Source organism: Wyeomyia smithii, chromosome 3 (genome assembly GCF_029784165.1).
Source record: "Wyeomyia smithii strain HCP4-BCI-WySm-NY-G18 chromosome 3, ASM2978416v1, whole genome shotgun sequence".
Taxonomy (NCBI): Eukaryota; Metazoa; Arthropoda; class Insecta; order Diptera; family Culicidae; genus Wyeomyia; species Wyeomyia smithii.
Window position 1 is genome coordinate 254,237,211 of NC_073696.1, and position 445,897 is coordinate 254,683,107.

Consider the following 445,897-nt stretch of genomic DNA (forward strand, 5'->3'; position numbering starts at 1 on the left):
GAGATGCGGAGAGCGAACAGACGGAGAGCATATGCCGTGCCGGTTCGGGCTTAGGAGAATATTTTCCAGCTGGTCGATTGCGATGTTTTCCGAATGACGCACCCGGCGGCATACCGGATGGCCGGTATGCTGCTGCGAACTGATCCCGACTCCACTCGAATCCGAGTGTCTCGACTCGGGCTGCAGCAGCCTCTCACTTCGTCGGTGGTCGTTGCGTTGGGTAGACGCGCGTACATTCGTTCCGGTTCCGGTGGAGATCAGCACTTAGCACATTTCTTTTCCTAGAACTGTAGGTAGTCCTACCAAGAAGAACAAGTGAGTAAGGATGCTGCCTGAAGTGGGTGGCGGGTGAACGCAATTGGTGCTTCGAGTGACGAAATTCTACCACCTGTTGAAAAGAGGGCGCTGGCTGCGGTGGTCGGATCAACCGACGGGAGCACTGAGGATGCCGCCAAAGGACTACGGCGACGGCTGACGGCGCCTGTTTACACCGTGAAAACATTCAACCGTGTACATTTGATGTGGGGCGTTGAGTACAAAGCAGTGCGAGAAAACGCGCAGTGTCAGCCTATCCGTGCTCTGTTCCGTTGAAAGTTCTCCGCTTAAAGTTAAAATAAATATGGTTGATGTGAAAAAAATTTAGAGTAAATATTTCCTGTGCAAACTCTGTGTTGCTGTATGTAGCAGTGCAACAAGAAGCGGTGTGTTTGTCTTTCGAGTCGAATATTTGTGAGTTATTATCGACCGGAGCGCAGATTCGGCCAAACAAGATAACCGAAGATTCGTGGAGATTGTATCTCCCGTGCTGTGCAAATTGGGTGTACGCTACTCGGTGTGCCGTTTGTTATCAGTGTTTAGATTCTAAGTAGTAGATTTGCTCGTTGCAAACCAACCATAGCCGTTTGTATTTACTAGTGTAAGCCCTGCTGATGCTCGCTAGTCGAAAAAGTGGCGAAAAAGTTGTTCAACGATTCACGTGAATGTCAGTGTTTAGAGTAGATCTGTTTAGCTCTGGCAGTGGAGAAAAAGAAGTGCGTGTATTTTTATTACTATTCACACAGTCGGTTGCAGTACCTAGCTTAGTTACTATACACAAATTCAATACTAGGTGAAAACCGGTGCAAACCGATGGAAAACGTTTCAACTCGCTGTGTTAGTATTATTAAGCGCTTGCCGTATTGATTTTGCTCTGTGAAGACGATTCACTGACAACGTAGATTACGCCGAGCATCGAGTACAGGAGAGCGAAAGAGGGGTCAAGGTGCTGTCGAACAGTCAAGGTAGCGTTCTGTTGTTGTATATCTTGTATATTTATCTTTAATCAAAATCAAACCACTCTGTCTAGCCGACCCCTCCACCCCCCTGCCGTGGGGATGTAGACCGAGTCCGTGTGAGTTGCACTCCAAAGAACGTCAGGGGCCACGGGCTCTGTATGTTTTATTTTAAAATTTCTCTTTTGTAACGTGGGTCGCAGAAATATCCAAGATGGTAGTCGGTCTCTGCTGGTTCGAATCAACATTGACGCGTCTTTTTTTTTCATAAAGTTTTTCGCTTGAAATTTACCCCAACAGAAGGTGGCCCTAATATTTGAAATTACAATTCTTATGATTTGTGCATCTTGAATGTATGTGTTTTTGTTAATCGTTGATCTTTGTTGTCAGTAATGTAATTTTTGTTTAGCTGCATACAAAAAGCAATTGGTTTTTTCAGTGGCCGGAGAAATTTCTCCTGTAGATCTGTGCACCTGTCATAATTTTTGCGGCGTGAATCGACGTGCTACTAATTAATTAACTAATTACCAATCACCAAATCTTTTCTTGCGTTTCAAGGGTCGCCTTTTTTTTAGTTTGACAGTTTGAGGGTTGACAGAACGATAATATTAAATAGAAAAAAATAATTACCTGCCAATTAAGTTAACAATTGAATTCTTTTAAACATTATGGCAGTTGCAGATTTAAACGTTTTATCTGGGGTTCAACAGTCAATTCTTTCAGAAAGTGCCGATCTCTGAGAAAGGATGAAGAAATAATTGTATTTTAAAAAACTACAACAACACTCAAAATAATAAGAATAGTTACCTCACGTGCACTAAATTTTTAATTCCCAAAACGTTGATAGAAAACCCCCCTCCACTGTGCGTCGTCGCAATCGATAATATATAACGACTCAATCATTATCATTACTTTAGGAAGGTTTAGCACAGTAATTTTACAGGTATGTTTACTTGACACCTATTTTTTTCACATTTTCAAAGGAAATCGTTAAAAACCACAAAAAGTATTGAATATTTATTTTTTAGGATAATTAACAATTGGAGAAAGTCACTTAAGTGAACGCATCGGCGGTGAATAAATAGCAGCAGTTATAAAGAAAAAAATAACAGGAGGGTTGTGTGCAAAGCCACGACCGCAAGGTTGAAGTAGAATACTTTTACAAGAAAGATAACCCGGCTGCTTGCGTGTCAGTCATTTATTCTAGTAAATAAACGTTGACTAATCAGATCAATCGAGTTTTACGCTTCAACAAGGATTGACCATTTTCAATAATATAGCAATTTGCTTGTCATGATTGAGGCTTGACAATTTTTAAATTTAGAGATGAATTTTTTTATGTTGTGCTCATGACTGAAGGGAAAGATAATTCAGTACGTTCTGAGACACGGAAATAAAGTAAAATTTATAACTTTTACAAATTTACAAATGTAAATTAACTCAAGAGAAAATATTAACGCTTTAATCATCAGGTTTTTATTTCATCCTGAAAAGGACAATTTGTTGTTCAATTTAGTATCGGGTAAGATGCCGATTACATCTTTGCGTTATCACTGACAGTGCGAATAAAGTATTCCTTGTGATAAACTAAACAGTGAAATGCTGGTTCAACACTCAAAACTAGACGGCTCACGTGTTGTCAAAAAGAGTCAACTTTTCATTAAATGCATTTACTAGTGCCCACTATCGCACAGACTGCATGACTAAAGTGCCTCACTGCATCAGCCGCTATCGATGCTGAGATCCGCTGCAACTAGTTCGCTATCCGCTATATGCTGCCATTGGTATCCACTGTCCCTGCATCAGCTGGTCCAGCTGCTATCGTTGCTGGAATCCGCTGCAACTAGTGCGCTATCCATTGCTACGCCACAGCTGTGGCCGCTTTCCGCCATCACTGGTATCCACTGCACTGCTGGACGACTGCTGTTGTCGCTGTCTAGAACTATTATTAGCTTCGGCTTCAGCTGAAACAGGCTTTTATATAGGTCAAATAGCATGTTTTCAATTGCAAGGTATATAATTCTGTCGCCCGTGCTTGGGAAGCAATCATATAACGACCAATCAGAGGTCGAATTTTTCGTTTTGGCAATGCTTGACTGTTTTCAATAGTACAATAGTGTGCATAATAAAATTACAATTATATTCTTCTGGCAAGAATCTTAGAAGATTTTCCAATCTATTGCTGTAAGAACGAAGGAAATCCATCGAATACCAGCCGATTTATTAGCATTTGAAATTGGACATATTTCTCACTTTTTTCGGTTTTAGATTTTCATTTCACATCCCTATGTAGCCGAACTTCCTGAGAGAAGTATTCTACTTCAAAAGTCGATGAAGACACATTTTATATGCGGTAGATCCTTTAACAAGAAAAATTCTGTAAGGAACGTCAGAGGAGCCCGTAGTTCAAGCTATCATTATTGTTTCTTGTTATTTTTTCGACATAAATGGAAAACATTTTGGTACAGCAAGTAAAAGTGCTAACGAATTCTCAACTCAAAAAACTTTCAAAGCATAATGTGTATGAATTATTTTTCGAAATTTTTTACTAATTTTGAAAATATCGTGATCTTTGAGATGGTGAATGTGGTGCTGTCGTTACATTAAGTTGATCTGGCGCGATACCAAAAATCTGACCAATAACCTTGCCGGCCGCTGTTGGTGAATGAACTAATGATTTCCGTCACCAGCAGTGTCATTTTCGCTAAGTTTCATAAGAAACAAGAAGCATGAATCATCTGCGAACATGCTTGAACATTGCTGCCGGAATGAAAATAAATGTTTTATAGTGAAGAACCGCCCAAAACGCACCAGCTGGTAACGAGGGACCATGTTAATAATCTCCTAAAACACTCACACAGTGGCTTTAAATTTTGGCATTTCGTTTTTTTCATATAATGCCATAATGATTCAAATACTGCAGAATAGTTTGTTGCTCTTTTCAACATGTAATTATTCACAAATTTTATATAAGCTTTTATGGTTGAATGACTAGCAAATAATACAAAAAATGTAGTTCCTCTAACTCTCACACTTGTGGAATTTTTAATACAGGTCGGACTCGATTATCCGGGATTCGATTATCCGGAATTTTAGACTAGATTATCCGGAATTTTATATTTTTGGTGTTCGTTTTCAATTTTTTATCCGAAATTTTACCTTTACCATCCCTTCTGGTATATTTGATACCATTCATGTCACCTCCGGCATGTTTGAGATATGTTCGAAAAAAGTGAAAATAATTAATGTTCAATTTATTTTTTTATACTTCTCAAGAAATCACCTTTTTTCGCCTCAGAAATAATTTCTGGTTACGTCACTGCATCATACAAGTAAAATTGAAAAAGTAAATATTTATTTTATGTTCGCTAATCGCAAATTTTATTATTTTTTCCGTGATTCGATTATCCGGAAAACTTGATCACCCGGAATGAAACATTTTTTGATGTTCCGGATAATCGAGTCCGACCTGTACTATGAAAATTTCAATTTATTTCACTAACTCACATCAACTTTTGCCTCAAAACTACCAAAATTAAAATTGGGGTAGAATGCACTATAAAGCACTGCAGAAGTTTGATTGATAACTTAGGGCAAGTTCCATTGCTTTTGATTTTTCTTCTGAGGCTTCAAGCGCTTCGCATGCTGATTTTGTGGTGAGTTTTGATCACGAACTTGTTCGACGGCACCATTTTATCAAACATAACATTGAAATCGAGTATTTTAGAATAAGCTTCGTCATAAACATACATTATGAAGATCCCACAATCATCTTACACGGCCAATGTCGCTTGAAATTAAATTAGAAGCGCTGTAAATTGCGTAAATGCTTAACTGGTGCGTTTTGTGAGTTTTCTCCTAAAAAATATAAAAAAGCGAAACGCAAGTATGCGCTTGTCGCTTTTCAAAAAGGCACTTAGAAGATAAAATGTTGATCATTACCAGCGAAATTTTCAATTAGTTGTACACGTTGTTTTGTTCCAGCGAAAATTTTCATTTCTACGAGCAATTTATCCCAGATTGGCAATGACGATTCTCAACTGCTTCAGTTTTGCTCGAAGGTGCTGAAAAGCAACGATTAGGGCATCCTCAGTGGTGGTCTATTTTTAAAACAACTTAATACTAGATTTACACCAGCGAAATCTGAATAGGACCAGCTAATATGGACCAACTTTTCGTTCTCCGCACCGGTGTTGTATATCTTGTTGTTTTAAACCGCTGACATCTGTCACACTGTCAACAATTTAATACCCCATGCTATCAGTTTATGAGACTTGTTATAATAAAAAGCATTTAATATTTAACAAACGGAAATTCGATAAGTTTTACGCACATTTAACGGTTACTTTGGCAAGACACTTTTAATCCACAAGACATTATGGATTTGACGGCTTGACCCGAGCGTCAGTTACATTTTTCAGGATGGATTGGTATGAGCTAAAAATTTCTGCTACAAAAAGGGCTTCGGAGGATAGCAAAAAATGTTTGATCGCGTAGGTTCGGTGTTGAGGATATTGAAACAAGCCTGGTGTGACATTGCTCATTTCGTTTCGAGTAACTCGAACAAAACTAAATGATCGTTGGTGGGCGTTATGTTTCGTTTTTCGTATTTTTTTTCGACTTTGCGGGTTAGATGAGCTGAAGAACAAACGACATGTACAGCTCCTTTCGAGCTTAGAGCAAAACTGGCAGTATGTGACGTGCTCGAAAATAGCGAAAATCGTTCGACCCGAGCTGCACAATGCCACTTCTGCATTTTAAACGTTTTCAGTTCAGTGTCTTCAAAGAACATTTTTCTTGCCTCTTGAGGCCTCCTCTAGTCCCACTACAATTAGAGCGATTAACGAATAGCCAACATATTTGGCTTCCTGGTGGCTGATGGTTGCAAACCAAGTAGTTGAACCTACGGTTATGGTCTTCCAGAATTCTCCCTTTTGCTAGTCAGTTTCCTCAAAGCCAAGAACGACAAACATGCTCATTTTCTTCTTCGGAAAAACCACAAAAATGAATTGTGAATAATCATGAAAAATCTTTGTTTTATTTATCCCCCAACTCAAGCAAAATGCTTGTATGTAAACAGCTAAAAATGAGGTATTAAATCAAATATGACATTTACCCACCTACAAGGTAGCGTACAAAAAGTTTTAGAACGATCTATTTCTTGTTGAGACTTGAGACAAAAATAGATCAAAACGTATACCAGTTTCAATTTTTTTCCATTTAGATCTGGTAGAAAACAAAATTTACACCACCGGTGCAGCAACGAATTTGAGTTTGTTTAAAAAAAATTAGAACAAAACAACGATTTGGACCACCGCTGAAGATTCCCTTATATTGTAAGTTTTCCACCTTATCGAACGCGATAAATCTAAAGCGTCGCAGGTAAAATCGCCACCAGAATCGTCGCGAGTGAGTAGGGGAGAACTGTACAAAATGCACCAGTTAAGCATTTACGCATTTTACAATGCTTCCAATCATTGATAAGCGAAACGTGTAGGATGATTAAAGGATCTCTATCATGCATGTTTATGACGAAACTTATTCTAAAATACTCGAAAATACTGCTCCAAAACAGAAGGCTAATATGCCCCTAGTAGAAATTCGCTTATACACTAAAATCTTGTCAAAGCTGAGTCGAGTTTTGAAAATCTGTGACGAATTTCACCCAAATGCCAAACAGGGTTGTTGTCTTAGAGCTTTCGTGTTCTAATTTATAGTGAGTGAATAAACATTATGAAAATTTCGACCAAATCATCTATGATACAATACCCGATCAAACGATTATAACAAACGAGTAACACAAATATATCTAAAATTGATAGCCTGTAATATTCTTGATATGCCAGAATGATAAAAAGTACAGAATTATATCAAATTCTGTTATCATACACTTGAATGTTCAGAAGTGTCTTTTTTTGGAATATTTATAACAAAATTTGTAACATTCTAACTAATTCTGATCTTTTTCGATGCGAATCCTCTAATAGGGTCTGCAAATTTAGTTTTTTTTTGATAAGGTTGCTTTCGATAGCAGTGATTTGCTACGCAATAGAGGATTCGGTTTTGTTGAAAAAAAATTATTTTCCGTGGTGAATTTTGTCACCGTTCGAGAGTGTCAACTCTTTGTTATCTAGGTCAAGGAGGACTCCTCGATTCATTTACGTCGAAACATTCACGCGATTTTTTTTTTGAATGTTGTCGTTCGTTCGCACTCCTACCTAGTATCTGGTAACGTCTGGTAACATATCCTGGCTTCTATTGAGTTTGGGTGATAGACGGTGCTCGAATCTATTGCGATAAACACATTTTCATGTGTCTAAGATCTTTAGGCATAATTTCAATAAAGCTTGCTCCACATTGTCTCTTTGACCAACCCATAGAAATTGTTTTCAGAATAACAAAACGATACTTGAGGCGGTATTATGAAGAAAAAAACCTGTGGGTGATCCTTTACTTAGCTTAAAAAATTACGACTGTACGAAAACTGTTAGAAACTGGGGCTATACCGAAGCAGGAAAATTAAATCACGAAATTAAACTGAATCAACCTATTGAAAGTTTTGGTTTTTATTCAGAGTTAGGATCAGAGGAAGTCTGTTTGAGCTGTTTTAGAACATAAAACACTGATATTATTGACGAATCTACTTGATATTAACGTTTATACTTAACATTCGAAAAATTGTTTCTTCTTTTCAATGTTAACATACTAGTTTATCTCAAAACAAATGCGGTTATGTTATGAAATTCGTTGAGCTTCAATTTAATGACGGTTGTTGCAAAAGCGAGCTCATTTATTCAAGTATGATCAAGCTCATTTTCCACCAGGCTCGTTCTTCTCCCCAAAATGTGGGAAGAGCAGAGCGAATATTCATCGCTCACTCCTTGCCCAGCATGAGCGCTGCGTGTAGCAATTTTTTTGTGTCACACTTTTTTCTCTGCTTTGTGCTGTGTTTCTGCTGCTCGCAGGAAAATTAATCCACTTGCTGCTCACATCACAGCTGAACGAAACAAGAGTTGTGAATCACTCCAGAGAGAATACACAGAAGTACAGCTTAGTGCGCACGCCGACGAGCGGCTGGATTTTTTTTTTTTCAGTTTCAAGATGCAATGCGAACAACGTTATCTACTTTCCTACCTAGATGCTCTCCTCATTTTATACATGCTTGAGAGACATACAGTAAAAACACTTAAGTGAGCTCTGTTGTGTAGCTAATGAGCGTAATATCCTTTCGGGTGAGAAGGCGCACACCAGTTTATTATCTCTCTGGAGAGATATTTCAGATTTCACCTCAGTTTTTTTTGCATGCTCCCCAGATACACACGATTTGCTACTCTTTTCAAGCATGCGCGTCACTTTGCCCACCAGTGTGAGAGCAGTTGTTTTCGCAGTGAAAGATATTCTCCTACATGCCAATGATTTTCCCAATGAATTCTCTTCACTGGTGCAAGCATTGCATTGACGTCAGTATTTTGTTATGGATTTTTAGCTGTATTTCCATATCCAATACCCGTGCTTCAATCTTATTGCAGCAGCTGATAGCTGCGTAGAGTGTAGCCTTTTGCTATGGCCTTACATGGCCCTCGATAGTTCTCTTCTAGAAGCACTGAATCGTCATTTGGTGCAATTTATAGATGCTCGAATTTTATCTGGTGGATTGTGCTTCTCATAGTTGTAATGGACGATCATTAATAAGACTGACTCCAATGAGGTACGATCAAAGATTGAGTTTATTCGAAGGTTTCTCTCTAAGTACAACGGTATGTAGATACGTATAAATGAATGTTGAAAGGACACTACTACTAACGGGTTGCACAGTACTCACGTTTGTATCCTGGTGATGCTCCTACATGCTCCGCCCAGTTGCTCCACACGAGTAAATCTGCCAACACTTCTAAATGCATAGTTCAATTATTGTTTCTGGATAAGACTTATTGTTGCAAGCTTCTGATCTTTCTGGATCATCCGATGCTTCCTATCCCATCACTGGATCATACATCTTTTAATTTGCTATCGCTAACGAATAAACATGCAGGTACACGTCAATAACCTTGTTTCTCCATTTTATTATATTTAAATGGATACTCAGTATCTGCATCGTCAGCCCACTTAAATCGTTTAAAATGTTGGTCGTCATACACGATGACCTCCCGACGAATATGACTTTCAACAACCTCCTAGGTTTGCTCCAAAACTTACTACGGTGAGGCAAACTTCCCAACAGATCAAACAAGACGAAGTTTTTTTTAAAAATGTTAGAAATATATTTGTTTATTATTTAGTCTTCAGTATAGTAATACAGGACCGACAAATATTATCTATAACTAATTGAGTTATGACTCTCTTAAACCTAGTTTTACTTATATTAAAATCAAACTCGTGGCTAACTTCATTCAAAAGCCTGATGCTGTAATACAACGGATTTTTCTGACCTTAAGAAGTTCGGTGGGCTGAAGTCCGAAGGAATGTCCGATTTCATAGATGACGACGGGGCATATGGATATTTAACTGTTCTAGCAGATAACTCACAGTCTATTGCGTCAGTTAGGAGGTCGTAAACAAACAATCTTTGGGACAACACTCTCCGTTTGACTAGTGTGTTTAGTTGTATCAGCTGACATCGGTTCTCATAAGCTGGGAGGTGTAGAGGATTTTGCCATGGAAGACGACGCAAAGCAAATCGAACGAAAGAACGTTCAGCAAATATATCGATCTATCGTAAGCCAGCATGCATTGACATTCTGTTTGCCGAAGTTCTTGAAAATTCTGTCGAAAATTTGTAGAACATTTCGCAGAATTTATCAGCTGCGCTTTTGCTTTTGCTTGGACATGATGTCATAAAACCAAACGTACTCTCCATTGTTTTGAGTTTGATGGATGGCAAACTGATTGAAAGTTGTTCATTTTTTTGCCATATTTCTTAAAATTTCGGAACGAAGTTAATGTATTCAGTAGATTTCTCATCGTCTGAAAACTCAGCAGAATTGTCAAAATCCTGATTGCTGTCAAGGTCGGATGCATTTAGTGCCGGATTTAGGCTACAAGTCGAAGATTAGAACAAGCAAATTTATTATTCCAATATTTATGACTGGATCTCGTATACGTATCCCTTGCATTGCCATTAACCTCACTGTATTCACTTCAGAATCGCCATTCAATACCGTGTAATGACTACACTGGTCGGTAAAAGAAAAAAATGTACTGCAAAAGCTCAAACCGGGTAAAATGGAAGATTATAGATATTCAACTATTCCTATGAATTTTCGTACCCCTAGCCATTACCAAAACGCATCAACTTAGAGTTCGCATAGTAATTGCTTGCCACAACAATCAAAATGGCGAACTCATTGTCTGATTTAGTGTCAGAACCTAAAACAGAGTTTCTGGATGTGACCAGCAAGCGTGCACCGACACGCAAAAACTCTTTCATATTGCTACTCAGCGACTGTAAAAGAGTACGCGAGTTCCTGCTAGCGAGTAGGAGTACTCGACTAAAATTGCTCGATTAGGAGAAGCGCTTGATAAACTGTGCTCGAAAACGAAAATGCTTTCTCCATGCTTTCTTCATTCGGTTCTGCCTAATGCACCGACAGCCGACAGAGGGGCGAAGAATATGTAAAGTGTCGCAAACTGGCACGTGTAGGGTATTGGACTGCTTTGGTCAGTTTTTTACAGTAGTCTTATGCAAAACTAGCCGAAACAAACCGCTGCCTAAGTAGTTCGATACTCTATTATTTTTGTTCCTCTGCAACCATCGCAAAGCATTCAGAAACGATCGTCTTCGGTTGGTCGTTCTCGTGAGTAGGGGAGTAGGTACACGCGAGTACACACGAGGAGAGTAGATGGGAGTGTGTGCATATGATCTCGAGAGCGAATGCGAGCAAGAAAGATAGCGAAAAAGAACGGAACATAGCTTTAATGGTGAATTCTCCACTGTGTGATAGCGGTAGCAACGAGAACCTCACATGAGGTATTGCATGCTGCTTACGAGCGAGACTAACAACACTGGAAGATCAACTTTAACGACAAAACCAACAAGAGGTTGCCCGCAACGGAGGGGTTTTATCTCCTTTATTGTGGTCTCTGGTAGTCGATGAGCATCTTAACAACTTAACAAACCTAGGTTATGAAGTCATTGGATTTACTGATGACATTACTATTTTAGTTAGGAGTAAATGTGGCCCCACTATTATTAATAGAATGCAAGCTGCCCTAAACTACACACTCAAATGGTGTAAGCAGGAAGGACTAAACCTTAATTCTTCTAAAACAGTCATTATCCCATTCACAAGAAAGAGGAAGTATAATATTGCAACTCTAAAGTTGGGAGAAACACAGTTGGAGCTATCCAAGCGAACCAAGTACCTGGGTGTCATGTTTGACCATAAGCTTTACTGGAACGACCATCTGGAGTATGCAACCTCAAAAGCCAACAATTGGGCTTGCAGCAATACATTTGGTAAGAAGTGGGGACTCAAACCAAGGACTTCAATATTCCCTTCAAAGTGATTGAATCCTCTCTTGTTTTTACAGATGGCTCTAAAATGGGTGAATCTACGGGTGCTGGGGATCTATGCTGAAATAGATGCTATCCTAACATGCACAAATATTTGTTTGGCCAGGAAATATAGATATCTCAATATTGGTATTTCCTCTGATAGTCAAGCAGCTCTTATTGCACATGCCAGTCGAAGTTAGTTTGGGATTGTATTCTATCCTAACGAAAACTGATTGTAACAAACGATGTAAATCTATACTGAATGCCTGTGGTACTGAAACTGGTCACTGTGGTATTGAAAGAAATGAAAAAGCCAATCTCTTAGCGAGATTTGGTTCTTCAACCACGTTCGTCGGACCGGAGCCATTCTGTGGGGTCTCTACAGCCTGCCTGACATCAGAGCTCAACTGGAGGGCTCCTCGAATGCAAGACAATCTAAACTATTCATTACACCTTGTAATAGAATCACCCGCAACCTGTTCAGTACAAATGAAGCTGATCTGAGTACGTTGATTGGCCTACTGGTTGGACACTTTCCGAGTAGGTATTACCCCAGGTATAAATAACAGTTCTAGAAGGTATGTTATTCACGTCGACGCATTAGCATTAGTGAGCGTTATGAACTTTTTCCAATTTTGTATGAGATTTAAAATGATTATGCATTTTGAACTAAACTTATAAAACATACTTTCCTGAAAAGTTATAGAAATGATGTTGAAACATGTTTAATTTGTGAGAAATACATAATCATGCTGGGGTTTAGGTAAAATATGCTGTTTTTCATCATTTTGCCGGTAACCTTTTTGCACTTTTCGTTTTTTTTTCTTGTACTCTAATAGCGCTCCTAAATAGAGTCGCTTATGTTTCATAGAGTAACAAAAGTCATGAGCTATGACAATGACTAAGATTATGCTCCAACTTTTAGGAATATAGCATTTTCATATATTTTATTTCGACACATTGTAGCAATTTTTCACACTAAATCTAAAATAATATCAATTTCTAGTGTAAGTGTAAAAAACAATATAGAACGAGAGATTTTCAAAAATGCTCCTAATTCCATACAAAACGCGAAAATTTTCATAACGGGTGTTGTTTGTGAGCGTGGATAGACAAAAATATAGCATACCTTTTAGAACTGTCATTTATATCTCACCTTAAAAAGTAGGTAAACTGATAGATGACATATGTCGCTTTTGTAATTTCGAACTTGAAACTCCGGAATACCTACTGTGCCAATGCGGCGCATTATTTCAGCAATGACTGTGTATATTTGGAAAAGGTGTTCTCACGCCCAACGAGGTATGGAATGCTGAACTAACAGAGATAATGAACTTCATCAAAGAGAGCATACCTTTATGGGGAAAAAGGCAAAGTTCTAGGACGACCGTCACTGATGCCCATAGTGATGGAACGAACAGACAACGCATATATATTAACGCGGATTATACCACAATATATATATATAGTTTTTATGTCGTTTCATTCATTTACGAATTGATGAATTTGCATACACGAGCGATATATTTCGATAATTTCTGAAAACCATTTCCTATCTTTTAAAAACTAGAGAAATAATTAAAAATTATACGCTGCAAAAAACGTGATAGCTATCAGATACAAACATGCGCTATGCCCTACACAGATCCGTTGTACTGGCTTCAACTTTTATCAACAGTTGCGTAAATTTCGCATGAAATTGGTATAGTTTCACACCATCCAACTGTCACGTGTGGTTTGATAGTTGGCATCGTACCTTTTAGCAATACCCCAATGTACCTCAATGTCTTCCTCCTAAACTCTTGATTTTCTTGATGATTCTTTGTTACCGTTCCTTTCTACTTTTTTTAAAGAGGAGGATTTGTTAGTAGCTTAAGTATTTATGATTTTTTTTAAGGGGGGGGGGGATTTGTTAGTAGCTTAAGATAATTTTTCAAAATTTTGATTAGGAAAATTGGAAAATTAAAAGTTTGCAATTTCGCAATCAAACCTCTATGCCAAATACTGCCGAATGCTTTTTCTATGTTTAAAAGAGCAGCTCCAGTGGAATAATCTTCAGATTTGTTGGCTCGTATCATATTAGTAACTCTGAGCAATTGATGAGTTGTGGAATGCCCATGGCGAAATTCAAACTGTTCATTTGCAAAAATTGAATTTTCGTTGATGTGTGACATCATTCTGTAAAGAATAATTCTCTCAAACAGTTTACTTATTAAAGAAAGCTAACTGATTGGTCGGTAACTTGAAACTTCAGCTGGATTCTTATCCGGCTTTAAAGTTGGAGTAATTTTTGCATTTCTCCATAATTTGGGAAAATATGCAATTTTGAAGCAGCAATTGAAAATTTTCACTAAAAATTCCATTGTGCTCTCAGGGAGATGTTTGATTAGTATATTAAAGATGCCATTGTCACTAGGTGCTTTCATCTTTTTGAAATTTTTAATAATTGATTGAATATTATTCAAGGTAGTTTCAATTATTTCTGCAGGTAAAAAATTCTGGGAAGAAATTAAATCAAATTGACGTGTGACTTCATTTTCAATTGGACTCACAAAATTTAAATTTGAGTTATGAACACTCTCAAACTGCTGAGCAAGTCTTTAAGCCTTTTGTTCATTGGATACAAGAAAACGTTCACCATCTTTTAAAACTGGAATAGGCTTTGAAGGTTTCTTAAGAATCTTCGACAGCTTCCAAAATGGTTTTGAATATGGTTGCAATTTTTCAACTTTAGTCTCAAAATGTTGATTTCTCAGAAGAGTAAATCTATGTTCGATCTTTTTCTGTACATCTTTATAAATAGTTTCAAAAACAGGGTCACGAGAACGTTGATATTGACGTCTGCGAACATTTTTCAAACGAATTAGAAGTTGAAAATTTTCGTCAATTATTGGTAAATCAAATTTCACTTGAGCCTTTGGAACAGAATAATTTCTGGCATCAATAATTGCACATTTCAATGCTTCTAAAGCGGAATCAATATTCACTTCGTTTTGCAAATCAAGCTCATTATTGAAATTGTTCTCAATATGAGTGTTCCTTTCTACTTTAAACACTTCATAACGCAACACATTGCACTTTTGACACTTGTTGCATTTTAGCCAACTTTGTTCCAGTCCATGTTATACATTTTTTACGTCGTTCGTGTTATATCCTGTACTGATCGTGGTAGAATATTTTGATGGAACTTGCACCAGTTGTTTTCATAATCATGTGAACAAAGTCAAGTCAAATGGTCCCAGTAATCAGTACAATAAAACAAGTGTTATTCGAAGGCAAACCATTCAAATTTTTGAGAAATTTATGATGAAGTATCTTCAGGAGTATCACGAATCTTATTTGGAGATGGAATGCATTTTTCATTCAAGAGACCGAAAATGTTTAGAATATGAAAGAAAAACAATTATCAAAATATTGCAAAACAGAACTACTTTTTCATACAAAGAAAAACGGTCCAGCATTTAGTGGTTCATTTTATTTAGACCCTCAAAATTTATTGTTAACTTTAATAGTTGAATAAAGATAAAAAATCATGGTGTTGTTGTTAATTTATTAATTTCATCAAGTCAATCGCTGCACAATTCGCCATAATCCCGTATCAACCAGTGTTGATTTTACTACACTGCGCTCGGATCATTCTGTCATACCCACGGCAGACATCAAAACAAATTGTCCGGAAAGAACCACAGGTGCTTGCCCTGTGCCAGCCGGGCTTTCACACAGGGGGTTACGGCCAAAGTGACGCGGGTGCCAAGCGTACAGCCTTAAATCCCGCCTAATCCAAGCCAGTGTCAGTCAATTGTTTCCTGTTCTTCCTGTTCCGCCTCGGGTCGGGGATTATCCGTGAATGATATTTGTATTAAATTCTCACCATGCGCGGGGCCACACTGTCGTATTAGACGAGGGGGGGGGAAAGCGTCGCTTTCAATCCTGCGGGACTCTATTTGCCGTCATCCAACCGGTGGAGTTTCTAAAGGGAAAAGTTGCTCGGAACCTGATGTGTTTTGGTACAGTGTTGATGTTACAGGTTCAAGTGAAAATGTTTAAGCTCGTTTTGTTGTAGTTTAGTCATTTCAGTCCATAAAACGACAGATGGCTTAAATAAAGTTAGCCCGAAAATGCAATTTGCTCAACCGAGCACACCTGGATGTTTTTGGGGCTTAAGCCTATCTCTGAAAGGATAGTAAAATATTGTTTATGATGATGTTGCGACAATGATGGGTGAGTAAAAATAATTGCATCAGAAAATTTCTTTCGACGCTTGTTAAATAGATTCACTCATAATAAAACAGAAATTGATCGATTTCATTCAGTCACTCTATGTTTCCAAATTGAATATTTATTAGATAGTGTCAATATTTAGTGGTAAAATAAAATATATCGGATGAAATGTTCGTTGTGTATCGTCAACCAGTACGGACGTGTTTTAATTAGCTCTCGGCCACGCGCGAATTTAAATTTTTGTTTTTTGTTTACATTCTTTTTTCGCTTGTAGGTGCTTTTGTGCCAGTAAGTCAACTCAAGCTCCGCGCGAGTAAGTTTGTGCGTTATTTACACTTTTTTGTAAACATGACATCGTTAGTTAGTGGAAACTGTGTGGTGTGCGGTTTTGGGTCTTCGGACAACCGGAACTTATGGAAGTGTGAGGGGTGTTCCCTACGATTCCATGCCGCGTGCGCAGGTGTTCAACGAAACAAGGAAGACCAGATTAGGTCCTACATGATGCCAGCCTGCAATGATTGCCAGGAGCGAATCGCGATGGAATTAAATTTTCGTCACCTGGTACACCAGCAGGCTCTTCTTGCTGACTTAGTGAAAAAGCATAGCGAAGCAATACACAAATCGACGTCGACATTGCAGAAAATTGGAATCGTTCAAGAGGCACTCGAACGACAAGAAACTCTATTCGATGAACTAAAACAGGAGCTTTCGTCTGTTAAAAAAGTGAACTCTCCTACAAAAGTAGTGAGACAAATCAATAACCACGTGACGACACTTTTCGACGATGCTATAACTTCCGCTAAAGTTAACATGACTGAGTCGCTTGGGATACTTAGCAACTCGATTACAAATAAGCTGACCAGTCATATTGATGAAATAACTAATAAAGTCGACGAACAGCTTGAAGCTGTTAATGAAAATTTGATCGATGTGGCCACTTCTAAGACTCAATGTAGTGTTCCTGAAATCTTGGAAGAATTTCGAATAATTGGCAGCAGAATTTCTGATTACACGCCAAGAATGATGCCCATCTCAAACAGCATTGGCTATCCAAGTGTGGCAGAGGAAATAACTATGGCCGGCCAGCCTTCAAATGATCTTCCAAACAGTGGATGGCGTTTCCTTGGCTCGAGAAAAGTTTGGAAACAGGACTGGACAGCGTACGATACAAAGTTACACCGTATTATGCAGCAGCAAAAACAAGCTGACAAAGCAAGAAAACGGAGGGCCAGAAGACGAAATCATTATAGGCGAAATAATTACAACAGAAACAACAACCCTAGGCATAACCATATCATTCACAACAACAACAACGATAATAACAACAACTCTGTCAATAACAATAGAAATAACTACAACAGCAATTACTACAATAATAATAACAATTCCAACAACAACCGCAACAATAAGAACTACTTCAACAATAACAACAACAATCAGAACCAGAATCGCAACCTCAACTTTAACAGAAATCTCGATAATAACCATCAAAGTACCAATCGAAACAACTACAACTTCAACACCAATAGTAACCGTAGATATACCAACCACAACCGTCACGTCAACAACAGTTTTTGGAATAATAACAATAGCCCCAACTATAACATGGCCAACAGGCAACGGAATAACGTCACCAACTCCTACAATAATCAACAACACACCAACTCTAATCGTTTCCATGCAAATCAACTGTTACCACCTGACAGACTGCTTCTTGCAGCAGCGAAAGACCGATTCTCCAGAAATTCATTGTTTAATATTCTTAAAAGGACATCGAAAAATAAATTAATCAAATTCTTCTTATCTTTAATGGTTCAACCAGAAAAATCATTCGTGCAGTACAAAATAAGTTGTAAAACAACTAATGTTGATCAGTATCAGAAGATATGATAAGTGCTGCTTTTCTATCCTGGGGTTATTTTTCCTTACTCTTTTTCTCAATGGTATTTTTTATGGAATTTAAAAAAAAAGACTTCAGATAACCCACATCTTTCACGGCATCAGGTTCGGGGGCAACCTTGTAGGCACATTTTGATGACACAATTCAATCGACTTCTTGCAGCGAATGTCGATTCGAGTGGGATTCCCGTTTCACTTGAGCAGCCTTTTTCAACAAAAGACATTTTCCGCAGCCTTTAGAACAGCTGTTCGATATCAACCATATCAAAGACTGGAAATCCTCGATCGCTCCGACGGCCGTCCGTCGGGAATGCGGGACAGGAAATTGTATTTCGCTCCATAGTCGCATAACACCTTCGAACGATGGTAGGAACGAACAACAGCAGCTACTGTTAGCTGCCAGGTTTTATTGTATTCACGCACACAAAGCGGCTTTCTCGTTACGACTGAACTCGGTTGTTTTCCGCACAACTCTATAAATAAATTTACCATTTCATCCTCCTTTCCACTAAACTGCTGGCTGCTTATCTGTTCTATCAACTTTGGTGAAAAGTTTGCTACTACACCGCTCCGTTTGCTTTTCGGTTGTTGTACCTGCGGCTGAACGGCACCGACCGACAACACCGCGCGGTGGTATTGAATCTGAATAAAATATCAACACGGGAATCGCTTATCCAACAGTCACCGTGTGACCCAATAACCCGGCGCAACTTGATTGCCACTCCTGGTGGAATTTGAAAGGTTCTTCGCTGTACGCTGCAGAGTGCTGATGTTTAGATTCTCGTTACGAACGACATTGATTGAGACGTTCAACCGTGCGTGTCCGCTGTTCTCGTTCCCTTCGCTGGAGGCGCATGGTATTCTTTGGAAAATAAGCACAGAAAAATGAGTTTCTTTTACGTTCTATCACTACGTACTGCAACTTAAGCCTTTCGTTGAAATCCCTAAAATCGTATCGAATTCGGTATAGAATGAGCAGTCTTTTCACAAGCAGCTTTTTTCTGGCAAACGACAAAACTCGGTCGATTGTCAGTACCTTTCACTTAGCAGCTTATTTCGTACGCTCGATATCGCGGATGCTCGGGCAGGAGAAAAGCCGCCTGAAAGAACCCAACCACTTGCGGTACGTACGAAACTGGTTAATGGTTTTGGGTGGTGTAACAATAATTTCAATCACGATAAATGCGATGAATTCAACAAAAGTGCCACAGTATGCCACATCCATCATAATTTGCGATTGAAAGCGGGTGCTAATAAGTAGTGTATGTAAAAGAGCCATATCATTACCCTCAGTGACGCGTACTCGAGCCACTGTACATTCTGTAGTGTGACGGTACAGAGTCGGAAAATTGACAGCTCCCACTCCTACGGAGGGCAACATTATTGGCAGCGAAGAGAAACACGCTGCTAATGGGCTTTTGGATGTACTTTTCACCTTCGCTTCTCCTATCGCGGGGGTACAAAGAGTCTTGATTTTCCGAAGGAGTACAAAGTACCACCTCCCCGTTGGCAATTTGTGCTCCCACCAGGTACACGAAAATCCTTTTTCGCGTTTCAAATCACGGCAAGACGGAATGTATTACTGGGAAAATGGATTGGACGGAGATTCGAGACGATGCGCTCTGCAATGGAGCGGCGGCACGAAGCCGCATACCAATCTCCGAGTGGAAAGTAGCAACCATCAGTCACGCGTGGCGCATTAAAGAGTGTATTGAATAAATAATTTATTGTCGATGGGTTTTTACGTAGGCTAATATTAGGCATATTTTATGGTAGAATGATTTATTTTGACTTTCTTCCAAATTTGCTCGCGGAGTTAACTTGATATAAAAGTGATTCGTTTGCCATTATTTTACCCCTAAGTTAAGCTTTTTTGCGTTCAAAACTTAAAATCTGTCCCTCGGTCTTGGGCTGCTATCCTCCAATCGCCCCTAACACCTATTTCGCGTGCATCCTCGTCGACAGCACACATCCAACGAGTGCGGGGTCTACCCCGAAGTCGATGACCTCTATCGGGATTCCTGCTAAATATAGCCTTCGCTTGACGCTCATCCGGCATTCTCGCTACATGCCCAGCCCACTGAAGCCTGCCATGTTTTATCCGCTTGACTATATCCGCCGATTTGTATGCGTGGTACACTTTAGAGTTCATGCGTCTGCGCCAAACACCATTTTCTAGTTTGCCGCCAAAGATTGAACGCAAAATCCTACGCTCAAAAACACCAAGAGCTCGCCGATCAGCCTCTTTCAGCGTCCATGATTCATGGCCGTAGAGAGCCACCGGTAGAATCAGTGTTTTATAGAGTGCAAGTTTAGTACGGATTTGCAGACTGCGGGACCTTAGACCTTAGCTGGTTACGTAGTCCGTAAAAAGCCCTGTTTGCGGCTGCTATCCGCCTCTTTATCTCACGGCTAACCTCGTTGACACATGTCACTAATGTTTCAAGGTAAATAAATTCGTCGACTACTTCAAATGTTTCCCCATCTAGCACCACCGCAGCACCAACCTCCGACGGACTACCACGCACTCTGCCAGCCACCATGTATTTCGTTTTGGCAGAGTTTATGACAAGCCCTAATCTCGCAGCTTCTCTCCTGAGAGGTCCGAAGGCCTCTTCCACAGCTCTACGGTTGATACCAATGATGTCGATATCGTCCGCAAAGCCGAGAAGCATGTTCGACTTCGTAATGATGGTGCCGCTTCTCTGCAAACCAGCCCTCCGTATAGCACCTTCCAATGCGATGTTGAACAATAGGTTCGACAGCCCGTCACCCTGCTTCAAACCATCAAACGTCACGAACGAGTCCGATATCTCACCGGCTATCCTGGCGCTTGATGTAGAACCTTCAAGGGTGGCACGTATCAGCCTAATCAGCTTTGTTGGGAAGCCATGTTCAATCATAATCTGCCATAACTCATTTCTCTTGACTGAATCGTACGCTGCCCTGAAGTCTATGAACAGATTGTGCGTCTGCAAGTTGTATTCTCAAAATTTATCGAGGATTTGTCGCAAGGTAAACATTTGGTCCGTCGTGGAGCGTCCCCCTCGAAAACCGCATTGGTACTCGCCAACAAAAGTCTCCTGCAACGGCCTCAGTCTGTGGAACAGAATGCGGGAGAGAATTTTGTACACGGTATTGAGAAGAGTTATGCCCCGATAATTGCTACAGTCCAGGCGATGACCTTTTTGTAGATCGGGCATATGAGACCCTCCAACCAGTCCGAGGGCAATTCTTCATCAGACCACACTCTCAGCATGATCCGATGGATGGCACGATACAGCTGTTCGCTCCCGACTTTGAAGAGTTCGGCGGAAATGCCGTCCTTCCCGGCTGCCTTGCAGTTTCTTAGCTCTTTCACTGCTTTCTTCACCTCGTCCATGGATGGTGGATCCACAGCTTGACCATCATTCTCAATAGTCATCCTGCTCCTTTCGACTCCACTGTTTCCTTCACCGTTCAACAGCACACTGAAGTGTTCCTTCCAACGCCTGGTCAACTGCACATGACAGGGGCTGACACGTTTCGATTCCTGATTCCGTTGACCTTCTTGTAGAAGCTCCTCGCATCGTGCCTGGAGAAGCAACCTTTCGCCTCCGCAAGAATACGCTCCCAATGCTGTCGTTTCTTCCGGCGATGGAGTCTCTTTTCAGCGGCTCTTGCATCTCGATATCTACCCATGCTCTGACGAGTCACAGCCGTGGCCAACATGTGACCCCTGGCGCGGTTCTTCTCCTGCGTCACTCGCTGGCACTCAGCGTCAAACCACTCATTGGGCGCTGCTGCCGCAGTTGTACCCAACACTTCTCGCGCTGTACTGCTGATCGAACTGTGGATGTGCCTCCACTGTTCATTCAGGTTCCCTTCAACTCTTTCCTCAATCATTTCATCAACTTTCTGCGACTACTCTGCAGCCACTCCTTCAGTTGATAGCCGCTGGATGTTCAACTGCATCCTCCTCGTTGCCTTGGATTTCAGCACGTTGGACTGCCGGGCGCGGATTTTGGCTACTACGAGATAGTGATCCGAGTCAACATTCGTTATCAAAAATCGTATATTGGGAGTTAGTAATAAATTTCACAACCCAAAATCAAAAATTAATATTTGAAAATAAAGCCTCACAAGTTTTTAGGCGAAAAATTTACGTTCAATGTCAAAAATCAGAAGTCAAAACCAAAACCATTGGAATAGAAATCCTAAAATTCAAAATAGGAAATCGAGCACCGGAAATAAATACTACAAGGTATACAGCCCTAGGGTTGTATGAAATGGTGACGTGGGACTAAACACTGTAATTAGGGGATTTTTTGTTACAAAAAATACAGAGCCTGCAGACAGAATCAAGGTGTTTGCTCAGCGACTGTACGTATTTTTGTTTTCAGCCTCCCCTGGAAATCTTTTTTTTTTAAATATATTCAACAACACTCAAAAGAATATCGTATATATTTGGCGATATTAGTATTAGCCTGTAGTATTTTTTTGTGCAAACAACATGTATTTGACAAGGCACAAGCATATCATTCATATTGAAGAAGCACCAAGAATTTCTCGTAATGCGTCGAAGTCAGAATTAACTCTATATCCTCTAAAACCAAATCCAATAATACTTACGTTAATAAATGGTTTTGTCTTATTTAACTCTGATTAAATCAAATCTATAATATGGATCTTACTTTCAAAATAATATAGAAGCCCTTACAACGGTTCATTATTTGGAAAATATAAGAAGATATGTCTAACAAAATTATTAACAAGTTCCAGCAAAAAACCGTAATAATCAACAATTCCATTTTTGTTTTTTGCTTGACAATTTTTTTCATTTACCTACAACTGCATTCGCTGTATTACGAAGACTGCTAATATACATAAGTTTATTATGGTAAAGCTTTGAATAATAATATATCATCTAACAATTTTGAAATGTAAAAAGAGATTCTAAATGAATCTTAGTAAATAAACCAAAAATTCACCAGCATTTGCAGGCTTTTACTCTTTTATAAATGTGTATATGTGGAATTTACTCTTTCGATACTATTCGGTCACGATTATTTAGTGAATATCGAAGATAAAATTGAAAAAAAAACCGTTGCAAAAATTTACAATTCTTGTTGAGAAGTTTATGGTATTCATATTCATGAGATAAACTTTCAATCGCCATCAACAGCAGCATTACAGTTATTCCTCGATTGCACACGAATAGTACCACTGCAATACGAATAGTAACGCTGCAGTATGAATAGAAGTGTACCGCTGAAATTTACAAATAGAAGAGTACCGCTGCAATCATAGACGACGAGAGACCTGCGGTTCTTTACTCCACTGGTACTGGTACTGCTTTTACCGGCATGTTTCTTTCAAGACATCAGTTTTTATTAGGTTTTGAAAGCTGATTTAGAAATTGTTCAAGAATGGGGATTGTTTCAAACTTTTCGGAAAACTTTTACCTCCGAGACATCATTTTAGTCTAAGCTGATGGAAGCAAAAATAAATTTACCTATTGGGACGGGGAGACTCTGTCAATTTTTATATCGATATCGATACAGAGAATAACACGGGGAACGAATGGTGTCCATTCACGTCGTCTGTGCTAGGAATGCTCGCATGTAATTGGTTCATTATTCACCTAAGTTTTTCTGTAACTTTTTATCAATTTTCACCGTTGAGCAGTTAAATAATAATGATAACTAGCGTATTATAAACTTGTTACACATTTTATCTATCCAACGACATATTGGTTATTGTTATCCATCATGTGGTTATGCTGTTATTAACGTTTGAAATCTGACGCAACATTTGCCAGTTTCATTTCCAATTTTACAGAATGCATCCCACTATAGTAAACAAAGACGTAGTCCCTCGTCAAAAATGGGTTTGGAGAGCTAAACTTGGAAATTCAGAAACCGGAGATATAAAACAGCAAACCATACATATCGAGAATTACGCGTTAGAAAACTATCACCAACTGACGCGAAACGGTGCCAATTTCAATTAGGGAGCATGCATAAATGAGCTAAGAACCTGTTTGAGAGCGAAAATCTTCATCGTGATTCGATGCCAGTTAGGGTGACAATGACTGTACAGTTTGTCCATCGGCCAAAAAAAAATGATCTGTGCAAAATTTCAGCTCGGACATGGTTTAGGAGTTCCTCGAAGCGCTCAAAGTTGTGATTTCTCGACCCTCAAAAATCTGCCAAAGGGGGAAAATCGAAACTTTTTTTTTCGATCCCAAATGATTTAAAATGCATAATGGCATCGAAAAATGTCTTGAATGCATAAAACGTCGAGATTTGGTGTTATGTCAAAAACAGCTTTTGGGCAAAAATCGACATTCTGGGACTTAACCGTTTTTTGGCCAACCGAAAGCCCGATATGGAATATTCTAAAACTCGTTCCAAACCAGATGTATATTATTTTAAGGTTCATTAGGAATCTTAAACTTGATTTTTATAAGGGTGGTTCATTTATTTTTTACCAGAGTGGTTCCAAAAACAACTAAAATGAGATTTATTGTTATAGAATAGAAAAGCAATCTTAGCAGGACACTTATGTCGTTACTTTCATCATGACTAGCAATATTTTTTAAACTAAGAGTTTTGTACAAAATTTAACAGTGCGTGTTACGGAGGGTTAATAGGTTAGATTTCTGTTTTCCTTTGAATATCATAAAATTTCATGATTTTTGCAGTTGCAACCACCCTTACGAACACTAGGTGGTCCATCTTTTTGGTACATTAAGCATAAGATGTCAAGTAGGCAAACAAATACGTTAATTTTCCTACTAAACCACTTCAAATTAAGTTTTTATTGTTTTTGGAACCACCCTAGTGAAAAATAAATGCCTAATGAAAATCAAGTTTAAGATGTCCAACAAACCATAGAATAATTTACATGTGGTTTGGAGCGGGTTGTGCGTCATTTTAAAAGTCAATTCTAAAATATCCCATATTAGGCGGGTATTGCACGAAGCAAATATTAGCGTGAAAAAACGGACTATATTTGTTTGCCCGTCTAATACCAAAATATTTGCTTCAATTATTTTCAAAAGTGTGTTTGCGGTTGTATTTGCTAAACAAAAAATTAAGTAAATATTCGCTTCGTCTAATGTCGTTCTTTGCAAGTCAATTCGCTGCTGAGTGAATATTTGCTTGCATTTTTTTTTTGTTCATACTGAAATTTGGTAGGAGCAAACTACAGCACATCTTTAATTAATGATGAAAAAAGTTATTTAGAATCCAGCTTTTTAATCAACACACTTCAAAAGGGGTGTAAATTAATTTTGAACTTTTGATGTAAAACTTATTTTTCTTGCTCTCGGAGAAGTGCAAAGAAGCGTCGTCGTTTGTCGTTTGACCCAATCGCGCACCCATATGAGGTGACCAACCTCAGAGAGTGTGGGGTTGGTTTGAATCAGTGACTGGACTCACAGTCTCCAGCCCATAACACTCCCTGGGACCATGCTTGTCTTTTCTCCTCAGCAAACCTCTAGAGTGCAGGAGAACATCTTGCAACTGCGGAAACAACTGCCGTCACACTCAAGGGCAAATAACGTTCATGCTAGAAGAGAGCTACAAACGATTTTCATCTGCTGAGCTACCTGAACGCACTGCGGTGAAATCTGAAATCTCTCTCTTGCGCAGCGTTGCCAGGTCATTTTTTAAAAAATCTGGAAAAGGCAAAAAAAAATCTGGAAAAAATCTGGCAGTCATTTTGTGGGGTGAAAGGTAAATTTTTCGAATAAAAGTCTTGGGGTACGCAAAATTTGAGGTGACAAAATTGCAAAATTTCGCGCCAAATTTGAAGTGATGACCTTTTTGCGGAACAGAGAAAATAAAATCTGGATAAAATCTGGATCATCCATGAAAAATCTGGATAATTGGACATCAAAGCTGTCTACCTGGGTACATGTTCAAAAATCTGGATAATCCAGATAAATCTGGATACCTGGCAACGCTGCTCTTGCGAGACAATGAACTATGGTGTACTTTCTCACACGTGTGGACATCACGCACAATAATTACACTGCAGAGCTATCTGCGGTGCGTTTTACAGCTTGTTTGTTGAGCATGGCAGAAGAGGAAAAGAGATTGGGAGAAAAAAAATAGACTGCGTTGCTCGTGCCGGTCGAATTTACTCTGGTGTAATTCGTTTTCGCAGTGTAGCTACACTTTTGCCCGGTAGGTTCTTTTTCACCTTCCGGACTACTCGCCAGTGGACACTGTTGTGTACTTCTGAGTTTTCTCTGTAGAGTGATTCACCCCTATTGTTTCTATCAGATGTGGGGTGAGCTGGAAGTGTGTTTGTCTCTCTGTAAGCTGGCTGAGACACTTTGGAGCGGAGAAATAAGCCGTGTTGTGAAAGCATTTGCTACACGCAGGCACACACTGGAAGGGAAGTCCATTTTTTCTCCTCTGCTTTCACATACTGAGGAAAATGACAAGCATGCCCGGGACGACCAGAACTACAAAGATTGCCTAAACAATGCAACCAAAGAAAAAGTTATAGAGTGTATTTTTTTTCGGAAAGACAAAATTATTATCTACAACTTTATCGAAGACGTCATACCGACCAAACAAACCGTTCTGGCCATAAACATATTTGTAATCATTAATACCTTCCCAAAATAGCATTTTCAATAGCTTCTCAAAAATGAGTCGTGCTCCAAAACAATTGCCTTAGTGTAGAAAGCTGTATAGTGTAAAAAAAGTAAAACGTGTTTGCGGTCGGAAGATATCGAGTTATAATATGTGCATCTACTTGGTCTCGGTAGACAGGCTACTACGTTGATCGCGCGGTGTACGTTGAATATTTTGAAACTCAGCTTGGAAAATAGGTTTAATTGACGGGTTAACACTGATGCTCACCTAATTTTTTTCTTGCATCTTATAACATTTTTTCTCAGCTCTCCAATGCTGGTCTCAAATCGAAAATCGGTAGTTGCGAACACGGTCAAAATTGCATTTTTCTGATATAATCCAAAATGGCAGCCTAAATTCTGATCACTTCAAATGAAAGCCCTATTATTTCTCTTTACAGAAAAGTGCTACTTGTAGTACTTTACATAACTAATTTTAGAGATATAGCTCAAATAATACATCAAGAATTGCTAAAATTTCAACTTTTCTAAAAACTGTTTCGCCCCTTGGTGACCAAGGGGTAAACAAATTCGATCAAACAAAAATGGCATTGTCATTTTTTCTCTATTTCCAGTAATGATGTGCATTTATATCAAATTTGAAAGACCTTCTGCACCTAGTGGCCTAGTTTCAGCGAGAATTGCTCATATGTGATCGAAGATCGCTTTAGGTGATGGTGCAGTCTCCGGCTCTGACCACCGCCTGTTGCTCTGATTTGCCGTGACCTCCGTCTTATGGTGCGCTAATTCCAGTTTCCGGAAGTGCATCCAGTCTTCGACCTTGCGTATACAGTGCGTGGCCGTCAACTCGACCTCCTCGATCGACTCGCCGTAGACTTCTAGCGTTATTTCGTAAGCCGACGATCACAACTCCTACAGGGAACTTGAGTTTCAACACCCCGTCATACATGACATTCCACAACACCGGTCCCAGGATAGAACCTTGCGGAACTCCTGCGGTAATTGAGATGCACTTCTGACCCGTGTTATAAACAAATACTCGGTTTTGGAAGTAGTTTTCCAGAATCTTGTACAGCGCTATGGAGTCCCAACTGGCGCTATTGAACGCATTCTTCACGTCGAGCGTGACGATTGCGTAATAGCGTATGCCCCTTCTCTTGCGCTGGAGTGCTGCCTCTGCCGTCTTGGTGACGGAGAGGATAGCATCCAGCGTGGACCTGCCCTTCCGGAAACCGAACTGGTTACTTGCCAGACTGTTTACACCCTTTGTGTACCTCACCAGTCTGTTGAGGATAATCCTCTCAAGCACCTTGCCCGCAGTGTCCAGCAGGCAGATATGCCTGTATGCCGATGGGTCCCCTGGCCGGGAAACCGGCTTTCGGCAGTAAGACCAAACTTTGCCGCTTCCACCTGTCCGGGAAGAGGCAGTCATCCAGGCACCTCTACATGACTGCCCGAAACAGCCGTTTAAATCGCCAGTCTGATTGCCAGGTTAGGGATTCCATCCGGTCCCGGTGCACACTGTTTCCAAAGCTGCGAAAACGATATTATATTGACCCAAAAAATTAAATTTTAGAGCCATGATGCCTTTTTAAATGGACTTTCGTGGAGTTTTCTACAGATTGCCAATAAAAAACTATTTTTTCAGTATAACATTTAGTAGTGATTTTCTACCGTTTTTCAACATTCTACATTGTTGTTTGCTATCACAAAACAAATAGTTTCATCAAAGAAAGTTTATTTTTATCTCTCATATTTCATCGGTTATTGACGATTTTGATTGAAACAATGCAATAATTTACTAACGGATATCTTTAAAATCTGCGAATATCTGCAGACTAAACCTTTTCTATATTTAAGTAAAAGTAAAACATCGTTTAATCTAGATATAGGCATTTGTCTCTCGCTGTCTCCTGTGCAGATATTTATGAATAAATAAGTGCATTAATTTAATAAAAATCTTCAATAACTAAATAAACTTAAAAGATAAAAATAAACTTTCTTCGGTGACCTTGTGTGTTTCACGATAGTTAACAACATTGTTGAACATTGAAAAATTTTAGAAAATCATTATAAATAGTTATATAAAAAATGATTCAAAGGGGCATTCTAGAGAAAACTTCACAATAGTTCATTTAAATTAGCAGATACAAGTATAGTGTCTTCGACAAAGTTGTTTCTTACAAAATGTACTAAAACTTTGCTCAACAAAGTGGATTTTTACACGCAAAAATGAGAAAAATAAAACTCATTTTTCACTTTTAGGTAGATTAATCACAAAACTCTAACTTCTCTAAAATAAAGAATGATTAATAGAACAACTTTACTGACGACACTACGACTCCAAAATCATTATTTTTTGAGTTAAGAGTAATTAGTGTAAATTAGCGCATTATTCTAGTAAAAATCGTCAACAATCAAATATATATGTGAGATAAAAATAAACTTTCTCCGGAGATATTGTTTGTTTCGTTGTGGCAAACAATTTTGTAGAGCATTCAAAAATAGTAGAAAATCACTGTAAAAAGTTGAATAGCAAAAAGATTTTTAGTAGTAATCTATAGAAAACTCCACAAAAGTCCATTAAAATAGATAGATAGAAGTATGATGTCTTCCACAAAGTTGTTGCTTCAAAAATTTGCTACAACTTTGCTGAACAAAGTGGATTTTTATATTCCAAAATGAAAAAAGTAAAATTCGTTTCTCACTGTTGAGTGGATTAATCATGGAATTGCAACTCCTATAACATGGAAAATAATCAATGGAACAATTTTGCTGAAAATGTTACGGCTCTAAAATCAATGTTTTTGGGTCAAAATAATTTCGATCACGTTTTTACAGCTTTGGAAACAGTGTGCGGTGCCTTGCTCACCTTTAGAGAGTTGGCGATCACAATGAGTTCCTCATTCGTAACCCTAACCTCTCCCTCAATCTCGACACGGCTGTCGTCGCTCACGGATTGGATGTTCGGCAGGTTGGCCGACTATCCCTGGTCTGTGTCTGAGATACTGGAACGTCGGACGTGAGACTCGACTGCCGGAGGCCAAGGACTAGGCTCGTGGCGTGGAGAGTCCCCTGATGATACGCTCCAGCATCGCTGGTGATCTCTCTGCAGGCGCCAGCGCGCTTTTGGTCTTGGCCATTACGATTCCACTCAATTGCACTTTCTTCTCATTTCTTCTTCGAATACCACGGCATCGAAATGCGTTTTCTTCCAGCCGCGGACGGTGTGAGTGTTGGTTCTACCCGTCACTTGCCGCCTCGCGTTGTTTTCTACACTATAGCAAACCGACTGATGATCGCTATTGGTGTAGCCATCGTCTACCCTCCAGTTCGCGATCAGTCCTGCTGGGCTGGAGAACGTCATATCGATGATCGACTCCGCCCCATTTCTGATAAATGTACATTTGGTCCCAACGTTGGCCAGATCTAAGTTGAGCTTTGCCAAAGCCTCCAAAAGGATCTGACCCCTCTGGTTCATAGAGCGACTTCCCCACTTAACAGCCCAAGCGTTGAAATCACCCGTCACCACCAACGGCGTTAGGCCCGTTAGCTCCATAGACAGCTGGTCGATCATCTGAGTGAACCTTTCGGTAGACCAACGTGGCTGAGCATAGACACTGCAGTAGAACACTCCGTTCACTTTGGCAACCGCGTACCCTTCGTTTGAGGTGGAAACAACCTCCTGAACCGGGAACCTGCTCGTCGTCCATACGGTCGCCATACGAATATGTGGATTGTCAAAAGAAAACATAAATTTCAAAAACCGACAAAAACAGCAAAAGTGATATTAATGACAAAAATTACAACGATGTCAAGGGCAGACATCAGAAGAATTAAACACATTGTTTCAAGAATAATCAATTGAATTCATATTAAGAGTTGACGTGGGATTACGTCTTTGTTTACTATACTGGGATGCATTCTGTAAAATTGGAAATGAAACTGGCAAATGTTGCGTCAGATTTCAAACGTTAAAAATAGCATAACCACATGATGGATAACAATAACCAATATGTTGTTGGATAGATAAAATGTAGAAAAATTTTGTAATATGCTAGTTATCACTCTAATTTCATTACTAAGCGGTAAATAAAAAGTTTCAATGACGAATTTCCGCGAATAATGAACCAATTACATGCGAGCATTCCTAGCACAGACGACGTGAATGGACACCATCCGTTCCCTGTGATATTCTCTGTATCAATATCGAAATAATAATTGACAGAGTCTCCCCGTCCCAAAAGGTCAATTTATTTTTGCTTCCATGAGCATAGACTAATATGATGTCTCGAAGGTAAATATTTTCCGGAAAGTTTGAAACAATCCCCATCCTTAAACAATTTCTAAACCTGCTTTCAGCACCTAATAAAAACTGATGTCTTGAAAAAAAAAAACATTCCGGTAAAAGCAGGTCTCTCGTCGTCTATGATTGCAGCGGTACACTTCTATTCGTACTGCAGCGATATTATTCGTATTGTAGCGGTACTATTCGTATTGCAGTGGTACACTTTTGTTCGTACATTTCTATCCGTGTGCAATCGAGTAAAAACTGCAATGCGGCTGTTGATGGTGATTGGAAGTTTATCTCATGAATATGATTGCCATAAATTCAACTCAACAAGAATTGTAAATTTTTGCAACGGATAATTATTTAATTTTATCTTCGATATTTACTAAATAATCGTGACCAATTGATGAACCTTTGTAAGGGCTTCCATATTGTTTTGAAAGTAAGATCCATATTAAAGATTCAATTTAATCAGAGTTAAATAAGACAAACCCATTCATTATGATTGTTGGCCATGACGGCCTGTGCGCACCTTTCATAAGAAACATAGGTCGTAAAACAAAAATATGGCATGGCATAAGAATGACGCATGGCATAAGAATAAATAATCATTTGTAGTTATATCTCTTACTATCTATTATATTCTTACTATCTATTTATATTCAATACTTGGTCAAGTGAAGTTTCGTGAAGGAGAAGTGTCCTTAGAATTACAATTAACAAGTAAGCCTCAATCTAAATTAAAATCTAAAACTGCAATCTTAAGAGCAATTATAAAATTAGGTTAGCATCACATTCTCTCAGCCTTATGCTTCGGCGTTAATTATTTTAGATAAAGCACCTTACAGTTGGTAGGTCCACATTTTGGATTGTGTTTAGTTCTTAAATTTAGCCTAAACTGAATCATTCTAGCAAATATTACTGGAATCAATACGAAAAAAGACAAAACGTGAGTAATTAAGCATATAAGAGTTAACCTGCATAAAGGTAAATTGCTCTGTAATGTTATGATCCAACATATATATTGTAGGAAAATTATATTCGCATATAACCGGAGACAGCGTTTTATTTACTACCGGCTTGGAATATAATTTTGGAAGTTGCTCTTCGTTGAAACCTAGATTTTAACAATGATAACGTAAGTATTATTGGATTTGGCTTTGAGGATATAGAGCTTGTGCTTTGTCAAATACATATTGTTTGCACAAAAAAATACTACAGGCATAATATCGTCAGATATGAACGATATTCTGTGTTGTTGAATATATTTCAGAAATTGATTTCCAGGGGAGGCCGAAAATAAAAATACGTACAGTCGCTGAGTAAACACATTAATTCTGTCTGCAGACTCTGTATATTTTGTAACAAAAAATACCCTTATTACAGTGTTTAATCCCACGTCACCATCTCATACAACCCTAGGGCTGTATACCTTGTAGTATTTTTTGATATAGATGAAATTTTGCACAGATGTTCGTATAGGCTAAAGATGTTATTTTGTGCGATTTTTTTTCAAATCACGATTATTTTTTGAGGACGGGTATAGGACATTCCATAAAAAATGAATGCAAATAAATATTTTTTTTTTTTTCAAATAAATTGTAGGTGAAGAAAAAAAAATTTATTTTTTAAAATGTCCTTTAAGATATTGCTGAAGCTTTTCACAATTGTACCTATTTGATAAAGAGGTCATTTTATGGTATCAGTTGACTCACGATCAAATGGACCTTTCCAAAAATGTGATTGATGAACAAAATACTCTATATCAGAAAAACGGGATTTTTGATTGAAAAATATGTCTTCGGCAAAGCTGTAGATAATAAAAATGCGATTCTATAAAAGATATTCACTGTTAAAAACTTTTTATCTGTGCCAAATTTTTCAAAGTACATATCACAAAACATTAAATATCTTAAAAAGTACCTTTTTCAAAAAATCTAATTTTCTTTACACATTGAAGAAAATGATGTTTCCTACAATCTGTCAAAATTTGGTGATAGTAGAATGTGAAACAAAAAATATCTATTTTTTTGTTTGTTGCAAATTGGTTTGTTTGATTTATGTTATGTCTTCAGCAAAGATGCAGATAGTATTTTTCTCGTTCCAAAAAAACAGTAAGAAAAAAAATTCTCCATGTTCTCCAAACACTTTTATTACGTTGGTGATGGCTGATTTGGCCACATTCAACAATTTTGCCGACTTGACCTACAAGTAGTTCAGTAGTTCATGCGTTGCTTCTTTTTCTCCGACGCCATTTTCAGAAATAAAAAGCAAAAGATCAAACATAGGGCACGATACTATACACATACATTTCTTAAATGAGGGCTGTTCAGTTTTTTTTGCTACACGATAATAAATAATAATAAAACATAACGACAACACCCTTTATGTCAGCACAAAACCCGGGTTATCATGATAAAACGACATTTTTCATAGCGACAAATCTTGCTATAGCGATATTCTCAAAGGCCCCTCAGTTTTATACTGAAATTTTTGGTTTTATTGCGATATTTCACTATTACGACCTTCTTTTATAACGGCATACCAAAACTCATACTTGTCATTCTTTATTGCGACAATAGTACAGTCGAATCTCTCTAAAACGACATTGCTAAATCTACAACCGACATTCTCAAAGGTACCCCCTGTTCTACGTATACAAAAATTCTTCGTATTATTGCGACATTTCACTATAACGACAGCCCCTTGCGATGTCGCTATAAAGGTATTCGACTGTATCTACAAATTTACTGAAGACATTACAAAGACGAAGATATCATTTCAATCAAATAAACCGTTTTTCTAATATACAATATTTTATTCATCAGTTACATTTTTTGATAGGTCCTTTTGAAAAAGCAGTCGTGACTCGTGAGTCAACATGAGCAACTGATATAATAAAATGACCTCCTAATCAAAAAGAAACAACTAAGCAAAGAAAATTATCGATCTGCATCGATTTGCGAAGTAGAGTGGACTTCCTCTCATGTAAAAATGCCATTGTTGATAAGAATATTTGTAGAGCCAGAACCGTTTGTTTATTTAGTACAATATCTTCCGCAAAGTTGTAAAAGAAAAGGAAAGGAAAATTCAGGTTATTTTTAGATAGGGTATCGAATTCGTCAGTGATTTTCTTCGGCAGGTTTTTGCAAGATTACTGCAAAAAAAATTGCCGCAGAACCATTAGTTAATTTATAATAATATTTTTGTTTCTTTCCTTAACTTTTTTTCTATCTTACGATGAATATGGGTAACTCTATTTCAAGTTTGCACACCTCATGTCAAACATCATCTCAGATTAGAAGCAAAGTTCGGAAAATAGTTTATATAAGTATCTTCGTTACTCGAAAATGGTAAAAGATATCGACCTCATTTCAATCATGTTTTCCGTTTTAGACCAAAAGTATTCATGCATTTTTGACGTAGAATTACTTCTTACATATACAACATATACAGGGGACCAATTTCATTACAGGGATCCAATTTCAAAAACCAAAAACATCAAGAGCGTCACAAAAATTGTCCATTTTCAACCGTTTTAGCTCAGTCAGTTTCCAACCGATTTTCGTTATTTTTGCAGTAATCGGTTGGAAAATCAACCAAGCACCCGTCCAAATGCAGAAAGTTGTAATCTGATTGTTCGAACGATTGTACTATTGAAAATTGTCAAGCCTTGTCGAAACGCAAATGTCGACCTCTGATTGGTCGCACAATGCTTCTTTCCCTAACAAGGTCGACAGAATATACCTAGTTGACTCAGAATGCGCGCTTTGTGTTTTATGTATAATTCATTCCATGATTGTGCCGATACCACACGGACGTTGGTTGCTGATCATGAAGAAGAAAGAAAAGCCGGGTTTCAATTTCTGGTTGATCACGCTAGGCGCGTTGGTACTCAAGCACCTTTCTATCTGGCGGCTGTTATGGAGTTTTCGGTAGCTGCAAAATTATTGTAAATGGCAGGCAATTCTACTGAAGAAAACGGGAGATCTAGAATCATCGGCGAATGGTTATCCGGAATGAAGATAATTGAACAAACTTGCCGGTGTTGTTACTGTTGTGAAATATAATTGCACCTTTTGGTGCTCTTCAACTATGTAATTGAAGTAGTTGAAATTTTTCATCGTGTGTAACAGACGGAAAACCGCGAATTTCAGCAATTGCAAGCGAGGAAAAATTCAACATTGCCTCAAGAACGTGTTGGTGGCCGGTTATAATTTATACTTGTTCTCGTGCTGGATGGCAGCAGATAACAGAAATGCAGCACTTACGCTCTTGCGTCTTAAATTAAAACGGTTATATTTTGATACCTCAGCAGAATTTTGACCTTCATACTCATGTCTACCATCGGCAATGTCAAACACGCAATAATCTGCTTTCATACGACACGGGGACGGGAACATTTTTTTCAACCAAGCTGCGCAACACGACACAAAACATGTTATTTTGTTGCTTCAATGAGAGTGCTATCGGTCCGGCTCGACAGAATGTCCAAAAGAAATCGTTTTTGTACAAACGTGCTACGAAACTGAGGAAATACTTTAGAAACTGAAAAAAGAGGTGGAGCTTATCAAATGATCGCTCTGAGCCAGAATGAAGAGATGTATTTTTTTCGAACGTTGAAGTATGGTATGACTGGAAATGATTAGGTCACACATATTTTTCAAGTTATATCATTCCACAACATTCGAAACAATTATTATGTCAGAGCGGATATTGCACGCTATCTGACTATGAAGCATTTTTGCAATAATTGAATGAAAATTGCAATTGCAGCAATCGGCCTTTTTCAAAGCTACTAAATGTATTTCGAAGAGCATATTGAATGGTTATCAATAAACTGCAACTGAGGTTTAATGCTGCTGCAAATGTACAGCAGTCAGCACGTTCTGCTCACGATGCTGAGTCTGTTGTAGAAAATTCACAACTCTCCATTAACAAGGGTGTAACGTCTTGTAGGAGACGGTTAAAGTTTAACATTACAGCAAAATTTCGACCTTCATACTCATGTCTACCATCGGCAATATCAAACACGCAATAATCTACTTCCATGCGACACGGGAACGGGAACATTTTCTTCAACCAAGCTGCGCAACACGACACAAAACATGTTATTTTGTTGCTTCAATGAGAGTGCTATTGGTCCGGTTCGACAGAATGTCCACAAGAAATCATTTTTGTACATCCGTGCTACAAAACTGAGGAAAAACTTTAGAAACTGAAAAAAGAGGTGGAGCTTATCAAATGATCGCTCTGAGCCAGAATGAAGTCACACATATTTTTCAAGTTATATCATTCAACCACGTACGAAAAATAATTCATTCCTATTTTCATCCCTATATAAGAGCCTGTTTTAGTCGAAGCCGCTTATAATAATTCTGACACACAGCGATAACAGCAGTCCTCCCTTAGCAGCAGCGGGAGCAGTGCAGTGGGTACCATCGATAGCGGAGAGCAGCCACAACTTTGGCTGCGGATAAGCATAGCAGTTTCAGCGGATCTTAGCATCGATAGCAACTCGGCCAGCAGATGCAGGTACAGCGGATAACAATGGCAGCGTATAGCGGCTACAACTGTGGCATGGCTACGGATAGCGGCCACAACTGTGGCATGGCTACGGATAGCGTAGCTGTTGCAGCGGGTATATCAGCATCGATAGTAGCAGGTTCAGCTGATGCAACGACACTCCCTTCACTAAAATGCTGTTTCAGTGTGGTAGCGGGAAGCATCAGCAGCAGGCTTGCATGAAGTGAATACATCAGCCAGCAACTTTCTCTAAGGCCTCTGCCATAGTAGACGCGAAAAGCGGCGTGAACCGATTCGCTCGGCCGTAGGTTAATGTACAGCTCTACTGATGGCTGTACATTAACCTACAGCCGAGCGAATCGGTTCGCGTCGCTTTTCGCGTCTATTATAGCAGAGGCCTAATGGGAAAGTTGTATCATTTTGTTCAGAAGAATATTATTGTCGGTAATATTACAGAGATGCGATTGCGTAAATCCGATTTCGAATTGAACAATTGTTCTTTTGAGAACAAATAAAACACTTTTTTGAAGAGTTAATAGATTTGGTACCAATAGCAGTACAGTGACAGCCTCAGCGGTACTTCCCTGAGGCCGATGTGGAAGTAAATGGGAGCAGCACGGCGGAACAGTTCGGGTTATGCTTATATTCCCCACATGAAACGACGCGCTTTCGTATGATACAGGCTGTCGTAATTCTACGTTAACCTTGCGGTCGTTTCTTGTAAACAACCTCTTCCACTTTTTTTTAAGTGCATACAATACTGTAAATATTGCATTTTAATCGCTAGATTGACCACTATCATTTTCAAACGAGGTTCAAACATTTTAGGACGGGTTTCTTCGTTATATTTTCAACTCAAAAAGTCTGTTTTTACGCGGTACCATATAAATTTCTAACGCATCCCCCGCGTCAAAAAGATCTTAGGGTACATAATATCTAGACATTAACTGATACATTATTTTGAAAGAAAACTACTCAAAGAATCCAAAAAAAAGTATCAATTTTAAGCGGCAGTGTTGCGAAATAGGGTAGGGAAAGGCTTAAGCAGTAGCGCCTATTTTAAGCAGTCGAAGAAAACAGGCCTCAAACTCCAGCATTTTGATCAATATCGACAATTTCAATGATGGAAACGAAAAATTGATTGTTTAGCTGTCTTACGAATATGAGAAATACCGTTAATCACAAAGAAATCTGTTAACAATTGCAATTGAAGTAAATCGACCTATATTGCAGCCATTCAGGAGCCACTTCGGGTGCTGCAAAAGACGCCTGCAAAACAGATGGAAACTGCTTAAAATAGGTTCGGGGTGATTGGAATAGTGTCCCTCGATTGGTACCTTTGATTGATGATTGTTACAGTTTGCTAACTTAGTTTTACAATCTGAAAACAATTTCTGACAGAGAAAACGATAGCGAACAAATTGATATACTACTGTTTGAGTTTCACCCAACGCATTTCGAGTATTTCGTCTGAATACACAGGCGGTTCCTAAAGCTGCTTAGAATATGTTCCCTACCCTATGTTCCTTTTGCATTGGAAAAGTTAAATTGCATTTTTCAGTTAATGAGTATGTTTTGATTTTGAATTTGATCATTGCATAGTGCTTCTGAGTATATTTTACATAAAAATTTTTATCTCCTTGAACTATTATGAGCAAAACTCGAGTAGCAGTACATATTTTGAGAAATAAAGTCTAACTTACTCTAATTTGCTTAAATTTTATTCTTATTTTGCAAATAAAGATATTCTATTATGAACATTTTGAATGAACCAATTTGAATGAAAATAGCCAAGGAATTCAGAAAATATGTAAATTTTGATGGGAAGTGTTGCCAGTGGATATCCATCTGAAAAAAGTTTCTTAGATAAAACTGAAATTTTCAAGGAAGGTTCAAGGAAAAATAAAATTACTATCTGCAACTTTGCCAAAGACGTCATAACGTTTTTACATAAGCCACATAATATAGTGCAAGCACAAAATGGCATCTTTATCCGAAACGAACTTCTGTTCAAAGTTTAAGCTTAATCAAAAATGACAATTTAAAAAAAATATTCAAATTCGGGACACTTTTTATGAAAATTCAAAATGAAAATATCAGAAAATCACAATCATAATCGTTGATTTTAATTGGGAATCGGAAATTTTAATAATCTAGATATCAAGAGAATATTGATATCAGAACATCAACAATTGGAAAACAAATTCGAAAATTTAATATAAAAACTGAACAACGAAAATCTTTATAAAAAAATGCAAAAATGAATATCGGAAATCGAAATCCAGCAAATAAAATCCAAAAAAGGAGTTAGAGTATGAAGATTAATTGAAGAAAATCGCATATCGAAACAGTAGAAAATGATACAAACAGGTAACAGTTTTGTTTTTTATATAAACCAAAAATTGGAATCTTGAAATCCAGCTGTCTTTTTAAGTTTACACTTTCCTAGTAGCTCTTGTTTACCTCAAATTCAGCATTGAGTTTTTTTATAATAAAATAGCACCCTGTGCTCACTGTTCACATTCAATTTCGCAGCTTTGCGCAACAATCAGATCTATACATAACGGCAGGTTATTTTTGTCACCTACTGTATATTCCCCTCCGGGGAAATTTGTGATAAGGACTCTCTCCACTATATTGACACTCTTGTCAATTTGGTTTTTTTTCTCCCTGTAGTTATGTATGATGGATGATTTCGATTCGGATTCGGATCGAGATCTGTGTAATGGTGCGACTATACAGCACCTACACACTGGAAACGGAAATGGACAAATGCTTGTCAAAGGACTTCGTGGAGGGGCACACGGAGTAAGCTTCTTCCAATTTCGGAAGTTGATTTACAGCTGAAGTAGCGCACCATTTGTTGTCGTTCGTCCAGCTGCCGGCAAATGCCCAATGATTGATTGATTGATTCAATGATTGATTGTGGCTCGGGGAGAATTAGAAGCGGGAGTTTGAGTTGTTTGCTTGTGACCAGTGCTGATAAAAGTCATTTTCCCCAGCAAAATTCTTCGAAAATGACAGCCAATCATTTTCAATTTTCACTTCCAATGATCGCAGCACTCTTTCAAATACACTAGATTTTCGTCCTAGTAACGTGCTGTTATACTCAGATGAAATAGATCGCGCGCGTCGTTCACGGTTACGGAATAAAATTTAACGACAAAACCAACCAAATGATCTTCACTTCAAAGCGAAAAAGAATAACAAACAGTCCACTCAACCAAAATGAACCTCTCCAAAACACTTTTTCACTGACACTGACCGATGCCTTGACAATCTTCGTTAACTGATAAACTGATTTTGTTGTCTTGCTTTCATCGCATGAAATATAATGAGGTGTTTTGACAGTTCACTTCCATGCCAAAAACGGGAAGGGAGAACTCTGAAAGGATTGTAAAAAAATAACGTTTATGGATGCTTTTTTTCACTTTCACTCAAGAGCGTCAACAAATATCAACCCTGCTTGTGACTGGTATTCATGTTTCGTTTTATTACTCTCATTCGTTACATAAAACATTTCGTGAATTAGTTCGATCGGAATGATTTACCTAATTATAACACCGCATTAAATTATCTTACAACCGTACGCAAATGCACGAAAAATGACTGGTGACGGGCTTTGCATTTCTAAGGGACACCCTCTTAGAGCGCATCATATCGTGCTGTGAATCTTGTTGACTTTCCAGCATTATTGTTATTGCATTTCCGGTTGGCATCCTCCAGTGTAGGCATCATTTCGATTACCCCTTTGCCTGCTGGCTTGCTACCGCGGAAAGGATGCCCAGAGCGGAGAATAAATTTACTGTGCCAGTTCTTCCACCCAATTGGGCTCTACAACGCTTTTCTCTCTGCGATTGGAAATGGTTTCCTGTTACGTTGCCGATTTGAAGACATACTTGCAAAGGACCGTAGATGGCGGAATGAAGCGGGAGGTTTTCGGAATGGAATGAGGAACTTTCTATTTTAGCTACGGTGTAATTTGTTATTGCTGGAAGAACTTCTGTGGTTAATTTTTCGAAGGCTGCGAAAGCTGCGAAATCATAGAGGACCGGCACGGAAAAGAGCAAAAGCGGTGGCCATTTTTATTGCGATGTTATTACGTTTGAAGAGTCGGACGAAGCAAAATACAAGTTAAAGTAACGATATAAGGAAAGTTGCTGCTTCAATTTAATAGTGGAAAAAAACATTCAAAATAAAAGAAAAGCAGAACAAATTTCTTCCAATTATGATTTCTTTGTGGTGCGACCGCCGTTCGTTCGCAACTTGCCTTGTTTGTAGCCGCTTCCAATGGAGTCGGTCAAGAGTACAGTTGCAATGATTTTTTTTTTGTTTTCGAAGAATAAGCAAAATTGCTTCAGCAAACTTGACAAATTTAATTTAACTTACTGTAAATGGAAACGTTCTATACCGTGGGTGTGTTTTTCTAAACCATCCAATTTATTCACGGTTTAGATTCGCTTCGCAATAACACAGTTTTTCAGTGAAAAGCAGATGAAATTATTTATAGCGTATACAATTGGCCTTAAATATTATTTATTACAGCATCAAACGCTTCTCCATGCAGGCCCCGAGGCAGACATAAAACAGCACAATTGAATCAAAGGTATAAAATACGGTTTGGAAACTAAAATGTGTAATTTACACCCTAACCAACGCGATAAAACGCTGCTAACCACCCGGTCACCCGTGTTTCGTCCTTCTCTTCCGCGCTCGTCCACTGATTAGGTTCCAATCGAGTGCTTTTTCACCTGCGGCGGTGGACGGGGAAAATTCTACCGCCCTTCCCGTCGGCTGGCCCGTTACAAAAGGGGGTGGGGCGGGGGGGGTGGTAGAAAACGTGCCACAGACCAGACAATCGAAATTTGGCGGTCGTTCCGCTTCTTCCCAAATATTTACTTCGCACCACTCACTCTGTTTGACCTATCGGTGTTTGTGCTGGACGTTGGATGCACGGTGGGTCGAAAGGGAGTAAGCAATTGGAATAATGACATGAGTTTACCTTCTGTCGATAGATTTCGGTTGGGAAAAGGTACGCTGGCGAAATCGGGTGATTTAAGATTAATCCGGACGATTAAGATAAAAGCAAATTTCTGCTATGTTTTTTTATCGAAAATTTCTTATCTACTCAAATAAAACAAGAACGTATTAGAAAACTTTGGCGGATGGTTACGAATGTAGAAAAATTAGGCTCGTTTTACCCTTGAATTGAAAAAAAAAAAAATTGGTTTTGTCGTTTTGAGCTTGTTCAATGAGTTAATTTGTGTTAATGCATTTATAGTAAGGTTAAGGTGAAGTAAATTGTACCTAAATGTCAGGACGTCACAAAATACTACAAGGTATACAGTCCTAAAGGATGTATGAAATGGTGACTGAACAGAGTAATTTGACTTTAACTATAAAGTTACAGTCTTGACTTTGACTGACGTGTAGTCGTAGGTTTGAATTTTGAAAAAATCAGGTCTTTTGTCGTGCATTAAGCTTCGGGCATGAAGAAGCTCTGCGCGCGATGAGTGCCGCCTTTGCTCACAGTGAACCAAAAACGAATTTGTGTGACGACTTCCCAGCAGAATTTGGCATTGTTTTCGCGTAAGCCGACGGAGTTTTTACGCCGATTTATAACCATGGATGAATCCTGGATCCATTACTACACTCCTTAGTCAACGCAACAGGCAAACCAGTGGATTTTACCGGGTCAAAGTGCCCCGAAGCATCCAAAAACGCAACAATGTGCTGGAAAGGTTATGGCCTCCGTATTTTGGGATGCACATGGCATAATATTCGTGGACTATCTTGAAAAAAGTAAAGCCATAACCGGAGCATACTATTCATCATTATTGGACCGATTGAATATCGAAATCGCCGAGAAAAAAAGAAAAAAAAACGCTTTATCATCACTGCAATGCGCCTGTACATTCACGCTAAGTTGCTCAAGTAAAATTTCATGTAATCGGATTTGAATTTGTTCCTCAGCCACCGTATTCACCAGATCTGGCTCCCAGCGGCTATTACTTGTTCCCTTACCTGAAGAGATGGCTCACCGGTAAGCGTTTTTACTCAAATAGGAAGCTCATAGCTAAAACTGAGGCGTATTTTTGAGACCTTCCGATCGAGTACTTTTCGGACGGTATCAAAAAGTTCGCTGTATCGACCTAAATGGAGAGTATGATGAAAGTAAAACCGACTTTGGCCAAAAAAACGTCTTCGTGTTTAATTTTTTAGGTACTTTTCAGACTGCCTAGTATATCGTCGCCTGATTTTACGACCGGCATAACTCGAAATTCTACAGTTTTAGGTTATTGATGGCAAACGATGCTATATACTATTAAACTTTGTGTGTCAAACGAACTACACCTGGGAGCTCACTTCCTTCGTGGAGGACATAAAATACGAAGTGCCCTGCCAGTCGTTGCCATCCATATTCGCCAGGCAAATTTCACCGGTTGGCCGGTTGCACCAACTTCCCGACCAAGCGCACGCAGCGAGTCACTTCTCTGTCGGTCTTTCCCTTTAGCTTCCTTTGGAGCTTCTTATCGCTTAGGGTTATCTGCCGTTCGGAACTAGACTTTCTTTCAATGCTTTGATTGTTATTCAATAGTGCCAAGCTGTTGTAGATGCCAGAACGGGCGTATCCGGTCTCCAAAAAGTGTCACACGAGATTCGTTTTAGTCGCGGCGGGGTACCGTTCTTTGAACGCACCCACTTCTGAATGAAGTAGTTTCACTGTTTTTGCCATCACGATTACAGTTCGAGTTTTTTTTTCTGCTGACTCATGGGTTACCATGATTGATGCTGCATAGATTATTTCGTTAGTGCGTGTAAAGGTAAACTCATGAAAAACCGACAATTTTTGTGTTTTTTTTAATGCAAACGTTAAGGCTCAACAGTTTTGTCTCCTCACAAAAAAGTCTCCATCCAAAATTTAGACCTAATCGGGCTTCTGGTAAGGCTTCACTTACAGTAGTGAAAGTCTCGCTTTTTTGACCAATGAAAAAAAAATGCACAAGAGTAGCTCTTGAAGTTTTCGGAATTGAAACTTTGTTTGATAGCAAATCGCTTAGAAATGAAATGGAATATGTAGCTTTAAAAACTTTCGCTCAACGATATCCACCAAAAAGCTATAACTGACGTTATAGTTATCCGAATACGTCGTAAGCGCTTACACTGCGACTATCACAATTTTTATGTAAAGGGTGATTTTTTTGCTATTTGTTTTTCGTGTATTCAGATATGACAGTTCACGCTGGAATTCTGACAGCTGTCAAAGTCTAATGTACTCAGTTTGGTTTGCCATTTCACCATGAACAGACTTACGCCTGAACAACGCTTACAAATAATCGAATTTCATTACCAAAATTCGTCCTCTGTGAAAAATGGTTTTCGCGCATTACGATCATTTTATGTTCGTCATAATCGATCTACTGAACAAGCTTTCCGAGCTATTGTGACGAAATTTCAAACCAGTTTTACTCTGTTGGACATAAACCCACCAACACGTATACATAGAGTGCGTACCGAAGAAAATATTGCCAGCCAGTGTAGTGGAAGACCGGGAAATGTCAATTCGACGCCGTTCGCAGCAATTGGGCTTGTGTTATTCGACTATGTAGTCGAATAAGAAGGAAGATTTGACGAAAGGATCTTGGTGTAAAGCCTTACAAAATACAGCTCGTACAAGAATTGAAGCCGAACGACTTGCCGCAGCGTCGAATTTTTGGTGAATGGGCCTTAGAACAACTTGCCGAAAATCCACTTTTTTTACCGAAAAATTGTGTTCAGTGACGAAGCTCATTTCTGGTTAAATGGGTATGTTAATAAGCAAAATTGCCGCATTTGAATCGAAGAGCAACCAGAGGCAATACAAAAATCGCCAATGCACCCAGAAAAATGCATGGTTTGGTGCGGTTTATACGCTGGAGGCATCATTGGTCCGTACTTCTTCAAAGATGATCAAAACCGCAACGTTACGGTCAATGGCGCTCGCTATTGCGCGATGATTTCTGCTTTTTCTTTTGCCGGAAATGGAAGAGCTAGGTTTTGTTGACATGTGGTTTCAGCAAGATGGAGAAATATGCCACACATCGCGCGAATCAATGGACATATTGCGGAATGAGTTCAGTGAGCAATTCATCTCACGAAATGGACCGGTGAATTGGCCGCCTAGATCATGCGATTTAACACCGTTAGATTATTTTTTTGTGGGGCTACGTTAAGTCTCTCGTCTATGCGGATAAGCCAACAACAATTCCAGCCTTGGAAGACAACATTACACGCGTTATTCGCGAGATACCAGCTGAAATGCTCGAAAGTGTCCCAAAATTGGACTTTTCGTATGGACCATTTAAAACGTAGCCGTGGCCAACATTTGAATGAAATTATCTGAAAGTACATGGCATAAGCCATTTTATCGGCTCAAATAAAGATTTCATACACTTTTGTAATTCTTTTGTTATTTTTTTTTAAAGAAAAACCAAATTCTGAAAAAATCACCCTTTAGTTATCCGAATACGTCGTAAGCGCTTACACTGCGACTGTCACAATTTTTATGTACAACGTGTAATATAGCAAACAAAAATCAGAGCCACATCGGACGCACCACATAAACCGTAAAAAGGCCTAAAAGAGAGGTTTTCGACGTGTGGTGCTGTTTTTCATTCGTTGCGTGCCGATTTTAAGACGCGCATCAAGCACCGAGTGCGTGTTAGTTACAAATCAAGAATTTCGGCTCCGCCCTTAGTGTTGTGTTTTTTTTCTTTTCAAGGTATCCTACATTTGCTGTCAAACACCAGAGACGACAACTTAGGGAGTGGTGTTGAGTTTGCTAGACCCGACTTACTAAATCCCCCAGTCTCCCACCCTAGTATTGTTTATTCCCTGGAACTACTGTAAGGTATTACTTCAGGGAACCGGTTTTTGTACTTGATGCACCTTCTTTTCAGAAGTAAGCTTACTCCGACACTTCGATGGTCATCGCGTCGATTAATGCTTTGAGCTGACCGCTCTCCAGATGGCTTCGCCAGCGCACATTCTACTACACGCTCGTTCAATTTTACTCTAAATTGGTTAGAAAGTACTCACTTTCGTATTTTGATTCAAAATGTCAAAAAATGAGCAATATTGATTAACGAAACTGAGTAACTTTCACCCAGTTTTCGTATTTTTTTTGTTTTGCTCACTTTTGGGTAACCGTTCATTTTATATCAGTTTGCTGTAAACAAAAGCTAGGCATTTAACAGTTCCCTGTTTGTTTCGCTTATTCGTACATGGATTAAGTTTTGAAAGTACTGCAACGAGTAGTTTACAATAAAATAGTAATCCGCTCTTTGATATATGAGCCACAAGTTAAATAAGTGTGTGCTGCAGTAGTGAGGGAACGAAACGCGAAGAATGAGTGCATAAAAACATCGGACACGTCCGCTTGTTAGAATAACTTCTGTTTTTGTTACATTGATTTTGTAACATAGTCAAATTTACAAAACTGAGTAACAGTTACTCAGTTTGGCTAATTCATGCTTTTTTTAAATGAGTAAGTAGTACTCAGTTTTTGACATTTATCCATGCTACTCAAAAATGAGTAACTACATGGTTACTCTGTTTAGGGTAGATCCACTTTTAACGAAATTGAGTCAAAATTTACCCAGTTTAGAGTAAAAACGGCCGAGCGTATAGGGTGGTTCATTCATTCAGGGTGGTGACCGGTCCACACACTGCCATAATATCGCTTCTCGCTTACGCGAAACGAGGGCATATAAAAACATGTGTTCTGCGGATTTCTCCGCATCTCGGGGCACCACGGCGAATCTGCATAGCCTAACTTATACAGACCCTGTCTGAGGCAACCATGGCCTGACAGGATGTGGGTCAGATCGAAGTTGAATTTTCCATATCGCCTCGCGACCCATCCGGCAACCGCCCCTATGAGTCTATGTGCCTATCCCTCTGCCACTTCGAGACCATCGAGAATGATCGTTCGGTGTTTCGTATACCCCTTAAGTCACGTCCATCGAGGCACTTCGCGTCTTCTTTGACGATGATGCTTATGAGCACTATTCCCTAAGCCTATTGGTGCTTTTCTCTTCACTCCTGTAACAGGCATTACATTACCTTAGACTAGACTGGTGTTCCAGACCTGAGTATGGATATAGTCACGCTTGCAAGCAATTTGCGCTTGCTGCCGTGTACCGCTGAGCTATTATTCATCATACGTGGTAATACCGCAATGGCCGTTAAAGCTCTCTTGCAGGCATAGTCAACGTGGCCCCCAAAAGTGAGCATGTCGTCGACCATCACTCTTAGGAGCTTCAAAGACCGCTTTGAGGCTATAGTGCATTCACCAGCACTAATTTTCACCTCCTGTTCCAATTTTCGGTCTTGTGGTGCACTAGCTCCAGCTTCATAGAGCGCATCCAGTCTACGATTTTTATTGAAAGTACAGTTTCCAGCTCGACCGCCGTGTCTAGTAGACAGATTAGTCTATTCGCCAATGGGTCACCTGGTGGTTTCCCGACCTTCGGCAGCAGGACCAGTCTCTGTCGTTTCCATTTATCCGGGAAGAGGCAGTCGTCTGAGCATTTCTGCATGACGGCCCTGAACAACCCGGGGGCTACCTTTATGGCCGCTTTAGTGGCCAGGCTCGGGATTCCCGGCGTCTTGCTCACCTTCAACAATTTTGCGATATCAAAGAGTCCCCCGTTCATAACCCTTGCCGTTTATTCAACTTCTGCACGACAACCGGAGGCCAGGGACATGGATCGTAGCGTTGACATAGTCTTTCAACGATCCGCGCTAGCATCGATGGTGATTGTTCGGGCGGGGTCGACCCTCCTCTAGTCTTAGCCATTACGATCCTGTAGGCGTCACCTCACGGATCACGGTGTCAAAATTTCGATTCTTATCGAATTTTCATGTACCTCTGATTTTTTTCGCAAAAATGTTGCCAACTGGATAAGAATCATCGGCGATTTTTTGAAAAATTTGGATTTTAATTTTTTTAGCGCAAATCTGCAAAAAAAGTTCCTCTAACTTCACTAATGTCAGTCATATTAACATAGTCAGCAACCAGTGCATTTGAGGGTGGTGCAGTGTCATTTAATTTCAAAAATCTAACAATTAAGTCAGTCATTTTACCACAGACAAACAGACGTACCACTCCATACAAAATTCTAAAAAATGTGGTTCCGATTATTTTGTGCGACACGTACTGGACATATTTTGCAAATGATAAACTTTCAGCCTTTCGGCTGTTTCTGGCAGCACGGTACGCGACTATCTACTGAGTTCAAAGGTGAAAGGGCTGATGTGCACCACCGCTGCGGTGGGAATATTCCGTGTAATTAAAACTCATTTTAATTGACCGTTATTTTGATCCATGAATATAAATTTCGATTGTTATCGAATTTTCAAGTAGCTCTAATTTTTTTTCGCAGAAATGTTGGATAAGTATCAAGGATCGGAAAGTTAAAAAATATTTCATCGGCGATTTTTTTGAAAAATTGAATTTATTTATTTAAGAGACGTTCAACGCAAAAAAATTAAGATGTAACAATTTTTGTGGGATGCAGGAAAACGTACGGGAATCCAGCAAACCAGTTTGTCTTTATGTTTTCGTAGAGAAAATTTCCTTAATGTTCAATCTTTGTCGGATTAGGTAAATAAATTCATTAAAAAACGATTTTCCTTTGAAAAATTCAAAGTTATTCATATTTAGGTATCTTTATCGGAGTCGTGGACGTGCATATCTCGATGCTTCAGACCTTGTTCGAAAAGGTGCGTCAGCAATAAGTAATTTGACAATAATTAGATCACATTCGACTTAACTTTGGACTTTCAGTACACCCCCAGATAACAACTTCCGCACAAAACTCTAGGATACTTTTTATCATTTTCGTTATACATAGGCAGAAAGTGAGAAAAGAGCATTTTTTTCCACTGCTCGCCTATTCTCTTCGTAGATTTAGTTTTTTTGAAGCACAAGGCGCAAACCAAATTCCTACACTTCTCGTGGTCTAGCTTCATGGTTTATTCGTAAAATTTACGAAATGAATTGACATTGCACTATCCTCAAATGCATTGGTTGCTTTGATTTCCTATGGTTAAATCACAGACAAACAGAGGTACCTTGAAATTTATGTTCATGGATAAATAACGGTCAATTCAAATGAGTTTCAATTACGCGGAATATTCCCGCCGCAGCGATGGTGCACATCAGCCCTTTTACCTTTGAACTCAGTAGACAGCCGCGTGCCGTGCTGCCAGAAACAGCAGAAAGGCTGAAAGTTTATCATTTGCGGAATATGTCCAGTACGTGTCGTACAAAATAATCGGAACCACAGTTTTTTTAGAATTTTGTATGGAGTGGTACGTCTGTTTGTCTGTGGTAAAATGACTGACTTAATTGTTAGATTTTTGAAATTAAACTGCACTACCCTCAAATGCACTGGTTGCTGACTATGTTAATATGACTGACATTAGTGAAGTTGGAGGGATTTTTTTTTGTAGATTTTCGCTAAAAAAAGTTGAAGAGGTTGTTTTTGAGACACGACCGCAGAGTTAACGTAGAATACGACAGCCTGTCTTATGTCAATGTATGTATTGGAATCGGTTTGGGAATACCCTGTATAGCCTATACCCTAGATAGCAAGCCACACACGCTATCGACACAGGCACAGGCACGCTAGACATGCACACGCTATATAGCAAACCCCGCGCTCTAGTCACACACGCTATATAACAAGCCACGCACGCTAGCTACACACGCTATATAGCAAGCAACACACGCCAGCCACACACGCTATATAGCAAGCCACACACACTATATATCAAGCCACGCACGCATGATAGCAAGCTACGCACGCTCGCCACCTCCTGGCGGTGTGAGTCTATTTCAATTTCGGATTGTATTTACCCAACGATATTTGAATTGGATTACCGCTGCTCCAACTCAGATCAAAGGGAAGCCGAACTGAAAGAGGTAGGAACTGCTGCTAATCACTACCACCGCTGCTGTTTCCCGCTACTGATTCACCCTGCCTTCGCCTACTGCCATCGGTGTTGATGTCCGCTGCAGCTGACTACTGCTAGTAAACTGATTTTCTTGAGGAGAAACAGTCTGTTATATAGCCCAAAGAGTGCATTTGCGGCTAACTAGGTACTCCATTCTGTCGTCCTTTTGACGTTGGACTAACGTCTATATCGAAGTTAGGCTCCTGAATTTGAAAATCTAGTAATTCAACCAGGGAAAACCAGGGAAAAGTGGTCAGGTTTTGAGCGCTTATATATCAGTCATTTCTTTTCAGAATTTCGAGGTTTTGGCATCAACCGATCAGAAATTCTTTTACGGTTGAATTTATGTAACAAAAATAACCTATTGTTCGAGATACACTATTGAAAAATTGATAAATCACATCGATTGTCTAAATCATACCGAGCAACCAATCACCACCTCTCTTCACAAGCACAGTCGACACTAACGGATACAACCGATCTGACTTTGTAAACAGTCTCGCAGCTTTCAACCAATAACGAGCTCGCTTTCGGTAGCTGCAACAGGTGTTTCAACACCGTTTTAAAATGCTTCTTTTATCATTACCACTGAACAGATTCTAAACACCAATGGCTTGATTGATAGGGGAAATATTGCGCAAGATTGTCATATAATAATTTAAATATGTTTTCGATACTAAACTAGTTAAAAGTTGTGTTAAAAGTCGTGCACATTCAACCAATCACAAGCTCGCTTCTTGTTTGCTCGCGGATGGATTTTTGCTTTGGGCTATATAATAGCCTGCGTCGTCTCATAGCAGTCATCAGTTAACAAGTGAAAGGCCACTAGAACGGTCCAGAATAATCAGCAGCGGTGGCTGATTCCAGTGGCGAAACTGAGCTGCAGCAGAACCAGAGCGGTGGTATCAGGCAGCAGCGGCGGAGGTAGTGGGCAGCTGCATTTCTTCATTTAGTTCGGTTCCCCTTCGATCTGAGTTGGACCCCACCAGCGGTAATCCAATTCAGATATCGTTGGATGAAAACAGCCAGAAACTGCACGAGCCAGCACCGCCACTAGGAAAGCTACCGCCATTTAGTGTGTGTGCAGTGTGCACATATAGCATATGTGCATCTGAATTGCTATGACATTTGCGATGGTAGGGATGGCGCTGTTGCGTGTGTATGGCTAGCTATAGCGTGTGTAAGACATTAGCATGTGTTGGCTATTGCGTGTATATCTTCAGCGTGTGTACGGATAGTTATAGCGTGTGTGTGGATAGCTGCTGCGTGTGTAATGATTAGTTATAGCGTATGTATGGATTGTAATAGCACATGGTTGGATAGCTTATGCGTGTGTATAGATAGTTTTATCGGATGTATGGATAGGAATAGCGTGTGTATGGATAGCTTTAGCATGTGTGTATAAAAAACTAGCTACAGCGTGTGTATGAATAGTTTAACCGTGTGTATAATTAGTTATAGCATGTGTGTGGATAACTATAGCGGATGTTTATCGAAGATTATTATTGTCATTAAAAATATTAAAACGTCTTAACGAACACGGTTGTGAATTTGATTTTACAGCAGCGATTTTAACTTCTTCAGCCAGTCTTCATTGATCAAGCAAAAATTTCTGCCTATGAATGAACACTTATTTACTAGAAATTTCATTTAGATCAAAACAGGTTCTTTTTAGTATCATAAATTATTGATAAAAAGAGTTGCAAGTTATCTTAATGAGCATTCATTAAATTTTCGTTTTTGTTTCTCGGTGCGCGGTTTTGATTTTGTTTCTCGCACACAGAGAAAGAAACTTGTCGCTATCGTGAAAAATAACAAAACAATTAGAAATGCTCTAAATCACAATTGAAGAAGTTAAGATATTTTCCTGTCACTCGCCAAAACCTTGATAACAACTACCGAAAAACGTGTAATTGAGCTCTTGATATATTAAGTTATTGAAATAAACGTGTTTTTTTTAAATACATGAAGTTATATGCTGGGCTGGAGCTACCCTAGCATGAGTTCTATCGATTTAATGTCAAACAATTTTTAAATTTAGAATTTTCGTTTGAATCGTTCTGGGCTCCAATTTCAGATAGTTTCGTTAATTTTGCTTTCTGCTTAGATAGGAAAATTTTACCAATTCGCTCAATTAAATGATTGTCTTAATAGTGCAGCTACGAACGAAGGTTTGATTCAAATATGTATGAAATGACAGCGATTAAATAAAAGATATCCATTCTTTTAGTATGTATATATTATTATTTATAACGTTTTAACGTCTCAGCGTTCAGAAATGCACTGTTAGATAAAATTGCAGCAAATACTAGAGTTGCAATTCTCTCTATTATTTGTTTTAATGGAATATAAGAATACCGAGGTCCAACGTCATGCGGTCGTGTCTTGAATGCCACCCTCCTACTTTTTAGGGAAAGGCAGCAAGCGACCAATCAAAAGTCGACATTTGCGTTTCGACAATGTTCAACAATTTTCAATAGTACAATAGTTCGAACAATCAAATTACAATTTTCTGCATTTGGACGGGTGCTTAAATGATTTTCCAATAGATTGCTGCAAAAATGACAAAAATCGGTTGAAAACTGACTGAGTTTAAAACGTTTGAAATTGGACAGTTTTCGTGACGCTCTCGATGTTTTCGGTTTTGAAATTGGATCCCTGTATTGAAGTTGAGTCCCTGTATATGTTGCCGTAAGACATATCCTACGTCAAAATTAAAATCCAAGTTTTTCAAAAAATCGCCGATGAAATATTTTCGCGAACAGACTTAGCAGGCAACATTATCTGTATAAGCATAATTGTACAATACGGGGTGAGCTTTCCTAGTAAATGTCAGTACTGAGCATTTGTTCGCATTCACATGTAGTCCGCAACTAGCACAGAATCTTCCGAAGATTTCTAAATCACTCTGCAATCTTTGGCAGTCGTCATTATGATTGATAGGGAGAAACAATTTCACATCATCTGCGTAAATCAAAACGATTCGTGCGAATCGTGTTCGTTAGTTGGATGAACTGACAACTGGGCAAATTTTTCACAGGGGAGCGCCGATTGTTCAATTTCTTCCTGCTTTGGAAAATTTCCTAATTTCATTGCGGTAAAACTATGTCAAAGAAAGTAAACTTTGCTCATCTGTCTTGCTGCTGTAGTAAATATTTTATGTATTTGGTCAATACTTTTTTATACAAAAATTCCAACGAGAAGCAAAATGATAAAGCTCAAGCACATCACTCTGCTTCTTGCCTAAAAAACGGAGGAACACTACGCTGGATATTTCCGGTGAAGGCGTTGAAGAAATGAAAGAACATACAACCGAACAGTAAACCTCTAAATTACACACGAAATGTTGTAAATTTATAGCATGTACTTTTCAAATTACGCGATTGATTATGCCAGAGATGATCTTCATGAAGTGTCCAGTTAATAGCGCTGAGAAACAAACTTATTAGTGTTGAATGGATTAAGCGTTATAACTAAACATGTTTACAAATTTTTTACATCAATAAATAATATAATTTCATTTTAGTAATATTCTTTTCACTTTTCAGACCCCTGAAATGCATTTGAATGACGTTGAATTCTGACATTAGAGTGCTTTTTAGTTGGGTGACAGCCCAACTAGCGAACACCCAACTAACGAACCTCCAACTAACGAACATCCAACGAGCGAATCATCACTGTACTTACTATTCAAAATCAGCCATCTAATAAAATACACAGCTTCTCCATCGCCCTGTTCTGTACTTCTGATTTAGGAAAAAAGGTATTGAATCCACAAATGGCCGACTTTGATCCATAACTTCGAATTTTCAGAAGCACAAGACTCGGTAACAGGTTATGTGACACTTGTGAAAACGCTATCTTATGTTTGCTGCGGTGAAGCAAACATAATACAGCGTTTTTACAGTGATCGCATTATCTATATTCGAGTCTTGTGCTTCTGAACATTCGAAGTGGTGGCTTGAAGTCGGCCGTTTGTGGCTTCAATACCGTTTCACCTTAAGATAAATACTGGGGCGTATTTGAACATTTATTAGATTTACATAGCTTTGCAGAAACCGAATGTGGTGAATAGGATTTTAAAATGGCGTTTGCTGGGGGTCAGTGCCGAGAAAGGAGAGCATGCGAGCTTTCTACTTTATTTGACTAAGCATTCCAGAACACTAAAGAAGCCATTTTGGATTCCCAAATGGTGACAGATATCGGTAGTTTGTGGACGTTAACTCGTTTTAAAGTGTTTTCATATTGGGAAATATAAGATCGATTTCCATGGGTTACCTGAAACAGGAAGTAACCGCATTGAATTCCAAAAGGCCGTCGGACATCGATCCGACAAATATAAATATCGATAGAATCAATAATTATATTTGTCCTACGTCACCATTTCATACAACCCCTAGGGCTGTATACCTTGTAGTATTTTGTTGTCAAGCAGGATTAAAATGTTCCTACGATTATCTTCATTTAACCGTGAAAGCAATTAAATTCTATTGATATAATAAAATTCAAAGTATATGTATTAGTGTGTACATGTCACCGTTTGTGGCATAACACACAATATAAATTTTGAATCAATAATAGCAAATAATTAAACCATTACACGTTTTTTTTCGACAGGATGATTCAAGTGTTTTGATAGTTTATTGATAAAAAACAAAAACCCTGCCAGTGGCGCTGAATCACACTCAAAACTTTTGGAGTGCCCATCAGCACTTCGAATAGCACTTAGTAAAAAAAACATAACCAAAAAAAAAAGTCTCATGACAGTGAACAACACATCCCCACATGAAAGATAAACTTGTGGAAAAATTCGGCTGTCGGTTCCATTTCCACACAGTAAACACTTTTTGATTTTGCCCTGGGTAGTCAAAATAAAACATTTTCCACTCAACACGAATCGAATTTAAAAGAAGGGAAAAAATTCACATGAATTTGGAGTGGTGGCGAAAATAAAAGAAGCAACATCAAAGCCCTTCTGGCTGTGTTGGTAATTTAACCTTTACGAAATAACGCTTTCAACCTAATCAATTTTACCGGTTGATTCTCTCCCGACTTCTGCCACCGAATTATTGTAACCCTCCCTTTCGGACTGCTGTGGGTGCCTAATTGGAATTTGATCGGGCATTCGATTCGGCGGTGCGGCTCCGCAATTAGCTCTGATGGGTAAACAGTTACGAGACGGTTTCGAATGTTGTACAGAATCGGATTTGTTGAAACTTTAATTTTCGTACTATTTTGGTTATGATTAATATCTGCTGTTAAAGTAATCATTTGAACATTATCCATCGATTAGGAACAGCATTAGATGAATGCGTCCCGATTGACCGTGGATTGACACTTCCCAGCCTTCTGCTCATTAAACGCGACGAAGTATGAAAAATTGATGACAGACTGAGAGAATATTGAGGAGCGAAAACAATGAATGCCTTTATTATTACTGGCTGTTTTACAACCTCGAGAAGGCATTCATTGCATTCATTACAATTTTTATTTCCCATCGGCAAGAATATAAGCCTCCACGCATCATTTGCCTCGTTGCTTAGGGTGTACCTGTTCATTTATTACCACTTAAGGTTTTTCTTGAACTAGGTAAAGAAGCATTGTTGACAAAAATCCCAAACCAAAAAAAAAAAAACAGTCATGCAACTTTGCAAGCAGGCGCCCTCGGCGCCACGACTGCGGAGGAGTCTTCGATTGATCATATAATGAGGCGGGTAAATGTGTGCCCGTGATTAAACGAAACTCGAAGTGCATCATCAATAACGAGAAGTGCCTTTTAGCCGGATAATCGCATGATGTTAAAATACGCGCAGGGGGGGCGCTCTGAATAACGCTGTTTCCTTTTGTGCGAAACGCGTGACCCGAATGAACGTCAACCCCGCGTAATAATTAAATGTGTACACTTCATCTGATGTAATTACACACATTCGCTGAGAAACTCTCGCCGCTGGCAGGGGTAGTTTTTCCGAGAAACCGTTGTAGGTATTACACAGAATCGTGCGCACGGGGGTGGGTTCTGTGGTTCATCCAGCATTGCAAAATTTGCAACAGCGCTTACAGGTAAAAGTTAAAATAATGCGGTATCAGTTCTGTCGAAAATTCTTATAAATTATCATGATGTCCAATTAAATTTTTGAACTGACTCGATCAAAACCCTTGTAGACGGCTATGGTATCTAACTACGATAATAAAATAAATAATGCTATAACCATTCATTAAATAAATTATACTCATTTTTCGTAAATGGCTAAGCTGGGATCGATACCAAAATAAACTGTCCCATGATTGCTATAATGGCCAACAGCAGTCATCGATTTCACAGACTTGGCGGAGGACCACCTGGTCTTCCCTAACATTCATTGTCTTCAGTCCCGGGGGCATCGGAATTTTTGTTGTGCGAAAGCGCGGCATTCAACAGAAGGAAACTCCTCGGTGACATACCGAATGTTCGGAGCGCGGTAATGTTGAACAGTTCACTTGTCTGAACGATGTCGAACTCGAGAGCGACAAAGTGGGTGGCGTTCAAGTACATGCGGAGCTACTGTCGAGCACCCTTCCGAGCGGAAAATATATTGATTTGATTGTTTCTGTTCTGGTGTGCAACGTTCGGCAGCAAAGCAGTTGCAGGGTTTGTTGACCGAGCGACTGCTTCATGCAGCTCATGGTGGAGACGCACTGTCGAGGGTTAAAGAGAGCACAAACGAGGTTCAGTCGTCGTTGCCACAAAGAGTTGTCTTGAGTGGATTCGTTTAAAGTAACCAGCTTCAGATGTGCGTTCTTGCGTGCCTTCTACAACGTTCTTAGCTGCTTGTATGAGTCAACTCGAAGCTGGCAGAAAATCAAATATTTTACTTCGTGAATTTTTTCTTTGATCCCTCTGCTCGCTTCGCATAGTTCCATCGGCAGGCTCACATGCAATCTGATTCTGTTGTAATCATATTATCAACGTCGCCTTAATATGCTTAATATGCGCTAAACTGGGACATACATTTGATTTGCGCTGCTACATCAAAGAGGAATTGAATGGAAGTTAACAAGAATGTTCGGTTTCGCTGTTTTTCTGATAAATGAATGAAAAATATCAGAACCAGGTACTCAGAAGCGTGCCTAAACGAGAAAAAAATTGACTAATGGAGCACCTTCCGATAGAGTAAAAAACTTTCGGTTACATATACTGTTTTCACGATTATAAACGGATTCCTTACTTGAGCTTCTACAACTTTAACCCTTGTGCTTTGGGAATACAGTTTGTTCTCATAAACAAGATTGCAATCTAAACAAGCAAATCATTGTTGAAACAAGTTTATATTTAAACGTAACAGCAGATTGCTGAAGGCAGATAGCAGGTACAATATAAGTATTTTTTTCTCTTACTTAGTCATTTCGCGCTTTTAGCCTTTCATAAATAGTGCAACTAACAATTGCAAAATGAACTTTTAGGTGCCAAACTACAAAAGAATCGGCACATTTCTCTGTATAAAACCTGCTGTTGATGTTGCAATGCAACTTTAAGTTAGTTAGATAGGTAAATAATATGTTCGAAAAGATCACTCGCCAACGTCTGCATAAATTCTCCATGATTTGATATGCTGCAAATTACCTCCTCGTTCCTTCCACTCTGCATATCGGTGGCGGATAGTTGCGAAAATCCTTCCCGGCAAGACCGACCAATTTAACTGCTTCCGAAAAGTGGTTGTAAAACTCTTGGTAAACGAAAACCACGTGGAAGGCCCGGCTATCCAAACGGCTGGGGTATTTAATCGTTTCGTGGTCGAACGTTTCATGCATCACATCGAAGGCTACTTGCAGTAAGAGGTCGGCTTCGAACAGTTTGAGAATGTGATTTTCCATTAGGAAAAAAATGGTGCTAACCGTTACGCGGAGTCGCTCCGGAATCGTTTCCAGTACACCGTGCTCTAGCCCGTTGGATACGACCCAACAGTACAGTTGTAGCTTTGTACTGTAGAGATTGACACAAAGTATCGGATCACTGGAGTAAAGATCCAATAACGGTGGTGGAGTAATGTCTTCAGGAAACTGCGCTGTAACAGTTTTCTCTTGATGTTCTGCTAAGTGATCGATTTTAATGACAAGAATAACGTCCCTTCCGTCATAGATTTGTCGTTGGTTGCGTTTGTGAAACAGTACTATTCCGGCTAGGCGTTGGAAAATGGGAATTATTAATTGTGGAAACTGTTTTCCTAACTCGGGTAGCCGCATATCTATAAAATATGTGATTATGTTGCAATTCTGTCTCGTCCATATTTTATACGGCAATGAATGATCCAAAGCCAAGAGCGTGTCTATGACATGATCCTTAGTTGGGTTCCGGTTTGGGATGCTTTCCTTAAATTACAAACTTGATTGAGAATCGTTGAATGTTATACATATTAAGAAATTCGTACTGTTGTATGGTACATTAAAGAACGACGAAAAGTTTCTACCATTTGTCGATTCACATGTGATCGATAATATATAATCGACACAATTGCCTGCAGTTCTCGAGGTTTATTCAAGGCGCTGTAGTGTTCCCGAACAAAGTTAGCCATGCCAAGAATTCCAAGTTGTGAACGAAATCTTTTAATTTCTTCATATGGTAAAAGCTTGTAACATCCAGAGATAGTTGAGAAAAAAGCCATCTGTCGATAAGAAAGTCCGAGGGTCTGCATCAATGCCTTCCGGTTGTATTCTTTACATATTAAATTTTCCATGTCGATATCTTTAGATGACCAAAGGCGCCAATTTCCTTCATATAAAAGAAACGATGTGGTGTTGCTCATAATAGCAAACGCTTCGACTGAATTGGCATATGCAACCAATTCCTGTACTGAGAAGTCTGCATCAACAGTTATGATGACTGTACCATACATTTTCCCTAGCTGCTTAATCACATAGTCGTAGTTACGCGGACATGTTGAATAATTGACAAGTGTTTGCAAATCTAAACCTTCATCCACAGTGTCAGTCATATCGGTGAAACACTTGTAGAAAATATTATATTTAAAATTCAAAGATCTATCACGGATAAAAAATATTAACTTAAATTTCATTCTATATAATTCAGCGAAGAAACGGCTCATGATAGAAAAAGCACGGTTGAATCTCCCGCCGCACATTTGTCCACTGACATCAATTTGGCAAAACGCCAATAAAAACGATGAAGTGTCCAGAACCAGTATTGGTTCCGAGTCTAGGTTTTGGCTGCTGTATTCTCTGCAAAAAAAAAACATGAACTTGTAAGAAATTTCTTACGTAATAAAACATGTAAAATCTCACCTTCCTTAATTTTTTATGTTAGTCCAAAAATACCCGTTTGGTACTTCATCTCCGATAAAGGTTTCCAAATAACGAATGCCCATTTTTACACGTACTTCTGTTTTGATTTGTTTTTCTAGAGACACTAGGCAATTGGAACGGTTGGAACAAAGCGGTGATTCTCAGCCTACTGCGATGCAGTTTTGAATTTAGTTAGTCAAGGTTAATATAAAATATTTGACCTTCTCTGAAATCGATATTCGTATTCCTTTCAAGATAAACAACGTAATTATTTGAGCGTTTTCTTAGCAAAACGTGATTTTTGAAAAAAAATTATCGTCCTTCTTCGGTTTTTGAGTCATGATAGAAGCTGCTCGAAAGCGCGCGAGTTAGAGCGATTTTTATTCGTCATTCGAAAATCGAAGAACGATATAAATTTTTAACAAATCATAACTATTTTACCTGATATATAAAAGCACTTTCGTGCCGTCTAATGTAGACCTTTGCATTTTTTTTTACATATAAGCGGGATCAATCCTTACGTTACCCCAAACTTCTGGTATTCTGGGCTTTATCCATGTTTACCTAGACGAAGTTAATTGTACCCGGGAGGTCATCAGTTTTGAATTGAACTATACGCTCCGAACGATGCGATCGCATCTGACGACTGGTTTGTTATTCGTTATAATGGTTACATTTATGCTGATCCGGCAGAAGACCGCATTCATCATTTATGATGGTGCATTGAATGTTCGCATCGCATATATGCGGATGTATGTTAGAATGGGACACGGTTATATGGTAAAAAAGCGATGGTGTTATTTTTTCGCTCCCATGCACTTTTCGTGTTCCTTATTGGTCCCACAACAACTGGGTAAATTTTCAGATCGATCGATGAAACTATATATTTGCGCCCGATTTTTAAAGTTTCCATACGATTTTACATGGGAAAATCCACTTTGCAAACTTATTTTCTAAAGATGTCCAGTTGAATCCTAAAAATATTTCGATACATGATATTTGTAGGAAATTTTCCTGGGAAAAACTATTCTGAAGACCGAAAGGCGCTACGATGCTTGTAGAAAAAGTTGTTTCCCTCAAACTGATTGAATATCTGACGAACGGCTCACCATTGAATTTTTCTAGCAATACTGCTGCAGCATGCTGCTGTTGCAAATTCAACCATATGATAAGAAATAATATCGCGTAAAATTTATCTGGGAGGCTTCGCCGAAAATACTGTGAGCAAAAATTACACTTTCAAGCTTAATTCCACGCGAAATTATTTTTCATTCTTAAGCAAGTTTGCAATAGCACAGCAGGCTGTAGCAGTGTTGCTGGAAAAATTCAATGGTAAGCCGTTCGTCAGAAATTCAGTTAGTTTGGGATGAATAACTTTTTCTACAAGTATCGTAGCACCTTATGGTCTTCAGAAGAGTTTTTCGCAGGAAAATTTCCTACAAACATCATGTATCAATATATTTTAGGAGCCAACTGTACATTTATAGAGAATATGAGAGCATGAGCATGATCATGATTGACCGCCCGCGGTTGCTACTCCGTTATTGCCAGATCAGCTGTAGTTACACAGAGAACCAACAGATGATGCTTGGGACTAACATGCATCTTCAATGTGTAAAAACTGATGACCCTAATCTTTATATTGGGCAATACCAGCGCCGGCCGCATCCGAATGCAGGTCAATGAAGGAGTGTGTATGGGAACATGTTGACGTGATACCCGCTTTATTGGAAGCCAAGAACACCTCTGCACTTCCACGAGAAATCACAGGGATGTTGGAGAAGAGGGCAAGGTTTACAGCATGGTTCGTTTTGGTAAACGGCGTGCTGAGTTCCAGTGCCGGGTTCATAATAACAAATATCGCGCCTACGAGTTCGTTATATCGGCCGCGAAAGTCGTAATTTATTCTGTTTGCTTATTTATCACCGTAAAAACAAAGCGCACGCGAGCCATATTACCAATTTAAAAAAAAAATCTAAGCGGGCATCTCCTCGTGAAGTCATTATATCACTACCGAGCGAAATTATTTATTTATTTCAGTCGACTACAAAATCTTACAAAAATTCATCCGCGGAAACACACACCCGACAAATATCAAGTCGCTCTGATCTGACGAATTTATTCAGTTATCTGACCTAAGGTTAAGTTCAATCTGTTTCATTTATTTACTGAATGATATCTGAAAAGTTACGAATCACTAAAAAAAAGTGGAGTCATTAAATAAAGAGAATTAAATAACTAAAAAATAAATGGACGGGACAAACTAAGCTGTTGGAATTCAAAGCCTCCAGCGAATTTTATACGATCTAACGAATTTTTCGTGCGTTGTGTACCGATATGGACGCTATCAAGCTCGATGAATTCATAGTATTATCTCGTGAATACTATGCGCGCCGTGGACACGGGTAAAGGGGGGGGGGGGGTTCCTGAAAATCCGGTAATTTTCGCGTATCAGGACTCACCTCGACAAGCTATGCGATCGTTTCTATAATAATCTTTGATTACATCGACATATATGTACATTTATAGAGAATATGTTTTAAAAAAGTGGATTTTCCCATATAAAATCGTATGGAACTTTTTGAAATCGGGCGTTTAAAGTTTCACCGATCGATCTGAAAATTTACACAGTTATTATAGGACCCAAAAGGAACACGAAAAGTGCATGGGAGCTAACATTTATTTTTTGTCCCACCCTAATGTATATGTATATATGTAAATATAGTGTTCAGAAGTTTATTACATAAATGCATTCAAAAATCAAATAAAACTTTATCGCATCGGATTTATGTTTCAACATTCGAGAATTCAGATAATAATTAAAGTATTTTTAACGGTATTTTTCGTATTAGTAGTGTTGCAGATTGCTGTTGAGTACAATATCTGTATTCAAGATTTGTCTTAGTTAGTCTTACATAAGTTATTGGGTCTGTAACTTAAACCATATCGCAAAATGCGATTAGTAACTAAAAATGAACGTTAAATTAACAAACTAAAAAAGAATTAGTACATTTTTCTATATAAAAAGTGTTACTGATGTTAGAAAAAAAATCTTAAACGTTCACTCGCTAACGCCAGCATAAATTCTCCATGGTTTAATATGCTGTAAGTCTCCACCCTGTTCTTTCCACTCGGCATATCGGTTGTGAAAAAGCACGCCATCCAATGGTGGATGGTTGCGAAAATCCTCCCCGGCAAGACCGACCAATTTAACCGCTTGCGACAAGTAGTTGTAAAACTCTTGGTAAACAAAAATCACATGAAAAGCCCGGCTATCCAGATGACCAGGGTATTCAACCTTTTTGTAGTCGTACGTTTCATGCACTACATCAAAGGCTACTTGCAATAAGAGGCCGGCTTCGAAAAGTTTTAGAATTTGGTTCTCCATCAGGAAACAAATTGTGCTAGCCGTTACGCGGAGTCGCTCCGGAATCGCTTGCAGTACACGGTGCTCTAGCCTGTCAGATACGACCCAACAGTAAAGTTGTAGCTTGGTAGTGTAAAGATCTGCGCAAAGCTCCGGATTACTGGAGTAAAGATCCAATAACGGTGGTGGAGTAATGTGTTCGGGAAACTGCGCTGTGACAGTTTGCTATTGATGTTCTGTTAGATGATCCATTTTAATCATAAGATTAACGTCCGTTATGTCATGAATTTTTTGCTGCTTGCACTTGTGAAACAGTATTATTCCGGCTTGGCGTTGAAAAATGGGAATAATCAATTTTGGAAATTGTTGTCCCAACTCAGGTTTTCGCATATCTATAAAATACGTAATTATGGGGCAAATTTGTCCCATCCATAAATAGTACGGCAATGGATAATCCAAATCCAAGAGCATGTCTATAAAACGATCCTTAGTTGGGGTTCGGCTTGGGGTGTTCTCCTGAAAATACAAAGATGATTGAAAAAAGTTGAACATCATAGATATTAATATATTCGTACCGTAGAATAATGCATCAAAGAACGACGAAAATTGTCTACCATTTCTCGATTCACATGTGATCGGCAATATATAACTGACACAATTGACTGAAGCTCTCGACATTCGTTCAAGGCGCTGTAGTGTTCCCGCGCAATTTTCGCCATACTATTAGCCATACCATACTAAAGCTATTTTCAGCTGCCACAAGATGTGAATTAAATTTTTGTATCTGTACTTTTGGCATAAGCTTCGAATATCCAGAAATGGTACAAAAAAGCGGCATCTGTTGATAGGAGAGTCCGAGAGTCAGCATCAATTGCTTCCGATTGTATTCTTTACAAGTGAAATTTTTCATGTCGATATCTTTAGATGACCAAAGGCGCCAATTTCCTTCGTATAAAAGAAACGATGTGGTGTTGCTCATAATAGCAAACGCTCCAACTGAATTGGCATATGCAACTAATTCCTGTACTGAGTAGTTTGCTTCAACAATCATGGTAACTGTACCATGAATCTTTCTCAACTGCTTAATCACATAGTCGTAGTTATACGGAATTTTTGAAAAGTTGCCTTTTTGTAACGCTAAACCTTCATCCACAGCGTCAGCCATATGAAGGAAAGTTTTGTAGGATTTTTTCATATTTTGATGCAATAATCGACTTTTAACAAAAAATACTAATTCAGCTCCCAGTTTGGTTAATTCGGTGAAGAAAGTGTTCAGGACAGCAAATGCACGGTTGAATCTTCCACCGCAGACTTGACCAAAGATATCAGATTTGCAGAATGTCAACAAAAACGACGTTGTGTCCAGGACTATTACAGGGCCCGTGTTTTGTTCGTTGCGGCTGTTATTTCTGCAAAACAAAAAGAAATAATTCCGTGATAATCATTATAAAAAAGCATACTATATTTCATCAGTAATGTTAATCGAAAAATACCCGTTGGGTACCTTCTTTCGGAGGAATGTCTCCAATTGCGGTATACCCATTTTTCTTTTACCACGTGATAGAGAACGAAAATAACTTATTCTTATCCGATTTGCTTTTACAGTCACTATCTGCTCAGTTGTTCCAATTCAGAACAAAGGACGACGCTGACAACGGTCCAAGTATGATGACAGTTCTACAAGGTATGCTATTCACGTCGATGCATTAGAATTAGTGATCGTTATGAACTTTTTCCAATTTTGTATGAAATTTGAAATGATTTTGCATTTTAAACTAAACTTATAAAACATGCTTTCCTGAAAAGTTATAGAAATGATGTTGAAACATGTTTTTTTTTGTGGGGAATACATAAACTTGCTGCGGTTCAGGTAAAATATGCTATTTTTCATCAATTTGCCGGTAACCATTTTGCACTTTTCGTTTTTTTATTGTAGTCTAATAGCGCTTCTAAATTGAGTCGCTTATGTTTCATACAGTAACAAAAGTCATGAGCTATGACAATGACTAAGATTATGCTCCAACTATTAGAAATATAGCATTTTTATATATTTTATTTCGACATATTGTCGCAATTTTTCACACTAAATCTAAATTAATATCAATTTCTAGTGTGTTTCAACTGGAGATTCACTCTCCAATTAAAAAAATCAAATATAAAACAACAAAAAACGAGAAATTCCCGAAAATGTTCCGAATTCCATACAATAAACGAAAATTTTCATAACGAGATTTGTTTGTGTGCATGGATAGATAAAAATGTGGCATACCTTGTTGAACTGTCATCATACTTGGGACAACGGTGACTATCAGCTTACTGCGATCAAAAACATCATATCAAGAAGACTGGGAACTCTGCCTGCGATTGAGCGACGTTTTCGGCAGTGCAGTCTGTTGAGTAAAAGTGGAACTGACGCATGCTAGTGTGTGTGCTGGCGATGCGAGCGCAAGCCGAACCCACAGACTGAACCACCACATACGCACACTCTGTCTTCGCAGCGATGTAATTACCAGCACTTTCATAGCAACCTTTCACCTTTGATAGATGGAGTGCGCTGTTTGATTTGACGCTTGTCGTTTATATGGGATAAATCCAGAGATGCCAGTCTTCTTGATATGATGTTTTTGCTGCGATGCTGTTTTGAATTTTTTCAGCGTCGTTAGTCAAGGTTGATATAAATGCGCACCATTAGGGATGCTCTTATAGCAAATTTCTTTACACTCACTGTAAATAAAAATCACATCGAAGTAAAGTGATTTGCTGTTGAATTGGGTTGTTTAGCTATATCAGTTTTTTATATCATCTGAAAGATCTGTATTTTCTAAGTAAAACGTAATTTAAAAAAAAATTCTATTATTGTCCTTCGCTTTTTAAATCACGATTTACAACTGCTCGAAATCTGCTCGAAATCGCTACAATGACAGTTCGCCCACATACTTACACTCAAAATATTATTCACATTATTGTTACGTGAAATTTCCTGTACTTATTCATTTTCTGTCATTTTGCATGATTTATGTGACAAACATAACATCTACGTGAAAATCACATGCATACTATGTTTTATCACGTAGCATCTACGCGAACGTCAAACAGAATGTCATAGAAGAAGTATCGCGTGAACTCTCTATGTGAAAATACACAGAAATCAAAATGGCGAAGCTGTTGTCTAACTCAGTCTCTGAAAATAAAATAGAATTTCTCGACGAAAGTAGCCAATAAGTGAACTTTCGAAAAACCGTACGAATTTGACATCGAGCCTTGAGCTTACAGGTTTCACACAGATTTGGTTCAAAGGTCGAGGAGTTTTCCATACATAAACATTTGCAGCTTGCAGTAGTTATCGCCGGCAAATGCCGTAATATTTGTCCGTTTTTATGTCGTTTGATTCATTTACGAATCGGCAATTTTGCATGGCCGTGCAATTTATCATGCAACATATTACTATAATTTCTAAAAACTATTTGCCGTCTTTTAAGAATTGGGGAAACAAAATTTGGAAATTTTACGTTGTATCCAACGTAGTAGCTAGCAGATAATCGAATGCTTTCCATTTTACCGGTAGTTGAGTTCTACGTGAAATTCACATAAAATGCATATGTCTGCTGTATAAGATTCATAGGATAAATCATCTCACCAGATCATGATGAACTCAAATGACAATCGCGTAGAAAATGGTCACATAACTTTTCCGATAATTATGACGTGAAAATTATTTTGAGTGTAGCCATACGTAACACTGGCGATTTTTTTTTCAAACGAGGGTACCAATCGAGCAATGTAAACAAACAAGGTGATAATGTTAGGAGTGGATGAAAAGTGTTGTAATTGAGCGTAATAAAGAATATGTGTTTTTCCGAAGTTTTACTTACACATTTTAATCCAACATTAAACCTGTACACTGGTTCACTTGAATTTAACAAAACATCACCGGTGTAATCTTATAAAGCTGTGTACCTTGTGAAGAATTTCAAAAAATGATATTCGCTAATGCATGGTGAAAAACAGAACTGTATTCGGGTTATTCGCGTTGAAAGAGATTTTGAAGGCTGTTCGCACCTACGTGAACACTCATATGTAATTGTCAAAATGTGCGTGATGACAAAAGCAAAAATATTTCCTTCCTTCTTTCTCGCATGCAAAAACCAAACAAATATCAGCAACACCGTCAACGCGAATAGTTCTTGGCAACAAACGGCACAAAAACTGTGTTGCCGAAACGATAGATTTTCTCTTCGCGCGAGTCTATATACACATAGACTCTGCTCGAGCCCATAACAAAATCCCTTAAGAAACTGTCAAAAAGTTGTTTACAAAATCAATGCTGCATTTTTCGAGTGGGAACGAGACAAATGCAGGGCTGCGCAGGTACACAACCTCTATAAGATTTCTTCCTGAGTGTTACGTATGTCTTATGTATGTGCTGTCATTGTAGCGATTTAAAGCGAATTTTTATTCTTCATTTAAAAATCGAAGGATAACGATATAAACTTTTAAAAAATCTCGTTTTGCTCAGAAAATTACACTCTTTCAGATGATATATAAAAATCAGAAACCCTGTGAATAGCTCAACAACCCAATTGATGATAGCAGATAAAACAATCCTGTATTCGTATATAAGAGTAATTTCTATACATTTGCAAATAAATAAATATAATTGAATTCCCTTTCACTTCTTTTCACTTTTTTGAGTGATAATCACAAAATTTCCGTACGGTAGATCTCCACTATTAATCAATGAAGCAAAATCACCATGTTATGTGGTTCACTTTCCGTAAATACTATAAGAGAAAAAAAATATCACTTGTACATTGTTTGGCTAGCTTTCACTACTCAGCGAGGCAGTGCATTGTAGATCACAAACAATATTTTGTGACCTAGCGTTAAATAGACCATTTTAACCAGGTGTCACGGATCCTGCTGACATTGATGTTACTTTTACTTGCGTTATGTCAGCGGTTCCGAGCTTTTTGTCGAAATTTCATTTATGAATTGAGTTCAGTTTCTGTCTCATAAAATGGTCTATTGTAGTGCTGAACTTTATCTTCGCCTACATATTGGTTATGTAAAGTAGTTACTAAAACACAATAAATTATGATGCGGCAATATGAATATTTAATTTATTAATCGAAAAGCTTCCCTTTTTTTAGTTTTCTGCTATTTCTTGCCACTATTCCATTAAAAACATACATTTCGACATCACTGAAAACAAAAATGGTAGTGACAAACCCCCCTCTAAATTTTGGCATGTGTCAAGTGATGCAGTTATCGAACGACGACTGTACTTTATTTGAATGTTTTGTTTTTATTTCTGCTGCAAAATCTCGGAAACGAAGAAAAAAAAACATGGCGAGATTCCCGACTGGTGCTGACTGTCTTTGAAATTAAATTTTAAAATAAGGTTAGAGGTAAGTGAAAATGTCTGAATTATCATTAATTATACTAACAAAAGGTCAATTTTAAAGTTACTGTTAACAAAAGTAATTGTTTAGACGTTATTCTGTGATAAAGTCTTAGTGTTGTTTAAAAACAACATGGTGATATGTGCAAACATTAAAAAGTAAATCTTCCAATTTTTTTATGCATATTGGTTAGTTTTAAAGCAGTAAACCTGTTAAACAAAGATTTCATGGTTATAGATGATTTTTTACGTCGTGCGCATTTGAGGGTTAAATGGGTTGGCTCACTTTTTGGCGAAATGGTTGAAAAAGTACTTATTAATGGGTTTTCTTTTCTTATGTCGTTTTCGTTCTTGCGGTGTAGCTACTCCGACTACACTTTGTCCTATAGCTGTTTTTTTTTCATTTTTCGGACTATCCAGGACTACCCTTTTTCTATCCCAGACAGTCCGCGAAAGAAACAGAGTGCAGTTTTAAAGACACCAACACATTTACACGTATGTGTCAAAATAAAAAAAATGTGTCAAAATCGGTTTGCTTTGATTATCGTTCTCCGCGTGTCAAACATCAGGATTTTATTTATTTTATTTTGTTTTTTCGTCATTTTTCAGAAAATTTGCAAATTTTTTCGTTCAGTAGCACAAACGCGACAAAAAGACAGTGGCGATGATGACCAAAACAAAAGTGACAGCTACCTCTGGTATTACGCACACTATTGCAACTGCTCGGAAAGTGTTTTTTTCAGCTGCAAAAAGTAGTCCGGGACGGTATTCGCCCTGACGGAATTAAATCATCTTCTTCACACACATTGAACTGCCCGTATGCGAATTTTGGGGAAAAATATTAAAATGTTTGCTATCTCATTCACTCTTGAAGAAATTCCTATCTTCTGCACTCACAGAGTAAACAAATTGAAGGTGGCAGCAGCGTAACTCCGTCAGAGCGAATAGTCCTGCCGTAAAAACGAATTCGACATTACCGTGTATGTTAATATACACTCAAAATATTTTTCACATTAGTGTTACGTGAAATTTCCTATACCAATTATTTTTCTGTTATTTTGCATGATTTATGTGACAAACATAACATCTACGTGAATATCACATGCATACCACATACATAAGACTTACGTAACACTCAGGAAGAAATCTTCCCAAAAAGTTGGAACAAAATGAACTACTCAAGTGGTACCACACTCGGAAAGAAAATCACTGTTTGAGTTGTTTTTGAAGGTAGTGTTCCTGCGCAGCCCTGCATTTGTCTCGTTCATACTCGAAAAATGCTGCTCTGATTCTCAACGGTTCTCAACCTTTTTTTGTTCGCGTACCCCTTGGCGATATTTTTCATATCGGTTGTACCCCCTGGCTTGGAATGTTTTAGCAGAGTGGGAGAGAGTAGTGTTAAATCATGTTGTGGTAGTCTTGTTTAGGTTTCAAATAAAACTATGGTTTGTTTGATTGCTGCAGTCATGTTTTAAGAGCAAGATTGAAAAACAAACGAAGTACTTTAGCGAAAAATTGCTTTGTCCGCCATTACTGATTTTGCGTTCGCGTACCCCCTGAGGGCTTTCGAGTACCCCCAGGGGTACGCGTACCCCAGGTTGAGAACCGCTGCTATATTTTATCACGTAGCATCTAGGTCAACTTGGCAACGTCAAACAGAATGAGGTATCGCGTGAACTCGCCGTGCGAAAATACACAGAAATGAAAACTGCGAAGCTGTTGTCTGATTTAGTCTCTGAACATAAAAAGAAATTTCTTGATGACTTGCCAATAACTGAGCTTAAGAAAAACCATAAGAATCTGACATCGAGTCTTTAGCCTACAGATTTCACACATGCTCAGTTAAATGGCGAGGAATTACCTGAACATAAACAGTAGCAACTAACAGTACCTATCGCCGGCGAATATCGCAATATCATTTGTCATTTTGTGTGTCGCTTATTTTGTTTACGATTTGGCGATTTTGCATGGCCGTCATCATGTAACATATTTGGATAATTTCTGAAAACTATTTCCAGTCTCTCAAGAATTTGGGAAGCCACAACTGAAAATTATACATTGTATAAAACGTAGAAGCTATCAGACAATCAAATGCTTTTCACTTTACCGGTAGTTGATTTCTAAGTGAAACTCACATGAAATGCATATGTGTGCTAAATAAGATTCACAGGATAAATCATTTTACCAGTTCATGATGAACTCAAATGACAATCATGTGAAATCTACGTGAAAATGACAGTGGAAAACATTCACATAACTTTTCCGGTAATTATAACGTGAAAAATATTTTGAGTGTAAGGAACTGTCAAAAAGTTCTCTACAAAATCAATGGAGCATTTTTCGAGATACATTTGTCTCGTTCCCACTCGAAAAATGCTCCATTAATTTTGTAGAGATCTTTTTGACAGTTCCTAATGGGATTTTATGTGGGGCTCGATAAAGCCAAGGAAAAGAAAATTCATTTTGTTCATTATTTGTCGAGCAGTTGGACAGGACAGGGTACGGAGTACTGTGTATCCCGCTACAATGTTCCTTGGAATGTGTAGAAACTATTTTGGAAGTTATTTCATAACATGGTGGTTGATCAACGTTTACATTAAGTATATCGTCGTTTTTATATCACTTTTTTGTACTTTACGACTTACGACACCGCCACTTTTCATACGCATAACATAACATCTGTCAGTGGGGCCCGCAAATCGCGGATCCGCTGCGATGTTAGCTGCGATGAAGCAAACAAATGAGATAGAAATATCAGCTAGCTGCTAATTGACCTATTTACGTACGAATGTGTTTTTTTTATGTGTTAGTGCCACTCTTTGAGGAAAATATTTCCAAATCGCTGTTCTGTTTGCAATGTTATGTTTTTAGCAGCTAGACAAATAATTAGTTAAACACTCCGTTAAACACTTATTATAAGTTCTAAACTCGTTTCTGAATAAGTTTTTCATTCGTGATCATGAATCGGAAGAAGCTGCTCAACATAACCGACCAAAAATGGTAAAAAGTGATAACAAGTCGAAGCAATGAGATGCGATGATTTACAGTTTGGAGGCAACAAAAGCAACTCTACACGGGTTTACACGTTCACTAGTGTGCGTAGGTGGAAAGTCACTTATCTCTATATGTTAATGCGCGAATCGGTTGCTACGACAACTGTTAACTGTGTGTTGTTATGCGCAGTGCAACTAGATCGACAATCGTTTTTATCAGTGGCAGTTTGCATTAATTATAAATTGACGACAAAAAATAATTTGACCTTTCAAAATAAGTTGTTTCTTTCGCTTAAATATTACAATTGTTTTCACATAGTTTCAACGTTATCTGGACATAACATCTAACAAAACTAGAAAACGTTGTTAGATATAAGGTAACAAAAATTCGAGCAGAATGGGTTACACTGCAAGCGTTTTGTTTATCTTCTGATGGCACTTTTTGACCCGCTTCGAATAAATATAGAAACCGTTTAAATAGTTAAAATATTAATTTGATCAAATAATTTTACGTTGGCTGTTGAATGCTACGACCTTTGTCCAAAGGAAAAGCAGTTTACAGGTACGTAGTGTTGTTATTAGATGGTGTAATATCTTACGAACAGAGAGAGAGAGCTTGTATTCGAAATGCGGTTGTATTTCTGATGAAAAACAATATCAAACATAATATAGTAACACAAGTTTTCAATTGCGCTTGCAGTACACTTATATGAATACTTTCGTTGTAACTTATTTTCTAACATGTTTTGTGTGTTACTTGGGTTGAGCTCTCAACAAAATCCTATGGAAAATTGTCAAAAAGCTGTTTACAAAATTAAGGCAGCATATTTCAAGTTAGAAAGAAACAAACAGGAGTTTCTATTAGAGGATGGTACCTTTCGAGTAGTTCATCTTGTACCAACTTTTTGGAAAGATTTCTTCCTGACTGTTACGTATGTGTTATGTATGTGCTATTACCTTATACTTTCGAGTCATAGATGTCAAAGAGAACTATGCCATAATATTCGTGATCAGTATGGCAGCACCTTTATTATCATTAGTTAAGCCTTTAATAAAACTTTATAACAAGACAATATATAAAACCCTGGGGGGTTACCCTGTACACACTTAAAGTTGCACAGTGAAACCCTTACTGGGCGGCAAAGTACCTCCAACGGACCCCGGATCTTCGCTAGAATACCAAGAAGAAAACCAAAAATAACACAAACTGCAAAATAAAACAGTTCAAAATACCAAAACAAAACGCGACCTGTGTTCCATATCGATATCGAGGCTAAACTAAATAGCCCGTGATGGCTGTTTCCGCTGTCGAGCAAAACAAACCCGCCGAGACGTCGGATCGGCGATCTAGGCATTCATAATGTTTGGCAGTTTTATTTGATCCCTTCTACTTATCACGTAGTTAATTCGAGAACAGCGACGGGAATTTCAGCCTCTCCGTAGTTACTACGATATTTCTCAGTTCGTTGCTGCAAATAGAATGAAGAACGCTCATCAATGATTTTTAAGAACTTTAACAGATTCTTACCATTTCTCAAGTAAAAATTTATTAGTTATAAAGTCTGTGTTACACTCTTTGACCAATGGTCAAATATTTAACCTTCTTACATAATGGTCAAATTTATTTGACATCATGGTTGTTGTTTGCCCGTGTTTGCCCCATGTAAAAATTGGAGAGTAATAAATAATTATCTTTGACCAAATTTTAATCTGTCAAAAAGTGACAAATATTTGACGCTTGGTCAAAGAGTGTACTACAGACTTAAGTGTGTTTTTGATTTTACCACGGAGTCGAAAATTGGGTTCATTTGTGAATTTAGGGGTTAAAGGCACAATATGGGATCTTAATTTCGACCATTATATTGAGGTATGAAACTACAGTAATTTCATAAGTTTTAATTCTGTGAACAGAAAAACCAAGCAATAACAGTACAATTGAAAAAAAAACTTTCACAAAAGTTGATATAAACTAAATGATATATGCCAAATTTTCCACTGAGATTTGTTGCCACTCGGTTTAGTTTGGCAGAAAATTGTGCTCTTCACAACGTTATTTCGATCATAATTTTTGTAATTGTTGACTTTGTTGAATTGTTGTTGTTGACATTTTGTAATTATGGAATATTTTCCTAAGTGCACACGCAACATTGAAAAGTTTCAAAGTGTTAAATATAATCGTTTCCCGTAATTACAGTAAGTTTAAAGTTCCACTAGGGGGGCGAACAATGGGGGAAAAGCGATTTTTAGGGTCGTTACCCTATTACTTTATCAAGAATAAACGAATGTTTGAAATGACCAACACTAAGCTCATTAATCTAACGCTGCTAAATATTAACAATTCACTTTTAAAAGAAATAAGCGTACATGCGAAATAAGGTATGGTACTTTCAAGAATTAAATAACTTTTTGGATATATTTTGTTTAGAAATTTAATTAAAATTAACACAATCTTTCTATTTTTGTATGTCATATTCGTTTATTAAAATTTTGACAACTGAAAATGGGCCTCCACAAGTGACTTGGCAAGGCTTATCGTGAATCATATAATTCACTCGCAAAAAACAAAATGTACTAAAATAAACCGTTTATTTATTTCCATGAAATTTATCAAAAATACATTCAAAATCTCTTAGGCTTTGGAAAGGTTTGATCCAGAAAAACTTATCGAGCATCAACGATGGATTTGTACAACCTCCACTCGTTAATTTCCTCGAAAAAATCCTCTGAACTGCTACAGTTGTCGTAGAGACCGTGAAAAAGTGGCCCATCGAAGCGAAGATATGCGTTCGCCTGCTCACGGTGTAAGCCGAGCCGTTCGAGGCCCGCCAGGAAATGTTTGTACACTTCCGTAAACACAAATGCGATTCGGAATGGTCGTGCCTTCAAACGGCTCGGATATGCAACTGCTGCTGGATCGTACGACTCGGATGAAACTCTGTGGCTAACGAGCAGGAAAAGATCCGCTTCGAAGAGCTTAAGAATTTTCTTCTCGATTAGGTAGTATAGGGTGGCAACGGTCACCCATAGCTTTTCAGGTACCGACTGGAAACGACGGAAACCAATTTATCCGATACAATCCAGGCAAACAGTTCCAGCTTGGTGTCTCGTGTGTCGGCCTGTACGAGTGGATCCTTGGACAGTAGGTCCACGAGCGAGGGTGGTACAATTTGTACTGGCCGTTTGACGGGTCGCTTTTCCTTGCTGTACGGAGCTCTGTGGTTGAGTTTAACGATTATTGTGAATCTGTGAATTCGCGAACATCGTGTTTGTCCCACAGTATGATACCGGCTTGCCGTTCAAACATTGGGAACAGTAGCTGGGCGTATTTGAACCCTTTGTCCTCGCTACGAAGATCTATGAAATAGGTGGTCAACTCGAAGGGTTTGTTCGTCCATAACTGATAGCCAAATTCGTGATTCTCAGATAATAACAGTGTAAGAGTTTCGTCTTGGTTGGAATTTGCGTTTGCGGCTAGTGAATCCTAAAAGAAAATGTTCAGTGAATGAGGATTATAAGTGCGCAGGTTATAATCAGTGATGGGTACCTTTTCTGGCTAATGAGCGATTTTGATAATTTTTAAGTTAGTTAGCTCTGACAATTAGGTCTTTGAAACGCTTTTCGCTTACTGGTAAAAATGTGCCATTCAAATAAAATGTCTTCGACTTTAATTGCTTTTTCTCTCCTTTTATTAGAGTACACAGAATTGTTACTTTGTGACGCTTTGCAGACTTTTTACTTCATTTGATAGATCTAGGTTTACCACAAAGTATCAGGCAATACTAACTTAAAATGAAATTTAATTTCGTTCAAACGGGCAAAAGATTGGTTAATGTACTTTCTGTGGACTATCACATTACATGAGTTTAAAAAATCCCAATCACAGCTAGCGATTAGCGTTTATGCATAAGCGACACATTTTTTTCAGCGATTAACGGCACCCAACACTGGTCGAAATACATACGGTATTATATGAATCAAGACTCTCCTGGAAACGACTCCTGAGTGTCGAACTGGTTGAGTTGAAAACTTGTCTAGTCAGATCTTCTACAGAGGCGTTTGGCCGGGAGCGTATGAATTTAGCCACAGTGCGAAACTTTTGCTTCGGGTGTCCTAGCCGCATATGGAACGGTCTAACTTCGTCGTAATTTATTATGTCGTTACCGGATAGCGTCGCTAGCAGAGGCAATTGATGAACACTCAATCCAAGATGTTGGAGCAAATTAGTTCTGTTGTACTCATATATTGTATATTTTTCCATGTCCGCATCGTTGGACACCCAGATGCGCCAGGGACCCTCGTAAATAAGAAAATCTGTGTCACCAGTAATGACCGCCATAGCTTGCTCCGAAGTTGCGTAGGCGGCCAGATCCAGGTCGCATTCGTTCTCGATGGACAGCTTGGAAGTGCCATGCTTTTGAGCTATTTCCTGCAGCGAATAGCGTGTATTGGATGAAATACTGTCGCGAAAGTTTCCGACTAGAGAGCTTATCCCGAAAACGTCGCTATCAACAGCATTCATAATATCGATGCATTTATTATACTTTTGCAATTGTCTTTCCTGCCAGGTATTGAACTTTACTTGCTGTATTGGACCATCATTGAAAAAGGTCAACTTCACACCGAGGTCGGCCATTTTTCCAAAAAAGCGATCCAACTGACCGTAAACTACTTCGTAACGGCCACCACACAGCAGCCCTGGAAGATCACTTTAGCTGAGCACACCGCAGAAAGATTTTAGATCGACCATTATTACCGGTTCTCCCTTATGTTTGCTTTTCGATAAAATTAAGCAGTTATTTTTTGACTATTCATGCGTGCAAAAAACCTGTTCCCTTACCGAATTTCATCCTCTATATTCACTTTATAGTAACCTTTGGGTACTTCTGTACGAATGAAAGTTTGCAAATGTCTAACCCCCATGGTTGCTCTGTGCGAACTGATCAACCAACTTTTTCCAACTAAATATCCAATCGAAAACCAAGCAAATAATATCCAATCGAAAACCAAGCAAATCAAGCGTGAGTTTTCAAATAGACGTATGTAACATCAGCAAGAATCTGAGAAAATCAGGGGGGATCTATCTGTCAAACATCGTGTAACCAACATATTCGGCAACATGGCGTTTGTTTTGGTTTTCGTTCTTTTTGTTAATGAAATTGATCGATGTGAAAAATTATAAAATCGGAACGTTTTTAAATCAAAACTCGTAAAACCGCGAAAAACTTTCATGAATGTGTTATGTAGTGAAGTAATATTTAATATTAATATAATTTTGTAGTATTAGTAATATCTCAACCTTTAGCAATAAGATACCTATTATTTTTCCTCTAATGTCTTTCCCGAACATTAACAAACATTTCAATGAAGAACAATTACATATCATAGCCTTGAATTTCGATTTAGAGGCAAATTGAGTTCAAATATTCATGATTTTTAGTGTTGTGAATAATATCTCAATTTTCAGTAATCAAAAATCTATTATTTTTACTCAAAAATCTTTCCTAAACATAAACAAACATTTTAATGGAGAAAATCATATATCATAGCTTTGAATTAAGATTTAGAGCAAATTGAGCCAAAATATTCATGACATTGCATGTTTTGCTTAGTTTTGTGAATAATATCTCTATTTTCAGTTATCAGATAACTATTATTTTTTCTCGAATGTCATTCCTGAATATCAACGAACATTTTATTGAAAAAATCACGTGTCGTCGCTTTAAATCAGAATTTTAGAGACAAATTTAGCCTAAAAAGTTATGGTTTTGCATTTTTCATGTGGTTTTGTGTAAAATATTTAAATTTCGAATAATCAGATACCTATTATTTTTCCCTCAAATATCTTTCCCAAACACAACGAACATTTTACTTTAGTAAAAATCACAGATCACTGCTTCGAGTTTTGATTTAGAGGCAAATTCAGCGTAAAAGTCATGATTTTACATGTTTCACATAGTTTTGTGAATAATATCTCGAGTTTTAGTAATCAGATACCTGTTATTTTTTCTCAAATGTCTTTCTTAAACATCAACGAACATTTTAATGAAAAAAAAATCACATGTCATCGCTTTGAATTTTGATTTGGAGACGAATTAAGTATAAAAAGTCATAATTTTGCATGTTTTACGTAGTTTCGTGAATAATATCTCAAGTTTTAGTGATCAGATACTGATTATTTTTCCTCAAATGTCTTTCCTGAACATTAACAAACATTTTAGTGAAAAAAGAATCATATGTCATCGCTTTGAATTTTGATTTAGAGGCAAATTTAGCACAGAAAGTCATAATTTTGCATGTTTTACGTAGTTTTGTGAATAATATCTCAAGTTTTAGTAACTAAATAACTATTTTATTTTGTCTCGAATGTCTTTCCTGAACATCAGCGAACATTTTCCTGTTAAAAAACCTACATGTCACCGCTAATTATTTTTGATTCAGAACGATTCAAAATGATGATGTTTACTGTACACCTCAGAGACTGAGTGAATAATATCAATAAGATCGAGCGTTACAGAATTCCATTTTTTTATAGTAGATTGTGCTTTTAAGGACAACACAAATAAATGATCGAAGATTTAATATTTTCTCGTTTTCCACTAAAATTAACGTCAAATGTTGCTTTAACCTGCATGTACACTGACTGTTTGCACTTATTTGCGCCGCATAGTGTTTGTACCTCTTCGTTTATGACGACAATTACGTATCTCTTAAATGTGCCATAATTTCAAACATACACGCAAAATTTTTCCTTGTTACTTAAAAAGCAATAATTAAAAATTCTGCCTTCTAGAGTAGATTTGTTTCTAGAAAAGTAATAATATTCTTTTCCAGTCAAGTAACAGCACATACTGTCATGTTTTTTGCATATGTTACGAGATCATGAGAATCACCGTTTCAACCACACGTAAAATTTTTCTTGTTCCTTTGAAGCAATAACAAAAAAAGATTCCCTTTTATAATGATTTCTTTACTTAAAAAGTAATAAAATGCATCTCCTGTCAACAAACAACAAATACAGTCGCATATTTTGCACATGTTACTAGTTTCTTTCATCTCCAATAGACCATTTTACGAACTGACAGGTGTCACGGATCCTGTTGATGATGATGTTGCTTTTACGCACGGGGATGGCATCGCTGTCAGCTACCATACATTTGACGCGTTACCAACATCACTGGCACTGGCACCCGAAAAATGGTCAATTTACCCTTATCTAATGTCGATTCGGGCAAACGGGTTAAACGTTGACTGCAATTATTGATAGCATATCAGACAGTTTTGAGCAATTTCTCAAGGTTTTTACATGGTATGTGATATTCTAAGTGATATTTAGTTTATTAATTGTGCCCCAAAACAAAGTGAAGCAAACTGTGACAGCAGAGAAAGTAGTTTTGGGATAAACGGTACAGAAATAGATGTTCGTAACGCTTGAAGGTTACCATAGCATTCCCTTGCCTCTACGTGCGTTATGTCAGCGGTTCCGAGCTTTTTGTCAAAATTTCATTCGTGAATTGAGTTCAGAAACGTCTCGTAAAATGGTCTATTCATCCGGTGTGCGGGTATTAGTTTGTTCGTCATACGCGTTTGGAATAGAGAGAAAATATGACAAGAGCTGCCAGGTACACTTTCTTCTTCCTCAGTTTCGGCAGTTTCGGACAGAGCTTAAAAAAACAAATGGTACAATTTTCAACCAAACAAAAAATATTAGTAAGTTGGCAGCCCTTCCACCAATAGCTACCATATAGTTTGACAGCTCTTGGTTGCTTATTACTAACGAAAACAACACGGTGCCATTTTTATACATGTTTTCAACCGTTTGAGCTTGAAGTTGTAGGGATTTCTCTAATTTCTTTGTGAGTGATTTAGAAATTCAAGTATACCACCTTAGTTCGTAACTAATATGTAATGAAAAGACGTGATAACAACGGGGAAACAAATATCTTATTTATTAGATAAAGTTAAGATTTGTCTTCGGATGGTGGTGGGGCACATTCGGACATCGTTCATGGGGCACATTTGGACACTTACCAAATTTGTGTTTAATTGTTGTTTTTTCTTAAATATCGATTTAGACTGATTCTCAGTCCTAAAAATGGTTCGGAACTACAAAAGGAAAACTGATAGAGTAAGCATCAACAAAGATGGGCTGGGAAGAGTTTCTAACGGAACAATGTCTTTGAGACACGCTTCGGATACCTGCAGAATTAAAAAAAGTACCTTGGTCTGTAGTCTGAAAAATTAAAGAAACTAAAAAACGGAAAAATCAGAGAGCTTCTCGTCTTAAAACTCAGATCAACAAGTATTTACGAACGTGGAAGAAACATTTCTAGAGAAATATTTGATCGTAAGTTCCCATATGAATTATGGATTGACGTACCGTATAGCAAGGCGATTGGAAAATTGTTTCTCAATGTTCTGGAACACTTGATTAAGGTTCCAGAAAACAGCGTAAGTGAACCAATTTGCTGTTGTTTGACAATCACGAATACCATTGCACTTTGAACCTATCAAATATTGCCGAGAAAATAGCATAGTTCTTGTATCCTTTCCTTATCATAGCCAGTTTGCTCGGTTTTTATTTTATGAATTAAATTAGGATTAAAAAGATGAGTTTCGAGATTGGTGAAGCATCTGATCTCAGTCTCTGCTTATATGGAAGAAAGAGTTGAAAAATACGGAATTTTCATTAACCCAGAAAAGTTTTTCAACACTGTCCGAATGTGCCCCAGGACTGTCCGAAACTACCCCACACACGGGGCACATTCAGACAAAAAAGCAATTTTGAAAAATTCAAATGAATCAACCGAAATCACATCAACGCATTTTACTAACACGCTTATATGATACATCGATGTCCAAGTAACAGCCAGGATGAATTCAGATTTTTTTAAAAGTTAACAAAAAATATTAAAAATCAAAATAGAAAAAGTGTCCGAAACTGCCCCCTTCTCCCTTATATTCGACTGCAACAACGCATACAACCGCGAAGCTTTCTTTTATTTTATTACTTTTAGTTTGTTGCCTTTTTTGTCTAATGCGCGGTATTTCTAAATAGACAATTGTTGGCATCGTCTCGATTAAAGAAATGTCCATATTGGGTGGTATTTGATCATTTCCGGAAACCGATCTTGGATGTCAAATGTCGCCAAACAGGGTTTGAAATGTTGATTTCAAAATGGCGACTGGATTTGATTTTTGGTCTCGGAACTATTATGGTTTAAGAAATATTTATATTGGGTGGTATTGAGCCATTTAAGAATGTTCTTCAGAAACCGAAAAATGTCATTTTGACAATTAGGGTTGATTTCTGGGCTCAAGATAATACACATGTTTGCCTTCTTTTCAGCTCTAAAGCTTGATCCATTTAATATTTGGTCGTACAAAATGGGACATATCTTCGTCGAAAAACCTCGTAGAAAAAATCTTGAGATATCATTTTGCAGCAAATTTAGTGATCTTCAGAGGAAAAATACAGAAAAACTTATTCGTCTGAGTTTTGGATGAATTCACGCACTTTGCGTTATAGACCGCCCATAAATTTTTGCACAGTGGAACTGTCAACTTGATCCGCCATTGTCTTCCATCATCTATGTGAATCAGCTGTTTTTTATCGTTCTGTCACTTTTTTTCAACTTGCTCTTTATCCTCACCCACTTGGACAAAAATCTGGGTAATTATGTGGGTTGATAGCTTTTTCGATGATATCGATTCCATCCTCCTGGTACTAATCCATGACTTCCCGGTTGTGGTGGCAGCTGGCCAAGTCAGGCCAGAACTTCACCGGACCGTCATGTAAATGGATGAACGGCAAAATCCGGTTCTGGAGATACTGTTCTTTGTACACCTGGCCATTCATGGTTGATCCGATGAACTGTGGTTTTTACCAGAGCTGCAGATCCCATGCCACACCATTAGCTTCCGAGCGAACTTGTCAGCAAACACGAATTTACGGTGCCGAAAAGTTACTGAGAACTTCTTAGCCAAATCGCGCAGGGTGATCTCAGGGTAAGTCCGAACTGCTCTACAGAATACCAATCGCAATTGCTTGTCAATATATCCACTTCTGCGGTTGCTATGATCAGCGCAATCCAGCGTTAGAGTTTTATTGAATCGTTTAAGTACGCTGTTATCGGTTGATTTGGGGAATAAAACTTTTATCACTATGTACACAAACCTTCCTCATCACTGCGCTGTCATTGGTTTCTCGTAACCGCCACTAAAGGCGCCACAGTAAATAGAAAGCTGCGACCAAATATTAAGTGGATCTAACTTCACTTGATCGACATCTGATTTTAAAACAAGTCCAGACATTTTTCAATAGTTCAATACTTCTTTTCATAACATTACAATTTTGTTGCATGTTGATAGAGGTGTAACTAATTTCATTCCACTCGTATGTTGCAGAAACGAAGGAAATCCATTGGAAACCAATATCATAAGAACACCCTTTAGGCTCGAAAACCCTTAATTAAATTACCAAGATGATCGGATTAAAAGATTTCTAGTTTGCAGTACAAAAAATTCACTCCCCCTCTTTGCCCACGATAGTGAAATATAGCAAAACCAATATTGTAGAAACGTGTCCGATACGCTCAATTTTTTAGTTACAAATCAGCTATCTCTAAAGGTTAACGATAATACCACGTAGACACCCTTTTTTCACTTATAATTTATTTTAGTCACCAAGTCAAGTTTTATTATTGTTGTTACAGAAAAACAATGCATTCATAATCGTTTTAAATCAAGAGAAGTGTACCTATTTGTCAAAACTGAAAAACGGTTGAAGCTGCTGTGATTTTTTTTTCAATCAATAGTTTTATTTAACACGACTTAATAATTCACGGAAAGTTTGCGATTTGTCAGCAATTAGCCAATGGTAACAAATTTTTGGACCCATACTAACTAAATAATCAAAATATGACCACGCGGTTCAGAAACGGCTCCAAATTGCGTCCACCAGGATTTTGCCCAGCGGGTTTTTTTTCTTTATCGTTTTGTTACATAATGTTACTGAAATTTCCAAAATATTTGGGATTTCTGTTATTTTTTACCTTTTTTGACAGATTTGACAATTTTGGTATGCTGCTGATCAACATGTTAGTTAATTTTGACCAAGCTTTTTGTGAAAAAGTCCTTGTTTATCAATAAACGTAGGAAACACGAACCAGACCGATGTCATGGCAACAGTTTCCTGAAGCCGCCGCCGATGATGATGGCGCTACTGGCATATATCAAGATGGCTTGACAATGTAATTTTTTTTAATTTTTTTATCACCAATATTTAGTGGTTAATTTGTGAGTTCGAAATCCAATTTGTGGTAATTTGTGGTTAAGTGGTTTCCGAGAAATTTTCAAAAAACTGAGTCAAGCCATCTTGAAACATGATTTTTCTTTAAATGAATCGGACAACGATGATATATAGATCAATCGAAAGCTCTTAATTTGTGGTTCACGAAAATGTTAATTTTAACGTCATAACTATCAGCGTTTGTACAGAAATTTGTGTTTTATTGTTCATGTAGTTCTACGTTTTATTTATTTGTTGATGACACTGCTGGCCGCTAATGGCGTTGGCTGTTTGCGGTGTTTGTCATTGCTATACTGAGCGTGCGTTTGGGGAATATGGTAAATATCGAGATTCGGGGAACTTAGCCAACTCACTTGCTCTACTACAGGTAGCCCAATAGGCGCAGAATTGTATCAAAGAGTAACTCTGATAATAACTTGATGTTTACATTTATATAGCCTATGTGGCTTCATTAATGTTATTGAACAGATGAAGAAATACGCTCGTATAATTTGTGTTCGCAAAACGGGCAGCGAAACAAATCGAAGAATTTGCAAGAAAAATGATGTAGCAAAATATTTTCATTTTGAATTTTCAATTTGTTGCTCACAGATTATATAATGCCTCGTGGAACCTACGTAGGTTGAAAAAAGGCTTTTGAACGTAGTGTTATTTACCTAGATTATTGATTCTGTGCATCAAGTTAATTTTAAGTTAACTTAAATTAGTTGAAGTTCATTCACTTAACTAATCTCATTTAATCTTTGTTGAACTGAAACTCTGTTTTAAGCATGAGGCAGGTATTCGTCGAAATATGTCATGAACAACATTTTTCAAACGGGTCGCAAATGTCAATCCGGACGTTACCGGATGAGATATTTGCGAGGATGTGATGTTACGAACTTCCATTCCTCCGATGATTATATGATCGGATTCCGCGAAATTTGATAACTCTTTCAATATAGAAAACGCTCGAAAATACGTAAAAATCACTAATTTCGAAAACTTCTCAAGAGTAGCTACAATTTTTAATATCGGAATTTTTATCAACCGGTTTATTAGCATTGAACATAAAGAATTCATTTGGTGCATAATATTGATCAATTGTCTTTTTTTTTTGACGCCCGGCACAACTTGGTTCCATTCTCAAAAAATGCTTGAAAATTTGTCAATGTTTACAGCGCTCTCAGCATATGATAAAACCGTTTAACGTTAATCGAGTGATGGTATATTGTGAAGCATTTATTTAAGCTGCAGAAAAAATATAGCGGCACCAAAAAGCGACATAAATTTTTTTTCTTATTTTGGCCAGATTTTTGTTCTAGGTACTCCTCTGTGCGACCCTGCCACTAGTAGCTTAACAGACACGCGGACAGCAGATATCTTCTTTATTACTTTGCTCATAAGTTAGCACATATGCATGAAAAAATAACAGAAGAGCAACATTAAGTTGGATCCCGACAACTTATTTGAACATTTGTTTGAATATTTCTGAAACATTTCTCCGAGTCTAGGTGATGAAAAAGTGATAATTATTGTTTGCCATTCCTACTGGTTCTGCAAAATAATCCGTCGAATTTGGATTGCTTTCCTTTGAAAGTACATTTTCGTTACCGGTATCCTTTTTGACAACGAATTTACACATATCCATTCTGCGCCTGTTAAGCTACCTGTAATGCAAGTGTGTTGGCTAAGTTCCTAAGAATCACGATATTTAGCATATTCCCCAAACGCACGCTCAGTATAGCAGTGACAAACACCGCAAACAGCCAACGCCACTAGCGGACAGCAGCGTCATCAACAAATAAACAAAACGTAGAACTACGTGAACAATAAAACACAAATTTCTGTACAAACACTAGTAATTATGACGTTAAAATTACATTTTCGTGAACCACAAATTAAGAGCTTTCGATTGATGTATATATCATCGTTGTCCGATTCATTTAAAGAAAAATCATGTTTCAAGATAGCTTGACTCAGTTTTTTGAAAATTTCTCGGAAACCACTTAACCACAAATTACCACAAATTGGATTTCGAACTCACAAATTAACCACTAAATATTGGTGATAAAAGAATTAAAAAAAATTACTTTGTCAAGCCATCTTGATATATGCGCGCTACTGTTGGAAATATGGTCTTAAGCTCCGTTCATTGTGCCGCATGTGTTACTGTACAGATTTTTTGCGTGCTTCTAACTATATTGAATGTAGGGCTATCCGGAACATGTTGAAACATGTTTGAACGTGACAATTTATGTCCTGCACAAAATCCATGAAACGTTTAAAACAAAACAATCGTTTTTCGCTTTCTGCAGTTCTTTACACAACTTGCCTGAACCGATTTCAATCGAACTTGGCATAATTGTTCTTTTTTCGAACGAGGTGGTCATAGAAATATTGGGAGGAGGGAGGGGCAACCCCCAAAGGAGGAGGGGAGCCTTTTGAATGAATACGATAATTTTCAGGCCTTTGGTCTCAGCTGGAGGCCGCAAATTGATTTCCAGAGACCGAAACATGATGTCGAAAACGGATAGGGGCAACTATCAAAGAGGAAGGGGTAAGGATGTAAATTATCACTCGCGTTAATTTTTTTCGCAAGTCGATAGCTCATTTGATAAACACATTTTCGAACAACTTTGTATGACAAACTTGAAGTCCTCAAGTACTACTACTTCTTCGAAGAGAGTATTGCTCGTACTCAAACACTGTAGCCGTGAGAGCAGATTTAAGAAAATTATCGAGATAATTCGCCAGAATGTCCTCTCACAGCTCGGGTGTTTGTTTACGATAAATACTCTCTTTGACGATGTTGTAGTACTATTTGAGGACTTTGAAGTCGACATACAAAGTTGTTCAGAACTGTGCTTATTAGATGAGCTATCGGCTTGCGAAAAAAATGAACGCAAGTGATAATTTTCATCCTTGGTAAGGGAATCCTAATTGATAAGAAAGTCAGGTCTTTCAGTGCATTATGGGAACTTTTTGAATGAGTACCATAACTTTTAATGCCCTCGGTCGGCCATGGTCAGAAGTTGATGTCTAGGGCCAGGAATATGATGTCCGATGTTTTATCTAAAACAAAAAATGACGACTTTCCATTTCTGGGAAACTGTATGAAACTCTGGAAAACGTTTACAAACCTCTCAACATTGGTACTTTCGGAACCAGGATGACCCTTAGAAACCCGAAATACAAGTCCAACGACATTTTTCAAATTCAAAATGGCGACTTTCAGCTTCAGAATTTTGCGAAAACGAATATATGCTCTGCAATATGTATATTTTCGGTATCGAGATGACGTCCAGAACCCAAATATTCATGTTCGGCACCAATTTTTAAATCCCACATGACAACTTACATTTTCTGGAAAGCTTGCCAAAATAGAGAAAAGGCTTGGAAGTTATTTTGAAATCAATTTCGTGATTTCTGCTTTTTTCCAAGCTGGGTCAAACTGAGTAAAATGCTTAAATAATGTAGATATTTCTAGAAAGAGGATTTTGTTCATAAAACGACAGCGGGTGTCCAACGCTATTTTCAATTTCAAGATGGCGACCTCTGGTATCTGAAACGCTGTGAAAAGCAAAAAAAAATATTCAACATTTCCTGATATTAGGTTCATAGATCAGAGTTGACTCCCCAAAATCGAAAATAGGTGTCCGAATGTCTGGTATGGTGAGGGTTGTTTTCCTGCATTGGATGTGATTTAAAACTTGAGGAAAATGTGAAGATAGATAGATAGAATTAAGATCGCCGTGTTTTTCCACGATCATTTATATGTCGTTTGCTCGAGAGTCGGCTCACATGCAAATTTATTCATTTTAGCTCCTGATGGAAAAACGAAAATGTGGTATATGAACAAGTTTGTAACTGAAATAGAGAGAAATTTTTGAATCGATAGGTGGTAAAAGATATATATAAATATAGAAAATTATAGAAAAAGCAAAAATTTTTCCACTAGCAAGGCCGGGCACAATCAGCTAGTCATCGATGATTGAAGGAGTTGTGAATAACTCAATACAAATCGCTCTCGAAGAAACGAAACTTTTTTATATAATCAGCATTAAAAGCAATTTAGTCAGGCACCTGTTTAGTATAAGCAATGCTCCAGAATATAAAACACCCCCCCCAATCCCAAAAAAAAAGAGCTGTAAACATACCATTAAACTTCCCATTAGGATGTAAATGTTGCAAAATAGCTGCTATCGAATCCGGTGACAAATTCGAAAAACATCGGCCCGAAGGTAGTAGGTGGGGCGGACGGTACACTTCCAATCCATTTGCTGCGATGAAGTAATATTAATTTGTGTTCTGCGGTCCCTTCGCGTCACAGCTTCCGCTTTTTCTCCCGCCAAACTGGGTGGAGTAGATCGCTTTATCCCGGTTGTGGGAGAAAGACTCCGCAACAAGTAACGCGACGCTAAATTGGCCTTTATCGGCAGATTGGCGACAAATTTCACCCACCGAGACGGCACACTATTGCAGCGATCAGCACCCTCGGTCCCTTCTCGATTCAAGTGAAAGAAGGAAAGCCGAAAACAATATTAATTCATCTATTGGGGGATGTGAATCTTTTGACGCTAATACTACTTTTATAAACTAAGTGAAATGTGGCGACATCATATTTAATGTTCTCTACAAAGGTAAAAAAATTATTGATAACCAATTAAAAATTTGGTATTCTAGACGATTCCTAGTGAAATCATAACTTTTCCATTGTTGAGGAACGAAACAAATGGAGCGCACAATTGAACGTCTGATTGCCGGCCCGAGACGATCGGGCGGGTTGCAACTTTCTGATAGCGAATTTCAATTTCCTCTTTGTTCAAGTTGCGGTCTAGTAGAGTCGGCTTTTTTTTCTGAGAAAGCGACCCGAGAGAGCGGAAGAGACAGAAAACATCTAGCAGGAGGAGGGTGTTTATTGTTTACAAAGTAGTTTGCGCGGCGATAACGACAACACTCGAGTGGCAGCGATATGTTGGTAATGACAATCGACTCTCCTCCACTTACAGTGCGGATTGGTTTCATAATAAAATCTGTTAAGAAACTTTGATATCGTCTTTGCCGTATTGGCTTGGATATGGCCGACTCACTGGGGGCAGTTGGGACAAAATGATTTGATGTTTACGCTACTATAACTTTTATGACTGCGGCACAAAGCAATGTGGAATTAATAGGGTGCGTAATTAGTGTTGCTTTCATCTACTCTTTTTTCCATGGACATCATAAAATCGTAAGCATTTACTACTTGATTTGTGTTTGAGGACAATTACTATTGTTGTACTGTTTGCCACGATTGTTGATCTTTTATGTGAGTTGTCGTAAAAAGTATTTTCCCGTGTAACCTGTGGCATTGAAAGCAACCATTCAATAAAGGGGAGGACGTACTGACCTTCATACAAATGACCAAAAAATGACACTCTTACAAATGAAATTGATAAATTTTCTAACTTTCAACACTATGTCGACTTGGAATTATTCGAATTAATTGTTTGATTTGATGCTCTTTACTGCTGTCAGTTCTAGATATTTTTATATCTATAATTCTGCATTTCGATATTTATATTTATTTACATCAATAAACTTCACGAAATTACAACTTTTGTTTCTCAATCTAGTTTCCGAACAACATTTATGCATTTCGAGCTAGTTTTTGCACTGAAAAACCTGCATTATTGGTATCATTTTTCACTTGCTCTTCCTGAACCTCTGCATTGTGTCATCTTCGAATAATTCGGATTTCATATAGTATCATATTTGGCATATTTGGTATGTAAATTTTAGGTAATTTTTGTGTCCTTTGGTGTCATTTCTGATATATTTCCGTACCACTTCTATGTTATTTTTGTGTAATTTTTGCACCATTTTTTTCAGTTTCTGGGACATGTTTGTGCAATTGTTTAGGCGTTTTGGTTTCTTTTGGTGTTGTTGATCATATTGACAATTTTTTGTACATTTTGCATCAGTTTCATGATATTCCATTTTTTTTGCGTCAATTTCAGATTTTTGACATTTTGTGATTTTTATCATTTTCAACCGGAAATGCACTCTTTGGGCTATATAACATAAAAGTCTGCCTTCGGTAGTCTCTTCGCGTCTTGCGAAACTGGAGAAATGACATTACTTAAAAAAGGCGGAGCTACTTACAACATAAGCCTAAAACAAATTTCGCGTAGCGATAATGTTAATGATGTTAGTGAATGATTTTTATCAAATTGCAGCTATGGTCAAAATAAGCAACAAATACGTAGTACTTTAACGTTCACTACATCTCGTTAATACTTGCATAAATGGTGGTATATACAAAACTGATTGGGTTTTTAACAAAAGTAAGCCGTGTTCTGTTGAAAATGCTAATTTCGTTCCAGAGAATGTGTTATACTTCGTTGAAAATGTTGGAACGATCTTAAGGAAGACGGTCACTTCGACTCCACAGTAGTATTCCGGACCCTACACTCATGTAAACGTCAGCACGAGTAAAATTTCGTTGTCCCTTAGTCACAACAACTGCAATACCCAAGTAACACACGTTGTTATAGAGCAGTTGAGATAACACCTCTAATACAACCTGCAGTTATAGATTTCAGTTGACATTACCTTTTCCATGACATCTCTATCACCAGAAAAGCGCAAAAATTAAAGGCTACTAGAATAAATACTGGTACTTTATGAAGTATTATAAAACTTCATGAAAGCAAGTCAACTTGTTAGACCGAAGCTGTGAAATACATCTCGAGTACCAATATGGTAGAAATACGTTGAAAATAGGTTATTTTTAAGTTGTAATTGCTAACTAATCAAAACATCGTTGACGCAAGCATAAAACTTCAAAATAAAAATATCGCAGAACGACACTGATTAATATCAGGAACAGTAATGGAAAAAATAGTGATTATGGCGTTTCGAATAATCAAATAAGAAACAATAATAAATCAACCATTTGATGCTTTTGATGCAAAGTCTTACGTGCGCGTCAAATTTCATGGTGAACCATTACGTTTGACTTCTGAAAAAAATATGCGCCATTCGTTGGATACCGTTTTCTATTTGTCAATCAGTGGAAAATAGATTATGCATTACAGAATGTTCACTGATTTATTTCATTGCGAAGAGTCAGTTTACCCCACCACCGCATGGGCTTAGTTCGTAAACAACTGTCTGGCATCTCTTTCTTACATGCGTAGTAAACCGCAATGTCGTTTTTTTTTCTTGGGTAGATCTGCACTGACATAGTGTAATGAAGAAATTCGCGCATTCGTGGGTCAGAATTCGCCATATCGAAGCGCATGAGCAAATGCGTTGCTATGACAACATTTACTCAGTGCAGGCGCAAATGTATTGTTACGCGCAGTGCAACCAGTTCGATGATCGTTTTTGTCAGTGGCACATTCAATCAATTATAAATTGATGATGAAAAGCTATGTTCAACCTTTTAAAATCAATTGTTTCTGTCGCTTGAATATTAAAATTGTTTTCGTATAGTTTCAACGTTATCTAGACATATAATAATTCCAAACTAGAAAACGTTGTTAGATATACGGTAACAAAAATTAGAGTGATATTGGTTGCACTGTAAGCGTTTTGTTTACCTTTTCATGGCGCATTTTGACCCACCTCGAATAGGTTTATTAAAATCGTTTTAATAAATTCATTAACAATTTGATCAAGTAGTTTTACGTTGGTTTTCGAATACCAATGATAGGAAAAGTACTTTACAGGTACGTAGTATTGTTATTAGGCGTATAATATTGAACGCGCGCGGCTGCCCCGGCTGGGCATTTTATACACAGTTTTTCTAATACATAGTAAAAACATCTGTTGGTTGGTTGGCAAATGGCTGGACACGTGTAACTTGAGACCCTAATGCGGCCATTCACCTCTGTCCTCTGCCGACCGGAATACGAGTAACCTTAGCGGAGATCGGGTAATCAACCCCCGGTGGAAACTATGGTCGTATGCTGACTGGGAAGGGGGAGAAAGGGAATTCCGTGCAGTAGATCCTATTGCACGCACTTCTTTCAAGTATCACATCTACTACAGTGGCGGCAAAGCAGCGGAACGGGGCGTCGGTTTCTTAGTGCTGGGAAATCAGAAAACAGGAGTCATCCGGTGGAGGCCCGTAGATGACCGTATATGCGTGTTGAGGATTAAGGGCAAATTCTTCAACTACAGTTTAATCAACACTTACGCACCGACAAACGACAAATCCGATGAAGTCAAAGATGAGTTCTATGACAAGCTTGAGCGAATCTCTGACGAGTGCCCAAAACACGACGTAAAAGTCGTCATCGGAGACGCAAACGCACAGGTTGGGAGGAAGGAACTGTTCCGTCTGGTCATTGGAAGGCATAGCCTCCACTCGTCAACCAATGAAAACGGCCTGAGGCTGATAAACTTTGCCGCGGCCAGAGGAATGGCCATATGTAGCTCCTATTTTCCGCGTTTGAATATTCTGAAACACACCTGGAGGCATCCAAATGAAGAAGCCTGCTCCCAGATCGATCACGTACTGATTGACGGTCGGCACTTTTCGGATGTTACTGATGTTAGGTCTTTTCGGGGACCAAACATTGACTCTGACCATTATCTCGTCGTTTGTAAGATCCAAAACGTTTGTCGAACGTGCTGAAATCTCGCACAGAGAGGACGAGCTCAAAATGAAACCATCGCCAAGTCTAGTGGTGATTATTTAGTGAAAAACACGGAATCCACATTTCTACTAATTATTGCCGCTCTGTTAACAACTTGAAATATAGCATTTCTTATGTAAAATTAGTCAACAATTCGATTGGCGATGGTTTCATTTAGGGCAGGGCACGAGAAATGGTCTATTTTGCCCCATTTCGCCCTATATTCGTGTATTTTTGGAAATAAATACCCTTCCACGTGCCCTGCACAGAATGAAAATATCACCAATCGATTTATCGACCAATTTCACATAAGAAATGCTATATTTCAGGTTGCCAGCCCAGCGGCTTCTAATTAGTGGGAATTTGGGTTCATTTTTTCCCAGTGTGCAATGCATTTGCGCATGCGCTTTGTTATGGCGAATTCTGATCCACGAATGCGCGAATTTCTTTATTGCACTGGGTCAGTGCAGATCTACCCAAGAAAAAAAAAACACGACATTGCGATTTACTACGCATGTAAGAAAGAGCTGCCAGATAGTTGTTTACGAATTAAGCTCATGCGGTGATGGGGTAAAGTGACTCTTCGCAATGAAATAAATCAGCGAACATTCTGTAATGCATAATCTGTTTTCCACTTATTGACAAATAGAGAACGGTATCTAATGAATGGCGCATGATTTTTTTCAGAAGTAAAACACAATGTTTCACCATGAAATTTGACGCGCACGTAGAACTTTGTATTACAACCATCGAAACGTTGATCTAATATTGTTTCTTATTTGTCGGTGATTATTCGAAACGCCATAATCACTATTTTTTATTGTTCCTAAGCGCCGTTCAGCAATCTTTTTATTTTTAAGTTTTATACTTGCGTCAACGATGTTTTGATTACTTTTCCTTTTTTATTGGCTTTTTTCGGTGAGAAAATTAAAAAACAGCTATCATTTGCGTAACGCGTTTCGGTCTACTTTGCTTCGACCATCATCAGACGCTAATTGCTGTGTGCAACCTGTCGGTCAAGTCTGAAAAACTATATCAGTATAGTTTTCAGACTTGACCGACAGGTTGCACACAGCAATTAGCGTCTGATGATGGTCGAAGCAAAGTAGACCGAAACGCGTTACGCAAATGATAGCTGTTTTTTAATTTTCTCACCGAAAAAAGCCAATAAAAAAGGAAAAGTAAATACTCACGGTGATCAACCCAACCAATAAAGATGTTTTAATTAGTTAGCAATTACAACTTGAAAATAACCTGTTTTGAACGTTTTCTTGTGGTATTGGTACTCGAGATGAATTTGTAGCTTCAGTCTAACAAATTGGCTTGCTTTCATGAAGTTTTATAATCTATCTATACATATAAAAATGCAGCTCTGTCTGTCTGTCTGTTCCATATATGCTTGGAAACAACTGAACCGATCGGCGTGAAATTTTGTATATAGGGGTTTTGGGGGCCGAGAAAGGTGACTAAGGTAATTCGAGACCCCTCCCTCTTCTGGAAGGGAGGGATCCCATACACACATTTATGCTCATCTCGAAAGCAAACCAAGCAAATGGAACCAAATATGGCATGTGGATGTTTTTAGGGATGACAAATATATCCATAATGGTTTGACACCCCTCCCTCTTCTGGAAGGGAGGGGTCCCATACAAATGAAATACAAATTCATGCACATCTCGGAAACTAACCAAGTAAATGGAACCAAATTGGGCAGGTGGATGTTTTGAGGGGTATCAAATATATCTATAACAAATTGACGCTCCTCCCCCTTTTAAAAGGGAGGGGTCCCATACAAAAGAAACACAAATTTCGCACAGCTCGAGAACCAATCCACCAAATAGAACCAAATTTGGCATGTAAATGTTTTTAAAGGTAACAAACATGTTCATAATGTTTCGACACCCCTCCTTCTTCTGAAAGGAGGGTTTCCACACAAATTTCTGCACATCTCGAGAAATAATCAAGCAAATGGAACCAAATTTGATATGTTGAGGTTTCTGAGAGCAAGAAAATTTTTTGACTCCAGACGCCATTGTTAAATTTAAGATGGAAACTTCCGGTTTCTATCCGTAAAATGTCTTCAAATATCATTTTCAAATCCAAGATGGTGACTTCCGGTTTCTGAAAAACAGCGGGATATGACCAAATACCACCCAATATGGATATTTCCGAAATCTTGATGATACACTGAAACCACAAATCGACCTTCGACAACATTTTGAGTTGTAAAATGGCGACTTCCGGTGACTGGAAAACTGCCGAAAATGACCAAATACCACCTAATATGGGTGTTTTTCAACCAGAATGACGTTCAGAGCAGGCTTCGAAATGGTCACGGTAGAACCACTTTTCACTGCGATAATCGTCTTCTTCTTTCTCTGACGCTACCAAGGCTCGCTGTCCGAATACATTCTTAAACAAACATGTCAAATAAATATTGCCATCACGACGTTATTTTCCTCAAACGTATTTTGACATTTTTTCTAGTAATGAGAATTACGCACTTTTAGTGCGTGTATTCTGGAAATTATTTATATCATTGATCTTGTAATAACATTTCTCAACATAAATGAACGAAGTAGACAGAAATAGGCTGAAATAACATCACTAAACGATTGACAGTGTGCATCTCTTTGATACGCGAGTGTAGTTTGACTATCCTGTTCTTTCTGTCAGCTGAGCGGCGATGGTTTGGTTGTTTTACATTTACGAGCGAAAGCCGACTGTGACGCACGCTAAGGAAGCGAGGTCAAATGAAAATGGTGACCGTTTACAAGCCTGGTTCAGAGGCCAGAAATTGTCTCCAAATGCCATTTTGAAATCCAAGATGGCGACTTATGGTTTCTGAAAAACAGCGAGATATGACCAAATACCACCTAATATGGGTATTTGCGAAATCGTGATAATGCATTGAAACCACAAATCGACCTCAGACAACATTTTGAGTTGTGGAATGGCAACTTTTGGTGACTGGAAAACTGCCGAAAAGGACCCAAAAATAACCAAATATGGGTGTTACTTTAACCAGAATGATGCTCAGGGGCCATAAATTGTCACAAAATGTCATTTTGAAATACAAGATGGCGACTTACGGTTTTTGGAAAATAACCGAAAATGACCAAAGACCACCCAATATGAGTGTTTCTTTAACCAGAATGACGCTCAGAGACCAGAAATTGTCCCCAAATACAATTTTGAAATCCAAGATGGCGACTGCCACTCTCTGAAAAACAGCCAAAAATGGCCGTTTTCCATCCAATATGAGATGCTTCGATACCAGAATGATACACAGGAGCTAGAATCGACCACAGACACCATTTTGAATTCTAAGATGGTGACTTCCGTGTTCTGGAACACAGCCGAATATCACTATATAATACTTATTATGGGTGTTCCTTGAACCAGAATGACGCTCAGCGGCTAGAAATTTTCTCCAAATGCCATTTTAAAATCCAGGATGGTGACTTCCGGTTTCTGAAAAATACCCAAGTAACACACAAAACATGTTAGAAAATAAGTAACAACAAAAGTAGTCATATAAATGTACTACAAGCGCAATTGAAAACTTGTGTTATTATATTGTGTTTGAAGTTGCTTTTCATCAGTAATACAACCGCATTTCGAAAACAAGCTCGTTTTTTCTGGTTTTGGAGATGTTTTTAATAACATGAGTGCAAGAATGACAATCACTATCACTTGGTCTTTTCATAAGACGTTACACCATCTAATAACAACACTACGTACCTGTAAAATGCTTTTCCTTAGTACAATAGTCGTAGCATTCAACACCCAACTCAAAATTACTTGATCAAATTAATATTTAAATTATATGAACGATTTCTATATTTATTCGAAGCTGGTCGAAACGCGCCATCCAAAGATAAACACAACGCTTGTAGTGTAACCAATATCAATTCAGTTTTTTTGTTATTGTATATCTAACAAAGTTTTCTAGTTTTGTTAGATTTTATATCCAGAATACTTAGAAACTATGCGAAAACAATTTCAATATTCAAGGGAAAGAAACAACTCTTTTTGAAAAGTTGAATATTATTTTTGTCATCATTTTATAATCAATTAAAACTGCCACTGATAAAAGCAATTGTCGATCTAGTTGCACTGCGCAGACACAACACATTTGCGCATGCGCTTGTTAACAGTTGTCATAGCAACAGATTCGCGAATTGCCGTATTAGAACTCGAGATGTATTTTGCCACTTAATTATATCAAGTTGGCTTGCTTTCATGCAGTTATCGGTACTTGTTCTACTAGCCTTCATGTTTTGCGCTTTTCTGGTGATATTGATGTCATGGAATAGGTAACGTCAACTATTCTATACCAAGGTGTGTTACTTGGGTAGCCTAAAGTGACCAATTACCACCCAATATGAGCGTTTCTTTAACCAGAATGATGCATAAAGCTAAAAAGAGAGGTGGTGTACTAAAGGCAGAAAACGAGGATGTTGTCATTCCGATAAAATCATAATTTCAAACGATATAAACAAATCGCAAGAAATCAATGAATTTGGAATGTTGAAAATTATTATATTAAACACAAAAATAGGCGGGACGAAGTTTGCCGGGTCAGCTAGTACTTCATATAGTACCAGTACTTATTCTAGTAGCCTTTAATTTTTGCGCTTTTCTGGTGATAGAGATGTCATGGAAAAGGTGATGTCAACTGAAATTTAAAACTGACGGTTGTATTAGAGGAGTTATCCCAACTGTTCTATAACAACGTGTGTTACTTGGGTTGTTATGAGACCATGTGATCTTAAGTTTTGTTGCATACCGTTCGATTCGACATTCTATGGACATCGTTTTCGACACTATCTACAGAACACGGATGTGAATTCTGTTTCATTACACTGCTATAAAGCCAATTTATTGTTAAGTTTACCACATGAGAAACTCAGATGATGGAAACGTCAAGAACGATGACAGCAACAATAACGGGACTTCCGTGATGTGAGGAAAGAAAAGAACAGTTCCTCCTCTTCTGGCTTTAGTCGTCGTGGAGTGGAGATCACAAGCACAAGAAAAGGGGATAAATCGCGGTAAAAAAAGACTGATTTTACGGCGTTGTCACTGATGTGTACAGTTTCTGCCTTCTATGCTTATTACACACATAAGAAACATTATCGGTTTTAAGTGAGCCTCCTCCCAAGGATTCGATGGACCAAATTGAGACATTTGTGAACAAATTGTGAGTTTTTTTCCCTTTTCAAGCTGCAAAGTATAGTCCGAAACGATGTAACATCGTCGCAAAAACGAATATTAGACTAGAAATAGAGAGAATTATATGTGGTAGCTTTGTGTATCTTCTTATGTTAACAATTAACATTTTTTTCGAATAATCTGATGAACTGCAAGAATCTGGTATCGTATTTTGATAGTTTTTTTTGCGTTCAACATTTCAAGAGCAAAAGGTCAGACGTGGTAACTAATCCGGTAGTTTATGCAAAAAATCTAGTATCAACTACCCGTATCAAACATTTAAAATGAGATCCCCTGTAAACTATTTCCCATCCAATATTCGACAATGTAAAGTAGACCGATTGTTACGAGAATTGCTTCCATTCCATTTTTAGACAGCCTCGCCGTTGGCAACTTTAAACTACATAAACTACCAACTCTCTCTTTCCGAAGCCTTGTGGCCCCATCCAGTATGTAGAGACGTTAGTGCGAATGTATCCTCCTAGCGGACGATGTGCGATGCGGCAGACTAGCAGGCACCCCTACCGTCTGTTCTTCACCGTCAAGTGGAGTGGCTTTGTTCTTTGGGTTCAATGTTTGCCTTGCAAGACGACTATCTAGTTTTAAGCGTGCGGAATCGGTTTACAATAAATATGCCGACTATAAATCCTTGTTCTGGTAGCATTCCAAGTTTGCTGGTTTGTGAGGTCATTTATCCCATGGAATTACTGCTGCACTGATGAATAAATTAATTTTAAACGATGTGAGATAAAACAGTTTGTAGATTCGTCGTTTTTTTAGAGAGTATTTAGTACACACATACGCTTTTTGAAAAGATGAACCTGTTTTCTATTTTCTATTTCCTATATTAAATTTATGTTAAAGCCTTTTTCACTTTTTCACGGGAAGCAAATTGACTGCCTTACGTTAATTAGTAGACGTTGGGTTGCAGAGCAACCTCCCACGGGCTGCTGTCAGTTTGCACGCCAGCAGCAGGTTTCTCGCTACCACGTTCAGTTCAGGGTATTCTCTTTGCCCCGAGTAATTAGGAAGCTTAAAACTTTTTCCATCAGCCGGTTTTGCATTAGAATATATGGACCAGTCAAAAGAAAACTGTTCATACCTGTCATCTCTGAGTTTAACAGGAGTTTGATGGGAACTGTAGTTAAGTAGATTATGTTACGCAACCGGTGCTGGCGAAATGGCTTCATACTGACCTTACCGAGATTGTGATTTATATTTGTCTGGATAAAGGCGAACAGTTTCCGAGCGTCCGGTAGAGTGGTTAATTCTATGTTTCTTTACGTCTACGAATCCGGTACACTGCACAAGAAACATATTTTTCATGTTTTCCTCAAGCGATGTGACGATGTCCGTTTTCGTTTACTCGTATCCGCATTTTCGAACATACACAGACTTGAGAAAAACCAAAGCGGGGCGGATCCCGGATTGCCGGTTAAGAAGGGTGATGCGGATGGAATAAATTAGTCAATACTGTAACGTGGCGCGGTTGGGTCTTGCGGATGCTTGCTACTTATGCCGGTGCCGGTCGAATTAAATTAGACTGACATTAGGAGTAAATTAGATGGGAAGGATTCGTTTTTGGTGGCTGTGCTGTAACTGCCACTGGCAGCTTGATCGATAGAACAATATTCAGTCTAATTTCCAATGTTGAACACTGAGTTGGTATTCAAACTAATAACTAATAACTAATAACTAATAACTAATAACTAATAACTAATAACTAATAACTAATTACTAATAGCTAATAACTAATAACTAATAACTAATAACTAATAACTAATAACTAATAACTAATAACTAATAACTAATAACTAATAACTAATAACTAATAACTAATAACTAATAACTAAAAACTAATAACTAATAACTAATAACTAATAACTAATAACTAATAACTAATAACTAATAACTAATAACTAATAACTAATAACTAATAACTAATAACTAATAACTAATAACTAATAACTAATAACTAATAACTAATAACTAATAACTAATAACTAATAACTAATAACTAATAACTAATAACTAATAACTAATAACTAATAACTAATAACTAATAACTAATAACCAATAACTAATAACTAATAACTAATAACTAATAACTAATAACTAATAACTAATAACTAATAACTAATAACTAATAACTAATAACCAATAACTAATAACTAATAACTAATAACTAATAACTAATAAATAATAACTAATAACTAATAACTAATAACTAATAACTAATAACTAATAACTAATAACTAATAACTAATAACCAATAACTAATAACTAATAACTAATAACTAATAACTAATAACTAATAACTAATAACTAATAACTAATAACTAATAACTAATAACAAATAACTAATAACAAATAACTAATAACTAATAACTAATAACTAATAACTAATAACTAATAACTAATAACTAATAACTAATAACTAATAACTAATAACTAATAACTAATAACTAATAACTAATAACTAATAACTAATAACTAATAACTAATAACTAATAACTAATAACTAATAACTAATAACTAATAACTAATAACTAATAACTAATAACTAATAACTAATAACTAATAACTTATAACTAATAACTAATAACTAATAACTAATAACTAATAACTAATAACTAATAACTAATAACTAATAACTAATAACTAATAACTAATAACTAATAACTAATAACTAATAACTAATAACTAATAACTAATAACTAATAACTAATAACTAATAACTAATAACTAATAACTAATAACTAATAACTAATAACTAATAACTAATAACTAATAACTAATAACTAATAACTAATAACTAATAACTAATAACTAATAACTAATAACTAATAACTAATAACTAATAACTAATAACTAATAACTAATAACTAATAACTAATAACTAATAACTAATAACTAATAACTAATAACTAATAACTAATAACTAATAACTAATAACTAATAACTAATAACTAATAACTAATAACTAATAACTTATAACTAATAACTAATAACTAATAACTAATAACTAATAACTAATAACTAATAACTAATAACTAATAACTAGCACTCTAAAAAGAGTATTCAAGAAACTATAAAGTTGAAAAACTCTGAGTAGAGTAACGTTAGCGCGTATGCGTAGAAGAGTTTTTCCACCGAAGGTGGCCTTCTATCAGCTCTTAATATACTCCCAACTAGGAACCAATCATCTTGTATTTCAATTTCACCAGTGAAATTACTCATCATTACTAATCGAACTATAAAAGATTTTTTAAAACCAGTTTCAAGGCCAATAAAAACGCAGAAAGCCACTTCATGAGCTCTCATTAGAATACCCTCACCGTAAAGGATGCAGCTCAAATTCACTGCTTCGATATCATGTTCAGGGCATAACAGAGAGTAACCCTCACATGATGCCAAACCATTGTTTCGTCCTCCGAGCAATCAAATTAAGCTTAGCTAAACTTCCCACCCCAACCCACCACCGACCGACGCAGCTAACGATCATCTACGACCTAATTCCCATTTCGATTTACTGGAAACGCCCATCGCACGAGCCTACTTAAATCACCATCATTTATCGATTATGCTGATACACTTGGTGCTGCCACGCCGCGCCGCCGCCGTGCTCCAAGCTGCACAATTACCTATTCATTAGAACCCGTACCCGGGCGTCACGTTTCTGAGTAACGACTATTGAACGGTGGTAGTATCGGCAGACAGCTGAAAGGCGTGAATGCTGTCCAGCAGGTATTTATAGCTGTTGGTATTTATAACCAGCCTGGGACGTGCGAAAGAACAAAGAATACCCCTTTCGCGATGCCATCCTCCAGGCTCCACTTTCTCTCCGGGGGAGCGATAATAGGATGTACCTACAGTACAGCATCGTTCAAGGTCGTTAATTTATCCACGCGTCACGCGATGATGCTGTCGCAGTTGTGTTGTTCTGTTCACACGAAACGATGTAATTTACCAATCATTATTGAATTGCAATTTTACGCATTTTTCCCCGAGCTTATCGGCCTGTCTAGTTGAACAAAATCAGTGTTATGTAGAATATTCACCGCGTAAGCGATATGATGATAACGAAACGCTTTTAATTATTCCAATTTGGCCCAACATAACATCGAAAAGGATGGCTCAACCGCCCTCGCGACTGGGACGGCTGCCGTTCGCTTCGCAGTGGGCGGCAACCCAATTTGGTCGAACCAAACCAAACAAATATGAAATGAAAACGTTTGTTGACTTGTCCACTTGTTCGCGGTCCTCTTTCCCAGACCAACCGAGCGTACCGTACGTACGATCTAATCGCTGGCAAACTTATCGGAACGCTCCTTCATCATCTTCGGACAAATTTGACACTCCTCGCAGACGAGACCCGGGAAGGGGTAAAATATATGGACAAACAAATAAATAACCCGCACAATAACAGCAGCGACTCGAACGACGAAAGTGATACTGAAGTGGTAATTTATTTGTTTACTCCCACCGAAAACGGGCACCAGGCGGCTCCATTTTTATTTTTGGCCAACCGAGAAAGTTGCCGACTGTTGACTAGCGTTTGTTTGTTTTCTTTTTTTTTGGTGGGTAAGGATATGGTTTTCGGTAGACACTGATTAAACTGTGTAGATAAAACAAGGGAAATGCTGCAATACTGGCATAAAATTGCAACAATCTAAACTGTACTAAAGTTCTCTAGATGTCTTTTTTAGTTTGCCGAAATAGACCAATCATATGGCCCATCTTCCTTATCTTAGTGACAAAACGTAACACACCAGTAAACTTTCTTTAAAGTAGCACTTCGAACCTCCCTAAAATTACGAAAAAATCCAGATGGGCATTTTTACAGGAAAAAAGTTATCGTGTTTCAAACTTTTTTGCTGGAAAATTTGCTGCTCCGAATTAACCACAAAATTTACAAGATTTTATTCAAACAGCGAAACACTCACAGATTAAACAGTGAAAAACGCTTGGTTTACCCATGATTCGAACTCAACTTTCGATTGTAATCTTCTCCAGACTGTCTGCTTCTGAATTTTTATCAGTTCAGTATCAGTATTTGGTTACCACATATACCACAATATATCTAACTAATGGTAGCAGTGGTCATAGGCTCCTACAGGAAAAAAAATCAGTATTTGGTTTTCAATAACAAAATAAAATCTAGAGCTTCTTTTCTAAATGAATTTTATGCGATTGCTTTATTTTATTTTCCCGATTTGCTCAAACATTACCCACCTTGCAAATTTATAACTCAGAAATAGTATACGATACAGTTAAAGTTGGTAAATGAACTTATTGAAAAAATACAAGTTTGAAAAAAATCCAGTTCAGAAAAATAGAAACTGTGTAAAAATGTCACAGTTTTTTTTTCAATTTTGTGCAAATCGGTTGTGTAGTTTCTGAGATAATGATGTTTCGTGATTTTTACATTTTGATATATAACCTCGAAACTAAAAATCCGATTACAATGAAATTTGATAGGGTCCTATTGCAACTAGAACTTCCATTTGAGAATGATTTTATGGAAATCGGTGTGTGAGAATAAAAATCTGCACATACACACAAACACACTGCACTTGGAGCACTTTTATATCTTCGGTTTTGCAAGTGATTGCTATACCTTTCTAGGAGAAAGGCAAAATAACGACGATAAAATTTTGTTAAATTTCGAAAAATGACACAAAAATAACTTTTAGTCACAGAACATAAATGACTAAAAGATAAACATTGAGAAATATCAGTTTGAAAGTTTGAAAGTACCTACATCTTCAAATCTTAATTTCAAAGGTAGTAACTTACATTAACGTCACTACCAAAAATCGACGTGAAATAAACCTGTCTTATAGTTTCCTAACAATACTACAATAAATTTGTGCATTTATGGCTAAAATCTGCGCTTTTCTTCTAACCCTTTTCAAATGAGTCTTAAAGCATTCTGACAACGAGATTCGCCCACCTTTCCTTCGCCTTGTTTTTATTTTTTCTTCAGTTGCGCCCCTTTAAATGTGCTTTTATTTTGAAAACAATGTTGATCCGCCCTTTACTGTCGCCTGTTTACGGTATATTTCGCAAATAAGCCCGTTGATTCAAGACAATGTAAAGGGCCTAGTTACAAACTATCTTTTGTTTTGGGTAAACTGTTTGGTCGCCCTTAGCTTAGCTTAGCTTAGCTTGACTGACTGCACATATCAATGGTTGCACTCTGTGATTGATCCGAATCAGTAAAATTGTACAGTGAATCAAATGAATGGGGTTGGGAGTGACCGACCATTCTCATTGTACAAGTTTTAGTGACTCAATACTTTAAAGGATCAATAACGACGCCGGCCACGTCCTTGCAATCAGGTGGGAAGAGGTAAGGGATCTTAGTTCAACCCTTGCTACTTGGAGACCGTGTTTACCTCTGCATCTCCACAAAGGTCACAGGAAGGAGGTTTTTGTTAGTAGGGGAGGGCTCGTTGGATCAGGATTCACTTTGATAAGTGATGCGATCATACATATAACTCCTATTCGTATCTATTTAGCTATTTTCGGTTTATTCTAAAGTCAGCCGGCAGACTAGAGAAACACAACTAGCTTATTTATATCTGGTACCGGTTTAGACCAAGAGACATTACCAATGCCTTTGGGGCCGCGCACAGGTGTGCATGGTTTATTTCAATGGAGCACAAAATTGACCGATTTTTACAATATTATGTTATTGGAGCCACGCATATACGACTACACTATGTGAATCTGATTTAAACCCATAAACTATAAGAAGGCCAATCACGAGTATCAGAAACGCAGAAACGCACGTCGATAAACGCAGCTCTTTCAAAGGTATACTTTGCGTAGCCATTAGATTATTCAAGATATTCATAAACCGCACGAAACCTACTCCGATTGGCGACACGCTTATATCAAAACAATTGGTGAACAATCTCCGGTTATACGGACAGCCCGAGACCGAGTTTATTTCTGAATCTCTACTACTGCGGCGGAAAGAGAAGTTTGTGTTGTCATGTCTTCACGATATTTGGCGGAATCGAACACCGCTGCGCGCCGTGCTCGCTCATTACGAGAATATCTTACTTGTCAAACACCGTGATCCTATGTGAATGACGCGCGCGAAAATCATATACAACCCGAAGCATCTAAGTATTTATATAAGTGACTAATAATCCTGAATAGCTTCAAGAAAGCAAGCGCACTTCGGCAGAGTCTGTCCTTTATAAGATTTACATCGCGTAGCTATTAAATTAATCTCGATATTTATCGACCAGACGATTCCTATTCCGGAGAACCCTTAGATGAACTTAACTAACCCGAACCGAAGACGCGTTTACACCGGACCGTTATGCACGGCAGCTCTATTCCCTTCTACCGACTCAGACGCGCAGGGAAACGATGTTTTGCACCGGTTCTCTCTTTTAATTAATAAACTAAGATACCTACTGAGTATAGAAACTGGCAAAGTTTCATGCCTCCAAAGCCTACAAACAAGGAAAAATGCAAATATGCATATCAAACAAAACAAAGTGCTAAGTTTATTAACAAAATGCCGAAACAATCGCAATCAAAATTTAGTTGTCGTGGACTATAGTCAGCCCGACCAAAACGGTTACAGTATAATTAAATAAAAATTGTTTATGTGTATTACAGTTGCCCAAAAGCTAGGAAAGTCATAAAATAAAAGCATAGAACTAAGTGAAATGTCTGTAACCGACCAGTAAGGGTATGGTAGGCGATAGGATCAAATACTTGTCGAGCGCGATATTGAATTTTCAAACTATTTTTAAACTATATTGTAAAACTGCCAATTTTGTCTTGTAAGAGTGTCATGTATTTATAACTCATTTTTCAAAAGCCAAACTAATCATAAAACGAGCCCAACAAAAGCCATCAGATTGAATTTGAGATCGTAGTCTTTTTATTAATCAATCTACATAGCTGGCAACCTCGGGTCACTGGTCTACACCAAATAAAAACAAAAAAAGATTTTTGTTGCTATGTTTCTAGCCCCCCTGTGGTACTGAGAGGAAGAATTATTCATGTACTAGGTTCTCTGCCGACATGAATAAACCACGTATCAGAGGCATGGCAACAAGTAGCCAACGTATTATATATGATATATCTTATTCACTGAAAACCACTTGAACAACGCCAACACACATACTATCGAACAATTGAACCAAGCAATCGAACGAAGAAAAAAAAACAGCATCGATAACATCAAATTTGCACACACAAGCAAGAGTGTTTAACTGATAGACTTCCGCTAAACTGCATGTATTAATTACTAGTCTTGGCTGAGTCAACATGTTCAATGATTTATGGCACAATTCGGCATCACTGATTATAGCAAAACAAATTCCAATAGGATTTCGTTCAGTTGGAATATTTTCACATTGTGATGGGAATTGACAAGACGAATATGAGTGTGAGTAAACAACATTGAATGGATGAGAAGGAATACTTAGCTTTTGGGCTTTTCAGATGTTCAGCTGAGAATACTATTTCTCAAGACGAGAAACACTTGTGAAATATATTTTCTTTGGTACAGAACGGTTTATTTTTGCCTTTCTCCTAGAAAGGTATAGCAATCACTGGAAAAACCAAAGGTATAAAAGTGGTCCCAATGGCCGAATGTCATATACCACTCGACTTCTTTCGACGAACTGAGCATTTTCTGTATGTATGTATGTATGTGTGTATGTGTGTGTGTGTGTGTGTGTGTGTGTGTGTGTGTGTGTGTGTGTGTGTGTATGTATGTGCAACTTTTTTTTCTCACTCACTTTTCTTAGAGATGTCTGGACCGATTTTCATAAAATTAATTGCAAATGAAAGGTCCAGTTGCGCCATAGGTTGCTATTGAATTTCATTGTAATCGGTTTTTTAGTTTAGAGGTTATGTATCAAAATGTAAAAATCACGAAACATCAATATCTCAGAAACCACACAACCGATTTTAATGAAATTGGTTTCAAATGATCGGGCTGTCTCCAGAACCCTTAACTTTTAAATTTCGTAATGATTGAACATATGGTTCAAATGTTATGTAAAGAAAAGTTATCCTGAGGTTGTTTAAACTCACTCATTTTTCTCAGAGATGGCTGAACCGATTTTCACAAAATTAGTGTCAAATGAAAGGTCTAGTTGCCCCATAGGTTGCTATTGAATTTCATTGCAATCGGATTGTAACTTTGTCCGTTGTTCATGAAAATGTGAAGTCATATAATGAAAGTTAACATATTGACTTTCTCCTAACGATCACTGGCTAATTAAAAGGTAGAAAAGTGATCCAAATGGCCGAATGTCATATACTACTCAACTCAGTTAGACGAATCGAGCATTTTCCGCATATAAGCATGTATAGGTGTATATGTTTGTGTGTGGGTGTGTACGTGTGTATGTGCACCTTTTTTCGCACTCACTATTCACAGAGATGGTCTGACCGAACAGATTTCAATGAAATTAATTGCAAATGAAAGGTCTAGTTGCCCTGTAAGACCCTATTGAATTTTATTGTAATCTGATTTCTAGTTTAGAGGTTATGTATCAAAGTGTAAAAATCACGAAACATCATTATCTCAGAAACCACACATCTGATTTGATTAAAATTAGTTTCAAATGAACGGGCTACCATAAAAACCCTTAACTTTTGAATTTTATGAAGATTGAACATGTGGTTCAGGAGTTATGGAAAGAAACGTGTTCTGGAGACTATTTAATCTCACTCATGTTTCTCAGAGATGGCTGGCCCGATTTTTATAAAATTAGTGTCATATGAAAGGTCTTGTTGCCCCATAAGACCCTAATGATTTTTTTTTTTCAAACGGATTATAACTTTGCCTGTTATGTTTAATAATGTGAAATCCAGCTATGAAAAGAAACATATTCCAAGACAACTTACTTGGACTCACTCATATTTGTCAGAGATGGTTGACCCGATTTCCACAGAATTAGTATCAAATGAAAGGTCTACCTACCTCATAACTCCCTATTGAATTTTGCAGTAATCGGACTGTAACTTCGTCTGTAATGTATCGAAATGTGAAAATCACGAAACTTCATTATCTTAGAAACTACACAACCGATTTGAACAATATTGATATCAGATGAACGGGCTAGTTAAGGGTTAACTGATGAATTATGATTGAACACGTGGTTTCAAAGTTTGGCTGCCCCATACGTTACCTTTTCATTTGATTGTAATCAAGCTTAAGCAAGCGTTATGTTTTAATTTGTAAAACAACGAAAGTCTATTATCTCAAGTACTACACGACTTATTTGAAAATAACTAGTGTCATACAAATGAGTCATCTCTCAAACTTACAAATAACAAACTTCATAACAATTTGATATGCTGTTTAAAAGTTTTAGAAAGAAAAGAAATTCAAAGACTATTCAACACTTTACCTGCTTCGATCAATATATATGGCCTCAACATGATTTAAATGTGGTATCGTACTATCTGAACGTTCCCGGCATCGCTCGTGATTAAATTGTTCGAAATTAAGAGTCATTGCTTTTATTTCGCTATTTCTTAAGTACTAACATTACGTCAAATTTCATATTTTATACTTCAATTACAACATCAATATTTTAGAACCCAAAGAGTGGATAAACATTTATTGGATTTAAGCATTCATGTAAATCTATTTTTACAAATAATAAGTTTGAATGAGAAAGGCTGAGTCTGACCGCTAGGTGGATTAATTTAGGTTTTTGCCAAATACGTCACTGTTAGTTTGTTACTCTCGCTCGCACACTAACACCTCACGCCGTCATCGTCACCGAGGTAACGAAAAAAAGAGGAGAAAACAAGCCGAAAGAAACACATCTACAAATTCAATTTTCGCTTGTAAAACAGCTTGTTTTGGACGAACTTTACACATTTCCGGCGACCCGAACTAGAGAACCCTACGTATATTTAGCGATATATTAACACCAAAATCACTGAAAAATCACTAGTTATCGGAACGATTGAGAACACGTTGCAGCTGGCCTGTACTGTGCTGCCAGATTCAATTCTAAACTGTTTTGTCGCCCTTCACTAAAAACTTGATTTAAATAATTTTATCGATTTATACAAAAAGAAAGGATTCTTGCCATGAATTTTGTAAGTCTTTTCGAAACCAATGGTGTGATAAAACGATTTGTTTACATTTTGCTACGCCCTAATCGCGAATCACTCCGGATTTATTTTTATTTGCGGCTTGTGCGAAAATGGCGGGCTTTTGTTTTTTATCATAACATGAAAAAAAAAACGTCTCAAATGAACTATAAGACAAAAAAAGTGCCTTCAATTGCTGTTAACAGAGCTAAGAAAATTGTTGTCAATCTAATGAAAATTGAAAAATAATTCTGCACTGCAATTCTTCGGCTCTCATTGTATTGCACAGCTCTCTCTGCGCCAGACAGACAGCACATACTTGCAATGTCAAATGGGCTGCTTTTTCATCTCTTTTTGTCTGTTAGTTTGAATGACAACCTTTAATCCCCGACATCTTTCGGCATGAATCCGAGCGGGATGTCAGGTGATAATTTCTGAAATTAAGGCCGATACTATAATGTAAGCGAGACGTTGCAAAACACGTTTTTTTGACGTGGGACTACGTCTTTGTTTACTATACTGTGATGCATTCTGTAAAATTGGAAATGAAACTGGCAAATATTGCGTCAAATTTCAAATGTTAATAACAGCATAACTACATGATGAATAACAATAACCATTATGTTGTTGGATAGATAAAATGTAGAACAATTTTTTAATATGCTAGTTATCACTCTAATTTCATTGCAAAGCGGTAAAATTCATGAAAAGTTTTAGTAACATATTTACGCGAGTATTGAACCAATTACATGCGAGCATTCCTAGCACAGACGACGTGAATGGACGCCATCCGTTCCCTGTGATATTCTCTGTATCAATATCGAAATAAAAATTGACAGAGTCTCCCCGTCCCAATAGGTCAATTTATTTTTGCTTCCATGAGCTTAGACTAATATGATGTCTCGAAGGTGAAAGTTTTCCGAAAATTTGAAACAATCCCCATTCTTGAACAATTTCTAAACCTGCTTTCAGAACCTAATTAATAAAAACTGATGTCTCGAAAGAAAACTTGCCGGTAAAAGCAACAGTACCAGTGGAGTAAATAACCGCAGGTCTCTCGTCGTCTATGATTGCAGCGGTACTCTTCTATTCGTACTGCAGCTGTACTATTCGTATTACAGTGCTACACTTTTGTTCGTGCATTTCTATACGTGAGCAATCGAGGAAAAACTGTAATGCTGCTGTTGATGGTGATTGAAAGTTTATCTCATAAATATGATTACCATCAATTACTCAACAAGAATTGTAAATTTTTGCAACGGATATTTATTTAATTTTATCTTCGATATTCACCTAATAATCGTGACCGGATAGTATCGAAGGGTGAATTCCTAAATATATACATTTATAGAAGAGTAAGAGCCTGCGAATGCTTGTGATTTTTTTGTTCATTCACTAAGATTCATTCAGAATCTCTTTTTAGTGTTTAGTGTTACGGAGTTCTAATAAAAAAATTAACAAACTACGAACTCAAAAATAAGGTGGGAATGTGTAGAGTATTTTAATAATTTATTGCTTTGCATTGATATAATGTTCATTAGTTTTTGCCCTTGTTTCAGAACGAGAACACAAATCACAAACCTTTCGGTTGGAGTTTTTTTGTTTCTGGTCCGACCGAATTTAAAACAAACAAAAAACTTTAAAAATATAACGATTAAAACGGTCCATTGTTACTCTTCTTCACTATTCTAGATAACAGGGAAACTCGACCTTTATTATTTCGCGGAAAACAGCTTATTATTAACATTTTACGTAGATGCAAAACGCGCACAGCACTTGGTTGGCCTTAGAATGTACATAAGAAATTATTATTGTGAATCAATCATTAAAAAGATGTTGAGAACAAAATAATTACAGTTGTATAATTTCTTCTGGGAAGTTTTATTCGCTGAGTGGCTGAATACTGCGCCTTTCTAAGTAGTTGGGTTCTCGAGATAAATTGAAATCATAACACTCTAGATTAAAAACATGACATTCTGAAAAATTTTCTTGAAGATCGCAGCTTCGTTAGTGGCTGAAATTACGAAATAAATCAAGTTCAAAATACTTAAAACTGTATACACACGATCACGATTCATGCCCGTAGAGGGCCACCGGGAGGATCAGCGTTCTATTAAGCAAAAATTTCATGTGGATCGGTAGGCGGCTTAGGTCCCAGCTGGCTACCCGATTCGTAATAAGCCCAGTTCGCTGCCACAATCTGTCTCTTCACCTCGCGCCTTATTATCAGAAGTTACGAGTGTACCAAGATAAACAAATTCATCAACCTCTTTGAAAGTATCCCCATCCAACACGACCGTAGCATCAATGTTCGTAGGACTACCACGCTCCACTTTGTTTTGGCAGTGTTTATGGTAAGGTCAATTCTCGCAGCCTCCCTTGTAAAAGCCATAAAGGCCTCCTCTGTGGAGATGATATCGATGTACATCTGCCCTTCACACAGCAATGTTGAGCAGCAAGTTCGAGAGTTCGTTCAAAACGCGTCCGAAATTTCATCCGCTGTCCAGACGCTAGAAGTGAAAAGTGTAACAGGTATTGGCTTAACGTATTTTGATTAAAATTTTCACATAAGATTTTCAAATTTTTCTATATGAACACGAATATCCGTTCTCTGTGGTTTTGTTGAGGAATCATGTCCAAGAATAAAAGAAGTTGCATCGCATAACAATCATTCGGGAATCGCATCTGAAGGTGCTCATTTTAAGCTTTTGATCCTAGCAAAATAACATAATAAAAGTTACACATTCAATCAAAGAACGTATTTGCATGAAATATTGCGAGTGAGTGACAACTTCCATGCTTGACCATGTTCAAGCATAATCAGCCACAACTCGTTGCGTTTCACTGAATCATACGCCGTATTGAAGTCCTATATACTTCTTATGTGTACTCAAAGCTTGTCGAGGATCTGTCTCAAGCCGAACATCTGGTCAATTGTGGATAATCCCACTCGAAAACCGCACTTCTCCCCCACCCACGGAGGCTGCCTGAAACGGTCTCAGTCCCTCCTGAACAATTTTGCCTAAATCCGCAACTTTTGAACTGATTGGATTCACGAGAAAAATAATGCTCAAGATACTCAAAACAGTATGCACACTAGCCCTGCATTGCGATTGTACAGTCAATTCCCCCTATAATGACAACGTATATAGCGACAAATCTCTCTATAGCGACATTCTCAATGGTCCCTTCTGCTTCATATTCATAAAAATTTTTCGTTTTATTGCGGCGATTCGACTGTATCTTAAACCAAAATGTGCACCAAATAAAAGTCGTTGGCCTTCTGCACAACTTTGCTTAAGACGGCCACTTTTTAAATGGTTGGACTCACAAGGTAAATAATTACAAAGTTATCAAAACAACCTACACATTAGCGCCCTGTTGCGTTTAAATTCCGAACCATACCGTCCGTCGACCACAAGCACCAGACCTTCTGAACAACTTTGCTAAAGACTACAACTCTCTGAAGAAAATTGAAAAATTTCTCCTATTATATTTTTTTATAAATTGAACAATAACAGAAAAACAATAGTAAGATGACAGGGACAACAAACAAAAAAAAATCTTGTCATAAAAATACTTTATACTTTCAATTCTGTTCAAGAAAATATAACGACCCACTTGAAGGTTTATTATACGATTTGATCTTTGGTATACTGAAATAATTAGTCCGAAACTCTACTTTATCAAAAAGTTAGCAACCTAAGTTGGCACAGCCCGGTGAATCCATTAAGGATAGCATTCACAAATGATAGGAAAAGAAAATTAAAACTGTTGATTTCGTGTACTTTGAGCTCTAGTTAAAACTATTGTTAAACAGTTGATGCACAGACGCCAACGCCACTGACTGGTAGATCCGCATTGCATTTTGCTGATGATGCTGAAAAGATCCGAAGCTTATGGTGAAATATTCCCAGCAACTCGAGCTTCGTTTCTGACCGGCTAACAAATGCAGCTTCTTTCAAAGTCTGTGGGATCAGCAGTAAAATTCCTTCCGGCATAGCGCAGAAACGTGCTCTGGTCAGCACAAATTTGATTTTGCTAAACTTCCGGTCTTTGAAGATGGATAATAGTTTTTGCTTAAACGGTGCGGTTTTGAATAAGTTTGCAGGAAAGTTTGCGCTTTTAATCGTCTAATTTTTGTGCAGTATTAGAAAAAATGATAAGGATTTGAATGGCCGTTTGGGTAAGCTTGAGGAATAACAGGAGCAAACTCTATCCACTACTAATATAGTTTGAAGCAGATAATCTTTTCTGGATAAAAAAACAGCCAAAATGTAAGACTAACTTTTCGTCCGTAAAGCTCCTTCCAGTAGTGGTAAATAGTGGAAAATCACACATCGTCTGCACAGAGTTTGCTAACTAGAACGAACCGTGGAGATTGTTTTCTCGCCGATAAGTAGCTCTGAAGATCTGGATATTTACCTGGAGGCAAACAGCCAACTCTCGTTAATACTATATTACTTGCTGTGAAACTTACAAAGTATTGTTGATTCTAAGGTTCATTGTCGAGTGGCAGAATGCGCAAAACTTGTAAGTTTGCCGTTCGAAAGCACAACAGTTACAAGTTCAAGCACACACACACACACACACACACGCAAGCGGTCATTACAGGTGTATTAAAACTTACCCCATTTCGGGTGAAATTTGCTGTTTACCTGTATAACTTTTACCCACGCAACTGGCGTTGAGCAGCAGCGCAAAAGTTAGACTTGTTGTTTACTTCATCACGCTTTTTCGTTTTTTTTTCTTCATTTTCCAGGTGAGTGGTCCGATCCGGCTGGTTCGTATCCAACCTGTTGGAGGTTCTTAGGTCCCGTCCAAACGGCTGCGAAGCTTGGTAAGTATAAAACTCCTACCGGTCGCCTCCCAGGTCCCCGAAGTAATCAAGTGGTAGCAATTTTTCACAATCTCTTAAATTGATAATCTTCGATGCGGCACGTCACCATGTCAACTGTCCAATTGTTTTTACCGGAATTCATCAGAAGTCAACGCGGCACCAGCGCGGTCTGCACGCGGAACTGCTTCGCATTGTGTTTTTTTTTTCTCTGAAATGAGTGTGGCAACCAGGAAAGTAATCACCGCTGAAAAGTGGAAAATTTATTTGGACGCACCAACAGAACGGGATTTTACCACTGATGCGTTCAGTAGTGGGCTAGCAAATGAGAGCCGCATTCGGTTGGAAAATAAGCTGCTTTTTGTGAGCATACAAACAAGGTAGGGTAAATAAAATTTTCATTTTGTTTGGTTTTCATGTTTCGACTTAACCACCTACCAAATAACTGTTTCACAGCTGATTATTTTTAAATTTATAGAAGTTTTCAAAATATTAAATGTATCTTTACTGTACAGTTGAAAACGAATAATATTATCCATGTTTGCTGTGCTACTACAGTAACTGTTCGCTTACTTCCCAGTTTCTAAATCGGCTCGCGTACTGGGATGTCATTTTAAACGTAAATAAATATCGAGGGGAATTTCGATGAACAGCAGACCAATGCTGCTTCGCGAAAATTTCATAAAATATTTCAATTTTCAAATTGATCGCCAGATAGTGAGTTCTATTCGTGTTGTTATTGTTTATGTTGCTTTTGATCTCAAACTAGAAAACTAACCGCAAAACAAACAAGGAGCATCATCATCATTTAATCTAGAAAATCTATAACGAGCGTCTTAGCAGAGTGATTGAGATCAATCAAAGAAATAGTTATCGGTTTCCGTTATACTCTACTAAATTTTTTGGAAATAAATATTGAAATTCAGTCCGCAAATATATATTTCGACTGTGACGTACAGTCTTCCTCAGTGCTTATGTGGACTGGTAAAGAGCAAAGCGTAAATCCTGTTTTTTAATTTGTAGTAGGTAAAAATGAAAATTTAGCACCCTTAATTGGAGTTAGGTAGGGAATTATGCGGTCGATTGTTTACCGTACCATGTCTGGGGTTTTTGGGAAGCAGATTGAATAGCCATGAGGGGTGATTACCTGCGTCTTTATTGAGAAGCGTGCATGAGTGTTGTTTATAAATTTGTGTTGTACAACAACACTTTGTGTTGTACAACAACACTCACCCCAATAACAGAAGATCTGAAAAGGGTAGCCGTTGAATATGACGTTAACTTGACACGCCCACTTCGTTCAAAATTTAGAAAATTTGGGATGGATATTGTCTACACTAGTAGAAATACCCAACTCAAAACAAAATTAGGGTCTACCAAAGACCCTATTGATACCCTGAGCAAAGCTGGAATTTATAAAATTGCATGCAGTCACTGTGGCATGGTTTACATTGGACAAACTAAGCGTAACCTATTGATACGTTTCAAAGAACATTTCGCAGAAGTGACCAAAGCAAGTAAAGTTTCAACAAATGCCCCACCACACCATTTCAAATCAAAAGTGGCTGAACATATTTTTAACGAGGAACATCCACTAACTTCGGATAACATTCACCTCCTCCGCCCCGTTAATAATTTATGGAAATTAGACGTAGCTGAAAGTTAAGAAATTTATAAACAACACTCATGCACGCTTCTCAATAAAGACGCAGGTAATCACCCCTCATGGCTACTCAATCTGCTTCCCAAAAACCCCAGACATGGTACGGTAAACAATCGAGCGCATAATTCCCTACCTAACTCCAATTAAGGGTGCTAAATTTTCATTTTTACCTACTACAAATAAAAAAACAGGATTTACGCTTTGCTCTTTACCAGTCCACATAAGCACTGAGGAAGACTGTACGTCACAGTCGAAATATATATTTGCGGACTGAATTTCAATATTTATTTCCAAAAAATTTAGTAGAGTATAACGGAAACCGATAGCTATTTCTTTGATTGATCATTTAATGTTCCGAATTTACGTGCCCCCGTTCGTTTTGATCATTGACGTTTGTTGTCTTTTTAACTGAGAATCGTCCCAGTTAGCGAGCGCCCAGTTAAAAAGAAACCCAGTTAAAGCGTGCCCAGTCGGCGCATAATTACTGTATTCACTAAAAAATTGATTTTCTCTTCACCGACATAGAAAATCATACAGATTTTTTAAATATTCATACGCTTTTAATTAATAGTACAGAAAAGTGTCGAATATGCGATACGATGTATTTCTCAAATATAAAAAAATGTCTTTAAAATAGTAGGCCTCAAAAAGCACATCAAAAAAAGTTAATTGGTTTTTCTTGAATTTTATAATTTACTTGTAGGGGAAATGCTCCATTGTTCATCTCATTAAACCGATATTCACGAAGAATGCACGGATTAAACACCAAATTTTCACGACAGTGCGTCTTGAACTGTCCTACAGATCAGACGTTTTTTCGGTTGCTTGTGGACTGGTCTTTGACTGCCTATAGCTTCAAAGTTTGTGTTTTGTCAGTGTGTCTTTTAAAGATTACCTGAAAGTTATTTCCCATCAGTCTTTCTCAAGACTACCTACTTTTGAATTTAACATTTGTTTTAACTTTTTTCGTATCACCTGAAATGGCTGGACGGAAAAAGAAACCTCGCATCGCTGCGGGGAGGAAAAGAGAGGCATCTCTTTCTGACACATCGAGTGTCTGTAGTGACAATCCTTTTGATATTTTGCCTGAGCAAGAAGCTGGTGAAATGGAAGTTATTAATAATGAAACTATACAAAATATAAAATCTTTAAAAAAGGAGAAAGTTCCACCTATTGTGGTAACTATTTCTTCTGAATTTAATATATTCAAAAAGGAACTTTCAACGTTTGTTTCTGACGTTAAAGTTACCTATCAAATTGGCCGTAGAGGTGAATGCCGCTTATTAGCCGACTTAGTAAAGGGTCGTGATCGTCTTGTTCAGTATTTAACTGACAAGATGTACAAATTTTTTACATATGACACCAAGAACGCCAAGCCGTTCAAGGTTGTCTTGAAAGGTCTCACCAACGATCAAACCGTTGATGAGATCAAACTTACTTTAACAGAATTACTTGGCATAGCCCCTACCCAAGTAATTCTAATGAAACAAAAATCACGAGGCGAAAACAGTCAGAGAACTGGAATTTCCCTTGTTAATTATTTAATTCATTTTAACCGCAATGAGGTTAACAACTTAAAATTTTTTGAAAAAGCACATGCTTTGTATAATGTGCGTGTGAAGTGGGAAACTTATAGGAAGTATGGCGGAGGTGAAAAGCATATCACCCAATGCCGTACTTGCCAACGTTATGGCCATGGTTCCAAACTCTGTAACATGCACCAAAAATGTCTTAATTGTGGAGACTCTTCTTACAAAAAGGAAACATGTCCTGTGAAAGAGAGTAAAAATTTTCGCTGTGCGAATTGTAACGGCAACCATATGTCAAATTTTTATCTATGCCCAGTCCGTTTAGCAATTGTTAAGGCAAGGCAAGGTAAACAAAATTCAATTTCTCAATTAAAACCAACTTCAAAACAAAATTCTCCAAGCGTACCAGTGACGCATAGTTCACCTACTCCTTTGCATACCCGTTTAACTTATGCACAGGTTACAGGTAGTTCGAACATTATACCGCCTAGTGTTGGTAGTTCGAAAATGACCGTTAATATGGGTAAGCAAAACACGCTAGAAAATAATTGTACACCTGTTACTCCAGCTAATATTGCTGCCGAAAATATTTTTTCTAATGTCAACTGCCTGGGGCCTATTACGGCAGGTAAACTTTCTTTTTTGCAACAGGCAATGTTCGATCTTATGAACGCCATGTTGCAGGCGAAATCAATGTTTGGAGCCTTTCAAATAGGCACAAATTTTACTATTAAAATTGTTTCTAATTTAAAATTTAGCAATGATTTTAAATAAAACAATTAAAATATTAAATTGGAATGCTCGCTCATTGAAGGCCAATGAGAATAAGCTTTTTAATTTTTTAACAGTAAATAATGTGCATATTGCAATTATTACTGAAACATTTTTGAAACCTAACATAAAATTAAAATATGATCCCAATTACGTGGTTCATAGATATAATAAGATTCAGGGTTCCGGCGGTGGAGTTGCAATTGTTATTCATCGCCGAATCAAACATCGTGCTCTTCCCCATCTTGAGACGAAAGTTATTGAAACTTTGGGAATTGAAGTTCAAACTGAACTTGGGATTTTATTTATTGCCGCAGCATATTTACCATTTCAATGCACACGCGAGCACAAAAATTATTTTAAAGGTGATTTACAAAAACTCACCAGAAATCGTTCGAAATTTTTTATAATCGGTGATTTTAACGCTAAACATCGTTCATGGAATAATTCTCAAAGTAATTCCAATGGCAAAATTTTATTCAATGATTGTTCTTCAGGATACTATTCTATTTTGTCTCCGAATAGTCCTACATGCTTTTCTTCTGTAAGAAACCCTTCAACAATTGATTTGGTGCTTACAGATCAAAGTCAGGTATGTAGTGATTTGATCACACATGCTGACTTTGATTCTGACCATCTTCCAATAACTTTTTCTTTATCCCATGAATCAGTTTTAAACCCTATGAGCTCTGTTTTTAATTATAACAAGGCTAATTGGGAAAGTTACAAAACTCATATTGAGAGAAATTTCAATAATGAGCTTGATTTGCAAAACGAAGTGAATATTGATACCGCTTTGGAAGCATTAAAATGTGCAATTGTTGATGCCAGGAATTATTCTGTTCCAAAGGCTCAAGTGAAATTTGATTCATCAATAATTGACGAAAATCTTCAACTTCTAATTCGTTTGAAAAATGTCCGCAGACGTCAATATCAACGTTCTCGTGACCCTGTTTTTAAAACTATTTATAAAGATTTACAGAAAGAGATTAAGCATAGATTTACTCTTCTGAGAAATCAAAATTTTGAGACTAAAGTTGAAAAATTGAAACCATATTCAAAACCATTTTGGAAGCTGTCGAAGATTCTTAAGAAACCTTCAAAGCCTATTCCAGTTTTAAAAGATGGTGAACGTTTTCTTGTATCCAATGAACAAAAGGCTCAAAAACTTGCTCAGCAGTTTGAGAGTGTTCATAACTCAAATTTGAATTTTGTGAGTCCAATTGAAAATGAAGTCACACGTCAATTTGATTTAATTTCTTCCCAGAATTTTTTACCTGCAGAAATAATTGAAACTAACTTGAATAAATAGATTAGATTAAATCAATTATTGAAAATATGAAAGCACCTGGTGACGATGGAATCTTTAATATACTATTCAAACATCTCCCTGAGAGCACAATGGAATTTTTAGTGAAAATTTTCAATTGCTGCTTCAAAATTGCATATTTTCCCAAATTATGGAAAAATGCAAAAATTACTCCCATTTTAAAACCGGATAAGAACCCAGCTGAAGTTTCAAGTTATCGACCAATCAGTTTGCTTTCTTCAATAAGTAAACTGTTTGAGAGAATTATTCTTAACAGAATGATGTCACACATCAACGAAAATTCAATTTTTGCAAATGAACAGTTTGGATTTCGCCATGGGCATTCCACAACTCATCAATTGCTCAGAGTTACTAATATGATACGAGCTAACAAATCTGAAGGTTATTCCACTTGAGCTGCTCTTTTAGACATAGAAAAAGCATTCGACAGTGTTTGGCATAAAGGTTTGATTGCGAAATTGCAAACTTTTAATTTTCCAATTTTCCTAATCAAAATTTTAAAAAATTATCTTACTGATCGAACTCTGCAGGTTTTTTTTTTTTTTTTCTTCACATAACATTTATTTGACACGGCACAAATACAATTTAATGTTTAACGGCGCCAATTATATCTGATGACTTAAAAACTAAAGCAAATTTTTTATCCTCGCTGCCGACTACGAGCTGAAATTAAGTCTAACTTAAAACTAGCATGGGATTTCCAATCAGTGTTTTGTTGTTCAATGGTCGACTGATAATCGTCGAATGGCATGTATGGATTCGTTCTGCTGAGCCACGATGTCGTGAGTTGGGACAGAGGCTCGTAGTCCTTGGGTCCTGGTTCTATTGTGCGGGGTCTGGTTGCTGGTTTTGTGCTTAAGGTTCAAACGTGTTCTTGTCGTTTTGTTGGGTGTAGACGGAGGGGAACGGGACTAGACTGGGGCGTGGATGGATTTCAGGAAAACGTATATAAGGGACATGTAGGATAGGTCACGGCTCGCCAAGACATCACGAACAGGAACAGCCGGCTGTCTACCCTCGGCCTGCAGGGAAGCTATTAATTTAGACCTGGCGTCACGGTGTACAGGGCATGACCAAACCACATGCTCTATGTCGTGATAACCTTCACCACAGGCACAGATACCACTTTCCCCGAGCCCAACACGACGGAGGAGCGCGTCAAATCTATAGTGATTGGACATAAGCCGGGACATCACGCAAATGAAATCCCGACCTACATCCAACCCCTTGAACCACGGGTTCGTCGATACTTTGGGGATTATGGAATGTAACCACCTTCCCAATTCCCCTCTGGTCCAAGCATTTTGCCAACTGATGATCGTATTCTGACGTACAAGTGCGAAAAATTCATTAAAGGCAATTGGTCTTTCATAAATATCACCGTTTGTTGCGCCCACCTTAGCCAAAGAGTCCGCTTTCTCATTACCCGGTATCGAGCAGTGAGAAGGGACCCACGCTAAGGTAATCTGAGTAGATTTTTCGGATAAAGCACTCAGATGTTCCCGTATTTTCCCCAGGAAATACGGAGAGTGCTTAACATCTTTCATCGATCGGAGAGCCTCAATGGAACTGAGACTGTCCGTAAAGATGAAATAATGGTCCGTGGGCATTTTTTCGATAATCCCTAGGGTGTACTGAATTGCAGCTAATTCTGCGACGTAAACAGAAGCAGGATTATCGAGCTTATGGGAGACGGTTAAATTGTTATTGAAGATACCGAAGCCAGTGGACCCATCAAGAAGTGATCCGTCAGTGTAGTACATATTGTCGCAGTTGATGTTTCGATATTTATTGGAAAAAATTTAGGGATCTGCTGCACGCGTAAATGATCCGGGATTCCACGAGTTTCTTCTATCATGGATGTATCGAAAAACACAGTAGAATCAGAAGTATTTGATAAGTCGACACGATTTGGAATATTCGAAGAAGGGTTAATATTTTGGGACATGTGATTGAAATACAATGTCATAAAACGGGTTTGAGAATTAAGTTCGATTAACCTTTCAAAATTTTCAATCACGGGACGGTTCAAGACCTCACATTTGATAAGAATACGAGAAGACAGGCTCCAGAAGCGGTTTTTCAACGGTAGAACTCCGGCTAAGACCTCCAAACTCATCGTATGGGTCGATTGCATGCAACCTAAGGCGATACGCAAACAACGATATTGTATTCGCTCCAGTTTGATCAAATGTGTGTTTGCTGCGGAGCGGAAGCAGAAACACCCGTATTCAATAACAGACAATATCGTTGTTTGGTAAAGCCTTATAAGGTCTCCTGGATGGGCTCCCCACCATTGTCCGGTTATTGTACGAAGAAAATTCACTCTTTGTTGACATTTTTTCATCAGATACCTAACGTGACAACCCCAGGTGCCTTTAGAGTCGAACCAGACACCAAGATATTTGTGTACCAAAACCTGAGAAATCGTTTTACCCATTAATTGTGTTTGAAGCTGAGCAGGTTCATGCTTCCTAGAAAAAACTACTATCTCAGTCTTCTCCGGAGAGAATTCGATACCTAGCTGTAAAGCCCAAGCAGACAAATTGTCCAAGGTATCTTGCAATGGTCCTTGCAAATCGGCAGCTTTGGCTCCTGTAACAGAGATTACACTGTCGTCTGCAAGTTGTCTTATCGTGCATGAATTTGCCAGACATTCGTCGATGTCATTTACATAAAAGTTGTAAAGAAGGGGGCTTCAACATGAGCCCTGGGGAAGACCCATGTAGCTAATGCGAAAAGTTGCCAAATCGCCATGCGTAAAATGCATGTGCTTTTCGGACAACAAATTGTGCAAAAAATTGTTCAAAATTGGAGAAAATCCTTGTCGGTGAAGTTTACCCGAAAGAATGTCAATAGAAACGGAATCAAAAGCCCCCTTAATGTCCAAGAACGCAGACGCCATTTGTTCTTTACGAGCATACGCCAGCTGAATATCTGTTGAAAGCAACGCAAGACAATCATTCGTCCCTTTGGCACGGCGGAAGCCAAATTGAGTTTCTGATAGTAGACCATTTGATTCGACCCAGTGGTCTAAACGACGGAGTATCATTTTTTCCATCAATTTCCGGATACAGGATAGCATTGCAATCGGCCTATAAGAGTTGTGATTAGAAGCTGGTTTCCCTGGTTTTTGGATGGCGATCACCTTCACTTGCCTCCAATCCTGCGGTACAATGTTTTGCTCCAGGAACTTATTGAACAAGTTCAACAAGCGCCTCTTGGCATTGCCGGGTAGATTCTTCAACAAGTTGAATTTGATTCTATCTAATCCAGGCGCGTTATTGTTACAGGACAGGAGGGCAACTGAAAGTTCTGCCATCGTAAAAGGTGATTCTATCGCGTCGTGGCCCGGAGACGCATCGCGAACAATATTTTGCTCAGGAACAGAGTCCGGACATACTTTCCTGGCAAAATCAAATATCCACCTACTTGAAGACTCCTCGCTTTCGTTGACCGTTACGCGATTCCGCATTCTTCGGGCTGTGTTCCAAAGAGTGCTCATCGAAGTCTCCCTCGACGTCTCGTTCACGAACCGACGCCAATATCCACGTTTCTTTGCTTTAGCCTAGCTTTTAAGCTTGGTATCAAGCTCCGAATACCGTAAATAGTCGCCAGGTATACCTCCCGTCTGGTAGGCCTTAAACGCGTCGGATCTTTGCGTGTAGACATCGGAGCACTCTTGGTCCCACCACGGAGTGGGAGGCCGTTCTTTGATCGTTACGCCGGGATATTTCTTCGTTTGGGCTTGCAACGCGGCGTCGAGAATCAAGCCCGCGAGGAGGTTGTATTCTTCAAGTGGTGAATGATGTTGAATCGACTCGACCGCTTTTGAAATCATTTCCTCGTATAACTTCCAATCGACATTTCGTGTGAGGTCATACGGAATGTCAATTGGTCGCATGCGAGTTGACCCGTTAGAAATTGAAATAAGAATAGGCAGATGGTCGCTACCGTGAGGATCGAGGATTACCTTCCATGTGCAATCCAACCGTAGCGACGTCGAACATAAGGATAGATCCAAAGCGCTTGGGCGCGCTGGAGGTTATGTCGAAGTCATCGCAAAGGTTATAGATTAAAGAGGAGCGGTTATCATTGTATGGGGAACCCCAAGCCACGCCATGAGAGTTGAAGTCTCCCAAAATCAAACGTGGCTTGGGAAGAAGTTCTATTAAATCAAAGAGCAGCCGTTGCCCAACCTGTGCTCTGGGGGGAATATATATTGAGGCAATACAAAGCTCTTTACCTTGTATTGTCATTTGACATGCGACAACTTCGATGCCTGGAATCGAGGGGAGGTTAATACGATAGAAAGAATAGCACTTTTTAATCCCTAAAAGTACTCCTCCATATGGGGTGTCTCGATCAAGGCGAATAATATTAAAATCATGGAAGTTGAGATCAATATTTGAAGTAAGCCAAGTTTCACAAAGGGAAAATGCATCGCATTTGTTTTTATTTATCAAAACTTTAAACGAATCAATTTTTGGTGAAATACTTCTACAATTCCACTGTAAGACAGAGATAGAATCCTTCATATACGCAGTTGAATTAGGCATCGAAGGATACAATCGCTGCAAGGAGAGGCCATTGGGCAGTCAACTGCTTCAAAAATGATCTAACTGTTGGGAGGAATGCTGTAAGAAAAATTTTAATTGGATCGGGTACATTGAAAGTTTCAAAAATCCAGTCCACAATGTCAGAAAATTTCACTAATCCAGAGTTTGTTTCATCAACTGGGAGTGTAAAAGGAGCAACTGGGGTTTTAGATGTTCCTGGCAGTGCTGGGAACTCCTTCTGGGACTTTAAATTTGCCAGCCCAGGAGGAGTTTGCTTCGGTTTTTCCGCAGCACTGTTTGGTTTGTTTGTAACTATCATTTCACTTTGAGAAATCTTAGGACCTTTTCTGGGAAGTTTAGGAGAGGAAATATTTTTCCTCTTTCTAGACTCCCCAGGATTGGCGTAAGATGCTCCCGCTGGTGAATCGTCAGAATCGGTTTCCTCAGAGGGCAACAGATCGAAGGGGTTCGAAGTAACGGGAGAAGTGGTAACGGTCTTCTTCAGCATGTCAGCGTAGGAACGCTTTGAACGCTCTTTGAGAGACCGTTTTATTTTATCCCTGCGCTGCATGTACACCGCACATGTCGAGAGCTCATGCAGATTTTCTCCGCAGTGAATACACTTTTCAGCGTTAACACTGCAAGAATCTTCCGCATGAGACTCCCCACACTTGCCACAACGTGCCTTATTGCAGCATTGGGCGGCTGTATGGCCTAACTGCTTGCAATTCAGGCAGTTCATGACGCGGGGCACGTAGAGCCTCACAGGGAGACGAACCCGGTGGATCGAGACGTGGCTTGGTAGTGCAGACCCGGCGAACGTAACTCGAAACGAGTCTGACGGAGTGTATACTGTTTTGCCACCGATGATCGATGCTGACCGCAATTGCTTGCAGTCGAGCACCTTTACTTCGGGACACGTTTTGTTCTTAAAGCACCCTTTGGCACTTTGCAGTATACACTCGACGGACAGACTCGAATCGGTTATGACACCGTCGATCTCCACGTCTCGTGCGGGTATGTAAACGCGATACTCGCGTGTGAAGAGCTCAGAGCAAGCTATATCGTTGGCCTCTTTCAGGTTACCGACCACGACACGGAGCTTGTTAGGCCGGACCTTGGAAATTTCGGTCACGCCCTTGTACTCCTTCGTCAGGTCTTTAGAAATCTGCAAGAGGTTCAACTTTTTCGATTTCGGTCCTGCCTTTGGCCGAAAATAAACAGTATAGCTGCCCTGGGCTCCGTCTGGGTAAAGCCTGGGGCGAGGGGGGACTGAAGAATGAACAGGGGAGGGGGTAACAGAAGGGTCAGGGTCAGAGGGGTTCGGGGATGGTGGCGCGGGAGGCGAGGGATCTACATCCATCGCGCTATGTTTAGCGCACTAGCGCTGACAAGAACACGTACCTTTTTATTTCTCCCTTCCAGTAAGGTTGGTTGTCCGATCGTTCGAAGTAGCAGCCGTTACAGCCAGCAGCACCAATACAGCAGCACCAAACAGCCACCAGCAGCGAGCCAGGTGTGAGATCACTCCACACAGCGATACGACTCGCTGACACTGATGGCTTCTTCTTTTTCCTCGTTTGTGTCTCGTCCACTGCTGTAGCACAATCCAGCCGGCAGCCAAATCGGCTAACGCACCAGCTGGCAGTCACGATGCGAAACAGTTGCACAAAGGAACGACCTTGAACCCGGATTTATTTCACTCGACCAGGCAAACAATGCCAACACTTGTTCACACGTCTTTTGTTTTATACTCTATCGGACCGATCACCAAACACGTCCAGTACTGATGCGTGTTCGGCACAGAATGAGAACTCTGCAGGTTGTCTATCAGAATTCAAAATCTGATAGATTTCCTGTCAGAGCAGGTGTACCTCAAGGTTCAGTCTTGGGTCCAGTCCTGTACAACATATTCACTTCAGATCTTCCTGATTTGCCTCCAGGATGCACAAAGTCATTGTTCTGCGATGACACAAGCATTTCCGTAAAAGGAAAAAGTCTTCGTGTCATATGCAGTCGATTGCAGAAAAGTTTAGATATTTTTTCTTCCTACTTGCAAAAGTGGAAAATCTCTCCCAATGCTTCTAAAACTCAAATGATAATTTTTCCGCATAAGCCTTGGGCTTCTTTCCTCAAGCCAAACAATAATCACGTTGTCAAGATGAATGGGGTTATTTTAAGTTGGTCCGACAAGGTTAAGTACTTGGGACTAATTTATGATAAAAAACTTATTTTCAAAGAGCACATTGAGAGTATACAAGCCAAGTGCATCAAATATACGAGATGTTTATATCCTCTCATTAACAGGAATTCTAAACTTTGTTTAAAGAACAAACTTTCGATTTACAAACAAATTTTTAGACCAGCAATGCTTTATGCTGTATCGATCTGGTCAAGTTGCTGTTCAACAAGGAAGAATGATTTTGAAGCGTCCTCCTTGGTTTGGTACACTCGAATTACATAGACTTACTGGTGTTGAACCATTAGAAGCTATTTCAAATAAAATTATTGACAATTTTCGACAAAAATCGTTGCAATCCTCAATTGCTACGATGAGCTCTCTTTATAGCCAATAAGTTAGCAATTAAGTTAGTTGTAAGTTTACTTCCCCTTTTCTGACATGTAGGTTTAAATCCCTACGAATGATAAGTCCTAATTGCGAAAGCAAACAAATCCTAACAATTAAAATTACAAATTTCTAACAGTGTTGAGAAGTCACCATTTGTGATTGGACACACATACTCATTATTTACTAATATTTATCATAAATACTTAAGCTACTAACAAATCCCCCCTTTAAAAAAAAAAAAAAAACCAAATTTTCACGAAATCATTGAGAAAATAAACTAAATATGCTTACGTGCTCTTGTTGAATCGTTTAGCATTGTATATTTAATAAAATTAGCTAGATTTATCCTGAATTTTGTAAAACAAACCACTTTTCACAACGCTTTTATATCCATCTCTAAACTTGAATCTCTGCTCAATTGTTCATCTCACAACGCTTCCATATTTATCACCCTGGTAATCATGAATGAATCACACTTTTACGAATGAACGTAGCCGCAGACCGTCGTGGTAGGTTACCTAGATGCAGTTGTTTACGTGCAAAATTGGTAACCTAGGACACCACTACAATGCTGTAAATTTATGTCAATTATGTCGGAATAATTCAACATTTTCAGTATGATTTTATCGTATTAACAGAAACTGATTTGGCAACTTTTGATTATCTTCAACGTAGTGAAAACAGATGAAAATACATACAGTGCAGATGCCCGACTATAATATCAAATTAAGTGCTTCTAAGTGAGTTTTGGAGGATAATACTTTTTGAGGAATCTAAAGTGAACTAATAAGAATCCATTCCATGGATTAGCAGATTGGTTTCAAAAGAAAATATGCCTTTTTTTCCTGTTTTCAATTGTGTTTTCATATTGTATGAGATGAGTATATGGGCAGAGATGAATAATGGAGCAGTTCCCCTATGTGGTTTATTTTCAAGAGATAGAACTAAAGTGTCTCCAGCAAAGTTTTTTTTAAATAGATTACCTACAACTTTGCTGAAGACTTCACTTTGATTAGGCAAGTAAGGTGCCATCACATTCCACGTGGACAGATTTTTGACAACTTTGAACCCCACCCCCTTCCCTTCCGTGGACAACTGCGCATATAAATTGTAAAAATTTTGTATGGACCGTGGACATTATACAGACCCCCCCACTCAAAGCTGTCCACGTGAAATGTGATGGCCCCTAATACAAAAAAAATAATAAAATTTTCATACTAGACTAGATACTAGACACCTTGTTTCCTAAGGGTAACAACGACGGCGGAATGGCAGCGGAATAGGTAGGTAAAGTATCGGTAAAGTGTTCTTTCCTTGATACCCATAAATGACAAAGCCAAGAGTTGAAATAAGAGACAAATATTTTTAAATAAAAGCGAACTAGTATCAGATTTGATTCCGGGTGGTCGTTATTTTCTCCGCACTTATGGGGACCTCTAGAATACAGCTGTATAACGAGACCCTGGCAAAGGTCTTAAAGATTATCCTATTCTTAACAATCGGACTTCGGGAAGTTGTATCTTAAAGCGAACAAAGTTTCACTTTTTGACATGGAATTTTCGATATTGAAACATTTTAACGTAGGACTGCGTCAATCTGAAAATTAGAGGCGCAAATTGGAAATCTGGCAATGTAATCATGGGAAAAGTGGTCAGAGTTTGATAGGGTTCGGTAATTTCTCATCAGAATCTTGAGTTTTTGACATTAATTGATAAGAAATTTTGTTACGGATAATTTCTTGTAAAAAACAACCGATTAATTGAGATGAACTATTTGAAAATTGGTCAATAATATGGATTGCCCAAATCGAACCGAGTAACTAATCACTACCTTTCTGCCCAGCACAGCAATTACGATTTGTTGTAATTGTTTTACTCGCTTGAGTGCACAACGACACGCCCACTGGAAGTGAAATTCTCGGTTGTCGAGTATAAAAGCTAGCATGCAGAAATTTAGGCTTCATTTTCTATCTGACCACCATCCCAGCTGGTTTCGAGGTACGATGGTGGCCTAAAAACTAGTCGTCGTAGGTTCGAGTCTCGACTCGGGAAAGACTGTTAGTATCAGTAGGGTCGTAGTGCTAGCCTCGCATTTGTGCTGTACACTAAACAGTTGGCTGCGAAGTCTATGTATAAAAAACAAAAGGTCGAGTTCCGAATCGGAATGTAGCCCTGAGGCTTTTTTTCTTCATGTAAAGCACCGAGGCTTTGCTTTTATCTATCTGATCACTGTTAGTGCTGGGACTAGCCGGAATATCCAACTATCCAAATCAAATCATTCCAAATATCCATATCCAAAAAGAATATCCAACTATTCGATTATCCGTATCCGGATATCCGGTTATCCGAATAGTGATCGTTCACCCATCCGTGATCCGAGCTTCGGATAACCGGATGACGAATATAAAAGTCCCAGCACTAATCACTGTAGCACGAGGATGACTTACTGGAAACAGCAGCGATCAGCAGTAAGCAGGGTTGCGACAAGTCGAAGCGCGGCAAGGGGCGATTTCAAACATAAATATTTGTATGTTCGCTGCTCATTAGATCGTAGTCTTCCATAACGGACGAACCAACAGAGGAAACCGGCTGACTGCACTGCACAGCATTGCTGAACATGTCCGGACATGTTAGTGATTCTGACCGGATCTGGTGCGTTCGCTTTTAGCCGTTTGGCAACCCGGCGGCTGGTATGGAATACATACTTGGTAAAAGTAAAAGTGCTGGATATGGTAGTAAAATCTGCCAGAAATAACAAGAGAATTATCAGGTGTAATTTTGTGAAACACCAATGGCACTTTGAGGCGCCTCATACTTATATAATGGAAATAATTATATTTTTCTACCACTACAATAATACAAGAGCCCAAAATCGCAAACTTTTCTTATTTTCTCTCCAAATACAGTCAGGTTTTTTTTTCGCGGGGGATACGTACCTCGTAAAAAAAACCACGTTAATTCGAAAATCCGCGTAAAAAAAACGCGCTTATTTAAATCCGCGTAAAGTAATCCAGCAAGAAGGGTTTCAGAAAAAACCCGAGACGCTGTAGAACCAGTATTTAAAATTGTCCTCTGTGACGGTCATTCCGGATCTTTCGGTGAGCGGAGAGTATTTTTTGGACTAAGTCTTTTACTAGATAAACACTTAAACGTTTCTGGTTCCAAACCCACGTTAATTCGTAAATTCGTGATTTTTTTTTTGAATTAGCGCGGTATCGCGTAAAAAAAACCGCGTTAATATAAAAATCCACGTAGAAAAAAACCACGCTACTTCAAAAATCCGCGTAAAAAACCTGGTAAAAAACCCCGTATAAAAAAACGCGTAAAAACCTGACTGTACTGGTTTTATTGATTTACAGGTCGAGGTATGACTGTATAAAGCAACTTTATTTTTATTTTCGTTACGTTATACCAAGTTACGTTATATCGAAGCAATTTTCTTTTAATTTCTGCAAGAATGTTAACCCTCTAGTGCCCAGTGCCGCTTTTAGACGGTCTTCAGTTAAACCTCTAAAAAGCTTCAATAAGATCTTAAAAAATGTTCATGAAGCATCTTAGTGATTTTTTTCGAAGTCCGTTTAAAAACTAATTTGGGCACTAGAGGGTTAATGGTTACTCAAAGATGCGCGAAAACCTATTTCCCATAACCTATCAGTATTTTTAAACCTTTCTTATGCCCATTTAAAAATATTTTCAAAAAGCAAAAAAAAAAAATTTTTAATTGATACAATAGGTTACTCAAAGATGCGTGAAAATCTATTTCTCATTATCTATCAGTATTTTCGAACCTTTCTCATATTCATTTAGAGAAAATTTCAACAACAAAATTTTTTTTTTAAATTGATGTAGGACTGTGAATTGTTACTGAAGGATGCGTGAAAACCTATTTCCCATCACCTATTAATATTTTTAAACCTTTCTTATGCCCATTTAGGACAATTTTCGCATTGGTTCATTGGTTTTAAAACTTACTACAAACATTTTTTTGCAGCAATTTATACCCCAAAAACAGTTGCTGTATCATTTATTTTCAATTTCAATACATTTTAAAAAGTTACGTTATAACGAGGTAAAAGTTACGTTAATGAGGTTGCCTTATATCGAGGTATGACTGTACCTGTACTTTACGCACATTCTTGTTTTGAAAAAGCGCCTAAAATCGAATTGTGTGTAAAATCGAAGCAGGATTTTAAGTATTTTTATAACCCAAAATTAATTTCCGCGATCAGATATTTGCAAATAAACATTTGGGGGAATATTCAATAATTACATAACGATCGAAAAGGGGCTGAATAGTTTGAAAATCTATACAAAATAATTTTACGGTCTAAAAAAGAGTGATAAAAGGGGATTGAAGTAAGTAATTGAAAGACGTTATCTAATGGGTTATGTATGGCAAGGAACTCACCCAGAAAATCTGGCTGGAAAATGCTTACATACTTCACTTTGTTGGCTAACGAACCGTTCACCGGTCTAGGGCCGAACGAATTAGAAATGTCTAGCTTCTTCTTTTTTTCTTCTGTCTTTGGCAGCCATTCTCCAGTCTCCTCGTACACCAGCAGATCGTGCATCTTCTGCCACCGCGCACATCCACCGCGTGCGAAGCCTTTCACGGATGGCATCTTTCTGGTTGTCTACGGAAGATAGTTTTGGCGGCTCACGTCAGGCATTCATGCTACATGTCCAGCCCTCTGAAGCCTGCCCCGCTGTATTACTTTCACTGAATGTGGGGAATGCTTGAAAGGTATTGAAACCACGGGTGAAACGGTATTGAAACCACAAACAGCCGATTTCGAGCCACCACTTCGAATTTTTAGAAGCACTAGACTCAGAAATAGATAATGCGTTTCATGTGAAATGGCAACAAACATAAAATAGCGTTTTCACAGGTGGCGCATTAACTTATACCGAGTCTTGTCCTTTAAAAAATTCAATGTAATTTATTTATTTATTCAACTCATCGTAATCCTTGCGCACTTCCCAAAAGTGCCCTGCCTATTTCAATGTTACATAGTTCATTTTTCCCTTTGGTGCGTTCCATTATTATGCACCACTAGAACGGCTCTCAGTTTTTAAACGGTTCTAAATCAAACGATTTCTAGTTTCATGAGGGTTCTCCCCGATACCACGTAGACATTTTTTGGCTGATTTCAGACAACCTCCTCTTCCTGCGTAAACAAACGTTCAAATAAATTCTCAAAAAATCATATAGACCGTAAACACTCCCGCCTAAGCATCCATATATGGGTAGTTTGTAATCGATCTCTAACATATATAATGTTGTGGCTTGGTAGTGCAGATCCGGCAAATGTGACTCGATAAGAGTCTGACGGGATGTAGATTTTCTTACCCTCTACGAGTGACACGGACCGCAATTGCTTGCAGTCAAAAATTTTCACCTCAGGAAGGGTGCTGTTCTTAAAACAGCCAACAACATCCTTCAGGAGGCACCAGACTGACAGACTCGGTTAGGACACAACGCCAGCGATCTCCACGTATACGTTGGTATACGCGTTACTCCCGAAAAAGAGCTCGAAACAAGCTATATTTTTGCCCTGTTTTAGGACGCTTGTTTGTGATCTCAATTACGGCATTGTAGCATGACGTTTGGTCTTTCGAAGTTTGTATAATGATCGAGGAGTTCGACTCTGGTCCTGCTTTGGGCCGGAAATAGACAACGAAATGAGGACTTGCGGTTTCGTCTTAGTAGAGCCTGTTACGGGTGGGAGTTCAAAAATTGACATTATCTTTCTGCTTTACTTCAACGACGTGAACCTAAAGGCCCAGTTCAACGATGCTTTTTGAGATTCGCTCTCCGTAAACTACCATGGGTGGATCGTTTTCGTGTTCCAATCTACGAATGTCTCTGCCTATTGATACGTTTGGAGCCTCTGTCCGTCCGTAGTGACTTGAATATGTGACTCTGTTCTATTTTTATTTTTTATTAATTTATTAATCAGCAAACTGGAAATATTGATGTTGTTGAAATGAGGTTTAAAAAATGGTTTTGCCAATTTCCGTTACATACAATTATATAATTACTAGAATTTTATTTCAAACTCATCAACAAACCCCCTTTTTCGCTCAACAGTCGAAATAACTTGTGTAACAACTGAATACACTTTCGTTAGTGGTGACACTCACGATATGTACCCGGTTGGTTTACACTTCCTGAATTCATCGCTTGAACGGTTTTCAATAAGAATGCAAATTTCAACCCACCATTCGACGTGTCATTCTTTCGGTCAGATCTATCGGCTGGTTCCGCTGGAATCAATCCATACTATACATGCAAGGGTGACGGATTGCTCTCATGATTGATTGACGATGTTTTGTGCCGATAAAAACTCTTGTCAATTCACAACGGATTTACTGACAGCTGACGGTGGATTCGGGGATTTAGTTTCCCGTACATAATGAATGCGAAATGTGCCGCTTCCAATTAGGATTCAAGCCATCACAACACATATTTATCACGTGAAAGTTTACTCATTAACATAAGAACAACAGCTATGAATTATTAACTAGCTTTGCAGGAAAAACAGTACACGAAAATTATTCCAACTGAAGCACACAGCAAGCACAAATATGGCATAATACGACAACAGGTGCACCAGCTAAAAAAAATATGCTGATGCAATGCGATTAACAATGCATGAGCAATAAAAATAATTTAAATTATGGTTACGCATATCATTATGACCGATGTTGTTTACAAACTAACGCCTGATGGTTTTAGTTTCGATGCATGTTTCCGGTCTTGCTGAAAAACTTTATATCTATAGCACATTTTTAGTATTGATCTGCTGATACTATGTAAAAGAAAATTTCGATGTTTCGCAAATTATGTTTGCTACCGTTCGTACTAAAGAGTTAATTTGAGATACACTTTTGATGTGTTACATTTTTCGAAGATCGAATTTAAGCATATCCTTTTTCCCTTGCATACATGGACCCTCTAATGAACATATAAACCGACACCGTACTCAGCAGGTTGCTGTTCCATAAACCGAAATTTTCACATCACTAGAAGACATTCGACTCGGGGGTGTACCGCAATAAAGAATCAAAAGAGGAGAAGTCTGCAGGTTATCCTCATTTCTGATAATGAAAAGTGCTTCAAGGACCGGTCGAAACTCTTGTATATGTCTATATGTGGTAAGCTCCTGTTGGAAGCTACTTTGGAAGGAGCACCACCAATCAGGATAATTGAAATAAACATTTCTGTTTTGTTTCCAACTTTCAAGAACACAATCAAATGACACAAAAAGGTAATAATCTCCCGATGGTCCTACACGGTAACGAGAGCAATCAAACAGCAGTTTCGCATCAAATGACATTCGTGACCATTACCGGGACAAAAAATTCTTTAAATGCGCTGTAAGTCCGCGAAGCGCAAAAAACAAACTCCACAAACAATGCAAGCTGGTAAATACTAGCAGAACAAAAACACAATTCCTAGAAGCTGACAGTTGAAAGTAAGCAAACAAGCACAACAAAGGAAATAATTGCCAAGTTGGAGAAAGTGGGTCCCACTCCTTGTCAGTAAGAGAGGGGGAAAGAGGGTGGACTTTTACCGAAGGGATTAATCGCGTGTAATCTTCTAAATATTAGCCGCAGTAGCTTTCCAACGCCGGCAAACAATGCCAAGCGGTTTAAGTGTGCTGCCAGCCTCCTCCATACACGAGTGAATGTTTTATGGATGAGCTAATTTAAATAAGTAACTTCACGTATTAGTCAACCGTCCTGGGCTCTGTGCTGCGCTGTGCTCCTCACAGAGTGGGGAGAAAATGGGCAAATAACAAACGAGAAATAAAACATTTCAAGCTCTCAAGTAAACGAAAAAATAATTTGGGGCCTGATGGGGGAAGTGGGAGGGGATCTTTCGGGAGTGGTCTTTTGTTCATTGGGCATCGAAAGCAGCGCCAGGTGTTGCGTTTAAACAATACAGCATACAGCACTTTTTAAGGTGAATGTCAAGCCGGGCGCACGGAAGTGGGTTTCCTCTTTGTTAGAAGGATAAGCACAACTTGAATGCTTCGGAGAACAATTGTGCGGGATTTTCCCGGAGGCTTTGCCCAATTTGATTAGGTGTTTTGATATTTTGACACGCATTCAATGTAATCCATTGAAATGGAACAATCTCAATTCATGTGATCCTTCGTGGAAATGGACTATTTCGAACACTTGTATATTGTTGTATTACTTATTTACCGTTAACAGAAAAGGCTTCTAGACTGGACTAAACTCATTGAATTAGAAAAAAAATTGTCTTTATTTAACTTTCAAAACATCCATAACATCCATAAAACATACGTCATCCATAAACATCCATAAAATACGTAACGCTTGCTAAATAGCGGCAAAAAATAAAAAAAAAAAAAATGAAATAAATTGAAATTTTTTAATTTTTTAAAAAGATTCAAAAAAAATACCCAAATAAAAATAATTTCAAAAATAACAAAAAAATTAAAACAAATTAATAAAGAAATAAAAAAAAGTTTAAATTTTTTTAAAATTTGAGAAATTGAAAACAAACGTAGGTAAATCAATAAACACTGATCAAATTTTTTCTACCTACTTCATCTTCAGATTAATGTTATTCCCAAACATTGTTCCAATCTTCGAAATATAACGTGCTTACGCTACGCTACGCTATTTTTTTATATCTAAAAAATTGCAGCATTTTGAAGGCAATAATATTCAGCATCGATTTATATATCATCAAAACACACAACTTTATAGAAGACACAAAAAAGACAGCATCCATACAAACTGAGTTATAGTCAAACTAGCTCAAAATTTGTATTTGTGAAAATGCTATATACTATCTTCAGAAGATATTTATTATATAGAAAGCCTCAAAGATGACAACTAGTTTAAGTTCAGTTCTCCGCCGCTAGCAGCGTTGCAAGATCTAACTTTTCAGTATTACATTCTAGAGAAAACTTTTTCGAAGACACTCTTCTAACTCTGCTTGTTTTGGTGATATTACGTTTTATGTTAGACTAGTACAGTCCCTCTATAATTATGGGTCAGTCAACGTGTTGTCTGAATGTTCATATAGTCTTGATGCATTATCATGTAAAAGTAATAAAAATAGCCAAAATATGGACTGACCCACAATTGTGCACCGCACAATGTAACATTACTACAATTATGGGTCACTTCACTTATTGCACCGAGCAGAATTATAGTTTTTAGTGACATTTTCAACTTTAAATCATTTTAATCGTATAAATGAGGTTACAAGTGAGTTACAAAAAATATCACTGCTAATGAAAATTGTTCAGTTTCGTGAGAATCGACGTATTTGCGTAAAAGTGACCCATAATTGTAGCTGACCCATAACTGGGGAGGCACTGTACTAAAAATTAGTTTTTTTTTTTTCAAATTTATGGTAATAGGGTGGTATGCAGAAGGCAACAATTTTCAGCTAATTTTATTATTTCATCGAAACACACAACTTTGTAGAAGACACAAAGAGATAGCCTCTACACAGATCATGTTATTGCCAAAAAATTAAGAAAATAAGTCTTTTTGAGTTGCGTTTTAGGCATTGAAGATACTGAAAAAGGCCAACGTTTCAATCGACTTCGTAGTGTTATGATAAAATTAAATTATACTAGCAAGGTTTTGTCTGCTAGTTTTTGCTTAAATGTGATCATGGGGGGTACAAAAAAAATCTGTAGAAACTATCTTTTTTGTATCTTCTTCAAAATTGTGTGTTTCGGTGATGCGCAATTGGTAGTCAAACATTGTCGCCCTCTAAGAGCTATAATTTTTCAGAGATTAAAAGAATAGAATTTTGAGGACTAGTCTAGTACTTACTAGGAAACGGTGTATCTCCAAAACAAGAGAAGCTAGTAGAAACAAGTTCCAAGCAAAGTTTTTTTATTATAACATTATCTACAACTTTGTTGAAGACACCATTTCTCTAAAGTTCAAAACTGAGAGGTTAGATTTTGCAGCGTTTCTTGCGGTGGAAATCCTAACTAAACGTTATTGTCATTTTCTGAGGTTTTTCATATAATTAACTTCTTCTGTAAGTAGTGTCTCAATGAGGCCAATATTTGCAGAGTAAATAAAGGAAATTCACGATTTTGAGCTCTTGCACCACTACTACTTCAACTATACAATTTTGGGGCTCTAAAAAGTGTCTTGGTGTTCCACAAAAACGATACCGGCAAGTTTGTTTAGTTTTTCATCATTTCTGATTGCCATTTGCCGATGACATGGGCAATGATGGTGATCGGCGATAAACATTCGATCTTTTTCAGCGTATGAGTCAACTTTGTCTCTCAGTTGGTTCTAACATTTATCGTACGATATGCCAGTCCGAGCGAACCAATTCGACGATTCGCTGAGTTAATTCTTTCTCTCCCAGAGATGGAATTTCCAATAGCTCTACAAACCGATGATTCACTCTTCGCTGATAGAATCCAAGTGTCGAAATAAAAGAGAAAAATCGCGAGACGATAATTATCGGAAAAGAGAAGTGATTGCGATCGCTTGAACAATTATCTCCCTTTCTTTCTGAGTCGCAAGTGTTGACAGTAAAACAGGTTTTTCATCGTTTAGCAAAATGTTGCTTGCCTTCGTTCGTCGGTTTTATTGGTATCGAAGCGAAGGTTTGTTCACTGATGTATGTTGGCCGATATCGAAGTGTTTTTTTTAAACAAGCAAAAACTTGCACACATTTTGGAAAAAATCCGCAAATCTAAATAGATTCCAAAAAAGTTTGCAAGCTATGCAAAAAGTATATTTGCCATTTGAAAAAACAAAATCGGCCACGGACTCTGAAAATCTACATTTCACAGACAATTATTTAAATCTGGTATCCCTGTTTTATGCTGCCATTTGGTTGGTCTAACGCTTGCAGTTTTTTCCCTCTCTGAGTATTTGGTTTGCGATACAATTTTACGATTATTGGGACACTCTCACTCACAAGGTGATTCAAACCAAAGATTTTCGTTCCACGGCTCGATCGGATCGGGAGAGGATAATGAATTACCGATTGGAGCAAATGAGACAATCGAAACATCGTATTAACGAGCGACGATAATCTCGCATACAGTTAACATATGAAGTTCACGGAGTATTCTCTCGGCAATTTATTTGTCACATAGGTTTTCTTCTCCAGAGACGATGCAAAACATCGCGTATTATGCGTGATCAGAATCCAATAGGATTCTCTCAAGATAATTCTCTGATACGTTTTAACCATCCTTGGGCATGGGATAGTTCAAGTTCTCTCGTCATTTCTGGCCGATTTTCCCACCATTTCCAGAACATAACCGTCGCCAGATAGACGTGTAGCTAAACGGCTGACAGCAAACGCCTCAAATCCGGACACAATCACTAACATTTCTAGACATGTACAGCAATGCTGTGCAGTGCGATCCTCCAGATTCATCTGTTGGTCCATCCTCTCAGGAAGGCTGCGATAGAGTGAGCAAGAGTTGAAGCAAAAACCATACAGATATTCATATTTGAAATTGCCGCCTGCTGTGCTGCTACTTGCTGCAACTCTGCTCGACCAGCAGTTCCAGTTTCCAGTAAATCATCATTTTGCTACAGTGATCTAATAGACAATGGAGACTGATTTCCCGCATGCTAACTTTTATGTGGCGTATCGTTGTGCACTCGAGCGAGCAAAGTAACAAAACAAATCGTTTACAAAGTCAAATCGGCTGTATCCGTTAGTGTAGGATGTAGTATTTAACGATTTTACAATAGCTAAATTAAATTTAGGATAATCTTTTAGACCTTTGCCAGAGACTTGTAATACATGTACGTGTGGAGAAAATAACGGTCACCCGAAATCAAGTCTGTTGCATGGTCGATTCTATATGAAAATCCACTACTCATCCTATCCTACAAAGAAGTCGGAGCGAAACTATTTTCTTTCCTTCTGATTTTTCTACCTGGTCTTCTATAGGTTTTCAATTCTTGGTTTTGCCACTTATAGTCATCAAGAGCGCTACTCTTCTCTTGTTTTTGCTAGTTATCAAGAGCGCTACTCTTCTTTTGTTTCCTAGTTATTCCACTGCTATTCGCCCGTCGTTGTTTCCCATGGGACACCTTGTATCAGCACACTTTATTCCGGCGAAAAACGTGATCGTCAGCCTTTTGAGTGTAAAAATGCCATTTTAATGCTATCCTGTATTCCGCAAAGTTTTTGTAAATTTTAAGACGCAACTTTCGATGTAAAAAGATTTTCGAATAACCTACCTAAGTGTGAATTGAGGATTTTATTTTTTCTATTGCTTGTCTAATCAAAGTCAAGTCTTTAGCAAAATTGTGGATTATTTTATGTAGAAATTTTTTACTGAACTCAGACATTTTTTACTGAAGACACTCTATCAATTGAAAATAAACTTATCTTAAATTTTCTAAGAGTCAAGAAATACCAAATAACTTTTTCCGATGTAATTTTAGAAACCGACCATGTTCTAGACATTTATTCATTGTTGCGAAAAACATCGTTCTTCTGAACATACCTTGAGCATATTTGCAACTTTTCTATAAGTAGTGTTTATAACGTTTTCAATAAAAAAATCATACTTTTTCAAACTAAAACATCTTCCTTCATGAGCTAATTACATTTTTTTGTCCTATGACTTACATGTTAAGTTATAAAGTAGACAATGTCTGTGATTTTTCCGAGGATGCGAAAAATGAACACAGGCTGAGGGTGTGATTCTCATACAGACGGGAAAATATCTTGCAAAGCTGCAAAAAACAATAGTCTACGCATAGACGCGAATATGTCAGTGGTAAAGTGTCTTAAATAAATAAATAATAAATAATAATAACAGTCTACGCTAGAAAGAAGTTAGATAGTACTGGCTTTCCTAGGTAGTTTCACTAGCCTGTTAGAGACTTGGGCGTTGGTGAAAATATAGTTTTGACGTAGAATACGTTTTACGGCAACAATTACAGGGACCCAATTTCAAAACCGAAAACAACGAGAGCGTCACAAAAATTGTCCAATTTCAAACGATTTAAACCCAGTCAGTTTCCAACCGATTTCTGTCGTTTTTGCAGCAATCGATTGGGAAATCATTTATTCACCCGTCCAAATGCAGAAAATTGTAATCTAATTGTTCAAACTATTGTAATATTGAAAATTGTTGAACATTGTCAAAACGCAAATGTCGACTTTTGATTGGTCGCTTGCTGTCTTTCCTTAAAAAGGACGACAGAAGGGAGTACCTAGTTAGCCGGGGATGCACTCTTTGGGTTATATAAGAGACTGTTCCTCTTTAAGCAAATCAGATTACTAGCTGCAGGCAGCAGCAACGAAGATCAACACCGATGGCAGTAGGCGAAGTGGATCAGCAGCGGGCAACAGCGGCGGTGGTAGTGGTTAGCTGCAGTTCATACCTCTTTCAGTTTGGCTTCCCTTCGATCTGAGTTAGACCCCACCAGTGGTAATCCAATTCAGATATCGTTGGGTGAATACAACCCGAAACTGAAAGAGACTCGCACCGCCAGGTGGTTTGAGAAGCCACCATCATCCAGCGTATGTATATATAGGGTGTGTGCACATAACGTGTGTGAATATCTGTAGCGTGTGTCCCTAGCGTGTGTAGCTTGCTATATAGTGTGTGTGGTTAGCGTGCGTGGCTTGCTATATAGCGTGTGTGACTAGCTGTATAGCGTGTGTGTATGTTTATGGCGTGTATGCATGTCTGTAGCGCGTGTTTGCATGTTGATAGCGCGTGTGGCTTGCTATATAGCGTGCGTAGTTTGCTATATAGCGTGTGCATGTCTAGCGTGTATGTGCATGTCTATAGCTTGTGTGGCTTGCTATTTAGCGTGCGTGGCTCGCTATATAGCGTGTGGCTAGCGAGTGTGGCTTTCTATAGAGCGTGTGGCTAGAGTGCGTGGCTTGCTATAAAGCGTGCGTGGCTAGCTGTATAGCATGTGTGTATGTTTATAGCGTGTATGCATGTCTGTAGAGCGTGTGTGTATGTTTAAAGCGTGTGTGTCTGTAGCGCGTGTGTACATCTTTATAGCGTGTGTGGTTTGCTATATAGCGTGTGTGGCTAGCAGTATAGCGATTGAAATTTTTATACATAATTGCTAATAAATTACCACATGTAGAATTTAATTATCACTGTAAATCATTCAAAACTAAATAAAAATTTGCCACGTTGAAAAAAATTTTTCAGTTGTCAATAAATGGCATTGACAAACACAATTAACCTCAGAGTTTATCTGAAGAATTTCTGAGTTAGTGAGTCTGAATCACATAATTTTTCGCGCAAGTCTTACTAATTGCAGCAATCAGTTGTAAAATTATAGACGCTATCGTAAAATGCAGAAAATTGTTATTTGAACTGTTATACCATAGATGGGGAATGCACTATTTGCCCTTGTCTATAGCTTCTTCGTAGCCACTGTCTAAATTAAGATATCTTAGTGCAACTTGCTTCAAAAGACAGCCTCAAAACAATTCAATTTCATTCTTGTTTTTGATACGGCAGCAAGTGAAACCGCGGTGCCGGCTACAGAGGTAAACGTCATCTGGAGCAAAGAGACTATTAAATTAATTAACCCCAATTAAGTGTATTCCCAAACCTATTCCAAGAAATACATTGTCATAAGACAGGCTGTCGTATTCTACGTTACCTCTGCGGTCGTGTCTTATAAACAACCTCTTCAACTATTTTATAGTTTTTTAGCTTCATTTTTTTGTTTTGTTTTAATGTACACAGCATCGAAAGGATCATTGATTTTTCATTGAAACGGTGCGAAAACCATTTATTTTTACAGTACCGTAAATTATTTGAAAAAAATCTAAATGGAAAAACATCATAAATCCTATAGAAAAATTAAAAATATCCATATCCTAACATATTCGTATTTCATTGTATAATTATTTATTTATATTACATTAGATGTATGTACGTTGGGGTGGGGCAAAGTGATCGGTTTTCCAGAACCAAGTCTTTTGGGTTCCTTTTGAGGCTCATCGCTACCAAAGTACCGGCTTCAGTAGGGTTTATATCAGCAGTAACATGTCGTATCAAGTTCATACACTTAGCTGGACTAAGTAAACAAATTAGGGTCAATATTCAGGGCACAGGTAAGATCTACAATATGTTGCACAGGTTAATTACGATAGAATTTCGATTGACGGCGGTACACTGGTAGTGTCGGCAGCAAACATGATTTTCAGCATTTAGTTCGACATACTCAACTTTGAACAGCTTTTATAGCCTTTTTTATGGACATCGCAGCTTCTTAGTGTCTTTGACGAAGTTGTGAAGCATAAAAACACCTACCTTTCGAAGTTTTAAAACGTATGGTTTAGGCCATTTTGAGCCCACTAGAACGAAAAATATAGCTCTCTAGAACTCTAATGTACATGATCTTATCTATAGTGTTATAATAATTCAATTTTATCACGATCAAAAAGTCTGTTCCGGGATTGTTGTAGGGATGCAGAGGTCTACTTGGTCTCTAACCAAGTAAAAACTCTATCTAACTCTATCATCTATTCCTTATCGTTGATTTCGTGCAACACTGGTACAAATTTAAATTTATAAAATCGAGGAAAGCATCTATTTGAAACTGACATTTAAAATTACCTTTTGCATTTCCATTAGAACTTCAAATTTTCGGGACTTCCCATTATCACTCAATCTGTTTTTGTCTATTGCAGGCATATTATCAAGATTTGGATATTGGAATACTATGACTTATGAATATCTCCGGACTCAGGATTATGCTAGGAAGCCGAAAATCAACTCCATTTGGACCCCATTTTGAATTCCGAGATGGCGGCTCCAGGTTTAAAAAAGTAGTCAAAAGTGGTCGTGTATATTTACGGAATCGGAACAAAGTCCAGTGGCTACAAACCCTTTTTCGAACTCATGTATGGCGACTTCTAGTTTCTGGCTACATTCAGCTCATCAAATTAAGTTTTGCGAAATTTCGATCCGATTCGCAATGATTGACGTTATTGTACCTTATACGTTGTTAAACAAACAATTGTAGCTTTGCTTAATATTCCTCCAACCAATAGTCGGCTTCAACTAACTATATGACAGTGTGGTGAAATTAAAATTTACCCAACCGTGATATATCAAATCCCCCGCCAATTTCAACCTGACCGATGCACATGTGTCTCCATTAATAATAACACATCAACTAAGGGTTCAAATTATGCCACCCGAATGTGGCAATTTCCCCGTCCGAAAGTGACAAACATAATTTCCATCTATTGTCAGCTACCGTGTTTCGCGCATTGGCATATATTCTACCCGGGTGAGAACGCGTCCGGGAGAACCCTTCGTAGCTGATTTACAGTGCAAACAATGAACACACGGTTTTATTATACATGCGAAAATTGAAACGACCTTCTAAATCACCGACCGACCGACCGACCGAAACCTCACTCTGTCAGAAGTTGGATTCCATCTCTAAACATCCCGCCCAACCCCACTGAATGTGGCACCATAAACGAGCAATAGTCTCACATTGGCAGTGCAGCCAGTAGGTAATGGGCACCGGATTGAGATAGTGGTTTCCGTTTTACGTATTTACTGGAAACTAGAAGCCATCAATTACCGGTCCGTATGCGGTCAACAGAATGAAATTGACCGAAACTACTACGCACTCCACTCCTGGCTCTAGGATGGGTTACAGATATTAACTCACTGGGGGGTGGTGCTGCTAGTCTGTTTGGGAAAATGGATATTAATAGATTAATTATTAATGCAATACTGGTGGCTATGCAATTGTGGCTCTCGATGTTTAGACTGGGTGGAGTTTGATCCGGTGGAAAAATTTATTTTGAATTACGAGCTGCAGCAGAGCAGAACATAGGACCTCGAATTCACCGTACGGCAGCAAGAGCGCGGAAGCTTATTGTATCGATAGCTAACACCGAAAGTCATTGCATGCTTCCCGGTTAGACTACCAGCCTCTGTAGTGCCTGTATAGTGACAACAAAGTGAGCGAGATCACGATCCTCTGCGGACCGCATGCAGATACAAAATTTATGGCCTTCGGTTGCGTCCCATCGGGTTTGTGGCGGTGGTGAATACACGTGAATTGGATGCTTTGTTGCGACCGCGTCACATCAAGTGCGCTTCGGCCTGGTCTGGAGTTGCTTGGCGGTTTGGACACAGTTGAAAATGTTGCGGTTTTTTCATGCATAGTGTTTGCAGAGTTTAACATAATCAAATGTGCGTGAAAGAATTTGAGAGAATTTCGCATATTGTTTTTTTTTTTCTGCAAATTGGGTCAGAATTCGTGAAACGGATCACTTAAAATCGCGATGTCCAATTTTTTCAAATAAGTATTAAAAACTTCAAGAGTTTCACTCGGGAAGTTGATTTTCCAATTTTTATTGAATTTGAGTAAATTTACAAGTCGTTATTGTCATTTGAAATTTAGGTCAAAATTGTTTTTAAACAGACATAGCTTTAAAAATATTGCATCGAATTTGATGAAATTTTCACAGCAGTTGCATCCTAAGTTGTAGTTTACGAAAATATTTTTTCTGAGAAAAAAATATTTTTTCAATAGTAACTATTTAAAACAATATGTTGAAAATCTATGTTCTGGGGCACTGAAAAATCAGAAAAAAATCAAAAATATTTTTGACGAAATTTCGAAACTGCCCTGAAAATTTCGCGGTGGTGATATTTTGATCAAAAGATATGGGCCTTCAAAGTTGGTGCCATGCGCATTCTCAAGCGAGAAGCGAGTGAGCAGTACTACTATTGACAATCCCAGTTTCAGTTATATGCAAAAATTCTGTAAGGTTTGTTAAATTAGTTTAATAGAAATGATTTTTAGTCGCAAACTAGTCAAAATATGCTTAGTCTGTTACCCAACTTAATGCTGAAGACAGTATATTTTATGCCCCTTACAACTCGTAAGCCTACCTACACATTTTACTAAAAAAATAATGCAAAATTTAGTTAGGGGAAAACCGTAAAGAACGCATCAGCGGGTTAAGATCGCCCGTGCAATTACTTTTAGCCATTTTGGTGCACTTTTTGGTATGAGAACTGAAGAAAACTTAGTTCAGGAGCATTTCTCGCTTGAAAAACGCATTGCGGCACCAACTTTGAAGGCCCATATCTTTTGATCAAAAAATATCACCACCGCGAAATTTTCAGGGCAGTTTCGAAATTTTGTCAAAAATACTTGTGATTTTTTTTGGATTTTTCAGTGCCCCAGAACATAGATTTTCAACATATTGTTTTAAATAGTTACTATTGAAAAAATATTTTTTTCTTCAAAAAAAATATTTTCGTAAACTACAACTCAGGATGCATCTGCAGTGAAAATTTCATCATATTCGATGCAATATTTTTAAAGCTACGTCTATTTAAAAACAATTTGGACCTAAATTTCAAATGACAATAACAACTTGTAAATTTACTCAAATTCCATAAAAATTGGAAAATCAACTTCCCGAGTGAAACTCTTGAAGTTTTTAATACTTATTCGAAAAAATTAGACATCGCGATTTTTAGTGATCCGTTTCACGAATTCTGACCAAATTCCAAGCACAAACATCCTTAAGGTATTGTTTGTAGCATCAGGGTTTGCTTAAGCATAGGTAAAGCTGAAGTCGCGTCCGAATTGTGCCGATCCATAATTGAATATACCAGAAGCAAGTATTTAAAACTTGGTCAAAATGAGGAAACATCCCAAAACTATTTACTAAGCAAATCGTTTGCGAATGCGGATACGAATTCTAAAATTTACGCTTTCTAAATCGTATCTCAGAGTTGACGTTTTAATTAGTTTATTTAGAGGGTCGATTAAATTTTAATTTTTGTTTTTTATTTGATTTTTACTTTGTCTTACAGGAGGAACTAACTTCGCTCGTTAGTCTTTTTCGAAAGTATTTAAAAGATATCATTACATTCTTTACACATTCTTGCGTGTAAGGCGAAAGGTGTACATGACAAATCAAGGACCATTTTATCGATTGTTAATAGTAAACATGCAAGCTTTTTGCTGCAGATAATGACATACCCAGATTGGCAGTTTTGAAACATCATTAGGAAGTAAAAATGCCGTGAAAAAATATGGAAAATTTGACCTGTATTTTCAGTGAAGCAGGAATATATTTCATTTTATGAAGAGTTACGGCTAATAAATTTATTTATTGTTAAAGTTGATTGATAAAAAAACAAGAAATGTCCTTCCACAAATCAGTGCCTGCTTTATAATCTACTAAACTAAAACATTCTGAGTAACACATCATTGTTTGGTTTTTCACAATTTACATCCGTCTTTGTCAAGACGTTTCAACATTTTGAATGGACAAGTAACTCTTCAAATCGGATATGATGATGTTTGCATCTCTGTGCCATCCTCGATAGTGGCAATGAGACATTTTTTTAATAGCAAAGTGGAAAGCTGTTTTCACACTAGAAGTTTGACGGCCGATCAGTTTTTATTGCCAGCATCCCGAAACGTTTGTGTGATCTTAAAATAAGGCAGTTTTGCACTGGATGAAGTGCTGACCAATCTACTTACCACTACCGCCCAAAGGCAGCTTTTTAATAGACAAAGTGCTGACGCTGCTACCACTACCGCTGCTACTTAGTTAGAACCGTCCTAGTCGCCATGCACTAGTAAAATAATTCATTTAATCAGAAGCAGGCGCTTATAAAGCGCTAATAGTACATTTCCGGTTTACTAGGTATATAGTTCTTATGACCGTTTTAGGGAAAGTATCATCGTATGGAACAGTAGCCGCACTCAGTTACGCAACATTTCATAACGCAAACTTTTAAAACGCGTTGGGAATTCCATATTGCTGAAGGGAATGAGATTTAAGTTCGTGCTTGATAATGGAGATGAAGTCGAATTTACAACTGTCTTTACCAAAGTGTTCCAACATTTTGGATGAGGTGTAACATATATTCACGAAACTCTTCAGTTAAGTCTTTAATTTGTCCTCAAAAGGACAATTTGTTATTCAGTTGAACATCGTATGTGATGCCAATCGTATCTCTGTGCTATCCCCGACACTGAGAATAAGGCATTCCCCTGATAACACAGTGGAAAGCTGTTTTCACTTCACTTCTTTAGTTAAGAAAATTCAACATTGCTTTAAGAACGTGTTTGTGGTCTTGAGAAAGGCCAAATGTAATTTGTACGAAGAATTCACTTTGAGCTAATGTATGTTGTAATAGCTTTAGTTTCGGACTCAGAGTACTTGACTAGCTCTCCTGGTAACAGCAATAGTACGGGAGGCTAAACTTGGCTGCTCTTCCGCTTGTCCGTGGCCCTTTGTGCTTGAGTTGAGTTTGTTGACGGTTGATCAGTTGAAGAAAAACTAATGTACTTCTATATTTGTTAACGAGGACTTTAAATCCTTCATTTCATTCGTCTCTGCTAAGGCACTCCGCCCGCAACGTTCGTCTTTATACCTAAGAAAGCAACGCGCAGGGCAGGCCAACTTTTTTTTACTTTCTTCCATCATACCGTGTGCGTTGCTCCGCCCACTTGTCACATTAGTCCTCTCCGTAGGTATTTAAGACAATCGCACGAGTTTATTTTATCACATCATCATTCATACGTCCACTGAATATCGCGCAACTCGGGTGTGTATTTTGAAATTAGTTCCAGCTCATATTTATTCGTCGTGTTTTCCGTGATTACGATCAGTGGCTGGTGAACGTAGAAGAAGACGCATAGCCAGTCCTCAGGCTACTAACACCAGGGCCAGTACTCGTAAATTATGCGGTTTAGTACAGGAATACTTATCGATCTGGCGGGAAACGCTGCACAGAGGAGTACCTAGAACAAACAGCTGGCCAAAATAAGAAAAAAGTTTTTTATCGCTTTTTGGTGCCGCTATATTTTTTTCTGCAGTGTAACTAAACGTTTCACAAAATGCCATCACTCGAAGAACGTTAAGCGGTACTATCATATGCTGGGAGCGTTGTAAACATTGACAAATTTTCAAGCATTTTTTTTGGGAATCGAAGCATTGATGGTAACAAGTTGTGCCAGACGTCAAAAAAATGACAATTGATCGATATTTACCAGGAAATGAGTTCTTTATGTTCATTGCTAATGAACCGGTAATAAAAAAAATTCTTATAGATCCCTGCCTCATGCTTAAAACAGAGTTTCAGCTGAACAAAAATTAAATGAGATTAGTTAAGTGAATGAATTTCAATTAATTTAAGTTAACTTAATACATATTCACTTGATGCACAGAATCAATAATCCGGGTAAATAACACTCCGTACAAAAGGCTTTTTCCAACCTACGTAAGTTCCACGAGGCATCATATAATCTGCATCCAATTGATAATTCTAAATGAAGATATTTTATTACATCATTTTTCTGGTAAATTCTTCGATTTGTTTCGCTGCCCGTTTTGCGAAAACAAATCATACGAGCGTATTACTTCATTTGCTCACTAACATTAATGAAGACTCATAGACTATGTAAATGTAAACATTAAGTTGTGTGTGTGATATTTAGAGTTACTCTTTGATACAATACTCGAATCGGCACTTCTACTTATCACTTAAATATTTCCCAAAATATTGCTAAATAGCAGCGAAAATAATTTTGGCCAGGTTTTCACTCGAGTTACTCCTCTGTGCGCTGCTAGAGATAATAGATCGAGAATCAATCTGCAAGTGGCAATTTGCAATGACGAGAAACTGAACTTCTAACTAATTTCCCAGGAAAATGTTTTTTTTAAATTATTCGATTGGTTCCCAGTTTTGCAGAAAATTAACCCAACCGTCATTTTGTCGGAAAGTGTGCGTATTCTACGTCAGTTTTGCGATCGCGTCTTGGAAACAACAGCCTATTTTCTTTGAGAGTGTCCACTTTAATTTGTTCAGAAGAGTTTCAGGAAACTATATTTTCTATCTAAAAACCAAAATCAGCGGTGGTGAAGCGTACCTTTGTGATACTCTAAACGTTTATCATTCATTTCCACAATAGAATCGATTTATAACTAGAAAATAATTCTGAGCTCAGAGGATGTGTTTTTACGCTGAAATCTATGTTTTTTCTTCTTTTGAAAGTTATGGAACTGTATATAGTTCTCATTAAATTGAAAATACATCTTTTAACATAATATTAAGTAACTTATTGGCTCCTATTTTTCCATTCAACATTTTTAATAAGTATTAAATATTGACAAGCAATACTTTAAATTTTTCTTCATAATTAATGTTAGATCTTCACAAAAATTCAAAAACGAGTGAAATTGACAAGAGCTCATATTTTGTTTTCAACTCGATAAAATAATTAACCCTCTAGTGCCCAGTGCCGCCTTAAGCCGGTCTTCAGTTAACCTCTAAAAAGCTTCAATAAGAACTTAAAAAATGTTTATAAAGAACTTAAAAAATGTTTATGCTTTGAATATAATTTTTATGTGTTTTATTAGGTACCTCCGAAGATTGAATGTTAAAACTAATGGGAAGTAAGAAACAAGGAGAAAAAAAGAGAGAGAAAGTGAGATGAAAAGAAAATGAGGCAAACGGAGAAAGAGAAATAGAAAAAGAAAGAGGAAGAGAAAGAGAAAGAGAAAGAGAAAGAGAAAGAGAAAGTGAAAGAGAAAGAGAAAGAGAAAGAGAAAGAGAAAGAGAAAGAGAAAGAGAATGAGAATGAGAATGAGAATGAGAATGAGAATGAGGATGAGAATGAGAATGAGAATGAGAATGAGAATGAGAATGAGAATGAGAACGAGAATAAGAATGAGAATGAGAAAGAGAATGAGAATGAGAATGAGAATGAGAATGAGAATGAGAATGAGAATGAGAATGAGAATGAGAATGAGAATGAGAAAGAGAATAAGAATGAGAATGAGAATGAGAATGAGAATGAGAATGAGAATGAGAATGAGAATGAGAATGAGAATGAGAATGAGAATGAGAATGAGAATGAGAAAGAGAATGAGAATGAGAATGAGAATGAGAATGAGATTGAGAAAGAGAATGAGAATGAGAATGAGAATGAGAATGAGAATGAGAATGAGAATGAGAATGAGAATGAGAATGAGAATGAGAATGGGAATGAGAATGAGAATGAGAATGAGAATGAGAATGAGAATGAGAATGAGAATGAGAATGAGAATGAGAATGAGAATGAGAATGAGAATGAGAATGAGAATGAGAATGAGAATGAGAATGAGAATGAGAATGAGAATGAGAATGAGAATGAGAATGAGAATGAGAATGAGAATGAGGATGAGAATGAGAATGAGAATGAGAATGAGAATGAGAATGAGAATGAGAATGAGAATTAGAATGAGAATTAGAATGAGAATGAGAATGAGAATGAGAATGAGAATGAGAATGAGAATGAGAATAAGAATGAGAATGAGAAAGAGATAGAGTTTAGCAGCAACGGTAGCCAGCAGTGACATCGATGGTAGCACCGGCATTTCCACCGCTGAAGCTCTGCCTTGTTTTGACAAAGCATTCTGTATCCTGGCACCTAATCATAATCTAGTTTTCAGTGTGAAAACAGTTTTCCACTGTGTTGTCAGTGTGCTTATTCCCACTGTTGAGGTAGCACAGTAATGCAATCATCACCGTATCCGATTTTAAATTGAACAACAAATTGTCATTTTTAAGACATAACTCATAAATGATTGAAGATTCAGTACATTCTCGTTAGGCACTAGAATTAAAGTTGACATGAAACAAACAGTCTGATGTAGTTCTACGTTAATTTTGCGGTTGTGGCTTTGCATGTACTGTTATCAGTTTCTTTTGACTGCCGACGCCCGTCCGTCTAACTTTCCGCAATCGACTTCTCCTTCTTTGTAATATGCTGTAACCCTCACGGCACTCTTTTCCTCGGCGTGATCATGATCGTCTTAAAACCTTCTTCTGACGGAAGGAGTGCTGGGCACCAGCTATACGTACAGGACAGTGTGTTTCATCTGTAAGCCGTATCACATGTCCTGGTAGGAAACTATGCTCCTTACATAGGGAGGCAAAAAAATGATATTAAAAGAAAGTGTTAAAAAAGATTGTATTTTGATTGGAAGGCTCTAATAATGCCCAAACAGTTGAATGTCCCATGAGAAAAATGTGGATGTGGTGCCATTTAAAAAAAAATGCCAACTCTTCGGTTGTCTTAACGAATTCGTTATAGAATATTTATTTATAGTTCATAATTAATAAGAACTTTTGAAGTCAGCGACTAGGAAGAAAAAAAGTATAGAATTGAAAAGAATAAAGTAGAAAGAAAAAGAAAAACAAAGAGGAAGTGGAAGAGAGACAAAAAAAAATTGAGAAAGTCAATTATACTCAAAAAATTAAATATTCCATGTCAAAAATATTATTTAAGCAACCAAAAAAGGTGCAAAAAGGTGCGTTAGTATTCAGCATCACATACATATACACTTTATATCGGTTTTGAGCTCCTGTGTATCATCCTGTTCCACAAAAACCTAAATTGATTGGTAGTTGGTCATAATATACTGTTTTCCGGGACCCAGAAGTTTCAACCATAGATTTCAAAATGGCGTCTAGAGTTGATTTCAGGTCTCTAGGCATCATTTCGAATCTAGAAGTACTCATAAAAGGTGGTATTCAGCCTTTTTATGCTGTTTTCCAGGAACCAGCAGAAGTCGCCATCTTGAACTTCAAAATGGCGTCGATTCACGGTCAGCTCTTATTAGTGAAAATCTGCGTTCAAGGCAAGATTCCACGTTTTTCAATATTACATTATTTCCACATTTTGGTAGATGGTTAGCTGATTTTACAATCGATTGCTACAAGACTGTAGGAAATCCGTTTAAAACTATCTTGCTTTTTCATAAAGGCTTACATTTGAAAAGTAAAAAAAAATTCTTCCATTTTTATGGTCTAATGATAGAACATACGGATACGGTGTTTAAAAAAAATTATTCAATGAAAAATAATACTTAATAGACACTATGTAAAAATGTTGAAAAGAGGATTAAAATATGAAATAGTTGGTTGGTTATAATAAGACAAGCTGTACTTGAATTATATTTATCAAAGGCTTGGAGAAGGCTCGATTAGTTTTACTCCAAAATATATGTTCAAAAACGAACATCAATTTACTGTCACCGATCTCGTACAACAGAGAACAATTCGTTCAGCAAATCTAATTTTCCTCTTTTTACTGTGCAAATCCTTTCGCACCAGCTCTAGAGATTGGGCTGCCTGCTGCCATATTTCAAGCTTGTCTATTGCCAAATCAACGCAGCAACGGAGTTGATTTTGATTGACAGTCACGTTTTATCAGTAGTTGACAACCATCCGAGCCAGTTTTCTCCGCTCGAGTGCTTCGGACGAATTCAATCGATCGGTTGTTGGTTAAAAACTTGTCGAAACTGTATCGATAATGTTGGGGACGGTGACTGGTTCTGGAGCAGTCAATCCGTGAAGGATTCGTGAAATGTTGTGAATTCCGGTAGTGACTGGCAGGCACATACCAGAATGCTGTCATGGATTTGATAAGTTGTACTGGCCTAGTTTCACCGTACCTGGAATGCTAGAACTTTGGTTAAATTGGAAACTGTGTGAAAGTGGGAAACTTCACAGTTACTTATCGGGTGGCTGGAAAATGCCGCACAACTTCCATTTCGTCAATTGCTGTGGAGGAAAACTGCTCAGTTTTCGATGCACATATTGATGCACACGCTCGGTTAGCCCTACAAACACAGCACTGGAGCTTGTCAAAGTTTTACCACTAAGCCATCAGTTGCTACACATACGGTAAAAGTTTCCCGTTTCGTTTTCGAGCTTGACTTTCCATAAATGCAGCATCACAAAAATGACGACCGTACCGATGTTTACCGTAGGTAGAGCATTCTCCAATCTATTCGACTGCGTACAGATCCTTTTTGTCGAGCAAAACGTGGTCGGAATGGGTACCTATATGTTATTATTCGCTCGAATTTTCCTGATACCAACGACGTGACGTGACCACTTGTGCGGTTCGGATACTGTACAGAGTGCAGAGCTGCACAAAATACTGAAACAAATTGTATCGGAACCGCACGAATGGACCCCGCTGGATGAGCATCGGACATTGAAATGCATAGCCAGTCGTCGTTTTTACTTTTGGATACAGAGTGCACGGTTGCCTGTGGAACAATGCAGGCAATTGGTGTTGCTTTAAATTGAGTTTAGGTTGATTTAAAAATAAAGAAATAGGGCTGCAACATTTGGTTTAGTACAGTGATGAAAAAGTTCTAACATGACTGTGCTTTAAATGACAAATAGTTTAAACATTTAGGTTGTCAGTAATAATTCGTAAAAAGTAAAAAGTAAAAAGTGAAAAGTAAAAAGTAAAAAGTAAAAAGTAAAAAGTAAAAAGTAAAAAGTAAAAAGTAAAAAGTAAAAAGTAAAAAGTAAAAAGTAAAAAGTAAAAAGTAAAAAGTAAAAAGTAAAAAGTAAAAAGTAAAAAGTAAAAAGTAAAAAGTAAAAAGTAAAAAGTAACAAGTAACGAGTAAAAGATCAAAAATCAAAGTTTGAAGTTTTAAGTTCAAAGTTTAAAGATTCTGAAGCTCGTACTTCAATAATCTAGAGTTAAATACAGGCAAACTTCGATATAAGGTACCCTCGTTATAAGGTACCCTCGTTATAAGGTACCTTCGATATAGCGTCACTCGATATAAGGTACATTTTACCTTGATATAAGGTACATATTCATATTATGTTACAAATAACTCCGAAATTGGTATGGAAACTTTTATTAACAACATATTGGTTCTTGTCAACATTTCTGCTTACTATTGATTTTTTGGGGAGTGTCCATAAATTACGTTACACTTAGTGGAAGTTTGAAAAAACGTACAAAAATTTAATTTTGCCGAGAAAACATGATATAGTGAGGATGGGAACGGGGCAGCTGATAAAAAAAATTAACTCAAAGATCGACCCCTGATCAATCTGTTTGAAATTTAAAATACAATGCTCAAAAAAATGTTCTGAACCAAGTTTTTTTTTCATAAACCGCACTTGAACACCCTTTCAGTTGAAACAAGTTTTGATTTAAAAACGAGTAATTTTATCAAAAACGTCATAGAACCTAGGAAAAAGTTGAAAATATGCTTAAAGTATGTTCGGCAAAATAATGTAATTCTCAAATATGAAAAAATGTCTAGAACATAGCAGGCCTCTGGAATCACACTCAAAAAAGTCAATTGGTATTTGTTTTTTTAGACATTTTGGTGTGGTGTTTTAGCAAAGTTTTTCTCAATAAGATTACCTACAACTTTGCTAGTGATTTCACTCTGATTTGATAAGTAATAAAATAAATAAAAATTTTTATCTCACTTTTGGCCAGATTAATCAAAAATCTATTTGCATCAAAAATTTCTCCTTAAGATATAAAAAATTTGTCGAATACACTATAGCATTCAAATGGCATCTTTACACTCAAAAGGTTGACGATCACGTTTTTCACGTTTTAAACCACTATGCAAAGCGCAATTCTGGGCCACTTTTATGTGTAATGAAAAGTTAGTTCAAAAGGTCATTCTAAAATTCAACGAGAAAAATGCAAGTTTCGAAATCCTAAAGGACGGAGAATTAATTGAAAAAGATTATAGTTATTTTAGTTTTTTTTTTAGTTTTTGTAGTTATTTTGTGAGAGGGACTGACTTCCCAAATATCTACAAGCACAGTTAGTAACAGAATTAGAAATTGTTTGATTATGGATTCTAACTTTTTTAAATGTAATTAACCTTGAAAAGTAATTTTCTTCGCATAACTAGATACTGAAGATTATCGATTTTTTTCTTTCTTCGCATAGAAACCAAATCAATTCCTAATAACGTATTATTTTCTGCTTGAAATTTCACGCTTAGAAAGTAAATCCATCCTCCGCTGCTGTTCAGATGAAATTAGATATATTCGGCGAAATCTTCAAGCTTTGTTGAAGTGATCCGCACTGAAGCGTATATTTTCGTGGGAAAATGTGGCAACTGCCTCGGAGAGCTCTCGAAAAGGTTGCACGAGAGCGTCACTCGTACCGTAAGGATTGGCGCTGCCTTAATCGCATATTGGCTGACAGCTGCCACATTGAACGCAAAATGCTTATCATTTCCTCACAACAGCAACTTTAAACGAAATGCGACAACTCAAAAGCTTGCTAATCATTTCGGCCGGGTTCTTCCGGATGAATGACTTAATATTGATGTTACTAGAAACAGAGATTTTAGCTTTCGAACTTTCCGCCAACCCACCGGAAATCAATTTGCTTGGTGTGCTTTGTAACATTGAAAAAATTGCAAAGTTTTCTATAAACTACAACTTCCCCTCCTTCAATGATAAAGTTTTCTGGTACGGGAAAACTGAAACCTTTCCGGTGTGTTAGACCGATCGTTTCCACTACCCGCATCCAGTTTGGCTCACGGCTCGGAATGATGGAAGCGTCCGAAGGGCAAACAAACTTCTCCTTCTCTAGTAGAGTGCCGGCTGCAGCGTCCTTGATTGTTGGAATAACAAGACGCTAAAGACAGAAATATTAAACTCGTAACAGAAACTTTTCCTACGATCGTTGTGAGGCAGTCTACCTGCAGCTCGGCTTTCATAACTCATTCTTTTTCTCGGGGTGTACAATCAGCTCTGTAACTTTCATATTTTATTTGCCAGTTACCCGGGTTGTTTCTATTAGCAACACCATTCCTCCCCTTTCATTTCTTATCTCCATCCGCATCTAGTGACAACTAAGAGCGGTTCTGATCCTACCATAAAAGGTGCTACAGAATGGGACTCTAATGGAGTAGAAAAATCCTCTGCTTCTACTTCACTGTGCCCAGTCCAGCCCGTATTTGTCGGCTCAACGCTGCTTTAATAGAGCTTAACCCTTCCCTGTGGTAAAAGGGGAAAGATTTTTTCACCCACTTGATTTAATCTATTCTGCAGAGAAAGAAGAAAAAAAAAGGTTAAGGGAGAGAAGTCCGGAAATCTGATTTAGTTTCGTTCTCATTAAGCGGAAGTGTCAACAGGAAGCAATCCACTTAACATACAGCAAAAAAAAAAAAAACCAACGGGGCCGAGGCGAAAACTGTTACGGTTTCCTGTTTCTGTTTGCTGGTTTGCATGTGGGATTAGTTTTTAATTATGTGAAACCAGCGCTGTTTAAAATGTTTTAATTTCCTATTTAAAACGGTAACAACGAAACTGACGTGACCAAACCTGCAGACGGACGAAAATAACTTTCACAATAAAACTCCGTCATTCCGGCTAGGAGGAATCAAAATGTTTCTGCTTGCTACCCAAACAACATGCGCTATGTGATTTTATGCTATATTTTCTTTTTCAACAGCCAAGATACCGCATCATTCGAAACGAATCATTTCTACGAATGTTTATCTACCATTAAAAACTAACAGAAACTTTTCTCCTTGGTAAAGTTCAGACTCAGGTGATGGTCTGGAACTAGTTGCCGATGTAGAGGCAGAAAAACGACCGGGCAACAGGTGGAATAACATTTCTTATATTTCATTCATCTGAAATTCCCTCTAAAGTTGTCTAGTTTACAAATGCAGGAGTGATACATTTTAACAATTCTAATCGACAAAATCAAATTATAATTTTAACAATTTTTTTCGGAATGTTAAAATGTCTCAAGCGTCTCCATCGAATTTGAAAAAAGGAGGCGCATGATTTTTGGTTGATAGTACATATTTATAATAATTACTTTAGAAGACGTCACCGATTACAGATTGATGGGCGACATTTTTATTAATCCGATTCTGCGTATCGCATCAGGTAAAGCTCTCCAACTGATCTTTTCAATTTCCCGTCAGTATCGCTTCTGCCAAACGGCGGTCGGTGGGAAACCTAAACAAAAGCTGTCGGTTAACCACACATGCGATGAAAAGAATCACTTGCTGTCGCGAGCACATGAGGTCCGCTTTTCATATGCTGTCATCCATCATCTTGGTTTCGGTTCACTTACTGGTAAATAGAAAAATAAAAACACATTTTCGCACCATTTTCGTCTTTTCTTCTCCAACCTCGCCAATTAAAAAAAGACGAAGCGAAAGCGAAACCTGCTAGGAGATAGTGAGGCTACTGGGAGTCTTATGTGATACTTTTTTCGTCAAGAATGTCCGTCTTGCACGCTCTGCACTCTCCTATCCTACGTCCGGGTTTCGCGCCAGCGAAGACGAAGTTTGTTTTCCGCTGTCGGTGATAAATCGCACATCGTTGCGGTTTGACGCACTCTCTATCGTATTCATTAATCAAATCTCCCGTCCCAGGTTTCGTGTTCCCCTCAGTTAGCTTTCCATGTAGTAACCACGGCAAACAAAAAAGGAAGTAATGTTTTTCTATTTGTGACTTTACCGTCGCTCTGGGAACTTGGTGGAAAAATTCTCTAACCTGAACCGCTGGATGTTGTTTCGGAGATATGTTTTGTTCCTCATAACAGCCAAAAACGGTGGCACGTGACAGCGACTGGTGAAAGGTATAAATTCTACCGCAGATTCCGCGCTGAACTGGTAAGCGTTGATTTTCAACTGTTTGTAAACATGCCTCCCGAATTGGATTTGCTTTTGACAGGTTTTGACTGGATTGTTGAATTTTTTGAATGGATCAACTTTCTGCCAAATAAAGAAACAGCTATTATTTGTTCAACAATGAAAAGGTTTGCCTCTTCGAGCGGACTGATATGAAATATTCATATCGCTAGATAGACGTTCAAATGTTGTTTGATTAGCTCTGACGGATGTGGGTCCGTTCGTGGTTATTTTTAGCCTTCGGGAACGCGCTGTCAAAAATGATTGCCGGTGAGTTTTGGACAGTAGGAAAAATATTAACTGTCGATGCTCTTTTTTGGACTTTCTTCTCACGAGTTCAAATTAACATTAGAGTGTGTCATATTGACAGCCGGAGAGAAGGGAACAATTTTAAATAAACTAGTAAAAACTAATATTCTAAACAATCTTCGACTCCGAATAATTGGTTCAGAATTTTACTAAGCGGCAATTCTTGTTATCGGAAGTGTGCAGTGTCTCCGAAAGTGTGTTATCAACATGTAGTATTCGATTTTATTTTTTATGTGTATTTCAAATTTAATGTATCTGGTTTGTTCCCTATTAAGTTTACCATTATTGAATTTTAAGCTCATGATTTAATGATTGTAGTTCTCGAATTTAGACTCTCAAGTGTTTATTGTTATTCGATTTTTTCTTTTTCGATAATTTGTATTGTAACATATTTGAACATATTTGACTGGCTTCCAAGCTCGGGAGGTCATCAGTTGGGATGATACACGTTGAGTGTTGCGACTTGAAAGAATCGCACTAAGCGACCAGTTTCTTGCACGGCTCGGATGAGATCACCTTTTATGCTGACGCAGCAGATGATCGCGCCGACGTTTCATGCTGACGCGACGTACGTTATATATGGGTGATCATACCGTTTACATGTTAACTTGTATTTTAAATGCTGCTTGGAATAGGGGGATATTTAAATTTTATAAATTCAAGTTTGTTCAAAATGTAGGTAGGGTGTGGGACTACTTCGGCAGGGGTTTTCTTCGTCATATATTTCTCATTAGAATGAAGCAAAAATTAAGACAAAGAAAACCCCTGACGAACTAGTCCCACACCCTATACTGTATATATTGTAAATGCATTTGTATTATTGATTACACTAAGAATACTAATCAGTAAAATAAACACAATGAAGTGAAGTTTTTGTTTAAAAATTTTCGATTAAATCTGTATTTTGTTCCTCTATTCAAAATATATTTAAACATTTCTTTATTACAATTATTTTACAAACCTCTTGGATTTCTGGGCTCTTTGCATTCTTAAATTCTTGAGCTTTTGGAATTATGGACTCTTGGAACTTGGCACTTTTGGACTGTTGAATTCTTGGACTTTTGGACACCTTGACCCTAGGACTATAAGGAGATTCTCGGACACTTGGACTCTCTGACTCTTAGTCCCTTTAACTTTTGGGCGCTTGGACATTTGAACTTTTGGACTCTTGGAGTCTTGGAATCTTAAAATTTTGGACTTCGGGACTCTTGGACTTCCGGGCTATTAGAGTCTGAGACTTTTGGACTCAAGGACTCTTCCTGAACTCTTGAGATCTTGAATTCATGAACTCTTGGACTTGGAAGTGTCCAAGAGTGCAAGGGTCCAGTACTCTTGGACACTTCGACTCTTGGACACCTGGACCCTCGGACTCCTTAGTTCCTGAACATAGGAACTCTTGAATTCTTAGACTCTTAGACTCCTGTATTTCTAAACTCTTGGATTGGATAGATTGGATGGCTCTTGAACCCTCAAAGTGTGGAATTTTTTGACTCTTGGGTTCTTGAAATTTTGATCTCTCAAACTCTTGGATTTTTGGACTCCTGGACTTTTGAAATCTGGATCTTTTGGACCTATGGACTGCTGGACTTTTGCACACTTAAACCCTTGGACTCTTTGAACCTTAATCTAATGGACAGTGAGACTGTTGGACTATTGTACTGTTGGACTGTTGGACTGTTGGACTCTTGAACTGTTGGACTAAGAATTTTGATTTCTTGGGCTCTTGAACTCTGAGATTTCTATACTCTTTGTCTCTTGGTCCCTTGGGTACTGGTATTCATGGACTTATGAATTCCTGACCTCCGTGACTCTTAGGTCCTTGGATTCTTGAACCTTTGAACTTGACTCTTGTACTCTTGGATTCTTAGACTTTTAGGCTCTTGGGCTTCTGAACTCTTGGTTCTGGGCTCTCGAACTTTTGAACTCTTAAACTCTTGGGTTTTTGGACTCCTGGTGTCATCAAATCTGGGACTTTTGAACTGTTGAACTCCTGGACTTTTGCACACTTAGACCCTTCGACTCTTGAATTCTTTGAACCATAAACTAGTGGACTGTTGGATTTTTGGACTTCTGGACTGTTGGACTGCCGAGCTTCTGGACTCTGAGAATTTTGGACTCTTGGGCTTCTGGACTCTTAGACTTCTATACTCTTTGACTCTTAGTCCCCTGGACTTTAGGGTTCATGGATTCATGAACTCTTGGACACTTTAACTCCTGAACTCTTGGATTCCTGGACTTTTGAATTCCTAGACTTTAACTTTTGGATTTTTGTACTATAGGACTTTAAGATTCTTGGTCCCTTGGATTCTTTGTCTTCTCGACCCTTTAGCTCTTTAACTCTTTGACTTTTTGAGTCTTTGAGCCTTTGAATCTTTCACTTATTCACTGTTTTCACTTTTTTACTTTTTTGTATTTTAATTTTTTTACTTTTTTTCTTCATTGCTCTTTTCTTCGTTACATTTCCTTCATTACATTTCAACTTTTTTTTATCTATAATCTTTACTTCTTCACTTTTCCAGTTTTTACCTTTTATCTTTAATTTTTTTTCAGTTTTTGCCTTTTTACTTATTTACTTTTATAATTTTTACTTTGTTACTTTTGTATTGTCACTATTTTACTTTTATACATTTTTTCTTCTTTAATTTTTTAACTATTCTGCTTTTTATTTAATTACTTTTTTAATTATTTAATCTCTTAGTTTATTACGTTTTGACTAATTTAATTGTTTTCTTTTTGACTTTTTTACCTTTGTACTCCTTGTCTTTCATTCTTTCACTCTCTTTTCTTTTACTTTTTACTCTTTTAATCTTCTACTTTTTCACTCTTCTCCTTTTTTCCTTTTATTTTCTTTATTATCAACTTCTTTACTCTGTTGCTTTTCAACTTTTTATTTGTTTACTTATTTTACTCTTTTATTTACTTTACTTTTTACTTAGTTCACTTTTTTAACTTTTTAATTTTTTACTTCTGCACTTTTTCACTTTCTTACTTCATTACTTCATTACTCTTTTACGATCTTCCATTTTTTCTGATTCTTTTTTACTTTGTGCACATTTTTTCACTTGTTCACTTTTTCACTCTTCTACTTTTCCACCTTTCATTTATTTATTTTCTGATGTTTTTTTTTTGTTTTTACTTTATTACTTATTACTTTATTACTTTTTTATTTGGTCACTTTTTTACTTTCCTATTTTTCCAGTTTTGCTTCTATATTTTAACCTTTTCACTTCCTCTTTTACTTTATTACATTTTTAATTATTAACCTAATAACTTTTTTACATTTTTACTTATTCTACTTTTTTGTTTATTTTAATCTTTTATTTATTTTATTTGTTACATAGTTTACTCTTTCAACATCTTATTTAACTTTTCAACTTCTTTCCTTCTTCATTTAATTACTCTTTTACGTTTTCACTTCTTCAGTTTATTGCTTTGTTACTTTTTTGTTTTCACTTGTTTACTTATTTTCACTTGTTCACTTTTTAATCTCTTAGTTTTCCACAGTTTCACTAATTTATATTTTGACGTTCAGGTGTTTTACTCTATAATTTTATTTCTTTATTATTTTAAAATTATTTTTTAACTTCTGAATGTTTATTTATTTTACTCCATTACATCACTTATTCTTATTCTTATTCACATCACTTTCACTACTCTCTGACCTTTGACTGCTCTATTTAAATTATTTATTTTTCTCTTTTTCCGCTTTTAATTTTTTTGGTTTATATTAAGTTAACTTTTTTATTTTTCTCCGGTTTTCCTTTTATTTTTTATTCGCTTATTTTGCTACTTTTTGACTTACTCAATCTCTTGCTTATTAGTGTTTTACACTTTTACTTTTCATTTTTTGCTATTTCATTTTTTTTTTTTTCACACTTTCTATCTTTGTTACTTCTTTGATTGTTTCATTCTTTTAGGCTTACTACTTATTTATTGACTTGTTTTTCTTTTTCTTTGTTCACTTATTTACATTTTGACATTTTGACTCTATTACTTTTTACATTTTGACTTTTTCAGTTCTTTAAAAATAAAATACTTTTGTGCTCTTTTCGCTTTAATTATTTTGTCTCCTAATTTCATTTACTCGATTCCTCTTTGCATTTTACATTTTTTTTACTCTTTCTTATTTTAATTTTTCGTTTTTTTGTTTTTTTTTTCTATTTTTTTATTCATTTTTACTCTTTGATTTCTTATTTTTGCTCTGTTGATTTTCCACTTTTTTATTTCTTTACTATTTTCCTTATTTATCTAGTTGCTCTTTAACTGTTTTGACTTTCTGACATTTTGATTTGACTTTTTGACTTTTTACGTCTTAGTCTTTTTATTTTACTTTACTTCTGCATTATGTTTTTTTTTTGACGTGGAATTGCGTTTTTTTAGAGCAGGTCCACAAAAAATGCCCCAATGTTACCATTGTATTTTTTAAAATGTTATTATCGATTTGACTGAAACTTTTCATTGATGTTTCTATAGGCAAGAGATGCCATTTTGTGCTATTTGTTTAATTTTTTGCAACACGACTTATTTTTGAGAAGCTATTGCAAAATGCTATTTTGGAAAGGTACTGATAAATACAAATATTTTCAGAGTCTAAACGGTTTGTTTGATCGGTATGACGTTTCCAGCAAAGTTGTAGATAACAATTGTGTCTATCCGAAGAAAAAAATGTTTTTTTTTTGTGAAAAAAAGTTAGTTAAATTAAAAAGGAAATAAAAAAATAAAATTCTTTTTTGGTAAATTAAAAAAAAATTACAAAAGATTACCTAAACTATGAAACCGATCCGATCATGGAGAAATCAAGAAAAAAAGTATGTGTTTTTGAAAAAATTTCAACTTTTTACTTTTTATCTCTTTAATTTTTTGTTACTCTTTTACTTCTTTTCGTTGACTTTTCGTTTTTTTTACTCTTTTACTTTTATACTTTTATATATATTTACCTTTTTCTTTATATACTTAGTTTCTTATTTACTCTTTTACTGTATTGCCTCTGTGACATCGTGTTTATTTTTACGCAGAGTTACGTCTAGCGTTAATAGGGTGGCATGCTGCGGGAAGTGTAACGAAAATGTGTCCTCTTGAAATGCTCATTATGTTACTATCACTAAACGTATTTCAATCGCCAATGTCTTGATCGAAAAGTGAAGGTTGCCTCAACCTTCTGGTATCTGGTAGTTGACAATCAATATGTGGAGTTTCCCTAAAATTTTGATATAATAATTCAGTGTTTCCATGCACAAAAATAAGTAGGAGATTGTATCCAAGACACGACCGCATAACTGACGTAGAACTACGCACACTATTAACAAATGCATTGTTGTAGGTGTTTCAATAATGAGTCAAAGTCTACTAATGTATGCTTTGTGCTACCTCAACAGTGGGGTAATAAAGACACTGAAAACACGAGCTGTAAAAGCAGTTTCACATTCTGTAAATTAACCGGCTGCTACAGATTTAAACTGCTACTATCCAGCACAGATTGCTCGCTTGAGTTGTCAAAAAATTATTAACCTTCAAATATTTGTTTATTTGCCTTGAGAAAAGCATTTTGCTGCTCAAAATTGGATTTGCTGATGGCAACCTTTATGCTGCCTCAGTAGTGGGGCAATAACGGCAGTCTGACGACACACGCTGAGAAGCGAGAAGAACCGCGCTGCTCCTGAGATATTGTGACCAACCACAGGGCAAGTGCTTAATTTGAAGGCAGCCACAGGCGCGACCCGCTGCTATGGTCTGTTATTGCTGAGTGCCGATATCTGCTGCTACTGCTGTCAACGTTGTGGAGGGTCCATTCAGCTCATCTTCCGACTAATGAATGTAGCTAGTTTTTCCAGAAACACTCTTTTATAGCCGAAGGGTGCTACGTAGTAGCTTGTGCTTGTGTTGATGCTAGGAAATTTTCACCCTTCAATTACTTGTTTATTTGCCTTGAAAAAAGGCATTTTGCTGTTCAAAATCGGTTGCTGATCGCAACCTTTGTGCCCCAACAGTGGGGGAGTTAAGATACACGGACAACATGCACTGTGGAAGCTATTTCACCTTCTGTAAATTAGACGGCCGCGACAGATGTAACTGCTGGAATCCGCACAGAATGCTTGCTTACGTTGTCAAAAATTATTAACTTTCAATGACTTGTTTATTTGCCTTGAAAAAGGCATTTTGCTGTTCAAAATTGGATTTGGTGATGACGATCTTCATGCTGCACTAACACGGGGGAATAATGGCAGTCTGGCGACACACGCTGAGAAGAACCGCGCTGCTCCAGAGACGTGGTGACCAACCACAGGGCTAGTGCTGCTGCTAAGGAAGGACGACTGCTGTTGACAACTTGTCGCTGTCCAGAACTATTATGAGCGGCTTCGGCTGAAACAGGCTCTTATATGGGCCAAACAGCATGTTTTCAATTGCAAGGTATATGATTCTGTCGACCGTGCTTGGGAAGCAATCATATAAGACCAATCAGAGGACGTAATTTTCGTTTAAACTAGGCTTGACAATTATCAATAGTACAATAGTTTGCATAATCAATGCACAATGGACCATAGATCACCAGGCGTTGTACACTGAAAATAGCTTGCTATTCCTAGGAACCATTTTGTGCAATATGTCATGCTATGCTATGCTATGCAACCAATGTCCAATGGTCCAGAAACTTAATTTAGGGAGAAACTTGGATCTAGATCCCGAAGGCAATATTCTAAAGAAAACACTTTTTCTAACAAAGTTGCTACATATGATGAAACTCCTGATCACATTTTATTCTACATAATTAGAAAATTAAAAAAATACTTCTTATATTTGAGTGACTTCAGTTTAAAAACATATCATTAATTATAATACTTTTACACTTTTGCACTTTTACACTTTTACACTTTTACACTTTTACACTTTTACACTTTTACACTTTTACACTTTTACACTTTTACACTTTTACACTTTTACACTTTTACACTTTTACACTTTTACACTTTTACACTTTTACACTTTTACACTTTTACACTTTTACACTTTTACACTTTTAGCACCAAGGCTTTGCTTTGCTCAAGCTAGTTCCAAGCGTCTTAATAAACTGCATGAATTTCTAACAGAATAACCTCTGCTCTAAAATATGTTTTGTCTAAAGCCCTAAGAAAAAAAAAAATAGAAAAACATTGGCAGTTTGCCTCCCTACACTGTTATGAAAAGTTGCTTCACTTTTTCCCTCCTCTGGAGGGCCTTGAACCCCGAAAACAACTTAATTTCCGTCATCAAAATAACAAACTGTTTCTGCAGAAGACAGAATAAATATTGCATGCCGCTCGACTCAACTTGGTCTGACTTTCGACAAAAGAAAATAAACCGAAGGCCAAGAATAAAACATCGGTGGATTGTGGCTTGGAAACGAGATTTCGATAACATCCTTCGAACCAAGCAACACTCAGACAACGATCGGTTCCGTTTGATGTTGTCTCAGTTTTACCTTTTTTCTGGCAGCCGGGTAAAAGCATCCACTCTCCTATCGTGATTGTTTCAATTTGAATGATTGCTATTTTTATACCCGCAATCTGTGACCGCATCCGTAGCCAAAATCGACTTAACATTCCACTCCAAACATGCATATTTTGCTTCTGTTTATACATTTGCTTTCTTTTCACGAACACAAGTCCGGCAGCGGTGGAATTCATTTAACCGAATCCTTTTTTTTTTTTTAATAAATTAAACTCCCAAAACCCGGTGCCATAGAAACGGATTATCGCTCACCGGTTCTGTCCTCGCATGGCTACAGGACACCAGTTGCTCGATGTTTGATTCATGACGATTTCACGGCATTTCGAATCAAAGGATTCCGAACCAGATGGGACGATTTTCACGGACCCGCCGCTCTAGGGTGGTGAGATTGCAATTTTTGCCCCGAGTTGCCAGTGGACAGCCTGGAGTACCTGAACGGGCAAGTCAAGCTAGTGTTTTGTCACTGGTGATGGACAAGAATGCTTCGAATAAGAAAAATAACGATGTATTATGTATGAATATATTTTCTGGAACTGGTTTGTTCGCTCATACATAACTTGTTTTGGAATTGCTATAGATCAAAAGACAACTGCAGTCATGTGGCAAGTCTGAATTAATTGGGTTGTTTAGCTATATCAGTTTTTTATGTCATCTGAAAGATCTGCATTTTCTAAGTAAAACGTGATTTGAAAAAAATTCTATCGTTGTCCTTCGCTTTTTAAATCACGATTTAAAACTGCTCGAAATCGCTACAACGACTACTTTGTTCTTAAAGCCGGCTCATCATCAACTGCATTTATTCAGGATATTTAGTTTGGAGCTAAGAATAAAATCAAACTACAACAACTCACTTCTTCGAAGGCATTATCTTCTCGAAATGTCAGACATTAATCCGGACTTAGCCACACATCATGAGCCATCTATAAAACCGTTACCCCAGATCTCGATTACTCGTCTCTGTACACAAATCTCATGCCAACCTGCCACCGCACCGTTCATCTTTATGCGTCGGTAGAAAACAACCCAGCAAAAAAAGGCTCTTTTCAGTCAGTTAGATTTGAACGTTGGGTGAAGCCGCAAAATAAAACTCACCAAAAGAAACCAAACCAAACAGAACTCAGTAAAATGATCACACATTCAAAACTCATAACGCACCCGGTCAAACCTTTTTCCACATTTCGCTAGACTGCACCAAAGTAAAAACCGAGTGGGTGTTAAAGCAACTTCGTTCCTTTCGCAGCCGCCCCCCCCCCCCCTTCAGTATAATTCCAACGAAATCCGTCGACCCCGCAACGTAATCAAAAAGCATCACTGATAACGAGTTTCGAATGTGTGCTGAATTGAAAATTGACTTCTGTAGCAACATATCATAAAAAAGTAGCTGGTTGTATCCAAGACACGACCGCATAAATGACGTAGAACTACGTACACTATTAACAAATGCATTGAGTGTTTCATTACCCTAGTAACACAACTGTTTTTATCAAAGTTTTATAGCGCTTTTTTGGCTGTATCGAGCGCTATAAAACTTTGATAAAACCAATATTTTTACTTGGGTAATGAGTTATAATGTCTACTAATGAAGGGTTGTGAATTTCGTGAACCGGATTCAGCGGTTAGCAGATCGAGCCGAGTTAAAAACCATACACAGCACACACAGCACACACACACAAATCATACCATATCATAGACACACACACACTTCATACCATATCGTTATACTATACACACATCATACCATATCATACACACATACACACATACGCACATGATACCATATCATACACACACAGCAAGCAAGCGACCAATCAGAGGACGTTATTTTTATTTCAACAAGGCTTGACAATTTTCAATAGTGCAATAGTTCGTAGATTCAAACAACATTTTTCTGCATTTGGGCAGATGCGTGTATAATTTTCCAATCGATTGCTGCAAGAATGAAGAAAATCGTTTGAAAACCAACCGACCTATGAGCATTTGAAAAGGGACAAATTTCGTCCCAGTTTTTCAGTTTGCATCCCTGTGTGGTATGCTAAAGTAAAACGTAGTTCTACGTCAAAAACCTTCGCGTTAAGCAGTGCTACTCTGCCCAGCTCGCTTTTCCTCGGAAGGCAGAGTAATCGCACTTGTTGAAAGGTTCAAGGTAACAAGTGAAAATAATGCCAGATGGATTCGTGCGATTTTATTTTCTCGGAAGCATGCTGTGAATCCGAAAGTCTTTTTATCGAAAAAAAAATTAAATTCATTTTAACCAAAGCAAAAAAGTGAGAAAAGAATTTCTCAATGGCGTGAAAATTGCAAAAACTATCTAAAAAAACCGATTATCATCCAATCATCTAAATGAGGATTCGATTTTCTACTTTTACTTTTTACTTATGAGTCATTCCATACAAAGTGACCACGAAAAAGCACAAACTTGAACATGACCATCACATATTTTGCTCAAAGTTGGGAGAATTATTCATCTACTGTCACTTTGGAAAAATCCTTTTTGCTTTTTACTTTTAACTTTTACTTTTGCTTTTTACTTTTCACTTTTTACTTTTTACTTTTTACTTTTTACTTTTTACTTGTTACTTTTTACTGTTTACTTTTTACTTTTTACTATTTACTTTTTACTTTTAACTTTTTACTTCTTGCTTTGTACTTTTTACTTTTTACTTTTTACTTTTTACTTTTTACCATTTACTTTTTACTTTTTACTTTTTTTTTACTTTTTACTTTTGTCTTTTTACCTTTTACTTTTCACTTTTTACTTTTTACTTTTTACTTTTTACTTTCTACTTTTTACTTTTTACTCTTTACTTTTTACTTTCTACTTTTTACTTTTTACTTATTACTTTTTACTATTTACTTTTTACTTTTTACTTTTTACTTTTTACTTTTTCCTTTTTACTTTTTACTTCTTACTTTTTACTTTTTACTTTTTACTTTTTACTTTTTACTTTTTACTTTTTACTTTTTACTTTTTACTTTTTACTTTTTACTTTTTACTTTTTACTTTTTACTTTTTACTTTTTACTTTTTACTTTTTACTTTTTACTTTTTACTTTTTACTTTTTACTTTTTACTTTTTACTTTTTACTTTTTACTTTTTACTTTTTACTTTTTACTTTTTACTTTTTACTTTTTACAATTTACTTTTTACTTTTTACTTTTTACTTTTTTTTTACTTTTAACTTTTGTCTTTTTATCTTTTACTTTTCACTTTTTACTTTTTACTTTTTACTTTTTACTTTCTACTTTTTACTTTTTACTCTTTACTTTTTACTTTCTACTTTTTACTTTTTACTGTTTACTTTTTACTTTCTACTTTTTACTTTTTACTTATAACTTTTTACTATTTACTTTTTACTTTTTACTTTTTACTTTTTACTTTTTACTTTTTACTTTTTACTTTTTACTTTTTACTTTTTACTTCTTACTTTTTACTTTTTACTTTTTACTTTTTACTTTTTACTTTTTACTTTTTACTTTTTACTTTTTACTTTTTACTTTTCACTTTTTACTTTTTACTTTTTACTTTTTACTTTTACTTTTTACTTTTTACTTTTTACTTTTTACTTTTTACTTCTTACTTTTTACTTTTTACTTTTTACTTTTTACTTTTTACTTTTTACTTTTCACTTTTTACTTTTTATTTTTTACTTTTTACTTTGTACTTTTTACTTTTTACTTTTTACGTTTTTCTTTTTACTTTTTGCTTGTTACTTTTTACTTTTAACTTTTAACTTATTACTTTTTACTTTTTACTTTTCACTTTTTACTTTTTACTTTTTACTTTTTACTTTTTACTTTTTACTTTTTACTTTTTACTTTTTACTTTTTACTTTTTACTTTTTACTTTTTACTTTTTACTTTTTACTTTTTACTTTTTACTTTTTACTTTTTACTTTTTACTTTTTACTTTTTACTTTTTACTTTTTACTTTTTACTTCTTACTTTTTACTTTTTACTTTTTACTTTTTACTTTTTACTTTTTACTTTTTACTTTTTACTTTTTACTTTTTACTTTTTACTTTTTACTTTTTACTTTTCACTTTTTACTTTTTACTTTTAACTTTTTACTTTTTACTTTTTACTTATCACTTTTTACTTTTTACTTTTTACTTTTTACTTTTTACTTTTTACTTTTCACTTTTTACTATTTACTTTTCACTTTTTACTTCTTACTTTTTACTTTTTACTCTTTACTTTTTTTTTTAACTTTTTACTTTTTACTTTTTACTTTTTAATTTTTACTTCTTACTTTTTACTTTTTACTTTTTACTTTTTACTTTTTACTTTTCACTTTTTACTTTTTACTTTTTACTTTTTACTTTTTAGTTTTTACTTTTTGCTTTTTACTTTTTACTTTTTACTTTTTACTTTTACTTTTTACTTTTTACTTTTTACTTTTTACTTTTTACTTTTTACTTTTTACTTTTTACTTTTTACTTTTTACTTTTTACTTTTTACTTTTTACTTTTTACTTTTCACTTTTTACTTTTTACTTTGTACTTTTTACTTTTTACTATTTACTTTTTACTTTTTACTTTTTACATTTTACTTTTTACTTTTTACTTTTTACTTTTCACTTTTTACTTTTTATTTTTTACTTTTTACTTTGTACTTTTTACTTTTTACATTTTACGTTTTTCTTTTTACTTTTTGCTTGTTACTTTTTACTTTTAACTTTTAACTTATTACTTTTTACTTTTTACTTTTTACTTTTTACTTTTTACTTTTTACTTTTTACTTTTTACTTTTAACTTTTTACTTTTTACTTTTTACTTTTTACTTTTTACTTTTTACTTTTTACTTTTTACTTTTTACTTTTTACTTTTTACTTTTTACTTTTTACTTTTTACTTTTTACTTTTTACTTTTTACTTTTTACTTTTTACTTTTCACTTTTTACTTTTTACTTTTTACTTTTTACTTTTTACTTTTTACTTTTTACTTTCACTTTTTACTTTTAACTTTAAACTTTTAACTTTTTTCTTTTAACATTTAACACTTTTTACTTTTTACTTTTTACTTTTTACTTTTTACTTTTTACTCTTTACTTTTTAATTATTACTTTTTACTTGTTACATTTTACTTTTTAATTATTACTTTTTACTTGTTACTTTTCACTTTTTACTTTTTACTTTTTATATTTTACCATTTACCATTTATGTCACTTTCGACATGTTTGTAACATGTCCGAATTAAGTATTATGTAATCAAGTATTTTGCTTCTCAAGATTTTTTTCCTTTTCGCCTCAGAAACAATTTCTGGTTACGCCACTGCATCATATAAGCAAAATAACAAAATGAATTTTTATTTTGAAAAATTTATTAAATGTTTGACATTTGACATTTGACATTTGATACTTGACATTTGAGATTTGACATTTGACATTTGACATTTGACATTTGATATTTGACATTTGACATTTGACATTTGACATTTGACATTCGACATTCGACATTCGACATTCGACATTCGACATTCGACATTCGATATTCGACATTCGACATTCGACATTCGACATTCGACATTTGACATTTTACATTTAACATTTAACATTTAACATTTAACATTTAACATTTAACATTTAACATTTAACATTTAACATTTAACATTTAACATTTAACATTTAACATTTAACATTTAACATTTAACATTTAACATTTAACATTTAACATTTAACATTTAACATTTAACATTTAACATTTAACATTTAACATTTAACATTTAACATTTAACATTTAACATTTAACATTTAACATTTAACATTTAACATTTAACATTTAACATTTAACATTTAACATTTAACATTTAACATTTAACATTTAACATTTAACATTTAACATTTAACATTTAACATTTAACATTTAACATTTAACATTTAACATTTAACATTTAACATTTAACATTTAACATTTAACATTTAACATTTAACATTTAACATTTAACATTTAACATTTAACATTTAACATTTAACATTTAACATTTAACATTTAACATTTAACATTTAACATTTAACATTTAACATTTAACATTTAACATTTAACATTTAACATTTAACATTTAACATTTAACATTTAACATTTAACATTTAACATTTAACATTTAACATTTAACATTTAACATTTAACATTTAACATTTAACATTTAACATTTAACATTTAACATTTAACATTTAACATTTAACATTTAACATTTAACATTTAACATTTAACATTTAACATTTAACATTTAACATTTAACATTTAACATTTAACATTTAACATTTAACATTTAACATTTAACATTTATCATTAAACATTTAACATTTAACATTTAACTTTTAACATTTAACATTTAACATTTAACATTTAACATTTAACATTTAACATTCAACATTTAACATTTAAAATTTAACATTTAACATTTAACATTTAACATTTAACATTTAACATTTAACATTTAACATTTAACATTTAACACTTAACATTTAACATTAACCATTTAACATTTGACCTTTGACATTTGACATTTATTTGACATTTGGCATTTGACATTTGACATTTGACATTTGACATTTGACATTTGACATTTAACAGTCGACAATTGACATTTGACATTTGACGGTTGAAAATCTATATCCAATTTGAACTCGAGGGCTTTTTGTTTTGCTTTCGTCGACCAGTGTAATTGATGGTTCTCGCTAGTTGAAAAGCGATTATGGATGTTCAATTTTCGATATTTTTTATTCAACTGTTTTAATTTCTTAAAAATAGGATTTTGGATTTTGAATGGATTCTATTTTGGATTTTCGATATTGGGCTTTGGTTTGGGATTCCTGAATTCCGTTTTACGAGTGTTGACATTTTATGTTTTACCCTTGAATTCACTGTGATAACACTGGCCGACAAAAGTATTTAAGTTTCTACAAAAAGGGTAATGGCTAGCGGCACAAAAATTCACAGGAATGGTTTAAAAACTGTAATATTTCTTGAGTTATAGATTTCAATATTTATTTTTCACTCTTGGTTTCTTGGAGTGTAATCTCTGTGTCAATTCGTATTTTTTATATGAGACTTGAATAGAATTAAAATAATTTATAATTTTTATATTCCACTTTCGGATGCTCGATTTGTAATTATTTCTTCGAAATCGACTTCCGTAGAATAATTAAAACCTTCAAATGGTTTTTCCATAAAGCTAAATTAGTCGTCCATAATGCCAAAGCGAATGAAACTACTAATCTAAAAATTCCTGGCAAGTCAGATAAACTCAGAAATGGTTTGCTGTCACTCGCTACTCTCAGAAATGATGAAACCAAATTAGCCCAAAATTCCATTTTAATTAGTTTTTCAGTTCTCGGACTTTTTCGATCTAAACGGATAAGAAGCGTCTGGTTGTGCTGCTTAGGTAGATGATCTTTTGTTTCCCAGACTGGAATGCTGCATTATTGCATTGTGAGAATCATGTTGAATCGAGGATTAGGCTAATGTTTCATCCAGGAGAATGAAGCCTGGAAATGCTTGTTCCGAAAAGAGGAATGTGGTTTGGCTTTCACCAAATCAGACAGGTATAATATTCCCAATGGGCGGATCTGGGGGATCAGAAAATGCTTTCAATCGGGTAGGAATTTACAAGCTTAATTCACCTGGATTATAGATTTGCAGGTATTTGCCTTCGATTTCAATAACCTTTAGCTCCAAATTGCCGTTCCAATGTGATGCTAATTTTCTGATAAACCTTTCCCATTTCGTTTCCCATTGTCGTTCCAGAGCGTGTAGCAGCGGCACCAAAAATACCGGCGACGACAGACTCAGTCAGGAGAAGGCCTCCATTATCCGGGGCCGATTGTCGTCGCTAAGCGTCGGAACCGCACGTCATGACGTCACCTCTGCCATTGCTTCGTTCGTTCTCGACCGAAAACCAAAACCGTGACTGGTGTAAGCGATTCTCTCTGCGAGTTAACCGGAAGAACGCCGCCGATGGAAGGCTGGTGAGTGTTGTTCGGCGTTACTTGCACAGTAGTGTCTTAATTGCTTTGGGTACAATTTATAACACGGGAGGGTGGCAAAATGATGCTGTGAAAGTTTTCCCATGCCTGGGGAAAGGTGAGATGGGAAGGGGACGGAGTACCGTGCTCAGTCTAGCACTGTGCCGTAATTGAATATAAATATCCTCTAGTGGCACTTTCTGTTACCAATTACAGAAGCCGTGAATTGCTTTGCCAATTTTCATCTGTTTTTTGAGATGCTTTAGGAAAAACGTAGGAGTTTAATTTTGTATGCAGGACACAGACACGGGAAACTCTCTTTAATTCTATTTTCCTGAGTTGCCGTTTCCCATCTGAATTCATTGCAAAGTTGTTCCGAAAAAGGTCAGCCATCAGAAGAAGAAGAATGATTTTAAAATTAAGTTGCCATTTCCTAAGGGAATCTGAAAGTTTAATAGTTAATATTCTACAGTTGTAAGTGAAAGAGATACGCCGAAAAAAAAAAACAATCCCATCTGTCTGAACCGCTTTTAATCCGATTTATGAGATTTTTCTATTTCCTTCCCTAGCGCTCGTAATCTCGCAATTCAATACGGCTTTTTTGTTCATCTACAGGATTTCGCCAATCTTCGCAAAAACAAATTCGCCCGCCGCTGTTCTTCACTGCGACAGCCACCGCCGGAGCAAGGAAACGTGACTCTAGAGCTGGAAAGTGCCTCGCCTGCCCATTCGATGCCGGTCATACACGAGGTCAATTCTCCCAAGAAGCCCAAGTGGGAGGTGATTGAGCACTTCAAGAGCAGCGGCCGTGGCGGCCAGGAATCTATTAGCAGCAGTCTGATTGCGGTAAGTACGTGGAAAAAAAGCGAGGTTCGTCCTTCTCTGCTCTGGCCTGATGATGATGATTAGGACTTAAGATTATCGCACCAATAGAGAGTGTTTTTGCGTTACTTGTCTCGAACGGATCGCGCGATGAGCCGGAAAATTCAGTCGAAAAAGGCGAATGAATGATTATTCGATTAACCAGCGGAAAGAGGTAGAGAGATAAAGTTTTTCAAATGGCTCCGAGCAATTGATTCTAGACGAGTGATTGGCCGCTGGTCATTACTTTATCGTACAAAATTTTCTTCGCTGGTGTAAACTCGTTTATTAACTTAGCATACTTCCAAGTTAAGTTAATGTGAAATGAGACCCCGTCTTCACCGCAAATTATCCTTAATGAATACTGAACAATTTCCTCTTCTCCGTCGTTGATCTCAACAATCTGAAGAAAAGGCAAAGTCAACCTCTCGAGCCTCCGCTTCTACTAACCATTGTCACTGGTAGAGTATATGTTAACAATCTTCTAGCTGCTGTTAAAGGGTTGAGACAGGAGGATAAACGATGATGGTCCTCTCGAACGGTTGTGCGCCTTCAGCAAATAATGGTCGTTGCATATGCATCCACACAGCCAGTGTTGCACTTTCACTCCTGAAGATCTTGTGCAAATTGGCAGAGTGCAACACAGTGCATATTTATCTTAGTCCACAGAACAGAAATCGGTCAGGAAGCAGTTGAACAATGTCACTAACGACTGAAAATTACGGACTTGCAATGTGGCTAGCAACTATTATGCAAATTGTTGCTTCAGTCCGTGATTCAGAAAGATTTTGTAAGGTCAGCACAGAACGATTGTCGCTGTCGACATGCAAGCAAATACGAATCACCTCGTCTTAATTAGTGATTCAGAACCGTAATTTTCTGCCTTTGATTAATTTTTAAAATGATGTACATCAAGATTTGATGTAAAATCTGTGCACTATGCTTAGATAGCTCTTAACCGATCGACTTGAAAATTGTTCGGACATGGCTTGAAAATCTTTTGCCAATCATTTTGCTATTTTTTCTGTTGGATAATTTCTCTCATTTCATTCCCAGGTTTACGAACTTTTGGTAAGCCTTTCATTTTTTGAAAAACTGGATTTGGATCTCGAAGACTTCGTAATACGGCACTCAAAGTTCAAAGTTGAAATGTACTTTCAACACGTTTTACCATACCAGCGCCAGCAAGAGGGGTAATTCGAAGTTGAAAATTTGTGCCGTTTTCAGCTAATGGTGAAAAATTGTTGCCCTTGTCTGCTATTAAGTAAAACATTTGTATCTCTTTGCGCAATTCTCCATTAACCTATTTATCAGATGAATTTTCGTGGTATGGAATCGCCCTAGAAAAATTAAAAAAAATGCCGTATCTCACTAGCAGCCCAAGTAACATTAAAAGTTTTTTTATTCCCTCGACATCGTTGTAATGGCTGTATTCTTAAATCTGCTTTTAAGCAGGATAAATCTTAATGGTTATGAGAAAACTATGAAAAAACTTTGTTACAGCTACAAGGGCCCACGCTATAAGAGGGTGTTGAGCATATATTTTAAAACCATTTATATGAGTATACGTTTTAGTCGGAAATTCTTAACACAGCTTTAAGAGTGCCTGTAAAGCTTAATTGAGAACTTAAATGACATAAAAGTGAACTTAAGACGTCATTCAAAGGATCGCTTGGGATTATAAAAAACCTGCGTTTGTAGATAATGACGAACACAAAAACAAAAAATGTAAATATAAATTATATCAACTAAATCTTTGAAACAACTTAAACCCATCATGAAACCGTTTAAGTTCAACTTATGTACATACAATATTCTCTTACTTCCATGAATAAATATCATTTTTTTGTAATATTGAGCTTAAATGGGCATGCCAAGATAATTTTTTGGTGAATTTTACTATTAAACTACTAAATAAAGCAAGCCCATTGATAACATTGTGAAATTACATTTAAATTTTTCTGAAGAAAAATGACCAAGCACCAAGCGATATGTCATTGCATCTTTTAAATTAGTACCAAGTTTGAATATCATCTATCACAATCAGCATTACGCCTCTTACATCACGAATTTCTGAATATCAGGTGAATTTTATGTACCATTTCGATTTTAGAATATATCATAGCGTACCGAGCAGCAACTCGGCGACTTACACATTTCCTGATAGTAATGGATTCTGCTGTGGTAAGTTCTTCAGGCCTCGCCTAAACTCTTTAAGCTCAAAAAGCTATGCACTGGTTTTTCTACGACCTCTTTAGAATTCTGTTCTCATCACGATACCTTAATAAAACTGAAACCAGAAATACTACTCTTAATCTGCGCTATATGTCTCTGCTAAAAAACTAATAAATTTTATGGCAGCACGGCACCAGATCAAATACACTCAATAGCTTTTTTATCTGATGCTACTGTCACAAACGTAAACAAAAGTGTTCCATCTGCAACTTAACGTGTTGATTGTGCTTTCTAAGTGAGAAAATTAAAGGTGATTAGTGGAAAGTGTTAATCTATTGGTTGTTTTGAATGTCCAAACATTCTCGAAATCCATTGTGCCAATACTGTCCATTTCCCATGGACTGAATTTGAACGGAACGGTTATTTTTAAGAAAAATTCGAGGATCCTTGGGAAAAACACCCGGTAGCCCCTTATCAAAAATGTTTAGCAATTTTTTTTTTGGAGCATTTTGTCGTATACTAAACGTTACAGCCCAATTCTGCAAGTCAGTATAAAACATTTTATTTTCAAATATTTCGGATTTAGGGGGTTGTGGTATGCTGACTGGCTGTTGAGTTTTAACTGCAACGGGAATACTCCAAAACACATAGCGACTTGTGGGGATTGATAATGGGTGTTTGGTTTTCCAGACTGCGAAACCGCTCTCAGTTCTAAAGTATCTCCAAAGGCACTTGTATTGTTTTCGTGCCGTTGTTGAAAATTGACAAGAAGAAAATTTAGAATTTTAAGATGATTTCTCCTATTTTTCCGTTTGAAGTTACCACTATTTCTAATTCTTTTCCACTTATCGGCCGGGACACTTATCGGGAATGACATCACGAAAACTAACAATGGACCAAACAGTTTTAACGATGATTCTACATGTCCTCTTTAAAAACTTGATAGTCTCTCGATACTATCTTAAGGCAAAGAGAAACCTTTAACACAAGTTTTAATGTAGTTCTAAGTATTAGTTTTATCGTGCATTCATATCCCCATTTATAAACAGTGAATAACGCATTGAAGAAAAACATGAATCTTAGGAGGCATCTGAAAGCCTTTCCAAGACGTCCTGATTTTGATTTATTTTAAGGCAATATGTTGCTGTGTAAAAACTTATAGACTTAGGTTCGACTATAACAAAACTTTCTTAAAATATGTTAACGGCTTTGAAGCATAGAAATTGTTACTTGGGAGGTGTTAGAGAAATCTTGCAACTAGTTCAGAATCCGTGAAACGGATCACTGAAAATCGCGATGTTCATTTATTTTAATGAATATTAAAACCTTCAAAAGTTTCACCCAAGAACTTCACTCTCCAGTTTTTATTGAATTTGAGTAGGTTATCAAGTTGTTATTGTCATTTAAAGTTAAGTTCTGTAACCGTTGTTACAAATTGTCCTTAGTATTTTTTAAAATGTGCTGTATGTTTATTATAACTATAGTGTTTCTAATTTATTTTCATGTAGTTTGTTAGTAGGATTAGTCAATTAAAATATAATTTTTGTTAATAGGTTAGTAGGACGCAAAAACACAAAAAAAAATGTTATACATACTAAAATGGGCCAAGCTAAACGCGGAACTGTTATACACAATCAGCAAAATACAACCCTGAGGGGGTGGGCATAATGAAATGCAGGAAAAGGGAAGAAAATGGTGGGTGGTAAAAGGAGGGGAAATCAAGAGTTGAAAAACCGCCAAACGGTCAGAAGTACCGCAGCGTTCGTGTGAGAAGCAAGTGAGTAGAGATTTAGAAAAAAAATATAACGTAGCTAAGTGAGTGACGAATATCAGCCAAAGAAAGAGTGCATTCAGGTAAAGAATACCACTCCACTTTAGCTACAACGTGCTAATAGTTTATGTCCGAGTAGGACCTTTTTTTCTGATTTTTTTACCAAAACGAATATTTTATTCGTTCGTCGCTCTCTCACTTCACACGAGTCGGCCTAGGTGGTGAAATCCACCTACGTCTAACCGTAAAGGAATTTCGGGCAGCGACGAGCCCGCGGAATCCTCGGGCAATTGGCCCTGATCGTAAAGGAGGACCCTTCTCGGTGGCGTCAATACGGTCTCGTCCGTGGCCCATCGATTGAGTCAACGAACGAAGACGCTGAAGAACCCGCTTCCCCGCCAAACCACGCATCCGCCATTGCGATTTTGGTCATACCAGAGCAGCGCAGAACAGCAACGAGTTTTCCCCCTCACCCGCAACCAGCAACGCAGCATCGCAGCTAAAGCCACGTAGCATCACATCGAAGTAGCCAGTACGTACCGAGAGCAGAAATTGTTCCGCTAGCGCCCACCCCACACACACCCACACGCACATATTAGATATTAAATTAAAAACTCAGAAATCGAACAGTTTATCCATTTAAGGTAAAAAAAGAAACCTCCTAGGAATACAATAGTTGTTGCACACTTTTCCGCGCGTAGCCCCTCCGATTACCCCGCAGCAAGCCGACCCGGTGATCCAAGATCTACGGTCTCTTGCTCGGTGAGCTTTCTTGGGAGTACTTTCTGCCAAGACAAAGAGTAATAGGGTAACTGCTCCTATATTCATCTCAGTACCTATATTCATCTCATCACGCCTTTTGGATCAATTTATCGTCAAATTTTACCATATTTTCAACGTACAACTTTCAACCACTTGACAAAATCGAGAAGCAAATAGATTTACTTTCAAACATTTGTAGAAATTTGACGGTAAATTGGACTGATGAGAGAAATAAGATGAATATAGGTGCAGCTGGCTGTTGAGATGAATAATGGAGCAGTTCCCCTAGGTCAATATTTCTTAAAAATATACATATCTTTAGAAATATTGCATAGAATTTGATTAAAATTTTTACAGCTGGTGCATCCTAAGTTGCAGATTATGAAAATATTTTTTGTGGAGAAAAAAATATTTTTTCAATAGTAACTATTTGAACAATATGTTGAAAAATCATGTTTTAAGGCTCTAAAAAATCTGAAAAAAATCATAAGTAATTTTGACACAATTTAGAAGCTTTTCTGATAGCTTCGAGTTGGTGTTAGTTTTCATTCAAAAGATATTAGGTTTCAAAGTTAGTTCCGCAACACATTTTCAAGCGATAAACACCCCTAAAACCTGCTTTCTTCAGTTCTCATTCCGAAAAGTGCATCACGATGCGTTGAATTTTAGCACGGGCTACCTTATCTCTTTGGTGCGTTCTGTACGGTTACTTCCTACCTAAATTTTGCATTGTTTTTTTAGTAAAGTGTGTTGGTAGACTTGCGAGGTGTTGGGTTCATCCCCAATTTGGGTAACAGACTGAGCATCAGGGACTGCACTCAGAGCTGTGCAAAAAATGTTCGTGCTTCTCGCAGATTTTTGTGCACGTCTCCAATATTTGGAAGGAGTAAGAGACGAGGGAGAGAGAGACTTTCTATCTAAGAGTCAGAGATCGGGTGCTACTCGTTTTTTTTTGCGTGCAAAGCCAGCGTTGCCATTGTGCCAGATAAATCTGGATTTTGCCAGATTTTTGTTTGCGCGCCAGACATACAGATATACCTCAGAATCTGCCAGATATTTGTAAATGAGTCAGATATTTGCCAGATTTCATCCGCGTCGTCTCGCAAAAAGGTCATACTGTGAGATGGGCCGTGCCTGGCCTTTACATACCTACACCCGACGAGAGCAAAGAAAAGGTCATCACTTTCAATTCTGCCAGGAATTTTATCCAAAAATGAGTGACAGATTTTTGGCAGACTTTTTATTTTCGTTTTGCCAGATTTTATTCGAAACATAGTGGCAACGGTGTGCGAAGCACACGCCGTTGGGAGAGACGTGTAAGAGCAGTTCGGTTTGCACTGTACATGCGTTTCCAAAAAGACGACGTCACAGCACTCTTTATCCGTCTCTTGCCGGAGATGTCTCTGTGTAATTATGTGCAATGAAAGCGTTCGAAAACTGCTACGATGGTTGTACTGTGTACGAGCCAGCAGGAAGATGCCACTCACATTTTCAAATAATCTGTGGGAATGCGTAAATCAAACTGGATCCTAAAAAATTACAAAATGGTCAAAATTTAACTACTGCACAAGAAGTGTAAAGCTAGCTCAATTTTGTTGGTTTCGTAGGAAAGTCGAGAAATTTCGTAATCAAAATTATCTTTAAAACGTCGAATCAAAGAGAATAAGAAGCTCTTAGAAAAGCAACAATTTTCTCTCTCAAATATGTGATGAACATGGGTTTGGTTGTTAACTAAATTAAATTTTGAAGTCTACTCTACAAGATGTTCTTTGACGCCAAGAATCTAACTTTTTAAGTTTAGGTGCTTTTTCACTTTAAAAGCATTAAGCTGTGCCTTCATTTAGTGTTGTAAGATCAATTTTCTTTAATCTGTATGTTGTTCAACATAGAAGCATACCTTTCAAAACAATAACAATGTGCGTTGAACAGTTTATTTTTCACTTATTGAAAAGGTTTGATCCGCATCATAAAACCTAGAAAATCTTTATGCGTTAAAATGTCGAAAAACAAAATCTGTATAACTACAGATAAATCTGAATATGTGGCATCACTGGCTGTGATCAAACACCCTCTCAACAAAGAGACGCACAAAGACCAAGAAATTTTCTGAGGTAGGAACTACCGTGACTGCGGGAAATTCCACGCAGCACATTTTTCCGCGCACTCATCTTAAAAAACTATTTTTCAACAGTAAATTTCACTAAAACACAAATAATTTGTGTGCTTTAGGTATGTTTTAGTAAAATTTACTGTAGGAAAACAGTTTTATAAGCTGAGTGCGCGGGAAAATGTTCTGCGCAGAATTACCCGCAGTCACGGTACGTCTTTCTATACTGCGGTAAATTCTGTGAGGTCTCCTGAACGACACGAATCCGAACTGCTCTTACTCGTCTCTTTGGAAATTGGTGTGCAGTCTCCCAACGCAACGGCATGTGCTTGCACGCAAAAAAATGAGTAGCACCCGATCCCTGCTGAGCATATTATGACCACTCTGCAACTAGAAAATTATTTCTATCAAACTAAGCTTACAAACCTTGCAGAGTTTCTGTAAATAACTTAAACTGGAATTTTCAATGGTAGTACCACAAACAAACAGACGTACCACTCCATACAAAATTTAAAGGATTGTGGTTGCGACTAGCTTGTGCGACTCATACTGGATGTATCCTGCAAAAGATAAACTGTCAGTCTTTCTGCTGTTTTGGCAGCACGGCGGGCAACAACTGTCAACTGAGTTCAACAGAAAAAAGCACACCAGCGTCACCACCGCTGCGGCGGGAATATTTCGCATAACTGTAACTCATTTGAACTGAGCATTATTTTGATCCACGAAAATAAATTTCGTGGTCCGTCTGTTTGTCAGTTGTAGTACTTCTCGCTCGCTTCTCGCTTGAGAATGCGTTGCACCACCAACATTGAAACCTCATATCTCTTGGACGGAAAATAACACCAACTCGAAACTTTCAGGAAAGTTTCGAAATTATGTCAAAAATACTTTTTTCTCATAATTTTTAGAGCCCTATCATTTTTCAACGTATTGTTTAAAATAGTTACTAATGAAAATATATTTTTTCTACACAAAAACTATTTTCTCAAACTGCAACTTATGGAGCACTTGCTGTAAAAATTTCACCACATTTGATGCAATATTTCTAAAGATATGTCTATATTTAAAATATCTTGGTCCTTATTTCAAATGACAATAGCAACTTCCCTAAATGCAATGACAATTGAAGAATGAAGTTCTCGTGTCAAACTTTTGAAGTTTTTAATGTTTATTAGATTAAACTTGATATCGCGATTTTAAGTGACCCGTTTCACAAATTCTGACCTTACTTTACAATACATTTTATTTTTACAGGGTAAAAACAAACTTGTTAGAGGGAGTCATCGCTACACCCGATTTACTGGGGTTAGTATGGTTTTACAGATTTCTGGTTGGGGGTTGTTGGGTTGGGAGCTTGAGTTTGTTTGTATTATTAAGTAATTATTAACTATAACTATTCTAAGATAAATATAAACTAATTTCTAATTACTAGTGAATAAATTTTCGCACATGTATTACACTGCCTTTCACATTGCACCGAATTATCGTGATCTCGAAACAGGTACAGCACTGTATCCAATCAGGTTTCGAGTTTTTGTGTCTCCAGCACAAGGTACACCAGTCATTCAGTGAAAGAAGGATGAGTAATCTGATAAGATACAAAAAAACGTTTATTTTAGAGTTTAATATCCGCATTTTTCAAAAAACAGTATAGCTCTGACATATACTGGAGATCACCTCTTCCCAAAATGTCTCTAACGGGTACATTTGCTTGTCTTCTTGGACCTAACATCAGAGTATTCGGCACACGACCAAACAACGTGCTCGATGTCGTGGTAGCCATCGCCACAAACGCAGTGATTACTGTCCACAAGTCCTATACGAAAGAGATGCGTGTTTAACGTGTAGTGATTGGACATAAGTCTTGACATCACTCGAATGAAGTCCCGACTTACATCCAACCCCTTGAACCATGCTTTCGTCGATACCTGAGGAGAAATGGAATGTAGCCACCGTCCCAGTTCATCTGTATCCCATGATAATTGCCAACTATTGAGTGTTCTCTGACGCAAAATACTATAAAATTCATCATAAGCAATTGGTCTACTATAAATATCGCCATCAATAGCACCCACCTTAGCTAAAGAGTCAGCCTTTTCATTGCCCGGAATGGAACAATGAGAAGGTACCCACGCTAAGGTAACCCGGTAATTTTTATCTGTTAAAGCACTTAAAAACCGACGTATTTTCCCCAGGAAATGCGGGGTGTGCTTCACAGTCTTCATCGATCGCAGAGCCTCAATGGCACTGAGACTGGCTGTGAAGATGAAGTAGTGGTCTATGGGTAGGGTTTCGATGATCCCAAGGGAGTACTGAATAGCAGCAAGTTCTGCGGTGTACACGGAAGCAGGAGCATCGAGTTTGTAGGAGGCGGTAAAATTTTCGTGGAAAACACCGAAGCCAGTGGACTCATCTAGATTAGATCCGTCAGTGAAAAACCTTTTATCACAACTAACATGTTTGAACTTATCGGAAAAAATCTTAGGGATCTCTTGCGGTCATAATTGATCCGGGATACCAGAAATGTCTTGTTTCATGGTGGTGTCGAAGAATATAGCATTATTAGAAGTATTTAAAAGTGCGACATTGGAGGAACCGTATGACGAAGGATTAATATTTTGAGCCATATAGTCCAAATATAAAGTCATAAATCTGGATTGAGATTGAAGGTCGACCAACCTCTCGAAATTTTCAATTACTAATGGGTTCATGATCGTACATCGAATAAGTAACCGGTAAGAGAGATTCCAAAAACGATGTTTCAACGGAAGAATACCCGCTATCACTTCAAGACTCATCGTATGGGTCGACTGCATGCAACCTAAGGCAATACGCAAACAACGATATTGTATTCTTTCTAGTTTTATAATGTGTGTTTTCGCAGCAGAGCGAAAGCAGAAACAACCGTATTCAAGAACTGACAGTATCGTTGTTTGGTATAACCTTAGAAGGTCTCTTGGGTGAGCACCCCACCAAGTTCCAGTAGTCGTACGAAGAAAATTAATCATCTGTTGGCATTTTTGTGTCAGATACCTTATATGACAAGCCCAGGTGCATTTAGAGTCGAACCAGACCCCGAGATATTTAGCGACTAAAACCTGAGTGATCGTTTTACCCATTAGTAGGAGCTGCAGCTGAGCTGGGTTATGCTTCCTAGAAAAAACGACCAGCTCAGTTTTCTCCGGAGAGAATTCGATACCCAGCTTGAGAGCCCATTCAGACAAATTGTCTAAGGTATCTTGCAATGGTCCTTGCACATCGCTAGCCTCGCTACCAGTAATGGATACAACGCTATCGTCTGCAAGTTGCCGTAGCGTGCATGAATTGGCAAGACATTCATCGATGTCATTAACGTAAAAATTATATAAGAGAGGGCTTAAACATGAGCCCTGGGGAAGACCCATGTAACTAATTCGGGAAGTTGTCGAATCACCATGTGAGAAATACATATGCTTTTCTGACAACAAATTGAGCAAAAAATTATTCAAATTTGGTGAAAGTCCCTGCGAATGCAGTTTCTCGGTTAAAACTTCTACAGAGACGGAGTCAAATGCCCCCTTAATGTCTAAGAATGCAGAAGCCATTTGCTCTTTTCGAGCAAAGGCGAGTTGAATTTCAGTAGAAAGCAACGCTAGGCAATCGTTCGTTCCTTTGCCCCGGCGGAAGCCAAATTGAGTATCTGAAAGTAAACCATTTGTTTCGACCCATTTGTCTAACCGTAAGAGGATCATTTTCTCCATTAATTTCCGGATGCAGGAGAGCATAGCAATCGGCCTATAAGAATTGTGATCAGAGGCAGGTTTTCCGGGTTTTTGAATAGCACTTTTATCTCCCTCCAGTCGTGCGGAACAATGTTTAGCTCAAGAAACTTGTTGAACAAGTTCAACAAGCGTCTTTTTGCAGAATCGGGTAGATTCTTCAACAAGTTTAATTTAATTCTATCCAACCCTGGAGCTTTATTGTTGCACGAAAGGAGAGCCATTGAGAATTCCAACATCGAAAATGGGGGCTCTTCCGTAGTTACTGAAAACGCGTCGCGAAAAATCTTCTGTTCCGGTACAGAGTCCGGACAGACCTTTTTGGCAAAATCGAGTATCCAGCGGTCTGAATACTCCTCGCTCTCATTCGAAACGTTACGATTCCGCATGCGCCTGGCGGTATCCCAAAGAGTGCTCATCGCTGTTTCCCTCGATAACGCGTTTACAAACCGCCGCCAGTATCCGCGTTTTTTCGCTTTCATTAAGCTCTTCATCTGCCTGTCCAGTACCTCGTACCTTCGAAGCAGCTTAACCGAGCCATACTTTCGGTAGTCCTTATATGCCGAGGACCTTCGCGCGTACAGTTCAGAGCACACTTTGTCCCACCACTTGGTAGGAGGACGCCGTCTAATTGTTATCCCGGGTATCGGTTTGGTCTGAGCTTGAGTCGCGGCGTCGATGATCAAGCCAGAAAGGAACGCGTATTCTTCCTCCGGAGGAAGTTCCTCGTGAGATTCGAGATTTTCCGCTATGATAGTCTCATAACGCTTCCAATCAATGTTACGTGTGAGGTCGTATGACATATTGATTGGATTCGCGGGAGTTAAACCATTAGCAATTGAAATAACGATTGGAAGATGATCACTACCGTGAGGATCATTGATTACTTTCCACTGGCAATCTAACGCTAGTGATGTCGAGCAAAGGGATAGGTCAAGCACGCTTTCACGTGCTGGAGGATTAGGTACACGTGTCGCTTCCCCAGTATTCAAAAGTGTCATATTGAAGTCGTCGATCAAGTTACAAATTAAAGAAGATCGGGCGTCGTCGTATTGCGATCCCAATTGCAAACAGTGGGAGTTAAAATCTCCCAAAATCAAAAAAGGTGCGGTTAGCAATTCTGCTATGTCAGGAAGTTGCCTCTGTTCAATCCGCACGGATGGAGGAATATAAATCGAAGCAATGCAAAGGTCTTTTTTTCATTCATATTTGTTTGAATGGCAACGACTTCAATATTCGAGATCCGAGGGAGGTTGATTCTAAAAAAGGAGTAGCACTTTCTGATCCCTAAAAGTACCCCTCCACCATGTGAGTCTCGGTCTCGACGGATTATGTTAAAATCGTGGAAATTGGGTTGATTATTTGAATTTAGAAAAGTTTCGCAAAGCGCAAAAGCGTCACAATTATAAGTGTTCATCAAATGAGAAAATAAATCGAGTTTGGGGATGATACTTCTGCAATTCCACTGTAATACAGTGATAAAATTCCTAACCTCTTTCGCCGTATAAGTCATCGAAAGATATGATAGCTGAAATGAGGGGCCAAGTTGCTGCCAGTTGTTTCAAAAATGTTTTCACTGTAGGGAGAAGGGCAAGAAGAATGTTTTTAAGGGGATCTGTTACGTTGAATGTTTTGAATATCCAGTCCACAATATCAGAGAAATTTATAAACCCTGTTTCTTTTTTATCCTCTGATCGAGAAATGGGTGCACGAGGGGTTTTTGGTGCCCCAGGAAGCGGTGGGTACTCCTGGTTAGATTTGAATTAAAACCGGGAGGTACTTGCTTCGGTTTTTCTTCACCGCTTCCTTTTTGCGTAGGCTTATTGGTCATTCCGCTAGGGGTTATCTTACGACCTTTGCGAGAAAGATTAGGAGAGTTTACTATTCTCCTCTTCCTAGATCCTTCTGGCATGGCATAAGAACACCCTTCGACGGGATCGTCAGATGTACCATCATCGGTTGGCAAAAAGGAAAAGATGTTTCCTGTCGAAGGTGGCTCAGCTCTCTTTAGCATTTCTGCAAAAGAGCGCTTTGATCGTTCCTTGAGGGAATGCTTTATTTTCTCCTCGCGCTGTTTGTACGCGGGACATGCCGAAAGGTCATGCCGAGTTCCCTCGCAGTAAAGACACTTTTCAGTATCCTCACTGCAAGCGGTCTCAGCATGATTTCCTCCGCACTTGCTGCAGCGTGCCTTGTTGCAGCAGTAGGTGGCTGTATGACCTAACTGCTTGCAGTTTTGGCAATGCATGACCCGCGGTACGAACAGGCGTACAGGCAGACGAACCCTGTCCAAAAGGACGTAGTTCAGCAGAGCAGATCCAGCAAAGGTTATCCGAAAGGAATCCGAAGGGGAGAATTTCTTCTTCCCTTCTACGATGGATACTGAATGCAGTTGCTTGACATCCAGTATTTTTACATTTTTCATTAAGGGGTTCTTGAAACAGCCAGCCCCATAACGAAAAATGTCATCGACTGTGAGATTCCCTTCGGTAATCACACCGTCGATCTCCACGTCCTTGGCAGGGATGTACACGCGATACTCTCGCGTAAAGAGCTTGCAGCTAGCAATCGCGTTTGCTTGCTTCAAGCGTCCCACGACAACTCGCAGTTTATTCGGTCTCACCTTGGTTATTTCGGTTACGGCCGAAAACTTTTTTGCCAGGTCCTTGCCAATTTGTATAATGTTTAACGGCTTCTTTATGGGCCGGAAAAAGACAAAAAATGGACCTATAGCGGCATCTGGGTAAGCTTTTACCCGTACCTCCGGAGCTTCCGGTACTGGGCTAGGTACAGGGGAGGGTACAGGGGACGGTAGAGGGGACGGTAGAGGGGAGGTGGTGGGGGAGATTTCGATTTCTTCCCCAATGGTTTCTACATCCAAGAATAATTCCACCTGCATGTTGTCCATTTTTTGCGGGAGCGTTTCGCTCTACCGCTAACTCGCGGTAAAAAAACCGTATATGGAGGGGAATCAAAAAAAAGTTTACTAAATGAAAAAACAATTTGTTCAAATATAATCGTTCAAAATAAACAAAAGTCAGTGGTAGTTAAAGGGCTAAAAAATGAAACACAATACTTAACAAGATAATCCTGACCAACGTACTGCCGTACGCTTTTCCGTGCCGCAAGCGGGGTAGCCAGAATCCGGCGGTGCGCGGGGGAGTGCTTCTACTGCTGGACTGTCAGCTATTGTCGCAGAGGTGGCTTCACGTGCTGCAAGCGGGGATGGATGCGGCGATGCGGGGGATAGTTCTTCTGCCGCTATACTGTCGGCTATTGTCACCAAGGCTGGATCACTTTTCTGCTAGCGATGTAGCCAGCACCCGGCGGTGCGGGATATAATTCCTGCTGCTGTGCGCAGCCTATTATCACCACGGCACTGACTGACCCGAAAACAAAACCGTGACCGAAATGTATTGTTGAGCAAAAGACGTGCGAATCGATACGGACTGAAATAATATGCGTCTATTCGCTTCGCAAGCAAAACAGCTTCTGACAGCGCGAGTATATTAGTTTCATTGTTCTGTTTCGAAAATGTAGAGCCTGATTTAGATTACTCTAACTACTGATTTACAAACATGCATAAAAGGGCTTTGCTCTTCAGCAGTCAATGTAACAATAGGTGATGGTCATATAGAGAGCCGAAATACGTATCTTCTGACGATTTAAGTGATATTCGGTTCTTTGTAGAAGAATAACATGGAAATATTGCCTGTTTAGCACAACTCATTACCATTCTGCAGTCGAATTCAACTTAAAAACGAATTTTAATGTACACATACGTCTGGAGTTCCACTTTCGGCAGAAAGCACCGCCCATTCGACATCGTTGTGCTCCAGAAGCGCAAAGGGAAGGAAAGAAGGAGGATTTGTGGCCAGATAGCACAGTACTATCAGAGCAGCGGCACAACCATTGAGCTGGGTACCGGCTTTATAGTGCTGGGCAGGATGCAGAGTCGCGGATCAAGTGGTAGGCGATCAGCGACAGGTTGTGTTTATTGATAATAAAAGGCCGGTTCTACAACTACGACGAACGACAACCGCCAGCGATGCGTCAACTTCGCAGCTTCCCGAGGACTGGCAGTCCGGCGTACTTCTTTTCCCGAAAGGACATCCACAAAACCACCCGGAGATCACGTGACCAACGCACAATAAACCAAATTGACCATGTTCTCATCGACGACTGGTTCTTCTCAGACATTACAAACGTATGCATCAATCGCGGTGCGGATATTGGCTCGGACCACTACTTTGTTGCAGTAACTCTGCGCTCAAAACAGTCGACATCGGCATCGCAGAACCCCGTGGCTTACCATCAAGCAGCTCCGGATATCCCAGACTGCGGAGCTCGAAGCGGTATTCCACTAGGATTGGAAGCACCGAGTGGTAGAAACGACTGGTATGACGGGGGGTGCAGAGCAGCGGTGAATGAGAAGTACTGGACCTGGACGATATAGCTGGGCAGGTCAACGAGAAAGAACAAGGCCAATTACAAACGGGCAACAAAGCCGGAACGACATGTACACGATTCTTAGACGAAGGAAGCGCCAGCAAAAGGATCGTGAACATGAGGAGCTGGAGCAGCTGTACCGTGCCAGTGATACGCGGAAGTTCTTGGAGAAAGTAAACCAGTCTCGCAGAGGCTATGTGCCGCAAGCCGACATGTGCAACGACGCGGATGGGAACCTTCTCACGGATGTCAGCGATGTGAGGGAGTACTTCGATGGACACCTGAATAGCGATACAGTGAACAGAAGCGGAGCAGAAACTGACCTAGGAGCACCAGAACCCGGTGTTCATGAACTTCTTTGTAGGACCGGGAAGCTGAAGAAAAACAGATCCTCGTCTATCCCTTTTAACCAGGAGGATCGTGAGCCAGTACTAAGCGAGCTTAATGGGAGCCCGTACACCACGGACCAGATCTTCTTGATCCGACAGATCCTACAGAAATGTCGCGTGTACAACGTGCCCACATGTCTAATCTTCATCGACTTCACGGCGGTCTATGATACAATCGATCGAGAACAACTATGGCAGATCATGCACGACGACGGGTTTCTGGATAGCTGACTCGACAGATCAAGGCCATAATGGCACAGGTGATGTGCTACGTGCGTGTTTCGGGGATACTCTCGAGCTCCCTTGAATCGCGTGGAGGGTTAAGACATGGTGATGGACTTTCCTGCTTGCTGTTTAACATCGCCCTTGAGGGTGTGATCCGGAGGGCGAACATCGACAAAATGGGCACGATTTCCACAATGTCTGTTCAGATTCATAAAAATCATAACATAAAACGTAACTTTGTGACGGCGGAGGAAACTTACGCCCGACTGAAAGCCGAAACCGGACGAAGCGGAGCGGGAGGCTCCAAAGAGAACAACATCAGCCTCCCAACTCAAATCCCTGCAGGTGGCGGTGAGTTTGAGGTGGTTCGTGTGTTAGGGGTCTCTGGTGACCGCCGGCAATAACACCAGAAAAGAGATCCAGAGACGCATCCAGGCTGGAAATCGTGCTTACTTCTCACTCCGGAAGACACTTAGATCAAGTCGAGCGCAACGACACACGAAGTTGACGCTGTACAAAACCTTGATCAGACCGGTAGTTCTCACACCCTTGGAGTTTCCGAACGGAAGGAGCTACGGACTATCTACGGTGGAGTTTAGACGGACGACGGATGACGGCACATGAACCACGAGCAGCATGCGCTACTTGTAAAGAGCCCTATTGCACATCTGGCGAAAGTCAATAGGTTGCGGTGAGCCGGTCACGTCGTAAGGATGCCGGACGACAACCCTGTGAAATTGCTTCTCTTCAGCAACCCGGCAGGTACCACAAATAAAGGGGCGCAGCGTACACGATGGCTCGACCAAATCTAATCAGACTTGCGGGTGATGAGCAAGGATGGAAAAAATCGTGTCGCATAACAATCATTCGGGTATCATTTCTGAACTTGATATTCATAAGCTTTCAATCCCTGCAAACCATCGCTTTTAAAAGTTACACATTTTCACGCATGCAAGAGACAACTTATAGCAAGGAAATATATGGTAGCTTTCTTTGGTGATTTTGTTTCAGTATTGCCTGCTTTAGGTAGAGCGAGCAACATATAGCGAGTGTTTCACGAAAGAGTCGTAAACGATTGCCCTCGAGCGGTCGCAACGATTCTTTCAAATGTTGGTTACTTGCAGGCATAATTCGGCTACTCCACGCCGTGCTTTCACCGTGATATACCGCGATGATTCTTAGTGATTTCAAATATCACATGCTAATGCACCATGCTACCATTTCCGTAAGCATTGATGATACCTACTTGCTCCGATAAGCAAGCAGTTGAACGCAATCTAACGTTCATTTGGATTCATAATTTTGTATCACTGGCGATAATATCTCAAAGATTCACGCGATACCGTTGAATGCAAGTGAACTTGGATACAATAAATACTATCGTGTGTGTATCATTCAGTCTCCTTCTATGGTATTCGGAACTCTTATAAGCGAAAAACAATCAGCAGCATTTCTATGGAAAACTTGTACGCGAGTGGAAACAATTGAACGATACCTGATAAATCAAAGAACACATTTGCACGAAATATTGCTAGTGAGCGGAAATTTCCATGCTTGGTGATGAGAGCCAGTGTCAATGTTAAATTCTCGGTCCCGGTGTTTCAAACTTCACAAACACCGGAGACGAGGGCTTTAGTTTCGTGAAAGCACCGTAGTCGAATCTTTGAACTTCGTAGAAACACAGCACCATCATGTCTTTTGGAGCTGAAGATAAAGCGACGATTGAGCCCTGGCAACACAGCTCAGTGTTTTCATTATGGATGAACAAATCTTTCGACTAATCAGGGCTAAAAACAAGGCCGAATATCATCAGGCGAAACACTCAGTGTCAGTTTAAATCGAACTAAACAACTAATCACTACCTCTTTTCACTAGGACAGGCGACACTAAAATATACAAATGATTTGAATATGTAATCGATTTGGCTTTGTGAATGATTTGTTGTCGTTGTTCTGCTTACTCGGCTGCATAACGACACACCTACCGGAATTATCCCGTATGAAAGATAGCATGAAGAATATTAGTCCTGATTGTCTATCTGATGACTTTAGCAAGAAGATGATTTACTGAAAACTCGATCGACCAGCAGCAAGCAGAGCTGCGGCTAGTCGCAACGAGTTCTCTCGTTCTTTTGTTATTTCGATACTAAGTATTCCATAACAGCTCGCAGATAGGCGGGCGCTCCAGCGTCGAAGCAATGTTCTTCGCACTGCAGACGATGACTTCGGCCTTTTCCTTCTTTGCCGCAATCAGTCCCTACCATCCGTATGGTACTGTCTTAGGAATAACAAGAAGTAAAAATATCTGTTCGCTACCTTTCACACCAGGCTTTACAGTCAAACTCTTAGAGAAGGAGGTGCTTCGTAGGCAACAAAATGAGGAAGAGAAAACAAAACATTTGTTGGCCCTTTAACTTCTTCAAAATCAAATGATTTTGAGGCGCTAAGTAGTCAATGTCGCTTTATTGCAGATTGCCATCTGTATGATGTGTTGGATGATTCTCGTGCTATCGTTATCTCGACAGCATTTTCCAAGCATTTTCAGAACTTTGTCAGTTACTTAGTTGTTCATTAAAGCTGCGCGTGTGGTAGATAAATTTCAACTACTTTACAATCAAATGATTTTGGGGCGCTCAAAAGATCGATTGATGTTCTACAATAGTGGCACTCCGTGATTTTATGAATTTTCTGGTCATTGCGAATTATCATTTACATATGACGCGGATGATTCTCGTTTTCTTTTGTATTTCTTGTAGCATTTCTTCTAACTCAATTATCAAACGATTTTTGAAAAAAAAAACGTGTTTGAAAACTAGCTTTAAATATTATCTTTTTTATATCCATGTCGGCTTTGAAGTTTGATATTTCCAATTCTTGTTAAACAGCAAGTTGAATCAGTCGAAAACCCATTTTAACTATTGTGCAATTTCGCATTTAAACGGGCAACCAACCTAATTGACCATTTTAATTTGGTTGAATTTTTGCATAGACGTTTTTATGGACAAAAGATGCCATTTCTTGCTATTGGTTAAAATTTTTATAATATGACTCATTTTTGAGATGCTATGTGAAAATACTATTTTGGGAAGCTATTGATGATTACAAATATTTTTATTATTTCCAGAACCAAAACGAATTGTTTGATCAGTGTGACGTCTTTGGCAAATTGTGGATAATAATTTCATCTTTCCGAAAATAATTACACTCTGAAACTATACCCTGCCCCCCCTAAAAAAAAAACCTGATGTCTCCAAGATCGAATAGTCATTGTTTAGGTAATCTTTTGTAGTTTTTATAAAAAAAACTATGTTTTTGAAAAGTGAGCTTTTGCAGAAAATTATTTTGAATTTTTCTCTTAACTTTCTTTTAATTTTTCTAGAAATTATATATTTTTGGAAAGTCGAAATTATGTAAACCTTTGTCGAAGACGCCACACCGATAAAACTAGTTGTTTTTGCTCTGACAATATTGGTACTTTCCCAAAATAGCATTTTTAAACAGCTCGTTGAAGAAAGGTTGTTGTATTTTGTACTTGGCTGAGGGAATGAAACAATTTACTTCGAGCTAGTGTATTTAGTGACAGCTTTGGTGTGCAGCATGGTCGATCCTCTTTTTATAATTCTCTCATTCTATCACCTGCGATGCGCCGCCTAGTTTTTGCGTTGGTCTTTTTTGCCTTTAATCAAAGTTTACAATTTGACATAGCATTTTCATCGAGCAGGATTTATTTCCAACTAGGGGCTTTTATTCTTACGGTAAAGTAGTACATACATCCTACCTATAACCGTCAATTGAACATCGTTTCTCTTCAAAGTTACCAACCATTTAGTGAAAAAGTGAATTTGAAGATTCACCGCTTCACACCATCAAATTGGGCCAAATCCAATTGAGTGTATCCCCAAACCCATTACAAGTAATTCTACGTTAACCTTACTGTCGTATTTTCTAAACAATCTCTTCAACTATTCAACCATGTTGATATTTTTAACACTTTGTTTGGAAATTGCAGGCGTTTGAAATCAGACAGTACCATTGGAATACACGAAATGGAGAAGTGTTTGCCTTTGTATTTTTTTTCACGATTGCCACTCACCATGCGAAAATTTCTTCTGAAAATATTCCAACCACAAGCAACTGTAAATAAAACAAAGATCATCAGAATTATTTAGAATACCAGCAAATTAATTACGAAATAAACGCAAACGAATACAACCTAAAGGATGCCTTTTCTTTCGAAAATACTTTGATCTCAGCAGAAATTCAGCTAAACCAACTAAATTCAACATTAAAAGTCACAGGAATTACCTAAAACCAACACAAAAATCACTGGCAATTCTTTTCAAAAGTATACCTTCAGAAACAAAAAACATTCTTATAATACGTACCGACAGTATCAGCCCCGTTTACAACCCCTCTCCGACCGCAAACAGTAAAAACTCATCGTAAATAGCGTAAATAGCATTATGATACTTAACTTTTTGTAAGCTTCCATCATAAACACGTTTTTGTTTACCCGACAACTGGCATGACAACGACGCTACTTCAAATTGGATTTGTTGTTTACAGCTCTCGTTCCAATCTCACGGCCTAGATAATCTGATGGTGTTGTTTTTGCAAAGATAGGGGGAAAAGTTAAAAAGAGTGTTTTCACAAGGTTCAAACTTTTTCAGTTGATTTTTATTATTTTATAGCATATTAACCCGACGCAGAACGAGACAAGAGTGTTCAGTGTTCCGTTGTCGAGTTATATTGTGATTAACTTATTGTTATTTATGTAGACTCTAACTTTGAAATTATCTTGACAAATTGGAATTCTGAAGTTCTTATCGAAAAATTAGGATTTTTTCTTAAAAGTTTTGGATTCATAATGAGAGAGTAGAGAAGTTAGATCAGAAATTTATTCTTGTGGTGTTTTTAACAGGCAGGATCCATTTTCATATGTCTATCAATGATTTTATTGTGGCTCAACGCTGTATTTCTAGTTAACATGATACATGCCCTGAAATTGATTTAATTATATCGTTTCTTATTCTCAACAGTATCTGGTCAAACGGACTTCCAGTAAATGAGCATGGCATCAGGTGACACTATCGTTGCTAGGAATATATAATATCTCGTTAGTTCTTTGCTTGAAACGAAATGAAAAGGTATAACAGCAGCAGTAGCAGCAACACGGTTCCGATTGCAAACATGTGGGACCGAGTGAACATTTCATCTTATTCCCCATGATGGCACGTTCTGCTACCGATTCCGTTCCATAGCCAAATGCTATCTAACGGTCTTATTGGCTTATCCTTCACCTACTGTGCATAAATGAAGCCAACAGCACCATTGCGTGACACATTGTTGAGCTGAACTTCATGTTGTACAGTCTGTCCTACTTGTTGCAAGGGTGTTTAAGATGCTGGAAGCCTGGTGGGAGGGGGTGGAAGTAAGCCAGCCACTCAAGACAAGCCAAATCGAGCTGAGGATAATGCAGTTTGCATAATGTGTACAATTTCGCAAACTATCAGAGCAGAGTGGTCCTCCAAAAGTACGAGCTATGTTCTCAAGCTAATGGCACGTAAATTTATCGACGTGCTGTGTGCATTGTAATACACAGATCGTCTTCAATGAATTTTTTATTAGGTGCCATTCGAGAGAATCAGGATCAGCAAACTGATGAAAGATAAATTCTAATAGCGTAGTTATCACTCCCAAAATAGCTTTATTTTCCGTGGATGTTGTACAAATTGATTGCTTTCTATCGTGAGTTTTCTTACAGCGATAGGAATACTATTCGTGTTCAAAGCTCTTTGCGTTGAACGAGTTCATTCGCTTTTGCTAGTCTAGTAACTTTTGCGGTTATCGTGGGGTCTGTTTATGTTTGCTTAGGATTTTTTCTGGATGCTTTTGGTGTTTGGTCTGCTAATTTCACGTTTCCATTTTTCTACAAAATATGAATGTTTTTCAAACGCAAGAAAAAAAACATTGGGAGTTTATTTAACATTAACAGTAGTGGCCTAAAATAAGTTTTCCCATTTCAACATTGCTTCAATTCAGAGTGACAACCTCCTGTTTATGAGCAAACGATGGAGACGCCTTATGCTTCAGGACACTGCTGGAGACACAAAAGCGCGTTTCGAATGCCCACTGCTAGCAGCGATTGTCGGCTGGTTACAGCTGTCAGCTTGGCAGATTATTATTGATATTCGAGGGGTGATAAATGTCAAATGGGAAATTGCTTCTTCCGCCGAGACCGGATTCTATTGGGTGGCGGATTGTGCGGTGGCGGCCGCAGAAAAAAGTGAACGGAAAATGATTTAGAAGAAAAAGGCCTTCCTTGTCTCGACCGACTGATCGTTGCTTTTCGGATTGGCAACAGCTAGGAGCTGGATGAAATCGTATTTTATTCAGCTTCCCATTTGGAAGAAAAAGTTTACGGGATTCAGGATTTTTTTATGTGATTGCCTACCGTTTAGCATAAAAAAACTGTTGCTTCAGCGCAGTATAAGGTTTTTGCTTGGTAATGGTTAATTCCCAAACCAGTTATATTTTTATGATTATTGTTAGTTCGTTATAGTGCTCGATGTTTCGAAACAATCATCGTGAATGTATAGCAAATATGTACAATCGAATGGTTTTCTGGCTAACGACGCGAAACTCGGTTCGAAAGGCGAATCATTCGAGTCATAATAATAAAAATTCTATGGTCCGTAATTTATTGTACCACTAGTCTGTTGGTTTTGCGACAGTTTTGTGTGACTATTTTATTGTTGGTTGAATCGTAAAAATCCAAATAGTTGCTAATGATGATTTTACTCTAATGGATTCACTAAAATTTTTATATAGACACATTTCAGCTGTGCATTGTTTAAGTTTAAATTTTTTTCAACGAAAAGTATCGCTAGCATGTCAACTGGAAAACATTACCAAGGTAATTCAATACTGGTAACAGATAATGTGTAACATTTTAATATTTATGCTATAAGCTAAAATTTAAATTCGAGTTGAAGCTTCATCACACATTTGGTTCACATATGAAGACTCAATATTTGACGTTTACTGCAAACACATCGAAGCTGATGGCATAGAAATCTGAGGTGAAATATACTATACTTGCATCAGATACTCGCATGCAATCCACTCACATCCGCTCGCTTTCATGCAATTCGACAATGATAAAATGTTTTGGATACAATGCGAGGCGTTAATCAGAAACCACAAAAATCTAAAATAGCAAAGAAAACAAGACGCGCATATCTAGATTTCAATCGCGAAATGTATCTTTCATCTGTTATATATTGCACCATAACTCTGGAAAACCTGAACTGAATTCCACCAAACTTAGCATGCGTGTTCCATTCACAAAAAAGGTATTTAAGAGGGGACCCATTTTGGGACCAAACTCAAGGTATTTCTGGAACCAGAAAATCGGTGTACTGCAACATTTTAAAATTCAAGAAGGTGACTTTCAGTTTCTGAAAATTTGAAAAAAATGGGACATATGAATCTTGATATTAATATTTTTCAAATAGAGATAATCTAGATACCAAATACTATTGTCCGACGACATGTTTGAAGCCAAAATCGCGTTTTTCGTTCGGAAAAACGGCAAAATTGAGAAAACTGCTAAATGTGCTAACATCTTTTTGACCGCTTAACGTTAGGCTATAGTCATCGGAGGGTTTACAAATTAGGGTGGGCAATAAAGAACAGGCAAAGAATATTATTTTCCAGTTCGATCAATCAGACCATATAAACTTCCAAGTCATCATGAGAATGAGAGCAAGACTGAATACTTAGCAACTTCTTCAATATATAATATATAGTTTTGCATTCTTTTTCAACATTACCTCGAGATATTCCACGATAAAAGCTGAGATTATTACACTGATGGACAAAAGCGAAAAAAATATTTCTCCTAGAGCTCAAACTGAAAACAAATGAGAGGTTATAGCTTTTCAACTGTTTCTGTGAGTTTTTGTACCCCCAGAAAGCTCTAAAGTGCTTAAAAAGGCTGCAGAGTAATGGCTCACTGGGTCAGCGCTTCTACGTTTCCTTACGGAAAAACTTAATTCAAGTCTCTGAAGACTGTACGCACTCCTGCACTGGCTAGAAGCACCAAAAGTTCACAAGAATGGTTATATACCATAATCTTTCATTTCTTCCAGTTTGAACTCAAGCGAATTTTTTTTTGCTTCTGTTGACTAATTGTCAACACTGAATTGCTCTAGAGCTCAAACTAGAAAAGTATGAAAGATTCCAGATTTCCAACCATTCCTGTGAATTTTGTTACTCCCAGCTAAGTCGGAAGTGCGTAAAGCCTTTAGAGACTTAAATTAAATTTTCCGTTGAGGAAAAGATTTGAATTAATCCAGAATAATTCAGACGGTAAAGAAAGAAATGCATTTTAGAATGAATAAAATTGAGGACGAGAATGAATTGAATAAAATGAAAAAATAAGTAAGAAAATGAAATTAAGGACGGATAAAAAATGGAAAAAAAATTGAGAACGAAAAATTAATTTTAAATAAAATGAAAGACAGATTAAAATAAAAAACAATTATCAAAAAAAGTGAAAAAGACATTGATAAAATAAACAAGATATAATGACGAGAGAAAAGTAAAGACAAAGAAGAAAATTGAGGAAAAATTGGAATTAAATGGCAATTAAATGAACAAATAACCTAGAGAGTATAAAAAGGAATCAGAAACAAAAACGAAAGAGAAACAAATCAAACAAAAAAAAATAAGAAGGAGTTAAAAGTAATGCAAGGTTAAAAAGTGAAAAAAGTAGAGAGTGCAAATTTTAAAATGAACGGAAAGGAAACATTAGGGGTAGAAACTAACTAAGAGATTAAAATGAATAAGGACAGAAAAATTTCAACAACAACTTAGGAAAAAAACAATTTAGTAATATAAAAAATTAGCAAGGTTAAAAGATTTTGGTTTGCTTATTTTTTGTATTACTTACTTGTTTTTTTGAACTAAATTTCTATTCTTAACAACGGCTTTTATTTGTTAACATTCAAGTTCATTGAGCAGACAATGTGTGCAAAGCGAAAAATAAGCGAACTGGAAATATGATACAGATTTGGAAAAATCGCATCCCGCATCCCGACGGGACTTGAACCCGCAATCCCCCTGTCTCCGTTATGGCGTTTTGACCAATTAAACTACGGGGGACGGTGGTATTGTTCCACAATCTATATGAACTTAAACGTTAACGGGTAAATGCCGTTGTTAAAAATAGAAATTTAGTTCGAAAAAAATTAACCCTACGGAGCACCTTCCGTTGTTGTGTCGCACTTGCAAGCAAGACTAACTTTGGTCTCGATCACACAGGTCTAGTTATCAGCATCAGCTGATTCTTCTGTGTGTGATGAGACATTCCTTTCAGTCTTATAAAAATCGCTTGCACAGCAGTGTGTGTAGTTAGAAATGAGCAATAGAATAAGTCGGCAGTGGAATGTGATACGCATATAGATTGTTGAACAGTACAGTCTCCCGTAGTTTAAATGGCCAAACACCGTGCCGGAGACAGGAAGATTGCAGGTTCAAGTCCCGTTGGGATGCGGTATTTTTTTCCAAATCTGTATCATAATTCCAGTTCGCTTATTTTTCGCTTTCCTTGCTGCACACATTGTCTGCCTAATGTACTGAATTGTTTCCTTAAAAATTCAGAAAAATGATGAGGAAAAACTAGGTACAAGAAACGTTAAGGCAAACCAAAATATATAAAGAGCAAATGAGGAAAACAAGATTGAAAATATATTAAAGCAATGGGAAATTAAAAAAAAAATGAACATCAGAAAAAGTTGGAAAAAAGAAAATTTATAGAAAAATCGAAAAAGTTGTGTAAAAGAACAAAAACGAACAACCAATTTAAGACAATAAATGAAAAAGGAACTAAAGAGAAAAATAAATTTAAAAAAAAAGAAAATATGTATATGGAAGAAGTTTAAAAATTTAAAAGCACAAAAGATAACGAAACTGAAAATAATACATCAAACTATAATAGATGAAAGAATTATAAGAATAGAAGTAATCGAGATATAATGCCGTTCCAAGCATGATTGTCCCACCGTGCATATAGTTAGTGTAGAACATGGAAAAACTATACTTGAAAGAAATAAAATAATTACTTACAAAAAAGAAAAGAACGAAAAATATGAGAAAACAAGTTAAAATGATTAGAAACAAGGTTTGAGAAAAACACGAAAGAAAAACAAACAGAGAATGAAGAATTTCAAACAAAAAACCGCAGCCTGAAAATTAAATTTAAAGAGAGTAAGAGAAAAATGTTTAATATTAGATTCAATAAACAAACAAAATACAAAAGAAATACCACAAGAATAAAACACCTCAATTTTGACGATAGTTTATGAGAATATTCAATAATGAGAGTAAAATAATGGTGTGGCAAATTAACAAAAAAAAATAGAAGCAAAAAACACAAAATAACAGAAGACTAAAAGAATCGAAGAGGAAACGAAATAATAAAAAAAAATACGAAAAAGAACAAAAATGTGAGAATAGAATAAATCTATGCAATGAAATAACTAAAAAAAATGAAACAAAAATTAAAAATAGGGAAAACAATCAAGATAAATAGATATTTTGAAGAGAAAAAAAATAGGAACATTATTTAAAAAAAAGTCGACGCCGTTAAACAGTCATAGCGATTATAGCGAAAAAAGCCAAATTATAAATAACGTATTAGGGAGAGTGATAATATTTAAACCCAAACATGAAAGTCGCAAAATAAAGAATAGACGAAGTGAAAAAAATAAGGAAGATAAAAGTATGAAAAATATAGTATTAGAGAGCGGGCAGAAAAGGCATTATAATATAAAAATATATAAAAGAATATATTAGAGGAAGAAATATCAGGAAAACCAAAATAAACCAAAATAAAAAAATAGAAAGCGAAAATAATTAAGAACAAAAAGAAATTAAAAGAAAAAATGAGGCAATAGAACATTTAAACAAAAATAAAACAATAAAGAGGCTGAAAAATGGATACATAAAACAGAAAATTTAAGCAACAGTGAAAAAATCACAGGCAAGAAAAAAACCAAATCGAAGAATAAAACAAATGTGCAAAAAAGTCAAAGAGAAAATATGAAGAAGAGAGAAGATTAGCGGAGAAAATATCAATGATTTTCAGGAAAAAGAAAAATTTTAAAGTTCAAAAGATAACAAAACCAAAATAAGATAAGAAAAAAGAAAGGTAAAGTTGAACTACGGAGAAAATATAATAAAGGAAAATTATTACTAATAAAGAGACAAAATTACAGAAAAGAATGAGCGGAAGAAAAAAAATATTTGAGGTATAGGAAGAGCGAAGAAAGAAAATCTAAGAGCAAAGAATTGAAGAAAAATAGACGAAAATAAAAATAGGAATAAGATTTCAGAAAAACACAAAATATGGATGAGAAAATATGAACATAAGGAAAAAAAAAGATAAATTAAAAAAAAAATAAGAGAAAAGAAAACAACAAAAAAAAGTACAAGTAAAGGAAACCAACGAAGAAGAAGAAGTTGACAGTGGAAAATAAAGGAAGAAAAAAATCGACACAAAAATTGAAAAAGAAATAAAATATGAAAAACCGCTAAATATTAAGATACAAACATTAAAGGTTTGAAAAAAAGAAAAAAATGAGGAAAGGATAAAAAAGTGAATGGAATAAGAAAATAACAGAGAGAAAACGAAATAATAAAACAGAAAAATTACGAATACGCTGACAAAATATAAAAAAAATAATATATTTTGAGAAAAAACTGATTGAAAAAAAATTAAAATAACAGGAGAGAGATAAAACAATCAAGTAAAACAAATAATTGGAAGATAATTAAATTAGAAACCAAATTCGAGAAAAGCACAATATATTAAAAATTAAGAGGTTTTGCAAAGAAACATCATCGGTGCAGAGAGAAAAGTATAAATAAAACATTAGAAAATGACATGAAAATGGCAAAATTAAGGATAAATGAAGTGAAAAAATAAAAATCTGTAAAAGAGGAAAAGAGAAAATATCATTATGAGAAAAGTTCAACGGAATAAATAAACTAAGATTTTTAGATGGGAAAATAGAAAAATTTTAAAGTTCAAAAGTTAACATAACCGAAAATTAGATACGAAGACAGGAAAGAAAGAGAAGACAGCATTAGAGGCGAAAGTAAAGAAGTTCAGGAGGAGAAACAATGAGAGCGAAATATTATGAATCAAGAGGAAAAATGAAAGGATAGAATACGCGGGAAAAGAGAAATAATTGAGCCATAGGAAGAACTAATAAAAAAATAGGAAACTTGAAGCAAAGAATTAAAAAAATGGAAAAGAGCAAAAATTAGAAGGAAAAGAAATGTTGGGTGAAAAGAAAATAAGGTTAAAAATTCAAAACAAAAACACAAAATACGGATGAAAAAAGAATGAACAAAGAGAAAAACTAGATAACATCAACAAAAAAATGAAAAAAAAAGTAATAGTAAAGAAAACAAACAGAGGAGAATAAATTCATAGAAAAAAAATAAGGGAAGAAAAACAAGAGACCTGAAAATTGAAAAAATAAATAAATAATGAAACGCCAAATATCAGAAACAATTAGGAATCAACAGAAAAACACGAAGGGATTAGAGAAAACAAAAAAAAATAAATTTAAAGAGGCAATACAATGAATACAACAATAAACTGATGGCGAGTAGGATGGATATGAAATAATAAGAAAGAGAAATTATAAAAACAGAAGAAAAATGTAAGAATATGTCAAATTTAGGAAAATAAGAGATGGGTAAAATAAGAAAGTTAAGGTGGAGTTATGAATAAAAGAAAACAAAGAAATAAGAAAAATAACGAAACGAAAATATTAAACAGGTTTTGCAAAAAAAAATCGGAGCAGAGAAAAAAATTATAATTAAAAATTAGGAGATCGGGAAAATAACGATAATAAAATAATAAAGAATAGATGAAAGACAAAATAAGCAAGATGAAAGTATGAAAATGATAATATTAGAGAAGCATTAGAGGCGTTAGAAAATGTATAATAAATAGAATAAATGAACAAAATAAATTCAGAGGTAAACGAAACATAAAGGAAACCGAAGAATAGGAGAATGGAGCAAAAAAATACAGATATGACATGTAAAATTTTGTTAACAACAGAAAAAAATTGTAGCTTTAAGGCCGCAATGAATTTAACAAACGTTAAATATTGGGAACGGAATCTATTTGGTAATTTAAATATAAGCAACGTTAAGAGATAATTGACGAGAAAAATAACAGAACAAGTTACGGTTAATCGAACAACGAGAAAATATAGAAGCACAGAAAGAATTGAAAAAGAATAAGACAACTAAAATTTAGGAAAGGAATAAAACAGTACAAAAAGTTGATGAGTAATCAAAATATATAAGCCATCAATAAAGGAATCGAAGAATTGAAGAAATAAATTTGAAGAAAAAGTTTAATAGAAGAATTATCCAAGATTAAAAAAAATAGGGAAATCATGAAAATCTAGAAGTTTAAAATATAACGAAAACTAGATAAGATAAAAAGAAAGGAATTATGAAAAAGAAGCAAAGAAAAAATAATAGGAGAAAAATATTATAAACAAAGAGACAAAATGAATGAATAGAATTGGCGGAAGTAGAAAAATAATTGAGGTGTAAGAAAAACTAAGCAAAATAAAACTTAAAGTAAATTCCTAAATAAATGATGAAAAAATTAAAAGTTTTACAGATGAGAATATTAGTTACGAAAGATAAAAAGAATACAAAAACACGAAATATGGATGAAAAAATTGAACACAGAGCAAAAATATGTTTACTCACCTTTGTAATTAAAAAAGAAGAGAAAAACAAAAAGTATATGAAAGGAATACAGAGTGAAAGAAATTCACAGAAAAAAATAGAAGAAAGAAAAATAAAAGGCTTAAAAATTTAAAAAGAAATAAATTGGAAAAAATGGCTGAGAATTGAAATTAGTTAAAAATAAGCAAAAAACACAAAAGTACAAATTAGAAAAAAATGGAGATGGAAAGCAAAACTTGCAAGAAAACGTAAAAATAGAACAAATGTAGAAAAAGATATAACTAACTGAAAAAAAGTTGGTGTGAATAATAAAAGCAAAAAAAAAAAAATTAGAAGAGCCTTTTCCAACAAGAAACAAGATTTAAGAAAAGTACAATGATTTCTGCGTGAGTTAGTGTTTTTAAGGTGGCGAAAATAAATACTCTGTTAAAATATGTATACAAACATTTCAACCCAAATTTATTTCTCTACAAATCGTTCGAAAAGTTCAATATTCGTGGGATGTTCGCCATCCGTTTTTCACGAATTGAACTTGGAATAGCACGCCTGCCTGTTACGTTTGTTTTATTCTTTGGATGATGCTTGGCAACCACGACTCTTACAATCTTCCATAGATTTTCGATACGGTTAAATTAGGAGCCTGCGCTGGCTAATCCAACAATTTTGTATTTTCGTTTGAAAATCATTTTCAAGTTTTCGATACTGTATGTTTGGGATTGTTATCCTGTATAAAGATTCAACGAAGAGATATTATTTTAAGTTTTTCATAATCCAAACAACGCAGTTTCCATGGAAACTAAACCGAGCACCGATTGCCCATGTGCAGAGATGATGGTAAATTTCGGAATTTTTTATTAAATGCGCCGGGCACCCACAATTGATGCCATCGTTTTGCAAAAGTATTTCCCGTACTATCTTTGAAAGAAAGTCCCATTGCGTACTGGCTTAATAATGACCGCAATGCACAAGTTCCGACTGTTTCCGCTTGTGCTCGGGCATGCCTGAATTGTTCGTTTGCTATCCTAAAAACACGCCGTTGTCGTCGTCGCCAGGCTGCCTGCTTTTGGTTACCAACCTGCGCTACGCTGCGATGCCAACTCGTAGATAAAGTGCGACGAAATGGAGGAGGAATGAAACACAAAAAAATGAATCGAGTCATGTTCTATGAATTTTCATGAAGATGAATTGCAAATTTAAGCGTGCCAAGCTGGTTTCGCTTTTGCACATGGCTTCTGGTTGTTCTTACGGAACCTGCAGGAGAAGCTAGCTTCACTCTATAACATCGCTGAGAGATTTTACGCCAATTCATCTAGTCGTCGGTAGCAGCCGACCCAACTTCAGTGAAAGTTTGTGAATTTAAAATCTCTCTGCTGAAGACTAGGAAACATTCTAGCAGCACTGAAGGAGGTTTCATTTGAAATTCGAGCTTCTCCAGGTGGAGGTTGATTTTGTAGTGTACTTCACAAGGATTTGTTCTTCGGTGCGGGAATTCGATCTTATCATGGAGCAATGGTGAACGAAAGAAAAATGAAATAGATAAAGTCAAGCGAAAGACAAAAAGTGCATTGCCGTGTTTTTTTTTCTCCTATGCTGACACTGATTTTTCTTTCTTCTTTTCCTTTGACTCAACAGGCAGGAGTGACGGCGTTCAATCTAGATGACACCACATCCAATTACTCGGGAAATACGTCACTGCGGAAGAAGAGCTTCCAAATCTACGGTGCCGCAGGTGAGCTGAGCTGGGTCTGTTTTGTGTATAGACGAAATTCGATTATTTGCTACCCTGCCTTTCGAACATAACCATAATCATTATTTCGGGTTGAAAGGTCGGGTGAACAAATCAACAATGGCCGATATTTCCCCGAAAGCTTCCTAATTAGTGTACCTTCGACTGGGAACCATGTAGCAGCACCGTAGGAGGGTTGGGGTTAAAATCCTTTCAAAGGAAAAAAGAAGCATTGCACAATTGTTTTCTATGTTTGAGAATTTATAGTTGATAGCGTTGAAGGGTTTTTATTTTGAGTATTAAATTTAGTAAAAATTATACTGAATTGAGTTAAAAAATTCAAAAATGTTGAATGTATTTCTGACGGGGCATTGCGTTGTCGAAATGAGCTGAACATTTTTGCCTCCACCCACATGAGAGTTTTTTGATTTTTTCCCTCCAAAAGCCGGTTGCAGGCTCCGTCATACCTTCGAACTCACGTTAATTATGATGCTATTCAAGAAAAGGTCGGAACCCAGATAGACACACTACAGAATGAACAACTTTCGCTCTTTCTCTCTCTGTCTCTCTGTGCCACCCGCAGCTAGCAAGCAACAGTTGAAACTCCTGCTCAGGTGAAATCCTCAACGTTCAAAGTTGTGGCAGTAAAAATATCAAAGTTCGCTGTTCTTTATCTCAATTATTCCGACTCACGAAGAGTATACTGTTCTACGACAGAAGAGCTTTCTGTGAAAGATTTGCGAACCGTACAACAAAAACTGCTCCAACATTTTTAAGAGTGGTATTCAGCTCTGCATTCCAGAGAGTGCAAATACCGACAAGAGAAGAGTTACACAATGGAATTTCGTGTAATTGAAGCTGTGGTGAAACTTTTTGTACAATAATTAGTGTCATTTGACAAAATTTCAGTTCCGGATGGAATGTTTCTTTTTTCGGCACCGTTCGTGTGTCATCATCAGTTATCATCATCCGGCTAGGAATACACAATTATTTTACTCAGTATTTCCGAAGTGCGAATGACGGCTTCAAATGAACAGCGCGTGTAGGTGGCGTGTCAGAGTCACCGTCGGAATTCAATTGGAGATTGAATGCAGGAATACATGTTTCGAATTTACAAATATTCACCCCTTTCGGGTGAAGCCTCTCAACGGAATCCATTCATTTGGCAAATGTGGGCAGCGGTGCACTATGACGGTGCGAGTTTTGCTGGATCGGACAGTTTTGACAATTTTTACCGCATAGCTTCACTCATCGATTATTGTGTGGTAGTTATTGGAAAATTTAATTAGAAGTGTTGCAGTTGGACTAGATCAAACTCCACAATTACAAAGAAGTGTAAAATATGTCAGAAAACTTTAATGCAATTTAATATTTTCATTTGGAAGAAAATAAGAAAAATGTAGATATCAATGATTTGAAGCTCCACAGCTGTTTGATGTGTTAAATGTGGAAAGAAACTTTCGCGGATGAGTCGCACCAGAAAACAGTTCACTAAAAAATGTTAACGTTTATCGAAAATGTGTCACCATTTCCTGCACAACTTCACCAATCAAAGCTCAAGTGTACTTATTCTACATCAGAAAACATCAGTGTGGAATTACTCGAAATGGAAACCCAAGTGATTTGTAATGCGGCAATATGTAATTGAAAATTTGTCCTCCGGTCATAGATCAACGGCTTTATTCCTTCCTAGAAGCCGTTGGTAACGAACCTCGACGAAAAGGACGAAACTCTAAAAAATCACGAAATTGTTTCTTCCCTCCCCCGGCGGGTACGAAATCCCAAAATCCATAAAGCGGAATTAATTGTCATGTTTCCCAGGAGCAGCTCGACCGACCCTAGCGTCGTGTGCCAAACTTTGGTTCTTCACTCAATTTAGATGTAAATGAAGTTCATACGTGACACTGTACTTCTTGAAGGGATCTGTTTTCCTAGAGCAGAGATTAATTTGGCTTTTTCACTCTTCGACTGGTTGGTTGCTCCTTCGTCTATCAAACCAGCCGCAAGCAATGTCAGTTAGTTAGCACCGAATTGAGCCACAATTCACACGTATTTGTATTAAATTCGAATTCAATTCCAAGTGCCTTTATCGGTTACCGCTGAAAAGATACTGACTGCTCGAAAGACTAAAATCAACTTGCGTACCGAAACCCTGATTCCCTCTGGTGGATGGCTGCGAAAGGCAAGTCCAATTTCTGCCCCTCTTCAATCAGATACCGCCTTTCATCGTTCGGTCGGCCTCACTCTAGGAACTAGCAAAAGACATCCTTCAAGTGTGCGAAACCTCTCGAAGGGTTGAGATGTTCGAACGGCTGAAAACGCCTCACCGTTCGATGTGCGTAAAATACAGCCTGCACGAGCTGCTGATATAAAACCCGTCAACATCAAAGATGCCCTCACCAGAGCTTCTTTTGATGGTCAACATTTCGCTTTGATGGTCTATTCGAGTTTTATTTTTTTTTGCGTATCCTGTTCGAATATACGCTTTGGCTTCAGTACGCTTCGGAAGGGTTTCTTATGGATACATTTCTTTTTAATGTCATCAGCCACAGGGCGTTGAAAAAGCTCATTTCGGGTCTTCAAAAGAAAAGGTTGTTAAGGTTTATCTTACTGTCTGAGCATTCAAAGCAAACTGAGCCTTGGGAATAAATAAATTGATGAAGCGTATTAATTTCAATCACTAGATAATTGGGGCCATACACAACGAAAACACGTCAGCTAGCATGCTCTATGTAATTATCCTCCAACTTCGCGTACACCATTCAACATCCTCATTATGTCGGAACAGAACTAATGAATATTCAAATTAACCCCTCACTATGCCGTCCCAAGCGCCTTCCGCTTCCGAACAAAAGTGATTTCGAAAGTGCAGCCTGCAGGCGCGAATTTATCCTCGCTCGCGCGAATTCTGTGAAGGACGTGTCTCAAGCAAGATGAGATTGCCTCTGTTCTTGGAGCGTTTGTACTTGTGGAATATTCAGTGAGTCGAGGATTTTATGCAAATTCGCAACCCAATCTTACATTGCTGCCACACGATACTTAATAAAAGCCAAAGGCTTTGAATATGCTACCAAAGTTTAGCCGTATGGTAACAATCTAATTTATGGTAATTTGATGAGAACAGAATTTGCACAATTTTAAAATTTGGCTATTGCAGCTTTAGGTTCTATTTCAAAAGAGGTTTTCTATCAAGAATGTTGTTTTTCTCTAAGGAATGTTCGATTTTTCATCGATTAATTAACAGCAAATTTGAATCTACTGATAGAAAAAAGTTTCGTTTCTCTCATCAGTGGTTTCGAAAAGTTGGTTTTTACTATTTTTTTTGGAGTGAAACAGGTGACAGAGAAATAATCTCTCGCATTTATTCAAAGGTAAGTTTGGACATGATTTGTTCAATGAAATAAAAATGAAATGGTAGACGACACGGCGGCACAAATCTGCAACATAAAAAGTTGCCATGAAATGGCGAGAAATTGATCACTTCTTACAGTATTATCCAAAAAACTCACTCAAACACAACAAGATCCATTCATCCAGTTGCAATCTACGTAGTCAAAATATTGATTAGAAATTGCGTTTATCGATTATGGATTCGCCAAATAGTTCGGAAAGTGGAAAGTGAATATACTTCTACTTCTAGATTGAGCCAAAACGGGAAATGTTTGTATGTTAAATTACTTGAGATTTTCAGAACCTAATGCCTCAAACTCAATACTGTATGAAACATGACATATTTATTCACAACTTGAAATAGAATATAGATAAAATTAGTGAACTGTTGACGTTGACTAACGTCTATATCGAAGTTAGGCCCCTGAATTTAAAAATCTAGTAATTCAACCAGGGAAAACCAGAGAAAAGTGGTCAGGTTTTGAGCGCTTATTTTGCAGTCATCTATAATCAGGTTTTCGAGGTTTTGGCATCAATCGATCAGAAATTCTTTTACGGTTAAATTTATGTAACAAAAACAAACTATTGTTTGAGATACACTATTGAAAAATTGGTAATTAATATCGATTGTCTAAATCATACCGCGCAGCCAATCACTACCTCTCTTCCCAAGCACAGTCGACACTAACGGATACAATCGATCTGACTTTGTTGTTATTGTTGTTGTCACTTTCTGTTTCCGATGTTTATGCTGCTGCTAGCGGAAAAAACCTTGCAAATATGCATCTTTTTGTTGGTGTTAATTTTACGACAGCGGCCGGCGCCCCATCATTCTGATTCCAAAACCGCACCAGTGACATGCGGACGCTAGGTGATAGCAGCTGAAAGGAGGAAATACAAAATAGTACCGGTCATCTCGTGCCGGTTTCACCCGTAATGCTGGTGGCTTTAGTAGTAAATGGCTACTGCAAAACACTTAAATGGCTGGAATTCTGGACGGACTAACCAGGAAACTATAATCGGCAACTGGCACCTTTTGGTGCCTCTAAATTTTGTTACAGAAGCGGCAAATTGAATTTTCTGTTTTACCAAATGATGCTGCTAGCGGAAAAAACCTTGCAAAAATGCATGTTTGTGTTGGTGTTAATATTATGACAGCGGCCGGCGCAGCTTTCAAGAAACATTTGTCTCTTCCATTCCATAATTTGCGTAGCCCATCCCACTTTTAATTTATCTGACGAAGCCTTGGTATAAAACGTACCGTTCGAACATTTCACCCCATCAGTTTCATTACTAAACCGTACCGGCTACATACGGACGCTATCTTGAAAGAATTCTGGACGGACTGACCAAAAAAATGGATATATTCGGCACCTGGCCCCTTTTGGTGCCTCGAAATTTTGTTACAGAAGCGGCTAATTGAATTTTCTGTTTTATTACGAAATGCTGCTGCTAGCGGAAAAAACCTTGCAAATATGCATCTTTTTGTTGGTGTTAATTTTACGACAGCGGCCGGCGCCCCATCATTCTGATTCCAAAACCGCACCAGTGACATGCGGACGCTAGGTGATAGCAGCTGAAAGGAGGAAATACAAAATAGTACCGGTCATCTCGTGCCGGTTTCACCCGTAATGCTGGTGGCTTTAGTAGTAAATGGCTACTGCAAAACACTTAAATGGCTGGAATTCTGGACGGACTAACCAGGAAACTATAATCGGCAACTGGCACCTTTTGGTGCCTCTAAATTTTGTTACAGAAGCGGCAAATTGAATTTTCTGTTTTACCAAATGATGCTGCTAGCGGAAAAAACCTTGCAAAAATGCATGTTTGTGTTGGTGTTAATATTATGACAGCGGCCGGCGCAGCTTTCAAGAAACATTTGTCTCTTCCATTCCATAATTTGCGTAGCCCATCCCACTTTTAATTTATCTGACGAAGCCTTGGTATAAAACGTACCGTTCGAACATTTCACCCCATCAGTTTCATTACTAAACCGTACCGGCTACATACGGACGCTATCTTGAAAGAATTCTGGACGGACTGACCAAAAAAATGGATATATTCGGCACCTGGCCCCTTTTGGTGCCTCGAAATTTTGTTACAGAAGCGGCTAATTGAATTTTCTGTTTTATTACGAAATGCTGCTGCTAGCGGAAAAAACCTTGCAAATATGCATCTTTTTGTTGGTGTTAATTTTACGACAGCGGCCGGCGCCCCATCATTCTGATTCCAAAACCGCACCAGTGACATGCGGACGCTAGGTGATAGCAGCTGAAAGGAGGAAATACAAAATAGTACCGGTCATCTCGTGCCGGTTTCACCCGTAATGCTGGTGGCTTTAGTAGTAAATGGCTACTGCAAAACACTTAAATGGCTGGAATTCTGGACGGACTAACCAGGAAACTATAATCGGCAACTGGCACCTTTTGGTGCCTCTAAATTTTGTTACAGAAGCGGCAAATTGAATTTTCTGTTTTACCAAATGATGCTGCTAGCGGAAAAAACCTTGCAAAAATGCATGTTTGTGTTGGTGTTAATATTATGACAGCGGCCGGCGCAGCTTTCAAGAAACATTTGTCTCTTCCATTCCATAATTTGCGTAGCCCATCCCACTTTTAATTTATCTGACGAAGCCTTGGTATAAAACGTACCGTTCGAACATTTCACCCCATCAGTTTCATTACTAAACCGTACCGGCTACATACGGACGCTATCTTGAAAGAATTCTGGACGGACTGACCAAAAACATGGATATATTCGGCACCTGGCCCCTTTTGGTGCCTCGAAATTTTGTTACAGAAGCGGCTAATTGAATTTTCTGTTTTGTTACGAAATGCTGCTGCTAGCGGAAAAAACCTTGCAAATATGCATCTTTTTGTTGGTGTTAATTTTACGACAGCGGCCGGCGCCCCATCATTCTGATACCAAAACCGCACCAGTGACATGCGGACGCTAGGTGATAGCAGCTGAAAGGAGGAAATACAAAATAGTACCGGTCATCTCGTGCCGGTTTCACCCGTAATGCTGGTGGCTTTAGTGGTAAATGGCTACTGCAAAACACTTAAATGGCTGGAATTCTGGACGGACTAACCAGGAAAATATAATCGGCAACTGGCACCTTTTGGTGCCTCTAAATTTTGTTACAGAAGCGGCAAATTGAATTTTCTGTTTTACCAAATGATGCTGCTAGCGGAAAAAACCTTGCAAAAATGCATGTTTGTGTTGGTGTTAATATTATGACAGCGGCCGGCGCAGCTTTCAAGAAACATTTGTCTCTTCCATTCCATAATTTGCGTAGCCCATCCCACTTTTAATTTATCTGACGAAGCCTTGGTATAAAACGTACCGTTCGAACATTTCACCCCATCAGTTTCATTACTAAACCGTACCGGCTACATACGGACGCTATCTTGAAAGAATTCTGGACGGACTGACCAAAAAAATGGATATATTCGGCACCTGGCCCCTTTTGGTGCCTCGAAATTTTGTTACAGAAGCGGCTAATTGAATTTTCTGTTTTATTACAAAATGCTGCTGCTAGCGGAAAAAACCTTGCAAATATGCATCTTTTTGTTGGTGTTAATTTTACGACAGCGGCCGGCGCCCCATCATTCTGATTCCAAAACCGCACCAGTGACATGCGGACGCTAGGTGATAGCAGCTGAAAGGAGGAAATACAAAATAGTACCGGTCATCTCGTGCCGGTTTCACCCGTAATGCTGGTGGCTTTAGTAGTAAATGGCTACTGCAAAACACTTAAATGGCTGGAATTCTGGACGGACTAACCAGGAAACTATAATCGGCAACTGGCACCTTTTGGTGCCTCTAAATTTTGTTACAGAAGCGGCAAATTGAATTTTCTGTTTTACCAAATGATGCTGCTAGCGGAAAAAACCTTGCAAAAATGCATGTTTGTGTTGGTGTTAATATTATGACAGCGGCCGGCGCAGCTTTCAAGAAACATTTGTCTCTTCCATTCCATAATTTGCGTAGCCCATCCCACTTTTAATTTATCTGACGAAGCCTTGGTATAAAACGTACCGTTCGAACATTTCACCCCATCAGTTTCATTACTAAACCGTACCGGCTACATACGGACGCTATCTTGAAAGAATTCTGGACGGACTGACCAAAAAAATGGATATATTCGGCACCTGGCCCCTTTTGGTGCCTCGAAATTTTGTTACAGAAGCGGCTAATTGAATTTTCTGTTTTATTACAAAATGCTGCTGCTAGCGGAAAAAACCTTGCAAATATGCATCTTTTTGTTGGTGTTAATTTTACGACAGCGGCCGGCGCCCCATCATTCTGATTCCAAAACCGCACCAGTGACATGCGGACGCTAGGTGATAGCAGCTGAAAGGAGGAAATACAAAATAGTACCGGTCATCTCGTGCCGGTTTCACCCGTAATGCTGGTGGCTTTAGTAGTAAATGGCTACTGCAAAACACTTAAATGGCTGGAATTCTGGACGGACTAACCAGGAAACTATAATCGGCAACTGGCACCTTTTGGTGCCTCTAAATTTTGTTACAGAAGCGGCTAATTGAATTTTCTGTTTTACCAAATGCTGCTGCTAGCGGAAAAAAACCTTGCAAAAATGCATGTTTGTGTTGGTGTTAATATTACGACAGCGGCCGGCGCAGCTTTCAAGAAACATTTGTCTCTGCCATTTCATCATCTATGTAGCCCATCCCTCTTTCTATTTATCTGACGAAGCCTTGGTATAAAACGTATCGTTCGAACATTTCACTCCATCAGTTTCATTATTAAACCGTACCGGATACATACGGACGCTCGGAGGAAAAACAAAATAGTACCGGTCATCTCGTGCCGGTTTGATCCGTGATGCTGGTGGCTACTGCAAAGTACTAAAATGGCTGGAATTCTGGACGGAAACCAGTAAACAAGAAATCGGCAACTGGCACCTTTTGGTGCCTCGCAGTTTTATAATAGAAGCGGTTAGTTGAATTTTATGTTTTACAATTGCTGTTGCTAGCGGAAAAAAAACCTTGCAAAAATGCATGTTCATGTTGATGTTAATTTCACGACAGCGCTAGGTGTTAGCAGCTGAAAGGAGGAAAGACAAAATAGTACCGGTCATCTCGTGCCGGTTTCACCCGTTATGCTGGTGGCTGTTAGTAATAAATGGCTACTGCAAAATACTAAAATGGCTGGAATTCTGGACGAAAATAATCGGAAACTGGTACCTTTTGGAGCCTCGAAATTTTGTTACAGAAGTTTTGTAAAAGAAGCGTTGCAATTCCCTATACTATTTGCTTCAATGGAATATTTTTTTTTTAAGAATACGGTAGTCAACGTCATGCGGTCGTGTCTTGAATACCACCCTCCTACTTTTTTATTTAAATAATGATTCAAAGAACAGGCTGAAAAACAAGTGCAAATAACGTTACCAAAAAATGTTCCGTGCAAACCAAACCAACTTACTGCTCAGATGGTACGTTGGGATGTCGTCTCCAATGTATTGAGGAAATATTATGCATTGAACCTGTGATGGCTCAGAAAATAATGTTTTTACAAAACGTACACTTTTCGAGCCCTTTGGGGATGAGATTGTGCCAAGTTATAATGAACGGTACAGTGTGCGGAATTCACATTCATGACAAAATTATATCAGTTTACACCAAAACACTTGCATTGTTTACATAGGGTATGATGTCTAGCTATGGTATTATTTGAAATAATGACTAAATGCTTGTGAACAGTAAGCCAACAACTGCCAGATATAAATCTACAACGACTAAAATTACTTATGGTATGTAACAAAATTTTGTACACCTATTCTATATAAACTGCTGATTTTTAAAGCAAGGAAGGAGGGTTGTGGGTACGTTCCCAGCGGTTTTGAGATTTCCAATGGAATATACAGTGGTCAATGACACATAATAATTGAAACAAAAAGTCTTCTCAGGCTTTATGTCCTAACGTTTTCCCTTTCTAAGCTATCTGGAGACGCTACTATGTGCTTAGAGACTGTCCATGAGCCACGTTCTCATAACTGGTTACTACAGATATTGATTTGATCCAGTCATACATTTTTCTATAATTCATACGAAACGTAGTTTCTGGAAAACCCCCTACGGCCCCTTAATAGTCCACGTTGTTTATGGTCGTCCCTATACTAACTGTTTTATCATGTTATTCATGTGATTTATTCGTAGTTACACTACTGTTCATTTAACAGGTATTAAATTAAAATTTTTGTTTTTGGCACAATCTCACCCCATAGAAGGGGTGAGTATAGGCCAAAGTTCATTCAATTTTAGCAAAATTATAGTTTATTGTAACTTGACCATACTTGCGGCAGTCGTTGACTAAACATTTAAGTGTGTATTGACGTGATTTGGATCAAACTCATTGCCTAAATGTGTGCATTACAAGCTAAGGAACCAAAACGTGTCCTTTTTTGGCACAATCTCTCCCCGGCAGACGGTAGCACATTCTCCCCTATACTTAAAACTAGGTATAACAGAACAGCAGAGGGAATACGTATATATCTACCTTAGAAATACTTAGAAATACTTACCCGTCGGGATGCAGTATATTTTTGCAAATCTGTATCATATTTCCAGTTCGCTTATTTTTCGTTCTTTCTCTACTTCACATACTGTCTACTTAATGAACGTTCTTTCTTCTCTCAATTTTTCAACTCTTTCCTTATTGATCGTTCTTGCATATTTTGTTCCTTCTGCAAAACCAGACGTTCTTTTTCTTTTTCCTTTTTTTCAATCTGACGCTGACGTCAGAACAAAATGACGCTTTCGAGAATAATTTCGATAAACGTTTTTACGTCTCGGTGTAGGAGGAACATTAAAAAATGTCGAAATACTGTCTCTGCGATTCGGTTGTTCAATGTTTGTTAGGTATACCCTTAAAAACATTCTCTTCGTCGTTTGGTTTTACGATAGAACCATTGTCAACCCGTTCAAAGAATTCTGCAGTCTACGAAATTTGCGTACTTGTTTCTAATTGAATTCTAGCTTCCAAGTTCTCACAGAAAGATTTATTAGTCAACTCCAATGCGTACTGGTCTTTGTCATCAAGCTGTGGCCTTAAGTAAGTCACATGATTGTTGAAATTATCAACATTATCTTGCAATGAAGGTCAGGTGTTTTAACTTGATCATTTTTTTTTTCTTCATCTATAATTTATTTGACACGGCACAAATACAATTTATTGTTTAACGGCGCCAATTATAGCTGGTAGCTTACTTTCTAAAGTATCTTAATAACTAAAAGCAAATTTTTTATCCTCGTTGCCGACTACGAGCTGAAACTAAATCTAACTTAAAGCTAGAATATTTTGCATTAAAAGCACTGATTTGTTGTTTGATGGTTTTCTATCGCCATAGGTAAGCAGCCTATTGAATATGTTCCGCTGCTGGGCCAAGATATTACGGACTGGCATATTGGGTTGTCTCCCTCGGGACCTGAGAGTATCGTGCGGGTCTAGTTGCTGTTTCCGGATCCGGGGTCTTAACGTGTTCTTGTCGTTTGGTTGGATGTAGGCGGAAGGGAATAGGACTAAACTGGGGCGTGGATGGATTTCAGGAAAACGTATATAAGGGACATGTAGGGTAGGTCACGGCTCGCCAAGACATCACGAACAGGAACAGCCGGCTGCCTACTTTCGGCCTGCAGGGAAGCTATTAATTTAGACCTGGCGTCACGGTGTACAGGACCAAACAACGTGCTCTATGTCGTGATAACCTTCACCACAGGCACAGACACCACTTTCCCCGAGCCCAACACGACGGAGATGCGCGTCAAATCTAAAGTGATTGGACATAAGCCGGGACATCACGCAAATGAAATCCCGACCTACATCCAACCCCTTGAACCACGGGTTCGTCGATACTTTGGGGATTATGGAATGTAACCACCTTCCCAATTCCCCTCTGGTCCAAGCATTTTGCCAACTGATGATCGTATTCTGACGTACAAGTGCGAAAAATTCATTAAAGGCAATTGGTCTTTCATAAATACCACCGTTTGTTGCGCCGACCTTAGCCAAAGAGTCCGCTTTCTCATTGCCCGGTATTGAGCAGTGAGAAGGGACCCACGCTAAGGTAATCTGAAACGATTTTTCGGATAAAGCACTCAGATGTTCCCGTATTTTCCCCAGGAAATACGGAGAGTGCTTAACATCTTTCATCGATCCGAGAGCCTCAATGGAACTGAGACTGTCCGTAAAGATGAAATAATGGTCCGTGGGCATTTTTTCGATAATCCCTAGGGTGTACTGAATTGCAGCTAATTCTGCGCCGTAAACAGAAGCAGGATTATCGAGCTTATGGGAGACGGTTAAATTGTTATTGAAAATACCGAAGCCAGTGGACCCATCAAGAAGTGATCCGTCAGTGTAGTACATATTGTCGCAGTTGATGTTTCGATATTTATTGGAAAAAATTTTGGGGATCTGCTGCACGCGTAAATGATCCGGGATTCCACGAGTTTCTTCTATCATGGATGTATCGAAAAACACAGTAGAATCAGAAGTATTTGATAAGTCGACACGATTTGGAATATTCGAAGAAGGGTTAATATTTTGGGACATGTGATGGAAATACAATGTCATAAAACGGGTTTGAGAATTAAGTTCGATTAACCTTTCAAAATTTTCAATCACGGGACGGTTCAAGACCCCACATTTGATAAGAATACGAGAAGACAGGCTCCAAAAGCGGTTTTTCAATGGTAGTACTCCAGCTAAGACCTCCAAACTCATCGTATGGGTCGATTGCAACCTAAGGCGATACGCAAACAACGATATTGTATTCGCTCCAGTTTGATCAGATGTGTGTTTGCTGCGGAGCGGAAGCAGAAACACCCGTATTCAATAACAGACAATATCGTTGTTTGGTTAAGCCTTATAAAGTCTTCTGGATGGGCTCCCCACCATTGTCCGGTTATTGTATTGGAAAATTCACTCTTTGTTGACATTTTTTCATCAGATACCTCACGTGACAACCCCAGGTGCCTTTAGAGTCGAACCAGATACCAAGATATTTGTGTAACAAAACCTGAGAAATCGTTTTACCCATTGATTGTGTTTGAAGCTGAGCAGGTTCATGCTTCCTAGAAAAAACTACTATCTCAGTCTTCTCCGGAGAGAATTCAATACCTAGCTGTTAAGCCCAAGCAGACAAATTGTTCAAGGTATCTTGCAATGGTCCTTGCAAATCGGCAGCTTTGGCTCCTGTAACAGAGATTACACTGTCGTCTGCAAGTTGTCTTATCGTGCATGAATTTGCCAGACATTCGTCGATGTCATCAACATAAAAGTTGTAAAGAAGGGGGCTTAAACATGAGCCCTGGGGAAGACCCATGTAGCTAATGCGAAAAGTTGCCAAATCGCTGTGCGTAAAATGCATGTGCTTTTCGGACAACAAATTGTGCTAAAAATTGTTCAAAATTGGAGAAAATCCTTGTCGGTGAAGTTTACCCGAAAGAATGTCAATAGAAACGGAATCAAAAGCCCCCTTAATGTCCAAGAACGCAGACGCCATTTGTTCTTTGCGAGCATACGCCAGCTGAATATCTGTTGAAAGCAACGCAAGACAATCATTCGTCCCTTTGGCACGGCGGAAGCCAAATTGAGTATCTGATAGTAGACCATTTGATTCGACCCAGTGGTCTAAACGACGGAGTATCATTTTTTCCATCAATTTCCGGATACAGGATAGCATTGCAATCGGCCTATAAGAGTTGTGATCAGAAGCTGGTTTCCCTGGTTTTTGGATGGCGATCACCTTCACTTGCCTCCAATCCTGCGGTACAATGTTTTGCTCCAGGAACTTATTGAACAAGTTCAACAAGCGCCTCTTGGCATTGCCGGGTAGATTCTTCAACAAGTTGAATTTGATTCTATCTAACCCAGGCGTGTTATTGTTACAGGACAGGAGGGCAACTGAAAATTCTGCTATCGTAAAAGGTGATTCTATCGCGTCGTGGCCCGGAGACGCATCACGAACAATATTTTGCTCAGGAACAGAGTCCGGACATACTTTCCTGGCAAAATCAAATATCCGCCGACTTGAAGACTCCTCGCTTTCGTTGACCGTTACGCGATTCCGCATTCGTCGGGCTGTGTTCCAAAGAGTGCTCATCGATGTCTTCCTCGACGTCTCGTTCACGAACCGACGCCAATATCCGCGTTTCTTTGCTTTGGCCAAGCTTTTAAGCTTGGTATCAAGCTCCGAATACCGTATATAGTCGTCGGGTATACCTCCCTTCTGGTAGGCCAGAAACGCGTCGGATCTTTGCGTGTAGACATCGGAGCACTCTTGGTCCCACCACGGAGTGGGAGGCCGTTCTTTGATCGTTACGCCGGGATATTTCTTCGTTTGGGCTTGCAACGCGGCGTCGAGAATCAAGCCCGCGAGGAGGTTGTATTCTTCAAGTGGTGGATGATGTTGAATCGAATCGACCGCTTTTGAAATCATTCCCTCGTACAACTTCCAATCGACATTCCGTGTGAGGTCATACGGAATGTCAAATGGTCGCATGCGAGTTGACCCGTTATTAATTGAAATAAGAATAGGCAAATGGTCGCTACCGTGAGGATCGAGGATTACCTTCCATGTGCAATCCAACCGTAGCGACGTCGAACATAAGGATAGATCCAGAGCGCTTGGGCGCGCTGGAGGTTTCGGGATACGTGTCATTTCGCCGTTGTTTAAAATAGTCATGTCGAAGTCATCGCAACGGTTATAGATTAAAGAGGAGCGGTTATCATTGTAAGGGGAACCCCAAGCCACGCCATGAGAGTTGAAGTCTCCTTAAATCAAACGTGGCGAGGGAAGAAGTTCTATTAAATCAAAGAGCAGCCGTTGCCCAACCTGTGCTCTGGGAGGAATATATATTGAGCTCTTTACCTTGTATTGTCATTTGACATGCGACAACTTCGATGCCTGGAATCGAGGGGAGGTTAATACGATAGAAAGAATAGCACTTTTTAATCCCTAGAAGTACTCCTCCATATGGGGTGTCTCGATCAAGGCGAATAATATTAAAATCATGGAAGTTGAGATCAATATTTGAAGTAAGCCAAGTTTCACAAAGGGAAAATGCATCGCATTTGTTTTTATTCATCAAAACTTTAAACGAATCAATTTTTGGTAAAATACTTCTACAATTCCACTGTAAGACAGAGATAGAATCCTTCATATACGCAGTTGAATTAGGCATCGAAGGATACAATCGCTGCAAGGAGGGGCCATTGGGCAGTCAACTGCTTCAAAAACGATCTAACTGTTGGGAGAAATGCTGTAAGAAAAATTTTAATTGGATCGGGTACATTGAAAGTTTCAAAAATCCAGGCCACAATGTCAGAAAATTTCACTAATCCAGAGTTTGTTTCATCAACTGGATGTGCAAAAGGAACAACTGGGGTTTTAGATGTTCCTGGCAGTGCTGGGAACTCCTTCTGGGACTTTGAATTTGCAAGTCCAGGAGGAGTTTGCTTCGGTTTTTCCGCAGCACTGTTTGGTTTGCTTGTAACTTTCATTTCACTTTGAGAAATCTTAGGACCTTTTCTGGGAAGTTTGGGAGAGGAAATATTTTTCCTCTTTCTAGACTCCCCAGGATTGGCGTAAGATGTTCCCGCTGGTGAATCGTCAGAATCGGTTTCATCAGAGGACAACAGATCATAAGGGTTTGATGTACTGGGAGAAGTGGTAACGGTCTTCTTCAGCATTTCAGCGTAAGAACGCTTCGAACGCTCTTTATTTTATCCCTGCGCTGCATGTACACCGCACATGTCGAGAGCTCATGCTGACTCTCCCCACAGTGAATGCATTTTTCAGCATTTTTACTGCAGGAATCATCCGCATGATTCTCCCCACACTTGCCACAACGTGCCTTATTGCAGCAGTAGGCGGCGGTGTGGCCTAACTGCTTACAATTCAGGCAGTTAATGACGCGAGGCACATATAATCGCACAGGGAGACGAACCCGGTGGATCGAGACGTGGCTTGGTAGCGCTGACCCGGCGAACGTAACTCGAAACGAGTCTGACGGGGTGTATACTGTTTTGCCACCGATGATCGATGCTGACCGCAATTGCTTGCAGTCGAGCACCTTTACATCGGGACAGGTTTTGTTTTTAAAGCACCCTTTGGCACTTTCCAGTATACACTCGACGGACAGACTCGAATCGGTTATGACACCGTCGATCTCCACGTCTCGTGCGGGTATGTAAACGCGATACTCGCGTGTGAAGAGCTCAGAGCAAGCTATATCGTTGGCCTCTTTCAGGTTACTGACCATGACACGGAGCTTGTTAGGCCGGACCTTGGAAATTTCGGTCACGCCCTTGTACTCCTTCGTCAGGTCTTAAGAAATCTGCAAGAGGTTCAACTGTTTCGATTTCGGTCCCGCCTTTGGCCGAAAATAGACAGTATAGCTGCCCTGGGCTCCGTCTGGGTAAAGCCTGGGGCGAGGGGGGACTGAAGAATGAACAGGGGAGGGGGTAACAGAAGGGTCAGGGTCAGAGGGGTTCGGGGATGGTGGCGCGGGAGGCGAGGGATCTACATCCATCCCGCTAAGTCTAGCGCACTAGCGCCGACAAGAGCACGTACCTTTTTACTTCTCCCTTCCAGTAAGGTTGGTTGTCCGATCGTTCGAAGTTGCAGCCGTTACAGCCAGCAGCACCAATACAGCAGCACCAAACAGCCACCAGCAGCGAGCCAGGTGTGAGAATACTCCACACAGCGATACAACTCACTGACAACTGATGGCTTCTTCTTTTTCCTCTTTTGTGTTTCGTCCACTGCTGTAGCGCAATTCAGCCAGCAGCCAAATCAGCTTACGCACTAGCTGGTAGTCACGATGCGAAACAGTTGCACAAAGGCGCGACCTTGAACCCGGATTTATTTCACTCGACCAGGCAAACAATGCCAACACTTGTTCACACGTCTTTTGTTTTATATCCTATCGGAGCGATCACCGATCACACGTCCGATACTGATGCGTGTTCGGCACAGAATGATAACTTGATCATATTCGAATCCATTTTCTGCAACAATGTCTCCCTGTATTGTAACGTTCAAATCGACCTCATTTAACGTATCCCTTCCCTGATCGGTATTACGTGTGTTATCCGAGTTGTACGGTGACAGAATCGTCTTGTACACATACAAAAGAGCTTTTTCTATCGCGTTCGAATCGTCTTGATCAATGGACTGAATCATGGTAGCGTTGACCAGCTTGAGAGCTTCCTTTATGTGATAGAGTTTAACAGGTACAGTTTCCTCAAATGTGGATGTGTTTGAGGAACACTCAGAAACATTCAGTGTCGGACTACCTTTAGAAATGCATCGCGTATAATCCAACGCGTCGGCGTCAAACGGATAGAGCCCACACTTGCGGAAACCTGATCGAACGATATCTTTCGACACACCCAGGTCGATAACGTCCTTTATCACCTTGCAAAAATTATCAATTGTGAACACTTTACCTTCGTTCTTCGTTTTCCACTCGTCAAAACATTTGGCTCAACTGTTCTTTATAGGTTTGAAGATGGCAACGTCTGCCGACTGCATTATATGTATAGCATTCGGGTACAATGCAACGAGGATTATGCCAAGTTCGTAACACAGCTCTGCAGCATCAACTCCTGTATGGCACATTTCGACTAATTAGAGAAAAATGCAAGATGTTTTGTATGTACGCCATGATGGCGAGAACCATCCAACCATCCTCGTTCAGACCACTCAGTGCCCCAATGCGGATCGAAGCTCATCAAAATCTGTTTCGACTGCCGCTTATATCGTAAAATAACATCAGGCGGAAACATGTAGCCTTCTGCAACGAACGTAAAAAGTACCGTTACGTTCTTTTTGGGATCTGCTTTCTGGACCAAATAAACATTTCGATTTCCTTTGGATGCAACAACAGCTTTTGTGATGGGATCGAAAACAAACGATCATCGCCATTAAGAACACGTCACGGGTATTTGAAAATATCCTCGATTTTATGATCCGTCGCGTATTTACGAATAAGTTCAAACCAGTTCCGAAGGTCCAACTCACATAAGGTAGCGCTGGATATAGAAATGCTCTCCGGAATTCGAATAGTTAGCTGTTTGTGACGGCCAAGAAAAAGTAGCAACCATTTGTGACCTACGCAAATCAAGTTTTAGGTTAGGTTTGGCACTTGCTCAATAATGTTTATGATACTTACCTGGCGAGTTATTTTTGAACAAAGAGTCACGCGGGTTTTTGTCCAAGAAGACTTTAACCCTCGAAGTAAGGGCATGCTTCGTACAGGGAAAACCACGACGCTCCATTTCCGGCATTGGTTTTCACGGCGACAGCAGCCCGTCGAAGAGAGTCTTCCGTGTACTTTTTACAACTTTCCACTGGAAGGGGAGCTGAAATGCTGGGTTCCGGAATCGGAAAGGTGCTTCGCTGTAATCAATAATATGGTATGAATATAAGCAAAATCACTTGATTATACTTTAGAGTTACCTTTATATCCATTATTAACCTCGTGATAATCGGTGAAAAACAGGATGAACTGCGATACGGAAAGCTACGGCTCCTACCGCTTGCATAGATTAACAAAAACAACACCGCAGAGGAGCGAACTGTCAAACTATCGTTCGTCGTTCCAATTATCGAACTTGTGAATTTATTTATCTTTTCTAGTATATAGACAGATTTTTAATGAGTTGTTAAGAATAGATATCCTATACCGATTATCTGGAAGCCAGTTTTTTTGGTTCCTTTTGGGGCCCCACACATCCCTAAACTTACCGGGAGTCGATTGGTTTTGTCTCCGCTTGGCGCATTGCACTTCAAATTTGTATGAAAATTTATATGGGAAACCCCACTTTTTAGCATTTACCTTTCTAGAAAGCTCAATAATGCTCTAATTATGCACTACATTATGTTAAAGTATAGTATTTTAGATGCCGAACAACTTTACAGAAGACACTGAAGAGCTAGGATGTCCCTAAAAAGAGCTATAGCTGTTGAAAGTTGAGTATGTCGATTTAAATGCAGAAAATCTTGTTTTCTGCCAGCATTACCAATGCACCGGTGTCAGTAGGATTCCCATCAGAAGTAACCTGTCGTAACGAGTTTATACACTCAACTGGATCAAGCAAACAAATTTAGGTCAATATTCTAGGCGTAGGTAGAGTCTACAACGTGTTTCAGAGGTTACTTCAGATGGAAATCTGACTGACGCCCGTACACTGGCAGTGTTGGCAGAAAAAATGAATTGCAACATAAATTTCGACATAATCAACTTTGAACAGCTCTAGTATTTTTTTTGAGACACCCTAGCTCTTTAGTGTCTTCGGCCAAGTTGTTAGGCATCAAAAAACCTACCATCTGAAGTCATGAAACCTATGGTTTGGGCCATTTTGAGCTCTTTAAAATGGAAAATGCAAAAATGTTTGTTTTTCCATACAAATCTCCATATAAATTTGGAATGCAATGCGCCAAGCGAAGACAAAACCAATCGACTTCCGATAAATTTAGGATTGTTTGGGGCCCCGAATAGAACAAAAAAAACTTGGTTCTGGCTTTCTGCTATCAAGTTTCGTTTTTTCCATATAACGATTCCCCACCTTAGTGTTTATATCGTTTTGTTGGTATTTCGAAAATTGAAAAAAAAAGCAATTACCCGAAGAGCAATATCGTGAAATGATTTTGCGCAAGCACCTGCAAAATCGTCAACGCTCTCATCGGGACATTGGAAAACAACTCGAAATTGTGCAGTCAACGGTGAGTCGTGTTATTAAACGTTACTAGGAAACTCTGAGCACCGAACGGAAGGAGAAATGCGGTCAGAATGGATGTTTCATCGGTGATCAGGTTCACGGGCGTGTTGTGAAAGCGTTTGCGCGGAGTCACAATGCTTCGTTCAGGAGTGTGGCCAAAAAGTTGAATCTGTCCAAGTCTTAGGTTTAAAGAGCCAATTACCGGGAGGAACTGCATACGTAAAAAGTGCATAATGCTCCAAATCGTGACGAGCGGCGAAATACGACATGAGATAATAACGGTCGATAGAATATTATACCAAAACAACAAGCATTAGGTATAGACGGCGAATTATTGTTTTTCTAGCCGCTGCTTTCCAATTGATTTTTCTTCTTTGAATGATCATTCCCCGATCAGAAGAGCATAGCTGAAAAATTACAAAATTCTATCGACGTGAGATACAAATCACAAATTTTGATACGATTTTGTATTTTTCCATATAGTTTTGATAACAAAATTGAATCTGAATGAGTTATAATAACAAAACGTGAAATGAAGTAGTTCTGAAACAAGTCTAACTAATTTTTCGTTTATATCAAAACCTGTTGTTTCTAACAATGTTTGTTATTATATTGTTCTATATACTATCTTATTTTGTTAGAAAGCTGATATATTAGTAACAAATTTTGATATGTGTTTGATACTAGTAGAATCATTTCTGTTATAATTCCTGTTATTTTAACACATAACGGGACCAATTTGAAAACACAGCCTGTAAGGTTTTTCCCGTAACAAACTAACAACTTCTGTTACATTTTTGTTTTTTCTTTCTGATCGGGTCGCTATTATTTTCAATCATGTTTAACTTCCTTTAAGTACGACATGAATTTATTACAAAAGTTCACACCGTTGGGCAACAAAGTAGGACAATAGGAAACTTCACACCCGATGCTCGGGCATCCTCGTCGAATCGTTGGCCTCTATCCGAGTCTTTTCTGAAAATTATCTTTTCCATACGCCATACGTGCTACGTGGCTGGCTCACTGTAATTTGCGTGTTTCATCAGCTTTAAAATATCAACGTTTACTTCGTACAGCTCGTCATTCAGGTGCCTGCGCCACATTCCATTTTCTTGCTTGCCACCGAGTGTTGATCGCAGAATAATAAACTCGAAGACCCCAAGTGCTCGCCGATCGACCACTCTCCACGTCCACGATTCATGTCAGTATAGGGTCACCGGAAGGATCAGCGTCCGTTTTTAGGTTTAAACGTTAAAACGTTTGTTTGATCGGTATGACGTCTTGGCCAAAGTCGAAGATAACAATTTTGTCTTTCCTAAAAATATGTACTTTCTAAAAAAGTGTATTTATTTTGTGAAAAAAAGTGTTGTTGGGAAACCATGTTCAAGAGAATCTGCCACAACTCGATGCGTTTCACTGAGTCGTTCGCTGCCTTGAAATCTCTAAACAGATGATGTGTTTGCAAGTTGTGTTCTCGAAACTTGTCTAGGATCTGTCTCAAGGTTTGCTGCTTCCTTACACCCACTAAACGTGTTTCCCACTGTTATGCCTATCCCCTGTCGCGTTGTTTACTGACTGCGGGGTGGATGTGCTTCCACTGTTCGTTCAGGTCCACATGTTCATCAATCCGTCCATCAACTGTCCGAGTGTACTCTTCAGTAACTCCTTCCGCTAATAGCCTCAGAGTGTTCAAACCTATCTTTCCCTTCGATCTTGATTTTAATGGACAGCAAGGCGTGAATCTCGCACACCACGAGATAATGGTATGAATTGACGTTCGGCCCCCGAAAAGACTGCACATCGCTGACGTCTGAAAAGTGCCGGCCGTCGATCAGCATGTGGTCGATCTGGGAGCAGGTTTGCTATTTGGTGTCTCCAGATGTGCTGCGAATGTTCACTAGCCGTTGCCGTTGGTGGTAGAGTGGAGGCTTCCTATACCAAAAACGCACAGTGGTTCGAATTGCATGAAAAGGGCGGTCATAAATCATTTTTTTTGAAAACTACTGAAATCGACAGAATTGAGTTCTGTTTGACTATAACAAGCTCTTCTGGGACTGTCATTATTCAACTTTTTGCAAAATTTCTGGCATACCAATGTCATTACAACGTAGGCAAAAAATTTGATCATTAAATTTCAAAATGCGACAGCTATGAATTGTTTTGCCTTCTCGAAAAAAAATCCTGTTAGAGCCATAATGAGTAGCCGAACCCTATTTGCTGCAATCGCGAGCGAGAGTGTTTTCGCCCTGCATCGATGACGTCAGAATCCACAATTTTTATCTCTCTCATTATGCGAATCAACTTTCTTTTGTTAAACTCCCTATAAAAACCCCACATTGTACATCGAAACAGCTAGAAATATAATTTTGTTAGAAGTAACCACGCACGTTTTTTATTTCATCCCGCTTCTTGAAATTGGCTCATAGTGTTTCCGCTTCGGTTGTGATTTCCGCGCGATGTTTGGACCTCACGCTAACATATGGTCCTTCGAGCCGGGTCGCGAACGTTTCGCCGCGAACCGCGTGCTCTGTGATCGCTAGTGCTCATAAATTGGCCCCGTCGCCGCCATACAGGCCCCGAGTGCTTCTGCCAATTGGCAACTCTGTATTGGCAAAATCTGTAGAAAATAACTTTTGGACAATAAGTGCGCGAAATCCACAAAGATGGATAAACTCGTCCGCGAACGAAAATCGCTCGAACCGCGATTAAAACGTATTTCGGAAGCATTGGAGAAATTAAGAGGCACAGATGCCGAAGAAGTTGATGTGCAAACCGAACTAGACGCCCTAAATGAGGTTTGGGCTGCTTTTTGTGCCGTGCATAAGAGAATACTAGATGTTGGTGAGGACGATCAAGCCTATGAAGATGCGGTGCAGCAGCAGGCGAGATTTGAATCGTACTACATTACATTGAAAAATCGTTTGTTGAAAATTCTGAAAGCAGTGAAAGATCGCGATAACGCTGCAACTGAGCGTGCTGCCCAGCCTGACATTATAAAGCAGCTTGCCGATTAACAGGCAGAATTTCTGCGCATGATGTCTACAAGCATGGCCGCGCCGTCCATTGCTAGTGCCGTCACCCATCCCAACGAAGCTGCAACTCCATTGTCTGACTTAAAGTTGCCGCATATGAATATGCCGGTCTTCAGTGGCGATTACCTAGAGTGGCAATCTTTCTACGATTTGTTCGACAGCTTAGTGCATAAAAATGTGATGCTAAAGGACAGTCAGAAGCTCTATTTCCTGAAAACGAATTTGGCTGGTGAAGCGGCTTCCTTGATTTCGCATTTAAAAATAGAGGATGCTAACTATCGAACTGCGCTGGACAAGCTAAAAACCAGGTACGACAAACCACGAGAAATCGCTAATCAACATATAAAGCAATTCTTGGTTCAGCCCACGCTTACGTCACCGTCTTCATACGGTCTACGATCATTGCATGACGTATCTGATGAGGTTATAAGAGCTTTGCAGGCGATGAATAGGGAAGATCGAGACACGTGGCTTCTTTACATTCCCAGCGAAAAGAAAGATCCGGACACAAAGCAGTTGTGGTGCCAGAAGATAGCCGAAATGGATGAAGAAAACATTAATCTGCAATGCTTTCTGAAGTTTATAGAATCTCGGAGTTTCGCCCTTCAGTCCTTTCAGCCTCCGAGAATAAAGACTAGTGTGCCCTTCAACCAACCTTCAAAATTTCAACCTCCATGCAAAAACGCTAGCGCATTTGTTGCCACGAATAGTACGTCCTGCAACGTATGCAACAAACAAAACCACCAATTATACCAATGCGGTAAGTTCCTTCATATGAATCACGAGGATCGAATCGCTCACGTTAACCGTATGAAACTTTGCAACAATCGCCTGAAAGTTCATCCCGGTGAAAGATGCCAATCAGGTACGTGCAGAAAGTGCAATTCATTCCATCACACTTTACTGCACCCGAATATGCCATCCACAAACACACACTCCACCGGTCCGGCGGTCATGGCCCCGGCAAATCCAGAACTTTCAGCCCAGTCTTTGATTTCAGCCCTCGACTCACCAAACGGTCCCGATGCATCGAATGTTCTTCTTGCCACCGTCGCTATCAACGTGCTGGATAGCCATGGACGTCCGCACGCCTGCCGTGCCGTTTTAGATTGTGCTTCCCAAGTCAATTTCATCAGCGATAAATTGTGTAGGCAACTCCGTCTCAAAACGCAAGCAGCCGACCTGAACCTCGAAGGCATCTCATCTACCCCAGCACACGTTGACAGATGTGCCGATATAACCATCTCCTCACGATGCACCGATTTTCGCACATCCACGTCGTGTATGGTGTTAGAAAAAATCACCAAAATGCTTCCTTGCAAGCCTGCAAACATTGTAGATTGGCCAATTCCCTGATCAATTCATCTGGCTGATCCACTATTTCATCGTCCTGGCGAGGTAGAAGTGCTACTGGGAATAGAACTCTTTTTTCAGCTGCTCGAGCCTGGTAAAATCACCCTCAGTACCGACGGCACTTTACCTACACTACAAAACACTAAACTCGGCTGGGTAGTAGCTGGCCGTTACAACGAGGCCAATAATTCGTATGGCTCTCACACTATGACCTGTCTCCTCGCCCCGACCGAGGATACTCTCTCTCAGCAGTTACGTAAGTTTTGGGAGTTTGAAGAGTATCTCCCAGCATCCAATCATCTTACCGAAGAAGAGCAACTTTGTGAAAAACATTTTTCTGATCATACTATACGAGATGAGTCAGGAAAGTTTGTCGTTCGTCTCCCGTTTTTACGCGATCCCACCCAACTAGGTGAGTCGAAGCAGATTGCTGAGAAAAGACTTCGCTACTTAGAGAAAAAACTCGATCGTAACCAACAATTGAAAGATGAGTACCATGCGTTCATCCGCGAATATATCGATCTTGGGCATATGTCACTCGTTAGTGATACCAACACAGATAGCAAATCGGTTTATCTCCCACATCATTGCGTGCTCAAAACAACCAGTTCGACCACCAAATGTCGAGTCGTTTTTGATGCCTCGGCAAAGACGACGAGTGGTCTCTCATTAAACGATGTGCTCATGTGCGGTCCTGTTTTGCAAGATTCACTGATCAATATTTTAATTCGATTTCGCTTTCCACCGATCGTTCTCGCAAGCGATGCAAAGCATATGTATCGAATGATATGGCTGAACGAGCTTGATCGTGACTTGCTTAAAGTCTTGTGGAGATGGACTAATGAGGAATGCATTAAGGAATATCGTCTAAATACCGTCACCTTCGGAACAAAAAGTGCATCATATTTGGCTACAAAATGTGTGCAGCAGCTTCTAGAGTCGTTTCGGCATCAATATCCTGTAGCTGTAGAGAAAGCGGAAAAAGGCATTTATGTCGATGACATTCTGACTGGTGCTTCGTCAGAGGCAGAAGCAAAAAACTTACGGCTGCAGTTGACTGAAATTTTTGCTGCCGGTGGATTTCATCTCCGGAAGTGGGCGTCCAACAGCGCAGAAGTTTTAGAAGGGGTTCCTGACGCCGATTTAGAAGTGAAAATTCCCATTGATGAGAATCCAAACAGCACCATCAAGGCTCTTGGAATGCAGTGGCAGCCGTGCAGCGACGAGTTCCATTTTTCATACCAGCCAACCGAGATCCTTCAGCCCACAAAGCGAATCATTTTATCGCGAATAGCCAGCCTTTTCGACCCGCTTGGCCTTCTATCACCAATTATAGTCAAGGCAAAGCTGGTAATGCAGCGAATGTGGGAGCTGAAGGTGGCTTGGGATGCGACTCCCCCCGGTGAGTTAACCAAAGGTTGGTTAGTTTTGGTGCAAAAGTTTTCGCTTTTCAACTCTTTTCAGATTCCGCGAAGAGTGATCGACATGCGAAATTGGTCTCGTCTCTACCTGCACGGCTACTGCGATGCATCCGACGTAGCAATGGGTGCTTGCATATACATCCGAGCCATAAGCGATGACAACAGAACTTCGTCCCATCTTCTCTGTGCCAAATCGAAACTGGCACCAATAGGCAACAACAGAATGACCATACCCCGATTGGAATTACGTGCAGCAGCCATTCTCGCACGACTGATATCAAATGTGAGAGAAGCTCTTTCTTCTACTACTTTCCACGAGATTCGGGCCTTCTCCGAATCCAAAGTTGTTTTAGCATGGCTGGCAGGGGGTGCTGCAAGATGGAAGACCTTCGTGGCGAATCGCGTGCAGAGATCTCGTCACATCTACCTTATATCAACTGGGCTCACGTAGGCACTCTCGACAACCCAGCTGATCTGGTATCGCGGGGTGTATTTCCCGATTAACTTCAAGCAAACTCTCTTTGGTGGCGTGGACCAAGCTGGGAGGCAACGACGTTAAATTGCGAATCATCTTCAATCGACAATCTCAATACAGATGAGCGACGGCAGATAGATAGAGAGCAGAGAACTACAGCCGTGGTGTGTTTGACTGTAAACGACAATCGTTTTCTGGATGATATGATGGCCCGGTACTATCCGAATCTTCAGCTTCTACTTCGTGTAACCGCCCGGATGCTCCGTTTTGGACACCCTGAGTACCGTGGTTCCCTTCGTCTCGCTTCGGATGAGATAGATTTCGCTTTGGAAAAGTACGTTCAACACATACAGCAGCAACATTTTTCAGAAGAACTCAACCGACTGCGAAGTGGCCTCAACGTTGAGCGTGGTAGCTCATTATATCAGCTTGATCCATTCCTAGATAAAAACGGTATCGTCAGGGTGGGCGGCAGGTTGCAGCAATCGGATTTAAGCTATGACAATAAGCATCCGATCTTGCTACCCCGGCACTCGATATTGACTTCACTCATTTTGCTTCACGAGCACAAGGAGAAATTGCATTGTGGCCCTCAGTCGCTGTTGGCAGCTACACGTTTACGGTTCTGGATCTTACGCGGCATTAGTGCCGCTCGCAAGGTGTATCGTGATTGTTTAACGTGCAATCGATCTCGACCAGCACGCATAGCTCAACAATTTGGACAATTACCCGCTGATCGGTTAAAGCCACTTCCCCCATTTTCCATTACGGGAGTCGACTACGCTGGTCCTGTAGGAATCATCGGACGAAGAACACGGGGTGCAGTATCCTCGAAAGGTTACATCGCTTTGTTCGTTTGTTTGGGGACACGCGCAGTGCATTTGGAGGCTGTCTCGGATCTAAGTGTATCATCATTTATTGCTGCATTTACGCGTTTCGCTAGTCGATACGGAGTGCCCACTGGGCACTGCCCAGTAAGATGTACTCAGACAATGCCACGAACCTTAGAGCAGGAGCGAGACTTCTTAGAAAGCTGTACCATCAAATAGATGCAACCAAACACAGTGATGAAGTGAACAATTTTTTGGTCAACAAGCGAGTGCAATGGCTTGACGAAGTGGCAAACATCGTCCCCTAACATCGCAGAAGGAGATTTTGTGCTTCTTGTTGAAGATAACGAAAAATCGCAGCAATGGCCATTGGGTCGTGTTCTGGAGCTTTTCCCTGGGACCGATGGCCGTGTCCGAGTTGTCTCGGTCAAAACTGGCAAGGGTGTTTTCCGCAGAGACGCCAGGAAGCTGCGACGTTTTCCTCTTGATAACAACGAATATGTGCCAGGAAGAAATGGGTCTGAAATTACTGCTCGTAATTTGGTGGGCGGTTTATGTTAGAGCCATAATGAGTAGCCGAACCCTATTTGCTGCAATCGCGAGCGAGAGTGTTTTCGCCCTGCATCAATGACTCCAAAATCCACAATTTTTATCTCTCTCATTATGCGAATCAACTTTCTTTTGTTAAACGACCTATAAAAACCACACATTGTACATCGAAACAGCTAGAAATATAATTTTGTTAGAAGTAACCACGCACGTTTTTTATTTCATCCCGCTTCTTGAAATTCGCTCATAGTGTGTCCGCTTCGGTTGTGATTTTCGCGCGATTTTTGGACCTCACGCTAACAAATCCTATGCAAAATTTTTGCTTAATCTGGCGTGAAAAACCCTCAAACACAATTCAAGTTATCACGACTAATAATGATTACAGTTCAACACACACCTATCCGAACAACAACGCAATAGCAAAACATACCTGTTTCTTGAAGGTTCATGATGAAAATAAGCAGATAACGCAATAGAATTTGTTCCACAGCGGATATATTCACAATGTTAAAAACACGTACCTACTGCTTAAGCTGATTTTGCAAGTGTCGAACACCTTCACTTACCTCGTGCTCAAAAGCAAACTGTTCATAAAATAGGAGACAAAAATAGCTCTTTTTTATTCTAAGGTTTTTAATCGATCGATCGAATCGATGATAACCAGAAAACAAAAAAAAACTTTTTTTTTATATTTTTGGCCTATGGGCAAACCACTGTGCAACGGGGAGAAAGAATTTCTCTCGTTCGACTTGTACGGTTCATATCTCCGACCACGATTTTTATGTTGTGTTGTGAGCACTCTCCATATGTTTTCTCAAGGAGCTCGTAGAACTCGTAACAGGTGTCAACTAAAAATTTGGAATTTTTCTGATGCTCGCTTACTCCACAACAAACACACTCAAAGAGGAAGGAGAGTATGTCTGTGAAAGTTCTCTTTTTCCTTATTTTTTGTTTTGTTTTTGCATGATCAGTTCTGTTCAAAAAACGAAAATCTTCCGGTTTCGACTGTGTATAATTTCCTGCAAACCTCAACAATAATCCGTCAAGAAGGTAGGGGAACAGCGGCCCGGGCAGTGGACAGAAAAGGACTTTTCCCGTTTCGTCTAAATCATTGTTCATGAGTTCCTATTTACCATTGTACTCGACTTCATTTGTACCTCAAATACGCAACCCAACGAATCTACCTGAATGTCGTCCAGTGGAAGATTTATTTGGGATTTTGAGTTCCGTCTGTGCAGAAATAACTGGAGATCAACGAACCGCACAGTTGATTAGTAGAATCAAGGGATGCATCCGAAAAGTCGTCGTGAAGACCCTACAACGCTCTTGTTCCGACATCATGAGAAAGCTTCGTTCGAAGGCCGGTAACGGAAATCTTCAATAATTTTTTTGGTTCATAATCGATGTATCTTAATGAGAAAAGATCCGTTTTTCTTTGAGATCATCCACCTTTTTTTGACAGTAGGAAACAATTCCAAATTTTTAGTTGTCGCTCGTTTATAGATGCAGTACTTGAAAGAAGTGCCCGCGGTAGGATCTACCACTCGGAATTCACGTTCTCCGGTTTTTGGCTAACGTCAGGCTTGTTACTCTCCTCAATATGTGGGAAGAGCAGAGCGAATATTCACCGCTTACTTCTCGTCCAGCATAACAGCGCTGCATGTAGCAATGTAGCACCACAACCTTTGTGTTCTTCTTTGTGTTGTATTTCTGCCATCCACAGGAAAATAAAACGCTTGCTGCTCACAGCTAAGCGAAACAAGAGTGGTGAATCACTCTTGTGAGAATACACAGTGGTACACCGCGGTGAGCACTGCTGAGATAAATTCGATAACATTCTGAGAGAAAACATGCGTGACGTGAGGCAGAGTTTTTTTTTTAAATTTCGAGATACGCAATATGCTTCCCTCTTTGATATATGCCTAAAAGACACACAGTAAAAGCACTGTAGTGAGCTCTGTTGTGTAGTTATTGAGCGTATTATACTTTTCGTGTTCACGCCAGTTTATTATCTCTCTGAAGAGATTTTTAATATTTAACCGCGGTTTTTTACATGCCTCGCAGCTACATATTGGCTGCTTTCTTCAAGCACGTGCGTCGCTTTGCCCACCAGTGTGCAAGCAGTTGTTTCCGCAGTGAAAAATATCCTCTTACACGCTAGTGATTCTCTGAGAAGAAATGGCAAGTCTGGCCAACTCATCTCTTGTATGGCTGCTACTTCCACTATCGCCTACTGCAGCTCTCTGACCCTAAGCCCTAACATTCCAAGTGCCAAGTTTCCAATCGTTGTCCTTTTTGTATTTGCCTAGGTCTATAACGATTGTTCCGATTCGAATATTTTTTTCAATATCCTAAAACAGTTTAAATTATAAGGTTACAACTTGTACAATTCGCTCATAATATGCACATAATAGACCTGAATATGTTCAACAAGAGTGAGAAGTCTTAGGCGTGAGATCTTTTTATATGGTTATTATGCTATGTTTTCACGGTACCGTCAGCCGGGGTGAGATTGAGCCATCCTACCCGTGACTTGTCAGCCATATCTTCCGGATCAGAAGACTAGTCTTTCTTGGTCAAGTTCGAGAAAACTTATTCATGAAAGATTGGTCTTGTGATCGCCATGGGATGGCTGATAAACAATGGATTTGTATGGTACAATCTCACCTCCAGTGGCCCAATCTCACCCCGGCTTACGGTACGTAAAAAAAAATTTCACTATATATCAGAAGTCTTTCCATCACATTGCAATTGTTGTCAAAATCCGTTACATATACGCAGTAATCCAATCCGCACCAAAGCAAAGCCTTGGTCCCACGTTACAATTTGGAACTTGACCTTCTGTTTATTTATACACAAACTTCGCAGCCGACTGTTCAGTATATAGGACAATTAAGGGGCTAACGCTACGATCCTACTGACACTAACAGTCTCTCCCGAGCCGAGAATCGAACCTACGACGACTGGCTTGTCAGGCCAGCATCGCACCTCGAGACCATCTGGGGGTTAAATTTAAATTAAATCCTCACCACAATTCGATTTTACTGTGCTTAAACAGTGGTTTATACTAATCCGATTTCAAAACAAACTTTGGCGTGTTCTGCTGAAAATGCTGAAATCGTTTTAGTAAATTCAATATAAATGTTGGAACGCTTAACAAAGACGGGTAATTGGACTCAACAGCATTTAGAGTCATCAGTCAGCACGAAAAGAATTTGGTTGTTCCTTAGCCGCACAGTTGCAACATGCAACACGCAATATCGCAATAAACTGTTGCGTGGTTGAGAGTGCTTACTATCTACTTCCATCGAATGCAAGAGTGCAAGTTATGTAACAAATAGGTTTTTGTACTTTTACAACAACCTCGCGTTCGTTGCTTGGTACACAACCCTTCTGTTATTTTGTGAGGAAACACCACAGGCGATTTGAAAGTACTACTTTTAGTTATTTTTGCTTCTAAAATGTTATCTTTCACATTTTTTGGACATGTAAAGGGTGTACCTAGTAAACATTGAACAACTCTGAATACGTTAAGGCATAATATGGCTTTTTATCAGTCCCTCAGATATTCCAACAAGGAATCTAACACCCTGAATAATGAAAATGTTTAAAATTATCCGACATGTCAAGTAAGACGGAACTATCAAAAATTTAATAACAAATGACGAAAAATTACAAGTCATGTCATGCCTGTTGTCTGTTGTCTGGGATTTTCCCATCAAAACTAATGGCAAAATGGTGTGCTCCTCGTGAAACGGAGATCATTAAAATAAATTTTCTTGCAAAATTCCACTCTACCGCATCACTACTAGCTACTGCTACACGTGAGAGTGAAAAAAAACCGTTTATTAATAGCACCTGTTGCGCTACATGTCTCGGTCTCTAAGCGAGCTCGAAGGTTAACCTTTCACCATTCATTGCCGCAACCGAGTTCATGCTACTCGTCTGGAGTATTACGCACCAGAGTGAAGGCACAATGTAGGTACTGTACCGAACCGAAAAGATGCGCTTTCCCATAACAGAATCACAGCATCTACCGTTAATACCATTCTGGGCCTTGTACTGCTGAGTAAGAAGAATAAATATTGTTCTACCAAATGAGTTCTTCCATAGTCCTCTGGTAGCGGCAGTGCGTATGAGAACATCTGAGCAATAATGGTTACGACTACGATACTGCGGGTGCTGGTGATGATGATGATAATGATGATGATGGTGACGATGATGATGATCATGATGAAAACAAAGTGAACATTGATGTTGATGTTCTAATAAACAATATCCTACGGTGAAATGTCCACACGGCGTGACATTGAAGAGTATCAATTTCGTCGGAAGGGAAATATTGAATCTAGGGATCTTCTCCCCACTGACAGCGACTGCAAATTAAATTTAGTGTGTGTTTTTTTTTCTCTCTCTCTCCCTCCGATTTTTATTTCAGCCCCCGACGAGCTCGAGCCACTGAATAATGGTGACCGCAATGGCGCCGGCAGCATCGATGGGATGTGCGATACTTCACGGTGCTGGAGCCACATCAAATGTCTGTTTAATGGAATCATCTGCTCCCACAAATTCAAGAATGTTCAGGTAAGCGAAAAACGGTCGGGTAATTAACGCCGGAGAAGGGGTCGCTTTGATAGCATCACACGTTTTGGGCTATAATGTGTTTTTGCGGGAATTAGAGTCTTTCCGAGAATGATTGTATGAAGATATCACATGACTCTTTGTGCGATAACATATTCGCTCTGTTTTCATAAGAAATTCATCTGAAAGGACTTCTACGATGATTTATGTATGGCTTAGCCATATCGTATGAAAGCACTATCATATTGTGTGTTTGGAGGTGAAAATAGCCGACAAAAGAGAATTTTTCTTTTCAAGTGCCAATCGAGCAAGCGGAGAAAATAATCTTCTTAACCAAAAACAAGCAGGTAGGTAGCAACCGACAAAGAATGGCACTTTGACTAGCGTTATTACATGGAAACATTACAATTAACATTAAGATTACTGCTTTACTTTTTTTTTTTTTTTTAGGGGGGATTTGTTAGTAGCTTAAGTATTTATGATAAATATTAGTAAATAATGAGTATGTGTGTCCAATCACAAATGGTGACTTCTCAACACTGTTAGAAATTTGTAATTTTAATTGTTAGGATTTGTTTGCTTTCGCAATTAGGACTTATCATTCGTAGGGATTTAAACCTACTTGTCAGAAAAGGGGAAGTAAACTTACAACTAACTTAATTGCTAACTTATTGGCTATAAAGAGAGCTTATCGTAGCAATTGAGGATTGTAACGATTTTTGTCGAAAATTGTTAATAATTTTATTTGACATAGCTTCTAATGGTTCAACACCAGTAAGTCTATGTAATTCGAGTGTACCAAACCAAGGAGGACGCTTCAAAATCATTTTCAGAATTTTATTCTGAATCCTTTGGAGCGTTTTGTTCTTTGTTGAACAGCAACTTGACCAGATCGGTACATCATAAAGCATTGCTGGTCTAAAAATTTGTTTGTAAATCAAAAGTTTGTTTTTTAAACAAAGTTTAGAATTCCTGTTAATGAGAGGATATAAACATCTCGTATATTTGATGCACTTGGCTTGTATACTCTCAATGTGCTCTTTGAAAATAAGTTTTTTCTCATAAATTAGCCCCAAGTACTTAACCTTGTCGGACCAACTTAAAATAACCCCATTCATCTTGACAACGTGATTATTGTTTGTTATGCGGAAAAATTATCATTTGAGTTTTAGAAGCATTGGGAGAGATTTTCCACTTTTGCAAGTAGGAAGAAAAAATATCTAAACTTTTCTGCAATCGACTGCATATGACACGAAAACTTTTTCCTTTTACGGAAATGCTTGTGTCATCGCAGAACAATGACTTTGTGCATCCTGGAGGCAAATCAGGAAGATCTGAAGTGAATATGTTGTACAGGACTGGACCCAAGACTGAACCTTGAGGTACACCTGCTCTGACAGGAAATCTATCAGATTTTGAATTCTGATAGACAACCTGCAGAGTTCGATCAGTAAGATAATTTTTCAAAATTTTGATTAGGAAAATTGGAAAATTAAAAGTTTGCAATTTCGCAATCAAACCTTTATGCCAAACACTGTCGAATGCTTTTTCTATGTCTAAAAGAGCAGCTCCAGTGGAATAACCTTCAGATTTGTTAGCTCGTATCATATTAGTAACTCTGAGCAATTGATGAGTTGTGGAATGCCCATGGCGAAATCCAAACTGTTCATTTGCAAAAATTGAATTTTCGTTGATGTGTGACATCATTCTGTTAAGAATAACTCTCTCAAACAGTTTACTTATTGAAGAAAGCAAACTGATTGGACGATAACTTGAAACTTCAGCTGGGTTCTTATCCGGTTTTAAAATGGGAGTAATTTTTGCATTTTTCCATAATTTGGGAAAATATGCAATTTTGAAGCAGCAATTGAAAATTTTCACTAAAAAATCCATTGTGCTCTCAGGGAGATGTTTGATTAGTATATTAAAGATTCCATCGTCACCAGGTGCTTTCATATTTTTGAAATTTTTAATAATTGATTTAATCTCATTCAAGTTAGTTTCAATTATTTCTGCAGGTAAAAAATTCTGGGAAGAAATTAAATCAAATTGACGTGGGACTTCATTTTCAATTGGACTCACAAAATTCAAATTTGAGTTATGAACACTCTCAAACTGCTGAGCAAGTCTTTGAGCCTTTTGTTCATTGGATACAAGAAAACGTTCACCATCTTTTAAAACTGGAATAGGCTTTGAAGGTTTCTTAAGAATCTTCGACAGCTTCCAAAATGGTTTTGAATATGGTTTCAATTTTTCAACTTTAGTCTCAAAATTTTGATTTCTCAGAAGAGTAAATCTATGTTTAATCTCTTTCTGTAAATCTTTATAAATAGTTTTAAAAACAGGGTCACGAGAACGTTGATATTGACGTCTGCGGACATTTTTCAAACGAATTAGAAGTTGAAGATTTTCGTCAATTATTGATGAATCAAATTTCACTTGAGCCTTTGGAACAGAATAATTCCTGGCATCAATAATTGCACATCTTAATGCTTCCAAAGCGGAATCAATATACACTTCGTTTTGCAAATCAAGCTTATTGTTGAAATTTCTCTCAATATGAGTTTTGTAACTTTCCCAATTAGCCTTGTTATAATTAAAAACAGAGCTCATAGGGTTTAAAACTGATTCATGGGATAAAGAAAAAGTTATTGGAAGATGGTCAGAATCAAAGTCAGCATGTGTGATCAAATCACTACATACATGACTTTGATCTGTTAGCACCAAATCAATCGTTGAAGGGTTTCTTACAGAAGAAAAGCATGTAGGACTATTCGGAGACAAAATAGAATAGTATCCTGAAGAACAATCATTGAATAAAATTTTGCCATTGGAATTACTTTGAGAGTTATTCCATGAACGATGTTTAGCGTTAAAATCGCCGATTATAAAAAATTTCGAACGATTTCTGGTGAGTTTTTGTAAATCACCTTTAAAATAATTTTTGAGCTCGCGTGTGCATTGAAATGGTAAATATGCTGCGGCAATAAATAAAATCCCAAGTTCAGTTTGAACTTCAATTCCCAAAGTTTCAATAACTTTCGTCTCAAGATGGGGAAGAGCACGATGTTTGATTCGGCGATGAATAACAATTGCAACTCCACCGCCGGAACCCTGAATCCTATCATATCTATGAACCACGTAATTGGGATCATATTTTAATTTTATGTTAGGTTTCAAAAATGTTTCAGTAATAATTGCAATATGCACATTATTTACTGTTAAAAAATTAAAAAGCTCATTCTCATTGGCCTTCAATGAGCGAGCATTCCATTTTAATATTTTAATTGTTTTATTTAAAATCATTGCTAAATTTTAAATTAGAAACAATTTTAATAGTAAAATTTGTGCCTATTTGAATGGCTTCAAACATTGATTTTGCCTGCAACATGGCGTTCATAAGATCGAACATTGCCTGTTGCAAAAAAGAAAGTTTACCTGCCGTAATTGGCCCCAGGCAGTTGACATTAGAAAAAAATTTTCGGCAGCAATATTAGCTGGAGTAACAGGTGTACAATTATTTTCTAGCGTGTTTTGCTTACCCATATTAACGGTCATTTTCGAACTACCAACACTAGGCGGTATAATGTTCGAACTACCTGTAACCTGTGCATAAGTTAAACGGGTATGCAAAGGAGTAGGTAAACTATGCGTCATTGGTACGCTTGGAGAATTTTGTTTTGAAGTTGGTTTTAATTGAGAAATTGAATTTTGTTTACCTTGCCTTGCCTTAAGAATTGCTAAACGGACTGGGCATTGATAAAAATTTGACATATGGTTGCCGTTACAATTCGCACAGCGAAAATTTTTACTCTCTTTCACAGGACATGTGTCCTTTTTGTGAGAAGAGTCTCCACAATTAAGACATTTTTGGTCCATGTTACAGAATTTGGAACCATGGCCATAACGTTGGCAAGTACGGCATTGGGTGATATGCTTTTCACCTCCGCCATACTTCCTATAAATTTCCCACTTTACACGCACATTATACAAAGCATGTGCTTTTTCAAAAAATTTGAAGTTGTTTACCTCATTGCGGTTAAAATGAATTAAATAATTAACAAGGGAAATTCCAGTTCTCTGACTGTTTTCGCCTCGTGATTTTTGTTTCATTAGAATTACTTGGGTAGGGGCTATGCCAAGTAATTCTGTTAAAGTAAGTTTGATCTCATCAACGGTTTGATCGTTGGTGAGACCTTTCAAGACAACCTTGAACGGCTTGGCGTTCTTGGTGTCATATGTAAAAAATTTGTACATCTTGTCAGTTAAATACTGAACAAGACGATCACGACCCTTTACTGAGTCGGCTAATAAGCGGCATTCACCTCTACGGCCAATTTGATAGGTAACTTTAACGTCAGAAACAAACGTTGAAAGTTCCTTTTTGAATATATTAAATTCAGAAGAAATAGTTACCACAATAGGTGGAACTTTCTCCTTTTTTAAAGATTTTATATTTTGTATAGTTTCGTTATTAATAACTTCCATTTCACCAGCTTCTTGCTCAGGCAAAATATCAAAAGGATTGTCACTACAGACACTCGATGTGTCAGAAAGAGATGCCTCTCTTTTCCTCCCCGCAGCGATGCGAGGTTTCTTTTTCCGTCCAGCCATTTCAGGTGATACGAAAAAAGTTAAAACAAATGTTAAATTCAAAAGTAGGTAGTCTTGAGAAAGACTGATGGGAAATAACTTTCAGGTAATCTTTAAAAGACACACTGACAAAACACAAACTTTGAAGCTATAGGCAGTCAAAGACCAGTCCACAAGCAACCGAAAAAACGTCTGATCTGTAGGACAGTTCAAGACGCACTGGATTACTGCTTTACTTTTTATTCTTTACTTCTCACTTTATTATATCTCAAATGTGAAGCAGTTTAGCTAGAGAATGTTTCTGTTTCGTCATTGCAGCAGTTTGCAGCTGCAAAGTTTTAAATCCTCGTAATTACAAGCATCCTTCACACTTGGATTGTATTTCCGAGAACTCAACAGTTGATAAATTCTGCGAAATGTTCTACAAGCTTTCGGCAGAATTTTCAAGGATTTTGGCAAACGAAATGTCAATATTTGCTGGTTTACGCTAAATCGATATATTTGTTGATTGCTGACATTGGTTAAAAATTTCGCCGAGCTCGATCAGCTGTTGGGAAGTTTGCCGAGATGAATTATGTCGCATCACCGTCAACGCCAAATGAAGAAGAGCATTGTACTCAGTGTTATGCTTGGGGGCTTGTGGTTGGTGGGTGGCTGCTTATGGGAGTAACAAAACAAGACAATTTCAACAGATGCTGTTTAAACTTAAACTTGTGGGGAATGTTTGTTCGTTGAAACTTACTCACACTACAATCGTTTTGAGAATCCATTCCTCGATCAATACCAAGGTACTGAATGTAATTATATTTCATCAACTGCCACAGAGATAAACATTTGGACAAACAGCCCAAAAGTTAATTTAATTACCCTTTTCACCGATTTTTCCAAAGGTTTTAAAACAGAAACCAACTGCCCGTTAATAATCCCCTTTGAGGACGGTACTAGAAGCAAGCCGTTCGACCTCTACCCCGGCTTAGGGCGGCAGAAGACCGGTCAAACTGTTTAACATTTTTCGTTCTCTCGATAGAACATTCAAAACTTCTGACTGCTATCGGTGCGCGAAATTTCGCATACCCTGCTATTAGTATCTTATCTTTGATGTCCCCTTCATTGAGTATTGAATTAAAACAAACATAAATGAAACATCAACCGAGCCGCAAAATAATCATGAGCAAAGAGGCGAATGGGTTACTTATTACCGTAATTGAAGTTGGAATTTTCCCGCAGTCGCTAATTAAATTGTACATTTCATGGTCCTTTGTCTATCGCTAGGATTTATGCAGACGCAAAACAGAACGAGTTTGATGTTTCAACAAGTGGCTCATTTCGTTGAAATGAATGCTGAATGAATTTATACCGGAGTGCGTTTCAATTTGCATAATTTTAGAAAGTTCAGTCTGATTTCTAAGTAGCTCTTAATCAACGGAGCTATATCAGAAACGTTTTTGCACCCAATCAATTGCTAGTTCCAGCGAAAAGAACCATATTACAGATATAATACTTCAATAATTGCTCCCATCTGGGTGCTTTATTGCCTTTCTTCTAACCAGTTTCGCATCAATAATTCATTACTACAATCTAGCGTTCATCGTACGGCTTTGCTGCTCGCGCAGATCAAACAAAAACGGCGAACATTCGTTGCTCATTAAAGATTCAGTGGGCAGGCAACTAGCACTACTGCTGTTCGCACCTTTTTATCAAGCCATTTGATATTACAGGACGATGAAGAAGCGGACCCACGAGAGCCCGCCGACAGGCCAACTTCCAGTTAGCAGGCAATCCTCAGCGCGAACGGACGGCCGGCCACAGCTGCCGGGGTAGTTTTCCGTATTGCACGGAACGGCATCGAGCTCCATCACGTTTCAACCTAATTCACTCGAATGGGTCCATTACTATCCATTAACAGTGTTCCGTTCTGGGTCGGGATTTCTCAGTTGGACGGTCTGCAGCTGCATGCCTTCGCTTGGGGTGAAATTTGATGAGAAGCGTCTGGCATGCTTACCAATTGACCCATCAGGCGAGGGCAATGAGTTGATTTTACAGAGGTGGAGGCTTACCTGCTGTAAGCATGCAACACGTTGCAGATTTTTTTTTGTTATCCTATGGAGACCCAGATCTTAGACGCAACGCAACGCAACGCGGTAGTTAGGTAAATGAAAAGTGTGGTTTTTCAGTGTGCGTTTTGGCTGTGTGTGAAACGCGGCTCGATCTCACAATATTTTTTACATCTCGGCGGTCGCCAATCGAACCCGGTCAGTAGATTTTATTCCCTTCGGTTTTTGAAACGTAACAGAAAATCAAAAGTTCTCCGCCGCGGGAAGGTTTTTAAATTAAGCCCCACTGCCAACATTAAACTTTAAAAAATGTGATAATAGCTGTTTGAACACTTTGAAAGAGGAACTGATCTGAGCTTTGTGGATAATTGTCCACTGCGCAGCATATTGTAAGCAACACGGTCAAAACAGCAGCAGAAAAAGAATTGGCAATTAAATTATGTTTCTGCAATGGCGTTGAACGATACTCTCAAACATATAAAAAAAAAGTAAAAGGGTATGTGCTTGAGTGCACAAACGTAGGCTAGACGTGGGACTATGGTGGGTGTAAAGATTTAATTCTGCCATAGCCATAGTATATAACACACACCAAACGAACAAATACCATACACAACAATCCATGAACACTTCACAAAAAAGACACATACACCTGTCATAAACCATAGCAAACAAACTAATAGGAAACATAATTAACTTGTTGCCTATAAAAGTTTTCTGTTATAAATAAATTTACCAGGGATGAATGCATTTTTGCACACACATGTTATACAAACATACACGTTATACACACACACGCTATATAAACGCACACTACTCACAAGCACACGCTCCTCAGACACCCCCACGCTACTTACACACACAGACACACACTCACACACAAACAAACACACACACTCAAACATACACACAAGCACACACACAAACACACACACAAACACACACACAAACACACACACACAAACACACACACACACAAGCACACGGTAACGCTACTGACACACACATACACACGCTAACGCTACTCACACACGCACACATAAACACGCTAACGCTACTCACACACACACACATGCACACGCTAACGCTACTCAGACACACACGCTTGGTATACGACACACTATACCTACACAAATTACACAGCATCCAAACGGCTTCCAAGTCTTCCAATGGTCCCTTCCAACGGCTTCCAATGGCCCCCAGTGCCGATCACGTCCAGTTTCGGGCTGTATTCCAACAACGATATCTTAATTAGATTACCCCTGGTGGGGTCCAACTCAGATCGAAGGGAAGCCGAACTGTTTGCTTTGACGGTCGAGGGAATGAGCCTCTCTCTACTGAATTGTCTTTTATTTTGAATTTTTATACAGAGGTATAATTTTTGAGAGGATAATTGGTCAGCCCTAAAGGCTCGTCAGCTTTGTTCGTAGTAGTGCCTATAGATTAGTTTTTAAATTATCTTGGATATTCAACTTACATCTTTGCCTTAAGGGCATGGTAATTTTAAAAATTAAAATAAAATTGTATAACCTAACTAATACTAACTAAAAATTTAATTGGCAAAAATCGAATTCCCTCGTGAATTGACCACTGGCAAGCATTCCTGAATCTAAACAGAATTGCCTGTATCTAGACCTATTGGTGGATCTCAGAATTACGCGTTCTTGGAGGACTGTTAAGGATCATTCTTAGGATCTTGTTTTGGATAATCTGTAATTGATCATGGTGATACTTGGCACAACTTTCCCAGATTGGCAAATCGTATTCTTATACTGGCAGGATTATCATTTTATGGACAGCAAGCTTGTTCTTCAGTGACAGTTTGGATTTTCTGTTTATCAGTGGATATAAAGATTTAATTAGGATGTTGCATTTGGTTGATGTTTTTTTCACGTGTGATCTGAATACAAGCTTGCTGTCCAGAACAAGACCGAGGTATCCCACCTCTCTCCACCATTCGATGGGTAAATTATTAATTTTAAGCCTGAAGTCGTCAGGCGGAACAAGTCGACGTGAGTTTGAGTGGGGAAATAAGATGGCCTGTGTGTTAGTCGCATTGATGCAAATCTTCCAGTTGTTGAAGTAGACGGATAGAACATCCAGGCCCGCTTGAAGTTTTCTAGTCAGCAAACGGATCACTCGCCCTTTGTACATGATAGCAGTGTCGACCGCGAACATGGACAGAACACCACCATCCGGAAGGGGAGGAACATCTGACGTAAAGATGTTAAAGATGATAGGACCCAAGAGGCTACCCTGGGCGACCCCAGCATCAACATTAAATGTATCAGACTGGGAGTTGTTCAAGCAGACCCTAATTATCTACCCGACAGATAATTTTTGATGATTTTCACAAGGAAGATCGGGCAGTTGCACCGATGCAGTTTACAAACAAGGCCATCGTGCCAGACTTTGTCAAACGCTTTCTCAACGTCCAACAACGCCATGGTAGTTGTTTTGGAAACAGACTTGTTCCGCCTGATAATGTTCGTTACCCGGGTGAGTTGGTGCACAGTGGAGTGCCCCTAGTATACACTACCCGTCATAAGTTTGGAATCGCTTTACTGAGTATTGCAACACCCAGTTTGAATATTGCAACACCTCCCGAAAAGTTTAGCATCACCTGGAATAGGCGGATATCTCGTGTTTTTGACAAACTAGAAAGTTGCGGTTTTCAGCAAACTTGTTCAGAAGATCAAAGGCTACTGTATGGTGGCCAATTCAGTGTGAATTTTACCGCTAGGTGGCGCTAGTGGGCACACAATTTGTCGTATTTTGAACCTAACTAATCTCACGATTCCGACCAGCTCGAAAGTTACGGTGTTCAGCAAACTTGTTCAGGATGCGACAACTTCAACTTATCGCGCGAATACTACTACCCAGAAAGTTGCGGTCGTCGGCTAGTGCCACCAGTTGTGGTCAAGCACGTCAAAACACAGTATAACGCCGCATATGTGTTCCGAACTATTCCATTGAGGCTATTTCCATTACAATTCAGTGTTTACACAAATCAAAATCATCCAGTGTTCTAATTAAAATACGACTTCGACGACTTTGACAACTTCGGCAACCACCAGGGCAAGTGTTTTTGACTTCGTGTAAACATTTCGGGTGTCTACTCGTTGTATGGGGCTTATATGCGCTTCCTCGAACGCACCATGTACTGAAGTCAGAACCACTCGCATGTAAGGCGACGGCGTTGCGTGTTCGGTCTCCAGCTTGCAGCGGAAAGTAATAAGAAATGCCCCCTGTGGTAGTCAAACCCTTTTATGTCGGATTAGAGGCAAGTCTATTGCAACTCTTTGTAGCCGAGGTAATCAATTTAGTCGCGATATCGTCAATTTTCCCTTTAATAAAAAGGGTTGTGTATGCTGCTGATCAAACTGTCAACATACCAACACAGTCGCATGCTATATGTTGTAACCTCCACAAATGAAAGCACTTCTTTAGAATAAACACACACAAGCTTACGTATTGTGTGTGGTGATCAAATTGTTAACATTCAAATTGGTTTCACTTCGTCATGTGTAAACTATCAGTGTAAACGATGTGATTATTGAGCTAAACTATAATCGAAACGCTCAAAACTACATACACACTAGCGCTGCGTTGCGGCTGAATTCCGCACTATACTGTCCGCTAATTACAAGCTTTTGACTTCTTGAGTAACTTTGCTGAAAATCGCAACTCTCCAGATGGTGGGATTATTGAGCTAAATAGCGTTCAAAACTTCATACACACTAGCGCTGCGTTGTGGCTGAATTCCTGAATTGGGCCGGTAGTTTTTAGCGTCAGTGGGATCCTTCCCAGGTTTATGGATGGGGATAGCTTTGGCGAGCTTCCAACGGGACGGGAAGTAGCCAAGTTCCAAGCACTTATTGAAGATCTTAGCGAGGTGATGAAAGAAGTCAACGCCCAAAATTTTTCAACTCGAGGTTGACGGGCTCAAAGGGGCTCACCAGGGAACGACCAAGATTCTGAGAATTTACGAAATGCTGGCCAAGTGCATTAGGTTTTTCAGCCGGTGTTATTAGCTGAACTTGGCCAGCGTGTTGATCAGACTGGGATAGAGGAGGGACAGGTCTCGGCTTGTTTTTCAGTTTAGTCAATATCCAGAAGGGGTTTGCACAATATGGGAGAGAGCAAATATGTCTCTCAAAGCTTTTGTTTTTTTGAGATCCACCAACCGGGCCTTGATGATTTTATTAAGACAATTGCAGTAAGACTTTAAGTGAGGCAGCCCAGTAAGTTGGTAATGGCGCCTAGTTGTGTTACGAAGTCTTATATAAGATTTATTTAGGCTGTCTAGATTAGAGTGTTACTCACCAGGTCAGAAGCAGGGATGTGTTGGTCACGGGCTAAGGATAGTGCCTCGTCGATGATCTGCAAGCACTGATCGATATTCGCATTTTTCTAAAAAATGAAGGTGATTTTCACAGCAGTTTTTCTCTTGCCAACAGAATTAGGATAAAAATCCAAATAATACGTTTTGTAGTTCAACTCAAGAGCTTTTGTTTGATATATTTAAGAATGCGCCGTTATAAAGATGCGTGAGAGAATCCAATTTTTCTATAACATGTTTTCGACCATCATTTTGAACCCATTGTGCAAGAAGCCGTCGTTGTTCTTCCATTGGGCTATAATTTTCAGGTTATGTTAGTTGCACAACACATTGCAATAAAATCTCAAGAACACATTAAAATGAAGCTCAACAAAAAGTATCGCGTGACTTTGTTGACATTCATTCATTCTCTTGTTGGCTCCAAAAATAACCTCTCATTCCATCGTGACAAATCGGTTATAGGATATGATCAAGGTCAAAGGACAAATCGTTTGATATGATAGGTTTTACCGCAATAAAAACATCCTCGACTTTTGGATTCTGTACATACCCGTATTGGGTGGTATTCAATCTTAGAATTCAAAATAGAATCCAGGGTCAGGCTGCTTCCCAGAAGTTGCCATCTAATAATTCAAAATGGTGTTTAAGGACAATTTTTAACTCCTTGCATCATTCTAGTTCCAGGGATACTCATGGGTGGTATTTGGTCATTTTCGGCTGTTTTTCAGAAACCGGAAATTGCCATCTTACAACTCATAATGGTTTTTGAGGTCAATTTTTAGCTAATTGCAGCATTCTGGTTCCAGCGAAACTCATATTGAATGGTATTTGGTCATTATCGGCTGTTTTTCAGACACCGGAAGTCGCCATTGTCGAATTCAAAATATTGTCTGAGATCGATTTGTGGCATCAGCGCATCGTTACGATTCCGAAAATACCCATATTGGGTGGTATTTGGTCACTTTCCGCTGTTTTTCAGAAACCGAAAGTCACCATCTTGGATTTCAAAATGCTATTTGGAGACAATTTCTGGCTTCTGAGCGTCATTGTGGTTAAAGAAACACTCATATTGGGTGTAGTGTTCGACATCGGACCGGGTAGGGTCCGGTAAAAGTCCGGTCCGGTCCGGTCCGAAGTCCGATCGGACCGGAACCTTCAAAGTCCGATTTTTTTCCGGACCGGACCGGAACGAAGCCATCCGGACTTCGGAACGGACCGGGTAATGCTTTCCGGACCCCGGACATTTTTGGTGAAAAAAAAAATTATTTAATTTAGGTCATAGAACGCAGCAAGTTTTTCATCCTTTTTGATTTTCTTCGCTGCTTTTATTGAAAGTCAACCCATATGGCCTTGCTCGCCTTTCTAACCTGTAATATATGCTTTAATTGATCACATGGTTCTTATTAAATTAGAAAGACATTGATTGTTACATTTTTTCTGTTATTTCAATTTTGCTCCTGCTATCACTTCGAAACTAGTGAACAACTGATAGACTCGCACAACTTGTTCTGAGTTTGTGCTTAATTCAAGGTGGTCAGCGAACCGGGAAAACCTTGAAAACCGGGAGAAGCCGGGAATTCGAAACTGAACCGGGACAACCGGGAAATTTATCATGTCCATTTTTAACATTATTTTTCATTTACACATGCTTGGGATCTGTTGTATTAGTTCAACGCATTATACATTTTCTGCCATCTCACAAACACTGGAAGGTTCAAGGAACCATTTAGTTGGTCTCGGGGTAAGGTGCTGGAGTGACAAGCCAGTCGTCGTTCGTTAGAACCTCGGCTAAGAGAGACGACCGTTAGAGTCAATAGGAGCCTAGCGCTAGTCCCGCAATTGTTCTGTACACTAACAGTTGGCTGCGATTGTTTTTCTCTAATTTGTCTCCCTTCTCATTCGCACTGATTAGGGCTTCAACAGTAAGTGGCGATCAAACATCAAAACAACCACCACTTAACAGTATCAACGTCTAATGTCATTTATGGCTGAGTTTGTTTCAAAGTTATGTACCGAATTCTTCACAATTGATGTAAAAATACTCTTTAAAAAGAAACAAGATTTGAACCTTGGGTTACAAATCGCCAACAAAAACCCACAAAGCCCAGGGAAGGTAAAAACTTCACATTACTAAAAAATATTTTGAAGGCCAGAGAAGTCAAGAATAATTCCAATAAAATTTTATATGTTAACTTGAAATAGGCAAAAACTAAACTATAATAGAAAAATATTTTAAACCTGAAACAAGTAATGCCTCCACCAACCACGCTGGATCTGGGTTCGAATCCCAACGCCATAGGTGTCGATGGTTGTGTGGTGACGTTATTCACTCACAATCAACCAAAACTGATCTAGATTCAATCCTCCGGAGATTTTCAGAGGCAAAAAATCTCTGGGTTCTTCTATCGCATGGAAAAGTGAAGCCGTTGGCACCGGTCCGTTAATCAACGGATCGTTAGTTAAGATTCTAGTTGAAGTCGCCTCCCCGGGTGTCGGTGATTGACATAATTGTGACAGAAAAAGTCCATCAGAAAATAAGCATAAATAAAAAAATCGTAACCTAACCCATTCCCGGCGTATGATGCCATATGGCATTACCTGACATTCAAACTTTGATTTGAGTTCAACATTTATACTTGAAAATTTACACAAGGAAACTATTCAGCATCGTTAGAGAATAGATTGATGCTTAATATGCAATACAGTTTATGTTGATTATGCATATAGTTGATTAGTAATAAGAGTTTAAAGTTCATTGTTTGAGGCAAAAACTGATTTTTCTCCACCGGTAATCGTGTAAGCTTAAATCCGCTTGAGAAAATTTCTTGAGGCCAGAAATTTCAGAAATTGATTTTAAAGAATTTGCGTTTCAAAAACCAGATGCAACGAAAATAATTTAAAATTCAATTCAAAGTTTATTGAATAGTATTCTTCTTCTTCTTATAGTATTCTTCTTCTTAAAATGCAGAGCCTGTCTTTGTTTTTTCTCAAATTGCTTGCATACTCCTCTAAAATCAGAAGGACATATTTTTCAAATAAAAAAGGCAAAACTATAAGAGCCATTGCGGAAATTATTCGCCTAAAAAAAAACCTGGAACAATACCACGTAAGGATAACAATGATATCGAATTAGTCCTTTCTATATTGTCAAGACAATAACTGAGCCTCAAGAGATCCTTAAGGAAACGGAAAAAATATTTTGAACGACAGAAATACACACAGTTGTTCATAATTCAGCTCACAATTGCCATGAAATGTTTACAGAGACTAGAAAAACATAAAAGATATGTTCAAATGTTTCTAAAGTTCTCGATAAAAGTCAGCAATCAGATTTTAATTTGAAGCTAGAAATGCACCATAAATATGAAAAGAAGGCAATGATATTATAAAAGTAATAAATTCAATTTTTTTAAATAGATTTTTGTTGAACATTCTGAAATCTAGAACGCGGAATCAGAAAACAAAAACCAATCTTCTTATTTAGCTCAAAAAGGCAAAAATTGTTTCTAAGTAGTAATAAAATTGTATTGAAGGCTGAAAGAAATTAATAATTTAAATTTAAAATCAATTTCAAAACTGAAGTGTGTGAACACTAGGAAATGGGCAATAATTAGGTTGAAAATGCAAAAATTTATTCTTTATATTTATATTTATTTTTAAACAAATTTAAACTTGCCAGAAACGGCTATCATTGCCGATTCAGGCAAGGCGAAAAACTATGTCGATTCGGGGTCAAAAAAATATGTTCTAATTATTTTAAAAGCTCTGAAAAATAACGAGAATGTTTCCTCTCATCAACTAAAAATGACTATGAACAAGTTATCAGGAAACAAGAAAAAAATAATAAAAAAATTTTAAAGTCAATTCAATAAACAAATTTAAAGTCAATTCAATTTAAAATTAGGTTTTGAAAGAGAAAACGAACTCAGAATTGGGAATTTAGCTAAAAAAATGGCTAAATTTTAGTCTGACGAGAAATCAGAAGTAGAAACTCTAGAAAAGATTCTAAATTGAATTTAAAAAAAAAATCCACAATCATATTTGAAATTCAATTTAGAATTAGTGGAAAATGAATTTTTATATTTTATTTTTTAAATAAGCACTTTGAATAAGGCCAAAATCCGTAACAAAGCTTAAAAACAATTAATGAAATTTCACAAGGCTTGAAATGATAGAAAATGATTTCAAAGATTTGTCGTTTCCGAAGCTCAACAGCAGCCAAAACAACTTTGAATTAAATACCAAATTTGTAAAAATATATATTACACGGTTTGAAAAAGCAGAAACCAGTCCTACAAAACGAAGAAAATCTCAACCAGAGAGTGCAGAAAGTTACAAATATTGCTTGAGTTAAAAAGTTTAATTAAACCAGTAATTAGTTATTTACGTAAGTCTACAATGACGAAAATTGTTCCAATGAACGGTTCAAAATAAATTAAAAATTTATGTGAAAATATTCTGAAACATGAAGCACAAATTGATTCTAAATTATATCCTGATTTTAGCTGAGTGAAATAATGAAAATCTCAGCCATGAAAAGTCGAAAAATCAACAGCAAATACATGTTGGCCGAAGAAGTTAACCCTTTTTCAAGTTTTGAAATGAAATAATGATATTAAAAACAAGATACTCTCACACAAATTAACTTATATATTTATGCGTTTTAAAACCGGGAAAAACATCAATTTGTAACCGGGGAAAAAACCGGGAATTTGAAATTGGAAATCTCCTGGCCACCCTGTTAATTGAATGCCATCGGCTAAATTGGTGGAAAGTGAGTTCAATATACATAATTTTTGTTACATTTATGGTGTTGTTTATTTTCTTTTCATCATTCAGGACAATTCTAAAAGATTTCCGAACCTGTCATTAATGGCAAGAGACGTCCTGTGTGATTCTGCATCGAGTGTTCCACTCGAAAACAAATTTTCTTCGGGACGGGCCTTCGTCACATCACGCATAAACAGACTAAGTTGGAAAAGAATCCGGCAGCTTCTTTTACTAAAATATTGGCTTGAATAAGTGTTCCAAAACTAAGAAAATTGTAGAACCAGCCTTTTTTGTTACTACACTTCAAATTTTTCAATTAGAAAAAAAAATATAATAAAAAAATAGAAAAACAAATTGCAAAACTTAGTTTGTATTGTAATAATTTAGTCAAACATTTTTCAACATGCATAAATAATATTTTTTTCACTAATATAACGCTTTTGAAAAAACTGGCAACTTTTGTTCCCGGACTTCGGACCGGACTCCGGACCGGAACCGGAGCGAGGCCAATCGGACCGGACCCAAATCGGACCGGAACGAGCTAGTTCCGATTTTTTACCGGACCGGACCGGAACGCGGACCCAACGTTTTCGTTCCGATGTCGAACACTAATTGGGTGGTATTTGATCATTTTCGGCTATTTTCCAGAAACCGGAAGTCGCCATCTTGGATTTCAAAATGGCATTTGGAGACAACTTCTGGCCTCTGAGCATCATTCTGGTTGAAAAAAAAAACAAATGTTGGGTAGTATTTGGTCATTTCCGGCTGTTTTCCTGACATCGGAAGTCGCCGTCTTACAATTCAGAATGTTGTCTGAGGTCGATTTGTGACTTCAGTGCATCATTACAATTTCGGAAATACGCATATTGGATAGTATTTGGTCATTTGCCGCTGTTTTTCAGAAACCGGAAGTCGCCATCTTGGATTTCATAATGGCATTTGAAGACAATTTCTGGCCTCTGAGCGTCATTCTGGTGAAAGAAATTACAGACATATTTGTTACCACTTAAAACATTCACATGCCAAATTTGGTTGTATTTGGTTGATTGGCTCTCGAGCTGTGCAAAATTTGTGTTTCATTTGTATGGACCCCTCCCTTATAAAAGAGGGAGGGGTGTCAAACCGTTGGGGATATTTTTGTGACCCCATAAAACATACACCTGCCAAATTTGGTTCCATTTACTGGGTTAGTTCTTGAGATGTGCAGAAATTTGTGTTTCATTTGTATAAAACCCCTCCCTTCCAGAAGAGGGGAGGGTGTCAAATCAATGTGGGCATATTTGTTACTACAAAAAACATCCACATGCCAAATTTGGTTCCATTTGCTTGGTTTGTTTTCGAGATGTGCAAAAATTTGTGTTTCATTTGTATGGGACCCCTCCCTTCCAAAAGAGGGAGGGGTCTCGAACTATCATAGTCACCTTTCTCGGCCCCTAAAACCCCTATATACAAAATTTCACGTCGATCGGTTCAGTAGTTTCCAAGCCTATAAAGATCAGACAGACAGACAGAGCTGCATTTTAATATGGGTCAGAATTCGTGAAACGGATCACTAAAAATCGCGATGTCTAATTTTTTCAAATAAATATTAAAAACTTCAAGAGTTTCACTCGGGAAGTTGATTTTCCAATTTTTACTGAATTCGAGTAAGTTTTCAAGTTGTTATTGTCTTATGAAAATTAGGTAATTTTTTTTTAATAAACATATCTTTAAGAATATTGCATCGATTTTAATGAAATTTTCACAGCAGATGCATCCCAAGTTGTAGTTTCTGAAAATATTTTTTCTGAACGAAAAAATATTTTTTCAATAGTAACTTTTAAAAACAATATGTAGAAAAACTATGTTCTGGGACACTGAAAAATCTGAAAAAAATCACAAGTATTTTTGACTAAATTTCGAAATTGTCCTGAAAATTTCAAGTTGGTGATATTTTTTGTTCAAAAGATATGGGGTTTCAAAGTTGGTGGCGCAACCCATTTTTGGCAAGAGAAAAACTGCTGTGAAAATCACCATCATGTTTTAGAAAAATGCGAATATCTCATCATTTTTTTTGTCTATTCATTTGATCTTGAGCTTATATTACATTGAACTATGAAAGTGCATCATCTTACTCAAAATATCATAAATTTCAATTGAATCCAACACAAAAAATCCAATTTTTATCATTTCGCTATCCTAATTTTTTTTAACCTTGATAAAATTGAAAATGCAGAATAACGTCTGAAGTCGATTTTTGGTCTCTGGGCATCATACCGATTACGCAAATATCCATGTTAAATGGTATTTGATCATTTGAGGCTGTTTGAGGCTTTAGAAGGGAGGGGGGGGGGGTGTTGTATGATGTCCACGGTCCACACAAAATTTTTAGAATTTATATGGGGAGAGGTTCGAAATCGTTAAAAATCTGTCCACGTGGTATGTGGATGACCCCATGCTGGTTCCGGAAATATCCATTAGGGTGCCAACCAAAATGATTATTTTAAGAAACCCTATACAAAATAAGCACCTGCCCGAAAAAACACCCTGTGCAAAATTTCAGCCCAATCGGACCTTTAATGGGGTGGTGAAAAGCGATTGAATTTTGGCCTTCAGAAATCCAAAAAAATATCCCATGCAAAATGGGTGCATGATATTTCGATTTTCGAAATTTTTTTTGGTGCCGTCGAGATCTGGTGTCATCTGTGGAAAAAATATGATTTTGGTGTTTTTTAGAATTTCTCAAGGTCAAACTTCAATCGCTTCGCGCCACCTCGTTTTGTGTCCGATCGAGATAAAATTTTGCAAAGGGTGTTTTTTTTTACAACCTCCCGGGTGGGAGAACATTTTGTGTAGGGTTTTTCTTTTAATTTTCTTGTTACTTTTTTCCTATATAAGTTATTGGCACCCTAATACCCATATTGGGTGGTAACCGGCCGTTTTGGTCTCTTTTCTACAAATAGAAGTTGTCGAAATAACGTCTAGGCCGATTTTTGGTTTTTGTGTATTATTTTTTTAATAATTATTTTTTCTACTTTTGATGTTTTTTGTGCTACTAGCGACCCAAAGTATATTGTGAGTACAAGGTATCATACTCGTTGCAATGTTTCTGTGATGGTGAAAAGAAGACAAAAGCAAAAAATAGTCATACAGTTCTTCTAGATATGTATGGAATTTAAACAGTAATGATTTAAAAGTCCCAATCCCAATGCAAGTTTTTACCTATCTTTTTGAATGTAGATGTAGTGACTCCGTGAGGTGTACCCAGATATTTGTTCGTGTCTCACGATGACCGTTTAGTCAGATCGGAGTAAATTTCGTTCGTTCCCTGAATATCGTGATTAAGGGGTTATATACCATTTTGCTCAAGAAAAAAGAGTGAATTCCGAATTTTTTTTGTTCGTATGAAATAAAAATTAACTGAAAGAGTAACGGCCGTTTCCCCGAAACGCTTTTATTTTGGCACAGGATAGCGGTGTTTACTATAGCGACGCACCAGCCCATGAAATCAAAAAACTCATATCATTTCATTAGTTTAGAAGTGTGCCGGGTATCTGAACGATCGTTTTTTTAAGTATTTAATTTTCAGTGCAAACTGGAACTTTTCTCGCGGAAAAAGATGTTCTGAACGCTGGAAATTGCAATAAAATTGTTTTCCGGCAAAGTTAAACTTTTTTTTTTCCAAGATAACACCAGATCTCAACGTTTATGCATTTGAAGGTCATTTGGCATCGAAAACAAGTTTCGATTTTCCCAATTCCATGTACTCCCCCCTTGGCAGATTTTCGGGGGTCGAAAAATCACAACTTTAAGCGCTTTGAGGCACCCCTAAATCATGTATGATTGAACTGAAATTTTGCACAGATCATTTTTTTAGCCAATGAACAAAATGTACCTGGTCGGTTCTTAAAATTCGATGATGGATTTTTTTCCATACAGACATTGCCACCCTATTGTACACACAGTCTAACCTTCGCAGCGTGTACAGGGTGTTCAACAAGTTCGAATATAACCTTTCATTATTGTGTAGGTGCGCACCATATGCATTCTGTGTATTGGTATTGGTGTTATGTTTCGCCTTATATATAGGCTTACTGACGCACACTGTTTCCAAAGCTGCAAAAACGTGATCGAAATTATTTTGACCCATAAAACCTGATTTTAGAGTCACAGTGTCTTCAGTAAAGTTGTTCTATTAATTTTTTTCCATGTTATAGAAGTTAAAGTTTTGTGACTAATCCACTTAACAGTGAAAAGCAAACTTTACTTTTTTCATTTTTGCATATCAAAATTCATTGTGTTCGGCAAAGCTGTAGCACATTCCATAAGAAACAACTTTGCCAAAGACACCATACTTCTATCTGTCTACATAAATGGACTTATGTGGAGTTTTCTATAGATTGCCACTAAAAACCAGTTTTTTCGATATAACTTTTAGTAGTGATTTTCTACAATTTTTCAATATTTTACATGTTGTTTGTTATAACAAAACAGACAATGTCTGCGAAGAAAGTTTATTTTTATCTCTTATAATACTCTGGTTATTGACGATTTTTATTAAAACAATGCAATAATGTACTAACAGATATGTTTAAAATCTGCAAATATCTGCAGATTAAACCATTTCTGTATTAAAGTATAACTAAAACATCATTCAATCCAGATGTTGGCGTTTGTCTCTCGCTGTCTCCTGTGTTTATATCTGTGAGTAAATTGGTGCACTATTTTAATAGAAATCGTCAATAATTAAATAATTATAAGAGATAAAAATAAGCTTTCTTCGGTGAACTCGTGTGTTTTATTACACTGAAAAACATTGTAGACTATTGAAAATTTTAGAAAATCACTATGAAAAGTTATATCAAAAAATGATTTTAGAGGCATTTTAAAGGAAACTTCACAATAGTTCATTTGAATTGGCATATAAAATATGGTGTCTTCGACAAAGTTGTTTCTTATGAAACGTGCTAAAATTTTAATCAGCAAAGTGGATTTCTATATGCAAAAATCAGAAAAATAAAGTTAGTTTCTCTCTTTTGGGTAGATCAATCAAAAAAAATATAACTTCCATAAAAGAGAAGAATAATCTACAAAACAACTTTACTGAAGATACTATGGCTCCAAAATCCATTTTTTTAGTAAAAAGTATTTAGTGTAAATGAGTGCATTATTTAAGTAGAAATTGTCAATAACTAAAAAAATATGTGAGATAAAATAGAGTTCCTTCAAAGAAAGTGTTTATTTTATTATAGCAAACAATATTATAGAACTTTGAAAAATTGTAGAAAATCACTACTAAAAGTTATATTGAAAAAACTAATTTTAAGTAGCAATCTTTAGAAAACTCCACATAAGTCCATTTATGTAGACTGATAGAAGTATGGTGTCTTTAACAAAGTTGTTTCTTATGAAATGTGCTACAACTTTGCCGAGCACGATGAATTTTTACATGCTGAAATGAAAAAAAAGTTAAATTCGCTTCTCACTGTTAAGTGGATTGATCAAAAAACTATAATTTCTATAACATGGAGAATAATGAATGGATCAACTTTACTGAAGACAAAGTGGCTCTAAAATCAGGTTTTTTGGGTCAAAATAATTTCGATCATGTTGTTGAAGCTTTGGAAACAGTGTGCGACGCGCATGGTGTCGACTTGCTGTCATTTGTTGTTTGTTTACCGCGCACGATGAAAGAGTACCACGACGTCATAGAAAAGTTGCTTGCGAGAGGTGAGCAACTTGGCGGTTGGAATCTCACGGGTTGGAGCGGAATTTCATCTATCGTTTGCATTAAAAAATGGACGAAAATAGCCGATTTTCATGGGTTTCACACGCACTGGCGAAACTACCCAGCATCAATCATAGTAACCCAGGTGTCAGAAGAAAAAAAAATTGACAGCTCTATCAGTCGAACTCCAACCGTGAAGCGACTCCTTTCAGAAGTGTGCGCGTTCGAAGAACGGTACCCCGCCGAGTCGAAAACGGACATCGTGCGGCACTTTATGGACGCCGGATACGCCCGCTCCTGCGTCTGCAGCATCTTGGCACTTTTGGACAACAATCAGAGCATCGAAAGAAAGCCCGGTTCCGGTCGGCCGAGTACCCTGAGCAACAGAAAGCTTCAAAGGATACTGAAGTGGAAGATGGAGGGAAAAGTGGCTTCGTCGCTGCGTGCGGTTGGCCGGGAGGTCGGTGCAACCGGCCAAACACTGAAATAGTACCTGGCGGACATGGACATACCTGTCAGGAAGCGGCAGCCTCGTCCATTGCTCACGGAGCTGCAGACAATTAAGCAGCACCCTGGATGGCAACGACTGGCAGGGCACTTCGTATTTTACTTTCCCCTGAAAGGAAGCGAGCTCCGAGGTGAAGTTCATTTCGCACACTAAGTTTCCAAGAAAAGAATGTCACAGCCGCTTTTGTTTCGGAAGTTGCTTTATTCATTAAGAAATACCATAAGGGTGTAGACACGGTGTTCTGGCCGGGTCTGGTACCGGCCCACTACTCGAAGTAATCGTTGGAGAAGATGGAGCCTACCTATGTGGTACCAGAGTCGGTGAACCCGCCCAACGTCCCCACAGCTGCGCCCCATCGAGAATTTCTGGGCAAACCTGAAGCGTAAGATCTATTAAAATATTTTGGTCGCAAAAATAGTGAAGAAAATTATCAAACAAACTAGTAATGCAGGCCGGATACCAGCTAGTTATGAAACATAGACGAAACGCAATTGATAAAAATTTGAAAATAAATTTCTTCATTGTTGTCCCGAACCTTCTTCAACTAGGAATAAAAAAAAGAGCTAACGTTTAAACAATTTTTGGGAAAATCGAGGAATCCCAACAGTTGCTATATTACTCTTGCTATAGAGAAAAGAAAATTATGAGAAGTGTTTGAACGAAAATTGATACACAATTATGTCAACAATCTTCTTCATAACTCTTCCGCTGATGAAAATTTAAGAACCTATTATTTAAATCAATCAAACGATATTAGAGAAAAACCAAAAAAATGTTTGTTATTGTTGATATATTCCCGCTGAAAATATTGTGGAATTCATTATAATTATCCGCGATACAATAAAATATGATCGAAGATAACAAGAGATATGAAAAAGTTGAAGAGGTTGGGTATGAGAGACAACTGCAAGATTGGCGTAAAAACACAACAGTTTGTCATATGTGAATGTATATGTAATAGATTAGGGAATACAATTAATTGGGAATAATTAATCAGATGGTCTGAAACGGCAAATTTCAGTAGCAATTTTTTTCAACTTTCTTTTTTTGGATGGAATTGAATTTTGCTCGATGAAAAATGTAAAATTTAAAGTTTTGATAAAAGGCAAAACAGATTAATTTAATTACATTTTTCTAAAAATATGTTTTATTATCTATACTTTTTCTACATAGGCTCAAAAATTAGTCGTAATCAAAAAAAAAAAAAAGATACCTATAGCACAAAAAAGCATTCAAGCCCAAAGGAACAAATTTCAGTTAAATTGTCCTAATTTTTATGCAATTGCTCATGGAGATGTAGGAGCATCACTGTCTACGCATAATTTGTGAGAAATTGAATCAAATTCAAATGCAATGCACTAAAGTTTTAAAAGTTTGATGGTTTTTAAGTAATGATTCTAACACTTCGCCATTTTTTAAATATTTTCAAGATTCCTGTTCTGAGCAAATTCAAAACACTTTTTTAACATTCCAACATATTTAATGTTTGTGACATTTTTGATAGTTTTAACATTTTTATGTTGATATCTTGAAATTATTTTATTGAATTGATTTTTGAATGTCTTCAAACTGATTACAAAAAACACAGAGATCCTATAATAAGTATATATTCGAAAAATTCTTAGAAAATGTTAAAATGATTCTAAAATGTTTTTTTTTTTACAATAAGTCCTACAATAATCTAGTTTTCTACTGGTTTTTAAATGTGTTTATACTTATACTGAACATAAATTTAGAATGATCCTATATATGAGCGTTATGCATTTAACTCAACTGTTGTGCGAAATCAGAGCAAAAAATCAGTGAAAAATTAGTGAATCCCAAAATAAAACTAAAATAACAATAAAAGATGGCATTTTAATTGCCTATGACATTTTCGACTCTTTTGAATCGTTCAGAACAGAGATTTGTTGATACAATTAAGAAACTTTGGCCTTTATTTCAGTAGAATTATTGATTTTGTTTATTTTTAAATGCTTACTTGTAAACCCGAGATGTACACTTTCTGTTCGACAGATACCATGCTATAACATCAGAGGTTTTCTTTCGCTTGTATCGTATTTCACGCAACAACGGATATTTTATTGCATACATTTCCATTGAAACATTGATACATCCGACATAAAAGAGGTATCGTATCGATTGATCAACAAAATCACAACATATCTAACTCAAATATACATGACATGTTCTTCCGCGAAAATAAACAGCAACAGCGTTTCATGTTTCACGATTACAAAACCAAGCAAAAACAAACGCTTTCGCTGAAAATTATTCTTTGCGGGCGTCATCCTTTATTATTTTGGTGACTGCTTTTTTTAAGAGTTGTTCTACGAATGTCAACGATAATGAAGATTTACTCACTTCGGAGATGCCAAAATAGAAGAAATGTTTTCTCGTGTTTTTCTTTCTAACGGTTAATATTTGGTATTAATTGAGAAACAACTATGAGAAGCAATATTACCTTAATTTTGGAAAAGGATGATAACTCAATATTTATGAAACTTGAATTGAAATTTTAAAAACTAAAAAGTTTTTTCTAATAATAGTAAAAACACTGAATCCCAAAGCACCCACTTGCTTCAGTGCAGTAAAAAAAAACACTCTGAAAAGCAACGTTGTGCAAATCGCTCTTCCATCCCACCCGTGATGTCTGTTTATTGAACAACTCTTCAACAATCGAGAACAGCCATTTAAACTGAAGAGCGCAGAGATTCATTTATCCATTCATCCTATTCAGCATCTCATCACCATTGTCCCGGTTTCACCGCTCCAGCATCCCCGTTGAGGCAGTGAGATAAGCCAGCTGAGCTCTAGATGTTAAATCCCGGTCTGCATCGGCTGCTGCCGGGGATATTTTCCTGTGTGCCCTTCGTTCCACCCGCCTCACCTCATGTCGATTCGAGCAGATGGTAAGACCTGAAATAGATGCCACTAGGTTGCTGTACGTCCTTGCGTAGTGCTATCGGTAAAGGATAGGCAGGAAAATATCCATCTTCAACCCACCAAGCAGAGAGTTGAAGCGAATGAAGTACGGAAGTACGTTAGTAACCAGCTTCATGAATCATTCTTGGGATTGCAACACACTTTTCATTAAATGCATACCGAAAGGCGGATTTCTGTTTTAATCGTACTGATAATTATGAAACCTTGCTGCGCAGCCATTTTAACACACGTGAAATGTAGGTACAATGAAATCGGAACGTGTGCGAATTACTTATTTTGCACATCGAAGGTAATCATTCGGGATCTGAAAGCACACTTCTATTAAAGTCATTCAACACTCACCAAGTTAGGGCTTCATTTTCCCGCATCATGATGGATTTGCTTTTTTGTAGCGAACAAATTGAGCTCTGCGGTGCGATGTTTTAGGGTGGTTCGACTGAAGTGAATAAGCTAAATTTATGAGCTCGTTTCTTGTCTAAGACAAGATATATTTTAAGAAGTTTCTTTCGAACTTTTCGATGATACTTTTTCAGCATGGAGGAAAAATGAAAAAAAGGATCTCTAGACGTCACCGGTCACCAATCGTAGCGATGAGATTGCGAGCGCGTTTGTAGGTCATCTCCACTGCCAGCCCCAGAGGAACGGTGAATTCGGACCGCCAACTTTATGGGACTTTCTGTTTGAGCAATCTACAACCTAGGCTAGCTTGATATTCAATATTGACTTTTCCGTTTGCTTACACGTTTCCCTACTCTTCTCTTTGATTGAACGCGCTTGTATTCTCTCTGATTGTCAGACTGCTTTGAGCTTCAACGAGATTGATCTGGACCCAAGTTATTTGTCATCTTTCTGCAAAATTACCAGAAAAGGTCAACCGATTAGAACAGGAGCAAATCAGTGCGTTCAAGAAAGGAGAAAAATCTACTACCCCACAAACCACATGTACGAAGCAATGCTCGACTTTAAACGTTCCCCTCAAAGCAATGTGGTTGTGGTTTGTTCAGTAGGTAGTGTTGTATGACGAAAACACTTCTTTTTGATTATGGTTCTTTTGAAGTCTTTGCTTTCTTTTTTTTTGACATGACTACTGGAATCTAGAATGCTGCTCACCAAAAATAAATACAACAAAAATCTGTCACAGTTTACCATTCAAAACATTAGTCATTATGAGAAAATTGGTAGTCTCAATGCGAAACTTTCACGTGCTGATCGGAACAAAGTAGCATCCCGGTAGGACTAATGGAAAAGTTTATCCTTTTATTACGGACCCAAGGTTACGTATCCGTATATAGGAAGCAAAATGAGATTGGACCTTTCGAACTGTAACTGCTTACCCGGATGAGAAGTGAAACTGAACACTTTTCATTGCACAGGCTCTTCGTTCGACTTTGTAGAGTATCCGCTTTGTTCGACGAACTTGACACCCCACCGCTCCGGAAGACCATTATTTTACCGGAAACATGATTTCTTTTCCATCCATCCCACCTGATGGATAGGATGAAAATGATCATCTTACCTACTGCCGTAACGGGGAGAAAGAAAAGCAACTGTCGATAGCTGTACAGGAAAACTGTTTGGTTTTATACTGTAGAAGAGCAAAATGATCGTTTTGATTGGAAACTTTGCACTGCACAGCATTCGGATCTCAACCTCAACATGTTGAAAATAATGACGATAATAACTGAGAAAATGCACCTTGCAGAAATCAAACGACTGCCTTATAGTTGCGAGACGATAGTATACAAAAAAACTACAATAATTAAGACAGTTAAAATTTAATTGATTTGCGGAAGAGTTCATTGGAAGCAAACTTAAATTTTGTAAAACAGAAAATATCAAAGTTATCACACATCTCAAAAGTGTCACATCAATAATCATCAGTCCAAAGATAAAAATGTCATCGTCATTTTAAAAATATTTTAAAACTATTACTACCTTTTTGGTACCATCGAAACCGTTTTAGAGTTTTTTTAATCTTTCTTGAATCATGTTGAAATCATTATAAAACTTTCTCCAATATCATTTTTGATTCATTTTAAAATCGTTCCATTTTTAGAACCATTTTAAAATCATTCCGAGACCATATTGAAACCGTTTTATAATAATTTGAAAACTATTATGGATTCATATGAAAGTCACTTTTGAATCGATTCAGAATCATCCATCCTCAGCATTATTCAGGAACAATTTGAGAAGAGCGTTTCCATGTTGAATGATCAGGAAACTCGCAAAAATTCTATCGAACATATTCGATTTCAATGAAGCTTTGCTCACGTGTTTGGCTTGTAGTATTTTCACAGATGGAGGAACTTTCGTGACTCAAGACTAACTTCCTAAAAGGGTGTATGCATTTTGCCAAAGGTCTTGTTCAAAGCATTTTAGCTCCGAAACCGTTGGTTGTGTATAAAAACTGTCTGGTAACGAATTGTACGGAACTAACCGTGCTTTACTCAAAAAATATACACAATGAAAAAATAATTATTTCTATTGCAACGATTTGAAATTTTGAAATAGTCATTTCAAATCGAAAAACTTTTAATATTTAGCTTCGTTTTTGAATTGAATTTGCGAAATTCAACACTAAATTATACCGTTTTGATTCAAACTTCGAACACTTTAGTATGAAAATCACATTATTTTAGTTAGAGTAATCAGAAGTATAAGATGTGTATACCATTTAGTTTCTCGGATTGTCCTTTACCAGTAAGTTATCTTTGAAACAATTGATAGTTAGTGTTGAGACGGTTTGCCTATCTATTTTTTAGTAATTACATTTAACGAACTAAATTTCTATTTTGAACAACGGCTTTTACCCGTTAACACACAAGTTTATTAGCAGACAATGTGTGTCAATAATAAAAATAATTTCAGAAAAGTGAAAATCAAAACAACCTCATTTGACAATTTATACTGTACCGTGCAGTGTACAGTGTCTGAACAAACTTTCACTACTTGGATTGATAATTTCCGAAACTTCTCTGAATATCATTCAGGAGATTTAATTCAGGGTATTTTAGAAGGAATTCATGCTTTGTCGCAGTGAGCATTGGTTACTGAGTTGCACCAGAAAATAAATGTGCTAACACTGAGATTAATTCAATTCATCAACTCGTGAATAAATACTGATAATCTAAGGCACTGCACAGCAGTGTGTGTAGTTAGGGATGAGCAATAGAATAAGTCGGCAGTGGAATGTGATACGATATAGATTGTGGAACAGTACAGTACCACCGTACCCCGTAGTTTGATTGGTCAAAATACTATGCTGGAGACAGGGAAAATGCGGGTTCAAGTCTCGTCGGGATGTGGTATATTTTTCCAAATGTGTATCATATTTCCAGTTCGCTTACTTTTCGCTTTCCCTACTGCACACATTGTCTGCTTAATGAAATTACATTGCAGTATTCGAAATTTGAATCAAAGCCGAGTTCTGGGTTCTCGTTCACAAACATATTTCATTAACAAAACATGTTTGAATCTCTATAAATAGCACTTAAGTGCAACAACAATAAAATAACCAATATGTTAAACCTGTAGAATCGGCGAGAAAAGTCATTTTTAGTTTATTTTTTAGTTCAAGAAATTACATCATAGCTTTAGTGCTCGAAATTTGATGCAGTGCTATACATTAATCGAAAATCAAAAAAAAAATTTTTTTTAATTGAAATTTGACTTTATTCTCAAAATTTTGATAAAAAGTTTTGGATGGAGAAATATAAGATGAATTTTTACCTTAAATCTAAGCACAGAACAACAGACGTGCCACTGGATGTTGAAATATTCGACCAGAAAAATAACGATTATTTTTTTTTCCTCGCTTGTTTACCGTCGGTCTAGTTCCGCCACTGTTGTGGCCAATCACCGACGCCCAGGGAGGTGACTCCACACCCAGGACCCTAACTCACGACCCGTTTATTAACGGACCGGCGCCAACGGCTTTACTTCCTCATGCGATGGAAGGCGTGATCCCAGAGATTTTTCGCCTCAGAAAATCTCCCGGTGTCGGCTAGGATTGAATCTAGACCAGTTGGGTTGGTCGACACTTATGTCGGCGGTGGGATTCGAACCCAGGCGTCGAGCGTGGTTGGCGGAGACGTTACCAACCACACTAGGCCCCCGCTAACGATTATTTTGAAATTTTGAACCATCAGTATTGCCGTGCACAGGCTTATGAAAATGACTGTATATTGGAGTGCCAATGAAAATCGATTTTTCATTGGCACTCTAATGAATAGCTTATTCATGAGGCTGAGTAAAAAGAGAGAACAGTTTTCAGTGTAGTGTCACACCGCAGTCTCCTTTCGAAGCCTTACTTACCTTACCAGTCAGCTCCAGGCCGAAGTGTCCCTTGCTGTTCAAAGAAGTCGTCTCCATTCAACTCGGTCCATGGCTGCAGCTCGCCAGCCATGTCGTCTGCGGAGGCCCCGCAGGTCGTCTTCCACTTGATCGAGCCACCTTGCTCGCTGCGCGCCCCGTCGCCTTGGTCCAGTCGGGTTGTTATCAAGAACCATTTTCACCGGGTTGTCGTCCGACATCCTAACGACATGCCCAGCCCACCGTAGTCTCCCGATTTTCGCCGTTTGCACGATGAGTGGTTCTCCCAGCAGCTGATGCAACTCGTGGTTCATCCGCCTCCGCCATGATCCATCTTCCATCTGCACTCCACCACAGATGGTACGCAACACCTTTCGTTCGAGAACCTTGGTTGGTCCTCCACGGTTGGTCCTCCACGAGCATAGTCCAGCTTTCGTGGCCCGGTCTGATCAGTGTTTTGTAGATGGTTAAATTCGTGCGACGGGGGATTTTATTCGAGCGGAGTGTCCTCCGGAGTCCAAAGTAGGCACGATTTCCTGCCATAAGGCGTCGACGAATTTCTCTGCTGGTGTCGTTGTCAGCAGTCACCAGTGAGCCCAGGTACACGAACTCGTCTACCACCTCGATTTCATCACCGCTAATATGAATTCGTGGCGGGAGGTTGACACTGTCTTCTCTGGAACCTCTTCCTCTCATGTACTTGGTCTTCGATGCGTTTATGGCCAGTCCAATTCGTCCGGCTTCAGCCTTCAGTCTGATGTACGTCTCCGTCATCTTTTCAAGGGTTCGTGCTACAATATCAATGTCATCGGCGAAGCCAAAGAGCTGAACGACCTTCTAAAAATCGTGCCACTCGTGTCGATACCAGCCCTACGTATCACACCTTCCAAAGCGATGTTGAATAGAAAGCACGATAATCCATCACCTTGCCGTAACCCTCTTCAAGATTCGAAGGGACTCGAGAGTGTCCCCGAAACTCGAACTACGCACATCACCCGATCCATCGTCGACTTGACCAACCGTGACAGTTTATACGGAAAGCCGTAATCGTGCATAATCTGCTATAGCTGGTCTCGAACGATTGTGTCTTATGCCGATTTAAAATCGATGAACAAGTGATGTGTGGGCACGTTATACTCACGGCACTTCTGTAGGACCTGCCGTACCGCGAATATTTGGTCCGTGGTGGCGCGGGCACCCATAAGTCCCGTTTGGTATTGCCCCAGGAATTCCCTTGCAAACGGTGAAAGTCGACGGCACAGAATTTGAGAGAGTACCTTGTAGGCGGCGTTCAGCAACGTGATTGCGCGGTAGTTGCAGCAATCCAACTTGTCGCCTTTTTTGTAGATGGGGCACACTGTACCCTCCATCCACTCCTCCGGAACTACCTCCTCCTCCCAAATCTTGGCAATAACCCAGTGTAGCGCCTTAGCCAGTGATTCACCACCGTGTTTTAACAGCTCGCTGGGGAGTTGGTCAGCTCCAGCGGCTTTATTGTTTTTCAGCCGGCCGATCTCCTCTCTAACCTCCTGGAGGTCAGGGGCTGGGATTCTGTCGTCATCTGCGCGTACACCGAGATCTACTACCACTCCGTCGTCGTCCTCTGCTACATCGCCATTAAGGTGCTCATCGTAGTACTGCTTCCACCTGTCAATCACCTCACACTTGTTCGTGAGAAGGTTGCCGCCCAGGTCCCTGCACATGTCGGCTTGTGGCACATAGCCTTTGCGGGAACAGTTCAGCTTCTCGTAGAACTTTCGTGTGTCATTCGCACGGAACAGTGCCTCCATCGCCTCGCGATCTCGATCTTCCTCCTGGCGCTTCTTCTTCCGTAAGACCGAGTTTTATCTGTTCCGTGCGCGTCGGTAGCGCTCCACGTTCGCCCTCGTTTGGTGTTGCAGCATTCTCGCTCGTGCTGCATTCTTCTCTTCCACTAACTGTTTGCACTCGTCGTCAAACCAGTCGTTTCTCCTGTTCGGAGCCATAGTACCAAGCGCCGCTACAGCAGTACTACCTTTGGCTGATCGAATGTCCCTCCAGCCATCTTCAAGAGTAGCTGCGCCAAGCTGCTCTTCCGTTGGTAATGCTGCTTCCAGCTGCTGCGCGTACTCCCGTGCAACCTCGGCGTCCCGTAGTTGCCCGATGTTTGGTCGCGGTGGGCGACTTTGACGCGTGTTTCGCACCGTCGAAAGTTTTGAGCGCATGCATACAGCAACAAGGTAATGGTCCGAATCAATATTCGCACTGCGGTAGGTGCGAACGTTGATGACGTCAGAGAAGAATTTATCATCGATTAGAACGTGGTCGATTTGGTTCTCCACTTGTAAGTCAGGTGATCTCCAGGTGGCTTTGTGGATGTCTTTGCGGGGGAAGAAGGTACTTCTGACTACCATACCGCGGGAGGCTGCAAAGTTCACACATCGTTGGCCGTTATCATTTGATGCGGCGTGCAGGCTATTCGGCCCTATCACCGGTCTGTACATTGCCTCCCTTCCTATCTGAGCGTTCATATCACCGATGACGATCTTAACGTCCCGTTGCGGACAGATATCATACACCTGCTCCAGCTGCGCATAAAACGCTTCTTTCTCATCGTCGGCTCTTCCTTCGTGTGGGCAGTGCACGTTGATGATGCTGTAGTTGAAGAACCGGCCCTTAATTCTCAACTTACACAACCTCGCACTGATCGGCTGCTACCCGATCACGCGTTGGCGCATCCTACCCAGCACTATAAAGCCCGTTCCAAGCTCGTTGGTAGTGCCACAGCTCTGATAAAAGGTAGCCTCTCGATGTCCGCTTTTCCATACCTTCTGTCCCGACCAGCAAAGTTCCTGCAGTGCTACGATTTCGAAGTCGCGGGGATTTAGTTCATCATATATGATCCTGTCGCAGACGTGAAAGCCTAACGATCTGCAGTTCCATGTACCGAGTTTCCAATCGTAGTCCTTATTTCGTCGCCTAGGTCTGTGTCGATTGTTCCGATGCGTATTAACTTCTTCGATATTTGCATTCGGTGTTTTTCGGGGCGGCTTGTTGGGCCTTCCCCAACCCCCTGTCTCGCCGGAGGGCCATCGTGTCAGCTCTGATTAGAGTCCGACGCTGAAACCAGGACGTTGATCAGCCGCTCCTAACATGGAGATCAGACGCTCGGGTTGGCGAAGCATTTCCTCTACCGCCGAGATATGGTTACCGCGCCAACGATCGCGTCGCACCTTCTCACTTAGCTGTTGTCGGATGACAACATTGCCCAGGTAACGCCAACCAGTTGTGTCCATGTTTTAACTGGTAGTCTATTGTATCATATGACTCGTGGAGGCGTGAGATAGGAACTTGTGAGGACCGGGGCTAAGTTTGACGCTCCTTTCAAGTTGTCGACTCACCATTTGAAGCCTGTGCGCAACTAATTTCTCACTATTTGTCAACAGATGGTGCCAGCAGCAAATGCTGGTCGATTTTGACATATCTAAGACGTGATGAACCAAAATGATACATATAATATACATATGATACCTATTAGAGTGGGGCATCGTTGGCAGAGCTGTATGCCACCACGGGTCGACGCCGCGTGACGATCGCCGAAGCACTCAATATGAGTGTGACCACTGACGGTAACCAACTGCTAAGGGTCGGACACGGGGCCTTGGATTTTTCGCAGAAGCCATAAGTACCCGGAAGCATCTCTGACGGAGCGAGTAGTGCCGCTCTCATCAATCAAACACACTAGCTCGCCTGTTGGGGCTGATGCCAGGGACTGATAGGCCTTTCAGTACGGTCCTAGTCCATTGGCTATTGGGAACCAGGTAGTAGTAGGAAGAGATCAGATCATCATAGTAGTTCTAGACAGCGACAACAGCAGTCGTCCTTCCTTAGCAGCAGCACTAGCCCTGTGGTTGGTCCCCACAATTGAGGAGCAGCGCGGTTCTTCTCAGCGTGTGTCGCTAAACTGCCATTATTCCCCCCGTGTTGGGGCAGCATGAAGATTGCCATCAGGAAATCCAATTTTGAACATCAAAATGCCTTTTTAAAGGCAAATATACAAGTCATTGAAAGTTAATAATTTTTTGACAACGCAAGCAAGCATTCTGTGTTGGATCCTAGCAATTTAAATCTGTCGCACCCGTCTAATTCATTGAATGTGAAATAGCTTCCACAGTGCATGTTGTTCGTGTGTGTGTGTGTGTGTGTGTGTGTGTGTGTGTGTGTGTGTGTGTGTGTGTGTGTGTGTGTGTGTGTGTGTGTGTGTGTGTGTGTGTGTGTGTGTGTGTGTGTGCGTGTGTGTGTGTGTGTGTGTGTGTTTACAATTCATCTCCCACTGACCGGCAGTGCTTTTATGGAAAAAACCCTATCTGCATCTATTTCTATTTGAAGCTGATATATATTCTATTTTTAATATATTACATAATATTAAGATGTTCCACAGTGCATGTTGTTCGTGTATCTTAATTCCCTCACTGTTAGGGCAGCTCAAAGGTTGCGATCAGCAACCGATTTTGAACCGCAAAATGCCTTTTTCAAGGCAAATAAACAAATAATTGAAGGTTGATAATTTTCTGGCATCAACACAAGCGGACATTCTGTGCGGGATGCAATCAAATTCTGTTGTAGTTGTCTAATTATTACTTTATTTAGTAAACCCCCCACGGTAGGGGCAGCGCGAAGGCAGCATAACCGACTTTGAATAATAAACTGCCCTGTTAGAACGCATTCACAAAAGCAGTTAGTTCGACTATGCAGAGCTAATATGATGTCGATTCAATCAATCAGCATGAACAGAATTTCGTCGTCTCTCAGCTGCCAAGTTGCAACATGACGCAACACGCAACAGCGAGCAAACGAAATCGCTTGATGTTACTAGCCGCAATACGGTTAGGGGTTAAATCGTTGCGTGTGTGAGAGCACCATCGGAGTTTATTCGCTGGATACAAAAATCAAATGCGAATTGTGGAATAATTCGTCTAAAAAACATTAGAAAATGGTACAAGTGAAAAGAAAGGCGTGGCCTATTTCGTAGCACCTTCGACTATAAAAGAGTGTTTCTGGGGAAACTAGCTACATTCATTAGTCGGAAGGTGAGCTGGATGGACCATCCGGGTTGCGCGGCCTTCAAATAAACAAATCACTTGCCCTGTGGTTGGTCACCACGTCTCAGGCCTCTGCCTGAGAACAAACGCCAACGCGAGCGATCGGGCGAGATTTTTGCCGTACATCAACCGGCACTTCCTCTAATGGAAAAGTTGGATCATTTTGTTCAGAAGAATATCACTGTCGGTAATATTACAGAGATGCGATTGCATTATATCCGATATGGAATTGAACAGTTGTTCTTTTGAGGACAAATAAAACACTTAATTTGGAGAGTTAATAGCTTTGGGAACCAGTAGCAGTATGGTAACAGCCTCAGCGGTAGGTGCAGCCGGTACTTCCATGAGGCTGATGTTATAAGGAAGTAAATGGAAGCGGCACGGCGAAACAGTTCGGGTGTGCTTAGACGCGCGTCATTTTTCGTTGTTGATATTATTCTCCACATGAAACAAAGCGCTTCCGTACGATAGCGGCGGTATTTGCGATAGATGCATTTGCCAACACTTACTCCAGTACAGCCGTGTCTAATTTTCAATGTGAAAACATCTTTCTATTGTGTTGGCCGTGCGCATTAGGCCTCTGCCAGGCTAAACGCGAAAAGCGGTGCGAACCAATTAGCCCGGCCGTAGGTTAATATACAGCCGTAAGTAGAGCTGTTTAAAGTAATTCTACTTCAACCTTACGCTCGTGGCTTTGCACACAACCCTCCTGTGATTTTTTTGCTTTGCACCAGTATTGGTTTTAGTCTCTCAGATTTAAATGGTACATTGTGGGCATAGATATTTTGCCTACCCTCGGGCAATTAGCATAACCAAAAACAAGCCTAAGTTTTCGGAAGGGCTCTACCTCTTCATCTCAATGTTTTATTGATATAAAAGCTAGATGTCAAAGGTTTGTTTCAAGCTATGTTGTGATTACTGGAAAAAGCCCTTAAACTGTAGTAGGAGTTGAAAATTGACAGGAATGACACCAGTTTACGTGAAAAATTTGAATCATAGTAGGCATCGTTGTTTGTCAGTCTAGCCTGTTCCCTGTTTTATGGACTCAGAAACTAAACCGACTACTGTAAAAAATTGCACTTAGAGGTTTTCGAGAATGAAAAATGTAACAAATATATTAGTTTTGCTCTATCTAATTAGCGTGAACAAATGGGAATAATTTGTACCCTGTAAACTTGAAAACGTCTACGATATCTGTGAAAATTTCATATACAAAGGTTTTTGGGTATGAGAACGGAGTTTTGCGATAATACTGTGTCATCTGAGACCTTGCAATATCTCAGTGGCGTAAAGTGGAGTAAAGTGGAAGGAGGGGAGTATGAGTTATGGCATCATTCAATTATTATAAATTTGATTATTTAATTCGGTACATAGTGGCTCTAAAGCAACAGATTTTGTCTATTTCATAAGCGTGGACAGGGAAGAGGTGCAGCGAGAGTGAATTTGTTCTTTGTAAACTCCAAAATACTAAACTCGATTATTATGCCAATTTGTAAACGTTGATTCTCAAATTCGAGGTATATTACCGAGCAATTAATTTGTCTGTATCACAGTGACGTAGTTTAAGGTTATATTTTTAGGTAATGGCTTTATTTATTAAGTTTAATTTGGTTGAGTGACCTCTCATTAGAATAATTTTCGTAGAAATGAAGAAGTTACGGTCTTTTAAAACTTAGGTTTGTTTTTTGGTTATGTCAATTGTTTATAGGTAGGCAGATATCTATACACACTCAATTTATCTCGGCAAACTTCCCAACAGCTGATGGAGCCCGGCGATTTTTTTAACAAATGTCAGCAATATATTTCGACGAACATTTAGCAAATATATCGATCTACCGTAAACCAGCAGGTATTAAATTTCGTTTGCCGACGTTCTTGAGAATTCTGCCGAAAATTTGTAGAAAATTTCGCTGAATTTGTCAGCTGTTGAGTTCTCGGCAATAAAATCTAAGTGTGTACCTACAAATTGAAAATCTGAGAGACTAAAACCAATTACTGGTGCAGTGTGTATGAAGTTCCTGAGAATATCGGACATTTTAACATAAAATGGATATAACTCTAAAATGCTACCAACGATTTTTTCAAAAACTTACCCAGAGATGAAGAACATCATAACGAACAAACTGGCGTTCACCGTTTTGATGGTATTTTTTGTTTGATAATAACGGTCAGCAGGAGCACCGTGCCTGGGGAAGGGAGCTTCGAGAACACAAAAAACAGTTGTTTGTGCAGGTGCGACGCGCCAAGATGGCAAAAAGACCAAACGACCAAGGAAGCACTTTGTGGGAGACCCGAGATATCCGGCCGGTATACCGGCTGCTACACCATTGAGGTAAGGGTAACACAATTGAGCCTGAACCACTGAACACACCTGGAAACGGTAGCTGGATAGCGGATAAGTCCAGTATGACGGCCATATGGACAACGAACAGGTTCCCGGTTCAGGAGATTGCGTCAACCTGGAACGAAGAATACGCTGTTGACAAGTGTTCTACTTGTGTTCTACTGCAGTTGCTACGCTCGGTCCCGTTAGTCTATCGAAAGGTTCGCTCAAATGGTCGACCTCGTAACCATGTAGCTGACTGGTCAAACGTCGTTGGTGGCGGCGGGTGACTTCAACGCTTGGACTGTTGAGTGGGGAAGTCGCTGTACGAACCAGAGGGGTCAGATCTGATGGAAGCTTTGGCAATGCTCAACCTAGACCTGGCCAACGTTAGAACCAAGACTACATTCACAGAAGTAGTACTTAGTCGATCATTGACGTGACGTGGTGGGTAGACAACAGCTACTCCAATAGCGACCACCAGTTGGTTCGCTATAGTGTAGATCACAACGTGAGGCGGCAAGCGACAAGTAGAGCCAACATTCCAACCGTCCGCGAATGGAAGACATCGCATTTTGAATTCGAGGTATTTGAGGAGGCAATAAAGACGGAGGATGCAACGTGCACCAACCGAGGAACTTAGGGTAGAGCGCCGTGTAGCATTTCGGTCTGCAAGATCAGCGCTAAGGAATGCGATTGAGGCGAGCAGTAGGGCTTGTTTTGATAGACTATGCACGAGTGCCATCAAGACTACCATCAGAGATGACTGTCTTTTCCCGGAGAGGTGGAAGCGACAGAAACTGGTCCTATTGCCGAAGGGTGCAAAACCATCAGGCGACCCATCGGCCTACAAACCTATCTGTCTGCTGGACACTGCCGGCAAGGTGCTCAAGAGGATTATCCTTCACGAGAGTGAGGCCGATGCTATAATGAAAGTCAGGTGGTGCGAAACACGTTTCTTCTCACGTGGGGAATAATAGCAACAATTGGAAAATATATGAAACAGTTTGATTCGCATTCAATCAGGCATCGGCCGAAGAAAAAGAAGAAATGAAGAAGTACGAGTCCAACATCATCGATCAGCAGACTGTCAACAGCGCAGGCCAAACCAACAGGACAGCCTCAAAATAAACAAACTAGGTTATCATGTCCAAACGAACAAAATACATGCACAAGAATGAACTGTCGTGTTCAACACAACAGCTTAGTTGCCTATGTAAGCTTTAGCTGTATGTGAGCTCTCTTAAGTAGCTTATTCATGAGGCTGTTATAATAAAAACGAGAGCTCATTAATTAGTATAGTATCGCACCGCAGTACTTTCCCGAAGCCTGTCCTCAACAAACTGGTGAAGTACACAGACGCACAGTGGCAGGTTTCTGAACAAAAGTCGGAAAAAACCTAACAGTCTTTTTGAAATGATTGGAAATAACATATTATTACAGCTTTGGGGTAAAGAACTCATTTCTAATGTCAGAAATTGTTGAAAATAGCAATTTACGTACCTAAAGTGCCATTAGACCTTACTCATGATCAGATTTTTTTTTTTGCTCCAATCATGCTTAAAATTTTAATTGGGGAACCGCTCTTATATTCATCTCAAAATCTATATTTATCTTATTACTCTTTGTCGAAAAAAAAATTTAAAAGTAAAAGTAGTTTTATTTTGCCTCTCGATTCAGTCGAGTAGTCGGAAGTTAAGAGCGATGAGAAGAGTGAAATAAAAGCGACGGGAAGAATATAGGTGCTAAGATGAATATTGGGGTGGTGCCCTTATTTGTTCTTCATCGAAAAACTTTAGAATCGTATTTTTTCGTTTGGTTCATAGGGTACTCCTTTTTGAATAAGGGTGGTGCGAAAATCGTCATAATTCAATTTATTTTGACAAATTTGTAGCTTTTAAGCCGTTTGACCAATTCAAGATCTTTCAAGACGAGTTAAAGGTCTTTTAGGGAAAATTATGAGATCGCACGATAGTTTATTTCATTTTATTTTTTTTGTATATATTCTCTCTTTATACATCTTGTAGTACTGAAAGCGGTTTTTAAGTTTATATAAAAATGCTTGAGATTACTGAAAAAAACTTCATTTATACTTCCCAGTCAAACATTTTGTTTGAATATACGAAACTGAATATTTCTCGACTGACCACCATACGTCTCCATAGTTTTATTTTCAAAATAACTTCCTATGAGCAACGATGTGCAAAACAGGACCCAAAAATATGAAAAGTACAATAAATTTCCCGTTGATTGTTGGTTATACGATCGTTGCGCTCTTTGAAATATTGTCAGGAAAAAACCAAAAATGACCTTACTATACTTCATTTTTTTCACAAATATTGAAAATATTTATATTTCGTTAACAGTCAATCCTACAATAACTCTATGTCAATTGATGATATAAACTGTTTTAGAAGAAACGAATTTGCATGGACCATTTATTTGAAAGATGGACATCCGCACTATCCGTAGGAAGGAGAATAAAGCTATCTGAATACATTTCCGAATAGATATTTTTATGCCGAAAAAAATTGTCAAAAATATGAACTCTGTAGGACTAACTGTTTAGGAGTTATGAGGTTTTGTCGTACCAACGGATCAATTTGCCCCACTTTGCGGTAGACAAAAAAATTTAACAGAAAGCAAATTTTAACGTTGGTGTAAAGGAAAAGTACATAGGTTTATTAAACATAAATGCAGCTTCAAATATTCATATGGTCTCTTTTATTAAATATTCGTACCCGACTAAAGGTTTCTCTTTTTATCCTAGAGTTGAACCTTTAAGTCGCAGAATTGTAGAACCACAAAGAACACTGCCGTCACTGTCTGCCGTTCTGCGTAACTGAGTTCATTTTATATTATTTCCTAGTGAAATCTTCCACCCCTATAGACTGTTGCACCGACCGACATCCTTTGTCTGATGACAGCAAAAGGAAGCTCGGTTTGCCTTCATTCCTCATCGGCTGGTGCCGGTGAAATATGTCCCTCACTCTGGAGACTCGTTTGCCAATGCAAACACGCTTAAGCGTTTCCAAAGATGTTGACAAACAGTAGGTACCTACCTATCGTCGTCAGTGTGCTACAACATTAGAGGCTGCCGTAGGTGCGCCGCCGTGCTGCGTTGTTCGTGAGCAGCATGAAAGTCGTCTTCCGGGCAGAGGACGTCTACAGTTATTTTCGGAATGCCACGGAACTTATTCTCTACACACCGAAGAACAAACGGTGGGGCCGGAAATTCTTCGTTTGCGAGTAGAAGATTTTCAAATGACAATTGCATCCTAATAGTACAAGCGCAACAACGCTGATAGTACTGCTGCGTGACGTAAAGTGGGACGTAATTGTTACGTTCGCTCGAGTTGTTCTGTTCTGTTCTATTTAAAATGCGGTGAAACCCCACACAGCTCCGTACAAAGAAACAAGTTCCTGAATTCACTTTCTGCACACTGTGGCAAACGTGAAACAACTTTAGGGACAATGTTTTGTTTCTATTGAGGAATTTTAGAATCTTAAGGAGTTCTGGATACTGTAAATCTGAAATTACTGGAAAGATTTATTCTCGGATTTAAATTACCGGAGCATTGAATTCACAAAGCATCACAACATTACGCGAGGGCGTTTCAAACAATCCTGGAGCTTGGTTTGCATGAATTAGTACTGGATGACTTACATTCGTCTGCAACGGTAATCAAGTTGGATAGAGCTATTCCAGCATTTTGTTAGAGCTCCTTGAAATAATTGATGAAGATGCGGAATGGTGTCAAGATCAAAGCGCCTTACTAGAATAGGAAAGTAGCAGGACACAAACAACAAACAACAATTAAGTAGCACATAAATTATACAGGCACTTAAATCTGCTAGACAACGGTTAATTACTCAGCTGATACAAATCAAAGCGAGCAAAACGTGTGATTGCTATCAGCTGCCTTCACTATACCGACATGTACCTAATAAACACGAGCTCACATGTTCTTTTTTCGGTTTCCGCTTTATTTCCTTTTTGTCTTTCCCTCTCTGTTGATCCAGGTGGAGATGTTGTATCAGCGCTACTTCCTCCGGATGAACCAAAGCAATGCAGTGCACATCGTGTGGCTCCTGTTAGGATTAATTTTCATCTTAGCGTTAATACATCTGGTGTTTACCTTCATCCTGCAGCAGTCGCTGGAGAGCTGCCACGGGTTCGTTGGAATCGGTAAGTCCTGAGACTAAAGTACATAGTACACACACTTATCCTCTTACGCACCCATCCACTCACTCACGAGAAACCTAGATTGATAAATAATAAGAAACTCTGTGAGGCTTTCCTCCCCCAACAACGGGTGGAAAACGAGAAAATACGTTTTGATTATGTTATTAGTTTAACACCAACTTTGTGATGCTGTCGGTGTATTTTACTCTCCGTCCGTTTTTTTGCCGCTGTCAGTTTCTTGTTTCTGTCTGGTCGCTACTCAGAAATGAAACGCTGCGATGAACGACGTTGTGATCGTGAATCTGCTCGGGTGTGCGGTGCGACAGTTTATCCAGTAGTTTTTCCCATCGGCTAGCCGTGGGACGGTTTGGTGCGCGTGGGAAAGCACGAGGAAAACTCATCAGCACGTCAGCTCAAGTTGGATTCAGTACCAGAAATCCCCCCGTCCCCTTCATGTTCACTTTAGCCGCCAGCAATTTCGGACCGGTGGTTCAGTCTTTGAGCACATTGTTTGAATATTAGTTTCGTCATACCTACTTTATGCTATTTTGCGAAGTTTTTCCGTTGTTTGCTATTCTCACAAACTAACAGGTATTGCTGTGATTCTGACGACAGTCACAGACATCGGTCGGTATTTTGTACAGTTGGAATTTTCACTAACATCTGCTGGAGATAGTCAACCCAAACAACCCACTGCTGAACTGTTTTCCGTTAGTTTCTGGTAACAAATAACAATTGTAGAGTATTCAAACCACCTTCGCTGGTAGCATATTTCTGGGAAACAACCCGCTTGTGCCGGATCTAGTTTTGTTTATTAAAAATATTTGCTGTTCATGCAAGATACACATGTGGAAATACACTTACGCTAGGTACGAGCCAATAGCTCCAAGGGTTGCTGTTCTGAGATGTGTTTTTGATATTTATATGCAGCGAATAACTACATTTAATTAAATTCCGGATCTAGTGCATTCGTTTTGCTATCACGGATGGGTTTTACAAACACTTTAATTTTCCTTTCTACTGACAATTGAGCTTCAAATCTTAGATCATGTTTTTGATTATTATTCATTTTCTATTCCGCTCCTTTATCACACCGTGTGTAAAAATCGGATACTATTTAAAAATTCCAAAATTTAAATATCACACATTAGCAAATGTTTTGGAATAAACACTCCCTCAGTTAGCATCAAGGATGGAAAAAATCGTGTCGCATAACAATCATTCGGGTTTTTTTTCTGAACTTGCTCTCCATAAGCTTTCAATCCCAGCAAACCATCGCTAATAAAAGTTACACATTCTCACGCATGCAAGAGACAACTTATAGCAAAGAAATATATGGTAGCTTTCTTTGATGATTTTGTTTCAGTATTGCCTGCTTTAGGTGGAGCGAGCAACATATAGCGAGTGTTTCACGACAGAATCGTAAACGATTGCACTCGAGTGATCGCAACAATTCTTTCAAATGTTAGTTGCTTGCAGGCGTAATTCGGCTACACCACGTCGTGCTTTCACCGTAATATACCGCGATGATTCTTAGTGATTTCAAATATCACATGCTAATGCACCATGCTACCATTTCCGTAAGCATTGATGATACCTACTTGCTCCGGTAAGCAAACAGTTGAACGCAATTGAACGTTCATTTGGATTCATAATTTTGTATCACTGACGATAATCTCTCAAAGATTCTCGCGATGCCGTTGAATGCAAGTGAACTTGGATACAATAAATACTATCGTGTATGTATCATTCAGTCTCCTCTTATGGTATTCGGAACTTTTTTAAGCGAAAAACAATCAGCAGCGTTTCTATGGAAAACTTGTACGCGAGTGGAAACAATTGCACGATACCTAATGAATCAAAGAACACATTTGCATGAAATACTGCTAGTGAGTGAAAATTTCCGTACTTGGTTAGCATCACAACTTCCAACTCTGTCAGAAACTGTTCATGAGTCCAACCGCTTTAACCTCTTCCAAGTTAAAGAAGGAAATGAAAGAGTCTCTCTCTCCGTCAATTGAAATAGTCATCAATTTCATTTGAAACGATCCGATGAACAACAGACGGGAAAGTGAGAAAAAAGTGATTCGATGACAGCAGCCGGGAGGAATCAAGTGAAAATGAAACTGTTCGAATCGAAATGACAGCGCAAAATAATCAGTTTCATTGTTTTGTTTCAAAATTGTTGAGCCCTGGCGGCAACACCCACGAGCAGGGCACAGCTTTTATTATGATGGGTGAACTGCAGAAGCGCGTGATTGGGTGGTGGCCAATAGACAACAGAATGTGCAAGTTGAGGATTAGAGGCCGTTTCTTCAACGTGAGCATAATTAACGTGCACAGCCCTCATCTAGGAAGTAACGACGACGATAAGGACGCCTTTAATGCGCAGCTAGAGCGTGCATACGATAGCTGCCCATAACATGACGTCAAAATCGTTATCGGAGATCTTAACATCCAGGAAGGCCAGGAGGAGGAATTTAGACTGGTTATTGGGAAGTTCAGCGCTCTCCGGCTTACGAACGAAAACGGCTTTCGACTAGTTGACTTCGCTGCCTTCAAGAACATGGCCATACGTAGTACTTACTTTCAGCATACCTTCCCATATCGGTACACCTGGAGATCACCACAACAGACCGAATCACAAATCGATCACGTTTTGATTGATGGAAGGCACTCGTCTTTCGCCGTCTCTCGTAGTGCTGGGACTATCCGGATTAAAATATCCGGATATCCGACCTCGGATATCGGACAAATATCCAAAATCCGGATCAATCGGAAATCCGGATATTATCCGACAGGATATCCGGATTTTCGGATAGTCGGATATCCGGATATCGTATCCGAACATAATTTAATGAGAATTATGTAAATAAATACTTACGAGGGGATGGGGGATTGTGGAAAAAGCCATTTTTCGCGTAACATTTCATTAGAACGGGCCTAAAAGCTAGAAAAAAAATCCGATTATCCGTAGGATTCAGGTTGTTCCGGAAGTGGCCAATGCAGCCTATATTAGGAAATATTTTTTTTTGTAAGATTCCTGATGAAAAATCCTGAAGATAGAAGTGTCGCACGCTTTATTTGATGCAAAAATGTAAATGTCCCAATTCCGGGTTCCTCCGGGGAATATGGATCGCTCCGGGAGTGGCCAACGTAATCTGTATTTAAAAAAATATGACTTCTTGATGGTTCCTGATGAAAAGTCTTGAAGGTAGAAGCGTCGGACGCTTTATTTGATGCAAAAATGTAAATGTCCCAATTCCGGGTTCCTCCGGGGAATCTGGATCGTTCCGGGAGTGGCCAACGTAATCTGTATTTAAAAAAATATGTCTTTTGGATGATTCCTGATGAAAAATCCTGAAGATAGAGGTGTCGCATGCTATATTTTGATGCAGAAATGTGAATTCTCACACTACGGGTTCCTTCGGGGCCTCCAGGTCGTTCCGGAAGTGGCCAATGCAGCCTATATTCAGATATATGTCTTTTAAAAGATTCCTGATAAAAAATCCTGAAGATAGAGGTGTAACACGCTATATTTGGTGCAACAACGTAAATGTCCCCTACTAAAGGTTCCTCTGAGGACTTCCGGATGAAAAATAGCCATTTCTCGATGAGTTCTTGGCCGATTTCGGATCTTGATGAACCATTCGCTTCAGAAATGATTTTGTCATCTATGCCAATGATGCAAATGGGCATTTTTATCAGGTAACCCATTACCAAATCCATCCAAAAATTAGCAGGTTTGACATGCCTACCGGAACTCAGGAATATTTCCTATATCCGGTGACCTAGGCCAGATCTGGGGTCAGAAAATGAAACTTCAAAAGTTTTCCAGTTCAATGGTGTTCGAATTATTAAAATCGAATAACGTTTAGCAAAGCTATGGCATTTCAAATTTCATCAAAATTTTGCCTATCCTACTTATTTTGACTATCCCCTGTATGTCTCAGCAGCAGCGCGGTTCTATCCAGTGTGTGTGTTAGAGTGCCTTTATTCCCACACTGTCTAGGCAGAACAAAGGTTGCGATCAACATATACGATTTTAAACAGCAGACTGCCTTTCTCAATGCAACTAAACAAGTAATTGAAGATTATTCATTTTTTCGAAAAGTCTCGGGCGCTGGACTTTAGAAGGAATAGCTTTCTTATACTGTACAGTCAGTTATATCAAATTTTTTTATTGGCGAATTGGAGGCTGATAGCACTCCAATAGCACGTGAGAAGTACGGGGATTGATGCTATCGTGACGATTTGAGAAATTGCTTAGATGAAATAGGTTGATAGACATGGAATTTTTCACAACCACGTGAAGGGTTTCGTCATATATTCGGTACTATAGCACGGCACAAAACGTACAAAGAGTTATATTATTAGTAGCATGCAGGCGTTCATTCAACTAGGAGTTTTTTAGTAAAGCGGGCAATGTATGCAGTTTGCGAGGATGCGAAAATGAACGGGAATAGAAGGTGTGACTTTTAGGCTTAGAAAAAATTTTCCCTCGTTCAGACGGGACTCGAACCCGCAATCTCCGTTGTCTCCGGCAAGGTGTTTTGGCCAATTAAACTACTGGGAAAGGTATAAATAGTTCTGAACCAAAGTCGAATCACCCTCTACTATTGTGTTCCCGTATCTCAGCACGCCAACGATGAACTGCACACACTGCCCGGTGGGAGTTTATTTTTTATAACTGAGAGAGTGATCTCTTCACGCACACAGTGTGTAATGACTTATTATATCTACAGCGGCGCAAGCGATGAGACACCTCAGTCGGTGGCTAGACTCCGAACGCGTACCACGGAAAAGCTCCGTTGGCTAGATTTACTTTACGAACTAATTTCATTTTTGTCATATGACTTACATTTTAAGTTTTAGTAAAGCGGGCAATGTATGCAGTTTGCGAGGATGCGGAAATGAACGGGAATAGAAGGTGTGATTTTTAGGCTTAGAAAAAAATTGCCCTGCATACATTGCATACATGCTGCATACATTGCCCGCTTTACTGAAACTTAAAATGTAAGTCATATGACAAAAATTAAATTAGTTCGTAAAGTAGGAGTTTTTTGATTTGGGCTAGCAATAGTGGATTTTATGACGTAGTTTTACGTCGGTTATGCGGTCGTGTCTTGGATACAACCTCCTACTTTTTTCTTTGGTTTTCATGTTTCTTATTGCTGCATAACACTTTTTCTATCTATATTTTTTCTATTCATATTTCTGTCTTTCATTTTATGAAGAAATATTTGAGCAAATCTATTAAAATAATAGAAAAACTATATGGAAAATGGGATATTTTTCATATACTTTTCTTCTATTTTTTTCAATTTTCCCATGCATTTACTTCCTATTGTTTCGTTTCATATTACTTTCATGTTGTTATTTCTCATATTTCGTTTTTTTCGACTACCCTCTATGCATTTTTCGTTGGTATTAACGTATAAGCGTTTTTCAATTCTTTTTCATATGCTCCATTTTTTTATTTTGTTCGCTATTTATTCTCCAATTTCATGTTTCTTTGCTAATTTGGTTTTTTTTGCTTTTTATTGTATCTTGTTCTTCTCCTGTTGTTCGCTTGTATATAATTTCCTTTTCCAGTGTTCGTTTTTTGCACTTTCTAGTTCCTTTAGTCTTTTCTTCCGTCACTTTTCATTATTTCTTTTTCGTTTTTTTTTTCATATTTACTAATCTTATTGTACTTCACTACAACATTTACTCGTGTTCTTTTCTGTTTTTTTTCATCTATATGCTTCAATTCGCATTTACTTCTGCATTTATCTTTGCATTTACTTCTTCTTTTTTTTATTTACTTTTTTCCGTATTCATTTTCTATATATTTTTTTTATTATCATGTTTCCTTCATCTCTATACTAGGCCCATTTCCAATTTTCGTTTCCAGTTTCCTTATATATATATATATATATATATATATCTATATATATATATATATATATATATATATATATATATATATATATATATATATATATATATATATATATATATATATATATATATATATATATATATATATATATATATATATATATATATATATATATATATATATATATATACATATATATATATATATATATATATATATATATATATATATATATATATATATGTATATATATATATATATATATATATATATATATATATATATATATATATATATATATATATATATATATATATATATATATATTCCCCTCCATAGGTTATAGAAAATTGGTTTCGCGTACTTTTGACACCTAACCATCAACAATTTTGTATCAACGAAAACAAAAAATTTGTGCTTCCATACAACCAAATATCTTAAAATAACAATATAGTTCACTCTCTAATTTCCAATATATTTCCGTAAAAACAGACAGGGAACACCCCCTCTTGTGGTGAAAAAGGTAACTAAACTCATTGCACAGTGGTACAGTAAGGCAATTTATGCGGACATAAGCTTTTCGTTGCGATTTTGGTTTGCGATTTAAAGCCATAGTTTTTGTAAAAAGTTGTTTCTTATACATAGTCCTCTATTTATGTGTGAATGAAAATTAGGGTGGTCCTAAAATCAACGAAATAAAAACAAACTAACTTGGTTTTATTTGCATAAATAATTGTAAACCAACTAATTCTAAACCTTTTCGCTCTATTTTTCAATTCAAATTTGAAAACAAAGTTTTCTTCGGTAACTTTAATCAAAAATACACCAATTTTGACGAAAAAACATTGTCGATATATTGTACAGATGGACTATTCACTATTTCTATTTTAAAAATAGGCCCTTTTGATATATTGATGTTTCCGTTTAGGGCAAATATAAATAATTTTTTTTTTGTATCATATGAAAGAACAAATATTGTATAAATATTGTGAAGAAATACCGAAATTTGCTTAAAATTAGTTGATCTACAACTGTGCCGATGAATGTATACATTTATTTCTGCAAATATAAAAGTTAGTATTTTTATTTAGTCGATTTCAGGACCACTCTAATTTTCATTTGCACATAAAAAATAGACTAAATATAAGAAACAAGTTCTTAGAAAAAATTTTACTCTAAAACCACAAAATCGCATCGAAAAACTCATGTCCGCCTACATTGCCTTACTGTACCACTGTACATTGTTGTTAAATTTCTGTGAGCGTGTGACCGACATTTTCACACACGAAACTGAATTTACTCAATTTTAGATTTAGTTGACTCAATTTCATACTTTCACAGAAAAAAATATGTTGCAGATTTCGTGCGTATATTGTTGGTTTGTAAAACTAACGCCGTTCCGGGAGTTAAATATTGATAATATATTGTGATGTAGCTTATCGAGGCACAAAGAAGAAATATTCAAATAATCAGGCCACGACGTGTAAATGGTAAACTAATCCCAAGTTGCTATAGACGTGGTTCCCTGTGTAACTTCACTTGTTCAGATCACGGGATAGCAACTACGAAATGTGCGGCCGTCAAGCTCAAGCTCAATAATCAGGCCACGAAGTGTACAATGAAATGAATGTTTCAATTACCTCGTGGAAAAGATAAAAGGAGAAACCGCACAATGATTGTCAATAGTCGTATATGGTTGTTGTGCAACTTTTAGCTTAGATGACACTTGGATGTTCTATCAATTTAACAATTTAAGGATGGATACATATCATGTTGTAATTGGTTTAAAAGCTTTATTATATTATATATAAAAGATATTCAACAAAACAAACATAATTAGTGATAACAACTGTTATACAATAACTATTATTTAATGTTTAGTTTTCTTTGTTTTGAAAGTATTTTTTGTTTTTTTTATCCCTCCGAATTTTTTGCTCTCGAGTTCTAATCTTCGTATTCATCACTTGCAGCTTTGCTTTAACCAGCTTATTTATGTATTTACTAGCTGACCCGGCAAACTTCGTCCCGCCTATTTTTGTGTTTAATTTACTAATTCTCAACATTCCAAATTCATTGATTTCTTGCGATTTGTTTATATCGTTTGAAATTATTGGTCGTAGTATTCGGCTGTTTTCCAGAAGTTGCCATCTCACAATTCAAAATGGTGTCTGAGGTCAATTTTTAGCTCCATGCATTATTCTGGTTAAAGAAACACTCATATTGGGTGGTATTTGGTCACTTTAGGCTATTTTCCAGAAACCGGAAGTCACCACCCTGGATTTTAAAATGGCATTTGGAGACAATTTCTGGCCCCTGAGCGTCATTCTGGTTTAAGAAACACCAATAATAGGTGTTATTTAGTCATTTTCGGCTGTTTTCCAGAAACCGGGAGTCACCATCTTAGAATTCAAAATGGTGTCTGTGGTCGATTCTAGCTCCTGCGTATCATTCTGGTATCGAAGCATCTCACATTGGATGGAAATCGGCCGGTTGAAGAAATACCCATATTGGGTGGTATTTGGTCATTTTCGGCAGTTTCCCATTCACCGGAGGTCGTCATCTTACAATTCATAATGTTGTCTGAGGTCGATTTGTAGCTTCAGTGCAGCATAACAATCCCGGAAATACCCATAATGAGTGTTATTTGGTCTTCTGCCACTGTTGTTCAGGAACCGGAAGTCGCCATATTGGATTTCAAAATGACATTTGGAGACAATTTCCGGCCTCTGAGCATCATTCTGGTCAAAGAAACACCCATATTTGGTTGTTTTTGAGTCATTTTCGGCAGTTTTCCAGTCACTAAAAGTCGCCATCTCACAATTCAAAATGTTGTCTGAGGTCGATTTGTGGCTTCAGTGCATCATAACAATCGCGGAAATACCCATATTTGGTCATTTGCCGCTGTTTTTCAGAAACCGGAAGTCGCCATCTTGGATTTCCAACTGGCATTTGGAGACAATTTCTGGCCTCTGAGCGTCATTCTAGTTAAAAAACACTCATATTAGGTGGTATTTGGTCATTTTCGGCAGTTTTCCAGACACCGGAAGTCGCCATTTTACAACTCAAAATATTGTCGGAGGTCGACAAACGTACAAACCGTGGAACACCACCCATGGATTGCCTCATACATAGGCGAACTTTATTATTATAAAATATTCGGCCGAGTCCACTTCAGAATAAAATGTGCATTTTTTTTTTCAGTGTACCCATTATGGTAATATTATTGTTAAAAGTTACTGTTTTTCGCATGTCGTGTAGAACAAAATCAGAAGTGGCGCACCTAGCGGTCGAAAAGGTGACTAACGCTTCTGTCATTTTCAATTTGTCTTCATAATTTCACGTAAGTGAACTATATTGGTATTTAAGATATTTGATACAACGTTACTCGATATAATGTACCGAATATTTCTCTTTGTCACTCACTTTGTGAATTAAAATTTCCTAGTACATTACTGCTTTTTAAAATTTTTTAATTCTATACTTCTTGATTTCTATATTATTTCTTTCCATTTTCCCCCTCAACATACCATAACGTTTTTTTTTCGAGCTAATTTCTATTTTTACATGAACATTTTACTTACTTACTTTTACGTTGTTTCATGCTTTGTTGCCGATATACCCTTTTTCTGATTATATTTTTCTCTTCTTTTTCCTTTATCTCTTCGTTGTTCTCATTTTCCATTCCTCTTTTTCTATTTTCCTCTCCCATTACTCAAATCTCTTTTTATGCTCCTTGATTCTATTTTTTTCCTTGTGTAATCGCATTCGATAATGTTCTTCTCTAATTTTGCCTTTTGCTTATACGACCTTTGCCTTCTGCTGTCGTGTTTTCTTACTTTTATATATTGTTTGATTTGCATTTGTTTTTCTCATTCTTTTTTTAAGTAAAGTAAATTTTTACGTTTACGCCTTTTCTTCTATTATTCTGTTTCACTGTCATTTCCGTTTTAAAGCTCATATTTTTATTTTTGTCTGTTTTGTTTGCTAGTTATTCCTGTGTTTTTTTTTTCAAATTTCTTGTCGTTGTACCTTGCGATTTTCATTTCGCAATCAATTTTTTTTCTAAATTTAAATGTTCGTACACATCGTTCTTATGTCTTTGATGTATTTAATTTTATACTACCCGGTTTTAATTTCTATTCATTTATCTGATCTATTCATGTCTTATTTCTTTTTTCCTTATATTTTCGTGCTTTCAATTCTCATTACTCTCTCTTTTATCTTTCTTCTCTTGTCCTGTTTCATTTCGCTCTTTTACCTGTTAGTTATTTCCTTTTAAAATTTCTTTTTCCGATTAAGGGATTGCATTTTTTGATTTCTTCTATATTTTCTTTTCTCATGCTCACTTTCTTTTACTAATTTCTCTACTAATACACACTTCCCAATTTTCTTTATTCTTTTCTCGTCCTTATGTCCTGACCCATTTTGTCTATTTTGACCTATTTTTACTCTTACTCTTTTCTCCATGCAGCTCCCTTTTAAGTTTCTATTTTTCTTCAGTTTCTATTTCTCCGTTTCATGGTTTTTATCTTTCTTTGGCTATCAGTCGTTCCCATTGTATTTTACTGTTACTTTTAGTCAATTTTATATCAAGCTGCAAAAACGTGATCGAAATTATTTTGACCTGAAAACGTTGATCTTAGAGCCGTTACGTTTCGTTACGTCTTCAGCAAAGTTGTTTCATTAATTAATCTCCATGTTATAGGAGTTGCAATTCCAAGATTAATCCACTCAACAGTGAGAAACGAATTTTACTTTTCTCATTTTGGAATATAAAAATCCAATGTTCAGCAAAGTTGTAGGAAATTTGAAATGAAACAACTTTGTTAAAAACATCATACTTCTATCTATTTATTTAAATAAACTTTTGTGGAGGTTTCCAGAGATTACAACGAAAAATCTTTTTTTCTATTCAACTTTCTATAGTGATTTTAGTACAATTTTTTAATGTTCTACAAAAATGTTTGCTACAACGAAACAGACAACATCTTTGAAGAAAGTTTATTTTGATCTTACATATATTTTTGGTTGTTAACGGTTTTTACTAGAATAATGCGCTAATTAACACTAATTACTCTTAACTCAAAAAATAATGATTTGGAGTCGTAGCGTCTTCAGTAAAGTTGTTCTATTAATTATTCTTCATTTAGAGAAAGTTAGGATTTTGTGCAAATATATTAAATACCAATATAGTTCACTTACGTGAAATTATGAAGACAAATTGAAAATGACAGAAGTGTTAGTCACCTTTTCGACCGCTAGGTGCGCCACTTCCGATTTTGTTCTACACGACATGCGAAAAAGAGTAACTTTTGACAATAATATTACCCTAATGGGTACACTGAAAAAAATGCACATTTTCTTGTGAAGTGGACTCGGCCGAATATTTTATAATAATAAAGTTCGCCTATGTATGAGGCAATCCATGGGTGGTGTTCCACGGTTTGTACGTTTGTCGACCTCCGACAATATTTTGAGTTGTAAAATGGCGACTTCCGGTGACTGGAAAACTGCCGAAAATGACCAAATACCACCTAATATGGGTGTTATTTCTAACTAGAATGACGCTTAGAGGCCAGAAATTGTCTCCAAATGCCAGTTTGAAATCCAAGATGGCGACTTCCGGTTTCTGAGAAACAGCGAGATATGACCAAACACCACCCAATATGGGTATTTCCGAAATCGTGATGATGCACTGAAACCACAAATCGACCTCAGACAACATTTTGAGTAGTAAAATGGCGACTTTTAGTGACTGGAAAACTGCCGAAGATTACCCAAAATCAACCAAATATGGGTGTTTCTTTAACCGGGATGATGCTCAGAGGCCAGAAATTGTCTCCAAATGCCATTTTGTAATCCAATATGGCGACTTCCGGTTCCTAAACAACAGTGGCAAAAGACCAAATAACACTCATTATGGGTATTTCCGGGATTGTTATGATGCACTGAAGCTACAAATCGACCTCAGATAACATTATGAATTGTAAAATGACGACTTCCGGTGAATGGGAAACTGCCGCAAATGACCAAATACCACCCAATATGGGTATTTCTTGGTATTTTCTGTGGTCCCCGTGGCTCTGTGGTTAGCGATGTCGGTCGGCTAGCTCTCCCACACGGTTGTGATATCGGGTTCGATTCCCGATCGAGTCGAGGATCTTTTCGAACTGGAAATTATCTCGACTCAGCACTGGGGCACGGTGTATCGTTGTACTTATCCTACACATACAAAATGAGCCAAAACAATATCGATAACGAATTCTCTCAACTAATCTAGTTAATCGAGACCGCTATTAGCCCCAAGGCTAAGCGTGCGATATTGTTGTATGGGTATTTCTTCAACCGGCCGATTTCCATCCAATATGAGATGCTTCGGTACCAGAATGATACACAGGAGCTAGAATCGACCACAGACACCATTTTGAATTCTAAGATGCTGACTTCCGGTTTCTGGAAAACAGCCGAAAATTACTAAATAACACCTATTATAGGTCTTTCTTGAACCAGAATGACGCTCAGGGGCCAGAAATTGTCTCCAAATGCCATTTTAAAATCCAGGGTGGTGACTTCCGGTTTCTGTAAAATAGCCGAAAGGGACCAAATACCACCCAATATGAGTGTTTCTTTAACCAGAATGATGCATGGAGCTAAAAATTGACCTCAGACACCATTTTAAATTGTAAGATGGCAACGTCTGGGAAACAGCCGAATACTACTGCATATGAATATTTCTGTAATCGAAATAATGTATAGAAGCCAAGCATTGACCCTGGACACCATCTTAAATTCGAAGATGACCACTTTCTGTTTCTGGAAAACAACGAAAATAACTGAATACCACCCAATAAGAGTGTTTTCGGAATAGTGGTGATGTACTAAAGGCAGAAGTCGGGGATGTTGTCATTCTGATAAAACCAATAATTTCAAGCGATATAAACAAATTGAAAATTATTAAATTAAACACAAAAAAAGGCGGGACGAAGCTTGCCGGGTCAGATAGTAAATACATAAATATGCTGGTTTAATCAAAGCTGCAAGTGATGAATACGAAGATTAGAACTCGAGAGAAAAAAAATTCGGAGGGATAAAAAAACAAAAAAAATACTTTCAAAACGAAGAAAACTAATCATTAAATAATAGTTTTTGCATAACAGTTGTTATCACTAATTATGTTTGTTTTGTTGAATATCTTTTATATATAATATAATAAAGCTTTTAAACCAATTACAACATTATATGTATCAATACTTAAATTGTTAAATTGATAGAACATTCAAGTGTTACCTAAGCTAAAAGTTGCACAACAACCATATACGACTATTGACAACCATCGTGTGGTTTCTCCTTTTATCTTTTTCACGAGGTAATTGAAATATTCATTTAATTGTACACTTCGTGACCTGATTATTGAGCTTGAGCTTGACGGCCGCACATTTCGTAGTTGCTTCCCGTGATGGATCTGAGCTAGTGAAGTTACACAGGGAACCACGTATATAGCAACTTGGGACTAGTTTACCATTTACACGTCGTGGCCTGATTATTTGAATATTTCTTCTTCGTGCCTCGATAAGCTACATGTATTATATTATCAATATTTAACTCCCGGAATGGCGTTAGTTTTACATACAAACAATATACACATGAAATCTGCAACATATTTTTTTCTGTGAAAGTATGAAATTGAGTCAACTAAATCTAAAATTGAGTAAATTCAGTTTCGTGTGTGAGATTGTCACACGCTCACAGAAATTCAACAACAATGCACAGTGGTACAGTAAGGCGATTTTGTGGTTTTAGAGAAAATTTTTTTTCTAAGAACTTGTTTCTTATATTTAGTCTATTTTTTATGTGCAAATGAAAATTAGGGTGGTCCTGAAATCGACTAAATGAAAAAACTAACTTTTTATTTGCATAAATAAATGTATACATTCATCGGCACAGTTGTAGATGAACTAATTTAAGCAACTTTCGGTATTTCTTCACAATATTTATACAATATTTGTTCTTTCAAATGATACCAAAAAATATTATTTATGTTTGGCCTAAACAGAGACATCAATATATCAAAAGGGCCAATTTTTAAAATAGAAATAGTGAAAACTCTTCATCTGTACAATAGATCGACAATGTTTTTTCGTCAAAATTGGCGTATTTTTGATTAAAGTTACCAAAGAAAACTTTGTTTTTAAATTTGAATTGAAAAAATATAGCGAAAAGACTGTTTTTGGAAACCAAATTTCATGTCTACAAAAAAGTTTTTTTTTAAAGTTACTTAGAATTAGTTGGTCTACAAGTTTGCCAAAGAATGTTTACAATTATTTATGCAAATAAAAACAAGTTAGTTTGTTTTTATTTCGTTGATTTTAGGACCACCCTAATTTTCATTCGCACATAAATAGAGGACTATGTATAGGAAACAACTTTTTACAAAAACTATGGCTTTAAACCGCAAACCAAAATCACAACGAAAAGCTTATGTCCGCCTAAATTGCCTTACTGTACCACTGTGCAATGAGTTTAGTTACCTTTTTTACCACAAGAGGGGGTGTTCCCTGTCTGTCTTCACGGGAATATATGGGAAATTCGAGAGTGAACTATATTGTTATTTTAAGATATTTGATTTTGTGATTAATCTACCTAAAAGTGAGAAATGAGCTTTATTTTTCTCAGTTTTGCAAATAGAAAACCATTTTGCTGAGTAAAGTTTTAGCACATTTTATAAGAAACAACTTTGTCAAAGACACTATACTGCTAATTTAAGTGAACTTTTGTGAAGTTTTCTCTAGAATGCCCCTTAAAATCATTTTTTAATATAACTTTTTATAGTGATTTTCTAAAAATTTTCTATGTTCTACAATGTTGCTAACTATAATGAAACACACAAGTTCACCGAAGAAAGTTTATTTTTATCTTTTAAGTATATTTAGTTATTGAAGATTTTTTTTTAATTAATGCACTTATTTATTTACAAATATCTAGACAGGAGAAAGCGAGAGACAAATGCCTATATCTGGAATAAATTATGTTCTACCTATACTTAAATATAGAAGTGGTTTAGTCTGCAGATATTCGCAGATTTTAAAGACATCTGTTAGTAAATTTGTGCATTATTTCAATAAAAATCGTCAATAACCAAATAAATATGAGAGATAAAAATAAACTTTTTTCGAAGAAGTTGTTTGTTTTGTGATAGCAAACAACAATATAGAACATTGGAAAATTATAGAAAATCACTACTAAATGTTACATTAAAAAAATTGATTTTTAGTGGCAATCTGTAGAAAACTTTACAAGAGTCCATTTAAAAGGCAGATAAAAGTATGGTGCCTTTGAAAAAGTTGTTTCTTATAAAATGTGCAACAACTTTGCCTAACAAAGTGAATTTTTATATGCAAAAATAAAAAAAGGAAAATTCGCTTCTCACTTGTGCATTAATCACAAAATTGCAACTTCTATAAAGTATAGAATAATCAATGGATCAGCTTTCCTGAAGGCACTTTGGCTCTAAAATCTATTTTTTTAGTTCAAAATAATTTCGATCACGTTTTTATAGCTTTGGAAATAGTGTGCGTGGTGGTCTTTGTTGTACGTAAGAGTCGCCTCCATTCCACTTACTCCATGGCTGCAGTTCGCCAGCTTTGCAATCTGCGTAGGGACCGTAGGACGTCTTCTACCTGATCGATCCACCTTACTCTCTGTACCTGAGCCCCTCTCCGTCTCGTCCCTGACGAATTGGTTTCAACAACCATCTTTACTGGGCTTTACCGCAACCTGCCAATCTTAGCGGTGTGGACGATGGATGGCAGCTCTTGCAGTTCGTTGTTCATTCACCTTTTCCACGCTCCGTTCTCCATCTGTATTCCACGGGGACGGGACACGAGGCATATGGACGCTAGGCATATGGATGTTAGGCATAGTATGCTAGGCATACAGACGCGAGGCATAATGGATGCGAGGCATAATGGATACGAGACATACTGCCAAAAGGCATAACGGACGCGAGGTCGAATGGACGCGAGGCCGAATGGACGCGAGGCCGAATGGACGCGAGGCCGAATGTACGCGAGGCCGAATGGACGCGAGGCCGAATGGACCCAAGGCCGAATGGACGCAAGGCCGAATGGACGCAAGGCCGAATGGACGCAAGGCCGAATGGACGCGAGGCCGAATGCGATGTTGTACGATCGCATGAGATCCAATAATGTAGTTCAGGTGTTATTATATTCCTACAGAGTTTAAGTTGGGTATAATATCTTTCTTGAAATCATGCGGCGAAGACGCATAATCGAGGGCAAGGAAACGAGGCGGCACTAAGCCGCCGTGGTTTCCGCAGTCCGAGCCGGCCGCCGACCCGCCGTCGGAAGCGGCGGCCTCTCGCACCCAAACGATTGATTTACTGGTTTGCTAGGTCTACTCAAACAGGGTTTTTTTCCCTTAATTAAGTCCGAACGAGCGGTAGCGAGTAAGGACAGCATTCGCTCGAACAGCGAGTCGGCCGAAGGCCGCGAGTGTATTGCTTTCTTAATGACACTTTGAAGCGAAATACATGTTATCGAATGCTGTGTAGATGATGACGACAATAACATATTCCACATCACTTCCCCTTGGCCTTGTGTTCTCTCGGCCTTGTATCCATTCGGCCTCGCGTCCATTCGGCCTCGCGTCCATTCGGCCTTGCGTCTATTCGGCCTCGCGTCCATATGCCTCGTGTCCGTATGCCTGCCGTCCATTATGCCTAGCGTACTATGCCTCGCGTCCGTATGCCTCGCGTCTATATGCCTAACGGGGTGTCATCGTATTCCACTACACCTTTCATCGAAGACCACACAAGTGTGTTGGTCCTCCACAAGCATAGTCCACGTCTCATGATCGTAGAGGACTCCTTACTTTCATTAATTTCCCATTTGATTTTTTAAATATGTTTTTTATTCTCTCATCTAAATTGTTTGTATAATCTTTCGTATTTCATATTACCTTAATTCATTTTAACATTGCGTTTTCCAAATTTTTCTTTCCTTATTGACGTTTCCTGTTTCTTTTTCCCATTTTTCTTTCTTGTTTTCATTCCTTTTATCTATTTGCCTTTGTTAATTTAATTGTCTATATTCTTTTTCCTTTGCATTTCACTTTTTCATCTCTTATTTCACTTTCATATTACGTTTCCTATTTCCTTCTCCCATTTCACTCTAAATCGCCTTCTTATTTCTCTTTCCTATTTTCTGTTCCATTATCTTTTCCACATTTCCCAAAAAAAATTCTCTTTATGCTCTCGCCTTTCAATTTTCTAATATAATCTCTTTTGCTTTTTTTCGGTTTAAATTCGATATATTTCTTCTTGCTATAACCTCTATTCACATATCCTATTTTTGTCCTCCCTTTTGCTTCAGTACTTTGCTTTGTCATTTCTTTATTTCAATTCGATTTTTTACCTGTTTTTTCTTTTTACTTGGTTGTTTTATGTCTCTACTTTTTTCGTTGTCCTGTTTTATTTACTATTTTCTTCTCTTTTCCTTTTTCTCTTTTCTTCTTATATATGGGTATCCGCTTTTACATTTTTCTTTCCCATTTTATTTTCTTATTACTTTTTTGGATGTCAGATTGTCACAATTCTATTATTCATTTTTCTTTGCAATTTATTTTTATAATTTTATTTATTATTTGGTTTTCCGTTTACCATGTTCGTTTATTCCTCATGCTTCTTATTTTTCACTAAGTCTTCTGGCCTTTTTTGTTTTGCAATTTCCTCTATTTACATTTTGATTTTCTACTTCTGTGCTTTTCGTTTAGGTTTGAGTATTTTTTTTTTATTTTGTATTTAATTCCTTATTTTATTTTATGGTCAATTCATCTAATAGCAAAGAAACTAGAAGAAAAGACAATAAAGACAGAGAAGAACTGAAAAAAAAATATGAGAAAGATAACCGCAGAAATTTCTTGCAGAAATGAAAGCAGGTGAAGGCATTATTTCCGGTTTCGAAACCCGAACATAAGGTAGAAATATCTATGATTCATCCTAAGAGATTGGTCAACAAAGAAGTGTAATTTTTAAAGCTTTGTAACTCCCAACGAATTATATGACTCATATTAAAATCTTACCTACGGATCGGTTGGTACGGAATGTTCCCGATCATAGATTATTTTATATTATATTCCTCTACACAGTAGGCCTGGCCGTTGAATAAAAAAGTGTACGGAAATATTTTTTTCAATATGAAAAATGACGGATATCATTATCCAGGATTGTTCCAAGTACTGGCTGTGTTAGTGTAGACTAGAGTATAAGATTTAAAAAAATATATATATAGAAATCTTACTTTATATATTATTTAATTCTTCATCCTACTTTATAGTTACTTTTAACATTTTCTCGCTTTCATGTAAATGTTACTTTTTTTAGATTTTCCTGGTCTGTTTCGTCCAGTTTGTTTTATATTTTACAAATTAACTAAAATTGCAAACAATGTTCAACACGTGGAAATATCAATATAACGCATTCGGGTAAAAAAAGGTCGATTTCAGAGCACCGATGGAAGATCAACATGTAACTCCGTTCTCCAGGAACAGAAATCAGAAACTTTTTAATTAGAAATTAATCTCCATCATCAGAAGTATATCCTGATTTGGTCATTTCTATCAAAAACACTAAATAACTCATTGCAGAAAAGCAAAAGTATTTGACAGCGGTCGATTTAGCATGAAACTTGTTTTTCGACAATGTATATTAATCTTATCCAATTTCCATCACTCAGATTCTATTTTTCATAGACTTTCATTTTTTCTCTATGATATATTAACTCCCCAAAAGTAGCATGATTTTGAATTAGCTTGAAGACAAATTGAAACACCCGGCTGAACAGAATTTATACCACTATCATCGCCACCAGCAAAGGCACTCCCCGAGTTGCCCCTCAGCCAGCAGAGCAGCGCATGCAGTCAGATAAGAGCTATTTTCATTTATCAAGCTGCCTAAATTTGCTCCAAGCAGACAGCATCCCCGGGGGGAAGAGGAACCAAAAAAAGGTTCCACGCTGTGACGCAATTGTTGAGCGTCCGTAAATTTTGCTGCACAGAAACCGCCTGCATCATTAGGCCCGACCTAATCCCGGCAGCAGCAGCGTCCGGCAAGGATAGAAGCGGAAGAAGCATCATTATTCACAGTCCCAACAACTGTTGTGTCACTCGATCTACCATCCTCGCCTACATGAGGCTCATAAAGCTAACACGATAAGTGAGGGTAATAGAGCGATAAATTTAATCTGCAAGCCAAAGTGAAAGTGTGTGCAGCTAAACTCAACCAGCCGGCTTTTTCGCTTACGGTATCAGCAATCAGATTATAGAGTTGAAGTATGAATTGACTTTTCGCAAATGTGTACCACAGGCATCACAATTCCAGTGGTAATTATTCTAGAACAAAGATTAGGTGAAAGATCATATGGAATGTTGTTACTACTGCTAGTCGTGATTTATGCAATTCCAGGCAAACTGATGTTTGATGTTCGGTAGGAGGTATTTCCGGAACCAATTTCCTGCAGCGCTAAGAGCATTTCGGTGAATCTTCTACTTCTGTTTTCCCTTGACTCTCTCTCTGCTGGCCAGACTGGGTCTGTACTATAACAGAAATCTCCTGATGGTTTTGATCGGTAAACATTATATCGATATGTAGGGTGATGTATCAGGAATGGACCAGTCCGAAAACATGTCTAGAATGAAGGAATTATTCACAGTATGAAGAACTTTTGCGGCTCACGAAAGAGATTCAGTTATTCTAGTTCCTCAAACTCCTTCTCTTCACCAAAAATAATTAGTTTTGCTGTCTCCTCTTCTGTCTATATATGCCTCGACGCAACTCTGCGCGGGTACAGCGTTTTCCTCATCCAAGACCTGCCAGCATTTTTTGTTGAACCACTCATTTCGTCGGTTTCGTTCCTCATGCCCTAGGACGCTCTTCGCATTGCTGTTTTCAGGATGCTTCTACAGCTTCTAGGGTTTCTAGGGTTCAATTCACCCACTTCCAGCAGTACAGTTCCGAGTGAATGCGCGTAGTTTAAGTGACGTCGGATTCAAGTATGTGGGGGAATGTGCTGAAAGAAGGTACTACGTACAGCCATACTCTTGGAGGTGGCGATGTCGATGAGTCTATTTTGTTGGTCAATTGGTGCACACTGAACTCTCCAACTAGCGGTTTGAACTCTTTCTTCTGGCCGACCTGAGCGTTGCGATTATTGTTAAGTTTTAACCACGAGGGAAACCCGATTTATGCACAGAAGGCTTCAGGTTAGGTTCCAGGATGTTCGAACAAGATATTTTGTCCATTATCGAATCGATAAACTCCATGGTTCCCGTTCCAGAAACAGCCATTGTGCCGTCACCGTGTTACACTGTGAGAACCAAATTCTGAACCTAAAGCTCTGATCCTCGTTTTCCCCGCATCATCTACCTTCTATCGGCTCAGAGGTGAATTTTAGTTTCATCCGTACTTACAACCTTGTTCCTGAACAAGCTCTGTTTGTTTACATAAGCCTTAGTAAATTCCAGTCATTTTTCAATATTCACCTTTAAGAGCCAGTTCGCGAAAGGTGACCGAAATGTTGTTTTGATTTTCCCTGATTGGGCTGAAATTTTCAGGGTTTTTTGTGTCTATTCAAGGTAGGAAGTTTTGCAAAATTTCAATTTTTTTCATTGAGGTTAAGTGGGGTAAAACGGCCCTTGGAAATGAGAAGTCCAAAAACGTCCAAATACTAAAAAGTGCTAGACTTGATGGATTTTTCTAATAATTTGTGGTATTATTCTATACTGAATGTCCTTAAAAATGCATGGTCACATTATATGGCAAAGAGATAGCATGACGAAAAAAATGCATTTTTCTTTTGAAAATTATCAATTTTCAGGGTCATCCTACTCTTCTCAACATCGCTAGAAAAAATATCTGAATATAGCGTTTCGTAGAGCAACTCAAGAACTTTAATGTCATGTATAAGCCAAGTATCTCAAATGGGGTAAAACGGCCCTAGAAGTTTTTTTTTCCAAAAAACCGTCAAAATCACTATATTTCCTGCTAGACTTAATAGATTTTGCTGAACATTTGGATAATCACTCTACCTTTCCAGAACTACCTACTTTACCAGAAGATATGCAATTTGGGGTAAAACGTTCCTTAAAGAATTTTCTTTCGAAAAATGACGACAAAATCACCAAAACCGCTAGAACTCGGATTGAACTTGACAGATTTACTGAAAAATTAGAATATCACTCTAGTTAAATACGAACTTAAGGGCAAGATGACATAAGTGAAAGATAGATTTAAATGACGAAAAAAAAAAATTGTTTTCTTGGGAAGTTCCGTAATGCATCAAATTTCGAACACTTATGCTATGGTGTAATTTCTTGCACTACAAAATCACCAAACAATGAACTCTCTCAGCGATCTTAAAGGTTTAGCATGTTGGTTATTTCATTGTTGTTACAATTTAGTGCTATTTATACAGATTTAAACACATTTTGTACACAAAAACAAGGAGAATTTAGAAATCGGCTTTGATTCAAACTCCGAACACTTCAACATAATCGCTAAGAGATAGATTGGCAAACCGTCTGAATACTGACTGTCACTTTTTTCAATGCCTACTGGTTCCTCGGAAGTGACACTACAGTAAAGAATCATACATCAGTGGGTGAAGGACATTCCAAAGAACGAAATAGTCTATAATAATCATGCTTTTTATTAAACCGGCTCTAATAATCCGGTTTTTATTGTGAAGTGTTCGAAGTTTGAGACTGTTCGAAGTTTGAATCAAAACGGTACTTGGCTAATTTCGGGGTGCTATTTTCTCTAAAGAAAACAGTCCAGAACCCAATTTTAGCACTTTATAAAACAACTAAAGAGCTAACGATTGATCGTATACCAGTCAGCCAGAGCGAACGCGACAGAATGCCTTCGTTAATCGTATCTATACAGTCTATCGCGTTCACTCTCGTATGCTGGTAATCAGACGTACAAGTTGTCTCCTTTTTGCTTGCAAGTTGTCTGTAATTCGCTTTTTTTTTGAGATTTATTCAGCAATATAAGCACCTGTAATTTTGACATTACACACTGACAAAAAAGTACGCTTATTCGTAAAGATCTTTCTTACAAGGGTTATTTATTAGTAATAATTCAAAGTGAACGCTTAATTTTGCAATAATCGAAACAGAGTTTTTTTTTTCCTTTTTTAGCACTGAATATTCAGCAAAATTTACTTTTGCGTAGTGTGTGTGGCCAACCGTGTGCGTAATTAGGAAAATGCAATAAACATATTTGCTTCTAAATAAATGGGAAGCATTTTCAAGTAGCATGTGTACGCTTTATTTTGCCTGTAGAAAGACTGTAGCAAAAATTGTAAAATATCTATATTCCATTGGAAATATAGGCGCAAAAGCGTTTGAAGATAAATCAACGAGTTGTGTATCCCTGGTATACTGACATGCGATTCAAAGAAAACCAAAACGTGACAGAATAATTCCGTGGTTTTTTGCTTCGGGTTTTGTCGATTAAATGCACTGTGTAAAAAAATTCAAGATGTCTGCAATGCAAAGTGGAATTGAAAATTGGATCGAAGTGCCATTGTGACTATTAGCGAATTTCTTTATTCCACTGGATCAGCGCAAATCTACCCAGGAATAAAGGAACAACATCGCGATTTACGACGTAAGTAAGACAGAGAGGATTGTACAGAACGCACCAGTTAAGCATTTGCGCGATTTGCAGCGCTTCAAATCATTTCAAAGCGACATTGAACGTGTAGGATGATTGTAGGATCTATTTATTGTATGTTTATGACATAGTTTATTATAAAGTACTCAAATTCAATGTCTTTTTTGGTAAAAATTACCATTGCCGCCAAACAAGTCCGTGACCAAAATGCACCACAACAAAGGTCAGTATGCTCCAAAGCAGTAGGCTAATATGCCACTAGCAAGAATCTGCACGCGAAGTGAGAAGCGCTTGAAGTGTCGAAAATAAAATCAAAAATAACGGAACATGCTCTAAGTTGTCAAGCAATCGCCTGCAAGCTCTTGATAGTGCATTCTGCCCCCATTTGAATTTTGATTGTTTTTAGGTAAAAGTTGACGAAAGTTAGTGAAATAATTTTAAATACTCATAGTATTATAAACTCCAAAAGTGTAAAGGTTAGGGAAATCATAATTTTTGTATTATTTACAAGTCAATTAATCATAAAAGCCTAATAAAATTAATGAATAATTACATGTTGGACAGAGCCACAGCCAACTGTACAGTTTTTTGAGTATTTCAGTAATTATGGCACACATTTTTATATGAGAACTGTAGAGAAGCTGGGTGTTTATGAGAAAAGCGAAGAATTTCGTCATAAAAAGCCACATGTGTAAGTATTTTGGGGAGTTAATAGCATGGGCCATCTTACCCAACTGGTGCGTCTTGTACGGTTTTCCCCTAAGTGCGGTGGTGGGCTCAAACTGACAAAATTTACAGTGCGCTTCGGGCAGCACGCCAAAACTGGGTCAAATCAAGTGAATAAGGAAGGGGTTTGAGAGTAGTTAGGTGAAATAAAAAAATTCGCTATATGTTAACGCACACACCTTCTATCCCGTTCGGTTTGAACAGTAGCGCTGTTTGCCCTAATAAATAGGTGGTGTGCTGCAAATCTTTGGACGTGTTCCCGACAGGTGTCTGTTCGCCTACCTTGGAGGGTCCTGACTGGACGGTTGCGGACATTTACCCAATCGAATACTGTTGTTTTATGATTTTCTTAGCATTTGGACAATTGTTGCTATACCTAAACAAGTTTTGTTTAATTACATTGGAATCTTGTTGGTAGGCGTGAAGACTGAGTTTTGTTTGCTTTGACATTTTGTGAATGGACTTGGAACTTCGTTTTGTTTAATATGCATATTTGCATGTTTGTGAGTTTGTGGGCTATGAATGCAGGGATCATTACCAGTTTTTGTACTCAGTAGGTGTCTAAGGTGTGATCTCCCAGCTGGTCTCGATGTACGATGCTGGCCTAATAAGCCAGTCATCGTAGGTTCGAGTCTCGGCTCGGGAGAGACTGTTAGTGTAGTGTCAGTAAGATCGTAGCGCTAGCCCCGCAATTGTTTTGTACACTAAACAGTCAGCTGCGAAGTCTGTGTATAAATAAACAGATGGTCGAGTTCCGAATCGGAATGTAGCACCAAGGCTTTGCTTTGCTAGGTGTCTAAGGTATAAAAGAATAGAGCGGTCGTACATAATGTCTCGATGTTAACGCGTATTTGGCCCGGGTGACTTTTGCCTAAGACTTTTTAGAGTGTGGTGACTTCGCGAGGTGGACCCAGATATTAATTCTTGTCTCACGGTGACCGTTCAGCCGGAGACTGCTAACTTATCGTTTCTATTTGGGCACTTTGCAAACCGGAGTAGATTTTGTTTGGTAACTACGCCTTTTCCTTTAAATAACCGCGTCTACTGAAATGCGTTTCCATTTGGAAAGAAATACTCATCGGGCGCCTTCGTAACGAGTTGACGTCGCCTGCAACATCGTTCTATTTCGTCACTAACCACGGTGACGCAACCATTCCTCTCCGTCGCAGTTGTAAACGAGTTAAACTTGGTCTCCGACAACAACAACTGTTACACTTCCTTCCTTACGATCTCCTTTCTCACCCTAACGACCGTAAGAACATGGCCGGCGTCGGTATCGATCTATACAAAGCGGAAGCTACTGAATTGTTGTAAATTGAAGATGGTAAACTAATCCCAAGTTGCCTTATACATGGTTCTCTGTGCAACTTCACTAGTTCAGATCCATCATGGAGGAGCAACTTCGAATTGTGCGGTTCCTTCTCTGTCCCTGTCTTCCGAATCTCACCACAAGTTACACAGATGTCCTACCCCCCCGAATCACAACTACTCCCCATAACGTTACCATCCGCCGTCGTAATAGGTCCACAGCAAAGAGATTTGTTAGTTTGTTCAAAATATTTATAGGTGAAAAATTGTACTACAGATTTTTACAAACACCAATATTGTAGAATGTACCCCGAATCGCCCCAATTAATGTTGACGATAAGCTCTAAAAATCATCCAGACAAGGAACGAACAAGAATTTTGTAAGTCAAAGACAACTCAACCACAGACAACTAGCTAAACTCTTACCAATTGTTAACAACTTTAAGAATCAAAACAGACACTAATCGCTAATAAATACCAACAGTTTCCCCTGAAGAAGTCACTGATCAGTGACGAAACGTCGGACAGTAAAAAACCAGATCGTTCTACTTATTCAAGACTGCTCAGCCGAAATTATAACCAACCATCGATACTGCTGATAATAGTAGTGCGGAACACACTAGACACCTGGGTGCTACCACAAAAGATCCATGTTTGTGGTTGTAGTAGGCGGTACATATAGGAGAAAAAACCTTTATACACCTGCTACTATTCGCTGTTTGTAGCCAGTACTGATTAAAATTATTTCCATTGGCAAAATGCTTCGAAAATAACAATCAATCTTGTTCAATTTCCATTCCCAATGAATGCTCACCCTTTCAGATACACTAAATTTTCATACTTGTAACGTGCTGTCATACTTTGATGAAATATTTCACGCGCATCGTTCTTCATCACTATAAATTAGTAGAACATCCAACCAAATGATCTTCAGCGTTCCTTTGGTGTTTCTAGATCCAAATATCTGGCAGTGGTATTATGAAAAAAAAAAAGACACGTTCTACCGACGCTTTACAGAATATTTGAGTACTTGCAGTACATGCCGGAGTAATGTTCCATTCAGTAAGCCTCGCCTCGAAATAATATTAGAATCTCATAGATTCTATAACTATTTTCAGACTCTCAATTCATTTGATAAATCTATATTAAAAAAAAAGATCCGTATTAAATAATCATGTAATGTTTTATGCATTGTATTCTTTATTACATTATAGTAGCAGAACGAGAAGAAAGCCATGAATAAATAATTGAACTAATAACTAAATGAATAAAACTCACCATATACATATATACTAAAATATAGCCTAAAAGCCTGTTGACAATGTGCCAAACTTGTAATAAATATATTATGTGTTTATCTATCACCTCTGCAAATGCAAAAAAACGATATTTTTCTGCAATACATTTGCAACATTTACGGTGGAAATAGCAGCACTGTCTGTCAACTCAGACTTGCATACAAGTATAATTTTGGAAGTAACAAAAGAGATCATTTTTAAACTACCTCATACCTGTGCACTATACTTATCTTCAACAGCGCCGTTTTAGTGTTCACTTTCACTGTTATACGTGATTCCGCAGCTCAAATTACTCCACTAAAATTATTTTTGTTCAAGAACCGATGAAGGATTGATTGTGCCCTTATAAAAGCAGTGTTGCCGATTCGATCAGAATAACAAAATTTAAAAAATATAAAATACTAGCAATAGGCAATAATAATAACATAGTTTGATGCGATTTTGAATTTTTTAGGATGCTTTTGATAACCAAATTGAATCTGAATGGGTTATATTAACAAATCCCAAAATGAAGATGTTCTGAAACAAGTCTTAAAATTTTTTCATTTCCATCAAAAGCAAACGGTATTACAAGAATCATTTCTGTTATAATTCCTTTCATTTTAACACTTAACAGGACTCAATTGAAAAGACAACCTGAAAAGTTGTTTCATTTTCAGTGCGAATGACGGATGACTTGACTTCATTGTTTACGAATATTGAAGAAACGAAGGGAAGGAGAATAAACATAACATGATAGAGAAATATTTCCTCACCAAGGTAACACTGATAACACTGAATTTTTTCTTTACCTTTCATTCAGAAGCGCTGAAAATTATCAAAGCTGCAAAACGGCACATTCCGAGTATTTTCAGTTTCCCTTTGCTAAACACTATAAGCTTTGTTCAGATCATAGCTTTTCTATTCTCTTCCTCAATAATTCAGAAAATTTTCCCTTTTTTTGACCGATCTCCCTGTTCGAATAAAAACCTATCAGTATGTGTTTAGTTGTGTATTTGTGTATTTGTAAATTGAAGGGACAGTACACATAGTGACGATGGTAAACTTCGCTGTCAAAAGAAAATCATTTCTTTTATTGAAAAGCACTTTGAGCAGAATCATTTCAAATCGCCTGGAAATACGCGAAAATTTAATCGACCATTTTTGATTTGAATGAAACTTTGCACACGTATTTTTCACAGGTGGAGAGATTTTTTACACCCATGAGTTATATTCTATAAGGGCGTATGCCTTTTGGCATAGGTTTTATTCGAAGGCTACAATGCCCAGAAACCGTTGGTTGTATAGAAAAACTGTCTGAGAATGAGTTGTAGGGAATTAAAAATGCACCATAAATAAATATACACTGTACAAAAAATGATGATTTTAAAAGATCCAGAGAGTCATTTTGAATCAAAAAGCTCTTGATAGTAAACATTCTAAAGGCATTGGTTTTCGAGTTATTTTAAATTTATGCTCGAAAAATTATATTTCGGAAATTACACGTTTTTCTTAATTTGTCCATGGTTCTCCAGCAAAAACCATACGTTCATTGGAATGCTTGATCAAAAATATACGATGCCTTTAGAATGTTTACTACCAAGAGCTTTTTGATTCAAAATGACTCTCTGCATCTTTAAAAATCATCAGAATACAAATATTTTGAACAATGTTTAAATTAGAATTTTTATAAAAAAATTAATCTACCATAAAAAATTATTTTTCATTTCTCCATCCTGGACTTTTTTTTAAAAGTTGCGTGTTAACGTCAAGTTTCTTAAAAAAAAATTTAAAAAAATTCAACTTTTTTTTTTTTTAATTGAAATTTAATGTTTATTTTTAATTTTTTTTTGGTCAAAAAAAAATAATTTTTGTACAGTGTATATTTTTTTATGGTGCATTTTTAATTCCCTACAACTCATTGTCAGACAGTTTTTCAATACAACCAACGGTTTCTGGGCTACAATGCTTCAAATTAAACCTATGCCAAAAGGCATACGCCCTTATAGAATGTAACTCATGGGTGTAAAAAATCGCTCCATCTGTGGAAAATGCTTAGTTTGATGAGCCAAATACGTGTGCAAAATTTCATTTAAATCAAAAATGGTCGATATTCGACCATCGGTGATATGGCGCGATCTTGCTTCTTTGTGAGTCACATGTAAACTGCTCGAATACTCTCGCATTCATCCCGGTGGCATCGGCCTTGTTTCCTGAAGCTGCCGTGAAAGACAGTGGCGCTAGTCTCATCTATGTTTTTGAAGGTTTGTTCACACAGAATTGTGAGCATGACGAACGAAGCATAATATATGTTGTACAGAGTTATGCGCTCGAATCAATTCAATCATTTAAAAAAAGGTCAGCTTAGCTTTATAAATGTTCAAGAGTAGCGTTGATATTTTATCTCATTTACACATACGTTGAGATGTTAAACATTAAATCATCGCGCGATGTCAGCTGCCTGCAAGAAACACCGCCGTTCGAAATCGGCAAGAATAAACGTTGTGTACATTCTATAATAATGCTACGCGTACGTTTTTTGTTTCATCAAATCACTCGACGTTATGTGCAATAAACACATCACCCGAAAACAACACATAAACACACTGCCGCTGAACACCGATACCGTATGCACATGAACACTGCTTTTTTTCGTGTTTCGATGAATCAGCTGTCAAATTGCATGTAAAATTGATCCTGTGATCCAGCTAATGCTGGCTTCACTTATGTTGTACGTAAACGTCAGTAATGGCACCGGGTTGCTCGCATTGAATTTGATAGCTTCAAAATGAAACAAAAGATTTTCAATTGAAAGCGAAGGTTGCCAGCGTCACTATCGCCTGACGATATTCAGATGAAAAAGACTTTGACTCAAGAAAATCGTGACGATATGTGACGTAGGAGGGAGCGGTGAAAAAAATTTCATTTGCAACCATTTTTTCTGCCGAAGCTATTTTTGCCATCGCCAACACCAGTTCCGCAAACCTGAGTGGCTAGTGTTTAATGAATGCTGTCATATGGCATTTAGCTTCTACGTGTCCAGCGCCGTTTTAACTGCGACTTGCAGAACATCGAAGAGCACACGCAAAAGTTCAAGCTTTAATCATCCAATATGTCCTTTTAATTCGCACAGAATTTGCTCTGACTTCGCACAACCAATGCGTGATACGCATAACGCAAACGTTGTACAAGGAATACATTGACAGAGATCAAAATCAGAATATGTATCATATACACAAAAATCGTAATGTCTCGGTAAACTTCGGCTTCGGGCGAACGATTAGTTTCGAGGCGCTCAAAAAACCGTTCTTTACTTTCGCGAGCCGGTGCGTATCAACGGCTCGTGCATCCCTAAAAATCGTCAGCAACCGAAACAGGCGATAGCGAGCCTTGTTGCCGCGGAAGTTATTGACGCTGGTGCCAGTAACGCAGAACCGAATGCATGTGAATGAAACCAGAGTCATAATTAAATGCAAAATGTTTTGGACTAATCTCATGTTTTTGTTTATTGTTAATGATTGAATGATGTTTTCAAATGTCCTGATTCATGAAAGTGAAACGATCAGACAATAATTTCTTCAATGGAGTCAGTACCCAACTTATCAGTATTGATTGCTGGTTGCACTGTTTTAACGACGCCAACCTTCTGAACATCGGCTGATGCTTCATAAGTGTAGTGGTTTGGAGCTGCGCAATACATTCAAAATACACTAGAGCATCAAATGCGTGATGCCCAGCCCAACGCACATGCGTTGTACTGGTTCCGATTTTAATCAGTAAATGCGCTAATTTCGCTCATAAATGATCTGGTTACGCACACTCCAACTTTTGCGTGCAGGTACAAGTCTTGGAGGGAGAAACGGATACGAAGCTGTGTGAGTGTCAAAATGAACCAGAATGAGATGAATTTGAACCAAGGAAAAAAAAAGCATTTTTTTTGCATTGAGTATTGTTATAACAAAACGGTCTCGCGTTGCTAGAAAATATATATATTTTACAAAATATTTTGGTTTGTTTTGACGTAAAATAATAAATTTCATAAGCTTTAAGTAACAATCATGCGTAGCGATTAATAAACTTGCGCTTCTCTGGATTTAAGGCTTTGGTTACAATTTCGAACACACTTCATCACGGTCGAACTCAAAACTCTGAAGAAACTTTTATACAATGGCAAATTGAAAAAAAAAAACATAGACTCGAAAAATTAATTTGTAAAAATTGCACATTCAGTATTCCTGATGTTTCTAAAAATTTCGTTTGAGTCATGCATGTGTTACAGCAAGAAGATAGTTACACGCTATCAGAAAACGACGCATGTGCGTGTTCTGTGTTTTGAGTGTAGTAATCGTTTCTCCCTCCCAGGTACATGTCATCCTATTCCATGCACAATTAATTATGGTTGATTCCGACACCGATAATTTCAAAGATATGGTTATAGAAAAGAGTTCTACCTTGCGTCAGTCATTTCGTCAATGAAATTAAATGTGCCGATTAAAAATAGACGGGAAAGAATTCCGTAATCCAACTCGTTTGACGGCGATTCATAGTGATTTGATGGCAGTAGCTGTAAGAAATGATGCGAAAATAGAAACTGTTCGAAACAAAATGACTGTGCGAAATGATCAGTTTAATTTTGAAGTTTTCACGATGTGGAGTCCTGCATATGGTATTAGTAAAAAATATTGAAATCGACACACCTTGCAAATAGTCCCCAAACTGACCCACACATGATACATCACCCTATCGTATTGCGCTTGCAGGTCCAGAACGCTAGCATTCAACAGGTTGCCTTTTGCTGGCCCGTGTTCAACTTCACTCTCAGTCCGAGGTGGCCACCGCAACAGGCGCTGGTGGTCGGTGGCGAGCGTGTGGCTGAGGTTCGGTCAGGCTTGGCTCACTAATGCAGTTTATTTCTCGCTTACGGGGGCGCTTCGATGTTCGTTCGTTCGTTTATTCGAATGACGTCGGTCGAGTGTAGTGGGTGAGAGGTGAGGGGAAAGGAAAACGCTTTCGGGCATTCACCAAGGTTTTCCGGTTCGGGTAACATTCCTGGCTTGGCTTTTGGTTGGTAGGTGGAGCAGTAGGCTTTGTATGTAGATGGACGGGAACTAACCGCAGTGAACTGCGTAACAGGCGGTTTTGGTCATCCGCGGCCCCCTGCGGCATTGTTTAGTTGACAATGGAGTAATTAGTTTTAAATAAATGAGGAACACGCAATACTCTCGCAGTATTGATGAAACATTTGTTTATATTATTCCGAATAAGCAAATTTGGCGGAATCAGATAATAGCAAATTATCAGTTTCATTTACACTGTCTAATCAATCACATTTTCAATTTGCAAATACGCAAGCTAGCGACTGGCTACGGAATATTTATAGAGGATTTCGTTTCACTTGAGGGCGATTTGTGGGGTCATAATTGATTTGATAATAATTAGAATAATTGAAACTGGAAGCTGACCTTTCCCAGAAATCCATCTGCTGTTGTTCAAAATCAATAAAGCGTTTAAGAAACAATGTTACAGAACAGCCTGATATGTTTGCGACCAGAAGGTTTGTGTCATTTAACACCTTTATATAATGATAGATTTCATTTTTATGATTTTACTACCTGGAGTTTTTTATTCCATGCACATTTTACTAGAGGACAAATAAAACCTTCACCGCTCTTGCATATGATTACCATTTTGTACAATTTTCACTTCATTCATTTTCCTCCTCAGATGGTTGGAACTCAACAGCACCGCCGTTATCACCAGCGACTTTGGATGCGACCGTGCCGAGATTATCGGAACCACTTCCGGCGGGGCTGCCCCCTAGTGGCAGCGATTCGCACCCGTCACAGTACAGTGATGCTGGGCAAGCCGAGTTGGGTGCTTTAAGCGGGGATGCCCACGGAGAAAGCTCCGCTAATGCCATCATCAGTGACACCGGCTGGTGGGATGACAGTAGTGGAGATGGCATAGGGACTGAAAGTGAGGTTAGCACTAGTGGTAGTAAAACCAGAAACGCTCGAACAAGTGAAAATTTTCTCGGGAACTTATTCCCCACCGGTGACATTGTGGATTCACACGACGGGAAAATTGTCCGGCCTAACGAGGATAATAATGATGTTAACAATATTGTAATTAATCACGAAGAAAGTTCGGGGTTGGGGGTCCCGATTCCGCAGGGTGGCGTGTGGAAGCGACGAAGAAGGAGAAAGCGACGGCGAAGTCGATGGGAAAGTGATGATGACGACAACCCGATGCAGGATTCCTACGGAGGGGAGATAATCGCCGTGGACCAAGAAAGGTAAGACGGTTTGAGATGCGGGTGGAAGGTGTTGTGTCCGCATCCGCACTGGTTGCTCTTCCACTATCTTTTGGATAATGTAATTAGCAGACAAAAGCATGAGGGCGCAAACGATATGATAGGGCTCTCGTTCTACCGGAGCATTTGCAGGACACGCACGTTCTGGTCGGCATAAAGCGTACAGCTTTAATTCAATCATCAACTGACATTATCTCGTTCCGTGCTCTCAACACAGCAAAACCGTCTGGAGGCTTGCGTCGTGTTGCTGACGGCTCTGGTGACTGTCATTGTGTCGCGCGTTTACAGTTTAGAAAAGATATTAACCTCTTAAAAGCTTTCAAACACAATTATAAAACTGAACTAACGAAAATTATAATTTGAGGTTGATTTCCTTTAGGTTTAATAAATTGATTTATGTTAATGAATTTGTTTGATGTTTGATGATACTCTGATCATTATTAGACGGCAAGCTTTGATACCACGTACCCGTTTCAATTAGGGTTTACAAAGAACAAAAAATCAAACAGAGTCGTATCTCCAGCGTCGTTCGAGAAACCGGCATGTTTTCGTAATAAAGCATGAAAGTGATCAAAAGATATTTTGGTTTTGAAAGGGGCATATAAAGGATAAATTCGAATTTCGCTAAATTTGTTTGTTGTTGTACAAAATATCATTACTTATTTTCTCTTCTCGTTCCGTGATTTTAATCAAATTGTGAATAACGTAGTAGTGCCATAGACTAACAGACGTAACACTGGAACACAGCTCCATCGTCACAAAAAAACGATCATTTCAAATTCCCAATCCAATAACAGTCTTCGCGCGACAACGCCGCTTGAGCCGCTGTCATGCAATCTCATACATATTTTGTGGTTCTCGATTTGACACATGCCGTAACGCTAGCGCTGATGTCGAGTTACATGACGCAGCGCGAACACGGCGGCAGATGGTGCTGGTGTTATTAACGTACAGTACTAGAATCATGCGAACGATGATTTTATTGAAAATTTGTTCGAAGTGTTATGTCTGTTAGTCTGTGGTAGTGCTCTCAGAATTATATTGTCGCATAGAATAATTTAATAAAATCGAAATTTCGAAATAATTTTGTGTCAAATATGAAAATACCTCAAATCCTTCAATGAAACAAGTAAAAAAATAAAATAGTGATGTTGTAGTTCTGAAGTTCATTCTGCCCGGCCAAATATTTTGTTGTTATCTTGGTCTTAGTTTGTTATGACAGTTGCCGGAAAGATAAACCAATCAAGGCGAAAACAAAATAGTTTTTCTTTTTCCAAACTTTGACATGTCAGATCTTAAAAAATTTGTTTCAGCTGAAATTGACCTTAAAATACGCACGATTCAATATGCGCTTTTCTGATCGGAACGAAACTTTGCACAGGTATATGTACAACTACAGTTTGACATTTGATCCAATAAGCAACGTGTGGGCTCGTTGTTGTTGTGTGGCAAAATGTAACGTTACTTGTTCGCACCCGAGGTGATGGTTGTTATTTCGCAAACCAAAAGAGCAACGCCCGGTGTGGTTGCCGCGTTACGGTGTGGGTAACCAAACCAGCTTCAGTAACCTCAATAAAGTCGTTTGCTCTTAGAAAACGGAATGTTTTCCACGGATGGCGACATTTTTTTGACTCAATAGCGATTTTTCACAAGGACCTATGTCTTTTAGTATCCACTTAGTTAGAAGACTTGTGGTTAAAAAACCTGTTTTGTATAAAAAAATGGCTTTGAACCAGTTATAGGAAACAAATTATGCTTGGCAGTATTAATAGTTTTGGATAGAAAAAAATCAATTGAACACCACATTTTTATTTTTTTACGATTTTTGTGTTATAATCGTATGCATTTTTTTTGTGTGTAAAAGCTTGAAGTAATAGCAAAAAATTTCGTTAAAATTCCAGGATTAAAAAGGGTTATTATTTTTCTTAATGGTTGGGGGGGGGAGTAATGAATTTTCGTGATTTTAAGAGTAATGTGAAGTGTTCGGGTAATTAAGGTATGTTTGAAGATGTATTTTTCATGTCGTGGATGCTAATTTAGTGAGGTTTATGCTGTTGGCAGCTGGGACGGTGAATGCTCTCTAAATCAGTACCTAACTGGTGGTAAGTCTACTGAACCGATTTGGCCGAAATTTTGTTTTAGCATGTAAAAATGGATAGAGATTTGACAGTTCAGGAAGATTTGTTTATATTGGTACTTGTGAAATATTACGATCTGTTTTCGATTTTTTTCAACCATGTATAACTTTCAAAATTCGCGCTTGTGCTGCTTTCTCGAGAGTACTGAAAAATAGTGATAAAGAAATATTTGAACATTCGAACGCGCGCACGCTGCTCGCATAGGCCCACGGGGACTGACAAGAAAGATACTCATCGTTCGTCTTCGCAATGAGTTAACTTCGCGCGCAACATTGTCCGACTCTGTCACTTACCACGGTGACACAACCCTTCCTTTCCGCCGCAGTCGTGGAGATGCAGAGGTAAACTCGGTCTCCGACAACAACGACTGTTATATCTCCTTCCTTACAACATTCTTCCTTACCCTAACGATAGTAAGGATGTGGCCGGTGCAGTAGCTATTGAATTGTTGTACACTGAAGATAGCAAACTAACCCCAAGTGTCCATATACGTGGTTCCTTGTGCAACTTCACTAACTCAGATCGATCATGGAGGAGCAACTACAAAATGTGCGGTCGTCAAGCTCAAGCTCATAGTGTTTTTACTGTCCGGTAGTGAAAAGTTCGCGTAGACAAAAGGTTTTCCGCTCTTTTTCGTATTCATATATAATGATTTAACTTACAACAGCACAAACTCATTAAACGATAAATCGAGAAAAAAATCCAACACCTTGTAAACAAACCTTCCTGAACTATTACAAAAATGAGGTGCAATAATCTATAATGAAAATTCCTAATAGAATATTTAACAATAGTTAAAGATAATCGCATTAAACTAAATACGTTTTTTTTTATTGTGCCTGATTACAATTCCTCTAAATGAAGCGTTACCTTTTTCGTTAGTTTGGCTCAGATTTTGACAGTTCGTTTAGCTCACTGCTCATCTCTCTCCCTCTCAGAGTATTTCTAGTTTAACCCATCATATTTTGCGTCAAATCCACGCACAATTTTCAAATAACAGAAAATGCAAGTTTTTAGTCATAAATAAGGCCGATAAAAATTTTATTTTCATTTTATGCCTGAAAATGGTAAAAATCAGAAGGGGAAGAAAAAAAGTTCAAGCCGTTTTGTTATCATTATTGGTTTTACGACAGCATATATATTCAATTTAGCAACCAACAAGTCAAGTGATGGGGATTCTCCCGTCAAAGGGCAAGCCAATTAATTAATAGAAATGAGTGTTTTATTTCAAAATTTATTTGAATGCAAGTCACCGTTACTTGCATACAAATTTTCATTGAAGTTGTTCAATTTTTTTCCTTCTCGGTGTTATTTATTTTTCGCCCCCCTCAAAATCAAAATTTGTATGAACCAAACAGATGAATGGCCATTACGGTGTTACCACATCGATATTAACAAGCACCAAAATTTAGGTTTTAATATTTCTGAATTGATTAGGAAAAATGGAGGAAAAAACGACGCACTGTTGGATAAAAAGTAGCGGTAAGCGAAGAGTCAAATTGACGCAGACTAACTTTTCAGGGTTGAATCTAGGACAGGACGTTACGAAAAATAAACGAAACTTGGGATTTTCGTTAAAGTGATAGGCGTCTCTGACCTTTTAAAATCAATTCAAGATTTTATTAGCAACCATTGCACTGGTAAACACAGGTTTTTCCGTAAAGCTCAAACTGGAAAAAATGAAAGATTATAGCTTTTAAACCATTCCTGTGAATTTTGGTGCCCCTAGCAAAGACAAATTTTTCAGAGACTTGAATAAGTTTTCTCGTAAGCCGTAGAAGTGATGAATCAGGCGAGCGCACTTACTGTGCGGCATTTTGATGCCTACACTAGGGACTTCAAAATTCACAGGAATGGCTGAAAAGCTATAATCTATTTTAGGGCAACTATTTTGAGCTTTAGGGCCAAGCATTTCAAAAGTACTGCCTTTTTTGCAATGTTTAATCAGAATATTGTTGCTGTGTGTTTTCGATAGCTACCCGCACTAGCAGAACGTATTGGCAACGAAACGATGAATGTTCTGCGTGTGTCGATTCGGCATTATTTTGAGACGAGTGTAGAAGAAACAAGAAGTTTTTTTTGTATAGACATTTAGTGCGTTTTGGTAACAGCCCTTATACACCCGAGATATTTTTCCCCTTCTTGTATAGGCTGTGGGAAAAATTATCGTAAGGAGTAAAATACAGACTGCTCGGCACGTTACAGACAACCTAAGTGCAAAAAATACAAGTCGAAATCACACTCTCCGTCCTTGAATTTTTTACTGGGAAGCGGAATAATGAATTAGACGTTCAAAGAGTGAGAAAAAAGACACAACTACGTGAGCTCGGTCGGAAAGGGCTAGGGCAGTAGTATGAAAAGCATTGAACAGAAGCCTCAATTAAAATTTCATCCTATTTTCAAACATTCGTTAATACTAAGATCGAATTTTCTTTTTTGTGTTGTGAAAACTGTACGTTGAGAATTTATAACCTTATAATGTTATAACAAATATTCAAAATTTTTTCATTTTTCGCAAACTCCTGAAATACTCACGAAGAGGTCTAACGCCACAACCAGACGGCGTCGCGTAAGTGATGGAATGATGGAATGTGAAAAAGAGGAGGGACTGCGTTGCAAACTGTTTGTGGATATACAGACGAATGTTGTGCGCGAAGTACATTTGTTATTCGTCGACTGTATAGCCGTTAGGGATTACTCGAGGGAGTACTCGAATACTTTTGCACAAAACAATACCAAGTATCGTGGTATCGGTATAGAAAGTATCGATGCCAAAATACTCAATGCTTTTGGCCGAAGCATCGCCTATCCCCAATAGAAGGCATCGGCGGTATCGGTATCGTTTCAAAGTATCGTTTGCAAAGTATCGGTACCGCTACTGATCGCCAGTAACGAGTATCGATGCCGAAATACTCAATACTTCGGCTCCATGTATCGATACCGTTGGTATCGATACAAGTATCGCCCATCCCTAATAACCGTTATTAAGAAGGCAACGAATACAAGCGGGGAAGCAACCAAGTTCAGACAAGGCCTGTACATAGTCGAAAAAACGCACCAGTGTTCGCCAAAAATTTGTTTTGAGTAGGATTTTCTTGAAACGAGCAAGTATTTTTTGTCGAATTCGTCCACTTTCTTCTTCCTTATATCTTCCAGAACATCAAACCGTGATTTGGCAACGTAGAACTTCAGCCATCGTATCTGCTTAGCGTCTGCCTTGATGTAGGTTTCGTCATCTATAACCACACGCAACGGTTTCGTTAACTACTCTCGATACAGCTTTCTTGCGTGAGATTTGGCCGATTATGTGTCTTCCGGACCATGAATACACGAAACCCAGCTCGTTTCATCGTTTGCTGAACGAACCAGGCGGAACGCTTTGCCTTTAGAGCCACGTCGCGAATCGAAAGGTTCGGATTACGCTTGAAATAATCCACCATCTTCTGAACCTTCACAGGGTCAGCTGTCTTCGATTTTCTTCTACTTCCAACCCGCCGCTCGGCCGTCTGGGACTCCCTAAATCATTTTACCGTCCGAGACACAGTTGCATGCATGAGTCCCAGTTGGTTTCCAATACATTTCATTGTCGCAGTCGAATTTTCCATGACGGCGCGCAAAATTCTCTGGTGATTTTCTTTTTATTTCGATTGTTATGAAATTTTGCACATGTTATACCCAGCTTTTCATCGTTCTTAACCCACGAACAAAAAAGTTACACATGGATGGAAATGCTTAAGATGAATTTTTTCGAACTAATTTCTATTTTAACAATGACTTTTTACCTCTCTCGTCTGGATGCGGTATATTTTTCCAAGTCTGTATCGTATTTTTCAGTTCGCATATTTTTCGCTGTCCTTGCGGCATACACTGTCTGCCTAAGTGAACACCAGAAAATGAAATTGTTTCAAAAAAACCTCTACCACTATAAGCACTGTTTTTGCGAGTGGCAGAAAAATAATAACTGCTTCAATTAAATTATTTTGGGGCGCTTAAAAGTGCCATTTGTGTGTCACGATAGTGACACCGCCAAGTTTGTTTAATTCATCGTCATTACGAATTATCATTTTCCGATGACACGGGACGAAGTCCAGTAGTAATGCTGTGCCCCAATTTGGTATCGCATAGTCGAAAAGAAACCTTTTTGGAATTGGAATTCCATACCTGGCATAGAGTTGAAAGGTAACGTCCGAAGAAGCAAACGGGAGGGCTTCACACTGACAAAGCAGTTGAGGTGACGTTTCAAATGCGAAGTTGCAGAAGCGGCGGTTATCGTATGAGACAATACCGATGTTCTTTAGGTGATAAATCCCATGTAGAAAATTAGTTCACTGCGCTTGTGACCGGTAAGCTACTTGGTTATAGCAGTGTTTGTAGATATAAACTGTTTAGCTTGTCTACATCCCTGTGTATTGTTTCATTGGTTAGGCCATTGGGATAGTTTCCTCAACACATGGCCCGTAAACTCTGGAGCTGTTTTTTTCCTCATCTATAGTTTATTTGACACGGCACAAATACAATTCAATGTTTAACGGCGCCAATTATATCTGGTAGCTTACTTTCTAAAGTATCTTAATAACTAAAAGCAAATTTTTTATCCTCGCTGCCGACTACGAGCTGAAACTAAATCTAACTTAAGCTAGAATGTTTTGCATGAAAGGCACTGATTTGTTGTTTGATGGTTTTCCATCGCCATAGGTAAGCAGCATATTGAATATGTTCCGCTGCTGGGCCAAGATATTACGGACTGGCATATTGGGTTGTCTCCCTCGGGGCCTGAGAGTATCGTGCGGGTCTAGTTGCTGTTTCCGGATCCGGGGTCTTAACGTGTTCTTGTCGTTTGGTTGGATGTAGGCGGAAGGGGATAGGACTAAACTGGGGCGTGGATGGATTTCAGGAAAACGTATATAAGGGACATGTAGGATAGGTCACGGCTCGCCAAGACATCACGAACAGGAACAACCGGCTGCCTACCTTCGGCCTGCAGGGAAGCTACTAATCTAGACCTGGCGTCACGGTGTACAGGGCATGACCAAACAACGTGCTCTATGTCGTGATAACCTTCACCACAGGCACAGATACCACTCTCCCCGAGCCCAACACGACGGAGATGCGCGTCAAATCTATAGTGATTGGACATAAGCCGGGACATCACGCAAATGAAATCCCGACCTACATCCAACCCCTTGAACCACGGGTTCGTCGATACCTTGGGGATTATGGAATGTAACCACCTTCCCAGTTCCCCCTTGGTCCGAGAATTTTGCCAACTGATGATCGTATTCTGACGTACAAATGCGAAAAATTCATTAAAGGCAATTGGTCTTTCATAAATATCACCGTTTGTTGCGCCCACCTTAGCCAAAAAGTCCGCTTTCTCATTACCCGGTATCGAGCAGTGAGAAGGGACCCACGCTAAGGTAATCTGAGTAGATTTTTCGGATAAAGCACTCCTCTGGAGCTGTTGTTAAATACTATTTTAGAACTATCTGTATAAGAACAGATTAAGCCAGATCGAAGTACAGGACCATCCCTGCTTCACATATGGCGATTGGTTTTAATCACCTTCAGAGTTTTTGCGTCACGTAACGCTGATCTTACCTGTACCGACCCCCCCCCCCCCCTATGTAACAAAACGTAACGCACAAGGACCCCCCCTATCTGCATTACGTTATTTATGGATGCCACCAGAGCCCCCGTGGTTCTGTGGTTAGCGATGTCGGTCGACTAGCTCTCCCAAACGGTTGTGATATCGGGTTCGATTCCCGATCGAGTCGAGGATCTTTTCGAGCTGGAAATTTTCTCGACTCAGCACTGGGGCACGGTGTATCGTTGTACTTATCCTGCACATGCAAAATGTGCCAAAAACAATATCGATAACGAATTCTCTCAACTAATTTAGTTGATCAAGACCGCTATTAGCCCCAAGGCTAAGCGTGCGATATTGTTTTTTTTTTACCAGAGCACATTCTGAACTCAGCTCTAAAGCGCCTTCAATATCAAGAAATGCGCATAGCGCCGTCTCTTGATACTATTTCACTATTTTGGGCGTAAATGTGTTGAATAGTGTTCTGCTTTGCTTTAGTATGAAAGTCTAACTTTACGTCAGTTATCTGGAATATAGCCTAGGTTGAAGCTTGAACGGAAAAGTTGTCTCAGTTCGGACATTATGATCTTATCTGATTTTGGTATGAAGATTCATAGATTCAAAGGAGCTAAATGCCCAATTAATTGAAGCTTTCGCGTACTACCTTCGAGAAAGCAGAATTGAGTCGATGGGTGTTGTCTCGGGTGTTGTCCACGGAATCTGCTGCTCTGACGATCGTTGTTCGGTTATACATGTGGACCCAGGAAAGTGCGTGTTCATGAGAACCTGCAGTGATTCGCTAGGAGTGACGGTGAGACTGCCGTGCGTGCTAGCAGTCCGGTAGTCACATTGAGAACGTATTGGCAACAGAGCATAACAAAAAGAAACGAAAAATGTACTCCGTGTCGATTCGGCATTATTTGAAGGTTGTCGGATTGCGAATGTAGAAGTGAGAAGAAGCTATTTTTTTAAACAAACGTTCGTATCCGCACTACACAAACAGCGAGTTGCGGTAACAGCCCCAATCCACCGGAACCATTTTCCCTCTCTTTTTTCTTTTGCCTATGATGGATGTCGTGTGACGGCTGTTAAAAAAGGCTGTGGGAAGAAGAAGCGTAAGGACTGTTCGGCACCTTACCGACAGCCTTCGTGCAAAGAAAAGCAAACTCGGCAATAGAGCGACTGTGCACTGAATGATGCGTACCGAATGTTATATACAACCATACATGCCATCGTCGGCATGGGAATAAGGTGAACAGCAATGAAAAAAAACTTCATGTATGGGAAACTAGACGGCAACGTTATAGTGGCAATATATTTTATCTGTCGGCTGCCATCGCTTAGTACATTTTCCCCCTACGCAGAACTTGATCCTACAAATTTTTTTAGCCTTGCGTAGCTCAGCGTTATACTTGGTGAGTGACGCTCTGTAATAATCCTAGTTGGATGTGCTTTTAGCCCTGTTGAGTAAGCGCCTGGCCTCAAGGTGGAGGTTATTGAGCGTTTCGTTTCACCATTGCACGCTTCGACACACAAAACTTTCCTTCAGGGGACAGTTGGCCATGCAGGCATCAGTGATCCAGCATTTATGATCACGTGCAGAAATGTTCAATGAGCAGGGAGACCGGGAGTTGATTAAGTGTTCCTTAACGGAGACCAGTTAGTCTTTTTCGGGTTTCTGAATTTTCGCTTTTTGGAGGATTTGCTTCGATGTCAAAAATAGTGTGCCGGTGATCTGATAAGCTTGGTTCATTAGAGACATTTTAGCATTTTAGTGGACGCAAGGTTAATTTCCTGAATGAAAGAAATCGATCGAAAACTGACTGAGTTTTGGGCATTTGAAAGTGGAAGATTTTCGTAACGTTCTGGGTGTTTTGGTATTTGTATATGCACCCCTTAGTTGCCGTAAGACGTAATTCTGCATCAAAACTGATAGGACAATTTAATCACCGAAAATATACACCGCGTCTCGTATAGTCACTGTTACCAAATGTGCAGATTTGTTGAGAAAAGTACAGATATTTGTTTTTTTTTTTGCACAGATTTTGTACGATAACGATTCCAAATTCTATGCTTAAAGTATAGATAGGTCGTGGTCCCCGTGGTTCTGCGAATTCTCTCAACTAATCTAGTTGATCGAGACCGCTATTGACCCCACAGGCTAGTGTGCTATTGTTTTGTAGATACAATTTTATAAATTGCTTACAATGGTAGAAGTAAACTGTGAAACATATTCAGCTTTATCATTTTACTTGACGGTTCACAAAATTGCTCGATGCCACATTAAACTGAATTTTAAGAATCGTTTAATAAGGTAAAAAGGTCACTTATCATTGAATGCCATTACAACATGGAAGTAAAACTGACGAACAAATGCGTTGTATTATTTCATGATGCCCAATTTTTACACATATCTACTCATCAAACTTCTGAGAGAAAATAAATTTATGCACTCATAAAGTGTCATCGTATGATAATTCTTTCAATCGACTGATAGATGAAGTTGATTCAAACGCTGAAAAAAATAGAATGTGTTTATTGCCGATTTTATCACTGACTGACCAAAACTGCTTGGAATTTTAATCAAACAAAAAAATGAAGCAAAAATTTTACATAAAATGTTTTTTGTGTTATTCAAAATGTAGTTTTTGTTTGAAATTATCTCTGTGTACCCATATATTTTTAAATAAGCATTATAAGTTCCTTGCTACTCGTTTTCAGACGTTTTTCATATGTTACAACCAGATGAACCTAAGGCACAATGCTTGAAATAAAGTGTATACTAGACGACAACGAACTTTTAAAAAATTACTCTCGAATCTAGCCGAATTCGCAAACCACAGAACATTCTCAGTTTATTAAGCCAAATGCGTGTGCAAAGTTTTATTCAAATCGGAGCCACTTGAAATAGGTCAATAAATAATTTGGCATGAAAACTTTCAGTGGTAGTGAATCAAAAAAACAAGGATATTTTTTAATATGAGTTTTCCGGCATCTTCAAATGAAAATTGGAGGATTTTTTCTTGAAGACATTCTTTAAGAAGTTTTAAGAAAATTTCAACCGCGATTCATGAATTGAATTAGAAACTAAACTTACGGAAATAAAGATTAGTTGCCTTGTTTACTCTGGACACTCTGTTTATTTTCACAAAAATGATGATAGAATATATCAGTGAAGTTAGAACTTTTCAAAACGCAATTTAAAAAGTAGCAAAAGTACGACTAAAATTTATCAAACGACACCAGCAGTTTGTCAGTATCAAAACTTTCTCCTGAACTGGATAACGATAAGAATGAATTAGACAAACAAATTTTCCACTTAGCAAGTACGCTAACAACTTTCCCGACACGTCTGGCACGTCTGAAAAGAAAAAGCGAAAGTACTCCTTCCCGAATTGCTCCAAGTTTGTCGACAACACTTCGAACCCTTTTGCTCCGGCGCTGTGTCGTTTGTCATAATTAATAAACTACCACAGCATGACCGGGAAATTGCGTTGCCTCATGGTGTGACGGGTGAATCCACCCCCGCTGACAGGATCGTTCAGCATCACGAGAGGAAGAAGATGGCCATCTGCCTCTTCTGGTGGCACTTTTGCTTCTAATTAGGCCCATTTATGTCGTAACTCTCACCGTTGTCGTCGTCGTTGCCCCAGACTTGTGATGACGATGCGCTTCGACCGGAAAGGGCGATACAAAAACCAAGGTGAGAAGTGAGGTCGCTGTCGTAATTTATTACCCTATATTTCCTAGAGTCGGAAACCTCTGACCGAGATCAGTTGTTGAGGCTGGTACCTACACATATCAGGGGCAGACGGATTAATGATTCGGAACAAGAGCATTAAATTCAATATCCTAGACGACACCGAATAAAGTAGAGGCTTATCGTTTTAATTCGACACCAAGTTTTTTCGGAGTTGTTTACCCCAATGCAACCTGAAAACTCCAAACTGTCTCCCATAAAACTGATTTCATGACTTAACAGTCGGTATAAAATTCATCATTAATTCAAAGTTGACTAAACTTTATATAGTTGAAGCGGCACGAATCACATCTTAACTGCTTTAAACAGGATTTAATGCCAATGAAATTTCATGCCAAAATTTGTGAGTTTGTTGACATCGATTATTCAAGCAATGAAACTTTTCCTGAATTTCCACTGCTACCTGACTGGATTATGAGAAGATGTTAGCAACGAATGGGTAAATGGGCGTAAAATCCCTCATTACACGGCTCGACCGTGAGCTTCGACATTGTGTTGCTGGTTTAAAAAAAAGCCGCAAAACGATGTTGAACGACTCTCGGAAGTGTCGTTATTCGAACAACCGTAACGATTCTACCGCTCCAAACAGCCTCTAATCCCTTCAGATTTAGCGACGTTCATTGACTTTTATCGCACATTTTATGTTCTCCGTGTGCCTTTTCAGTCCCCCTGCTGACGATGGTGATATCGATGGCCTAACCGGCAACGAAAACGGTAACGATGGCAACCTCACCGGGCGACCGAGGTTTTCCACCTTGCCGACCGAAGTAACAACAATGGAGCCGAAGAATGGAACCGACGATGGCGACGAGAACCAAAGCCTATGCAGTCGGGATTATTTTACCCTGCTGAAGAACAACATGACCCAGCTGATCCTGATAGGAGTCTGTGCTACGGTTTACGCACTGCTGCTGATGTGTCTCTACAAGCAACGAATCAACGAAATTTACCTGTTTCAGGTGTCGTACGTCGTCATGGCGACCCTGCTGGCGCTGGACGTCTGCTTCAGCTTTACCACTTCGGCCAAGTATGTAAACTAAATTTATGAGTATATTTCTAGCTTAAATTTCGTTTTCAGGCTTTGAAACAGTGGTAAACATTTAAATTGAATGTTTAGTTTCACTGTATTTCGTTTACAATTTTAAAATAATTTTTTCGTGAAATAGGGGAACTGCTCCATTATTCGTCTCAGCCCGTATATTCATCTCATTCAACATGTAAACACAACTGAAAACAGGAAAAAATACGCATATTTTCTTCTTAGACCAATCTGCTAATCCATGGAATGGATTCTTCTTAGTTCACTTTAGATTCCTCATAGAGCATAATCCTCAAAAACTCACTTAAAAGCACTAAAGTTGATATCATTGTCGAAAATTCTATTAATTCAATCACCTAGCTCAGAAAATAAAATCCGCGCATCGTTCTATACGGCTACAACGGGACTCGTTCAGCAGCCAATCAAAGTTTTTTTCATCACCCGCGGACCTTTTTTTTACTTTAATCATTGAACAAAATCACTCACTACACTAGGAATACTTTAATCTTTGAAATGTTCACCTCAAATTTCCAATAACAAGCTTGAATTAGCAGAAATATATGAGATGAATTTCTACAATTCCTAAATTTCAACTGTATGTATTTTCATTTGTTTTCACTTCGTTGAAGAAAATCAAAAGTTGCCAAATCAGTTTCTGTTAATGAAAAAAAATCACACTGAAAATGTTGAATTATTCCGACATAATTGACATAAATTTACAGCACTATAATGGTAACCTAGGTTACCAATTTTGCACATAAACAACTGCAGCGGATATCTAGGTAACCTTCTACGACGGATTGCGGATAAGTTCATTCATGAAAGTGTGATTCATTCATGATTAATAGTGTGATGAAAATGGGGGCGACGTGAAATGAATCATTGAGCAGTGATTCAAGTTTTAAGATGGATTTGGTAGCGTTGTGAGAAATGGTTTGTTTAACAAAATTCAGGATAAACCTAGCTAATTCAACTAAATATACAATGCTAAACGATTCCATAAGAGCACGTAAGCATATTTAGTTTATTTGTTCAATAATTTCGTGAAAATTTGGTATTAATCCGTGCGTGCTTCGTGAATATCGGCTTAATGAGATGAATAATGGAGCAGTTCCCCTACTTCCTAAAGCTGCTCATGTTTTGTTTCTGTTAGAATTTTGTTTCTACGATTTCCACATTTTCAGTAATTTGGAGATTTTTGGAGTTAGGGTTTCTATTAGATGAATGAATTAAGGAATTATATTGATCATGATTTAATTAAATTTATTTGGTTTTTTTTTCTTCTTAGTTTTCTAAAATTTTCCCAAGTAATAGTTCTATTTATGCTTGGTTTTGTTTTATTCCCCAAGAGATTCTATTACCGCGATAACTATACTCTGAGCAATTCTCGCTGAAACCGTTCCACTGGTGACATGAGGTCTTTGAAAAAGGATATTTTTATGTCTAGATGATTAAAAGTAGCGGAAAAATGAGCAAACCACTTTGGATAGTTCACATTGATGGACCCCTCGGGCACAATTCGGTTAAACGGTTTTTACAAAAATTGATTTTTGAGCAGTTCTTGACCTTTTAATTGATTTATTTCTCTTAAATTTGTCATTGAACCCCCTGCAACCAACACATCGTTTTCGAGAGGAATGATAGAGCTTTCATTTGAAGTAGAAAAAAATTGGCCGCCATCTTGGATTTCATAAGAAAAACGTATTTTTGAGCAAGTTCGCAACCACCGATTTTGAATTCGACATCACCATTGAAAAGCTGAGAAAAAATGCTTTAAGATACATTCAAAATATTAGGTAAGCATTGAGGTTATCTTGTCATTCTGGTCACTTTTCAAAATCGAGCTTCAAACAGTTCAACGCATGACTCGCGTCCAATATCAAATCAATGCAATATACTGAGCCTGTGATGTGCGTATGATGTGGACAATCAGTATTCCTAGTTCACAGGTAGTAAGTGCACCCACGCACCGTAATTTTTGAAGAGCCTTTAACCAATCGGCTGAATTTCGTTAGGTAGCAAACGTACCCTTTTCGTCGATAAGAATTTGCTAGGGATCAAGAAAGTGATGATTCTATTTTTACTTTTATTACGCTGGCATACGCAAATCTTCTCCAGATTACTCGGGATATACTTGATTCATACTATACTTTGGTATACCATACCTCAATTTGTTGATAGTAGTTTAATGCATGAAAACAACAGTATATAACAGTAGCGAAAACAACATCTAACATTAATTTAAATTTTTTTTTAATTACTAAACACGCGAAAACTGTCCTCCGTACATGGAACCAAACTTTGTTCTAGCAAAAAATTGTAGAGAAGCTTTAACACAAATTACGTTACACTCAAGGAGGAGCGAGGGAGTGAAGAAATAAACAATATGAATGCAGTAAAAGGGATCAAAGGTACGATTTTTTGCTTTACGTAATTTGTAAAAAGACCCAAAGTCACACAGGCATTGGGCCATCCACATTCCACGTGGACAGCTGTGTGATGTCCACGGTCCATACAAAATTTTGAGAATTTATATGAGTGGTTGTGGGGGATGGGAAGGGGGGGGGGGTACAAAATCCTTAAAAATATGGCCACGTGGAACATGGATGGTCCCTAATATATACTACATACAGACACACACCACAGGCTCAGCATGATTTGATATTGGCCGCACGTCATGCGTTGTACTGTTTGAAGGTCGATTTTGAAAAGTGACCAGAATGACAAGGTTAACTCAATGCTTACCTAATGTTTTGGATGTATCTTAAAGCATTTTTTCTCTGCTTTCCAATGGTGAGTTCAAATTCAAAATCGGTGGTTGATGGCGGCGAGATCCAAGATGGCTGCCAATTTTTTTCTACTTCAAATGAAAGCTCTATCATTCCTCTTGAAAACGATGTGTTGGTTGCATGGGGTTCAATAACAAATTCAAGAGAAATAAATCAATAAAAAGGTCAAGAATTGCTCAAAAAGCAATTTTTGTAAAAACTGTTTAACCGATTTGTGCCCGAGGGATCCATTAATATGAACTAACCAAAGTGGTTTTCTCAGTTTTTGGCTACTTCCAATCATTTAGACATAAAAATATCCTTTTTGAAAGACCTCATGTCACTAGTGGGACGGTTTCAGCGAGAATATGGTTATATGAGAAAAAAGCTGTGAAAATTGTTTATTACACTTCATATAAAATTATGAAACGTCTCAAAAGAGATGGTTATAGTTCGAACTCAGCATTAAATTTGGTTGTTACAACAGCAACAGCAACATCTGCTACCTGTTTCCTGCCAACAGGAGAAAAACTGGATGTCTTACTTTTAAGCCGCAACACAATACAACGTATTATTTTGTTGCATGGCTGGGAGCTTCGTCAGTGCAGTTCGCCAACACTTTTGTTTCGTATCATATACGGTAAAAAATCTTTTTGCGTCTTGCGAAACTGAGAGAATGGCACAGCTTGAAATAAAGGTGGGGCCATTTACAACATAAATAGGAAACAAATGTCATGAGCAGAAAGCGAGCACGTGATTGATCAGTTTTTTTTTCTATGTGGACTCATCACTGCAACCAGAGCTTAGATCTATTATGATATTGCTTAGGTGTTTTCTGTACTCCGCACTTCAGATTATTAGCAGTAACACTATTGGAGTAAGTGATACGCTTGTCATTCATATCAGTGCTTATGTGTAATTACCTTTCCGTTTCTAGCTTACTGCTCTACTATACCGAGCCTCTGTCCATCCTAACAATATCGCCTAGTTACAATTCTGGAGAAAACTTTCTTATGTTACTCACACCAGTTTTATTATAATATGGACTTATTTTTGTTAGAAGGAGAGTCAACAGGGGTACTGTAGAATCCAGATTGAAGAAAGGGTACGTGGTGGGGAGCCTGAAAATCAACTCATGCTAAAAGTCCTTTGATAACCAAATGGCCTTAGGGAGCCTATACACCAGAGAGACGCCGAGACACTCACCGTTAAGGCAACTGTCAACATCAAAACGGGCGAGCTGTATAATTCTGCATTGCCGTTACCCGTTTTGGTGTTGACAGTTGCCTTAACGGTGAGTGTCTCTGCATCTCTCTGATGTATACTGCCGCGCATAGCAAGTCAGTCCCATTTGCATTTTCAGTAAAATTGAGTTATTACGCGTAAATGGTAGCTAACAATACATAGTTTCGTAACAATGGATGAGCTCATGAACTTTGTTATGAAAAACTGCTGGAAAACATCCAAACATATTGTCCCATCTCGTAAAAAGCAATGTTATAAAATCATATAAAAACGCGTTTTTCTCGGCTTGCTGAAAATGCAGGTGGGACTGACATGCTATTCGCGGCAGTATAGGCTCCCTAAAATGGCCTGATTCTACTAAGATTCGAACACACGACCACCCACTTACCAAAGCGGACTTTGTAACCTTGCGGCTACGGAGCTCCCCATGATCAGCTATAGTTTTTCCAATTGATTTTTAGTTTAGTTTTTTCACTGGTTTTTAACTCTGGTCAACACAAATGCGATCCCAAAGCTCAAACTGGAAAAAAAAGTAAGATTATATCTATTCAATAATTCCTATGAATTTCGGTGGCGCTATCCATTTCGTTAACGCGTCGAAGTTTCCCACCCACTCCAGCTCGAACGATAAGAACGATAACCGTGCGCCTCCTTTCACTGTAGAATAGATGGAAACGTCGAATAAACATTGCACAGCATTCTAGGGAACGAGTTTAGGGGTAAATTCGAATCTAGAGCTCGGTAAAAATATTTCAGAAAAAAAAACTTTCTTCTTTGTGTCTTACACAAGATGAGACTGTTTATATTGTGTACTCAGTAATCAGGGAAACGAAAAATTTCTATGAAATCAGATAGCTAACTTTCGTATCTTTGTAGATAGAATTCAAGATTGTTCTACAGTGTTGTTGCTTCATTAATTTTAAGCAACTCTGAAAAAGATTCTTTTCTATCTTTCAAAACAACCGATTTAGAGCTACTTTATCATTCATAAATCATGATAAGGTGACAATTTTGTTGTTATGAATTCTATGGATGAAAACGCTATGTTTAACTCAATAAGAAACAATCATTTTCTTTTATCTATTTTGTTTCACGTCGAAAACTTATATGAAAAAGACTTATAGATCGACTCAAGAAGGCTATTTTTTTCAGAAGCTCACCAAGAATATTTTTTTTACTAAAACAACATTTACTTATAGAGTATCTTATAAACTATGTGCTGCCGACTGCGAGCTAAAATTAAATCTTATTTAAACCTAACATGGTTGTTCAGCAATTTGTTGGTGGATAGGCACCTTAATGTTCTTGAAATGGCCATAATTATACAGCACGGAAGGGCATGTATTTCTCGGGCCCTGAGAGTATCGGGCAGGGTCTAGTCGTTGGTTCCGAATTCGGGCTACAAACGTGTTCGTGCCGTTTTGTTGGATGTAGGCGGAAGGGAATGGAACCAGACTGGGCATGGATGGATTTCAGGAAAAAGTATAGAAGGGACATGTAGGAACACCTAAAATATTTGTGTACTTATAGTATAATTAATATAATTGAAGCATGTATAATGTTTGCAGGATGGCAAACGCAAACATATGAAAAAAAATCACTGATCATAAAATGCATGACTTTTTTACACAGCCTCTTAGAATACAAATTCAACCTTTGTCTTTTCTATCAAACTAAACGAGTCATTCGCATTTCTAGGGGTGTTGAAATAAATTTGAAACGCTTGTATGTAAAATTGAAGCATACCCTTAGATTTTTGTAGAACATCGTTCAACACTACCTGCAAAGATAAAAAAGCCATATGCTGGTTTTCATCGAGAATTTGGATCACCCTAATTTGTTTTTTTTTATTATTTTAAAGAGATTTTAAATATTAATTCATTCATCTCTTAAGACTAGAAGATATAAAGTTACTTAATTAGAAGATGATTTTTGTTGCCTTCCCAAATTCTAATACTGCTTTTTCTTTTGCATCGTCGTTGGCTAGAATCTCTGACAGTGTTCCATTTATACCATACTTCTTCCTTTTTTCCTCCAAGCCTCGACAGTCGATCAATATGTGCTGAACTGTTAATTGCACTCCGCAGTATTGACAGGTTGGGGGTGGGGCCTTCTCGATTAGGTGGACATGAGTCGGTCGAGTGTGTCCAATTCGTAGTCGTGTGAGGGTTCGTTGTTCTGATGCACATTTGCGGTCGTTAAATTTGTAAGGTTTCGCCTTGATTTTTCGCAGTTCCGCCTGAGTACGGTGCCATGTTTGTTCCCATGTTGTCCATAATTTTGTTTTTATTCCCCGTATCACATCTACAGAGGGGACAGGTATATTTAAAACCGTGCATTTTCGTCCTTGGTTTGCTAAGAAGTCCTCATTGCCTAGTATGCCAGCATGCCCAGGTATCCAGCAGAGTGTGATTTTTCGTTTTAGTAGATCTCGTTCGATTGATTGGAGCCACGGGTGCTTTGATTTTCCACTGAGGAGTGCGTCAAGACAACTTGCTGAGTCGGTTAGTATAATTGCTTTCTCTTGTTCTTGAACCATCGTGACAGCGGTTTTTATGGCGAAAGCTTCTGCTGAGTACACGCTGCAATAATTTGGGAGGGAGAAGCATCGCTTTTCGTGAGTGACAGTTATTCCGGCGCCAACCTCGTCGCCGTCTTTAGATCCGTCAGTGTAGATTTGCTTATGATTTGGGTAATGGTTCGAGATGAGACTTTGGAACATAGGTCTCACTATCGTACTGCTTGTTCCAGCTTTGATGTTCTCCTTTAATTCGTGGCATATTTGTGGTTTGCTAGTGTACCATTCTCTGTCGGTTTTTCTTTGGACGTTGCAAATCTTTGGCAATTCTGTGTCCGTGCATTCTAGCAATATATCGTTCACTCTTCTGGTCACAAGGCAGGTCGGCGATGTTTGGGTCTTTTCTGTTAAGCGTGCCGTAAGTTGTGCTAGTCGCTGGGTGAGTAGCAGTTTAAACGGCAGGCAGCCGGCTTCAGACATGATGGATAAGACGGGGCTTGTTTTGAATGCACCTGATGCCTTCCGAACGACATCGTTGTATACAGGTGATAGTATGCGTTCCATTGCTTCAAAATTTTTCTAGTTAGTATCGCACCAAATAGCAGCTTAGATATTATTAATGCTGTGCCTACGTTTAGTAGTGTCGATCTGTTGCTCCTAATCAGGCGCGAGCCTAACATGGTCAGTATTCTCATACGTTTTGAGCAGCTTTGTTTAATTGCCTCGAAGTGTTGTAGAAAGTTGAGTTTCGAGTCAATTAGAATTCCAAGAATTTTCATTTTTCTAACAAGAGGTATCTGGACCTTATTAACTGAGATAGCTCTACCACGTTTGCGGTGTCGTTGGTTACAGATATGTAAAAGTTTCGACTTTGCAGGAGCGGTCACAAACCCTACACTGTCGGCCCATTCTGTGAAAATTTTAACAGATTTTCTAAGTAGTTGGCGCACTTGTCTGGGGTTTTTCTCCTTAACCATAAGCAAAACATCATCAGCGTATAGTAATATGTGGGTGTGTGATGGTATTATTTTAAAAATTGGGTCCATTGCCACGAGGAATAATGTGCACGATAGGATAGAGCCCTGCGGATGTTCTGCTACGCGAGTGCTCGACAATTCTCCGTTAGCGGCTACGCGGGAACTTCTGTTACTGAGGAAGCTGGAGAGGATGTTAATTATTCTACCTGTGATTTTCCATTTTTGCAGTGTTTTTGAAATAGCTGGTCTCCATGTTGTGTCATATGCCTTGGAAATATCTAGTGAGACTATTTCCGTGTGTTGATTTTCGCTGGTGTCAAGAAAGGGTTGAGCATGAGCATGAGCATGATTGAGCGCCCGCGGTTGCTACTCCGTTTTTGCCAGATCAGCTGTAATTACACAGAGAACCAACAGATGAACAGATGGAGATCTTATTCTTTATGTAAGGCAATACCAGCGCCGGCCGCATCCGAATGCAGGTCAAAGAAGGAGTTTGTATGGGAATATGTTGACGTGATACTCGCTTTATTGGAAGCCGAGAACACCTCTGCACTTCCACGAGAAATCACTTGGATTTTGGAGAAAGGGCAGGGTATACAGCAGGGTTCGTTTTGGTAAACGATTCACTAATTTCGAGTGTCGAGTTCTTTAGACTAAATGTCGCGCCTACAAGTTCATTACATCCGCCACGAAATTCATAATGTGTTCCGAACTTTTTCAGTTTGATGAAGTAACACCGCAATAATAGGCACACGCAAAGATACTGGACTTAATCGGACATCTCCTCGTAAGGTGATCCTCTCTATACCGAAAACTATTGCACGTTGTTGATTTATCTGTAGATAATACGACCTCATGGGATGTATCGACGCGGAGTCTTCAGGGGTTTGGTCAACCGGACATTTAGTTTTCTACCTTACAGATCAAGTAGCGACGTCTCTCGTATAGACTTCGTCTGTCCTAAAAGAAAAAACGCTACGATACCGCGAAAACACACCTGAAGTCACGAATATTCGGTAAAAAAAAAACAAGTGAAACTGTCGTTAATGGCCAGAGTTAAGATGAAGAAAGTATAAATGAGCGGGACAAAGTTTGCCGAATAGCTATAGCCTCTAGCAAGTTATATACGATTTCAACACGACGTACCGATATGGAAGCTATCAATCTCGTAAATACTATGCGCGCCGTACACACGGGTAACAACGAAACGTTATTTTCACGTAGACTGATGGATGGAAAATCCGAGTTTTTCGTGTAGGCAATAGGGTAGTCTGTCAATAGTCTGTTTAACCGTTAATCACAATCAATATTATCATTCATACTACGGCAACCAGCGTAAGGACAAATAAGTAGTAACAACGCGATTATCGTTTTCGTAGACGCACGAGGGAATATTCCTATTAAATTTTGAATTTGGCAACATCCATGCATCCAAAGCTCGAAACATAAAAAAAAAGCATGTAAGCATAAGTAACAATATTACATTCCTAATAAATTTGCAAAATGCCAATGTTGTCAAAATTGGTTTCATGGTTTCGAACCCGTGTCATCTTTAAAAAATTTTACCTTAATTTGCGTGGAAGCTAGAAAAAAATATTCAAAAGCTAAAGAAATCCAAAATAGAAGTAAGAGAACATATCTTACAAAATAAAACCGTCGCATTGTTTTTTTTTTGGAATTTTTAAGTATTCCAAAATCCAAATACACTTTCTTACGCGGTGCAAGTAAAATTCAGATGCAGCTCGCAACTAGAAACGAACAACTCTAGTGGAAAAGTATTACACCGAATTCTACATTAAATGACGCACGAACCCACCGCCATAGGAATCGTGAGGCATAACCGGCATTACACCTAAAACGATAAATCTGTGCGCGTGAAAAGTCGAATCATGCGAACAGCAAAAAGAAAACAGTATCACATTCTAACGAGAACGGATACAATCTAATTGCCTGTCATCTTTCTTATACAACAGCAGTTCACATAATCTGCTCAAAAACACCTGTACCAAATTCTTATGACAAAATATGAAAATTGTTCACCATTGCAGACCGTTGCGGTATCAGAATAAATCATATCAACTCCTGCCAACACTCATACTTTGATGCCACGTTTCCACTCGTTCATCAAGTGTGAAAGAGAGGAAAACAATTTAGTCGAGAATATAGCAGTGGGACAGTTAACCGTTTCCAATTGGAAAACGGTAGTACTTGTTTTTTTTTTCTACTTCGCTCGTGCATCAATGATCGGAAACTATGTAATGAGATCAGGTTTCAGTAAAATTTTAACAATGAAATACAAAATTACTCTACATGCAACCTGTTAGAATAGTTCAAGCAAATTTCTACTTATCTCTTAGTGCTATGCTTTAGCGTTATGGAGAGCAATATGCCCTCAAGCTGACACACACGAGTCTCCTCCATCTCCTTTACACGAACACGAAACTCATACACACAACGGAACGGCTTCTCTTGATTCAGCCATTACATTTTCACAAATCACAAATCTTCTAAGTAAATTTTCACTCTATATCTAACTTTTTTCGAATATATTTCACTACTGACACACGCGATAGTACAAAAAGGAAAAAATTTGCTAACTTTCATGGACACTTCTGGTTGAATAACATAGAAAAAAAGAAAATAATCGGAGCGAGTAAAAACGCGGGTTTGTTCCATTGGCTGTGTTGCCAGCTCTCTTCGCTGGTGTCAAGAAAGGGTTCTACATGAACTAAATGAGAGTCTACTCCTTTACCGGCACGGAAGGCGTGTTGACGTTCGTCTAGCCTACCAGAGGTTTCGAGTTCGGTCGTTAGTCGGCGGTTGACTATGCGTTCGAAAACTTTTCCCATACAGCTCAACAGGGTTATTGGCCGATAGTTTTCAGGTTTGCTGCGGTCCGTATCTGGTTTTGGGATTGGGATTATAATACCTGTCTTCCATTGGTCCGGGAAACTTCCACTCTGCCATATGCGGTTGTAAAGTTCTAATAGTGATACTTTTGTTGTGAATGGAAGGTTTTTGAGTAGTGGGTATCCGATATTGTCTTCGCCGGTTGATGAACCCCCTCGCCTGTCCAGCGCCCATATTAGTTCTTCGATTGAGAAATCTGCATTGTATTTTTTATGAAGATTAGCCCGTTGGTGCTTAGAAAGAAAATTTTTATCAGGAACAATTTTTTTCCGGAATTTCTTAGTGTACTTAGCGTTAGAGGACATTTTTTGGTATTCGTCTGCGAGTGCATTTGCAACAACCTGACCCTTGTTGGTCGTACCACTCGGCAGCTTAAGAGTTATTTTATTTGTGCTTCTTTTTCCCTGAAGCTGATTGATTCGGTTCCATATTTGAGCGGTTGGGCTGTTCGGATTAATACTTCGTACCAGCTCTTCCCAGCATTTTTGTTTTGCATCAGAAATTATTTTACGACACGCCGACCTCGCCACCTGAAAATCTTTTAGGGCTTTATGTTTACAAGGATCGTCGTCATCGATTCGTCGAAGCGAGCGCAAGAGTTTCCTTCTGGTTTTTATTGCATGCTCGACATCTGGGCTCCACCATACAGCAGCTTTTTGTCCGGGTTTACCACTCGATTTTGGAATGCTCATTTCTGCAGCACTTACCCAAGCAGCACTTGCAACATGTTTTCAAATGAGACTACTCAATATTTGTTGTTTTACAACTTTTTTAACGGTGCAAGAAACTTTTCCGGTTACTCTAAAGAAATATAAAAGAATTGAGCAACATTTTGTTATTTACATGTATCATTCTCGCAACTGAACACTAAAAATTGCTCAATAGTTTTCTGCAATCTATTTCCAACTGCATATTTCATGATGCTTTTAAATAACGATAATGTCACATGATGTTGCATATTGTTGCTCCACAAATGTTTCTTTCTAAGGAAAGCAAACTAGTGATGAAAATGTATAGCAACATCTTGTTGAACCATATATTTGCTAAAATTACCAAACAGTAAACAGCCATCTTTAATATAGATGAATGATAAATGATTATTGTTGGAACTATGGTTTTGTTATTCCATATTCCGCATGATTTACACTGCATATCCACTGAGCAAGGTTTTCTGAACTATCGTTTCCCAAAATATTGTTTATAATTTGGCGAGTTTGAATCCTAAAATTTCTTTTACAACACTTTATAAAAGGCGCGTGAATAATTACGAAGTAAAAACATTTTTTGCACGGTAAACTTTGAATCGCAGGTAGAATTACATACCTATCAGAAGCGTAAGGAGAGAAAAAGTTCGAAATATTTGAGATTTTTTATAATGTATGTAGTTATATGAAACATCGCGACACCATCACCGAAGAGTAATGACAGTAAAGGTAAACAAACTAACTTTATTTCTCCTCTCTTTTCTTCCCACACTGCAGCGGCTATCGATGCAGATGATGATTCACATAGCACTGTTAGTTGCATATAGGCTCCACCTCCTGCGCTTTTTCGGTTATTTACAAGTTGAATAAAAGTAACGGATGCGATTTATTACAATCTTTGAATGCTGCATTGAGAGTTGCGTTTGCTTCATTGCAACAATGCATGCTGCTTGGGTAGTATTTATTTTTTTTTGTAAATTCATCAACAGTCAGGAGTTGTCCTGGCTTAATGTACTGGGTGACAAGTTCTTCATACTTCTGCCAATTTGCCTGTTCGAAGATCCATTTTTTTCTACGTCGCGGTTCATCTGGCAAACCAGGTGTGTCTAAGAGAATGGGGTAGAGATCGCTATCTGATGAGTCGGGTGAGATTTTCCAAACGAATTTTTTGGCGATTGAGGAAGAGCAGATAGAGATGTCGAGTGCTTGTGTTTGGCCCGTGACTGGATCGATACGAGTATGTGATCCATCATTTAAAACCAGCATGTTGCGATTTACAACCGTTTCCAAAATTTGCAACCCTCTTTGCTGCGCTGTGCTTTTGGTTCGCGTAGGCCTACTCCCCCATGCGGAATGATGTGCATTATAGTCGCCTAACATGATTACTGGTTGCGGTAGTTGATCTAACAGTTTATTGAGATTTTCATTGACATCATTCTCTTTTGGCGGAAGGTACAGGGTTATAACTGTTATACTGCTAGGTAAATTGATCTTTGCTGCTACTGCTTGGAGAGGAGAGTTTATCTTGAGTCTCTCGAATGGTATCCCGGTTTTTATCGCCAGCCCGACTCCTTGCCTATCATTCGGAGAGAATGGTCCGAGCAAGAGATGATAGTTTTTGCCTAGCAAGTTTGACGGTGTTTTGTGTTCGTTCAGATTTGTTTCTTGTAGGCAGACTACTATGGGTTGGTATTTACAGAGTAGTAATTGCAGCTCTTCTCGGTGGGAGCGTAAACCACAAACATTCCTTTGCAGTGCGAATGTATTCGTTGTCTTTTTTCCAAAGTCGCTAGATTCCGAATCTGTGGAATGAGACCGAGGTGCGAGTGCTGGTGGGGTTTCGTTTGTAGATGTGCGAATATTTTTAAGTTGTCTCTTTGCAGATTTATAGAGTGAGTATCTGCTCGCGCAGAAGCTAAGCAGATCGTACAGGGCACTATTGTGTTTTTTGAGGTAGATGGCATCGAGAAGCAGTCGTGGTGTGTCCTAGTTGGTGCTGGTGTGTTGTGATATTTCAGAAGAGGATTGGTCGGGGCTGCAAGTTTTCGAGCTTTTGTAGGATCAGTTACTAAAAAGGAGGCATTTTTACTTGCCTGCAGCTGAAGCAAGTGCCCAGCACCAGCAGCCGCCAGGGGTTCATCGGTAGGGACCGGGACGTCCCTGGTCAGGGCCAGTGCAGGGCAAAGCTCATTTGTTGGGTTTCCTTGGTGCTTATTGTTCAGCGGCTGTGGATTTTGCTGGAAGTTTTTCTGTTGATACTGGCGTTGTGTAATAGTAACGGCTTCGATTTCGGTTGTTCCCGGTGGCGCTGGGGGTTATTTTTTCCCATCTCCAAACCGGTTAGGGTGATTTTTTGGTGCTTCGTTGAACATGTTTTGGGGAAATATTTCTGTCTGTGGCCAGCATCTTTACTCGGTAATATTTTAGGAATCGGCGGGGGATGTCTTCAGCCAAATATCGTTGATAATGTTGTCGTCGTTTGTTATGTCGTAAACAGGATGGTTGTGTATTTTTGCATTTTGCTTTCTTGGGGGCGATTTTACTTGATCTGTGTCGTTGGATCTGTTGGAAAGATTTTTCTTCTTCAGGTCGCGATCGTTTTGGTTTTGTTCCTTTGGAGTCGATGGAGGCTGAAGTGCTAGCGATTTTGGTTGTTGGTTGATTTGTATCAGTATCGATTTTGTTAAGTAATGAGTGGGGTTTGGCTGTATGTGCTAAAGGAGTTTGGCCACTAGCGCTCTGGGGAGTCGTGGCGGTCGGTTTTGACAGGTTGCCTACCGCAATTTGTTCTTTGATGAAGTTTTGCATTTGTGTTATTGTTGCTTCTAACCTTGCTATTTCTGTGCTTTTTTGTTCCATTTCTGCGACAAGCTCTCTGATACGTTTGTCCTTCTCCTTCTCTGGTTCTCCAGTGGAAGCAGGTTTTTGCAACCCGATTGTTTGTGCGTAGCTTACAGTGGAGTTTTGTACCTTTTTTCTGGCTTCTGGGTACGAGATCCCCTGGTCAATCTTGATCTTGATCACTTCTCGCTCTAATTTATATTTTGGGCATTGTCGGCTGCTAGTTCTGTGATTTCCATGACAATTTACGCAGTATTCACTGGCAGGGCATTGTGTTGTATCGTCGATCTCGTGGGATTTGGAGCAGTTGTTACACCTGGCGGGTCCAGGACAGTTTTTTCTTGCATGGTCGTAGGAAAAACAGCCATAGCATAACAACGGGTTTGGGTAGAAGGGCCTTGTGGCACATCGAATAACACCAATGTATATATGTTCGGGATATGTCGTTTTTCCAAACGTTAAAATCAGGGTGGGTGTATTTATTTCACGCTCTTTTTCCCTTCTTTTGATACGTCTAACATCAACAATATCTTGGTCTTTGAGGTTAAGGCAAATATCTGATTCATCGACATCTATTAATTCACTAATTCTAACTAATTCATTAATTCAGCGGTACGGTTATGCGATATTATTAACTGCTTTGGAGAGAAAGATATTTACACGAGGCTGTAGCTGGACACAGAAAATAAAAACTTTTTGCTAGCTAAGCGCGGTGTGCTCAACGTCTGATCGCAGTGGTGTTCACGATCTAACTGACCCTAATTTGTGATTACGGGAAAATGTGCGCTCTATCATATTACACAATTTAGTAGAAGAAAGTTTTTCTCTAGAATATTACTATCGAGCCCTAGATTCGAATTTCCCTCTAAACTCGTTCCCTTGAAGGCTGTGTAATGGGTTTTTGAGTCTCCAACAACAGGGAAAGGAGGCGCACGGTTATCGTTCTTATCGTTCGAGTCAAAGTAAGTGGGAGCTTTTGCCGCGTTTTAGAAATGGCTAGGGGCACCAAAATTTACAAGAATGGTTTAATAGCTATAATCTTTTTTCCAGTTGGAGCTTTGGGATCGCATTTTTTTACTTTTATTGAACAGTGTAACTGAAAAATTAATTTCTTACCGAGCGTTTTTGTTAAATAGAATTGAATATTGAGAAAAAGTAATGTTTCCATTTAATTCTACTCCAAAAGATCGAATACCCTCTTACACCGCCCTTACTAACACGCAGAGAATCCTGAGTAAGAATCCCTAGGATACCTTTAACTCGGTGACGGAATCGTGAAAGGAATCGCAAACACGATCCGGAGGATTCCCACTCAGGATTCTTGTTCAAGAATCCTAGAGCCATATACAGGGCTTTCCTGAGGATTCTTTTTTCAAGAATCCTTTTCAAAGACGCTCACGAATCCAATGTGAGGAATCCTAGACAATCTATGCGAATCGTATGTGTTCGTCCGGGCGTCCGCAGATACGTATTTTGGTTGCTACATACAACCATCATTAGTGCTTATGTGGACTGCTGGTATTTATGATACGTTTTGCCGTTCTCCTAGAAAGGTATAGCAATCACTGGGAAAACCAAAGGTATAAAAGTGGTCCCAATGGCCGAATGTCATATACCACTCGACCCCTTTTGACGAACTGAGCATTTTCTGTATGTATGTATGTATGTGTGTGTGTGTGTGTGTGTGTGTGTGTGTATGTGCAAATTATTTTTCTCACTCACTTTTCTCAGAGATGGCTGGACCGATTTTCATAAAATTAATTGCAAATGAAGGGTCTAGTTGCGCCATATGTTGCTATTGAATTTCATTGTAATCGGATTTTTGGTTTAGAGGTTATGTATCAAAATGTAAAAATCACGAAACATCAATATCTCAGAAACCACATAACTGATTTCAATAAAACTGGTTCCAAATGATCGGGCTATCTCCAAAACCCTTAACTTTTAAGTTTCGTTATGATTGAATATATGGTTCGAAAGCTATGTAAAAAAAAGTTATCCTGAGGTTGTTTAAACTCACTCATTTTTCTCAGAGATGGCTGGACCGATCACAAAATTAGTGGCAAATGAAAGGTCTAGTTGCCCCATAGGTTGCTATTGAATTTCATTGTAATCGGATTGTAACTTTGTCCGTTGTTCATAAAAACCTAAATTAATCCACCTAGCGGTCAGACTCAGCCTTTTCATTCAAACTTATTATTTGTAAAAATAGATTTACATGAATGCTTAAATCCAAAAAGATATATTAACTTTTTGGGTTCTAAAATATTGATGTTGTAATAAAGTATAAAATATGATCATAATTCATTAGTTAACCCTTAACTATCCCGTTCATTGGATATCAATATTGTTCAAATCTGTTGTGTAGTTTCTAAGATAGTGAAGTTTAGTGATTTTCACATTTCGATACATTACAGACGAAGTTACATTCTGATTACAGCATAATTCAATATTGTGTTATGAGGCAGCTAGACCTTTCATTTGATACTAATTCTGTGGAAATCGGGTCAACCATCTCTGAGAAAAGTTAGTGAATTTATATAGTCTTCGGAATATGTTTCTTTTCATAGCTGGATTTCACATTTTTGAACATAACAGGCAAAGTAATAATCCGTTTGCAAAAAAAATCAATGGGGTTATATGGGGCAACAAGACCTTCCATATGACACTGATTTTATGAAAATCGGTCCAGCCATCTTTGAGAAACATGAATGAGATTAAACAGTCTCCAGAACACGGTTCTTTCCATAACTTCTGAACCACATGTTCAATCTTCATAAAATTCAAAAGTTAAAAGATTTTTGGGTAGCCCGTTCAATTGAAACCAATTTTGTTCAAATCGGTTGTGTAGTTTCTGAGATATTGATGTTTCGTGATTTTTCACATTTTGATACATAACCTCTAAACTAGAAATCAGCTTACAACAAAATTCAATATGGACCTTTGATTTGCAACTAATTTCCTGGAAATCGGTTCAGCCGTCTCTGAGCAAATCGAGTGAGATTGGGAGGACGTTACACACACACACACATGCAGAAAATGCTCAACTCGTCGAACTGAGTCGAGTGGTATACGACATTCGGCCCTTTTGAGCACTTTTATACCTTTAGTTTTTGCAGTGATTGCTATACCTTTCTAGGAGAAAGGCAAAAAATGAAATGATAGAAATGACTTTTAATTTCAACTTCAATCCCGAGCAAGGCCGCAAACATTGAAATAGTACAATATTAAATTTAAATGATGTTGAGGCCACATATTTTGATCGTAGCTATAGTTTTAAACAGTCTGCGGATTTCATTTCTTTCTATAACTTTCAAACCACATGTTTAAACATTATGAAATTCATTGTTTCGGGGTTTGAAAGCCCATTTATTTGAATTCAACTATGTTCATAGCTTCTGAGATATAAGAGCGTTTTTCACATTCTGACGCAGCGCCAAAACTAAAAGTTTGATTACAATGAAATTCAATAGCAACCTAAGCGGCAAATAGACCCTTCATTTGACACCAAGATAGAAAGAATCGGTCAGACCATCTCTGAGAAAAGTGAATGCGAAAGAAAGGTGCACATACACACGTGCACACCCACACACAAACATATACACATATACATGCATATATGCAGAAAATGCTCGATTCGTCGAACTGAGTTGAGTAGTATATGACATTCAGCCATTTCAATCATTTTTCTACCTTTTACTTAGCCAGTGATCGTTAGGAGAAAGTCAATATGTTTACTTTCATAATGTGATTTCACATTTTTATGAACAACGGACACAGTTACAATCCGATTGCAATGAAATTCAATAGCAATCTATGGGGCAACTAGGCCTTTCATTTGACACTAATTTTGTGAAAATCGGTTCAGCCATCTCTGAGAAAAATGAGTGAGTTTTAACAACCTCAGGATAACTTTTCTTTACATAACTTTCGAACCTTATGGTCAATCATAACGAAATTCAATAGTTAAGGGTTCTGGGGACAGCCCAATCATTTGAAACCAGTTTTATTGAAATCGGTTGTGTGGTTTCTGAGATATTGATGTTTCGCGATTTTTACATTTTGATACATAACCTCTAAACTACAAATCCGATTACAATGAAATTCAATAGCAACCTATGGCGGAACTAGACCCTTCATTTGCAATTAATTTTATGAAAATCGGTCCAGCCATCTCTGAGAAAAGTGAGTGAGAAAAAAAAGTTGCACATACACACACACACACACATACACACATACATACATACATACAGAAAATGCTCAGTTCGTCGAAAGAAGTCGAGTGGTATATGACATTCGGCCATTGGGACCACTTTTACACCTTCGGTTTTTCCAGTGATTGCTATACCTTTCTAGGAGAAAGGCAAAATGTGAAATCACATAATGAAAGCAAACATATTGACTTTCTTCTAACGATCACTGGCTAATTAAAAGGTAGAAAAGTGATCCAAATGGCCGAGTGTCATATACTACTCGACTCAGTTCGACGAATCGAGCATTTTCTGCAGGTATGCATGTATAGGTTATATGTGTGTGTGAGTGTGGGTGTGTACGTGTGTATGTGCACCTTTTTTTCGCACTCACTTCTCTCTGAGATGGTCTGACCGATTCTTTCTATCTTGGTGTCAAATGAAGGGTCTATTTGCCGCTTAGGTTGCTATTGAATTTCATTGTAATCAAACTTTTAGTTTTGGCGCTGCGTCAGAATGTGAAAAACGCTCTTATATCTCAGAAGCTATGAAAATAGTTGAATTCAAATTAATGGGCTTTTAAACCCTTAAACAATGAATTTCATAATGTTTAAACATGTGGTTTGAAAGTTTTAGAAAGAAACGTAACCCGCGGACTGTTTAAAACTACAGCTACGATCAAAATATGTGTCTTCAACATCATTTAAATTTGATATTGTACTATTTCAATGTTTGCGGCCTTGCTCGGGATTGAAGTCGTAATTAAAAGCCATTTCTATCATTTCACTTTTTGCCTTTCTCCTAGAAAGGTATAGCAATCACTGCAAAAAATAGAGGTATAAAAGTGCTCAAAAGGGCCGAATGTCGCATATCACTCGATTCAGTTCGACGAACATTTTCTGTATGTGTGTGTAACGCTCTCCCAATCTCACTCGATTTTCTCAGAGATGGCTGAGCCAAGGTCTTGTTGCCCCATAAGACCCTATTGATTTTTTTTTGCAAACGGATTATGACTTTGCCTGTTATGTTTAAAAATGTGAAATCCAGCTATGAAAAGAAACATTTTCATTTTCCGGACTCACTCACTTTTCTCAGATATGGTTGAACCGATTTCCACAAAATTAGTTTCAAATGAAAGGTCTAGCTGCCTCATAATACCCTATTGAATTTTGCTGTAATCGGACTGTAACTTCGTCTGTAATATATCGAAACGTGAAAATCACGAAACTTCATTACCTTAGAAACTACACAACCGATTTGAACAATATTGATATCATATGAACGGGCTAGTTAATGGTTAACTGATGAATCATGATTGAACACGTAGTTTCAAAGTTTGGCTGCCCTGTACGTTCTCATTTCATTTGATTGTAATCGAACTTAAGCAACCGTTATGTATCAAACTGTTAAAACAACGAAAGTCTATTATCTCAAGTATTACACGACTTATTTGAACATAACTAGTGTCATACAAACGAGTCATCTCTCAAACTTACAAATAACAAACTTCATAACAATTTGATATGCTGTTCAAAAGTTTTGGAAAGGAAAGAAATTCAAAGGCTATTCAACACTATACCTGCACTGATCAGTATATATGGCCTCAACATGATTTAAATGCGGTATCGTACTATTTGAACGTTCCCGGTATCGCTCGTGATCGAATTGAAATTGTTTGAAAGAGTCATTTCTTTTATTTCGCTATTTCTTAAGCACTAACATTACGTCAAATTTCATATTTTATACTTTAATTACAACATCAATATTTTAGAACCCAATGAGTGAATAAACCTTTATTGGATTTAAGCATTCATGTAAATCTATTTTTACAAACAATAAGTTTGAATGAGAAAGGCTGAGTCTGACCGCTAGGTGGATTAATTTGGGTTTTTTTTTTAAGTGAAACTTCTGATCACTTGATTGAATCGAGAGGTAAAATTAACATAACTTTTACTTTGAAAAAAAAATTGTTAAATGTGACGTTAAATTGGACAAATAAGAGCGATGAGATGGAAATAGTTGTTGAGATGAATATAGCAGCGGTTCTCCTATGCAAACACAAAGTATTTTAGTTATGAATGTGATTTTTGTTTTGAATCACATAACATGCTCAATGCATCATGAAGTAAAAGTTTATTGTTACCGCGGAGTAAAAGTTTGCGCTAAGTATTTGCCAGCTGAAAATGAATGTGTGTTTGGCAACAATTTTTTTGCTAATTTGTTGTTAAAGTGTTTACACCACTTTTGCAACTATGCGCATAACTTTTTTTACAATTTTGTCTCAACTGTGTTGAAACTTAACTTGATTTAAAGTGCAACTTGATCGTAACTAGTTATTCTATCGTAGCCACCGCAGTAAACAATAATCGTATAACGTGCTTAATGTATGTTTTCGAAATAAACTGCAACTTTACCGTGCACTTTCCGCAACCATTGGCGGTTTAATGTTCGGGTGATGGGCGTTCCTGCAATTCGCTCCCAGGATGCTGTGGTGTTCTAGCGGAGGTTTCAAGGATTATAAAACGGACCTAAAGAGCAACGTTCAACAAGCAAGCGCTGAAACACATGTCCGCTTACCTACACATATGATGGGAATAACATAAATCGGAAAATCGAAACATGCTGCTGCACTCCGTGCATGGCCGGAAACATTCATGGAACAATAATATTTCGTTCGAGCATATCTGCTAAAGCTTGCTTACCGGCTGATAGCGGTACGTTAATTGAATTGTTAAATTATTTTTCGCTCTGCAAATTAAGCTGTTGATTTTAATTAATTTTCGTTACGGTACTTTTTTACGTTTGGCATACCAAAGCAACGTTCAGCTCTGGGAGAACTTTACCGTATGTCAGATACAAGTGCGAGCTTCACCTTGGTAGATTGACGAAAATAATTATTCATTTGAAATGAGTGTCAGGAGTAAATCAGTACATCAGTTTGAAGTCATCGAGACTAAAGAGAATGAAAAAAATAAAATCAAAAAAAAAATGGTACGAAATCGACCCAACGAGCAATTTAATTCATTATTCTCTACACAACAAATATTGATTCTTGTAACATCAACGATGTTTTCCCCCGCCTGCATGATACAATATTCGTTTGTGGAGCCCTACCTCCCTACCACAAAAAAAATTACAGAAATAGAGGTGGAGTAGTGGTGCGAGGTACCACTCCACTGCTGAATCAACCAGCCGGAAAGCGTGAATGTATTCCACCTGCTGGGCAATCGGATTTCGGTTTACACTACGCTAGGCAGCAACCTTCGGCATGTGTTGCGAAGAATGGACGTCCGATAAAAGTGTGAGACAAATGATGTATGGGTCGGAAAATTTGAATGTTTTCTAGCTTGGAGCTGTGGAATTGCCACGAATTGCTGATCCGATCTATCTGCTAGCGTTTGCAATTTGATTGATAACGCAGCTGCATGCTGTTGTTTATCTATGACACGATAATCGGTAAACATTGAAAACTGCAGCGGAAAACGAAAAAAAGACTTAAGCTCACATTTCGTATTTTGAGTAATATACTGCATACTCTACAGCAATGTAGTAGTGAGGATTGTGAAATTTTGAAACTAATTTTCTGGATGAATGAAACAAACATTATTGTTGTTTCCGGTAAGCTTTACCTAATCATACCTAATTTCTCCCTTGCAGAAAGTTTACCTCATCGGGAGGCTGCACCGTAATTGCAATATACATCATCTACACGATGCTTCCGATCCGGTTGCGAGAGGCCGTCGTCGGTGGTACTTTGCTGTCCGTGTCGCACGTACTACTAACCTTCCACATGAACGATTCCGACGATTATGACGTGGTGAGTATGGTTTGAAATTCGCTTCCAAATTGAGCATCATTTCAAACATTATTCTTCCACTTCGAACAGTTGTACGCCGACCTAATCACGCTGGCCTGCACCAACGCCACCGGCATTTTGCTACACTGGCCAAAGGAGAAATCTCAGCGGAACGCGTTCATGGAAACGCGACAGTGCGTTGAAGCGCGGCTACGGATTCAGCGGGAAAATCAAAAGCAGGAGCAGCTGCTACTGTCAGTGTTGCCACGGCACGTGGCAATGGAAATGAAGAACGACATCGCCGGTCAACCGCGAGAGGAAGCTCAGTTCCACAAGATCTACATCCAGCGACACGAGAACGTTAGCATTCTGTTTGCAGATATTTGCGGCTTCACCAGCCTATCGGATCAGTGCACCGCCGAGGAGTTGGTAAGGCTACTGAACGAATTGTTCGCCAGGTTCGATCGGCTTGCTCAGGAGCATCACTGTCTGCGTATCAAGCTGCTAGGTGATTGCTACTACTGTGTATCCGGATTGCCGGAAGCCCGACCGGATCATGCGATGTGCGCCGTCGAAATGGGTCTGGATATGATCGATGCGATTGCCCTGGTGCGTGAGGTGATGGCCGTCAATGTCAATATGCGAGTCGGTATCCATACGGGGAGGGTGCACTGCGGTGTGCTGGGCTTGAAGAAATGGCAGTTCGATGTGTGGTCCAATGATGTTACGCTGGCGAATTATATGGAAAGTGGTGGTGTACCCGGGCGGGTTCACATCACGAAGGAAACGCTTAACTCACTGGGCGATCACTACGAGGTTGAGGAAGGGAAAGGCCATGAGAGGAATAACTACCTGAAAGATCATCAAATTCAGACTTATCTGATAGTTCCTAAGGAATCTTATAGAGCGGTATGAAGAAGTTTTTTTTCGTAGAAATTGTTTTCATCGTACTTCTTTGTAGCATACCATGTCTAAGCAGTCATCATCGGTGAACGGAAACATCTCCAAGGAGCTGCGGATGATGGGACACTGGTCCAAGATGGGCTTCAACGATAAGCAGGAACCTAAAAGCACCGAAGAAGAAGTCAACGAGTATTTGATCAAGGCGATCGATGCGCGGTCGATCGACAGGCTGCGGTTGGATCACTGCAAGCGTTTTCATCTCACTTTCATCAAGGACGACATCGAACGGAAGTACTGCCGCGAGCCGGATCCTATGCTGAATGTGTACTTTTACTGCAGTATTATTATATTTTTCGGGATCATGTCGATCCAGGTGCTAATATTCTCAATGTAAGGCGATGGTGTGAGCGCTCTAGGACGCTTCTAATGTCGTGTTTGCTTTCGTTCTAGGGACCAATATAGCTACTGGGTGTACGGCATTCTGACCGTAGCCCTGTTAGTGTCCTGTGTTCCTGTCTTCTCGCGAGAAGATACCGTAAGTATTACTATCGCGAAAGAACTTTTTTCGCCTCTTAGTTCACGACAAAAATCACGATTTTCTTAAATGCTATAAATTCAAACAAATATAACCATGGTAATTGAGCTTTAAACATTCTACCCAAAATATGTTATTTTTAAAATGTACAATGTAAAAAATTAATCTACCCCTCGCCACGCCACTGAGATAGAGCAAAATCAATATTACAAAAACACACCTTGTATTTGAAAACCCCTGTATACAAATTGCCCAGCCTCTAGGGAATCGAGCAGAAAATTCACAAAGTACATATTTAAGTACCTTTATTATGGTGGCAGCGAAATGGGTCATGTCAAACTTTTAAAACCGACCATGTACATTTTGTTTATTGGCTCAAAAAAATTATTTGTGCAAAATTTCAGCTCAATCGGACATGATTTAGGGGTGCCTCAAAGCGCTCAAAGTTTTGATTTTTCGACCTTCGAAAAACTACTACTACAGGAAATTGGGAAAATCGATTATTTTTTTATGCCAAATGACTAGACTTGTTCCATTATTTATTTCAGCCCATATATTCATCTCATACAACATCGAAACTCGATTAAAAACTAGAAAAATGCATCTTTTCTGAATAAACCAATGTACTACTCCATGCAATGTATTCGTTTTAGTCTATTTTAGATTTCTCATGAAGTAGAATCCTCAAAAACTTACTTAATACTTTTCTGAAATTGATATTTTACTCGAGTATCCACACTCAAAAACTAGTTTATTTTAATTAAAGTACATGAAGACCTCAAACGGACGATAAAGAAAAGCCTCAAACTATACAGTAAAGTCGAAAAATCCTCACATTCCAAATTAGGCTACATTAGTTTATTTGAGTATCAAGTTATACAGAAATTTGTGTTTTATTTGTATGAAAGGCGTCCCTTACAAAGGACAGAGGTGTCTCTAACCATGCTAAGAACCTTTCCCAGCCCCAAAAATACCTGAATTTAAAAAATTCTCTCTGAGCGATTCAGTATTTTTAAGTTCAGACCAGCGTTGCAAAGTGAGCGGGAAGCAAGACCTTTCTCCTTCTTTCTGCTTGAGAGCCAGACAATTGCTCGACTAGGAGGAGTGCTTGAAAAACTGTACTCGAAAACTAAAATGCTTCCTTCATCTACCCGGTTTTGCTTTGTGCACCGACAGCCGAACGTGGGGAAAGAATCTGTAAAGTATCGCATACTGGAACGTATAGGGTACCGAACTGCTTTGGTAAGTTTTTTTTATAGCAGTCTAATGCAAAACCAGCCGAAGCAAACCGCTACCGAAGTAGTCCGTTACCCTATTTGAAATATTGTTTTTTGTCCCTCCGTAACTATCGTAATGAATCTTGGAACAATTGTACTCCGTTGATTGTGCTCATAAGAAGAGGATTACACACGGGTAAAAGAGTAGGCGCGCTCGCGTGCATATTATCTCGGGAGCGAATGCGGGCAAGGACGACAGCGAAAGAAAACAAGAAATACCTAGCTTGAATGGAGAATACTAGAGTGTGTAATATCGGCAGCTACGGGAACCTTACTTGCGGTGTTGCATGCTGTTCATGAGTGGGACTAATAACACTGGTACAGACAGACAAACAGACAGACAGACAGACAGACAGACAGACAGACAGACAGACAGACAGACAGACAGGCAGGCAGACTGACAGACAAAAAAACAGTCAGACAGACAGACAGACAGACAGACAGACAAACAGACAGCCAGACAGACAGACAGACAGACAGACAGACAGACAGACAGACAGACAGACAGACAGACAGACAGACAGACAGACAGACAGACAGACAGACAGACAGACAGACAGACAGACAGACAGACAGACAGACAGACAGACAGACAGACAGACAGACAGACAGACAGACAGACAGACAGTAGTTTGTTTTTCATCACCGGTCGCAGGTGGCTATGTGACTGATTTGCCATCACTCTGGCTAGGTATCGTAAAAGTAATCGCATATGGGTCACAGCTTATGATTTTCAACATAATTTAATCAAGATTTGATGCTTATGCACGCTTTCTGACGCAAAAGTATTTGTTTGCCATTGTAGTAACAAATTCTGTTGACTGTCTTTATTAAAAAAGCATACGAGTGCAAAATTTCTCCTAAAACGTAACGATTTTTAATTGCTGTTTTCTCATCAGCACAAAAACGCAAATGGGACGGACTTGCCATGAGCGGCATAAATCCAGCCAGAGCACCCATTTCCTTCTTGCTGATTGTCAGCCACAGCAACATCTTTTTGGGGAACTTGGTGTGTGAAATGAACTTCTCTTCGGAACTCTCTTCCTTCGTGGGGAAGGCAAAATACGAAGTGCCCTGCCAGTCGTTGCCATCCAGGGTGAGATAGGTCACATAGCCTTAGCGCTACAGAGCTTCAGAGTTCCAGCACCGTTGTACAAGATTCTGGGTAACTACTGTCAAAATCGAGTGCTAGTGTACAATACAAACGAGGGTCAGAGAAGCGTCCCAGTTACCGCAGGTGTACCGCAAGGTTCCATCCTGGGTTCGGTATTGTGAAATGTGAGCATGTGAGTAGCCAACTGACTGGCCTGAATAGGTTGCTCTGCTACCCGTAGAGGTAAGTGCTAAAAAGCACGACTGACCCTCTCCCTGAAGTGTTGCCTAACGGCAGTCCCGGGGAGACCAAGGGCTTGGGCTGTCCAGCTTAAGGCTGCTAAGCATGGGTAAAAGCAGGGTGAGAAAGGTCTCGTCGTCCATCACCACTGCCACGTCGTGATTCGCCGTGAAAATCGACTTGACTATCTCATTCAACCGCTGCCGCTGCGTCACTACCTGCAGGCTGCAGCTCGGAGACCAATGGACGGGACTACAGCTTCCTGACATGTACGTCCTTGTTCGCCAGGTACTTATTCACTGTCTGGCGGTTGCACCTACCTCCCGACCAAGTGCACACAATGATGTAGTCACTTTTCCGATCGTTTTCTTCTTCAGCATCCTTTGGAGCTTCTTGTTGCTCAGGATCGTCGGCCGTCCGGAATCGGGCTTTATTTCGATGCTCTGATTGTTGTCCAATAAAGCCAAGATAATTTTTTTTTGTTCACAACATTTATTTGACACTACACAAAGCCAAGATAATGTAGAACGGGCGTAATCGGCATGCACAAGGTATCGCACGATGTCCGTTTTCGATGCGGCAGGGTCCTTCGGATGCGCACACTTCTGAACGAAGTAGCTTCACTGTTTTCACCATTACAGTTACAATTCTGTCAATAGGTTACTATAGGTTACTATGATCAATGCCGCATAAGTAGTTATATCGGTGCGTGTGAAGGTGAATAAAACTAACTGTAAGAGATAATTCTTAAATGGTGACAAAACTAAGTGAAAATTCTTCCACCGTCAAATTTAAGATCTTTTTTTTATTTCGAATAGATGTACAGAGTGTCACAGTGAAAGTGATACTGAATACTTTTGCAAACTCTGCCCTACTTTGTTAGTGAGCAATTCTCGCTGAAACCGTCCCACTGGTGACATGAGGTCTTTCAAAAAGGATATTTTTATGTCTAAATGATTGAAAAAAGCGAAAAAATGAGAAAACCACTTTGGTAAGTTCATATTGATGGACCCTTCGGGCACAAATTGGTTAAACGGTTTTTATGAAAATTGATTTTGGAGCAATTCTTGACCTTTTAATTGATTTATTTCTCTTGAATTTGTCATTGAACCCCCTGCAACCAATATATCGTTTTCAAGAGGAATGATAGAGCTTTCATTTGAAGAAGCAAGAAATTGGCCGCCATCTTGGATTTCATCAGAAAAACGTGTTTTTGGGCAAGTTCGCAACCACCGATTTTAAATTTGACATCACCATTGGAAAGCTGAGAAAAAATTCTTTAAGATACATTCAAAATATTAGGTGAGCATTGAGGTTATCGTGTCATTCTGGTCTTTTTTCAAAATGGAGCTTCAAACAGTTCAACGCATGACGCGCGTCCAATATCAAATCAACGCAATATACTGCGCCTGTAGCGTGCGTATGATGTGGACAGTCAGTATTCCTAGTACAAAGGTGGTGAGTGCACCCACGCACCGTAATTTTTGAATAGCCTTTAATCAATTAGCTGAATTTCGTTAGATAGCAAACGTACCCTTTTCGTCGATAAGAGTTTGCTAGGGATCAAAGAAGTGATGATTCTACGCTTACTATATTTACGCCGGCATACGCAAATCTCCAGATTACTCGGAATATACTTGATTCATACTTTACCTTGGTATACCACACCTAAGTTTGTTGATAGTAGTTAAATGCCTGAGAACAACAGTTTATAAAAGTAGCTAAAACTACATCTAACATTAATTTGTTTAATTACTAAACACGCGCAAACTGTCCTCCGTACAGGGAACCATACTTTGTTCTAGCAAAAAAAAATCGTAGAGAAGCTTGATCACAAATTACGTTACACTCAAGGAGGAACGAGCGAGTGAAGAAATAAACAATGTAAATGCAGTGAAAAGGGGTCAAAGATACGATTTTTTGCTTTACGTAATTTGTGAATAGACCCAAAGTCACACAGGCATTAGGCCATCTACATTCCACGTGCACAACTTTGGGGAGGGGGGTCTGTGTGATGTCCACGGTCCATACACAATTTTGAGAATTTATATGAGAAGTTATGTGGGAGGGGAAGGGGGGGGGGGCGGAGTAACAAAATCCTTAAAAATCTGTCCACGTGGAACATGGATGGGGAGTATGGGGTTAACTTACTTACTTTTCTTTGAAGGCGACAGACCGATTATCGATCCAGTGCCGAATCCAGAATACGTCGCCATGTCCCTCGGTCTTGGGCTGCTATCCTCCAATCGCCCCTAACACCTATTTCGCGTGCATCCTCGTCGACAGCACACATCCAACGAGTGCGGGGTCTACCTCGAAGTAGTCGACCTCTATCGGGATTCCTGCTAAATATAGCCTTCGCTTGACGCTCATCCTGCATTCTCGCTACATGCCCAGCCCACTGAAGCCTGCCGTGTTTCATCCGCTTGACTATATCTGCCGATTTGTATGCCTGGTACACTTCATGGTTCATGCGTCTGCGCCAAACACCATTTTCTAGAGATTTTCATTTTTAAGAGCTCACCGATCAGCCTCTTTCAGCGTCCATGATTCATGGCCGTAGAGAGCCACCGGAAGAATCAGTGTTTTATAGAGTGCAAGTTTAGTTCGGATTTGCAGACTGCGGGACCTTAGCTGGTTACGTAATCCGTAAAAGGCCCTGTTTGCGGCTGCTATCCGCCTTTTTATCTCACGGCTAACCTCGTTGTCACATGTCACTAATGTTCCCAGGTAAATTAATTCGTCGACTACTTCAAATGTTTCCCCATCTAGCACCACCGCAGCACCAACCTCCGACGGACTACCACGCACTCTGCCAGCCACCATGTATTTCGTTTTGGCAGAGTTTATGACGAGCCCTAATCTCGCAGCTTCCCTCCTGAGAGGTCCGAAGGCCTCTTCCACAGCTCTACGGTTGATACCAATGATGTCGATATCGTCCGCAAAACCGAGAAGCATGTGCGACTTCGTAATGATGGTGCCGCTTCTCTGCACACCAGCCCTCCGTATAGCACCTTCCAATGCGATGTTGAACAATAAGTTCGACAGCCCGTCACCCTGCTTCAAACCATCTAACGTCACGAACGAGTCCGATATCCCACCGGCTATCCTGACGCTTGAAGTAGAACCTTCCAGGGTGGCACGTATCAGCCTAATCAGCTTTGTTGGGAAGCCATGTTCCATCATAATCTGCCATAACTTATTCCTCTTGACTGAATCGTACGCTGCCCTGAAGTCTATGAACAGATGGTGCGTCTGCAAGTTGTATTCTCGAAATTTATCGAGGATTTGTCGCAAGGTGAACATTTGGTCCGTCGTGGAGCGTCCCCCTCGAAAACCGCATTGGTACTCGCCTACAAAGGTCTCCTGCAACGGCCTCAGTCTGTGGAACAGGATGCGAGAGAGAATTTTGTACACGGTATTGAGAAGTGTTATGCCCCGATAATTGCTACAATCCAGGCGATGGTCTTTTTTGTAGATCGGGCATATGAGACCCTCTAACCAGTCCGAGGGCAATTCTTCATCAGACCACACTCAGCATGATCCGATGGATGGCACGATACAGCTGTTCGCTCCCGACTTTGAAGAGTTCGGCGGGAATGCCGTCCTTCCCAGCTGCCTTGCAGTTTCTCAGCTCTTTCACTGCTTTCTCCACCTCGTCCATGGATGGTGGATCCACAGCTTGACCATCATTCTCAATAGTCATCCTGCTTCTTTCAACTCCACTGTTTCCCTCACCGTTCAACAGCACACTGAAGTGTTCCTTCCAACGCCTGACCTCCGTTTTATCGGTTATCAGGTTCCCCTCCCTATCGTTGCACATGTCAGGGGCTGACACGTTTCGATTCCTGATTCCGTTGACCTTCTTGTAGAAGCTCCTCGCATCGTGCCTGGAGAAGCAACCTTCCACCTCCGCAAGAATACGCTCCCAATGCTGTCGTTTCTTCCGGCGGTGGAGTCTCTTTTCAGCGGCTCTTGCATCTCGATATCTACCCATGCTCTGACGAGTCACAGCCGTGGCCAACATGTGACCCCTGGCGCGGTTCTTCTCTTCCGTCACTCGCTGGCACTCAACGTCAAACCACTCATTGGGCGCAGCTGCCGCAGTTGTACCCAACACTTCTCGCGCTGTAGTGCTGATCGAACTGTGGATGTGCCTCCACTGTTCATTCAGGTTCCCTTCAGCTCTTTACTCAATCCGTTCATCAACTTTCTGCGAGTACTCTGCAGCCACTTCTTCAGTTAATAGCCGCTGGATGTTCAACAGCATCCTCCTCGTTACCTTGAATTTTAGCACGTTGGACAGCCTGGCGCGGATTTTGGCTACTACGAGATAGTGATCCGAGTCAACGTTCGGTCCTCTGAACGACCTCACGTCTGTAACGTCTTAAAAGTGCCGTCCATCAATCAGAACGTGGTCAATCCAGGTGTGCTTCCGTATGTTCCGGCGTGCAAAATAAGTGCTACAGAAAGCCATCCCCCTAGCTGCAGCGAAATTAACAAGCCTCAGGCCATTGTCGTTCGTAGTAGAGTGAAAGCTTTCCCTACCAGTTACGGGGCGGAAGAAGTCTTCCTGCCCGACCTGTGCATTTGCATCTCCGATGACAATCTTTATATCGTGTCCTGGGCACTCATTGTATGTCTTTTCCAGGAGCTCATAGAACTCCTCCTTTTCGTCATCGGGTTTCTCGTTGGTCGGTGCGTACACATTTATTAGGCTGTAATTGAAGAATTTGCCCTTAATTCTCAACACGCATATACGGTCACTGATCGGCCTCCATCTAATGACACGCTTCATCTGTTTTTCGATTAGCACGAAACCGACTCCTCTTTCTGCTTTCACGCCGCCGCTATAGTAGATGTGGTACTTAAATGAAGTGTCCGCAATAGGATTTACTGCCCGGAATTCGCGTTCTCCCGATTTCGGCCACCACACCTCTTGGATAGCTGCAACCTCCACATTCACCTTCCGAAGCTCGCTAGTCAGGATACTTGCGCGTGCCGGTTCGAGTAGAGTCCTTACATTCCAAGTACCGAGTTTCCAATAATCGTTGTCCTTTTTCGTTCACCTAGGTCCATGCCGATCATTCCGTTCCGTATTTATATCTGGATTGTTTGTAGTATTTAATATTCAGTATGCTGCCTTACTAGGGCTGCGATACCTAGTCTCGCGACGGGGCTGCCGTTTTTGATATAGCTGGCGAGACACCGCGTTTCATGATTCAGCCGCCCGCTCCGGATCAGGCGCTGTTGTACGCCGCCCCTAACATGGGGAAACAGCCGCGTACGTTCCGCCTTCCCAGTCAGCATACAACCAAAGTTTCCACCGGGGTTGGTGACACGTGTCCAACCATTCGCCAACATTGGGGTTAACAAAATCCTTAAAAATCTGTCCACATGGAACATGGATGGCCCTCAATACACACTACACACAGACACACACCACAGGCTCAGCATATTGCGTTTATTTGATATTGGCCGTGCGTCATGCGTTGAACTGTTTGAAGGTCGATTTTGAAAAGTGACCAGAATGACAAGGTAAACTCAATGCTCACCTAATATTTTGAATGTATCTTAAAGCATTTTTTCTCAGCTTTCCAATGGTGATGTCAAATTTAAAATCGGTGGTTGCGAACTTGCTCAAAAACACGTTTTTCTGATGAAATCCAAGATGGCGGCGAGATCCAAGATGGCGGCCAATTTTTTTCTTCTTCAAATGAAAGCTCTATCATTCCTCTTGAAAACGATGTATTGGTTGCAGGGGGTTCAATGACAAATTCAAGAGAAATAAATCAATTAAAAGGTCAACAATTGCTCCAAAATCAGTTTTTATAAAAACCGTTTAACCAATTTGTGCCCGAAGGGCCCATCAATATGAACTAACCAAAGTGGTTTTCTCATTTTTTCACTACTTTCAATCATTTAGACACTAATATACGCTTTTTGAAAGACCTCGTGTCACCAGTGGGACGGTTTCAGCGCGAGTTGCTCTAGTAAGCTGTGTTTGTTTTGATTGCGACACAAGTTTGTTATTCACTTGAAAGAGATAAAGCCAGTGTTTCCCTTCTTTCGGAGGAAAATTTCGATGGATTCAAGTAAAGAACAATGGAATGATTATGATCAGAAGAAAGCTGTCAACTCTCACTGTCATATCTGCATTCGAGCAGAGCATTTATGTACAGGACCATCAAGCGTTTCGTGGAAACTGGTATAATTGTCCCCAAGCAGAAACTGGGTAAATAACAGAGTGTGCGGACTACAGCTATGATTAGAGCGGTTAACAAACGTATCGGGTCGGCAAGTAAAATGGCTGGTGAAATGAACATGAGTCATAACAGAATTATTAAAAAAGACTTTGGATACGGAGCTTTCAAGAAACATAAGATTCAAGTGGAACGATCAAAGAATGCTTCAGCTGTGATGATTTGGGCAGCAATATCTTATATAGAAAGGTTGCCACTGCTATTCATCGATAGGAGCGTCAAAATCAACAAAGAGTATTATCTACAACATGTCATCCCATTTGCTGCCTTGTGCAAAGAAATTATTTGGAAAAAAAAAGTTTCTGCGTTCAACAGGATTCAGCACCAGTGGTGCAAGGAAAATTTACCGTGTTTTACCAGCACCTCTGAATAGCTCGCATCCTCTCTCGATTTGACGTCATTGGACTTTTGAGGATACATGCTAGGAAAGCTGGGTAAAGTGTAACGTATGACTTTGGGCACTTTTGAGAACCTTTTGGCGAAGATCTGGGATGAAATGCCGATTGAAGACGTGCGTGTGGCTTGCGATATTTTTAGCGTTACAACCTTAATAAAAAAAATCGAAGGAAAAATATTCATCTGTTTTCCTTTTATGGCAATTTTATGAAGTGTATCACTTCCACGATGACACCCTGTAAGTATTAAATTGAAAGTAAATTCCTAAGCAGTTTATGAGAAAATTGTAGGAACCCTCTTTATACACAAATTTTTAATTTTTTGTTTCAAATTCCAAAAATTTTCATTCCAAAATGAAAAACAAAACCATTGCTTGTAAGGCTTGATCAACATGAATTCACAGCCGATCGCTCCGCCGCCACTAATCTGCTTTGTGTCACTTCGTACATTAGTGGCAGTATGGTGAAACGTGCCCAGACGAATGTCATTTTCGCTGAGTTGACAGCTGCCTTCGACAAACTGAACCATCGCATAGCCGTCATGAATTTTGACAATCTTGGAATCAACGGGAATCTTTCGCTATGGTTTGAATCGTACTTTACCGGTTGTCGTCTAACCGGTGCTATTAGGGATTGCCTATCCTCTAATTCTGACGCTACGCCTGGAATACTGCAGGGAAGTCTCTTAGGATTGCTTATCTTTCTGCTCTATTTTAATGACGTGACCCTTTTTTTTTTTTTTAAGGGGGGATTTGTAAGTAGCTTAAGTATTTATGATAAATATTAGTAAATAATGAGTATGTGTGTCCAATCACAAATGGTGACTTCTCAACACTGTTAGAAATTTGTAATTTTAATTGTTAGGATTTGTTTGCTTTCGCAATTAGGACTTATCATTCGTAGGGATTTAAACCTACTTGTCAGAAAAGGGGAAGTAAACTTACAACTAACTTAATTGCTAACTTATTGGCTATAAAGAGAGCTTATCGTAGCAATTGAGGATTGCAACGATTTTTGTCGAAAATTGTTAATAATTTTATTTGACATAGCTTCTAATGGTTCAACACCAGTAAGTCTATGTAATTCGAGTGTACCAAACCAAGGAGGACGCTTCAAAATCATTTTCAGAATTTTATTCTGAATCCTTTGGAGCGTTTTCCTCCTTGTTGAACAGCAACTTGACCAGATCGGTACAGCATAAAGCATTGCTGGTCTAAAAATTTGTTTGTAAATCAAAAGTTTGTTCTTTAAACAAAGTTTAGAATTCCTGTTAATGAGAGGATATAAACATCTCGTATATTTGATGCACTTGGCTTGTATACTCTCAATGTGCTCTTTGAAAATAAGTTTTTTATCATAAATTAGTCCCAAGTACTTAACCTTGTCGGACCAACTTAAAATAACCCCATTCATCTTGACAACGTGATTATTGTTTGGCTTGAGGAAAGAAGCCCTAGGCTTATGCGGAAAAATTATCATTTGAGTTTTAGAAGCATTGGGAGAGATTTTCCACTTTTGCAAGTAGGAAGAAAAAATATCTAAACTTTTCTGCAATCGACTGCATATGACACGAAGACTTTTTCCTTTTACGGAAATGCTTGTGCCATCGCAGAACAATGACTTTGTGCATCCTGGAGGCAAATCAGGAAGATCTGAAGTGAATATGTTGTACAGGACTGGACCCAAGACTGAACCTTGAGGCACACCTGCTCTGACAGGAAATCTATCAGATTTTGAATTCTGATAGACAACCTGCAGAGTTCGATCAGTAAGATAATTTTTTAAAATTTTGATTAGGAAAATTGGAAAATTAAAAGTTTGCAATTTCGCAATCAAACCTTTATGCCAAACACTGTCGAATGCTTTTTCTATGTCTAAAAGAGCAGCTCCAGTGGAATAACCTTCAGATTTGTTAGCTCGTATCATATTAGTAACTCTGAGCAATTGATGAGTTGTGGAATGCCCATGGCGAAATCCAAACTGTTCATTTGCAAAAATTGAATTTTCGTTGATGTGTGACATCATTCTGTTAAGAATAACTCTCTCAAACAGTTTACTTATTGAAGAAAGCAAACTGATTGGTCGATAACTTGAAACTTCAGCTGGGTTCTTATCCGGTTTTAAAATGGGAGTAATTTTTGCATTTTTCCATAATTTGGGAAAATATGCAATTTTGAAGCAGCAATTGAAAATTTTCACTAAAAAATCCATTGTGCTCTCAGGGAGATGTTTGATTAGTATATTAAAGATTCCATCGTCACCAGGTGCTTTCATATTTTTGAAATTTTTAATAATTGATTTAATCTCATTCAAGTTAGTTTCAATTATTTCTGCAGGTAAAAAATTCTGGGAAGAAATTAAATCAAATTGACGTGTGACTTCATTTTCAATTGGACTCACAAAATTCAAATTTGAGTTATGAACACTCTCAAACTGCTGAGCAAGTCTTTGAGCCTTTTGTTCATTGGATACAAGAAAACGTTCACCATCTTTTAAAACTGGAATAGGCTTTGAAGGTTTCTTAAGAATCTTCGACAGCTTCCAAAATGGTTTTGAATATGGTTTCAATTTTTCAACTTTAGCCTCAAAATTTTGATTTCTCAGAAGAGTAAATCTATGTTTAATCTCTTTCTGTAAATCTTTATAAATAGTTTTAAAAACAGGGTCATGAGAACGTTGATATTGACGTCTGCGGACATTTTTCAAACGAATTAGAAGTTGAAGATTTTCGTCAATTATTGGTGAATCAAATTTCACTTGAGCCTTTGGAACAGAATAATTCCTGGCATCAACAATTGCACATTTTAATGCTTCCAAAGCGGAATCAATATTCACTTCGTTTTGCAAATCAAGCTCATTATTGAAATTTCTCTCAATATAATTTTTGTATCTTTCCCAATTAGCTTTGTTATAATTAAAAACAGAGCTCATAGGGTTTAAAACTGATTCATGTGATAAAGAAAAAGTTATTGGAAGATGGTCAGAATCAAAGTCAGCATGTGTGATCAAATCACTACATACATGACTTTGATCTGTCAGCACCAAATCAATTGTTGAAGGGTTTCTTACAGAAGAAAAGCATGTAGGACTATTCGGAGACAAAATAGAATAGTATCCTGAAGAACAATCATTGAATAAAATTTTGCCATTGGAATTACTTTGAGAATTATTCCATGAACGATGTTTAGCGTTAAAATCGCCGATTATGAAAAATTTCGAACGATTTCTGGTGAGTTTTTGTAAATCACCTTTAAAATAATTTTTGAGCTCGCGTGTGCATTGAAATGGTAAATATGCTGCGGCAATAAATAAAATCCCAAGTTCAGTTTGAACTTCAATTCCCAAAGTTTCAATAACTTTCGTCTCAAGATGGGGAAGAGCACGATGTTTGATTCGGCGATAAATAACAATTGCAACTCCACCGTCGGAACCCTGAATCCTATCATATCTATGAACCACGTAATTGGGATCATATTTTAATTTTATGCTAGGTTTCAAAAATGTTTCAGTAATAATTGCAATATGCACATTATTTACTGTTAAAAAATTAAAAAGCTCATTCTCATTGGCCTTCAATGAGCGAGCATTCCAATTTAATATTTTAATTGTTTTATTTAAAATCATTGCTAAATTTTAAATTAGAAACAATTTTAATATTGAGAAATTGAATTTTGTTTACCTTGCCTTGCCTTAACAATTGCTAAACGGACTGGGCATTGATAAAAATTTGACATATGGTTGCCGTTACAATTCGCACAGCGAAAATTTTTACTCTCTTTCACAGGACATGTGTCCTTTTTGTGAGAAGAGTCTCCACAATTAAGACATTTTTAGTCCATGTTACAGAATTTGGAACCATGGCCATAACGTTGGCAAGTACGGCATTGGGTGATATGCTTTTCACCTCCGCCATACTTCCTATAAGTTTCCCACTTTACACGCACATTATACAAAGCATGTGCTTTTTCAAAAAAATTTAAGTTGTTAACCTCATTGCGGTTAAAATGAATTAAATAATTAACAAGGGAAATTCCAGTTCTCTGACTGTTTTCGCCTCGTGATTTTTGTTTCATTAGAATTACTTGGGTAGGGGCTATGCCAAGTAATTCTGTTAAAGTAAGTTTGATCTCATCAACGGTTTGATCGTTGGTGAGACCTTTCAAGACAACCTTGAACGGCTTGGTGTTCTTGGTGTCATATGTAAAAAATTTGTACATCTTGTCAGTTAAATACTGAACAAGACGATCGCGACCCTTTACTGAGTCGGCTAATAAGCGGCATTCACCTCTACGGCCAATTTGATAGGTAACTTTAACGTCAGAAACAAACGTTGAAAGTTCCTTTTTGAATATATTAAATTCAGAAGAAATAGTTACCACAATAGGTGGAACTTTCTCCTTTTTTAAAGATTTTATATTTTGTATAGTCTCATTATTGGTAACTTCCATTTCACCAGCTTCTTGCTCAGGCAAAATATCAAAAGGATTGTCACTACAGACACTCGATGTGTCAGAAAGAGATGCCTCTCTTTTCCTCCCCGCAGCGATGCGAGGTTTCTTTTTCCGTCCAGCCATTTCAGGTGATACGAAAAAAGTTAAAACAAATGTTAAAATCAAAAGTAGGTAGTCTTGAGAAAGACTGATGGGAAATAACTTTCAGGTAATCTTTAAAAGACACACTGACAAAACACAAACTTTGAAGCTATAGGCAGTCAAAGACCAGTCCACAAGCAACCGAAAAAACGTCTGATCTGTAGGACAGTTCAAGACGCACTGTGACGTGACCCTAGTTATCAAAGGACCACGGTTGTCTTACGCGGATGATCTCAAACTCTATCTGCAAATTCACACAATTGAAGACTGTCACTTACTTGAACTGTATGGATGTTATTTCATCCAAATGCTCGATTATTGCATTTTCGCGCAAAAAAAACCGATTATACATTGCAAATACGCTTTGCTAGGAACAGAAATCGAGCACGTAAACCAAGTGTTAAATCGGGGGTGATGTCGAATTCCCAGTTCACTTTTAAGCCTCACATTTCGTTCACTGTCGATTTTAATATTGGTATATTCCCGTTTCGTTATTGTATTAATTCTTTTAAGATATTTTCATTATTAGCTTTAAGTTACATCATTGGGGCCCCTGCTTGCCTGCTGTTGAATAGACTAAATATATACACAACCGCTTAACGTCCAAGAAATTATTTCTATTCTCATTTTTTTTTTTCAGAATATCTCCACCTTCTTCCGGGTGATATCTCAGAAGATCCACAGCCACCGGGAGATTGCACAAGTGATATCGTTATGCGTGGTTGTTACTGTGATATGTTTGTCTTACTACAAACTGGTATGTTTTGATTTCCCCCTTTTTGTGTGGGCTCCTAACACAGTTCTAATACATTTTCATTTCTCTTTCCCCCTCGGCAGACTTTTATCTTATATCTATCGCTATCAAATGAATATTTTCTAGTGCGGCCTAACAACTGTAAAGAATCTAAAATTTTCAATGTAAGTAAAAAAAACATAGCCTAGGTGGTAGTCCAACATAATGAACACTAATGTGTTTTTTTTTCTTCAACAGATTCTACTGCTTCTAACCTTGCTTGCCTTACTGACCTGTGCGGTTCATCAGTTCATTAAGATTCTGTTCAAAATCGTCATTCTGGTGGTTATCCTGGTCTGCTACGTAGCTTCAATCGTCGTTTTGGCGCTTATTTTCGACCGCCACTGTGAACCTTGGTGAGTATAAATAAAGAAACTCCCATCATCCTCTTTCTCCCTTGAATTTCCATTAATTATCCTTAGTTTGCCTGTGCGGCAGGGCATTAAATTAGAGCCCAGCCAAAGCGATGTAATATAATTTTAATTATCTGCCCTTATTTTGCTCGGACAGGTTCCTCACCACCGAACGGTTTCTGATCGATGTCGCTTTCTTGGTGGTGTTTGTGATTGGTCAAATTATGCACAGCCAGCAGACCGAAATCACGCGCCGCTTGGACTACATCTGGAAGCTACAGGCGACCGAGGAGAAGGAGGACATGGAGCATCTTCAGGCGTACAACCGGAAGCTGCTGGCAAACATCCTGCCGGTGCACGTGGCTGACCATTTTCTGCGGCGGGAGAAGAACATCGAGGTAGGTGGCGTTGATGTGGTCGAACGATTGGTTCTAATTCAAATGCTATATATTACAGGAGATTTACCACGAGCAGTGCGACAAGGCGTGTGTAATGTTCGCGTCCATTCCAAACTTTTCCGAGTTTTACATCGAACTAGAGGGTAACAACGAAGGGGTCGAATGTCTGCGGCTGCTGAACGAAATCATCGTCGATTTCGATGAGCTTCTGGGTCAGGAACGGTTTCGGCACGTGGAGAAAATTAAAACCACCGGATCGACCTATATGGCCGCATCCGGGCTTACGCTGGGCACGGCCGATACGGCCGAATCGGGTCACGTGGTCGCCATGATGGACTACGCTCTGGAGCTGTTCCAGAAAATTACCGACGTCAATGAGCATTCCTTTAATAATTTTAGAATGAGAATAGGTACTAATGACAAACGTTACTTGAGTTACAGATTAAAAATTATATTTATTTTAAACAGGAATTAATGTCGGCCCGGTAGTGGCCGGAGTGATCGGAACGCGCAAGCCACAGTACGACATCTGGGGCAACGCGGTGAACGTGGCCTCCCGTATGGATTCGACCGGCGTTATGGACCACATTCAGGTGACGGAAGATGTGTTCGAGATCGTTAAGGACAAGGGGTACAACCTGACCTGCCGAGGGACAATCAACGTGAAGGGCAAGGGAACGATGGTCACCTATCTGATGCCGGGAATTGCCAAAGAGCCGAACTAAGAGCTGTGCTTGTGTTCCTGCGCCAAAGGCTAGTGTGTTGTGTAGTGAGCGAATTTATACGTATGTTGAGACTTCCTGCGGAACTGAAAGTATTCCAAGACATATCAGAAGTGTTGATTTTTCGGTAGCCAGGAATATTTTACGAAAATGTTACTGAAAGATGATGAAAGAATATAGATTTGTAGCTCAAGGAACCGCACCGATTGTATTAGATAAAAACTTTGTACTACCGTTGAGGAAATAACGTTCAGCCATCTTGCGTATTATCTGTTATCAACAGACTAGTAGAGAAACTCTATCGTTTAGAAGCATCAAAAATTCACTATAGTCGTAAATTGGAACGAATCAGAACAGAAATGCTCTCAATAAATTGCTTAGAAATTAATGGAAAGCGCTGATTTTCTTTTGAGCAAAGACGATCCGAAATTCCTGGCTCAGCCGAAACTACATTTTCAATTGCTTCATTCGGAATAAATGTGTCTATGGCTAAAAGTAATCGATACTCTGCTAGTTGTTTGCCCTGTTTGATGGATAACTTGAATAAATTCCAAAAAATAGAAAAACTTCGATAGTCCGTGTATCCGAATTTAGTAAATCCAAGTTATAGCACTTTTCCATCATAAGTGTATAATCTCTGTTGTATTTTTGACAAGAGGAATACCTAAAAATGTGTTTTGGCATCGTTATCAGCTTTATTAATATAGAACTGTAATCAATCCAACTAGTAAATAAAACTACACGAAAATACGCGAACAGTATGTAATTATTTATAATATATGTATTTAAACTCTACTCTCCGTTATTAAAAACAACCTACCAAGTTTTATTTATCACCCTCAGCACCGACAAACAGGTGGCAGCACATTTCACTTTACATTTTCCAGTAGTTTAGAAATATTGTGCAGCATTTGGCTGTAGTTTGTTATGATGATTTCTCAACGGTTCGATTTGGTTCGAGGTAAAACTTATTTTTCAGAATCGAAATTGCATTGAATACACGAAGACGCGTTCTCGATTTGTGATTCTTTATTCACTATAATATATACGTCCTGCGGTAGTGTAACGGAAATCAGAATTAACTGTGGACTGCGGTATACCGCTTCTAAATTTTATTTTAACGAAAGGGCGCTCAAACTTAGTGAAATTAATTTGATATTATTCGTGGAAAAAATCGGCGCACCAGATGTGTGAAAAAACCCTTGCAAATCCAAACAATGAAACAATATAATAAAGATAAAATATATCAACCTTAGCTCAAAACAACCTAAGAAACTCAGGGGAAGAACGTTGAACAATAGAAATGTAACACAGGAGAGGTTTTGTTCAGAAAACCCAGCGATTACAAAATAGAAATACTGAGAAAGCTGAGCCACTTTTTATCCACGCGAGTCGAAGTCAATGAGATATAACCTAAAAGTCTACGTAACACAGACATGAAAAACAAACGTTAAAACTAGTCAATGCTATCCCACCGAAATATACAGAAGAAAAATTAACACACCAGCTAAGCAGTAATGTTCAAAATTAAAATAATACTGAAAAAAACAAAGAACCAACTTGGAACTTCAAAATTAAATTAACCGGTCAGAACATCCCAGGAAACGTAGATCTATTCGGATACAAACTTAGAGTTGAGATATACTTGTTTCCAGTCCGGCAATGCCATAATTGTTGTGGTTACGAACATTCCAATAGTAAGCGTACAGGAAATATGGTTGAAACCAAACGAAAAGTATACTATAGAAGAGTACAAAATAATTATAAAATGTAGAGCGAATGGTTTTGAAGGTCGCCTGCTAATTCGAGAAGAAATAATGTTTAAAAACGTCAACATATCGAATTATATTCAAATCGTGGCGATTAAAACCAAAAACCTTAAAGTAAACTTCATTCTCACGATATACGCACCACCAGACCACAACAATGCCCAAGTGATACGATCTGGACTAAATGTAGAAAATATTTAAGAAAAAAAAATCCAGGAGGCAAGATATATAGTAATACATGAAACAAAAACTGTTCAAAAAATGTTGGATATCCAAGTAACGGCAGAAATGACTAAAAACGAGATCTTCTACAGCAGCGGTTCTCAACCTTTTTTTGTCCGCGTACCCCTTGGCGATATTTTCCAAATCAATTGTACCCCCTGGCTTGGAATGTTCTCGCAGAGTGAGAGAGAGTAGTGGTAGATCACGTTGTGGTAGTCTAGTTTGGGTTTCAAATTGAACTGTGATTTGTTTGATTGCTACAGTCATGTTTTAAGAGCAAGTTAGAAAGTATTATAAAAAAATTGCTTTGTCCGCCATTACTGATTTTTCTTTCGCGTACCCCCTGAAGGCTCTCGCGTACCCCTAGGGGTACACGTACCCCAGGTTGAGAATCACTGTTCTACAGAATAGTGAGAAAGGAAAACTGGCAACACTGGGGCTTATTACGGGAGTCACTTCACGGTGAGATGACAACCGTAATAGGCTCGGTGAAAGTGAATCCCATGTAAAAAAAGAATTTTCAAAAACTTAGGTATATTTATTCTAAAACAATTTTTTAAACTAGTTCTAACAAACCTAATAAAAACTGATGTCTTGAACATGCTTGTAAAGGCGACGTTAGTACAGGTGGAGTAGAGCGCTGCTGGTCTATCATCGCAGCGATACACGAATTCCATTCATTTGCATTGCAATTCTTGCAAACTTTGCAATCAAGGAAGAGCTGCAATACTGCTGTTGATGGTTTTTAACAGTTTATGCCATGAACATGGTAATCATAAAAACCATAGATGACTCAACAAGAATTGAATATTTTTTCAACGGTTATAAGTTATGAGTATAACTTATTCCATTTTATCTTCAATGTTTACTAAAAAATCATGACCGATATTATATCAAAAGAGTAAAGTCCTGAAAATACAAATTTAAAGAAAAGTAAAAGCCGGTGAATGGTTGTCCATTAGCCAGTTCGAGTGGACCTCTACAAGCAGTACAAGAAGCACATCCACGACGCGTTGACTGGAATAGTGTGGAAGGTGATGAAAACCATGCCTAGTGGGAGGCTTGATGCTGGGTGTCTGAATTGCCGCAAGCCCAAGCCGACCTTGCAGACCAATCTGCTTGTGATAAACGGCCACGTGGTGTTCGCTGCGGGTTTTCTAATAGGGCCGCCGGTGCACTTCCACTGACTCAAAGCTTCAACGGTAGCTTCTACGGTTGTGCCGTTCCGGTGAGCCCGAAACCTTGCCGACGACTTGCGGCAAAACCGGGCGACTGCGTCCACTGGCTCAGAGTGTTGGGCTTGCACCCCTACGGACTGGATGCACTTTTCAACTGCTGAGCGTCGAATTCCACTGGCTCAGGACCTTGACGGGGGTCCCTACGGGTTGGGGGGTCGGTGAGTGCGACCGCTCACGCCGTCCTAGTCGGCGTCTTCGACGCTAAAGCAATTGCGTCCACTATCTCAGGGGGGTTGATTTGTTTCCCCTACGGACTACGCCAAGTGGAAATTATCCTATTCCACACGTTTCTATTGACACTGCCTGATTTTATACTCCTAGAACACCGCACGATCGAAACCTGCCGGATACAAAATCCTTCGCCTGTACTCTTGGTGTTATTTTATATAAATTCTTCTTTTACACAGCCTTAATATTTGTAACTGGAGCAGTTTTTATATGAAATTTACTATGATTCACTGATGCGTATATGCATCTCTTCACCATCTGAGATGTCTACTTCTTACACTACTGCTCCGCTCGAAGGCCACTTTGTAAAATACCCTTGAATTTGATTTGCCTTTCTTTGGCAGCCTCGAATTCGAGAACAATTGACACTCTTTGATTGTATATATCGGATGTTGTAAACGTTGCACGGACGAGATGAGATTTTAATCTCCGATTGCGTATTTCAAACGCCACTGCAATAGATGCTGCGACTTGCATGAAATGTTACCTGAAAGCGACTCGGTTGCACTAGCGTTAGCACTTATCGTTACAATAGGTAAGCATGAAAAGAACATGAAAAGATAACAATAAGCTAGAGCGAACACTACGATCGGAAGGGTGAAAAATTGCGTTACCAGCACGACACGAGAAGCTTCTATAGAGCGATTAAATAAATCAGGAATCAAAGGCAAGAAGTCTTTGTTGGCAAATACTAGTGAAGTTTTCGAGTGGTACGATCCGCCAGACCAGATGTTCACCTTGAGACAAATCCTCGCCAAGTTTCGAGAACACAACTTACAGGCACATCATCTGTTTAGAGACTTCAAGGCGGCGTACGATTCAGTGAAACGCATCAAGTTGTGGCAGATTATGCTTGGACATGGTTTTCCAACAAAATTGATTAAGCTGAGACGTGACGACCCTTGATATGCAACTAAAGAACCAGAAACGAGATCATATCTCTTTATTTAAAGTATCGACATCTAGCGGTGGAAGAAACGCATTTTACACTCAAAATTTCATTGCACTTTTATACCATTCAAACCTGCTTGTGGTGAAAATTATTTCGGTCTCTCGTGTCTTCACCGTGCGAGCACTCTCCGCTCTTTCGTCAAGAGAATTCTCTGTCCTCTCCGGCACATGTATAAAGAGAGTGACGTTTCTCATTAACCGTACAGTACACCAGTTTCGTTGTTAATCGAGTTGGAAACCGAATATCTTGACTAACGACAAACGATTTTTTACATATACATATACGTTGGTAGAGAAATTTGGTTTCCAATTCAAACGAAAATTGGGGTTGTTTTGTGGTGAATTAATTATTTACTAATATTTATTCAGAATTTATTTTGTGTGTTCTGCCACAAATGGTAACAAATCAACACTATTACACGTATTTTAAATTTTATTACATTAATAGATTGTAGTTGCTTTCGCAGATAAGTGAATATATTGCAGGAAAATTTAAACCAACTTGTCATGCAAAAAAAAAAAATGAATTTAAAATAAAACCTTAACAAATGGTTAAAATGGTTTCAGTGGTCGCAGAGTGCACGATCCAAGAAAATCTGTTAAGCAATGTTTGAATGTTTAATTTTTTCTATTGATATTGATTGTGGGGTAAATTGTTGCTGAATTTACTTTAAAAAGATCTTCTTGAATGCGGTCCTGCCTAAACTTGATTTTGATAGATTTGAGATCACTTTTTTAACTGCTCATCGAAGTATAAAAAATAGATTTTTGTTGCATGTTCAAACTATTGGTAGCGAGCTGTTCGAAGAATGCACAGCGAAAAAGGACGCACCGATCTGCTAAAGCGTTTTGTTCGTAATTGCATTACAGACAAACAGACGTACCACCAAATTTATTTTCCTGGTTCAAAATAACGATCATTTCAAATGAGTTTCAGTTATACGGAATATTTCCACCAGAGCGGTGGTGGCGCTGATGTGCCTTTTCTCTTGGACCTCAATTGACAGTTGTCACGCGCTGTGCTGTCAAAACAACAGAAATGCTGAAAATTTATCTTTTGCGAAATATGTACAGTAGGTGTCGCACAAGTTAGTTGGAACCACATTTTTCCAGAATTTTATATGGAGTGGTACGTCTGTTTGTCTGTGGTTGCATATCTGTTCTGTGGCGTTAGTGATGTTGGATGCTGAATAAAGGGGGCTGGTCAACACATGCAGAAGACCTTCACAGCTTTCGTAAGGGAAGCTGTGTGAATCGGACTCACCATAAACACTGCCAAATAAAGTACATGGATACTATCAGAGGGCGTGCTGTCGGCAAAGGATGCCCCAGTAATCTTAAAACAAGATATCTTACCGAAGACACTATGTTTCTATCTGTTGGAGGTACCTGGGGTAATAAACACCGTTGAGGCTAGATCCTCCGATTCACAATGGAGAAACATTTCAATAACAAAATAGTAATTCTATTATTTTAATCTATGTTCTCTATAGTCACTCTGTCAATTAGGCAGCGCTGCGATGTCAAAAAATGCGGAAAGTTCGTTGCGTATGGTCTAATTTTTTTCTCAGCTGAATTAAGCATTTTTCAGCTCCTCAATTGTTGTTTTCCATCAGCGAAAAGTGTTATTATAAAGTGTTCAATCGGCGATGATGGACCGTTGAACTGCAGTGACCGGTGCTAGAAGCAATCATAAACAGTATTCACAAAAACCATGCCGCTGGAAGAAACCCATTTCGCCATCATTTATTTTGTGACAAAATGAGCCGGACCACCCTAATATTGCAACTTTCTTCTGTTTCTACGGAGTGCATTTTACTGGTGTTTCCTGCCCCTTTGTTGCGATGCTTTTTACCCCAGCAAAGGTGCAATTTTTCTCGAGTGGCGACTATTTCAAATTATTACACTCACCTCAAAAATGCGTGTTATGCATTTTCTATGTTTCAGTATCTGAAGCGAGTTTGAACGAATAAATAAGGGTTTTGATATTTTGATCGGTATATAACATAGGTGGTATCTCTCAGGTTTAACAAAATTAAACTCTGCTTTCGTTAACTGGTGCGTTCTACCCCAGGAAACCCTACAAATTACGTGCACCATAAAGTTTTCTATAAAGAGGCACTAAAAGTTACAATTTTGTTCTACCTAACTCAGATTTTTCCGAATTTCATAACCTTCGACACAGTTATCAGCCATCCAAAAATGCATGTTTTCGCTGAACATTGTTATTTTTATATCCTATAACTAAGTTATTGGATATATTCCGATATTTTGGGAGGCAACTTTTTGAAGAGGCTCAGGAGGAAGCGGTGAATGTTTCAGTTCATATTTTATGATATTCAGATATCGAGATATCGAGAATGTCACAATTTTCAATTTATTTACCTTCATTTATAAATCCAACAAGATCACAATCCAATCAGATCAATCAATTCAGAGTCAGAACGATTTCTACATGATAAGGGACGAACTACATGATATGGAAAACATTTTTATGTGACCAGTATATAACAAATGACCGAAAAGGATACAAGGTCAAATAGGGCAATTGGTCGAATAGGGTAAGTGGTCAAATAAGTTAAATGGACTAGATCATTTGTCCTATTGGGCCACTTGTCATTTTCGAAGATTTGTCTCTCATACATACGGATACTAGATAGGGTGTCCCAAAATTGCACAAGTCTGGGGCTCACCCTCCAGATGATAGAAAATGGTGTTACGAACAAATTTCTTTTCCAAACGATAGAATAAATAAAACGAAAATAAATTGACGATAATCAATCCGAAGCGAGTTTTTCCCTCACAGTTTGGACCCTAAGGAACCTGTAAAAAATATAATTATATATATAATAAAATGATTAGGTTTCATGGAAAATTGAATAATTGGACATGTTTTTAGGATTTAACATAAGAAAAACCGATTTTTTCAAAAAAGTCATCGGGGCCAGTTAAAAACATCATTTTATAGAGCTGCCGCCGAACAAAAGTTTGTTCGTAACACCATTTTCTATCATCTGGAGGGTGAGCCCCAGATTTGTGCAATTTTGGGACACCCTAATACTAGGCCGTCTCAAAAAAAAATTGATGTGTGAAAGTCAAGGCGCTCAGGCCCAATTTTTTTTTCCTTCATCTATAGTTTATTTGACAGCTCAGGCCCAATTTGAAAGATAGTGTTATTTATAGCATTTTTGTAGAACATTTCGACTTTTTAAAAAATTCTTTTCAGGTTGCCCAAACGTGATTTATGAAAAAATGACTTTTTCTAGCTACAAAACCCCTCTTGCACTTTTTTTAATTCTGTTCGATTCCTACATTTTTCCATATATTTTTCTAATTTTGTGGGGTTGTTTTTGAATATTTTGCATGGTTTAGTTCAGCATCGCATTATATTATTTGACTCACAGAGTCCATTGAACATCACAAAAAAGTGATTTTTTCTCATAATTTTTGGATTCAAAACACATATTAAAAAATTGTTTGATCAAGAACTAAATTTTTTGCTGTAAAGCGGGATTCAAGACGAAAATTTACATGAAAAAAGATCCTTGATATCCTTTCGGGGGGCTGATATATTGGCGTTTTTACATGTGATGGAAAAGTATGCATTTCCACAAAAAAGCCACTAAAGCTCAATAACTCCATTGCTCAGTGTTTTATTTCGCCTTTTTTGTGCGATTGATTGAATAGTGATTCAAATGTTATAGTCATAAGGTATGTTCGGGGAAGTTTCAGGATATTCAAAAAAGCATCTTTTAATGTAGAAAGATGAGTGATCAATCCACCAATGAGTGAGATAAAAAATTTACTTTTTAATCAGAACAAGACAAAATTTTAGGGTAACTAAAAACAAGAAACTTTACCGAAAAAATCATGTTTCTATCTTATACATATTACAACAATACGTGCCTTCTAAAATGACAATTTTCGTTCTAACTTTTTCCCAGATTTTTCCGAAATTTTGAACCTTCTACTAAGTTATCAGCCATCCAAAAATACATTTGTTTTCTGAATATTGTTATTTTTCATCTCCCAAATAAAACAGTTAGGTATTTAACATATTTGTTGAAATGCTTAGTTTTCCATCACATATAAAAATGCCAATATCTCTGCACCCCGACAAGATATCAATCTTTTCCATCATAAATCCCGCTTTGCAATGAAAATTTCAGTTTTTGATCAAATTTTTTTTTATTTGTGTTTGAAGAGTTTTATCTAAAAATTATGGAAAAAATTAATTTTTCTGCGATATTTAATGAGCTCTGGAAATTGAAAAAAGTCATTTTTTCATAAATCACGTTTGGGATACTTGAAAAAAATTTTTTAGAAAGTCGAAATGTTCTACAGAAATGCTATAAATAACATTATGCTGAGCACCTTGACTTTTCCAACATCGATTTTTTTTTTGGGACACCCTAACGGATGGCGAAAGATTTTGTCAAAATGACTCGATGTTTTGCGCCGACACATCAATCACACAAAAAAATTCAGTGTATATATTCCTCCATTCCGAACATTAAAAAGGACTTTCTCTCCAGTGAAAACTTTCTCTAACTAATCTCATTGCACCATTCCATTTGGCTCCATCCTATAGACGCTGGCCTGATCGGCAAAGCAAACTCTGAGCGATTCCTCGGCCATGTGGGTCGGCTTGTGGGGCGGCACCGCGATCTGATGGAATAGCGTGATTCCCCGGCATAGTAATTCAATCGCTTCCTTCGTGCATTGCTCCTGTGTGGGCATAAGAAATGTGTTTGTACAGTATTGTGTTTATAAGACGTCCAGGATGAAGATACGTTATTTAAAACTCAAAAATTGGAAGAATTGCTTCAGAAATCAGAATAAGGCAAAAAATGACAATCATTTCATTTTCAAGATTTTCACGTGTTGTGGAAGATGAGGTTTCAACGGGGTTTATTCGTTGATTCGTGGGTTCTAAAAAAAAGTACCAAAATTGTTCCTACCTCCATCATTTTAGCCCCATTAGCGTACAGCTCCTCGCACTGGTTGAGTATCTTTATCGATGCGTCCAAATTAACCGTCTTTTTGCACTTCCAGCACTTCACCGTGATAGCCTTCTTGTGTGGGTAGTTAATTACGTTATCGCACTCCAGCTGTGGACAGCGGAATCTCGGTTTATCCGTCAGCTTATCCATCAAAGGCCAATCCTCCGAGCACGTTTTGCAGTCGCATTTAAACCAGTACCGGGAGCGAAGATTTCGCTGCCGTAAAGCCGCCGAATGGCGCAAAAAATGCATGCCATAATTTTCCGGAACGTTTGTTCCCTTGGCGATCGGTCGGCTGGTATGGAGGACCATCGTTGTTCCGAGAAATGATCGTAACACCCCCGGATAGCAGTCGTGATTTAGCAAAGCTCCCGTTTTATACACCCCTACTCCAATGTATTGTACTTTGGCCATATCGAAGCGATGATCGCCACTGATTTTGGTTTCGTACACTTCATGAGCGTTAAACTGAAGCGATTGAAGCAAACTCAGCAGCACTCCCCCAACTTGGGCTTCCTCGGGCGTCGGTTCCGCTGCTTCCGTTTTACGACGCCCAAAAAATTCAGCTTTTTGTAGGCATCGCAGCAGAAAGGCAGCCATCAGCGATCGCTGGAAGTAATCCTCCTGATCGCGCAGTGCTGAGTGAGCACAAAGCGCTTGACGCAGTTCCTCGCCCATTTCAATCGCTTTTGCTGCAGTTCCCGCTTGAGTGACCAGCCGCAGGGCCAAATGGCAAAGGATGGACATCCCAGAGCCAATCATCAAGTCCAAATAGTGGCACTCAAATCGATGATACCCAGAGCAGGCCCGGTCGCAACACTCTGGCGAGCAAAATGCCACTCCACAACATTCCGGACAAGCCATCGGCGCTACGAGTCTAAAATAATTTAAAATATTGAAACAAACCAACATTTAATGTATGCGTAAAACCAAACCTAGCAAAACATTGATTACAGTGAGTGCCGAAGAACTTCTGATAGAGACATGCACCGTAGGCAGATTCCACAAGAATAGTTTCTCCCGGTTTCAAATCTTCGGCAGCCACGATATACTGTCCTTTGCTGGTATCTCCTCGGCTTCCAGCTAGTGTCAGCTTCACCGAAGCTCCACTAAGTTCCATACTTTCACCACCGCTAAGCTGAGGTAACGTTCGCTTCTCGTAGTGCGCCTTCACTGGATCTTCTTCCGATTTCAAAACTTTCAGAGTTTCAATATCCTCTCGAAGACGACCCTGGGCATAGTCATTAAAACCTGACAGCTGATGAAACAGTTTGATCGAAATCTCCGCCCGCTTCGGCTCATCCAGCACTGGAATTAATTTAAAATTCGGTAAAGTCTACGGGCTAAAACGTGTTAGTATCTTACGGGCATAACATTTGGCCATCCTTCCGTAGTACTCGGCGTTCGCCTTCACAGGAAAACCAGCCTTAGCAGCCATTTGTAAATCCACCAGTGCCCGCCTGCCATCCAACGTTCCGATCAGCACCTCCGACCTGGTCCACAGCGCACAGGCCAGAGACATTCCTTGATCGATTTGCTGGTCGATTCCCTGCGGAGGAGCCTTCATAACTGCTTGGCAGGCCATCAGCAGAGCCTGCTGAATTTTGCCCCCATGAAGCAGCTTTAAGGCCTGCTCCCTTCGCTGCCAACTGAACTTCGCATCCTTACCACGGAACACCGCTTTTACGTGCTCGAGTGTTCCGAGCACCTCGAAACAAACCGTTGGATCTTCGAACATCAGCTGCAGTTTGGTGCAATCATCGCCAGCCACAACGCGACCGAACACGTCCCGCAGCCAGTGTTCATTTTTGCCGGTGAAATTCTCCGCAACCGTTTGGTAGAACGCGTTGAAGAAACCTTCCTGCTGCGATTGCAGGGTTTTCGAGCTGCACAGCGACGTGAACAGAGGATCGTTATCGATCGTAGCCATATTTTTTCTTTGATTCGATTATTTTGCGATTCAGAACCTCTCCTCCGTATGCGTACTCAATCGGTCGGTCGGACGGACTGACCTAGTGGGTAGCTAAAAATAAACTAGAACTGTCAGTCTGCAGAATGGTGTGTTTTGTGAGAAGATCGTTTGGGATGCTGCCGTGTTCACGATATGCGAGTATGTTAGACATGCGCAATGATGGATCTCATCGATCGTTTCATTTTATGTTCAGCGCTGAACTGTTATGCTGATCTATGCACAGCATAAGAATGATAGAAAAAATGTAGCTCAAAAACGTCTGATTTCTTTATATGAGAAACTGATTCAAAATTGAAAATCGAAATATAAAGGTATCCGAAGGTTACTTTTGTATGGATCTCATGAGAATCAACATAAAACCATAAAACTTGGGTATTTTTTATCATGAGCTGGAGAAATCTAGTTTAAAATAGCTTTAGAACTGAACTCAGAATTCCACAATCAAACATTTTAACCTGAAGTTTAAAGTTTTAATTTCATAGCTGTTGCTAAATCTGAATAATCGGATATGGTATACGATATCAAAGTCAAAGTATACATAACTGAAATTTCTCAAATCTTTACTTTTAATCGTTATTTTAGGAATAAATTCTAATCTTTAAATTGTATCAGAATTTTTGGGCTACAATTTTTATTATAATATCTGAAATTTGAGAATTTTGTATCCAAGACCATGAATAAAAAATTGTTGACAACCCAAAACCTTTCACGGAATTCTGAGTCTTTTTCAATCATTGAAGGTAAAATAGAAATCGATGTATAAACTATAAAATCTGACTGCAAAAGTACGAAGTGTAAATCTAAAACCAGGGGTGGCATTGTGCAGCTCGGTTCTAGCGATTTTCGCTATTTTCGAGTACGTCACATACTGCCAGTTTTGCTTTAAGCTCAAAAGGAGCTGCCATTGTCATTTGTCCTACGGCTCATCTAACCTGCAAAGTCGAAAAAATAAAACATAAAAAACGAAACATAACGCCCACCAGCGTTTTGTTCGAGTTACTCGATACGAAGTGCACAGTGTCACCCCAGGTATCAAACCGAAATAAGACCAAAATTCAATCCTAATAATTCGAGATCTATTAGGAACACGACACCTGACAATAACGATTGCGGTAAAAAATGGACAGAAATTGCCGATTTTTAATGGGTTTTCCTCACTGACGAAACTACTCATGCATCATCAATCATAGTAACCCATGAGTTAGCAAAAAAAAATGACAGCTCTATCAGTCAAACTCTAACTGTGATGGCGAGAAAAGTGAAGCTACTCCGTTCAGAAGTGTGCGCGTTCAAAAAACGGTACCCCGCGCACTTTCAAAAAACGGTCGGGTATGCCCGTTCCGGCATCTACAACATCTTGACACTATTGGACAACGATCAGAGCATCGAAAAGAAGCCCGGTTCCGGACGGCCAACCACCCTGAGCGACAAGAAGCTTCAAAGGATGCTGAAGAGGAAGACCGAGGGAAAAGTGGCGAAGTCGCCACGTGCACTTGGCCGGGAGGTTGGTGCATGCGGTAAAACAGTGAAAAAGTATCTACAGAACATGGACATACATGTCAGGAAGCGGCAGCGACAGCGACAGCGCACAGTTTCCAAAGCTGCAAAAACGTGATCGAAATTATTTTGACCCAAACAACTAGATTTAAGAGCCATAGTGTCTCCAGGAAAGTTGATCCATTAATTATTCTTTATAAAAGTTGCAATTTTGTGATTAATCCACTTAACAGTGAGAAACGAATTTTACTTTTTTCATTTTTGCATATAAAAATTCACTTTGTTCGGCAAAGTTGTTGCACATTTAATAAGAAACAACTTTCTCAAAGGTACCATACTTCTATCTGCCTTTTTTAATGGACTTTTGTGGAGGTTTCTACAGATGGCCACTAAAAATCTTTTTTTTTTCTTCAATATAACATTTAGTCGTGATTTTCTACAATTTTCCAATGTTCTACATTGTTATTTACTATTACAAAACACACAACTTCGTCCAAGAAAGTTTATTTTTACCTCTCATATTTCGTCGGTTATTGACGATTTTTATTGAAACAATGCACAGATCGACTTGAACTGTCCTACAGTACGGTCGCATTTTACCAACAGCTCGATGCTAAGTCTTAGACTACCGAGAGATATTAAAAAATTTTGTTTTTCGCTTTCAACAGGCAATCTTTTCAAAAGACTACCTGTTGAAAGGCAAAGTAATAAATTTGTTTCTAAAGTTAACGAGTGTTTAGTGAATTAATTTGGTTTGAGATATTTCTACTTAAATTCTATAGTGAAGTGAAAGTGTAGTGAAGTTGTCCAGTTATGCCTGGAAAAAAATAAAAAAGCTCGCTTTGATGCGGCATCAAGGAAACGTGAGGCATCTCCTCCAAGTGACACTGAAATTTCGACTAACAGGTATGATATTCTTTCTTCTGTTGGGGATCTAGAATTCCAAACTTCTCATACTGAGCATAAAGCCGTTATGAAGAAGGTTAAAGTGCCACCTATTGAGGTATTTGTAGCAAATTTCAAAGCATTTCGATCAGAACTTTTCTATCGAATGTGAAAGTTAATTTTCAAATTGGTCGCCAAGGCGAAATTCGTATTTTGGCCGAATCTTTTGATGGCCATAAACATCTTTAACAGTATTTGACTGAAAAGATGTATAAATTTTACTCTTTTGATGCCAAAAACGAGAGACCGTTTAAGGCTGTGTTGAAAGGTCTCTCAAATGATCCAATTATTGATGAAATCAAAGATTGTTTGTCAGAATCACTTGGTTTTGCCCCCAACCAAGTAATTTTGATGAAACGAAAGGCAAATGCCAAAATTTTTCAAACTGGAATACACCAGGAAAATTACTTTGTTTTATTCAACGTGCGAATAAAGTGGGGAAATTTCAAGAGACATGGAGGAATCCATTATCTTACGCAATGTCGAAATTGTCAAGCCTATGGTCATGGAACTCGAAACTGCCATATGGCTGCAAAATGTATGATTTGTGGTGACACTAGTCACACGAAAGATATCTGCCCCGTGAAAGAGATCACTAATAGTTTCAAATGTGTGAATTGTGGGGGAAATCACAAATCTAATTTCTTTAATTGTCCTGTAAGGTCAAAAATTATTGGTTCTAGACAACGTAGGAATTCTAAACAACCTGTTGTCAATGTGGGTATACAAAAGACTTTCAATACTTTCCAGGCATCACCAGCACTTTCATTAGCAGGTGTGCCTGTAGGTAATAATTTAAATTCAGCTAAAAAATTTCAGACAAAAAATCCTGTTCAGGCAACACCAGGGTATTCATATGCCAGTGTCCTTTCAGGTAATATTTCAAATTCAAACAGTAACAAACCATTCGTGTTTGGTGCTGAAAAGTCAGCCAGTATTGATTTAGGTAATCCAACTCCCGAAAAGATTGAATTCCTACAACAATCCATGCTGCAGCTAATGTCCGTTTTGTTGAACTGTAACTCGATGTACGAGGCTGTTCAAGAAGGTATAAAATTTACAACTAATATGGTTATGAAATTGAAATTAAGCAATGATTTTAAATAATGCTGTAAATTTTCTAAATTGGAATGCTCGCTCTTTAAAAGCAAAAGAGGATGAATTTTTCAATTTTTTAACAGTCCACGATGTGCATATTGCAGTTGTGACTGAAACGCTTTTAAAGCCAAATATTAAACTAAAAAAGAACCCAAATTTTATAGTTCATAGGTTTGATAAAATTGATGTTGCCGGTGGTGGAGTTGCAATAGTTATCCACCGTCAAATAAAACATCGTGTTTTACCCCATCTTGAAACCAAAGTTATCGAGAGTTTGGGAATCGAAATTGAAACAAGTATTGGCATTTTATTTATAGCCGCAGTGTATTTGCCTTTTCAATGCACTGGTGAGCGAAAAAATTATTTCAAAGGAGATTTGCAAAAACTCACAAGAAATAAATCTAAATTTTTAATCATCGGTGATTTTAATGCGGAACATCGATCTTGGAATAATGCTCAAAGCAATTCCAATGGAAAAATATTGTTTAATGATTGCTCGGCTGGATTTTATTCAGTTTTATTTCCAAATGTTCCTACATGTTATTCTTCTATTAGGAATCCATCTACAATTGATTCGGTACTAACAAATCAAAGCCATTCATGCAGTGATTTATTAACTCATGCTGACTTTGATTCTGATCATCTTCCCATAACATTTTCTATTTCCCATGAAACTATTTTAAATCCCACTAGATCTGTGTTAAATTATCACAAGACTAATTGGGATAGATATCGTTCTACGATCGAGAAAAATTTGAATGATGATATTATTTTACAAAATAGTGCTGACGTTGACAGAGCATTAGAAAATTTTAGCGGCTTAATACTCAATGCCCGGAATTTATCAGTTCCTAAGGCAAGAGTGAAATTTGATGCACCAATTATTGACAGTGAACTTCAACTTCTTATACGTTTGAAGAACATACGGAGACGTCAATACCAAAGATCTCGTGATCCTGCTTTGAAAATTATTTTTCAAGAATTACAAAAGGAAATTAAACATAGATTCACTCTCTTGCGAAATGAGAATTTCATGAGAGAAGTTGAACAACTAAAACCTTATTCAAAACCTTTCTGGAAGCTTTCGAAGGTTCTTAAGAAACCTTCGAAGCCCATTCCAGTCCTTAAAGATGGTGATTGCATTTTTCTAACGAATGAACAAAAATCTCAAAAACTTGCTCAGCAGTTTGAGAGTGTTCATAACTCCAATTTGAACGTAGTAAGTCCTATTGAAAATAAGGTAAACCAAAAGTATGTTCAGATCACCACCCAAGAATTTCTTTCCGAAGAGGTATTGGAGACAAACTTGAATGAGGTGCGAACCGTTCTCAAAAAATTCAAAAACATGAAAGCACTAGGAGATGATGGGATTTTCTATATCCTCATAAAAAGACTTCCCGAAAACTCTTTAAATTTCTTGGTAAATTTTTTTAACAGATGCTTTGCACTAGCACATTTTCCTACGAAATGGAAAAATGCCAAAGTCACTCCAATTTTAAAACCTGAAAAGAATCCAGCTGAGGCATCAAGTTATCGACCAATTAGTTTACTTTCCTCTATTAGCAAACTTTTTGAAAGAATAATTCTTAATAGAATGTTAACACATATTAATGAGAACTCAATTTTTGCAAATGAGCAGTTTGGTTTTCGCCATGGGCATTCCACTACTCATCAGTTACTTAGAGTAACAAATATGATTCGAACTAATAAATCTGAAGGCTATTCGACTGGAGCTGCTCTTCTAGATATAGAAAAGGCATTCGACAGTGTTTGGCATAAAGGTTTAATAGCTAAAATGTCAAATTTCAGTTTTCCGCTTTACCTCACAAAAATGATACAAAGTTATTAAACTGACCGCACTCTCCAGGTTAACTATCTAAATGGTAAATCTAATAGATTGCCTGTTAGAGCTGGTGTGCCTCAGGGGAGTATCTTGGGCCCAATCTTATATAACATTTTTACTTCTGATCTTCCTGATTTACCACCAGGTTGTGAGAAACCTTTGTTTTGTGACGATACAAGCATTTCCGCAAAAAAGGAAGATTTCTCCTAATGCTTCTAAAACACAGTTAATTATTTTTCCTCATAAGCCAAGAGTTTCATTTCTCAAACCCACCCATAACCACGTTATTAAGATGAACGGTGTGGTCTTAAATTGGTCTGATCAAGTTAAATACTTAGGGCTAATTTATGATAAGAATCTTACTTTCAAGGAGCACATTGAAAATATCCAGTCAAAGTGCAATAAGTATATCAAATGTTTATATCCTCTTATCAACAGGAATTCTAGACTTTGTCTCAAGAATAAACTGTTAATTTACCAACAAATATTTAGACCAGCAATGTTATATGCAGTTCCCATCTGGACAAGTTGTTGTGCAACCAGGAAGAAGACACTTCAAAGGATTCAGAATAAACTTTTGAAAATGATTTTGAAGCGTCCTCCCTGGTTTAGCACGAACGAGCTACATAAGCTCACTAATGTAGAAACATTAGAAAATATGTCAAGCCAAATTATCAACAAATTCCGACAAAAATCGTTGCAATCCTCAATTGCAACGATTAGCTCACTTTATAGTCAGTAAGATAGTTTTAAGTTTATTTTAAGTTTCGTTTTATTCCTTTTATTCCTTTTTTTTCTTGACAAGTAGGTTTTACAATTTTCCTACAATTACATTATCTTAACTGCGAAAGCTAATAACATTCAATAATACTAAAAAGCGTACAAATATATATAATAGTGTTGAAATGTCACCATTTGTGGCAGAACACACAATACTTATTCTGAATAGATATTTTAGTACATAAATAAATAATTACAAACTCCCCCCCCCCCCCTATAAAAAAAAAATTGAAACAATGCACTAATTTACTAACAGATATCTGTAAAACCTGCAAATATCTGCAGATTAAACATTTTCTATATTTAAGTATAAGAAAAACGTATTTAAGTCCAGATATAGGTATTTGTCTCTCGCTGTCTCCTGTGCAGATGTTTGTAAATAAATAAGTGCCTAATTTTAATAAAATCTTTAATAACTAAATAAACTTGAGAGATAAAAATAAACTTTCTTCGGTGAACTTTTGTGTTTTATTGTAGTTAACAACATTGTAGAACATTGAAAAATGTTAGAAAATCACTATAAAAGTTATATCAAAAAAAATATTTTAAGCATTTTTAGGCATTCTAAAAAAACTACAATAGTTCATTTAAATGACCAGATACAATTATAGTGATTTCGACAGAGTTGTTTCTTACGAAATTTGCTAGAATTTAATTCAGCAAAGTGGATTTTCTCACTTTTAGGTAGATTAATCACAAAATTCTAACTTCTAAAAAATGGAGGATAATTAATAGAACAACTTTACTGAAGACACTATTACTCCAAAATCATTATTTTTTAGTTAAGAGTAGTTAGTGTAAATTAGCGCATTATTCTAGTAAAAATCCGCAACAACCAAAAATATATGTGAGATAAAAATAATTTTTCGTCGGAGATATTGTTTGTTTTATTGTAGCAAATAATTTTGCAGAACATTCGGAAATTATAGAAAATCACTATAAAAAGTTAAATAGTAAAAAAAGATTTTTGATAGCAATCTATAGAAAACTCCACAAAAGTCCATTTAAATGAATAGATAGGAGTATGATGTCTTCAAAAAAGTTGTTTCATTTAAAATTTGCTGCAACTTTGCTGAACTGCTGCTTTTTATATTCCAAAATGAGAAAAGTAAAACTCGTTTCTCACTGTTGAGTGGATTAATCATGGAATTGTATCTTCTATAACATTGAGAATAACTAATGGAACAACTTTGCTGAAGACGTTACGGCTCTAAAATCAATGTTTTTGGGTCAAAATAATTTCGATCACGTTTTTACAGCTTTGGAAACAGTGTGCTGCGGTTGAATAAGATGGTCAAGTCGATTTTTCCGGCGAATCGTGACGTGGCAGTGGTGATGGACAACGAGACCTATCTCACCATGGATGGCAACGATTAGCAGGGCACTTCGTATTTTACCTCCCCCACGAAGAAAGTGAGCACCGAGGTGAAGTTTATGTTTATGTCATGAGGGCGAAGACACGGTGTTCTGCCCAGATTTGGCGTCGGCCCACTACTCGAAGCGATCGTTGGAGGAGATGGAGCGGCTGAATATCGATGTGGTACCGAAGTCGGCAGATCCGCCCAACATCCCCCAGCTGCGTCCCATCGAGAATTTCTGGGCAAATATGAAGCGCAAGATCTCTTCCTAAAATTTTGTCGCGAAAACGGAGGGGGAATTAATAAAAAAAACGAAGAAAGAGCTTGAAAACATGCCTACACGCATGTTTTCGTCCGTCATGACGAATGTTCCGGTTAACTGCCGGAAGGCCGCTCGCGAGGAAGTATAATTTTTTTTGCAAATGAGATAATATAATTACCATTAATGGGACATTTATCCAACTCGATTATCTGTCATACTTTTTTTTTTATCACCATCTGGAAAAAGTCCATTTTTTTACCGCAAACATCAAAACGTTGATGATTTTTAACTTATACAGTCAGTTTTTTATGCGAATTTTTTAATTAACCCTGTTTTTTCACGAGGTATATATCGCCCTTGTGGTTAGAGTTATAAGCAGTAGTTTCCGCTCAGATTTTACTCAATCAGAAATTCATTTGATTTTATCCACGATTCTAAATAATAAACTGAAAATATGAATCCTAATGTTTTAAGCCTAGAATCCGAGATCTCAACATAACAGTCTTAGACTAATGAAATTTCAAATTGTCAACCGCACATCAAAATTCTACATTAAAACTTCTACCTTGAAAACTAAAGTTTATAATAAACATAGATAAATTCTATATAACGTATGCGTTAAAAAAATGGACAGTTTTTTGATGGTGGTAGAAAAATAACTAAGACATAATTGAGTTTGATAAATTTTACATGAAAGGTAATTATGTTAGCTTACTCGCAAAAAAATTCTACGGCTTGCGGCCTTTCGGCAGTTAACCAGAACATTCACCATGGCGCAGGAAAACATGCGTGTAGGCATGTTTTTGAGTTCCGTTTTTCGTTTTATTTATCAATTCCTCCCCTGTTTTCGCGACAAAATTGTTGGAATAGATCTTACGCTTCAGGCTTGCCCAGAAATCCTCAATGAGGCGCAACTTTTGGACGTTGGCGGGTTCGCCAACTTGGGTACCACATCGATATTCAGTCGCTTAATCTCCTCCAACAAACGACGCAACTTCCGGCAGGCACTTCGTACTATAAATTTTTTCGTTCACGGCCAATAAGGAACGAAAGAGCAGTTTTGACATCCCCTCCTCGCTGATTGTCAGCCATAGCAGCTCCTTCTTGGGGAACTTGGTTTGTGAAATAAACTTCACCTCGGTGCTGTAACAACTGTGTAACTTTTCAGATCGATCGGTGAAACGCCCGATTTGCGCCCGATTTTTAAAGTTTCCATACAATTTTATATGGGAAAATTCACTTTTTCAAAACTTATTCTCTATAAATTCCCAGTTGGGTCCTAAAACTATATCGATACATGATATTTGTAGGAAATTTTCCTGGGAAAAACTCTTCTGAAGACCGTAAGGCGTTGCGATGCTCTTAGAAATAGCTATTCACCCCAAACTAATTGAATGTCTGACGGATGGCTCACAATTGAAATTTTCCAGCAACACTGCTACAGCATGTTGCTATTGCAGACTTGCTTAAGTATGAGAAATAAATTTGCGTGGAATTTATTTTCAAAGTGTGATTTTTGCTCATAGTATCTTCGAGGAAGCCTCCAAGATAAATTTAAGCGATATCATTTCTCATCACATGGTTGAATTTGCAACAGCAGCATGCTGCAGCAGTATTGCTAGTAAAATTCGATGGTGAGCCGTCCGTCAGACATTCAATCAGTTTGGGGTGAATAGCTGTTTCTACAAGCATCGTAGCGCCTTACGGTCTTCAGAAGAGTTTTTTGCAGGAAAATTTCCTACAAATATCATGTAGCGATATATTTTTAGGACCCAACTGGGAATTTATAGAGAATAAGTTTTGAAAAATTGGATTTTCCCATATAAAATCGTATGGAAACTTTAAAAATCGGGCGCAAATCGGGTGTTTCACCGATCGATCTGAAAAGTTACACAGTTGTTATAGGATCCATAAGGAACACGAAAAGTTCATGGGAGCGAAAAAATAACACCATCGCATTTTCCCATATAACCGTGTCCCAGTCTAGTGCTCACTTCCTTTGTGGGGGAAGCAAGATACGAAGTACCCTGCCAGTCGTTGCCATCCTGGGTGCGATAGGTTTCACCACCATCACCACCGCCACGTCGTGATTCGCCGGGAAAATCGCCTTGACCATCTTAATCAGACGCTGTCGCTGCGTCATTACCTGCAGCCCCGAGATAGTGGACGAGATGCTGCTTCCTGACATGTATGTTCATGTTCGCCAGGTATTTTTGCACTGTTTGGTCGGTTGTATCGACCTCCCGGTCAAGCGCACGCAGCGTATAGCCAATTTTCCCTCGGTCTTTCTCTTCAGCTTCCTTTGGAGCTTCTTTTCACTCAGGGTTGTCGGCCGTCCGAAATCGAGCTTTCTTTTAATGCTTTGATTGTTGTCCAATTGTGCAAATATGTTTTAGATGCCGAAACGGGCGTATCCTTTGTTCACGCACTGCCGCACGATGGCCATTTTCGACGCGACAGGGTACCGTTCTTTGAACGCCCACACTTCTGAACGGAGTAGTTCCACTGTTTTCCCCATCACGGTCAATTTTTTTCTGCTGACTCATGGGTCAACATTGATTGAATATTGATGATGGTAAACCCATGAAAAACCCATGGCTGGTAAACGGCTGGATAATGCGTACCAGCCGTTCACCGTTCTTGGTCTCTTATCCAGCCATTCCTATCCCAACCTCCACGCGGTGCCAGCTGGAATACGAGCAACCAAGGGAAGATCGGGTAACCAACCCCGGTGGGAACTTGGTCGTATGCTGATAAGGGAGAAAGGGCTCTTTTGAGTTTCCGAGCGTCTGTCCTCCATGTTAGGAGCGACTCAAAACGGCGTATGTACTCCAGGTTAGGACGGCCGATTACCGTCCTCGTGCCAACCTGGGACTCTAAACAGCGTTGTGCACGATGGTCTTCCGGCGAAACAGGGGGTACAAGCCGCCTACGTAAAACACTCACAAGTAATGAACGAGGAACAAAGAAATTCGGACTGGAACTATCGACACACATGCGACGAAAACGGACTAACGATTGGAGACTCGGGATGTGGAACTGTCGATCTCTTAATCTCCAAGGGAGCACTCTCCGAAGTATCGAAATCCCGCAGATTCGACGTCGTAGCGCTGCAGGAGGTGTGCTGGAAGGGCTCAATGGTACGTACGTTCCGGGATGGACATGCCATCTACCAGAGCTGCGGCGACACACATGAGCTGGGGATAGCTCTTATAGTGATGGGCGAGATGCGGAAACGGGTAATTGGATGGTGGCCCTTGAATGTGCAGGTTGAGAATCAAGGGCCGGTTCTTCAACACAAGCATCATAAACGTGCACAGCCCTCACCTCGGAAGTACCGGAGACGACAAGAATGAATTTTACGCGCATTTGGAGCGTGAGAACGACCACTGCCCAAAACATGTATCAAGATCGTCATCGGGGATTTCAACGCTCAGGTCGGCCAGTAGGAGGAATACAAGCCGGTGATTGGAGGGTTCAGTGCGCACCAGCGGACCAACGAGATGGGCCTAAGACTCATCGACTTTGCCGCCTCCAAGAACATGACCGTGCGTAGTACCTGCTTCCAGCACAATCTCCTACACAAGTATACCTGGAGGTCACCGGTCGGAAACACAAATCGACCACGTTCTGGTTGATTGTCAGCACTTCTCAGACATCATCGACGTCAGATCCTATAGGAGCGCTAACGTCGACTCGGACCACTACCTGGTGATGGTTAAAATGCGCCCAAAACTCTCCGTTGTTAACAACATTCGCTACCGACGCCCGCCCCGGTTAGATCTCGCGCGACTGAAGCAACCTAACGTCGCCGAAAACTACACGCATTCGCTCGAAGCTGCGCTGCCGGAAGAGGACCAGATGGAGGAAGGTCCTCTCGAGGACTGTTGGAACACAATTAAAACAGCCATCAACAGCGTAGCGGAGAACGTCATCGGGCATGTGGGACGAACCCAACGGAAGAAGTGGTTCGACGGCGAATGTAGGAGGGTGATGGATGAGGAGAATGCTGCGCGGACGGCTAAGATGCGTAGTGCCACTCGTCAGAATGTTGAAAGACACCGACAGAAGAAGATGCAGCGAACCCAAATTTTCCGGGAGAAGAAGCGCTGCCTGGAGGAGGAGGAGTTTGCAGAGCTGGAACAGTAGCATTATTCTCAGGAAACGCGAAAGTTCTACCAGAAACTCCACGCATTACGCGAGCCGAAATGCGCCGGGATAAAGGTGGTGATATTCTGACGGACGATCGTGAGGTGACCGAAAGGTGGAAGCAACACTTCGACGAACATCTGAATGGCGCCCAGGCAGGAGACCATCGCGGCGGAGAAAGTAATCCCGCCGGTGTGACAAAGACGTGCCAGCCCCAACGATAGGCGAAGTTAAGGATACAAATTTGAATGTGGGACCACCGTCTTGAATGCCGCCTACAAAGTGCTTTCCTAAATCATTTTCCGCCGCCTCTCAGCGCTAGCCAACAGATTTGTGGGAAGTTATCGGGCCGGCTTGGTGGAAAAACGGTCCACGATGGATCAATTCTGTACTATATGGCCGATTCCCCAGGAATGCCGTGAATACAGAACCACGATGCACCACGTATCAGTCGACTTCAAGCCGCGTATGACACTATCGACCGAAAAGCTATGGAAGGTCATGGACGAAAACAGCTTTCCGGGAAGCTGATTAAACTGATAGAGGCTACAGTGGTTGGGACGCAGTGCTGTGTGCGGATTTCGGAAGGATTGTCGGGTCCATTTGAATTCCGCAGGGGGCTTCGACAGGGTGATGGTCTCTCCTGTTTGTTATTCAACATTACGGTACAGGGTGTAATGAATCGAGCGGATATCAACACGCGGGGTACGATTTTCAACAAATCCAGTCAATTCGTTTGCTATGCTGATGATATGGACATTGTAGGCAGAACAACTGAGGCGGTGGCAGAACAGTACACCAGACTAAAACGGGAAGCAGCGAGGATTGGGTTGTAGATAAATACGTCTAAAACGAAGTATGAGCTAGCAGGCGGAACCGAAGCCGACCGACAACGCCTAGGCAGTAGCATTACGATCGACGGCGATAAGTTCGAGGTAGTCGATGAGTTTGTTTATCTTGGCTCACTGGTTACTGAGGACAATGATACCAGCCAAGAGATCCGGAGGCGTATAATCAGCGGAAGTCGTGCCAACCATAGGCTCCACAAGCAATTGCGGTCAAACAGACTGAGCCCCCGTACGAAGTGTAACCTGTACAAAACGCTCATAACACCGGTTGTTCTTTACGGGCATGAAACGTGAACAATGCTCGAGGAGGACCTGCGAGTGCTCGGAGTTTTCGAACGACGAGTACTAAGGACGATCTTTGGCGGCGTGCAGGAGAACGGAATATGGAGGCGAAGAATGAACCATGAGCTCGCGCAACTCTACGGCGAACCCAGTATTCAGAAGGTGGCTAAAGCTCGACGGATACGCTGAGCAGGGCATGTTGCAATGATTGGGACGCATTTTTGACCCTTCTCCATGTTGTAAAGTAGTACTTGATTCCGGAAGTAATTTTCCAAAATCTTGTACAACGACACCGGAACATGGATGCTCCTAAGCGCGAGCGGTATGGAGTCTCAGCTGGCGTTATTGAACGCTTTCTTTTGCGCTGGACTGTCTCCTTCACTGTCTTGGTGACGGAGAGAATATCATCCAGCGTGGACCAACTTTTCCGGAAGCCGAACTTGTTACTTGCCAGACCGTTTACACCCTATGTGTACTTTACTTCTGTAGAGGATAACCCAGCAATTAATTTTGTTGTATAACAGCTTAATAACCTTTATTTCAGTCGAAACTCGCCTAATAGCAGCTTAATAAGTTATAAATCAACAAAATTGTTTGTTCGAAATTCTTTCAAGCACCTTGTTGACAATATCCAGCAGACAGATGGTCTGTATGCTGATGGGTCTCCTTGCGGTTTCCCAGCTTTCAGAAATAGAACCAGTTTCTGTCACTTGCAACTCTCCGAGAAGAAGTAGTCGTCCAGGCACTTCTGCATGACTACCTGCAACAGCCCAAGGGCCACTTTCTTTTCATTCCCGGTGTCTTGCTCACTTCTAAGGAGTTAGCGATCACAATGAGTTTCTCATTCGTAACCCTTGCCTCCTTCTCTACCTCGACATGGCTCTCGTTGCTCATGGATTGGATGTCCGGTAGTTTGTGCTTCCATGCCTGGTCTGTGTCAAAGATACTAGAACGACGGACGTGAGACTGGACCACAGGAGGCCAATGACTCAGCTCGTGGCGTGGAAAGAGTCCCTCGATGATACGCTTCAGCATCGCTGGTGTTCGCTCTGCAGGCACCAATACGCCTTTGGTCTTTGCCATTACAATCCTGCTCGCTTTAATCGGACTCTTTAGCACCGACTTGCAGACCCGAATGCTGTACGGCACTCTACTCTAAGTTCCTCGGTTTACACATGTCGCACCCTTCGTCTTGCTCGGAGGCACGTAACGCGAAAATCCGCTATCGCGTCCGTCCACCAGTAGACCGGTGACTTTCTATTTCTAGGTTGGTGGGTCCTAAGTATGGTGGCGTCGCACGCCTGCGATAGTGTGGCAACTAATTCGTCAGTACTCGGGCGGAGTCAACTGCCTATCTCGAGCTCTCTTTTTATTGCCTCCTCAAATACCTCGGCTTAGAAATGCAATGTCATCCATTCGCGGACGGTTGAATTGTCGGCTTTACTGCCGTAATCTGGCAGACTGACGTAGGCGCCATTCTATCAAATATGGGGTTCTTATGCCAATTTGTTCGTTATTCGAAAACCTATCTTTTGGTATCTTTCTTTTAGTTGTTACTTATTCGTACGTTGCATGAAATCAAGAAAACAAAATGACGTATGCACCATTCCAATACAAAAGTGACAAGTAACCCGTTCGTTTTTGGGCCGTATTGAAAAACTGATCAAATGGATGTACGTCATAATGTTATATCACGGCAGTATTACCCGTCTCTTGCTGCCTCACGTTGTGATCTACACTATAGCGAAACTGCGTACCCCTTGACGATACCTTTCAAATCAATTGTAGCCCCTGGCAGGGCCGGCGGTTAATGTGGGTAGTACTACCCATTCGGAAAATGTCTCTGTGGGTACTTACCCACACAGAATTATCCTCCTCCATTGCTTACTACCCACTCGGGAAAATAATGTGACGCCGGCCCTCCCTGGCTTGGAATGCTCTCGCAGAATGGGGGAGAGTAATGGTAGATCATGTTGTTGTAGTCTAGTTCAGGTTTTAAATTGAAAAATTTGTTTGATTGTTACAGTCATGTTTCAAGAGCAAGTTTGAACAACAAATGAAGTATTATAAAGAACAATTGCCTTATCCGCCATTACTGATTTTGCTTTCGTGTACCCCCTGAAGGCTTTTGCGTACCCCAGATTGAGAACCGCTGCGATAGACCAACGGAGCGGAGCCTAGCAACTGCAATAGAACACTCCGTTCACCTTAGCAACAGCGTATCCTTCGTTTGGTTCGATGGATGGCACGATGCAGCTGTTCGCTCCCGACTTTAAAGAGTTAGGCGGGAATGCCGTCCTTCTCAGTTGCATGGCAGTTTTCAAACTCTTTCACTTCTTTGCTGGTAGATCCACAGCTTATCTATCATTCTAAATAGCTATCCTGCTCCTTTCGATGCCTGTGCCTTCTTCACCATTCAACAGCACATTAAAATGCCTGGTCATCTCTAATTTATCGGTAGGAAATCAGGCTCCCCTCGTTGCACATGATAGGTGCTGACACATTTCGGTTCCTGATTCTGGTAATCTTTTAATAAAAGTTCATCGCATTACAAGTAGTACGAGTTTTTAAATAAAATACTTGAATCATTTTATTATATCTTTGATTCGATACTCTAAAACGAACGGCTAGGCCGAGTTTTATTAGGCTAATTAATCAAATCTTATTTGATCGAAATAATCAGACAAAGTTACTTTTGGCAAGAAAACTAAAGGTAAAATAATTTCGATTTCGGTAAAACGAGGAGTTAATTATCGACTGCAATTACTTTCATTTTCATTTTTATCCGGTGGGTTTTCTCTTTCGATCAGAAAATTGCTCGGTTGTTCTGTAGTACCACTTTCGAACGTATTTCCTTTTAGCGATATATGGATTCCCCTGAAAACGCAAAAAAGCTCATTACTGACTCAACCCCAGCATAATACCAACAACAATTCCTTACAGCGTCAGTAAAAACACCATCGTCTGGGTGGCCATCGTTAGCCAGAAGAACGCTTGCGGGTAGCTGTTGATTGTAGCATTGTACACCTGAGTGTACAGCACCCCGCTGAAGAGGGGTACCGCGTTGTCAAACACCGAAAGAAAGGAAAAGATAATGCCCCGCTCCTCGGCGGGAACCATTTTGGAGATCATCGATCGTAGAACCGGGGCTACCACCGGGCCCAAACTAGACACAGTGGCTCCCACGTACAGCAGCCAATCGACCTGGGCGAAAATGTAGAAGAAGCGTGCCGTCGCGTGAGCGGTTGCTCCGATCATTATAATAATCTGTGAACCAGAAATCAAATTTAGTTTGTCTACTCCAATGTTATTCGTTTCTACTAACCGTATCTCGGAGCTTCAGTATCTTGGTGAAGAACGGAACCCCAAGAATCATCATCACTACGTAAGCCGCCGACTGATAGGTTTTGAAGTAACTGTACAGATCGGCGTCCCAATTGAATATAAGCTGCGTGTAAAGGTACATTTTCGGTTTCTCGTCGCGCTGAAAAGTGTAGAATGACATAGCAATCATCAAGATGAACAGGTAGACCCGCCGGTTCATGGTGCGCTGTTTGAAGGAGGTTTTCAACGATCGAACGACGTGATTTTTGTCGAAAAAGTCCGCTGGCATTCGGTACCATCGCAGCTCCGTAATCGATACCTGTCGATCTGTGGTTCGAGATTTTAGTCGCACTATCGAGTAGATAATCGACAGTAACAGCAACGTGGCGTTGATGGCGAACATTATCGTGAACGACTTTGCGGTACGGTTGTACAGCAGTCCACCGATTGCAACTCCGATTGGCATTGTGCTTAGGTAGGTGGCATCTAGGATTGTAATTCGAAGCGTTCGATCTGCCACGGTCGTTACATCCGAGATGTAGGCAAAACAGGACGCGAATATTGCAATGTCGGCTCCCGTCAGAACGCTAGGAATAGTTGCTGTGTAGATTATGTACTCGACTGGCCAGTTGGTCATGCGGGTGTTCACTACGATCATGACAGAGTAGATAAATTTGCCTGTTAGGCCTAAAATCAGAGGCAGCTTTCGACCGCGTCGATCCGACCATGCCCCTAGAAAGAGCGCCAGGATGATGGGAACCACATACATTGCTATGTTGTTCCACATGTGGAACGTGGACGTGGTGACCTGAACCTGCTTCTTGATGTCCTGATAGTTTTCGATGTTGATACAAATATCGTGCGAAAATCCGTGGTTGACGGTGCACGCTTTGTACAGGAAGAACACCTGTTCCACTACGGACGTGAGCATGAACGCCATCATGTAAAGAAACATTGACGGTTCGACGGTAATCCTCCGGTACCATCGCTCCGTCCTGCCAGTAGTCGGCTTCATCTAAAATAAACGAGCGAAACTCCACTTTATGCGATTGACATCAATTAAATCAACTCAGCTTACCGCAGTTTGTTCCTTGTTCATGGCAATAAATCACATGCGTCTAACCAATCAACGCGGCGACGACTGAGCAGATGGAAGCTAGAATAAGTGCGAGCGAAAATGTGCCGTTATCAACTGATACTGTGCCTTGATAGGGCATCCAGTGCGAGATGCATTCGAGGAGATTCGTTAACTGAGATCGAGTTGGAAACTGTGTCGTCTTCTATTGGCTAGAACGAGAAAAGATGGATTATAGCTACATTGTACTTTTGTTAAGGAATTTCAATAGAATTATCGCTAGTATTCGAACAGTTCAACTAAAACGAGATATTGAATGAACTTTTGAAGATGCATTGTCGCGGTCACGACCGAAACAACGCTACAAAAATTTGAAGACAATGTTGCAATCTATGAACAATCTTTACAAGCTGCTGACGTTATCAAATGCTTTTTAGTATCGTCGATGATAAGTTTGCTGCAAATCTAGTCAGACAAAAGAGACATCTTCCAAAGAGTTGTTTTAGATTCGTTCTAATTTTTTTTAACAAAATTAACAATATCACTAAGTCTTGAGGTTTCAAATACCCTATCGATATAAATTGATGTAGGTTTAGTTGAGCTTTAAAGAATTGAAGAGTATCAACTCATTATTCACATTGAAGAAGTAATTATTTTATCTAGAATTCGCACAATTTTCGGAATTTTGTTCAACCAAAACCTTTTACATTCTATTGTTTAAATTGAAAATTGAAATGAAATTCAGCTGTTTATTATAGCTAACTTTCTAAACCCTGGGTTTTTTTTTTTTGTTATTTGCAAGTTGACGCTGGAAAGCGATTATTGTCAATATAATTACACAATTATGCAAATACTGCTTGATGGTGACGCACAACTTTTTCAATTACACCAGTATGCTAAAATAACATCCTAGAGTTTTGATCTTTATCTCGCATTCTCGTACATCCAACTCATTGAGAGACGTCCAAGTTTATTCTTTCTAGATTTCGAGTAAGCGAAGCTGCTTGAACTACCGACGACACCGAGTTTCAACATATTCACTCGAACCTGCGAGGATACTGAGATCAGCTGTGTGAATTGGCGTGGAATCGCTTATAGACTTGAACAACTGTTGTGATGATGACAATTATAAAAATGCTGTGCAAGCAAACAGTCGTTAGGGATTTACTGTCTAGTTGTTGCGATACTACTAATACGAACATATTTCATCACAGACCACAAGCAAACAGATAGTTGCTTACGTTACCGGCCGCACTAGGGTTTTATTTGACCAAACCTCACCAGATAACAGCAATGTTTTTCAAAATGTATATATCAAAACATTCGGACAGCATGTCTTATTAAAATTACATACCTCCAATCAGCACGTAAAATAGAGTTGTTTGTCACGCATTCTGCTGCATCAGCTGGACAGGAACTGTACGCTACTAACAGAACTAAAACTCAAAACCAACTAGATATTAAATGTTTCATAACACATTGGTAGAACAGTAAATGACCGCAGCAACAGCTACAATACAACACCGTGCGCGCCGACCGAAGTCCAAGTTTATTTTGACAGCTCTCTCATTTAATTTCTACGCGGGACTCTCGAGCAGCAGTCAACAGAGCCGCCCTACCGGAAGCACACGTAGTTTGGGACAGAGACAGTGTTTTATAGAACCAACAAAGCGCTCACCATTAAGGTAAATTCCACGCCAAAACGGGGAGTTTGTACACAGCACTCCCCGATTTGATGTGACGTTTACACTCACGGTGAGCGTCTTGTCGGCTCTGTAGTGTACGCAGTTTCTTCGGTGCGAGCAGCGTTGCCAGGTATCCAGATTTAGCTGGATTATCCAGATTTTTGGACATGTATCCAGGTAAACAGCTTTGATGTCAAATTATCCAGATTTTTCATGGATGATCCAGATTTTATCCAGATTTTATTTTCTCTGTTCCGCAAAAAGGTCATCACTTCAATTTTGGCGCGAAATTTTGCAATTTTGTTACCTCAAATTTTGCGTACACCAAGACTTTTATCCGAAAAATTAACCTTTCACCCCACGAAATGACTGCCAGATTTTTTCCAGAATTTTATTTTGCCTTTTCCAGATTTTTTAAAAAATGACCTGGCAACGCTGGGTGCGAGAGGCACTCTCGCATGAGAGAGCACATATTTGTACATGCGCCTTGCATACAAGCAGCCAGATAGGGCTGTGTCGATTTTTATGGTTTTATGAAAGATTCTACGCGATGCCGCGATGGTTGAGCTGAGCTTTGGAAGTTTAGCTGTTCGTCTGAACGCACAGTTTGTGAACTGTCTTGGAATACACGACTAAGCTAAATATTTAAAAAATCGATCATTAAATAGTTAAAATAGTCACCGTTATTCAGTTTCATAAACAAGGATCGAAGATTTTACGCTTTGGGAGAAGAAATACGGAAACAGTGAACAGTAATAAGCTCGAGAAGCTTTTTTCGGAGACGTCAGAAAAAAGAACTGTTCGCTGTTGATTGCTGCTCGAGCCAGTTAACAAATTGCAAATTTCATCACACATTACCAGCTGATCTTAAATGCTTATTTTGGATTCTACACACTAAGTTTCTTTTACCGAACTCAGCATTTTTTTTTAACGAGTTCTCAACAGCTGAGCCATCAGTAATCTGTTCAGCAATTTATTTGCTTGACGAGTGCTCGATAATTTTTCATTCCCGCTGAAACGTCAAATATAGAAGATAGCTCAGTAAAAATTTACGAAGCGTTCATCAAAAATTGCTGCATGATTCGGTATTTACAAAGCTGACTATTCGTCACGAATTACCGAGCGTTCTGTAAATTTACAAAGCTGACGATTCGTCACAAATTACCGAGCATTCTGTAAACGTAAAGTTTTTGACGTTGACTAACGTCTATATCGAAGTTAGGCCCCTGAATTTGAAAATCTAGTCATTCAACCAGGGAAAACCAGAGAAAAGTGGTCAGGTTTTGAACGCTTATTTTGCAGTCATCTATAATCAGGTTTTCGAGGTTTTGGCATCAATCGATCAGAAATTTTTTTACGGTTAAGTTTATGTAACAAAAACAAACTATTGTTTGAGATACACTATTGAAAAATTGGTAATCAATATCGATTGTCTAAATCATACCGCGCAGCCAATCACTACCTCTCTAACGGATACAATCGATCGACACTAACGGATACAATCGATCTGACTTTGTTGTTATTGTTGTTGTCACTTTCTGTTTCCGATGTTTATGCTGCTGCCAGCGGAAAAAACCTTGCAATTATGCATTTTTTTGTTGGTGTTAATATTACGACAGCGGCCGGCGCCCCATCATTCTGATTCCAAAACCGCACCAGTGACATGCGGACGCTAGGTGATAGCAGCTGAAAGGAGGAAATACAAAATAGTACCGGTCATCTCGTGCCGGTTTCACCCGTAATGCTGGTGGCTTTAGAAGTAAATGGCTACTGCAAAACACTTAAATGGCTGGAATTCTGGACGGACTAACCAGGAAACTATAATCGGCAACTGGCACCCTTTGGTGCCTCGAAATTTTTGTACAGAAGCGGCTTATTGAATTTTCTGTTTTACCAAATGCTGCTGCTAGCGGAAAAAACCTTGCAAAAATGCATGTTTGTGTTGGTGTTAATATTACGACAGCGGCCGGCGCAGCTTTCAAGAAACATCTGTCTCTACCATTCCATCATCTATGTAGCCCCTCCTTCTTTCTAATTGTCTGACGAAGCCTTGGTATAAAACGTATCGTTCGAACATTTCACCCCATCAGTTTTATTATTAAACCGTACCGGATACATACGGACGCTCGGTGTTAGCAGCTAAAAGGAGGAAAAACAAAATAGTACCGGTCATCTCGTGCCGGTTTGACCCGTGATGCTGGTGGCTACTGCAAAATACTAAAATGGCTGGAATTCTGGACGGAAACCAGTAAACAAGAAATCGGCAACTGGCACCTTTTGGTGCCTCGCAGTTTTATAATAGAAGCGGTTAGTTGAATTTTATGTTTTACAACTGCTCTTGCTAGCGGAAAAAAACCTTGCAAAAATGCATGTTTATGTTGATGTTAATTTCACGACAGCGCTAGGTGTTAGCAGCTGAAAGGAGGAAAGACAAAATAGTACCGGTCATCTCGTGCCGGTTTTACCCGTTATGCTGGTGGCTGTTAGTAATAAATGGCTACTGCAAAATACTAAAATGGCTGGAATTCTTGACGAGAATAATCGGAAACTGGTACCTTTTGGAGCCTCGAAATTTTGTTACAGAAGTTTTGTAAAAGAAGCGTTACAATTCCCTCTACCATTTGCTTCAATGAAATATTTTTTTTTTTAAGAATACGGTAGTCAACGTCATGCGGTCGTGTCTTGAATACCACCCTCCTACTTTTTGTTTAGAAAATGTTTGAACAGGTTCCAGGAAAATTTATAATTCCTAAATAATTCCATTTTTGATTTTTCGTACCTTTGATGCGTTTTTGGATTTTTTGGTTTTTTCTTCTGGATCATAGGAATGTTTTTCAACATAAACTCTTATATACCCCGTTTCTGCCATTAAAGACGTTTTTCATGGTTACGAGAGAAATATGAACCATTGTGAAAGTTGCTATTGCAACTGTTGAATAATTTTAGAAAGGAATTTCGGATTGTTTAGATCGATTATACTGGTGTTCCCAGCACATTCGAGTAAAAATTTGATACGTTTAAAGTTATGATGAATACAGGCTATTTGTTGCAGGCTTCTAGTAAACTGCTCTCCTGTGGTGGAAAAATTTCCATATGCCGACTGAATAGATCGTGTACCTCCACGTCGTTTTCTTGTAGATTTGAAAGTAAGATATCCATTTTTTTTTTCTGAAAATCACACGCGAAACACTTAAAAACTCAGCTTCGGAACTTTGAATATTTGAAAATGGCGGACATTTGATGTTTCGTTTTGACAGATGCAGAAAAATTGATGAACAGTATAGTAGAAACAATAAGAGTTCAGTTAAACAATTGAAGAGTTTTCAGCAACACCTAGGAAGATGCTGACAGATCGTCAAATATTTACTGAACTTTATGAAAGCTCAGAACATACTTTAGTCTACAGAAAAGGTCAGCAATGTTTTTGGCTCGTCAAGTGCCTTTTGCATAACGGTAATTCGGTAAAAACTTCAACCGACATCAGTTATTTTTGAGAAAATTACAAAATGATTACACACTTAGATTTTATTGCCGAGAACTCAACAGCTGATAAATTCAGCGAAATGCTCTACAACTTTTCGGCAGACTTTTCAAGAACTTTGGCAAACAAAATGTCAATACATGCTGGTTTACGGTAGCTCGATATATTTGCTGAATGTTCGTCGAAATATATTGCTGACATTTGTTAAATACTTCGCCGAGCTCGATCAGCTGTTGGGTAGTTTGCCGAGATAAATTAAGTGTGTAGTATTTTTTCAACTTTACTGAACATGACCGTAATAAAAATTACTAAACAATTAAAACGAGAATAAGTGTGTTATCAAAAAATGTTTCTCAAGAGGGAAGCATTCATTCATCTTCAGCAATATTTACTGCTGTCACGTCTGGTTAAGGAAACTGACTTAGTGCAGTTGTTAACAAGCTTAAAATTTTCCAGGGCGTTTATGATAGATTATGATGATGATATTCATAAATGAAATTCTATTAAAATTGTTCTAGATATCAGCAACACTATAGAGTGACATAACCGAAGATTTGATCATATTTATTGTTACGATTACAGTTCTAATCGAACCTTTCTTCTTGCCAAAATTTGTTCTTAAATTATAAAGAAATTTGCGGGCATTCCAACACACTTAATTTATCTTGGCAAACTTCTCAACAGCTGATTGAGCTCGGCGAAGTTTTTAACGAATGTTAGCAGTATATTTCGACGAACATTCAGCAAATATATCGATTTACCGTAAGTATTATTATAAGCAAGTATTGACGTTTCGTTTGCCGAAGTTCTTAAAAATTCTGCCGAGAACTTGTAGAACATTTCGCTGAGTTTATCAGCTGTTGAGTTCTCGGCAATAAAATCTAAGTGTGAAGTTCAAAACGTAGAATAAAACGTTTTCTTCGGCTCGAATTTCAAGGTTCGCTAAATAATTATTTAAATAATGATAACTTTAAAACTCCAAAGACAAATTTGTAGATTTGAAGTTCAACGTGAAAAATAATTATTTTGTGTGGATTAGAAACAAATTGAACGTATTTCATATCCTCATTTTAATTCTTCGTCGATGACGTCGGAAGACAGCTTTTTGAAGCCGTAGTCTTCTTCGAACATGAAATAGCTATTCACTTAGGGAAGTCTCCTCATCAGTGGCTTCAAAAAGTTGAAGAGGTTGTGTATGAGATACAATCACAAGGTTAACGAAGAATTGCGAGAGTCTGTACTATGTCAGTGCAATTCTTGCAATATGTTAGGGAACACTCTCGTTTAGGGTTCCAGTAGTAATTCACTTTTCTAATTATTGGATTCAATTTCGGGTAATATTCAGCCATTTTAGGTTATGTTCCAACAATGGGAAGTCGCCATCTTGGATGTAGAAATGGCATCGAAGGTCGATTATTGGCCCCTGTGCATAATCACCATTATGAAAATATCGATTTTCTGTGGTATTTAATCATTTTAGACTGTTTTCCGGAAACCGGGAGTCACCATTTAGAATTTAACAATGGCGTCTGGAGTTGGTTTCCGATCTCCAAGCTTCATTTTGATTCCGGAAATATCCATATAGGATGGCATTTAGTCTCGTTCCCAGCTCTGATCGGTCGAAATCTGCATTTGAGCTAAACAATACTTACTGCTGCTCATAGCAAAAGTGTTTGTTTTTGATAGAATTGAGTTTCTTTGTGAAAATTGTTGCTTATTTCATAACTGTAATCGATTTCTATATTCCATGACATGCAATCATGCAAAAAAAAACTGCCAGATCGACAGGTACTTCATAATTTCCATTAGAGGCCGTCCACATTCTACGTAGACAAAAAAAAAACTGTCATTTTAGGAGCTCTGAAAAAAGAAAACCAGAAATAAATTATATATTTTGCTGCAAATAGTTCAGAAAAGAGTTGAAATATTGTCCTAATGAAATCGAAAGAAATATAATCACAAATTATACTTTGAATGATTGAACCCCTTCTAAATGCGCGAAAAACCAACAAGATGGACTCCAAAATCTACTCTAAAATGACTTGTAACCCAACAAAATTCGAGATCAATAAGATAATAGTCTAAACTTATCTCAAAATTCTTGAAACCAAAAAAAAACACGTAAATTACGTAACGCTCATAGGGGAAAGGGGGGTATCCTTGAGCGTTACGATTTGTTACACAGGGGAGGGGGAGGAGGTGAGTTAAGGTTACATAACAAAAAATATTTTAAGAGACTCCCCAAAAACAAGCATTTTTATCAAGCAAATCCTTCTACAGCGATACGTAATTTTTATGGGGGGGGGTTAGGTGTTAACGTTACGTTTCGTTACAAATGGGAGGGATGGGAGCCTTATTTTTGCGTTACGTAATTTATAGATGTCGCCTAAGAGACTAATACCCCGTTCACACTACACCGCATATCACCTGATATCAGGCGATTCGTGCTATCGAGGCCATATCACCATCCATATTACCTGATATCCCATACAATCGAGCTGTCAGCGGATATCACCTCGTCTACGTGCTATCGCGGATATCATGTTCGAGAACCAATAATAACCACATTTCCAGCAGTTGGCAACATGGCCGACAGACATTTGACGCAACCCTACAAATTTCGCAATTCGCGTTGCATGCGAGAAAAAAGGAAGGAAATATTTTTGCTATTTTCATCCCGCACATTTTGACAATTGCATGAGAGTTCGCGTTGGTGCGAGCCAACTAGCTGACATCTCTATCCTAATCCCTTGTCTGTTCTTGTTGTCTTGTTTTAGCTTTGACCTGTTCTAGTTCTTCTCTTTTCAATTACCAAAGCAAATGTCAAATCATATCAGCTCACTGTAGTGTGAACAATCGAAGTGATATTCGATATCTTCTGGCGATATCAGGTGATATCCGGCGTAGTCTGAACAAGGCATAAAATGAAAAAACTCAATAGTCAGTTCAATATAGCTGAAAGCTTTTGTAGGAGCTGGAAACATAAAAAACATTTCCACAAGTTAGAAAAGATAAAATAAATAAATACAACTTAACTCAAAATGAATGAGAACGCTCCGAGAAGTAAACAGAGCTTAAAACAAGAAAATCCAAAAAAAATGAATTATAAATTTCCTCAAACCGATTCAAACCGTTTCTGAAAAAACTCCAAACTAATAGAAATTACTTTTGAAAGACAATGAAACCAGAAAAGTATTATCCCAAATTTGTTTAAAATAAAACATAATACAATAAAGGTGTTTCTAACGAGAGGAAAATGCCAAAAAAAAATAATTCAAATTCAGCTTAATAGATTATTGAGGAGGCATTTAAATGAAAAAAAGGCCAAAGTAGAAATTGATTCCAAATTCATCTAAAAGTGGTATCATAGAAGGATAAGACTAAAAACAAAACTGGTTCTAGATTTAGCTCATAGAAGTTGCAAGTGCCCCAAAGAATTGGCACAACGTTTAGGAAAAAAAATCCAAAAGTACCTTTGCTAACACGAGAGTAAAATAAAGTGTTCTACCTTCAGATTATGAAAGGTTCTCAACATGAAAAACTGAGGAACATTTTTAAAAAGTTGAAGAGGGTATAACTAACCTATAAACATAGGACACGACCGCAAGGTTAACAGTGAATTACGACAGCCTGGGATAAGACTGTAGACAGTAAGAAAACTTTGTGTCCAATCGCATATTAAGAATTAAGAATATTCCAAGTAAAATTTAATGATATTGCCGGTAATTTTTAAACAAAATCGTGGTTTATGTCAGAAGCAAAAAAAATTTAAATGGGAAAATATTTTACGTGACGTGTAATATTCTGAGTTTTTTGCTGTGTAGAATTACGAAGTTTTAAGCTTCCAAGCCCGGTTCTTTCGAAATCGTGAATTATGGGTTGTGCAAGTTTTGAAGTAAAATTACGATATACCAATTTCATAATAATTTGTTTCTGCTTCGTTTTGTAAAATCACTGCAAACCCATCACGGGTACTGTATTTTCTTACTATGATGCTTTCTGTTTTAGCAGTAAATAGTACTCCGTTTCTTGATAGAAACTCACGGTAACTGTAGCACTCAGATGTAATAAACACATTTTTACTTCTTACTTTCTTACTATGTTGACTAACAGATCATTCACCGGTCTAGGGCCGAACAAATTAGAGATGTCCAGCTTTTTCTTTCATGGACAGCCGTTCTCCGGTCTCCTCGTACGACAGTACGACAGCATCTTCTTCCACCGCACACATCCACCGCGTGCGAGGCCCACCACGGAGTCGACGGCCTCTTTCTGGTTCTCTACTGAAAATAATTCTGGAGGCTTTCTCGTCAGGTATTCTGGCTACATGTCCAGCCTACTGAAGCCTGCCCCGCTGGATTACCTTCACTACATCAGCATGTTTGTATACCTGGTACAACTCGTGATTCATGCGTCCACGCCACACTCCACCTTCCAATCTACCGCCAAGTATCGATCGCAGAATCAGCTTCCTTCAGCGTCCATGCTTCATATGCGTAAAGGGCCACCGGAGTATCAGGGCTCTATACAACGCTAGTTTTGTGCAAGTTTACAAACTAAGAGACCTTAGCTGGTTACGTAGTCCGTGGAAGGCCCTGTTTGCAGCTGCAACTCGTCGTTTCACTCCACGGCTCATATCGTTGTCACATGTCACAAGCGTACCAAGATGAACGAACCCATCAACCACTTCAAATCGTTCTTCAAATCTTCACCTCAGTACCAACACACGGGAGAGCACTTTATATGCGGAGTTAAGCATGCCTCGATAGTTGCAACAATCCAGTCGATGACCCTTCTTATAGATAGGGCATATGAGGCCTTCCAACCTTTGCCTTTGTTCATCTGCCCAAATCCTTAGAGTTATCTGGTGGATCGCATAGTACAGCCGCTCGCTTCCCGCTTTTAAAAATTCGGCCGGGATACCGTCCTTCCTAACGGCCTTGCCATTTTTCAGCTCACTAATTGCCTTTTTCACCTCCTCCTGTTGGTGGCTCCATAGCTTGTTTGCCACTCATAATCGTCATCCTGTTCCTGCTCTGCTCATCCGGCTCCTCACCGTTCAATAGCGCCTGAAAATGCTGTCAGTAAGCAGGTTGCCGTCCTTGTCATTACACATGACCGGCACAGAGAAATTCCTGCTTCTGACTCTGTTGACAGCTCTATAGACGTCGTTTTGAGCATAGCTGTCCTCTACGCTGGCGAGCACTTGCTCCTAGTACTCGTGCTTCTTCCGATGGTGGATTCTATTTTCGGCAGCTCTTGCCCCCCTGTACCTCTCCCTGTTCTGACGCGTAGCCGCAGTTAGAAAGCGGCTCCTGGTACGGTTCTTCTCATCTGTCGCTCTCTGGCTTTCGGTATCGAACCAGCCATTACGCTGCCTTTCACGCGTCGTACCTACCACCTCTCTCGCAGTCGTTTCGATGGCGCCGTGGATACTGATCCACAGCCCATTTATGTCTTCCACTCCTTTCTCCTGCTGTTCTGCGATCCATTGATCCAGCTCTCTGGCGTATTCTGCTGCGACCCCATCAGCTTTCAACCGCTGAATGTTGAAACGCCTCGTCCTCTCTGTGCGAGATTTCAGTACGTTCGACAACCGTGCGCGGATCTTACAAACGACGAGATAATGGTCAGATTCAATGTTTGGTCCCCGAAAAGATCCAACATCAGTAACATCCGAAAAGTGCCGACCGTCAATCAGTACGTGATCGATCTGGGAGCAGGCTTTTCCATTTGGATGCCTCCTGGTGTGTTTCCGAATATTCAAACGTGGAAAATAGGAGCTACATATGGCCATTCCTCTGGCCGCGGCAAAGTTTATCAGCCTCAGGCCGTTTTCATTGGTTGACGAGTGGAGGCTTCCAATGCCTTCCAATGACCGGACGGAAGAATTCCTACCTCCCAACCTGTGTGTTTGCATCTCCGATGACGACTTTTACGTCGTGTTTTGTGCACTCGTCATAGATTCGCTCAAGCTTGTCATAGAACTCATGTTTGACTTCATCGGATTTGTCGTTTGTCGGTGTGTAGGTATTGATTAAACTTCAGTTGAAGAATTTACCCTAAATCCTCAACACGGTCATCAACGGGCCTCCACCGAATGACTCTTTTTTTCTGATTTCCCAGCACTACGAAAGCACTACACATTTTTGGGGCCCCCACTAATTGAGAAAAAGTTTTTTCTCTATCAAAAATGAGATTCAATCAAAAGATCGATTTACAAATATCTGATATCTGAAAAAAAACTACCGCAATTTGAAAAAATTGCGATCCACAGGTACACAAAAATTTGCACACAACTTGAGAAAGACTGCGCAAATGTAAGGCGACCCTGACAATAATCCACAGAAACTATGAAAAAACTACACACATCTGCAGATCAACAAAATCTGCACACGGACTCCAAAAATCTGCAACAAGTAAGGAACAGCAATGCATTAAAAAACTTGTGTGTTTGAATCTAAAACTTTTCTTTCGAGCTTTTGGCATCCCTATACCGAGTAACAGTGAATGACAATGAACTCATGTCCTGGGATCAAATTAATTTGTGCCCGCTGTCAGCAGTAAGATAAAAATGTATGAAAAGAAACGGTGATATGCTATCTCGTTTTTACACATGTTGAGATGTTAGCTCTTGAAACATGGCGTGATGCCAAAGGGGTGTTTTCTTCAGTGTTATTTTTTCGCGGGCCTCCTTGGATTCTCTCGAAATACAGAGAGGGATGCCAGGTCATTTTTCAAATGCCGGCAAACTGAAAACTGGCGACCAAAAAAAAAGGTCACCACTCTGCAAAATGCGGGTCATAATCTCATATTTACTAATGTCTTCACATAGTTTTCGATGTCTTCCATTTGTCTTCACAAACAAGGATGTCTTCACGCTATTTCGCGTCATGTGTAAAAAGATGCAACGATTTTTTTACATATCGCAAAATGCAGTATGGTGGCGCTAAGAACCCAATGGAGGTCAATGATTTGATGAAATTTGTAGTTTTCCAGCTCTTATAGATATTATCGCAATAAGAAGGGTTGCCGTTTTTTATTGTAGACTGTTGAGCAGTCGTAATTTGTTTGTTTTAGTGTTGATTTGAAAAAAAAAACTATCGTTGCAAAAACAGCGAGTCTATAATCTGACTTGAAATCTGTGAGAATTTTCATGCGTCTGGCAACTTTGACTATAATACAGCGCTGCCATCACTAAAGTGATTAAAACCGCAAGTTGCAGAAAGATGTTGTTAGCTTTCCAAACGAGTAAGAATTTGAAATCTTACACGCGATTTCTAGAGTATTTTGTTCTAGCTTGGATGTCTGTTATCTGTGCTTGGAATGACACACATTAACACTCTATTTGAGTCGAACCATCTCCCAAGCAGAGAAAGAAAATGACTTACAAGCTTTTTTAATGCATTGCTTTTGCTTACTTGTCCGAATCAGGGATGTGCCTTGCAAAATGTAGATTTCCAGAGTCCGTGTGGCGATCTCATTGATCTGCAGATGTGTGTAGTTTTTTCCTAGTTTCTGTAGATTATTGTCAGGGTCGCCTTATATTTGCGCAGTTTTCCCAAAATTGTGGGAAATTTTTGTGTGTTTTTTTTTTCAAATTGCGGTAGGTTTTTTTTTTCAGATATCAAGAAAAAATTTCCGGTTTTCGAGCAGTTGGAGACATCTTTCAAAAACATTTGGTTTGGTTTTGTTTTATTTTGGGGCCCCCACTTAAAACTGGGCCCCGGGCCCCCACAATCATAAATCCGGCTCTGGCCGCCACTGTAGTAGATGTGGTACTTGAAAAAAGTGTGTGCAATAAGGTCTACTGCACGGAATTCCCTTTCTCCGGAATTTGGCCTCCGAACTTCTTGAATCGCTGCGATTTCGACCTCCTGCCTCTATAGTTTTCGAGCAAGCAAGGCAGCCCGCGCCGATTATTGAGAGATCGGACGTTCCAAGTACCCAATTTCCAATCGTTTACCGTTTTCTGTTTCCGTGTTTGAAGCCTAGGTCTTTGCCGATTGATCCGTTGCTTATTTCTAATTTCGTTGTTCGTGGTTAGGAGAGATTTCGGTACCAAGGTAACGGTAACCAAGGTCGCAATACCTGCACCCTGCTGAGAGGACCAGCGTAAGATTTACAAAGTCTAGTTAAATTTCTGACCATACCCCCTCAAAATCAATTTATTTAGTTTGTTAAGTTTAAATTGAATTTATTGAGTTTATATTTTACAAAGCAGTTGATATTATCAAGACACACATCAGTGCGTCTTGAACTGTCCTACAGATCAGACGTTTTTTCGGTTGCTTGTGGACTGGTCTTTGACTGCCTATAGCTTCAAAGTTTGTGTTTTGTCAGTGTGTCTTTTAAAGATTACCTGAAAGTTATTTCCCATCAGTCTTTCTCAAGACTACCTACTTTTGATTTTAACATTTGTTTTAACTTTTTTCGTATCACCTGAAATGGCTGGACGGAAAAAGAAACCTCGCATCGCTGCGGGGAGGAAAAGAGAGGCATCTCTTTCTGACACATCGAGTGTCTGTAGTGACAATCCTTTTGATATTTTGCCTGAGCAAGAAGCTGGTGAAATGGAAGTTACCAATAATGAGACTATACAAAATATAAAATCTTTAAAAAAGGAGAAAGTTCCACCTATTGTGGTAACTATTTCTTCTGAATTTAATATATTCAAAAAGGAACTTTCAACGTTTGTTTCTGACGTTAAAGTTACCTATCAAATTGGCCGTAGAGGTGAATGCCGCTTATTAGCCGACTCAGTAAAGGGTCGCGATCGTCTTGTTCAGTATTTAACTGACAAGATGTACAAATTTTTTACATATGACACCAAGAACACCAAGCCGTTCAAGGTTGTCTTGAAAGGTCTCACCAACGATCAAACCGTTGATGAGATCAAACTTACTTTAACAGAATTACTTGGCATAGCCCCTACCCAAGTAATTCTAATGAAACAAAAATCACGAGGCGAAAACAGTCAGAGAACTGGAATTTCCCTTGTTAATTATTTAATTCATTTTAACCGCAATGAGGTTAACAACTTAAAATTTTTTGAAAAAGCACATGCTTTGTATAATGTGCGTGTAAAGTGGGAAATTTATAGGAAGTATGGCGGAGGTGAAAAGCATATCACCCAATGCCGTACTTGCCAACGTTATGGCCATGGTTCCAAATTCTGTAACATGGACCAAAAATGTCTTAATTGTGGAGACTCTTCTCACAAAAAGGACACATGTCCTGTGAAAGAGAGTAAAAATTTTCGCTGTGCGAATTGTAACGGCAACCATATGTCAAATTTTTATCAATGCCCAGTCCGTTTAGCAATTGTTAAGGCAAGGCAAGGTAAACTAAATTCAATTTCTCAATTAAAACCAACTTCAAAACAAAATTCTCCAAGCGTACCAGTGACGCATAGTTTACCTACCCCTTTGCATACCCGTTTAACTTATGCACAGGTTACAGGTAGTTCGAACATTATACCGCCTAGTGTTGGTAGTTCGAAAATGACCGTTAATATGGGTATGCAAAACAGGCTAGAAAATAATTGTACACCTATCACTCCAGCTAATATTGCTGCCGAAAATATTTTTTCTAATGTCAACTGCCTGGGGCCTATTACGGCAGGTAAACTTTCTTTTTTGCAACAGGCAATGTTCGATCTTATGAACGCCATGTTGCAGGCAAAATCAATGTTTGAAGCCATTCAAATAGGCACAAATTTTACTATTAAAATTGTTTCTAATTTAAAATTTAGCAATGATTTTAAATAAAACAATTAAAATATTAAATTGGAATGCTCGCTCATTGAAGGCCAATGAGAATGAGCTTTTTAACTTTTTAACAGTAAATAATGTGCAGATTGCAATTATTACTGAAACATTTTTGAAACCTAACATAAAATTAAAATATGATCCCAATTACGTGGTTCATAGATATGATAGGATTCAGGGTTCCGGCGGTGGAGTTGCAATTGTTATTCATCGCCGAATCAAACATCGTGCTCTTCCCCATCTTGAGACGAAAGTTATTGAAACTTTGGGAATTGAAGTTCAGACTGAACTTGGGATTTTATTTGTTGCCGCGGCATATTTACCATTTCAATGCACACGCGAGCTCAAAAATTATTTTAAAGGTGATTTACAAAAACTCACCAGAAATCGTTCGAAATTTTTCATAATCGGCGATTTTAACGCTAAACATCGTTCATGGAATAATTCTCAAAGTAATTCCAATGGCAAAATTTTATTCAACGATTGTTCTTCAGGATACTATTCTATTTTGTCTCCGAATAGTCCTACATGCTTTTCTTCTGTAAGAAACCCTTCAACTATTGATTTGGTGCTTACAGATCAAAGTCATGTATGTAGTAATTTGATCACACATGCTGACTTTGATTCTGACCATCTTCCAATAACTTTTTCTTTATCACATGAATCAGTTATAAACCCTATGAGCTCTGTTTTTAATTATAACAAAGCTAATTGGGAAAGATACAAAAATTATATTGAGAGAAATTTCAATAATGAGCTTGATTTGCAAAACGAAGTGAATATTGATTCCGCTTTGGAAGCATTAAAATGTGCAATTGTTGATGCCAGGAATTATTCTGTTCCAAAGGCTCAAGTGAAATTTGATTCACCAATAATTGACGAAAATCTTCAACTTCTAATTCGTTTGAAAAATGTCCGCAGACGTCAATATCAACGTTCTCGTGACCCTGTTTTTAAAATTATTTATAAAGATTTACAGAAAGAGATTAAACATAGATTTACTCTTCTGAGAAATCAAAATTTTGAGACTAAAGTTGAAAAATTGAAACCATATTCAAAACCATTTTGGAAGCTGTCGAAGATTCTTAAGAAACCTTCAAAGCCTATTCCAGTTTTAAAAGATGGTGAACGTTTTCTTGTATCCAATGAACAAAAGGCTCAAAGACTTGCTCAGCAGTTTGAGAGTGTTCATAACTCAAATTTGAATTTTGTGAGTCCAATTGAAAATGAAGTCACACGTCAATTTGATTTAATTTCTTCCCAGAATTTTTTACCTGCAGAAATAATTGAAACTAACTTGAATGAGATTAAATCAATTATTAAAAATTTCAAAAATATGAAAGCACCTGGTGACGATGGAATCTTTAATATACTAATCAAACATCTCCCTGAGAGCACAATGGAATTTTTAGTGAAAATTTTCAATTGCTGCTTCAAAATTGCATATTTTCCCAAATTATGGAAAAATGCAAAAATTACTCCCATTTTAAAGCCGGATAAGAACCCAGCTGAAGTTTCAAGTTATCGACCAATCAGTTTGCTTTCTTCAATAAGTAAACTGTTTGAGAGAGTTATTCTTAACAGAATGATGTCACACATCAACGAAAATTCAATTTTTGCAAATGAACAGTTTGGATTTCGCCATGGGCATTCCACAACTCATCAATTGCTCAGAGTTACTAATATGATACGAGCTAACAAATCTGAAGGTTATTCCACTGGAGCTGCTCTTTTGGACATAGAAAAAGCATTCGACAGTGTTTGGCATAAAGGTTTGATTGCGAAATTGCAAACTTTTAATTTTCCAATTTTCCTAATCAAAATTTTAAAAAATTATCTTACTGATCGAACTCTGCAGGTTGTCTATCAGAATTCAAAATCTGATAGATTTCCTGTCAGAGCAGGTATACCTCAAGGTTCAGTCTTGGGTCCAGTCCTGTACAACATATTCACTTCAGATCTTCCTGATTTGCCTCCAGGATGCACAAAGTCATTGTTCTGCGATGACACAAGCATTTCCGTAAAAGGAAAAAGTCTTCGTGTCATATGCAGTCGATTGCAGAAAAGTTTAGATATTTTTTCTTCCTACTTGCAAAAGTGGAAAATCTCTCCCAATGCTTCTAAAACTCAAATGATAATTTTTCCGCATAAGCCTAGGGCTTTTTTCCTCAAGCCAAACAATAATCACGTTGTCAAGATGAATGGGGTTATTTTAAGTTGGTCCGACAAGGTTAAGTACTTGGGACTAATTTATGATAAAAAACTTATTTTCAAAGAGCACATTGAGAGTGCATCAAATATACGAGATGTTTATATCCTCTCATTAACAGGAATTCTAAACTTTGTTTAAAGAACAAACTTTTGATTTACAAACAAATTTTTAGACCAGCAATGCTTTATGCTGTACCGATCTGGTCAAGTTGCTGTTCAACAAGGAAGAAAACGCTTCAAAGGATTCAGAATAAAATTCTGAAAATGATTTTGAAGCGTCCTCCTTGGTTTGGTACACTCGAATTACATAGACTTACTGGTGTTGAACCATTAGAAGCTATGTCAAATAAAATTATTAACAATTTTCGACAAAAATCGTTGCAATCCTCAATTGCTATGATAAGCTCTCTTTATAGCCAATAAGTTAGCAATTAAGTTAGTTGTAAGTTTACTTCCCCTTTTCTGACAAGTAAGTTTAAATCCCTACGAATGATAAGTCCTAATTGCGAAAGCAAACAAATCCTAACAAATAAAATTACAAATTTCTAACAGTGTTGAGAAGTCACCATTTGTGATTGGACACACATACTCATTATTTACTAATATTTATCATAAATACTTAAGCTACTAACAAATCCCCCCTTTAAAAAAAAAAAAAAAAAAAAAAAAAAAAAAAGACACACAACTTTTCTAAGACTTCAATATCGTATATTGTATAGTTTGCTTCAAATACTAATTTTAGTCAAAATTTTAATCATTTTTCAATCAATATATTTCAACTAATGACAGTTTCTGGCAGCCGAAAATAGAATCATCTAATCAGTCTTTGTATGCACTAAGAGTGTGCAAAAAATCATGGCGGAATGTGATCGGTCATTATAGTTTTTCCAGCCTTCATATTTATAATTACCGTGTAGACGAATTTCTTGCTAACTCGACCAGATGTTAGTAGCACCCTGTCAGAGTTCAATGATTTCAAGAGAAAAATGGCAAAATTAAAATAGATTCGCAGTAAGCTATTTTAAGTTTATTCTTGTGGCAAGTTAGAACATAAAAATTTTATGAAGTCCCAAGAAACTAACAGAGCTGTCGGTCAAAATTTATAGATTCTCCTAATTCCTTGGCTGAATTTTTACAATTTTTACATAGAAATTATAATCAATTCAAACAAAATTTATCTTCATTTAAAAAAAATACACTAAGGTCGCTTTCTACGCGGCTATTTCAACGCGGATCACGGAGTTCACGCGTTTTTTACGCGGAGTCCGGAGTTAATGGGGTATTTATTTCCTACGCGGATTCCGAAATTTCTTCACTCGGATTCCGAAATTCAAGCGGTTATTTCACGCAAACCCTAGAATTTACGCGGCACGTATCTCCCGCGTAAAAAGCGACTTCAGTGTATACTTTAGCAAAATTCAATTGTTGCTCATAATACCTTTGGGTGCCAAGTATTTTTCGTGTTTAGTGTGAAAAACATATTTGAGAACACTGCCGCTCAAAATTGGGATCCCACGGAGCCGGAGATGGTCAAATCGGCTCCAAAGTTGGGGAATATTGATAGTGACCTTATATGAACAATTCCTTAGGAACGCACGGCCCAGAGTACAAGTATGGCCGCGTCAATAAAATCACCCCTTCACGCCGCTTTATCACATGTACTCAAAATCACGTTCTAACAAATTATAAAAACAAAATTCTGATTGCCATACCACTGTTGATTGCGATAGGTGGCGGACCGAATTACAATAATAACGTGTAGTGTTGTCATGGTAACCAAAAAAAAACTGTGTAGTAAAATATCAGGTTCCAAAATTACACCGTGGGTGAAGTGAATTTGGCTAGCGGGTAGAAATGAATAGACTTTAACCTGAACTACCATAGATTTAGTTTCTCAAGGTCTGTGATTGTTAGTTTTAGGTTAAAAAATCAACATTCAACAAAATAAGAAAACATATCTAAAAACAGCACATTTCTAATAGAATGCCTAGATTTCATGAGTGATCAATTTTACCCCGATTTATCTCATAGGAACTCACAGAAATCTGGGAAGGTCGTTGACATGATGGGTGCACTTTTAAAATTGAATGATCGATATATATGATTAAAATTCATTTAAATCAATAAATTCTGATAGGGGTATTGTTTTCTGCTATCAAAATTTCTCTGAAAAATTATATCAAATTAAAAACACAAAATATACGTTTCAAAGCTTTTGCCTTCATGTTTCAAAACAGTTCATTAGAAAAAAAAACTGTAGACTCTTCAGTTCTCACATCTCGAAACCAAATGAAACAAAATTTTGTTCAGCTTATTTTTTATTTGCCTTTCTCTTAGTTTTTTCAAAGGTTCGAAATGATAACTCTTGAATCCACTCTAATTCACTTAATTCATATTCATTTAATTGATCAGGTTTGTCTAGAAGCTCAACTCACACAGTACACAATTTTCGGATTTCACAGCAATACTTAGCTGTAATTGAAAATTGAAAACCAACATTTACATGTAGCATACCACCAGAGCTGAGTATTTGAAACTGACCGCCTGCGTAAACCGGCACCCGATGCTAGTCGGTGGCAAACGGAGTCACTTTCTTCCCAGTTAAACCGGATTAATTTCACAGATATCAATCCCGTCTCTAATTAGCTGCTGCCAAAGTGGCCACTTACCGATCGTCGTGTACACAGAAAAGTGCACCCACTCATCGTTCGAGAAGAGACCCGCACAGCACAGCACAGTGTGCTCCAGTGACCCGCAAAAAGACGCTTCTCGTGCGGTTTCGATGTTTTCCGATCGAGTTTTCCTTATCTCAGCGGGTTTCGTTAAAATGATTGAGGATGCGAATGCACGCAAGACACATCCTGTTTCAAAGTACGGTTGGCCAGTCGAACAACGCGAAATCAATTCAAATTGCTCGCGAACTCGCGCTGCATCTGCGAACATTCCTCCGGAGGAATCGAGAATGCAAAGTGGTTACCCAAGCAGTTCCATGCGGAATAGTGGGGGAAAATGGCTTTCCATGGAAGATTTAGTGGAAACAGTTTCGAAGTGATGAAGATGTCTTCGGCCACTTTGAACTGACTGCAAAAACTAGCAAATAAATGCTACAGCAACATCAGCAGCACCAGCAACATCATCAATTGAACATCTGTCAGTTACCTGCCCCGGTATTCGCAACTTGCCGGGCTGCATGGAAGTGGACGGACGGGGTAAGATTTATCCGATTTGTTTTTCTTACCTTTTAGTGCCCGCTGCATCTCAATTCACCATAATTATCGAGTTAGTTGCTCTGGCAGGTAGCTAGCATGGATTGGTTTTGTGCAGAAACACCAGCTGAAGTTAGGCGTGTCTGCGATCCTCTAAAAGCGAATTCAATTGAGACAGGAAGTATTTTCTGTATTGCCTCGCCGCTCTTTAAGTGGGTGGATAAATAAAAGGTTGAACATTACTCCATTATTGTGCGAGTCATTTTCCGTTGTTTCTCCAAGGTTAAAAAACTGTCGGTTGCGTCAGGAATTCGCAATTTGCGCGTGTTTCTTGGTAGCAAGCTTAGCAGGTGAGGAGGATGGGCAGATCGAATGGATTAGTGATAAGAAAAAAAAAACGCTTGAACGGTAAAGTCGGAGTTTGACCGAATGAATTTGAATTTGACCATCACCAATCCCCTGTTTTTTTATTAAGTTCTAATTTACCAGAGAAGTCATTTTGCGGCAACAATTATTCATACAAGTTTTTTTAAACGAGTGAACTAGTAAAATTTGGTGACACGATTCGTTCTGAAAATTCTAAATAATTTTCAACATACATTCAGGCTTTGCCCATGGTTCGATCACCAAAATCATCAGACCCCAAACTGGATTTTGTGAACAAGCGCCCTTAACTGTCAAAAAAGTGAGGTTAGGTCGCTCCATGATTTATTGCTTGACAAATAAGCCAATAAAACGAAACTCTCAAACTTCCCTGGAACCTCGCCGCTTACGGTACAAGTGTGACCTACCTTCCTCGGTCTAGTGGTAGCAGCGATTAGCCTGACGCCATGTGACTCTAATATCTCGATTTAACCCGGTGACATTGAAATAGTTTCAACTCGAGGAAGAAAGGAAAGGCAGAAAAAAGCTCATTTCAAAACGATGATTACCCCATCGGCAGCACGAATAATCCACATCCACAGCAGAGCGCTACCGGGAGGAAGGAGGAATTAAGAAATTAAATGCCATGGGACTCCTGTAGTAAACCTTCCGCGGTTTCGGCTTAACTCAGCATCATTTCCACTCATCTTTACCAATGCTCTCATTAGCATGTGTGTGTGTGTGTGTTTGTATGTGCGACTGACTGTTTAGCCTCGATCGTCATGTGATTGCTGGGAGAAAGACGCCTCACCTACGACCGAGGTCTCCCCTCTTTCACCAGCTTAACCGGTGATGTTTACATCGGTTGCGCTTATCGTCACCTGGCACTGTTGTGGCTCGTCATTGCTTGGCTGCCCGTGGGAATCTTCCCTATACTGTGCTGTGTGGATGCCTCAGCAATTCAAGAAGCAACCCGGGTGTGCAATTTACATTTTTACCTACGACTGGCTCCCGGAGGGCTCCGGTACTAATGTGCGGATGCGGAGATTTTGCTAGGAAAACGTGAAACCTTCTCTTTTGATTCCCCCCTGAAAGGTAAACCAGCTACCGTACGTCACAAGGTTAGCTTCGGTCCGTCAACGAACGCCCGTTTTGTAGTACACGTGTCGGTCGCGCTTATTTTTTTCTTTTTACTGCCTCCCTTCCAATGCAACTCTTCCACTTCCAAAAGGGCACGACATGTCGCGATTCAGGTAACTGTAGCACGTTTGCTTTGGGTTGTGTTTGTGGCTGGGAACTGGCAAACCCGCCCTGGCTCGGGGTCGATTGCTCATGGGAAAATGATAAATTATCTGCGAAATTGCAATATGATCCGCATCGCACCGCACCGGGGCGGGTGAAAGTGTGAATCCACTGGAAACGATTCCACTCCCGGTGATAACATCTCGCACTACGCACTGAGCGAGGTTGGAAGTAGTCTGGTTAAATACTATATTATTTGTGAAATAAAATTGATCAGTTAGGATGACAGTTCATGCAATAAACACCACACGCAGTGCAACGGTAACGACATGCATTAACTGATGGACACTAATTGTGCTGCCGCAAACCGTATTCCAGCGAGACTTCGGTTGCAGAAATTTGAAACGGAACATTTTCAGCATCGTACGAGAGCACGCCTAAAAAGATTATCCCCCTCTTGGCTACTTGAACTTACCTCCTGTCCGATACCCGGGTCCAGTCAGCGCATTGCAAGCTTCCGGACCGCTGCTGCGCTGCTCTGGAAAGCAGGCAATTATTATCATCTTTCATGTTGCACTTCACACCGAGCTCAGCGCGGAACCAGAAAAATGAGAATTCCGCTAGGATGGTGATGCTACGTGTAAGTGTGTATGTGCATTCAGAATACAGACCAACAATTGGCTCCCCTTGATCATAGCCGTGCGTAGGATTTTCGTTTTGAAAGAGTTTAGTGATTTTTCAATATGATAATGAACTGAAAAATATTCGATTTTTAAATTCCGTTTTCGCAAAACGAAACGTAAAATCTTTTTGAGTTTCAAGAATGAGCTAACATAAATAAAGCCTCTCAAGCTGATTTAAAACTAGAAATTTGGCGTTACGCTGCGCTAAGAGGTGACCAAAAACCAGCTTTTTTTTAAATGCACACCAAGAAACAACAATGAACGCTTGAGATTTTTTTTCTCAACAAATTTTGGTACTCAAAAAACCTATTTTAACCTAAAATAAATTTCTTACTCTAAAAAAATTTTCTTACTCTAAAAAAATTTTCTTACCCTAAAATAATTTTCTTTAGTGCCGTGTCCGTAATTGGATTAAAACCGAATTTTCCATGCACTCTCTTTATTTCTACTGTGACTACTGAGAGTAGGGTCGTTGTGCACTTGAGTGACCAAAGCGGCAACAATGACAACAAATTATCAGTCAAATCAAAGTCGGCTGTGCTGTTTAGCTTTATCCGTTAAGTGGCAATTTTGAGGCATTTGAAATCTTTGATTCAGCCGTTTCACTCCATTGTCGATTTTTTGGATTGCCACCCTACAAAAGTAAGACGTAACTCTACGTCAAAAATCCGATTCATTGAATTCCATGCCTACACTGTAATTAAATGATACGATTACTTCAAATGTTTTTGCCTTTGACTCGATTCGTCACGTCACACTGCAAATTGAAGTGATTTAGTGTTGATTTCACAATGATTAACACTTTCTAATGAGATGATCTTGCGTTGAAAACTGTTCAATGGAAATCACCATCATGTTATAATGAATATCTCTTGAATTTGCACCACTGTTCAAATCAATTGAATTACAGCTGCGATTCCAATTGACAAACGTCAAAAACATAAAACGAAACAAAAATAGTCGCGATGGCGAAAGGCGCAAGCAGCACATTTTCCCCGGAGATTTAAAATTTGTTTGGAAGTAAGTTCTATTGAATCTTTGATATTAATGAAATAATAATAAAACAACTTTTACAGATCCTGTATTCGAATACACCGACACAGCGACAGTGGTCATTTTGTAATCAAATTGGAAACCTAGAATAAAATAAAATTGAAAAATTTAAAATAAACAGAAACCTTTTAAATTTATTGTGATTAGCAGATAATATCCAAATGACCAACATTTTGTATCTCAAACATAAGAATATCAAAAAAGATGAACATAACAACAGAAAATCAAGTGATTTGCTGTTGATTTCACCGTTCTTTGCATTAACATGTTTCGAAGGATTTTCTTTTCACTTTGAAATGTTCGGCAAGTAGTGCGAATTCAACAGCAAATCACTTCACTTCGACGTGAATTTTTTTTACAGTGTACAACTTTGATGCTTCTAATGCGGATAAAAGCCGAATGATTTATTTATTGGATTTGACGTAGCAGGAAGAAAGCTTTTTACTACACTTAAAATAATTTTCACGTCATAATTACCGGAAAAGTTATGTGAATATTTTCCACTGTCATTTTCACGTAGATTCTACGTGATTGTCATTTGAGTTCATCATGATCTGGTGAAATGATTTATCCTATGAATCTTATACAGCAGACATATGCATTTTATGTGACTTTCACGTAGAATTCAACTACCGGTAAAATGGAAAGCATTCGATTATCTGCTAGCTACTACGATTTATACAACGTAAAATTTCCAAATTTTGTTTCCCCAATTCTTAAGAGACGGCAAATAGTTTTTAGAAATTATAGAAATATTGCTTGATAAATCGCACGGCCATGCAAAATCGCCGATTCGTAAATGAATCAAACGACATAAAAACAGACAAACAATACGACATTTGCCGCCGATAACTATTGTAAGCTGCAACTGTTTATGTATAGGAAACTCCTCGACCTTTGAACTAAATCTGTGTGAAACCTGTAAGCTCCAGGCTCGATGTCAAATTCGTACGGTTTTTCGAAAGCTCACTTATTGGCAGGCCGTCGAGAAATTCTATTTTATTGTCAGAGACTGAGTTAGACAACAGCTTCGCCATTTTGATTTCTGTGTATTTTCACATAGAGAGTTCACGCGATACTTCATCTATGACATTCTGTTTGACGTTGGAAAGTTCACGTAGATACTACGTGATAAAACATAGTATGCATGTGCTTTTCACGTAGATGTTATGTTTGTCACAAAAATCATGCAAAATGACAGAAAATGAATAAGTACAAGAAATTTCACGTAACAATAATGTGAAAAATATTTTGAGTGTAGGTTTGAATGTCAACACATCATTAATTTGTAACTTGTTGAATCTATCTAATACTCAAGCGCACCAATCACCTTCAGTAACTTTTCACACACAATAACACAACATTTCAGATATCTTCGGTTATATAAAGAAACTGTCTAAGAGCGAATTAAAACTATCCGTGCTTTGTGAAAAATACACACTAAAAAAAACTGTCTTCAAACATTTTGATTATCAAATAGGCACTGGTTTCTTGGCTCAAATTTCTCCGTGCGAATTTGAAGTGTTCACTTTGGGACCGTTCAATAATTACGTAAGCATATTTTTCCACTTTTTCAAACCCCTTCCCCCTTTGTAAGGCATCGTAAAATTTTTAATACAATCCTCCGCCCCCACCTCCCCCAAGTAAGATCTTACTATATATACTATATATAGATTTTTATTATAGTTTTTTCGTGCTGGCTTGCTTTAGGCACAAAACTTCGTTTCCTCTTCTGTCCTCAACTCCCACCATAACGCGGCAACCGCACCGGACGTTGCTATGTTGGTTTGGGAACTAGCAATCCCCACCTCGGGTAGTAGCGAGCTGGGAGGGAGAAACGGATATGAAGCTGTGTGAGTGTCAAAATGAACCAGAATGAGCTGTCATTGACTGTCAATTTGACCAAGGAAAAATAAGCATTTTTTTTGCGATGAGTATTGTTATAACTGAAAGGTATCGCGTTGCTCGAAAAAATATTCATCGCAAACAGTTTTTGTATTCATTGTCGTTTTACAAAAAAAAAATTGGTTTGTTTTTACGTAAAATAATAAATTTCATGAGCTTTAAGTAATAATCATGCTAGCGTACTTCGATTATCAAACTTGCGCTTCTCATGATTTAAGGATTTGGTTACAATTTCGAACACACTTCATCACGGTCAAACTCGAAACTGAGCAAAATCATTTCAAATCGCCTGGAAATACGCGAAAATTTAATCGACCATTCTTGATTTGAAAGAAACTTTGCACAGGCATTTTTCACAGGTGGAGAGATTTTTTTACACCCATGAGTTACATTCTAAAAGGGCGTATAAAACCTATGCCTTTTGGCATAGGTTTTATTCGAAGCATTGTAGCCCAGAAACCGTTGGTTGTATAGAAAAACTGTCTGAGAATGAGTTGTAGGGAATTGAAAATGCACCATGAAAAAAAAATTTACACTGTACAAAAAAAAATTTTTGGCCAAAAAAATTAAAAATAAACATTAAATTCAATTTAAAAAAAAGAGTTGAATTTTTTTTTTTAGTTTTTTTTAAAGAAACTTGACGTTAATACGCAACTTTTAAAAAAAAGTTCAGGATGGAGCAATGAAAAATAATTTTTTTATGGTAGATTAATTTTTTTTATTAAAATTCTTATTTGAACATTTTTCAAAATATTACAAATAGAACTAGTAATATTTTGAAATTACTAGAACATTTTTCAAAATATTACTAGTTCTGTTCAGAACTGTTCTTTGAAAAAAATTTTATACAACGGCAAATTGAAGGAAACACAGACTCGAAAAATTAGTCTGTAATATTTGCACATTCAATATTCCTTCGTTTGAGTCATGCATGCGTTACAGCAAGAAGAAAGCATGTGCGTATTCTCTGTTTTGAGTGTAGTATTCGTTTCTCCCTCCCGGGTAGCGAGTTCTTAAATTTGACAACGCGATAGCAACGTGCCGCATCGTTGCTATTTGATAAATAATGTCAAACTGTTGTATGTTTTGTTGTGCTCGATAGTAAATGTTCGTAACAATATTATGAAAATAATGAGTGTTTCGAACATAATTGGTCGGCCCCGGAAGACGAAACGCTTTGCCTTGGTTAAACACGTCGTAAGACCAGGGGGCTCTTGTGGCTGTCAAACTCCATACATTTTCCATCTACCACTCATTGATTCTGGTACCAGCGTTTCTAGTACCCACTTTTTGGTTGGTTTGTCCTAAAACAAGTGTAATAGAGTAAACGTCCCATTTTGTCGGTAGACTTATTCTCGAGTAAATGTCGTTTTAGACGGAAAAAACAAGAGCTCAACATTTGTTTTCAGTACAATGTGCACTTTAAATGATTAAGATAAGTTTTGTAAGCATTTGAAACATTACCGCCGTGTTGAATTTATGATTGGTAGGCAAAATGTTGACGTTTATTGGCTACTGCGTAGGACGCTAGCATCGGCGTGAACCAGTCTATTTTAATTTCGATTGAGCTGAAATTTTACACAGGGTGTTTTTTCGGGCGGGTAAACATTTATAGTTTTATTTTTTTTGAAATTCGAGATGACCATTTTGGTTGGCACTTTAATCTACACGAAGCATAAAGCTCAAGTCCTCACAAGAATGGTCAATCATGCCATTATTTCAATAAACCTGGAGGGTTTGAGCGAATTGCTCGGGAGTATTACCGATTATTGCTGCTGACTCTTTTGAAGGCATGTTAGTCTCAGTTTCCCGTTGCGTCCGGTTGTTGAATAAAAAGCCATTTTTCGCATCTACAGCTGTTTTAATCTTCGAAAACAACGTAAGACGAATTCGAAAGCGGCGTCGGGAATGGTCATCGGTATAGACCGGTGTTTCCGAAAAAAAAAAAAACATTGTTAAACGCACCCCGAATCTTTCCAAAAATCCTTTTCATACTCGCGTATAAAATGATTTGTTTCGCGAAATCATTTTCTTCGTCACTAGAATCAGCCAAATACTCGAGAACAATTTCCGCGTTCTACATTAAAATTTTGTTTGGCTACAAATTTGCAAATATCAATAGCTAATTGTAGGAATCGAGACAGCAAAAGTACAAAATACAATTAATGACAGTTCGCCAATTTCGAGTATAATAGTTATTGAAGGCAACGTTGCGAAACGTTACACGGTCTAACGCAATTACTTCAATTAAACATACAAGGATAAAAAAATCCATGCACGCAAAACGAAGAAACCTGCAACAGAATTGGGTTATCGATAATTTGGGAGAAGGGAAACAAAGTTAAAACAAAGTTGCTTGAAATAAAGGGGAAATTTTATGAAGCAGAAAGAACGCAGATCATTCCGGAAACAATTGACGGACAGATAAATTGGTTATTACTAGATGCGCAGAATTTTTGGGAAATACGACACACACAAACATTTCGCTAATGCTAGCTAGTGACGGACTTTAGAAATTAGCAACTGTTGGCGTTAAAAGAAATAGATGAATTGGTAAACCCCAATAGCAACGACCGGTGCGAACATCGCTTGCTATCCAAAATAGCAACGGCCGCCGTTGTGAAAATAGCAACTCACATGGCAACTCACCGGTGCGCTTGCTCTTAGGCAGCGGCTATCAGATTGTGCATTAGGGTGCCAATCAAATTGGTTATATTGAGAAACCCTGTACAAAAAGTACACCTGCCTGGAAAAACACCCAGTGCAAAATTTCAGTTAAATCTGACCTAAAATGGGGTGGCGTGAATTGATTGAATTTTGCTTTTTAAAAATCCAAAAATTCACCCAAGAGGGTGGGGTACATGAAATTTTGGTTTTCGTAATTTGTTTTTTGTGCCAGAGGACTTTTTAGGGCATGAAACGTCGAGATATGGTATCATCTGAAAAAAATCATGATTTTGGTGATTTTTCGTATTTTCCAAGGTCAAACTTATATCGCTTTGCGCCATTTTAAGTTCGATTGAGCCAAAATTCTGCACAGGGTGTTGTTTCGGGCAGGTGAATATTTTAAATAGGTTTTTTTTTTATTTTCTGGATACTTTTCTTCCCATACAAGTGACTGGCGCCCTATTGTTCAACTTCCTCGATAGCTTACAACCACCGAGTGTGGGGCCCACCTGCCGCTACCTGTTTTTCTACTGAGCATAGTTTAAGCAGTTTTCATGTCACTCATTCTGGCTACATGTACAGCCCACTGTAACCTACCTCGTTTTATCACCTTAACTATGTCAGCATATTTGTACCATAAAGGACAACCGCACAGTGATCGGAGGCCCGAAAAAACTAAAATTTTCGTGACAATATTATTGATGTTTTATATTTTCCCGAGGTATCTAATAATCTTAACAACCTTCTCCCACTGTGTCATGCGAATCTGTTGATATACCGTTTTTGGCACCACTTCAAATGTTGTTGTGTCAGACAATTTCGATGATTTTTATGTTCGAAAATTCTAAGCTTAACTTCAAATACCAACTCCCCCAATTTTGATACAATTTTGGATCAACAAGTTTCGTTTTGAACGGAAATTTATGTGATTTTTTTTTTCATTTTTCAATGTTTACCAAAAACGCAACCAGTTTTTAAATCAAGTTCAAAACATATAGCTGGAAAGCCAAAAAACATGTTTTTAAGAGCTCATGATTACCGTACAATCAGGTGAAACAGTTCGGAACGATCGGGTATTTAACAGCCTATGGGAAATTTACCGTACTTTTCGAATTTCCGGGTCCCAACTTGCACATCTATGCTCCAAGGTGCACCCCTCGAGGTTGCAATTAACCCAAATTTGTCTAACAAACGCCGAGTGTGTAGAAATATGTTGCTTGTCAGTGTGTAGGAGTTTTGTTTCGATTTTTGTTGTTGTGGCAAGCAACATACTCGCCACTGCATGTTAATTTTAATTCCCAGTTCACTCGTTAGATTTTATTTAAAAGTTTGTTTTAGTAGATAGAGTTTAAATTAAGGGTGTGAATTGTCTCGCGTGTAAGTTAAAATAAGGTCCCGTTTCTCCTCCCGCGGCGAAAAAGAGAAGTGCGTTAACGGCGAAGGAAACAAGTGCGGTTGCGTGGGTTTCAAACGCGATCGACCAGAAACGTCAGGCGGTGTTTTGATTTGGGGAGATCGCTCTGAACCGCCAAAATAGGAAGAGGTGTTTTGACCAGCGGAAAGTTCTTGTGTGAGCGGAGAAGTGCCGTAAAATTAAAACCGCTTCATCGGTAGTGAAATCGCGTTGAGAAGGCCCGAACAGTGCGCGTGCCTCCTCCGCCGCCGTGATATACACCCCGTCAGTGCGGAAAAAGCCGCTACAGAGTGCTGGATCGCCAAGCCAGCAGCGAGCCGCCAAAATAGTTCACGGCCAACGGCCAGTCCACAAACCCGCCATTGCAACGAGTCGGCGAGGAGGACGGAAGAGTAGGTTAGTGCTAGGTTTTCTGTTCTATTTTATTATTTATTTTATTTATTGTATTTCTGTTACTTATTTATTTATTTGTCCTAATTAAATTTTATCTCCATCCAATCTAACCCCCTTTTGGTAATGTACCCCAGTGCTACACCGCCCGCCGGGTAAATCGACCCCGTGAAGCTGGGATGGTAAGCGATAACTTACAAAGGGCTAAATAATGTTCAATCCTGAATCGCTGAAACGGGAAAAATATGACGAACATTCTTTCATATGTGATTTCTTTTTTACCTTGAAGGCCTAACAATTACCTTCAATTTGCCGTTGATAGGTTTCAAATCGGTCGAACGACTCAAAAGTTACAATTTTTTGGAAGAAGATTATCTATTTTGGACAACCCAAATTCAAAAAAGGGGACCCTAAGGTCCAAACAAAAAGCGGCCTAATATTGGCATATTGTGTCATTTTTAAATTTTCAATCATTTTGGAAAAACCTTCAGGTTTGTTTCAACCGGGAGGATCAGCGTTTTACACAGAAAAATAAAAACACCCAAATATGCGTATTTTTGACGCAAATCAGCCCTTCTGTGCGGGAAGGTACTTTTAGGAAATAGTGATTCACCTACTTTTGAGTACCTGCACGGAAGTCATCATTTAGGTAAAATCAGATACCTTGAATCAACAATATCAATAACAAAAACTCCATACAAATTTTTTCCCAAAATTAAGTATTCGCTTTTTATTAAGCTGTTGCGTTGTTTTCACCAATTTTTATGCGTATTATTTACCTAAACCAGTTAAAACATTCAGGTTTACGTTAATTCACGTTGTTTTTACGTGTTCACTCGGTAATATTTTTTTTGTGTGTAGCGAGTCTACGGGCTACGAGACTTCAACTGCAACTCTTCGGTTGATTTCGCGGCTCACGTGTCAAGTGCCAAGACGGTACCTAGATATATGTGTTCCCCAACTACTTCGAAGATTCAAAGATTTCCCAATCTAGCTCCACCTCAGCACCAATACCACTAGCACTATCACGTACTCTGCCAGCTAAAATGTACTTTGTTTTGGCAGAGTTGACTCGCTGTTTTTCTCTAGAAGGCCTCTTCCACAGCTCTGCGGCTTATCCCGATTATATCGATGTCATCCGCAAAGCCAAGAAGCAGCCAAGATTTTACAATCGGCAAGAAATGTTTTCTAGCATTGTATGCCCTAGCTCATCACACTAAACTGAGTCGTACGCCGCTCTAAAACCCACACGCTGATGGTGAGTCTTCAGGTTTGCTGAAACTTATCTAGGATCTGTCACAGGGAAAAGGTTTGATCCGCCGTGGGACGCCCCTCTCGAAAACCAGACTGTCCCAATCTCAAGAACAGCAGAATGTTGTACGCAGCATTTAATAATGTGATACCTCTGCAATTTGTGCAGTCCAGTTGATGACCCTTCTTATTCCATTTGCCCTGGAGAAGGAAAGGTCCTGCTCTTGACATAGTTGACTATTCTACAGAAATTCTGCATGACGTTTCTCGAATAACTGTTCTCTGCGCTGGTGAGCACTTGCTCACGCTACTGATTTTTCTCGTCCGTGCTTCGGAAGTCTGCGTCGAACCAGCCGTTACGCTGTCTCCTACACAACGTACCTAGTTCTCACGTAGTCGTAGTCGATGACACAATGTATATGTTTCCACAGTACATTTGTGGTTTTCTATCCTCTGCTCCTGTTGCCCTGCGATCCATTGATCCAAATGTGGTATACTCAGCTGACAAACCGTCCGCCTTCAACCGCTGGATGTTATAACGCATCGTCTTTGTGCGAGATTTCAGAACATTCGACAATCATGCGCTAATCTGACATACGACAAGATAGTGATCAGAGTCGATGTTCAGTCCTTTTTCCGGAATTTGACAACCAAACATTCGATTGCCGCGTCTTCCACTCCCGGTCGCTCTAACTCTCGAATAAGCAGGACAGCCCGTGCCGGTTCACAGAGTTTTCAAATGTTGTACTTAGTTTCCAATCGTTTATGCTTGCCTTTTCACTTACTTTACCTTACCTTACCTTACCTTACTAAACGGTCACAATCCGAGGTGTGGCCTTAGCTGTACGTAAGAGTCGTCTCCATTCTTCTCGGTCCATGGCTGCAGTTTTCCAGCTCTGCAGTCTGCGTAGGGTTCGAAAATCGATCAGGTGCAAGATCGATCCACCTCGCTCGCTGTGCACCTCTACGTCTCGTCCTGAAGGATTGGTTTCAAGAACCATTTTTATCGGGTTGCCGTCCGACATCCCTACGACATGCCCAGCTCACCGCAATCTGCCAATCTTGCCGATGTGGACGATAGATGGCTCCCCAAGCAGCTCCGTTGTCGGCAATTACCAGTCAGCCCACGTACGCGAACTCGTTAACCACCTCGACTGCCTTACCGCCTACTTGAATTCGGAGTGGGAGGTTAGCACTGTTGTCTCGTGAACCCCTTCCTTTCATGTACTTCGTCTTCGATGCATTGTCTATGACTCGGCCTTTCATCGGCGTTCATCGAACAAAAGGCTTCGGCCTTTTGTTCGATGAACGTATCCACCATATTCAAAAAGGTTCGAGCCATAATGGCGATGTCGCCGGAGAAACCGAAAAGTTGGACCGACTTTTGGAATATCGTGCCACTTATGTTAATCCCCACTCTTTTTATGACACCTTCCTCAAACCTCGTCGAGTTTTGTAGGGGCTCGAGAGTGCCCTTGACACTCGAATTACTCACATCACTCGATCCATCGTCGCTTTGACCAACCGCGTTAGTTTGTCCGGATACCCGTAGTCGTGCATAATTTGTCATATCCGGTCTTGATCGATTGTGCCGTATGTCGATTTGATATTGATAAATATATGATATGTGGGCACGTTGTATTCGCGGCATTTCTGCATAACCTGCCGAACCGCGAATAACTGATCCGTGGGCACCCAATGAATCCCGTCATGTAGTACCTGACGAGATGTTTCGCAAATGGTTATAGTCGACGGCAGAGTACCTTGTAGTGTGATTGCCCGGGCAGCACTTCAGTTTGTCGTCCTTTTTGTAGATGGGACACATGGGACAATAACCCAGTGAACGGCTCTAGCCAGTGTTTCTCCACCGCATTTTAAAAGCTCGCTGGAAAGTTGGTCCACTTCAGCAACCTTTTTCGTTTTTCTGGCACTGGAATTCCGTAGTCTTTGGCTCGTCGAAGTGCTGCCTTTCCACCTTTCGATCGCCTGCCACTCGAACGTAAGGAAGTTGCCGTCCAAGCTGCACATATGGGCTTGCGGCAGGTAGCCTTTACGGAAGCTGTTCAGCTTCTCGTAAAACTTCCGAGTGTCGTTAGCTTGATAAAGGTCTTTCACCGCTACGCGATCTCGGTCCTCTTGCTGGTGCTTCTCCCTTCGCAGTACTAAGTTTCGGCTACTCGGTGCTTGTCAGTATTCTACAATCGCTCCGGTACGATGTTGCAGCACTCTCGCCCGTGATGCGTTCTTCTCCTCGACTAACTGTTTGCATTCGCTTCCAAACCCGTCATTTCTATGATTCGGAGCCCTTGCATCTAGTAGCGCTACATCAGTGGTACCTATGGCAGATTGGAAGTTTCTCAGGCCATCTTCGCCAATTTGCTCTTCCGTGGATAACGCTGCCTCCAGCTGCTGCCCGTATTCCTGTGCAACCCCGGCGTCTCGTAGTTGCTCGATATTTGGTCGCAGCGTTCGACTTCGACGAATGTTATACATCGTCGAGAGCTTTGAGCGCATGCACACATCTACTAGGTAGTGACACTGCGGTAGGTACGAACGTTGAGGAGTCAGAGAAGAACTTGCCGTCGATATGAACGTGGTCGATTTAATTCTCTGTCTGTTCGTCGGGTGATCACACGATGGCTTTGTAGACATTTTTACGGGGGAAGCAGGAACTTCGGACTACCATACCAAAGGAGGCTTCAAAGCTTACGCACCGATGGCCGTTATCCTTAGGTCCTACATGAGCCTTTATGTCCCCAATGAATTTCACGTCCCGTCGTGGGCAGCTATCGTAGACCTGCTCTAACTGCGCGTAGAACGCTTCCTTAATGTGATCAGTGCACGTTTATGATGCTGTAATTGGAGAACCAGCCCTTTATCCTCAACTTACACATCCTCGCATTGATTGGCTGCCACCCTCTCACGCGTTGGCGCATCTTGCCCATTACTATGAAGCCGGTTCCCAGTTCGCTGGTGGTGCCACAACTCAACAAAATTTCTGCAGCACTACGACTTCGAAGTTGTGTGGATGTAGCTCATCGTAGATTATCCTGTTGCATCCTGGAAAGGAGAACGATGTACAGTTTTATGTCTAAAGTTTCCAATTGTAGTCCTTGTGGCAATGGTGCTTCTAAGCGCCCCAAAATCAATTGATTGTGAGTAGTCAATTTTGTTTACCGCTCGCGCGTATTGTTATGCTTTCTTGTCTAGCTGTTATGGACATGTTTGTAGTGAACAGAGTTCTGAAATAAGTAGAAAATACTGCTTAGATAACAACAGAACGAGAATCATCTCACGTCATATGCAAATGGCAGCTGCAATGACGACAAGTTAAGCACACATTGTCTTGTGTCACTATTGCGACTAACCAATGCGGTTTCTAAGCGCTCCAAAATCACATGACTATGAAGTAGCTATAATTTTTCTGTTACTCAAATAAATATTATTTCTCATTTGACTTCAATCTACTTATTGTATGGTTCATGGTAAACCTTCAACGAATATTCAAAAATTTTTGTACAAAAGTTATTGTTATTGTAGAAAAATGTATAACTTCTTTTGGGTCTATAAAAGGAGTTATACATTTTTCTAAATTTTCTCGTAAGCGGTAATTCTCAACGCTAATTTTAAAGCCCGTTTTCTTCGCTACTGACGCTAACAGTTCTTGATTTGATAGTAAACTCACGAGTGCTGTAGTATTGAGATACGGAAAATTTATTTTTACTACTTGAATTGAAAATATGTGGTCGTCCTTACAAGGACGGTTGGTTTTAGTTTTTACAAAGCTGGAGACATACCAGTATGATGGTCCTTTTCACATAAGCGGAAGATCTGAAATCAAGTGCTGTAAAAGGTGATTTATAATCACCAGTGCGCGATCCACCGGTTTCCTCTGTTAGTAAATTACAAACTATTACAACTTCCGGTGTCCGTGTCAAGCGTGCAAAAATACAAATCGTATACTAGAAAATTACCTGGAGAATAAAACTTTTTCGATAGCTGTACCGGCCGCGATCGTAAAGTGAACAATAAGAAGAAGAGAGCTCAATTTTACGCTTATGGCGTAGTTTAGGTCACTGTCAGCAACGTTTATGTGAGGGCAGAAAAAAACATCAATTTATTTATTCATATGATTTTGGTATTAATGTTTCACAACATTAAAACTGGTAAGTTTGGTTATTATTTGGTCATTTTGGATTGCCATTTGCCGATAACGCAATACTAAATACTAAAGACAAGACTAAATTTCTGCCTGCTAGCTTTCATACGTGAGCACTGAGAGTTTTACTTCCGGTGGGTATGTCGTTATGCACGGCGAGCATAACACCAACAACAACAAATAGTTTGTATACTTTAGCGTCGGCTGTACTGGTGAAGAAAGGTAGTGATTGGTTGTTAAATTTGATTTAGATTGACACTGAGAGTTACGCTTTGTATTTGGTCTTGTTTTCATCTCTGATTGGTTGATATTTGCGTTTAAGGGGCCAATAATTACGTAAGCATCTTTTTTCACATTTACAACCCCCCTCTCTCCCTTGTAAGATAGCGTAAGAAAATTGCACACACCCCCTCCTCTCCTATTTGCTTACGTAATTATTGAACGGACCCTAAGGTGGAACTGTGTAACAGTCACAATGAGCTGACTTCGGGCCAGTACAACCTTAACAACTTTTTCAATAGTGCAATAATTATCGTCACACAATCATAGTTTTCCGCATTTTTGTGGACGCACAGCTAATTTTGCTGTAAGAATGAAGGAAGGCCGATGGAAACTGACTGAGTTCTAAGCACTCGAAACAGCACTTCAGATCAACATCGATAATATAACGTTACGATTTAATTCAAATTCATACAATTTAGATTTGGTGATTTTTCTTGAGGATGATTCAAGAAGAGCCGCAAAACTCCCCCGTGCGCACGGCACTGTTCCCAACAAAGTTCTCGCGCGTGAGATTCCCGCCTCCATTCCGTCCTTCCGTTCGTCATCGTCTGTTCGTCGTCTGACTCAAGCTACTTTGGGATTCTATCATATTTGGATCGATGGCGGTCAATCGTATTCCGATCCGATCGGATCAGATCTGATCAGAGCCAGCAAATTAAATCCGTCTCTGCACCAGCTGACGGAGATCCGCTAAGATTTGGCCGGCCCCGAAGAACCGCATAATAAAGCACGAAACTGCGCTTAGCGCCTGGACGTTTGTTGTTGCGCTGGAAAGTAGGTGTTCTCTGGCGATGCTAACGGCGGTTTGGGAGAAGTTTTCTGGCTGTTTGTTTGTTAGTTGGTGTTGATTTAAGTTGGCATATGTGCAACGCACTTAGGTGACTTCGTACAATGCAAAGCCGGTAATTACACTGGCCCTCGCCGTTGCACACACAAAAGGTCGATGTAATTTTGGTGAATTATTAGAGCCAAACACCGTTCACTTGATGGGATGGAATTAAGCGGCGGACGGACGAGAGCCATTTGGGGGCTTCTTTTCCAGTGTCTCTTTTTATCTCTCTCGAGATTCACGCCGGTTAATGATTGTTTTTAATGGTTTTGCTTCTCTGAACGAGCGGTCTGGGGTAAATTCGGAACGGTATGTTTTTTTTTTCTTGTCTCTAGAAGATTTCAACGGAGCAACAGCTGGAACATGAAATAAGAGTCGCGGGTCTCTGTGCAGTTTGACTTTTTTATTTAGGGCAAATTTAAAGAATAAGTTAATCAAAATGAAGACAAATGTAGACAGAGGTGAGAGGTTAGACCCAACTTGTTTTTTTTTAAATTTATATCACATTCTACTAAATTAAAATCAAAATTCATATACTGTTTTGTATACAATTTGCTTTATACTCGTTTTTCTAATCCCAATCATTCTCCAATTACTGTAAATTTCTAAACTGAAAGTTGAACGTTTGTTCGCTCTAAATGCTAGAAATGATGTTTGAGAGGGAATTATCAAATATCTGTTGAATATTTATAAACATCACATGTCGGTACCGGTCATTTACATCACTATTCTTAATAAAATAGAAGTCAGTACGCTACGATTAGAAAGTATTAGAATGTATGGCATTAAGAGAGAAAAAGAAAAGCGAGTTATAAGCTCTCTAATTAAAACTTTTACGCCAGTATCAGTTATAACTTTCAAAACTAAAGTAGAACAATGACAACAATAGTGTTCATAATTGTATGATCTCGCGAAAAAAAGCAACGCTTGATTTTCTCTTCCAGCACATTCTCCTTAATATAGTTTGTGCAGTTAGTAGAGAGACTCTTGAACAACAGCTCGGCAGCCTTGAACTGGTTCAGTTTACTGGACTTGCAGCGGATTTTTTTTTTGGAGGCATGTCAATACACCACATACGGGTGTGAATGTACATTTAATTTTCCGGAAAAGCAAAACAACGTACACATAATATTTAAGTTTCCCGAATCCATAACAATGAGGCACCAATCAATCAAAACACGTGCAATTGGGTTGAAATAACGCAGAAATCTGCACAGGCACCGAATTGGGGCCTTCTCCCCCTGCACGTGGAAAGATTGTTCACCTAGCCAAAGTTTATTATAGTTAACTGAAGCCACTTCAGCTAGTGCTCCCATGCTTCTTTCGGCGCTCTCTCGAGAGGCCAATCCGATGAAGAGGATTAATTTTCGCGCATCAAATTGCAAGAGCTCTTGTTCCCGTTTTTTGTCTCGGGCCAGCATAGGTCTCTACTTTTAGCACACCTTTCTCTACTGTGAAGAAAGGTACCGATCAATTAAAGCAATTTTACTGCCCAATTTGGGCTTCCTCGTACATCGAATTGATTCCATTTAGGCAGACAAGGTTGGTTTGATCGGCAGGTTCCATTCCACACACAAATGAAAAAACCTCTAAGACTTAAACGTTTTCCGCGTGGTGTCTGTAGTTGCGATTCTCAGTTCTACGCTTACCTGTTTCACAACACAAGCCAATCGAGTCAAGGTTAATGACCGCGAGAAAAAAGCTTTCATATCAACACAAGTGGGTTTTATGTAGATCCAATACTAATTACCACACCGCACTTGATCGATTGCCGCTCATCGGTGAATCAACTTCATAAAAAGCACTCACACTGTTGATATTTTTTGATCTAGTTTGATGTGGTGTGTAAAAACCGACACGTCAGTTAAATCGGGGTTAACAGGCAGGGTCAATATTTGCAATAGCTGCCGAATGTTTTGGTTTTTTTGCTTCCCGAGGTGGTTCTAGGAAATGGCCTTCTGGATTTACCGGTGGAACATGCTGGTTCTTTTACGGTTGTTTAGGAGTACTTCGCTCGTTCGGGCCTTTCCCCTATCCATAGGCGGGAAGAATAAAAAGAAAAATATACTTGAGTTGGGAAATGACGAAGCAGTAGCTGGAAATTACTCAAATTTGAATCGTTTGCCACAGTGCTACATTTTCAACCAGGGAAACGGGAACGAGTGGAAGCATTGTCTTGGTGGAAAAGCATTTTTCTTTCGCCATATGCGGGTAGTTAGGCTTGATTCCTACGTCCAATCGATACAATAATGTAAATAGATGTTGTTTATGTTTAAGTTAGGCGATGAATAGTATTCATTGCGAACCCAAGAAATACTGGCCAACACTTGACCGGCTAGGCGCACTCCTATCGGGTAGAAACTACACTGCTGGCTGCCAATTGGACTCAAGAATGGAGTAATGGATTCATATTTCATCTATTGTCACGAATTGCCGCAAAACGTTTCCCCTATTGTGCGTAATCATTGCCAGATTCTCCGTCGGACGTTTGACACATCGAACTTTTTTGATCCATTAGAGCATTTCCACAAAAAATGTACCATTTTTAATATTTTTTTTTTAAATTGTCATTTTCGATTTGGCTGAAACTTTGCATAGTCGTTTCTAAACGCGAAAGATACCATTTTGTGCTATTGGTTGATTTTTTTGGAACACGACTCATTTTTGAGAACATATTGAAAAATGCTATTTTTGGAAGGTATTGATAATAAATATTTTCATAGCCAAAACGGTTTGTGTGATCGGTGTGACGTCTTCGGTAGTTGTATATGATAATTTTGTCTTTCTGAAAAAAATATACACTCTAGAGAAATTTTTTATTTTAAAAAAGTTAAAAGAAAAATTTAAATAAATTATCTAAAAAGCTCATTTTTTAAAATCTAATTTTTTGTGAAAACTACAAAAGATTTTCTAAACAATACAACTGGTCCGATCATAGAGAAATCAAGAAAAAAAAGTCATGATTTTTCTGTGCTATTGGTTTAATTTTTTGGAACACGACTTATTTTGAAAAACTATTTAAAAATGTTATTTTGAGAATGTGATGATTACAAATATTGCCAGAGCCAAAACGGTTTGTTTGGCAAAGCTAAAGATAATAATTTTGTCTTTCCGAAAAAAAATGCACTCCTGAAAAAATTTTAAATTGAAAAAAATAAATAAATAAATTTCTATTAAAACTACAACTTTTCAATATGGCCGATTCTGCTTTTGATATACCGTTACACCATATCTTTGAACATCATGGCACAAAATGACATCCTTGGCCCATAGAAACATCTATGCAAAGTTTAAGCCAAATAAAAAATGGTCGATCATTATTTGCCCGTTTTTTATAGAATTGCTCTATGAACATGAATGTTCGTTTTCTGTGCTACAATTTCAAAAATAACACCAATACAATTGAACTTGAATTTACCAAAATGACACTGGATTTTTATTTTGGATCAAAAGATGTAATAATTTGAGTTGTCCGAGCATTTTTTGAAGACTTTTTCAAATTTTGTGAGGCTTGCATTGCAAATCCATTGCACATAGCAACCGTAATCTTCTACAATCTTGAAAACCGTTACCAGCTAGAATTAGCAGAACACTATATTGTAGTCAGGAAAAAATCATGCCCAATGATCTGAAAATACACAATTTTCTCACCATTCAACCATTTTTATTGAAATTAAACTTTGAACACGCATTTCGTTTAGCAAACTGAGGATTTTGCTGAGGTGGAGTAACTTTTCGGACTAGCATTGTAGCTCAGAAACCTCTGGTTGTATGAAAAACTGCCTAGACACGATTCGTCGCGATTGGATGTGATGAAGCTTCATGCAGTGGGATAGCAAAAATGTATCACTTTTGCTCTAATTTCATATCTAATAGTGCTTTGCGCGTTGCACAGTGGTCCAATAAGGCAAAACTCTACTGAACAAACAATATTCCTATCTTCATTCACAGAGTATTTCAAGTAAAAGTTACATAAAAGTTAGTTTTTTGTACTTAACTTTTGTTAGTTGCATTTTACAAGAAAACGTTGTTCTAAAGGTTTTTGTTGAAGGCCACTCATCTCCAGGACTTTTACTTACAAAGTTATAGTACATATCAGCAAATTTTTGCGATAACTTCAACAACGTATCGAATAAAGATTAGGTGGATTGGGACGGATGGAATTTACAACAGTTTTGAGCACTCAAGCTCAACTTTGAGAAAAAGTATTGACATCATGATTCCAATTGCCCCTTTTTACTTTATACGTTCTCAAAGTTTTCGAAAAAATAAGCTATAATATGCTATAACTTTGTAAGGAAAAGTCCTGGAGATGTGTGGCCTCCAACAAAAACGTGTGTTTTGTATACCCAAATGCTTCTTTAGAATTACGTTTTCTTGTTACATGAATTATAAATAAATAAATAAATAAATAAATAAATAAATAAATGTAACTAACAAAAGTAAAGTACAAAAACTAACTTTTAAGTAACTTTCACATGAAATACTCTGTAACTCTGTTCCCAATGAAGATAGGAATTTTGTTTGTTCAGTAAAGTTTCATATTTTTGCACGTTCTAAAACTTTGCCGAATGAACCATTCCTCTATTTTTTAGCACAGAAAAGTTCATGTTTTTGATATATGAACTCTACTGTAACATAAGCTCGCCGTACTTAATTATGAGTGGATTGGGACAAATGGAACCAAAAGAAGTTTATAGTACTTTAGCTTAACTTCAAGGAAAAGTATTGACATCATGATTCCACTTGCCCCTTTTTAACCTATACGTTCTTGAAGTTATCAGAAAATTAAGCTAAATTATGATATAACTTTGTAAGGAAAAGTCCTGGAGATATATGGTCTTTGGTAAAAATGTGTGTTTTGTGTTCCCTAACAATTCCTCCGAACTATACTTTCGTGTAAAATGCAACTAACAAAAGTTAAGTACAAAAAACTAACTTTCTAATAAGTTCCATGTAATATACTTTATAGCTTTGTACAGAAAAAATATAGGATTTTCATTTGTTCAACAAAGTTTCATATTTTTGATTCTTCTACAACTTTGCTGAATAAACTATTCTTCTTTCTCTTAACACAAAAAAGTTAATTTTTTTATTTTTAGTATAGTGAACTTTCTATATTTTTTGACAATTTTCGATTATGCGGGTCATTCATACAAAAACGGCGTTGCCAGCGCCTTCGCCAAAAGAAGGCAACACAAGACCGTGTGAAAGGCACGATGCGTCTACACGGAAGGCAGTCAAGTACGCAGCCGAAGGCGGCGAACGACTGCCTGCTTCACTAGAAGGCAAAGCTAGAAGGTTCTGGTTGAAAGGCTTCCCAACGAAAAGCGCGATTACGCCTTTCAATATGCATGGAGAAAGCGTTATTACGCCGTGTGTGTATTCGGGCCTTGAATTTCCAGTGTGTGAAAACTTTGCTAGCTGGTTTACTTTGATTAGTTCGCCTCGCAAATATTCAATTACTTCAAAGTAAAGGCCCGAATACACACACGGCGTGACAACGCCTTCATTACGGAAATTGTCAGTACCTTCTTAAAACCTTCTAGTGTGCCTTCTAGCATATGCCACCTCCTACTCGTCTACACGGAAGACGCAATCACGCCGTCTCGAACTCACCCGTGTGCTAACCTTCTTGTTGTCATGCCACCCAAATCATGTTTGTTTATGTTTGTTGGAAGAAAAAATAAGGCAACACACTTCTAGAATTACCAGCAAAAGGAAAATGATACAACACGGCGTTGCCAGCGCCTTCGCCAAAATAAAGGCGACACAAGACCGTGTGGAAGGCACGATTCGTCTACACGGAAGGCAGTTAAGTATGCAGCCTGAGGCGGCGAACGACTACCTTCTTCACTAGAAGGCAAAGCTAGAAGGTTCTGGTTGAAAGTCGTCCCTGCGGGAGGCGCGATTACGCCTTCTAATTTGTACGAAGAAGGCGTCATTACGCCGGTGTGTATTCGGGCCCTAAAGCTTCGTATTCTAATGCTTCGCTCGTGCCGTATTAAGAATTTTCCTCAACTCTTCTCGGTCCTAGGCTACTCGTCGCCAATTCCCTAGCCGTCAAAAAATATTGAACATTTGAGAAAGGTCCGTTACCGGCCTTCCGAATAAGCTTGCTTATGATGCCGGAATAGGAGCGTTGTACGGTCTCTAACTCCGCTTTTCGAATGCATTTCTTGATTCTACCAATCAACTGTTCGCAACTTGTTAACCTCCAGTTATTTTTGCACCAAAAAAAATCAAAATTTCAAAGAAATCTTTGATTAGACGTCACTGAGATAGATTCGTTGGATTGCGTATTTGGGGTATAAATGGAGCCGAGTGGCTATTCAGAAACGTTTGTTTTTTTACGTAATATGATGATATTTCTTCTGACCAAAACACATATTTTTCATCGACATGATGTTGTGGAAGAAATGGTATCATAATGTTGTAAAATATTCGTTTTGGTGCACATTTTGATTGATAGCCAAACCACTAGTGAAACCACTTGAACCATGATTAAGTCCTTTTCTGTCCACTACTGTGGCCGGTCATCCATTACCTTCCTGGCGGATTACAGTTGAAGTTTGCAGGAAATCATTCACGATAGAAACCGGAAGTTTTTAGCTTTCAAAATGATTTACCGTGAACGTTTTGCCAAAATTGTTGCGCAGTTCATAGCGAACTGTACAATCCGAAATGCGCTTGCGAAAATCTCTTTGCTTCGACGCCATTTGGAACAAAACTGGGCATGCATAAACAAAACAAAAAATACTAGTATAAAGAGAAGAGCGAGAGCTTTTATATACATACTCTATATTCTCTCTGAGCGTGTTTGTTGTGGAGTAAAAGAGCCTCTAAGAAATTTCAAACGTTTAATTTGTCACCCATCAGATGATAGCGACTGTATCATACGCTGCCTTGAAGTCCACAAAGATTTCAGAATGATCTACCAAAGAGTGAAGACTTGATCCGTCGTAACGCGTGCTTGTGTGCAGCCCGCTTGGTACTGCCCTACGAATCCTTTTGCTAGAGAAGCCGATCACCCTATTTATAGATGGGGCAAACAGCACCCTTCATCCATTCCTCCGGTAGTCTCTCTTCTCCCCAAATTCTGGAAGTTACACAGTGGAGTGTGGTTGCTAGTGCTTCTTTTTTCATGTTTTTAGAGCTCTGCCGGTAGTCTGTCCTAGCCTGCGGCTCAATTGTTCTTTAGTGACCCAATTTCCCGTTTTATCAGAACTCCAGGTTGACTTCTTTTCAGCCTTCTTCCGTTACTCGGCTATTGAGGTGCTCTTCGAAAAACTGCTTCCACCTGTCGACCATTTTGCGCTCGCTTGTGATCAGTTTTCTCTCCTCGTTCTTAAACATATCTGGACTCTGTATAACCCTTCCGGGGCGGTACGCACTGCCCAGCCATTTACCAATCTCTCAGTTTATTATTGAATTGGAACCAATAGTATAAACAACACCCCTTCCAATATTCAACCTTTCTGAAGACTTTGATGCTTGTTTGAACTTGATGAAATTAAAACTAAAAATTTGCAAGAAGAAAAAATACTATCTGCAACTTTGCCAAAGACACTATACTGATCAAACGAACATTTTCCACGTCGGACTAAGTCTTTGTTTTCTTTACACGGGTACACTCTGAAAAAATGGGAAATGAGACTGGTAAATGTTCCGTCAGATTTTATCAATAATAATATCAATACAAATTTCTCTTCGTTTCTTATGAAAATTCGCACTTTCTTCTTTATTTCTCCCACAAAACGCTGCACGCCTCCGAGCTCAACTTCCTTGGCACATTTGCTCCACATTTTGGTCATCTGAGTCGCGTCCGGGGTTTTTCCACTTTTCATAAGATTCCGCTCCATTATTGTACAAAATCTCTCGATGGGCCGAAACTGCGGACAGTTGGGTGGATTTATATTTATAGCGATGAAATCTACGACATTACCGCGGAACCACTGGATGACTTCCCGGCTGTAATGAAAACTCGCTGCATCTGGCCAAAACTTCACAGGACCGTAATGGGCTTTAATGAAAAGGAAGTACGCGATTTTGAGGCATTCTTCCTTAAACAGCTTCGAGTCCATCGTCTTATTCGTCACGAACATTTTTTTTGCTTCGCAGCAACATATCCCTTGCCAAATCATCAGTTTTTTGGCAAATTTGTCCATGAAAACAAACATCAACTTCGCAGGAACATCTCCTCGTGCCGTCGCCTCGTCCGAAATCCATTTTGACGTGGGTTTTATCGTCGATGAGCAGGCATCCTTGGTACTTCGTCAAAACGTGCTGGTACAATTTCCGAGCTCGAGTTTTGGTGACGAAACTTGGCTTCCACGTTCTGCTTGGTTGCTTGTTGGCTCAATAAAAACGATATCCTGCTCGCAAACGAGCTCTTCGAACAGATTAACATTAGACCATATGCATAGTAGAGTTTTATTCATCTAATGTGGCCCTTGGACTCTGAAATACTTCCAACAAATAATCAACCACCCTGTATAATCTAACGTTTCCGTTTGTTCGTAAGTATTGATGGATTTAAGGGATTTGGTTGAATTTGTTTCTTGAGGGAAAAGAATTAATTTTTATTTAGAATTAGTAAGAAGAATTCAACAACAACGATACGCTTGTACCGTGTTAAATAAATGTTATTTGAACAAAAGTAAAAGACTGCAAGCACAATTTCGCCAAATATAGGTAAAAAAAATTCTCTCTAGTGCTGTGGATTATATTTCTGAAAAAGATTTTAAGGGAAGGCTGAGAATAAAAATACGTGAGATTCTGAACAAACGAATTGATTCTGCCTGCGAACTCTGTGACCTTTGTAACTGTAAAGTCCCACGTCAGCATGTCATGTAACCCCTAGAGCTGTATACCTTATAGTGTTTTATCATTATTAGACACTCGGCCAAAAAATAAATTTGGTTTATGTCAGCACAAAACTTGAGAAGTCAAGTTTTGGGATTATCTCCTGTTAACATCTGGACGAGTTGGCGCAAAATCCGTCATTTTTTTTAGAGTATTTAACATTCTTGGCATCACATTCTGTGCCGAACACGCATCAGTATCGGACGTGTTTGGTGATCGCTCCGATAGAATATAAAACAAAAGACGTGTGAACAAGTGTTGGCATTGTTTGCCTGGTCGAGTGAAATAAATCCGGGTTCAAGGTCGCGCCTTTGTGCAACTGTTTCGCATCGTGACTGCCAGCTGGTGCGTAAGCCGATTTGGCTGCTGGCTGAATTGTGCTACAGCAGTGGACGAGACACAAAAGAGGTAAAAGAAGAAGCCATCAGTTGACAGTGAGTTGTATCGCTGTGAGGAGTGATCTCACACCTGGCTCGCTGCTGGTGGCTGTTTGGTGCTGCTGTATTGGTGCTGCTGGCTGTAACGGCTGCAACTTCGAACGATCGGACAACCAACCTTACGGGAAGGAAGAAGTAAAAAGGGACGTGCTCTTGTCGGCGCTAGTGCGCTAGACTTAGCGGGATGGATGTAGATCCCTCGCCTCCCGCGCCACCATCCCCGAACCCCTCTGACCCTAACCCTTCTGTTACCCCCTCCCCTGTTCATTCTTCAGTCCCCCCTCGCCCCAGGCTTTACCCAGACGGAGCCCAGGGCAGCTATACTGTCTATTTTCGGCCAAAGGCGGGACCGAAATCGAAACAGTTGAACCTCTTGCAGATTTCTAAAGACCTGACGAAGGAGTACAAGGGCGTGACCGAAATTTCCAAGGTCCGGCCTAACAAGCTCCGTGTCGTGGTCAGTAACCTGAAAGAGGCCAACGATATAGCTTGCTCTGAGCTCTTCACACGCGAGTATCGCGTTTACATACCCGCACGAGACGTGGAGATCGACGGTGTCATAACCGATTCGAGTCTGTCCGTCGAGTGTATATTGCAAAATGCCAAAGGGTGCTTTAAGAACAACACATGTCCCGATGTAAAGGTGCTCGACTGCAAGCAACTGCGGTCAGCATCGATCATCGGTGGCAAAACAGTATACACCCCGTCAGACTCGTTTCGCGTTACGTTCGCCGGGTCAGCACTACCAAGCCACGTCTCGATCCACCGGGTTCGTCTCCCTGTGCGATTATATGTGCCTCGCGTCATGAACTGCCGGAATTGTAAGCAGTTAGGCCACTCCGCCGCCTACTGCTGCAATAAGGCACGATGTAGCAAGTGTGGGGAGACTCATGCGGAAGATTCTTGCAGTGTTAATGCTGAAAAATGTATTCACTGTGGGGAAAACCAGCATGAGCTCTCCACATGCCCGGTGTACATGCAGCGCAGAGATAAAATCAAGCGGTCACTTAAGGAGCGTTCAAAGCGTTCTTACGCTGAGATGCTGAAGAAGACCGTGACCACTTCTACCATAACATCGAACCCCTTTGATCTGTTGCCCTCCGATGAAACCGATTCTGACGATTCATCAGCGGGAATATCTTATGCCAATCCTGGGGAGTCTAGGAAGAGGAAAAATGTTTCTTCTCCTAAACTTCCCCGTAAAGGTATTAAGATTTCCCAAAGTGTAATGAAAAGTACGAACAAACCAAACAGTGCTGCGGAAAAACCGAAGCAAAATCCTCCTGGGCTTGCAAATTTAAAGTCCCAGAAGGAGTTTCCAGCACTGCCAGGAACATCTAAAACCCCAGTTGTTCCTTTTGCACATCCAGTTGATGAAACAAACTCTGGATATAGTGAAATTTTCTGACATTGTGGACTGGATTTTTGAAAATTTCAATGTACCCGATCCAATTAAAATTTTCCTTACAGCATTCCTCCCAACAGGTAGATCATTTTTGAAGCAGTTGACTGCCCAATGGCCCCTCCTTGCAGCGATTGTATCCTTCGATGCCTAATTCAACTTCGTATATGGAGGATTCTATCTCTGTCTTACAGTGGAATTGTAGAAGTATTTTACCAAAAATTGATTCGTTTAAAGTTTTGATAAATAAAAACAAATGCGATGCATTTTCCCTTTGTGAAACTTGGCTTACTTCAAATATTGATCTCAACTTCCATGATTTTAATATTATTCGCCTTGATCGAGACACCCCATATGGAGGAGTACTTTTAGGGATTAAAAAGTGCTATTCTTTCTATCGTATTAACCTCCCCTCGATTCCAGGCATCGTAGTTGTCGCATGTCAAATGACAATACAAGGTAAAGAGCTTTGTATTGCCTCAATATATATTCCTCCCAGAGCACAGGTTGGGCAACGGCTGCTCTTTGATTTAATAGAACTTCTTCCCTCGCCACGTTTGATTTTGGGAGACTTCAACTCTCATGGCGTAGCTTGGGGTTCCCCTTACAATGATAACTGCTCCTCTTTAATCTATAACCTTTGCGATGACTTCGACATGACTATTTTAAACAACGGTGAAATGACACGTATCCCGAAACCTCCAGCGCGCCCAAGCGCTTTGGATCTATGACCTCACACGGAATGTCGATTGGAAGTTAAACGAGGAAATGATTTCAAAAGCGGTCGAGTCGATTCAACATCATCCACCACTTGAAGAATACAACCTCCTCGCGGGCTTGATTCTCGACGCCGCGTTGCAAGCCCGAACGAAGAAATATCCCGGCGTAACGATCAAAGAACGGCCTCCCACTCCGTGGTGGGACCAAGAGTGCTCCGATGTCTACACGCAAAGATCCGACGCGTTTAAGGCCTACCAGACGGGAGGTATACCTGGCGACTATTTACGGTATTCGGAGCTTGATACCAAGCTTAAAAGCTTGGCTAAAGCAAAGAAACGTGGATATTGGCGTCGGTTCGTGAACGAGACGTCGAGGGAGACATCGATGAGCACTCTTTGGAACACAGCCCGAAGAATGCGGAATCGCGTAACGGTCAACGAAAGCGAGGAGTCTTCAAGTCGGCGGATATTTGATTTTGCCAGGAAAGTATGTCCGGACTCTGTTCCTAAGCAAAACATGGTTCGCGATGCGTCTCCGGGCCACGACGCGATAGAATCACCTCTTACGATGGCAGAATTTTCAGTTGCCCTCCTATCCTGTAACAATAACGCGCCTGGGTTAGATAGAATCAAATTCAACTTGTTGAAGAATCTACCCGGCAATGCCAAGAGACGCTTGTTGAACTTGTTCAATAAGTTCCTGGAGCAAAACATTGTACCGCAAGATTGGAGGCAAGTGAAGGTGATCGCCATCCAAAAACCAGGGAAACCAGCTTCTGATCACAACTCTTATAGGCCGATTGCAATGCTATCCTGTATCCGGAAATTGATGGAAAAAATGATACTCCGTCGTTTAGACTACTGGGTCGAATCAAATGGTCTACTATCAGAAACTCAATTTGGCTTCCGCCGTGCCAAAGGGACAAATGATTGTCTTGCGTTGCTTTCAACAGATATTCAGCTGGCGTATGCTCGCAAAGAACAAATGGCGTCTGTGTTCTTGGACATTAAGGGGGCTTTTGATTCCGTTTCTATTGACATTCTTTCGGGTAAACTTCACCGGCAAGGATTTTCTCCAATTTTAAACAATTTTTTGCACAATTTGTTGTCCGAAAAGCACATGCATTTTACGCATGGCGATTTGGCAACTTTTCGCATTAGCTACATGGGTCTTCCCCAGGGCTCATGTTTAAGCCCCCTTCTTTACAACTTTCATGTAAATGACATCGACGAATGTCTGGCAAATTCATGCACGATAAGACAACTTGCAGACGACAGTGTAATCTCTGTTACAGGAGCCAAAGCTGCCGATTTACAAGGACCATTGCAAGATACCTTGGACAATTTGTCTGCTTGGGCTCTACAGCTAGGTATCGAATTCTCTCCGGAGAAGACTGAGATAGTAGTTTTTTCAAGGAAGCATGAACCTGCTCAGCTTCAAACACAATTAATGGGAAAAACGATTTCTCAGGTTTTGGTACACAAATATCTTGGTGTCTGGTTCGACTCTAAAGGCACCTGGGGTTGTCACGTTAGGTATCTGATGAAAAAATGTCAACAAAGAGTGAATTTTCTTCGTACAATAACCGGACAATGGTGGGGAGCCCATCCAGGAGACCTTATAAGGCTTTACCAAACAACGATATTGTCTGTTATTGAATACGGGTGTTTCTGCTTCCGCTCCGCAGCAAACACACAGTTGATCAAACTGGAGCGAATACAATATCGTTGTTTGCGTATCGCCTTGGGTTGCATGCAGTCGACCCATACGATGAGATGACCATTGAAAAACCGCTTCTGGAGCCTGTCTTCTCGCATTCTTATCAAATGTGAGGTCTTGAACCGTCCCGTGATTGAAAATTTTGAAAGGTTAAAAGGCGAACTTAATTCTCAAACCCGTTTTATGGCATTGTATTTCAATCACATGTCCCAAAATATTAACACTTCTTCGAATATTCCAAATCGTGTCGACTTATCAAATACTTCTGATTCTACTGTGTTTTTCGATACATCCATGATAGAAGAAACTCGTGGAATCCCGGATCATTTACGCGTGCAGCAGATCCCCAAAATATTTTCCAATAAATATCGAAACATCAACTGCAACAATATTTTCTACACTGACGGATCACTTCTTGATGGGTCCACTGGCTTCGGTATTTTCAATAACAATTTAACCGTCTCCCATAAGCTCGATAATCCTGCTTCGGTTTACGTCGCAGAATTAGCTGCAATTCAGTACACCCTAGGGATTATCGAAAAAATGCCCAAGGACCATTATTTCATCCTTACGGACAGTCTCAGTTCCATTGAGGCTCTCCGATCGATGAAAGATGTTAAGCACTCTCCGTATTTCCTGGGGAAAATACGGGAACATCTGAGTGCTTTATCCGAAAAATCTACTCAGATTACCTTAGCGTGGGTCCCTTCTCACTGCTCGATACCGGGTAATGAGAAAGCGGACTCTTTGGCTAAGGTGGGCGCAACAAATGGTGATATTTATGAAAGACCAATTGCCTTTAATGAATTTTTCGCACTTGTACGTCAGAATACGATCATCAGTTGGCAAAATGCTTGGACCAGAGGGGAATTGGGAAGGTGGTTACATTCCATAATCCCCAAAGTATCGACGAACCCGTGGTTCGAGTGGTTGGATGTAGGTCGGGATTTTGTTTGCGTGATGCCCCGGCTTATGTCCAATCACTATAGATTTGACGCGCATCTCCGTCGTGCTGGGCTCGGGGAAAGTGGTATCTGTGCCTGTGGTGAAGGTTATCACGACATAGAGCATGTGGTTTGGTCATGCCCTGTACACCGTGACGCCAGGTCTAAATTAATAGCTTCCCTGCAGGCCGAAAGTAAACAGCCGGCTGTTCCTGTTCGTGATGTCTTGACGAGCCGTGACCTATCCTACATGTCCCTTATATACGTTTTCCTGAAATCAATCCACGCCCCAGTTTAATCCTATTCCCTTCCGCCTACATCCAACCAAACGACAAGAACACGTTAAGACCCCGGATCCGGAAACAGCAACTAGACCCGCAAGATACTCTCAGGCCCCAAGGGAGACAACCCAATATGCCAGTCCGTACTATCTTGGCCCAGCAGCGGAACATATTCAATATGCTACTTACCTATGGCGATGGAAACCGAGGATAAAAAATTTGCTTTTAGTTATTAAGATACTTTAGAAAGTAAGCTACCAGATATAATTGGCGCCGTTAAACATTGAATTGTATTTGTGCCGTGTCAAATAAATTATAGATGAAGAAAAAAAAAACATTTTTGGCATGTTAGGCAACTGCAATAAATGTTTAATCGATACTTAAAAAATTAAAAATCAAAGCTTGTATTCGACAGTGAAATCCGAAACTAGTTACTAAGAAAATGATACCAGAAGATGAAGGTAAAACCCAACTCGTAACTACGCTAACAATGTACGAACGATCGAGAGCTTGAGTATGCGTGGTGGACTTTCAAGCAGTCTTTGTCGGATAAAATGCCAACGGTAATAAGGAATGAAAGACACTTTGACATGTAATTAACCAACGAAGGCACCGAAGGAGATCCGAACAGCTATGAACTTCGCGTACATGAAATCGATGCGTAGTCAGCGCGCTGGCGCCCCCTCGGAGCCCAATCACGCTGACGTTTCCGTCTTCCGACTCGAGCGCCCCAGAGCTAGTAAGCTAGCATGGTATGCAAATTGGCTAGAAAGGTGTTCTCATTTTCCTATCGTTTTTACGATTGAAATTATCTTTTGCGCTTATGGCTTGCGAAACATCGCGCTGCAAATTGGATTAGAAACTAGCGCGGTAGGCGCAAAATTGCGATGATATCTTAATTTGCAGGCCATCACGGGGATGCATGTAGTATTTATGTCATCAGACGGCTGATTTTCGCGTCAGTTCGGTGGATATCGGTGGCAATAAGTTGGTGCCCCGCACGGCCGATTGGAGCACAAAAATGTGATCATCGAATCGAATAAAAAAAAAAACAAAGAAAGCGTTAATCAACCATAAAATGAGATTAAGGGCTATTTGAGTGCTCGGTAGATGCTGGACATTCCAGCTAATGAAAATATGGGTTATAATAGTTTAATTGCATTTTTCGATGCATCAAATGATGCAGTAAATAGTCTTGGTAACATACGAACAATGAACCAAACCAATTAGCTCAAGGGCCCTTCCGGATCGAAACGAAGAAAGAGAAAAAAACGCCGTTAGTGGGATTTTCTGTTCTTTATCAGAACAGTTAATCGAAGCTACACTCCACGGTATTGACGATCTGCCCAGGAATTCATCTTGATCATAATACACTTTCGTTGGAGACTCAAGTGCCACTTCGACGTCCGTCAGTCTAAACGGGATGCCCGCTCTCTAGTATATTATGCAATAAGCCGATACCTTACCAGCATTAATCGTCGCTTCTGTGGTGGCAAATGGCTTCTCGAACAGCACGAGTCCGAGCAGAGAAGCTACGAAACCTGCTGGGGGGTGCGGTGGTGCCAGGTTTCGTCTGGTGGTTTGATTACCCAATTTCTTATCCGATGCTTAGCTGTAAACTCGGGGCCATCCGGAGCGTTATAGCGCTCAGGTTATAACCAACGGAAAAAACGAGGTTAACCGGTGGTTCTTCGAACGCATATTTGAAGAGCGTTCTAAATTGGCACGATTCAAAGAATGAAATGCAAAATAACCTGCTAAGAATCAATCGGCTTTCGTGGTTAATCGTCGTGCATTCTAGCGGTTGCTAATTGAGTTTAGCGGTCTTCCTTTGCCTTGTTGGTAATATTCTTACTATAAATATGCAGCAGTTTTTTTCTAGGCTATCACTTGTCCAGGGTGCGAAAATTTGAATTTCGCTTGAAATAGTTGAAATAACTCTCACTGCCTTACTTTCAGTTTCGATCGTCAGTATTTGAACAATTTTTCAATCACGACAACAACAGTAAAGCGCCATCATAAAACCGACAATAGCGCCAGCTTCACTCGAGGGTCTCCTTCGGATAATGACGATCGCTCCAGTATTACACATCTAACAGCCCCAGCAGAAGCAAATGTGACTCGCTGAAGGGCAATTTCGTGGGCCGAATTAACTTCAATACTTTCACTCATGATCGATTTCGACTCGTTGAGCAATTTAATGGTCGCGCACAGGAAAGTGCACGCAAGTGCTCTCCGGGTGGTATTTGTTTCTAGGTTTCGAATTGGAAGTTAACCAACCTCCGCCCCCGGTTCCCCGCTCCACCCACCAACCAACATCCGTTCGCGAATAGGCTTGTTTTGGTGGAAATCTCCTAAAAGTAATAATCCGATTGTGGTCCGTTCCATGCTAATAACCGTGCTCGAACGTAAAGAGAGCAATTTCGGAAGTCACTCTCGGATGACGCACACCCCGTCGTACCAGACCCAACCAAAAGACTTGTCGTCAACGCGCGCGGCAGGGGGATACTTTTCCCGGAGGCTTTCTTCTTGGTGGAAGATTTGCGGAATTGATGCGGCTAATGGAAATTGCTACCGTCGTCTGCCAGCAGACCGACCGACCGCGCCTCTCATTATTCCGTTTCGTTTTTTTGTTTTGCGTTTTATTTTTATGTTTCCGACCCGCGCAATCAACAATAAAATGACTCTGTGCACCGCCGCCGGCAGCCTCCGCTAGGGTGCGTTTACCAAAGGGTGACATTCGTCATTGACAGTGGCGGTAATTTCCTTTTGCGATTATCCTAAGTTATGGTAACAATAACAAAAAGAAACGCGTATCGTTTATGTGCAATTATCCTATGAATGCTGCGTGGAGTCATCGCTGTTCGTGATTACGTATTCAGCCGTTTGATTTTTGCCGTTTGACTGCGGGCATTGATTTGGATGTTTTTTTTCGATTATCATCAATGTCACGCTTTAAAACCTACAATCGAATAGCTTTAAGACACACGATTTCGTGTTATGTCAAGATTGGATGTAACCGAATAAAATGACTGTTAATTGTTGTTATCAGTGTTTCAATATATTTACGTAATTTTAATTCCTTTTTGCTACTAAAGGAACTTTTAACGAAATTTATCTAAAAACCAGAATTAATCCACCTAGCGGTGTAACGTACTTTTATTGTACGTATGCATCTAAATATTTATTAAAAATTTGAAGAATGCAATTAATTCATTTTTTACGCGACAGATCGATTATCGATCCAATGTTGAATCCAGATTACGTCGTCATGTCACTCGGTCCTGGGCTGCTATCCTCTAAGCTCCTCTAATACCTATTTCGTGGACACTCTCGTCGATAGCACACATCCAACGAGTGCGTGGCCTACTTCGAAGTCGACGGCCTCTATCGGGATTTCTGCTAAATATAGTTTTCGCTGGTCGTTCTTCCGGAACTCTAGCTACATGCCCAGCCTACTGCAATCTGCCGTGTTTCATCCGCCTGATTATATTCGCTGATTTGTACACCTGGTACACCTTATGGTTCATGCGTCTACGACAAAAACCTTTTTTATTTTGCCGCCCAGGATTGAACGCTCGCCGATCAGCCTCTTTCAACATCGTGGCCGTGGCCGGAAGAATCATTGTTTTGTAGAGTGCAAGTTTAGTACGGGTGGTTACGTAATCCGTAGCAGGTTGGTAAATGGCGTGTCACTTGAGACCCAATTGTGGTTATCCACCTCTGTCCAGCAACTCCTATCCCAACCTCCACAAGATGCCGACCGGTATACGAGTAACCTTAGAAGAGATTCAACTCCTGGTGGAAACCATGGTCGTATGCTGACTGGGAAGGGGGATCGTACGCGGCTTTATCACCATGTTAGGGGCGGCATACAACAGCGTCTGGCTCGGAGCGGGCGGCTAAAGCACGGAACGCGGTGCCCCGCCAGCTATATCTAAGACGACAGCCCCGTAGCGAGACTAGGTATTGCAGCCCTATCCAGATAAAAATACGGATCGGAATAATCGGCATGAACTTAGGCGAACGAAAAAGGGCAACGATTATTGGAAACTCGGTACTTGGAATGTGAGGACTCTACTCGAACCGGCACGTGCAGGTATCCTGACTAGAGAGCTGCAGATGGTGAATGTGTAAACTGCTACGTATTCAGAGTTAAGGGCAAATTTTTCAACTACAGCCTTATAAATGTGTACGCACCGACCAACGATAAACCCGATGAAGAGAAGGAGGATTTCTATGAGCTCCTGGAAAAGACTTATAATGAGTGCCCAGGACATGACACACACAACTTGATTTTTACGTACCTGAAAGGACTCTACGGCAGCGGGATTTTCTCTCTCTCGATGCCCGGCGTACGGAATACGGTCGCCATGAGCCGATCCATTTTACTACGATTTCAATTTCTCTAATGCGGCATTTCAACGAAAACTTCAATGACGAGAATTTTACGAAATTAACTATAATATTAGTAATAGATTTATACTGACTGACCAATCAACATGTAACTTGTTCGTTTTTTTGTATTAGTTCTTGATTATGCTTTGTAAATGTTTTTGTAGAGTAATATGAGGTTTTTATACCTTTTTGAGTAACAAACTGTGACTCAAAAGGGCTTTTCCTCATCACGAAAAATTCATTAAGGCATATTTAGCCACAACAAATAAATAAATGACATCGAGATCGTCATCGGGGATGCAAATGCGCAGGTCGGGCAGGAGAATTTCTTCAGCCCCGTGATTGGTAGGGAAAGCCCCCACTCTACTACAGTCAGAGGTATGGCTATCTGTAGCACTTATTTTGCACGCCGGAATATACGTAAGCACACTTGAAGGCACTCAAATGGGGAGACCTGCTCTCAGATCGCCCATGGTCTGATTGATAGTCGACACTTTTCAGACGTTACAGATGTAAGGTCATTTAGAAGACCAAACGTTAACTCGGATCATTGTTTCGTGGTATCTAAAATTCGTGCCCGGTTGTCCAACGTGTTGAAATCTAGAACGACAAGGAGGATACAGTTGAACGTCCAGTGGTTATCAACTGGAGAAGTGGCTACAGAGTACCTGCAGAAGTTTGATGAGCGGATCGAGGATCAAGTTGAAGGTAACCTGAATGAACAGTGGAGGCATATCCTCAATACAATCTGCACCACAGCGGGAGTAGTGTTCCCGGCAGCCACGTCCAATGAGTGGTTTGACGCTGAGTGCCAGAAAGCGAAGGATTAAAAGAACCGTGCCAGAGTTCACATGCTAGCCACGGCTGTGACTCATCAGAGCGTAGGAAGACTCCATCGCCGGAAGAAACGACAGCATTGGGAGCGTATTCTTGCGGAGGTGGAAGGTTGCTTTTCTAGGCACGATGCTTCTACAAGAAGATTAATGGAATCAGGTACCGTAACGTGTCAGCCCTGTCATGTGCAACGATCAGGAAGCGATCCTGGTTACCGACAGAACGGAGGTGGCCAGGCATTGGAAAGAATACTTAAGTGTGCTGTTGAATGATGAAGAAAACAGCGTAATCGAAAGGAGCAGGATGGTGATTGAAAATGATGACAAAGCTGGGGATCAACCATCCATGGACAGGGTGAAAAAAGCAGTGAAAGAACTGCAAGAAACTCTTCAAAATCGGGAGCGAACAGCTGTATCGTGCTTCACAAAGAATCTTGCTGAGAGTGTGGTCCGATGAAGAATTACCCTCGGACTGGTTGGAGGGTTTCATACGTCCGATCTACATGAAAGGCCACCGTCTGGACTGTAGTAATTAACGGGGCATATCCCTTTCTCAACACCATTTACAAAATTCTCTCTCGTATTCTGTTCCATAGACTGAGGCCGTTGCAGGAGACCTTTGTTGGCGAATACCAATGTGGTTTTCGAGGGGGACGCTCCACTACGGACCAAAGTAATGCTGCCAGTCAACATTACCACTGTCAATTATTGGAGCTGAAAGCAATTCTGATTTTCAACCCATTTGTGCTGAAACTGATATTGGCAGTTTTCAGGATCAAGTAAAAATCGATTGCTGAAAGTGCAATATCGCAACCGGTATGAGAGAACATATGTGAAGAAAAAAAACCGGTAGGGGAACTGCTCCATTGTTCATCTCACCCCCTTATATTCATCTCATACAACATGAAAACACAATTGAAAACAGGAAAAAAACGCATATTTTCTTCTCAAACCAATCTGCTAATCCATGGAGTGGATTCTTCTTAGTAAACTTTAGATTCCTCATAAAGTATAATCCCCAAAAACTCACTTAAAAGTACTAAATTTGATATTACAGTCGGACATCTTCACTCGGAAACTCATTTAATTCAATCACCCACCTCAGAAAACAAAATCCGCGCATTGTTCTATAAGGCTACAACGGGACTCGTTGAGCAGCCAACCAAAGTTTTTTTCATTACTACCGGACCACTTTTCATTTTAATCACTAAACAAAATCACTCACTATACTAAGAATACTTTAATCTTTTAAATGTTCACCTCAAATTTCCTAAAACTAGCTTGAATTAGCAGAAATATATGAGATGAATTTCTACAATTCCTAAATTTCAACTGTATGTATTTTCATCTGTTTTCACTGCGTTGAAGATAATCAAAAGTTGCCAAATCAGTTTCTGTTAATACGGAAAAATAATGCTGAAAATGTTGAATTATTCCGACATAGTTGACATAAATTGATAGCACTGCAGCGGTTACCTAGGTTACCAATTTTGCACGTAAACAACTACAGCGGATATATAGGTAACCTACTTCGACGGGCTGCGGCTACGTTCATTCATCATAATGTGATTCATTCATAATTAACAGTGTGATGAATATGGGGGCGTCGTGAGATGATTAATTGAGCAGTGATTCAAGTTTTGAGATGGATATGGAAGCGTTGTGAAAAATGGTTTGTTTTACAAAATTCAGAATAAATCAAGCTAATTTTACCAAATATACAATGCTGAACGATTCCATAAGAGTGGTTAATCCGTGCATTCTTCGTGAATATCGGCATAATGAGATGAATAATGGAGCAGTTCCCCTACATCCTTCGGCAATGTTGTACATCAGCTAATTTCATGCAACTTTGAAAAAAAAAATCTGAGTAACTATTAAATTGACCGATTGAGAGCAATTTTACGTAACTGGATTAGGGTGGATTCCAAAAAACAGTTTTTTGCTCAATTTATTTAGGTTCAAATTTAATAACAAAGTTGTCTTACAGGCTGGGGCCTAGAGTGGTTGGTAACTTCTCCGCCAACCACGCTCGACGCCTGGGTTCGAATCCCACCGCTGACATAGGTGTCGATGGTTGTGAGGTGGCGTGATCCACTCACAACCAACCCAACTGGTCTAGATTCAATTCTAGCCGACACCGGGAGATTCTCTGAGGCGAAAAATCTCTGGGATCACGCCTTCCATCGCATGAGGAAGTAAAGCCGTTGGCGCCGGTCCGTTAATCAACGGGTCGTGAGTTAGGGTCCTGGGTGGAGTCACTTCCCCGAGCGTCGGTGATTGGCACAACAACAGTTGCGGAACTAGACCGATGGAAAATAAGCAAGAATGAAAAAAAAAAACGAAGTT

General features: G+C 38.7%; 5 protein-coding genes, 1 long non-coding RNA gene and 1 pseudogene across 9 annotated transcripts; 1 reads left to right on the forward strand and 6 right to left on the reverse strand.

The window, feature by feature from the left end:
• The first annotated feature begins 208 nt into the window (after window positions 1–208).
• LOC129729790 (adenylate cyclase type 6) lies at window positions 209–358,908 on the forward strand. Its single transcript, XM_055688611.1, has 18 exons — window positions 209–1,280; window positions 169,844–170,064; window positions 170,677–170,907; window positions 201,981–202,077; window positions 233,316–233,461; window positions 274,117–274,282; window positions 305,892–306,462; window positions 318,627–318,989; window positions 340,812–340,971; window positions 341,041–341,859; window positions 341,912–342,243; window positions 342,304–342,388; window positions 356,889–357,005; window positions 357,086–357,166; window positions 357,240–357,397; window positions 357,552–357,792; window positions 357,851–358,202; window positions 358,261–358,908. The coding sequence occupies exons 2-18, from the start codon at window positions 169,951–169,953 to the stop codon at window positions 358,515–358,517; spliced, it is 4,290 nt and encodes a 1,429-aa protein (XP_055544586.1). The 5' UTR covers window positions 209–1,280; window positions 169,844–169,950; the 3' UTR covers window positions 358,518–358,908.
• LOC129729793 (uncharacterized) lies at window positions 56,672–58,847 on the reverse strand. Its single transcript, XM_055688617.1, has 3 exons — window positions 58,575–58,847; window positions 57,704–58,511; window positions 56,672–57,644 (listed from the first exon to the last, which is right to left on the reverse strand). The coding sequence occupies exons 2-3, from the start codon at window positions 58,412–58,414 to the stop codon at window positions 56,895–56,897; spliced, it is 1,461 nt and encodes a 486-aa protein (XP_055544592.1). The 5' UTR covers window positions 58,415–58,511; window positions 58,575–58,847; the 3' UTR covers window positions 56,672–56,894.
• Window positions 61,382–63,484, reverse strand: LOC129729199 (uncharacterized). Its single transcript, XM_055687690.1, has 3 exons — window positions 63,435–63,484; window positions 62,633–63,350; window positions 61,382–62,166 (listed from the first exon to the last, which is right to left on the reverse strand). The coding sequence occupies exons 1-3, from the start codon at window positions 63,482–63,484 to the stop codon at window positions 61,636–61,638; spliced, it is 1,299 nt and encodes a 432-aa protein (XP_055543665.1). The 3' UTR covers window positions 61,382–61,635.
• LOC129729796 (uncharacterized) lies at window positions 71,336–72,534 on the reverse strand. Its single transcript, XR_008728744.1, has 2 exons — window positions 72,120–72,534; window positions 71,336–71,804 (listed from the first exon to the last, which is right to left on the reverse strand). It is a non-coding gene; the product is annotated as an uncharacterized LOC129729796 (long non-coding RNA).
• LOC129729200 (uncharacterized) lies at window positions 72,863–75,255 on the reverse strand (annotated as a pseudogene).
• A 7,256-nt stretch (window positions 358,909–366,164) lies between the features above and the next one.
• LOC129729791 (SET and MYND domain-containing protein 4) lies at window positions 366,165–369,938 on the reverse strand. Its single transcript, XM_055688612.1, has 4 exons — window positions 369,291–369,938; window positions 368,861–369,233; window positions 367,884–368,802; window positions 366,165–367,650 (listed from the first exon to the last, which is right to left on the reverse strand). Exons 1-4 carry the CDS (start codon window positions 369,853–369,855, stop codon window positions 367,480–367,482), a joined length of 2,028 nt encoding a protein of 675 aa, XP_055544587.1. The 5' UTR covers window positions 369,856–369,938; the 3' UTR covers window positions 366,165–367,479.
• Window positions 369,939–385,523: 15,585 nt separating this feature from the next.
• On the reverse strand, window positions 385,524–388,925 carry LOC129729792 (proton-coupled folate transporter). Of its 4 annotated transcripts, none has more exons than XM_055688613.1 (5): window positions 388,713–388,925; window positions 387,362–387,570; window positions 386,285–387,298; window positions 385,901–386,226; window positions 385,524–385,836 (listed from the first exon to the last, which is right to left on the reverse strand). In XM_055688613.1, exons 2-5 carry the CDS (start codon window positions 387,380–387,382, stop codon window positions 385,710–385,712), a joined length of 1,488 nt encoding a protein of 495 aa, XP_055544588.1. In that variant the 5' UTR covers window positions 387,383–387,570; window positions 388,713–388,925; the 3' UTR covers window positions 385,524–385,709. The 4 variants fall into 4 exon arrangements, with proteins under 4 accessions (XP_055544588.1, XP_055544591.1, XP_055544590.1 ...); XM_055688616.1 differs by lacking the exon at window positions 388,713–388,925 and adding an exon at window positions 388,406–388,426; XM_055688615.1 differs by lacking the exon at window positions 388,713–388,925 and adding an exon at window positions 388,302–388,380.
• Between the last annotated feature and the right edge of the window lie 56,972 nt (window positions 388,926–445,897).

Bases quoted from the DNA above. Each gene is read 5' to 3' on its own strand.
- LOC129729793 (XM_055688617.1), bottom strand. From the start codon at position 58,414: ATGTGCGGCGGGAGATTCAACCGTGCTTTTTCTATCATGAGCCGTTTC. The intron at 57,645-57,703 runs GTACGAATTTCT...TTGTAATTTAAG, and splicing joins CTTTAATGTACCATACAACA to GAAAGCATCCCAAACCGGAA.
- LOC129729199 (XM_055687690.1), bottom strand. From the start codon at position 63,484: ATGGGTATACCGCAATTGGAGACATTCCTCCGAAAGAAGGTACCCAAC. The intron at 63,351-63,434 runs GTATTTTTCGAT...TTTGTTTTGCAG, and splicing joins CGAAAGAAGGTACCCAACGG to AAATAACAGCCGCAACGAAC. The intron at 62,167-62,632 runs GCGCCTTGAACG...GAACATCAATAG, and splicing joins AATTGCGCGGGAACACTACA to CAAACTGTCACAGCGCAGTT.
- LOC129729790 (XM_055688611.1), top strand. From the start codon at position 169,951: ATGACGTCACCTCTGCCATTGCTTCGTTCGTTCTCGACCGAAAACCAA. The intron at 357,006-357,085 runs GTATGTTTTGAT...CCCCCTCGGCAG, and splicing joins GTTTGTCTTACTACAAACTG to ACTTTTATCTTATATCTATC. The intron at 358,203-358,260 runs GTACTAATGACA...TATTTTAAACAG, and splicing joins TAATTTTAGAATGAGAATAG to GAATTAATGTCGGCCCGGTA.
- LOC129729791 (XM_055688612.1), bottom strand. From the start codon at position 369,855: ATGGCTACGATCGATAACGATCCTCTGTTCACGTCGCTGTGCAGCTCG. The intron at 369,234-369,290 runs GTAAGATACTAA...AATTAATTCCAG, and splicing joins GATGGCCAAATGTTATGCCC to TGCTGGATGAGCCGAAGCGG. The intron at 368,803-368,860 runs GTTTGGTTTTAC...AAATTATTTTAG, and splicing joins TGTAATCAATGTTTTGCTAG to ACTCGTAGCGCCGATGGCTT.
- LOC129729792 (XM_055688613.1), bottom strand. From the start codon at position 387,382: ATGAACAAGGAACAAACTGCG. The intron at 387,299-387,361 runs GTAAGCTGAGTT...CGTTTATTTTAG, and splicing joins TGAACAAGGAACAAACTGCG to ATGAAGCCGACTACTGGCAG. The intron at 385,837-385,900 runs GTAAGGAATTGT...TTGCGTTTTCAG, and splicing joins ATGGTGTTTTTACTGACGCT to GGGAATCCATATATCGCTAA.